Source organism: Cheilinus undulatus, linkage group 1, assembly GCF_018320785.1.
Source record: "Cheilinus undulatus linkage group 1, ASM1832078v1, whole genome shotgun sequence".
Classification (NCBI taxonomy): Eukaryota; Metazoa; Chordata; class Actinopteri; order Labriformes; family Labridae; genus Cheilinus; species Cheilinus undulatus.
Window position 1 is genome coordinate 54,184,567 of NC_054865.1, and position 458,252 is coordinate 54,642,818.

The following is a 458,252-nucleotide window of genomic DNA, read 5'->3' on the forward strand; positions in this document are numbered from 1 at the left end:
CATTAAGAACAGTAGAGTAAGTACTGCAAAACATATGAATGATACTTGACTGTCTTGTGAAGTTTGTATTTTGTGCAGGCCTTAAAACCATATTTTAAATTAACTGAAGTATTGATAGTTCATTATTATAACATTCAAATTATTGCATATTGGCTAATAAATAGTTCAAATGAATAAATATTCTTGCCAAAAGTAAAGACTCAAATGTAAGGAGTTTTATTGGCTTAAACTGAACTAAAATGTTGTGGGTTTTCTTGAACTAAAACTAAGTAACAATTTGAAAGGTTTATGTGACTCAAACTAAAAGCCATTTCAATCTAAAGTCTATAACCAAATTTAAAACAGCAACCAAAATCAACACTTTCTTTGATCTAATGTAATTGTCACTAATGTACATCAAAGAGAATGTATGGCATTCTATAAATGAAAATATACTGTATGTTACTCAACTGATTTTTTTAGTTTTCCACCAAACTCTGGTTGGTTCATAATAATAATGTGATATCTGTTCCTGTAGATCAGTGTTACTCAACCCTGCTCAATCAAAAAGCCAAATTGTTGAAAAATACAAGAGCCACAATCTAAGTGGTGAAAAAAAATTGGTTAAAATTGCATTAAAAATAAATTAAAGCTGGCAAAAAAATGCCAAAAAGGGGCAAAAATGGGTGAAAAGTGGCAAAAATGGTAAGAAAAAGTGGTATTAAATGGGTGAAAATGACAAGAAATGAGTAACAGGTGGCAGAAATGGTAAAAAAATTAGTGAAAAGTGACTAAAATTGGCAAAAAGCAGCAAAAAGGTGGTGCAATGGACAAAAAGCAGTGAAGAGTGGCAAAAATGGAAAAAAAGGGAAAAATGTGGCATTTGATGACAAAAGGCAGCTTCGATCGGCAAAAAATTGCAAGAATTGGCAAAGTGGGAAAAAAATGCAGATTGCCAAAAGCAGGAAAAAAGAGGCAAAAACTGGTGAAAAAGGGCAAAAAACAGGATAAATGTGGCAAACATTGGCAGGAAGTGGAAAAAAGAAGAGGCAAAAATGGGCTAAAAGCAGCACAAATGGATTCAAAGTGGCAAAAAAGGGAAAATAGGGTAAAAAATTGAAATTAAGTTTGACAATTTAAGCCTTCTGTATAAGTGTGGGAAACACACTGATTAATGTGACTTGCCATGGATGATTTCTGATGTGAAGTTTCTCTTTTTGAAGGTTTTTGCAGTGAATAATATTTCAAATTAAGACCTTAAAGAGCCACAAATCGTCACAATAGAGCCACGTGGCTCAAGAGCCATGCGTTGAGTATCACTGCTCTAGATCCTGATATATGAAAAACAAATAAAAAACTAAAAGGCTGACTTCCTAAAATGTTGGAGCCTTTTCTGGAATATGTAAATGTGACTGTGTGTTTTTTTTTTTTTTTTTTTTTTTGAGTGTTTCGTAAGACTGGCCTTATATCTTACAAGATCATAAAATGTGTAACGCAGTAAATGTGCCAGCTTAACAAGCAGTATGAAAACATGCCCAGATTTGTGGTTAGTCTGAGTGGATGTATCTATGAATATTGTTGAAGTGTTTGAATGCTTGCCTCTGAGTTATGCAAGTGTTCTGCCCTGCTGAGGTCTCACAGTCTAATTTGCAAATTATGTTTCATTTGCAAATTTTTTTTTTCTTCTTTTGTTAAGTCTACTGAGGAATGCAAATTTGATTTCTGTGCAAAATAACTTAACTAAGACATGAATTATGAGAGACATTCATTTGAAACTTTCAATTAAAAATTCAAGAAAACTTTGCATTCCAATTAAGAAGCAAATTTAATTTCTAAAAATGAGGCATTTGAGTTTTTAATACCACAATTAACAGACGTACAAATAAGACCACCATTAGAGTTTTTAACACCATAATTAACAGAGATGTACAAATAAGACTACTCTAATAAGAGTCAGCCCAGTGGTTTAAGGCGTGCCCCATGTATGCAGTTGGCCCAGGTTGGAATCTGGCCCGTGGCACTCTCCCACATGTCTCTCCCTAGCTCTCTTATCCCTGTTTCTGTTTCTGTCCACTGTCCTGCCCTATCAATGAAGACATTAAAAGCTCAAAAATAAATGTCACTGTTTCTGTTTTGTATAAAGTAAGTCATATCTGGAGCTCAAGGAACACAAAAAGTGAGTTATTTTCAAATATACCTTTTATTAATTAGTCTTACAGTTTTTATTTCCATTTTTACAATGCCAATTTAGGGTAAGAGTTGAAAAAGGGAAGGAAATTTAGTAGGCATTAACCCATATTTGCAACTATAAAACATTTTAAAAGAGAATAAAAATATGTGGTTGTTACTTGTAGAAGGAAGGCTGACAGAAGATCTCAGCATTTTAACACCTGACCTTGTAAGCCTTGCTGTGAGTTTACACGTGCAGCAGGTCCATCAGTTCTGTAATGTGAACGCCATAGAGGCCTCATGACACTTACAGTAAGCGTACATGCTAAACTTATTTTACCTTTGCAACTTGCTTGAAGATTTCTGTGTTGTCTGAGACACACTATATGGACAAAAGTATTTGGCCTCACCTGTTAATTATTGAATTCAGGTGTTTCAATCAGACCCACAGGTGAATAAAATCATTAACTAGCCATGCAGTCTCCATTTACAAACATTTGTCATCCTTAATGGGTTGTTCTGAAGAGCTCAGTGACTTCATCAGGTACTGTGGTAGGTGCCAACTTTGCAATAAGACAGCTGGGGAAATTTCATTCCTGCTGGATATTCCACAGTCAGCTCTAAGTCATAATATCATGGACTTCATATTAGAATACATATATTTTAATACAATGTAACAGACAGGTGGACAAATACTTTTTTCTATATTGTGTTTGACAGTGTATTAATTTTATTATATCAACATCTGTGAGATAAAAACATTAGCAAAAAAGTCTTTTATCTCCTTATAGTGCTGTGCTTCATCCTGATACATAAGTTATTGAGTTTTTGGATCATCTGTCTGTGGAGCTGTGCAGCACGTGGATTAACAAAACAATTAACTACATTTGTATAAGTGATAAATAGTATAGTTATATTAAGATTTTTTTAATAGAATTTTTTTTTTTATTCAATTAGGGTAAATATGAGTGCACACTTCACAGTCATAGGCGCTTGTTTAATAATCCCTTGTCTGCATCCCTTCCTCTAGCATCTTAACAGAGGCAGTTTAGATGAGCTGCAGTGATTTAAATCATTCATTGTGCTAGTTTAACGATTCTCATAGAGCAGAGGTGTCAAACTCAAGGCCAAATCCGGTCCATGGTACAGTTACACCCAGCCCGCAAGATCATATCCTATTCTTATTATAACTGGCCCTAAAATATAAGGTCTGCAGATTTCCTCCAGTATAGAAATGTAAACTTAGCATTGATGGTATCAAATATCCTTATTTAATCAAAATGTGAAAAAAATAAAGAGTAAAAATAATGAAATAAAAAGAAATGTGTGAAGAGAAATTAATTTGTTTTCATTTCCTATTTTCAATTTTGCATTGCACAATTATGACTTCAATCTATTATTATTATGACCTTTAACATTTATTATTTTGACTTTTTATCTCATTTTTTGAGCTTTCAATTTATTATATTGACTTTTAGTCTCATATTTTGACCTTTTCAATTTATAATTTTGACTATTATCTCATATTTTGACCTTTTAGGTGCACCATTTCAAATTTCAAGTCATATTTTTTCGTTAAAACAAAAATGTGACTTTCTTCTTTATATATTTGCCTTTCAAAAGCATAATTTTAACATCTTATGTTGTGTTTCGAACTTTTAAACTATAACTTTGACATTTTTAATCTCAGATTATGAGCCTTTTAACTAATCATTTTGACTTTTTAAATCTCAAAATCATTTATCATCAGTGCTAGTTTTTCCCCATAATTTATTGCTGGTGAAAATTAGGCTAACAGTTTGGTTAAATGTGGACCCTGTAGGGCCCTCAGGTTAGACATTAATTCAGAATCCAGCCCCTTCTGTGATTGAGTTTCACACCGCTGTTATAGTTATTAGCCATGAAGTGTACTCTCAGTTTTGCATGTTTTATTTATATCAATTGAAAAAAGGACACTGCAGTTATGTGTGTGATTCAACACTAAAATGTCCCAGAGAGACAAATGTAGTGCAACATATTCAGACACATCATGGTCCAGCAGTGTTCAGTGAAGGAAGGCATTTTGAAGAAATATGCTGATTGTTGTTAAAACCACTCCTACTGCCACGGCTGACGTCTGTTCTGGAGCTGCAAGGTAGAATGGGAGATAACAGAGTGGAATGTTTGGTTAAATATATGCATACTTTAAATTTCATAAATATTTCACAGTTTTCATTGAATGAGACTTGTTCAGTACTTAAAAAAATTCACCCCCTTGGATGTTTTACCCTTTTATTGATTTTATAAATCAATTATGCTCAATATAATTTGGCTTTAAAAAATACAAAAAAACTCTTTCATGTCAAGGTAAATACAGATTTATATAAATTAATGTTAATTCAATAAAGATATAGCATAAAAATTCACCCCCTTTAAAGGTGACTGACCTAATTCAACTGGTTCTAGCAGTCTCACAGTTAGTGAAATGAGGATCATCCGAGTGCAGTGAATGTGTCTCAGTGATTGTAGTATAAAGACACCCATGTCTGGAAGGTCCAGGCACTGGATAATCAGTATTCCTTGCTACCATTACACCATGAAGACAAAGAGACACTCCATGCAACTCAGAGAAAGATTACTGAAGAGTACAAGTCAGGGGATGGACTTAAAAAATGTCCAAGGTACTGAACATCCAAGCTTCAGTTTTCTTTTCATTTTTTTAAGAAAGTATTTACCATGTGAGCTGGTGGTGTTCTGGGCAGCAGTTGCAGTCGTAGTTACAGCCTTGGTAGTAGTAGTTGTTTTTGTTAAAGTCGGGGCTGCAGGAGTTTTTACAGTTGTTGGTGCAGGAGTGGTGACCACGAGGCTGACAGGCCCTGAGCGGATGGTGTAGCTGTTGGAATACACGCTGTCGATCAGAGTCTTAGGACTGAAGGATCGGGTGCACAAATCAGGACACTTCTGAGAGGGCTGCGTGGCGATACATAGATTTACAGTGCACTCGACATACATCTGCAAAAACACAAGGTATTGAGAATAAACACATGGAAGATAGCATGAATCTAAAACCAAAATATCAAATTAAAACATACAGAAAACACTATCAAGGCTAATATACTGGTATACTGGCTGCATTTTAAGCACAATTTAAATGAACAAGTGTAGCACTAAATGTTTGATATTTATGCCCTTCAAGTGTTGGCAAGAGACGCTAATTTTTACATCCCTCCCCCTTCCTCCGCTGAATATACACTCTTTACTCTCTACACTCTGTCAGTAATGGTTTCTTTGCTGCTATTGTGCCTCCAAGTCTTTCACAGTTTTTGATGCACAGTTCTTGAAGACACTGTTGCATCATTAGTCATTGTGGTGTTGATCTCGTCACATATTTCTCGTAAGGTCTTTCTTTGATCCTTAAGACTGAGAATTTTGAGATGCTTCACATGTCTGTCAGAAAACTCTCTTTTTTCTAACTCTCCACCTTCGGCTCTGGTGTGAATTGGTAGAATCATGGCGGTGTGTACTTCACAGTGCTTGGACTGAGTCCCAAGTCCTTGGCTAGCATCTAAAAGGGCCTTTATTCCAACCCGTCACTCACTTGTTAGCTCCTTCTTCACCTTAGCCATGTTCAAACAGCAACATGTGCTTTGGGACTATTTCCAGAGGCTCTGAATTTATACCAATTGTTGGTGTGGCCTCAGTGACAAAACCTTGATGTTACCAATCACTAGTCAAGGCCAGCCAGCCACACACTAGACAATTGTCAGATCTTTTTGATAACATGGGTGACCCCAGACATGAGGACAAATTCAAAAGACTTTTCATCTTAAAATCCTCCAACAAATTAGACGACTCAGCCAGATTGCCAGATCACTGGAGACAACACCTGACAGTGATTACACAAGCATGACTGTGTGACATTGACAGTCAATGGACCCAGCTTGTTTTTTTTTTTTTTTTTTTTAAATGACCTTATGATGGCTCTATTCCAGTAGTTTTCAATCACTTTGACGGCAAGCTGATGCACTCTAGGCATGCTATTGGCGAATCATAGTCATGCTGCCATATCCAAAGCCTCTACACTTTGCTACTTCCTCTGCAAGCTGCTTTTTACAACCCTCCTCCACCCCAGCTCCTCCTTTATTCTACCTCTGACTTCATCAGTGTCATTCTGTTGCCATTTATGCCTGTTCTGCTCTGTTTTTTGTTATTGTATAGTTGTAGTTATATGGTTGTACAAATTCCTACAGTACACCAAAACTTGGCTCACTGCTCTATTCTATGGTTTATCATGCATAATGCAGATTTTGCAGATATTTCATTTGTTTTATGGTCATTTTAGTAGGCAGTTCAACAAAAACAACTGCAACCTCTTAAATATGCCATGTATGCTAATAATTTTGGCAACCACTGTATGTCTGGATGTAATTTCAGTGATTATGATGTGTATTCTGAATGTTAGTAAAGGGCCAAGATTGAATGAAAAAGCATCAGAATTGAGTTTTACTGACAGAGAAGACCTCTGGCTCCAACAGCAAGGCCCCAATATATCATCATATCAAGCCAATGAGAGCTAGATAGCTCTTTATAGACATATTTTTAAACTGTTAAGTCTTACTTTTTGGTAAATGGCTTCATATGATGCAAAAAGACACATTTTGAGAATAGATGCTTCAGCATATTTAGTTCTTGTCTGCTTTCTGCAAAACAGGGATGAGCCTCATACTGGTCTTTGCCCTCCAAATCACTGAAACCATCCTACATACATGTCATTTTATTTCATATTTCTATTGATTAATTTGATATAAAAATACTGAAATCACACGATGATAATAGTAATAATCCTGATCAGTACCTGATTTTTATATGTACAGTGCTTAACAAATTTATTAGACCACAACCCAAAGTAAGGTTTATGCCACAGCTGCCCTAAATTAACAGCATTGGTAATTACCAAAATCATTTCTTATGATTCTGCAATGGTTAATACACCAATATGTAGAAGCTCTTTAACCCAAATGATATTTTTAACACTAAAATATAATTATTATTGTTATCCATGAATTTTCAAATTTACTGATTTACAAAAAAACTGAAAAAATAGTAAAGCACATTATTATTTCTTGATTAATATGTCAAATTATAGTTATTTACTTGCATTCCTGAACAGAAAAATGAGTTTAGGTGGTTGAATGTTATGCTTGATTTATTTCTGACTTCTCAGAGAAGCCCAGTGAGCCTGATCAAATTTGGATGAATTCAGTTTGAAATCCCTCATTCCTGTTCAAAATGGTAAAACGTGGAGAGCTGACTGAAAATGAAAGAGTCCGCATTAAAGCACTTCATGATGCTGGATGGTCTCTGAGATAAATAAGACAGGTGGTCTAATAAATTTGTTAAGCACTGTATATGTGAATACTATTTGAAGATATCCACGCAGCGAGTGAATGTCAGCCTCATGGTGGAGCTAGAGGAGAAGTTAGTGGTTCAAATGTTCATCAGGACAAAAAGAAGAGCCAGCTCCAAAAAGCATTTTAACTAGTGAGATTAAAAATCCAAAATGAATAGTAAAACTAAAAACATTTGACCCAGCTCTTTCATTATAAGAGTTAAACTCTACAATATCCTCTTCAGCGCTGTTGCCACAAAAGCTCAGAATATTTACATCATTTTTGGTATAATATCTGACAAAACTTGTCCGAAGGGATTTAACATCATCAGTGAAATGTCTGTGTGATGCATTAAAAGTACATACAGTCATTCCCCTGGCGTTCATGTTGCTTAATTTCAGACGGTAAATCTTTGAGTTGGATTGTGTTGTAATAACCTCAAATGTGCTGTTGGAAGCCGTACACCTGAAAGTAAAAGAGAGGGGGAATGATTTAGAATAGATAAAAATAGATGAACACATGATGAACTAGGACTCTGTCCGCTCTCTCGGACTGTGGTGTTTGATTCACTGATACACAGAGGAACAGAAAACTTCTTGATTTACACAGAGCCAAAAACTGAACTAAAAACTCTCACAATATTTTTGTTTGGTTTGAGCAAGAACAAACAGCAATAAAAAAGGACCATGGTTTATATTTTGAGGTATTTCATGTCACCATTTTTTTTTTAAATAAATCAATCATAGTCAATAATTTTTTTTTTGTCAAAGACATTTTACATAAAAACTCTTCTATATCAAAGTGAAATTTGATTTCTACTAACATCTAGACACTGAAATTTTACTGCATTCTTCTGTTAAGCTGCTCAAGCTCTGTTAGGTTGCACAGGGATCAGGGATCCCAGCCACAAATTCTCCATTGAATTGAGGTCTGGGCTTTGACACCCCCCCCCCCCAGAACATTCACCTTGTTGTCTTTAAACCATTTCTGTGTAGCTTTCTCTGTATGCTTCGACTCATTGTACTTCTGAAAAATAAATCTTCTCCTAAGCTGTCGTTCTCTTGCTGACTCCAGGATTTTCCTATATTTTGCGGTACTCATTCTACCCTCCGCCTTCTGGGTTAGCTGATGAGAAGCATCCCCACAGCATGATGCTGCCAAGACTTCACTTCCCACACACAGTGGGGACAGTGTGTTTGGTGTCCTCCAAACATAGCATCGTGTCTGATGGCTTAAAAGCACCAATTTGGTCTCATCAGACCAAAGAACTTTGTTCCACTTGACCATGGAGTCTCCCACATGCCTTTTGGTGAACTCTAGCCCAGATTGAATCTGAGTTTTCTCCAACAGTGTCTTTCTCTTTGCCACTCTCCCATAAAGCTTTGACTGGTGAAGAACCCAGCCAACAGCTGCTAAAGCTTGGAACTCCTTCAGAGTATTCATCCCCTGACTTATACTTTTCGGTAACCTTTTCTCTGAGTTGCTCAGATTGTCTTTTGTCTTCATGGTGTAATGGTAGCCAGGAATACTGATTTACCAGTGACTGGACCTTCCTGAAATGGGTGTATTTATACTGCAATTAATTGAGACAGAACTGCTGCACTCAGGTGATCTCCATTTCACTAACTGTGAGACTACTAGCACCAGTTGGCTGGACTTCTGTTGAATTAGGTCAGTCACTTTAAAGGTGCTGAATATTTACGCATTCACTTATTTTACAATACACATTTTTAATAAATTGACATTACTTTGTGCAAATCTGTTTTCACTTTGACATTTTTTGTAAAATATTTTAGTTAAAAAAGCCAAATTATATTGACCATGATTGATTTATAAAACCAATAAAAGGGTTAAACATCCATTGGGTTAATACTTTTTGCTGGCAGTGCATAAGATATGCTGTGGCATGCTAAAACAGATTAGAAAATTTAAATGCCCTCTGCTATAATGGTTTAAAATGGCAGCCTCTTAATACTGACCCTTGCTCCAAAATGGGGTAGGATTCTGCGAAGTCCTCGGTTTCAGACTCAAAACAGTTGCTGACAACCATCTCCGCTCGATCAATGCTGCAGTTAGACATCACATGGAGGTCAAGCTTGTCAATCCTGGACCCAATGGCGGGATCGTTGCTGGTGCTGTTTGTAGTGCTGTTAGTGGCGCTGCTAGTTGTGCTGTTGGAGTTGGTAAACAGACTGTTAGGGGAGCTGGTGGAGGCAGTATAATTGGTGGAGCTAGCTGAATCGTCGCTGGAAAGGGCGTTTCTTTCTGAGAGTGGTTCCACATCTCGACGCACTCGTCCTGGAGCCAGGCGGAGGATGCGTAGCTGGGCTTCATGTGTGAATTTTGCCATTGGCCCGTGTCCAGGAAGGTAAAATTCGATCCAATATCTAACAGCACCAAAGGTTTCCTTCTCTGAGGGAATGCTGATCTGGTACTGTGGCCCCTGGGCCTTGACTCCAGGGATGCGGCAGGCCAGAGGGAGGGTGAGTGACGGCCTGCGTCTGATCAGAGTGTAGGGATGCACACTTCGCAAGGTGTTGGTGTAAACCAGCTCTGAACCAGAGTGCTACATGAAAGTAGAGAAAAGTCATGATTTGTATGAGCTGAAGAGAGCTTGCCAAAAGTGTTCATGTAAATAATAAACATCTACTTAAAAGTTTCCAGATTGTTTCACCTTGGATGTAGTCAAAAGTGTGCTGTGTTGCATATTTAACCCCAATAAACTGTATAAAACATGGAGGTAGTCTTAGTGACATCACACTGGTTTATGAAGAGCTAGTACGAAGTCTAACAATGCCAGTTGCCATAACTCCAACTGATTCAGTCAGTCTAGAATTGTGCAAAGAGGAGGAAAAGATGCTTGCCTGTCAGTCTACTCAACAACACCTTATCTTATGCAAATTTATGCAGTACTTTTAGTATTAAAAAATCAAAATAGAGGGATTGTTAAAATGTAATTCCCAGCAGAATTTATGTAAATAAAGGAAAAAAAGTGTTACACTCAAAAAGTTTTTTTTCTAACGATGCTGCAAACATGTAACCTGACTCTCTAGAAATTTTGTGAGTCATCATTTATAGTATTGTTTATTTGTTGTATTGTGTAGAGGAGCACTCTTGTTTTTCTCCTCCCTGTCTGTGCGTCCTGCACTTTACGCTGTACTGTACTGGTGGCCCCTGATTGGACAGGAGCTGAATGCGCGCACCAGCCGCTGACTAGAGGAGTGCTGTGGCGTCATGGCTTGCGATTGGCTGGGAGCTGATGGCCGATCTTTTATAAAGAGGCTGCAGGAGCGGAGACGCCGACCCCCCTATCTTACTCCCAAAGTTCACCACTGAGCAGCTTGCTTATTGAAGATTAAATAATTGTGAATTGTGATTTTTGTAAAACTTTAACTAAAAGTTAAAAAGTAAAAGCAGTCAGGGTAAGTAGGGGAGAATAGCTTGGGTGATAGTTTTCTCCTGTTTTTCGTTTAGGGAGCCAGCTTAGACTTGTATATTTTTCTGTTTAAAGATAGGTAAGTTATTTGATTTATGAGAGTGTTTTGTTTATTATTTTTGCTATATCTGCCTGAGGTATTGTTGCATGTTGATAAAAGAAAGAGAAAAAGAAACAGAAAATAGAAAAAAGAAATAGAAAAAAACTTTCACTGTCTAAAATCTTACAATTTTCACAGATACTTTAGTACAGTTTTTTTGGTTTTCATCCTTTATAAAATACAAAATTTTTCAGATTTACACTGTAGTGTTTTTCTTGAATGGAAATAATAAAAAGAAGAAATTCAAACTTTCTGCAGTGTGAAACATTGTGTTATCATCTGAACGATGGCAAGGTTTATGAGAATATAGGAGAGAGACAGAAAGAGAGGAAAGTATCGAAAAGAAAAGAAAGAATATAGAGAGGTGGAGCATTTTACCACTGTCTTAGTGCCACAGCCATTCAGGGAGATGGTTGCAGTCAGGTGTGTGCTGTTATAGAAGACTGGACAGGTGGCGCTGTTGAGCTGCAGTTCAGCCAGGTTGATGTTCCTCAGGGAGGTGATAGGAAGCACCAGAGTCATCGTTTTCTTCTCACACTTCAGCACTGCAGGACAACAGCACATATTTAGTGAACACAATCTTTGAATCACACATGCAAAACTCTAAAGAAATAAAAATCTAATATTTCTCCACCTGTGCCATCAGGTAATGTCCTCATCTCTCCTGAAAAAGTAAAAAAAAAGGCATATTTTAAAATGCAGTATATTGTGGAAAACACTGCAGTGAGAGATGGGATTTTTACGGAGCAGTGAAGCATAACTGTCATTCTTTTGACATTAGTAATGAGCTGAAAGTCTTACTTTGGTACAGCCACACGCATCGGGGATGTGACTGCAAACTGGAAAGACAAAAAGAGTAAATCAGACCATGTCATGTAAATCAAAACGTGAAGGTGGGAGCTCTTCCTGCTCTCATATGTACCGTGTTTGTGGAGCTGCTTGCAAAGTGACATTAAAATCACAAGAAACCTTTAAAAAAGAAGGAATTTCACATATTTTAAAAGAGAATGCCCTGGAGTTTTCTTGTCATTTTAGTTAACTACATGTAACTAATTTAGAAAACTAACTTTCTTTACATTATAATATTTGAAAGGGAATATGCCATAACATATCTGCACAGTAGTTAAAAGGCTTCAGAAACTGAACACCCAGAAATGAGAGGAAACGGTACATGAAACTAAGGTCCTCGACTGGATTCAAACAAGAGCACGTAGCAGCTATTTTGGTCTGTCCTCACCCACAGGCAAGCCTCAACGCCATAGTTTCATGTTTGACATGTAAATTACTTGTGTTCTTTGGTGTCTGAACATTTTCTTTTATGTGCACAAGAAAAAGAAAAATATAAGCTGAGAAGCAAGCAACTACAGTAACTGTATTCACACATTAATGTTTTTCCCTTGTATTGGTTTTCTAAACTAATCATGGTCAATATAAATTTTCTTTTATTTATAAAAATATATAAAATGTAAAAAGAGTGGTAGTATTAATATTCATCCCCTCCAAGTCAGTATTTAGTAGAGTCACCTTTGGCTGCAATCACAGCTTTGAGTCTGTGTGGATAGGTCTCAATCGGGCTCAAACATCTGAACTCTGAAATTTAACTCAATTTTTCTCTGCTAAACTGCTCACGCTTTGTCAAGGAATCAAGCATGAACAGAACCTTTTCAAGTCCTGCCACAAATTTTCTACTGGACTGAGGTCTGAGCTTTGATTCAGCCACTCCAGAACATTCACCTTTTTGTCTTAAAACCATTTCTGTGTAGCTTTCTCTGTATGCTTCGGCTCATTGTCTTTCTGGAAAATAAATTTTCTCCCAAGCCGTAGTTCTCTTGCAGACTGAATAAGACTGTCCTCCAGGATTTTCCTATATTTTGTCACATCTATTTACCGTCTACCTTTACAAGCCTTCCAGAGCTGGCTGCTGATAAGCATCCCTACAGCATGATGCTGCCACCACTGTGCTTCACAGTGGGGATGGTGTGTTTTTGGTGATGTGCAGAGCAAGGTTATTATAGTTAATTAAAATTATCTAAATAACTGACACTAAAATGTAAAAATAATTTTAGTTAACTGAAACTAAATAAAAAGTAAGCTTTGCATAAAAAGCCAACTAACTGAAACTTAATTCTGTGCTTACAAAACTATCTAAAAGAAAATAAAATCAGGGATAAAATCTCCTTAGTTTTAGTCTTTGACATCAGTAAACTGACTGACATGGACACCCAAGCTTGGAGAGTGTAAAATAACCTGATTTTGATTGGAAATACTTTGTAATTTTGGGTCTTGAGTTTTTTTTTTCTACAACAAAAAAAAAAAAAAAAAAAAAAAAAAATTGAATAAATAAAGATAAAATCGAAGAGCCTTTTTGGGTCTCGCCCTGACAAGTTCCCCATATTGCCAATAAAACTAAAACTAACACTAAAATGAATAAAAACTAAACTAAAACGAAGCATTTTGCAAAACTAAAAACTAGATTACACTAACAAACTAGAAGAAAAAAAATAAAATTACTTGAAATTTAAAATAAAAAGTAATGAAAAATAAAAAACTATTAAAACCTTGGTGCAGAGTTTGGTGTTTTGTCTGATGGCCAAAAGGCGCCAATTTGTTCTCATCAGACCAAAGAACTTTCTTCCTCTTGGCCATGGAGTCTCCCACATGCCAGCTGTCTCAGTGGCCTCCTCACTTGACTCCATCTTACATGCTCACCCATTTATTTATTTCTATTTTTGTAAAAAAAAAAAAAAACAAAAATCAAATTATATTGACTATGACTGATTTATAAAACCAATTAAAGGAACCAAGTACAAACAAAATATTCTTAACCAAAATAAATATATGAATGTTTAGATGTGTTATGCAGGGATCTGTCTATTATTACTGATAACTAGAACTGTGTTGAAGAACTGGAATTTTGTTTTCAGATATTTTCATAGGAGTCCACCCTAGCCCCCCCCCCACACACACACAAAGACTGTGGATCCCATCCAATATCTGCTTGTATTACCGAAAGTCACTTCCATTTAATGTCGTACCTTCTTGTATTCCCAGCAAAGCAGATGGGCAACAGGCGGGGCAGTTTGTTTTCAGAGCGGACCCAGGCCATGGTCATCACTGCCAGGCTGCCGATTGATTTAAAGCTAACCCTGAAGAGTTCAGGTGGACCGACCACTGCAACTTCAAAAATACTGCACATATGGAGAGAGACTTTAGCACTGCATAACAAGGATATGACAGCTTGATTTAAAGACTTTGTACTTCCTAAAGATTTTGAATATATCTTAGTTGAATTGTTTCTATATGAAAAGGTGGAAAATGTGGTATTTAACAGGGCTGTGTAGACTTCTATATCCAGCGTGCATGCATGCATCCTGACACTTAAATAAAGATACGCACCTTTCCTTTTGTGATTCATAGTTAACATCAAATTTCTCCTCCTGGTATGGCAGGACAAACAGCACATTGCCCTCTTTGGGGGTATTCTCTTTCACCAGGGGCTCATCACTGCATTTAGTGGTCGATGCCTCCACTGAAAGGACAATAACCCTTATTCATACTGCAATAGCTTTACCTACATGCCTCTAAAACTCAGTAGACATTTCTTTTCATACATCGAAGACCAAATTCACTTCAGCTTTGCAGATTTAAAACAACAAGAAGTCTGAGATTTCCTTTTTCTTTGAGACTGTTCCTTTTTTGTTGACAAAGACAACATGGATGTTGTTGTATGAGATTATTGGACTCACCAGTGAGAGAGAGATGTACGGGTACAGAGCTTAGGGGTTTGTTGTTAATTATCTGGATCGGTCGGGACATAGGGATCAGGTCCTCTGCCATCAGGTAGATGAAATACTGTCCTGGTTCTGCGTTTCCAGTGAACTGTAACACACATTTCTCCTGGTGAAGGAGTAAAACCAAACAGGGCATTACTTATGTGACAGTTTCACTGAGCAGAAATAACGCAGAACAGAGGCAACAAGGTTCCAAGATTATCCCAAATCACCGGGACATTATTCCTGGACAGTCTGGGGTGTGATCATTTTCTTACTGCACAGCAGAGAGCAGTAAATCCTCCGCGGGAAGTCAGTAAACTTTTAAAGGGGAAGGACTGTGAAAATCAGACATCGTAAGGTAAGAAAACCAAAAGCAGAAGATGTGAGTGAAGATTTTTGTTTTTTTTGGTCTGCATGGTTTATAGAAACTAACAAAGGCTAGTTAGATTTTTTTTAAATTCTGCCACACTGGAAAAGATCCAAAATACTGGAACAGTTTAGGATGCCAATCACTGGCACACTTTTAGGGATGTCTGTCAGAAATATTTGGTCAAAACTCCACAAAATATCAAACTGAATATTTAATATGAAAAAAAAATTAGGTTTTGTACCCTACAAGTGGATTTTCTTACAGGACACTTTAATGTTTATTTGACAGCTTGACATACACACAAATACAACACACAACAGCAGGGGTATACTTTAATGGATTCCAAAAAAGTTTGGACACTGTGTAAAATGTGAATCAACATGAAATTTATTTGAATACAGCACAAAGACAGAATAGAGAGCCAGAGTATACGACAGCTTCCATTGTGGTAACCAGGATCTCTCAACCTCTGATTCAGTGTTATTTCACTCGTGATTTTTCAGTGAGTTTTTTTTTTTTTTTACTTTACTTAAACCTTTTTGTCCTCTTTTTGTCTCTGTCCCCCTGCCACTGCTCCTGCCAATCAGTGTACTCACCTTTGTTTTGCAGTATTTACCCCTATAAAATAAACTCCTTTCATCTACATCCTTGTCTTGGGCTCTGCTCCTGGGTCCTAGGCAGCTAGTCATCACAAACAAATTCCCAAAAAATTGGGACAGGGGCAAGGAAAGACTGGAAAAGTTGTGGAATGCTAAAAAGACAACTGAAACATTCTACATGTATGTAGGTTCTTTGGTAATAGGTGACAGAACTATGTCCGTGTATAAAAGGAGCACTCTTAAAAGACTCAGTAGTGTGCCAGGTGCTCTAGTTTGTGAAAGATTGTGAGGGCAAATAATCCAACAGTTTATCAGATTTCACCATCTATTGGGGCTTGTTAGAAAAATTGATTCGGATCGATTCTCATTTTTTTATTTCCAATAAACCTGAGATTTATCTTTATGTATAGGCCTGCTCAGTTTCCTGATGGCTCCCCATGCAACCAGTCTTGGATTTGCGTTGCTCAAACTTGACCTGCACTCACCTAAAAAACCTTTAGACTCTGACTCACCACTCTTTAACCCCTATTGTCACTGTTTCCATTTTTATTTTTCCCCCACTTGTAGAAGCTTTTAAAAAACTTTTCCCACTCATTGTTGCCCCTTTTCCCCTCTCTTGACCCACTTTTGACTCTTCAACCCTTTTTGCCACTTTTTAACTGCTTTTCACCATTTCCCTCCCATTATAGCCACTTAGTTGCCTTACTTGACCCAGTTTTGCACCTTTAAACCAGCCCTAGCCACTCTATGAACTCTTTCTGCCATTTACCAGCAATTTTGCCCCTTTTTTGCCTTTCTTGGCCCATTTTTTTCCATTTTTAACCAATTTTAGCAATTTTTAAACCAGTTTTCACCATTTTCTCAATGAGTTTTGCCCCTGTTGCATTTCTTCACCCATTTATGCCTCTTTAATCAAATTTCACCACTTTTTTACTACTTTTCACCATTTTCACTTCCATTTTTGTCCCTTTGTTGCCTTACTTAACCAATTTCTAGCTCTTTTATCCTGTTTTAGCCACTTTATAACCACTTTCCATAATTTTTCCATCCATTTTTTACCATTCTTAACCCATTTTTGCCCAGTTTTGCCTTTTTTACCCTCAATTATTTCTCCCTTACAGTTATTTTAGTCCCCTCTACAGTACTCTCTGGCATCCTGACATTTGTGCACATCATGGCTTCCCTATGAAGTCTGACATTACTTTCCAAATATCTTAGTCAATTTGCCCATGCACATTATCAACATTAGCACAAAAGGGAATTTTGTTTTTAGAAAAGGGGTTTACATTTTAATTAAGCTATATTGTACCAAAAAAATCGTGCTTTGTTGATTTGATAAGAGAGATTATCCAGGTTAAAAATGAAATATGGATATCACAGCTTAACTTTACAATGGACCATGATTTTCCTGACCTCTATGGGTCTCCAGTTTGGCCCCAGAAAGCTGTCCCCTTTGTCCCCTAATGAGCCTAACCAGCAAGGCTTTTGTGTTAAAGTATTGAAAAATACATAATTCCTGAGACACTTACATGACTAAAACCATAAAGAATCAAAATCTGGTGAAACTAATGACAACTTTTATCACAACTGAGCTGGTCTTTCTTTGCCAAAATGTGTTTGAAGACATTTAGAGTGCTTAAGTTGTGTTTTTGCGCGTTTACCTTAGAGGGGAAGTCAGACTCACCTCATTCAGCTCTATAAACGAGTGCTGAGGACAGTCGACACATTCTCCCTGGTCTTGACGGGCAAAGCGACACTTCACCTTGTCTCCATCCAGGTCTTTGACCGACAGGTCGAAGTGGTGAGGGCAGTTAACACGAGTCCTGATGTCACCCCACGGCCAGAGGCAGAAACAGAGAGGTAATCAGCACTTCTGGTCACAAATTCCACAAATACCATCATAGTAAACAAAACTGGCTGAGGTCATGAGTGTGTTTTTACTGTAAAAGGATGGATGATGGGGGCTGTTTACTGGTGAGGATCAGCAACTTCCTCGAATAAACCTTAAATCCTATGAAATCAAGTTTATGTATTGACTTAAAAAGACACAGAAAGTGAAAAAAAGACCATAAGAGATCTCAGATTCTATGAAGTAGGGCCAGACTGACTGTTTCAGACAAATCTGAAGCCCATATTTTAGGGTAGTCATCTGCTGCTGTAGTCACAGCCACACAAGAAATCAAAGTGTCAAACCTGCAAGTGTGATCATCACTACGTAAGCCACTTTGCCACTTTGATCCTGCTTTTTGAAATTTTTTTGCACCTTTTTTGCCTTTTTTGCCACTTTTTTTTCCCATTTTAAGCTGCCCTTTAGCAATTAAATGTCACCTAGTTTTGCCACTTTAATCCCATTTCTGCCACCTGTAACTCATTTTCTAAACCACATCTCACCCATTTTTGCCACTTTCTGCCCTTTTTGCCACTTCTTTTTGTCACCTTTCACCAGTTTTTGACACTTTTATCCTGCTTTTTACAAATTTTTGTCCCTTTTTGCCCATTTTTCACCCACCTAAGCTGCCATTTGTTGTTACACTCCACTTAATCCCCATCTTTCCACCTTTTTTCTCATATTTGCCCATTTCAGTCACTTTTCACTCATTTATTGCTATGTTTTTGCAACTTTTGGCCCATTTTTGCCACTTGTCCCTCTGTGTTTGTCCCTTTTTGTCTATTTTGCCACTTCTCACCCATTTAAGCTTCCTTTTGCAATTAAATGCCACTTTTTGCAAATTGTCCCACCTGTTTTTCTGATTTTTTGCCCATTTTTCCCACCTTTTTGCAGATTCTTGCCACTTTTTGAAATTTTTTTTACCACCTTTAACTTATTTTAGTCACTTCCCACTCATTTTTGCCATATTCTGCCCTTTTTCGCCTCTTTTCTCACAGTGTGTCCTGCTTTTTGATCACTTTTGCACCTTTAATTGCCACTTTTCACCACATGTGGCTCTCACAAAAGTATTTTTCAACAATTTGGCTCTTTGGTTGAGCAGACATTATAAATCCCCACAATCATAATTTATATTTGTAAATCAGAACGATCCCTACAAATTGAAATGAATTTAAAACTAAGGACAGGAGAGTGTTTGAATGTTTGAATGTGTACCTGATTGGAGGAAGGAGAGCCACGTAAGGCGGCTGGTTGAGTCTGCCGCTGTTTTCTCGAGTCACTGGTGCAGCTTTTATAGATACATAAATCTCTGTACTGGACCTGCATAATGAAAGGGTAAAATATCCAAGGGGGTGAATACTTTTTATAGGCACTGTATGTAGTCAGTAGTAGTCTTTTACACTCTCCTAATATGACAGGAGAGTGTAAAAGTAGGTCACATACCCTAAACTGATAGTGGATTTAAAGTTACTGGGGACGGTCTTCTGCCACCGACGGACACACCAGCCTGGTGCTGGTCTGGTGCCGCTGAAGGGTAGTGAGGTTTCATGGACCAGGCAGTCCTCACCGGCCGCACAGAGTCCAGCCAAACTAGGACAAGGAGCAGGAGCGATGGCACTGAAGTGTGCACGCACCTACAGGAGGTAAGGAGACAAAAAAACAACATGTCAAATCCCCTTTTGTTAGCAGGGACTGGTTTAATACAGAGCAGAATGAGGCCTCAAGAACCTGTAGGGCAGGTACTGTCTGTCCTCACTCAAATATTTTCAATCATCATTGGTCAGACCAGGAGCTGTTACACTTCCTTTATTTCCATTCAGACAAAGATACAGAGCAAACATGAATGTTTCAAAGCAAAGCTCCTGAGTGTTTTTGGTGTGGTGAAACTAATGGGACAGTAGAAATGGGACAAAGTGAGACAAACACGATGAAGAAAAACACATCCCTCTTTAACTTGTCGGAGGTTTCTGACTACAAATGTGGAGCACTGCTGCAAAAAGATGTTGGCAGTTATTCCTTGAATATATTTCATAACTTAAGTATCATCTGGACCCATTAGTTTCCAAAAAAGAGACATATCTCCAAATAGTCTTGTGTTTACCACCCCTGCATTGTAATAACCCTTTATTTATAGTGTATACAGTGCTGCTTTACCCTTTGAACTGATTTTATAAATTAATAAGGATTAATATAATATGGTTATTTGTAAAAAAAAAAAAAAAAAAAAAAACTCTTTCATGCCAAAGTGAAAACGGATTTCTTCAAAGTAATGCAAATTAAATAGAAATATATAGATAGATAAATAAATAAATAGAAAAATATAATGTAAAGTAAGTGAATGCGTAAATATTCACCCCTTTAAAGTGACTGACCTAATTCAATAGAGGTCCAGCCAACTGGTGCTAGTAACGCACAATTTGTGAAATGAGGATCACCTGAGCACAGTGGATGTGTCTCAGTGATTGTAGTATAAAGACACCTGTGTCTGGAAGGTCCAGTCACTGGTTAATCAATATTCCTGACTACCGTTACACCATGGAGACAAAAGGACACTCCAAGCAACTCAGCAAAAAAGTTATTGAAAAGTATAAGTCAGGGGATGGATACAGAAACATTTCCAAGGCTCTGAACATCCTCCAGAGTTCAGTTAAATCCATCATGAAGAAACTGGAGGAATATGGCACATGTGTAAATCTGCCTAGATCAGACTGTCCTCACAAACTGAGTGAGCGTGCAAGAAGAAGACTTGTGAGAGAGGCCACCAAGACACCTATGACTTCTCTGAAATAGTTCCAAGCCTCAACAGCTGAGATAGGAGAGACTCTGCAGACAACAACTGTTGGCTGGGTTCTTCACTAGTCAAAGCTTTACCGGAGAGTGGATGAGAGTCTATGAGTGTGAGGTTTGGTCTGGGTTCTCAATACAAAAATGTTTGAAGATGAGAGTAAACATTGCTCACCCTTTCTCCTCCATGGTTCTCCAGTGGTTCCACGTGGACTGTCAGCCCCAAAGAGGAGGCATCACAGGCTGCGCCCCACAGAAGCAGAGCCAGGCCCTGTAGCAGGATGCCCAGTTTGAATCTTTGCAGCATCTCAGCTCCTCAGATCCACAACAGGTCTGGACCTTTAGATTAAATCCCATCATTAGCATTAGAGAGATATGAGGTTTAAAAATCAAATATAGCTTGTTAACATGTATGAGTCACTATTTGTCATGTTACTCACTATAGAACCAACATTATCGGAGACATACCCAACATTATGAGTGCTGACACTGAGAAAGAAGGCTGCTGTTTGACGTCTGTCAAAGGGGACTGTGGTGTGACGGGGTAGTTATGGAATCGCTGCTTTATTGTCTCTGAAAAATGTGAACAAGATGATTATAGTGCTGACTGATGAGAAGACTGAAGCAGACCGAAACTGGAATGACTCTTTAGTTCATGATGGGTTAAGTAGAGAATGACGCCTGAAGTACATACTGTTTTTTCTAAAAGGACGAGGTAAAAATAGACACCAACATAAAGATTAGCACGAAAGCATACAGACCCTTACAACGTGACACTGGGAAAGAGTAGCAGATATTAAGACAAAACGATTTACAATAACCATATGAAGGAAAATGTTCTTTATTTACATTTTCAATAATTTCAGAGGATACCACATATTTTAAATATTCATCTGGCAAAGATAAATGTCACATGGGAGACATAAACACACATCTACAAAGGCTGATGTAATGTTACATAATTTTATAAACACATATTCACACCGTATTTATTGAAGTTTCTCATCAAAAACTAAATTTTCCTATTTTTATGTGACATCTGAACACATCATGACATTACTTAGGTTACCTGAATGCATTATAATTTCCGTCTTCATCTCCTAAAGTCCGCTAATTAACTTCAGTTTTGCCAATTCCACTGTGGATATCTACACTGGATTAATATTGTTAACAAACAGGACTTTCTCAAAGTTACTGAGCACATTTCAGCATTTATCCAAGCAGCTGAAGAGGAAAAATGGTCCTGAAGCAGCTGAAGAGAGTGGTATGACCATGGCTTGATCCTGTGTTGTTGTTAGCGTCTTTGCTAACATTAGCAAAGACATGCTTTACCTGAATGTGGAACTTAAGACTCTTCGTGCTTCAGTGTAAAGACAGTTCATCACTGCAGCGTATACCCACAGTTTTGGTTTTATCTTAACTAACATTCACCTGCTTTTTAAAAAGAGCATTGCCATTATGCAGACCTGGGTCTGTTTCCTCGCTCATCACTGCTGGCTGTGTCTGACCCTCTCTCTTCTTCATCCCCAGGCACGTAAACTTCCGCGCTGAAGGACTACGAGAGCAAGTTGTGGTCAAACTTAGTCATATGATTAAATTGTGTTTTTATATTTTTAACGTGCTAAGCTTTAAAGACTAATCTCAAGTGTTAAAGCGACAGTATTAACAGCCCTTGTGTATATATATATATATATATATATATATATATATATATATATATATATAAACTTAGAACAAAAAGTAAGGATATTTGTGTTTGGTACATTATTTCTTTGTTGTAACAATGCTTGTACAATGCCTCTTGGTAATAAATCTTATACCGTTGGAAAGCCTGTTTATTGTCCTTTTAAATGATGCCACATTGGTAAGGAACATGCATTTGTGGGATGACCAGCAGAGCTGAGTATGTGGGTTGCGCCCATGAAAAATGTGCCAAATCTTCTCTGCCAATGCCAAACAGCTTATTTTGCTGTTGCTATTGATATTGACTATTGTTTTGAGCTTCTGGTACCCCCAGGTGCTGCCAATCAGGTGCCTGATTGGCAGTACCGGTGAGCATGGGCCCTGCTACAGTGGTCAGTAGATGTCTGCTCCAAGAATCGGCATGCCACGTTTGACTGATCTGGATAGGGCCCGTAGGTTGGGCAACTCCAAGCTGGTGTTCAGCAAAACCAAGTTGAGGCATTGTTTGGAGTGAACCCTAGTACCATCTCCAAACTGAAGGCCAAGTTCCATATAACTGGGAGTGTCAGAGACAGGCCGTGAAGTGGGTGTCCCAAGAAGACAACACCCCAAGAATACTGTTTTCTTACCCTGTCAGCAAGAACTCTATCCTCCAAGATGACAAAACTCTCCCCCACAGAGCGGGGTTCAGCAGAGACTACCTCCAGAATTTGGGAGTGGAGAGGATGAAATGGCCTGCCAGCAGTCCTGACCTTAACCCCATTGAACACTTGTGGGATCAGCTTGGGTGTGCTGTTCATGCCAGAGTGACTAACACAACCATGTTGGCTGACTTGTGACAAATGCTGGTTGAAGAATGGGATGCCATCCCACAGCAGTGTGTTACCAGGCTGGTGACCAGCATGAGGAGGAGGTGCCAGGCTGTTTTGGTTGTGTATGGTGCTTCCACACACTACTGAGGCTCCTGTTCGGTAAATGAATAAGTTGTTAAATTGTCAATATGTCTTGTTTCTTCAAACTTCAATCATCCAGTCCACCAAACACCAAACAAGAGTCGATGGCAGAATCAGCTGTTTGGCATTAGCAGAGAAGATTTGGTACATTTTTCATGGCCGGAAGCCACATATTCAGCTCTGCTGCTCATCCCACAAACGCATGTTCCTTACAAATGTGGCATCATTATAAAGGGTAATAAACAGGCTTTCCAAGGGTATAAAATATATTGCCAAGAAGCATTGTTACAACAAAGAAATAATGCGCCAAATACAAATTGCCTTACTTTTTGTTTTAAGTTTTTATATATATGTATTTATGTATATATATATATGTATTTATGTATATATATCAGGTAGGGCTGTTGGCTGTCAAGATTAATCCCATTAATCAAGATTACATTACAATGCTTATAAATGTGACCTGAAATCCCAATCTCTTTGTGCAGTCTTTTGTTTGATAAATGGAAGATGTCTGCATCTCAGAAAAAAGTCAATAAAACTGCACATAAGCAGCTGCCTGAAGCTGAACCCTTAGACATTTCTCCTTTTGAAGAAAACCTCAGGGTCTTTTTCTTTCTAAATGTTGATTTGGATCAGCCTTGAGGAGGTAAACCTGTAAAATTTCAATCACTACAAACTCATTTAATCTCTTGGGTCTTGTAAACTCTTGTCATTTATTGCCAAATCTAAAAAAGTATTAAAGTACACATACAAACAAACAAAAGAGGCTAGACACAAACACCTCTAAAGCCTCAGAGCAACGGGAAACAGTTTCAAGTCCAATTGATTCAAAAGTCTTTGACTTTTTGGTAAGATAAAATAATAATTAGACTAAATCTGCAGCCATAACAAGCATTTCTATCCTTCTACCCTCTGTCCAGCTCTAGAAAATAATCCCAGCCAAAGCATTGAGTTAAATTTGGTACATTTCTTCTGTTTACCTTATATAAAACTGATGATGGGGCATCATTGAATACGACCACCTGTAGGTCTTCAGCAGGTTTATTGTTCCCTCTCTTACATAAGATCAGGTTTGGGAAACAGTGCATGAAAAATCCTGTCATCTTCAACTTACAAGTGAATCCAATCAGTTCTGACACATCAGATGAGCTCTTAATGCAAAGAGTGAAAAGTTCCAGTATGTAGAGAGAAACTGGTTTGATTGTTTTTATAACAGAGCAGGGCAGCGCATGTCTTTATCTGCAGTACTCTTAAAAGACAATTTTAGAAAACTAGTTTAGAACTGGAAGAGACACATTTCAGCTGCACGCCTGACTCTGGTATGACGAGCTTTCAACACAGTGTATGAAAAGAGAGATACAGCACACTGATTTAACTCTTTATAGATGTGCAGCAGCCATGCTACATTCAGTTAGAGTTATTTCTGTGTTGTAAATGTAATCTGAGTCACACTGGAGCCACGGTTTTCTCTCTTGAGTTTCTATTTCAGGCAAACAGTGGATTATCTTTTTAATCTTTAAGCTCTATTTTGTTAACTGGCATTATTTCACATTAGCTTTAAAGACTTAAAAACCTTTTCATTATGGATACACAGATTATGAAAATCAGTGCAGACACTGATGTTTGGAATAACATTTAAGATCCAATATAAAGGCTTCTTTCATGACTTCTTTTGGTGTCAGACTCCATAAACGCCAAAATTTTCTCTCTTTTAACCTCAAATATAGATCAGAATTTGGAGACTTCTTCTGCCTTATTACAAACCTCCTTTCTAAATTGGCAGGGAGGTCTACTAGATCAGTATTTCCCAACCATTTTATCCTTGGAGCCCCTTTATATGTACCTAACAAAAGCAGAGCCCCCAAGGACCCAAGAGAGAAGAAAAGGTGACACACTGTCGCCAAAAATTAACATAGATGTTTCACTGATAAAACCCTAAAAGGCCTATGCATGCTTTTCTTAGACCTTTGTATAAACTACTTAATAACTGCTTTATCATGGTTTTAGTCAATATTTGCAATTTTATTTTTGGCAGCCTCAGAGCAGACAAAGACTCACGCCTCCCCATCAGAGCTTAGATGCCCCCCGGGGGGAGTCCCAGATGCTTTAAAATGTTGGCTGCCCCATTATTTGTTATCTGTCAACAGGACCAATATCGATGATACTGATGTTGAACTGATGCACCAGTGCATCCTTCATTTCTATGTTTAAATGCTGTTTGGGTCCAATGACACGTTTACCTGCTGTGTAGCTACAACTCTACTTTGCATTGATCAGGCCTCTATGCTCAACTTATAGCTGGTTCAAAACACTACAGCACGACTCCTTTGCAGAAGCAAAAAAATGGGTCACACTACACCTGTATTTGTGTCTTTACATTAAGTCCATATTCAGTATAGGAGCCCATAGAAAGTACTGCTGCTTGTGTTTAAAGCTCTTCATGCCCCCCCTTCTAGAGAATTCATGTGAGCTGTAATTTGCAGGTACAGCATATTTTCTGTTTTAGATTTTATTTTTAAATTTAGCTTTATTCCAATCAAGTTTGGCATGTACAAACTAAGCAATATAAGACAAATAAAGTAGAAAAGAGGTCTTACCTGGGATAAAATTATGCACAAACCTGTTTTGGAAGTAGTTACTGAAACAGCAGCACGCTTTAGCTTCATTATCTTTAGCTTAAGCTAACATAGCTATGCTGGCAACGTAATTAACATTACTATGTAAGCCAATGTGGCCAGGTTAGCTGTAGCAACATAAGCTTTAGCAAACACATCCAAAGCTAACTTTGCTATGTAGATAATGGAGATGTATAGCTGCTTTGTGTGCTTAGCTGATGGAGATGCATAAGCTACTTTGACTGTTTTTATGGAGGATGGCTTTTTTCCCCGGCGTCAGACTGTTTACTCGGCTTTATTAAAGACTCTGTCTTCAGGTTTTTAACATTTGGTATCCTGTTACCTTAACCCTAACTCTAACTAGAAATGTGATCATACATTATATTTCTGGAGTTTACACATGCACTTTTTGGGGACAGGGCCGTCCCTGTAGCTACTGCAGAACTTTTTGGGGACAGGGCCATCCCTGTAGCTGTTGCAGAACTTTTTGGGGAAAGGGCCATCCCTGTAGCTACTGCAGAACTTTTTGGGGACAGGGCCATCCCTGTAGCTACTGCAGAACTTTTTGGGGACAGGGCCGTCCCTGTAGCTACTGCAGGACTTTTTGGGGAAAAGGCCATCTCTGTAGCTACTGCATAACATTTTGGGGACAGGGCCATCCCTGTAGCTACTGCAGAATTTTTGGGGACAGAGCCATCCCTGTAGCTACTGCAGAACTTTTTGGGGACAGGGCCGTCCCTGTAGGTACTGCAGAATGTTTTGGGGACAGAGCCATCCCTGTAGCTACTGCAGAACTTTTTGGGGACAGGGCCGTCCCTTTAGCTGTTGCAGAATTTTTTGGGGACAGGGCCATCCCTGCTGCTACTGCAGAACTTTTTGGGGACAGGGCCGTCTCTGTAGCTACTGCAGAACATTTTGGAGACACGGCCGTCTCTGTAGCTACTGCAGAGTGTTTTGGAGACAGGGCCGTCTCTGTAGCTATTGCAGAATGTTTTGTTTTTACCTTTATGTCCCTATAAGCCCTGTGCAAATTTGAAAACTGCCCCTTAAATTAAATCATGAAATCCAAGAAAAATCATGTGCTTAGTTTTAGTGCCCTTAGTTTTTGTTCTCCATCCATTCTTTGTTAGAATAAATAAAATTTGTCCATATTTAAAGCTCACTGATCATGGTGCACAAAAATGCAGCTGTACCACTTATCCCTTACTGTTGAAGAGCCTCAACAGGTTGTTAAAATCATGCAACAGCTCAATCTCACCAGCTATGCTCTTTCAAATTTTAGTCAGTTTACATCTCAAAACCCTCCCACCTTTTAGCAAACATACTGTCAGGAATTCAGAAACCTCTGATGAAAATGGAAAATAAATCTCATGTTCCTACCTCCAGCCACACGTCTGTTAAAGTCTTGGCTAATAGTGCTCCTACTCTGCATAAAGCAACTTTGACAATGACTTGGTCCTGATTGTTTCCTCTTTATGTACGTCTGAAGCCGTGAAGGTGGAGTCAAGCCACATTTAGGCAGACAGAATGGAGTAAAACTGGCTCAACAGGAGACCAGAGGCAGGCAAAAGCGCCAAGAGGGAGGTTTTGTCTAACTGAGAATCTGAGAGGGGTTCATTACCAGGTAGATCTATAAATATGATGCACTTCCGTCATAACAGTAAACAAAGTAAAGAGAATATATGGATAATGGTTATTAGTCTGTTCTCAGATTACCTGAACTGATGTGGCTCCTTTTAAAATGCCCTGCCTGCTTTAACTGCAGTCTGACACCTGATGTAACCCACTCATCTGTTAAAATAGAAAACCCATGATTAAAAAAACTCAGAACACAGCTGTAATAAAAGGAGATTTTATTTATTGAAAGGTACTCTGAGGAATGACGCTACAATGGTGTTTATAGCAAAACTGGTCCACTCTTCAAAAAAAGTGCTCACGGTCTTTCAAGTAGTCACAAAATCAATGAAATTCTCACTAATATTTATTCTTCTCTTTATGGTCAAATTTCTTGTAAATATTTGACATGATAACTCCACTCACACTCGTTTTAGCATCATTTATACTTTTGGTCAGAAAACAAAGAGTCAGTCCTGGCCTAAGAGAGGAGAGGAGTCCGTTCAGCAGGATGATCCTGGGAGTTTTGGTCAGATGAGGATAGAGAGAGAAGGCCCTCTGGAGCTGTGGACCTTCTCTCTGGTAGTTTGGGACAAAGAAGGCAGCCTTCTGAATGCTTATACTTCCTGTCAGTGGAGGCAGAGATGCCGCTTCTGTCTGCTACTGGCCGTTTTTCACATTGAGCATTTTCTCCTGAAATTAAGAAGTAGAACAAGAAAAGTTAAGGATAGAAAGGTAAAAAAAACCTCCTTAATGAATCATAAACATCAGTAAATAACTTTTTAATTTCATCATCTAGTTTCAGTGTTATTTACAAATTGAGGGGACTGCACCGCTACAGCACCCTGAGGGACTTGCTTCCTTGTTAAAATACATTTCAGCTAGGGATGTTCCGACATCATTTTCCTTCCTGATACAATTTCCAATACCAAGGTGTTGGGTATCGGCCAAAACCGAGTACTGATCCGATACCAGTGTGAACTTTCTGGACTGACTGTGCAGACTAGAAAATTATTTTAGACCTATACTTGACTCAGAACATGGCTCAACAAATAGAATCATAATGTACAGCATCTCTATGACCCTTAAGTTTTTTCCTGCTAATTATTGAGTTTTACTGCTAAATATTAAAATAACAGTAACACAGTTACACACAGAGCTGCTTGCTTAACCCCCCCCCAAATATCATGCATTAGCAGGCATTTGGCACATAAAAACAAAATAAAAAACTGAACAGAAAAATCATATAAACAAAATCTCTTACTTTGATCATGGTCTCCAGCTTGATGGCGTCAGCAGCAAATTTCCGGATGCCGTCGGAAAGTTTCTCCACAGCCATGCGGTCCTCATTGTGCTCCCAGCGGAAAGTCTTCTCATCCATGTGGACCTTCTTCAGGTCACAGGCCTTAGCTGCATAAAAACAAACAAAAGGTTAAAATGGGTAAAAAAAAATAATGCAAGACTTTAAAGGAATGGGCCTCAATACCACAATTTCAAACTTGGTCTAATACTACTGATAACTGAATTATTTCAATGCTCATTTAGGTATTACAGTGATATAAATAGAAATCCTATGCACACAAAATTGGTGGCATTAAATTCTCTTCTGCACCCTGTCTTAATACAACCAAAACTCTGAAAATTTTTTGGCAAATTCTTTAGGTTAAAATCTGACCGACCACTTCCATTTGTAAATATTTGAACTGTCTACTTCAATCAATTCTAATTTCATCCTTCCTATTAGACTTATTTTACACTGCTTTTAGAGCAATGAAAATGTATCTTGAATTCCCTGTTGGAGCCTACAGGTGGATACTGGGGTGGTGGAGGTGAGGTTGAACACTAGTAGGGCTGAATGATTTGCAAAAATAATATAACTGCTATTTGTTTCCCAAATATTGGGATTGCAATTTTGCGATTATTTTTGGGTTAATCTTATGTATTTTTCGACAAATTTAAGCAATAAATAATTCCATAAATAAGACCATGTGTTGTGAAAACAATGAAATTATTTCTGAAGCAATTAATCCTTAGTAGCATGAATCTGAATAGGGGGGTGCAACAAGCTTTAAGCTAAAAGGGAGGTGGCTGGGGTGGGGGAGGTGAGGCTGGCTACCAGTGGATCGCAGCTGGCGTAAAACATACATAAAACAGATAAAGAAGGATTTTTGTAAACCATTATAAAAAATGGCACTTGAGTGTTTGCATAATGTGCATAAAAACTCTGCTGCTGCAAAAATTTGACTTATTAAACTTGTATTTTGACACATTTCAAGTTGAAGAAATATTGCAACTTCTGTAATTTGAAAATTGCATCAGGCCATATTTCAATTTAATCTAGTTTGCGATTAATCGCCCAGCCCTAAACGCTAGAGCGAAGCACTGATACAAGCAGAGCTGGCAATGGCAGAGCAGGAGAGACTGGAAATCTTGCAGCTTACGTTGACCAACAGTTGTGAAGATTAAAGTCAGGTGATTGAGGATAAATAAGCTCATCAAGTGTTAAATCAGTTCAACCCAAGTTGTCTCACTGAACCAAATTGGAGGCGTGGTTCTACAGTGTAGAAAATTTTGACAGCCTTTGTCAGCTGTGAGGCTGCAAAAGTTAGATTTACACATTTTTACTAAAACCCTGATAAACTCTTATTCAATAGTTTGATAGAGTAGTAATGGTTTATCTGATGTTGATTTTTGAAAGCAATGTATATATTTTCTACAGTATGGGTCTAGAGGGACGTCAGTTTTTATTAGATACAAGTAGGGGGGCTTCAAAAAGCTTGAGAACCACTGGGCTAAATAATCATGAGTGGGTCGCTGATTGGTCTCTGGATTTAATTGTGGCCAAAGATTTGCACAATTTTTGGCCTAAACATGGTCCAAACTCCTGCATACAAGGACGCACTAAGAAAACTACAAACAACAAACTGAACCCGTAAACTTCTGGCAAGTTAAAGGAGTTTTAGTGAAATTTTTATTTTATTCTTTCTTTAAGAACAAAAACATCTAATTATCAGTAAATATATGGCGGACACGGTAGTGTTCAAACAGTTATGTCAATACCAACAGAATACCTTCTTTCCTCTGTATTACAGGTCTGTGTTGTTCTAACGTACAGTCTAAGGTTGACATTTCCATCCGACTACGCTTTACAACCTATTTCCACGTCTGTCTATTCACTCCCAAGAACAACCTCTTCAAAAAAACACTAAATCTCTGGTGACACAGGAGTGAGACGAGACATTTTAATGGCTGGTGTCAGTTAAATATGATTTGCATCAACAAACTCTGTACAGCTGCGAGTTCACTCAGAGTTACACACAGTGTCACAGAGCTTTACCTTTCTCCACGTTGAGCATCTCTGTGACGGCACTGTGATCTTCACTGAGCTCTGCCAGGAGCCCGGGAGAGATGGTGAGCAGATCGCAGCCTGCCAGGGCCTTCACCTGTCCCGTGTTTCTGAACGAGGCGCCCATCACCACCGTGCTGTAGCCAAACTTTTTATAGTAGTTATAAATTCTCGTCACACTCAGCACACCTGAAAAGGAGAGGAAGAATTATTTATTACATAGGTGTTTTTTAATGTATTTATTTGTTATTAAGAGATTATTGTTCAGGTTCTGCTTCTATTCAGAGAGTCCTCCAGAGAGATCACAGCTGAGCCTGGGTGTCTGCTTAGGGTCATCCAGCTCTACAGCCTGGATGTAAACCAGCACAGTAGTGGATTCAAGTATCTCATAAGAGCTGTGCATCTGAAGACATTTTAAGGCATTAAATAGAGATAAATGTGTGCGTTGTATGTATATATAGACTGAAGAAATGTATATCTACATCCAGTACCAACATGTGGTTGATAACCTGAAAAGAGGACTTAGGCCTAGTCCACATGTAGGCAGCGTTTTTTGAAAATGGAGGTTTCCTCCTTTTTTTCATAAATAATCCTGTCCACACATGCCATGTTGTCAAAAACATCACTGTCTACATGAAAACACAAAAACGCACTTTTGCATGTGGTAAGGACCTTGCCTTGTCCGAAAGCAACAACATTCACAGCTGAATTTGTGTCTTGGGAGTGTTGTATGTAGCAGCAGTGATCTCTGTAGTCCATGAATCCTCTGAGCACTTAGCTGTTTTTTAACCATTTTTCCTCACCTGGACTTATTGCCTGAAAGAGTTTGTAAAACATCAACTTCTGTTTTCACAACAACCTGGCCTTTAAGAATATGTGGGCTTCAGTAATGTCACTGGAATTTTAGTTATGGGACTATTAAAAAAAAAGAGAAACTAAATTAAAACTCAAAGATTTTTATATGACACAGATTTTTTTTGCATAAACTTGTTCTCCCATCTTTTGAGGAATGAAAATTGAAAAAAAAAAAAAAAAAAAATTTGTGACAAAAAGACTTCAAAATATTCACATACAATACAATTACAAAAAAGGTCCTTTTGCTTTTTTGGACTGGCTCTATTTGTGCCATTATTCAAAGTTATTCTGTCTGCAGAGGACATGGGAGGCATCCTCCCTACAGGGAGACATCACAGGCTCTCGGTCTCTCCACTTTGAACTCATGTTCGCTATGAGCAGCCCATTTGACAACCACTGTGGGAAAACAATATGGTTGAGAGCATGCTAAGCTAGTGGCAGACACAATCAAAAATGGATCAAAAAAGACATTTAATATCAGAGTTACTGAAGTGTATTTAATCTTTAAAGACCCTGGAAGGTCACCCAGGTTCCAGGTACACTAGAAAAGCCTCCAGAAGGGCTAATAGAGGCGTGGCTAGTGTCATTAGAGGTACTATGGCAGACTACAAGAGGGAAAAAAAATGTCTACGATTTATTGTCCAAAATTTATTAAGTTGTCATATATGTCAATGTCAGTCTCAGAGGGTTAAGGTGTGTCTGTTCATTTACGTTGTAGCAAAGCAACTGTTTGTTCATCTGTTAGCATGTTAAAAGCAGTTGGCAACATTAACACCAGTACAAGTTTAGTGTCCACCATTGACTAGGAAATTAAAGGGATAAAATCACACACCAGTGACAGTAATCAGGAAAGAACTTGGCGCACAGTGGCATTACAAGCCCAAATCTCCTTCTTCGCCTTTTACACATCAACAGTGTCAGCAGAGCTTCTAAAAGTCCTCATACTGGAAGGAATTTTCAAAAAGGAGCATTTACTGACTTGAAATGATGTTTGCAAGTGTCCAGAAGGTCAAAATGCACAGAGAAACCTCCATTGTTAAAAAAAGACTTGCCTACATGTGGACAAGACCTGAAGGTCCTTAGCCAAGGTTTTCTGCTGGAGGAAGAATTTAATGTCAGGAATGAGGGAGGGGTACATAATGTGTCAATTGATGAGGGTGGGGGTCAAAGTTTGGGCCCTTACTTTCAAGGGCTACTTCCTCTTTATAGTTGATGTGTAATTTAACCACAGAGCTAATTAGATGATAATGACAGGTGTAAACAGGGTTAACAATGACTCAGTGTGTAAATCAGAAAAAATCTTAATGAATTCTTGTGTCATACATTTGTAACTCAAAGTTACTTTCTCTCAACAGCTACCACAGTCTTCTGGCTGTAGGCTACAAAGCTATGACAAACAGCCCTTTATAACTAACTGTCACATGAACAAGGTTTAATAAGAAGATGAAAAACTTAAACACCTGGGTCTTCGTGTGGCTCGTAGCTTTTGCGGTCTGTGTTCTCTTTGTACCAGTCAAGGATGCGTCCAACGAAAGGTGAAATAAGGGTCACCTTTGCTTCTGCACAGGCCACAGCCTGAGCAAAGGAGAACAGCAGGGTCATGTTGCAGTGAACGCCGTGCTTCTCCTCCAGCTCCCTAAAAAGAAATCATTAAATCATTAAAAATATTTTTTAATCAGTTTACTGAAAGAGATCATAAACACAAATCTACTTGTCAATGCAACTGTTTTCCACTTTTTCAAAATCTGCTGAATTTCAGAAACAAGTCAGATAATATTAGATTATTAATAATTTCAGCTCTTTGGGGATCCAGTCTTTTTGGTTTCTTTAATCAACTGAAAATGTAGAATCAAATTCAAGTAATCTAATTAATAATGATATGAGTAAATGTTGGAGGATTTTGATCTTAGGACTCTCAGACATGGACACATGTTGAAAGGAAGCAGAGATTTCTGAAGAAATTTAAGCATTTGTGTGTTGCTCCCTCTAGGCGGGGAGGGTGTCTTCGCCCCAAATGAAGGAGTTCAAGTACCTTGAGGTCTTGTTTATAAGTGAGGGAAGAGGGGAATGCGAGATTGACAGACAAATTGGTGCAGCGTCTGCAGTACTGCACACGTTGTACTGTACCGTTGAGGTGAAGAGGGAGCTGAGTCAGAAGGCATAACTCTCAATTTACTAGTCAATCTTTGTCCCAACCCTCACCTATGGTCATGAACTCTGGGTAATGACCAAAAGAACAAAATCGCAAGTTCAAGTGATCAAAAGAGATTCCTAAGGAGAGTGGCTGGGCCCAGCCTTAGAGATGGGGGAGGCGCTCGGACATCCGGAAGGATCTCGAAGTACAGCCGCTGCTCCTTTGTGTCAAAGGGAGCCAGTTTGGGCATCTGATCAGGATACCTCCTGGTCACCTCCCTGTGGAGGTCTTCCGGGCATGAAAGGAGACCCCGGGATAGACCCAGAACTTGCTGTGGGGATTATATCTCCTATCTGTCCTGGGAACACCTTGTAATCCCTCAGGAAAAGGTGGAAATGTTGCTGGACAGAGAGATGTCTGGGTTGACTTGCTTAGCCTGCTGCCACTATGACCCAACCTCAGATAAGCAGAAGAAAATGAATGGATGGATGGAATATAACCCTATAACCCCTGATTCATTACAAATAAATGGATAAATGAAGAAAAAAGAAGCTCATCTATAGCTGAATGTGTCCTGGTACTGAGATCATCAATCATTTGTCACTTATTTGTTAATATCAACCTTTACAAACCATCTGATACTCGTGCCTTCACATGCTGTTCCGGAACACATGCTGCTCACATATAAAAACTTATGGAAGTCATAATTATCTTTCAGCCTGTGACATCATGTCTCGAATATTTACAGTATCATAAAGATGGACACGCTCTTTTTGGACATGCAAATAAACTCTGACTACAGTTACACCAATGACATTCCAGTAAATACTGAACGTCTTACACAGCGGTGCAGAGAAGAGTGAAGTAAAGAGTTATTTCACTACATCCTTGCTGACCTTCCAAAGGTCACAGACCAGATCTTTGGATGCCTGCCCTCAGGGAAAGTTGAACTGGATTCTCCTTGAATTCCTTAGTAGCCAGAAAAGTACCAAATCTTTTGTGTGTGGGTATAAAAGCTGTCTGTGGTCCACTTATGTTGAAACACAGCTAGAAGATGAGGACAGAAGTAGCTCTTGACAAAATGACAAATGTTCCTCAGCAAAGGTTTCTCTTCTCCCTCTTGAGCCAAGTCTAAAACCTTAGACTGTCAGAGAAAACCCTGCTGTGTATTCAAGCATCAAGCTGGATTAAATTTCCAGATTTTTTAGATCTGCACGTGTGAACCATCCAGTCTCTGAGCTCTGCAGAAAATTCCTTTAACCTCATGGCTTGGTTTTTCCTTGATATGTCAGCTGTGAGGCCATCTATAGAGAGGTTTTTGCCTTTCCAAATCATTCCAATCAATTTAATTTACCACAGGTGGACTACAATCAAAGTGCAGAAAAATCTCAGCAAGGGAAATGGGAGGAACCTGAGCTACATTTTAAATGTTTTAGCAAAGGGTCTGAATACTTAATGGGGTATTTTATTTTTCATATATTTGAAAAATAAATTAGGATTCTGTTTCACTTTGCCATGATGGGGTAGTGAGTTTAAATGAGAAATTAAATGAATGAATTTTTCAACAGCAGCATCAGATTAAAACATGACAAAATTCAAAAAAGTGAAGGTCTGAATACTTGAATACTGTAGACGTTAATTTTTTAATTTTCTTTTTATTTAATTTTGCCATCTAGGCAGTGGGGCCCTCCTGTACAAAATAACATCCGTGCATTAAACATCCGTGTCAGTCATGAGATTTCAAATGCTTCAAATATCTTTCAACTTACGAAGGCTTCAAACATGATGGAGAATTTAACACAGTAAAAGCATACACGGAAGGTGAGCACTGCATACGTGTTGCTGACATGACACATGACACGTACTTGCCGGCCTGGATTCCCTCCCATGTCGAAGACAGCTTGATGAGAACGCGATCCTCGCTGATGCCCGCCTCTTTGTAGAGAGCGATGAGCTTCAGGGCCTTAGCAACCATTTCATCTTTATCAAAAGAAAGCCTGTGGGGTGGAGAGACACAAACACAATCATTCAACTTACCTTAGAAAACAAAGGAGAAGTTTTAATTCAAGATTTTCTACTTATTTACTGGGTAGGGATGCACTTTTTCATTCCAGTTAAGGAACATTTTAAATTGGTCAATTCAAACTTTGACTTTTCAGAAATTGGTCTCAGCCGGAGGGTTGAGCGGAGACTGACTAGATTTTCATCAGGTTGAAGAATTGTTGCACATCGACAACCTTTTTGCATCACATGGCGAGGAACGAATGAGATTGAAACAGTCATGTTGGTTTAAGCAATTATCCTCTAAAAGGAGACTGTAACAGTACAAATAAAATAAAATCTTCAAGCAAGGAGCAGCATTCAGAATAAAAAACAGCATTTGTGGCTATGTGACATTTTGCATGGAGATAATGAGGAAATATGCAATCATAATGTGTCTTTATGCAGATGTCTTGATAAAAACCCCCCAGGACACTTTCACATCAAGTTTTCCTACATAGCAGTTATACTTCAGTGATAAGTTATTTCCATTTTACGCAACTTACAAAGCCTTGTAAACATTGTTTCATTTCTAAATTCTCACACAGTTACAATGGAGACAGGGTTATGATAAGAGTTTTAAAACTGCAGCCCACAGACACTTGTATTTAGATCATACAACCCCATTGTGAGGTCAAAATTAGATTTACAAACATTCAAAAAAAGATGATGACACATATGATTGTTGGTGTAGGCCTATTCTGTTTATGTAAGGGTGATGCAACACACTGGTCTTAAGCTATGCTATCGAATAAAAGGCAAAAAGGCCCAAAATAGTCTAAAATAAACAAGTTAATAAAATATATATGTTTATTTTCTCTTTATGAGGCCCAGGGGACTTAGCTTGTCTTAAATACGAGTATCAGGGCAACAAGGGAAATAGTTGGGAACCACTGACTGAAGGGGTGTGCTTACACATGGTTTATTCAGAAAATCTAACACTGAATTTAATACTTAAAACATTTCAAGAGGGTCTTGAAAAAGGTATTAATATCCCATCGCTCCTTCAATTTTGAACCCATTGTAATGGCAACATGTTAGCCTCATAGCATAATTACCGCATATTTTAAGGTTTTCAGAAAAAACACATATTTGGGCAAACATAAATTTAAACTTAAACTTATGCTGTAACAGAAAGTTTTACCAGATGTGTTAAGAAGTTTCTTCAAAAAGAAAAGCCACAACAAGGACTAATTAACAAATAAAAGTGACTTAATAATTAATAGATGACTTAGGCATATAATGACTATGGACTGTAAGAAGCACTCTGATTGGCTGAGGATCTAGGCAATGAGGCAGAATAAATAAGCAGCTTTAGGACAGCAGATTTAGGCAGATATCACAATTTGGCAATAAATGACTCGGAACACACTCACACTAGGCCATCCGTAGCCTGGGTGTGTTTCAGCCTTAAGTCCAGTAGGTTTGACCAGTATAAGTACATTCATTCTGTGCTTGGGCCCTGGCATGGAAGGAAGAGGTGGGCCTAGGCACGGTACAAACGCAAATGAAGGAGTTCTAATGCAGGAATGTGACGTAACGTGAAGTAAAAACACAGCACACACACCAGGCAGCAGCTGCATCCTCAATGCTATGAACCCCTCTCTCTTTCTCCTCACTGGGATCTGTATAGTTAATGTAGCCCACTGACCATCAGGTGAAATAACCCTGATGTCAGAACAGATATCATATAAATCGGTTGCTATTTCACAGCCTACACAAATATAAATTCATGAACAGTGGATGCAATGCAATATGACTTATTGCAGAGAGTCTTTACTGTTGACAGTTTTCACCTTTATAAACGATTTCGGGAGGATTTTAAGCCTTAAAAGAGCGGCAACTGGTCACTAAAGAGCCACATGTGGCTCGAGAGCCGTGGGTTGAGTATCACTGGATTAGACGATTATAAAAACCTTCTATTATAAAGTTGTGTTTTAGAAAAGGAGGCATTTTTGTAGCAGATTTAGTCTGCAAAGCCTGGGAGAAAATGCCAAAGTACCATTTTATACTGAGCTGTAAAAGGAGCATGAAACAGTTACACAGTACATTGGGTTTTTCATGCCAGAAGGATGACAAACTGAATATCTTGGTCTCTGAATTCCAGACTTGTGTTTATGTCACGGGTCTAGCCTTGTGAGTGATCCTGCATGTTATTACATTTTCAACAAGTCTGCGTGTTGTTTTGGGAATTTTCAGAATACGTATCCTGTCATAATGTGTACCTATAGACATGATGTTTGCACCTACCTGGCATCTACCTCAGTAGAGACTCTGCCTGGGACTTTCTTCAGGATCTCGAGACCAAAACTCACAAACAGCTTGTCCATGGTGTTGGCTACCTGTTCCTCCTCTGTCCTGAGAACAGCAGAGGAAAACATGATGAAACCACCTCAGCTTATGCAAATGTTACACAGAAAAATAAATCGTAACGGTTTTTACACCTTTTCCAAGGTTAAATTCAAGTACCTTACATTGCATTTTATAGCCTTTCCACCTACTTACAGCTCTAAACGTATTATTTATAAAGACGCATGTATACTCAAAATATTAATTCACTTCCTTTCATATAAAAACACATTATGCTAGAAACAATCAATCAGTGCTTTCTAATAGTCTACAGATGGATAAGAAAATCAAGTGAACACGTACAAGTCAAAATAAAAAATGTGCCCCTACAAAATTCCTAAATTCCACAGATTATTCTATCCAGTATTCTGTTATGTTATTCTGTGGTGGTTCCGATTTTTTAAAGGGGGACCAGAGAGTGGGCTCCAGTTATCGGTGTATCTTACTGCCCAGTCTTGGCAGGTTGTCAAACCTCACATACAGGACAAACAATGCGGATTCCCTGTTTGTCCTGGGATGGTGGACCAGCTCTTTACCCTTGCAGAGTTTCTTTAGGGTGTTTGCTCATCCAGTCTGCATGTGTTTTGTGGACCTGGAGCAGTGTCAATTTTGGCAGCCCATTTTAGATTTGAAAGATTTTCATAGTTTTAGTCTAGATTTAGTTGACAAAAACTCTATAAACATTTTAGTCCAGTTTTAGTCACCCAAAAGTCCTTACATTTTAGTCACATCATGTTTTCTCTCTTAATAAATTAGCCACATTGGAAAAAACAAACAAACAAAAAAAAAACCTTCATCTTATACAATCAATAGTCCCCACGTAATAATCTGAAATAAACTGATGAAAATACTAACAAACATTGGATAACAGACTTTTTTAATGAGAATCATTGATTTTTATTCAAATTGTTACCCTTATTAATGCACCTTATCAAACTCTTTATTGATATTAGTAATATTGATAGGAATATTGGTGTATTTGGGGTAGAAACATGAGATCATATGATTTTAACTGAACTCATGCTTAATATCTATTTTATATTACAAATTAAACATTTCTCATTTGAAGGGCCATATTTATTCAGCTTTCTCACTAAAAACTAAAATTCCAATTTCTCCATGTGACTCTGAACACATCACAATTAGGGCTGAATGATTTTGGAAAATATTCTAATTGCGATATTTTTCCCCCAATATTGCAATTGCATTTTGATATTTGAATATTTCTTAACTGTTTTTAATTCCTAAATGGCTGAAAAATTCTTTAAAAGTGTCTAATTCTGATGATTTTGACTCGTGTTGCAAATTGAATGTGAATTGTTGCATAAGAAAATAAGTACAAAAATAAAGAAGGCAGGATTTTTTGTTGACAATTGTAAAAAATGGCACCTGAATGATTGCATGATACGTTATGCATAACATGTCTGCTGCTGCAAAAAAAGGTTTTAAACAAATTTCAGGTCAAAGAAATATTTCACCTTTGCAATTGCAATTTGAAAATTGCAGCAGACCATATTGCGATTTAACCTAATTTTCGATTCAACTACCCAGCCCTAATCACAATTTTATCCACCTTGAATTGCCAGAAGTCTGAGCCTTTTCGAACACATCATAATGTAACGTAAGTAGCTTTTATTTCTTTGACTCGGTAATTAGCATTTGTCTCCAATTTCAACTTTGGATTATTATTTTTAGGTAACAGGACCTAGTACAAGCTTTTGGAGTTTTCTATTACTGCTACTCTGATCAAGACTGAGGAGGATTACTGTACAGCAGCATCAGGAGCTAATATTAGGAGGCTATGCTACTAAACAGCTGATGGAGCTGGGTAATGACCAAAAGAATGACATTGTGGGTTCAAGCAGTCAAAATGAGATTATTCAGGAGGGTGTGTGGACTCAGCCGTAGAGATAGGGTGAGGAGCCCCTCTGGCTTATTTTATTTCTCTGATCAGTGAAGTGTTCAGTCAAATAGCCATTTTATCGTAAGAGTTATACAATTACAGTTCCAAGCACTCTATCCAAAGACATTGTTTTAGTTCTAAATCACCAGTTAAAAGCTCAAGTTTCCCACAAACCTGTGGGGTAGAATGTTCAGCTTATACACAGTCAAATCTGTAGCATAAGCAGCACTTATAACACCTATTTTTTGTCTAAGAAGTTGGCTGTTGCTTTTATACTTCAGCATCTTGCATAAAAGTTATGGTGCTGTCACACATGATGTCCTTACCACAGGTGCATTCAGCTGCCTCAGTCTGCACATCTGAAAGTTTACCTCATTTTTTTATTACTACCAGTAGCTGCTTCACTGCTCAGAATGTGCTGGAATACTTAATGACACAGACCAGACGGGCAGGCTTTGCTGCCACTTTTGAACTATTTTTCTCCCTTTGTTAAGTCATAAAGGGGAAGTATACTGTTATGTAACAAAATATAACAACCTAGTGGTGTGCTGGTTTGACTGAAAACACTCCTCTGTGAGGAGAAGTGATAGGAGGAGGGCATACTCACTCACAGACTGAGTCTGTCTGACGGAAAGATAATATTGAAAAGCAACACAGCTGCACAGAAACTGCACACTGTGGACGTTGCTGATTGAAATGAAAATTGTCACGGTAGAGGATGGGTTTAACCATTTTTCCATTGAAGTACTCCAAAAAGCAGACTGGAATACAGGATTTTGGGACAACCTGGAATTTGGTTTGACAGCTTTGGCACCCAACCAGAGGCAAAGGTCTTAAACCCCTTAATTTTTCAAAGTGAGCTTGTGGAGACCATCCTAAAGTTCATCTTTGTAACATTCAACCAACCCATGCCCACAAATTACAGAACAGGGGCCACAGATTTCAGGTTTAAACAAAGTGAAACACTTCTGTGTGAATGAACAGTTCTTTAACTCTAGTGCAAAATCAAAAGTTAACCTCCACTTGTACAACAAGCTGACAAGCTTTGCAGAGAAAGGAAAGTGAAAGAAAAGCAAGGAAATAATCAATCTGACACTCAATATGCCGTGTTATCTATTCGTTTCCTTGTTCTTCACTTAACTCAGTGTGAGAGGGATATAGGAACAGGCCAACAGGGTGAAAATGGCATGCCGCATCACGCCACATTCAGTGCATTTGTAAACAACCAGATCAAGATGATACCTCAGTCTGAAATTCATGCACAGTAAATGGTTTGTGTCAAAAAAGCTGAAGAATCCTCATCAACACTTTACACAGAGAAGTCTTATGTTGAACATAATCCATGACAACACAACATGTTCCCCTGCTTGGGAAAATAGACCGGTATGTTAATAATGTCCACATTAAGGAATGGCCTTTTGGGTTTTTTTTAAGCCCTTAATAATGAGCAACTTCTTACCCTCCTTTGGCAATGCCATATTTGATGGCCTGATCCAACAGGTTCTGGTAGGCAGGCATCTTGGCAGCAGCGAGGATGAGAGATGGGTTTGTGGTGGCATCCTGAGGCTTGTACTCATCAATAGCTAAAGAACAAAAAGACAAAGGAAAGTCAACAAAATTATTGTGGATACACAAAAAAGCTATTTTCTAACATAACTAGGATATAATAAAGTCCGCCCTTGTGGTTTACAACTGATATGAAAATATTTTCTTTCTAGATGTGTTATGATTAAATCACCAGGATTAAACACAGAAACTCCAAAACCTTACGGTCCCCTACACCAGACCTCAACAAAAGCCATCAAAAGAAGTCTACGACTCCAATCAGTACTCAAATCCACACCTCAATCAAGTTTTTGTCATCAACTGCCACATGCAGAACAGGTGAACCATCGTTAACTACAACTCAACAAACCAGTTTTAAACGATGGGATGCCATAAATCACAATTTTCCTTGTTCTCGTTTACTCACATGTAGGTAGAAAAAGTCACACAAAGAAAAAGCATCACATGAAGTACAAACACAATGTTGCTGTAAGGTTACTAAATGGCGCCATCTACTGTATAAAAATGCTGCTACACCATTTACAAAGCTTCTCAGAGTCAGAGGGAGGTGATTGTTATAACCTTTTTGATTCTGACAACAAGAACACAACCAACACCATCTTATAAATGGCTACGACTTTAATAGGCTGACTAAATTATTCATTTGTAGTTTGATCAATACTAAGGGTTGTTTTTATGCTTCTGGAATTTTTGAGCCTCTTGTATCTATAACCACAAAAGAGACAAAGCTGCTGATGCTGCATATTTAGAATTAATGAGTAAAGAAAGTGCTAAATTAATGTTCATTAACTTAAAACTTGCCCTCTTTAGTAAGCGGCTACTAAGCTCCTTCATGCTGAAAATGAAAGTCGTGGTTACCATAAGTTGAATAATCTATGATCTGCAGCAACAACTCACAAGGTCTGTGCTAATGTTTTATTTACTCATAATGTTGTTTATGAAAAACCTCCTGCAGCAGTTCACAGGGCCAATCTGCACGTGTTAATTTGATATGCTCAAGCAGCAGAGCCTTTTCATTCATGATGCATTGTGCTTTTAATGCCATTACTGGAGCAGACCAGTCCAGTCTCTGCTGCCAGCTATTCAGTCCAGGAACAAAGCCTGCCTCTGTTTTCTCCGACCGCTTCCAAAAGGAAGCATCATAGCACAGGTCAGGGGGTTTGGGCTGGTCTTGGTTATCAGTTATCATAGTTAAAGAACACACTCAAATGTTTCCCATTATTGCAGCTTACAAAAGATTTAAATGCCAATCGTCCAGACTTAAATGCTTCTAAATCAGAAGCTGGAGATGCCGTTTTCCTCTATGTAAATTAATCTGTATGTTTAGAAATGGTTAAAACCCTGAAGAAGGCCGTTTGTGCTGCTTCTCTAAGGATGTGGTTAACCGGTGTCTAAACAGGACTTTACTTACACATTATTATGATGAAATGGCCAGATGGAGATTTTTTTAAAATTTTAATCTGGAAGATGTCCTTAGTCTTGTACACTTTAAAAATCACATGACATCATCATGCAGTATTTTTGTCACATGATAGTCTCCATACAAAGCCTCATTCTGCATTGAAATCACTTTGTGGAAATAGTGATGTGTAAACGCTCTATTTTTTGTTTGGCATCAACAGGTCAATAAGAACAGGAAATATGGTCATTGGAACTTGATGTAAAAGTTAATTTTACACATAAGGGACCGTGTTCCAAACAGGATTTGGACTCATTTTACATAATTTTAGCATTTGCTGCCATTTTTAAAAAGAAAAAAAAAAACACTTTATATTTTTACTATATGCTAATCATTTATTTTGTAAAAATACAGGCCATGTAATTCAACTCTCCTTTTGTGTTCAGAAAGTATTATCACTTGAAATCAAAACACCCCCACCTTACCAACTTTTGAATCACAACTTATAACTCTTTTTATTCTTTGGCTTTTCAGCATAAGAGTTCAGTATAACAGTCATGTGATCTCTGTCCTTTTATTTACCTAATCCCTGTGTTTATATGGTTTTTATTTGTTCAATGGTTTTTGTATTTTTATATCATTTTATAGGTTTTTATGGTGTTCCTGTCTGCTCTTATTTCTTTTCTCCTAATGTTTTCATTTCTGTTTTCATTTGTGCTTTATTTCTGTGTTTTTACTGTGCGCCACTTTTGTAATTTTAATGTTTTTTAAATGTGCCATATAAATAAAGAGGATTGGATTTATAATGGGGCAACTAAAAATAAAAAAACCCTGCATATGTATATTGTATTTTATGCATTTGGCTCATTTTTACATCTTTTTATGTTTAATCTGAACTTTTTGAGAATCACTCACAGTCTTGGAATGCAACAGATGCTGTATTGTTTTCTGTAAACTTGTATTAGCACAAAAATTATTTTGAACAGGGGTATTGATTAGTGGACAAAAATGCGTAAAGATACAAATGCATTCTGTGTTTAAAAAAAAAATCATTTTTAGCTTGATACATGAAATTTCACTACGTTTATGTGTAGATTTACAACATTTTCTAAATATCTAACTGTAGATGACAACTTCATATTCATATATATATATATATATATATATATATATATATATATACATATATACACACACACATATATAACTGATGGTACTGTATTAAAAAATAATCAAGTTAATCACATCCTTTTGCTGTGATAAATCATGATTAATCACAGCATTTTTAAAAAAAATATTTTAAGTTTATTTTAATGTTTGTAGATTTTTAAAGGTTGTAATTGTCAAGTGTTTCATTTTTGTTCCTTTAATTCTATACACAGCACACTGAAAGTGCTGATCTGAGTCCTTATCGATACCACCAACAATACTTTCCAAGTTTGATGGAAAGACAAAATACGGGCAAATATTTAAACTACAAGTGTTTTTGGCTGAGTAGTGCTTGAGTTAAAAAGCTATGATTCAGTCTGTCACATCTATTGTATATCCCTCAAATATATAAACAAATGTTCACAACTGTATTTACTGAAGTTGCTCATCAAAAAATATAGTTTCCCAATTTTATGTGACATTTGAACACATCTTAACATATAGAATACAGCTGTCTAATTTACTGAGGTTACCTGAACGCATCATCAGCTTGGAAAGTTGGCTAATTAACTTCAGTTTTTCCAGTTCCACCGGGGATTTCTACACTGGATTAATATTGTTAACAAACAGGACTTGTTCATTGTTCACTTGTTGCATTTATCTGAGCAGCTGAAGAAGAAAACTGTCCTGAAGCAGCTGAACAGAGTGGTATGACCATGGCTTGTTCCCTTGTTGCTGTTGTTAGCATTTTTGCTAACATTAGCAAAGATGTGCTTTGCCTAAAGGTGGAACTTCAGACTCGTTCTGCATGTGAACATCAGAGCAGGAGGACTACGAGAGCAAGTTGTGGTCAAACTTAGTCATATGATTGAACTGATTAAATAATTTTTTTTTAACACATTAAGATTTCAAGATTAATCATGAGCATTATCGCGTTAATGTTAACAGCCCAAGTATATAAACACATCTTCCTTTAATTAACAATTCTAAAAAATCTGTTGATTTTTGTGTTTTTTGGAGGTCCAATGTCTAATACAGTAAGTTTAAGTTGGAAATGTTTTTTTTTTCTTTTTCATCAAGTTTCAGAAATGATGCCAAACATGAGCGTGGTAAACAGTTACTGAGTGGTTTATATTGTCAAAAATACCCTGTAGACATGTAAGGGTTACGTTTAGCATGAATGTGAACAACTTCTGCATTAATATTAAAACAACACTACAGCAAATAAACTACATATGATACATTTGAAGAATGTAACCTTTAATACCTTCAAAATCTGACAATGAAAGAGCTTCTTTTTATACAAATGGATCCGCCTGATTTTCCAGTTAGTCATGCTAACTGTGTACACAGAGAGACAGGTTTATTTTCTCTAAGTTACTGTAAAGTACAAAAAAAATATTTCCCTCTACCTACATTCAGATCACACCAATATCTAACTGTAGTATACATGCATACAATTGTGTCTTGTCCCTACAGCAGATTTAAAATATTCACCATCTCATAAGGAACATTAAACTATCAATAACCATGCGTGTTAATAGGTTACTAAGCAGCCCTGTGCAAAGCTTCAAAAGTGCTCTGTCAGCCACGTCCATTGACTTTTAAGCTATCCCTGCAAACCCTTTTTTCCACCCCAGCTGAGCAAGACAGTGGTGTTGCACCACGTTTGACCGGGCTCTTGCATTAGTTATGTGAAACACTAGTGATTTTAACATGTCTTAACTTGCAGCCTGTGAAACCAGAGAAATCTTTCAACATTCATGAAATACCCAGATTACATAAACCAGAAGAACAGGTGTTTTTAAGGCAAAAGCTTTTAAAAAGGAGAAGTTAATGGCTGTGTAACTCTTAAGAGACCACTCTTCTTATCACTGTCACTCACTTGTGTTTAAATAGCAGTACTATCAGAGATGTCTGTACTGTTTGGGGATGGTCTGGCTGAATATTTGAAGCAGTGCTTTGGAAAAGAAACTGTACAAGTGTAGGATGTTGAGAGGTCAAAAGTTCAACAGTGCTGTCAAGTTGCATTCACTCTGCTAGGTTGTTGTGTTGTACAGGACCAGATTTAACTTCTACAGACCTAATCAGATTAAATTGCAATATGGCAATTTTCAAATTGCAGACAGTGCAATATTACCTTGACCTGAAATGTGTCAAAACACCAGTTTAGCACGTTTTTTCTGCAGCAGAGATTTTATGTTCTACACTTTATGCATAGATTGAAGTGTCTTTTTTAGAATATTTTACAAAAAAATCCTACTTTTCCAGTTCATTAATTTGATTTTCTTAATCCAAACAGGAAGAACATACAAAATATTATCCCTTTTAGTATAGCAATTGATAACACATTTGTTATATGAGCCAAAAAATGCAAATAGATTTTTTTTTTTTCCCCAAATCTTTCATCCTAGTTTAATTTACCTAATATTGTGCTGGTTATAATATAGAATGATGACTGAACTGTGGAAGAACTGCTGAAAATAGCTGAAAAAGCAAAAAGGCTGAAAACAGCATTAAAAAAATCCCTAAAAATAGCATAAAATGGCTACATAGCATAAAAAATAGCATACAAATCTGTAAAAATAGCATAAGATAGCTAAATCTTCATGAAGTTTGATGAGTGATAATTAAAAATCTATAAAAGATATCAAAAATGTGAATCATTTCTAAATAGCTGAAGAGTTTGTCTACGTTTTAAAGGAAAAATGAAGTCTGTACGTGGAAGTGAGCTGAAGTTACAAGTCTTAGAAGTTGAAAGAGTTTTGGAGGATTCGAAGAGCTGACACATCTGAAATAATGTTATTTAGTTTTAGAAAAAGCAAAATAGTTAAAGAAATATAAAAAGTATTAAAAATAACTGAAAAGAGCACAAGAAGCTTAAGAGTATGATAGAAGAATAGTGAAAATAGCCCAAGGAGTGTCAAAGTTATGAGGAGTTGAAGAAAGCAAAGATTGGTGAAATTTTGCCATCTGTTTAACATTGTTAAACAAAGTTAGATATTTAACAAATTAGAAAAGTTATAGCAGTCAAATGACAAAGAAACTGAAGTTTAAATGGTGTTGATATGACTAAGTATAAAGGAGGAGGTAGCTGGCGCAGAAGAAGAAGAAGAATAAACAAATGGCCGACGCAAATGTCAATAGTGTGGATGTTTACTCAGCATCCTCAGTAATAAGATTATTTTCACATATCGTTCAGCTCTGTTGGGATTCAAACCAGGACACTATGAGGAAACAGCGCTAACCCCTGCACCAAAGTGCTGCTGTGCAGTACATTTACCATTAACTGTCAGGTGAAAAAGCAGACAAACAGAAATTTTGAAAAATTAGATGATGCAAACCAGACAATATTGATTGACTTAAGGACTCAGTCTAAAAATTTCAAACTTTACAGACAGTAGATTTTTACTAAGTCGACTAAATGTCATCATTTTCACCAAAACAATGTCTTCAACTTATACTTTCATTTTACTGTTTGCTATTTAACCATTTTTACTTCAGTTTTTCCCCTTTTGCTTGCTGCTTTTAAGGTTTTTTGTATAGCACTTAAATGTTTAAAGAAGTACAACTTGTAACCCATATAATTTGATGTATTAAAACAGACTATGTCAGCAAACATGAGCCCTGCTGTGCAGTAAGTGTAACATTATCAGCTTACACAGTAACGTCTTGCTGAAGGAGTCCCAGACCAGTTCTGTCATGTCATCCTGACTCTGCAAGTCCTGGATGAGGAACTAACTGGTTTTTGCATCACAATACCACAGTATTAAAATCTCACAGTTCCTCATTCTGACCCATTGAGAAACATGACCTTTTCTTCTGTTGCATGAAAGGCGCAAACGAGGAAGGAAAGTCTAATAATACACACTGTAATGCAATTAAATTGTTCCAGCCCATGACTTACTTTAGCACCCTTCAATACATATTCTACCACCATAACATGAGCAGCAACTACAAGTTAAGGTTAACTTTAAGTAATGTTATTTACGCAGCCCCTAACAGCTTTATCATAATACAGGCATCCTCGACACAGAGGCATATACGCCATACTAGTCAGCTAGCATGGTTGCTAATGTGGCTAACGTACAGTAGTGTTACTAAATTGGGCATCGTTAGTAAAGTAATCGGATTAACAGATTGTCAACTTAACAAGAAAACTAAGAGTAGCGCTGAATATTTGGAAAGTTTGTTATCTTGACGGTTATAAAACTTATATTATCCAACATGTCTACATGTACAGATGCTAACGTTTCACGCCCACTAACTGCACGATAGTGGCACGGCGGTCATTCGCATTAAAGCTGGATACTTCCCGGTCAGATAGGTAGCATGCTAACATGCTAACACTAGCATGTGGAGGAGCCGTTACCGTTGAAATCTCCCGTGTCCGCCACCACCACGGTGTGTTTCTTCAGCTGGTTCAGCGCTGACTCCATCTTTCGCCGTTTGTCTGGTGACACTGCGGACATAATGAGCGGAGACTGGAAGCCTTTTATACACAGAAAACACGTGAGAGCAGGCGGACTGTCAGAGAGGCGAGAGCGCGCGGCACAGAGGGAAGGAGGACGCGGGGGCGCGCCAGACAAGGAAGCCTTTTTATTTAGGAAGCGCGTGCAGTAAAAACGTGGTATGGAGGCGATAAAAAACCGAAAGAATGAAATGACTGCTGTCACACTCAGCAAATAAGACACAAATGTAGATGTAATTATTTATTGTTCACGGAAATATTTATGGTTTAATGGCAAAAATATACATTTATTTTTCGTGTAAAAACACAATTAGCCCAAAACGAGCGGAAATGGACAACACCACAAAGTAAAGGCTTGTTTTCAAAACGTTTGACAGCAAAAGTTGTTAGAAATATGGTCAAATTACTCAGTGTAGGTGTCAAAAAAGGGTTAAAATCCTAGGAATTATTCCTGTTGGGATTTCATTGTTTTAATTGAGGTTTTAGGAATAGGCCTATGAATTAATTTACAACAAAAAAACTAGATACACATGAACTAATAACCAGCATCAGCACCCCCCCAATCCGATGTGCATAGGTGATTTTACCATTAGGCCAAGGTAAGTCACCTCTGGGGCCTGTCTGTCCAGTCCTGACTAAGTCAGCCTGGTCTGAAAGCTTTTTTGGAGTCTGAGCGGTGCTGATGTACTGTAATGGAAAGTTCACATAAAATAAATAAGACGAGTTATGGAAAAAGACAGACAAGGCAAGGTGTTGGGAAAGAGGAAATGTTACAACAATCTCAGCAGCAGGAAGTATCTTAACTTTGTCATAGTTACCTTCCTGTTTATCTTGTTTTTATCTGTTGGCACATCTGAAGAGGTGTGACAATGTCAGCTTTGTTAGTCAGCCTGCCCTGAGGCAGTTCAAACTGTGCTTCAAGATGGAAACTCACCTGTGGCAGAGAAATGTCATTCCTTTAGTTACTTAACGTTCCTTTATTCTGATATTCATTTATAAATGATGATTATGTTTACATGCACACCGATAGATACATCGTGATCTGATTTATAAAGTTACCTGATTACTCAAACAGTCATGCAAACAGCTTCATCAACTAGTTTTATCAGATAAAGGCCATTATCGGGTCATGAAAAGTTGGATAAACACATAGTTTAATCTGGTTTCTCTCATTCTATTACATCTGCACATGAGTATGTAAGCAAAAGAAGAAATAGAAAATTATGTGTGTTAGCTCAAGTGGACTGTTTATTACCAGCACCTATAGAGTTACATGTCCTAACTACATTGACGTGATCTTCCTCCAGACTCTGGATTTCCAATTGAAACCAAAATTTAGGAAAAGGAGAGATGTACCGTGTGCTCTTATTGTGTGGTAAACTCCAGGTAAAAGCCAGGTGCTCTTGAAGAGCATAAATTGTCAGAAAAAGGAGAAGCCAACAGGGCTAAAAAAAATCACAATGATTTTAGTGTCTTTTATTAGATATGCCCTGAGATATTAAAGGCTTTTTACTTCATCCTTGACTCAAACAAGTGTGCCTGAAGACAGCCATGTTGGCTCTTACTTATTTTGGAAATCTTAATTTAGTTTAATCTGTAAACAGGACTTTGGACCACTGAGCAATGGTCCAGTTCTTTTTTTCCTTAACCCAGGTGAGACACTGATGATGTCTTTGGTTCAGAAGGGGCTCAACACTAAGAACACCACACTTGTAGTCCACTTCCTAGACCTGCCTATGTGGGGGTTCTTGATCCACTGAACAAACTGATTAATGGGAATAATTTCTGTGGCCAAAGTTTCCCTTTTGTAAGGTTTTCTGCAGGAATGATATTTCAAATTAAGACATAAAAGAGCCACATGTGGCTGAAGAGCCACACGTATCACTGCTTTACTATCAACTAGAGCACTGAGGCACCTGGTCCTGATTTTCTTCCTGAGTACAACCTGATTATGACTCTTATTTGCAGGAACAACTTAAAGTTAGACAAGCATTACACTCAGTATGATTGCCTTGCTGCATGTGTGTTTATATTCAAATTTGGTTCCCTAACCCTCAGGCTCTAACAGCATAATGACTCTGTCACTTACTCCATTATCAGCGCTGTAGGTCTGCTTCACTTACACATTAATATTTAACAATATATTGCACAGTCGGCATTGAGACACATTTATAAATATCAAGCATGTCTCAAAACATTTGTGATAAATAAAATATGAGTTTCAAGATGCGTCACATTCTTCTGTGTATTAAAAAAACGTCATTCAACAAACTATTTCCTCTCCAGAGGCTAAAATAAACAGAAGCCTTCATTAGTGGAGTTAGGACACATTTACTGTACGACTCTTCTCTGTTTGACACAAACGTTTTTGCAGTCTTCGCTTACCTTGCAGGAAAGTCAGGTTTGTTTTGTTTACGTTTATTTTGAGTTTATTCCTGTTGAGTGTTTTACATCAATGACAGCGTTAGCTGCACATAGGAGGGCTTCAGAAATAAAAGCAATGCAGAGGAGATCGAATGTTTACAGATCATGTAAGCTTTCTTTTTCAAGCATATTGCAAACCTCTCAGTAATATTCTTTCCCATGCAAATGTTATGCAAGTACACTTTTGTGCATGCACTCTCAATATATGCACATTGTGACAGCTCCAGGGTCAGAGCAGGCTCCGTGTTTCAGGGTTGCAGGGCGCTGGTTCAGCGGAGCTGGAGGCCATTAGGGAAATGTAGGCAGATAGCCACAGTCTCCAGGTACACAATCTGCGTATCATTACTCATTTTTTTCTCCCTTACTTCACACTTAAAGAAAACACTTCTCTGAAATTTCTCTCCTGAATATTTGACAATCTCTTGAAGTAGACTGTAGTTTCTATAAAAAGCCTCTTTGTCAGTGAACCAGTCCTGGGCTAATGAGTCAGAGCAGGATGCATCCATTTCTGGAAACAGAGCAATTAAACTAATTTAATATCTTTCCAGTATTTATCCCAGCAGTCTTTGCACTTGTACGGTGTGGATCAAAAACCTCACATGACCCGGTCAGTGTAAATTTGTTTTCAGTCTCATGGATATTTAATAAAACATCAGTGTTGTTGGGTTAGGTTGTTGGGTTGTGCTCCATGAGACCATGCAGCCGGGGTTCATGTTTTGCTTCTGGATCTTTCATCCCATGTTATTCCCCACTCTCTCATCCCTGATTCCAGCTATATTCACTGTCCTGTCTCTGCAATAAAAGGTAAAAGCCCCAAAATAATTCTTAAAAATGTCTTATAAACAAACAATAATGCAACAAGTTCATTTTAAAACAAAAACAGAAGGCCTATTACCTAAATCAGAGGCGAGACATCAGACAGTCCAAATCTATCGACACAAGTCAGCAAAATACCTAAGCTCATGTTTCTGTGTTTATTCCGTTTTATTTGTGTTTCCTGTTTTATTTTGTCAGTTACTTCCTCTTGTTGCTGTCTGCCAGGTTCTACTCGTGTTTCCTGCTGTTTTTATCTGCCTCGCCCCCAGTTAACCACATCTGTGTCTCATAATCCCATGACAGCCTGTGGCTGAATTGGCCTACTGCATACTCCCGCCAAACGCAGTATGTATTGCGCACTGTGTACTGCTTTCGGCAGTAGTATGCAGTATGACTGCCAGTCGGACGTTATTGTGTAGTACGCTTGGCCTGGTTTAGCTGGTTTCCGGTATACATAAGTACATCATACCCTGGTTGATTGCAAATGACACTACAGTATTTTCAATTCATTTACGTACACAAAAAATCTGGGAAGTGTTTTTATTTGATTTTTCGGGATTTTTTTATAGCCGTTGTTTTTAGCTTAGCATGTATAGTGAAGTAAAAGGACACACTTGACAGCACCTTTTGGGCCGTTACGAGCCGTAACTGCAAAACAAAATCAACAGTGACCTTATTACAACTTATTTCACTATAGCGCATGTTAAAAAGGTAAGGATAAAAAGTAATGGCACTTCCATTTGTAACCATCAGCCGCTCCGGTGAAAGTTTCGCCGCTCTCCGCCATTAGGAACTCTGACCCGGCACTTTACATTCTGGGTAACAGTAGGCGAAGCAGACTGGTCTGATGAATACTGTGAAATTTTCCTGAATCAGTACGTCATTCAGGTATTTTTGGCATACTGCAACTTTCGTATTTGTTTGCATACTGCATACTACGTTTTGGGCAAATCAGTACGCACTGTATAGTAGGCGAATTCAAAAACGGCCAGTATCTCCTCCCTAAACCCTGAGCCCTTATGGACTTTACTGAGGGCACCTAGGAAGTGAATGCATGAGGCATGAAGGTGCAAGGGCTCAAAGTGGTGTAAATAGGAACGGGACAGCCTTTTGTTTTTGGTTGACAGTCGGCATCTTGCAGACCGCCTATTATATAATATATACTCACAGGAAAGATTATTCTTTTTTGGCATCAATACTGATTGCACCCTTCATGTTTTTGGTTTTGCTTTTTGTTTGCTAGCTGGCATCCCCTGGGAATTCCTGTCATACATCACAATCTTATGAACTATGGGTAATTCCCTCAAGATAAGTCTGTAGATATGGCAAGGGTGCATGAAGGGCTCAAAAATTCTGTGAGAGATCCCTAAGCCCTCACGGACTTGCTTTACAAACAATACTAGAAACTTTTAGTTTTGGGAATGCCTCTTCAAGGTACTAAATGGTTCCTTGATTTTGTAACTGTGGGACAAAGTCCAGGACAAATTTCCCTATGAGTACATTAAAGTCTATCTTATCTTATCTTATCTTATCTTATCTTATCTTTCTGTCAGTGACAGACTAGGATCGGAAAAGGGCTCTGGCATTTGCGACAGACTGGCCCAGTTTTCTCAACTCCAACCAAAGGCCTGCCACACACGATTTTCAAATCTTACATTTTTTTTTTTTAAACATTGAAGACCACAGGCATAAGCATATCTGACGATATCCTCAGCTCCTTGGTCCTCCACAACAGGCTCTTCTGCTGTGCACTACAGTTGCAGCAAAATTCATAAACAAGGAGAAGAATCAGGATGGAATCCTGGCAGGATGAAGGTTTGGGAGCTGGTGACACTCCTCAGTCTGCCTCCATCAGAGGCATTACTACCCAGAATCATAAAAAGCAAACATGTTTGATTTTTCTAATTTGAGGTCAGGGAGGCCATGACACGATTTAGAGCAGTAGAATAATCATGCTGACGCCACATACTTGGGTATTGTTCAGACGCTCAATCGTTTGAGACAAGCCTCTGGCTAAATCTGGCCTATCAAGTAGTAGTGGGAGTCCATCCATCCATCCATTTTCTGTACCGCTTATCCCATTAGGGGTCGTGTAGGGGCTGGAGCCTATCCCAGCTGTCATTGGGCAAGAAGCGGGGAGTGGTGGGAGTATCAATACTAAAGTATCAATATATCTTACATACTTACAAAGTACTCTTTTGGTACTGATTACTGTAACAAAGTATCGATACCAAATGAGTACTTAAATACACGTCTTGCCACTGCTTCTCCCAGAGTGCCTCCCTGTCTATCTCCTCCAGACTGTGTTGCCTTCACTGCTTGCCGGGGTCACATGACTTTGGAGACCAATCAGACATGTCTAACCTACCAGACCATGTGACTTTTGGGACCAATCATACACAGAAGTAACACATCTCAGTAGCTCCACTCGCACACAGGCTGTGTTTCAATCGATCAGGTACATTTTACTTCATTTACAAGTTGTCCTCTCCAAAGTCTAGTTTTCAAACTTGAAACTAGATCTTGATGCAAGATCCCCACATAAAACCTTCCCCCTCAGGATTATTACTATATAAATACCTTTATAAGATAACATCAACATGTCAAAGAGCTGCAGAGTTGCAATCTTGGTTATTGCTGAGGAGCTGCATGTTCGTCCTGTGCATGCGTAGGATCCGTGTTTGTACTCTGGCTTCCTCCTATAGAAAAAAACATGCTTGTTAGGCTAATTAGTGAATCAAACTGCCTGTAGGAGTGTTTGTCTTTATATATGTCTGAGTCCAGACTGTAACCTGTCTCTCACCCAGTGACTGCTAGGATTCGCCCCAGCCCCTAACTGGGATAAGCAGTAAAGACAGTTGGATCAACAAGCCAAATTATGATTACAATTAAAGCGATCCCTTTGGCCTTGGTCTGGGATGTCCTAACTACAGCCTGGTCCATTTTTATTTGGCCCATAAAAAATCTACTGGAGACTGGGGATGTTTTCTGCCAGAGCAACTCCTGACACGGCTCAGTGTATGTGTGAAAATAGTGTGTTGTATTTTATCTCCCCTCTCTTCTCTGTTTACTCCAACATCTTTTATAACAGTGAAGGAATGACTCAATCCACATGGCCCTGGTGGCTCAGACTGATACCACCACTCTGACCCGTTACCACCATGTAGTCAACAACCTTGTCCAGACTTTTAGAGAGGACTATCTTGAGCTGAACATAGCAAAGACCAAGGACTTAAGCTGTGTGGGCAGAGACAAAATCACAAACATTCCTTTTTGAGCCACTCAGCATGCAGGGTCAGCTTGTACAGCAGGATAAATCTACCTGTGAACAGAGTCAGACACCTGCTGCAACTTTCCTCACCATGCTGACTCAAGCTATAGAGAAGCACAACAATGCCTCCACCTGCTGGGGAAATAGTAGGCATTTAATGCCAGTGAAGGCTAGTTTATTGACTAATTTAATCCAGGAACCCTCCCAATCCCCAACCACACCTGCCATCAGGCAGCAGAGGTGGGGAAATCGAGTCACATGACTTGACTCAAGTCAGACTTGAGTCGCAAATTTGAGGACTTGAGACTTGCTTGATGAACACTGATAAAAGATTCGACTTGCTTGTGACTTGGTCTTCATGACTTGAGACTTGACTTAGACTTGAGACAGATGACTCGAAAGGACTTGACTTTTTTAATTTAAATATTTGCATTTTTTAAAGTTAGATTACATTAGAAATTATGTTTTATTTTGAATCATGATTGGTGATTTGACAGTGCAATGCATGCAGCACGCAGCACGCTGCACAGACTAACCGCGGTCCGCAGGTCAACACATGGAGCAACAGTCATGGAGGCAGCTTGACCAAGAATGATTCAATTTGGGTTCAACGATTATGTTGCCGATGACGGTATGGAGAAGAGAACAGCGGTATGCAAGGTCTGCAGCTCAAAAATCAGTGACACGACCACCACAACGTCCAACTTCATCCGTCACTACAAAACCAACAAAGAAAGGTAAGCTACGTGAATGTGTCTTTTAGCTAGCTGTTACGACTGTTAGAAAGCTAAGGTTTGCTAACACTAACATAGCTTAAACACGCTACCTAATGTATATGCCTCTCAGTAGAATGTGCAGTTTAAGTGTCTTTAGCTAACTTCTTGGCTTGTCAAATGGGTCAAACGTTAACTAGAAATGATGTGTTTGCATGTATGTGTGTGTGTGTGTGTGATATGGATGTGTTTGCGTGTGTGTGTGATATAAAGTTTGTGTGGATTAGCTTTTCAAAAGCAGTTTGAATCATATTTGATATTTGTTGTCCAATGTGGACAGATTGACTGGTGCATTTTTTTTTTTTTTTTTACATTGAGGCAGCAGTGTATTACTGATTTAAATGTGGAAACTGGGGTAGATTATCCGATTTTTGTATGACTTGACTTGTGACTTGCTTGACCTGAGCAATGACTTGACTTGTGATTTACTTCACTTATAGCAGGGACTCGACTTGACTTGCTTGATTCTCACCACAGTGACTTGGGACTTGCACATGAGTGACTTACTCTCATCTCTGTCAGGCAGATAAGACCATGTCACTCAAAAATATCCTTCATTTCCTCTGTAACAATCACCCTGAACAACATAAAGCAGACATCATACAACACTTGCATGTATCACCTGTGGCTTTTAACATACCCTCCATTTTCATGTCGGTATTTTGGTGTTAGTAGCCTCACAATAAGTTGTAAGTTGGTTGTATATAAATCAGTATATAACAACGCCTGTCTCTGGAAGGTCCAGTCACTGGTTCATCAGTATCCCTGGCTACCATTACACCAGACAAAAGCACACTCCAAGCAACTCAGAGAAAAGTTCATTGAAAAGTATAAGAAAGGGGATGATACAGAAACATTTCCAAGGCTCTGAACATCCTCCAGAGTTCAGTTAAATCCATCGTGAAGCAATGAAAGGAACATAGCACGTGTAAATCTGCCTAGATCAGGCCGTCCTCACAGACATGTGAGGACGGCCCCTAGTGTGAGCCCTAGTTTATTTTTTGTCTGAGTGTGGAGATGACCTGTCGGTGTCTCCCCTCTCCTGCATGGAGTCATTCTCATACTGACCAGGGGTGGATCCAGTGGTTAAAATCCTTGGTGCTGACTGGCTCATCAGGCATTATTGGAAAGCTGTGATTTGGCTTGTTTTTTCTTTAAGTGTATTATATTACCTAGCATATTTTAACCTAAATGGGGTTGGTTTCACTAACTTTTTTGCCCCAAAGGTGAGGTGTGTCAAAGTAGCACCATCATCCTGATTTTTTTCTGTATGTGACATACTAGCACCTTGCAGGTGTCAAACACAGACTTTACATCAGCATCTCTGGTGCTGTCATTCTCACCATAGGCCTCATTCCTTTGTTGGAAATGAAATAGCATCTCTCTTTGCAGTCAAACATGAAGACCTTTATCACCGTGCCCTCTGATTCAACAAAAGGTATGAAAAAGCAAGAAAAGCAAATATCAGAGGGTACAAATACAAATATATCCTGTTAAAAACACTGACAAATGTCCAGTGAACACTGTTGACTAACTGGTGCCAAGAGAAGATGTCCATGCTCCTGTTTAAACTCAGAGAAATGTTCAAATACATTCATCAAATACCACACTGTGCATGTTTGTGCCCCGACCCTGTGTGTATTTGTTTCTCTGTTGTTGTGTTTGTTTGAGTTTGAGTGTGTTTGTGTAGCCTGTCCTTCTTCATGTCCCCATGTTCAGTGAAGATCTGGATGTACTGGTCCTATGGTCTCTGTTAAGTGAAAGCTATAAATGCTTAATGTTCTCCCACATATATTTATAATTTATTTAAAGTTTGTCATCATGTTTCTTCCTCTTGTAATCTCAGCAGCCAGCATGTGAACACACTGACCCTTCAGGAGGTTCCTTCACTAAAGTCACTCACTCTAAATGACTTCTGTACTTCTAACAATTTTTATTTGGCTTTAAACATTTGTGAAGAGCTTTTATCTGGTTATGAAGCATTCACATTTGTGGTATCTATACTGGACTGCCAGAACACTGGGTCCCCAGAGAGAACACACGTGTGCATAGTGGGAACATACTAGTATAAACAAGACAAGCAAGTCATTCAGGAATCTTCAGCAGTGTTAACCACTGTCCACAGGTCAGGAATGGGAGCATATGCTGCTTCAGCACTGCTGCCTGGCCTCCTGATGGCCAGCATCCAGGCCTACACCCCTCCAGGTACTTCCCAGCTGACCCTCCACAACACACTTAACCACCTGTTCCAACCAGAAATGCTGCAAAGTCGTGACAAAGGAGTCCAGCTGGCGTCCCTGACCATGAGCATCCAGGCCTGACATGAGTATATTAAGACAACAGATGAAAGACCCAGACATTTGTCAGCATGCTCAGCTTCTGTAAGCATCCTGCAAACCCACTGGTCCATGTGCAAGTCCTAGCTTTCCAACAAGTCAACAATCCTGTCTAGCTCTCCAGCTCTGCAGTTCCTTTGACCTCATGGCTTGGTTTTTGCTCTGATATCATTGTCAGCTGTGAGGCCTTCTATAGAGAGATGTGCCTTTCCAAATAATGTCCAATCAGTTTAATTTAGCACATGAAGACTCCAATTAACATCTCAGCAAAGATCCAGAGGAATGGGAGGAACCTAGCCTAAATTTCAAATGTTTTTGCAAAGGGGCTAAATACTTATGTTGATGTGATATTTCAGTTTTTTATTTTTGATCAAGGAGCAGAAATTTATAAAATTATTATTTTGCTATGATGAGGTACGCAGTGTAGATTAATGATAAAAAAAGGTTTTTTTCTACTGCAGATTCGGGCTGCAACATAACAAAACTGAATAAAAGTGAATGTAACATTATAGCTGCTACATACATTTCTAGCCAGTCAGAAAAACCTATGATAAACACTGTTGCTGCTGCCAGGGTGAAAACTACATAATACAAGCTCTGCTGGCAGTCGTTATTGTGGTTCAGTGGGTGAATTTAACTTTTGTGAACGCTGAGTGGGAGAAGAGCAAAAACATCTTTTCCACCAAGTAAAACTTTGACTTTGGTTCTTTTGAAATTGTTGCTAGGCAACCAGAGCAGTTGGAAAGAAAGATGCAAAAAAACTTTATCACTTTTCAAATTTTCTATTTTCACTTAAACTCTGTACTGTAACTTTTACTTTAATATGTGTGTTTTTATCTGTTTTGCTTTTTGCTGTTTTTATCACCTTTTACATTTTTATTTTAAATTGTTTTAAGAGCTTGGAGCTCAGATAAAGACCTGGTATTGGCCAGAAATGTGAAACTGTCGAGGACAGAATCCGGTCTTCAACAAAGGTTGTTTCTGGCATCTGGAATTGGCCAGAAACATGAAACTATCTGGGACAGAATCCAGTCTTCAACTAAGGTTGTTTCTGGCATCCGGGATTGGCCAGAAACGTGAAACTGTCTGGAACAGAATCCGGTCTCCGGACCAAGGTTGTCTCTAGCATCCAGGATAGGTCAGTAATGTGAAACTGTCTGGGACAGAAACCTGTCTACAGACCACTTTTGTTATGACGGTCAGAAACGTAGAACTGTCTGGGACAGAATCCAGTCAACAGACCAAGGTTGTTTCTGACATACAAATTAAGAGAACAAACCAAAAAAAAAGAAACAGAGAGGAACCCAGGTTTTTATCTTTTTTTCGAAGCAGCACGAAACCTCTAGCCAGGTGGGGAGGAGGCAGAAACAACATTGTGCGAGAAGGTGGAAGCAGGGCTGCAAGCTAGGCTAAAGGTCTTTACACACTGGGTCCGTTATTTTTGGATGCGTTTTTTTCGGATCCGTAATCTGAAAAAAATGTCACGCACTCGGACCTTGCACACTGGATCGAATGCATTTTTATTTGCAGCGGGCACTGTTTTGAATCATCACTCACCCATTTAAATGACTTGGACTGATGCGAAATTTCGTATAAAATCGAACCTGTTCCGAATAAAAATATGACGGACGAAAATTTCGACGTCAGTCTGCAAACGTCATTAGAACAACATGAGCTTGATTTTCTTTTTTAACGTGTGAAAAATTCGGACAAAATAATCAGACCTAGTGTGCAAAGGCCTTAAGAGCGGCCCCACAAACGTGCCCTACCGAGCATCTTTCTCCCTTGCCAGCAGGATGGACGACGTGAGGCTGCGGATTTCTAACCACCGCTTGGACAACTGTGTTTGCTGCTACAGTGGAGGCTGCAAAACGTAATTTCATTGTGTTTTTACAATGCAATGACAATAAATGACTATCTATCTATCTATCTATCTATCTATCTATCTATCTAAGGACATCTATTCTTATCTGAATCAAGGATAGAGGCTGTTTCTCTGCTCTGGAAATGGTGAAGGCTTTGCAATAATATTAGCAATTCACAACATTGCATTCTGTACAAATAGAAACTAACATGACTGGACATTATGCAAATGCAACGCCTCGACCAATGTATGCACACGAGTGGATGACTCTGTTAGTCCTAATAAATGAGATTTGTTTATCTCCTGCGTGGACAGCCTCCTTGTCCAGATCCATACATTTACTTAAAGGTAATGTGCAATGGCAGATTTCAAAAGTCTTTATTAAGAAGAGCTGTGAAAACTGAAAATATCACTTTTGGCTACTTAAATGAAAAATAATCTGTAAGTCCAAATGCATTTGTAGATCTTAAAAGTTGACATTTGTATTCAAGAGATGCTTCCTTTAAATGGCCCACTGAATCGGAGCAAATTAGTCCATAAATTACTTCTGCAAATTGAAAGTGAGCCAAGAGCTCCACAATGGATTATAGGGGAGTTTGAGCGCTTTATTTAACTTTTCTCACCACACGATGTCGCCATTTTGCTGCTGGTGGAGGAGCTTTTGATTTCACATGTATGCATGATGCCAGAGAGAGAGAGAGAGAGAGAGAGAGAGAGAGAGAGAGAGAGAGTCTGTGGGAAGGAACAACTTGGGAAGTTTTCCTCAAACACAGAGTAAGAAGAGGAGAGTGCAGAGAGTGTGATTAAAGAGTGGTAAGTCATTTTCACTTTTCTAATTCTGTCAAAAACTTCTCCACTTAAAGGTTTTTATTTGGGACTTCTTCGCTTTACTTTTTCTCTATATATTCCAGCCCCAGCACAGATGTCAGTGACCTTGTTTTAGAGATTTAACTCTGATAAATAGTGCGTTCCTGTGGGCTCAGTTTGTCTAATTAGAAAGGATAAACTGGATCCTGTTCCATTTATCTTGTGTGGATTGGTTAATGAAGGTTGTTGCTCTTAGTTTACTTAAGGAGAGGATTACATTTATCACACTTGAGCTCAGGTTGTTCCCCTTAAGTGTGGTTTTTTTTTTTTTAAATCAAAAAAGCATACTTTTTGTGGGGTTGCTTGTTTTTTTTCTTGTCAGTTGTTTGTACAGTCAGCTGTGTTATCAGATGGTGGAGATGTGATGGTGTGTGAGAATGGAGCTCTCTGATTGGCTGAGGAATGCTCCCCTGGACTACGATGAAAGACAGAAATAAACTCGTGCAGAAGAACAACATTTGAGAATACCAACCATTCCTCAGGCTATTCCCTCCCATCAGTTTTTCATTCCTTTTTTTCTGGAAAGGTTACAGGAACTGGAGGCCTCACTGGCAGAGCAGGGGAATTCACTGCTATACAGTGTGCTCTTATGTTAGCCTGGCAGAGGTCTTAAAGCAGTCCTGCCACATATTATATGTGGCACGTTAAAAATTAATGTCTGCTGAAATGAAAGCTGCTGTGAAGGAAACCCTTCCTAAAACAGAGCACTGGTTTGGCCCTTCTTGACATGTTTGTAGTGTATTTTTCTTATTGTTGCATCAGCTTGGTTTGAATTTTCCCAGCTGTCAAATCATAACTGAATTTGTTTTGATTTTCACTATCTGTCATGGAGAAATACATCGCAGTAGACTGACACATTGCATTTTATGTACACTGACAGAGCCCACAATAGACCAGGATGTAATAGAGCTGCAAGACATTTGAATGAGAACCAGCTTTCCTCAGCTAGAAATCAAAATCTGTTGTGGGAAAAGTTTGGAGCCTTCAACTAACTCTAACTCTAACATAAACCTATGTTTTTAGCTTGCAGAAGTTTACTCCTTTCCTTAGAGAGTTGCCAAGAAAAGCCAGTCCAATTCCAGACCTCACGAATGCTGCTCCTGGTGTTGTAATACTTAAGAACAGTCTTGGTCTTGAGGCTGGTCTCAAGACCACATTTTGAACGTCTTGGTCTTGTCTCAGACCCGAGAGAATTTCTACTTGGTCTTGGACTCAGGATTTTCCTTCAAAACCAGTCAAGACTGATCTGCTATTCCTCGACTTTGTTAATGTGAAAATAAGGAGAAGCACTTGCTAAAACAAATAGTTTCACCTTCAAAAACTCAGACATCAGTCCATCTTATTTCTACTCAGAAATACCTCTGAACACTTACTTTAGGCCTCATTCACCTGACAAATCTAGATAAACATCTCATTTTCAGATATTTAAAATAATTCCGGTCTTGTCAGTGGCTTTTAAGTACACACAAAGATTTTCTTTATACAGGAAGTTAGTTGAACAAATTTGTTAAAAGGGACCCTGCTTGAATTAAAATTCTAGTAAGTTGTATGTCAATGGAGAGAATAACATATATCCTGAAAAAATAAGTTACAGATTTACAAAAGAAATATGGAAACCATTTGAGGAATTTATGAAAAATGGGGACCTAGGAGAGCTTCTACAGGAGGGAGACTGAGAATAAGATATCTAAAGAAATAAAGTGAAATTTCCCAGAGAAGTTGGGGCAGGATTTAAATCTTTAAGTTATGGTTTATACATGGCATATGTGTATGCATGTAAAGGTATTTTTATTCTTTTTCTTGCAAATTAGTATTTGAAAGTGAGTATCTAATGTTATATCTGAAAGAGGGTGGGTGTTGAATGTATTCTTTTGTTATTATGTTTGTTAATGTAAAAGAGGAAAATATCTACAATATACTGTCTGTAAATTTACTGTGGACTAAGCTACAAAATACAATAAAAACACTGTTTTCAAAAAAGGAACCCTGCATGATCAATAGGGATGGGTACTGATTTCAGTACTTTTTTAGGTACTGACCGAATTCTGTCAGCACTCCTGCGTACCGGTTCTCGTAAAATCAAACGGTACCATGTTTCTATACCTAAACGCATCCTTGCGACTGTAAGAGAGTGGAAGAGTAGTGAATTTTCCATGCCGGACCCAAACGCATCATTGCAAGCATGTGAGTAATGGCGTCAGTAGCAGCCAACTGAATCAACAAAACAAGCATGGCTTGATAGGAAGCGGCCAAAGGTCGTCTTTTTTTTATAGTTTATTTTTGGGCCTTTATTAGATAGAAGTGGACAGTGGATAGAAACAGGGAAGAGAGTGAAGAGAGACAGGCCAGATTCGAACTCAGGCTGCCCACGTACATTGTGCGCACCTTAACCACTCAACTACCGGTGCACCTGGAGCAAGCTTTCTGCCACCAGGTATGCAGGCATGCATCCATCCATCCATCCATCCATCCATCCATCCATCCCTACATCAATCCATCCATCCATCCATCCGTCCCTGCATCCATCCATCCATCCATCCATCCATCCATCCATCCGTCCCTGCATCCATCCATCCATCCATCCATCATCCATCCATCCATCCATCCATCCATCTATCATGCATCATCCTCCCATGAATCCCTCCATTCATCGATCCATCCATCCCTCCATTCATCGATCCATCCATCCATCCATCTATCCATTCATCCATCCATTAATGCATCCATCCATCCATTAATGCATCCATCCATCCATCCATCCATCCATCCATTCATCCATCCATCCATGCATCCATTCTTCCATCAATCCATGCATCCATCCATCCACCATCCATCCATCTATCATGCATCATCCTCCCTTGAATCCCTCCATTCATTGATTCATCCATTCATTCATACATCTATCCATCCATCCATCCATTAATGCATCCATCCATCCATTCATTCATCCATCCATCCATCCATCCATCCATTCATCCATTCATCCATCCATCCATGCATCAATGCATCAATCCATGCATCCATCCATCCATTCATGCATCCATCCATCCATGCATCCATCCATCCATCCATCCATCCATTCATCCATTCATCCATCCATCCATGCATCAATGCATCAATCCATGCATCCATCCATCCATTCATGCATCCATCCATCCATGCATCCATCCATCCATTCATGCATCCATCCATCCATGCATCCATCCATCCATCCATCCATCCATGCACCCACCTTTGGATTTTTTTGTTTTCTAGCTTGAGCTCAATATTTACCAAAAGCAGCAAGTCTTTTTCCGGGAGCAGAGCCCTCAGAAACACAACATTTGGAACAAATGGGTTTGGTTATTCAGCGTGTAGCACGACAAGTTCAGGCAACCATGACAGTCACAACAAAGCTGTTTCCTCTTTTACTCTGGAGATCACCGCGTCCTCACTGACACCAAAAAACAATATTGATGTGCTGTTTCAGCCTGGACTGTGATCCTCACCCTAAACTGAACCTCTTGTATGAGTATAATAACACAAACAGAAAACTTTTTTAGTGGTCATGCAGCAAAGTGTTGGATAAGATCAGGGTTTCAATTAGAATTCAGTTTTCTATTATGCAACCTATCAAAAGCCAGTACATTCTGTTTATGTTTAGGTACCAAACACTAACTATATCCATATCTATATCTATATCTATATCAGGTGGCAGAGTCCCTGTATCTGAGCAGATCTATGATACTATATCTTTCTCTATACATAATCATACATTGGCACTGTTCCTGTCAGAAATATTTAGTTTTTAGGGAATCCTGCCCCTACACTGAGTCTGCCACTTTGCACCACTACTACTATTTCCTGTCCTAACATGAATAAACACATCCTCTACTACACTGGTTCTCCACTGGTGGGTTGGTGGGTAGCTGAGCTGCATGCTTTCAGTGGATTGTCAATGTTTCCTTGAAAAAAAATGCATTGAAGGTCACATATTGTGCAAAATACACTTTTTCAGGCATTTCTAGCAAAAGATATGTTCCCCTAGCCTGTCCACAATCCACCCAAGAATCAGAAAAATCAATTCCCTCTCCTCCTCAGTTTCTCCACCTTTCAGAAAATTTGTCCTGAAAAGAGCTTTTTCCCTTCATGATGTCATGAGGGGAGCTAGCCCCGCCCCCCGGTTCGGTTGGCCCTCCCTGCTTGGAAGAAAATTCAGCCCTGCTCTCCTGATCCTCCTCTCAGCTGGATCAGGAGTGCCACATCCATTAAGCCACATCCACTTCCTGAAAGTAACATTTAAAGCTGCAGACACAGAAACAGCTTGTTCTGAGCAGGGCTGAAACAGAGAGTTTTTAGACGTGCAAAAATCCAATACTGGAATGTTTTTTTCAGCAACAAACTTCATGTTTTTGGACCCCTGAGACCAATATAAACTTATCTTAAAAGGGTCAAATATGTGACCTTTAAATAGGTTTTTTGTATGTTTAAGTCACAAAATCCTTATTATATTGACCATGACTGATTTATAAAATCAGTAAAAGGCCATACTACCATGGCCTCAGTGGGAGTATGGCCTGTTAAAATGGTTTTCAGATTCTTTTGCCCAAAGCACTCCTCTAAGATCAAGCCAAAATCTCAAGGCACACTATATTCAAATCCATGCAAAGAAGACATGACTAATAAACCTCTGAACTGTGCTCGAGGTACCACATAGAAACTTTAAGTTACAGCCACAGTTTTCCATCTCATGTTCTATGTATAACCCGATGACTGCTGCTCCTGAAATCTCCCTGACTCTGCGGCTCACAGTGTCAGTCAGAGCGCTCTGACACTTTTCAAGATGAGCACAGAGGCAGACAGGAGAAGGAGGAGGCAGCTTCCTTCTCTCCATGTCCTCCCACATTTCATCAGCTCCAGCCGGGCTGAACTGATGGACTGATGGCTGTGGACAGTTGGCAGCTGCCCACTGTTTACATTCAGCCGGCAAACTCTGGCCGAGACCAAAGCTGCTGTCGACGCACACAGACACAACACAGTTTCCAATCTGCTCGGCTGGCTCTGCTCAGCACACGACGTCTCGCTGTTCTGATGGAAGCAGTGAAAATATGTTTGGGAGAGGAGGTGTCGAGTGTTTTCTTTAATCGTCACAGCTGGTGTTGTTTGTCCCGCTCTGGTGCTCTGACGTGCTCGTGGGCTTCTTGAGGTGTGGTGACTTGCTGGATAATTGCCCTGAACACTGGCTCCACTGAGGGTGGAAGTAACAAGGCTGCATTGTGCTGCCGCCTGCAGGTGTGTGTGTGCATGTGTGGGTATGTGTGCACAAGCCTGCTCTAAATTCATCCAACCTATTTCCCCTCACTTCCATGCTCCTTCACTTCATTTCTGCCCAGATTTCAGCCTGTCCTGTCTCACGTTGTTCCCTCAGTGCATTTTTTTATGCCTGCAGTTTTCAGCCTCATGTTCCTGCAGCCTTCTATACTCCAGATCTGCCTGAAGAGGAGAGCAATCATAAGAGACTGGATGTATGTCAGCTTGAATATAAGTAACCTGCAAGGTTGTTTTCTTTCCTGATATGTGCTGCTTTCTTGGTCGAGGGAATTCTCTGAAAACATACAACTTGTTAAAGAAAATCAGGATTGAGGTAGAATATTGTGATACAGAAGGGATGCACAAATCGATTTAGATCAGCATGGATACACAGTGAGTGGTGGTGCATGAAAATACAATAAGAGAGGAAAAAAGAGTTATCCTGCAGAATAAAAACCCTTGATGTAACTCTGTAAACCATAAGTACATCACACCACATCAGATATGCAACACTGCAAAGTGATTAGGTTTATATCAAATAATAACAGGATCAACAGGCTCAGTGTTAGATAAGATACAGGTATATTAAACGTTTATGTCTCTGCTGGATTACCTGCAGCATGAAACAGTTATAGGGAACAACAGTTATAAGCTAGTTTCATCCAGTTACCATCAGAGCCAATCAGCACAATATTTAAAGACCCTGTAAAGTGAAAATAAATCTGTATTTAGGTTTGTTGTATGATTGGCCACTGTGTTATGAACCCCCAGGTCAAATTTCAGTCAAATAAGACATCGCTAAGTTTATGAAATTAAGCTTCAAAATCATGAAAAATCAGGCAGTAAAATCTGCTCCAGGATGGTCTGTCTGTTCAATGAGATGAAGCCACGCCCACTCAGGAGAAATGTGATCTTCTCAAATTAAAAAAAAAAAAAATAATCTGATTTGAAGAAAGCACTCACGCCATTATCCTTCCTTTTGAGCTTTTGTTGACCTTAGAAGAAGAGACAAAGTCCATTTTCTGGCCCAAATCTCTGCTATGATGCTTTAAATGATCCATAGACCACTGTGGTTGATAGATTTGGGAAATTTACCTCACAATGAACAGAAAAACAGCATTTAACTGACTGTAAACTTTCAATAAAGGCAGTGACATCAGCTAACAACAGACTGTATTGAGATGAACTGCTCTGTGATTTTACATTGTAGTGTTAGAAGGATGGGGTTCTGTGGGCTCATGACATTATGAGCCTACATATTGGCCCCGCCCACATGAAACCAAGCCAGGAGAGAGGAGAAAAACTTTCTAACAGTCCAAATCCAGAATTCAGGCTCATGTGGATCTCAGCGTTTTCACGTTTACAGCAACCATATTCCAACATGTTAAGTGTGTTATGACAAAAACTTTGGATTTCACATTACAGGGTCTTTAAGCTGTGTTTCCTGCAGGTGGTCCGGTTTGATTGAGCACAGTTTGGTTTGGTTTGGTACGCTAAACACCAAAATAACTTGGATACAGACACCCGTACCCTCACTTGGTGGGCGGGCTGTAAAGGAATGCATGCAGCGTGAGTCTGCTGGTCCAGCCTGGGAGTTGTAGAAAAGATGAGTGACATAAATCAGTAAGCCAGTAAAACCTCTGCCACGCCACATAATGGCGTGTAGCTGTGCTTCTTCTGTGTGTCGCTTGTATGTCCAGTGTGGCACAGCAGATCTTTGGTTTGCCAGTTCATTTAGTTGTGTTTTAGGGTAAATAAAGTAGTTCTGCTTTGGATAACAAATACACAAGACATCAAAAATGGGTCTGCTCACCCACGGACAAAAAAATCTGCCTGCAGCAGTTCATAAAAAGTAGCTCAATTCTGCGGGAAAACCACACACCTGGCAACCCTGGCACAGAGGAGAAGCCCCTTGATGCGGTGTGCAATAGGGGGCGGAGCCCAACTGTATCTTATCCTGACCTCAGTGCCAAACGGCTCTGCCCTTCCAATCAAACGTTAATGACCCCCTACGTTTGGATTATGTTTTAATTAATTTTATAATAAAATCAGATTAGCCTGCTAGTAATCCTAAAGTGAATACAATGTATAAAACAAAGGAAATGCATGTTCAGGTGAATACCGTACATTAATCTGATAGCAACCAAAAAACAATAAATATAAGATGTATATCCAAATGTTTTCTTTGAACAAGTAATCCCATCGGAATTCTTTTCTTAGCGTGCAATTTACTTCCTGTGTCTTGAAAGCAGACATGATCTAATGACGTTGGTCAATGGGTAATGATGGCTCAATGATGTAGAGCAAACGTCTGACTGGATGACAATGAGTTGGGCGATGCCCAACGCTCAAAAGTGGGCGGTGCCCAACAAGCATTGGGCACAGCATTCACTTTGCAGTCAGGACTACTAGGCACAAAGTGCGTCTTTCTTCTTCTTTCATGGTGTTTATGGTCGGCATCCGTGAGTTGTTGCATTACTGCCACCTATTGAATATTATTAGTTTCTGCATGTAATCTGGTAAGTGCAATCCCCCCAAGAATCATAAAAATTCATTCCTTCCGGCTACTCTTTACAACCTTTCAGAAAATGTGTGCTGAAACAAGCCGTTCTCAGATTTTCCCCTCATGATGTCATGCGGGGAGTTAGCCCCGCCCTCAGGATCAGTTGGCCCTCCCAGCTTGGAAGAAAGTTCCACCCTAGTCTCCTGATCCACAGCTGAGAGGAGCAACATTGAGCAACATCCATTTCCTGAGAGGGGTGGAGTCAGACATCTCATTAACATTTAAAGCCACAGAAACACTCCAATACTGGAGTGTTTTTTCAGCAACAAACTTAACAGGCATGTTTTGAGGACCTCTAAGATCAATATAAACTTGTTCATTTCCAATTATTTTTAATGCTCTTACATTTCAGGTCCCTAGATCTTTTAAGTAGTTGGATTTCTGTGATGCTTGGATTAGTCTAGGTTATTCTGGGTTTTTATTCTTATTCTTGGTCTTCAATTTTATTCCGGAATTAGGTTTCATGTATTTCAAGCTTGACTTGTTTTCAGGGTCTGTAATGTGTCTACGAGGATGATTATGATGTTGGAGTTACATTGCTGGCTGGATTTTTCATGGCTTCTTCTGTGCTACACTGCTTTGTTTTAATTGCGATTCTGCTTATTGTTCAAACACTTTGCAAACCTCTGTTTTTAAAGGTGCTATACAAATAAAGTTATTATTATTATCATTACTATTAAAGGGATAAAATATGTGACCTTTAACCCTGAGTGATTCCTGTACGAGACTATATAAGCACAATTTGCTGCAGCCCAAGAGTAAACATGAGTTTACCACACCTGGTGTCAATCAGGGCTGATCAGCCACACACACCTGGCACTGCTACAGCACTGACTGATTCACACTCCATGAACACCCTGTGTAATGTTTCTCACGGTATTTGCTGACTTTTAGATGAGCTGGCTAAGCATAATTATATTTAGCATCTAATCAGATGGGAAATTATATGCCTGAAACATCTCTAGTCCTGAGGCCGGACCAGGTGAGAACCACTGCATTTCATAATCTTAAAACATCACTTTTCATGTCGTAATGTCTGCATTTGAAACACTGAATGTTTTAAAATTATAAATATTGACATGATGTAACGCCCTTTCTTATTGGGTGATAAGGGGAGGCAGTTTCTTGTCAGGTTGCCTTCTACGATGAGAGGTTATAAAGGCAGAGTGTGTTTGACATCCATTGTCGCAGTGACGATGATTTGCTCTTAAGTGCACATACTCGATGTCACAGTGTGGTTGTTTTGTCTTCCTGCCTGTCCTGGATGTGAGGCTCCAGCTTGGCCTCTCACAGTCTGAAGGGTCTATTTTGTCCCCTCTGCTCTGTTCCTCCCTGTCGAGAGCTCTGCTGAGACTTTAGAGCCGAGGGAAAACCACAAACCATAACCGCACTCTTTCACTGCTGCTGACTCCCAGTCTCACGCCCAGTTTAACACCGAAAAAACACCAGGCAGGGTTTCTCTCTCTCCTCACTGCACGTCTTGATGTCCCCTCCCGTCTTCACACCCAGTATCTCTCTCGGTCCACCATAATTTACTGCTCCTGGCTGGCATCCCCTGTTATCTATTCCATTTAATCTTTTGTTTAGACTCCTTTGAAGGTAAAAATAGCAGCGAGCACTTAAATTCTTTATGTAGTCTGTAGTTCTCCATGTGGTTCTTTTTAGCCCTCTTGGTGGTGTAACTGCATACTAATCTTTACATAACATATAATTTTGCATTGAATGGGAAATTCTTTAAACATGCAGGCAGCCCGCAGAGTCAGAATATTTCCTGTGCATCTCCTTTTGCATGCTTAAACCACCTGCTTGTCTTTCCCAAGAGCTCTATCTCTCCATGCTCTGCACCTTCATATGATTACACTTCCACAAAGTTATGTCCGAGCAGCCTGCACTGAGTGAAACATCTCAAAGTAAGAGCTCCACTCTCATTTGCATTCATTTCTGGCAGCCAGTTGTGGCCGGTCTTTGCTGATCTTAATGGATTTAGTCTAACTTTATAGAGGCTGGCTCCCTGGGCGCAGATCATGCTATAGCCTCAGAGTGAAAATCAATTTTCATGACTTTAAAATGGAGAGCGTCTGTCTACTACATTTGAAGCACAATGCCTTCAGAAAGTTTCCAAACCTCCCGTCATCCTGAAGTGGGACACGCTTTGAATACAAAGCAAATTGAGATTTGTTGTTGACAGCTGAAGCAGAATACCTTATAATGAAAAATGAAACACAGCTTTCTGCTGTTTCTTCTTTTTTTCCCCACTCGTTTTGTTATGAAACTTTATCCCAGTTAGACAGATGCTGCATTATAGCCTCAGCTCTTCTTAGATGTCTGTTTGTTTGTTCTATCTGCATTTTAGTTTAAGTCTTCATGATTTAAATGAACTCAACGGGGAGTCTGTGAACAGCAATCTCTGAGTCAGTGCAGACACTGAATGGTTTCATTCAGGCCTGTTTTTTTTTTCCATTCTTGGCACCCAAACACTCAGACACCCCAGCACTAAAGCTTCTCTCTTCTGTAGTATAACCGCTTCTTGTGCTCTTTTTTTATATGGAAAGCTCCATTAGACTGCTCTTCGTCTCATTGTAGCCAAGGCCACATAAAAGAATATGAATCTGTGGCCTGTTGCATCAGCTCTATTTCAAGATATAGTTACTATATGTCCAGATTTGACTGGCACTGCCTCGTTTTCAGGGTCTGTGTTCCCCAGCCAGCATGCCCTTGTGGGTTGAACATGGGCTACAGTACACCGCATTCCAAATTATTATGCAATTGATAGTCAGTATAATTTTCAAGTCATCAACTGTTAGAGCATAATTCAAATTTTATTGAACAAACCTCCCAATGATAACTTTTTTTGAAAAATAAAAAACTCAAAATGCACTGCTCTACATTATTATGCACAACAGAGTTTCACAACATTTTATAGGTTGTAAAGACCTGAAAATGGTGATTTGTTGAATTTGCAGCATTAGGAGGTCATATTTACTGAAATCAAAGCTATTTCAATCAAAAACATCTTAACAGGCAAAGTTTCATGTTAACATAGGAGCCCTTCTTTGATACACCTTCACAATTCTTGCATCCATTGAACTTGTGAGTTTTTTGGAGAGTTTCTGTTTGAATTTCTTTGCAGGATGTCAGAATATCCTCCCAGAACTGCTGTTTTGATGGGAACTGCCTCCCACCCCCATAGATCTTTAGCTTGAGGATGCTCCAAAGGTTCTCAGTAGGGTTGAGGTCAGGATGGGAGGATGGGGGCCACACCATGAGTTTCTCTCCTTTTACGCCCATAGCAGCAAGTGACACCAGTGTTAATTTCGATGACAAAAACTAGACTAAAACAAACAAAAATAGGTCTGTGATGACTAAAACTGACAACTAAGTTTAGTTTGTGTCAAAATGACTAAAAGTAGACTACAATGTAATTTAGTTTTTGTTGGACATTCAAAATCCATGATATTACTCCACTGTGGGTAAATCTGTCAAAAACAATGCGGCTGTATCTCTTCTGCCTCTCAGCTGTAGAAAGCAGGGACCCCAGGTTTGGCAGGGCGCAGAGAACACACTACCATGATTTGGTACCAAATTTTGGTTAGAAAATAACTGCTTTGACTAAAAGTAAAGACTAAAATGTGAGGACTTTTTAGGGTCTAAAACTAGACTAAAATGTTTTGAGTTTTCGTTGACTAAAACTAAAAAGGGTAGAAATGACTAAAATGTGACTAAAACTACAATGCATTTTATTTAAAGACTAAAACTAAGACTAAAATTAAAAATAGCTGCCAAAATTAACACTGACTGACTCAGAGGTATTCTTTGCAGCATGAGATGGTGCATTGTCATGCATGAAGATAATTTTGTTACAGAAGGCACGGTTCTTCTTTTTGTACCATGGAAGAAAGTGGTCAGTCAGAAACTCTATATACTTTGCCGAGGTCATTTTCATACTTTCAGAGACCCTAAAGGGTCCTACCAGCTCTCTTCCCATGATTCTGGCCCAAAACATGACTCCGCCTCCTCATTGCTGACGTCACAGTCTTGTTGGGACATGGTGGCCATCCGCCAACCATCCACTACTCCATTCATCTGGACCATCCAGGGTTGCACAGCACTCATCAGTAAACAAGACTGTTTGAAAATGAGTCTTCATGTATTTCTGGGCCCACTGCAACCGTTTCTGCTTGTGAGCATTGGTTAGGGGTGGCTGAATAGTAGGTTTATGCATGACTGCAAGCCTCTGGAGGATCCTACACCTTGAGGTTGGTGGGACTCCTGAGGCACCAGCAGCTTCAAATACCTGTTTGCTGCTTTGTAATGGCATTTTAGCAGCTGAAACCTTCCTCATTATGCCTTTATCTGCACAAACCTGTCTGTGCTCTGAATCAGCCACAAATTTCTTCACAGTACGATGATCATGCTTGAGTTTTCCTAAAATATCTCATGTTTTCATATCTTGTCTAAGGCATTGCACTATTTGAGGCTTTTCAGCAGCAGAGATCTTTTTTCTTTCCCATATTGCTGAAACCTGTGGCCTGCTTAATAATGTGGAATGTCCTTCTTAAGTAATTTTCCTTTAATTGGGCTCACCTGGCAAACTAATGATCACAGGTGTCTGAGATTGATTTCAGTGATCCACAGAACCCTGAGACACAATACGATCCATGAGTTTAATGGAAAAATAAATATTGAATGTTTATGATGCTAAAATCCAATCTGCATAATAATGTGGAACGTGGTGTAGTATTAGTTGTCAGTTGTGAATTACTGAAATAATTGTTGCTTTTGATTTTAATAAAATTTGAGAGCTCTTCCTGGTGTTTTGTGACTTCCTCATGTGCTGTTGCGCTGTCTGCAGCCTGCTGTCATGTAACCCTCCAGCTGCAGCTCCACAGAGACCCAGAAGTAAAATGTTTGCCATCCCTTTGACCAGTTTTTGTACCATCAAAGATGCTCTGTACTTCTGTGTGCGATCTTCCGCCTGACCTTGGTCGGCTCTTTCCAGACACTTTGTAAAACTTTTCACTCAGAGGAATCTGTGTGGTTGTGGTGTTTCTTCTCCCTAATGATGCCACCTGCTGTGCTCTTTTTAACATTTTCTTTCTGAGCTGCGCTTTGGCCTCCCCAGCTGATTTGTGTGATTTTCACTGCTGTGCCCATTGGCTCTGCCCTGCCATGGCGCTTTGGTGTGCTGCTGTCCATTGGAGCATGTAAGTCGTGTTTTATTTTAAGCCATGTCCGGCTATTTGAAGTGAACGCAGGTTGACAAGCGAATCAAGTTGCAGAGAATCTCAAAGTAATTTAAGGCAAAAATGAACACAACCAAACTTAATGTGAAGTTGTGCTGCGAGGCTTTGAATCATTGTTTACTGCTGGAACATTCCAGCTTTACGTTTTTCCTTTCACAACCATTTAAAGAGTGTTTAAAACACATTTAGATGAGTGGTGCAGAGCACACAAAAGCCTGTTTTAAGTTTATCGGATAATGAGGGCTGTCGTATATCTCAGAAAAAGTCACGAAGCATTGTAAGCTGAATCTTCCTCCTCAGATCTACTTTTAGTCTCCATGTTAGTAAAAAACCCTTATTATAAAACCCCTCTGAGAGTTTGATTTTGGCATCTTTTCAGCCTTTTTTTCTGTTATGACAAATGCTTTGTTTCAAAGCTCTTCTCGTCTTCGCAGCTCTCATTAGCACGTTTTCTTGGTTTTGCCAAATCTCCTGTTTTAAATACGTTCCACACTGAGAGTGTTGAACAATGTAATGTCTCATCTTCATGCCGTTTTGAGATGATACATCTAATTATATCCCCAATCAGCTCACAGTGCCTAATGACACACATCATTAGCCCCTGTTAGCCATAATTTCCCAGCACTGTAATCAAGCCTCATGTAGAGGACTGCTGGCGTGATTACTTTGCCCTTTTTGTGCTCCGCTCCACCCCGGCCACCGCCACACACAGTCACGTATACCAGCTTTGTTAATTATTGCACATATATAGATGGATTATAGGCACAGACCTGGGGGCCAAAGTGTTCAGGGGCCCCAGAGCATCTGTTTGGAAAGACTTTTACATGACCAGAGAGAGGCAAAAAAGAGATGCACAAAAACCCCACAGAGACGCAACATGAGTGCAGAAAAATGATCAAGAGAACAAAAGCAGCCATAAAGAGGCAAAAATGACTAAAAATGGCAACAGAATGACATTAAAAGGGTGCAAAATGGCCACAAAAAGAGTGCCAAATGGATGCAAATAAACTGCAAAGTGACAGCAACATAAGAGGGGATAAAGGGAAGAGCTTTCTGGGGTCAGAAAAACCAGGGCCCATGGGGGTCAGCAAAACCATGATCCATAAAGTGAATTGTGATAACCATAATAGCCTTCAAAATGTAAACCCATCTTCTTGAACCAAGATTACCTTTTAATCAGTAATATTAACAATACAGATGGGCACACTGAACTAAACCGTGAGGAAAATAATGTTGGAAAATGATGAAAGTAAAAAATGATGAAAAGCTGCTAAAAAGTAGCAAAAAAAAAAAAGAATAATGAGGCAAAATGCAATAAAGCTGCACACATGGGTTAAGAAAGAAAAAAATATGAGGAAATAAAGATGAAAAGCTGCTAAAAAGTAGCAAAATATGCAGAAATAAAGTGGTGGAAAGTGGTTAAAAGAAGCAAAACAAAAAGGGATGAAGCAGCAAACTTGGCTTGAGAAAGGAAAAAATGGACAAAAACTGGTGGCGAAAATGATAAGTGGTTAAAGAGTGGCAAAAAATAGCTTAATAGGGACAAAATGCAATGAACCTGCACACATGGGTTAAGAAAGAAAAAATAGGAAAGATGATGAAAAGCTGCTAAAAAATGTCAAAAATGGGGTAAGAGTGGCAAAATACAATTTAATGAGGCAAAATGGGATAAAGCTGCACACTGGGCTCAGAAAGGAAAAAAAGGACAAAAAGCTGTTAAAAAATGGCAAAAATATGCAGAAATAAAGAGATGTGAAGTAGTTAAAAGAAGACAAAACAGGATGAAGCAGCAAACTTGGGCTGCAAAAACGAAAAGGGCCAAAAGCTGGTGGTGAAAATGATAAAAGTGGTTACAGAGTGGCAAAAAATAGCTTAATGAGGACAAAATGCAATAAAACTGCACACATGGGTTAAGAAAGAAAAAAATGGAGGAAAAAATGATGTAACGCTGCTAAAAAGAGGCAAAAATACATTAAATTATTACAAAAAAGGGATGAAGTGGAAATTAAGGAAAGGCTAAAGGGGCATAAATTGGCTTAAAAGTGATGAAAAGCAGTTAATAAAGGGCAGAAATGGATGGCTTAGGTAGTGAAAAGTGGTTAAAAAGTAGCAAACATTGGCCAAAAGTGGCAGAAATGGGTTAGATGTGCAAATTAATGTGGCAAAATGGGTGGAAACAGTGATGAAAATGTTTTAAAAAGTGGCACAAATAAATAATTTGAACATGCGATCCCAATGACAGCTGTACACGTGTATTTTGGCTCTAAAATGAGACAACTATTAGCCAGGGCGCTAGCAACAATCATACTGATCCATCACACAATTATTGATCATCAATAAATCCTCACCGAGGATTACCTGCTCTCTGCAGGGGACCAGACTGTTCTGTGGATGTGCCTTGACAGCAAAGACAATAAGGAGGACTACAAGGTAAATTTCACCAACATTTCTGCAGAAACATACAACTAGGTGTGAAAGCATGAAACACGGGACAGGCAAGATGGCAGTTTTAAAAAGAGAACAACCAGAGAAACAGGAAATGACATAAACACTAAAAACACCTTGAAAAATCCTCACATAGAGGTTAAAATAATGAAGTCACATACAGCAATGACAGAGACGCAGAAACAATCAAAAGAAAACAAAGGGATCTAAAAAAAAACATGGAGAAATTAAAAATGTCTACAAAGAGCAACACAATGAGATCAAACGGCTGTTAAATGACCACAAAACAGAGCCAGACGGATGTAAATCTACTGTACTGTGGCAGCAAAGACAAAAAGGATGACGCGGCCAATTTCAGTTTTCATTTCAGCATAAATCCCAGCTAGGTTTTTATTTTAATCAAACCAATATTAAGCACAATGCTAGGTCAAATTTACCATATGAAATATGTATATTTCTGGAAGGCATTTCATGACCCTCTTCTCGGTGTCCTGCGTCCCCAGACGGTCTTGACCTCCACATTGGGAACCAGTGCAAAATATCCCAGCAAAGAGAATACGATAACAACAGAGTTTTACAAAACAACCACACAGACATGCAGAAAAAAATCTAAATGAAAGACAAGACATCCAGAGCCACCATAAACAGATAATAATGTATATAGACAAGCCAAATGGATGAAGATCAACAACAAAGAGACAGCAAAGACAATGAGGAGAACACAGAGGTCAATTTCACCAACATGTTTGCGAAAAAATACAACTGGGCTTAAGGTGTGAAACAAAAGAAGAGCAAAATGAAAGTTTTAAAAGGAGAACAACCACAGGGAAACAGGAAATGGGAGAAAACACCAAAGCAAGGCCAAAACAATTCATAACGTGGACAAAAAAAATCACAGCAAAGAGATTAAAATAATGAAGCCTTACAAATCAGCCACACAGAGATGCACACCAGTTCAGAAAAAATCTACATGAAATCAAAGACATCCAAATTCCACCATAATGAGATAAAAATGTCTATTAAAAGGGAAAAATATAAAATCTATTAAATGGTTAGAAGATAAAGAAGGAAACAAGGAGGTTAATTTCACTAACATTGACATAAAAATGCAGGAAAAATCACTGAGATGTAAAAGAGAAAACAGCAAAATGTCAACATTAAAAGGAACAGCCATAGGAAAGCACAAATATGCAAAAGCAAAACGCCTTCAAGGGTAAAACAATTAATCCTACAGACACAACAACCAGACAGAGATGGAAACATCTAAATGAAACAGAGGTACAAAATCACCATGAAGGGCTTGAAACTGGCTCCAAAGTTTACAGGAATACAAAAACGCCACAAAATTGATCCAAATAGATGCACAACAGCTGCAAATAACAAAGAGGATGAAAAGGAATTTAATTTTAACAATATTTTTGCTAAATGACAAAAAAAATGGTGCCAAAAAACATTGTGGATTTAAGGAGTAAAAGACGGAACGGCAAAGTGACAAAATTAAAAGTACAACAGCCACAGGGAAGCACGAAACAAGAAAAACACAAAAGAAAAACTCCTTCAAGGGTAAAACAATTAATCCTACAGACACAACAATCACCACAGAGATGAAAACCATGAAAATAACTCTGAAGTCACACAAAAGAACCACACAAAGGAGAAAAAGAATAAAACCAAACTTCTTCCTCTTTAAGGACATTTAATAAGAGCCTGATATACGACATGTTTGATTTAGGAGACAAAGAGAAGCTAAAATCTCAACAAAAACACCCTCAGAGCCACGAAAAGTGTCTACTCAGAGCGCTGATACAAGGAAGCAGATAAAAATAGACATATTTTAAACAAACCGATACAAACAATATAAAATAACATCAAAAACAACTGGAAATACAACATTCAAGACACAAGAAAGTACATTAACGTTCAAACACTCATAAAAACATGTATAAAGCTTAGAGAGGGACACAAATGCAACACTAACAGACTCCTAAAGATGAAGAGTCACACAACTAGAATAAAACAAGCAGAGAGAGCGACACAGTAAAACTTAATAAGATCACCGTAAATCTGACTGTTTAAAGGGGCACAGCAAAAACAGCTGCATAGAGAAATTAAAGAACAAACAGAGAGGCTCAATATCGATCAAGAAATAAAGACAAAGACGTTAAAGAGTCTTTAAATGATCAGACAACATACAAAAGACAAATCAGGACTTTAAAAAGGCCCCAAACAAGAATATAGAGGTGACGAAAATCACCAGTGAAACCACCAATAAGTAAGTACGTAAAAGAAAGAAAGTCACAACTGCACCAAAGGTTCAAATTGTTGCAAAGAAATAAAAAAAACCCCTCAAGTCTCAAACAATTTCAAAGTCACTTCCAATCCTGTATAAATCCAGAAATATATTAAATTCTAAGGCTTTGCATTTAGTCTATCACTCACTAATTGTCACCTTTATATCTTATTGAGTGGAACTGTGGGGATCCACCTTTAAAACGACCATAAATGCAAAAGCGAGCCGTACGTATCATCAGTAAGGTTGATTATAACGCTCACACGGTCTCACTTTTTCTCAATTGTCATGTTATGAAATTTTATGATTTTTTTTTTAACTACAAAATAATGCAAATGATGTTCAGAGCAAAATCAAAAATGCTCCCTGACTCAGTACAGAGATTCTTTTCAATCCAGGAACATCTGTATAATCTCAGAGGTATTTGTAAATTTATCATACAAAAAGCTAAAAAAGGTATGAAAAGGAGATGTGTTTCTATTGTTGGAGTTACATTCTGGAATGATGCAAATATACATTTAAAAACATGTTCTTCACTTTTGGTTTTCAAGAAAATGGTTTGTAAAGCTCTTTTTGAAGCTTACAAGTGTGACTGATTATCTGTTGTTGTTTCTTTGCATCTCTAGAAGTTGCTAGTTTCAATAGTTGAAAATGTAGGATTGGCTTTTATAAGCAGTTTACTTCTGCCTATGCCTTTTCAGTCATTACTCAACACATTACTAGTGATTTTGTATGAAATGTCTTTACTGTGTAAAATGTTTGGAGTTGTGTTATGTTATGATTGAATAAACTGAACTAAACTAATACAAAGACGTATAACCACCGCTGAACAACCAGAAAGAGGCAAAAATCTCAGTGAGTACAGTTAATAAGACTAAAATATATATCTATAACTCTACACAACGGAGGACAAATGCTGCAGAGCATAGGGAAATACTTAATGACTCCAAAGAGGCACAAAACAAGGAGAAACGAAACTCTACAACAATAAACTCATAAAAATGACTAGATTAGGCACTAAACACATACAGGAAGTATAAATCAACAACAAAGACACACAAAGATAATATCTAGGAGTAAAGAAAGCTCAAGAAAAACTCAAGAATAACCTCATTATCTTAATTATCTCAGATGTTTCCAGAAACATACAGAGGATTTCAAGTAGGGGTGAAACGATTCCTCGAATCATCCAAGTGATTTGATTCAAAAAACTCCTCGAGGCAGAACATGCATGATTCGAGGAGTGCATACCACGAAGGAAGAGAAGTTGATGCATTGATGTCGACAGGCTCGTGTCCTGCGTTTTTACGCATCCACTGCCAGTGGCTTCATGGCAAATATGGCACCAAACCTGCACCTGTAAACCTACGCGGATCTCCGAGTTTACACGCTGCCTGCATGACTCGCTGGTGTGGGACAGCGCCCAGTTTGTGTCTGCAGACTTCAGGGAATTTCATAAACTTCTCTGATTGGTCGACTGTTTCACAGAAAACTGTCAGGCTTCACGATTAAAGTCCTGCTTAGGTGCTTTCCCTCTCTTACTCTCTCTCTCTCTCTCTCTCTCTTCCGCGTGTGCACGTTATACATTTAATTATAAATTATTTTAATTCAGCACACTGATGTCTTGATTACAGTGTATTTTTCAAAAAGTTTTAGCATCCCAAACAACTTGATGTGTCCCTTTACTTCAATGACAAATTGGAGAATAGAAATAAACTACAATAGAAGAAATAAAGTGTTATTACAAAACATTTCCTGGTAGAGGATCCCTTAAACCCAAATATGGCAAAATCTAATGTCATTATTTAACCTCTTCTCCCTGTAACTTTAAGAAATGTAAATTGCCATCAGAACTTCATTGCACTTGGACAAAAAGCAAACTTTTCAGTAACCTTTTCTCTGAGCTGCTTGGAGTGTTCTTTTGTTTTCATGGTTTAATGGTAGCCAGGGGTTCTGATTAACCAGTGACTGGACCTTCCAGACACAGGTGTCGTTATACAACAATCACTGAGACACACTCACTGCACTCAAGTGATCTCCATATCACTAATTGTGAGACTACTAGCACCAGCTGACTGAACCTCTGTTGACTTTATGCAATATGCATAAATATGCATAAATATGCAAAGACTTTAAACAAAGTCTTTGCATATTTGTATGTGATTAACACTGCTGTCTGGAAATCTGTTTTCACTTTGGCACTGATGATTTTTTTTGGTAATTTCATGTCAGAAAAACATATGTTGACCATGTCTGGTTCATATAATCAATAAAAGGTTAAACATCTAAGGGGGTGAAAACTTTTATAGGTACTGTGGACTGAGACGGACAACAAGTGACAAACAACTTCTATCAAATACATGCAAAGTGTTGCACCATATTTATGAGGAAACTTCTAGACTATGTAAAAGGACACACAACAAGATGCAAACAGCAGCAAAGCAGCTATAGAGAGAAAATTAAAGATTATAAAAAGAGACAAAACAAACACACAGAAACACAAAATGATCCAAAAGACATGAATGATAATTAAGGAATAAAAATAAGGGATGTTTCAATACCATTTTTTCCTTCCTGATATGATTCTGGTACCGAGGTGTTGGGTATCGGCTGATACCGAGTACTGATCTGAGACCAGTGTGAACTTCCTGGACTAACTGTGCAGACTAGCAGATTATTTTAGACCAATATATGACTCAACAAATAAAACCACAATGTACAGCATCTTTGTGACCCTAAAGTTTTTCTCTGTCTCTATTATGATCTATTCTGGCAGCATCGTGTGATTACAGAACAGCCTGCCATTGGCTGACAGACCCTCACAAAGGGTAAACAATATGGCGGTTAGCGTTCAGTTAGCATTCGAGCTAGCGGTGAGCGTAATTCTATTAAAATGAATAAAAAGACGTTCAATATCAGGTTTACTGGTGTGGATTTAATCATTAAAGTCCCCAAAAGTCACACAAGTTCCAGGCTCACTGAAAATGCTGCCGCTAGGGATTCAAAGGCATCAATAATGTCAATGGGAAGGCACAACGGCTAACTTCAAGAGGAAAAACAAGTAAAAGGCAACGATTTATGGTTCAAAAGTTATTTGACATTTGATAAACTGTGTCACTTCTTGTCTAGTATGACAGCGATGGTCTGGAAGGCATTTTAACAATCACATCTGCAGACAAACTTTCACACCATTCTTTGCTGCTGCAGTGGCTCCTTTGGTTCTTCTTCACTGCTCTAAAAATGGTAGCTCATGCATGAAGTGTTTTCTGGCAGAGAAGAACTGATTTCCGGTTATAGCACTACCAGTTAGCATGGCTAAACAAAGCAAAATATAAAGCTAAACCAAACGGTATCAGATTGGTGCATAAACTGGTGTACTCGCTGATATCAATACCTGCATTCTAAGCAGCATCAGACGTATTTCTGATACTGGTATCGGAATCGACACAACCCTAATAGAAATGATCACATCAGACACAAATCAGATCCAAAAACATGCAAGTCAACATCAAGAATACTCAAAATGATCACAAAGACACGCTAGGATAACATCGAGGGAAAAAGGGTTGTACTGAATAAAAAAATGACTCATAAGACACACACAGGCTGCAAAACACCCTTAGACAAAGAGTGACAAGAAAGTCTTATTAAACAAACATAAAGTGAAGCACAATTTTAATACAGAAACAAAAGACCACAAAAAACAAAGTATGACTCCATAAAACAACACACTAAAGATACAAACAGCCACAGAACGGCTCCAGGGAAATGTTTAATGACCCCAGAAGACACTAAACAACCACAATGAGAGGCGAACCCTTCACAAGGACAAACAGAACCACAATAAATGGATAAACAACGACTACTTTACGAAACAGATACAAAGTGATGCAAATCAACAACAGAGTGACTCTAAATGATCACAAAGTATAGAGGGGTCTATTAAGAATAAAATCACCTAAAAAAAACACACAGAAATACTAAAGATGTTTGAGATGTTTCAGAAATGCAATAAAAGACATGCAATTAATACTAAACAACCATGTAAGTAAGCTTGTTAAGACAACGGCACAAAGAGCATTTAAACAACCATAAGGAGACTCTAAGGCCCCGGAGAGGCTATAAAAAAGTAAAACGACCTAAAACATCCATATAGAAATGCACAACTATGACATAAAGAGTTTCAAATGTTTGCAAAGACATGAAATACCCTTTGCAAGATACCAAACAGCCACCCATAGACTCACAAACACTGAGAGACAGTGGCTGCTGATGAACGGCCATGAAGACAGGCACACTTTAAAAAAATAACCTAGCAGAACACTGATGTACAATATGACTCTATAAGGGGAAATACACCTCAAACACGGAGCAACAAAACTACTGAATGAGACTCTTATGACACCAGAGAGGCAAAACAGATTCTTAACGTCAATAAACAGACAAAATACGACCACATTAGACTCAAAAGGAAGTGAAAAACAAAGACAGAGCTACACCGGGCCTCTATCAAACAATGTCAAGGTGAAAACTGTTTCTCAAAGCCACTGAAGGCCCAAACATACGTGGGTGGAGCGTACGCTGAACGGACTCCGTGGAGGTTCGCACTGACTCAAAGCGGATGTCCTTAAGGCCCGTGCGCGCACAGCTCAAATTTTACGACCACACGGACTCCGCTCTGCGTACTGGTGTCACACAAAACACTGCTCCACATGTATTTTTCACATCGACCTGCATTAAATGTGACACCGACATGCATTTCTCAGAATAGCACTGATTTTACAGAATGCTTGATATAGAACTATATTTTTTTTAGACAATCAAGCACCAGGTCTACAACTTTTTAAATACATCAATTGTAAGGTTTTTTTTACATTAAACTAGTGCTGTTACTCGATTAAAACAATTAATCCAGTTAATCAAATCACTTTGCTGTGATAATCATGATTAATTACAGTATTTTTTTAATAGTTTAAGTTTTTATGTTTTTAGATTTTTAAAGGTTGTTATTGTCAAGTGTTTTATTTGTATTCTTTTAATTCTATGTACAGCACATTAAAGTGCTGATCTGAGTCCTTATCAATACCACTATTGATACTTTCTATAGTTTGGTGGAAAGACAAAATAAGGGTTAATATTTAAACTACAAGTGGTCTTAGCAGAGGAAAGCTTGAGTTAAAAAGCTATTATTCAGTTTGTCACATCTATTGTATATCCCTCAAATATAAACACATATTCACACTCTATTTATTGGCATAGGCAAGGAAAAATATGAGATAGAACAATAAAACCATGATTTTTAAAAGTCAAAAACTGAGATAAAATTCAAAATCATGATTTTTAACAGTCAAAATATGAGGTAAATATTGAAATCATGAGTTTCAAATGTCAAAATATAAAATAAAATGAAAAATCATGAGTTTTTAAGGTTAAAAAATGACATAAAAGTGAAAGTTTGAAGTTGAAAAGGTCAAAACTTGAAATAAAGGTCAAAATCATGATTTTTAAAGGTCTAAATAAGATTTAAAATTTAACATTATGAATCCAAATGGTAAAAATATTAGATAAAAAGTAAAAGGTTATGAGATGTAAAGGTTAAAATATGAAATAAAAAGCCAAAACCATAACTTTTGGTCGTAACTGTGCTGTGCAAAATTGAAACTATAGAGAAAACATTTATTTCTTTCCTGCATTCCTGACTTTTTCTCAAATTCTTTTTACTTTTTACTTTTTCAAATTTTTATGACTCAACAAGAATATCATTGTGGTTAAGTTTACATTGTTATACTGGAGTAAACCTGCAGACCTCATACTGGTGGGCCAGTTATAATAAAAACATTATATGATCTGGTGGCCAGATTTGGCCCCCAGGCCTTGAGTTTGACACCCCTGCCTTAATAAATGAAATCATTTAGAAACTGTGTTTTCTATTTACTTGAGTTGTCTTTGGGAGATGTTAAAATTGGTTTGATGATCTGAAACATTTAAGTGTGATAAATATGCAAAAACATCAGGAATCAGAAAGGGGGCAAATACTTTTTCACAGCCCTGTAACAGTATTAACTGTATTTAAAGTCATGCAAATAAACCCCAGAAATGCAAAATGAAAACAAAGACCATCTCAAAGACAAACAGCTGCTATTAAATGAGCATAAAGAGGCCCACAATCTCAATAAGGAAATGTAATAAGAGCACAATATATGTGGCTCCATTAAGGGACACAGCCTTTACAAGGAGCAGCACAACAACTACAGGGAGAGATTCTTAATGACCCCAAAGAGAGACAAAAAGAACTTCAGAGAAATGCAAAGAGATTTTAAAGTGACCACAAAGGGATGCAGGAGACTCGAACATGACTGAGCCCAAGGCCAATTATCCGTCCATGCATACTGTAAGGCTGCGCGCTGTTTTAAGAAAGACGACGTCAGGTGACGAGTGACTGTAAAATTCTCTGACACAAACGCACGCTAAAGCGAATCAGAGCAGGAGGGGAGCGAGAAAGAAGAGAAATGCCCTCATTTGTTGTGCTCTTATCGGGGCCTGTGTGATATCATTAACATTCACAGGCTGCCACTCAACAGTCCACAGCGACTTGTTCTCAATGAGAAGTTCACAAGGTACTTCTTTACCGCCACAGCCCGAGGATTAGTTGCCATGGAAACAAAGCTGTCGGAAGTCAGGAGGAATACGTTACGGGGTACTTGGTGTTTGCTTCCTCGGGTGGAGGATACGTTACAGAAAAGTTTGAAGAGTGTTGTTGACAGAGGCTCGGCTGAGACTCGGAGCTGTCTGACAGAAATGTGTTTCTCCTCTTCCTCTCTGGACTCATCCAAGAAAAATCCCCTCTTATCTTTTAACTCCTAATTCATCGTGGTTCCTTCATTCATCAGCAGCCATGCGTGGAGCTTTAGAGCAAACAGTGGTGTTTAAAACAGAACCTGCATTAATCACCTGATAATTCCCTCATGAATAATTCACTGACACTGTGGCATGTTTGCTTTTTCTGTCCATGCTGTAATATTCACGATTTAACCTTGAGTTGTTTGCACGTTACTCTTATCAGACTGTTATGATTGTGGTTCAGAGATTTATTCATAAGTGCCTCTGAAGGAATGGCTAATCGTGCTGCAAAACATGCCGGATTTTAAAAACAAAAGCCAACACATCATGTTGTGTCAGAGGTGAAAACACAGACTGCATTAATGTCACATTTCTCTTTTCATCTGTTATTGTGTTTTTTTCTCCCATAATAACTTGTTTTGACCTGCGATTACACCTGACATTTTTCAGCCTGTTTATTATGGTAATAGTAAAGGTACTGCAGAGCCAACCAGGCTGCTGTTCTTTTGGCCACTAGAGGCAAAATGAGACATTTAGTGAGTCTACTAAGAGGTAACCTGACACGCCAGATGGATGTGTGAAACATATCCATCTGGTAAACCTTCAATACTATCCCCCAATTTCCATATACAGCGTGTGCACCACGCTGATACGCTGCAGGTCTATTTCAGCGCCGGTCGCTGCCAAACCTCATAAATTCACTTTGTTCAGAAAGCACCAACCATGGAAGTCACAAGCGTAGAACATCCAGTTCTTTCAAAACAAAACACAATGCACGGACTCCCGATCGTAAATCATCACTTTATCAACATTACGTCTCATCCTGCAGCAAGAGCAAAGGGTCACCGAGAGGTCAGTGGGTCACAGAGCTACAATGGTGCCATTGACGTGGAAAAAGTAACTTTTGGGGATATTTAGCCAAAGAATTTTGCATAAAACCACAGATCCTTTAAGCAAACATGAACCTTTTAACTTCCTAATGTTCTCACTCAATGGCGGAAGCAATAATGTCATGCACTTATACTGGAAAGGATGATAAATTAACCCCAAAAGGTAAAATAGTCCGCTGTTGACATGCTATTCCTGTGTGAACTCCCAATTCTCCCGTGATTGCTCCCTGCTGATCAGGGCTTGCGCGCCGAGGCGCAGCACTCTGGACTCACTTCCTGTGGGCTAGGTCGCTTGCCTTTCGGTCGGAGCAAACCCGCGGCGCTTTGCTGCGCAGTGTGCACGCCGTATATGGAAATTCAGGATAAGCGTTTGGGAGAAAGGGCAGAGGCTTTGAAAAAACTCGGCGTGTGATTGGATGAATGTTCTGTCTGTCACATCTTTAAGAGCCAATCAGAGCAACAAAACACATGACGTAGCCATGACCGAGGTGGGCTTGCGCAGCTACCGAGGAATAACACGAACCATGGCGACTGTAGACATGTCAGTACATGACTTTTGTCGTTTTTGATAAGAAAACAACTCAATGCTGGTCTTTTTTCTTCTTTAAACGAAGAAATGTCATCAAATTCTGATAAAGCTGGCACTTTAGCAGCATCCACGCTAAGCTCTTCCTCCATAACTGCACCAGCCTCTTGTTGCAGCTTGTTTAAGTCATGACTCCGCCGCGCCTGAAAGTACTGCCCCTTGTCACTGATTGGTCCTGTCACGCACAAGATGGATTCACTAGTGAGAAACAGGGAAATGGGTGTATCTATCTGCTTTGCAAGATTAAGTAAGAGGACCAGGGTTTCACCAATTACCTAAACCAGGGGGTGGGTGGTTGGGGTGGCATGGCAGTTCAGGGGTGTGCACTTTTGCCTCACAGCAAGAAGGTCCCTGATTCGTTTCCCAGTCATGGTCTTTTTTTTTTTGCATGGACTTTGTCCGATATCACTCCATATTCACTATAAAATACACTCAGTTTTCAATTTAAATGTGCTTTATTGGCATGAACAGATCAGTGACTGCCAAAGCAGTGTAAAAAACAAAAATGCATTAAATATTTACACATAATATAAAGTTGCATATTAAATGATTCCACAAATAATCAATATATAATGAAATAAATCTGATTAATTAGATGGAACAATAAGATAAAAAAAATAAAAGAAAATATTAAAAAAAAAAGAAAAAAAAGAAAAACAAATAAAATCAAGTGTGCACTCATCCTATCCCACAATGCATTGTGAAAAGTAGTGAACAATTGATCTGATTGACTTTAGTCATTTTTAGGCCCTGTCCACACAGAGAGGAAAACGATATATTGCCGTTTCGTTTTGAAAAGTTTTCCGTAAAGACGGAATCCTTTCAGGAAATATCCGTGTAAACACGGGTACCACTGAAACGACTGAAAACGCTGTAGTGCATATGCCAAGCCTGCACATGGCGCTGTAACTCTGCCACAGAAATGCACCAAAGGAGAAGAAGAAGATCACAGAAAACTGACACAAACTTTCTTCTAGTTGCCCTTCAGGTTGTTCTCCGTGTTGGATTTAAGAACATATGGTGTGTGCGTTTCATGGTGGTGGTAAAGGAGCATCAGATTTTGCTGTAAAAACCGTAACAAGCTTATTAGCTTCTGCAGCACGAACACAACCATGTAGTCCGCTATTATTGTTTTGGCCGGCCCCATGCAGGCCCCTTAAGAGAGCCACACTATGTGTGATGTAATCGTTTCACCACCGTCCACAAGGAGATGAAACGGTTGTCTTTTACGGATTTATGCACTCTGGGACCTGTTTTCAAAAAGTATCATTTACAGTCACCCGAAATGCCGTTTCTGTGTGGATGAAACCCCGATATTACAAAAAATTTCTGCATATACACCTGAATTCGTTTCCGTATGGACGGGGCCTAAAAGGAAAAAAATCAAGCTGAAGACTAACAGCGCTGCATGCCGCTCTTTTCACATTCTCTCTCCCCTCTCTTTCCACGATTAATAAACAAATAATAATTCACACTTATCATCTAAAGTAGAGAATTTTCCTGCATATAAGTTAAAGAACAGTCTACTGATGATTGATTCGTGGGTCTCTAGGTAGCAGAAAATGAACACAATCATATTTTTGATTGGGCTGTGGGGACGGCATGCTTTACTAGCACCAATTAAATTAAAGACTGACTCTGTGATGGGTTAAATGTTTCGAACATCTGCAGCATTTTATCTTTTAAAAAGTCTAGGTTTTATTTGTCTGTAAGAAGGGAAAGGGTCAAACTTTTGTTATTAGTAGGTGCAGAAAAAGTTGTAATCCTAGATCTGCCTAGATCAATCTGGTCCTTCCTAATTTAACTCGTCAGTGTGAGAACTCTAGCCGAGCAGGGCTAAAACAGAGAGGGTTTTTAGACATGCAAAAATCCAATACTGGAGTGTTTTTTCAGCAACCAACTTCACAGGCATGTTGTGGGGACCTCTGAGACCAATATAACCTTGTCTTAAAGGGCTAAAATATGTGACTTTAAGTCTGATCCGGCCTCCTCAGACCTCTGGACAGTTTCGGGGAAGTCTATCCAGAACTTTTTTTTTTTTTTTTTTTAATTTGCAGGTGTGCATGAGTGAAAAGGCTTACAGTAAATGAAAATGGATAAATGAGAGTTTGGTTACACACTGTTATTTTAATTTTGTCGTCTTTATTTCTTATTTTAAATAGCTGGATGTTTTTATTCTCTTCAGAAACAAAAGAAAGAACAAAAACCCTCCCATCTTTGTTTGAGCTGGTCAAGTGTTCGACACGCAGCAGGTGAAGAGGATGTGAAGTACACTTCACTTTGTTTCAAAGGTTTCAAAGCCAAAAAGGGTTCAAACAGAAAGTTATGATTAAAGTGGCCTCTGTATTTCATTGGATGTCAATCTATAAATGCTTACCAGACTGACAAAAAACATCAAACTGGAGCTGAAAATAGTTCCTGAGAAACTTGTGACTCAGTCCTTTGAATCACGGCTATACTGCTGTGTTCAGAGCTTTCCTGGAAGTCTTATTGTACCATACACAGAATTAATGTCTGCATTTTGTGAGGCAGATTTTATTTTAAAAGGTGACATATTAATTCTGACACAGTCCCCTGTGGTCTAGAACACCTGTGGTTGTGCTTTGGTTAAATATAATATGGATTAAGCATCAGGGAAGGTGTTTGGCTGACCATTACACACTTCATTTACCCTTTAAATGATTTCATCAATCAATCATGGTCAAGATAATTTGGCTGTTTTAACAACAACAACAAAAAAACCCCACTTTAATGTCAAAGTGAAAATAAAGGTCTACAAAGTAATGTCAGTTGAGTCAAAATCTGTAATGCAAAATAAGTGACTGCATAAATATTCATCCCCTTTAAAGTGACTGACCTATTTCAACAGAGATCCAGCCAGCTGGTGCTAGAAGTCACCACAGACACACCATCCCCACTGTAAAGCACAGTGTTGGCAGCATCATGCTGTGGGGATTATCTCAGCTGCTGGCCTAGGAAGGCTTGTAAAGGTAGAGAGTAAAATGAATGCAGCAAATATAGGAGTATCCTGGAGCAGGGTTTCTCAAACTTTTCAGGGCTAGGGACCCTTTACAGGGCAGAAAAGGACCCCCACCTAACCCTCCCTTTGTTTTAACATATGTTAACTGCCATTTGTACTCATAGATGCTGTATCTCAAACTCTTCAACCTAAATACAATAGATTTACGTGATATCTCACAATCATATCTGAGTTTTTATTGGCCCAAAGCTGAGTTATGTTGGAGTGATTGATTTAGTGTAGTTGTTTTTATGGTGCTGTGGTGGCTTTATGTATTTTTTTTTTATTTCTAATTACATGGCATTACATTTATAATTTATTTTGAATTATTTCGGGGACCCCCAAGCTTTGGCTCGCGAAACTCCAGGGGTCCCCGCACCCCAGTTTGAGAACCACTGCCCCGGAGGACAATCTTATTCTGTCTGCAAGAGAACTATGGCTTGGGAGAGATTTATTTTCTAGCAGGATAATGCCCTGAAGCATACAGAGGAAGCTACGTAGAAATGGTTTAAAGCAGTGCTACTCAACATGTGGCTCTTTTTTGTCTTCATTTGAAACATTATTCCCATTTTTGCCATTTTTTTTCACACTTTTATCCTGCTTTTTTCAATTTTTTGCCCTCTTTTTTGCCTTTTTTGCCACTTTTCACCCATTTAAGCTGCCTGTTGCAGTTAAATGCAGCCTATTTCCCATTTTGCCACCCTTTGATGCGTTGTGTCTATTTTCCCACCTTTTTGCTGTATTTCCCTCATTATTTTGCCACAGTGTTGCAACTTTTAGCCCATTTTTGCCACCTGTAACTCTTTTTTTTTTCTTTTTTTTACCACATCTCCCCCCCTTTTTTTTATTGCCAATTTCTGCCCTTTTTGTGCCACTTTTTTGGTCACTTTTCACCCATTTTTGACACTTCTGTCCTGCTTTTTGCATTTTTTTTACCCCCTTTTTTGTGTATTTCCTGCCACTTCTCACCCATTTAAGCTGCCTTTTGCATTTAAATTACACTTAATTCACATTTTTCCACCTTTTTTTCTGATTTTTGCCCATCTGAGTAACGTTCCACCCATTCTTTGCGACGATTTGGCCACTTTTGGACCATTTTTGCCATCTGTAACTCATTTTTTGCAACTTCTCATCCATTTTTGCCACTTTCTGCTCTTTTTTGCCACCTTTCTCACCATTTTTGCCACTTTTCACTTAGTTTTTTGCCTATTTTTGACACTTCTCAGCCATTCAAGCTGCCTTTTGCAATTAAATGCCACTTATTGCAGATTTTCCCACCTTTTTATTTATTTTGCCCTTTTTTCCTACCTTTTTTGCCACTTCCTCTCACTATTATTGCCACTTTTCTCCCAGTGTTTGCTGCTTTTTTACCACTTTTGCCACCTTTAAATTATTTCGATTGCCGCTTTTCACCACTCAGATTGGTGCTCTTGCAAATGTATTTTTCAACAGTTTGGCTCTTTGGTTGAGCAGGGTTGAGTAACACTGGTTTAAAGACAACAAGGAGAATGTTCTGGAGTGGCCGAGTCAAAGCCCAGACCTCAATCCAATAGAGAATTTATTCTTGGACTTGAAAAGGGCTGTTCACGAATGATCCATGTGCAACCAGACAGAGCAGTTTAAAACTGTAGAGTCCAGATGTTTGAGCCTGATCGAGACCTATCCACACAGACTTAGTGCTGTGATTGCAGCCAAAGGTGACTCAAAGTAATTGACATTACTTTGTAGAAATCTGTTTTCACTTTGACATTAAGGAGGGTTTTTATGGATGTTTTTGAGTCCAAAACGCCAAATTGAAAATCATTTATTCATAAAATGAATTACAGGGTAAAACATCCATGGGGCTGACTAGTCTTAATAGCCACTATGTTTATATGAAATGGAAAACACCGGACATGTGCGTGTAGATGCAGCCAGGCCCACTTATAAATCAATCTCAGATGGTGTTGTCCTTTGGGATGGATATAATCATACAAATAAGGTGCAAAGGGAATTGCTGGCATGTGATGCAGAATGATTAATCAGCATATATGTTTTTGATCATGATTTCCCCCTGAATTAATCTGACTTTGTTACAGCATTGGTTAAATTTGTAGATATGCAATGAAATAAAAAAAATACTGAAGAGCTACAGAAACTCTCTCACACATCAATACTGCAAACTTTTGCTGTAAAAACCCCTGAAATTAATCTATATGTGGTTATGAAAAACTGAAACTAATTCTGAAGTTTCTATATGACCTAAAGACATAAACAAGATCATTAACGACAAACTGATGACAATTAGATAATATTAAATAATGTCTGCTTTAATAATCTGGTACCTCCGCTTTTGTGCTGTTGTCAGACCATATCATTTACAGACATTACAGTTGTTTCAATGTCTAATTAAAGAGCCTGTAAAGTGAAATCCAAATTTTGTGTCTTAACACTCTAGATTTGCTGGTTGCTGTAAACATGTGAAAACACTGAGGTCTACATGAGACTGAATTCTGGATTTAGATTATTAGAAAGTTTTTCACCCCGTTCCTGGCTGGGTTTAATGTGGGCGGGGCCAATATGTGGACAGATGATGCCACGAGCCCACAGTGGGGATGACCCCGCCCTCTCTAACGCTACAATATAAAATCACAGAGCAGTTCATCTCAGTCCAGTCTGTTGTTAGCTGATGTCACTGCCTTTACTGAAAGTTAACAGTCAGTTAAATGCTGTTGTTTTGTTCTTTGTGAGTTAAATTTGTGAAATCTATCAGCCACAGTGATCACAGGATCATATTTCTCCTGAGTGGGCGTGGCTTCAGCTCATTCAACAGACATGCCCACACCATCCTAGAGCTAGCTACTAAATCTATCTAGATCTATTTTCACTTGACAGGGTCAAATCTACAGGTCAAGATCAGCATGGAGGTCAAAGGTAAAAAGAGGGACAGGCTCAGCAGTCATTTTATATGTAATTCATCAGCCTGCATCATCAGGATAAAATAAAATAAGACTGATATGATGGCATATGTCTTATGTGAGACTCTTCAGCAGCTCCCTGTGAACAATAGATGAAGGTTAAACCATCAGTGCTGTCGTAGTGATCACAGAGATTTTTCACATTCAAATATCCATCCATCCATCTTTTTTCTATACCGCTTATCCCACTGGGGGTCGCGGGAAGGCTGAAGCCTATGATATTCAAATATCCCCCCTGTCAATACAAGATGAACTCATTAATATTTAAGGAGTCAGGTTCAGTTCTAACACAATGAACATATGTCTGAGGCTCACTGACGACACCGTGAGGGCTGCTTCAAGGTTATTTTTCTTCTCTATATTATTTTTCATGACATTATGACAATCCCATAACCAAATTTAAAGAAACACTCATCTGTGCATGGACACTTTAACTCAAATTATCATCTGGTGGGACTGGTAATATATTACATATCATCCATCTTAAATCTAAACACAGGTCATCAATAATAGAGTATGCAAAAACAGAATGGATAAGAAAATAAAAACCGTTCATTAGAACTAGGGATGGCATTATTTCAGAGTCTGTATTATAGAGTTGGGTGGGAGTACAGCCTGATTAATGGGGTCAACAAACAATTATAGGTCGTTTCCACCAAGCGGTCCAGCTCAGTTCAGTGCAGAACTGTGTAGAGCAAAAGTAGGAAAGGGTCCCAAAAAACGACCACACCGTCCCACTTTTCAGCACCCTTCCGTGGGGGTACCACGCTGACCTATCTGTACTAAAAAGGTGGAGCTACACACACAACAATAGGGGGTTGCACTGACGTCATGTCAGCGCGCAACACAGCTGCTCGGGTTGCAAAAACATGGAGGTCTGCTCTGTGAGACCTGGAGAGATGGGCCGTGGGGCTGGCATAGGCCTGGATGATAGCCAACAGGTTGATGTGGCCAGGTGCTAAACTGGCATTTGCTCCAATACCTGACCTGAGACAATGCCAGACAATGGCTGTCACCGGGTTCTGCGGTCTTAGAAACGGTGAAGATTGGAGTAAACACAGCTGAGAGGAAGATGTCGATCCAGCCTGGTGAAACCTATGGCTCTAATAAAGATACATACAGCTGGGTGGCACAATAAAACACCATCTAATAAGTTTTTAAAGACTTTTCAGTCTCTCATTCAGCTCTGAAATTTTGAACACCAAAGGATATCCCATTGTTGTCCTCAGTACTATTTCTTTATTTACATCAGTCACACTTTTGTTTGCTGTATTTTAATTCCATTTGAACAAAGCCGCCTACTTTCCTCACAATGAAACTGTCTTCTCACAGAGCCATTTCTCAGCTAACAGTCATGTTAATGATCGGCCACCGAGGCGATGTTTACACATAAAAGACAGCAGAAGAATATCCATTGTGTTTCATGACAGACCAGATAGCAACAGCCGTTATAATACCTCATGATTACTGGCTATCAAAGCAAACAACATGTGGATGTTTAAGAGAAAGCTCTGAAAGCAAGTTTGATGCTCTTTTATTTCTCCATGACAGCATAACCAATAAGGTGCCCGGCACTCGGTAACAAACTCCTTCAGAGAAAATGATTCTGTTCACTGAGACATGTAATTGCATTCGGATAACATTTGCAGGCATGTGATGATCAATCCTTTTTCTCTATTGGAGCAAATTATTTACCACGCAACACTGACCGCTGTGAAACAGCTGACCCGAGTGGATCAGGGCGGATCAGGCGTTCTCCCTACGGCCCAGAGTACCTTTGAGGGCTTTATGCTCAAAGGACAGATTTACTTACAGAGTGTGACCAAGTGTGATGTTTTTAAGGTAGAAATTCATCTAGTAGGACTAAACATTCCCAGAACTACTGTACTGAGCAAGCCAGGAAACAGCACTGCAGCAGAACATATCCACCAATAAAAGATGTGTAAATGCAGATAAAATATTCTATTGAATGATTAGTCTATTGTTCATTCCTGTTTAAAGATGACAAAGGATGTCCGGATGTCACAAAACTTAAACCTCTATACCAAGTTCAGTATCACAATACTTGGTACTGAAACGATACAGGTTCAGTACCTGACACCTAATGGATCAGAAACAGGGCCCCTATATGTGATCAGGCCTGCCACCAGAATTATCTGGACCCCTGACAACCCCAATGAACAGGCCGTCCTCAGTAGATGTATTGAAGATGTCAATGCATGTGTGTTGGATCAGTAGCATTGGTGTTAGCATCCTGGCTAACAGTTACTTCAGCTGAAAACTGTGTCAAGCTATTATTGGGTTCTGATGTTGAACTGATTTATCTCAGTTCTCTTTTTCACCCATTTTTTGCCATATTTTTCCTCTTAAAACCAAATTTTACTTCTCTTAACCAATTCTATGACCTCATCTGACTACATGATGCCAGAATGTCTGCAGGACTGAGTCACTGTAATAGTGACGGCCTCCACTGCAGGTAAACCGGTTAAAGCAGTGGTTCTCAACCTTTTCAGCCCCAGATCCCAAAATAAAGGTGCCAGAGACTGGGGACCCCCCCTCTACCTGAAGGAGTTTGAACACAGCCATGCACAATTTGAAATAGTCATGTGCAGACAAAGCCGTCCATAAGGGGGATAAAGGGGAGAGCTTTCTGGCGTCCAGCCAAACTGGGGACCCAAGGAGGTCAACAAAACCATGGTCCATTGTAAAGTTAAAATGGGATATCCATATTCAACCTGAACAGATGACCACTCTTATCAAAGATAGAAATATCTTTTTAATCATTTATGTAGTAAAAAGCCTTCTTAAAAATGTAAATCCCCTTTGTTAAAAAAAAAAAAATTACATTTGTTTAAAAATTGCTACAATGGGTTAATGGGAAAAAAAGGTGGAAAAGGTGGTGAAATTGGATTTTGAAAGTAGCAGAAATTGGTTAAAAGTGGCAAAAATTAGATAAAAATGGCAAAATAGGCAAAAATAGGCATAAATAGTGGTAAAAAGGAGTTAAAACATGGCTGAGATTGCTTTAAATTTGCAATAAACTAAGAAAGAAAAATAGGCAGTTATTGGCAGAATTGCTTAAACCAGCAAAAATGGGCATATCAGATGTTGAAATTGGGTTAAAATGGTAAAAAAATGGGCATAAAAAGTATTTAAAAGGGGTTAATAGTAGTAATAATGGGTCAACAGAGGCAACATTAAGCTTAAGTGGCAAGAATTGGTTCAAAAGTAGCAAAAACAGGTAGAAAAAAGTGTTGGAAAGTTCAAAACGGACAAAAATAAGTGTTAAATGGTAAAAATGTGTTCAAATTGGTGGGAAAAAATGATGAAAAGGGGTTCAAAAATTGACATTGGTGTAAAGTGGCAACAGTGTAATCTAAAAAATATTCTTAGGTTTTTTTAAGGGCAACTTGAGTCTCCCTCACAGTGTCTTGAGACTCCCAAGGGGACCCTGAGCCCAAAGTTGAGAACAACTGGGTTAAAGTGTGATAAAAACCCCTTTTTTTAGTAAAGTTTTTCCTGTATTTTCTGATAATAATTGCAGCGTAAATGTCCATTTAAAACTGTTAAGGACTAACTTCCTCTGTTCACATTCATTCCTAATGGCTGTCCTTAACCTTTTGACCTCCAATGGATATTTGGGATCATGTGATTGCAAACAACCTATGATGACAAGATGCCACTATAGTGACCTATCAACCATAAATTATCCAATTTCCATTTGTTTACTTTTGACTCCCATAAAGCCAAACTTCAGTCCTCACAGTTGCAAACTGTTACTTCAAGGTGTCTTCTTCTCCCTACTGTGCAGCTCTTCTTCTTGCAAATTGCCCTTGTAAGGGACGGCTATCAATATTGTTGATGGATTACACCTGTGGCTGAACCACAGAGCTAATTAAACTCATCAAGGTGAAAAAAGAAGTATGCACTTGGCTAAGGTCAAATGTGAACATTTAATTCCCCAGATTGAATTTAATTATTAAATTATCAAACAGCAATCGCAGCTGTATCCCAGTGTGCACAAAGCTGCTTTTCTCTTGCTCCCCTCCCATCTCAGTGCATCGAGTCGGCTCACTTTTCATGCACATGCTTTAAAAAAGCTCTAAAAAAGTAGACCTTGAGTTAAAGGTGCTTCATTCAACTTTAGTTTCCAAGGCCAAGAGCGTCTCTGTAGAGCACTGATCATCAACTGGTGGCCCGAGGGCCACATCAGGCACCCCAAAGCTTCCTGTCCGGCCTCCAGAAGATTATTACATTCAGCAAAGAAGGAAAAGAAGATGTTCTGGTTTTAAGAGTATCTTTTGGCTTTAAATGTCTGCAGCTGTTAAATCCACCCCAAAACAATTAATATTGAAATAGTTGTAGAATGACATAACATTTGATCTGTTTTTACAGAAATGCACTTTCCAGCCATGAGTATATTTTTCAAAATGGTTCAGGCTGGCAGAACTGTTGCAAAAAACACCAGATAAAGTAGTGAAAATGGGTGATAAGTGTAGAAGTGGGTTGTGGAGTGGCACAAAGGGACAACAATTGGCAGGAAAAGTGGTGAAAAGAGGTTAAAATGTGGAAAAAAATGTTAAAAGACAAAAAATGGCAATGGTTATCACAGGAATGGTGCAAACAAAAAAAAGTACTGCAAAGGGTTTAAAAATGAGCAAAAATAGATATAAGAGTGGCACAAAGGGATAAAACATGCAGGAAAAATGGTTTAAAAGGGCAAAAAGTAAAAAATTGGGTTAAAGAGGCAAAATGTGGGAGAAATATGGCAAAAATAGCCTGGCAAAGTAGTGAAAAAGGTGTTGAAAGAGTGGCACACAGGGGCAATAATTGGCAGGAAAGATGCAAAAAGGGTTATAGAGTGCAAAAAGTGGTTTTATAGTGGCAAAATGGTCAAAAATGGATTGAGAATGGCAAAAAATGTTGCAGAAATGGCATATTGAAGTACTAAAAAGGGGCTAAAAAGTGTCAAACACAAGTTAATATTGGTGCTAAATGACAATTGGGGAGGGTGGGAATGCATGTCTCCTGGACCAAAACAAAGATCCAGGCATTCGGGGCCACCTTAGGTGCTGCCACTGAATCTGTGCCTGAATGGTGAGAGCGTGGAAGTAGTGGAGCAGTTCACCCTCAATGGCATGTGGACAAAAGTCAGAGTCTTTTGGTATTTGGTCCTCCCGGTCTTTCTCTCCCCCGTGAAGCCTGAATGCTGATAGATAGGCACCGACTGGACTCCTTTTATAATGACGTCTCTTTAGCACATGTTACTCAACCCTGCTCAACCAATGAGCCAAATTGTTGGAAAATACCTTTGCAAGTTACAATTGAAGTGGTGAAAGGTGGCAAAAATGGGTAAAGGTGGCAATAAAAGTAAGTTAAAGGCAGTAAAAATGGTTGAAAAGGGGCAAAATAGACATAACAGTGAAAAAAATGGGTGAGAAGTGAAAAAAAAATGAGATCAAGGTGGCAAAAATTATCGAAAAGCCCCAAAAACATGGCAAAAATGAGTGAAGAGTGACTAAAAGAGGAAAGAAGCAACAAAAAAGGTGGGAAAAATGGGCAAACAGTGGCAAAAATGGGGGGGGGGGGGGGGGGAGTGGCATTTAAAGGCAAAAAGGCAGCTTAAATGAGTTTAAAGGGGAGAAAAAGGCAAGGCAAGTTTATTTGTATAGCACACTTCAGCAACAAGGCAGTCAAAGTGCTTCACACAGGACATCAAAATACACTGACAAACGGAAAAAAGAAACACAATGGAAAAATTTAAAATGAAACATGTAAAAGGTGATTTAAAAACAGCAAATAAGATCCACAAAAGATTAAAAACCTGGGTTCCTCTCAACCTTGGTCCAGACAGTTTCACGTTTCTGGCCAATACCAGATCCTTATCTGAGCTCCAAGCTCTTAACTTAAAACAATTTAAAAGAAAAATATAAAAGGTGATTAAAAACAGCACATAAAACCCAGAAAAGATAAAAACACACATATAAAAGTTACAGTGCAGAGTTGGAGTGAAAATACAAAATTTGAAAAGTGATAACGTTTTTAGTGAAAGGCAGCAGTGAACAGGTGTGTCTTCAACCTTGATTTAAAAGAACTCAAACTCTCAGCAGACCTGATGTTTTCTAGGAGTTTGTTCCAGATATATGGAGCATAGCTGAACACTGATTCTCCATGTTTGGTTCTGACTCTAGGTACACAGAGCAGACCTGCACCGGATGACCTGAGCAGTCTGGATGGATCATACTGGACTAGAAGGTCTCTGATGTATTTTGGGCCTAAACCATTCAGAACTTTATAAGCTAACAGGAGGATCTTAAAGACTATTCTGTGAGAGACAGGGAGCCAGTGTAGAGACCTCAGAACAGGAGTGACATGGTCCACCCTCTTGGTCTTAGTGAGGACTTGAGCAGCAGCGTTCTGGATCAGCTGCGGCTGTCTGGTTGACTTTTTGGGCAGACCAGTAAAGACGCTGTTACAGTAGTCAAAAAAACGCAAAAAAAAAAAAAAAGAAGAAGAAAAAAAACGCAAAAAAGAACAAGAATAGCAAAAAATAGCAAAAAGCAGGATAAAAGAGGCAACAACAAGTGAAAAAGGGTAAAATTGGCATGAAGTGGCAAAAATGGGTGAGAAGTGACAAAAAATGAGATAAAGGGGACAAAAATGATCAAAAAGCAGCAAAAACCAGTGAAAAGTGACTAAAACAGGCAAAAAGCATTGAAATAAGGTGGGAACATGGGAAAAAGTGGCAAAAATGAGTTAATGTTGGTGCTAAATTACAATTGGTAACACATAATTCAAAATTATGTTAATCAGAGCAAAATATTAATTTCATTTTGGTTACTTTGAAAGTCTGGCCCCAGAGTCTCACACAAGACTAAATCTGGCCCTTGTTCAAATACTAGTATACTTGATGACCTCAGCTGTAGAGTTTAGATGGACCACATGATCTCATTCATTTGCACTATTTGCAACCCAGTACACACTTCAGCATCTGTAATTATGAGTCTGTTTGAATTTGAGCGTGCTGTGTTAGGTTTCCAGTTCCCTGACAGCCACATTCACTCATTTTTTTGTTCCATGTGAGGCATCAGCAGACCATGTGTCAGCAAATGCTTGTAATCCATCGATTAACATGCAAACAAACAATTCTCACTTTGTCTCCTCCTATTTGAGAGCACAGATTTATGCTTCTTTTTTCTTGTCTGTTCTTCCTGACAAGGATTAGACATCATTCTTCAGCTGGTTGTGTAACGTCTCCATAGAAACAATCAAATAATTACCAAATTATGAAACAGCCAAAAAAAATCACACATTATTGGCACTTTAGTCACGGCATTAACAGGAGGTTTTAGCTTGATCACAGTTTTTCTACAAACGGAGCATCATTAAATTTTTTGTTTCATCATTTTGCAGCTGTTGTGTTGTAGCTCTCCCTGGTTGTGCTGAATCTATTTCAGCTCTCTCTTGCATAAAAGTAGCGGCATCCTGCACCAAAGACCAAAATGGCTCTACTGCTTTAAGATCTGTTGAATCAAGCGTGTTAATACTGTTCAAACAGAAGCACATGCATGAAACATGCTGTGATTTTAACATTAGCAGACGTTAGCGGCTCCGCAGCTTGCAGCCTGTCAGGTTAAATAAGGCAGCAGATGCTGCCCTTGAGACTTGAACTGCAGCAATTGTAAGAGTGTTTGAAAGTCTATTGACAGGCTCAGGAGAAAATGATGGACCGGGGTCCTTGGGGAAAAAGAGGCCCTGCACACACACACATCTACACACAGACACACTAGCACAATGATACAGTAGTGTATCATCTTATACGGTCTAATCTGTTCTGTTTCATGTCTGCTCCTGGGACGCTATCGCCCGTTATCTCTCTGCTGCTCTGTGTCTTGTGGAGCAGTCAGGTTTGCCTCCACACAGCCACCTGTGTGAACGCTCCTCTGATGAGATTACTCACGCTGGGAGTTCAGCCGTGGTTTTCTCTTTGCATGTGTTTTTGATGTGAAACTCTCTTAATGCTGCGAATGAGGGAGGACAGATGTCTCCATGTGTTTCTGAGTCGATGCGGGTCTGTCTGAATAAATGAAATGGTGGATTTATTTGAAATGCAATGCCTGTTTATAACTATACACTCAGCGAATTCAAGGAAATTACACGACATTGACTGGAGAGACTGCAAATGATTAGATTCGGTGCATTATGCACGCACTCAGATAAATGAATATGTTATAAATTCACACAACTCATTGCATCTCATTATGCTTCTAAACCATTTGTTAAACAGGCCAAACACTCTCAGACACAAAAACCATAATAGCATGTATGCTAATCAAAGATGCCGATATGAGACTTAGTGAATGCGCTATGACTTGACTTTTATGCACATGTAGTTCTTGTACAGGACACATAAATACACAAATGTACTTGTTATGAATCTATTGTGTGTAATGAGCAACAATCACACACATCATAGGTTCTCACATACATTTCATGCTTTTTACACTAGAAACAGAGACAGCACAGAGAAACTGATTTTCTCCTAACAGATTTAACACATTGATTTGATTCTTGCCTCATATTTTAGAGATGTGTGTTTCAGCCTGGCAGCACTAATCAGATTTCTGCCTCTGCATGTATGGAGCTCAAATGGTCTTATTTGCTTTTCCCTCAACCACAGTTATATTCAAAATGTCTAGCATTTGTTTGACTTTATTCCATTTGTTTATTTAACAAGGATGCATGCAATATGTATGAAACGTTGTGAATGCACGTCTCCTTGACTCTACTAAATCTGTGTCTGTGAATGGTGAGAGTGTGGACGAGTAGTTCACCTACCTTGGCAGCATAATCCATCGATCCGCTGTGAGGCTGAGATCAACCACAGACTTGGGCTTGTGCATGGAGCGATGGGTTCCCTAAGCAAGACAGTGTGGTGTTCCCGGTACCTGAGCATGCAGATAAAAGTCAATCTTTCAATCTTTGTTGACTGATGGCCAGAGGTATTGGCTAGAATTCTTTTTATTGACTTCTCTCTGGTGCATCTTTTGGCTAACCTTGCAAAGCAGATGGATATGCCTTGTTTCTCACTGGCGAATCCATCTTGCAAAGCTCCTATCTGAAAAGTTTAGGCCCGGTTAGAAAGTGACAGGACCAATCAGTGATGAGGGGCAGTACTTTTAGGCATGATGGAGGCATGATGTAAACAAGCAGCAACAAGAGGCTGGTGCAATTATGGTGGAAGACATTAGCGTGGGTGCTGCTAAAGCGCCAGTTTTATCAGAACTTGACGACATTTCTTCGTTAGAAGAAGAAAAAGAACAACAGTGAGTTGTTTTCTTTTCAAAAATGACAAAAGTCTTGCACTGACGTGTACAGTTGCCATGGTTCTTGTTATTCCTCAGTAGCACCTCGGTTGCAGCTATGTCATGTGTTTTGCTGCTCTGATTGTCCCATAAAGATGTGACAGACAGAACGTTCATCCAATCACACGCTGAGTTTTTTCAAAGCCTCTGCCATTTCCCTAACACTTAGTATTGAAGGTTTTCCATATGGATGTGTGGAACAAATCCATCTGGTGTGTTAGTTTATCTTTTGGCATCGTTAACAAAACTGTGTGTCTAATGCCAACGTGCTCGGGAGAGTGGGGATGGGAAGGGTCAGCTTACCTGACCTAACCTGCATTTTTACGGGCTCTTGGTGTGCTTGCCTGGGCCTGATCCAGCTCACCACATATTGTGTGTCCAGGTCGTGGTGTGCTGGTCCAGACATGACTGCATGAGTCATGGAGAGGGCGGCTTGGAGGATATGGAAGATGGTCATCAAGCATTGACGCTGCAAAGTGCCAAACCGGCATATGCGTCCATACCTGACCTACCATGCAATGCACATTGCTTCATATGACAGCCCTCAGCAATTGTCAAAGCATTGAGGGTAATTAAAAAGTCTTAAAACCTGTAATTTAGTCTCTGATTCTGATTATCAATCAAGTCATTAACAAGCATAACATACCAAGTACTACCACAGACCTGTGTCTTTTAGTAATACTAAATTTTGTCTGTTGAAACAAAAATGATCATCACTTTTAATGAACACATTCCTTGTTGCAGTGATAAAGATAATACTTTTGAGTTCCATCTGCTTCTTATCTGAAATCTTGGGCATCACTGTGCGTTCATTATTTTCATCATAACATTAATCCCAATCTATTAGCTATGTTTTATTGGTGTCAAAATAAACGTAAGACAACATCTTGTCCCCCAAGTCCAGTGTTAATTTTGGCAGCTGTTTTTTAATTTTAGTCTTAGTTTAAGTCTTTAAATGCAATGCATTTTAGTTTAAGTCATATTTTAGTCATTTCTATTCTTTATAGTTTGAGTCGACAAAAACTCAAAATATTTAAGTCCATAAAAAGTCCTCACATTTTAGTCTTTACTCTTAGTCCAAGCATTTATTTTCTTAGTCTAGTTTTAGTCATCTTAACAAAAACTAAACTTCGTTTTTGTCAGTTTTAGTCATCACAGATCTATTTTTGTTGGTCTTAGTCTAGTTTTTGTCATGGAAAGAAAAGGCTGTTGACAAACATTTTTAGTCGTAGTTTTAGTCGACAAAATTAAAACTGCCACAGTCCAGTAGCAGAAATAGTATCTTTTATTAAATCACCTTTAAATATACGTTATCATGGTTTGCTTTTATCTGTGATCTGATTTTAAAACGGCTGACCGGCACAAGGACGTTCAGTTTATCATACAACCACCGGACTGATGAGCAGGGACAGACAGAGAAAACCAAAAAGTCAATAAAGGCATAAAAAGCCCAAAAATATATCTCTGACAATATTGCATACTTTTTTTTATCCCTCCTTGAATTTTCTGAATTTAATAATCTTCTGAGGGCTGCATGGGAAACTGTGGGGGGCCTGATGTGGCCCCCCAGGCTGATGATCACTGCCCTACACGCTGTGTTTGGTCTGTGTACAGGGAGCGGCAGGCCTGATGTTGATCCACCAGTGGTAGACCAACTCTGTAGAGAAAATTGATGTTAACTCCGCCCACAACCCACTTCAAATCTGGGGGGATATGTGAGCAGCATTTTCCCATCATACCCTTGGGCAGAAGGCTTAGATGAGGATGGTGCCTTTTGTGCAGTATTGCTAGGATTCCTTTTCTTGTGTTTCTACTAGATTGTTGTTGTTGTTTTGATGTTTTAAGGTCAGACATTATGCAAAATAATCTTTTTCAGGCTTTTCTAACAAAATATGTGCCCCTTGCCTGTCCACAATCCCCCTTAGAACCCCTGCCCCCCCAGCTTGCTGCTGAAAGGAGAATCAGATTTTACATACAGACTTTGAAGCTGTCTTCTACCTGTAAGACAGTGAGTTCCATGGTGGCCCCACCTGTGATTAAATCAGCCCCTGTGAGTCCCATATAGGCCCCATCTCTAGTCATCCAGGACAGATCTTTCTTGTAGTAAACATGAGCCTAGATGTTACTCATGGGCTGATCTACACTTCACAGGTAGGGCCACCATGGAACCCATGGACAAACCCACATACTGTAGCCCACATAAAACCCATGTGGGGCCCACATGGACATGCTGGCTGGGTACTTCTCTGCATTCATTCAGTAACTGGTCAAAATGTATTTACATCTTAAATATATACTTTAAATTTTGTTTTGAAATGCAAATTAAGTACATTTAGACATAAAATCAAAACCTTGATTCTTCATATCTAACAATTGTAAATGCATTATTCAGTCACAGTTAAAAATGTAGATATTTTTGACAGCCCTACTAAATATGTAAAATAAAATGACATGCATATGAATTTACAGTCATGGCTTGTTTACATCCCCATCCTTTGCCAAAGAAATGCAGATCCCCCTGAGTTCTCTCCCACTGGTAATTCTTAACTGTATGACTCCAGATAAAAAGATCTGGTCTGGTCTATATTTCTCAGAGAGTCTAATCTAGGTGTGGGAGTTTTGTATCGTATGTATGAATCTGTCAACAGCCGTCTCCATGTTAACATGGTGGGGGTGGCTGCTCATGCATGTATGATATTGTGATTTTTACATGTGTGAGCTGTATGTTAGTCTATAAAATTTACACCAAGCCCACACTGCTTCTTCCATCTCCTCGGGGGGATTTTCCCTCCTCTCCTGTCCATAAATAAACGTCCACACAAAGCTTATTTGTCTGTTCTTGGGCAGTGTTTGACTGGCAAGCAGAGTAATAACCATCCTGCTAGGACGGATTAGCAGCAGAATTCAAATGGCAGATGTGACACGTATGCATACATCATGTTCCCAGAAGCTGAGGTCTTCACGTTGGCTGTTCAGGGGTGTTGAGGTGAGATCAGAATCAGTCATGAGCCTGCTGACACCTCGGTTTGATGCATTGATGGAAATATAGATGGAGATAAGCACTGGGAGATATTTATGGCTGTAAATTAGATTTCCGCAGTGATGTCAGCAGCGGCACAGGCTGATTGATGCTGCATCTGGATGCCATTTCCCTGTCAATTTGTAAATGGTAAGAAATTACAGCGTGATTAAGTCGCGGATAGTGGTTGTTTGCATTTGTTTTGGCAGCAGCGATGGGTAATTATTTCATCTGAGAGAGCCACAACGTTTAAATAATGGAAATCAGTCATCCATAGTTAATATTAATAACTGGCCTGCTAACATCACTTAATGTGCACACACACGTTGGCTAGTGTGTTAACCATTTATCAGTCAGAATCTGTGAAGTGACATGTTACAGTGTTAACTGTAAGTGCGATTCATTTTCTTCCACCGACTAATACCCATGACGGCGGTTTGAGCGTGGAATTGTTCTGGTAAATTCAGAATTGATCACTTCACAGGTTGCTAAGTACGTACAAAGATGTATGTCCCATTCTATGGTTTTATTGACTAGGACAGCTTCAGAGAGAGAGAGAGAGAGAGAGGAAATGACGAGAGAGCAGGAGTCAGTTGGATTCATTCAATTCAAACAACTTTATTAATCCCTCCAGTGCCAATTGGTATGGAGCAGCTTGTCCATAAAAGACATCATTAAAACACAGTGATGCACAGACATAAACCAATCATACTCAGGGGCTGAAAATATAAAACAGGACCAAAGAAGAATGCTGATAAGGGGGAAAGCAAGAAGGAATAAGCATCCAGGGCTTAGCTTTAACCTTACAGGGTCATGAGGATGCACCACTCTAAATTTGAACACTATCAGGCAGTTCTGTACTCCAAATAGGCCAGTTGGAAATACCTGGCACCAAATACCTGGGACATTATGCTCCAAAATGCCGATCAAAATCTTCTCCAATCTGTGCGGAAGCATCCTTCTCTGCTCTTTTTGGGATTTCCCCTTGTTGGACTAATAAAGGAATGCCTTAAATGTAAATAAGATGCCAAGAGTGATGCTTCGGCTTGTTGTCTTACTGGAAAATAAGTCTTCTCCCAAGCTGTAGCTCTCTAATAAGATTGTACTCCAGGATTTGCCTATATTTTGCAACATTCATTTTACCCTCTACCTTTGCAAGCTTTCAAGGCTGGCTGCTGAGAAACATCCCTACAGCATGATGCTGCCACCACTATGCTTCACAACAGGGATGGTGTGTTTGGTGTCTAAAGCTGGGTGTACACTGTGTGATTTTTCTGCGATTCAGTCACGAATTTGGAGTTGTGCGACTCTCAGTCGGATCGGCGACGTTTGTCGTGCTGTGTACAGGGGCATACAACGGCCGACCACAGCCTGTCGTACGATCGCATGACTTGCTCCTGACTGGTCGGGAGGATTTCTGGCATGTTTGATATTTTGGTTGTACAAATCCAGACACTTCACACTGAGAGCAGAAACGCGAGCAGAATAAACAACTTGGGGGGATTTTTTTCCTTTGTAAATGGTCAGACAACATCCTAAATTACCATGACAACGGCTAGATTAACTTACTGATGCACCCCGCTTTGACAAAGGAAATAAACGAGCAGGAAATATTCCTCTCCGTGGACCTGAAGAATGATGTTTGTGTGTGTGGGATAGAGAGAGAGAGAGAGAGAGAGAGAGAGAGAAGGAAAATGAATGGAGACACTTCACCCTGAGTGTGTGAGTCTTTTTAAAAAGGAAACTCCGTGGTTTCTGTCACAGTCCGTTCTGATAGTCTGGTCGTGCGTCGTAAACGATTCAGTCGCACAGTTTGAGATGACATTCTGCCACGACCGTTGTAAGGTCAGCTTGAAATCGCACAGTGTACACCCAGCTTTAAAGCTCAGTTTTGGTCTCATCAGTCCAAAGAACTTTCTTCCACTTGACCTTGGAGTCTCCCACATGGCTTCTGGTGAACTCTAGTCCAGATTGAATCTTAGTTTTCTTCAACAGTGTCTTTCTCTTTCACTCTCCCATAAAGCTCTGACTGGTGAAGAACCCGGCCAACAGTTGTTGTCTGCAGAGTCTCTCCCATCTCAGCTGCTGAAGCTTGGAACTCCTTCAGAGTAGTCATAGGTGTCTTGGTGGCCTCTCTCACTAGTCTCCTTCTTGCACGCTCACTCAGTTTGTGAGGACGGTCTGATCTAGGCAGATTTACACATGTGCCATATTCCTCCCATTTCTTCATGATGAATTTAACTGAACTCTGGGGGTTGTTCAGAGACTTGGAAATGTTACAATGTTACAATGTTACAATGTAATTTAGCAGACGCTTTTCTCCAAAGCGACGTACATTTGAGAGCAAGAACAACACAAGCAATGATCTAGACAAGAAGAAACAACATCAGTAAGTGCCATCAAGTGCTTCAGGTCCAATTGGACGCAAGTGCTGCCGTGTAGAGTTTAAGGCAGAGTACCTAAAATATACGTTGTTTATGTAGTTTTTTTTTTTTTTTTTTTTTTTGTTTTGTTTTGTTTTTGTCTCCATCCCCTGAATTCTACTTTTCACACACATAGTGTTCTCTTGTCTTCATGGTGTAATGGTAGCCAGGACTACTGGTTTACAGTGACTGGACCTTCCAGACATGTGTCTTTATACTACAATCACTTGAGACACATTCCCAGTACTGAAGTGATCCCCATTTCACTAATTGGACCTCTGTTGAATTAGATCAATCACTTTAAAGGGGTTAAAATTTATGCAGTCACCTATTTTACATTGGAGATTTTTATCTAATCAACGTGATCTGTTTTCACTCTGACAGTAAAGAGTTTTTTTTGTAATTTCTTTGGTAAAAAAGCCAATTTATACTGACCTTTTTTGAGAAATAAAATCAATAATATGGTAGAACATCGAAGGAGCTGAACACTTTTTACAGGCTCTGCATGTAGGAGCCAACCTTCCTTTTTCCAGGCTTCATAATCTGCCCACTTTCTGTCTGATATTAAAAGAGGAATTATGAATACTTTGCAAAATTGAATACTTAAATTCAAAGGTTTTTAATAATGAAAAAAGGAAATTATATTTGCACAGAGGAGTAGATACAACGAGGATTTTTATCCACACATTTAAGATAAGTTCTTTCACTCAGCAAGGACACAAAGAGTGCAGTGTAGTGTGCAGGGGCAGAAAAAGAAATTATTACAGGTCTTATTGAAAGAGGCTTTAAAATGTCAGTAATTAAATCCCTGGTGCACTCAAAGCTTCAACACCATATTTTTTTTGTTTTGACGTTTTGAGTTCATCATGTCCTCCTTTGTTGGAGACAAAGTTTCTTCTTTTCTCAATGTAATTCACTTTAAAGTAAATTTGTCACGACTTCTCCTTGACATATTCAGATCCTTCATTTTTCTTTGACTGATGCTGCAGCAGCATGGTCACAGATGATCTGTCCTCCTGGGAGCTCATTAAGCCCATGTGTTAATACCAGATCTCTTTATGGCTCATAAATGCTGCTGATTAGCTTAATTTTGATCTAACTCTTTAGCTTATTTACTAATAGTGATTGATTAACTTCCTCTTTTCAGTCGTTTCCCTGTTAATCACTATTTGCGAGCATCTTGTAGTCTTCTGCCCAGCGCTGCGTGTGACAACTCTGCAAGCTGCAAGTAAAACATCAATAATTTAGTCAGCAGTCTTAGTTCTTAATATTTCACCACAAACATTGTTGGAATCACAGTTTGTAGTGTAATCACAAGCTAACAGGCCTCTTTAAATATACATGAGAATTATCCGTCTATTATTAGGTACCTTATTAAAGCTACATGTTTGCATCACTGCTCGTGTCGTTTCATCTGAGGGCAGAGACACAAACCTGCTGGTGAGAACTTTAAACCTAATTAGTCTTCTGTTTTCTGTAGTGGCAGCTCGAGCCATAAACATTGTATAAATAATTAAAGTTTAATTTTCCCACTTCACCTAACCTGATGGTAGGTAATTTAGCATTAGCTGGGTGATACAGCACCAACACAGACTGCATTAGATGCATCCTGATCGTCTCTTCTCCAGGCCAGCTGGCACCAAACAATCAGAGCCCGGCAGGTTGAGATTACGCTTTGTGTTAAGAAAACCACATCTAACAGGATAAGACTGATGCTGTTTTCTAGTTTCTGTCATTTATTTACTACAAATTACTCCAAACACAAGGCATCAACACAAAAAAGTCTATTCCTCAACACTTTATATTTCTTCTATCTACAGTATTGCATGAACATATCTGCTAGAGTGAATTGTTGAGATTCAGTGTAGCTTTAAGTGTCTGCAGGTGCATCTCCAAAAATTCCGACATCATGGAGGTTTATTTTCCCCTGTGGTTTACCTCAGAATGTTTAACTTCTATATATTAAAGGTTTTAATCTTCATGACTATGGCTTACCGCTCACACAAAAAGAATCCACCATCTAAAATTCTAAGAATATTCTGGAAAAGTCTAACTTCTTTCAGTATTTCTCTAGCTCTGGTTCAGTACACACAACCATAATCATGGGGAAGACTGCTGACTGGACAAATGTCCAGAAGACAGATACTTACACCCTTCACAAAGAGGGTAAGCCACAGATGATGATCCATCAGGTCATGGTGGCAGCAGGTGAAGTAGGTCAACCCAGACGTCCCTCACCCCAGTAAGTTTTCCACTTCCTCCTGAGGGATCCTGGAGCTCCTCCAGGCCAGATGGGATATATAATCCTTCCAGTGAGTTCTGGGTCTTCGCTGGGGTCTCCTCACAAAACACCTACACAGGAGGGCTCCCAGGAGACATCCTGATCAGATGTTTGAACCTGCTTTGAGATCCTTCCAGATATCCTGTTTTCCAATTAAAGTAATTTTTTTTTTTGGAATCTTCTGTGGCTTACCTTGGGTGTTAATGACTTACTTCTGGACAATAGTCAAGTCAGCAGTCTTTCCCATGATTGTGCTGTCTGCTAAACCAAACTATGGTTCTATTATCATGAGCCTGAAATTAGCTTTGGACCTCATAATTTGTGAACTACCTCCTGATGTCAGTGTTTGGTGCAGCGTATTCACACGGAATAATCGAAGTCTATGTTCTCAAATTTACCGACATCTCTGAAAGAAGACATAAAGGTGTTGCATGGCTGCAGTAATGAAAATGCACAGTGAATTTTTATTTCTAAATTCATGAATAAACATGCAGTGTTGTACACATGGCGTTCTGCATGTGACATTCTCTCCATGTGTCCTGTACATACTGGTAACCAGAGTTTCAATAGACAACATGTGCTTCAGTGTTTTCCCCTATTCTCTCTATATATTGTCGATATATATGTATATATAGTACATTTTTTGAGATCTGTAGTTGGGCAATTAATCCCAAATTAGATTAAATAGCAATATGGCCTGCTGCAATTTTCAAATTGCAGAGGGTGCAATATTTGTTTTACCAGAAATTTTTGTCAAAATATCATTTTAAATTGTTTGTTGCTGCAGAGACACTATGCATTACATATCATGCAATAATTCTAGTAGCATATTTTTAGAATAGTGTACAAAAACTCCTATTCTCTTTATTTTGTACGATTTTCTTGTTAAATATGAGAGTTATATAAAATTATCATTCCCTTTAATACAACAATTCATATCCAGTTTGCAAAATAAGTCAAAATCATCAAAATTAGATATTTTTTCAAAATTGTTAAGCCCTCATTTAATCTAATATTGTGTTGGTTATAGTTTAGAATGAATTATTTTATGTTTTTGTTGGAAAATACATGAGATAAGGAACTTAAGAAATAATTGTGTATTAAATCACAATTGCAACATTGGGTAAAAAAATCGCAATTAGATTATTTTCCCACATCGTTCAGCCCTAATCTGTAGAAAGCCGTCCATGACTAATAAACTAGTGAAATATCTCCTTTAACTCTCCCATTACGCATGGAGATCGTGTAAATCACCTGTGTGTATCTGCAGCTGATCAGAAAGTCGAGCATCCCTCCCACTGTCCGCATATGGAAGAGGATTAGGGCCCTTGATTTTTTTTCTAGATGCGTTATTTTTTTCTGATTCTGAGATTAAAGTCAGAATTCTATGAATAAAGTCAGAATTCTGGGGTAAAAGTCTTCTGACTCTAATTTCAGAATTCTGACTTTTTCCCCACAAGTAAAAAAAAAACAAAAAACAAAAAAACAATAATTTGTGTCTCAAAAAGTTTTTTTCCAGTGGCCCTAATCCTCTTCCGTATGCACATTCAGGGAGGTTTAAAGGAGACATATTCTGCAAAAATCACTTTTTCAGGCTTTTCTAACACAAATATGTGCCCCTTGCCTGTCCACAATCCCCTCAAATACCAGAAAAATCCATTCCCTTTCTCCCTGTCCTTCTCCACCTTTAAGAGAATGTGTGCTGAAACAAGCTGTTCTCAGATTTTACACCTTGTGACCTCACCAGGAGCGTAAGCACCCGCCCCCAGGTTTGGTTGGCCCTCCCCTACTTGGAGGAAAGTTCCGCCCTCCTCTACTGATCCTCTTGGCTACCAGCTGAGATGCTGGATAGCTCAGTGGGTTAGCCTGTTGACTTTGGTCTATAAGGTTGATGGTTCAAATCCCTGTCAGGTCCCAAACTGTCTGTAGCACCAGGAGTGCTGCATCCATTTCCTGAGAGGGTTGTGGTCAGGGGCGGAGTCAGACAGCTAATTACCATTTAAAGCCACAGACACAGATATGGCTCGTTCTGAGGAGGGCTGAAACAGAGGGGTCTTTAGACATGCAAAAATCCTATACTGGAATGTTTTTTCAGCAACAAAATTCACAGGCATGTTCTGGGGACCTCTGAGAACAATGTAAACTTGTCTTAAAAGGGTAAAATATGTCTCCTTTAAGAGCATTATTCATCTTGAATCCCATCTAAGTAAATGTAAAACAGCACCATATGGACTGTTGAAATATTTACCTAAGGTTAAGTACCTTGGCACAACAGGGGCATCAGTGCATACCCTCTACGTCCAATAAAAATATTCGTTTACCTGTTATCAGTCTGCTGCAGCACCATAACAGTGTCCCACCTTCACTATGCTTTTATACTTGCACATTTAAGCTGCAAAGGTGTTATATTAATATTCCAGGATATGGCTTTACAGTTTTTACAGTGTACAGAATCACAGATGAACTACAACAGAAGCTTCACAAACACAGATATGCACATGTCATTCTATACTGATACAGCTGCCACTGTTGTGTCTCTGTCACTACTACGCTGGCTCAAGCCTGGAACAACTTCACAGCATGTTACAATGCAGAGGAAACCTAACAATGTCCTCCACTCATCCATCATCCTCTCTTCATCCAAGGTCAGGCTGCACTTTCAGCAGACTAACCAACAAGACTTCCCTCTCCCTAGCCTTCTAGCTCCCTCTGGTAGAATTGGGCATTCCCACACCAGATGGGATGTATTGTAGAATCGGGGTCTATTTCAGGGTCTCCTCCCAGTTGGCCATGCCCAAAAAAACCCAAAGGGGAGGTGCCTAGGAAGCATCCTATGCCTTGAACCACCAGTTGGCTCCTTTAGATGCAGAGGAGCAAGGGCCGGACTCCAAGCTGCCTCCGGGTCTCTTAGCTTCTCACCCTGTCTCTAAGGCTGAGCCCAGTCTCCCTGCAGAGGAAAGTCATTACAGCTGCTTGTATTCTTGATCTCATTCTTTCAGTCACAAAGCTCGGACCATAGGTGAGGGTTGAATGTAGATCGACTGGTGATTTGAAAGCTTTGCCCTCAGGCTCAGCTCCCTCTTCACCACGAGTGTTCAGTCCAGCTCTGCAGAGGCGGAGCAGTGAGATACCATGATAATTGAAGCACATCATCCAGTCCCCTTTTTCAAAGTGGGAACCCCCATCCTAGTCAGCCTTTCCACAGCTGCCAGTGCACGAGAAGCTGATTTATGCAGGAATATTTTAGTAATATAAAGAAAAGCTCCAGCCCTCTGGATACAGCTTTACTTTGAAGCCCTTTGGATACCAGACAAGGTTTTTGTGTGCAGTTAATTTGTAGGTTATTATTATTATTATTTTAGACCTGTAGTGAGTCAATGCAAGCCTTTATAAGTCATTCATTTATTCATTCAACCTTCATTTGTAGTGGAGAGATCATTGAGGGAAAGCCCTTATCTACAATAACATCAAGTCATTACAAAGTCAACAGAGATGCAACCATGCCAAGCAATTTCAACTGTTATTTTATGTTTCCCAATTTAATATAATTGTTTTCTCCTGCCAGTTGTTATTTCTATTTTAACATGATTTAAAAAAGCCAAGTAAAAGACTGAGATGGGCATCAGGCAGCTTAACACATGTTCAATAATATGAGAGCTGGAGCTGTTTATAACCAACCAAAACTTTACTAGATAATGCATTTACAACAACTGAGTGTCCTACAGCTAATCACTGCTCTGGGTCAGTGGACCCTCCTGAAATCATTCCTCTGCCCAGACTCATAAAGCAAACATGTGACACCCATTCTGCATCTTAAATGAGCCGTTCATATTGTTGGCTCGCCCTAATATTATTCTATTAATATTTAATTTGAATGAAAAGTCGGCCCCCCCTCCTCAGCCAATCGGGCTGTAGAGAGGAAGTAGTGCTTTTCGTGATCAGGAGGAATAAAACAGCACTGACCAGGCTGTCACACATGGACCAGGAGGAAAAGAGACAAAAACTGAACTCTTTAGGCGCCAGAGTTTTTTCAAGAAAATGTTCAATTTTGATATCAAGATTTCAAAAGGCTGTAGCTTGAAAGTGGTTAGAGATAAAGGCATACTGTAAACGAGAAAAATCTTCAGTATGACCCAAAGTTTGCGATGGGAGTAAATTCACTCATCTAATTTACATATTCTGGGGGAGCAGGTGGCCTATTGGTTAAAGGCGCTCCCCATGTACGCGGGCAGCCTGGGTTCAAATCCGTCCAAGGCCCTTTACTGCATGTCTCTCCCCCACTCTTGACTCTGTTTCTGACTCTATCCACTGTCCACTTCCTTGTCTCCTCAACCTGGGGTGGATCTTTCAAAACTTTGAATAGAAACACACTCAAAAATGCTGCTGGGATTGAAGTTACTCATGTCCGCTATCTCCTAGTGTAAAGTAGTAACAACACCATATTAGGCACCATATTGCAGCTAGAGCCTTTTTCATTCAGCAATGGTGCTTGTCGCAATTTTGGCGCTTAAAGGATTAAAGGGATGTTTCAGTATTTTTGAAGTTGAGTCATATGAGGTGCATAGCAGTAGCAGTGATTTCAGTGAGCATTGCTCCTTTGAGAAGGACTTGCTGCTTGTACCCGCCAGAAAGCCGGGCTCTACAGTGTAACAGATGGGTACAGTCTCTCCCTGAAATTTATGCAGTTTTTGATAAAACAATGTTCTTAGTGTACACACTATCAAAAACTTTGAGCATTTTATTTTTTACCCAGAAAGCCTTTGTGTTTTTATCCCTGTTTTGCAGTGCAAGAGCATGTAGCTGGTAGCCCAATCCTGCACTGCAAAACAGGAACAAAAACACAGAGGTTTTCTGGGTAAAAAATGAAATGCATCAAAAGTTTTTGATAGTGCATACATTTGAGTGAGCATTGTTTTATGGCCCTTTTTTTATATACCAAAAAAGCACCACATTCCAGGGAAAAACTGTAGAGCCTAGCTTCCTGCTGCAACAACCAGTGAGTCCTCCTTTAAACAGCTTTGCTCACTGAAATCACTGTGGCTAAAGCTGCTCCTGATAGATACTTCATACGACTCAACTTCAAAATACTGAAATATCCCATTAAAGGTCACATATTTTCCCCTACAAGACGAGTTAATATTGGTCTCAGAGGTCCCCAAAACATGCCTGTGAAGTTTGTTGCTGAAAAAAATGCTCCAGTATTGGATTTTGCATGTCTAAAACCCAGTCCGTTTCAGCCCAGCCCAGATTGAGCTGTTTCTGTGTCTGAGGCTTTAAATATAACTAAGCTGACTGACTCCTCCCCTCCCAGGAAATAGATTTGGCTCTCTGATCCTCCTCTCTGCTGGCAGGTGAGAGGAGGATCAGGAGGAGGGTGGAGCTTTCCTCCAGGGTGGACAGGCCAGGGGCACGTTTTAGCTAAAAAAAAGTCTGAATTAGTGTATTTTGCATAATATGTGACCTTAATTTTTTTCTTCTGTTCTGATGTATTTCATTTGATCAGACAATTTGCAAACAGCACTGCAGACTTTCACAGCACAACTGTTTTTTAAAACTCAGGCCCAACAGGATTTCTCTGTACTTTTTAAAATTTTTAAGTTATTTTGGATTTTTTTAAATCTTTACATCAAATGTCTCTTTAGTCACATTTTGAAAATCCACTTTTAAAAACTGTTTGTTTCACATTGGGTACTTGTACTGTTGACACTCGGGTAACTGTTCTGTTTGGATACTGACCTGCTTTTATTTTGAAAGGATGAAAATGATTTTGGGTACATTAAAGATTATGACATTAACATAACCACAGAAAGAGAGCTTGCTATGTATCTAAAAGGAAATAAAGAAAAAGAAAAAGGTAAATGTTTGACAACCCAAGGTCCAGATGACTTTGACTTTGACCAGTGAGCTTTTATATCACTGTGACTGCAGGGAGACACAGACGTGAATTAACCCTAGTGTACTGAAAGAGACAATAAAGCATGCAATCAACTATTTAAAACACAATACCAGAATAACGGACACTTAATGGGTTGCATTATTTTTACACTGTAGATATAAATGCTAATTAAGCCTTTAAGTTTAAGCCATTAAGCCATTAAGTTTCTTAATTCAACAATCAGAGGTTTTCAGCGATTAAATGCCCCATCTTTCTTTATTTCTTTTAACTGTTTAAACAATTCATATCTGACTTTGCAAGTCAACGACTTCACACAACAATCCTTAAGATGACGTACTACAAAATAATTGATTTAACTCTTATGACTTGAGATTTGTTCTTGCCCCTCCTTCTTACTGAATTTCTCTCTCTTTCCTCATGCTGTGATATCACACCCTGGATTTTTTATAGCAAGCTGAAAACAGCTGGAGGTAGTGAGTAAGGCAGCCTTGAAGCTTTATATAACTCTCACAAGGCCCTCATCACACAAGCTGGAAAAGCTTTAATGGACATCACCCATTAGTCTGACGACAGTTGTCAAGCTTTGAGTTTGGCATTTTGCTCATTGGATTCAATGTGGCCAGGGTGACCACGCTGGGACAACAAGAGGTCAATCACTGCCAATCCTGGTCGCCTGTAAATCAGCAGCTATGGCTTCTATTACACACTTCACTGTGGCCAAGTCCTTTGAGTAATGAGAGTGATTTCTATTAGCCTTCATAAGTTAGGGGTCCCTAAGCTGTATGCCAAATTCAAGCTTAATCCGATTTATCCCCTGGGACGAGATCATCCAAGTATGACCCCTAGCTGAAATGTGCTGAAGTCCACATGGATTTCAAGTTCACAAAAGTTCAGAGTTTGAGTAGGGATGAATGATCCGTCAGTGTCGCTGACAAGGCTGAGGTTGTAGTTGCTGGCACATTTATTTGTTGACAATTAATTGGTTTTGTTAACCTTGCAAAGCAGATGGATTTGAATCCATCTTGCAACCGTTTGGGCCGGTTAGAAAGTGACAGGACCAATCAATGCCGAGGGGCAGTACTTTCGGGTGTCGCGGAGTCGTGACGTAAGCAAGCAACAACAAGAGGCCAGTGCAGTTATGGTGGAAGACATTAGGTGACACAACATGGTAACAAACACAAGACTTTAAAACCTCCACAGTGCAAATGAAAGTGTTAAACTTCCTGCAGCACAGGCCTGACTTTAGGCAGAGAACACAGGGGAGTCTAATTTGTCTGCTGCATCGCTGATGTTGTCGCTGCCTTCGAGGCCGACCCCCCATCACTGAAACCATCAACAACAAGCAGACACGAGAGCCCCGCTTAAGCTGGACACACAATAGATGATTTTTAAATCTTTAATGATTTTAAAAAAATGTGGGAGACCACAAACATGAGGACTATTTCAGACATTCTCTCATCTTAAAATCCTCTGAGCACACACCAGAACAGTGGTTCCAAACCTGGGGTCCTGGCACCCTTAGGGGGCACAGGGCCTCGTCTACTCTCTCATATGTATTTATAGGTGCATATATGATTAGAGACATCCTGTACAGCAGTATATAAGGGCCACTCTAAAAGATCATAAAATAGGATGCAGGAGAAAAAAAAATGAGTTAAAAAAAGTCTTAGATCAACAAGAAGAAACTTGAAATGTCCAAGTTAAAAAAGTCATACATTTTAACACTGTAATCAGTCTCCAACACTGTAACTGAAAACATTGGTTTGACAGCCCCCAGTTTACTGAAATGTGTCTTTGTGCCCAGGTGAGCTAACATCATTGATATGCTTGCATTTTCTAAATAATCACTCATTATTCATTGATATTTCCCCAGAAAATGTGATTAAATTCTTTTAGATGATTCTTCTTCTTCCTGTTTTGCTACTCTGAGCTGAACTGTTGGCCGCATTGCTCAATGCTGCCCCCACGGTTTAAAACAAACACAGCAAGCATATGTCAGCACGTGCAGTAATTGTCAGGAAGTGGCAAAAATAGTCAGAAAAGTTGTGAAATAGGGTAACAAGTGACAAAAATGGATTTGAAGTTGCAAAAACAGAAAACGTGGGAAAAAATGGGGTTACAAGTCACAAAAGTGGATTTGAAGTGGCAAAACGGTTATAAAAAGTAAGGGGAAATGGGTTGCTAGTGGAAAAAAATATTTAAAGGTAAAAATGGGCAAAAAAAAGTGGGTTACTAGTGACAAAAACTGATTAAATGTTGCAAAAACAAAAGGGGGTTACAAGTGAAACAAAAATATTAAGCAGCAACACAGACAGAAAAAGTGGGGTTACTAGTGACAAAAATGGATTTGAAGAGGCAAAAAAAAAAAAAAAATGTATAAAAAGTGGGGGAATTAGAGCAAGTGAAAAAATATTGAAAGTGGCAACAACAGCCAGAAAAAGTGGGAAAATGGGGTTAAAAGTGATAAAAATGTAACCTGACATGCCAGATGGATGTTTCACACATTCATCTGGTAAAGCTTCAATAGGAAACGTTTGAGAAAAGGCAGAGGCTTTGAAAAAAACTTGGAGTGTGATTGGATAAATGTTCTGTCTGTCACATCTCTACGGGCCATCTGAGCAAAAAAATCATGTGATGTAGCCGCTATGGAGCTGCACTTGCGCAGCTACGGAGAAAAAAACACAAAACATGGCGACTGTAGACATGTCAGTACACGACTTTTGTCGTTTTTGAAATGAAAACAATCACTGCTGTTCTTTGTTCTTCTTGTAACAAAGAAATGTGGTCAAGTTCTGATAAAACTGGCGCTTTAGCAGCATCCACACTAAGCTCTTCCGTCTTAACTGCACCAGCTCTTGCTGCTGCTTGTTTACGTCACGACTCTGCCGCCCCTGAAAGTACCGCCTCTCATTGCTGATTGGTCCTGTCACTTTCGAACCGGGCCCAAAGGTTCAGATGGGAGCCTTGCTAGATGGATTCGCCAGTGAAAAACAAGGAAATGGGCGTAACCATCTGCTTTGCAAGGTTATCATTTCGAGTGATTGCTGAGTTTAACTGTACCTTTAAAACAAGGCGTGACAGAGGTGTGAATGTGTTTGGGCTCTGTTATGTGCAAAGTAGTGGTGGCCGTATCGATCGTAAAGTATCGATATTTACAAAGTACTCATTTGGTATCGAGTACTTTTTAAAAGTATCAATATTAAATGAGTACTTTAAAAAACGTCTAACCATGCATCCCATCTGTTTGTTTGCAGTCGGCCTCGTCTGTCTGTTGTGCCAGAAGTCCGCTGCTGCACTGTTTTCCGTGTCACCTGACTTTGGCGACCAATCAGATAGAGCAAACGGGCACATAAACACTCAATGCACGCACACACGGTTATTCAGAGGTCTCATGTCTGTATGAAACTGGAGAGAATGGCAGAAATAAACCACTGCAGCTTTGTGAAATAACTTTCCACAAAAATGCAAAGATGAGTCAGCATTTCCAGTATCTAATAAGTTTTTATCTCAAAGTTATAAAATACTGATGCATGAGGAGGATGTTAGAGTCATGTCTAATCTGCACCTCTCACTTTCCGTCGAAAGACATTGATGGTGTTTTTCATTGAGCCAAAGCCACAGCTAGTGCTGTTAGTCATAAAAACCAGGAAAGAAAGAAGTTCTGTAGCTGACTCTGATGCATTTGCAATTCATTTTAATTGACTTTGAGAGTGTACTTCTAAATCTGTTCCTCTTTATTACTGTTTACTAGTTTTTCTCCTATAATTTGACTGCGTTTTCCAAAGTTTAGAACGTTTTTTGCAGCATTTTCTCAAACCACACATTGAATAGTCCACGGATTAATTAACTAATTTAAACAGTCTAACAATTAGGTACAGTGGGAAAACAAAATAAGATAAAATCAAGTCCCATATTACAAAAAATATATAAGTTAAAATCATGCTTTGAAATATGTTTTACCCCAAATACTTAGTTGATAGTTAAAGATAACTGGGAGAAGAATTAGTTTTATTTATTAAGACTGATAAATAAATGATAGATTATGTTTCTTTTAGTTTTTATTGGCCTTATTCATATCAATTTAATAATTATGTATACTGCTGCTTTTATAAGTAAAAAGTATCGTATCGAGTATCAGTATCGATGATACTGGTCCTGTATTTACTTGGTATCGGATCAATATTAAATTTTGCAGTATCGCTCACCACTAGTGCAAAGAATTAGAAGGAAAAAAAAGTCATTTTCATATATTATCATAACCCCACCTGCACCAGCATATTGTCTTGACAGCTCTTCTTTGAATAAAATGATGAAAGTGGCGAAGTTTGGTCAGTGTGAGACTCTGCAAATCGGGTGATTGTTCTCAGCAGGTTTGTCACTAGGAGTTCCCAGATAGTAACATTTTATGCTAAAAGCAGTTTCATAGACTTCCTCTTTGAAGCTTCTTAAAGTTCTGAAAGCAGATCTTGACTTTGGATTGTTTTGTCAGGCTACACTCTTTAAGGTCAAGAATAAATGTCCCAGCTTAGTTTATCAGAAGCCTTAACCTTTAAGCAGTGCATGCGAGTGCATAATGTGTCAGCTGTCAGGTCTGTGGGCGGCCGAATCCACAGAGTTATTAATACTTAAAGCCACAAAACTCAAAAGCCTTAACCTGACCAGAGCAGCAATCAGTAGGTACTTTCAGTGTTTATTTGCCCTGATACAATGCAGCACAAAACAATTGTCTTCATTTCGGTTTGTCTTCTTTGCAAAATGAAAGCAGGTAGGCGTAGAGCCTCTGTTCTCAGCAGCCCACATTCACACACTTTGCATATGCAGAGTCTCTGTTTGGCTCTACATGGGTGTAATTTGATTCTACTGTGACGGGCTGCTCAGCTGCAAACATCAGTGATCATCCACAAACACATGCCAGGTCTTTTCATGCTTGATTAATCGTTCTGTGTCCCCTCATGTCAAAGCCATTCAGTAATTGATATTTTAATTAATCACCCTGTTAGTTAACAGCAGTCATTAATGCTAAGTCATAATGAACAAAGGAATAAAGGGGGCTCATTCAGCCAATACTGACCAAATGTGACTCATTCATTTTTCAATCTCATGCTTTATGGATTCATGTTATTGTTCCATGATTGTTGAATGAGGGAGTTAATGTTTAGTTCATGCTTGATGTCAGAATCATTTAATAAGCATAAGAGCTGAGAGCCCTGCGGTATGGTGCAATCTATTGTAACGCAGTCAGACCCAGTTTGTCCCCAGTTCATTGGTCTAAAGCAAAATATCATGTCACCTGCTGTTGGATTAATTGCCGTGAAATTTGCCATTTATAGTCTGCAGGGGAGGAAAGGTTGTTCAGATTATTTCCTGAAACTCCAACACAAAGTTAAAGTTGTCTCTCAAAATACACTAAAGCTCATGAGTAACAGCCATACCTGATATAGATGTGTAAAGAGACAGCAGTGAAAATTAAGCATTTCAGACGGAGGTTAAAATGGGGTTTTTAGTACGCCAGTGTGAGAAACATGAGGAGTTTTTTGAGCTGTAAACCATGTGAAGCTACTATGTGGGTATCAGAGAGATGGCGTAAAGCCTTGAAAAAAAGGCATAATACCCCCTCTTTAAAGGGGAACTGTTAAACGTGCACTGCTGGCTGTACTGTGATCTGTGACTACATGACTATAAAACTACATTAATTCTTCTTCCTGGTTGTAGATCAATGATAAAACATATGAAGTTTATCAATAACCACACGCACTGCATCCTGCAGCAGCAGCACTGCCAGGGGGTATTATACTTTTTCGGGTTTTTAAAACATAAACATAAAGTCACAATGTTAGGTGTCCATACTCCACGTATGCAAATTTTCAAACTGCACGATAAACGTATGCGGCAGTAATCTTGGAATTAGCGTGTAAACTGATAAAAACGGTTTGTTGAAAATCTCGCTGAGATTCTCCCGAGATGAGATTTCGATGGAGCAAACTGATGAAGTCATCACAATAAGCTCTCCTTACTGGTTCATGGTTCGTCTCGTGCTGCCGGCAAAGCGGAACGGACTGCCCCACAAGGCCTTTTAGCCGTAGTAACACAGTAATTAAACACCAGGACGAGAAGGCCTGGCTCTCAGTCTCTGCTCTGCTAATTCATCCCAAAGGTGTTCTATCGGGTTGAGGTCAGGACTCTGTGCAGACCAGTCAAGTTCATCCACACCAAACTCTCTCATCCATGTCTTTATGGACCTTGCTTTGTGCACTGGTGCACAGTCATGTTGGAACAGGAAGGGGCCATCCCCAAACTGTTCCCACAAAGTTGGGAGCATGGAATTGTCCAAAATCTCTTGGTATGTTGAAGCATTCAGAGTTCCTTTCACTGGAACTAAGGGGCCAAGCCCAGCTTCTGAAAAACAAGCCCACACCATAATCCCCCCTCCACCAAACTTTACACTTGGCACAATGCAGTCAGACAAGTGCCGTTCTCCTGCCAAACCCAGACTCGTCCATCAGATTGCCAGATGGAGAAGCATGATTTGTCACTCCAGAGAACATGTCTCCACTGCTCTAGAGTCCAGTGGTGGCGTGCTTTACACCACTGCATCTGATGCTTTGCATTGCACTTGGTGATGTATGGCTTGGATGCAGCTGCTCGGCCATGGAAACCAATTCCCTGAAGCTCTCTACGCACTGTTCTTGAGCTAATCTGAAGGCCACATGAAGTTTGGAGGTCTGTAGCGATTGACTCTGCAGAAAGTTGGCGACCTCAGCATCCGCTGACTCCACTCCGTCATTTTACGTGGCCAACCACTTCGTAGCTGAATTGCTGTCGTTCCCAATCGCTTCCACTTTGTTATAATACCACTGACAGTTGGCTGTGGAATATTTAGCAGCGAAAAAATTTCATGACTGGACTTGTTCACAGGTGGCATCCTATCACAGTACCACGCTGGAACTCACTGAGCTCCTGAGAGCGACCCATTCTTTCACAAATGTTTGTAGAAACAGTCTGCATGCCTAGGTGCTTGATTTTATACACCTGTGGCCATGGAATGATTGGAACACCTGATTTCAATTATTTGGATGGGTGAGTGAATACTTTTGTCAATAAAGTGTAGGTGAAGCAGTTTGTCTGGCGAGGCAGGTTAGGATTGTTTAGGCCTCTAAGCAGTGATGAGGGCCAACATAAACTTATGAATACTAGTAATGTGTTGAACTACCTGATGCTTCTTACAGTAAATTAAACTTTCACATTCCTAGTAGAAACAAACCTTGGTCCTATTCTTTATCTGACACTGAGGCCGGCTTTGCTCTTAAATCAATCGAGCTTATGAAGGCGTCACCATTAATCCTAAATGAATGCTTTGCTTCTGCAGCCAGTCTAGTGCTAACACCACCTTCTTTTTTCTGGTTTCGAACAAAAGCAGCTATTCAGCTATTCCTGTCTGCTCTGCTGACAGTTGTCAAGTGTGCGAGGGCAGATTTCCCTTCAGGTAGATTTAGACACAGCCAAGGTCAAAACTCTTCACTGCACATTCACTTTCTGCTCCGTTGTCACTGTGTGTTACATCTAAAGCTGCAAATATCTGCGCTTTGTCATGTGTTCATAATTAATAACAAAAACACTGTAACCAGGACTATTGGTTTAATCATCCTACTGATTCTGAAGACACAAAGGAAGACTTGAAAGAGAAAGCGGACTGGTAATTTAAAATATCTTCCATTTTATTATATCCCAGAGTCCATGGATGCTTTTATTTTTATCTGAAACTTTGCTCTTCTATTAACTCTGTAATGTTTATTTCGTCTTTCACCAAACACTTCCTCACATCTCCAAGCATCTGTTTTTGTGTTATTGCCCGTACGTGTCTATTTTGTCGGTGGAGAGAATCTTAAATCCCTCATGAGTCGGCTCAGTTGTGTAAAACATGTTTATTTCCCGTCAGAGCTGCTGTTATTAATCTTCATAGCTCTGATTCCTCGCTGATCCTCGCTGCTGTGCTGTTGTGCTTTCAGGCAGCTCCTCTGCGTCTCACATGGCTGTGTTTTAGGAAAGTGACATCTTAATAGCACCTGAGCCGGCAACTTTTCAGGTTTTGATTCATTAAGAACGGTCCAATATCATAAAACAATCTTGACGTTATTCACAGTCTGAAAAATGACAGGAAATGTTGAAGTAAATCATTCTTTTTAGAGGTTTTAGGAGCTTAAATTTCACATTTTAAGAGTCAGTAAAAGATATAGCCTTCACTTTGCCCGAAAAAGGAGGTTTAATGGGAACGAGAACAAGTCTTGGTGTCAACAACCTGTCAAAAATGAATCCAGAAAGTTCTTGTTATTTGTGCACGGATTAAGAAAGGTGTAGAGGTGACACGTAAAAGATGTTTAGACAGCATTTTAAGTGGCTGCTGACTTCAGAGTAAAGTGCAAAGCAGATGGATCCGCCTGTTTCCGTGTTTCTCACTGGCGAATCCATCTTGCTAAGCTCCCGTCTGAACTGTTTGGGCCTGGTTAGAAAGTGACAGGGACAAATCAGCTTTGAGGGGCAGTACTTTCAGAGGCGGCAGAGTCGTGATGTAAGCAAGCAGCAACAAGAGGCTTGTGCAATTGTGGTGGAAGAAATTAGCATGGATGCTGCTGGCCAGTTTTATCAGGATTTGACAACATTTAAAAGAACAAAGAACAGCAGTGAGTTGTTTTCTTTTCAAAAACACAAGTCGTGTACTGATATGTCTACAGTTGCCATGTTTCGTGTTATGCAGCTCTCTATTTAGGTTCCTGCTCTGTAGCGGCTATGACATCACGTGCTGTTGCTCTGATTGGCCCGTAAAGATGTGACAGACAGAACGTTCATCCAATCACCCTCAGAGTTTTTTTCAAAGGCTCTGCCCTTTCCCAAACGCTGTATATGAGTGGTTTACCAGATGCATGTGTGAAACCATCTGGCGTGTCAGGTTGTTTGGATCCCAAACTGCTCTTCATTGGTAAGAGTTTGTCTTTTTAAATGTGGATTAAATAAAAATGAAGACTGGAAAAAGGGAATTAACATTCAAGTGGGAGCCGGCTACACCAACTATTTGCCTATTTTAACCAATTTTGCCACTTTTGACCACTTTTCACCATTTTCCTGCCCATTTTGTCAGTTTTTGCCTTTACTGACCCATTTGTTCCACCGTTATCTCATTATAGCCACTTTATAACCACTTTTCACCATTTTCCAGCCATTATTTGCCCCCTTTGCATCATTCTTGACCCACTGTTTTCCACTGTTATCTCGTTGTAGCCGATTCTTAACCACTTTTCACTATGTTCCTACCCATTATTTGCCCCCCTGTGTTAATCTTGACCCATTGTTTTCCACTGTTATCTCATTGTAGCCACTTTTTAACCACTTTTCACCATTTTACACCCAGTTTTTGCCCCTCTCTGCCTTTATACTTTGTTAGCTAACTAACTGTAAAGAGCCATTTTGCAGCACAGGCTCATTTGTGATTAGCTCATCATTTCTGTTGTTTACCTCACCAGGTTTATTCAGTTTATAGTATATCGCTCTTTCAATTAAGGCTATTTGTGACAAAATAATTTTTTTTTTTATGTCAAAGGGGATCAGCTAGCCTCTCAGCTCAGCACAGGACTCCTCAAGACTCCTCTAGACAACGCTATGCTAAGAGTTCTGCTGGACTAGGTATTTTTGATATTGATAACCTCCACACCAAGTAAATCAGTTAAAATATGGTGAAAATCACTTTTTGGTAAAGTGTAGGGATTGAATTCAATGCATGTAGAAATTTTCTGATCCATCCAGAGATCCATTTAGAGCAGTAAAGTACTAAAGCCAGGTGTACACTGTGTGATTTTCCTGCAATTCAGCAACAAATTTAGAGTCGCACGACTCACTCGTTTGTCGTGCTGTGTACAGGGGGGTATGATGGCTGACCACAGCCCAACTACGACCTTACGACTTCCTCGCGAGTCGGGAGGATTTCTGGCATGTTTGATATTTTGGTCATACACTTCACAGTGAGAGCAGAAATGCAAGCAGAATAAACAACATTGGGGGATTGTTTTCCTTTGTAAACTGTCAGACAACAACCCAAACTACCACAACATTGGCTAGAATCACTTTCTGACTCACCCCCGTTATAATAAAGGAAATAAACAAGCAGGAAATATTGCTACCCGCGGACCTGCAGCTGAGAGGTGATGCTGTTTGTGTGTGTGGGAGAGAGAGAGAGAGAGAGAGAGAAAGCGGGAGATAGAGGGGGGAGAGAGAGAGAACATGACTGGAAACACTTCACCTTTAGACCCTGAGACTTTTTAAAAAGGAAACTCCACGGGTTTCTGTCACTGTCAGTCCCGACTTCAGTCGCACAGTGTGAGCACTCAGATCATGCAGGACCATCAGATCATACAGTATGAGCAAACAACTCGTGAGCGATGATCGTGCATCGTAAACGATTCAGTCGCACAGTATGAGATGACATTTGTCGTATGGTAGGCTTGAAGTCGCACAGTGTGCACCTGGCTTAACCTTCCTCTGTTCCCATTCATTCCTTATGGCTCTTACCCACTTCGTGATCCCCAATGGACATTTGGAATCATGGGATTGCAAGAAAAACTACATGGCTGCCAGCTCTACCAACAGAGCTAAACCAGTGCCTGGTCTATATTATATTTTGACCAAAGCACAGCAGAGTGATTCATTTAAACCACAGTGGACTGTATTAAAATGTAGAAAAGGTAGCTCTTCAGAACTGCAGTGGGTATTTGGCAATTTATATTCAACTTTTGGTTATGCATGACATTCTCTGGCTCTGTTACCTGAAAATAAATGCTTAAACATAGTTCTCCTCTTGCTATGACTTTAGGCTGATTGGAGAAGAGCCTCTTATTGATGTTCGCCTGGAGCCTCCAAATGACTAAAACTTCCCTTGAGTATGTTCTTATTCAGGTTGTCTGTGATCCATCTTCCCAAGGTTTAGGAGCAGGGTTTAGGTCCTTCCTCTTTCTCCGTTAAACAAACAGGCTGTGGATAAACCCAGCTGGTTCACCGGCTCCTGCATTGCAACTCTGCAGCACACTGGCAGCCCATAGTGGTGAGAGTTTTGTTAAATAAAATTAACACAGAAAACTTTTGGATTAAAGTACGTGCGCCCAGCTCAGTTTTTTTTTGTCTGCTTACTGAAAAACAAATGGCCCTCTCAGAGGGAAAATAAACACAGCATTGAATCCTGATTAGAAGAAAACAGTTTATCTTAACACAACCTGACAATGTCTAAGAACAAAATAAAGTTTATTTGAATATGAAAAACTGCTCCTCTGAAGCACTTTAAATCAAAATCTCATTAAAGAAACTTTGGAGTTTGTTTCTTCATGTGACACATCCTGATGACATCTAAGGAGAAAACAAGTCGAAACGATGGAACATGAATGTGAGGATGTTACTTTCCTAAAATAGCGCCATGTTTGAAGTGGAACTGAAATGATTTTTTGTGGTTGCGTAAGCTAAAATTCCAAACAGCTCTAAATAATTCGCCAGCCTTGTGGAGAGCTCCTCTCATTTCTCATGCTCATATTGCTGCTCTGTGCACGCTGTAGTCATCCATGTTGCCTGTTTTGTCATCTAGTGCAGAAACTCATAAGAGACTCGTATTCCATCTTTAACCAAGAGAGCGCCAGCCAGACGTCTCCCACTTTACGGCCGCAAGGAGACCAGAGAGCCGAGCGCACTTTAATGTGCCTGGCTGAGCGTGTCAGTCATTTTACGCCCTTGTTTCACATCACAGCGACTCATGAAGGCGTTTAGCGTGAGGCCCTATCTTTAAACCTGCCATTTTAACGGAGATTAATTTCATCATGTTGTTTATCATGTCTGCTCCGTGCAGCCAAAACCTTCTTCTGTGTTTGTACGTGCCGAGGACATCAAAGACGCTGACACCCCAGGGTGCCATCGCACACTTACTTTGTGTGTCTAAGAATCTGGGCTACGGCTCTGTGTGAGCCAGCGTGTGTGGTGGATTTGTCGGGTCAGGGGATAACGCTCATGACTAACTGTTAGGTGTTTTGCTTTGTGGCATCATGTATGTTAATGGCCCCCCACTTATAGACTCATAATGAGTTTCCTCCTGCATGATTCATCCCCGTGTGCATTTTTCATGAAAGTGACAGCAGATTGTGCCAATTACTGACATAATTGACACAAGTGGGATGAGCTACTTACTGTATAAATAGGACGCCATACGTGAAGTAGTACTCTCTCGGTTTTCTTTTTAACACCAGCCCCTTACTTTGCTAGATCAGCTGAGAAGAGTGCCTTTTCCTCACTTTGGACATGCGTACATCTGGAAAGCAAGAAAAGTTGCAGCCTTAATAAAAGAAATATGTGACAACAGAGCAATGGAAACAGCAATTCAGAAGTGGATGAATAATAAATGCCACTTAAACGTCCACCATTCAACTGCAGAGAGGAGAAATGGCTGCAGATAAAAACACAGCAGATCTGTGCAGAGCGATGAGGAGACTGTGACCTTCCTCACTGCAGTGAGCCTCAACATGCAAAGAGGGGGCAGGGACCAAAATTGAATTTGAATGAATTTGAATTGTGTGAGGACAATAAAAAGGAGAGAATGTTCTACAGCCCATCTGGATAACCTGAATTACTTTTAAATTGAATAAATCCAGCTTGGCCAGTGATACTCTGGAGTATGGTTGGGGATATAGATGAGGATTCAGGTCACATAAGGCTGTGATAGACTTCGTTTTCATTTATGTATGAAATAATGGCAGAAAAGGAGGGAAAACCCATGCTATAAATGAAAACATCCATATTATCTCCAATCCAGTTCTATTATGCAAATTATAATTGCATTTAAACCATAAGCAGTTTTACTATCACAAAATAGCCCGGGGCTTCGTGCACCAAGAACAATGATGCTTTAATATATGGATCTATAGCCCAGGGCCTCTACCACTGAGTCCTCCATGAGGGCCTCATGCTTGAGAGGTAGTTTATATTGAAAAAATAATGCAACATGTTAATGAACAACATAAACCAATAAAATCATCATATGGTTCTCAACTGCTTGGCAATCAAGACCCACCAACATGGATTTGCCAGTCTGCCATCAGGAAAATCCACCACATATGTGAGGAATCGTTTGCACCAATCAATGTCATTTGAGGGGAACGAGGCAGATGCCACGGGTCAGGTTAACCCTTTCATCCCTAGGCTCTTTTCAATGTTCAAGCTTGAAAATGACATACCCAAATACAACTGAGTATTTCTCTGCAACTACAAAGTCTGCATGAAAAAGCTTGGCATGTAAAAATAACTCTGTACAGATTTCAGCAGACGTGTAAAAATTCCCTGTAGAAGCTACTGGGACTGAGAAAATAAAGATGGAACATTTGATAACTGATTTTTTTCTGCCTTAAAATGTTTACAGTAAATATCTCCTGTGTCGCTGGCATGAAATAGAAAGTATTGCGGGTGCCTTGTTTGCAGTAAAGTACTGTGTTTAGAAGAACTGTAGTGTTTACATCTTTTCATTCTACTGGTTGTGGTCTGAGTTGTGTTTTTGATCTGTGGGCTTCAAACAGTGTGTGACAGGACTGTGTGGAAGGACTTTTAGACTGCCCTATAAAGGTTTTCCTCAGAGGAGGCAGAGCTAGCCCCAGATACGGGGCCTCTAGGGTTAAGTTGTGCTTAAAGGTCATATATTATACCCAGTTAAGAGAAGTTTATATTGGTCTCAGAGATCCCCAAAACAAGCCTTTGAAGTTTGTTGTTGAAAAACACTCCAGTATTGGATTTTTGCATGCCTAAAGACCCCTCTGTTTCAGCCCTGCTCAGAACGAGTTGTTTCTGTGTCTGTGGCTTTAAATGTTCATGAGCTGTCTGACTCCACCCCTGACCACACCCCTCTATGGAAATGGATATAGCTTAATGGGTGTGGCTCTCCTGATCCTTCTCAGGAGTACTTCTTTTTAAGCAGGGGAGGGCCAACTAAGCCCTAACTCCCCACATGACATTATAAGGGGGAAATCTGAGAATGGCTTGTTTCAGCACACATTTTCTGAAAGGTGGGTGGGGGTTTCTGATTCTTTGGGGGATTGTGGATAAGTAAGGGCACATATTTTTGCTAGAAAAACCTGAAAAAGTGTATTTTGCATAATATGTGCCCTTTAAAGCCAATAGCAATGGTTGCCTCAGTGTGGTCACATCTCAGATGTAGCTATAGTTGAGGGGCACGAGTATCAGAGCTGGACCAAGCCTTGCTATAAAATAAAGAGGAAAAACAGTAAAAGCTTTAGATGTTCTTGCTCTTTTCCTGGACTGCTTTATCATGAGTTTATGATAGTTATTAATGATGGCTGTGAAAGTTATTAGCACAAGTGTAGCTGTAGAATAGCAACAGTTTAATCTGAACTGGTGTCTTTATTAACAGAAGCAAAGAACCACATTAAAAGCTTGTTTTGACAGAGAAAATATGTTTGCATGTCTACCAGCTAGCTTCAGTTAAAAATTCTCTTGCTCTTAGTTTCACTGAGAAACTCCATCGTTCATCAATCACAGCAACGGCAGCCTGTAGAGCTCAGGTTTCATCTGCAAACGCAAATGCCTTAATACCTCCTTTCATCTTGCCACTCTGATTAGCCCTTATTACTTATAATATCATCCAACCCCTTTCTGAGAATTTTTAGAAGAGTTCTGTCTTTGCACTTTGTATTTGGGATTTACTAGATGAATGCAAATGTTTTTGCAGCCTTCCCCAGATCTGTGCCCTTCAACAATCCGGTCTCTGAGCTCTGCTGGCAGTTCCTTTCATCTCATGGCTTGGTTTTTGCTCTGATTCACAGCTGTGAGGCTTTTTAAAGAAGAGTTTACCTTTTCAAATCATGTCCAATCAGTTTAATTTAGGACAGGTGGACTCCAACCAAGGCATAGAAACATCTCAGCAAAGCTCCAGTGAAATGGGAGGGACCTGAGCTACATTTACAGTGTTGTTGCAAAGTCTGATCACTTAAGTCAGTGTGATATTTCAGTTCTTTTTTCTTTTGTCTAACACCTCTGCCCCTCTAGACAGCATGACCCTGCAATAACATGCATAAAGATGTATGTTTACTACGTCAGTACTGGATGATGGCAAAAAAAGGGTGAGCTTTATTTGATTTAATAAGTATAACGCAGGAATGTAAAACTCAATCAAAGCTGGGGCCAGATTCTGAACTTGAGTCTAACCTGAGGGCCTACTAGGGTTGATATTTACCAAAAAATGTCAACCTTATTTTTACTACAAATGAACTATTGGGGGTAAAAACCAGTTAAAAACTTAAATCTGAGATAAAAAGTCAAACTTATAAGTTCAAAAGGTAAGAGTAGGACATTTAAAGTCAAAATAATGTTTTATTATTGAAAACAAGAATTTCTTTCCCACGTTCCTGACTTTCTATCCAATTCTTTTTACTGTGTACTTTTTCTAATTTTTATGTCTGAACAAGGATATTTTAAATCATCATGGTTAAGTTTACATTTTTATACTGGAGGAAATCTGCAGACCTCATACTGGTGGGCCAGTTAGAATAAAAATATCATATGATCCAGCGGGCCGGCCTTGAGTTTGACACCCCTGGCATAACGGAATCTATTTGCAGTTGAAACTTAAGGGGGAAAACCTGTGTAGGCAGAAAAGCTGTACGTATGTTCACGAAGTTCCACCAGGTTGTGTAATAATGCCGTGTAAACTTAACCCCCCAGCCTGGTTGATTGCAGTGAGTTTTACTGAACTTTATTCACGCACTGGTTCCCCTGACCCTCATCAAGAGGGACAGAAAACGGTGTGAGAGGTCATTTCCATGCACAGCTCAGCATTCATCAGTGTGGATGTGGGTAAAGGATACGCTCAAATCCCACGCCAGGTCTCCGCTCCAGTATGCATGTTTTTATTTAAATCTGGTGGTGTCAGAGAATGATTAGAGCATGGTGCAGTGCCTGTTCAGGCAGAGAAAGACAGAGGTTACTTAGATTAGATGTGGCATCCAAAACATATTTTACATTTCTCTCCACCTTCAATCCTTGCAGACTATACTGCTTTTTAAATCAGCAGCACAAGCCTCTGCTGGTTTCTTCATTGTGTGTTATATTTGGTGTTTTCTTGACTGCTTTACTTTAATGGTTAGCCAGACTGCTTCTAGTAATTTTGAACACCCCCATGCACATAGTAATGTCACTGCAGAAAATACTGTGGGAGATTTAAGCACGAAAGTAAAAACTGTAGAGGGAGGAAACTCTCCAATGGAAACCAAATTAAACTTTAAGCTCCCAGTGAAGAATTGTTTGGTTGTTCACACCAGTGCTGTTGGCAGCAGCAGTGATTTCCTTCCAGACGTGCTGTTTCTGACTCCCTTTAATTCCACTTTTCAGGCTGCCAACAACACCATTTTGTTTCTGCTAGCTTCTCTTGATTGGGCCTCAATCATAGACTGTAAAAAGAATTGGACAAAGCCTGTGACGTCAGCCGTTTGATTACAATAGGTGGACTCAAACAGCTTTTGAAGCCAATCCGCAGCGGCTTCCATATTGAAATCGCTGTCTCAGCTAAACTTTGGATCAACCTAACAGCCCGCCCACTAACTGGACTTCCATTTAGCTAGCTAGCTAGCATTATGGTTGACAGAAACGTAGCTATCTGTCAATCAAATGAGACACACCAATCAGTGCGCAGTGAGGTTTTCCCTAAATTTAATCGAAACGGTTGTGGTACAAAAAATTCACCCCCCCCACCTACGGTGGGAGGACATGAAGACATTAGCTAATGAGACATGTTTGATTTCTTGAACCAGACTGTAAACCAGTTTAATCCTGGTGTAAAAATTGCTTTTTGACATGTGTTGTGTACATGACTTCCAGTGTTTCTGCAGCCAGCCTCAAGTGGACACTTGCAGTATTGCAGTTTTTTGCATTTCTGCATTGACTTCATTTTTCAGGACCGGAGGTTGCTGCTTGGTCTCAATCTCCACGTCAGAGAAGTTTCTCTTCTTTGCTGTATTTCACCAACCTTGTAAAGCACATAGATTGGACAGGTTCGGCGTCTGTCATCAGGCTGATTCATCTTGCAAAGTGCCCAGCTGAAAAGCTTGTTCCTGGTCAGAAAATGACCGGGCCAATCCCCAGTATCTGAGGAGAAAGCAGCGTTAGATACAGCTGCTATTATTTGTGATGCAAGCCTGTAAAGAGCAAACAACTGCACAGGGCTTTTTTTTCAGGAAAATGTTTTTGCTCTTCTCACTTCCAGCTTTGACAAGAGTTTGATTTAGAAACATTTATTGTCACTGCACATTACAATTTTGCTGTGCAAAACTGGCTCCACTGATAGAGAAGTATCTTTTGACACAACAACAGCTAGCTACCTGTTGAGTTTGCCTGTTTAGTCATTGGTGGCTGTGCATGCCTGCACCATGAGTTTTTCTCCTGTTATGCCCATAGCAGCCAATGACACAGAGGCTTTCTTTGCGGCATGAGATGGTGTATTGTCATGCATGAAGATAATTTTCCTACAGAAGGCACAGTTCTTCTTTTTGTACCATGAAAGAAAGTGGTCAGTCAGAAACTCTATATACTTTGCCGAGGTCATTTTTACAACTTCAGGGACCCTAAAGGGGCCTACCAGCTCTCTCCCCATGATTCCAGCCCAAAACATGACTCCGCCTACTCCTTGCTGACATCGCAGCCTTGTTGAGACATGGTGGCCATCCACCAACCATCCACTACTCCATCCATCTGGACCATGCAGGGTTGCATGGCACTCATCAGTAAACAAGACTGTTAGAGAATGAGTCTTCATGTATTTCTGCTTGTGAGCATTGGTTGGGGGGGCTGAATAGTAGGTTTATGCACAACTGCAAGCCTCTGGAGGATCCTACACCTTGAGGTTGGTGGGACTCCAGAGGCACCAGCAGCTTCAAATACCTGTTTGCTGCTTTGTAATGGCATTTTAGCAGCTGCTCTCTTAATCCCATGAATTTGTCCGGCAGAAACCTTTCTCATTACGCCTTTATCTGCACGAACCTGTCTGTGCTCTGAATCAGACACAGATTTCTTCACAGTACGATGATCACGCTTGAGTTTTTGTGAACTATATAATGTTTTCATACCTTGTCCAAGGCATTGCACTATTAAAAGCTTTTCAGCAGACCGATCCTTTTCCTTTCCCATATTGCTGAAACCTGTGGCCTGCTTAATAACGTGGAACGTCCTTCTTAAGTAGTTTTCCTTCAATTGGGCTCACCTGGCAAACTGATTATCACAGGTGTCTGAGATTGATTTCAGTGATCCAGAGAGCCCTGAGACACAATAACATCCATGAGTTTAACTGAAAAACAAAAAACTGAATGTCTATACACTAAAATCCAATTTGCATAATAATTTGGGATGTGGTGTAATGTATTCATGAGTGTAGAGTTGAGGAGCGCAAACAAAACCAAACTAGCTGGTGGAGGCCTAGCAGAGAGAGATGCTGGAGAGGAAGGCACTTTGGGAGCTTTCATATTAGGGGCCCAGGCCTGGATCTGACTTCACTTGAGCCCCAGAGGTTTGATTCTCTTTGGTCAAGGTGATGCAAACTCAGGCTCAGTATGCAGGAGATATGAGCACCCCCATACGCGACAGAAAGTTGCAGAGGCTTTATCGTAAAACCAAATCTTCTCTCACTGGTTGGCGGTTCGTCCAAACTCTCTCCCCAATGTTTGTGGAAATCGTAAGATGTAGTGGACACATGGTCTGTAATGGCTTACCATGCAGATTACTGTGAGTTCCTATCGGTGAGTAGAGTTGCAATGGCACCTCTAAATTTCTCCTGTCTCCTCAAAAACCTTCGTACCTGTGTAGGCCATTTCATCCTCTGACCTGCTCTTAAGATGTGGAACCATAAAGAGGATTGTGTGTGTCTCAAATATGATTTGAATAACAAACAAACCCAGTCGTGCTAGGGCATGATACCAAACAATTGTGCCTCATGTGAAAGCATCCTTAAATAAACAGGCCTGATTAACTCTGTGACTAATTAATTCATTGATGCCCCTCCTGCATCTGCTGATTGGCTGCTGAACCAGGAAACTAAAACAACTAAACCTTTGCAGGCAGAGAGGGCAGAAGGTCACACCTGTGTGTCAGGTTAGTATTAAATCCCTGCATGCTGTAAACTCTGAGAGCAGATGCCAGCTGAACCATGAATATGAAAGAGTGAGATATCTAAATGACAACTATCTTCAACCATCTCATTTATCAGTACCTGCTCTTTCATGTGCTGTGGATGGTCCGATACGCATGTTTCATGAATCACATGTGAACCCCGTCTTAAGACAGGTTCTGCACCTGAGCGTGGACTGGTTTCTACTCCATGATAAATGATGGCCCCTAACCGGACACGCCAGGTAGACTTTTAATATATTCATGCCGTGGGATGTATCTCACATCCATGTGAGCAACAGCTCATGGAAAGTGTTAAGGAGGGGTAGGGCCTCTGAATAAAATCTCAGGGGGTGGTTGGATCAATGTTCTGTGCGTCTCGTTCGTTACAGGACAATCAAAGTGATGAAGCACATGATGCAGTGGGAGTGAAGCTGCTACTGTTAATTATTACTGGAGCCAGATGGTGAAACAGACTCAGGCCAAAGCCCGTTGGTAAAACAGCAAAACCATCTTCATCACCAAGAAAAGCTCTTCAAAGTGATTCTTTATTAACCTTGCAAAGCAGATGGATTCGCCGTGTTTCTCACCGGCAAATCCATCTTGCAAAGCTCCCGTCTGAACCGTTTGGGCCTGGTTAGAAAGTGACAGGACCAATCAGCGATGAGGGGCAGTACTTTAAGGCATGGCGGGGTCGTGACGTAAGACGTTAGCGTGGATGCTGCTAAAGCGCCACCTTTATTAGAACTTGATGACATTTTTTCATTAAAACAAAAACAAAGAACAGCAGTGAGTCGTTATTTTTTCAAAAATGACAAAAGTCGTGTACTGACATGTCTACAGTCGCCATGGTTCACGTTATTCCTCAGTAGCTGCACACTCACACCTCAGTCATGGCTACATTACGTGTTTTGTTGCTCTGATTGGCAAAGATTTGACAGACAGAGCGTTCATCCAATCACACTCTGAGTTTTTTTCAGAGCCTCTACCCTTTCCCAAACACTTAGTATTGAAGGTTTACCAGATGGATGTGTGAAACACATCTATCTGGCGTGTTAATTCTTTATTGCTCTTCCTTTGATAAACAAATGCTGAGTTTGGATAAAACTGCCACTGTGGCTACAGCTGAGCTAACTTCTCCACTGGCAGCCTTTGTATACTTGCTAGCTGTATGACTAAACTCTGTCTGTAGCTATCACAAATTCACGCTGAAGCAGGGCAAATTCCCCTTCTCTCCTCTTTATCAGTCCACTTCTGATAAAACTTTCAAGATTGACAAAAGCAACCCATGCGGGTACTTTGCCCAAACAAAGCCAGCCCCTTCCCTTTAGGGGGAAAACATTCCTTAAAAATGAGCGGCAGTCAATGGGAAAGACTGGGTCATTAGGGATTTAAAAGCTAAAATTATGAAAACCATACGGTTAAACGGAAGATTCTGCGTTACAGACATGCAATTGTAACCCAGGTCATATTGTGACCAGATTTATTTTAAAAAGGAATTAACAGTTGAAAAAGGTGAAAATGAACAAAATAATTGATAATGTGGTGTTAAGATACTGTACTGTAAATTTTGAGAAAATCTTTTAAAAGGTAATCTGCTGATTGTGACACTTTTTATACCAAATGCCATTATATTCAACAAACATCTCTTAAATCATGTTTTAACCCATTTTAAATCCCGCACGGTGCTACCAGCCAATGGTAGCACACATGCTCTATGCATCTGCAAAGTCATGACTGTCCGCACGTCGAACGCGACGTCAAATATTTAGATATGCCCCAGACGAGGTCTCCCGTAGCATATCATGTCTGTGCCCAGTGATACGTGAATTTGGATCATAAATCGATTCATTAAAATAAATGTAACGTTACCGCTGTGCCTGTTATCCCGGAAACCCTCACATTTTTCATCTACTTGTGTTTCCTTACTTGGCGGACCTGCCTCTATTAATATGGCTGCAACACACTGTCTTGTTTTCAGTGTACATGCTGCCACTTGGTGCTCTCATAAATAAACATGGCTTAAACTTTCATTTTTATGCAGATGACTTCCAGCTCTACCTCCCACTAAAAAGCCAAAGCCCTCAGTCACTACATTTACTTTTCCACTGCCTGCAAGAAATAAAAGACTGGCTGGCTCAAAACTTTCTTCTCCTAAATGAACAAAAAACTGAAATAATCCTATTTTGCCCACCAGACTCCACCAGCACCCTACAGAAAGACCTGCAAAAAATCTTGGTGTGATTTTTGACTCTCCTTTTACGTTTGACAAACAAATTCTGTAGTGAAAGGCTGCTTTTATCAACTGTGTGCCTTAGCAAAAGTTAGACCGTTTTTATCTTTTACAGACACTGAAAAAATGATCCACATTTTTATAACATCACTGCTTGACTACTGTAACTCCCTCTATCTGGGGGTCAGTCAGTCTGCTTTGTCTCGCCTGCAATACGTGCAAAACGCAGCAGCCAGATTTTTAACAGGTACACGCAAACGGGAGCACATCACCCCTGTACTCACCTCCCTTCACTGGCTCCCAGTTGATTTTAGAATTCATTTTAAAATTTTATTGCTAGTTTTTAAATCTCTCCATGGTTTAGCCCCCTCCTATTTATCAGACCTTTTAACCCCATATACCCCACCTCAGTCCCTCAGTTCCTCTGAGCAGTCCTTCCTGGTTGTCCCTAGAGTTAGACGTAAACTCAGAGGTGACCGTGCTTTTTCAGTGGCAGGTCCACATCTGTGGAACAATCTGCCTCCTCAAATTAGAGGTGCTAACACTATTCATTCACTCAAGGCCCAGCTCAAAAGCCACCTGTTTTCCATGGCTTTCAATACTGCTTAGAGACTTCACCAATCAAAGAAACATTCTCCTCTCAATTGAATGTGTACTCTCTGCCATGTTATTGTGTCTTGTCTTGTCTATGATCTCCTGTAATGTTTTGTTGTTTCTTATTATGCTTTTATTGTGAAGTACTTTGGTCAGCTGAAAGCTGTTTTAAACGTGCTATATAAATACAGTTTACTTACTAGAAAAAAAACAAAAAAAATGTTCAGTTCAAGTGACTTCCGGTATTAGAAGACAAGATATTGCGGCGATTCTCTGACTTCCAGTGTGAAGTGTAGGTCCTCCAATGTATCCAGGTACTCTTGGAAAAGTCGGGGATAAAAAAACTTGTCCATTTGCAAATGCAGCTCACCCTGGAGAATTCTGGGATGTTTTAAGGGATGCAGTGGATGTGTGAGGGTTCTCAGGAAACTTTCAATCTCTGCCTCCTTTTTGCACTTTAGGTTAGAAACCTGTCGGATGTAATTTTTATTACAGGACAGAAGCTTTGGCATGAAGCTGGCATAGTAGTAGAAGGCTACATACTGTAAATGCATGCTGTTATCTTTTACTGCTCATACTTGATCATTCCTTTCCCTGTAGATACAGTCCAAAATCTCTCTCTTCACTTTGATTCTGCACCATATCTTAGTGAGGTTTGGCATTAGAAACAGTCTCAGATGCTCTTTACAACACTGTCAGCCTGTCAGTCAGTCACATTCACTCTCCAAGGCCGCTGCCAAACAAACAAAAAAACAACCCCACAAGCTGGAGACCAAACAGAAATCCATTAAATACTTGATGCAGCCACAAACAGAGTCGATACCTTTGCATCTTTGAAATGTCCCTGCGGATTCATAAAGCTGCTGACCCGGATGGCTCACGGCTCGTGTTGAGCGTGTAGTTATTTTGAGTGAATGTCAGCTGCAGTGTTCACTTCACAGCACATACGTGCAGAGACATGCTTTAGGTAAGTTGTCTTTAGTATGGAAATCTTTGCAGAAAGCTGTTACATGGGTAGAGAATGACCTGAGTCGGGGTCCGGTGGGAGACAGGGAACATGACTGAGGCCGAGAGTGCCGAACAACCTCTGCATGTGGAATGAGTTCCAGTCAGGAGGAAGAGAGAGAAGAGGAGGAGGAGGAGGAGGAGGAAGGACTAGCGCGAGTGTAGCAGGCTTTTCAGCACTGGTACGTTAACAGCTCACCAGGTTTTGTGTGCGTCAGTGTGCACAAGTGCATTGTGTTTATGTGGTTATGCATGTGGAAGTGTTATCTGGTAGATGTTAGGACATGATTGGCGTGCGCGCAAGGGAGGATGGGGCTGCCAGACACTGATTGGTTGCTCTCCCTCGTAGGGTGTGGCCAGAATATGAATGACTGCTCCTGGCTTTCGCGCTGCCAGGTTTTGGGGACAGTTAGCAAGGAGGGATGGGGTGTTTGAGATTGTTCGTGTGGAGCTTGTGAGAGAAGAGAGAAAAGAAAAGGGGAGGAGGGAACAGAGAGAGAAAGAGAACGGGAGCTGGTGAAGAGAGAGAGGGAGGGAGCTGGAGGCTGCGAGGCTGGACTACCCGCTCAAACACTGCAGTCTTTCTTTGGCTTCTCTGAGGAAACTGTCTTTCTCTTCTCTCTGCTCGTCTCTGCTTCTTTTTCTCCCGCTTCTTGGCCATGACCCCGCTGGACACCTTACTCTCTTTGCCAACGTAGAGGAGAGAAAAAGGACTACTGTAGCGGAGAGAGGGTAGAAGAGGGGACACCAGCGCGCACTTTGCCTCACTGATGAGAGTCTGGAAATTAATTAACAGCCGCCGGCAGAGAGGGGGGAGCGCACAGAGGGGATCAGAGTGAGGTGCAAGACGACAGCAAGGGGGCGAGTTGATAGGTGTGACAGGAGCAGGCTGAGCAGGGAGGCTGAGACACTTTTTAGACACAAAAAGGACAAGTTAGGGTAAAGACGTGAGGGGGGGATCAAGCCGCTCTGCTCTGCTCTCATGCATCCTTTCCTCTTTCATTCATAACACCATCTTTTTTTTTCCCATCCTTTCTTCTTCTTTTCTTGTTTTCTTTTTCATGCATGTCAGCAGAAGCACATCAACCACATGCTGAACAATCAGCAGCCACTTCCACCACAGTGTAGCAATTCTCATTCTCAGTGGACGCTACTGATTCAAAGAAGTTGATTGGCTGATGCAGGGGTGCTCTTACCTCCTGTCCAAGGGTACCTGCTCAGGAATTTCTCATGAGACCAGGTAGGACGTTTCAGGATCATTTTAGCGACCCAAAGCAGCTGGAGTGGTCGAGTCAGAGCCCTCTGGTGTTTTACCTGATTGAACTGTTGAAGAGATGAAACTGCAGACCAGTTTATCTCTCCCAGCTGTGTTTGAGTGATTACTGGGATGTGCAGGTGTCTGTGTATGTGTTGGGATTATGTCCTAAATACACACTTATACAGGTGTTGCAGCAGGATTATGCAAAGTCTCCTTCTGAATATAGTGGCTCTGCAGGATTACTATGATCAAGTGAATGGCAGCACATGATCTACCACAGATTAACTCAGATTAAGAGTGATCTCCCTTAATTAAATCAGCCTTCCTGGGGAGTTAAAGGGGTTGCAATTATTATGAGCTGAAGTGGAGGTAGGTCAGAATATCTAAAAAAAATCCAACCCTCGATGGAGTAACCTCTGGTCCCTTGTTGTGGACTTTTCTCAAACCAAAAGTGACTATTGGTGACTTTAAAAGACTCGTTCAGCTTTTATAATGAGACGCTCGAGCACAGACGAGACTCCGTATCGGCGTAGTCCATCTCTGGACAGCAAACCAGACACGCCGCCGTTCAGTTCCGGGTTTCACCGCTTCAGCGGGGAGTTTGAGTATAAGCGACCGCCCTTCGCGTTCGGCTTCCACACAACAAAGGGGCCGCAGTCGTCCAAGGGGCGCTACGCACAGGGGAAGAAGTATGTGGTGTTTTACCTGGACCTTTCCTTCATATTCCTCCTAGAACTGCGGCGCTGCAGGATGGCTGAGGGTTGCATGATGGCCCTGCGATACGGAATGGTGTTCTTCAACCTCCTCTTTTGGGTGAGTCCTTCATTTATCCATCTCTGAATTTGTGTTTGTTTTTGTCAGCAGAAAGTGTTGCTGTGCTTCCTTGACTCTTCCTCCCTCTCTTACTCATGTTTCTCTTATCTGGTTTGGAGGACGCTCTGATCTGTGTGTGTGCGTCTGTGCAGTCAGAGTGGTGTGAGAGGAGTGAGGAGGGGGGAGTGTGAGAAAAGACGGATCATGCATTTAGATCGTGTGCACTGTGTGGGTGAGCCAGCTTTTTCTGTTCCCTATACAGTACTCCAAGCGTGGGCGTACTCTGCAATGTTGGCCATGTGAAGCTTTGGGATATTTGGAACTTGTGTGTAAACTCGCTAATCACAGTGTTACCTCTGTGCTGTGACTCTTCACCCAAGGCTGACTGTACACTGGGCAGTGTTGTCCAGGGAGGGGATGTGGCCAAAATCAATGCTTGTTGCAACCAATTATTTGTCCAATAATCCTGTGGTGTCGATTCCAAGATGGTACTCCAGGACTGGATGTGTCCGACCTTTTGGCTTCGTCTCGCTGAAAACACTTAGCAAGAAAATGATAAACTGTAGACGGTGGTCTACACTGTCTCCAGCCATGACTATGGCTTTATTAGCACAGCAAGATGGATTACAGGAAAAACAACTGCTCTACAACAGCTATGGCAACCCTCCAGGGATAGATTATTCAAAAACCAAAAAGTGTTGTTTATAAAGACACCAGAGTGGAGCCAATGATGAACAGGAGATACAGCACTATAAAAAGTATTCTCCTTGGATGTTTAAACCATTTTACTGATTTTATAAATGAGTCATGGTCAAAAGAATTTGTCTTTTTTGATTAAAAAAAATGCATCTTTAATGTCAAAGTGGAAACATTTTTATGAAGTGATGTCAATTGAATAAAAACATGTAATGTAGAATAAGTGACTGCATAAATGCTGCCAATTGGTGCTAGTAGTCTGAAACCTGTGTCTGGAAGGTCTAGACACTGGTTAATCCGTATTCATGGCTACCATTACACCACAAAGAAAAAAGAACACAGAAAACACTGAACATCCCCCAGAGTTCAGTTAAATCCATTATAAGGGAAGGAAAAGAATATGGCACATGTGTAAACCTGCCTAGATCAGACCGTCCTCACAAACTGAGTGAGCGCGCAAGAAGGAGACTAGAGAGAGAGTCCATCAAGACACCTGTGACTACTCTGAAGGAGTTCCAAGCTTCAGCAGCTGAGACAGGAGAGACTCTGCAGACAACAACTGTTGGCCGGGTTCTTCACCAGTCAGAGCTTTATGGGAGAGTGGTTGAAGGAAACTCAGATTAAATCTGGACTAGAGTTAACCAGAAGCCATGTGGGAGACTCCATGGTCAAGTGAAAAAAGCTCTTTGGTCTGATGAGACCAAAATGGAGCTTTTCGGCCATCAGACAAGACAGTATGTTTGGTGGATGCCAAACACTCTACTAGAGACGGACATTATTGTTTGAAAAAGGTAGACAATTTATTAGGCCTGCTGTACACATGACTAACTTAACCTTTTCTCCTTCACCTGCCTGTGCGCTGGTTGTTTAAAAACTAAAGGGTTAATGCACTCATTAAGAGCCTGAAAGGTAAAGTAAATTTGGTCACTGTCGTAGTTCCATTAAAGCTCTGAATAATGAATATTTGTGTAAATGTCAATATTTGTGTGATTTTTTTTCTCCTAATTTTATATTTAAAAAATAAAATAAACAGGCAATTTGATGAAACTATTAATTCACCAAATATTATTCAAGATATATTTTTACATATACATTTACAATGAAAATATAGTCTGCAGATTTTTTTTTTAGATTTTTTTCTTTTTTGGTTGGTAAAGATGACCAAAAAAGATGAAAAAAATGCTTTGAGTAAAATGTAATTTTTCATTGATAGAAACGTGCCAGTTTAGTATTACTTTGCTTTGGTGTAATTTTCTTACAGTCACTGCACATCACCACAAACACCATGCCCACTGTGAAGCATGGTGGTGGCAGCATCATGCTGTGGGGATGCTTCTCAGTAGCTGGACCTGGATGGTTTGTAACAGTGTTATTTTTGGCAACTATTTTTAACTAGTCTTAGTCTTTAGATAAACATCTTTTAGTTTTAGTCATATTTTAGTCATTTCTACCCTTTTTAGTTTTAGTCTTGTTTTAGTCGATGAAAACTCCAAATCATTTTAGTCCATAAAAAGTCCTCAAATTTTAATCTTTTCTTTATTCCTAGCATTTATTTTCTTACCTAAATCAAGTACCAAACCACGGTAATGTGTTCTATGCACTCTGCTAAACCTGGGGTCCCTGCTTTCTACTGCTGGGAGGTAAAAGAGATACAGATGCATTGTTTTTTGACAGATTTACCCACGGTGGAGAATTTTCATGGATTTTGAATGTCTGACAAAAAAAATCTAGATTACATTATAGTCTAGTTTTAGTCATCATCACAAAACTTAACATAGTTTTTGTCAGTCATCTTAGTCATCTTCATTAGTCATCACAGATGTATTTTTGTTAGTCTTAGGCCGGCCACACACTAGACAATTTTTTTTCATCTGGAACGATTTTTAAACCGTGAGAGACCACAGACCTCAGGACAATTTCCAATGATTTTTCATCTTTAATCCTCTGAACGCACACACTAGACGACTCAGCCAGACTGTCAGATCACTGGAGGCCACACACCTGCTGACCTGCCTACGACCTCGCATGATCACGTGACTTCAGAAAAAGAACAAAACACGGATGTCTGTCGATACCGTCTTGTTGTCTCTCCACAACAGGCTGTCCTGGCATGCTTTACAGGTGAAGCAGAAATCATAATACAAGGGAAAGACTCATGTTGTGTTCATGGTTGTGAGTGGTGAAAGTACGTATGATCCGGCTGTGACACTACCCTGCTCGCTCTCATTGGTTGCTGTGGGTACTCCGTCAGCAGCACTACGACCTAGAATCACGTTTCATATTTATGATTCAGGATTTTGGAGGCTACGACGTGATTTGGAGCAGTAAAACAATCATGTTGACACCACACACATGCAGACTACTTAGACAAACAGTCGTTTGCGATGAGGCTCCTCTCGGGATACGCCCCCACGATTGCCAGGGGAGGCCCAAATTGTGCTTAAAATCCTGTAGTGTCTGGCCGACCTCAGTCTAGTTTTTTCATGGAAAAAAAGGCTGTCGACATTTTTAGTCATAGTTTACGTCGATGAAATTAACACTGGAGGTTAAAGTGAGCATGGCAAAAAGTAAGAAATTCCTAGAGGACAAAATATGGTCTAACTGCAGCTTGGAAGAAGGTTTATTTTCCAGCAAGACAATGAGCTGAAGCATAGAGAATTTGTGGCTGGACTTGAAAAGGTCTGTTCATGCCTGATCGCTGTGCAACCTGACAGAGCTTGAGCAGTTTAGTAAAGAGGAATGGAGTAAAATCCAGATGTCCACGATGTTTGTGCCTGATTGAGACCTATCCACACAGACTCAGAGCTGTGATTGCAGCCAGTGGTGACTCTACTAAATACTGACTTGACAGGATTAGTTGTACATTTTTATTTAACTGACATTACTTTGTAGAAATCTGTTTTCACTTTGACATTAAGGCAGGCTTTTTTTGGAAAAAAATAAAGTGAAGGGGATGTGAATATTTTCTGAATGCGCTGTATCTTAGGGTACAAATTGCACCATACCACTGAGTGATGTGCTTTAGGGGGATTTGACCAAGAGACATTGTTGCCTCTGTCCTCTCCTCTACATGTCTGCGACAGACTCCAATGTTATGTGTGCATATTCATGTGATGCTTTTTGAATCCAACAGTTAGCGAGGACAGAAGGCGGATCAAATAGATGCATGCAGCAGGCAGTAAAAGGGAACGCCTTCTGTATCAATCAAACAGGATCCCTTCCTTCACGTCTGTGCAGAGGTGTCTAACCAATCAGGAATATTTTCTCTGTAGCGCCGCTCTGCTTTGACTACCTTGGCTCGCCCACAGCTGCAGGGTATCTGTTTGGGTTGAAAATATGACGGTTTCTTTCTGTATAATGGGTACAGTACCATTGGAAGCATGTGAAATTGAATAAGTCTGGAGAAAGTACAACTTTCCACAACCTTAATGGCAGAGAACATGAGCGCAACCATACTGTCTTCTCAGCTAGAATGTCACCCACAGTATTTTTTTTCATTTCTGCCTTTCAACACAAAACAGAGCACATACCACGACAGGCAGCAAACAACATTGATCATCCTCCAGGTTTTTTTTCCCTCATGTTTCATCTGGAGAGTTTCACATCTGTGGAATCATTGAATCACTACCTGCAGGTGTATGGTGTTGCTCTGGCCGTCTCACCTTTTGGATGCTTTTGGAGGATTATGTTAAAGTGTCCTTATGTATTTTTAAAATTGGTCAAGACTTGAATGCCTTCTGTTGTGTAGCCAGCCCTTACCTCTGCCTCCCCCTCCTCTCCCCCCCTCAGTGCACAACAAACACCCCTCGGCCCATCAAAGCATCCGCTGTCAATCTGCTCTATCTGCCTGATGGTATCTGTGCGCCGTGGGGACGTTTGATTCTCAGCGTCTGTCTGCTTCTGTCAATCCCTCTCTGATAGCTTCCCAACAGATCACTTTTATTTGCAGTGTGAGGCCTGTCATGATCCGCAGCTTGGTGTCACATTAAAAGAGCTTCCTCTCTGCTTCATCAGGGTTTATTTTTTCCTGCAGACTCTTTTTCCTGCAATGCAATGCAACTTTGTCGGAGTTTTGAAGCCATGCCGGCCGCTGCGGTTACCTTTCTGGGATTGCTTTGATTTGTCTTACTAGTGTAACGTAGTGGTAATGGAATAAGATGAGGCCTTGAACTATGAAATGCAATCTAGCTACCGAGATGCAATCTCCCTCTGGGAATGAGTGACCCCTTCACCTCCACATCTTCTGTCAGCAATAAACTGCCGTCAAAGAGGTGTGGTGGTGCTTCTTATTAGGGCGCAGCGTGTGTGTTGCCTCTGGGGGTAAATAATGACCGTATGACCACGGTGAGCTGCCTCCTCCTGAGCATCCAATCCTGTTATGAACCTCCAGGTAAGATCAGAGGAGCTCCTCCAATATCGCGCCTGTCGCTGAGAATGAAAGTTTCAGAAGCAGCTGATTGCCGATGTCAGACCTCAATGTTTCTCTATTTCAAGAGCAATTTACAAGCTGTTTCATGTCGATCCAAACCTACTTTCTGCACATCTCATTCAAAATTTAGACTTCTAAGCGGGTGACTCTGTAGGTGCAGGATGTGACCTCAATATTCTGTCGACAGCAGAGGAGGAGGGCCATCTCCCAGCCCCAGCATTCAACACAGATTACGTGAACAGTGGGCCAATCAAAATATGTTTGATTTGAGCTGTACTTTCACTTTCACAGCGGCACAGCAAATGAGGGTTCACATCCTGCAGGGAGAAACGGGAGCGCAGCAGGGAAGCTCATTAACAACAGCTCCTTCATATATAGATAACTTACATCAGTAAGATTCCCAAGTCCAGAGCTCAATGAGTCCTGACTGAGTTTTCGAGGAGGGTATCTCCTCTGAAATAGCCTTACTTAAATCAGTCAAAAAAAAAAAAAAAAAAAAAAAAAAATGGTAATATCATGTGCATATAGAGGAATCTAAAGCAGCCCCTGCACTCGGCTACAGGATAAAAGGATTCAATTTAAAACTTCTCAAAGTGGAAAAAGTGTCCGGCCAAAATTTAGTGTCTTGTACTTTGACTTTGCAAAACAGATTTTTTTGTGTTTAATATTTTTATATAAAAATACTGAACATAGATAGTGTCAAATTAAAAGTATATTATGTAGAAAATTGGTACAGGAATATCTCAGTTTGAATATGACTACTCCTACGTTACATTTATTTAGATTGTTTATTTCGATTGACAGTGATACCCTTAACGATACCCCTGATCAGAGTCCTTATCATTATGCAGAAAAACCTGCAGCATTGAAATCTCAGTTGTAGACATTCCAGAGCTGATTTTAAGCCCAGTGTCTAATTTTAACTCCATTCTGTGTGAAATAGTCCTCAGAGTTGGAGTTAGCCGACAGCGATAATACATTTAGTGTTAGTCCAACTCTAGAGAGAGCCGACTCATCCAAGCACAGCACACTACCCTTTCAAAGCCAGGGGGCAGAGTTTTCCCATCATGCCTTGTGTGTTAAGACGTCACCTGATCCTTGCTGGCATTCCTTTGCTCGTGTTTCTGGTGGATTGTTGTGGTTTGTCTTCTGCACCATGGGCATGGGGAGGGGGATAGAGGGGACAGCTTTCTGGGGCCAGCCAAATGGAGGGGGGCCCATGGAGGTCAGGAAAATCCTGCTCTGTTACAAGTTATTCTGTGAAAAGCAGATTTCATGTCTAACCTGAATAAAAACCACTCTTATCCGCCTTATTCCTGGGTCCGCTACTGTAAATCTGAATAAGGGCAAAACTTCCAGTGCTAAGGCAGAAGTACATAATTAGATGTAATTTAAAGGGAAACTTCAACATTTTGGCAAATTCGCCCATTGCCATAATCCCTATAGTCTTAGTAACAGGTTCGTTACCTTCAGTTGTCGGTGCAAGCTATTTTTAGATTGCTACTGCCGAGTTCGGACCTGCTGTGCCAACTCAATGTAAGCAGACGGTATTCTGGCTTTCCCTCATCAAATTCATCAAATACACAATCCAACAACTCCAAAACGCTCTTGTGGACAAGTTGTGACCTGTACATTCACCACGCTATGAAATAATCATGGAACATTACGAGACGGAGATGTTTTAAAGGTAAATGCAAAGCCAGAACTACACTCCAGACCCGGCTGTTGCACTGTGTCACTCCGCCCAGTGGTTTACTCAAGAAATAGTTCAGAGTATGTGCTTAATGCGTCGTAATGTTACATAATTACACGTTATTATTTCGTAGCGTGGTGAATGTACAGGTCACAACTTGTCCACGAGAACGTTTTGGAATTGTTGGATCGTGTATTTGATGAGTTTGATGAGGGAAAGCCAGAATACCGTCTGCTTATATTGAGTTCGCACAGCAGGTCCGAACTCGGCAGCGGTGATCTAAAAACAGCTTGCACCGACAACTGAAGGTAATGAACCTGTTACTAAGACTATAGAGATTATGGCAATGGGTGAATTTGCCAAAACATTGAAGTATCCCTTTAATAAAGCAGCTAACGATAGATGCTAACTACGAACAACAGTTGTTCGATAGAAATTCACCACGAATTTGTAAATATTGATATATTTTTGAAATCACATGTTCACATTGTTTGTTTTGTAAGCTGTAAGCAAGTAAATATGGTGATTCCACATTATTCCTGGGGGGTCTACTACTATAAATGTGGTTGGAACTTGTGGCAAAAAGGGGTTCTATGTGGCAAAAATTGGCAAAGACTTGCAACAATGCACAGAGGCAAAATAGCAGTAAAAATGAGCAACTGAAGTAGTGAAAAGGCCTTCAGTAAGAGCAAAAAAGTGTTTTAAGAGAAAAAAAAAGGGCTGAATGTGGTTGAATAAAGCTGAAACAAGTGGTTACAGTGTGGCAAAAATGTGTTCAAAGAAGCAAATGTCTGGTATATGAGGGAAAATGGGTTAAGAAAGGTAAAAGTGGGTGAAAAAGTGGTTAGAAGTGGCAAAAAAGGGGTTAACTATGGCAAAAAGGAGCACCAACTGGCAAAAATGGGTTAAATGTGGCAAAGAGTTGCAACAGTGGGTTACAGAGGCCAAAAGTGGCAAAAATGAGCAGCTAAAGAAGTGAAAAGGGCTTCAATATGAGCCCAAAAAAGTGTTTAAGAGAAAAAAAAGGCTACATTTGGTTAAAGTTGGCAGATAAAAGTAGTTAGTGTGGCAAAAATGTGTTCAAAGAAACAAATGTTGGGTACATGAGGAAAATTTGGTTTCGAAAGGTAGAAATGGACAAAAAATGGAGAAATGCGGTTAAAAAGTGGCAAAAAATGGGTTAAATGTGGCAAATTAGGCAAAGACTTGTAACAATGGGTTACAGAGGCAAAATAGTGGCAAAAATGAGCTACTGATCACAGGACTAAATCTCCCTTTACATGGCTCTCCATCTTAGAACTGGTCTTGAGGTTTAGTTACTCTTTAAATTAAAACAAAAACCTTGATAAATAACTAAAATGTGACATTATTGGGAGGCATTACTGTGCAATAGAGGAGGAACAGAGCTGTTCAAGTCAGTTTTTGTTTCCAAGCTTTCAGGGTATGAAAATAAGACTTCTGAATCCATGAACACAAATGCATACTGCAGTAAGATTTTTTCAATACTGGTCAATATTTTGTGACAAGAACAAAAAGTTCTCTGAGAAGTGACGGTGTCCTTCCTGCAGCAGTAACAGAACAAAAAGGGAATTGAAAACCAGGTAGGTTCATGTGTGCTCAAAGAGCACTGGCTGAAGTAATAGAAAGGGCCAGATAGAAGCTCAGACGGGGAAGTATAAAAATAAATAAAGTACAGCACTCACTTCTGAAAATACAACTGACCTCTGTGAACTGTGGAAAAAATGAAACACGGAGCACTGATTCTATAAAAAAGAAAGCTCAATGTAAGTGAGAAAAACAGATATTACACCAGATTTGCAAAAATCTGTGAAGGAAAACCAAGAGGAGGGCAGCATCAGTGACAGAAATATCACTGCAGCGTCACTCTGTCAAGAGCTCTTAATGCACACAGAGTTGTCTATTGCTGATAAACCCTGACGGCTGCATCAGAAAAAGAAAACTTCTCCATAACAAGATTCATCTGTGAAATTCATGTCAATTCTAGATATTCCACAAAAGTGTCAGGAAGCACTGATTCATTTCCATGGTTCTGCTGTGAAAGTAAAAAAAAAGACCAGCAGAAAAAAGGGACAGACTTCTCATGACCGTCTGCAGATGGACAGCACAAGTCTTTAAAATTTAATGCCTGCAGCCTTGAAAAGAGGATCTGAAAGGTTTGTGTCTTTGCTGAGTGGTCCGCTCAGATTTCACAGCAGTTGAGACAGAAGTGACAACCAATAGTTACGACAAATCAAAGTATTAACTTTCCTAAACTGGCTTAAAAGGTGCTAAGGTCAAAATCACCTCTTAAAGATGAAATTTAAAAGTTTAATGGCTTTCAGTGCATGGTGTGCCGCTGCAGGTTTGGGAACAGAGAACATGATCACAAGCTGTAGGTGAGCAAACAATACTGAGGTAGGTTGGTGATAAGTATTACAGAGTATATTTTTCATATATATATATATATATATATATATATATATATATATATATGGACTTAAGCACGTGTAGCACTTTTTGCTCTTGAGACCGCAGGTCACTCTTACCCATTTACACCACATTCACACACTGATGTACGGTGGCCCAGAAGTCCACTACAAAAGGGCAAAGTCTGAAACAATTGAGCAAAGATAACATGAACAAAAACACTGTTTTTACATTTCATTAAACAAATTAACACAACACTTTAATACAAGACAAAAGAAACTAGAAAAGCACTCGAGAGCGCAGACCTCCGCCGTTAGCCCTAACTCCCAATAGTGAAGAATCTTTTAAAAAATTCCTGGATCCGTCCCCATGTGCCCCCCACCACGGCATTTGCCGATTACCTCCCTGGTGGGGTGGAAACATGGTGAGGCAAAGCATTGGCTTTGCTACGGGTGAACTGTCATGGTGGAAGCATTGTCTGCCGGTGCCAACAGATGCGCTGACAATCTCACCCATGGTCTCACTGGATGACTGAAAGTCTGGCAGAGGGTGAATATTCCTCTATTCCTCCCAGCATTGTGAGTATCCTGGCTACAATTCACTGTCTTTCTCTCTGTTACGCTCCGACTCGTCTTCTCGACTGGGCGTGCGTCTTTCAATCTCTATAGACTCCAAAACTTTGAATAGAAACACACCCAAAAATGCTGCTGGGATTGAAGTTACTCATGTCCGCCACCTCCGGATGTAAAGTGGTAACAGTGCAGACCTCCGCCATTAGCCCTATCTCCCAATAGTAAAAATCCTTTAAAAAATTCCTGGATCCAGATGGTGATCCAGATCAGTCCCAAAATCTAATCAGTTCTGCCTTATGCCATTTATGCCATTTCCTGAAAATGTCATCAAAATCTGTCCACAACTTTTTGAGTTATGTTGCTAACAAACAAACAAACCCACCTGATCACATAACCTCCTTGGCGGAGGTAATAAAACATAAAAAGTCAGATAGAAAATAACAAAGTCTAAAACACTTTAACAAAGCTTGAAACAATTCAACATCAACAAAACAATTTTCACATTTCATTAAACAAATGAACAAAACACTTTTATAAATGATAAAACAAATTAATATTTTCTAAAGAAACTTACAAAAAAATTGTACACAAAATTACAAAGTCTTTAACATTTTAACAAAGCTTGAAACAAATTAACATTAACTGAAACAATTCATAAAACTAATTAACAATATGATTTTATCAATGACATTACAAATTGACAAAAAGTTCAATACTAAATTACAAATGTGAAACACATTTAACAAAATGTTTTAATTTTCTATTAACCAGGTTAAATTCTAAAAATAAAAAAATATAACAGACTAAAAAAAATTCCATTTTGACAAATTAAAAAACACCCCTTATATCAACAAGACCACTATCTACTGAAACTAATTTTGAGCAACAGTGTCTTACTGAAAGGGAATGTACCAAAGTGACCCAAGTGGTTCAACAAAAGTCCAGCCAAACTGTGCTAGTAGACTCACAATTAGTGAAATGGGGATCACCTGAGTGCAGTGAATGTGTCTCATTGTCACTGTATGAGTCATACAAGTATAAAGACACCTGTGCCTGGAAGCTCCCGTTACTGGATACTCAGTATTCTTGGCTACCATTACACCATGAAGACAAAAGAACACTCCAAACAAAAAAGGTATGGAAGAGCAGCCTATAAGTCAGAGGATACAAAAAAAGTGAAAACTGAGGCTATACAAGAAGGAGACTAGTGAGAGAGTCCACCAAGACACCTATGACTACTCTGAAGGAGTTCCAAGCTTCAGCAGCTGAGATGGGAGAGACTCTGCAGACAACAACTGTTGGCCGGGTTCTTCACCTGTCAAAGCTACGTAAATCTGGACTAGAGTTCACCAGAAGGCATGTGGGAGACTCTATGGTCAAGTGGAAGAAAGTTCTTTGGTCTGATGAGACCAAAATGGAGCTTTATGGCCATCAGGTAAGACGTCAAACACCGAAGTCAACTCAAACACACCTTCCCCAATGTGAAGCATGGTGGTGGCAGCATCATGCTGTGGGGATGCTTCTCAGAAGCCGGCCCTGGAAGGCTTGTAAAGGTAGAGGGTAAAATGAATGCAGCAAGATATGAATATTCTGTAGCGAGACAATGACCTGAAGCATACAGAGAAACTATCCACACAGGCTCAGAGCTGCGATTGCAGCCAGTGGTGACTAACTGACATTACTTTGAAGAGATCTGTTTTCACTTTGATATCAAAGAGGACTTTGGGTCATTTTTTAGTTCGTAGAGCCAAATTACATTGACCAGGATTGATTTATAAAATCATTCTGGGGTCACTGATGCCTGCTCTGCTCTGGGGGTTTTGCCGCTTTTTTCCTTGCCTTAGGCTTTCCTGGAAAGAAACGTGCTGTCCCTACTTGATGCTTTCTGTTTAGGCTTGTGGAGGGGCAGGGAGATCCCAGAACACCCCCAAATATTAGTAATGGCATAAGAGTTTAATAAGAAATAAGAAAGAGATTAAATTATTAGCTGCTAATAAACAAAAGTATTCATATATCATGCTTGTCTCTTGACAGTGCGATCCTGACTGAACTATTTTTATAGTTATAAGTTTTGACATCCCTTGGATTTCTGTCATAAAACCTGAAACCTTAACAAACCCCACTGCTTGATAGACTTCTTCTCTGTTTGTGTTCAGATGATCTTTGCACTTTCTGTTTTTACCAAAATTGCTACACTTACAACTTTTAGTCATCCTCAGCCTAGTTATCAATTTTGTTTTACTTTAGTGGCTCACTAGAGCTGTGTATTCTTGATCAAAGCTGTCATTTGGGCTCTTATTATTGTCAATACTCCAAAATTAATGCAATAATTTTCATTAATTGCATCCTATTTTGCCTCTTAATTTGCACTGTAGTTAAGCTATTGCAGCATCTTCCTGCTGTGGAAAAAAGCAGCACCACTGTGCTTTTGAAAGTCTCATTTCACCATAAAAACTCCCAGACAGCTCAGTCAGCAACCAAAATATGCACCTTTTGACATCAGGCATTTCACATTTTCCCCCATTCTCTTTAGCTATTTACATTTCCTGGTAGAAGTGGCTTTTTCCATTCTTAATGTCATACCCTTCGATCTACCTGAGCTCTTTATTTTCTTTCAAAGTTTTCTTTCAAAAATAAAAATAAAAATAAGCTCTTAGCTTCACAGAAAAAGCTTTGACTTATAAAGCCATGGTTTCAGACCACACCTGTGGAGCAGCTCTCATTGAAATCAAAATATTAATGTCAAGAACATGAACCAACATTTCTTTGATTTTATCCACAACAAGAAACTCAGTCAAAAATCCATCACAGCATTAATGTGAATTAAAAAACAGCTTTTTGATGAAAATCAAGGGAATTTACAAACATGTAATTAAAACATTATTACAGAAATAAGAGTTTTGAGTTTAATTTTCTAAATTGAATTGGTTAAAAAAAATCAATACTGTTATATTTACAGTAACCAGTACCTACTAGGGTTGTTCCTCTCCGATACCAGTATCAGAAATACGTCTGATGCTGCTTAAAATGCAGTTATTGGTATCAGCGAGTAAACGAGTTTATACACCGATCTGATACCGTTTGGTTTAGCTTTATATTTTGTTTTGTTTAGCCGCGCTAAATGTTAGCACTATAAACCAGAAATCAATTCTTCTTCGCTGCTGGAAAATCACTGCATGCATGAGCTACCGTTTTTAGAGCAGTGAAGAAGAACCAAAGGAGCCGCTGCAGCAGCAAAGAATTGTCTGTGACAGTTTTTCTCTGCATGTGTTCATTAAAATTAGAGCTCGACTGATTAATCGGGCCGATTATAGTGTATCACAGATTAATCAACATCGGCCAATATGTAGCCGATATATTAACCCTTAGAGCTCACGCGGCATGGATCTGTCGTGCCTTTCTAGTCATGTCTTTCAAGCATTCGTAGCTCTGACAGAACATTTTCTAGTGATGTGTTGTCCTATACAACAATATGTGACACCGTTTATAAAAACGTTGATAACTTTTGAACTGTCATGAAAGTCATAGAAACGTACTCTTTTTATCCTCTGAAAGCTGATAATTTTACCGTTCGTTTGCCACCATCGATGTTTTCGTAGCTCTAAAGGACGCTGTTGTAGCGAGCCAGGAACTATGGTGACTTTTCGGGGTCTTTGGAGATTAAATCCACAACGTTACATCTGATAATAAGCATCTTTTTATCCATTTTTAATCCATTTTCATGTACTTTGGCTTTCTTCAGTGGGCAGCCATATTTGTTTGACATGCAAAGCATTGTGGGAGTTGTAGTCGACCAGTTGCATCTCTACTGCTTAGAGGAGTAGAGACGCAGGAGTGGAGAATAAACAATGATAAATGCAACTGTTAATTCACATGTCCACCATCATCTAATATAAGACTATTATACATACACTACTATATGTCGTCCAAGTTGCTTCTTTGTGAAATAAACAAAGATAATATAAATTTAAGATTTGTGTTCATGTACAGTAAATATCCTGTGTATATCAATGTTCTTTTTTCATATATCGGCCAATATATCGGATATGGGCTTTTTTTAGCCCCCAATATCAGTATTGGCATTGGCCCCAAAAATCCCATATCGGTCAGGCTCTAGTTAAAATGCCTTCCAGACCTGCATTGTTGTACACGACAAGAAGTGACACAGTTAATCAAAAGTTGAAAAACTTTTAAACCATAAATCGCTGCCTTGTATTTGTTTTTCTTTTTGAAGCTAGCCATTGTGCCTTCCCATTGACACTATTGATGACTTTAAATCCCGTGGGCAGCATTTTCAGCAAGCCTGGGACTTGTGTGACTTTTGGGGACATTAATGATTAAATCCACACCAGTAAACCTGATAGTGAATGTCTTTTTAACCATTTTAATCCAATTAAAATCATTTATCACTGCTAGCTTGAATGATAACCACCATATTGTTTTCCCTTTTGTGAGGGTTTGTCAGCCAATGGCAGGCTGTTCCGTAATCTCGTGATGCTGCCTGAAGAGAGCATAATGGAGAGAGAGAGCCTGTGATAAATTTATAATCTTCTAGTCTGCACAGTCTGTCCAAAAAGTTCACACTGGTATCGGATCAGTACTCGATATCAGCCAATACCAAATACCTTGGTATCGGAATCGTATTGGGAAGGAAAAAATGATATCTGAACATCGCCAGTACCAAGAATTACTAAAATCACTTTTTTCCAAGTGACAAACATGGACCCATAAATCCATTTTCTACACCACTTGGGGCTGCCAGAGACTGGAGACAATCCCACCTGTCACCAGCTGACATATACAATAAACAGTGATACAACTGCTCACACCTACGGGCAATTTAGTGTCATCATTAACCTGAAGAGAACGTTGGTGATGTGTGGGAGGAAGCCTCTGTACCTGGAGAGAACCCATGCATGCACATGGAGAACACTCCACACACACACAGAGTGAGACCTAGAACCTTCCTTCTGTGAGGTGACAGTGCCAGCCACTGTACACCTATGCACACCTGTACACCCTGAAGATTCTCCAAATATTCAAAATGACAAAAGATAAGTCAGCAGCTTTTTGAAGGGTTGTGTCTCACAGACCAGTGGTTCTCAACTGGTGGGCTGCAACCCAAAAGTGGGTCACGGGGCTGTTTTTAGTTTCTGTGATGTGCTGAAAGCCAAAGCTAAAAAACATTGAAAAACAAGTAGCAGAAATCAAATCAAACTTTATTTATATAGCACATTTCATACACAGGGCAAAACAATGAGCTTCACAGTCAAAAACAAGTGATCGCAACAATCATTGGACTGCACATTGAGAACATTATATTCAATATTCTGAGCAGAAATAAAAACTCAACATGTATACCAAAATTATACTCAACAAGCACACAAACACATTCACTGAAAGCAGGTAATAAAACCTGATGCAAAAAGTAGTTTTCAACCTGCTTTCAAAAGTATTTAATGTTTGAATGTTGACATGGCTCCAAAGTGGCAAAAATTATATCAAATTGGTAAAAAATAAGCAAAAAAAGGCAAAAAATGGTTTAAGCTGGCAAAAATGGGTTGACTGAGGCAGGAAAATAGACAGTAATTGGCAGAAATGTGTTAAACTGTTAAAAATGGGCAAAACAAATGGTGAAATGTGGTTAAAATGAGCAAAAAAAAATTGTTAACAGAGGCAACAATAGCTGGAAAATGGCTAGAATTGGTTTGGAAGAGGCAAGAACAAGCAGGAAAAAAGTGGTGGAAAGGGTTTAATTGACAAAAATGGATTTTAAGTGGAAAAAATGTGTTAAAATTGACTCAATTGGTGGGAAAAACTGATGAAATGTGGTTAAAATGTGGCAGAGTTGGTGTACGGTGGCAAATATGTAATTGAAAATATTCCTACTTTTTCAAGGCATTTGGAGAACCCCTGTCAGTGTCTTGCGACCCTCAAGGGTGTCCCAGCCCCCACGTTGAGAACCACTGTCCAAGAGGTCTGTGCTCAGGTCAGATGGGACTGGGTGTTCAGGACTGAAGGCACACCTCTTCACTTGTTTTCCTCTCAGCTTGGCATCACACCGCTCCTTCATGGTGGGCAGAAAACTGCCAATCACACATGCTGAGCATCCCTGAGAGCAGCAGGAGGCGGAGGACAACCAAAGACTGCTGGAGGGGGTCAGGAGGTTTTTGTTACTGAGGCTGTTGGAGTAAGTCCAGAAGATGTGACACTCTGGCTCTTCTTTGATGCTTTATGGAGATCTGTGTTTCGTGTTTTGTACAATGGTGCTCAGAGAGGGCTACAAAGATGTTTTTATCTGGCGCCTTTAAGGACAGGCCTCCCATGAGTCAAACACAGATATGAATGAATGTGCCTTATAAACATGGCACTACTCAGTTTCTCTGTGCAAAGAACAGGGTCTGAGTATCATCCATTCATTTAATATTTGATTGATCATTGAATAACAAATAATGAAAAAATGGAAACGTGAACTCCTCAGCGGTGGGCATGTGTTTCTTAGGATGCTTTTCTGAGCACAACACCTGCACCAGCTTACGCAAATCAATATTGCAATCAAATGGACTGCTTACAGCTTTTTTTTCATATTACATTCTTTGATCCCATCATAAATAGCAAAAGTCAAAAGACGCATCATTTCCTGTTTATTTGATTTTGTTTCAGAAATGAAAACTAGAAAATGAACAGTATTTTCATTATTTGATTTGGTTTATGAAACAGAAAAGTGAACAATGAGCCATTTTTCATTTATTTGTTATTCAGTTATCAATCAAATAGTAAATGAACGAATGATACATGGATTGACAAAGTCTGCCACATTCAGATGAACCATCTCCACAACACCTGAGCCCCACCTTAAGTGGAAGACATGCTGGTGTGTACAGGTGCAGAAAAGAAGCACACTCAAACAAAACTCTTCAGGTGTACATCTAGAAAATGAAACAGGAAAAGTCAGAACATGAAATGTCCTATTTCTCGCAGTGTACAGACGCCTTTCAGTGTTGATGAAAATCTTAAACCATCCTCTCTGCCTGACACTATTGCAGCAGACAGCCAATCCTGCATGCTGCGTCAATGCCTCTACTAGCCTTACTATGACATACTGATATAGTGCCTGTACCGTCTGTCGACTGTTTTCAGGGGTTCTTTGCAGCTGACTTCACAGCAGAGAACTCCAGATAGGGAGCAGAAAGTGATTTCTGCATGAAGAAGCTCTATCAAATACCAAAGTTTTGATCTGACTATGGCTGGCGAACCATTCCAACTTGGGGAAAAAACAAGTTTAAAAATCTTCTTGAGAAATGACAGCAGACATTAGTCTCCATCTAAAACCTGGAGGAGCAGAGACGACACTCCTGTGGGGTCCGTTTCCATGATGCTGTCCAGCTCAGTTTGTTACAGTCTGACACAATTGATGTCCATCCAGCCTTGCTCATTGTGATAAGAGGTCCATCTCTTTTGAGAGATTTGGATGATTTGGCTCAACTCAATAATGAGCCAGCTCTTCACATTCCTGTGAACTTTGTTGTTGAAAAAACACCCCTATGTTTCTGCCCTGCTCAGAACGAGCTGTTTCTGTGTCTGTAGCTTTAACTGTTAATGAGCTGTCTGACTCCGCCCCTCTCAGGAAATGGTTGTGGCTTAATGGATGTGGCTCTCCTGCTGAGAGAAGGATCAGGAGATGAGGGCAGAGCTTCCAAGCAGGGAGGGCCATCTGGACCTGGGGGCGGGGCTAACTCCACACATGAGATCATGTGGGGAAAATCTGAGAATGGCTTGTTTCAGCACATCCTCTGAAAGGTAGAGGGGATGGGGGGGTGGGGGATTTTCCTAATTCTTGGGGGGGATTGTGGACAGGCCAGGGGCACATATTTTTTAAAAGCGTGTTTTGTATGTTATGTGACCTTTAAAGTACATAAAATGAATGGAAGAATAAATGGGAGCTTGCTCCTGTGGTGCACTTGAACAAGATATTTCGTGGGAACAGGATCATTTGTGATGTCACATTATTATTTTGCTTCATAAATGTTATCTTTAGAACTATTCACAGGGGACTAGTATTACCTAGTTAATTTATAAATGACCCCCTGATGTCAGTGTTTGGTGCAGTGCATTTGACGGTCTGTAATGTTCTTGATTTAGCTAAAGGAAAACAGAAAGGTTCTGCATGGCTGCAGAGATGCACACTGAATTTTACCTTTAAAGTTCATAAAAACAAATGCAATGTTGTTCTCATTCTGCAGGTTTCCTTCATGTGTCCTATACCACCAGAGTTTTCAAAACACAACATGCCCCTCTTTGAGGGGTGAGTTAAGACTGAGGGTTGAGCTTCAGGGTAAGATTGAGGGTTAAGGGGAGGATTGGGATTCAGCCCAAATCTCAGTCCTCGGTCTTCAGACCAACTAAGGGTCATGGGACGGTCTTTAAGATGGTGGATCAGAAACTACGTCCGGTTCAACAAAAGACCGAGGGCTAATGAATAAGCAACCTGGGATAAGGAACTAGTGACCAGTCCAGGGTCTACCCCAGCTCTTGGCCAATGACAGCCGAGCTCCAGCCCGCACTATGACCCTGAATGGATTATTGAAAATGGATGAATGAATAGACAGCTGTGCTAGTCAAGCACATTTTCCCTCTAAATTATGATGAGCAAATTAACTTCAGGAGGAAGAAGCATCTATTTCTATTTCATTACTTTTACTTTCTGAATTCAGATTAGGTCATCTCTTACTAAAAGCTCTTTTAGAACAGCAGTAACTGAATCCATAATTGAGCCCTGGGGAGGGATTAATAGAGTGAATCTGGTTATGACGCTGTTTTGCATGAAGGTGCAGCCAAAAAAGGCCCAATTATCTCCTACATCCTGAGCACACACACAAACCTGTGAGTATCGGGTAATAAAACTCATGTGTTGAAGAATAAATACAGAAATAATCTGGAAGTAGTCAAAAGATGCTGCTTAAAAAGGATGTTTCAGTTTGCGTCAGACTCCCTAGCTCTGAGTACGCTGAAACAAGGTTATTAGATTTATTTAGTATTGCCAACTATCATCCACCTTTTACTGGCTCCTTATAAAGCATTCACTCTAGTTCAGTTACTCGTTTGCTCACTGTTGCACATAAATAAGCAGATAGACTCATTTTAGACCTCCCTGTTGGTGGGAGTTGGTGCATCACTGCACAGCAAAGTACCAAATATCTAATTTATAAATGCCTGAACTCCAACAGTCAGGCAGCATATTTCTGTGTAGTCACACCGTGGACATCATGTAGAAATTGTGTGAAAATAGTCGTGTTGAAGGAGTTGCAGTCTGCAGACAGGCTCATGTCACAACAGGCAGAAGTGTCAGGACTTTCAGCGTCAAACTGTCTGCTCATGTTGGTGTCAATGACTCATTTTCTCTCAAGGCGACTGGGAGAGGTCAGGGAGTCAAACTGTGACAGGTTTGTGAGATCAGTCGTCATGATTGAGGTCAGAGCTGCTGGTCTGCAGACACAAGACGAGCCGTGGATGACGGGAATGTGAGAAGATGGCAGTTTCTACAGTTGGACTGATGAAAAAGTCCTAAAGCGTGTCACACAGGTTTTTCTGCAGGATGACATCAAGTTAAACTGAATAAACTTGAAGAAACTCCTCAGACCTGCAGATCTTTAACAATGCAATCAAGTTTTCAAAGAGCTAGCGTTAATTGTTCTGATCTGTCAGTTTTGTTGCTCACGGTTACTTTTACAGACAGTATTTAGATACTTTTTAAGTAAGCCACATTGTTCCATTGTTCTTTTGTGTGTATTTTAAGCTGCCTTCATGAATAAAAAGTGTCCTGTTTCAGGAGCTGATTGGTTTAAACTTAGTTTTGTGTCCCCAAGCATCTGAGATACGTCCCCACTGTAGACACTTGTCACCTCTGTTTACATGACAAGAGGTGTTCTCACAGTGTTGACAGCCAACACGATGCTTCTAGTTATAGCCAGAAAGGAGAAAGGGAAAGAAAAAGAAGCACTAATTATGCAGCAGTGTCTCTCAAAGATATTCAAACAAACAAACAAAAAAAAAACAAAACAAAAACAAACACAGGATGGGGACTGCAGTTTGTAAGTGCAGCGAAAAGCCTCTTTGAATGTGATTTTACACTAAAAATTCTTATCAGAATCAGAGCCACAAGGAATTTGACTCTTTGTTAGCTTTGCTCTCAATAAACAGAAATTAAACAAAGAGTGTAAACATAACTAAAACAGCAAAGTTGTACAAGCACAAGCACTTGCAAGTTGTGCAAGTCTTTGTGCATTGATAGTATGGTTGCAAGATGTGCAAAGAGTGCAAGAATGCTGACTAGACATGATCAAAATGTAAAATATGCAATAGTATGGGCAGATTGACATGAATTGGGTAAGATAATTTGAGAATATTTACATTAATTAGTGCAATTATGTATATAAGGTGACGCATGTTACCACACTGAGCTTGCTTTTATAGTATTAGAGCTACAGTAAGGCATAAGAGACAGTGCAGGGTATTTTACATCCATTAGGGCAAAGGTGCTTATTAAGTTAAAAAATGATTTAATGAAAAGTTAAGTTTCTTTTAAATGGAACATGCTTAAGATCCTTGTTTATCTTGATTTTTTAAAGGTCACATATTTGACCCCGTTGGTCTCAGAGGTCCCCAAAACATGCCTGTGAAGTTTGTTTCTGTTAAAACTCTCCAGTATTTGATTTTTGCATGTCTAAAGTCCCCTCTGTTTCAGCCCTGCTCAGAACGAGCTGTTTCTATGTCTGTGGCTTTAAATGTTAATGAGCTGTCTGACTCCGCCCCTGACTACGGCACTCTCAGGAAATAGATGTGGCTCTCCTGATCCTCGTGCTGCAGATCAGGAGAGGAGGGTGGAACTTTCTTCCAAGCGGGGAGGGCCAACTGAACCTGGGGGTGGGGCTAACTCCCCACATGACATCATGAGGGGAAAATCTGAGAACAGCTTGTTTCAGCACACATTTTCTGAAAGGTGAAGAAAGAGATGGGGGGAGGGGTGGATTTTTCTGATTCTTGGGGGGATTGTGGACAGGCCAGGGGCGCATATTTGTTAGAAAAGTGTAATTTGCACATTATGTGACCTTCAACCTGATGCCTGGCATCGCTTTGTGAGGTCTGACTGACAGCGCTGCTTGCTGCTTTTCACATTCTCTCTCCCTCTCTCTCTCTTTCCATGATCAATAAACAAACAATAATTCATGCTTATCATCAGAAACATCTTATTTTTTCAAAAGTCTAGAATTGATCTGCCTATGAGAAGGGAAAGGGTCAAACTTTTGCTATTAGTAGGTGCAGAAAAAGTTGGAATCCTGGATCTGTGCCTGGTCTGTCCTGATTTAACTCGTCAGTGTGAGAACTCCAGCCATGCGAGACCGTAGTATGAGCACATAAATCTGGAGTTTTGGCCTTGTGTCATAAATGTTTAAGTCGTACAGTGAATGCTGACATTAGACCACCACTGTGAGAGTTATAGACAGCTAGAGCAGAAGCAGGGATGAAACATATCTCCCTGTTTCCCCGTGGGTTGAAAATGTTTCAGTAACAGAAGGGTAAATCTGTTTGGCAAATGGCACCCTGCGAATCACTTTGACTTCAGTGTGGCTTGCTTGGAGGCGGGGCTGCTCTAGAGCAGGACCATTTGGGCATGGCTCGGGACAGCTTGACTCAGCCAAACTGGTGATGGATAAGTAAATCAGTAAAGTTTGGTTTGGCGCAGCCAAAGTCGTAGTGGAAAAGCCTCGTAAGTCTTCAATGGCCTTGGCCACTGACCTCCAAGATCTATGAAGTTCATCCTAATGCCAGTCTGTATATTTGTAAGAAGTTTGAAGGAAAGCCCAGCATTGTTCTGCAGGGATTTGTTTACAAGGGGATAAATGTGCAACCAAATGGCTTTAACCTTTGCTCTGCAACTTTCATAAATCTAATCAGTTCATCCCAGCATCATCGATCCCAGCACGGAGGCATGAAAGTAACATGAAATATTTAAAGACAGTGAACATAAAACATGCATGCTCGGTTCAGCTGTGTTTTTGTAGTCATCATTACACATATTTTGTCTGCACCATCAAAACCATGGAACAAAGCCATTATTATTTTTGCTTCAGGTTTCAGGCTTTCACATCATTTAAAGGTGCATCAACTTGCAGATTGTCATGGAAACCAGCCTTTTCCAAGCCCTGCCTGAAAAGGAATCCCAAGGTCCACTTTTGTGTGTGGATGTGTGAGTGCTCAAATACTATACATCACACACTTGAGCTAATAGAGTCAACAGCAGCCAACACATCTCACTCAGGGTGGAATCCAATGACTCTTCACTCAGTCAGGTCTACAGTCGATTACTTTTCAGACCCATTACTGTGAGTGTGTGTGAATAAGCTCAGCTCAGTGACCCTGTTCATTCATGCCTGATCAGCTAGAGTAGCTTGAACAGTTCTGCACTGATCTCATCTGATAACCTGACATGACAGATGGACTGTTGCACATATCCGTTGTATGGGATATGTTCCAAAACTGTCAGGGTAACAACCCAAACAGTGCTTGTGAATGGAAGAATCTTCCAGAAAAATCTACAAGGTGATTGGTGTTGCATTCACTCTGGGCCAATCAGAGCAACAAGACATGTGATGTGGTAGATGTGCACTGCCACCAAAGAGTGAACTATAAAGTAGCACGTTGTTCACTACCAGTGAATTTTAAGTCATGCACATACACTGTAAAAAATGTCCGTAGAAAATACGGCAAAAGACTGTCAAATAGCAACAGTAAAAGACCGTAAAACAAATAAACATATATTACTGTATAAAATACACAGAATTGCTGTAAATCAAGCAACGGTATGAAACATAAATTTTTACAATTAAAGTACGTAATAATTACAAAATTGTACCGTTTTAACGAAAGAAGATTGTGAAAATAAAGGAAAAATACTGTAATCTTCAAGACGGGCAATTACTCTAAAAATTACAGTAGTATTTTGTTAAAATTACAGACTTTTCTCTCATGTACATTTAAATTCACAGTAAAAATCTGTGAAAAAAATTGCAATCACATACCGTAATTTTAGCAGGGACAAGAGGTTAAAAATACTGCATGATCAGGAAAGTTCTGTAGAAAATACAGTAAAAACCTGTCAACCTGCAAAACCTGTGAACAAGCACCAATTTGTTGTTATGTCCACATTTGTTTCTCAGTGCTACACCACATGATGCTGCCTTGTGAAATAAACGGACAGTTACAGTTAATATGAAAACCTTATTGAAACCAAGAATGGTACCAAAAATCATTTTGTTTGTTCTTAATTTGATGGATGAAAGTGGTCAATTATTTTAGTTTAACTGATTTATTGGAAAAGAATGATGTTAATTGCTCTCACAAAGAATGCCATTGCATTTGTAAAGCCATTCCACTTCCTTTAATGCATCTAACACAAAATACATTGATGTACTTTAATGTTTCAGTCAATCTTTCAGAACTGAAATTGGATGACACATATTACCGATAGGAAATATAACAAGGTAATTGGAAAGAACTACTTTATATATACATAAAGAGAGAGAGAGAGATACATACTGTATATATAATATGTATATAATACAGTTGAATATATAGTATATACATTATATAAATACAATAGTTATTTTTACTGGTTAAACAACTTAAACATGAATGCAAATAGAATGACAAGAAACCCTCCATAATCAGTTTTAAAAATGAATGTGAACTGTACATATAGTCTATCAAATTGATTTCTAAGGGAAAAAAAAAATCTCAAAAAAAAAACCAATATGAAACCATGGTTTAGTTTCTGAAATTTTAATTTACTTCTCATACCTTATGTAATTTAATCTAAACTTCTCTTTACCTGTATGTGGGGTTATTTATGTCTAGTAAATACGTTTTGTTTCATGTGCCAATGCTGTATTAACTATTGGAATCTGTTCAATAAAGTTGTATCAATATAAAAAATAAATATATAAAAATAATTTTGAAAAACTGTTTCCCGTCGCCATTCAACCCTGTCTACACAGGAACGATTTCTATTCTGTCTGTACTAGAACAGCGATTTGGGTGTTTAAAAATGGAACAATTTGGAAACGAGCTCCAGAGTGAACAGTTTTCAGTCACCTCCCTCCATGTACACAAACAGTGCTGCTTTCTCGAAATGCGTTTGCGCACTGTGGTTGCAGTCAATTGCCATGCGCGAATACGGTTTCGCGCAGGCGCGGGGAAAGAAGGACCTTATACGCATGCGTGTGTGGTTCGTTGGAAAATCAAACCGCTAACGGCTGCCTGGTAAACTACAGCGTTTTCGTGTCTTCTGTGGTCTCGTGTGCGCGGAAATATTTCATAAAGTTGCTGTCTGCTCGTAGAACGAGCTGCAAACGAAGATGGAATACAAAGCAGGACATTGGCGTGTATTAATTCGACGTCACCCGGAGCATCAGCCTACGAGCTATTGGTAAGGTATGTAGAACTTCTTTTGTCGTAGTGTCAAATATTTCTTGAGTTCTTTTCATTCAGTAACACCACGTGTTTATAGGTAGAAGTTAAATGGGTCAGGAGGCATTTTGTTTCAGTTCTAGACCAGCCAACATTGCTGTTTGATTTGTATTTTTTGCTGTCATTTTAGCGTGGAGAACGTTTAACACTTGCTGTGTCGGGGACCATAAGTGAACCCCAAGCTCAGAGCTAACTCCGCCCACTTCAGACTTTTGAAAAATGCACAAAAAATGGGCGGTTGGATACTGGGAACACTGGGAAGAGGGAAAGAAAAAGGACGGAGTTTTCCAGATGAGGTGGGAGTGACCGTGAGGACCGTGATGTCCCCTAGCCAAAAAGTGAGAGTCCCGCCGCAGCACTGATGCTTCAGAGCGACCTAAGGTGAAGGATTTTTTCCCCTTCAGAGTCACATTCATATCTGTGTTCAGAGTCACATTCATATCTGTGTTCAGAGTCATATTCATATCTGTGTTCAGAGTCACATTCATATCTGTGTTCAGAGTCATATTCATATCTGTGTTCAGAGTCATATTCATATCTGTGTTCAGAGTCACATTCATATCTGTGTTCAGAGTCACATTCATATCTGTGTTCAGAGTCACATTCATATCTGTGTTCAGAGTCATATTCATATCTGTGTTCAGAGTCACATTCATATCTGTGTTCAGAGTCACATTCATATCTGTGTTCAGAGTCACATTCATATCTGTGTTCAGAGTCCCCTGAGGCAGGCTTTCCAGCTTATTCCTACCCCTCCATGAATATGGGCGCAACTTCCGCTCCGTTCTATCTAAATGGGACTTTGCATAGAAACCAGATGCTAAACGTGACTGTTAAAGCAATTTTAATACCAAACTACATAAAGTTAGACTGCTTCACCTCAGACGGGATAATATTATTATTATTTCTCTAGCCTCTACTGGAGAGTTCAAATTGATGACATTACTTTAGATAACCTACACGGGCATATTTAGCTAACTTTAGTAGCTTTATATCGGTATAAAAAGATACATTTCTAGTTTGTGGAGTTGCTGAAATTCTCATTTTACAAACTAATCCCTCTTAAATATGGGAATTATATTTATAAAATTATCCATGACTCAAGTTGCCAGCTCTTCAGTTTGGTAAATGTCAAGTTTTGTATTAAGAATTAATGATAAATTAATACTAAAAGAATCACATCCCCGATGCACTTAGACAGTGGACAGCATGTTGTGAGAGACATATTTAACTTTGTCATAATATTAGTACCATGAACATAGCAGCAGGTACTGAGCATTGCAGAAAATATGATTAAAAAATTTCAGCTCATTGATTTAACAAAAATGAAGCAGTATTTATTACAGCAAATATTTATTTATTTCAGAACAACCACTGTTGACACTAAATCACTTTAGTAAGCCTTTGGAAATATCATGTTTTTGCTATTATTGTTACTGTACTGGAAGTTCCACTTCCATTCATAGCTACAGTAGACCCCCAGGAATAATGTGGTATCCACCTTATTTACTTATCTACAGCTTATAATACAAACAGTGTGAACATGTGATAACAAAAATATAAATATTTACAAATTCCAGAAGAATTCCTATTGAAACAACTGTCGTTCTTTGTTAGCGTCTATAGTTAGCTGCTGTACTAGAATACATGTATTTAATGTAGCCTACTTCCGTTTTGGCACCGGAGGTTTCGCCCATATTCACATTTGCAGTAGCAGCCCCAGGAATAAGGGGGATAGTGTGGTGGTGGACTGTGGTGGTCCTGGGCACTACCTGTTGGCTCCAGCACCTCCTAAATGCACAATGGGGATATGTGCACGTCAGTGTCATGGCACTAAAGATTTAATAGCTCACTTGATTTTTGCAGGATGCCACAAAGCTCAAGATTCAGAGAGGACAGTTGGAGGGCTGCTCAGAGGACATAAAGGGTATGGTGTTTCCCCTTCTCTCCTGTTTCGACAAAAAAGAAGACAACCTCTTTTGCCTTGTTGAAACATTCTTGCCAGATGGGGTACCAGTGGAAAGCCTGCCCCATGTATTGTTTTTTGTAGTAAGTGGATCTCAGAAACACTTTAAAGACTCATTTGGATGGTAATGGATGATTTGCTTGTAATTCTTTTCTACTTTTATCATCCTCCCAGGAGCCTCTTGCTAGGCTTCAAGGCAGCTCATGCTATGCATTGACCAGCATTGGGATCCACTCAGGAGTTCCTACAGAGGTAATAATTTTTCCTCTTTAGAGGTAGTTATATGGTATAGTGTAATGCTGGCAAAATGTTTTATTTCCTTCCAGCCATGTGCATCATGTGATACAATATCAGTTATTTTTATAACCGTGTTATTGTCACCTGTAACAACTGCTATCCTGAGGAAGACGGTTCAGGACAATAAGAGCCAAAACTAACAGACTGAAAAACAGCACATATCCCAGAGCAGTTGCAATAATAAACTAGAAAAGCACTCAGAGCGCAGACCTCTGCCATTAGCCCTATCTCCCAATAGTGAAAAGTCCTTTAAAAATTCCTAGATCCAGACGATGATCTGGATCAGTCCCAAAATCAAATCAGTTCTTCCTTTTGCCATTTCTGACATTCCCTGGAAATTTCATCAGAATCTATCCATAACTTTTTGGGTTATGTTGCCAACAAACAAACTCTGCCGATCACATGACCTCCTTGGCAGAGGTAATAATAATTGCACTGAATGGAACTGTGCAAAATTTCGTTGTACTTGTGTACAATGACAATAAAGATTCTGGTTCAGATTTTTAGGTTTGATAGTATCCAAATTTTCAAATTTAAAAACAAAAAAGAAATAGATGTGCAGCATTTTTTTCTAAACCAAAACTGTTGTGAGCAGAAAAAGCGCAAGGGCAAGCAAGATGACATACAGAGCTGTGGGATCAACACACACTCTAAGTGGAGAGGGTAGCACCAGTCACAGCTTAGTGTTGATTTTAGAAGAACATATAAACACAGCAACACCCGTCTGATAACTGCTTGACAGCTGGATCACTCTACATGTATGTCTGCATTTTGTGTCTGCTGTAGCTTCTGCCACAAAACACAAGGGATGTGACAAGACATTCAGCTCACGGGACAAGAAGAGATTGGGTCCCCTCCTTTTTTGAGTGAATTCAAAAATTGGATAGTACTTTGCAATCAGTGCATACATGAGTGTTCAAAACTTCTAAGTTGACATGATTTGGTGCTTTACCTTGTCTTTCTATTTTTCCTTACTCTTTTTTAAGGTCCTGTTTCTTCTGCTAGTGGTGACTAGGACTCCATTACTTTATACTGTCTCCGGTATTCCACTCTTCTAAAAAGACGCCAGTTATCAAGGATTAATAATGGTAAGCCTTTCACAGCATTTGTACATACCTCAATAAATTCTTTAGATTAATCTTTCTTTAAGCAACATGAAGCCATTTTATGTTTATTTTATGTAGTTTACACCAAGCACTGCATTAATCTGGTCATGTAGAAATACCCAGAATACTGCCATGCCACTGCTTTGTCCAGCTTGTTCTCAGTGTTCTGATGATCCCACCATATGGGGGCCAATACAGTTTTCTGTGTGAGTCATATGTTTTCATTATGATTGATTTAAAATTCAGCGCCCATCATCTTTGTTACAGCAAAATCCTTTTGTACCCCAAAGCATTTAGGGTAAGTGTACCCATTAGGCCCACCAAAATCTAAGTTCACGTATTTTTCATAGATACTAAGATGGTTTATAAACATGATAATTTGTTAGAATGAAGGATTAATCCCTCATTTGAAGGTATATTTATTTACTTATGCATATTTTAGAGAACAAATTAAAGAAATGTTATGAATAAAGTCAAAAGTCTGGCATGGGCTTAATTGGTACCTAAGTACCATTTAAGCCCACGTGTGTTCCAAATAAGCCCACAACCACGTTTATTGACAGAAATTTAAAAAATCATTACATTTTTCAAGTAGTAAACATATATTAATTCAGTAACATGTTATACATGTTAAACACAATGTATTTTTTGAACTTGGCTTTAATGTTTGGCTTGTAACAATGGACCACCACAAACATGACTAAGTAGGCCTAAACCTAATTTTCATTGGCTTCAGTATTTAACATTTCATTGAACATTTTATTTAATATTGACAAAATTTGATTCAATATTGACAAAATAAAGAAAATGTGTTTGTTTTTAAAAGTATTAAATGACATTACAGTGAATCAACAATATCTTATTGAACTTGGATTTAATGTTTGGCTGTAACAATGATGATTTTAGGACAGTTGCTGTAATTCCTCTTTTTTGTTGGCATTTTTCTCACTATAAACAATTTATTATGAAAAATTAACTGACATAACAATTCTTCTGGTCAGTGTGTGATCTGTGATGTACTCATGTTAATGAAGTTAGTATAACAACATCCAACACAGGATTACAGCGAAAAGCTATCAAACCTCAAAATTTCATTTTTTTCTATTGAAACACATCAGATGGGCTTAAATGGAACACACTGGGCTTAAATGGTACTACAGTGACTACCAGGGAAATGAAGATAATATGTTCTCACCAAAATTAAACAAATGTTTAAAGAAATGCCTGTAGGCTAAATATGCTGTAAAACTTGCCATCACAGTTATTTCTCTTCTGCCAAACTTTCTGAATTATCAAGGAATTCTTGTTCAAATTTTTATGTAAGATTTATGTAAAATGAATCAGAAAACACTTAGTTTGTGTACTTATCATTTTTAATCATTAAGCAGTGTATCTGTCAGTAGGGCTACATGTATTGACTAGTGATTAGCTTGCTACGCTAGCTAGCATGACTCATCTTTTCACATAAAACTAAATAGTAAGAAATTACAAAAAACTACCTGTTTATACACAAAAAAAAAACAAATCAATAATCTCTCAAATTACATAATATGAATGTACTTAACAAGTCAGTGGCTGAAAATGGTTGAAAAGAGGTTCTTTCTGAGGGTCCCAAAACACCAAAGTTTTTAGGCGACTTTATCTGAGCCTCCTTGAGACTGCACAAATGTAGGCGGGCCTTTTTCAATAACTACAAATGTGATTGGTGTCAAACAAAAACTGACATATAATTAAGAAATTGTGTGATTGGACAAAATAATGTATAGCATAAGACAGGCCCCTCTTTTTTTTTTTTTTAAATTGACTTCAAAGTCACAAGTGGGCTTAAATGGTGCCTGGGCTTAATGGGTAGGCTTACCCTAATACAATACAATAATAACTTTATTCATCCCCGAAGGGAAATTATATAGAAATTATATATAAAATTATATATTATATTTACATGTAAAAGCAAATTCTATATTTATTTGGGTGGTCTTACAAGTAAATATATAAATAAAGAGCATAGTTTGCAAATATTTATCTTGTGGTTCAACTACCTAAAATCACAATATAACCCTTATGAATGGTTCATACCAAGGTCTTTTGCTAACACTTGTGGTTTGGGCTATTGTGTGTAGCTTTAAACCAGTGTTAATTTCGTCGACTAAAACTATGACTAAAAATGTTCATCGACAGCTTTGTTTTCCATGACAAAAACTAGACGAACAAAAATAGATCTGTGATGACTAAAACTGACAAAAACTAAGTTTAGTTTTTGACTAGAATGTAATGTAGTTTTCGTTGGACATTCAAAATCCATGATATCTCTCCACTGTGGGTAATTCTGTCAAAAAACAATGCAGCTGTAGCTCTTCTGTCTCTCAGCTGTAGAAAGCAGGGACCCCAGGTTTGGCAGGGTGCAGAGAACATCCCACTATGACTTGGTACCAGATTTAAGCAAGACAATAAATGCTTGGACTAAAAGTAAAACCTAAAATGTGAGGACTTTTTATGGACTAAAACTAAATGGACAGAAATGACTAAAATGTGACTGAAACTAAAATTCATTTCACTTAAAGACTAAAACTAAGACTAAAATTAAAAATATCTGCCAAAATTAAAACTTCTTTAAACAATGAAATCAATTCAAATTTATGTTTAGTTTTTACAGCAATAGCTATGTCACTTTTTTTTGTGGTTCCGTATCTTCTTGGATATGTGAAGGAGGGGGGAGCTCAGTGGATACAAGCCTGGGCACCACAGCTCTAAACTATAAAGGAAAAGCAAATTGCAATTAATATGTCATAACTGTCTCATTATAATCAATAACGGAAAAAGTAATTGGCTGTTGTTAGGTGATTGCTGACTTAATAGCTGGCACTTGTGGGTACATTTGCGTTTCTTCACCATATTCTATTATAGAAATGATCTATATGTACTGTACACACTGTTTATTTTATTCTGTTGTGCTGATTGTAAGCATGGCTTATTAGAGCCTAGTTTTCTCAAATTTACATCTGTGTAGGCATTAAACTGAAGCACTGAATCAGTCTAACTTTGTTTTGTATATGTACTTCCTGCAGAGAGGATGGAGCCAGTCCAAAGTAGAACACCTGATGAACTGTGCTCGAGTCTTCAAGAAGATGAAGTTTCTTGGCCATGTGAAGCTTCCCAAGTGGAAGGCCTTCTTCAGTCAAGACTGGACTCATTACTCTTGAATCATTTAGGGGCAAGTGACTTTGTTTCATCTTCATGCATTACACCAAGGACTACCTGTCATACATATGGACACAAGCTTTTTCTTCCAAGATCTAAACTGCTTTGTGAGTATACAGACAAGTTATCAGATGTGTTGAAAGGTTTTTTATTGCAAACATATAACTGCAGAGTTTCTTATTGTTTATCAGAGAGCTTGAATCTTTTGTTAAAAGTAGGAGTATTAGGGCACTACTGCAAAAATCTAGCAAATTAACTGAAATTTCACATGTTTTGTACTGTATTTTTTACAGTAAATTTCTGGCAACCACAGCTGCTGGTAATTTACCGTAAAATTTAAAGTAAGGCAGTATTAAGCTATTACTGTAAAATCTGCAAACATCAGCTGTAATTTCTCATGTTTTGTCCTGTATTTTTTACAGTAAATTTCTGGTAACCACAGCTGCCAGTAATTTACTGTAAAATTTAAAGTTGGGCAGTATTTTGCTACTACCGTAAAATCTGCAAATATCAGCTGTAATTTCTCATGTTTTGTACTGTATTTTTTACGGTAAATTTCTGGTAACCACAGCTGCCAGTAATTTACTGTAAAATTTAAGTAGTTATAATAAAATACCGTTTAACTTTATACGGGTCTACTGTTTTTATTACTGAGATAGATTGTATTTAGGTTTACAGGATTTCTGGTGTTTTTACAGTAATTTACCGTAAACAGGTTTGTTTCATTATCGTTATTTTTACAGCCAATCCCTGTAGAAAATGTTGTAATAGAGCTGTAACTTCTACATCAAATTACAGTAAGTTGTACAGCAAATTACCGTAAATATGGTTACAGTATAACTGTTATTTTTACAGCAAATCCTTGTATAAACGGTTACAATATTGTATTTTTTTAACAGAAATTTACAGTTAAAAAAAAACAGGTTTGAACTGTAATATTTACAGTTGTAGAATGAAAACACCGTTTTTTCTCATACATTCTCACCGTAATTTTTACAGTAAATCTCTGGTAACCACAGCTGCCAGCGTTTTACCGTAAATTTAACGGAATTTTTTTTACAGTGTACTCAAACTGGTCAAGAGAACAGCAAAAACATGTTTTCCACCAAGAAAGCTCTGAGTGTGGTTCTTTGCCTGAACGTTTGTTTGGAAAGTACATCCCGTATGAGGCCATGGTCCTCTGCCAGATTGGTGGATTGCTTCCTCCAGGTGGGGAGTTAGTCTTTGCCCCAGGTGAAGGAGTTTAAGTATCTCAGGATCTTGTTCATGAGTGAAGGTGGAGATTGACAGGTTGATTGGTGCAGTATTGCAGACGTTGCCTTGGACGTTTCTTTTAAAAAGGGAGCTGAGCTAAAAGGCAAAGCTTTCGATTTGCCCCAACCCTCACCTATGGTCTTGATCTCTGGGTAATGACTGAAAGAATGCGATCCCGAGTTCAATCGGTCGAAATGAGATTCCTCAGGAGGGTGTCAAGGCTCAGCCTTAGAGACAGGGAGAGGAGTCTGGAGGGGTCTTGAAGTAAAGCTGCTGCCCCTTCACATCAAAAAGAGCTCCAGGTCGCCTCCCAGTGGAGGTCTTCTGGGTATGTCCGACTGGGAGGAGACCCAGAACTTGCTGGAGGGATTGTGTAGCCCATCATGCCTGGAAGATCCTGGGAATCCTTCAGGAGGAACTGGAAAACATTGCTGGGGAGAGGGACGTCTGGGTTGACGTACCTCATCTGCTGTCTCGGCAGCCCGACCCTGGATTAGTGGAAAAAGATGGATGGGTGGATCTGATAAGTTAAAACATCAGCCTAGTCTTTGAACAAGAATTTCATGGAAATGTTCCTATCCAAATATCCAAAGAAATTCCCTGAGTTTTCAAAGAAATTCCCTAAAATTTCAGTGAAAACTCTTGCACATATTTATGTATAAAAAGTACTACAAAACTTCTTTAAATAGTCCTTAAATCTTTCTGAGAAACTTAATCATAAAGTTTTAACAGCCCCTTAAAGATTTTCCCCCAAAAAATTCCCTGCAATTTTCAGAAAGTTTTCAAGCAAATATTCCAAATATCGGAGCAGATTCCCCTTAGAAATTCATTGCAAAAAAAAAAATAAAAAATAAAAAAGAAAAGAAACACATTTTTGGCCAAATTGTCCAGCCCTATTGCAGATCAGTCACAGAGGTAAACAAAGACAGAGACAAATATTCATTGTCATGTTTGCTTTCAAAGTAAAGTCAATTAAGAGTCATCAATTACCCTAATGAAGCCATGAGACTCGCATGAAGCCCAGCTTTCCTAACATAATAACAATAATATCAAAATCAATAATCATAATAAAGATAAGGCTGCTACACTCCAGGACAAACTGATTCTGCCCTAAAAGAAGCAGCTTTGACTTCACCATGAAATGACACAAGTGAGCAACTTGAGCAAAACATGAGACATGCATAACACTAATCTCAGTCATGGGAACTACCACAGAGCTGTAAAAAGGCGCCCCACAGCTACAGAGTACAGAAATAAGACGTCTCATGTACAGCCACTTTTTAATTAATCTTGTTAACATAGATGTGGCTTTTCCACTCTGCAGGGGTGTAGGCGGGGGACGGTGAAGAGGAGGATAAAAACCGTGAAGAAAGGGAAAGACTAGGACAGAAATAAAGGATGATATGGAAGAGCGTGAGACTGACGAAGACGTGTCCTCTGAAGTTGTGTTTACTTGTCATCATAATGTAGGTCAGAGCCCAGCGGAGGAAACGGAGATTGCTGGAGTTGTGAATGGGTTGCCTCTGCTTTCCGATTTAGCTCGATCAATAGAAATTGTCTTTGTGTTGATCTGAGATCTGTCAGCCCTGCCCAGCACGTCCTCCTGCCGCCACATGGCCCATCGATTCGCAGCGGGACCCGGGGACGTGCGCAGCATGTCGGGCCTGCAGTGTGCTGAGTTTGGCGTGTTTCTGCACAGAGCCACACACAAACACTGTTGTGAGGAAACTTCTGGTAAGGAAAGAAACACTGAGACTTCCCTTTTCCTCCCCATTTATCACTATTATGCTCAGGGATGATGATATATCTTTGAGTCGAAGTTCCAGCAGCTTTATTGTGCATGTAAGTGCAGTAAATAATCTTACTGTATGAATTTAGTGCTGACTAAATTAGAATATCTGCAATTGAATACACATTAAAGTTTATTTCTGTCAGATTTAGCTAAAATATCTCTTAATACAACTCTCTTGGGTTTTTCTTGGCTCAGAAAGAGGCTTAGGTGGAGTCTCAGCGAGGCTGCTCTTCCTTTATCGTCACTGCCAGTTTAATACTCAAACCCTTTTGATTCCCCTCTTCAGCGGTTGCAGACATCAGATTTTGCCATTGCAATAACATCGACCTACTTGAGGCCTTCTTTAGTGATATAAAATCCTATTATCTCCATGTTTCCATGGTTCTGAAAAGCCAAAGCCATGTTAGCATGAAGTCATGACTTCATTTGTTCATTCGGAGATAATTATACTGTAAGTGAGTTGGAAATAGCTCCATTTTTCTATGGGAGATTGAAAAAAAAGCATCTTTGACTTCAGCCTCTCTAGCTCATACAGACACATCGAAACACATTCTTTATCCTCACTACTCCAAAGAATACACAGAAAACACAGGCTTCCTCTACACTGCCCAAAGTTTAACCCAGCAGAATGTCAGATTAACTCACTTTCATTTTCATCTTGAATGCAGCTTTGCTATATCTGCACCAGGTTTACATTCTGTGGTGGAAGTGGTTTAAAATATTCATTAGAGGGTGAACAGCAGCTAAAGTGTGTCAGTTAGTCTCCATGCAGCGAACAAACCCGGTGTAAAGCCGGTCTCTGGTCTGATCTGGAAACAGACACCTCTCAGAGAGCAGAACCACGTTTCAACCTGAATCAATGGTGCTGAAAACATGACTCACTTTTGCCCTTTTTAGGCTGCCAGCATTTCCTTCTTAATTGCCTCTAAAACTATTTCCTTTTATGCACACGTCCTTTGGCAAAGGTTATATAAATGTACTTGTAACTCATCCTGATTAGGTTTTAAAAACACCCATTTTTCAATGTTCACATTGGCAAGAGACTTTTTAAAACAAATTTATAAGTCTTGAATTTCTAGTAGTGCTGTCAAACGATTAAAATTTTTAATCAGATTAATCACAGGGTTGCTGTGGATTAATTTCGACTAATCATGATTAAATATCACTCATTTTTAAACTATATTAATCACGTTTCATCTTGTATAAGCAAACAGACTCAAGAAAGAAGGGAATATATTTGCCAGGGCAATTCAATTACAAATTTAAAAATATTATATAAAATATTAAAATGTTGTGCTTCTTGATGGAGCCTTGTACAATGCGTCTTGAGAGGCAACTTGATATTAATGGGTCTGCAGTTTGTTGCAATCCACTTGGCAACTGTGTCAATCAATTTGTCCGAGGTAGACTTACTGAGACCCCGACGTTCCGTGAGGGTGGTTTGTCGCAAGCTTGGCGATGTGTTAGCCAAAGTGCTAGCAGAATCCCGGACAACCATATGCTTCATGTTAATGTGATGTTTTAAGCTGGAAGTGCTTTGGTGAAAACTCCTTCCTGCAGAATGTGCATAATACTTTGTCAGTCGACTGTTCCGTCTTGTCTTTTTGTTCTCAAATTTCCCATTGAGAGGGCCAACGTGCTGTTTAGCATCTTCCATATTGAGTTGGTTGGTCACTACACGATCAACATCCCATTTGCACATGCGCAAATGGACAAACTGCCCAAAATGCATTGCCAGAGACGTTACAGGGATTTTGAGTCATTCTGCACTGTAGATGGGTTAATTGTGTTCATATTTTTTATCAGATTAATCATGATGATGGATTAATCCGCATTAATGCATCAATTATGGGAGCCCTACTTTCTAGTTTTGGTAAATTTGAAGTTGAGCTTAGAGTACGAGAGTATCAGACTAATAGCACACCTAGCCATTGACTTAGCACAATGTGGACAGGTTAGGGGCACATTTTGTTTTACTAGAAAAGCCTGAACAAGTTGCATAATATGTGACCTTTAAGCTCTGCTTCTTTGCTTATTGCAACATTGACCAAAAGTTATTGTGAGAGTATTGCAATTACAATGTGGTGACCAACATCAGACTCTTTAAATCTTGGTTTCAGAAGCCAGTGGTTGATGTCATTGACGGGGGGGGTTTAGTCATTTGGACTGATGTGAAACATTCCCACATTTAGCTAAAAACAGTTACTGTGGGGGGGGGGGATATTTGTAAGCTCGTTAAGGTAACAAAACTACATGAAATACCGTTACTGAAATATAAAACAGGTCATCAGCTGTAGTTGTGCATCAAAACTTAAAGCGGACATATTGTGCAAAAATCACTTTTTCAGGTTTTTCTAACATAAAATATGTGCCCTGGCCTGTCCACATTCCCCTTAAGTACCAGAAAAACCCATTCCCTTTCCACCCTCTCTTTCTCCACCTTTCAGAAAATGTGTGCTGAAACAAGCCGTTCTCAGATTTTCCCCTCATGATGTCATGTGGGGAGTTAGCCCCGCCCCCAGGTTCAGTTGGCCCTCTCTGCTTGGAAGAAAGTTCTGCCCTTCTCTCCTGACTTGCATCTGAGAGGAGGATCAGGAGAGCCATACCAATTAAGCCACATCCATTTCAAAGGAAGGGTGTGGCCATCGGCGGAGTCACACAGCTCATTACCATTTAAAGCCACAGACACAGAAACAGCTCATTCTGAGCAGGGCTGAAACAGAGGGGTTTTTAGACATGCAAAAATCCTTTACTGGAGTGTTTTTTCTGCAACAAACCTCAGCAGCATGTTTTGGGGACCTCTGAGAACAATATAAACTTGTCCTGAAAAGGCAAAATATGTCCCCTTTAAAGTAACACCATCTCATGTCTCAGCTATCTCTAGGCGAGGATTGTCTGCTCCAAAGCTTACATTTTTATTCATTGCATGCAATTTTCATCCATTACTTTATCATTGCAAATTGCCTTTTAGATCTACTTAAGTATAATTTGCTTTATATTCATACATTTTGGAGCTTCTTGACAGGCGTGGACCTTGCTCTTGCCACTGGGGGTCCTCCCCCAGACTTCTTGGATTCTCAATTTCTATTTTGATGCTATTTTATTCAATCCTGGCGCCTTTATAGTCATTTTACACATATAATCCTATGTAAACCCATAATAACTATATCATGCAGCTCCACGCAATCTTTGCCTAAAGGCAAACCCGCCAATGTTCTCTGAGACTACATCCATGTGTTATCCAGTCTTTTTGCTAAGTTAATGTCACTCCTGGGTGTAGTTTTCTATTTCCCACACAGACATAAAAGCCGCTTCAATCTGACTCTCAACATCAAAGAAAATAATATTCTTCAACCGTCCTCTGAACGCAAACATCCCTACACCTACATTAAGATGATAATGATATGGCCTCCCTCCTCATAATGTACTCCATAAGAGTAAACATGCTTCTATTTATTCAATGAATCACCCATTTAAGAGAGGACTCATTGTCAGCTACACTTTACAGTCAAAGAGGAGCGCTCACTTCACTCTGGCACTTTTGCAGATTAGCCCTGGGACTGAGAGGAAGTACTCAGACAAGGATGCGTTCACTACTTTGTCAGTTTTCTGACAGGGAATTATTCCCCTCACTGCATCAGCGTGGCAAGACTGCAGTGAGCCCGCTCTGTGTACACAGGTGGCCTTGGTCTGCTCATGGCAACAAAGGACTTGTGTTAAACACAAGCAGGCATATAGATGTGAAAAGAACTATCCATATATATACTGCGTTTATTAAGAGAAACCCCAAAGCACTTACCAGTGTGTGAGAACGGCCCAGCTGTACTTCAAAAGGTCTCTGCCAATGTGCTGGAGCTAATAGTATTAAGTAATCACAGCTGACAGATCTGAGTCAGGAAATTTTTGAAATATTCATAAAGGACACTTGAGGGTGGGAAGTGTCAAAGAGACGTGCAGAGCAGAGAAAAAAAACAGCATGTGGAGGCACTGTACTCATGGTTTTATACTGTAGAGGTTGGTCACTTCTCACGTTCAGGTCCCAATGATTGGATTAAGGCGTCGCATGAAAGCTGTGATGTATGAGCATCAGCCCAGGGGAAACTGGAGAATACAGGCGTTCAAATTATCAGCTTTAAAGGGAAAATATAAGAAACGGCCAATATTATCCAAACCAGAGGAGGCGAAACTCTCTTTACTCAAAGAGTACAGCTAGTTCTTTGAAAAGAGGTTAAAGTAGAAGAGAACTTTTAATTTGTGACTGATCTAAAAGAAGAAAGTACAGTCTTGAAGGATCTTTGAAGGATCTTTGAAAGAGCGCTTCAAAGATGCTACCTACAGGCTGTTTGTGAGCAAAGCTAACCTCTAAATATATCTGGGAGCAGGGCCCATTTGTGGATCAAACTTTTAGGGCGGCTCAGCTCCAAAAGATGTGACAGGAGAGTTTACAGCATGTTTCAAGTTCTCCTGATAAACTTTTCCTTTAAGAACAAGAAATATTTTTCTACATGAGATTGTTATCAACAGCAACATGTAGTACACGAGTTTTACACCATGAAATAGATGGAATTAGTCATGGATAATATCAGAGAATTCACACCAGAACCCTCAGACTAATATATCCTCCTGAGTCCTGGCACGCATAGATGACAACAATACAGTTTACCTTTGCAACAACATAGAAACACAGTCAACAAATACAACTTTGGAAATAATTATCTGGGATTTCAATAAAGGTATTTAACTTGGAACATTGGAGGAATCTGCTTTGAAAGTTTTTTTTTTAATGTATTATATTTCTCATTATTATTCTAATAATAATAATAAGATAATAATAATTATTATTTTAATATTATTAATAATTTTTGTATTATTATTATTATCATCATTATTATCATCATTATTATCATCATTATTATCAATGTGATAATAATAATAATTATTATTAATTTTATTAATATCATTAGTATAACTATTATTATTATTATCATTATTATAATGATCATTATTATTAATATTATTTATATCATTATTATTATTAATATTATTTATATCATTATTATTATTATTATTATTATTATTTCCTCCGGATGGGGGTGGGAATTTAGAATACTTTCATTTGAATTTAGGGAATCTATTATCAGAAATTTCCCTCAAATTTATTCCTGAAATTTCATTGAAATTTTTGGGAATTTGTATGGATTGATTTTTTCAGCTCCTTTTATGGGAGTTTGGCAAAATTATAACACTTATTTATATTATATTAAAACAATCAGGGGGAATTTTCTATAAAGTTTTACTGCACTTTTCTGGGATTTGTTTGGATTTTGGGGAATTTTATTGACCTTTTTCAGGAATTTCCAAAAAATGTGGGGGGATTTTTTTTTCCCGTTCAATTTTTAGGCTTTCTCACAAAGTTAACTCAAATGTGAACTAACTCTTTAAAGAAAAGTTTTGTTTTTTAATGGAAGATGTTTGAGATTTTCACAGAATCTTTGGATAATGTCTTGGAAGTTTTTGACAACTTGAGGGGATTTTGTGTTTTGGAAATCTCCAATAATTTTAGGAATTTTTCTAAGACCTCAAGAACATTTTGTGGAAAACATATTCTTTGTCAAAATAACTTTGTCCAAAAGAGAAATATATATATATATACATATATATTTAATTTTGTGTTAGAATTATAGAATAAAAGAATAACATAGCACTGTGTATTATAATGTCAAAGGATGTACATTTTAATCCTGTTTAATTTCACAATTCCTAGAAATAAATGAAATAAATCTCCCTTTTGTCCCATTTTGGTATTCTAATATTTTTTCTTTGAAACTTGAATCGAGAATAATCGACTGCTTTGGCCTGCTTTTGATGAAGTAGATCAAACATTATGGCATTTAACCATGAAAAAATGAACTTGTTATGGATAAATAAGAAAATAAGGTTCAATAAAAAGGTAAATGGTCGATCACACAAGGTTTAGATCATGTTTGACTTTTCCACTGAAACTGTCGGTGAGGTTTTAAAGTAAAAGGAGACAATAAGGAGCAGCGGTGGACTTATTTTACATGACTGGAGCTGCAGGGAGACGCTGGCGTGGTTTCATCAGGGTGCTGAAAGGGATGATAAACCATGTGAATAATAAAAAATCCAGTAATCATGGATCTGGATCACATCATTATTAATGCATCAATACTGACAGACAACAACAATAACAGACCAACACTATACAAGACATCCACCTTTAATGTTCCCCAACTTAACCTAGTATGTAAAGATTATTCAACATTTTAAGGCCCCTGTTTCTGATTTGATTGGGATTAAACTTTTCTTCTGATGTGTGTTATTTGGCCACTCTAGAGTCTGCGAACTCATTTGTATTGGCTTGCAATGATTCTGGGGATATGTGGGGCCAAGCAGGATGCACCAGATGGATCCTTCATTGACAAGAGAAAGAGGGATCTATTTGTAAGTCTTATCAGAAGGAGCCTCCAAATCCACCCTCCAAAGGATGCAGCCAGTTAACTGGGACATAGCCAATGCAATTACAAGACATCTTCTAAGTTTGGCCCTGAAATATCTTTCATCTTTTAGAGCCACTGCCTTTCCTCTTTGTTACCATCTGTGATGATCCTACTGGTTGCTTGTTTGCTGGCTGTCGTGTTTTTTTGGTTCTCAGTGTTCTCATAACTATAAAAACCAGCATCATCAGTGCCTCCGGTTTGGAGCTGGAAAGGAGAGGCTGAAGGACCCTGCTCCTCACTGACCCGCTCCCCACCTTAGTTTTACTTTTGTTAGGTTGCTTTGGCCACCTTTGATTTTCCTTAATTGTCTTCTTTAATTATCTTTGGTAATAAATTTATATTTCGTTCTCAAACTACTTTGTTCCGCCTCCAGTTATCTGTCAGTGGCTCAGAGCCGGCTGTGGCACATCCAAGTGGGTTAAAACTGATACCTGACCAGTCAGTCTGGGCTATTAACTTGCTGAGTGAGGAGGCTGACGCGTTGTAAATGCGTGTCTCCTGGACCAAAACAAAGATCCAGGCATTTGGGGATGCCTTGGATTCTGCCTTCAAATCTGCATCTGTGAATGGTGAGAGCATGGACCCTGGCAGTGTAATCCATTGATCCGCTGTGATCAGCCAGGCCTGGACAATGACTGATGACCAGAGGCACCGGCTGGACTCCTCTGTGAGAACTTCTCTTTGGCACATTTTTGGGTATCGTTGTTAGACCGTGTGTCTAATGCTTGTGTGCTCAGGAGAGCGGGGATGGGAAAGGTCAGCTGAGCACAGGGCTGATCCAACTCACCACATACTGACCGCCCAGGACCTTGTGGGTTGATCCAGATGCCGGGGGCACGGGGCAACTGGGGAGCATACCTGGAGAGATGGGGCGCGGGCCTGTCCCAGGGTAAGGGTCAGGAGGCCAGAGCAGTACAGGACCAAGGTTGATGTGAAAAAGTGCCAAACTGGCACATGCTTCCACACCTGACCTGACCTGATGGAGTCCAGATTTTCAGTTAAAAAGATAAAGAGTATAAGTGAAAAGTAACTACTCAAGTAAAGATAAGTGAAACCTTACTTGAAGCAATGGAGAGAAACTTTGCAGCAGTATTTGTGTCCTCTTATGGCTCATCCCACAAAAGCACTAGCAGGATCCCTAATGAAAAACTTGTCCTTCCTGCCTTAACTGTGAAATGTGTCACTCACTGTGAAACTTTGTGGGTAAAATGTAGATAAAGTCTCTGAGCTCTCTTAAATCTCTCTTAAATCGCTTCATCAGTCCACAACCGAGGTTACAGAGGATACTGATAAAAGCCAGTTGGGATGTTAAAACTGTTTGTAAGATGTGGTGTAAGATCCAGGCTGTGCATATGGAAGGATTTTCTGCATTAGCATATAGCACTGGGCTGTTAACCCACACATGAGCCCTCTGTCGGTCTCTCTCATTACAGATGGAGAGCAGATGGAAGAGGCGAGCTCTAACACCCCACAGACTCTGCTGACGTAGAGAGAAAGAAAACAGCTCGATACACCTGATTGACAGCATGATGTCAGGGTGGGGGCTATGGTTCTCAACATGTGTGGGGATGATTTCAAACAGTATATTTGACTCATTTTTATGAACAAATATCTATAAAATGAATTAAATGAAAAATTTAAACTTTGGCCATTTATGCTGGAATCAAAGTAATGTTTAAAAAATCCATAAAGAGTGAGTCTGCACACACAGTTGGCTAGGCCCCTGAGAAACCTGGAGAATGGGCCGTTCCCAGTTGTGATTTATTGATGGTGTGCGTGTGAGTTGAAGGTGCTAGCGTCCTAGCAGTTCCTTCATTTTGGGGCTGAGAAGTGTGTCAATCTATTATTTGGTTTTAATGTTTAAAGCAGTGGTTTTCAAACTTTTTTCGCCCGAGGAACACCTAAGGTTAAGACAAAATCTCAAGGCACACCATATATCAACACAAAATAGACTTTTTGAATAATACAACAGTCGAGGTAGCCCAGGAGGGGAGTGGCAAAAGTGGGCAAAAGGTGGCAAAAATGGGTAAAAAGTGATGAAAAAACATGGCCAAATTGGGCAAAAAGTGGCAAGACAAAGTCGAAACTGTGTAACAATTGGAATGAGGGACCAAAAATGGGTTAAACGTGGCAAAAACATGCTGAAAGTGTCAAAAAGGGGTCAGAAATGGGTTAAAAGTGGCCAAAAAAACTTAAATGTTGTAGAAAGGTGGTAAAATGGGTTAAAAGTGATAATAGAAAGCAAAATTGGTCAAAAAATGGTGAAACTAAGGCAAAAGTACGTGAAAATTGGCAAAAAGTTTGCAAAAATGGGCTGAAGTGTCAAAAAAGTGGCAAAATAGATTTGAAGTGACAGAACAGTTGCTAGAAAGTGGTGAATAAAAATGATTAAAAAGGGGCAAAAATGGCCAATAATAGCAAAAATGGGTTAAATTTGGCAAAACGTTTCAAAATAGTGGAAAAAATGGGTCTAAAGTAGTAATAAGAAGTGACAAAAATGCTAAAAGGAATTAAAATGGTTTAAGTTGTCAAAGTTTCACTTTGTTCACTGCTTTACCAGGTTACTGGACTTCTGCCGTAGTCTCCCTTTTTACTGGCTCAGTTAGCCCATTGTTGCAAATTTAAACCAAATTTTCCCACTTTTTAACCTAACTTCACCACCCTTTTCCCCCCAAACTGTGCCACGTTTAAGACAATATTGCCATTGTTAACCCATTTTTACTTCTTCTTGCCAGCTTTTCTTCCCTTTGCATATTTTTTTTGAAACTGTTATTTAATTTTTGCAACTTCTCTTCAATTTTATTTGATTTACGCCCAATTTGCCTCTTTTTTTTCGCCCATTTTTGCCATATATTTAACCCATTCTTGTCACATTTTCCCTCAAATTTTTGTCACTGTCAAACCACTTCTTCCACTTTTCATTCCCATTGCTCCCCTTTTTGCCTGTTTCTTTCACTTTTAGGCGATTTTTGTCACTTCTAAACCCTTTCCACCAATTTTCTGCCCCTTTTGGCCACTTCCAAACCAATATACACCACTTTCCACCTATTGCTGCATCTCTTGACCCATTATTGTCTCTATTAACCCATTTTCACTACTATGTACGCTGCTTTTTGCCATACTAACCATATTTCACATATTGTTATGCTCCTTTTTTGCCGGGTTACCAGACTTCTGCCATGTTCTACCTATTTTTCTGGCTCAGTTAACCCAGTATTGCAAGTTCAATCCAAATTTTCTCACATTTTAATCCAACTTCACCGCCCTTTTCCACCACACTGTGCTACTTCTAAGCCAGTAATGTCATTTTAAACCATTTTTGCCACCTTGCATCATTTTTGCCATATTTAACCCATTCTTGTCACTTTTTCCCACAAATTTTTGCCTCCATCAACCCATTTCTTCCACTTTTCATTCCCATTTCTCACCTTTTTGCCTGTCTCTTTCACTTTAAGGCCTTTTTTGTCACTTTAAACCCGTTCCACCAATTTTCCTGCCCCTTTTGCCACTTCAAAACCAAAACTTGTTCTTTGCTTTTAAAGGTACAATGTGTAGAATTTGGCTGCATTTCAATGAAAAGAAACGGTGTACATGGGATAGAATGTTTTTATATCTATGTGAAGTATGTTAAAACAAGTGTATAATCATCCCCTTTAAACTTTCATTTTCTTTTTACAAAATTAGAAAAAAGCTTTTAAAATTTACATTACTGCGGGTTGCCCTCATGGAGGCTGACATAACGAACCGCCATGTTGTCTACGGCAATGTTTTGGGGACAGAAAGAGCGAAACGCGATTTTTAAATACAAACCTGCCCGCTGGTCCTGAAAGCTGCCTGGAAGGCAGGTGGAGAAGAAGACTGACCTATAATCTATAAAAATAATGGTCACAAAAATGAATGAATAAACCCTCACCTCGTCACTGCTGTAAATAATGTCTGCCTCACGATCCTTTTTGGTCCTCACAGGCTCTTGTTGCTTAGTGATGTGACGTTTTGGTAACAGATTGGCTCATTCTAAAATCTGAACGCTAGATGTCGCTAAAATGCCAAATTCTACACATTGTACCTTTAAGAGAAGCACAGCAAATTTCAAAGGTTATTCTATTCTATTCTACTCTACTCTATTCTATTCTACTCTACTCTATTCTATTCTACTCTATTCTATTCTATTCTATGTTACTTTCCGCCTATTGTTGCATCTGTTGAACCATTATTGCCAATGTTTACTCATTTTCACCACTCTATATGCTGCTTTCTGGCCATTCTAACCACACTTCTGCCACTTTCTACCAATTTTTTTGTCTTAGTTAACCCATTATTGCAAATTGCAACCATTTTTCCCTACTTTTAATCCCATTTCACCTCCTTTCCCACCACCTTTAAGACAATATTGCCATTTTTATCCCCTTTTACCATTTTTATGCCCATTTTTGCCACTTTAAAGAAATTCTTGCCACATGTAGAATCCTATTTCAACACCTTTTCTGCCTTTTTTTTTTTTTTTTTGCCATTTTTAACCTATGTGTCTTTAAGTATAGAAATGTACATTTTTAAGATGGCTAAATCAGGAATGAATAAAAAGATAAAATTGCTGCTTTGATAAGAGTGGTTATTATTCAGGTAAAAACAAACAAATTATAGCTATTAATATTATTAGGGATGTTTTCAATCATAAAGGTTTACATTGATCTACTGGAGGAAATCTGCAGACCTCATACTGGTGGGCCAGTTATATTAAAAATATGATAGGATCTGGTGGGCCTGGTATAAATGTGCCACGGTCCTGATTTGGCCCCCAGGCCTTAAGTTTGACACCCCTGTTTTAATGGATCATGATTTTGCTGACTGTTCTTGAATGTCCATTGCTTGTTCAGCCAGCTTCATGTACAGTGGGGGTCTCTGGTCTCTGGTACCTTTATTTTGGAGGTCCTGGGATGGAAAGTTTGAGAACCCCTGGAGTAGGGTGCAGTGCAGCCCCGGGTGAAATGCATAAACAGCAGAGTGACGGTGATCAGAGCTGAGTGGATCCTGCTGTGAGCACAGAGGAGACACTAAAGGGACTGAGCAGGAACAAAACTTGTTGTTCTGTGATGCAATTCAGAAACAAAGTCGGTGTTAATTGTCGATCGCTCTGAGGGCGTGCTGGAAACAGGAAAGGATACCGAGAGAAAGAGGAAATCTTGTTTGATGAGCAATCAAACACTTTGAAGCATTTGTAATTATTTCTAAAGATGCATTTGAGGAAAAATTAAAAAGGCATCAGAAAAGGATGGAGGGGTAGGATAGGAATCTTTGGAATTCATTTATTCCCAAAGAAACGAGTGGTGCGTAAGTGATGTCATTTAAGGATAGAGAGAAGCTATATAGTTGTGATGTTCCCACGCACTCTGTCGTCTCTCTGTCTTCCTGCTAAAAGTGCATTTCTATTGATATTCTCCTTCCTCTCCACCCTGCTCTTACCTCTGCTGAGACGCTGTGCTGAGCCCTCCCTGCTGTCAGGAAATATTTCTGCTTGTAGGGCTTATTCGGTTTAAGATAGGGCAAGGCAAGTCAAACTTTTGTATTTCACATTTCATGCATGAAGGGAACACAATGTGGCTCACATAAAACATTTAAATGCGTACGAATTGGCAGGGATAGGTTTAAGAATACAAAAAGAGAAAAGGTTGGAAAAGAATAAAAGGAGAAAATGATTTTTCTTCCAATGTCCCTGTAGCACTCTAGAAAATCCATACTATTAGACAGTGCCACTTATCCGCCTGATCCAGTGTTTCAGCCTAAAATACAGCAGAGCGCTGAAATTGAATTCCAGGATGACATTTTTTTATTGCATGGTTCAATCAAATAAAAAACCAAATATGTCTTAATTTGCATATTCCTTCAAATGCATCCGGAGTTTGACTTCTTGATATATTGAATTTATCGTCTGGAAGGATGTTTACATTGCAGCGCTGGCATGCACCATTAAAACATGAGCACACAAATGGATAATCCAAGAAACACTCTGTTTGCATGCTTAGTATGTGCAGTGCATTTAGAGCAGGGATGTCAAACTCAAGGCCAGGGGGCCAAATCCCGGCCCGTGGTACGATTACAACCGGCCCGCCAGACCATATCATATTCTTATAATCTAAAATATGACGTCTGCAGATTTCCTTCAGTATAAAAATGTAAACGTAACCTTGATGATATCAAATACCCTTAAGTCATAAAAATGTGACAAAAATAAAGAGAAAAAAAAATCTGGATTAAAAAAAAAAATGGGCAACAGATTCATTTTTCATTTTATATTCTCAGTTTTGAATTTGCACAATTACCACTATTATGACTTCAATCTATTATTTGGACTTTTATTTCATATTTTGATCATTTTCAATGGATTATTTTGACTTTTTGTCTCATATTTTGACCTTTTCAACTTATAATTTTGACTTTATCTCATATTATCACTTTGACAATTTACGATTTTCACTTTTTGTTTCAAAATTTGACATTTTCGATTGATTATGTTCACTTTTAATCTACTATCTTGACCTTTTAATTTATAATTTTGGCTCTATCTCAAATTTTGGCCGATTCGATAGATTATTTTGACTTTTTATGCAATATTTTGACCTTTTCAATTTAATATTTTGACCCTTATCTCATATTTTGATCTTGTAAATGTACCATTTTCAATTTCAGGCCATATTTTTGCCTTAAAAACATGATTTCTTTTTCTTTTTTTTATATTTGCCTTTTATAAGCAGTATTTTAACATCTAATTTCATATTTTGACCATTTTCAATGGATTATTTTGACTTTTTTCTCATATTTTGACCTTTTCAACTTATAATTTTGACTTGATCTTATATTTTGACTTTGACAATTTATGATTTTTACTTTTATTTCAAAATTTGACATTTTCTATTTATTATTTTGACTTTTAATCTAATATCTTGACCTTGTTAAATTGTAATTTTGGCTCTATCTCAAATTTTGACCTTTTCAATTTATTATTTGGACTTTTATGTCATATTTTGACCTTTGAGGTCACCAGTTTAAATTTTAAATAATATTTGTTAAAAACATGATTGTGACTTTCCTTTTTATATGTTTGCCTTTTAAAGCATTATTTTTTTGAAGATTTATTTTTAGGCTTTTTCATGCCTTTATTAGATAGAGGAGGACAGTGGATAGACTTGGAAACAGGGAAGAGAGCAGGGAGAGACATGTGGGAAATGGTGCCACAGGCTGGACTTGAACCCCGGCCGCCTGTGAACATGGTGCGTGCCTTAACCACTCGACTACCAGCACAGCCTTAAAGCATTATTTTAACATCTATTTTCATGTTTTAACCTTTTGAACAAATAAGTTTGACTTTTTATCTCAGATTTTGAGCCTTTTAAATAATCATTTGGACTTTTTAAATCTCAAAATCATTCATCATCATAGCTAATATTTTTCCCCATTATTTATTACTGGCAAAAAACTGAGGCTGACAGTTTGGTTCGGCCCTCAGGTTAGACCTTAATTCAGAATCCGGCCCTTTCTGTGACTGAGTTTGACACCCCTGATTTAGAGTATAGAAATAAATGTGATGGCATGTTTAATCACACAGCACCTTTTACTGTGAGAATAATAAAGCTCAGTGATCAACAAAAATACCGCTGAAACCCCGTCACTGAGAAACAACGGCATTTACTGTGCAACCCCAATTATGCTCTCAGAAATATATAATAGCAGCAGATGTGAGCCATCAACATAAGGAGCAATAAAAGCAACAAAAAAGCATAAAAATGTTGGAGGCTGCTGACAGGAGTGTGCAGTCTTCATGCTCCCTTTGTGTCTCTGGGTTTCCACTGATTAGTCCGTCTTCCTCCTGCAGCCCAAAGACATGCAGGCTAGGTTAATTGGCTACCATAAATTTTCCCTATGTGTAAACGTGAGTGTGAATGATTGTGTGCCAAAGTGTCAGCCCTGTGATTGACTGGCGACCTGTAAAAGGCGCACCCTGTCCATTTGCCCACTGACAGCTGTGATTGGCTCCAACCCTCCACGACCCTGTAATGATTAGCTGTAGAGCTGATGGATGGATCAACATAACTAGGAAATGTTTGATCGGACATAACTGTTAAGTTCTTAATTGTATTTGTAATAAATGTGAACATATTCCCTGAAAAGAGCTGCCTGGTGGAACAAACTGTGTAGTCTGAAGGATACTTTTAAAGGAGACGTATTATGCAAAAATCACTTTTTCAGGATATTCTAACACAAATATGTGACCCTGGCCTCTCCACAGTCCCCTCAAGTACCAGAAAAATCCTCTTCTCCTCTCTCTTTCTCCACCTTTCAGAAAATGAGTGCTGAAAAAATCCATTCTCAGATTTTAACCCTAGTGACCTCACATAGGGAGTAAGCACCCATCCCCGGGTTTGGTTGGCCCTCCCCCACTTGGAGGAAAGTTCCTCCCTCCTCTACTGATCTTCCTCTCAGTTACCAGCTGAGATGCTGGATAGCTCAGTGGGTGACCCTGCTGACCTCTGTCTGGGAGATTGGTGGTTCAAATCCCAGTCAGGTCCTTAATCCTCTATGGTACAGTGTTGCCTGTAGGCAACAAACCAATTTTTGGCCTTGTGCACTCACATAATACATTCCCAAGTATGATCGAATACTTTTAAAAAATGACAGGACCTTAAGTAACCCATTAAAGTGTTCTGACTTGTCATATGACGCTCTGGATGCCATCATGAACACTTTTTGTGCAGACACACAAAACAGCTCGGCCATTGTGCTGCAAAAGAACTGCAAGAAAATAGTTTCGAGATATTTATGAGCCTGGAAAAAAATGTGTACATAATTATTGGTGGGTAAAGTTTCATTTCTAATAGTTAAATGTTGCATTTTTGATGAATGAATAATGGAAAATTGTTGAAATATACATAAAACACCGCACCATTATGGAATACTGCAAACACTGTACTGTTATGGAGTGCGCAATGATACCATTACATTTTGGTATTGTGCATTTTAGTATAAATCTGTGATTACTGGAATAAAAATGAGGACAAGGACAGTGAGATTGATCAGATTCAGATTCAGATGACTTTATTAATCCCCGAAGGGCAATTCAGTTTACAGTTTACCCTGCCTTATTGAAACAATCTAAACAATCATAGAACAAAGACAAACAAATCCAAAACATTCACATGCAAATAAGCAACCACATTCACATGTCAGTGCCAACAGATCCACAGGATCAGCAATAAATACAACAGGTACAAGTAATACAATGTCAAGGATGCATTAAGGAGCAAAACACACCAATCAGATTCTGTTCACCTCTCAGCATTTAGCAGCCTGATAGCTGAAGGGATAAATGAGTTTGAGTATCTGTTGGTTTTCCTTGATCACGATGAGAATGAGGATGAGGAAAGTGAAAAGTGATGTGGATCAGGATGAGGACAGTGAGGGTAAATGTACAGCAACAAATATTACCAGGATACAGTAAGATAGATTTAAAATCATTATTTTCATCATTACAGTTAAAATAACATGAATTGCAACCTGTTGCAGCTACTTTGCAACTTCACTATGCTTTAAAAAACTTTTTGTTCAAATGTTAAATCATGTTTGTTTGTTTTTTTCATTCCATAATGGTGCAGTGTTGCCTTGAGGCAACGCGCCCCAAAAAGTACCCTTCAAATTTTTTTTTATTTTTTATGTTTTTTAAATTTTGTTTATTTAGTCTATTTTTTCCACCTGGCATCATATTGCGCACCATAGAGGGTTAACTTTGGATAGAAGTGTCTGTAACATCAGGAGTGCCACATCCATTTCCTGAGAGGGTGTGGTCAGGGGTGGAGTCAGACAGCTCATTAACATTTAAAGCCACAGAAACAGCTCGTTCTGAGCTGAAATAGAGGGGATTTTAGACATGCAAAAGTCCTATACTGGAGTGGTTTATCTGCAACAAACTTCACAGGCATGTTTTGGGGACCTCTGAGACCAATATAAACTTGTCTTAAAGGGGTAAAATATGTCCCCTTTAAACAGATAACTCAAATCCAATATAGACACATTTGTGTGAAAATGTAGCATAAAAAGAACAACAGGATTCAGAATTTAATCAAGACCCTAAGCAGAAACCAATCTTAAAATATTCCCACCCCTACCTCACACTGTCTCTGAAAGCCACTTAGACAGAGAATTTCTGTCCCATATTTCTGCGCTGGAGGCCCAAAATAACAACCGAAGACACAGCCAGGGATATTTTCTAAGACTTGACAAAACTCCCAGAGCCGCAAACTGTTTCCAGAAGCTGTGATGTACTCCTGGTGTCAGGCAAACGCCACCTAATGTGTTATGCCTCTTTTTAAGCAAACATCGCAGGTGTAGGAAAAATCAATAGGTGTACACAAACCTTTGAATCCAGTCACAGACAACAAACAAATGCTGTTTTAGGACACAAATACTCTGTACAGAGGGAAACAGAGCAAGACAACAAACTGTCACATGCATGCAGAGGTGGTGTGGTTTCAGGTCGTGAGTCATTGCTGTCGGAGTAAACAAACTCCTTCCTCCTGTGGAGCAAGTTTGGCAGTGACCTGTACACGCCCCCACATTTAGCACGACGGTGAATCAAACCTCTCATGATCAAATCAAATATTCTTCACTCTTGCAATAAAAACCTTCCCATCAGTCACTGCATGGTACAAGAACAAGGTTGGAGATCTTTCAGCAGCCAGGTTCACTCTGGTCAAGAGCATGCATCAGTTTAATTTAGATTATGCCAACAGCGCTCACTTTGTAATTAAACTCAGCACCTGCTTGCCACATGTCATGCTCCTTTAAAATCACAGCTAGAGTGCAAAGAAAGGCTAATTCACTTACATTTGCATACTTTTTTTTTCTTTATTTAAAATTGGCTGCACAAAACACCGGCTCTGCTACCTGGCTGATGCTGAATGAAAAGTGTGTGTACTTCTCTGTCCTTCAGGAAAAGTCTCTAAAATGAAGACTTGCAATGGAAGCATCCTGGACCTTGAGGTTATTCACTTAAAGAAGGTCCCTTTACTTGAGAGACGTCTCTCCAATGAGGACGCTGACACACATTTCAATGCCATATTATTCCCTTTGTTTACCAGCATAGTTGCATTTAATGGTTTTACAGCTTTTTCCTCTTTTAATCATAATCTGTATTTCCAGCCTCTTGTCTAAGTCCCTCTGCAGCCCTTTCTCAGAGAAATTACACTTACACTACTAATTTGTAACAGCAAATACGTTCCAGGGGACACATACTCCTTTGAGCTCCATTCTGTTCTGAAATGCTGCGAATTAGCATACCTGGCAAGGAGTAAATATGTGGATCCTGACTGTGTCAAGGTTAGAAAGAGGAGGGAACTGAGCCCAATCACAGATGGTCACATATAGAATAGAGCTGTTTACGGTGCATTTAAAGGCTTACAGTTAAGTAAAGGGACAAATTAAACCAGCAGGACGGCAGGCAGGCGGACAGTTCAGGTGAAATAATCTCTACAGACTGAACAGCAGAGTAACAAGGAGCATGGAAATGAGACAGACCTTACAGGTGAGGTGGCAGTTTTTATGGAGTAAGGCTGATCTGTAAAGTGCTGATAGATGAGAAGGTTGACTGAGAGGTCAGGAAGCTGCAGGCCTTTTTATAAAAGTGACTAGGAGAGGGGGGAACGTCTGAGGGTACCAGTGGAGAACGGCTGAAGGAACAGCAGGAAAATAATTAGCTTGGAAAAGTAACCGGGGTCTGGAGAACGGAACGACAAGCAGACAGTAACAGTATCACTTAAATCTTTAAACTCTGTTTGTTTCTGTCTAAATGGGTTGTCTAGTATTATGACCGCAACAGCATTAATGTGTTTAACACTGAAAGTATCAGCAGTGATCTTATTTATGATTTAACAGACTTTAAGATCTTACCTACCTTAGCTAAAGTCCATCCATCTTCTTCCACTTATCCGAGGTCATGTCGCGGGGGCAGTAGCCTAAGCAGGGAAGCCCAGACTTCCCTCTCTCTGGCCACTTCGTCCAGCTCTTCCCGGGGGATCCCGAGACGTTCCCAGGTCAGCCGAGCGACATAGTCTCTCCAGCATATCCTGGGTCTTCCCCGGGGCCTCCTCCCAGTGGGACCTGCCCGGAACACCTCACCAGGGAGGCGTCCAGGAGGCATCCCTGGTGACCAGATGCCCAAGCCACCTGATCTGGCTCCTCTCAATGTGGAGGAGCAGCGGCTCTACTCCGAGTCTCTCCCCGATGGCCAAGCTTCTCACCCTATCTCTAAGGGAGAGCCCAGCCACCCAGCTGAGGAAACTCATTTCAGCTGCCTGTATCCGTGATCTCGTTCTTTCGGTCACACCCACAGCTCATGACCATGGGTGAGGGTAGGAACGTAGCTGTTTTAGTTTTCTCTCCAGAGGAAAAACAGATCAGAACGAGTAGATAGTTATGATGTTGCAATGTCATTTAGCAGGCACTTTGTCCAAAGCATTGTACATCTGGGCGGTAAAGTACACCCCTGCAGCCCCTGCAGTATGGGGGCTCCCGCAGTCCAAGGGGCCCTGTCCTCATCTGTCATTTTGTTGGCTATATTATGGGATGCATGCACCGCTGGGGCATCCAGAGAACTCTGCATTTGGAGGCAGGGATGTTCTGATATCATTTATTCCTTCCCGATAGAATACCGATACCAAGGTGCTGGGTATCCACCGATACTGAGTACTGATCTGATACCAGAGTGAACTTTCTGGACTGACTGTGAATTAGAGCGGAGACTGAGAGCCAGGTCTTCTCCTCCAACATCAGTGTGTGACCTCACAAATGTGCTTCTGGAAGAATGGTCAAAAATTCCCATAAAAACTCCTAAACCTTGTGGAAAGCCTTCCCAGAAGAGTTGAAGCTGTTATAGTTGCAAAGGGTGGACCGACGTCATATTAAACCCTATGGATTAAGAATGGGATGTCATTTAAGTTCATATGTGAGTCAAGGCAGGTGAGCCAATACTTTTGGAAATATGGTGTAGCCAGGACAGTCTTGTAAACGAGATTCTTAATCTCGATGAGATGAGCCAATTCCTTAAAGAAATGTGCAATAATAATACATCCTTATTTTGGTTTATAATGCTGTGGTTGTAGCAGGAGAGAGCCAGATTTGTATTGTAAAATACTCCGCTTTAATTTAGCAGACTCTTTTGTCTAAACAACAGATATCTGAGAGATAGAACAACACAAGCAAGGATCCAAACAGGAGCAAAGAATCTGAGGGGCTGCCAACAAACTGCTGTCAGTCCTGATTTGATGCTGGTGCCAGCAGGCCGTGCACATTAAAAGAGGAAGAGGAAGGGGAAACACATCATTGGTTGGCATGCTGCACACTCATAGGCTAGGACTATACACCTGCAACAACACAATCCTATGGACATTGTTATCAAGTAGAAAAAGTATTGTTGTTAGTCACAAAAAACCCTTTTCTATTATTTATTCACCTGCAAGCAAACCCAAACACGCCTCTCCAAATTCAAAATAGTGTTTTCTTCTCTTCATGAGAATCTTTGGACACAGAAAGGCAGCAGGAGGTTAAAAAACAGCAGCTCAGTCACAGAAAAAAACACATTTATGAGGAGTCTTGAGGTCTGCTTTTTTTTCGAACTTTTAGGACGTGCAGATGTTGCATCAGACATTTCTGTTTATCTTTTTCCCGTCGACTGTTAACCATTGAAACTCTCGACAGAGATAGTATGAATGACAGATGGCTCACTCCCAAGCATCTTCACTTGAGAAAACAATGTTTTGCAAATGCAAAAACATGCAGAATGAAAAAAAGGTGTGCAGACGCAACAAACAACTCATTGGCAATAAAATTTGTCAGTGCTGGAAGTCATCATCAATCAATGTCCTTATAAATGATGCTAACCATTAGCTGCCATCTTATTTTAGCTATATAATAACTTTCATTGTTATCTTGTTTTCCTCATAAGGATAAAAACAGGCCTTTATACCTGACCCTTGAAAATAAAACATGACATTAAAAGCTGAATAAGAGGTTCTTTTGATGTCAGGGTTATAAGTTCTGATGCTCAAGCTCTCGTCCTCGCTCTGCATGTGAATGAAAGCTTCCAAGGTTTTTCTGTCTGAGCTTTGAGTTATCAATCTGCCAAATACTTAAAAAAGTACTTTATAGGACTCAATATCTTCAATATAACTTGCAGAGAGCATCAGCGCTGACTCCAGCCATGCATGCTCTCTGCTCCTGCCCTTTCAGACCTCTGTCCACTCACAAATATTCACATCTCTCTCATCATTCCTTAGCATAGCATACGCATACACAAACAGTTTTCACACTCTCACACATTAACAGCAGTGAGAGGATGCAAAGATGAGGCCTCGCTCTTTCAGCCGGCTATAAAAATAGAGGCTTTTATTAACACTGATAAAAATTCCATCTCCTTATCGACAAGAGAAAGGGAGAAGGGCGGGAGCGTTTTGCTGCAGCGTTGCTCAGAATACGGATGCTGCCGGGCAGAGGGAGAGCCAGAGACACCAGCAGATACTGAGAGGGAGATGATTTGGGTGAGGAGAGGGGGGAGCATTTGTTTTAAACTACAGCCAAACAGAAGCAAAATGTGTCTGGACAATGAGAGAACCAGATGGTGGTTTTGGGGGAAAGGAGCGGGCAGCGGGAGATGGAGGATGGAGGCAAAAAACGCTAACTACCAGAGATAGTCAGAGAATGAAAGAAAGACAGATGGAGGGAGAGGAGGGAGGCGAAGAGGGGGAGGAGGGTGGGGTGGTCGGTTTGTCTTTACTGCCCTTGCTCGTGTAACTGTGCTTTGGTTGTAGCAGTGTGGAAAAAACGACTGCAGTGTGGTGCAGCAGAGTCCGAACAGCGCGGATGTGCAAACCCGTGCACCTTGGGACCTGTGCTGAATGCAGGTAGAGTGGTGCAGAGCAGGATGGGGGGTGGTGGTGGTGGTGGAGGGGGAGGGGGAGGGGCAGGAGGGACTGAGGAGGGACTGAGGAGAGAGGAGGTGGAGGTTGCAGGAACAGGTGGGGAGACAGCAGGTGGTGACGGGGTAAGGGAAAAAAAAAAAACTGTCCCAGTAGCAGGAAAGGCCGGTTTCATCATAAAGCACCTTGATGAAGCTTTAATGACCAGACTGCTTCTTTATAAAAAAGAGCTAAAAATACACGTCCATCATTTATTGAGTGTGACATTTCAGTTGATCCGCTAATGGCTAATATAATTGGATTCATCTTTCTAGAAAAAACTTGACCATGAGAGGCTGAATGTGATGAGCAGTAGAACTGATTTTTATATTTTCCTCATAAAAAGGCCGGTCCCTTGACTTTCATAACTTATGGGTCCTGTGAGGTGATGCACTGATCCAACTTTTTAAAGACTAACTCAATCCCAGACTTTCAGCTGAGGTGCCTCTGCCCTGGATTTTAAAAACATGCCTTTAAAATGTCATGGAATTTGCTGTGAGTAAAGGTCATTAAAAAAATGTATACATCCTTTTAAAACACCTGACATGCTTCAGTAGGCAACATTTGGGAAAAGGCAGAGGCTTTGAAAAAAACTCAGAGTGTGATTGGATGAACGTTCTGTCACATCTCTACAGGCCAGTCAGAGCAACAAAAGATGTGACATAGCAGCTATCGAGCTGTGCGTGCGCAGCTACCAAGGAATAACGCGAAACATGGAGACTAGAAATGTAAGTACTTGACTTTTGTCGTTTTTGAAAACAAAACAACTCACTGCTGTGCTTTTTTCTTCTTTTAACGAAGAAATGCCATCAAGTTCTTATAAAACTGGCGGGAGCTTTGCAAGATGGATTCGCCAGTGAAAAACAAGGAAACAGGCGTATCCATCTGCTTTACAAGGTTAGAGAGGATTATGGCACTAAAATGAGAAATCCACTACCTGAAAATATTTGAATATTGTGGTAAAGTCCAATTTGCAAATGTTTCCTGAGCCTTCATTCTCACACTCTGGCTCAGTACACACAACCACAATCATGGGGAAGACTTCTGAGTGGACAGATGTTCAGAGGACAATCACTGACACCCTCCATAAGGAGGGTAAGCCACAGAAGATCACTGCTTAAAGGGCAGGCTGCTCCCAGATTCGGTAGCAAAGCAGATTCATGAAAGTTGACTGAAGGGAAAAGTGTGGTACAAAAGGAGCACAAGCAACAGGGATGAGCTCAGCCTTCAGAGGACTGTCAAACTAAGCAGATTCAAGAACAGAGGGGAGCTTCACAAGGGGTGGAGTGAGACTGGAGTCAGAGGATCAAGATCCACAACACAGACAAGTCCAGGAGATGGACTATAAGTGTGGTGTTCTTAGTGCTGAGCCACTGCAGACGTCATTGGAGTCTCACCTGGGCTAAGGAGAAAAAGATCTGGACCATTACTCAGTGGTACAAAGTCCTGTTTTCAGATGAAAATGAATTTTGATTTCATTTGTAAATTAAGGTCCTAGAGTCTGGAGGAAGATCAGAGAGACACAGAATCCAAGGTGCTTGAAGTCCAGTGTCCAGTGGGTGTCATGCCATCTGCTACTGTTGGTCCACTGGATTTTTTTGATCTGTAAGCCGTAATCATCAACATTAAAACAAAAAAGTGTTCAAATATTTCAATTTGCATGAGAGGAATCTAGACTACATGGAAGTGTGACTTCTTCTTTGTGAAATACACCTGTATATAAGAGAGGTGTGACTTTACCCAAACAACCTGGTTGGAAATGTATTTTCCAGTTCTTCTTGTAAATAAGAAAAATCATATTTTACTGCACAGCTCCCCAGTATCTACTCAGTTCTTTAGGTAAATTAGAAATGAAATCCCTGTTACTTATACTTTAGAATGTTTATTGGCGGGTAAATTTACTTCTTCTTAAGCGACTGTAAAGTGAAGATAAATTTAGGTTATGTGTTATGAACCGCCAGGTCAAATTTCAATCAAATAAAACTCCAACTCCAAGCTCCAAGTTTGCAAACTTAGCTTGTGACATCACCAGCCCACATAATGGCCCCACCCACATGAAACCCAGCTAGGAAAGAGGGAAAAACTTTCTAACAGTGTGAATCCAAAATTCAGTCACATGTAGATCTCAGAGTTTTCACATGTTTACAGCAACATCTCCAACATCTCTAGAGTGTTAAGACACAAACTGGGTTTCACTTTACAGGCTCTTTAAGCTGCTGTTCTTTGAGTCGAGTACATTAGTCTTGTACATCCTTCACCTCTGCACAGCTCTAAGAAAAAAAAGGTACTTCTTTATCCACCAGATTCACCACAAATGTTCACAGGAACTTTAAAAAAACAACAACACCCTGAACCAAAAGTGCCCGGAGAGTTGGAGAGTCACTCAGAGGATCTCTGCCAGTTTTTACTCTAAAGTCTGTTTACAGGTCTTGTGCAGTGTGACTTCATACTGTATGTGAGAAAGAGTTGTTCAAAGCATTTCTGTGGCTCCAGAGGGAGCTGAGAGTGAGTCTGTGAAGGCTGATAGACTCTGAAGTTGGTGTCATTTGATTCTGAAGACCAGGAGTCTAAATTGAAAATAATGTGGGGGAGTGGAGTTACAGAGAAGTCAGCTCACCACGTCTCTAAAGCCTGTTTGGTGTCAGTGCTCGAGGCTATAGCCTGGAGGCTTCAGGAGCCGCTACTACTACAGCACATCACAATCTCTGAGAGAAGCTTTAGTGAGGCACAGCGGAAGAGCTGGGTTTGACGAAAGGGGAGAATAATATTAGGGTTAATAAAAGTACTAAAGTGCTGTTCTACTGTGAGCTGACCTGGCTAAGCAGATGGATTGGCCAGATTCCATGTCTGTCATCAGGCAGATCTATCTTGCAAACTCCAATCTGAAATGATATCAGATATGCTGTAATGTCTTGTTCAGACATAAAGATGGAAGAAAGATAATTGCAACCTCCTCAAAGGTTGCAAGAATGCACAGTGGCTGCACTGACCAATCAGCATTACTTAAAAGGAACCTGCATGGTCTGACAACTTCATCTTGTTGGATAGATATTTGTATCTCTCATATGTATATTGAACTAAAAAAACTCACCAGATCAACTCAACTCAACTTTATTTATTTGTATAGCACCTGTCATACATAGACATGTAGCCCAAAGTGCTTTACAGAGGAAGAGACGGACAGCAATGATCAATAAATATCAGCATTTTGAGTAAATTGAGCTTATAAACTCACCAGGAGGCCGCCATGTTTTGGTCTGCACTGGTACTGTGTGACGTCACTTAGACACCGTCCACATGGAAATGAATGCAGGAGCAAACGCTTAAGTTTTTTGTCGTATCGGCGTTTCATCCACATGGAAATGGCGTTTCGGGTGACTGTAAATGATACTTTTTGAATACGGGTCCCAGAGTGCATGAATCCGTGAATGACTACCGTTTCGTCTGCGTGTGGACGGCTATCTGCATCTTTCTTGAAACGATTACGTCACACAGTGAAGCTCTCTTAAGGCACCTCCGTGGGTCCAGCCAAAACAAGAATGGCGGACTACAGGGTTCTGTTCGTGCTGCAGAAGCTACTGAGCTTGTTATGGCTTTTACAGCAAAATCTGATGCTCCTTTACCACCACCGCGAAACACACACACCATATTATCTACAATCCAACGCGGAGAACAACCAGAAGGACAACTAGAAGAAAGTTTGTGTCCGTTTTCTGTGATCTTCTTCTTCTCCTTTGGTGCATTTCCGTGGCAGCGTTACAGCGCTACATACAGGCTTGGCATATGCGCTACAGTGTTTTCAGTCATTTCAGTGGTTCTGTGTTTACACGGATATTTCCTGAAACGGTTCTGTCTTTACGGTAAACTCTTTTAAAACAAAATGGCAATATATATCATTTTCGTCTCCGTGTGGTCGGGGCCTTTGCCCCATGGTTCTCAAACTTGGCATCAGGACACCATGGGGGTCACGAGACACTCAGAGAAGGTCTCCAGTTGCCCTAAATTACACTGTTGCCACATTACACCAACTTTGTCAATTTTTTTTTTTTACCCCTTTTCATTATTTTTCCCAATTCCCAATTTTAACACATTTTACCATTTAACACCTATTTTTTTGTCAATTTTAAACCTTTCCACCACTTTATCTGCCTGTTTTTGCCACTTTTTAATCAATTCTTGCCACTTATGCTTAATGTTGCCTCTGATGATCCATTATTGTTTCCACAACCCATTAAAACAACTTTTTCCACCCAGTTTTTCCCATTTTATCCCCATTTCACTATTTGATATGCCCATTTTTGCCTGTTTAACCAAATTCTGCCAAAATCTGCATATTTTTTTCTTTCTCAGTTAACCCTTTTTTACCAGTTTATATTAAATTTAAATCCTATTTCAAAAAATTCCACCCATTTTTGCCATTTAAAGCCATTTCAGCCAGATTTTAACTCTTCTTTACCACTATTTCTGCCAGTGTTTGCCACTTCTAACCCATTTCTACTACTTTTAAAATCCAGTTTCACCACATTTTCCTCCATTTTTGCTATTATTAACCCATTTAAGCAATTTTTAAACAATTTTAAGCCTTTTTCAACAAAAGGGATTTAAATTTTTGAGAAGCTTTTTTAACTACACAACTGATGAAAAAAGAGATTTGTTTCTTTGAGAAGAGTAGTTTTCAGGTTCAATATGAAATATAGATATCACAGCTTAACTTTACCATGGACTATGGCAGGGGTCATCAAGAACATTCGCCAGATTTAGTCCTGACAGAAACTCTGGGTGAACTTTCAAATACACAAAACTTAAATAAATATTTTGGGTTTGATTGAAATATAATTGTAGTAGTATTTGTATTTTCTTTCAAGATGCAGGACATTTTTAGGAATTTCAATATTAACTGTAGGATTGATTTAAGAGCTGCAGACATTTAAAACCACAACGTCTTCTTTTCCTCCTTTTCTGAATCTAATGATCTTCTGGGGGCCAGACAGGAAGCTTTGGCTGCCAGTTGATGATCAGTGGACTATGGTTTTGTTGACCTCTATGGACCCCCAGTTTGGCTGGGCCCCAGAAAGCTCTCCCCTTTATATCCTTTATGGACGGCCTTGTCTGCACATGACTATTCCTGGATGTGCATGGCTGTGTTAAACCACCTTCAGGAACAGCGGGGACCACGGGCTGAAAAGTTTGGGAACCACTGACTTAGCCAGTGCACTCCTCACTGTTGCTATGCAGTAACCACTGTTTCAGACTGGCAGTATGTTCTGCTGCCATAACACAACAGCACAGAAAGGCCCGGACCGGGAAACAAACCAGGAGCCTTTTTGCTGTGCTGAAGCGCCGCCGTGCAGCCCTACAACAAAACACATGTAAAAATTATACAGAAGACATGGCAGAGCTCTGAAACCCTCTTCTTCCTCTCCTCACCTCCTCTGTTCTGTTTTAAAAAATGTCTAGATGTAAAAGCAGTCAGGGTTGAAGGCATTACTGATGCTACCTATTTGAAAAGCCAGATGCACTCGTAACAGTGATGCAAAAATGGCACATAGATCCACCCAATGAGGTAAGCTTATCTTATTTAAAGATGCATTTTGGGTATTTTATGCCTTTATTCAGATTGGGGAGATGATAGAGCTGCAGAGATAACATACAGGAACAGAGCCACAGGCTGGATTTGAACCCAGACTGCCCGCTTTAAGGACATCAACCTCTGCACACAGGGTGTGCAGAAATAACCAAAAGGCAACCATTGCCCCAAGTAAGACTATCTTTGAGCCAATTTTTAGAAGATTTTTTTTCAGCTTTTATGGATGGCTCTCTAAAACCATATTTTATTGAGTTTTTGAACAGAAAACAAACATACAAGACTGTGAGTAAGATACTGACAACATGGGGTCAGACAAATCTATCAGAACAAAACAAAAATAACCAAGATCTCACAACAGCATAGACTGTGTATGACTTCAAGGCGCATGGGTCTTTCCAGAGCTTTGATAAAACACAAATCAGGGAGGATCAGAGTAGGCAAGGCAAGGTAAGGCAATGCAATAAAAGTGAATAAAATACAAAGAAGGGAACTTTATGGAGTATAAGAGGCATGGAAGGGATGCAAGTCTGCATCAGCACCCCTTAAGCACTAAGTCTGCTGTGCAGTATGGGAGGTAGTTAAGGAAAGGTGCCCGCAGCTTGTCAAAATCTCTCTTATTCCACCTTCAACAATGAGATTAAACTTTCCAATGGCAAAACTTTAACACCACCACATGTATCACTGATTAAAGTCTGCAGGTCTGGGCTTATTCCAACAAATCTTATTGCTCTGAGACTCTGAGAGAAACCCCCTCGGCTGAGAGATTTCACAAAAACAAATCAAAATTTACTGGCATCGTTGCACCATGGGCGCAAAGCCTGATTTAGTCGACGCGATTGCCGTTGCTGACCATTTGAAGTTCTGCGTCAAGGGAATGCATCACTCTGCAATTCAGTGCCATGCCGCTAAGGGGGTGTGGTTTTGTGTGTGTGTGTGTGTGGTTTCAGAGGGATCACATCCGAATCCTTGTTTATCTTCCAGTCATAGCGACCAAGGTGGAGCAAGTGTGTTTGGAGTTGGAGCTCATCGATATCTTTGAACAAATTCTTTTGTTGCAAAAGTTGAAGTGCAGGCGACGGAAGACGTTTGCGGAGGTGGTCTGTACTCAACGAGTCGACTGCCGGCAACTGCTGTAAATGATGTTTTGAGCGGACGAATCACAGCCCTTGTGGTCCGCCACAACGCATAGTTAGGATTACGCGTAGCTACGACGTCAACGGAACGCAGAAGCATAAATCAGGCTTAACACAGGGGGGCAAAGGGCACTGATTCCCAGGGCCCACAGTAGGGAGGGGCCCTTGAGATGCCCATATTATTTGGGTCAAATAAAAAAGAAAAAGATGTGAAGGTACAGCATTTCTTGAAAAAAAATTCTAAGTCATTATTATGAAATAAAAGGTCATAATTATAAGATAATAAAAGTCATGATTATGAGATAGAAAGTCAGAATTATGAGTTAAAAAGTCAGAATTAGAGGGGAAAAAAGTAATAATAATGAGATACAAAGTCAAGATTATGAATTAACAAGTCAAAACTATAACATAAAAAGTTATAATTGACTAAATGACTTTTTATCTCATAATTTTGACTTTGTATCTTTTAATTCTGTTTTTTTATCTCATAATTTTTAATTTCAATCTTATAATTAAGACTTTGGATTTCTTTTTTATTTCCTTCCACATTTTTCTTTTTGGAGTGGCAGAAATGGGCTTCCATATGCCTACAATGAAAAGTAAGTTTTTATTTATTTTTTCTTAATAATTAGTGTCATTATTGTATCAAAAGTGACTAAATGAATCGACTGAAATTTGTAAAATAGAGTAAAATATAATTCTGAGGGGCCTCTCTCTTTAAAATGTGCAAATAGTGTGGTCCAGCACTACAAAATAATGCAAGTGAATTTAATTTAGCCGTAAAAAAATTGATCATAAATTGGGAAACTATGATTAAAAATACATCAAAATGAATATATATTTGTAAAAAATGATGCAACATCTGTTGCTTTGCTAGGCAGCTAAGGGAAGCCCTGTGTAATACTCTTTCTATGGGCCCTAAATCTCTTGCTACGCCCCTGCGTTGCTCTAACAATTAAGTTAATAAACGGCGAGACCTTTTACCAAAATGTAAATGGCAGTGAGCTTCTCCAAGGAGATCCAACTTCTTCCTGCACTTGACACAGACAGGAGAAATCCCAGGATAAAAAGTAATGAGGTTTGCAAGGATTCTGCTCTGACTCTCTGTTAGCCTGTTAAAAAAAAAAAAAAAAAAAAAAAGATCTTCCCTACTGATTCCACAGCATCAGAACCCGTCTGCAGAGGAGGACCCTGGAGAGCGTAAGAAACCATGGGAGAGTAGCTAATGACATGCAGCAAAGGATCAACGTTGAACCCATGCTGTCTGTTTCAAGGACAGTTGCCTCTGCATATGGGCTGCATGACATAACCGCCAGGCTATTTGATGCCCCAGCACTTTTAGTTCAACTTTAGTTTACATTTTGACCATGCACATGCAGAGATAACCTTGCAAAGGAGCAGAATTGACCAGATATAATGTCTATCATCAAGATGTGAGCCATATATCTATGCAATGGATATAGACCATTGTGTGTGGAAGGCTGCAGTGATGGTTGCCCCTCTGGACCTTTGTCCCATCTCCACACAGGATCTCTGGAGCTCAGTCAGGGTTTTTGGTCTCCTCTTTTAATAAAGCCCTTTTCCCCTGCTTGCTCAGTTTGGCTGGATAGCCAGCTCTTAGAAGAGTCCTGGTTGTGCCAAACTTCTTCCATTTGAGAATTATGGAGGTTATTGTGCTCTGTGCAACCCAAATTGTGTGCCAAATGATTGTGTTTGGAAGACGAGACGTCATCCAGGATGTAAGCTATGAACTATACACAGGTGTTTAATCCTGTTTTCACATATGCAAATTTCTGGAATTATAGGAAGACACTGAGTCAGTTATTCACACTTCACACTTCACATGCAGGAGGTCAGAGGAAACAGGGCATGGCACAAAAAGAATCACACTAAAGTGTCAGGCGAAGCGACATCAGCAAAGTGCAGAGGATCATACTGGAGAACCGACATCATCCTGTACGGTCTGTGGTCTTACATTAGTCATATGAAATACATGTCATCTCCCCCTCCCACCCACCAGCAGTGAATTTCCCTGCTGTGTTCTCACATCAGCTTAACCTGGCTACATGGGGAAAACGTACCACAGTGCTGTAAGGAAAAGTCTTCTGGAAATATTCAGGTGTTTGCGTTCATACATGCAGCTCATCCAGGAGATTTCAGGGATGTTTTATGAGTTTTCTGCACATGTGAATGGGGTTTAAGTCAGTGAGTGCTTACAGTGTTGTAGTACTTGGAAATGGTCTTAGGCCTGCCACACACTACAGGATTTTAAGCCTGATTTTAGGCAAGATTTGCCTCCCCCGATGATTGTGGGAATGTATACCGACTGGCTCCTCGTTGCAAATGATTATTTGTCTGAGTAGTCTGCATGTGTGTGGTGTCAACATGATTAATTTACTGCTCCAAATCACATCGTAGCCTCCCAGACCCTGAATCGTAAATATCAAACATGTCTGATATTTACGATTCTAGGTTGTAGTGCAACTGATGGAGTACCCACAACTACCAATGAGAGCGAGCAGACCAGGTAGCGTCACCAGGCAGATCATACATACTTTCACCGCTCACAACTATAAACACAACTGTACCTTAATTCCAGCAAGAGTCTTTCCCTTGTTTTATGAGTTTTGCTGCACCTGTAACTCATGCCAGGACAGCCTGCTGTGGAACAGCAAGACGGTATCAGCAGACATCCGTGTTTTTTTTTTTTTTTCTGAAGTCACGAGATCACGCAAGGTCGTAGGCGGGTGTGTGGTCTATAGTGATCTGACAATCTGTCTCAGTCATCTAGTCTGTGCGTTCAGAGGATTAAAAATGAAAAATCTTTGGAAATTGTCTTGAAGTCTGTGGTCTCCCAAGGTTTTAAAATCGTTTCAGATTAAAAAATCCTGTAGTGTGTGGCTGGCCTTAGTCTTCAGACTGGTCTCAAGACCACATTTTGAATGTCTTGGTCTTGTCTTGGTCTCGGACTGGCTGGACTCTGGATTTTCCATCAAGCCTGGTCGAGACCAGCACTGATCTGCTATCCTTTGACTTCATTAATGTGATAATAAGGAGAAGCACTAAAACAACAAATTGCTTTACCTGCAAAAACTCAGACATCAGTCCATCTTGTCAGAAATACCTCTGAGCACTTACTTTAGACCTCATTCACCTGACAAATCTACATAAACATCTCATTTTCAGATATTTAAAATAATTCCCGACTTGTCAGTGGCTTTTAAATACATACAAGGATTTATTTTTTACAGGAAGTTAGTTGAACAAATGTGTTAAGATTTGAGATTTGTGCATGTTGTGCGTTGAAAGGGTTGCAGAGACCTTGTTTTTATCTGCCAATTTATAAAAAGGAAAAGTAAAATTAAAGAGAGGATGCTTGGTCTTGATTCGGCTTTGATCCTAGAGTCTTAGTCTTGTCTTGGTCTCGGTCCACTCTGGTCTTTTAGTGTGATCTTTAGTTCAGCACTAGCTTACAGTGTATTGATGTGAAAGGCTGCAGAGAGTAGCATCGCTTCAAGAGGTCAAGCACCTTGTCAGCAAATATTACAAAAATCTATTCAATAGTTTCAGACAAAAGCTGTAAATGAAGTCAAACAACTTTGTGCACAAAAAATGTTTGAAGTTGAATGGAGTAGATTTGATGAATCTCAGTTTTTTACGTTTTGGAAGGTCACTCTAATCAAGGCTAAAGTTGAAATAAATTAACTGCACACAGCTTGTTAGCAGATTCAAGCTGTTCACTACAACAAAAGTAGCTGCGCTGCCAGGGTGGCCAGCATCGCTCTTCAAACACCGGCACAGAGGATTTAACAGAGATCATGTGTAAGTATGCTTTGAGTTCAAACTGGGCAAAAAAGAAAGAATAAAGGGACAAAAATCAGGGCTTGGCTTGTACTGTAATGAAGGTCAACTTTGTTTTTTAGACGTGTTAGGCTTTCTCTTCCAATGCAGGGAACAGAAAAGGTGTGCTCTGCTTTAGAGTGACTGCTAATAAGGCCAAGGTTATTCACAACACTCTTTCAAAACAGAGTTTGATCCAAAGTGCTGTGCAGCACGATTTAAGCAGAATGCATCTAGAAACATCAAATTGGATGTGATCAGAGGTTGGGGGTGAAGCTCGGAGTGCGGCCATGGACGGCTTTTAACACAAACGAGATTTTTGTACAGTAGTCTTTACTGAGCTGGGATGGATTCTTCATTGGACTGTATGGATGGTAATATGTGTAATATGATCCCTTTTTTTTAACATCTGAAAAGGAGTCATGCAGCAGCACTTTGAACAATTTCTAAACGGTGTATAGACAAGTGATTAAGACCAGAATAAAGAGCATTAGAACAGTGGAGTCTGCAGGATATAAAGGCATGGATGACTTTAGGGATAAAAAAAGCAGTAAGAGATGACTTGGGAAAACCGTCTAACATTGACTGTCTGCAATTCCCAAAAGTTTATTCATGCATCCATTAATTATAAATGTACTAACTGTCCTGCAAAGGGCTGCAGGGGCCTGAAACTGATCCTGGTTGTCACTGGGCAGGAGGAGGGTACATCCTGGACTGGTTGCCAGCCAATCACAGGTCTGTCATTTAGAGACGAACAACCAGACATGCTCACGCCTGCAGATAATTTAGAGTCACCAGTCAACCTAGCAATCCAGTCTTTGGTCAGTGGGAGGAAGTCGGAGTATCCCAAGAGAGCCCATGCACAGAACCAAACTTCCCACAGAACGTGTCAATCAGCATTTCAGTTTATGACTCTTTATTTATTACTGTCTCTGACGTTTCCTGTTTCCTGTTGCTTGTAAATACATTTTAGTTCTGAGTAGACTACAAACACTGAATTTCCCTTTGGCAGAGATGAAGCCTTCTAAATCTGGTGACCCTGTCTGGCTGCAGAGCTCTATGGTGGGGCATTTTGTACTCATCTCCAATGGGGCAACCTCAACTGTGGGGCAGGAAGTGTTGTACTAACCCTTGTTGGGTTCTTCCTTAGTTTGTAGTGTGTTATGTTTTTTTCTTTACTGGTTCTTTAAAAAACAAAAATGCTGACCTCAGAAATTATCCATTGCAAGTCACATTAATCAGCTTGCTTCCCACACATAAACAGTCAACACTCCCTTTGTCTCAGTCATCAGGTGTAAGGTGGTCATAAGACTCAATTTAAGCCATTTTAAGGCGGTCTTTCTCCAGTCTTGTGGTTAGAATAGTATCAAACCTGTTTGATATTGTAAGTCTTTAGTCGGGTCATATGCACTGTGTTTCTCAGTGATGCGACTGTCGTCCAGTCAGATCTCTGCACCTGCGTGTTTGTCTGTCACTTCATTCCAGGCTGACATGACAGGAACGGTAAACCTTCACTGGGATTTTCAAAGTAAAAGCCAGATCAGTTTGTTTCCACTGTGAGACTAGTTGCGTTTTCATACGATACTTTCATTCTGAAGTGTTTCTGGGATAGTTCCTCAGTTGTTGCAGTACCATGCAAAGTTGCTTTGGTGTTTAACTTTCCTTTCATTTCTACTCGACATAAATGATTAAAAACATTATTAGAGAAATTAACTCAAATGTGATCTCCATTTCCTTCAACATCTTTGCTCAAAAATTGTTGTGAATTTCCACCAGATGCATGACAGGAAATAACCTCAAAAGAAAACGTGTTCTAGTCTTGTAGTTAGTGACCCACAGTCTTTGCAAAATCTTATTCTGAGACTAAAATCTCAGCAGCTTGCTGACAAATTGTCTTTAGATGTGAGAGGGTCTCAGATGTCAGTCTTTCTAGAGTTTTATCAAAGTCTTCTGGTGTAAGGAAAGCATTAATTATCAATCTGCATTTTTGTCTGTATATTTCCATTGACCTTATTTGCAATATTTTGCCACTTTTCTGCCTTGTTCGACCATTTTTGCCACTTTTTTGCCACTTTAACCCAGTGGTCCTCAGCGCGTGGCTCTGAAGCCACATGTGGCTCTCTTGTCATGATTTGTGGCTCTTTTATGTCCTAATTTGAAACATTAATCCCCCAGAAAACCTTTAAAAGGAAAATTTGACATCAGAAATCATCCATTGCAGGTCACATTAATCAGTTTGTTTCCCACCTATACACAGTAGGCTTTAACTGTCAGACTTTATTGTCAACCTCTATTTTTTTGTGTATTTCCATTGCCCTTATTTGCAATTTTTTGCTACTTTAATTCAATATAAAATGCTTTTAGCCCATTTTTGCCACTTCTATCCTGCTTTTTGCAATTTATTGCCCCTTTTACCCCCCTTTTTTTGCCACTTTTTGCCCATTTAAGCTACCTTTGCAATTAAATGCCACTTTTTCCCATTCTGACACTCTTTGATGCTGTTTTTGTCCATTTTTGTTCCTTTTCACTCATTTTTTGCCATGTTTTGGCACTTTGGGACCATTTTTGCCACCTTTAACTCATTTTTGGTCACTCTCCTCCCATTTCGGTCACTTCCCACCTATTTTTGCCACTTTCTGCCAGTGTTTGCCATTTTTAGTCCACTTTTGCCACTTCTTTTTGTCACTTTCCACCTATTTTTGACACTTTATTCCTACTTTTTGCAATTTTTAGTCCCCTTTTGCCTTTTTATTGCCACCTCTTGTTCATTTAAGCTGCCCTTTGCAATTAGATGCCACTTTCTGCCTATTTTTCTCACCTTTTTTTCTGATTTTTGCCCAGTTTGGTCACTTTTCACTAATTTTTTGCCACTTTTTTGTCACTTTGGGACCATTTGGCCCCCTTTAGCTCATTTTTTGGTCACTTCCCATCCATTTTTTTTGCCACTTTTCTCGTGGTGTTTGGTGCTTTTTGATCACTTTTGCTACCTTTAACCTATTTTAATTGCCACTTTTCACCACTTAGATTGTGGCTCTTGCAAATGCATTTTTCAACAGTTTGGCTCTTTGTTTGAGCAGGGTTGAGCAACACCACTTTAACCCATTTTTGCCACTTTTCACCCCTTGGATTTTAGCTCTTTTCTATACATGTCTGGAGCTACACGATGTTGCGAGCATATAACGTACATTCTAAAATCACATTCGTGCTGTGAACGTCTGCGGTGTGTTTTCTCTGTCCTCTGATCAACAGTGATATTTATTGGAGCGGAAGATAAAAGGTTTCTCCCTCCTGTCCTTTACTCCATGAGTAACGCAGCACTTTTATGCACAGCTAGGAGGTAGTGACGTTTAGTTTCACTGTTTCATTCACTGTGCCAGCCAAGTTTGGAAGAGGAGGGACTGACTTTTCATTCATTCTATGACAAATATGATCAATAAGAGTAATAAGGACACAGCTGAGGGTCGTGGTGAGAGGAGTTAACTCCCCTACAGTGCACTGATTGGCTCACCTGTTTGTGTTCCAGACTCATCAGAGGAGTAATTTCAGTGAGCTGGTTGATCCGTAGCATTTATTAGTCGTATGTCTGAGGTCAGAGGAGACTGTGTTGGTAAATATTTCACTGAAATAAAGTCCTGTTAGTTTGGAAACAGCTCCAGCTGTGTGAGTAGCGCATTTGCGCTCATGTGGACATGCCGGGCTGCCTGCTGCCCGTCTCCCTCTCTACCAGGCTAAGTGAGTAAAAACACAAGCACTGACTACAGACAGATATGAGGAGAGGACAAATATCAGGTGGTGAGGAGGACGTTTTTGTTCCTCTGTCTGCCTTGAAAATCGGCGCTACCACCACGTGTGCTCATGGGAGCGAAACTTTGAAAAAAAATCTGCAGCAATGTTGTGCTGTGAAATGACGTTGCTGGTGTGGAAGCTTGCATTGATTCACTACAGGTTCGAAAAGTAAATATTTTGTGTAAATAATTTGCACAAAAAATTTGCGTCTGGAGTGTAAGGACCTTAAGGTTATGAAGTGGAGTTTATATTTTGTAAGTTAATTAAATTTAATGACCCTAAACCCCCCTGAGTCTCCCCCATGGCAGGATGGTTTGACCCACACTGGCACATGCCTGTCAATCACTGTATTCACAACCTCTCCATTCATAAAAAGGTTCATGATTTATTTTTTTGTGAGTAGATGCTGATCTATAACTAAGGTCATGATTTCAGTTTGAGAAGAGATCTTTATTATGATCCCCAAAAGAGGCACTAAGCTGTCTTTTTCATAATGAGTTAAGTTTTAACAGGTTTTTAGTTCTCTCTAGTTCTATGTTTTATTTCCAAATAGTTCCAGAGAGACCGCTGTAGCCGAGCAGCGTTTTGCACACTTCTGGGTTTAAATGGTTTTATGCCTTTCCACTCACTGTTTTCACTACATTCATTTGAATTCCCACATTTAGTGATGAGAAGATGTTCCATGAATTTAGTCATGCATTTTTAACATGTAAAATGTTAAAAAAAAAAATTTGTAATTTAAAATTGTTTATCAGTTGCAAAGTTTGATAAATCAGACGGCTGTCACAGCACTCTTTAATGTCTTTCTTTTTGGCCAAAAAGCTTTGCGCTGTTTAGGGGGTACTTGGCTAAAAAAATGCTTCACAGGGGGTACATGACTGAAAAAAGATTGAGAACCACTGATCTAGGGCATATTAGAGTTACACTTTTGTAATTACAGTGTTCCAGGCTTTCTCAAGGTCCATTTCATTACATTATAACTGCACCCTGCAGTTTGAGAAGCGTAATAATTCAAGGAATCAAATTATAGCTTGAGTAGTCTACAGCTTTGACAACATGTCAGTGTTGTTAACATCATTTCCTCCTCTAAACTTCTTTTTCATCCACAGTGCTGTACACCGCAGGTATCCAGTGTTAATGCTAAGAGTATAAATCATGTCTTTGTTCCAATAAAAGGCCTGATTTACACTGGCTTCTCACCTTTAGCTCTGATTCCTAACTCTGTGCATTGATTTAAGCAGCAGTGGAGCAGATTAGTCGGCCTATTTAACCAGTATCTCAGTCATAAAAAACAATTACACTATGAATCAGGGCCGGTATTATAAAGAGGAACATATTATGGGTTGATAACTGACATATAAGTCATGTTATCTAAGTGAATGTGATGGCCCTAAAAAGTAGCGTGATTTTTGTCCCCTGCACCTTTTCAAATTGATCTCATGAGGCGAGACGAACATAATTCTCCTTGTGCCTACTTTGTTCACCTCCTTCCTCCCTAACAATATTTGTAAAGAGCCCAATAGGTTTGATAATGCCGAAGGATGCTCAGTTGGTGTCACATTTATCACATTTGTGCCATCTGTCTCTGCTCAGCGCGATGGAAACACGCCGAAGGATGGAGCCCGACCCCACTGCACCTGACACGCAGCCATGTTTTAGTATTCAAGAGTCTCCCCGAGGTATCCGAGTTATCTTCAGCCTCATCGTTCCTGCTCTCTCTTGTCTTGTAAGGCAAAAAGGCAGAGTGCCTCAGCTTTAGACACAATAATACGCCCAGCCGAGATAGAGGAATGGCTTCTCTAAGGACTAGACGCTTCCAATCAATCCCGCCACAAAGCAGAGATCTGACTGAATTTTTCCGAGAGGCACCCCTGCCCTGTCCTCCTTTGTAGGCGCCACAGTGAAACCCTCAGAGGACTCTTGTACTGATCAAAGGCCGCTCCCTCTGCCTTTTAAAGAAAAATGAAGGACATCCATTCTTATTAGACACTGTGCTGCCTTTTGTAAAGACATGTCCGAGTCTTGAGGGCAGGCGTGGCGTGGGCACAGTAGGATGTGAAGTGTTACCGCGGGGCGCAGCAGCCTTGAAGACAGCTCTGTTAAGTGTTGACAAGATAAACATTGAGTCCAGACCAAATTGTCCTCATGAAATATGTATCTTTCCAAAGGGATACAGGCCGTGTTTATCTACAATTCTGAGTGCTGTGAGGGCTAAAACACGACAATCCACCAGTGGCCTTATTTTCTCTAATACAACAACACAGGCACTGATGACAAAGCTAATTTTCTTTAACAAGCTGGAAGTGTACTAACTTCATCTGATGCAGCGGATTCCCCCAAGGTGACTCTATGTTTTGGTTCTTTCTGTGCATCTCTAGTAAACACTTTGATGGAACCCACAGCACAGATATGATACAGGAGGGAAAATGATAAAAAGTGTAAACTTATGATGAAATCAGGGCTTCAGCTAATGTTTTCACTCTCACTTTTCAGTCATTTACACTTTCTCTGATTTGATGATTTATTGTGCAGTCTACGAGGTGGATGAGATTCTGAAAAATGCTCTAACAGGTTCCAAAGCCTCAGGTTATGCCTGAAAACATCTTATTTTTGTTGAAGCAACATTCCCAAGCCCAGCGATCTCAATCTCTCCTCCCATCTGTAGAGCTGGAAAGACAGCGGGCCTCTTCATCAACGGCTCTAAAGAAGAAAATTATTCTTAAAACCCTCCTTTGCAATTTTTTAAAAATAATTCTGATACTGTGGGACGCCAAAGACCTAAACAGGGGGCGCGGGACCTTGTCTGTCCTGACGTTGTGGAATCAGATAAACACAATATTTTTAAAGTTTGAGGACCAACCTAAAAGATTTTTAAAAATAAAGAGAATTGTTGATATTTTTGGCAAAAAAACTCAAAATTTTTGGAAAAAAAAAAAATCACGTTTTTTGAGATTATAAAGTTGTTTATTTACAAGAACACGAACTAAAACTTTCAGTTTGAAGATTCGAAAATTTAGGGGAAACAATTTAAAATATGAAAAATTTAAATATTCTTAAAATTTGCCCTAAGAAACACACACAATATTATAATAATAATAATAATAATAATAATAATAATAATAATAATCATAATAATAAAGTAGTGGTTCCCAACCTGGGGTCCAGGCAACCCTCAGGGGGACGCCAAATATCTAAACAGGGGGCAGGGGATCTTGTCTGTCCTAACGTCGTGAAATCAGACAAACACAATATATTTTTTAAGTCATTATAAGAAAATAAAGTTCAAGGACTAGCCTGAAAAGATTTTTTCAAGAATAAAGAGAATCGTTGATATTTTAAGCAAAAAATGTCAAAATTTTTTGAAAAAAAAAAATCCTTTTTTTTTGAGATTATAAAGTTGTATATTTACAAGAAAACAAACTTAAACTTTCAGTTTAAACATTTGAAAATTTAGGGGAACACTTCAAAATTTTTAAATTTAAATAATCCTTAAATTTGCCCCAAGAAACACAAAAATTACAAGTTTTTAATATTGTAAAATTTACAACAGTGTGAAGTCAAAAATTTACAAGAAACCAAACTGAATTTTTTTTTTTTTTTTTTTTCACTCTTCACCCTCATAACCTCAAAAATTCTACATTTTGGTTCATGCACAATTTATGACTATTAAAGTAAAAAAAAAAAAAAAAAAATCATAAATTAACCAATTTCAAACTTGAGCATTCATTTTGATGTCTTTTTTCTTAAAAATTAATGAATCCTCTTAAAATCCTCCTAGCTTTTCTACTATAAGAGTAGGGGGAATAAAGGGGACCACTGCTCCAGAGCTCTCTTCTGAACGTTCGAATGCTAATATGAAAAAATAAAATGTTTATTTTTGCCCTCGTCAGTGTTCAGTGGACTTTGTTATGAATGACACGATGTACTATAAAAATTCTAATTGTATTTTACCAGATTTGTACTGATTTAAGAGAGTTCCTCTAGGTGGGGTGTAAGTCTCTGCCTCAGGTGAAGGAGTTCAAGTATCTTGGGGTCTTTTTCATGAGTGAGGGTCAAAGGGACTGTGAGATTGACAGATGGATAAGTGCAGCATGAGCAGTGTTACAGGCGTAATGCTAGGCTATTCAGGTGAAGAGACGCAGGATCAGTAGCAGGGCCAAGGTGAGCCAGCCCCACCTCCAAATGCGCTGCACTGACATCATTGGTTGCCAGGGAGATTTACCCTTTCTGCTTCTGAAGGGGGGCATTTTATTCCTGCCTCTGCTTGGATCAACTATGACTCTTTAACAGTGGTGGTCTAATGTCAGCATTCGCCGTGCGACTGAAATGATGACGCACGACCAAAACTCCAGATTTATGTGCCTGGGTTCTCACGCTAATGAGGGAAATCAGGTAGTACTACGCACACATCCGGGATTAAAACTTTCTCTATACCTATTAAAGTTTGACCCTTTCCCCTTCTTGTAGACAAATGAATTCTAGACTTTTAGAAATAAAATGCTGGAGATGTCAGTCAGACTCTGTTGGGATCAGACTGTGAATATGATCGATGAAGACTCGAAACGCTGCGTCATCAGCTTTAGATGTGACCCCAGATAGATAGCACAGTTGTGGTGGAAAAGCAAATCCCCTGCTGGGCTGGGCTGCCGTGCTGAGTCAAACCAAGTCAAACTAAGCTGCTCCATGTCATGGCAAAGCCCTTTTTAAGATTGAAACATGCAGTGTTTGGTCTTTGTTGCAAAATGTTAAATTATGAATTCAAATTTGGGATTTGTAGGAGTTTTATTATTCAACACAACACATGCCTATCTTCATATATGGGTACGTGGCATCAGCAGGGAGAAATGTGTTTAAAATGACTGTCCAATTTTACAATAAATAAACAGTTTAATCAAATCATATTTACTATAAAAATGAACAGGTAAAAACCACTAAGTGGCATGGCATTTGTTTCATCATGTTCAGGATATACTGTAGCTTAGCCATAGATTCTTGCATGAAACTTAATTTACACAAATATTAATCTGGTGTCAAACCTAAATAAGCTTCAGAAATAGGACCATTTCACAAATCTTAGCTCTCCATCTGTCTGTTACATGTGTCACTGTTGGAGGCTCGTATTTCAGGAATTAGTCATGTTTAGTCCTTTGGTTTTTATTGATAATCAGCTGACTCTGACATTACTGATAAGAACATGATGCCATAGTAAATGTCATACCTTACTAAGACCTGATCCATTAGACAGGATTCAATATCATGGATTTTTCATGCTGTGAGGCTATTTATGATTTTTTTTTTTACCCCCTGGACTGAACACTTCATGCATCGCTCTCCTGTTAAAATCCCAATTAGGTTCACATGGATTTCTGTTAATGGAGTGAAGAGGTCTAACAGGGTGTTAAACTACTGTGGGGTCTAACTGATGGATGCACATTTGTCACTCTATAGTCCAGGGCTTTTCAATTAGTTTGTTATGGGGGCCACTTCCTGAAAAAAAAAAAAAAAAAAAAATCCTCTTTAAGAAGAGCCAGCACTTTGAAAAGTATTTACCCCTTCCCCTTGCTTTCCTAACCCTAACCCTGACCCTTAAACATTTTTGTTACACTTAAATGTTTCAGGACATCAAACTGATTCTAATATAATAATAATAATAATAATAATAATAACAATGATAGTAATAATAATAATAAAATTAATAACAATAATAATAATGATAATAATAATAATAATAATAACAACAACAATAATAATAATTATAATAATAATAACAACAACAATAATAATGATAATAATGATAAACCTGTTAGAAGCCTAATCCACTGTTTCCTCACAGACCCACTCTGTAAATGGGATTTAATCAAAGTAGCTATGAGCAAGACTCAAATCACTAAACACCTCAAAATGTGCAAAAACAGACCTGCTGTGAGTTTTCTTAATCTGCTGGAAGTTTAATTAACAATTTACACACTTCTTTAGTAAATGTAGGGAAAAAACAACCACACATTCTGGAGTTCTGTATCTACATAAAGCAGGGTAGCTATAAAGAAGGATGCACAGCTGCATTGGTTTAACATCAGGATTGGCCAATATTGGCCCTCTTGACAGCAAGTTGGCCATCTGCAGATCATGTGGTATGGCCTGATGTTAGCAGATGTTCACCTTGAGTCTGGTAGAGTAAATGCAGCCATCTGGCACACATGACTCCTAATTCAGAGAAGAGTTTTTTTTTTTTTTTTTTGAATCAGACAGAGGAGACTTGTGACAGAAAATGCTGCACTTTGGAAGGTTAACCCAGAAACTACACATACTCTGTGTCCACAGCTTTACATGTGCACCAACGGTACACGCCCTTCCCCACTGGCTGCATATCTGAAGAGTAGTGCAGTCGAGCAGCTGCAGACAAGACATCAACTACAAATGCATGCAGGAATTACAAAATCAACAGCACATACAGTAACTTTGTCTTTCTGAAGTTGTTTTTGCTGCTCACCTTCATATCATTCTGTGACTCTTCTGCTTCTGATGTGGGTGATTACATCAGGAGGTTTAAAATATCTCAAAGATATACTTTTCTTCTTTAATGGTGCCAAATTACCTCCACTACCCTCTCACAGGCTGATGCCACAGGCTGGAATATTGATATAGTGATGAAATTTAAATCAGATGTTTGTTTGTATTGTATTGTAAAACTGACCACATGCTTTGTGCATTCTTGGTCCTGTTTGGGTCAGTCTGCTCTAGGTAGGTTTACATGACTTGGCAGCAGTCTCAGCTGAAATAAACTTTGTATCTTGTGCACAAATGAGCATACTGGCACTTCTAGCACAAGACAGATCAGAACTTACTAAAATATATTCAAATGCATGCACTTTGATATGGAGTTGCATGCCCCTTTGGGAGGCTTTCCACAAGATTATGGAGCGTTTCTGTCTGTAGAGCATTTATGAGGTTAGGCACTGATGTTGGACAAGAAGGCCTGGCTTACAGTCTACTTTCTAGTTCATCCCAAAGGTGTTCCATGGGGTTGAGGTCATGGCTCTTCCACACCAAACTCATCAAACCATGTCTTTATAGTTCCTGCTTTGTGCACTGGGGCACTGTCATGTTGAAATAGAAAAGAACCTTTCCCAAATTGTTGCCACAAAGTTTGAAGAATTGTCCAAAATATCTTTGTATGCTGAAACATTAAGATTGGCCTTCACTGGAGATAAGGGGCCTAGCCCAAACCCTGAAAAACAGCCCCATACCATTATCCCTCCTCCACCAAACTTCACTGTTGGAAGAATGGAGTCAGGCAGGTAACGTTCCTCCATCATTCTCCAAACCAGAGCTCACAAACCTGACTGCCAAATGGAGAAGTGTGATTCATTTGTTGGCACATGGTGCGCATTCATGTCTGCAGTTAACTGTGGAATATTCAGCAGGGATGAAATTTCACGAGTTGTCTTATTGCAAAGGTGGCATCCATGACAGTACCCAATGAAATCACTGAGATCTTCAGAATGACCTAGTTAGGATCACAAATGTTTGAGAATGGAGATTGCATGCATATGTGAGGATTTTATACACCTGTGGATCTGATTAAAACACCTGAATTCAATAACAAACAGGTGTGGCCAAACACTTTTGTCCATATAGTGTGCATGGGTTAAATAATGCTAAATAGTGCTTCTTCTTCTTCTTTTTACTGTGCACGCGCCATAAAAAACACTATTTTAGTAAAGATTAGAAGAGTTGGAGGTGGAGACTTTCCAACACCGTCCTTAAAACAGTTGCAGATAGAAATAAAGATCGGTGCAAATGAGTTTTCAGTCAGCCAGTGAATCATTAAATCACTGTTGTTGCAGCTTTTAATTAAATATGCTAGTGCTTTTATTTATTAATGGAGTTTCTCCAGCCTTGACACTGAAGAGGTCTAAAACACAGAGGAAAACCCTTTTTCTACCAAATAGGCAAACCAGTTAACATGCAAGAGGAAAATATTTTTCTCTAGCCATTAAGTTGTCTCAGTGATACATTTAACCAAAGGCCTAAAACAACCAAAAGCATTGCATTAGCTGGTTTACCATCTGTCACACTGATAAGGCTCCCATGTGGTGGACTGATAAATACAAGCAGCCGGTGATCACCAGTTTTAATTATAGATCTATTTTTTTCCCCAGTGCCTGGGAAACTAATTAGGGCGTGTGGTGCACACCCGTCACACTGATGCTCTGATACAAGCTGCCGCAGATTTCTCAGCTATCTCTCACTGCCCAGAAATGATGAGACGCTGATGTTTAACGAGATTTAAGTCAGGACTGTGTCACTGCTAATTGATGTGAGTAAATATATACAGTCAGGATTCAACACGAAGTGGATGTGTGTTTAATTATGGATGCCAGAGATTAATAACAGTTTGTTTACCGTAGGGGAAGAGACGCAGAGAGAAAATGCACCTTCACTTTTATAACCAGATCTAACTCGTAGTTGTAACCTGGAAACTGAACGACTCTTAGCTGACATACTGTCACAGCATTGTACACTCTTCAGCATAATGAATCATCTCAACGCAATGTGATTTATTAAGTACCCTTCATAAAAACATGCAGCGCAGTGCTGCACATGCAGATGAAAAATAATGAAGATGGAAACATAATTTTCAGGGCTTTAAACTGCAGCATAATCGGATGTCCTGTACACGCTCTGCTAGGTAAAAGCATCGGTGCAGAAACAGAAGACAGCACACATGCAGCTTTAAAAACTGCTTAAAATATCACAAGTAGATGATAGATGAATAAGTAACAACTATATATCACCACCTTTTACTTCTAAGAAAGCATTTCAATAAGACAAAGGTAAACGTGTTCATATGCACAGGTGGGACAAAGGAAACCCTTAAGGCAGGGGAGTCAAACTCGAGGCCCAGGGGCCAAACCCCGGCCGTGGTTATACACACAGCCACGTGGTTATACAGTACCTGGCCCGTAAGATCAGATCATATTTTTATTCTAAATGGTATGAGGGCTGCAGATTTCCTATTATTTGAAATATCCACGATAAGTCAAAGAAATCTGATAAAAGAAAAGAGTGAAAATAATGAGATTAAAGGTCAGGAATCTGGGAAAATAAATCAGCTTGTGTTTTCATTTTGTATATTCAATTTTAAATCTCACAATTACAACTTAAACTTCTGATTTTACCTTTTATTTCATATTTTGACAGTTTAGATTCATTATTTTTACTTTTAATCTCTCATTTTGACCTTTAAGACTCACAATTTGTCCTTTTGAGCTCAAGATTTTGAATTTTATCTTTTGTTTTGACATTTTCAACCTTTGATTTTGACTCCATATTTTGACTTTTAAAACCAGTGAATTCAAATTTTAGCTTAAGTTTTGACATTTAAAACCCAGTTTTTCAATTCTGTCTCACATTTTGTCCTTTTTAACTAATTATTTCAAATTTTAGCTAAAGTTTTGACCTTGTAAACTCGTGGTTTTCAATTATGTATCATATTTTGTCCTTTAAACTCATTTTAAATTTTGTCTCGTTTTTTTACCTTTAAAACTCATGATTTTGAATTTGTCTCATATTTTGACCTTAAGTAACAATTTTAACTTTCTTTCTCATATATTTTCCTTTCAAAAAGCCTTATTTTGACTCTTAATAACATGTTTTAACTTTTTGAACTCATAAATTAGCTTTTTATCTGAGCCTGTTGAGCCTTTAAAGTTATCTTTTGACTTTTTAAAAATCTCAAATTATTTTGTCATCGGTGCTGAGCTTTTTTCTTTTTTCTTGTTCCATAGTTCATTACTGATGAAAATGAGGTATTTCTATCCAACATTTTGGCTCCTCAGTTGAGCAGGGTTGAGAATCTCACTACCTGCCTATAAAAGGTGATCAGCTCTGGAAATAGTCCCGTCTTTCCATGCAGACCTGCTCTGGTAATGTGATTTAAACAAAGTGGCTCAGAGCTAGATTCAAATCAAGATTGCAGCCAAAGCAGGTTACGTTCCTGTGCTGGACTCAGACACTGACATCCATCCATCCATCTTTCCGATGGATGGATGGATGGATGGATGGATGGATGGATGGACGGATGGATGGATGGTTGGATGGATGGATGAACAGATAGATGGATGGATGATGGATAAATGCATGGATGGATGGATGGATGGATGGATGCATGCATGGATGGATGGATGGATGGATACATGGATGGATGGATGGATGCATGCATGGATGGATGGATGGATGGATACATGGATGGATGGATGGATGCATGCATGGATGGATGGATGGATGGATGCATGAATGCATGCATGGATGGATGGATGGATGGATGGATGGATGGAAGCGTGAATGAATGGACACTTTGATTAATGGATGGAGGCTCCAGACCTTTGTGACTTCGCATGGGACAAGAAGTAGAGGATGCATGGATGCATGGATGCATGGATGGATGGATACATGCATACAGGCATGGATGGATGAATTTACTAACAGCTCTACTTCAAAGTATCTTCCCTACTGACAAGTTTATTTCATGATTCTGTTGCTTGTGCTCGTTAGCTATGCTACCTCTATTTTCAGTTAAATCAAGCCAAATTATGCACAACACAGACATGGAAGTAAATAAAAATAAAAAGGTGAAAATATTGATTTAATCACTGCATTTTCACATCAGGAAAACAAACACTTCAATTTTTCCAACTGTGAATTTTTAAAAGGATTTGAGGGTAAAACCAAATCCTGTTACCATGCTGATTATGGTGTCAGATCAAAAAGCTTCTTATTAATATGCCTTTCTGAATCACAAACCATGTATTTTGTCATTTCACTTCAGGGGCCTGTTACTGTTGTGCAGACTGACTGCAGTCATATAAAGAAATAGAGAACTTTAGAGTCTTTAATCTTGTTCTCCCATTTATATCTGAGGCAAAGATCTCTGTCAGTAGGGAAGCAGCAGTCTCATCAAGAGTCCACCAGGTGAAAAAATAACGCTTACAACTCCATATTTAGCGGGAGACACAGGAAATTACACTCTTCATAGGGGGTCCAAAATAACAAAAGCTGTGCTGTGAAATGTGAATTGGCTGTGACTAAGTTTGGTGAGTAAATGAGGGAAATATTTCAAACTAAATAGCGAAAGGAAGCTGGGTTTTCCATTTGGTGCAGCTGTTAACCAGCTAAAAATCACTGTTGGCTCCAATCTGACGTTCTCTCATCTTTTCGGAGCTCCTTGGTTTCATCCTCTGACGCCTCTGTTGTCACCGGGCTTTTATCCTACCTGTGGCACCCGTTTCTATCCACTCTCCCCAGTTGATAAAAGTGGAAACACGGGAGGCAGAGAAATGTGGTGTATGAAGCAAGAAAATCTCATTCCTGAGTATTGATCTGCGATTTGCCCCGCTGAGGTATCATGTGTGAAATAAAGCGGTGAATATCTCACTTTGTGCACCCTCATATAACACTGACAAGCGAGTAAGAACCGTCTGGCACAGGAGGATGAATCTTGTGGAGAATTCAGGGTGGTATTAGCAGCTGTTAAAGTCTCTTGAGACTCAAAGAGGTTTCCTAATCTAGATAATTATTACAGTGAGTGAATGGGCAGTCAGGAGGGGGCTCTTTAATTAGCAAACAAGGCCCATCAGTTCTTTTGAGGTTGATTGGCCCCTTGACGTTCACATGTCTGCACTGATGATACCGAGGATAGTTCAGCTAAAGTCTGGGTTTTTAATTAATCACAGCTCAAATTATTATTCTTCTCAGCCATTTCCTCTGTAATCAGCTGTTATTGACTCGAATAATCCGCTTGGTACAGATATTAATCTGAGTTTTTCCCAACAAAACTTCTGCTTCCCAATCAAATGAGGCTCTTTTAATCAAGCTGGACTCGTGAAGCAAGGGCCAATTAAACACAATGTGATGTTTCTAAAAGCAATTTCCAGATGAATGCTCTAAACAAAGATTGTCTGCACTATTGCCTGGACTGCAGGGACAGACTAGCAGGTTTTATAACACAAAGCTGAGTGCCGTGTCAGCGCTCCCTCATGCCTGATCAGGAACTGGGCTGCGTTTGATCACTCCTCTCCTCATTTCCGTGCACCCTGGCGCATTCAGAACTGTTTGATTCTGCAGAGTAACAACACAACCCCCCTTTTCTTTCATTTTTACCCCCATGTTGCAGTTCGCCCCTCTCTATTTGATTCACGAGCCTTTTGAAATATTCAGCGCTAACCCCATCCATCTTATTACCTGCGTATCCAACTGGATATACAGTGACAGAAGGCTCCCTGCTATGCAGCTGAAGTGTGGGTGTGTGTGCCAGCAGAAAAGGCTCCCAAACCGTCTTTTATTTGACTAATCCTCTTCTTAACACTGGGCTCTGTGTGAGCTTTACAGGGCTGTGTTGGGCTGATCAGCCCGCTCCAGTCAGAGACCTTTCACCCTGATGTCTGCCATTTTTGAGGATTTTGGTGGTCACAGTGGGGATTTGAAGAGGAACTAAAACCCCAGACCACTTTTTTCACCTCAAATTTATTAAAGGGGACATGTTATGCAAAATACACTTTTTCAGGCTTTAAAAAAAAAAAAAAAAAAATATGTGCCCCTGGCCTGTCAACAATCCCACCAAGAATCAGAACAATCCCCCTCACCCCCCATTCTCAGATTTTCCCCTCATGATGTCATGTGGGGAGTTAGCCACGCCCCCTGGTTCAGTTGGCCCTCCTTTCCAGATCCTAAGAGAAAGTGTAGGAGAGATCAACCCATGAAGCCACATCCATTTCCTGAGAGGGGCGTGGTCAGGGGCGGAGACAGACAGCTCAGTCACATTTAAACCGACAGCACGTTCTGAGCAGAGCTGGAACAGAGGGGTTTTAAGACATACAAAAATCCAATACTGGAATGTTTTTTCAGCAACAAACTTCAGAGGCATGTTTTGGGGACCTCTGAGACCAGTATAAACTTGTCTTAAAGGGATAAAATATGTCCCCTTTAAAGTCCCTGTCAAGTGAAATCCAAGCTTGGTGTCTTATCACACTAGATTTGTTGGAATACGGTTGCTGTAATCGTGAAAACACTAAGATCTTTGTGTGACTGAATTTTGGATTTTAACACTTAGAAAGTCTTTCCTGACTTGGTTTAACTTGGTTAGCAAATACATGAGCCCATGACATCACCAGCCCCTATGGGGAATGACCCCACCCCCCTAACGATACAATGATAGAAAACGCTACAATGATAGAACATTTTTCTTGATGTTTCTACTTTTTACTTCCTTCCTTCCCGACACATGATACCATTAATGTATTATAATCATGATTTGCTAATTTTCAAATTTCTATATTGTCAAACTGCAGTGGCACATTATTACCAAACCATGCAGCACTAGCCTGTGTGCGGTGCATTTTTATTTGATACTGATCCACTGGCAGAGTAACCTTACAAAGCAGATGGATTCACCCGTTTCCATGTTTCTCACTGGCGCATCCATCTTGCAAAGCTCCCATCTGAACAGTTTGGGCCTGGTTGGAAAGTGACAGGACCAATCAGCTTCGAGGGGCAGTACTTTCGGGTGCGGCGGAGTCGTGACATAAGCGGCATTGGTCTGTTCAGTTCCGCTCACAAAGTCAGTGAGAGAAAGCAGAAAAGTGAGACTCAGTTTTTGCTGTGGACTGTCACAGAACGACTCTGTTGGATTACTCTTTTTTTAATCTGCTGCAGTGAAAGGAAGGGTGGGCAAATTTACTCGACACTGCAGAATAACAACCGCCGGTGGCGGGTGCTAATTTCCGACCCTGATATAAACTACGGTGTTTGTGGACATTTTCAGTGTTTTTTACACAGACACCAACGATTAAAGGGGTGGGGGATTTCCTCCAAGTTGAAATATGAATCCTGCCATCTAGGGGCGTAGCTAGGGATTTTTGACCCCCAGAAAAAATATTACACAGGGCACCCCCTTAACCAGCTAGCCGAGCAACAAATGTTGCGTCGTTTTTAAAAATATCTATGCATTTAAATGTATTTCTGAACAATAATTTCCCAATATAAGAACTATTTTTATTTTTTTTATTTTTTTATTTTTTACTTTGGTTAAATTAAATTTACTTGCATCATTTAGCGTTACTGGACTATACCATTTGGACCATTTCATTTAGATCAGTGTTACTCAACCCTGCTCAACATGAGAACCAAACTGTTGAAAAATGCCTTTGCAAGAGCCACAATGTAAGTGGTGAAAAATGGCAAAAACTGATTAAAGTGGCAATAAAAATAAGTTAAAGGAGTCAAATAATGGTCAAACAGTGGCAAAAAGGAGAGGGACCCAACTGCAGTCAAGATGGCCGGTATGGGTGTTGCTATACATCCAATCATGGCTGGAAGTCCCAAGCGGAAGTTTCTTCTTCATGTTGGACTCAGCTGCCAGTGTTTGTCAGTTTTTTCACGCCTAAGCCTAACCCTTGGTGCTGGATATCAAATATATCACCTTCCCCACTACCCTGAACCTAACCACTCGAGTTTAATGCCTAATCCTAACCTTAGACGTACGGACTTCCGTTTGAGACTTCCGGTATGGATTGGATGAATGTCAGCCATCTTTTCTGCATCAAGGTAATCTTGGCAAAAAGGGGCAAAGTAGGCATAAAATGGCAAGAAGTGGGTGAAAAGTGGCACAATAGGGCAGAAAGTGGCAAAAATTGGTGAGAAGTTATCCCAAAATGAGTTACAGGTGAAAAAAAAAAGGAAATGCAAAAAGCAGGATAAAAGAGGCAAAAACTGGAGGCAAAATTGGAATAGAAGTAGTAAAAATGGGCAAAAAGTGGCAAAAAGAACTAGCAAAAGTGGCTTCAAAGCAGTAAAAATGGATTAAAAGTGGCAAAAAAAATGAAAGAAATTGGTAAAAAAAAAAAAAAATGTAAATAAGGATTCAAACTGATGAATGTGACTTGCAATGGATAATTTCTGAGGTCATAGTTCCCCTTTATAAAGGTTTTCTGGGGGATAATATGTCAAATTAAGTAATGCTGGGCATAGTTTTGTTTTTATTAATCTAGATTAATCTCACTGCAATCCTGTAGTTAATCTAGATTAATCTAGACTTTGACCTATCTATTAAGGAAAATGCATCACAGACTGCTTGAGAACATCTCGCTTGCTCACCACTGCACCCTCACTTTAAACACCAAAGTTTGCTCATTTATCATGTGGATTTCAACCATGGAAATATAACAGATAGATGGGTGAATGATGATTCAGATCAGTGCCTGTTCTCTCTTGCTCGCTCACCACCGCCCGACCCTCCTCTCTTTCCGTCTCTCTCTCTCTCTGAACCTCACTTTAACACTGTAGTGTCCATGATATCAGTCATGGAAATATAACAGATAAAGGCATACGTTTGTAGCCTACTCACAGGTCATAACAGAGACAGAATTAAAAAGTTGTTCTCCATCTCTCCAACTTGTGTTAGCGCTGTGACGAGTGTGTGCTGTATGAAGCTCTGTCAGGATGGATCCAGCAGGATTTTAAAGGAGTGATGGACAACAAAAAGTCCAGTGCAACCTCTGGTTTGTGCTTATGTGCAAACAACATGTAATATCGACTACTGGTTGTTATCACACACCCAAGCATCCACTCTTTCATTAAAAACAGACGTTGTCCAGTTCAGCGGAGAGCAACACAGCCGCTCTGAAACCACACACACAGCCACACTCGTCATGGCGGGGAGTTGCAGAACGACACGCTCCCTCGATGCAGAACTTCGAATGGTCAATCACGGCATCACGTCGACGGCGTACCTATGCCGTGGAAGCAACGCAGAAGTATAAATCAGGCTCAAGCCGGCTCACAGCAGACCCAAACCCTCCCTCACCCTCCTCTCATTGGAAATGACTGGAGGTGTGTTGGTAGCCTACTACATGTGCTCGGCGGTGTGTCTGCGAGACTCTTATCGCGCGATAAGAGTCTTGCGTTTATGTAGCACGTTAATGGCCCAGCAATAAAATTAAGACATAAAAGAGCCACAAATCATTGAATATCACTGATTTAGATGCTTTTGTTTCAATAATGACTCTAATTACAAAGACAAATAAATAAAAACACACTTTAGGGCCCCTCTCTACTGTGGGCCTGGGTGATCAGTACCCTTTTTCCCCCTGTGCTACATCCATGCTGCCATCCTGCAATGCCAACGCACTCAGAAAGAAGGATATCTTGATGATTCAGTGCTGGTATGAATCTATGATGATGGAAGAGTTTGTTTTGGGGCTGACACTGAAATGCACGGTGAAAACACCCCATGGGAGCATACAGTGTTTTATACTTAAATAGGGCGTGGTAAGTCTACTGCGAGTCTTCATGACATTGCAGCACGGACTAGTGGTGATGTATCAAGGCGTCAGTCCAATCCATGCTGATGCACTGATGTTTTAAAGGCATTTTTGAAATTCCAGCGTAGATGCACCTCAGTGGAAACTCTCAGGTTTTGCTGCCCTTTAAAAAAGGTGAGTGTTGGAGGAATCACGGGGGGTGAGAATGAGATGAACGGGGAGGGCAGAAAGATGAAGGGATGACAAGGTATAGCAAAACAGAGAAAACGGAAAAGACAGGTGTGATGGCGAGAGCGGCATGTGCGAGGCAGTGGGAAGAGCTGGAAGCTAATGATGGGAGAAGAAGAGGCTGAGGTGCAACAGAACAAGTAGGGAGGCTTGAGGGAATGAGGTGTTAATGATCGGAGTGGGGGAGGAGAGATAGGGAGGCGAAAGAAGGGAGAGAGAGCAGCACAATTAAGCAACAGGGAATTAAAATGTCAGAGAAGTCGACGGGAGAGAGGCAGAGTGGAGGAGTGTTAGAGGCTGTATGGACGGCTGAATGCACACAAACACAGACACACAATAAAGCAAACATGAGGAGAGGGCTGTTGTAGCCTGAGAGAGCTCTGCTAAATTTATCCATCCCTTATGCAAAATGTTAAGTTTGTTTAAAATTCCCAGCAGAGCTGATGATGTCTAAAAGTCAAGGGCATCAAGTTCAGTCGTGTGAAACAGAAGTTAGGCAGTGAAACTTCATGTTTCACAAACTGGAACGTGTGAACTCTTCATGTTCATGTCTTAAAAAAGTGTTAAATGTGAATTCTGAAGCGTCTTGGGCGCCTACAGATACAGGTGACAAACATAAAATGTGACATTCCTGCTTCATGCATGGTTTAAGGCCTTTGAGCACGTCATTCCCCATTTTGTTCCCTGTCTTCACTTGAGTGTGATCAGCTAAATGGTGCCCTCAACCATGGAAATAAAGGCATTTAAAGTTCCTGAAATGTGGAAACAGCAAAAAAAGAAATGGTACTTCTATAGGTCTGGCCAACAATTCATGCAAAGTCTCTGAAGAATTTCAGAAACACGGCAGCAGGGAATCCAAGTGGTGGTATGTTGCTTTACACAGCACAAATACGCAGAGCTGAAGCATTTGTCAGTTTTTCACTAATAGTTTCACAAGTAGTCCTTATTTTCCCTTTTTGCTAATTTTGTCAAGTCTGGCACTTTAGAGCTGCATGGAGGTGCAGGGCAGTGTTAATTTCGTCGACTAAAACTATGACTAAAACTATTTGTCGACAGCCTAGACTAAGCCTAGGGCTGAATGATTTGCAAAATTAATCTAATTGCAATTTTTTCCCCAATATTGCAATTACAATTTAATATGCAATTATTTTAGGTTCCTTATCTCATCTTACATAAGCAAGAAATCATTCTACAATATAACAAGCACAATAAAAAATGAGTCAAACCTAAGGATAATCTATTAAGAAACAAGATCTAATTGCAGTTTTTCTAATATAGTAAGTTTGATATCAATGGCTATATTGGAGGGGATCATCCTCCCATCCTTTTATATTATTCTCATTTGATTAAAAAAATATACATGACCAAGAAAAGTAGGTTTTCTGTAAAGAAAGAAAAAAAAAAACAGCAAAAGCAAGAAGGCAAGAAAAAAGACACTTGAATGCATAATGTGTAGAGCAAAAAAAAGGAAAAATATTTGATCAAACTTGGTATTTTGACACATTTCAGGTTAATGAAATATTGCATTGTCTGTGATTTTAAAAACTGCGGCATGCCATATTGCGATTTAATCTAATTTACGATTAATTGCCCAGCCCTAACTAAGACTAACAAAAACAGATCTGTGACGACTAAAACTGACAAAAAGTAAGTTTAGTTTTCGTCAAGATGACTAAAACTAGACTAAAATGTGATGTTGGTTTCTTCGGACATTCAAAATTCATGATATTTCTCAACTGGTGGTAAATCTGTCAAAAAACAATGCAACAATATCTCTTCCGCCTCTCAGCTGTAGAAAGCAGGGACCCCAGGTTTGGCAGAGTGCAGAGAACACACTACCATGATTTGGTACCAGATTTAGGCAAGAGAATAAATGCTTGAACTAAAAGTTAAGACTAAAATGTGAGGACTTTCATGTTTTGAGTTTTTGTTGACTAAAACTAGACTAAAACTAAAAAGGATAGAAATGATTAATGATTAATGAATGTGACTAAAACTAAAAGACATGTCATTTAAAGACTAAGACTAAAATTAAAAATAGCTGCCAAAATTAACACTGGTGCGTGGGTTGGTGTTGTGCTTCAAGAATCCAGATCTGGGACTGGGCCTTTCTGTGTGGAGATTGCATGTTCCTCCATTGCATGCATGAGTCCCTTCTGGGTATTTATGTGTGACTGCTTGGTTGTTTCTGTCAGCCCTGTGATTGAACGGCTACCAGTCCAGGGTGTTATCCCGCCTCTTGCCCAGGGACAGCTGAGACAAGTCTGAACCTCTTGCAACCTCGATTGAGATAAGTGGTATTGATAACGGATGGATCTGGCATTTGTGCCTGACTGATGATTCTACCCATAATTTTTGTCCCATTGTTTAAAAGCAATTAAGACAAACTGACTACATCATATGGAGCACTTACCTGGGTAATTATGACCTCTATATTAAGGAGAAATAATGCCCAAATCTAACCTGACATGTAAGGTTGACTGTTCCACAAATCCATGGCATGGGATACTAGCCCAAAGATGTTTTTGGGAGCAGAACAACCTTTCAAAAAAAGTCTTCACATGAATGAGATAAAGCATTAGTCTTCCACCGTTGTTGGACATAATTTCCTTGGAACTTGAATCGAATTAATGGTGCTAAAGACAATCTAGTATATTTATTTTGTTTATTTAAGTTTATTTAGCTAGGGAAGCCTCATTGAGCCTCATTTTTAATAGTGTCCTGCCACTGGCCTGTCCACAATTCCCTCAACTACTCAGAAAAATGTGGCGAGTTAGCCCCGCCCCCAGGTTCGGTTGGCCCTCCCTGCTTGTAAAAAAGTTCTGCCCTCCTCTCCTGATCCTCCTCTTATCTGGCAACTGAGAGGAGGATCAAGACAGCCACATCCATTTCCTGAGAGGGGCGGAGTCAGGGGCTGAAACAGAGGGATTTTTAGACATGCAAACATCCAATACTGGAGTGTTTTATTTTCAGCAACAAACTTCATAGGCATATTTTAGGACCTCTGAGACCAATATAAACTTGTCCTAAAGGGTTAAAATATGTCCCATTTAACAGACGAACCAATCGCAAGTCAGAGCAGCTCTAGAATGACCTACACTCACTCAGACTTTAAAGAATGAAGTTTAATGTGTGTATGCACAACACTAGCTCCCACTGGTTTTGCATATAAACAGACTGAAGACTTAGGACAATATCAAAAACGTTTGATATTGTTGTAATGCCAACATTGAAGAAAGACCCCCTTAAAACTGCTCAAATCGAGTCTCATAACCACCATACACCTAAACAAAGGCGGCTGGTCAATAGGGGGCGCTAGGGCGTCGCCCCCCCATGACTCTCCACAAAGAGAGGACAGATCTTAAGTTCACTGAATAATTTTTTACATTTGCTTTGAATATCAATAAATTCATATGAATATAGATAAACTATCATGCACTGTATAAAGAATTTATTAAGAGATTTAAATGTATAATGTGCAATGAATCAGTAGTTTATGAGTGTTCTAAGTGTTTGCCTTTACTTCCTGTTCACTCATTTCCTCTCTGGGGCGCCGGGCTCCTGCGCCCACAGCCTTCCATAGACCTGCGTTATAAACTGCGCATTCGCTCCTCTTCAATACAAGAGATAGGAACTCTGTAGGCGCAACATGACTGCGCCCCCGAAGGGATTACCACTAACCACTTGCCAGTCGCCAACAGCTGGCAGCAGAGAGATATGCTTCGTAATTTGAGAAACACAGAGGAAGTCATGCATCGTGGCAGTACATCTCTGGTTTTTTGCCAGAAATTGCGCCTGCGTTCATTGTTTAGCTCATCAAGAGAAGGTAAAAAGACAGTTAGCAAAATGCAATAACCAGTCGCCACTGCACCTAACAACAGAAAACGGGAGCGAGCTGCGACTTTACCAAGACTCCCATGATTTTACTCTGACTTTGAAATAGGAGGAACAGCTGATATTTGTAAAGCTGCCTTCAGTCTTGTGACTGAGTCACAGAGTAAAGACTATAGCTTCCAGAACTTTTCACCTGAAGACAATCACACGAGTATGATGGTGGCAGATTTAGCAGAGCCTCATGAATACAGTGACATGAATACAGTTCAGATTTGTGATGAACCTCAGTGTCCTGAGGAAAACAGTGTTTAAAGATTTAAAGCTTTGAGAAGATGCATGAATAAAAGCATAAAAGTGGCAGAAACAAGCTCTTGGATGAAATACTGTATCTCATATCTGACGACAAAGCTTGTTTCTTTTAATAATGTGATAATTTTCTGGAGATTTAGAGACCACAACGACAGACTGGTGAGGTAATGTAATAGGCCTGACCATGGCCCAACATTTCATGTTGTTCCTCACTCTAATGAGGCAAAGTTAGGCCGACCATGCCATGTCATGCTACCATTGCTCACTCTAATTAGGCCAGTTAGGCCTGTGTCAATGTTTGTTTTCTACTCTTGCAACTCTGATGATACAAGATAATTACACAACCAGGAGAGGCTTAATCCGTCCAGGTGTGCATCCACGATCAGCGTTTGGCAGCTTGTGTGAAGTCTTTCCATTGCCCCAAATACTGGGTTTACTGGCTTTTCACTCTCTTCTCTTTTCCTGGATGCACAACCCTTTAGTGGCGGTGACTGCCTCCTCTACACATGGAGGAAGTGAGGCAGTACTGAAGGAGCTGGCTTGCGTTACAAAGAGTCTAAGTTAGGAGGAGGTCTCACTGAATGCTTGAACAGAAACTGTTTTATGAGGGTTGTTGTTGCACAATACTTAGAAACGCAGGATTGGATTGATCTCAGGTATGTGCGTCTTTTGATTTTCTTGACTTTCTGCCATGAAACTGTCATCACGGGTTTAAGCGCATGTGTTGTAGTGCTCACACAAGGCTCAACCCATGCCATCGATAGTTCATATGACCAGTTACTGTGCTGGGTGAATAAAAGTAGAGTATCAGAGTGCTATGTGGTGGACAACAGCTCAGCAAGTTTCCCTCTGAGAGTAGCCAGGTAACAAACCAAATATCACCTGGATTTCTGCTGGCCTGTCTGGGCCTTTAACACAAGCTGTGAGCTCCAATGAACCGACTTGGTTTGTCTTGACCCCAGTGCTGCAGAGATGTGTATAATAATGAGCTAAACAAGTGTTTCAAGATGTGTTTACCTAATGATTAGCTTGTTTGAAGTCCATGATGATTCTAGATTAGGTTGTGGTGTTAAGGTTGGAGAGTCTGAGAATCTTGTGTCTTCATTTGCAGTTGGTTTCACCTGCCATGTCTGTCTCCGAGTTGTGGGATGCCTCTCAGGGGTTTTCAGACAGACAGGCTCTGGCTCTGGTTCCATCCTGGAGTCTCAGAACCTTGGTACTTTCTGGCAAACCAGCCCGCGTTCACACCAGTTTAAGCAGAACCAAACTGGGAGGACATGATGGACGTGTCTCCCAGCTCCCATTCTTTCTTGCTGTTGTGGTATTTCTTCCTCAGTTTCTTGAGTTTATTCATTATTTTGCTATTTCTTCCACAAGTTCGGCATAGAACTTGCCTCTCTGTGTACTCCTCTCCAGCTTCTCCTGAAATTCTGTTGGTGCCCAGATTACAACCAAACATTTGTCTCCCCAGAAGACTGCTTTTTCTCAATTTTCTGCTCTTTTTCGCAACCTAGAATGTGATATGCCCGCTGATGCAGTGTTAATTTTGTTGACTAAACTATGACTACAAATGTTCATTGACAGCCCTTTTTCCATGACAAACACTAGACTAAAACTAACAAAAACAGATCTGTGATGGCTAAAACTGACAAAAACTAAGTTTAGTTTCCATCAAGATGACTAAAACTAGACAAAAACATAATTTAGTTTTTGTCTGACATTAAAAATCCATTACAAAGGCTCTTAAAGTATGTCCCTTGTAATTTTTTTCGTACATAGTTTTTGTACTTGGACTGGTTTTCTCTTTTTATAGAATATCTCAAGCAAAGAGAACAAATGCAGTGATATAAGTTGAAGGCCATATCGCCTCACTCTGGGAAAACTTAATTTTATTAACAGGAAGTGAGCTATCTGACTCACCAATGTACCCAGTGGCAGTACAGCACAACCTGTTTTTCTGAACAGTCTGGGCGCGGTGGAGTCATGACGTATGCAAGCAGCGCAAGAGGCCGGTGCAATTATGGTGGAAGAGATTAGCGTGGATGCTGCCAAAGCGTCAGTTTTATCAGAACTTTATGACATTTCTTCATTAAAAGAAGAACAAAGAACAGCATTGAGTTGTTTTCTTTTCACAAAAGTTGTGTACTGACATGTCTACAGTCGCCATGGTTCATGTTATGCAGTTCTCTATGGAGTTTACTCCTCGGTAGCGGCTACCTCACGTGTTTTGTTGCTCTGATTGGCCTGTAAAGATGTGTCAGACATAATGTTCATCCAGTCATGTTCTGAGTGTTTTTTTCAAAGGCTGTGTCCTTTCCCAAACACTGTCTATGGAAGGTTTTCCAGATGTCAGGTTAACCCTTCTCTGCACTGTGCAGTATCTGATGTCGTTTACATGTCAGTGTCTGAAAGTTAGCTGAGAGTGGATTTGTGTTCTGGTATTCAGGAATGATGCTCAGCATCTGTAACTGTAAGTGAATGTAAACACAGCCTCATGAGGACCCCCTGTCGCCTAACAACCCTCTGAGAGAGCGACGCCACTCGTCTATTTGTCACTCGGTCTCCCCCTTTTCTCCTCGCTTTGTTGAGTCAGTCTGATTATTTTCATCTGGCTGCCTCTCTCTCTTTCTGGCTTACCTCACTAACGCTAAAACTGCTTTTTGTCATGCAGATCCCATGGGACTCTCTGCTCCTCTTTGTACTGATTGCCCCCTCCTCCCTTTCTCCCCCAACTCTATATTTCCATCAATAATTTGTTATGCCACTCTTGCTCTGCGGGCCGGTTCTCATTGGTCTCCATTTCTCTCCTCTCTCCAGCTCTGATTTGTTATGCCCCTTCCATTCCCTCGTACATGTCTCATTGGTCACTGTCCGCTGAGCTTTCTATTACCATGCCTCCCGCCCTCTCTCTTCTCCTTCCCCTTTCCTGTATTGTTTGATCTCATACTTGTGCTGTCAGAGATTTGTTTCTCCCTTCAGCTCGCTGCTGAGGTGGGTTTTTTTTTTATCTGCGACGCCTCTATCAGCAGAGAACACAAAGCGTATGCAGCATCGGGAAGCTACGTGTGAGGCCGGCAGCTTCAGTTTTGTCCATCTTTCTGTTCAGGGAGAATTATTTAGTCACACAGTGTGGGTATTGCCATTTCAATCTGTCATTAGTGCCACCTGAATGCACCAGAAGGCATATTAGAAGGCTCAGTGGGAATATGGAGGCCATTATTGGAAAACAGAGAAGGGATACGCTTTGTGAAATAGTGCACTCCTGTTTCCCGTTAGATGTGATTGGATGTGTGTTTGTGAGGGAGAGCAGAGTGAGAGGACAAATCATGACGGAGGAATTTTAACGTGAAAGTCACCCAGTCAGAGTGACACAGTCTCAGTTTTCTCTGAATGTGCATGAGCAGGAAGAGTAAACCCTTTAATAGTGACTTCATCAGCATTTCTAAAGGGACTAATTAGGTTTAACATGTTGATACGTGTGTGACACGTTTCCACAGATATTTACCAGGATTGATTGTAACCTCTGCTTTATCAGGAAATGACTCTTGTCTCTCTGATACGCTCCAAATGAGAATCTCCTCACCAGAATAAAAATACTGCCAGTTGTTTGTTCAGTCATTTCAGAAGCTCTTCTGTCACACCATATCTTGCAGTCACGAGGGACTTATTTGTCTCCAACAGCAATGACAGGAATAGAACCGCTCTGTTTTATTGTTGGAAACATCTGGTCAGAAGAAAAGTGGCACAGCACAATTTGTTTGTGAAATAGATTGTGATAAAACTGATTGAGTACTGTATTTGAACAACAAATGTTCACTTCTGAATCTGATGGATTGGCTGGATTCCATGTCTGTCATCAGGCACGTCCACCTCACAAGCTTCAATCTGAAATGAGTGTGCCTGGTCTGAGTATGTGGCTACAAGCAGGATGGATGGATGGATGGATGGATGGATGGATGGATAATAAATGGATAGATGGATGGATGGATGGGTGGATGGATTGAAAGATGGATGAATGGATGGATAATAGATGGATAGATGGATGGATGGATGGATGGATGGATGGATGGTTAATAGATGGATGGATGGATAGATGGATGGATGGATGGATGGATGGGTGTATGGATGGATGCATGCATGTACAGACAAGACCAACAGTCAGATGGATGGATATATGGATGCATCGATGGATGGATGCCTGCATACCTTGTGGAAGAAAGTTCAGTCCAGAAAGAAGAATATTTTTGTCCATATAATATTTATATATATATTTCTGGCTGTGTCGTGATTGGCCAAAAACACATGCAGGAAACAGATCTTCTGTGAAGATTCTCAGAGAGGGACAGTGCACTCCCAAAGAGTGTAATGTGGAAAACTGAGGCAAAACAACTACAACTCTAATCAAGATACTATCTTAAAGGGATACTTCAACATTTTGGCAAATTCGTCCATTGCCATAATCTCTATAGTCTTAGTAATAGGTTCATTACCTTCAGTTGTCGGTGCAAGCTATTTTTAGATCGCCGCTGCTGAGTTCAGACCTGCTGTGCCAACTCAATGTAAGGAGACGGTATTCCAGCTTTCCCTCATCAAACTCATCAAACACACAATCCAACAACTCCTAAATGCTCTCGTGGACAAGTTGTGACCTGCACATACACCAGCTATCTAAAAATAGCTTGCACCGACAACTGAAGGTAATGAACCTATTACTAAGACTATAGGAATTATGGCAATGGGCGAATTTGCCAAAATGTTGAAGTATCCCTTTAAGTATAAATTAAGCATAACTACTAGTGTGCTTCTTGTCTGATAAGCTGTTTTATTGAAGGTTTTATCTACACTTCAAGAAAAAAACTGGCACGCTATACTTTTGCCCTCTCAAGTTTTCAGAATTTAATAATCCTCTGGGGGCCGGAATGGAAGCCGTGCAGGGCCTGATGTGGCCCATGGGCCTCCAGTTGATGATCACTGATCTGCAGCGTCAAAGGCAGCTGTAAGATCAAAGAGGACGAGAATCGACTGCCACTGCTGATCCTAAGGTCACTCATCAGAGTTCTGATTTCACAAATTCACATCCCTAAATTCCTGATAGTACCACTATTTATTATGTTTTTTTATATGATGAAAAACTTCATGCTCCAACTTCTTCTGTTGTTTTCTTGGCAGGAGTCAACCAGGGCCTGGTATTATTTGTAGAAAAGTCAATGAGATTGAATTTCCGTCTTGTTTTTTACTTGGTCTTTCTGGTTATATAACTTTTGATGCATTGATCTGACATCCTTGCAGCACACATATTCTAATAGTCCAGGTTGTCCTGAAAAAATCGATGTCTATAACTTGATTGAGCTACAAAGTGTTGAGATTCTGCATGTGTTTTTGTATAAGAACACAGTCAGATCATAAATAGCAAAAACTGGCTTAAGGTTCCAAAAACATTCGAATAAAAAAGTTGAAACATCTCTGCTTAGATTTGAAGCATTCATGAAAATAAGTTGATTTTATTTCAGGATGTTACAGATTAACGTAATGTGTAGTGAGACACGAGGCCACAGGGAGCTGAGGAAGACTCTTAGAGACTCCAGTGAGCCTTTTTGACATCAGACGTTTCTAAAGAAACTCACGTCAACCCTCTCTGTTCTTTAAGTACCACAGTTTGCTCTAAAAGACAACTTTTAGTACACTGTGAGCTCTACAAGCCACGCTGTACCAGAAATCAATATGTTCAAGGCTTCCTGACAAACAGAACTGCAGAGTGGAAACAGTGAACATGTTCAGATGACTTCTTACATCCACTCGGGTTTATGTGAGGTGAAAACGGTCTAAAAGTCTGCCAGTCAACCCCGGCTGCTGCTGTTAAATAAGGGGTGGATCTGTGCTGGTAGCCTCTGTCTCTGAGGAGTCATTAGATCTCATGATTGCTGCGCATGGATGTAGAGAGGCCGAGGTATATGAGGGCATTTTATGGCACCAGGTGCACTTTAAAGTGCAAACACTGCTCCCACCTGATATTTAACAGATCCAGAGGAGACATTAACTCCCACCAATTTATTTGTTTACAGTTAAATACAAGGGCGGCTTCATGGTCTCTGTCATGGCTCACTCAAAGAACGCCTAAGGATCAGTGAATGTTGATTTTTATGTCTTCATTGTTGCTGCAGGGAGTGCTTGTGACCAACATAGTGAAGCATGTAGAAGCAGACAGGATGAGCCCATAGACTGTTTAAGATCAGGGGTGTCAAACTCAAGGCTATAACTGGGCCAAATCTGGCCCGGTTATACTCGGGCCACAATGATCACATCTTACTTTTATTATAACTGGCCCACCAGTATGAGGCCCACAGATTTTCTCCAGTATAAAAATGTGACCTCAAACTTGATGATTTAAAATATCCCGATATTAAATATCTACCTAACAAGAAGAAGTTATCTGATCATGCAGGGTTCCTTTCAGGAATCCAGATTTAGATTTTCTATCTCGTATTACAACTTTTTTGAACTCATGATTATAAATTATATCTCATTACTTGACCTTTAAATTCATGATTTTGAATCTAAATCTCATATTTTGACCTTTTGAACTCATGATTTTGGATTTTATCTCATGTTTTGACTTTTAAACATATGATTTTGACTCACTATCTCATAATTTGACTTTAAAACTCACAATTTTGACTTTTTATCTCATATTTTGACTTTTGAAGCTCATGATTTTGAATTTCATCTCATATTTTGGCCATTTAAAGTCATGATTTACAACTTTCTTATATTATTGCCCTTTTAAACTCATGATTTTGGATTTAATCTCATTATTTGATCTTTTGAAATAAAAAAAAGTCTGACTTTATGTCTCAGTTTTTGAGCCTTGCAAAGTTATCATTCTGACTTTTTTCAATCTCAGTCATTTATCAGTGCTCCATCAGACAAACAGATGAAGACGACACAAATATATCAAGAGGATTTAAAGAGTTTTTTAAACATGTCCAAGGATGTAGCGGTGCAGATCACCCAGGACAGATTTCCAAAGGATGGGGGTGCCACATGGAATTCTCTGCCTGGAAAGCCTGTGGCTTGGTGAGGGGAGAGGAGAGTGGGAGGAGGATTTTGTATTTGATGCAGGATTTGAATGGGTGCTAGTAAATGTGGATAAGGATGGGCTGTCGGGGCTTTTTGTTGGGGAGAACCCTGACAGCTGCTCATACTGGAGCCTTGCTGGTACCCCAGACACGATCAAACATATTTGTAGTTCTAAAGGTGATGTAGGAACTTTAAGGCTTCTATGGATGTTTCTCGGGTTGGCCAGTCTGAACGTCACAGCGTCTCTGGATCAGAGCGATGAAGGAACCAGAAGTTTTAGTTGTGAGTGGAGGGTGGTTTAGTAGGAAATACAATTCATTGCAGTTGGGTAAGGTTTTTTAAAATCATTATGTGAATTAATTTATATTTTTAAAGAGTTAACATACTACTGAATATGAAGTTTAAAGCTGTCTTTGCCTTTCTAATAGTTCTTTATGCCACTGACAGTCCTCTGAAGATTTCTTTATTTTTGCACAGTGGAAGAAAACTGGGGCATCTTGCAAATGGATGTGTACATAAATGATCCTTTCACTAAATACTTTAAGACACATGAAGCTATCTTTTTCATCTATAGACATTTATAAAGCTAGAGAACGTCGCTGCAGCAGGAATCGTCTTAACCTGAAAGCTAAATGTGAACCTTTTCTTCAGCTTTTCCCTACAGCCTCATACAGTAAAATCACATTTTCATTTAGTCTCAGATTGCTCACTGCTTGCTGTAGTGGCACAACGGATTTAGATTGTGCATCTATTTATATGCGACATTCTGCATGACATTTGTGGTACCAGGGGAACTCAATGCAATTTAAGGCCCAGCTCTCTGGGTCCTGGCGATGCATGGATGCGCATTTCTAATGACGGCTCTGCTGAGAGGTTAACCCTGTGGTGTCTAAGGGCCGTTTTCTAATTTAACTTTTCATTAAATATAGCTGTTGTTTATCGTCTGCTGCTGTTTACTGAGCACAGATATGAGGCCCTTTACACCCTCAGGCTTTAAATGTGGATTCTTGGGTATGATGCAATAAGCGGTGGGTATCGATGTGTTTGATTACCTGATTGCTTTGGTATTGATTCATGTGTACATCTTTTGTTATGATGTGAATGTGTTGAAATAGATGCATAACTGTGCCACGGCAGATGTGTCTGGTAAGGGTCATATATGAAAATTCTAACATATATTTATACTAAGGCTGACTCCAAATCATCAATATGCATTGTCTGAAAAAACCTTAACAGTCTCATAGCTGAACACCTGCAAATAAACAAGAATTCTAGTTATAGTATTTGTAGGGGTGCAATGTCTCATTTTACAGATTCGCATGTTTTCTGCAGAAATGTTATGATTTATTGGCTGTCATGGTAAAAACTTAATGGCTGATGTGATTTTAATTATTCTCCTCTTTAACATAAAAGATGAACCACATAGTCAAACAAAACCATTAAACTCAATAAACTCAAACAGGTGCATCTCAATAAATTAGAATATCATCAAAAAGGTGATTTATTTCAGTGATTCAATCCAAAAAGTGAAACTCATATATTATATGGATTCATTACACACAGACTGATATATTTCAAGTGTTAAATTCTTTTAATTTTGATGATTATAGTGAACAGCTAGTGAAAACCCAAAAATCAGTACCTCAGAAATAGAAAATTACTTTTAAGGTCACATATTTTACCCCTTTAATATAAGTTTTTATTTTTATTTTATTTTCCCCTTAGGGAAATTTGTCTGGGGGGCGGGGGCACTGTAGGGAGGGGCCCTTGAGAAGCCTGCAATGGAAAGTGTCTTTTTATTTATTTTTTCTTAGTAACTAGTGTCATTATTGAATCAAAAGCCACTGAATTAATTGGTCCACAGACTGAAATTTGTATCAAATACACCATTAGTTCCCAACCCGGGGTACGGGACCCCCCGGGGGGGCCCCAAAGATCTTAAGCTTTCTCTGCTCTGAGGCTGCAGAAATTAGATTTCCAAATATTGATTAAAACCATGATAAAGCAGTTATTAACTAGTTTATACAAAGGTCTTTTGATAAGAATACCATGCATAGGCCTTTTTTAGGGTTTTATCAGTGAAACAATCCAAATCTATGTTGACTTTTGACAGCAGTATATCAATTTTTCTTCTCTCTTGGGTCCTGGGGGGCTCCGCATTTCTTCGAGGGGCTCCAAGGAAAAATGAATGGGAAACACTGAAATAGACTAAAATAAAATACTCTGCTCCTCCCTTGAAAATGTCCAAATGGTATAGTCCAGCACTGCGAAATAATAGAAGTAAATTCAGTTTACCATAGTAAAAATATTGCTCATAAATGGTGAAATTATGGATAAAAATACATTAAAATGCATAGATATTTGTAAAAATTATGCAACATTTGCTGCCTGCCTAGCCAGTAAGGGGGGCCCTGTTTAATATTCTTTCTGGGGACCCTAAATCCCTAGCTACACCCCTGCTTAGATGTAATTGCATATTTAGCAGTAGTGGATATTAGATATTCACTTCCAACAGATATATCAGCTGTATTCAGTTAGTGTTACATCACAGTTTGATAAGAAAATGATGCATTTAAGGTGAATTAAAAACTAATTCATGCATCTACTAACTCTATGATTGTTCTGGAATGTAAAGATATGAACTTTTCAGCCTATAATCCAGATTAAATGTCCTTCTTTGAGAAAAAATCTACTCAAAATATTTCGTGGTCTTTTATGAGGTTTCTATGCTTCTTACTTTATAGCTCCTACACTAACTCTTACTGTTGCAAGTCTTATAAAGACTTGATAAAAATCCAAAATGTCTCAGTGCTGGTCAAGGCCCTCCTAATTAATACAAAGTCTTTGCAATTGGGGTGACCTAGACCCTTATAAAAAACGTCATTCTGATTGTAATTGAGTCATCAAGGATAACAAACCAGAACCTTCCACAGACCTGTGTCCTTTAGCAAATTTTTATCTGAAAAAAGTCACAAAAAATCTTTTAATGATCACATTCCTTGTTGCAATAATACAGTTAAAGACTTTAATTTCCATCCGTCTTTTTTGAAGGTAGTCACCGTGGGTTAATTATTTTCACCATAACATTAATCCCACTTTATTAGATGACTGCTTTATTGGGGTCTTCTCCTCAAAATGAAACCAGCATAAACCAGCTGATCTTACCCCCTCACACACCCCAGCAGCTCATCTATTTAGCTTCTTTCTCTTCCTCACTGTGTTTCTGCTTCAGTGTTATCATCAGTAGCCTTTTATTTATTAAACCACCTTAAAATATAAATTCTCTTTATTATCCCACAATCTGATTTTAAAATGGCTGATCTGTGCGAGGAAGTTCAATGACATCAGTAAGATTCCTGATTAGAACGAGCATTATTCACAAAATAATAATGGTAGAAGTTGACGTTTGACAGGAGAGACTGGACCAAACCTGCAGCACTTCGATGTGCGGCTCAGTTGGCCTATGTGGAAATTGCAGGTAAGGAAGATACAATTAGAGAACAGCCTTGGGTCAGTTTCACCCACTGGCAGTTCTAGTGTTAAATGATCATGGGTGGCAGCGATCTCCAAAAATAGGTTAGGGTTATTTACTAATGTGTGAGGGCCACTTTACCTGGATCATATTTATTATGCAAACATCAGACTGATGTGCAAAGAGAAGAAAAAAACGCTCAAATGAGGCCACCGTCAGGTGATGAGGCCCTACATGCTCCATCAGGGGTGTCAAACTCAATCACAGAAGGGGCCGGATTCTGGATTAAGGTCTAACCTGAAGGCCTAACAGGGCCCACATTTAACCAAACTGTCAACCTCATTTTTTCCAGAAATAAATTATGGGGCAAAAAAATTAGCACTGATGATAGATGATTTTGAGATTTAAAAAGTCAAAATGATAACTTAAAGGCTCAAAATCTGAGATAAAAAGTCAAACTTATTTGTTCAAAAGGTCAAATGCGAAATTAGATGTTAAAATAATGCTTTTAAATGGCAAATATATAGAGGAAGGTCACAATAATGTTTTTAAGACAAAAATATGACTAAAAATTTAAAACTAGGACTCTAAAAGGTAAAAATATTAGGTAAAATTCCAAATAATAAATTTAAAATGTCAAAATCTGAGATGAAAAGTCAAACTTATTAGTTCAAAAGGTCAACACATGAAATTAGATGTTAAAATAATGCTTTTAAAAGGCCAATATATAAAAAAGAAAGTCACAATCATGATTTAAGGCAAAATATTCAATAAAAAGGGAAAACAATAGTCACAGCAGAGGGTGAATATTCCTCTATTCCTCCCAGCATTGTGAGTATTCTCGCTACAATTTGCTGTCTTTCTCTCTGTTATGCTCCATCTTGTCTCCTCAACTGGGTGTGCGACTTTCAAACTCGATAAACTCCAAAACTTTGGATAGAAACACACCCAAAAATGCTGCTGGGATTGAAGTTACTCATGTCCGCCATCTCCTGGTGTAAAGTGGTAACACCGCAGACCTCCGCCATTAGCCCTATCTCACAATAGTACAGAATCCTTTAAAAAATTCCTCGATCCAGACAGTGATCCAGATCAGTCCCAAAATCTAATCAGTTCTTCCTTATGCCATTTCTGACATTTCCTGAAAATTCCATTAAAATCTGTCCACAACTTTTTGAGTTATGTTGCTAACAAACAAACAAACCCACCCGATCACAAAACCTCATTGGCGAAGGTAACAAAATGATATGATCGTGCGGGCTGTGTGTATCTGTTCCACTGGCCGGATTTGGCCCCCGGGCCTTGAGTTTGACACCCCTGTGCTACGTAGTCTGTGCATAGGCAGGGGCGTGCCTGGTACTGGTGATAACTGCTACATCAGGAGCATAAAGCCCACTCAGTCTTTTCTTCCTCTCATTTCTCTGTGTTTCTATACGAGTACCTTTGTTATCTTTATCCCTTACACCTCTGTCATAAGGGAGTTTTATGTATGTGTGTGCGTACGGCAAAGTGACTGTAGCACACTGAACCTGTTCTCAAATGAGGGCATATTAAGATCAGACAACACTTGAGGGAACCGGGGACTGAGGCTAATTTGTTTCAATCGGATCCCTCCATAATGAATTCAAAAATGGCAGCTCAGAAATTGGAAGAAATGTGCAAACTGAGAGCCTTGATGATTTTCACTGCTCTGAAACCGAGACACAAATTTGGGCAATGAGAAAGCAATCTCTACAGGTCAAATCACACGACATAGCTCTCCTATTCACCCATTTATTTACTTAGGAATAAGCATTCATTATGTGAAATAAGAACAAAGTGTCAAAGCACAGCTGTTCGTTTTATCTGGTGGGAGTCACTTCAGATGTGCATATGTGTGATGCATGATTAATGAGCCAGCTTCAGCGCCTGGCATTAGGGAAATAAGCTGAAGCATATTAGTGTGAGCTGGTCCCTCTGCTCTGACTTTGCCCTGGGACTGGATGAGCGCTGTCACCATGTCTGACAAACCAGGCGCCACTGCAACAAATCAGTCTCCTCCCAATCCCAGTCGATATAATGAGAGCAGACCTGCAGGCAGCTGGAGGAGGCTGTGTGAGCGTGCCAGTGTGAATGTACGTGTGTGTTTTTGGTTGCAGGGAGAGATGGGGGAGGAGAGAATACTCAAGAGATTAGAGATTTATTGATTACCCTTTGCAGTGTCTCCCCCCTCTTCCCCTGGCCCTCAATTCTCTGCCAGTTTATTTATAGCTGGTTTGTGGAGGGCAGTGTTTTTGGCTCTGCAGTGTGTTACAGACTTCTACTGACCCGCCTTCTCTTAAAACATCATTACAGCAGCTTATCGAGTGCACCGACGGCAGCATCAGAGTAATGGAAGGAGAACATGAAGGCAATAAGCTCTTGAATCAAACAAGCCCCCTCCTCTTTAAGTCTTTATGAATGCACCCAATGTCTCCAGCACCTACTCTCAGCTCTTTTTTAAAATGTAAATCAGGGATGTTTCATGTTTTAGCAGCTCTGATGAGCATGAATAAACAGCAGCATGCAGACATGTACATGATTGTGCCTGCGCTGTTTGGAAATGTGTGTTTAGAATATGTATGAATGGGAGTACAGGGGGTGGCAGGGGTGAACAAGAGTGAGGGGGCAGGTATTAGATCAGTCTTGACAGTTTGTGTTTAGATGCACTGGGTGCTGGAGGCTGCTTACATCAGGATGAGTTGGCTCTGGTGGTCTCCTATAGAAACAGACCCTCTGAACCGTATGAGGTCTGGCTTTTAAGTCTTATCTCTGAGACCAGCAAGAAAAGAAAATGCCACAATAGCAGATGCCTGAAAAATGAAATGTTTACATATGAGCTGCAAAGGCTGTCGACAGCTGGAGTATTTATGATCGCTATCTGATTAAAGAAGATGATTTCGCAAATTCTGCAACAAAGGACGGACAAAGACAAGACAGAGGCCTTACTAGTGCTCCACCATATCCTGGAATTTTGGTTCTTTTTTAGCACTTTTTTAATCCAAACTTAAGATTTGTTCAGATAATTTTTCCTGTATATTTGTGGGTCTAATGTAGCTTTGGTGTAACACCAGTTTCACATTGGGTGTGAGTTTAATCTTTGGAGGCCCTTAAGATTTGTAAAGGAATTTCAAGCATATTTTCTTGATATTAAGGGTTTTAACCATGGGGGTGTCATGATGGTGGTTAGGATAGCAAGTCATGAGATGTGAGCAGCTGTATGTTGTAAAAGGTTGTAAAGACCCCCTTGTGAGGAGATGACCACTGCATGTGCGGTTGTAAGAGTAAATAAGTGGCAGAAGACAGATGTAAGCTGGGGGATGACCGTTTGTGGAATGTTGTCCATGGGTATAAAAGTTGGAGTCTTGTGAATGACGACAGAGAACGCTTGGGACCTTCTCTCCATACTGCAGTGTGCAAACAAAGGACGAGACCCTATTAATTTTTTGGAAAACTAATTTGCAATTTTTAAGATTGCTATGACAGATTTTACACCCTTAGGAGCCCTTAAGGACAAAAATGGTTCACTTCATAAATTAGACTGTAAAAGCATAATACATTCATGTTTGAAAATTCTTTTTTGGTTAGTTTTTTAAAGAGGGGGTATTATCATTTTTTGGTTTTTAAAACATAAATATCAAGTCACAATGTTGAGTGTCCATACTTCACGTATGCAAATTTTCAAACCGCAAGATAAACGTATGCGGCAGTAATCTTGGAATTAGCGTGTAAACTGATGAAAATGGTTCATTGAAAATCTCTCTGAGATTCTCCCAAGACGAGATTTCGATGGAGCAAACTGATGAGGTCATCACAATAGGATCTCCTGACTGGTTCGTGGTCTGACCGTGCTGCCGGCAAAGCGGAACAGACCGCCCCCACAAGGCCTTTTAGCATTTAGCAACACAGTAGTTAAATACTTACCAAACAGATACGCCCTGCGCTGCTGCTGGTTTTATTCCCCCTCTCTCTCCAAACTATCAGGGTCAGACTCTGGGTCTAACACATATCCAAATTTGCCATAATTTACTCATTCAGACCAGTTCATTCAAAGTTTACAAGTACTAGCCTAGCAATATAGCCACACTGGAGGGGGCGGACACAAAACATTGAGTCTTGTCGCTGGCCAGCCTCTGGAAAATCGTCCTATTGGAGGAAAGCAAGTCCGTGGAGCGGGGGGAGTTAAAGAGACAGCAGTGAAAATGAAGCGTTTCAGATGGAGGTTAAAATAAGGGTTTTTCAGGACGCCGGTCTAAGAAACACGAGGAGTTTTTGAGCTGTAAACCATGTAATGCTACTATGTGTGTATCAGAGAGATGGTGTAAAGCCTTGAAAAAAGGCATATACCCCCACTTTAAACAAACTCCCCCTCTATTCATAAAAAGTAATGAACCATGACTTTCAAGAAAGTTAACCCTTTAAATGCCAGATTCTGTCACCATGCCCCTGTGTCTTAGATGGGAACAAGTAACACAATGAGTTATTTTAAATATAACACATGCAAAGTAGATTTTTCCTTCCTGGTCATAAGAACCTGATAAATGTCAATAATTTCATCAAGACTAATTTGTGTGTCATTATATTTGGTGCAGAGTCAGGCATAAAATAAATGTGACACAAGCCCGTAAGGACTAAAATGGCTCTTCATACAATAGGCTATAGAATTAACATACATTCATTTTTGAAACTTTTTGGTTAATATTTTAAACACACTCCTCTACTCATAAAAATTAGACAATCAGAACTTTTAAGACATTGTACCCTTTATATGTGGGGGTCTGTCACCATGCCCCATGTGTCTTAAATGGGAAAAAGTGATTCTTAATACTTAATCCATAGGGTTTACTATGACGTCGGCCCACCCTTTGCAGCTATAACAGCTTCAACTCTCCTAAGAAGGCTTTCCACAAGGTCGCTCCAGAGAAGGCGTCTCCACTGCTCTAGAGTCCAGTGGTGGCGTGCTTTACACCACTGCATCCGACGCTTTGCATTGCACTTGGTGATGTATGGCTTGGATGCAGCTGCTCGACCATGGAAACCCATTCCATGAAGCTCTCTATGCACTGTTCTGGAGCTAATCTGAAGGCCACATGAAGTTTGCAGGTCTGTAGTGATCTGCAGAAAGTTGGCCACCTCTGTGCACTATGCACCTCAGCATCTGCTGACTTTTCTCTGTCATTTTGTGTGGCCTACCACTTTGTGGCTGAGTGTCTGTCGTTCCCAATCACTTCCACTTTGTTATAATACCACTGACAGTTGGCTGTGGAATATTTAGGAGCGAGGAAATTTCACCACTGGACTTGTTGCACAGGTGGCATCCTATCACAGTTCCACGCTGGAATTCACTGAGCTCCTGAGAGCGACCCATTCTTTCACAAATGTTTGCAGAAACAGTCTGCATGCCTATGTGCTTGATTTTATATACCTGTGGCCATGGAAGTGATTGGAACACCTGATTTCAATTATTTGGATGGGTGAGTGAATACTTTTGGTATGGTATATTTACCAGACCTGATTATTGATGCAATAATCACTTTCTTCAAAGGCCAATCAACCTAAACATATTTCTGGTTTTGAGGCATTCACTTTTCAAAATCCTGATGCGTCCTGTTGTTTCATTTGAAGAACCTGTTGGAAACTCTTCATTAAGCCATCTTGCACAGAGCCAAGTACAGATATCTACTTCCAGAGAGAGGATGATCCGTCCTTTCTCTGGCTTGTTCCGCTTTTCTTAAACAGTCTTCATCTTACCACAGAGCAGAGAAATATGATGCACAATAGAAATGCAGTATCTGATCCAGGGCCAGTAAAAGAAGATGGTGAGTGTGTCAGGCCTTGTATATGTCGAGGGAGATTCCAATTCTCCATCCAAACACCCTGCGGGTTCAGTGATTGCCTATTCTCCATCTTGGCAACAACTGCCAGATTTACACAATGCCTGAGCCCAAATGAGTATTCTAATGTGTCCCAGACTCACCGAGTGGGAGTGGGAAGATGATGGCAGGAGGCTTTACAACACGGTGGAGGCTGCGCGGCAATATTTCTCGGCTTTCGCCTGTGTGAGAGCTGCAACTGCAGGATTTATCACAGCGCATCAAAACACCTGAGGGGAAGTATATTTCTTTTTGCCCTCCTAATAGATTGGGAGATATTAAGCATAGCAATGTCTTTTTGAAATTCTGAACAGAGCATGCATAGATTATTGAGATGCTTTAAGCCCCAGTGGAGCAGCCAGGGTTAAAAATCTATGGTCCTAATTAAAGTAAAAACACTGAGTGCACAGCACAGTTGGATGCTGATATTTTCTCCTCCATCCATGACAATTTGTTTGTATGGATTTCTGGATGGCCAGTGGACATCTGCAGGGCTGTTTTATTTACCCAGCATCCCTCCTGTGTGTTTTCAGTAATGGTTTCATGATGGAGTTTGGGACTTGAGATTTCATTTGGATGATAAATATTCCTTCAATACATCCAAACACGACATAGACACAGAAAAGAACACGGCTCTAAGGAAAAAAGAAACTTCCAGCAGCAAAGCATGACCTGCTGGGTTAAATACCTTTTTTGATTTACATACTGGGAGGATTTGAAGTGGAACCAGGCCAAGTAATAGCCCTGGCTGTTTGTAAAGTCGGATGTAATTTAAGTTTTTACCTGTCTCCGAGTTTAGATAGAAGATAGCTCTCTAAGTGCCTGAAACGAAAATGAAAAAAGATGCTAAGTGGAAGGAAAGGTGGGAGCAAGCAAGGATTAGAGTGTCTTCAAATCTGATTGCCAAGATTCAAGATCATTCGCTGCTAAAGATAGAAATTCAGCTCACTTTCTTCTCCTCTCATCCAACGTCCGTTCACTTCTTTATTCTGCTGACCAGAGCAGACCACACCAGACTTTTCAGACTGCTTTCTCCTCTGAGAGGAGTACTACTGATTTCCATCCTGAACAGAGCCTGTCAGGCTTTAATGGGGGGAAAAGTAGGTCAGCATGTGAGTGCCCTTTTCTCCAGGTATGGAGTGGCTAATACGAGCAGCGAGTGGTAACACTGCTGACTGTCTGAGAGTTGGCCAAGCTTTTTGAGATGCTCAAGTCTCAGTCAGGGGGATACAAAGATGCCAGAGGCAGCCTACAGCACTGACAAACACTCTTGCACTACACTGGTGGGTGTATATGTTTTATTTATTGTCTATTTTAACAGAAAGGTCCCATTGAGATACAACATCTCCTCTGCCAGCGAGTCCTGGTCAAGATAGGCAGCAAAGAGTAGAATAAAGCAGACGCAAGGCATGCTGGGATCAGAAGCTAAAAAGAAGAATGGGAAATGGTGGCACATGAATTATAATACTGATCAAAAAAGCTGAACTTAGAATGCGTGGGTGTGTTAGTGTGAGTAATAAAAGATTTAATAAAGCTGCAAAACACAGAGTAGCCAGTGGATACCATTGCTCATGTGCTGTACCTTGGAAACTATTAAGAATGATTATTCTATATTGCTTTATATTCCTCCACTGTAGCTTCAGGAATAATATTATGCTTTACTTTTTTCTCCAGTAAGTTTCTCAAACATTTGTTCAAATAAAAAATAACACTCATTGAATTACATTCATGAGTTGCATCACCAGTGAACATTTTATTGCTGTCAATCAATTAGGATAAATGGTGTGATTAACAGATAGGAGGAGACCTGAGAAAACTCTGCAGGGGTCCACAGGCAATAAACGCAAGTGTTACACCCTCTGAAAGTGCTGTAGTATATATGCCAATCCTGTAGGTGGCGCTGTAACGCTGCCACGGAAATGCATCAAGAAGAGAGAAGAAGATTACAGAGCATGCATATAAACCCTAACCTTCCAAAGCAGATGAATTTGCCTGTTTCTGTGTTTCTCACTGGCGAATCCATCTTGCAAAACTGCCACCTGAACAGATTGGGCCTGGTTAGAAGGTGATAGGACCAATCAGCAATGAGGGGCAGTACTTTCGGGCATGGCGGAGTTGTGATGTAAGCAAGCAGTGACAAGAGGCTGGTGTAATTATGACGGAAGAGATTAGTGTGGATGCTGCTGAAGCACCAGTTTTATCAGAACTTGATAGCATTTCTTTGTTAAAAGAAGAATAAAGAACAGCAGTGAGTGCTTTTCTTTTCAAAAACTACAAAAGTGGTGCACTGACATGTCTACAGTCGCCATGGTTCATATTATGCAGCTCTCTATGGCGTTTACTCCTTGGTAGCAGCTACATCATGTGTTTTGTTGCTCTGATTGGCCCGTAAAGATGTGAAAGACTGAACGTTCATCCAGTCACCCTTCAGGTTTTTTTTCAAAGGCTCTGCCCTTTTCCAAACACCAGCTATGGGAAGTTTTCTAGATGGATGTGGCGTGTCAGGTTATCTAAACCCTGTAATCTGCCATTGTTGTTTTGGCTGGACCCACGTATGCAGCATAAGTGGGCTACGCTATGTTTGACGTAATCGTTTCAAGAAAGATGCGGTTGGCTGTCCACACAGAGATGAAACGGTAGGCATAAACAGATTTGTTCACTCTGGGACCTGGTTTCAAAAGATCTCCCAAAACTCTGTTTCTGTGTGGATGAAACGCCAAAAAGGAAAAAGCTTTTGCGTATATTCCTGAATATATGGATGGGGATGGGGACTAAACTTTAGTGCAGTCAGAAATTGGCTGGTCAAGTACAAAGAGTTTTTGTCCCTTCTTCATCGTCATCTAGACAGGAGTGCTGCATAAAGCCCACCAGAATGAAGAAGAACACAACTCCTCGACCGCCTCAGAAAGACGGTAAGAGTGCTGCTGTCATCCTAAAGCTGAATCTTGATGCCACAAGACTTTTCACTTCCTGGAACCGTGGAAGGAATACTAATGAACTGACCTCTGCTCACCTCTTGATCTGATGGACATCAGACTCTTATCACACACTGTGATCATGAGTAAGAGGCTTTAATGTGGACGGAACTAGGATCCTGAGCTAAAAGAAGAAAGGGAAATAGTGGCACATGAATTATCATACTGATCAAAAAAGTTGAACTTAGAATGCGTGGGTGTGTTAGTGTGAGTAATAAAAGATTTAATAAAGCTGCAAAACACTGCATACCATTGCTCATGTGTATTACCTTGGAAACTATTAAGATTGATTATTCTATGTTGCTTTACATTCCTCCTCTGTAGCTTCAGGAATAAAATTATGCATTACTTTTTTTTTTTATCAAGTAAGTTGTTCTAACACTTGCTCAGAAGTTGCATCACCCATATATATTGTAGTGCTTTTGATTGATAAAAATTATTAATCCAATCACTTAATTGTGATTGATCGCAAAAATGCTTTTAATACGTGAAGGATTAAATTAAAGGTGTATTGATAAGGTGTTGTGTTTGGTGTCTTGTCTGATGGCCAAAAAGCTCCATTTTGGTCTCATTAGACCAAAGAATTTTCTTCCACTCAACCATGAAGTCTCCCACATGCTTTTTGGGAACTCTACTAGTAGTTCATCTGAGTTTTCTTCAACAGTGTCTTTCTCTTTGCCACTCTCCCATAAAGCTCTGACTGGTGAAGAACCCGGCCAACAGTTGTTGTCTGCAGAGTCTCTCCCATCTCAGCTATTGAAGCTTGGAACTCCTTCAGAGTAGTCATAGGTGTCCTGGTGTCCTCTCTCACTAGTCTCCTTCTCATCAGTTTGTGAGGACGGTCTGATCTAGGCAGATTTACACATGCCATATGCCTTGCATTTCTTGATGATGAATTTAACAAAACTCTGGGGGGTGTTCAGAGCCTTGGAGATGCTCTTGCATCCATCCCTCATGTATTATTTTCAGTAACCTTTTCTCTGAGTTGCTTGGAGTGTTCTTTTGTCTTCATGGTGTAATGGTTACCAGAAATACTGGTTTACCAGTGACGGGACTTTCCAGACGCAGGTTTCTTTATACTACACTCACTGAGATCAATTCACTGCACTCAGGTGATCCTCATTTCCATGCACCAATTGGCTGAACCGCTGTTGAATTAGGTCAGCCACATTAAAGACGGTGAATATTTATGCAATCAGTTATTCCTACCTTACAAATTTTTGTTTAAGTGACATTACTTTGCAGAAATATTCTTTCAATTTGACATTAAAGAGGTTTTTGTAATTTCTTGTGTCCGAAAAGCCAAATTATATTGACCAGGATTGATATATAAAATCAATTAAAGAGTAAAACATCCCTAAGGGTGAATATTTTTTTGTAGGCTCTACATATGAGATGGCAAAAGTGCCTTAATAACCTAGCAGCATGACCACAGTAGCTATGACACAGCGTGCCGCGTTTTCCTGCACAATTGTGCTGAGGTGTCAACGTTTTTTCTGTTTTTGGCAAAGCTGCTGTGAAACATTCAAAATAACTTTTGTCGGCCTGAGTTTAAACACTGTTTTAAAAAACTTCAGTGGCCATGATTTTTTTTTTTTTTCTTTTTTTAAAGATTTATTTTAGGCTTTTTATGCCTTTATTGACAGATTAGATTTTTAGGTTTAGGACTTGAATATCTCAGGTGAAATGATTGCACTGTGCAGTAAAACAAGAGGCCTAATACCCATGATGCAGAGCTGTTCAAGCTGAATCTATATGTCTGACACTTGGCCTTAGACAAACTGAGTCGGCCCTTTTTCAACCATATTTTAATGCTGAAATCAAGTTTAAAGTTCTCTAGGGTGGAGAAAACAGAAGACACCCCAACAAGGGAACTACAATCGCTGGAAAGCCATGGAATTCTTAAACAGTGGGAGTCGAAGGATTCAGAGTAGTAACAATGCAGTTTGACAGACACCTCCTCGAAGGGATAGTAAAACAAAGCCTTTAATAGTAGTCCAGATCGTGAGTTGAAAGCACACAACTGAGTGACTGAGGCAGACAGAGACTCTGGAGGGGAACGGGGAGCATTTCATTGAGTATTTACAAAATATAACACACATTGACAGATATAACTGTGTCCTTTCACAGCAACACAGTTTGCATGCTGCACACAGAGATCCCTGCACTGAAGAGTTTACATTTACTCTTGCTGAAAGTTAGCTGGAATTGAAAACCTGAACAAACATGAGTCGGTAGAGTGGATAGATGAATTTGTTCCTCTCGACTAAGGGGCAGTCTCCTATTTATATTTTTATCAGATCCTGCATAACCTTATTCGCTCAAACGCATCAAGACTTAAACAGCCGATGGCAGCGGGGCTGAATGTAGAACCTAAAGACAGTCTGGGTGGAATAGTTAACAAGTAAACACAGTATTTCAGTCGATGTTAAACACTATCCTACACAGTTTAAAGCACTTCACAGACCTGACTCCTCAAGGGGAAAGCTGCAGTTTTCTCACTGATGTTTGACCTCTCTAGATTATAGTCTACATTTGGTAATTCAGCACATTTCCTCCAGCCATGAAGTAAATTGTGCATACTGGAAGAGCATCCGTCATTGTTTCTCTGAGGAGAAAATGCTGGAAACAAGATTGACTCGTAGCATTCCTTGGAGTAAACTCCTTTTCCTTTCTGACCAGGATGAAAGAGCTGGTTTGCTTTGGATTGTGAAAAAAACAAAAGTAAAAATGGAAGATGGACTCTTCCCGGTTATGACTTGAGGATGGAAGAAAAGGCTAACACCGTGCACTTGAAGCATAGACTGTAGAAAGAACTGGACAAACCCTGTGTGACGTCAACCGTCTGCTTACATTAGGCGGACTCAAACAGCTCTTGAAGCCAATCAGCGGTGGGCTCGGTATTGAAATCACTGCCTCAACCCAACTTTGGATCAGTGTTGCCAACTTAGCGACTTTCTTGCTATATTTAGCGAGTTTTCAGACCCCTCTAGTGACTCTTTTTCAAAAAAGTTACTGGCGACAAATCTAGCGACTTTTTCTGGTGTTACTGGAGACTTTAGGAGACTCTGGTGTGAAAGCACACATCATTGTTGCTCCTCTCAGTGAGCAGTAGGTGATGCTGTGGGCCCCTCCCCATCCCAAAGCACTCACAGGCAGCCCAGTGGCTCAGTCCCTACGAAGCAGTCCCCCTCAGCTGCAGTCAGAGCTGGAAATGTTTACCCCTCCATGTCCAGACTGCAGATTAATTGCGCTGTGAAGGCGCCTTGACAGTTTTTCTATTATCTCTTTTTGGTCCATTTACTAGTAGATTGTTAATGAAGACTGTATAGAAAAAATAAACAAATAAAAAATATTATAGGCCTAAATATTATGGATAAAAATGTTAATGTTTCACTAGTATTTGTTGGTATTTTTCCTCTCTCCTACAGCGTCCATTACAATTAAATGCATATGGCCAATTATGCGAATAAGGCAAAGATGTCATTTAGCGAGTTCTTGTGACTTTTAGGACAGCAAATGGCTACTTTCCTTACTGAGGTGTTGGCAACACTGCTTTGGATCAACCTGAGCTCGACTTTCTTTCCGCTAGCTAGCTAGCATCCTGGTTAACAGAAATGTAGCTTCTGCTTGTCAAGCTATCTGTCAATCAAATGAGATGCACCAATCAGTGCGCTTAAGTCAAAGTAAAAGCAGTGATTTTAAAAACTACTCAAAAAGTACAAGTACACAAAAAAGCTACTCAATTACAGTAAATTGAGTAAATGTAATTAGTTACTTCCACCCCACTGGTTTTGATTGGCCAGACATGTGCTCGTCAGGAGTGGAACTTCGGAAAATCAACCACGGTTTGATAAAATATCAAACACAATTTCTCAAAAGTGAAATTACTTCACCACTCTGCTCTACTCAACTCAAGATATGTGCAAGATCAAGTCAAAGTCAAGCCTGCTGCCAAGATGCATCAAATCAACATAAAGCAGACCCACACAGATAGGAATGAGAGCAAACAAAGTGTCTAGTTAATTTCAAAAAGCAACACAATGTTGACTCCTGATCAGAAATTTTAGCACTATATCAACATTACAGACCACCAGACATCCTTCCTTGAAAACATCAACCTTTTTATTCTCTTATTGCCTCTGGTAGAAGCAAAGAAAATCAATAATTCCAAAATGAATAGCCAATCGACTTCAGAAAGACAAAGTAATGAGTTGTCATACCGTTCTCTGCTGCTCTAGTTTTCACAAACAAATCCAGTGGGTGTATGGGACGCTGCAAGTAAGCCTTAGCCATTTTATCAAACAGTACCATGCAGGTTTACTGTAAATGTTTTTCTGTTTAGCTGGAGGCTGGTGTGTGAATTAGTGTCTTAAAGCTTGAAAGAACTACAGCTCAGGTTACATTCTGCATGCTGTTACTCCGGTTGCGAGCTATTGTAGTGTAAGATCAACACTGACACTTCTGTTCTAAGGTGGAAAATATTGTTGCTAAAGAACGCAAGAAGTGAAGCAGCACTCAGGCTGGTTACGGGTGCCTTTGCTGCATCTTTCTTGATAAAGGTGTCATGGAACGTTCCAGACCTGTGGAAGGAGATTGTGCCTACTCAACCCAAGAGCAAAAATAGGCTTTCAAGGCAAGGGGACGGCATGACTAGGGATGGGGATCGAAACTGGACCTGGTTCTATGGTTTTGAAATACCCGAAAATCAATAACGTTTTAACTTGCCGATACTGCTACCGAGTCTCACAGGCTTTATGACGTAAGTCATTTTGAGATATAATTGGTGTAAAGAAAACACATCAGTTCTTGCAGGGGAAACATAACAGCATCAATATTGTGCATCACATTAAACAAGAATGAAGTACCTTCAACTGTTGGCTCGAGGAAAAGAGGCTCCGCCTCTTGCAGAATTGCATGCAATCATATCTGCCTGCTCTGGGAGTAACATGCACTCATACCACTCTCTTTAGCTGCTTCAGGACAGTTTTCTTCTTCAGCTGCTCAGATAAATGCTGAAAATGCTTCAGAACTTTGTAGGAAGTCCTGTTTGTTAAAAATATTAATCCAGTGTAGAAACCCATGGTGGAATTGGCAGAATTGAAGTTAATTAGTGAACTTAACGGGCTGAAGATGGAAAATATGATGCGTTCAGGTATCCTCAGTAAATCAGACATCCATATTCTCTATGTTATGATGTGTTTAGATTTATATTTTTACAGCTGGTAGGCCCCTTTAGGGTCCCTGAAGATGTGAGAATGACCTCAGCAAAGTATAAAGAGTTTCTGACTGATTACTTTTTCCATGGTACAAAAAGAAGAACCGTGCTCTCTATAGCAAAAATATCTTCATGCATGACAATGCTCCATCTCATGCTGCAAAGAATTCCTCTGTGTCATTGGCTGCTATGGGCATAAAAGGAGAGAAACTCATGGTGTGGCCCCCATCCTCCCCTGACCTCAACCCTATTTAGGTGTATATTTGAGGAATATAAAATAGATGTGACAGACTGAATCCTAGCTTGTTAACTCAAGCATTACACAGCTAAGACCACTTATAGTTTAAATATTTGCCCTTATTTGGTCTTTCCACCAAACTATAGAAAGTAATGATAGTGGTTTCAATAAGGACTCGAATCAATAAGGGGTATTGATAAGGGTCTTCAATAAAAATGAACAATCCCCAACCCTAGGTATGACAGAGGTTGCAGCACTCTCTGTTTGGAGTCAAAAATCAGTCACTGAAAGGATTTAAAATCAGTTTTTATAGTGTGTAATATTTGCATAATATCTCTCTTAGTGAAGGAACTGGAGACTTCCCCACCGATGGCGAAACTCCCAGATAAGTGCATGTGAAAATTAATTTGCGAGGATATGGTGGCTCCACTTGGCAATGCTACTCCAAAGTGCCCCAGGTGTTTATTAAAGTCAGCGTTTCTGAAAACATTTTACTCACACTCTGTCTCCTACTAACTCAAAACTCAGCTAATGAAACCCCAATTGCACACAGGGAATGCTTTTAAGCCCAAAAAGGTTCCTTCCCTTCAAACAGTCAAATAAAATGACTGAGTTTTCTTTGTGTGCTGTGACTAGCTGCACTGATATCATTCATAATGGTAGGCTGTCACGGTGGCTCTGCGGTTAACCTTGAAGCCTCACAGTAAGAAGGACTTGAGTTTGATTTTTAGAGCTGCAGAGCTTTTAAGTGTGGATATTATTCAGGTGTCAGATGAAGTGGAGCTTTGAGTCGGTTTCATGTGACCAGCCCTCTGATGCCCTCTCACCAGTTGTTGATATGAATATTGTACTTTGTTTGATTTTCACTCAACTCATTATTGCATCAGAGCTTAAATTGGAGAGGTGTCAAGAAAATGGGCAAAATATTTGCTTTACCGCCTGGCACATCTGTTTGTTTCCAGTCCTTTTGTCTGACAACAATGTTGACACTAGGCTTTTATTGCGAAACAAAGCATGTTGATTAAAGGCTAAAATAGCCAATGTTTGGGCCTGGTATCAGTCATCAGTAAGTCTGTAAGCATTAACGTTTGAACAATCAGAACAAAATCATATCCAGACATTCTGAATAAAGAGAAGGGCTTTCTCTGCTATCTATGTTTTTTCAACAATTTGGCTTTTTCTAAATGGATAGATGAGGGATGGATGGATGAGGGGTGCATGGATGGATGGATGGATGGATGGATGGATGGATTGACGGATGGATGGATGGATGGATGGATGGAAGGATGGATGCTAGATAAGAGATGGATAGATGGTTGGGTGGATGAATCCATGGATTGATAGATGGATGGATGGATGGATGGATGGATGCTAGATAAGAGATGGATAGATGGATGGATGGATGCTAGATAAGAGATGGATAGATGGTTGGATGGATGAATCCATGGATTGATAGATGGATGGATGGATGATGGATGGATGAGAGATGGATGAATGATAAATCCATGGAATGATGGATGGATGGGTGGATGGATGGATGAATGAGGGATGGATGGATGGATGACAGATGCATGGATGGATGAATGAGGGATGGATGGATGAGGGATCCATGGATGAATGAATAGATTGATTGATGGATAGATGAGAGATGGATGGATGGATGGATGGATGAATCCATGGATTGATGGATGGATGGATGGACCAATCCATGGATGGATGGATGGATGGATGTAATTCTTCATAGGTCATTAAAACAGAACTTTCAATTCTTTCTTAAAGCTTTAATAAATCCTGGCCCTTCTCGTTTCACTCCTTTAACCCCTTACACCCTTTACTTTCTAATGCCTTTCTAATGCTTTAGAGTGTGTATTCATTATAAAGTGCTACAAAAGAACTGATGGTTCATGATTCAACCGAGGTGGGTTCTGATTGAATTAAATAATTGGCATCCTATTACACTTTACTGAGAACCATCGGGGGAAACAGCAAAAACATACAAAGATAATTTGAGATGAGGTTAACTTCAGCATCGTCAGACTGAATCTAGAGATGCTGTATGAGAAAATGAGCTCTCAAACGCTTCAGTGTTGGAGGTGAGCTTTGTTTACTCAGAAAAAATAAAGACTTCAAAAGGGAAAAAAGCAAAGATCACACAGTTGGTTGTCAGTTTTAAAGAGCTGTGGGCGAATATTCACCCACATCTTTGTTTAATGAATTATTGAAGCTCAGGAAGTTATAAGACGTATTAAAGCTTTGCAGACAAGCACAGGCGTTTGTTCTGACTGTTTGTAGATGTGGCCTTTTGGCACAACCTGCTCCTCTGTTGTCTTTACTGAAACTCAATAACAAACACGATGGGGGACTTCTCTCCGAACGTCATGGACACAGCAGAAACAAGACAACATTTCACTGCGTCTGTCTGAAAAACAAGTCAGCTGATCTTTACAGCATCTCTAAAAGTGATTCAATATTTAATCTGATCATTTTATCCTTCTGATGTTTGTCCTACATACTTTTAATTCTTCATCCTTCCATAATTGATTTGAATAGACTTGAGTGAACTCATCCAGTATTCTTCTGTATCCTGTTACTTTGTACTTCCTGTTCCAGCCTTACTAAACATGGACTTGATTGTATTAGTATGATATTACAGTAGAGACGGTGCGATTGTATAACACTGTAACTCCCTCTCTTTTATTTAATTTGAGCTCCCTGTCTGCGTGCGTCCTGTGCCGAGCCTCTATAAACAATAGGAGAAGAGATTTGTTTGTTGGAGGAGGCAGTCAGGGGCGGAAACGGATTAGTCAAAATTGCACAGAAGAATATTCAGAAAACACCCACATCAGGTAAACCCACAGTGACAGAGCAGCACTTAGGAGTTCTTGCACTGACAGGATGTTTCTTTGGCTCCTGTTTACTGCTCAAAACGAAGGGCGAATTTGGAGGCCTGCTTGTGTATGATGATGGATGCGACTCAGCATGAAACTCCTTCATATGATGCCACTCTTCAGTGTTAACTCTAAATGGGATTAGGACCCAAATGCAGACAAACTAGCAGGGTGGAAATGTTCTGTTCTGATGAAGAGTGACAAGGTGACATTCTGGAATAATAAGGTAAGAACAGGAAGGTAGGATGTCAAGAGTAATACAGAAGAGCAGGCAAACATCACCACCTTGTTTCAGGACAGCTTTGGCGTCATGTAGGTGAAAACAAGCTCTTAAAAATGCTGCTGCTTGATTAGAACATGTAGAAGAAGAACCACAACTGACTGTGCAATGTCAGTTTGTACCTCCAGGGTGTGAAGAATTATTGCATTGAAACCTCAATATTAAATAAACATTTTCATATGTATATCATATTCGAGGTCTGATTCGTCCCTTCAACTGGTGGCCCGAGGACCAAATCAGACCCCTAAAAGCTTCCAATCCGGCCCCCAGATGAGGGGCACAAAGGGAAACAAAAGCAGGAAAATGGGTTAAAAAAGAGGCAAAAATATAGCAAAAATAGCCTTGCAAAGTGGCTTAAGTTAAAGAATGGCAAAAATTAGTTTATATTGGTGCTACATCACAGCTGGGGAGGGCCCATCCTGCAGGTTTTTCAGGGGCACAGCTATTTCTGTGGCCTGTCTCCTTGTGGCCTGCTGAATTATAGATAATAGGGATAGATCTCACTGTTGAATGCCTAAAAATGTTCTGCACTTTGAAAGAAAATACAAATACAATAGTTTATTAATGAGGACAAAATCTTTATTTAATTTTGGTTCAGTTGAAAGTCCAGCCCCCAGAGTCTCTGTCCAGACTGAATCTGGCCCGTGTGCAAATGTACTTGATGACCCCTGCTTTAAACCAAAGTCAGAAAAGGCCTGATTATCTGATGATTGTCCTGCCAGATTTTCCTGTGATGTGATGGGTAAGAGGAGTGATTTCTACCCTGCAGGGGTGCAGATGGCTCAGTAGTTCATAGAGGTGTTCAAAATAATCTTTTCTCCGATGCATCAGGATGCAGATGTGGACGACTCTGCACTGATGCAGAAGCAAAACCTGTCTGAGGCAGACTGACATTGCTTGTAGACTTTCCTCCTGCAGCAGGACCTACTGTAAATAACCAAATACTGATTCTGATGCTTTTCACTTGTCTGTTTTAAAGCAGCACAGCTTTTCTCGTCTTTATGGTGGCACTCATCACATGCGATACTGTTAAGCTAATTACAGATTTGCAAAGACAAGGCTAGGACATGAACACGGAAACACTGTGGAGTCATGTGGCTTATTTTCTTGATCAGCTCTGAGAGAAGGGGGACCAAATGCAGGACAGCAGCAGGACTGAGGAGCTGCAGAGAGAAATCTCCAGCCTAAAGCTCCAGTAATTCATGTCAACTCTGCCCAGAGAGGAGGAGAGTCTGAGAGCTCAGCTCAAGAAGGCCACCAAGAGTCTGCAGGAGGCTCAAGACAATCTTCAGCAGCAGACCTCTAAAAGCAATGCCTTTCAATATGAGTTGGAAAAAAATGCAGGCTGAGAATGAGCCCCTTCAAAATAAGAGCGAGGCGATGAAGACAGAGGTCTTCAGTGGCTAAAAATGACACAGAGAGGACAGCTGAGTCCCTGAAGGCACTGCCCCTGGTTAGAGGAGCAGCAGAGTCTGAGGCTCTCTCAGCAGCTGGAGAGTGATCAACAGAAGGAGAGGGCTCAAACTCAGAAGCCTCAGGAGAAAATGAGCAAGGGGCAAGATTTTTTCAAACAAAAGGAGGAGGCTAAGAAGATCAGAGACAGAGCTCAGCTATCCCATCAAGCTCACATGGAAGAGAACAGAAACCATGAAGCTCAGATCCGTCCTGACAGAGGTAAACAATCTGCTGGAGATCGAGCGGAAAAACTCTACCCAGGAGGAAAAAGAGAATCAGAAGCTCCTGTCTGTCCCAGCTCTGTCAACACAGACCTGAGAGCAATGAGCGCATGGTTTCTCTGAAGAAGGCCGGGCAGCAGCCGCTGGGTCAAAGTTCACGGAGGCAGGAGGGCAAACAAAGCCTCCATCCAGTCACAGGAGGTGCTCAAACCCAGGAGGTGCTCAAACCCAGGAGGTGCTCAGACCCAGGAGGTGCTCAGACCCAGGAGGTTCTCAGACCCAGGAGGTGCTCAGACCCAGGAGGTGCTCAAACCCAGGAGGTGCTCAGACCCAGGAGGTTCTCAGACCCAGGAGGTGCTCAAACCCAGGAGGTTCTCAGACCCAGGAGGTGCTCAGACCCAGGAGGTGCTCAAACCCAGGAGGTTCTCAGACCCAGGAGGTGCTCAAACCCAGGAGGTGCTCAGACCCAGGAGGTGCTCAGACCCAGGAGGTGCTCAGACCCAGGAGGTTCTCAGACCCAGGAGGTGCTCAGACCCAGGAGGTTCTCAGACCCAGGAGGTGCTCAGACCCAGGAGGTGCTCAGACCCAGCCTAGCGGGATGCAGGGGAAGAGATCAGGGAGAAGATGTGGTTAAAAGAGTTCTTCTCATGCATTAATCCTATAAAATTTAAACACCTTTGGTGACTCAAGGAAAAAGAAAATGAACAGAAGGACATGTTTTTTGGTTGTTGTGGCTAAATTTTGCAACTTTCAAACATTTTTGACCCCATTTTCATCAGTTTTTAACCCTTTCACCACTTTTTTACCCTATTCTACCCTATTTCAAACTGTTTTTGCCCCATCTTTTTGTCCCATGTTCTCATGTTTTTCAGCAGTTATAAATGCTTTCACCCCTTTTCCAGTGTTTTCCATCTTTTATTATTTCACAATTTCTGCATATTAACCAGTTTCTGAACCAACTTTTTATTATTTTCACCCATTTTAACCTCTTGAAACTAAATGTTTTGACACTTTTAGTCCCCTTTTCACCGCTTTGAACCCATTTTCACCATTTTCAGCCCTTACCTGTTACTTTTAACCAATTTTTGTTACATTTTAACCCATTTTCACCACTATTTGCTGCCCAGTTTGCCCCTTTTGGCCTTTTGCCCTTTTTTAACCCCTTTATTTTTCGCTTTTTGGCCTTTTTCACTATTTTTTCTGCCTATTTTTTGCTTTTTGCCTCTAATAACCAGAATTTTTGCAACTTTCAAACTCATTTTGACCATGTTTTATCTGTTTCAATCCCTCTCCCCACTTTTTTGCCCTTTTCTGCTACCTTAAACCCATTTTGCTACTTTATCATCCATTTTCACCCCTTTCTGCTGCCCAGTTCTGATGCTTTTTGCCTCTCATAACCAAAATTCTGCCATTTTCACCTCTTTCAACCCATTTCCCCACTTTTTCTGCCCTTATCTGCCACTTTTAACCTATTTTTGTTACTTTTTAACCCACTCTCACCACTATTTGCTGCCCAGTTTGACCCTTTTGGCCATTTTCCCCAAAATGGCCATTAATGGCCATCTGAACCAATTTAACATTTTTTGTGTTTTCTGACTCATTTTAGGCACTCAGTCCTGCCCAGTATAACTCTTTTGTCTCTTGTAACCAACATTTTATTATTTTCACCCATTCTTGCCTCTTTTGAACCAATTTTTTGACACTTTTTAACCCATTTTCACCACTTTTTCAGCCCTTTTTGCCACTTTTTTACCCATTTTCAACACTTTTCTTGAACTTTTTGCCACTTTTTAACCCATTATTGTTACTTTTTAACTCCTTCTCTTCCACTTTTTGCTTCCCAGTTTGACCCTTTTTGCCTTTTCCCCTATTTTTAACCCCTTTATTTTCCACTTTTCAGCCTATTTTCATCACTTTTTCTGCCAATTTTTGCCTCTAATATCCAAAATTCTATGATTTTTAAACCACTTTTTGACCCCTTTTCAACTGTTTTAACCCATTTTCACCACTTTTCGTACTGTTATCTGCCACTTGTAAACCATTTTGCTACTTTCTGACCAATTTTTACCCCTTTTTGCTGCCTGTTTTTGCCATTTTTTGCATTTATTTACTTATCTTACCTTAAAGTTGACTCAGTATTTATTCTGTTAATATGCTAGACTCTTAACTATAGTTTAGTGTTGAAATCTGGCATTATTTTCTGAATGGTTTAGGTGACCGTGCCCATCCACACTGGGGGCAAAGTTCTGGAAATTCTGATTTAATAAATGAGGTTTACATTTTGAAAAAGGTTCTACTGTACTACAGCATTAATAAATAAATAAAAATGTTTGTTGCTATAGAAAAAGGTGGAGTGAGAAGATTTCATACAGAGAAGAAGGATTAAATGTCAAGACAGGGGCGTGAAAGGCCAAGTGGTAAGGTCGTGCCCCGTATACGCAGGCAGCCTGGATTTAAGTCAGGTCTGTGGCTCTTTCCCCAAATGTCATTCTCTCATCCCTGTTTCCGGCTCTATCCACTGTCTTATCTCAAAAAGTCCCAAAACAAATCTTTAGAAAAATGTCAAGGCGATATCAGTAAAATGTGGTGAATAACTTGGCCTGGATGGTAAACAGAAGAGAGAATGTTCTAGAGCAAGTCTGGGGTTAATGTTCTGTGTTGGATCAATCACCCCACCCAGCTCTGATGTTATTCTGTTGTCCTCTTAAACAGTGGGGGAAAGTGAGAAGTCAAACCAAAGCAGATCAGGATGAAGAAGGTATAAATAAAGGTAAATTAAGAAGCTTGAGCATGCCTGCAGTTACCACGGACTGTCAGTATACACGGGGGAAACTGACTGACCACCAGAGAGTAACGCTGACAGAAACTCGAGCTGGCTGTCAGAGCTAACCAGCAAAGAGCAGCTATTGTCACACTCTGTCTGTCCACTGACATTACAGCGAGGACTGGGAGTCCGGTGGATCTTTGACAATCACTAGAATATAATTACAGCTCCTTGAAAGAGCCACTGAGTGGGAGCTGGTGTTAGAGCAGTGATAGCCGCTCCACTCTGAAGGGCTTACTGGTGTACGTATCTCTCATAGAAAGCTGGAGCCGTTTAATGTCCGTGTTTATCTACTCTGAGCATTTTTATCTTTAGCTCTGAACGTACTGGCAGGCGCGTGTGTTTTGTACTCAGAGGATTAAATCTCATTCATGTACAACATCTTCTTTCTGCTATTGCTTCTCAGGCTTGTTAAAACTGCCAGCAGCCACAGTAGCTAAGTGTTAGAGGCACCAACTGGGGCAACTGTAAGCCAGGGAACCACTTTGTGGATTTTCCTCACAGTCACAAAGTAAAATAAAGGACTATTTCCTCCAGTTTTGATGGAAGTAAAGAAGAATGACAACCTATACATCTGCAGATGATTCTATGACATCTAATCTTTGCTGTATCTGAAGAACTATGGATATCACCAAGATATCTGCTGAGAAAATTTTTCTTAGAGGGATTAAGTTACAGCCTTGTGGTTCTCATGGTAAAGCTTGTAATTGTTGTCATCATTTACAAAGTCCCCTTGGAGCTTGGGATTGAACCCCTGGCCTTTTGGTGACAGATTATGCTTACACTAAATTGCCAAAAGTATTCGCTCACCTGCCTTCACTCACATATGAACTTAAGTGATATCCCATTCTTAATCCATAGGGTTTAATATGACGTTGGTCCACCCTTTGCAGCTATAACAGCTTCAATTCTTCTAGGAAGGCTTTCCACAAGGTTTCGGAGTGTGTTTAAGGGAATTTATGACCATTACTACGGAAGAGCATTTGTGAGGTCACACACTGATGTTGGACGAGAAGGCCTGGCTCTCAGTCTCCGCTCTAATTCATCCCAAAGACGTTCTATCAGGTTAAGGTCAGGGCTCTGTGCAGACCAGTCAAGTTCATCCACACCAAACTCTCTCATCCATGTCTTTATGGACCTTGCTTTGTGCACTGGTGCACAGTCATGTTGGAACAGGAAGGGGCCATCCCCAAACTGTTCCCACAAAGTTGGGAGCATGGAATTGTCCAAAATCGCTTGGTATGCTGAAGCATTCAGAGTTCATTTCACTGGAACTAAGGGGCCAAGCCCAGCTCCTGAAAAACAACACCACACCATAATCTCCCCTCCACCAAACTTTACACTTGGCACAATGCAGTCAGACAAGTACCGTTCTCCTGTCAACTGCCAAACCCAGACTTGTCCATCAGATTGCCAGATGAAGAAGCGTGATTCGTCACTCCAGAGAACATGTCTCCACTGCTTGAGAGTCCAGTGGCGGCGTGCTTTACACCACTGCATCCGACGCGTTGCATTGCACTTGGTGATGTATGGCTTGGATGCAGCTGCTCGGCCATGGAAACCCATTCCATGAAGCTCTCTACGCACTGTTCTTGAGCTAATCTGCAGGCCACATGAAGTTTGGAGGTCTGTAGCGATTGACTTTGCAGAAAGTTGGCGACCTCAGCACACTATGCGCCTCAGCATCCACTGACCCCACTCTGTCACTTTACATGGCCTACCACTTGGTGGCTGAGTTGCTGTCGTTCCCAATCGCTTCCACTTTGTTATAATACCATTGACAGCTGATTGACAGCTTGATTTTATACACCTGTGGCCATGGAAGTGATTGGAACACCTGATTTCAATTATTTGGATATGTGAGTGAATACTTTTGACACTATAGTGTATGAGTCAAAGTTGACCATTGGTACTGGTATGATTATATTACAACTAATACATGGGCCATGCCACACAACCTTGATCAGCGGGCAGAGATCATGGGAAACTTGCAAGTTCTCACTGGTAGAGAATGTTAACAGCAGACTATTTTATCTTTGGGGTTAATCTTTCATCCTTTCCGTTATAAGTCCATGATGTTATTGCTTCTGCCATAGGGTGAGTACATTAGGAAGTCAAAAGGTTAATGTTTGCTTAAAGGAGCTGTGGTTTTATGTAAAATTCTCCAAAAGTTAACTTTTCCTCATCAATGGTGCCGTTGTAGCTGTGACCCACTGACCTCTCAGTGACCCTTTGCTCTCAGGATAGAATGTAATGTTGTTATGGGGATGATTTATGATCAGGAGTCTGCTTGTGTTGTATTTTGAAAGAACTGGATATTCTACGCTTGTGACTTCCTGTTTGGAGCTTTCTATTTGACGGGAATCGATGCAGTTTGACAGAGGCCGGCGCAGAAAATAGACCTGCAGCTTATCTTGAATGAAGCTGAGAGGAGTGGTGCTTCAGGGACACTCTGCTGCCAGACTGGAGCGCCGGCTGTGGAACTGCTATGATAGGCTAGAGAGGAAGCGATTTCCTCTGCTGTACGATTCACCGTCACCGTATGTGGAAATTAGAAACCCAGCGGGAACAGGTGGGATAAAGAAAGGAGTCACGCTCAGGGTTCTAGTTTAGGGTAATCATCTCACAGTTCAGAATTCTTGCGTTGCATTTTGCTTACCTGCAGTGCAGGAATAACAACAGTAGCAGAATAATTGTATATTGGTAAAATGTCTGACTGTGCTGAATCTGAGCTGATGAATTTCACCTCACACTCTCACCTCCTCACAAAGCAAAGACTCAGAAGATTTCTCGTGGGTTGAACTTCAAGGCTTTTGCAATGGAAGTGTTTGCAGAGTGACAAGATTAGGGATGAATGGTAACAGGTTTATGTAAATCTGAATAAAGCCTCATAGACTCCAAAGACTCTCTAAATGTAGTATTTAGTTCTAGTGTGGGGTTTACAAAGAGCCTTCAGCCTCTTTGTTCAGGACTGTAAAGTGAGCAGACGAAATATGAGACTGATATTTGCTAAATTTATCTTTTATTCAGTAGGTTTTATTAAACAGCATTTTATGTCTTGACATCAGTGATTGGAGTGTAATTGTGTGCCGCCTGCTGAAATCCAGATCAATGTCACATGAATGCATCTCAGCGCTCTTTTATTCCTTTATTGACTCTTTGATGGAGGGCTCAGTCATGTGAGGCAGGCCTCCCTCGCTCATGACGAACACTGTAGCGCCTATGTTGCAAAAGAGAGGTGTTTCTTTGTCATGCTCTCCTTTCTTACTGTGTAAATACATGTTTTTCAAAGTAAACAGATGTGAGGAACAATGGGGGCGGCAGCTAATTAAACGAAATGAAGAGGAGTTGGAGGTATGCAGTTATGAATTAGATGAAATAAATTAATTGGTCTTGGAAAATGGGCTGCTGGTGTGAAACTTGATAGGTGTTAATTTGTTTTCAGTGATTTAGGAAGCTCGCTCTTTGAGAAACTATGCAAGGAAAAAAAATGTTAATTGAAAAAATTAAGTATTTTATTCTGGTCGCATATGCTGGGCTACATTAGCTTAAAGACGTTAGTTTGTCATAATTTCATTAGCAGGCCTAATTAGCTGCATATTCTGCTGGTGACATACATTCAGCCTGCTCCTAGCATGGGGCTCAGTTTGTTTTTTCTCTCAGCGCAGAGACTTCAATGCAGAGGAGAAGCTGCTGGAGGGAAGTCTGCTGTTTGTGCTCTCCTCAGCGACAAGGGGCACCGTGTTTAGCATCTTTAAATTCCCCATCTAAAGGCAGCAAACAGCCGCAGGTTTCCTATTTACACAATGGCTTTCTTACAAAAACATAATTTAGTGAGGATAGGCCTAATTTGGTGTTACAAGCTTGTTTTTTTTGTTTTTTCTGTTTGGATCAGGAGGGTTGAAGTTTAGAGAACTACCACTGACTACCAACACAGCAGCATAATAGTCCTCTATGGCTTACAAATATCCCCTCCACACACAGTCGAAGGTCCAGAACTTGTTTTTTTTCTGCTAATAGATAAATCTTCCTCCTTTTAAAATACCAATGGCTATTAATTACAACTGATCCAACAAAATAAGGGTGCTTTCACAATAGGGGCCCGGTCCCGGATCCGAGTGCACTTGAGCCCAAAGTCCGGTTCGTTTGGGTAGTGTGAATGTAAACGAACTGCACCAGGGCACCGGACCCGGGCCCACTTGGGAAGGTGGTCTCGGGGGCGATTCAAGTGGACTCTGGTACAGTTCGGATGAGATGTGGATGCAACCACGCTCGGATACAGGACAGAGCATCGTATCAGCTTTATGACGTCATCGTAAAAACTAAACTTCTTTCCACAGCGTGGCAGTTTGTTCACATTTTTCCTCAATAAAAAGCGGAAATCAACAGAATGGAGTCAATAAAAGGTCTGTTTTGACTAACCTTACGGATGAACACAGGTTGGAGTCAGTGAGAGGAGGTGTAAAGGTAATAAGAGTCTCCTGTCACCTCAAAAACCGCTGTATCTGAGCAGCACGAGCCCATTTAATCCTCTGAGCTGATACCAAGAGCAAAGTTGCTTGCATCTTAGGGCGCTTTAACAATAGGCCCAGGTGTTTCGAACCGCGCCATGGCGCAATTCCCCCCCCAGCTTGTTTTCACACTAGCAACATCAAACAGTACCTGGGCGCACTTGCGTATTAACTTGGTCTGAAACAGCAGCTTGTGGTATACACGTAGCTGGTTTACAACCCCACAAAGGAGGAGAAAGAAGAAGAAGCTACCATGGCAACCACTGGGGTCATGAACTGAACAGAGATTATTTTTGTTTTGACCTGGCAAAAAGTCCATCCTGCAGCCTTGGATGATTTGAAATCACTTTTAAAGATGCCAGCAACTTCGCTCTTTGTATCTGCACATCTACTACAGCTCATAGGATTAAATAAGCTTGCACTGCGCAGATGCAGCTGTATTTGAGGTGACAGGAGAATTTTATTGCCTTTGAACCTCCTCTCACTGACTCCAACTTCTGTTCATCTGTAAGGTGAGTCACAACAGACTGTTTATTTGCTGGATTCTGATGATTTCTGCCCTTTATTGAGGAAAAATGTGAACAAACTGCTGCACTGTGGGAAGAAGTTTAGTTTTTACGATGTCACAAAGCTGATACGACGCTCTGTCCCGTATCCGAGCGTGGTTGCATTCACATCTTATCCGAACCGTGCCAGAGTCCACTTGAATCGCGCCCAAGACCACCTCCCCAAGTGGGCCCGGGTCCGGTGCACAGGCGCGTTTCGTTTGCATTCACACTAACCAACTGAACCGGACTTTGGGCTCAAGTGCACTCAGATCTGGGACCAGGCCCCTAGGTTAAAGCCATCTCAAAAAGTGATTTCAAGTCATCCATGGCTGCAGGATGGACTTTTTGCCAGGTCAAAACAAAAACAATCTTCGCTCAGGTCATGACCCCAGTGGTTGCCATGGTAGCTTCTTCTTCTTTCTCCTCCTTTTTGGGGTTGTAAACCATCTACTTGCATACCGCCACCTGCTGTTTCAGACCGAGTAAATACCCAAGTGAGCCCGGGTACAGTTCGATGCTGCTAGTGTGAAAGCAAGCCAGCGGGGCAAGGGGGAGGGCGAGGAATTGCGGCGTGGTGTGGTTTGAAACAACTGGGCCTTAATGTGAAAGCACCCTAAGACATTTCAACCTTCAATTTTGTGGTTCTCCTTCCATTCATGATTGTGTAAAGAATGTGTATTTGACACAACACAGGCAGCTGCTCATCATTTGAGTGGAGGAACTGCACAAAGGCTGGCTATTACACACATCACACCAATTCTGTATTCTCTCCACTGGCTTCCCATACATTTCAGAATGCATTTTAAGATTCTTATGTTTACTTTTAAAGCCCTGCATGGTCAGGCTCCAGCCTACATTACACAGCTCTTAAAACCTTACAATCCCAGCAGGACTCTTCTGTCCTCTGATCAGGGTCTGCTGGTTGTTCCACAGTCCAGACTAAAAACCAAAGCAGACTGTGGGTTTAAGGTCATTGCTCCAACTCTTTGGAACTCTCTTCCATTGGGTTTAAGATCAGTAGACACTGATGATTCCTTTAAAAAGTAACTTAAGACCTACTTGTTTGGTCTGGCCTTTACTTAATCTGTTTTTGAGTACTGTGTATTCTCTTACTGTACCGTTGCATTAATTGCCTGCTTCTTTTATCTCTTTGTAAAGCACTTTGTGACCTTGCTGTTCTTGAAAGGTGCGAAATTAAAAAAACCTATTATTATTATTACTATATGTCGGCTGTAGATCTGATTTGCTTGTAGCTTTGCTGCAAAATGTGCAGATGTTCTCATTTGCACTGCCATAATTTAAAAAAGCAAATCAAAAGCAATTAATCCATGGTGGCAAGAATCTGAATGTGAACCTGGACCTGGCCCGTATCCACCTGGACTGTTTTTTCTTCTCTCCCGTCATTACTCTGGACCACTCATGCATGTATGTGTGAAAACTAACTGTGTTGAAAAGCCCATCCCTAGTAACCAGGTATAATGGGGAGTTTAAGCATGCTGTAGCTGTTTTAAGAGGCTTCATAGCACCTCTACAAAAATTAGCAGGAGAAATAACAGAGACTTTGTAATGAAAAGTTAAAAAACCCTTTTTATTTTCATGTGCAGTGCAGGTATTATCTAACCTGATTATGTTAAAAATTCAGTTCATTCTTCTTTCTGCTGCATATAAGGGCACAGCGATCAAGGATGGCATTTTCCTTGCTGAGCGAATGCCCTTCAAAGGTTTCATCCAGCTGTGCTCAGACTTAGTGATCCTGCAGGGTACCTTGAAAAATCTCTCCTATCTTTCATTGACCAGAATCAGGTTCCAAAATCTGGACAAAAGACTGAAACTTAAAACATGAATAAACACAGACTCACCTCAGAATCAATAATTAAAAAATCCTTGGGTTCAAGACAATCGTTTCAGAGAGAATTTGTCACAGCGGTGAAGAAGTTCATTCAAAGTAAGACTGTATCCTTCCTCTGCCTGCAGGAAATGTTCTAACAAGATTAAATGATCACAAAGTTTAGCGAAAGAGCCGTTTCCTGCTGACGACGACAGGCGTTTGTATTTAAAACATGAAAGGAGAGATTGCTCGGGCCTTGGGGGGGCTGCTGGATGAAAAGATCATCCCCGAGGATGTGAGTTTACTCTCAAACACTGATACCTGAACAAGCTTAAGCAAGAAAATCTGCCATCAGGACAGTTAAGTTCACATTTGGCCTCAGATGTTTTCACTGCTTTACGGCCGGCAGAGAGAGTTGAACAGTGTTTAAGGCTGATAAAAAAATCAATAAGAAGAGCCTTAGAGCGTCCACTTACTGGTGATATTGTCCAGCTCTACCTGCTGTAAAAATACAACAGATTTCTCACCTCTACAGCGCTGTCACAGACACATTTTCATATTATTTTCTCAATCCTGTCATAACTTAACTCCTGTAAGCTCTCCCTGCTCCAGCAGACACATCGTAGAAATGAAAAGCACTCTCTGACATTTTTCTGGGGACTCGGTGGCATCCTGAAGAATTTTACTCCAAAGGTAAATATTGGAAAAAACAACCATCAGCAGAGCTCACAGTGGGACACTGTGTCTATTTTTTATGGTGCGGTTGAGTTTTTTTCAAATGTTCTTTTTCCTCAGCAGTGAGAACCAGAAATGAAATCCCCTCAGCTTCCACTCGGTGTGGCTGGCTGCACAAATCTCACCAGAAAAGTCCCCAAAGTGTTTTCAATTCTGCCTTAAATCTTCACAACGCTTTCAGGAAACTTTAATCTGGTGGGAATGTGCTGCATACTTGATGTTTTGATTGCCTAAAGGTAGTCGAGTTTCAACATGTTAAGGTGAGGAAAATGTTGAATCAGAAAAAGACACGATTGGTGTGATCAATTATTCAGTGTTACTATGGCTATGCTGCAGAAAAATCACAAGTTCACAGCAAAAACACATAAATAGTTTACTCAACTGAGACCTTTGATTTAAGCTTTGTGTTTCTGAGGGGGAATATAACAATAATAAGGATAGAAATGTGTGATGATTTAATGTATCAGTAGTTGGAATTAAACCCAGGAGCAGAGCCGGAGACAGAAGAAGCAGTTTAAAAGTTTTATTAGGGGAAACACGGGAGTCAGGGAGGGGGAATCCAAGGTCCAGGGGGTGCGAGAGGTATCCAGGGAGACGTGAGGGCTGCAGGTGTGAGGGTAGGCAGTGGAGGCTGTGAGAGAGTCCGGTGCAAGAGTGTGGCAGAGGTTGAGCAGAGCACTGATGCCACGTGGAGGCACTGGAAACGGCGAGGAGAGAGCAGGGTTAAGGCCCATTAATACTTCCTTTACGTACGAAAATGTATACATCCTTTTCAAATGATGTTACCGTCACTGCTCACATACTTCCATGCGTCCTTTACGTTGGCATGGATGTTAACCAATACATCCACCAGGGGGGCAGCCCAGATTCACAAGTTTATGACAACAACAAACTCAGAAACAAACATGGCGACTGTGGAGGAGGTATTGATAATGTACCACTTGCATAAAAGATGAAAACGGAGTCAGCGTTTCTAACCAACTCGCACAACTTTTCCTCAAAAAGTTCCGCCATTGTTATTTCTTCTTCGTGTCTCACTAGAGCTACGTATTGGGTAGTGACAGCAACACTGCCCCCACGGTTTCCGGTGGTACTGCTCCATTTGGCCCGTATCCATAAGTTTTATAGAAACGTGCAGAAATACAGACGAAATGAACGCAGAGCATGAACAGAAGGCTCCATCGGTATCCGGATCTGTATGTAATGTTGAGCATAAATGGGCCTTTAGACACAGGTCACAAGAGCACACAGAAATCTTCAAAATTCTTCAAATAAGTGTTGCTAAGTTGCTAGAGAGAGCCAAAATACCACGTCGGAGCGGGAATACTCTGGCGCTGGAGAGAGCTCTGAACAGAGCTTAAGAGTGTGTGGTGATTGCAGTGATTGGGTGCAGGTGAGTAGGTGCCGGGAAGCCAGTGCTGGTGAAACGCCCAACCTGTAAAGAGAAAAAAAACACTACATGCAGGAAGTAGTTCACAGGAAAATGCCAAAATAAAACCAGAAAATTTGCAGTCACCACAGAAATGATTGATAACCCTTCTTAGAGCTTGTTATTTTCATCAGGTCTGGAGGCTGCTAGAAACAAAAAGAGGGGGTCACCAGATGCCTTCCAAAAAACAGAGTATTTTACATGATTTCAATGAATAATTTACCCATTTTTATACAAATATATGCATACAATTAATTGAATCTAAAATAAAAACATGGCCATTTGGCGAGGTTTATGCTGAAATCAAAGAAATGTTTGACAAAACTCCTGAAAATATAAGTCTGCAAATGACTGTTCCTGAATGTGCATGGCTGTATTCAACTATGCCTCAACCATCAGGTACAGTGGGGGTCCCCGGTCTCAGGTACCCTTATTTTAGGGGCTGAAAACTTTGATAAAGACTAATTTACACTACCAGGGGGCTGCAATGAGGAAAACTGTCATGGATTAAACTGACAAGAGCCCTGCGAGGGATGCTCTTCTTTAAAGCGCTCCCGCTGGAATTCTGACCATTACCGCACGCTCCTGCCGCCATGCCATCCGCTCCCACCTGCAGCCACAGCAGGTCCGTACAATCCCACGCTCATCCGCACAGATTCTGACAATCCATTAGAAATATTCAGAAAAACAAACTGTCATAACAGGAATAATAGAAATGTGTTTGCTTGTCAAGTTTCCTCTGTGACTGAGAGAAAACCCTATCATCATCCCAAACATCCTCATCATACATAACCATGCCACATGTGGGTGAAAACCCTGATTTATATACTGGTTATGGCTTAGTAATAGCAATGTCAAAGTACTGACATTATTTACACTTCATTTATTTTAAAGTCACACAGAGGTGAAAGTGTTTCCTGATCTCTGGAAAGTTTGTACGCATAAAAACTGCAGCAAGCTTCCAACAGCTCACCCAGACAGCAGACTAATCTTTACTCTATTTACACAGGGCTTTTACCAACCTCATCATTAGATGTGTAGTGCCATAAGGTCAGTTTGCATGGACAAGGGATTCTTTCACAAATAACTGCAGAATGGCTCAGCATCTCCACGCACCAGTGTGTGTGTGCGGTGATAGGCCTACAGTATGATAAGAGGATAAGGTGCATGTGTCATAGAGAGCTTATTTTCAGGGGATGGAGGTGCAGGTGTATCAACACATCCAGGTGTGCCAGGTGTGTTTCTCTGTGGGCGTGTTTTAACAAAGTCCAGTTTTTTCCCAACTCTGTCAATTTTTCTTTCAGTTATAAAGAAAAAACAATCATGAGCCCAGAGTAGTTTGTCTTTTAGTGTGTGTGTGTTTGAGAGTGAAGGCTGTCTCCTCTTTGGCATTGTGACTGATTGAGCGTGTGTGATATACACAGTGGCACAGCGATGGACGGGAAAGGAAAGGAAGGGGGGTATATAAAGGTTGAATTTTGTTTAATGTCTTTTCCTTTTGTTGCTTACGATAAGACAGTAAAGGAGTGAAAAAGGACAGTCCCATGACTTCAAGTAAACGTAAACTTTTCAAAATAAAAGCCTGAGTAAGAGAAATGTTTCTATCTAGCTAGCTATCTACCTAGCTATCTAGTTATCTATCTGTCTGTCTGTCTGTCTGTCTGTCCATCCGTCCGTCCATCCATCTATCTATAGATCTATATATAGCTATCTAGCCATCTAGCTATCTAGCTAGCTATCCAGGTCATGTGACCGCCCCTTTTCGCTCCTTAACTGTCTAGTTGTATGACAACAAAAGGAAAAGACATAAAACAAAATTCAACCATTTTTTCAGAGTTCATTTCCTTGTTTTACCGTTTTATTAAAAAAAAGGAAAAATTGCAGCCATAATTTCTTCTTTTTTTTTTTTTTTTTGGTTTCTGTCCAGAAACAAAAAAACAAGTGAAGCTGGCTTTTTTCTTAATTTCCATACAGTCAAATGCTCTTTCAAAATAAATTGTACTTTGGTACCTTGATTGAGGAGGCCAACTTAAGTAAAAGATGCAACAACTTGGGATTTTATTCTAGGTCTTCAGAGAGGTATCAAGGGGAAATTTATCAGTGTTGTGTTCAAACCCATAGTGGTACGGTTTTTAGACAAAGGGGAGTTTTACTCTCATTTATTCTGTTACCTGAACAACCCATCATTGGTTGGTGCTTGGGTGTAATTGCTGTCAACCAGGTATTTCTTAAGTTGACTACAGGCCTAGTCTTCAAATAGGAAAGATGATTTACACATCCTCTTCTGTCTATGCGGCTTTACCATCCTGACTCTGTGTGGATGTTTTTACATGTGACTGCAGCGCTAGTGTCTGTCCATTGCCTGGCTCTACCTGTATGGTAATGAGCTTACTGATATAGTTATTGTATCGTGGCTGTTTGCCTGAAGAAATGAGCAGATTCAGGTGAAGCTGCCTGAGTTGATAAGAGTGTGATAGCTTCTAAAAAGTGTGCTAGATTATTCCTGTTATTTTTAGGTAACGCTGCACCTGATTTTGAGCTTGTCAAGCACTGAAGCAGGGATTGTGTGCTTGATTGCGAACATGTAACCTGCTGACAGGGAGAGAAAGAGAGGGAGGGAGTGTCATGTCATTGTCATAAATCTGTTCTTATGTGTGTAAGCTCTACATTTTTATGATCATGTAGACAAAAGATGCTAATAGTATCTGGTTATGTCAGATTCTCTCCTAAAGCAACTCAACCCCACAAAGTGCATGCACATTCAAGGCGTTGTCTCTCACTTCTGCTCTAACTTTCTCTTTTACGCGATGCCCCCGGAACGCCCACATTTTTTTTTTTTTTAGCAACTATCACTTCTTAAGATCCAGGTGTGAAAGCATCTTGAATCCTGCTAAAATGTTTAACAAACCATGAGGAAATCACACAATCGACCTGTTTGGAATGTGTTTTTTTGTGGGAGCTTTTCAGACGTACTGTCTCACTTTTAATGTGCAAACCCGTTTTTAATAGGAGCATACTCAGCTCTGTTTTCACACTGTGATGGTGGAAACAATTATGTACTACAAAAATATCATCAAGCAGCTTCTAACGATCTCAGCCACAGTTTTATGTTGGTAATTTTTCATAAAAGTTTTTCAGTCCTGACAGGAGAGAAAATAGGGGCGCATGTCAGGTGTAAACAGGAAGGAATGAATTCAAAGATTTGATACATGAGTGCCTACAGCCTGCCTATTTTAGAAGGAGTTATCAACTCCAAGTTTTATTAAAATTAAACTTTTGGGCTCGTATGCTTTTTTAAAAATTTAATATACTGAAGTCTAATTTTTTGCCCCATCAGGAAATTCAGTTTAAAATTCCATTAGGTACATGTTTGAAACCTAATCTAGAATTAAGAGTCTATTTGTGTCAAACTGACTGAAAATCCCCTCCCTAGTTCTGCATGGACATTAGAAACTTTAACTTATTTTTTAAGTTCTCAAGTGTGAATTTTGGCCCCTAAGGTTCCCATCAGTCAGCTCCTTTAAAACCTAGGCAGCTTAATTCCTCGAAACCAGAGGAGAGTTCACTTCCTGCAACAAAAGCAGAGTCTTAACCTGAGCAGGTGACGAAGAGAGAATATCAAACACTCATTAAAGAGCCAGATACTTTCCTTCAAAGCTGGTAAGACTAGACCAGAATAACACAGCCCATCTGTTTAACTAAAATGTGATTACATTCAGCTGACAGAGTCATTTACAGCCTACAGTTGTTCCAAAGCTGGCTGTCAGTGAGGCTGTCTGGATCAGCAAAATGCTCTCAGTACTAAGTTTAACATCATTATTGATACTCTCACCTTCTTTACCACAAATAAAATCTCACCTTTTTATATGATTCATATCATTAAAAACTACCAGAGCTGTGAGAAAACTTCAGGTTTTTTTGTCATATATAACCAAAAGCTGCCACAAGCAGGAAAGCAGCCCAGGCTCAATCAATCACAGAGTCCTGAAAATCCTGACATTTTCAGTTAAAGTTGGTTTATGTCTCTTACAATCAGAATAGAGGAGAAAACACTGCCTTTAAATTATTATTGCCAGTGGATCTGGGCAGTTTAGACCAGTGGTTCTTAACTGATCTGGCCTCGGCACCCATTTACATACATTAAGTAAAAACAGATTGTTGTATCAAAGGGGCTCTATGTAAGATTTTTGCTTTAAAACTTTCCACTTTTGAGTATATAATGGTGCGCACTTTATCCCAATGTGAAGAATGAGGCTCTTTATGTCTTCCTTGTTTGCCTGTATAAGCCTGTGGAGTCATTACTCTGTGAAGAATTCGGGCCGAATTTTCCGCGAAATCTCAATGGAAGTAACATTGGGTACTACATAATACGGGCACCCCCCCCCCTTGCTCTGTTTATACCTGACCACGGCGTGTTGAATGGAGAAGACAGAGAGAATGGAGATGGAGATGCTGCGTCTGCAAGTAAACGACTGGCTGGCTCAGCCCAAACACCCACAAAAACTCCTGTCAAGCTAAAATAGAGTGTGACCGACGCAGGGGGAAATCGAGGATAAATATCGGTGGAGCTTTTGAGAAATGGAGGGAGCTTTGCTCAGTGCTCAGGGTAAATACAGATCCAGAGATGGCCGTCTCTCTGTTGAAAAGGTAAGGCATCACTCCGGACCATGAAATACAATGTAGTGTTTTATGTTGTATAAACCATATGCTACATCATGTTAGCTTGCTTATGAAGATGCTATCCAAACAACTAGAATGTCACGCTGCTCACTTCCTGGCACTGGACTCAACTTACTGAGTTTATTTTTTGATACTTAGATTGTAAAATGTCTTTAACACTTAATGTCAGCTATCTGATATCCGCGGTCGAGGCACCATTATCAGAGCGAAGCAATGTTTGCCCTGTTGCTTCTGCTCTAAAACATGTCCCATTCAATACACATTACACATTACACACATAAAAGACAATAAAATTGGTCAATGCTGCACTAAGAAGTGAAGTTGTTCATTCATAGAAATGGTCGTGAAAATATCGTCCTTTTTTAATCGTCTCATATGAACCAATATTTAATTTTGTGCCGTGTCTGCACTAGAGGTTCAACTTTATTCATTTTCATTTTTAGTTTGTGGAACTTTTAAGTGTTACTTCACCTCCTCTGTACACATGATGTGGTAAATCACCTCAGTCTGCGTGTGTATCAGCTGATAAAACAGAGCCTTGTTCATGAGCAAGGAGCACGCCATCATGGACGAGCAACACAATGTTGTTGTAGTTCGCCTAATGACTGGCGATGTCGCTACACTGATATTTTTCTAAATCTGCATGGAGCCCCTTTAAAAATATTGCACCAATTCAGTCAGCCTGTTAATGGTGTTTTCCATTATGTGTTAGCATGAAGCAAACTAAGAGGAAATGGGACCATCTTGGAGAGTCATGCACCATCACCACTGAGCAGTGTTTAAATGAACATTGGCAGATTGTACCGACATTTCCAAGTCCTTTTTGTGTTAAATAATGTTTTTATCTCTTTTGATCTGACAGAGCAGGGAAGGTGACATGACTTAATTCTACACGTACATTAGTGATGTTTTTGTGCCAAATGATAATAATAATAATAATAATAATATCTTGAATTTATATAGCGCCTTTCAAGAAACCCAAGGACGCTTTACAGGAACACATAGACATGGACAAACTATGTGAGGGGTAGGATGAGTGTAAGGGGTGGTTTAATGAAGACTGTAGGCTGTGGTGAGCAGGTGGTGCTTGAGACGTTTTTTGAAAATGTCCAGAGATGGAGCGCTATGAATGTCTGCAGGAAGAGTGTTCCAGAGGGTGGGAGCTGCAGCACTGAAGGCTCTGTCTCCATAGGTTCGGAGTTTGGTTTTGGGCATGGAAAGTAGGCCGGTGTCTGAAGATCGAAGGTTGCGGGATGGTGTGTATGGATGGAGGAGATCAGAAAGGTACTGGGGAGCCAGAGCATGGAGAGATTTGTATGTGAGGAGAAGGACTTTGTAGTTGATACGGGACTTGATAGGGAGCCAGTGGAGGTGGATGAGGGTTGGAGTGATGTGTTGCCAGGGTCTAGTGCGGATGAGAACTCTAGCTGCAGAGTTTTGGACGTACTGAAGCCTGTCCAGGGTTTTGCTGGGAACTCCAGACAGGACTCCATTACAGTAGTCCAGGCGGGAGGTTATGAAAGCATGAATGAGTGTTTCAGCCACAGAATCAGGGAGTGATGGTCGGAGTCTGGAGATGTTCTTGAGATGATAGAAGGCAGATTTGGTGACAGACTTTATGTGGGACTGGAAGGAGAGGGTGGAGTCCAGGATGACGCCCAGGTTTCGGACCTCAGAGGATGGACAGATGGAGGTCCCGTCCACATTGAGCATGAGATCTCCAACCTTCTGCAGCAGCGCTTTGGGGGCCACCACCATGAGCTCTGTTTTATTGCTGTTGGGTTTGAGTTGGTTAGAGGCCATCCAGGCTTTGATGTCGTGGAGGCAGTTTACCAGGGAGTGGGGAGGGAGCTGAGTGGATGGTTTGGTGCTGAGATAGAGTTGGGTGTCATCTGCATAAGAGTGAAAGCTGAGACCGTGTTTGTGAATAATCTGTCCAAGGGGAAGCATGTAGATGGTGAAAAGGAGAGGTCCAAGAACAGAGCCTTGAGGCACGCCCTGGTTAACTGGGGCGGGGGATGAGTGAGAGGTGCCGATGGTAACAAACTGTTTTCTTTGTGAGAGATATGAGTGAAACCAGGAGAGAGCTGTATCAGTGATGCCAAGATGGTGAGACAGGCGGTCAAGGAGGACGGTGTGGGATATTGTGTCGAAGGCAGCGGTTAGGTCAAGGAGAATGAGGAGGCTGATGTGTCCAGAATCTGCAGCTGTGAGGAGGTCATTGGTTATTTTGATAAGGGCGGTCTCAGTGCTGTGGTGAGTGCAAAATCCTGATTGAAGAGGTTCATGGAGCTCATGCTTGGACATGTGTTGCTGGAGTTGGGCAGCGACTGCTTTTTCGAGAATTTTGCTGATGAAGGGAAGGTTGGAGATCGGTCGATAGTTGGAGAGGTCCTCCGGGTCTGACCCAGGCTTCTTGATGATGGGGGTTACTGAGGCAGTTTTGAAGGATGAGGGGACAATTCCAGATGATAATGAGGTATTGATGATGTCTACCATGATGGGGCACAGAACAGACAGAGATGCTTTCACCAGTGGTGTGGGCATGGGGTCGAGGGAGCAGGTGGATGCCTTGGCCTTCTTGACCCATTCAGCCATGATGCCAGTATATTTGCACTGTTCAGCCAGTGTGCAGAATTTTCCTCACATGTTTCTGTTGACTAAAAACAAGAAATTGCCTCATCGGATGCCGAGGATTTTACAAGTTTCAAATGATGTGACAACACCATTCTGCTTTATCAGAATTCTGAAAGGCTTGGCCCAGGATCACGGCCATGAATCATTGATACGTCCATCCCTGATAATAAAACTTTAGGCCAAACAGAGATACCTACGGTACATTTCAACGGAGAAGTTTTCTTCCAAACCCCAAAAGCTGTGCTGAAAAATACCTACCTCCATGTTTTTCTACCTCTTTCATAAATAAAAAGCACTGTGAGGTTAAATCAGATCAAGTATGAAATATATCAAAACCCAGCAACCTTCAGACCTCACCACCAGTCTTCGGGGCAGGTCTACGGAGCAGAACTCCCTCTCCTGGGAAAAACTTTACTCACGATTTGGACGTCAAAGTTTCACAAGAGAAGTCAAACCTACAGCCTGAGATTTCACACCAACATTCTTTACCCATATGTCTTTTCTCTGCTAACATGGACTTCAGGAGATCCACATGTGTCTAAGAATTATGATCTTAATCATTTTCACATTATTGGATCAAAATGTATTCTCAGGGACTCATTGCTGTAAGATCAGAGCTCTGATAGCCCTGCAGTGTGAATGAAGTCATTAAAAAATCAGCCTGTTTTATACACTGTGACCCCAGGAGGCAGATAAACCCAGTACATATGGATATTTAACAGGGGAAATCATTAATAGAAGGTCATTTTTATAACCATACAGTCATTAAAATATCAGTTTAGATCTTTCTGATCCACTTTAATAACTGCAGTGCTTTATCCAATTCAATAAAGAGAGTTTGGCCTAAAGGTGTTCGTTAAAAATATCTGCATAAATGCATTAGACACAACGAGAAATAAAATTAATGCACACACGGTTTTCCTTACGCCAGCATGGAAGGGTAATAGCTGCATGCTACCCTCCATACTCCCTTTCACTCCACTGTTAAAACTCACAGCCCGCTTAGCTATTTAACAACTTAATGCAGCTATTTTAAAGCACCAAGATTTGTAGAGAGATGTTTTTCCATGGTTAAATGTCACATATGCAAAATACACTTATTCAGGCCTTTCTAACAAAAACATGCACCCCTAGCCTGTCCACAATCCCCCCAAGAATCAGAAACATCCACCTCATTCTCCGCCTGTCAGAGAATGTGTGCTGAAACAAGCCGTTCTCACATTCTCTCCTCATGATGTCATGTCGGGAGTAAGCACCGCCCCCAGGTTCAGTTGGACCTCCCCGCTTGGAAGAAAGCTCCACCCTCCTCTCCTGATCTTCCTCTTAGCTGCCAGCTGAGAGGAGAATCAGGAGAGCCACATCCATTAAGCCACATCCATTTCCCTGAGAGGGGTGTGGCCAGGGGCGGACACAACAGTCACAGAAACAGCTCGTTCTGAGCAGGGCTGAAACAGAGGGGTTATTAGACACGCAAAAATCCAACACTGGAGTGTTTTTTCAGCAACAAATGTCACAGGCATGTTTGGGAGACCTCTGAGACCAATATAAACTTGTCTTAAAGGGGTAAAATATGTCCCCTTTAATTAGGCTACTTAGTGGATGTCAGTGAGTCATTTTGTACATGCACTTCTGCAGATTTCTACAGTGTATTTCACACTGGTGAAGTACGCTCACAGCTGTATAGCAGAGCAGCGCTCATTAATATAGTAACTCAAAAAACTCAACATAATACACTTCATCTTCTTGACTTGATCTGATCATCAATCATGACTCTGGCAAGAACTGCTATCTCTCATCAATATGGAGTACAAAAATGTTGTAAAATGTAGAATAAATTTTAAATATATTTAAAATAGCAATAATCACAATAAGCTGATGCAATCCATGAATTAATTTTGATCAAAAGAACCAGTCCTTTGACAGCCCGAGTGTTTACTGAGGAAATCTCAGAGGCTCCACTTACCTGCTGTGAGGGGAGGATGAAGTCCAGATGGCTGAATCAATTTAGACCCTGGAGCTCAGTGTGACTGTAAAGATTTAAGCTGCTGCGACTGGAGTAAAGGGAAAAATTGGAGGACTTTGGTAAAACTTCAAAACTTAGAGAAAAAAAGCCCAACCTTTGTTTGGAACTGTGGTTATATAATTTCAAAAGACGTCAGTCCTTGCCTGTCATCTCTTATGCACAAAGAAAATAAAAACAGTTTAATAAATCATAAAAACAAAGACTCAGAGGCTTCGAGTTGAAGAGGAATTCTTCTCATGTCAGATCAGTTTATTTGGTTCAGGGAAAGAGAGATTAAAAAAAAAAGTCCTGGTACAGCCATTCAACCTGTTCTCATTCCCAGAGCATCAGATACAGAGGCTTTGTTACAGGCCTCGCTGCTTGAAACAGACACACAAGGTTCCCTTCAGCACCAGCATTACACGCAGAGTTTCGACTCAACGATTTTTCCTCAGTGTTTGACGCTCAGAATAACTGTTGTTAGTGACAGAAAAGAAAGACCAAGACTGAGCTGGATATTTTACCAAAACAACACAGAAGGGTGAGGAGACAGAGGTTGGAGCCACTTTTTCCATCGGGGGCCACATACAGAAATATAGAAGTATGGTGGGGCCACTTTCATATACCTCACTATGAGGGTGTTTAAGTTAGTAGAGCCAGTCTAATGTAGGCTAAGATATGCTCAGTGATTTGGTATGCTAAAATGGCTAATTCATGACTGACAAGGGAAATAGCCTATCATTTTAATGATTTTAGGATGGTCAGTCAGATTGCAGAAGGCCCTGGTTGGCCTTGGCAACCACTTGCTCCGCCCCTGCAACATCCCTGGTGCTGCTTTTTGCTGCCTTAATCCATTAGAGCTTTATAAATCAAGATATATTTATTATTTTGGTTGCAACTTTCTTGACCATGTACAGTGTTGTCTCAATTTAGTCACAGAAAACAAAATCAGGAAATTCTTCTCATCAAAATGTTTGTTTACAGCAGGTATACTCTTGAGCTCTCGAGCCACATGTGGCTCTTTAGTGATTATCTGTGGCTCTTTTATGTCTTAATTTGAAATATTATTCCTGCAGAAAACCTTAGAAAAGGGCAACTTTGAACTCACAAATTAATAACATTAATAACACTTGTTTTACCTCTTTTTTGCCCATTTTTGCCTCTTTTCACCATTTTATTCACCACTTTTCACCCATTTAAGCAACCTTTTGCCATTAAACACCACTTCTTTCCTATCACTTTGCCCCATTTTGCCACTCTTGACTGCTTTCTGCCTATTTTTGTCACATTTCTCTCTTTTTTTGGCCACGTTTTTGCCACTTTTTGACCATTTTTGCCACTTTTAACTTATTTTTATTGCTACTTTGAGCCATTTTTGCCACTTTTCACCATCTAGTTTGTGGCTCTTACAAAGGTCTTTTTCAACAATTTGGCTCTTTGGTTGAGCAGGGTTGAACAACACTGGTTTACAGAACCAGAATGGTAGCACCTCCTTGTGCTGAAACTAAGAAACTAAGAAGAATAAGCACACGTTTCATAATTTGAAAGAATTTGTTGCAAGACAATTACATGCCACATTTGGCCTCATAGTTGGGACAGCCCTGGTCTATGTCTTGTTATTTTTGTAAACTTGAAAAGATTCAACCGTTTTTACCCCTGACAGGCACAAACAGATGCAGCCATCTGAATGCGTGCAGATGAGCCACACTGTTTCTACATAGGACATAGCCCTGTTCAGACTGTCTGCTTAAGGCTTCATATTTACACACCTGTGATGTTGTGCCCTTCACAATGAATGTCATAGAGGATTAATGAGGGCTCAGTCAAACCCACCTTTGTACTGCTATCAGTAGAACTAACAGAGGTATTATAGGGGTGAGACGGATCAGAGGAACCGGAGACTCCACAGCATCTGTGCTCCGTGTGTTCGCGCCGTCCTACACTGTGTGCCCTACACCTCTGGATCTGTTTCTGAAAGGCAGCTGGATTTTAAAGATGACACAAAAATAAAGAGAACTAAATGTTCAAAAGCAGGTTTCTTGTTTCTTGGCCTTTGTGAGGCTGATTGATTGGCATAATGCTCCATGCATTCACACGTCTGACTCCCTGTCTGGGCCCTGTCAGTCTCCAGTCGGCTCCATTTGCCTCCACGTGCTGAAAGGTGCACCACTGAAAATAGACTCGACATCAAATTGATTAGAGCACAGTGGCGCTTTCAAGACTTACAGGAGATGGAGCACTCCGCACAGTGGAAACACGTGCAATGACTAGAGAGGATGCAATCAGCTCTGGAGTGTGTAGTGTTGAGGGAACATGATGCACATGGATAACATGGGGATCTAGGATGGGTACCTGGGGAGCTAGTTGAATAGAAAAATGCTGTGTATGTGCATGTCTGATGGGACTATATAAGATCGTCCTCCAGGATTGTCCTATATTTTGACACACTAATTTTACCCTCTACCTATGCAAGCCTTCCAGGCTGAGCTGCCGAGAGGCATCCCAACAGCATGATGATGCCGCCAACATGCTTCACAGTGGGGATGGTGTGTTTGGCGTCTTGTCTGATGGCCAAAAAACTCCATTTTGGTCTCATCAGACTAAAGAACTTTCTTCCACTCAACCATGGAATCTCCTGCATGCCTTTTGCTGAACTTTAGTCCAGATTGGATCAGAGTTTCCTTCAACCACTCTCCCATAAAGCTCTGACTGGTGAAGAACCCGGCCAACAGTTGTTGTCTGCAGAGTCTCTCCCATCTCAGCTGCTGAAGCGTGGAACTCCTTCAGAGTAGTCATAGGTGTCTTTGGTGTCCTCTCTCACTAGTCTCCTTCTGGCACGCTCACTCAGTTTGTGAGGACGGCCTGATCTAGGCAGATTAACACATGTGCCATATTCCTTGCATTTCTTGTTGATGGATTTAACAGAACTCTGGGGGATGTTCAGTACCCTGGAAAAGGGTGATGAAGGTGTAGGTATACGTATTATGGTCATGAACTGTGACTCTATAAACAAAGCTTTTTTTAAACCTGTTAGATCCTATCATATTTTTATTCTAACAGGCCCACTGGTTTGAGGTCTGCAGATTTCCTCCAGTTTAAAAATGTAAACTAAACCATGATGATCTAAAATATCCTTGTTAAGTCATAAAAATTAGAAAACAGTAAAAAGTTTAAATAATCAGATTAAAAAGTCAGCAATGTGGTAAAATATATTTATGTTTTCATTTCATTTTCTTAATTTAGCATCTCAGTTATGCAAAGCTATGGTTTTGACTTTATATTTTATATACCTTTTTAATTTTGACATTTAATTATTATTTTTAAGATCCTCAATTTTGATTTTTTAAGTAAAATTTTGACCTTTAAACTCATGATTATGAATTTTTCTGAAGTTTTGACCTTTTTAGCTCCTTTCTTTGACTTTTATCTCATAATTTGGCATTTTAGATCCTCAATTCTAAATTTTAAGTCATATTTTGACCTTTTAAACTGATGATTTTGAATTTATTTCATATTTTGATTGTTAAGAATCATGGTTTCAACTGTCTATCTCAGATATTTGCCATTTAAAAACATTATTTTGACTTTACATGCCATGTTTTGAACCTTTTGAGCTAATAAGTTTGAATTTTTATCTCAGATTTTGAGCCTTAAACTTATCATTTTGACCTTTTCTAATCTCAAAATCCTTTATCATCAGTGCTAAGCCACTCCTGTTTTAGAGGAACACAAACCTCTTCATCTGTATTCCTGCTCGTCTCGGTGATTTCCCTGCTTCCTCAGCGCACCAGATGCTGAACATATGGCTCTCTTTCATTATTAACATTAAATGAAGGAAGGCAGCAATGAGGGTTCTCTCAGTTAATTACGTTTGTGGAGCGTTGCTTTATTTCTGCCTTTTTCTCCAGCTAAGGCGAAATAAATGTGTCTCTGGTGAATAATTCCTGAAGGAGGATATATATAAATATGACCATGCAATTCAGATTCATGTATGTCAAATGTAAACTTCTTCATGTTTTAATATCTCCCTCTCCAATGAGCCAACTTCAAATGTCAACAACCATCAAATCCCTCGATTCCCTTTTCATCCTTCCCCCTCTTACTGCGGCCAATCTCCATTAGAGAATAAAATACACTCTGGGCCATAATGAGGGTCCTTTGTGAGTGACAGTCACCCAAAGACTCTTAATTTAAGAGCTGCAGAAATCTCCCAGCCAAGCTGGATAGTGAGCAGAAACCTGCCTCAGTGAATGGAGCGCTTTTTTATTCCTGCCTTGGCCTACTTCTGGCTCAAAAGCTCATTAAATAAGATCTTGTGTTGAAGCTGGAAATAGAAAGAAAAGTTGAGGATGAAAACAATAAGCACGTATGAAGCCGTGTAAATCTTTAGCCGCTGGGAGTTCTGGCGAGTCGCTGGTGATGGATATTTGGTTGATAATCTTAAAGTCCTCGCTAATGTGCAGCGTAAATGCGATTCTGTTTTTGTCTCCCACGATCATTCAGCTCCTCTGAAGGCAAACATGGTGGGATTCTTAGAAAATATGGAGAAATTCAGAGCAGAAAAATAAGATTCACACTGGCTATGAGATAAAAATATCCTCCCAGAGTAGCTGAATTCTTCCATTTCATGAGAAATGCAAGCTTTCCTTCTTTGAAATATTTAGAAAATTACTGCTAAATTGGTCCATCTGTAATAGATCTATCGTGCTAATATTACAAACTGCAATTCAAAAAAAGTTGGGACATGAATTAGAACAGCATACAGTGATTTGCAAATCCTTTTCAGCCTATATTTTACTGAAAAAGACAAGCTCAAAAGATGAGATATTCCCCCAGAACATTTTCAATGACGTAGATGCCATTTCCTGTATTCTAGTGCATTTGAACACCATTTTAGCACCAGATAATCCAAACTGGTTCTGTGAGATATAGTTCTGGCTCAATATAGATCAAAAAGGGTCCAACATAAAAGTCATTGCAACAGTAGTGGTTTGCCAGCTGGGAGGGCACTTAGGCACACGTTTTTACCACCCAAGAGGGCAGTTTATCATGTTTTAACTAGCCAAGAAGGCAATTAAGTGTTTTTTTTTCACCCAAGAGGGAAGTTTAGTGTTTTTTGCAAATGAAGGGGACTTAAACATGCCTTTTAGCCACCCAGTTGGGCAGTTTTATCATGTTTTTTCCACCCAAGAAGGCAGTTTAGTGTGTTTTGCCAACCAGGAGGGCACTTTAGCACGCATTTTGCCGCCCAAGAGAGCACCTTATCACACATGTTGCCTACCAAGGGGGCACTTTAGCGTGCATTTTTCAGTAATTGGGCCACGGGGGGGGGGGGGGCAACCCCTGTTGGACCTGTTGGACCTGTTGGACCTGTTGGACTATCAGCCCACATAGTCTTTCACAACCTGTTGTGACCTTGCCTTTTATTCTCAATCTTGGCCCTATCACCTGTAGCAGGTGATAAGATTGTGGGGCCACTTTCATATACCTAACTACGAGGGTATTTAAGTAAGTAACACCAACTAATGTAGGCTGAGATGTGCTCAGTGGTTGGGTATGCTGAAATGCCTAATTCATGACTAACAAGGGAAATAGCCAGTCATTTTAATGATTTTAGGGTGGCCAATCAGACTGGAGGGGGGCCCTGTTGGCCCTGGCTACCACTTGCTCCGCCCCTGAAATGTCAATGATGCTGCCTTTTGCTACATTAATCCGTTAGAGCAGTGGTTCCCATACTTTTTCTGTCGGGCCCCCCTTTGGCAAATGAAAATATTTTCGCCCCCCACCATACGTATGAACATGGAAAAACAAACACACCTTTGCAACTTTTCCACACAAATTCTTTTTTTTAAGAATTTACCACAAAATGTAGCCTATTTTTTGAGTTTTTAAAATCTCTGAAGATGAACAGTTCTCTGAAAGTACAAACTTAACAAACATCTTTGAGATTAGTAAATCTTGCCATGATTTGAGTGACCACTGTGGGCTTTTTTGGTGACAATCTCAGGCTATTTTCAATGTCCAGCTTTGATTTTTTTTTTTTCTTTGTCTTAATTGCAGCAACAGCAGAAAAAAAACTTTCTCACACAGGTAGGATGTTGCAAAAGGAAAGAGGTACTGTTGAATCTGAGGTGACATCAGTGAATTGCTCCTATTCTGGCAAAGTCATCAGCTTGTGTTGCTTAGCCTTGCCTTGTTGCCATGGCCCACTTTGGGAACCGCTTCATTAGAGCATAATATATCAGGCCATTATCATTATTATGGTTGCTAATTTGTGTTGTCTCAATTAAATCACAGAAAACAAAATCAGGAAATTCTTCGCGTCAAAATGTTTGTTTACAGAATCAGAACGGTAGCACCTCCTTGTGCTGAAACTAAGAAGAATAAGCACAAGTTTCATGCTCTTTGAACATGACGCAGGATTAGAGATCAGAATGTACATTATCTTGACTTTATGATGTATTCAGTTGAAAACTGTTAAATATCAATATATTCTGTTTTTATTCCCGCATCACACTGTCTCAACTTTTTTGGAAGTGGGGTTCATAATTTGTGACAGAGTTATTTTTTAAGGAAAATAATGCAGAGTAGATTAACCATGTGCACAAAGAAATATTAACAGTAGTTTTTTATTCTAATTCTGAAACCAAGCGGAAGTTTTTACTAAGAATATTTAAAATGTGACTATGTAGGGATGTCTGTTTGAATTAGAAGCCCTGTCACTGTATTAAAACATTTCCATGGTTATATTCAGGTGCTGTTGGGTCTTGGTTATTGTCAGGGGTAACACTGTCATCTTGGTTTGAGTCAGGAAGCTTCAACTGAGTCCTGAATCACTAAATTAGGTATGATGGAAAAACATGATCCCTGTTTAACCTCTGCCAGAGTGCTTTTGTTGCCTACAGGTTCATACAGATACAGATGGAGCTTTAAATGGAAGTCCTGGTCTCTGGAGTCTAAGGCCTCATGCACTTCATACACAATGATTCCCCCCATTACATACTCTAAGAAATAAAGATCCATGTGCTTCTTATTCAGACATTTCACTGGGAGTTACTGGAGGTAAATATAATGAGGGTGTGTTCAGGTTCACCAGTCTTCTTTTCTGGCGGATGTATTCCTCACCCTGATGTTGGAAAAAATTATTTGTTTTATCCTTAAACGCATGCTTTGTTATCAGATGACCCTTTAGCTTGGCGGGCATCATGGCTTCACATGAAGACACACAACAGACTTTGGTCTTCCGTCGCTGTTCTCAATAAAACCAAACTCAAGATAGCTGTCATCATAGTTTCTCAGTTTAGCTGGTTTGGGCCGAGCATCACTGGATGAAGTGGACGCGCTTAAATATTCATCTATTGTTAGCTGGACCTGCACACCAAACGTGTCCTGAGCAAAGTGACAATGATAATGACAATGTTTATTTCATCGACTAAAACTATGACTAAAAATGTTTATAGACAGCCTTTTTTTCATGACATAAACTAGACTAAGACTAACCAAAAATAGATCTTTTATGACTAAAACTGACAAAAAGTAAGTTTAGTTTTCGTCAAGATGACTAAAACTAGATTAAAATGCAATATAGTACTTGTTGGACATTCAAAACCCATGATATTTCTCCACTGTGGGAAAATCTGTCAAAAACAATGCAGCTGTAGCTATTCTGCAGAGAACACACTATAATGACTTAGTACCAGATTTAGACAAGGAAATAAATGTTTGGACTTAAAGTAAAGACTAAAATGTGAGGACTTTTTATTGACTAAAACTAGACTGTTTTGAGTTTTCGTCAACTAAAACTGAAAGGGATAGAAATGACAAAAAATGTGACTAAAACTGAAAGACATGTAATTTAAAGACTAAAACTAAAACTAAAATTAAAAATAGCTGCCAAAACTAACACTGCTCTGAGCTCGTAAAGAATAGATTTGCAAATATTAAGTCAAATCATGATAAAGCATTTAATAATACGATGTCAAAAATGGGGAAAAAGTGGCATTTAATGGTAAAGGACCGCTTGTATAAGTGAAAAGTGGCAGAAAATGGCAAAAAAAAGGGGGAAAATAATAATTCTTGCAAATAGCAAGACGCAGGACAAAAGTAACAAATAAAGGTAAAAGGTGGAAAAAGAAGTGGCAAAAATGGGCTTAATGCTGCAAAAAGGTTTGAAAAATGGGTAAAAAGGGGCAAAAATGGAGAGGAAAAGTAGAAAAAAACGAGCAGCAACAGGCAAAAATGGGAGAGAACTGACAAGAAATGAATTACAGGGGGCAAATACGGTCAAAAGTGGCAAAAAAATGTAACAAAACGTCAGTGAAAAGTGACTAAAACAGGCAAAAAAGCAACACATAGGTGGAAAAATGGGCAAAAAGCTGTAAAAAGGTGGCAAAATTTGGGAAAAAATGGAATTTAATTGCAAAAGGCAGCTTATATGGTCATAAAGTGACAGAAAGTGGCAAAAAGGGAGAAAAAAATAGCAAAAAGCAGGAAAAAAGGGTAAAAAGAAATGGAAAAAATTGGCTAAAAGCAGCAAAAAATGATTGAAAGTGGCCAATTAAAGCTTACTGTACAAGGGAGTGAAACAAACTGATTAGTGTGACTTGCAATGGATAATTTCCTCGCATTTTGAGGTTTTTATTTAAAAAATAATGGTTATCATTATGAAGTTTGTTCAAAAACATTTGAATTATGCTGTAACGGCTGATGACTTTAAAAATATTCTGACTGTCATTTGCATTAATATTTAGGAAAATAAAAGAATAATTTCATTTGCATAATAATTTGGAACGTGGTGTAAAAGAGCCACAAATCATCACAAAAGAGCCACATGTGGCTTTAGAGCCACACGCTGAGTATCACTGCTCTAGTGTAAGAGTGAACATCAGTGTGAAGTGTGGGACGCTGTTCGATGAATCCTGCTGCACAGCTAGGCCATGTCCACTTCAAAAGAAGCAGCTCAGTTTGCTCCAAACCAAACTCTGATGAGTCTGTGTTTGTTAAATTGAGGCAGACTGACAGTGTGAGACCTGAATATAAACTTCAAATCAAATGTATTATGAATCTAAAACACTAATTGTGTGAAGTCTACAGAAAAAAATGTTCAAAGGGATCTATTTCAGCAACCTACATAATTATGTGAGATCATTTGGTAAACATGCTAACGTGTCAGCACATGGTGCAGAGAATTTCCATGATACATCAGAAAGATAAAAGAGTAGTTCCTCATTAAAAACAAATAATATCGAGGCTACAGAGTCACTGTTCCTCCTATATTATTACCAAATGAGAGCTCCTGTTTTTCTATCCTTCATGGCCACTGGCACTGTTCCAGCCTGCTTTAAATATGCAGTGATGCAACCTCCTTTTAAAAGACCATAAACCGAGTGGGAATGAAAATGTCCTGTCTTTTCAAAAGCACACGAAAGATGATTTTCAGCAGAATGACATCTATCAAAACAACTCTCAGGATACATTTCAGACAGTTTTAAAGGCTGCTAACAATGATAATGATTTCCTGAGCCCTACAAACGTCTTTAATGATTCATTTGATCATGGAGTTGGTGTCAGGATTGATCGGTTCACAAAACTTCCTCAGGCAACTTTTCACCCCTCCACAGTCAACTGATCCTCTGGTGTTCCACAAGGCTCCATCCTAGGCCCATTACATTCTACAATTACAGAACTGGGGGTTACCTGAGTCCAGTGAATGTGTCTCCAGTGATTGTTGTATAAATATACCTGTCTCTGGAGGGTCCAGTCATTGGTTGATTCGTATTGCTGGCTACCATTACACCATGAAGACAAAAGAACACTCCAAGCAACTCAGAGAAAAAGTTAATGAAAATTATAAGTCAGGGGATGGTTATTAAAACATTTCCAAGGCTGTGAACATCCCCGAGAGTTTTGTGAAACCCATCATGACAAAATGGAAGGCACATGTGTAAATCTGCCTAGATCAGGCCTTCCTCACAAACTTAGTGAGCGTGCAAGAAGGAGACTAGAGAGAGAGAGACCACCAAGACACCTATGACTACTCTGAAGGAGTTCCAAGCTTCAGCAGCTGAGATGGGAGAGACTCTGCAGACAACAACTGTTGGCCGGGTTCTTCACCAGTCAAAGCTTTATGTAGAATGGCAAAGAGGAAGACACTGTTGAAGAAAACTAAGATTCAATCTGGACTAGAGTTCACCAAAAGCCACGTGGGAGACTCCATGGTCAAGAGGAAGAAAGTTCTTTGGTCTAATGAGACCAAAATGGAGCTTTTTGACCATCAGACAAGCTATCCCAACAAAACACACCATCCCCAATGTGAAGCACGGTGTTGGCAGCATCACGCTGTGGGGATGCTTCTCAGCTGCCAGCCCTGGAAGGCTTGTAAATGTAGAGGGTGAAATGAATTCAGCAAAATATAGGAAAATTCTGGAGAATAATCTTATTCGGTCTGCAAGAGAGCTAAGGCTTAAGAGAAGATTTATTTTCCAGCAAGACAATGAGCCAAAGCATTCAGAAATGGTTTAAACAAGGCAAATGTTCTACAGTCAAAGCCCAGATATCAAGCTCCAAACTAGCCTGGGGTTTAATTTATGACACTAAAGAATGAATAAGGCAAGGCTGAAGATGTGTTTCTACCTACATTCCCTCTGTGTGATTCAGCTTACACTGAATCCCAATAGCATGCAAAGTAAGTACAAGTCAGCGACAAAATCAGCTTAACTCAGGCGTTTCTTACTGGAAATTCTGCAAAGAGACACTGCACACATGAATCAGCGTAAGGCAGGATGAAGATAGAGTTGCATTTTTGGTACCCATATCCAGTTACCAGTTCTCCAAATACAAAAATGAACGCCCTTTCATTCTAGCCTTATCAACAGTGCTGTTTAAAGCTGTGAAACTTGTCATTGAGGTGTTGTTATAGAAATGCATCATAGAAACCACTTACGTTTAAGGGGAAAACTGAAATTTGCAGGGTGGAGAATTTAACTGATGCAGTGCAGACAGCAAGCGTGGAATGATGTGTGATGCAAAAAGATATCTGACACCCACATGCTGTAAGGCAAGGATGTCAAACTTAATCACAGCAGGGGCCAAATTCTGAATTTTGGTCCATCCAAAGGGCTGAGCAGGGCCCACAATTAACCATACAGTGGCCGTTTCTCAATTCAAAGTTCACAAGTTCGAACTTGCCTTCTCTGGAAGTTTGGACTTGGCAAGTTCGTTCAAGAGTTCGGACTTCAGGGGTACGGGAGCCCGCCGAAAGATCCTACTACTATTGGAACAGCAGCGGACTTGCTAGCGTCCCCTTCTACATACCTACACGTCACATCCGGTTGTCCCGTTGCTAGCGTTTCCAAAAACACCGACATCGTCCATTTAGAATTTATCAAGGATGAATTTTATCCAACTCATCCAGCGTTTCTAGTTTTCAAACACAATTCTATCACAAACAAGCAATTTATTTATATTTTTACGCGGCAGCAACAGTTACTTACAATTGTGTGACTTCTCCTCCGCCATTGTTTGAGTTTCCCGCTGAACGGTGCGAATTGCATTGTGGGATTGTAACTGTGAAAAGTCCGCTCAAGTTACGTCCAGCAGCAGACTCAGTAAAAGGGGCGGGGCAAGTCCACATCCGGGTACTTCGACCGAACTTGTTTCGATGCGGACTTTAATTGGAACAGAACTTTGGCTTTGATTGATAACGTATCACAAGTCCGTAAGTCCAGAAGTACGCTGAAGTATGCATATTGAGAAACAGCTACTGTCAACCTCATTTTCACCAGCAATGAATTATGGGGGAAAAAACTTAGCACTGATGATAAAGGATTTTGAGATTCAAAGGTCAAAATGATATGTTTTAAGGCCCAAAATCTGAGATAATAATGCAAACTTATTTGCTCAGAAGATTCAAAACATGGCATTTAAAGTCAAAATAATGTTTTTAAAAGGCACAGATATGAGATAGAAAGTTGAAATCATGATTCAAAATATGAGATAAATTCAAAATCATCAGGTTAAAACATCAAAGTGTGAGAAAAACATTTAAATTTGGAGTTTTAAAGGTCAAAATATGACTGAAATTTTAAATTGAGGCTCTAAAAGGTCAAAATATTACTTAAAAATTTTAAATTGAGGATCTAAGAGGTCAAAAAGTAAGATAAAAAGTCGAAATTGTGAATTAAAAATGTCAACATATGGAATAGAACATCAAAAACATAACTTTGCATCATAACTGTGAGATGCAAATTTAAGAATATGAAATGAAAACATAAATGCATTTTACCACATTCCTGACTTTTTATCTAATTATTTTAACTTTTTACTTTTTCTAATGGAAATCTGCAGACCTCAAACCAGTGGGCCAGTTAGAATAAAAATACGATAGGATCTGGTGAACCGAATGTAACTGTACCATGGGCCAGATTTGGCCCCCGGGCCTTGAGTTTGACACCCTGCTGTAAGGACAATTATGCAAACTGTGCCAACCTTAATTGTTTGCTATAACTTTAGTTTACTTAGCCTTTACATTTGAAAACCAGCTGCAGTCAAATCTAGTGAGTTTTAACTTTAAGCCTCTTCCAAATTAAATATTTCCTCTGTTTTATTGATTCAAACGAAAGCAGAAACTTAGCAGTGCTTTCATATTCCCCATGCTTCCTTAAATGCTGCAGTAGGCTTTGGGCTGCAGGTAGAGAGAGCTCATCTTTGCTAGTCTTCTTTCATTGGTTTTCCACGCTTCCTTAAATGCTGCAGCAGGCTCTGGGCTGCAGATAGAGAAAGCTCATCTTTGCTAGACTTCTTTCATTCACTTCATGATTGATATCGAGGTTGCACTCTATCTTTTATGCCTGCTCTCGTCTCAGATAGTTTTAGTCTTCTGTTGAATCGTTAAGGTTCTGGCTAACATTACTTTTGTATGTTGATATTTGAAGAACTTGTGTTTGAGTGTTTTTGCTCTTTTCAGATTTAAGTGTTCCATGTGCTCTTACTTTTCCCTCGTACACTAATCTTGTCAGCTATTTTGAATACAGAGAGACTTATTGATAAATCTTCAGTATATCCTGTTGACAGCTGGATAAATAGAGCTTCTTTTGTGTGTGAGCTTTTCATTGATTCACAGAAATCAGATCAACAAATTAGGTGATGTAATATGCTTACGACTTCCTGTGAGTCAGCGGTATGAGCTTTTATGGAAGTTTATGTGATATTGCATCGTGACAGTCAAAAATGCTGTGACAAATGTCCCTCTGTCACTCCAGTATTTTAAATCTAAATACACAAATATAGATAAAGCTGTTCTGTTTTATTTATCGGTATGTAATGCACGTTATGACGTGAATGTGATTGTGGCGGAGAGCTGACAGGTCCGGTAGAGCAGACAGACTAACTTGCTGAGTGAGGAGGGTCAGTGTACTTTCTGGCAGATCCATTTCCATTTCCAGACTAAACTGGCAATTTAATGGATTGTAATTTAATCACCTTTAATTATCTTTTACTCTTAATAGAGGTCCATACATAGCAGGTCCATTTACAGCATGCATTTGCTGATATATACATACATAAAACTATTTTCATACTGCTAAACACAACAGATGGCTCTTAATTTGACATGAAGGCTTTTGTTTTGAAATGCTCCCCTTTCTCAATGGTCACATGACTTCCTTTTCCTCAAGAATTCCATTAAATGAAGAAAACAAAATAATGGAATTGAAAAAAAAAAAGGAAAATTGGACCCTGTTTTTAAAATGTTGTTATTCATTTTTCTGCTTTTGTGACCAAATTGAAAAAACGGAATAATGGCTCGTTTTTTCATTTTCCATTTTTGGTCAAAAACAAAAACGGAATAGCGAGAGTTTCTCCTGCTTTTTCAGTCTGGTTTGAACCAGGAAATGGATCTGCCAGAAAGTACACTGACCGAAGAAGCTGAAGCGTCATGACTCCTGGGTGAAACCAAAGATCCAGGCATTTGGGGATGCCTTGCATGCTGCCATTGAACCTGTGCGGTGCATTAAAGTTGTAGAGCAGATCACCAGTGAATCAGATTCATTGACTGAGGATGAGATGAACCTCAGATTTGGACAGAGTCTTTCAGTCCTTGGTCATGCCAGTATTACTGTTATCTTGTGAGGCCTGGATGTTGACTGAAGGCCAGTGCTGCTGGCTTGACTCCCTAGTGACAGCTTGTAGAAATGCATGTTTGGGTATCGTTGGCAAGACCATGTGACTAATGTAGACATGCCCACTTTCCCCAAGAGTACCTGGATGCAGCCGAAGATCTCCACTTCATACTGGAAGTCAGACGAGTGCCACCATATCTCGTCTTCTCATACCGGAAGTCACTTGAACTGAACGTCGGCTTCGTTGTTTTCTTCATACATTGCCGCCATGTATCCAGGCCCCTTTCACTTTCCCTGTTCTAATCCAGCTCACAACATACTGGGTCCCCAGGACCCAGTGGGCGGGTCCAAGTGCCGGGGGCGACCCTGAGCATCGTGTAGGGGTCAGCTGGGAGGATAGGTGAAGAAATGGCCCATGGGTCTGGCACAACCAGTCAATGCAATTCAATTTGTAAAATTTTGAAGGGATTGAGCAGCAGACCTCTCTCTCTCTCTACCGCCAGTGCTGGCAATGTCAATTGTGTACGGATAAAAAAAGAATGTTTGGCAATTATACTTGAGCAGCTGTAAATATACCAGAACAGCCTGCTGGAGTAGTATCTAGGTGTAGTAAACACTGAGCTCCCTCAGAAACAGTTTTTATCCCATCAGTGGTGAAAACAGAAGAGGCACCATGATGTGTGTATAACCCTGCCTTATTTGTCTCCATCCATCTCTTTCCCATCACAGTAATGAGTCTGGATCTGTCAAAGGGTTTCTGCTAAGTTTTTCGCATTTGCAGTGATCCCAATTATTAAAGCATTCGCTTATGGTGGATTTAGGTTGGCTAGCTTTAAGTAGCATTATATAGTTTGGTTTAAACTTGTTCTTTCATAAAGTGTCCTGAGATAACTTTGGTTGTTCAGCCATAAAGCCTAGAAAGCAGTTTACTCTTGTTTTGTGTGTGCGTGCTAAGATTAGCTAATAGGCCGCCAGCTGCAGTCTTCTATTGCCCTGAAAGCAGTGATAGTAAATATATTTTCTCACTTACTCTCTGCAGAAAAGCAAATAAACATATTTTTTCCTAAACAGAGAATTCTTTCCTTAAACTAGGTTGTTTTTTAAAAGGCTCGTGTTGCTTTGCTCTGCCTCCTCTGTTGATCCTTTATCCCGACTGTTGCGGCTTTTCGAGTTTTTGACAAGAGCCTTTTTTTTTTGTTGTGTGTGTGTGTGTTTTGTTTTGTTTTCCCTCTTCAACCTTGCACAACCTCACTGGCATGCATTTTAGAAAACAAACCAAAAGCCACTCAAAGGCTGCACATATTTTTATGCACCACCACGTTTGACTATGCTGCTGTTTAGGCTGAGTTTGACTTTGTTGTTTGCACGCTGATGGCTTCATGCTCCTCTGTGTTTCTCTTTGCAGCTGGGGGGATGTGGCATACTCGGGGTGGGAGTCTGGCTCTCGGTGACCCAGGGAAACTTTGCCACACTGTCATCATCTCTTCCCTCCCTGTCGGCAGCCAATCTGCTCATCGCGGTGGGGACGATCATCATGGTGATTGGCTGTCTGGGCTGTGTGGGAGCCGTCAAAGAGAGCCGTCCTCTGCTGCTCACGGTAAGAACTCTCACAATGGTCTGCTGCTGATTTTATGCTGATTTGAGGGTTTTGTCCCTGTTGTTGTTGACATAACAAATAAAATCACTGAATTTGCAGCGAAGCAACAACACTCTCATCCAGGAAGATTTCATTCTCCATCTCACTGAAAGCTGAGACACTCTTCTGATTCAACCTGCACCCATTTGTGACAGCTTTTGCATTTTCTTGTCAACAGCTGCTGTTTGGATGAGCTTCACTAGGAAAAATATCTTGTGCAGAACTGGTCTTTCAGTTAACACTTAAGGTTTGTTTGTGATGAGCAGAAGCAGGACTGCACAGTAATTATGAGTTTCCATAATCAATGTGGTTTAAAAAACTAAAGTGGGACAGTGGAGACAATTTTTAAGACACAAATCTAATGAGATGCTTCTTGATTAAACAGAATGTTCCAACAGTAACAAACTGGTCTAGGGGTTTTAAGATGTCGCTGTATTATGTAACACATGTAAACAGAAAAGTTTTCATCTAAATGACAGTCAATGACAAAGCGGAGGACTACTCTGCATTTACAGTGGCTTGCAAAAGTATTCATACCCCTTAAACTTTTCCACATGTCTTCACATTACAACCACAAATGCAAATGCATGAGGAATCTTTGTAACTGAACAACCAGTTTGTATTGGTAGTTATAGTTTTTAGGATTTCAAAGCTAAACCCCTTTCTACTTTCACCACACACTGGATCCAGTTATCTTCTTGCACACAAACATGCACACAGAAAAGAAAAGACAGCCTGCTGAGAGAGAACAGGTGCAGCAACACATTTTTGCATCAACTTTACACGTTAACTTGTGACTTGTGATTACAATGCTTGTGGTCTACGTCATCATCCATTTCCAACAAAGATCAAATCAGCATTTAGTCTGCATGATCAGCTCTGTGATTGTAACTTCTAATTAAACCAAAGTTCACCATGCTGAGCTGTCTGTGATGCTAACAACACTGTACTGTGTGAGACACCTGCTACAAGAAACAATCAGCGGCCCCTCTGCTCTGTGAACAGTCTGAGAATATGGCTGCAGCTCTAACAAGCTCTGAAAGAGATGGTTCTGGTTGCAGGAAAGGAGTGACACCTGCCAGACGGCTCAAACTGTGTTGTGTGTCATCCTCCAATCACCTGACAAACGGCTTACTACCATAATTGGCAGTGTGTCTGTCTGCCTGTGTTGATTTGCATGCCACGCCTTCACTCCAATTGTCCTTGACATCACTCAGAAGAATTCTTGGGTGCACTGGTTCGAAACTAGAGCCATAACAAAATCATTAATATATAGTTTTCCTCCCTCCACATCCCGGTCCCCAATTATTTTACTTCCCCTGTGCAACACAAACGCTCACTCCGCCAAAACAGGAGACAGCCTTCGTTCTCAAACACTGCTCATGAGCCTGGATTTTCTTTATCATTGAGAGAGAAAGTGACAGAGCTAGATAACAACTGAACTTGTTAAAACACGCCCACAAGGAAACGTTTTTGGCAGACCTGGATGTGAAGAAACTCCTGCTCCACGATCTTTGAAGAACTCCTCCATGCTTGTATTAAACATGATGATACAGGAGATGTGTCACACGTTGCTGTAAGAAATCATCTTTATTTGATGTTATTTGTTGATTGTAATGGATGATGCTACATGAACATCTTTGAAAATGTGTCTGTCTCCATGCAGCCCAACACTGCGAAGCTTCTGTAGGGGTCCATGATCATGCCGGCGTGATTTCATCTTCATCTTTTTTTTTCAGTTTTTGTTTGATGTCAATAGGCCAAGTAAAACAGGAAATATGATCATTTTAATTTGATATAAAGACTAATGTTGACTGGCACTGGTATTTTTCATAATTTCAGCATATTGTAATTTATTCTTAAACATGGAAATATATTGTTTAAAATAACAATTGTTAAAAGTCAATTTTTGTGGGGGATTTGTGTTTTTTGGTGGCCCTATATCTAATACAGTAAATTAAACTTAAAAACAACATAGTTTTCATTTTATAAAGTAGAGGTTGTGCCGAGAAAGATTATACCAAATATGAGCATGGTATACATTTTTTGAGTAGTTTATTTTGGCAAAATGGCAAAATAGCAAGTGGACCTCTGAGGATTAAAGCTTCACAATAGTGTGTGTGCACTAAAGCTTTGTAAATCAGTCAAAAGGCACAGCTTTAACGCTCCCCTTATCATGTTGTAGGCCTGGTGTGCAGAAGCTGAGCCATTCTGCAGTTATTGGGGCAAAAACACCATTTTCTATGCAAATCGGCCTTATTGCATGAACCCTTAGAGGTCCACCTGGCTATTTTACCATTTTATTTATACTTGATAAAATAAAATATTTACCAAGCTCATGTTTGCTATCATTTTCTTTTCTTTTCTTTTTTTTTTTTTGCAATACCTCAACTTTATGAAATAAAGTGTTTTTTGTTTGTTTGTTTAACTTGGTGTATTAGATATAAAACCACCAAAAAACACAACCTCAGAAAAAATTGATTTTTAAAAATTGTTATTTCAAGCAATATATTCTCTTTTTATAAGAAATTACAAAATGCCGAAATTATATTTATATATATATATACATATATATATATATATATATATATATATATATATATATATATATATATATATATATATATATTTAGCTTATAGTCCTATAGAGTGTGGTCCGCTGTCTCCTATGTGTAAAGTACATTTTTAAATCAAATTTAAATAATCATATTTCCTGTTTTACTAGACCAATTGACATCAAACAAAAACTGGAAGAAAGCTATTATGTGCCAAACATAGCGGATGTTGAAATCATGCTGGATCCTTAGGGTTAAGCAGAGTTTTTATGATGAACTTTCCAGAGACCAGGAAAGGAATCTACCTCTGTCTGCCTTTTAGTGAAATAGTAAAAAAATGATGTGCAAATAGGGTCAGTAAATTCACATTGCTATTACTAAGCCATAACCAGGAGTTAAATCATTCTGATTCTCCCAGCTGCTCTTTTATCCCTGCATGACTCTGTTACACGTGATGAAGATTTGAGTGTTGAGGTTGTTTACTAGACTTCTCCTTCATCCAGGGAGGAAACTTGCACTGTTATTCTAAAAATAAAACATGGATTATCCAAATCAGTGTGCAATGTAGGCTGGATTGGACAGACCTGTTGCAGGTGCTGGTGAAAAGGGTCAGAAGAGTCCCACTCAGTGTTCTAGTCTTCTCATTTGGCAGTCTATTTAAAGTTCTGGTCTCTCCCTCCACTCGTAGGCTTTGATGAAGGGTCAAGGCAGTATCCAATCACTCCTCAAATTCTGCATCTAAAACACATTTAAGCATACTGATGAGGTCTGAGCCTAGATGATAAACACAAACTGTGCTCCGCTGCAACTTCAACTATTGCAAATGTGAGTTATCTGGGGGGAATTTTCACATTTCAATGCTGTGATTGAGCGTCTGCCTGGAGCATCAAGTCTGGGTATCTGTGACAGCAGCAGTGTTGCCTGTAGCATCTGCGTTTTTATATGCAGGGACACACACACAGGCTCCATACACAAGGGTCAGATCTCTGACTGCTAGACCAAACCCCCTAAGCTCACTAAAAAACACATTTTACATGTATTTCTAAGTTTTAGATGTATAAATGTCAACAAAACTGCGTTAAAACAACAAATTCTACTGCAAACTCATCATGAATTTAGGTCTGACCCGATAGCTGGGTCAAGCTGTCCTCTCTTTCCCCAAATGTGTGTGGGGTGTCGGGGTAAAGATTAACATTAAGGGTAAAGAATTTTGAATTTTGAATACAATTAAAATGATACCTTTAAAGGCTCCGCATATGAGATAAAAAGTCAAATTTCAAGAGGTCAAAATATGACTTAAAAATCTAAGTAATGTTTTTAAAGACAAATAAATGCACTAGAAAGCCAAAATAATGAGTTTTAAAAGTCAAAATATTACATAGAATCAAAAATCTTTAGTCACAATATTAGACAGATTTAAAAGCATACATTTCTATGGTCAAAATAGGAATAACATTTTGAATTTTGGGTCTTAAGGGTGTAATTATGAGAAAAAAGTTGAAATTATGAGAATAAAAGGTCAAAATATGAGATTAAAGTTGAAATAATGAGTGTAAAAGGTCAAAATATGACCTATACTTTGAAATTATGAGTCTTTAAAGTTAAAAAAATATGAGATACAATTTTAAATTCTCAAAGTTCAAAATCTAAGATAAAAGTTGAAATTTTGAGTTTGAAAGGTCAAAATATGAGATAAAATTTGAAATAATGTCTAAGGTCAAAATAGGATCTATAAATCAAAATTATGAATTTTACAAGTCAAAAATCTGAGATAAAATTTTTAATCCTAAGTCTAAAAGTTATAAATATAAGATAAAGTTGAAATCTTGAGTTTGAAAGTTGAAAATATGAGATAAAAGTTGAAATAATGAGTTTAGAAGGACAAATATCATATATAAATTGAAATTATATTTTCAAAGGGTCAAAATATGAGCTATAAATTGAAATTATGCATCTTAAAAGTCAAAATATACGATAAAATCTTAAACTGTAAGTCTAAAAGGTCAAAATTTTAGATTAAAAGTTAGGGTTAGGAGGTACATGAAAATACGAAATGAGAAAACAAACTAATTTCTTTTCCCACATCCCTGGCATTTTATCTAATTATTTTTACTCTTTACTTTGTAAATTGCTATGGCATAAGGACTTTTCAAACCATTAAAGCTAAGTTATTTTTTTATTTTGGAGGAAATCTGAAGACCTCATACCGGTGGGCCCGTTATGGTTAAAAATTACACGATCTTGTGGACCAGGTATAACTGCACCACGGGCCAGATTTGGTCCCTGGGCCATGGGTTTGACACCCCTGTTGTAATGCTTTGGCTGTGGTGGTCCATGAGCCGGATGTCCGAGTGCATTGTAAAGCTGCAGGCAAATGTGATTGGCTCCCTGCATTAGAAGGCGGGGCCTAGATCTAGTGATAGATGAACTGTCAGCATGGTTTGCTTTGTGTTAGGTGACTGGTGTTACTCGTCCTGTGATGATGGTTGACAGCTATGGTGGTAAAATGAATCATTCAGCTCTAAATGTGCATGTGTATACAGCCTGAAATGTTAACAGACAAATGATCTCCGTCTGTTAACATGCTGTGGGGTTGCACGGCGGCTCAGGGGTCAGTGCTGTAACCTCACAGCAGAAAAATTCCTGGTTGAAATTCTAATGGCAACATGTTTCTTGTTCTCTGGGTACTCCGGCTTCCTCCCACACGTGCTTGTCAGGTTCATCAGTGACTCTAGGTTGATCTTAGGTGTCAGTGGGAATGTGCCTGGTTGTTTGTCTCTGCATGTCAGCCCTGTGATTGACTAGTGGCCGGTCCAAGGTGTGCCACGCCTCTCCTCCAATAACAGCTGGGATTGGCTCAGGCTCCCTGCGACCTCAAATGGGATGAGATATGATGCAGATAAAAGATGGATGGATCTAAGCATGTTCTGTACATGTCTTATGTTTAAAGCTCTTCTGGGGAGCAGCACTGAAATATTAAGCTATAAATGCTGCAATGTGGTGCGCTGAGAAATTGTTCAGTTCCCTGTGAGTACTGCACATGTCTCTGCCGAATAAATAAAGAAATGAAATAAAGGGAAACCTTTCAGATCCCTGACTTGGTTGATGCCAAATCATCCTACGTTAACACAGAGGCAGGTTTATAACATCTTCTCTGCTTATGCCACTAAAAAGGCAAAGCTCATGTGTTCTTATAATTTAAATTTAGCTGCCAAATCTGGCTGTATTTATCAGTATAAAACACTACTACATGTTGCAATCCAAGAACATGAGGTTAAAATAATTTGACGAAAATCTGTGAAAGCAGGATGTGGAAAAAAATCAATAAACAGATGATTTATTCTTGCAGATGCATGTATTAATGTGAGCTCTGAATGGAGTACTCCTCAGTAGTGTTTGGGTCATTTTAGGGTCCAGGCTTTTTGTCAGAGGAGCTGACCTCTTTGGAAATGACACAGAACCCCTGCTGACATAGACAGTTATTCAGCCTCATGATTGTTTTTTAGAAGCGGTTAGCCTCGGTGTATCCACCGGTCGACGTTCAGCTGCTGTTATTCATGGTGAAGTGTTGGCAGTGTAGTTACACTTCATGACTATACTTAGATCTAATCTATGGCTTTTCTCTCAGTAGTACAGAGGGCCTTCTATTTGTAAAATACTCCAGAGGGCGGGCATGCTAGCAGAGTTGTCAGGGTCCCTGACACACCCAGAGAATGGGCCCTCCCCAGTTGTGATTTATTAATGATATCAATGCAGTAGCATTGGTGCTGGCATCCTGGCTAACAGTTCCCTTATTTTGGAGCTGAAGAGAGTGTGTTAAGCTATCATTGGTTCTGATGGGGAAATTTTAAACACCTTTTTTGCCCATTTTTTTCCACCTTTATTTGCCACTTTATGCTAAAATTGCCAAATCTCAACCCCATTTCATTGCTTTTATTTGCCCATTTTTGCATCTTGAAACCAATTTTTGCTACTTTGGAATCCCATTCACCCCCTTTTATTCACAGTTTTACCTCTTTTAGCAAATTTTATCCATTTTAAAGCCATTTCACCACATTTTCTTGCCATCTCTGCAACTGTTAACCCATTTTGCCGCTTTTAAACCCTTTCCACCTAACCTGACACGCTAGATGGATTACACACATCCATCTGGAAAATCTCCCATAGACGTCGTTTGGGAAAGGGCAGAGCCTTTGATAAAAAACTCAAAGGGTGATTGGATGAATGTTCTGTCCATCACATCTTTACAGGCCAATCAGAACAATAAAACGCGTGATGTAGCCGCTACCAAGGAGTAGCTCCATAGAAAACTGCATAATGTGAACCATGGCGACTTGTCAGTACGACTTTTGTCGTTTTTGAAAAGAAAACAACTCACTGCTGTTCTCTGTTCTTCTTTGAATGAAGAAATGTCATCAAGTTCTAATAAAACTGATGCTTTAGCAGCATCCATGCTACTCTCCTCCGCCATAATTGCACCAGCCTCTTGTCGCTGCTTGCTTATGTCACGACTCTGCTGGGCCCGAAAGTACCGCCCCTTGACACTGATTGGTCCTTTCACTTTCTAACCGGAAGCTTTGCAAGATGGATTCGCCAGTGAGAAACACGGAAACGGGCAAATTCATCTGCTTTGCAAGGTTACTATCCACCACTTTTTCTGCCTGGTTTTGCCACTTTAAACAATTTTGGCCCTTTTCCACATACTGTTGCTTTTAACCTATTTTTGCCACTATCAACATTTTCACAATTTTTTTACACCCATTTTTTGCACATTTTAACCACATTTTGCCACTTTCTGTCTATTTTTTTCCCTCCATTAACCAATTTTTCCCACTTTAATCTATTTCTGCTACTTTTAGCATCCAATTTCACCACCCTTCCCACCCACTTTTATTACTTATAAATAGATATTATAAATAAATATTCACCCCCTTTCATGTCAGTATGTAGTAGAGTCACCTTTGGCTGCAATCACATCTCTGAGTCTGTGGATAGGTCTCAGTCAGTCTCAAACATCAGGATGCTAAATGTTTACTTCATTCTTCTTTGCTAAACTGCTCAAGCTCTGTCAGATTCTGTGGGGATCAGGCATGAACAGTACTTTTCAACTCCATCCACAAATTCTCTACTGGATTGAGATCTGGGCTTTGACTTGGCTACTCCAGAACATTCTCCTTATTGTCTTTAAAGGTCGGTATTCTTCTCTGTATGCTTTGGCTTGTTGTCATGCTAGAAAATAAATCTTCTCCTAAGCTGTAGTTCTCTTGCAGACTGAATAAGATTGTCCTTGGTTGTCCTATATTTTGCCACATTCATTTACCCCTACCTTTACAAGCCTTCCAGGGCTGGCAGCTGAGAAGCATCCCCACAGCATGATGCTGCCACCACCGTGCTTCACAGTGGGGATGGTGTATTTGTGGTGATTGGATCTGAGTTTTCTTCAACAGTGTCTTCCTCTTTGCCACTCTCCCATAAAGCTCTGACTGGTGAAGAACCCGGCCAACAGTTGTTGTCTGCAGAGTCTCTCCCATCTCAGCTGCTGAAGCTTGGAACTCCTCCATAGTAGTCATAGGTGTCTTGGCCGATTTACAAATGTCCCATATTCCTTTCGTTTCTTCATGATGGATTAAACTGAACTCTGTTTAAAGCCTTGGAAATGTTTTGTATCCATTCCCTGACTTATACTTTTCAATACCTTTTTCTCTGAGTTTCTTGGAGTGTGCTTTGTCTTTATAGTGTAATGGTTGCCAGGAATACTGATTAACCATTGACACAGGTGTCTTTATACTTCAATCACTTGAGACACATTCACTGCACTCAGGTGATCCTCATTTCACTAATTGTGAGACTGCTAGCACCAGTTGGCGGTGTATCTGATCATATTTTCTCCCATTAGTTCTCTGATACAAACACATTTTTCAGCACAACTCTCCACCGTCTGCTTAAATCTGTAATTCAGTTCTCTTTGATGCTCTTCCATGTGAAACAACACTCTAGGTTTCTCAAAAAGCTTTAAATGCAGTTGATGTTTTCAAAGTAGACTGAAAAGTAATATTTGTAATGAAATGTTCAACTCTGCAGCACTGAGATTGGAGCCTCAAATAGTCCTCCTGTAATGAAATGTATTAATTGGACTAATGTGGGCAGGAGATGTGGAGAAAATAAATAACCAGAGTCTCTAAATAAGCAGCCAGCATGATATGAAGATAATTATCATTAAAAGCAATGCCATGTTGAATTTTAATAGGGAATGGTTTCCAGCAGAGGTCTCTGAACCTTGACTAACCTGAGACTGCCACGGGAAAAAGAGATATTTATACTCACTAACATGCAAATCAGGCCACAGGGACTGTTTGACATCAAATATTGAACATTTTCATGCTCTAATTTGAACAAAGTTTGTGCTTAAAGCTTCAGTTTCAAAGCAGGTATCCATGATAAAGTGTAAACTCCAGATCCTGACAGGACTGATGATTAATAGACAAACAAAGGCTGATGTAATCAGACCATGACAGTACCCAACATTTATCACAAAGAATAATTCTGTCAGGGAGAAAAATAGCATTAATCATTAGAAAAATGGCACAGCAGGAGGAAGCAATTATGAGCTCTGTGGGAAAACGTCTCTGTGTCGATCATTAGTATGATCCATGACATTTTCCCCACAGTGACCAGACGAATTCCAGCGCTGAGTCAATATAATGAGACCGGCCAAATTATAAGCCTGCTTTAATGAGTGACAGAGCCAACTGTTCTGCACCGAGATTAGAAAAGAAATCTTTGCCTTCAAGTTTCAGGGCTAATTATCATGTTGATGACTGCTGAGGGACGCTGAGCCTTGAAACATCCCTGTGATATGTGCGAGGAATTACTGCTGTGCTCTGAGGTTTCAAAGTCTTATTGCCTTTTGTGTGCCTTCTAATTTGTAACGACAAACAGCTGAGTTAGTTCTCAAAGTCTGCTTTTGCATTTCTGTGTTCTGAGCTGCTTCAGACATTCTAGCTCTAAAATGAGTTTTTAAGGGTCCTGTTTGGACAATCTAAAGCGCACCTGCTAAAGTGATTTAGGGGAGGCCCACCTGTATTTTGCTGTCTAGACCAGGGGTTTTCAACCTTTTCAGCCCGCGACCCCCAAAATAAAGGTGCCACAGACCGGGGACCCCACTGTACCTGAAGGTGGATCAACACCATGCACTTTCAAGATAGTCATCTGCAGACAAGGTCACCCATAAGGGGGGTAAACAGGAGAGCTTTCTGGTGCCCAGCCAAACTGATAACCATAATTTATATCTAACATCATAAAATAACCACTCTTACCAAAGAAATGTGTATCTTTTTATTATTTGTGCTGTAAGTAGCCTTCTTAAAAAAGTGAATCCCTTTTGTTGAAAAAAATAAAAATAAAAAGAATTAAAATGGGTTAAAAATAGCTACAATGGCTTTAAAACGGCAAAAAAGTGGAAATGAGGTGAAATTGGATTTTAAAAGAAGCAGAAATGGGTTAAAGTGGAAAACATGGGCATAAATAGTGGTAAAAGGGAATTCAAAAGTGGCTGAAATGGCTTTAAATTGGCAAAATGTGTGTAACTTTAGTGAAAAAAATGAATTGAATTGAAAAATGATATAAACTAGAAAAAAGGTGTTGACTAAGAAAGAGAAAATAGGCAGATATTTGCAGAAATTGGTTTAACTAGCAAAAATTGGTAAAAAAGGGGTTAATAGTGGCAATAATGGGTCAACAGAGGCAACATTAATCTTAAGTGGCAAGAATTGGTTTAAAAGTGGCAAAACCAGGCTGAAAAAAGTAGTGGAAAGAGTTTAAAATAGACAAAAATAAGTGTAAAATGTCAAAAGTGGCAACAGTGTAATTAAAAGAATATTCTTCATGTTTTTAGGGAATCTGATGAACCCCAATGGGGTCCCGACCCCAAGGTTGAGAACCACTGGTCTAGACAGTACACAGTCCCAGAGCAAAGCCAGGCACCAAGTGCAAAAAGGATGGATGAATGTTTTGCCTTGACTAACATGGGTGTTTTTAGGCCCTGAAAGCCATCAGAACATCAGCAGCTCTGTCCCTTTAAGAGCAGGGTTTGCCTGCAGGCTGGGGTGTTGGTATTTATGCAGAATGCAACATTAGCTGGGTTTCCGTAACACTTGGAAATGCGCAAAATCTAAATAGTGCAATAAAAAATTGGTAATGGAAACACCTGAATTTCGAAAAAACCCTAAAATATCGCTAAAAAGTTTTTACACTTTCATGAGGAGGTTTTTCAGGCATTTCGATATAGAAATATATCACAAAAGTGTGATGGAAACACTTTTTCCGCATTTACAAGTCACGGGACGTGACCTATGGTGTCACATGACCAGTCACTCCGAGACAACATGGCGCGGTGCGTGTGGGCAGGAGAAGAGACGAGACTTTTCTTAACATTATACTGTACTTATAACCTTATGCATGGCTTTTACCATACATACGGACTCTACCTCTGAACTTTGACCCGTTGCCTTCATCTTTTGTTCAAAATCATCAAGGCAACCACCATAGATGTAACCAAAACCGTACCAACACGGAACAGGTTTTAAGGGTCAAGCTTCCCTGTAGCGGATTCACGCAGGATGAGATTTTACGAGAATTACAAGGCCTATGCCCAAAACTCTCTTCAATGGAAGAAGTCCCCATCTCTGGTCTATGGCAGTCATTTTCTATACTCTTGAGGTTGGAACATGCCAATTATTGGCACAAGTTCATTTGCTATTTAAACAATCAGAGTGCTGTGTATATAAATGACAACTATATCAGGTGGATAAAATGAAAGACGCCTGTGCTTCGCAGCAGGCATACAACAAGTCTGTTCATACTTTATCCACAGTTGGAAACACCCTGCCAGTCTGTGTCTTGTGTTGTTTTAAGAAGAAATATTTCTGCAGCCATCAAACAAGCTATGAGGAAATATGGATGAAATATTTGTTGGTAAATAAATCCTTCACCTCATAAGACCCTGATGAAATTCTCAGTCCCCTGCATGTTGTGAGTGATGAAAACACAATTTTCTGCCAAAGCCAGATCAAAAGAATTTTAAAAAGATGTACGTAGGTATTTCAGGTGTGCATGGTGCTGGAAGAAATCTTCTTCTTTTTCTGCATAGACGATATAGAAGGACTGTTGGAGCTTTTCCAGTGCTGTTTAAAAAAACATCTAGTTCTTCAATCCAAAACAAGTCGAAGCAGAAGTGCAAGTCTTCCAACTTCAGCAGAAAAGTTTAACATGAGTCCTGAGGGGCACTTTGGTCAGAGATCCAATCACTGAGCATAAAATGTGTCGTTTTTGCTGCATTTACGATCGGTACCCTGAGCAAATAAATTTATACAAATGTCTGAATTCAGCTCAGTTTCAGATTTAAAGGTAAACTTTGGACCAACTCTGGAGCTGAGTTGCACCACTTTGCTCCCAATTATAAAAACAAAGTGTGTCTTTTACGTAGCGACTGATTGTCCCTTTCTCCAAAAAAGATCCTAATTAGAGCTCTTAAATTTGAGTGCAGACAACCAGCAACACATCAGAACAGAACTGCAGCAGGTCAGGAGGAAGTCCAACACAGCGGCCCCCTGAAACCACAACCTGTCATTACTGCCAAATGTTTTCAGAAGAAAAAAGCCGAATAAAGAGATAATTAGTGCGTTTTTGATGTGCCTGTGGCCAGCTCTGGTTAGCTCTGGCAGAGGCAGGTTAGTGCTGCCCTGTCTTCTTTTTAAGCACAGATATTCCACCATTTCTCCCTAAACACAAATACACTTCAGTCAGACCACTCTTATTTGTAAGGCTTTGAATGAGGGATGTGTGATTGATCGACCACTTTTCATTATCACCTTGTTGTCATTGACTGTATTTGCATGGACTTGAGTATACTGGTTATGAGTCATATCCCGGTTTTTATCATATTGGGGATACTATGTTTACATGCGCACAGAGAAACCTGGTTATTTATGTTCCTGTATACATGAGAAAAAACAGTATTTCAGTTTCTGATCACGGAATCATATCTGCACAGATAGTTGCAATGTTATTTAACACCAGACGAGGTAAGTTTGAAATTTGAGAATAATTTGATCACTGGTATTTTGGGTTTAACTCAGTTAAATAGCAGCATCATGTTGCAGAAATGGTACCGAGTGCCGTCTTTCCATCTTCAGCTCACAGAGCTCTAATTCCCGATGACTTCGCTCACGTTTTACGCTACATTGCCAAAAGTATTCGCTCACCTGCCTTGACTCGCAAATGAACTTATGTGACATCCCATTCTTAATCCATAGGGTTTAATATAATGTTGGTCCACCCTTTGCAGCTATAACAGCTTCAACTCTTCTGGGAAGGCTTTCCACAAGGTTTAGGAGTGTGTTTATGGGAATTTTTACCATTCTTCCAGGACCACATTTGTGAGATCACACACTGATATTGGACAAGAAGACCTGGTTCTCAGTCTCCGCTCTAATTCATCCCAAAGGTGTTCTGTCGGGTTGAGGTCAGGACTCTGTGCAGGCCAGTCAAGTTCATCCACACCAAACTCTCTCATCCATGTCTTTATGGACCTTGCTTTGTGCACTGGTGCACAGTCATGTTGGAACAGGAAGGGGCCATCCCCAAACTGTTCCCACAAAGTTGGGAGCATGGAATTGTCCAAAATCTCTTGGTATGCTGAGGCATTCAGAGTTCCTTTCACTGGAACTAAGGGGGCCAAGCCCAGCTCCTGAAAAACAAGCCCACACCATAATCCCCCCTCCACCAAACTTTGCACTTGGCACAATGCAGTCAGACAAGCATCGTTCTCCTGGCAACCGCCAAACCCAGACTGGTTCATCAGATTGCCAGATGGAGAAGCTTGATTCGTCACTCCAGAGAACACGTCTCCACTGCTCGAGAGTCTAGTGGCGACGTGCTTTACACCTCTACATCTGACGCTTTGCATTGCACTTGGTGATGTATGGCTTGGATGCAGCTGCTCAACTGTGCGTTTCAGCATCTGCTGACCCCGCTCCATCATTTTACATGGCCTACCACTTCATGGCTGAGTTGCTGTCATTCCCAATCGCTTCCACTTTGTTGTAATACCACTGACAGTTGACTGTGGAATATTAAGGAGCGAAGAAATTTCACCACTGGACTTGTTGCACAGGTGGCATCATATCACAGTACCAAGCTGGAATTCACTGAGCTCCTGAGAGCGACCCATTCTTTCACAAATGTTTGTACAAACAGTCTGCATGCCTATGTGCTTGATTTTATACACCTGAGGCCATGGAAGTGATTGGAACACCTGATTTCAATTATTTGGATGGGTGAGTGAATACTTTTGGCAATATAAAGTATGAGCAGAACTGCCGTAAGTTCACAGACTGATCCGCTGCAGACACAGCCGCTCGGCTGTCACTCTCTCTCAGATGCAGTATTTACAAATATCTGAAGTTAAATCAAAGTCGTGCCTGTGCAGGTAGTCTACTGCAGCCAGAAAACGGGATACTGCGTATACATGACACAATATCCCGTTTTCTTTTGGAGTTTTCTAGGTAGCAAAACTGGGTTTCTTGAAACCAGGATACTGTAATATCCCAGTTTCTGAAGACGTATACATGCACAAAGAGAAACCGTGATTCTCAAGTCCATGTATACGCAGTCAGTGATAATACATGATTGGTGGACTGGATTTAATGTTTCTAGTTAACAAATCACCCTTAATCTCAATGCTCTCCCAGTGTAACCAGCAGTAAAATATGCTCTAGGCCTTACTGATTTAAATGTTTGTGTTTGGCATCTCCTCCTCACAGATGCAGAAGTTTGAAGAGCAATCATAATATCTTAAACTCCCCCATCAGAGCCTGCAGGTGAATGCTGGGGTGGCAGGGCTGCAAGCAAGCGTGGAGTCCTGATGTATGACAGTGACAGAGCAGAGGGAGAGACTGGCAGTACTGTAGCTTTAAACACAGTTTGTAAATTCTGCCGTCAGGAAGCTTTCAATCAAACACCAACGAAATATGACAACTAGAGATGAGCATTACTCACCTCTGTTGTCTGCAGCCTGTGTGAATGGAGGACTGTTCCACTAAGACAATACTCAGAACCGTGTATTTTCCAAACAGTGAACCAATGTTTTTGATTCATGTGTTAGAAGCCGTGTTGATAGTGCCTGTCCAGATGTGTAAGCTGCCCATGCCATAGGCACTAATGCAACCCCATACCATCAGGATAACAAGCTGGATGGTCCCTCTCCCTGTTTAGTCTGCAGGCAGGGCCGTTTCGAGCTTTATGGGGGGCCCTGTGCAAGATGCTGTTTAGGGAGCCCTAGTCTGCCAAACTATGGTGGAGCTTGCTTCAATTTCTTTGCAAGATGTCAGAATATCCTCCCAGAGCTGCTGGTTTGATGTGAGCTGCCTCCCACCCTCATAGATCTTTAGCTTGAGGATGCTCCAAAGGTTCTCAATAGGATTGAGGTCAGGGGAGGATGGGGGCCACACCATGAGTTTCTCTCCTTTTATGCCCATAGCAGCCAATGACACAGAGGTATTCTTTGCAGCATGACATGGTGCATTGTCATGCATGGAGATAATTTTGCTACAGAAGGCACGGTTCTTCTTTTTGTACCATGGAAGAAAGTGGTCAGTCGGAAACTCTATATACTTTGCCGAGGTCATTTTCACATCTTCAGGGACCCTAAGGGGGCCTATCAGCTCTCTCCCCATGGTTCTGGGCCAAAACATGGCTCCGCCCCCTCCTTGCTGATGTCACAGTCTTGTTGGGACATGGTGGCCATCCACCAACCATCCACTCCTCCTCCATCTGGACCATCCAGGGTTGCACAGCACTCATCAGTAAACAAGACTGTTTGAAAACGAGTCTTCATGTATTTCTGGGCCCACTGCAACCGTTTCTGCTTGTGAGCATTGGTTGGAGGGGGGCTGAATAGTAGGTTTATGCACAACTGCAAGCCTCTGGAGGATCCTACACCTTGAGGTTGGTGGGACTCCAGAGGCACCATCAGATTTCAAATACCCGTTTGCTGCTTTGTAATGGCATTTTAGCAGCTGCTCTCTTAATCCCATGAATTTGGCAGAATTCTGGGAGAAACCTTCCTCATTATGCCTTTATTTGCACAAAGCCGTCTGTGCTCTGAATCAGCCACAAATTTCTTCACAGTACGATGATCACGCCTAAGTTTTCGTAAAATAAATCTTGTTTTCATACCTTGGCATTGCACTATTTGAGGCTTTTCAGGAGAGAGATCCTTTTCCTTTCCCATATTGCTGAAACTTGTGGCCTGCTTAATAATGTGGAACATCCTTCTTAAGTAGTCTTCCTTTAATCAGGCTCACCTGGCAAACTAACGATCGCAGGTGTCTGATTGATTTCAGTGATCCACAGAGCCCTGAGACACAATACCACCCATGAGTTTAACTGAAAACCAAAAATTGAATATGTATGACACCAAAATCCAATTTGCATAATAATTTGGAATGCGGTGTATGTGGCCCTCAGTGGAAAAAGTTTGGAAACCCCTGGTCTAAATTCTAAAATGTATGGACATACCGAGCATCAGCTCAGGGCTTCTGTATGTCATCGACTTTAAATCAAAATTGATTTTTTCTTCAGGCAAACCTTCATAACCCGCAGAAAACAGCTCCACCACTGATTTAAATTCCAAACTCACCAGTTTAGAACTGCCTTTTTATTCCATTTCGACCCAGCTGAAAGGATTTTTTTACTTCTCAACTGCAGCTCTTCTCGTCCTCTTTAAGTAAAAAGAAAAATCTTTATAGAGAAACCTGTTTTTAAAATCGTCTTTCAGGTGATTTAAAGAAAACAGCCACATCGATATTGGAGTGTGCTGTAGTGGGTATGGCATTAAAGTAGTTTTGAGAACAAAATCCAATATTGTGTCCTTTTTCAACAGAAAGAGGCTTATGGGGACACCATTTTCATCAGGGTAATGGGTGATTAAAGTCATGTTTTGCACCGGTGAGTGCGCTCGGTCAATACTAATGCAAGTCAGAGGGCAGAGAGGAGGTGTGATTGGTCTGTGACCTGATCCGCCCATGAATTAGTGAGAAAGGTGCAGGCACGGTGGTGTGAATGGAAGCAGATTGTTAACACAGAGCAGGTCTGAGATTTAGAGCCGGTTAATGATCAGACCCACCGCATCAACAGAACAGGTGTATAGCCTCAAAGGCTTCCCTCCATCTCCGCTTCAGGCTGCAGGAATCCAAGAGGTATTGATTCTGGAGGTGCCGCAGGATTGTTCGCCTGACATTGCTGCTTCACCGCTCTTATATTGGACTGTCAACACACACAAAGAGCAGCGGTGGCTTTAACTCTGTGAGGAAATCACAGCATGGATGAACATGGAGGAATCAATCCTTGTGCCAGGACTTTGATTATAACTCTCATCCTGCAGCCCTGCTCAGACACCAGTCTCTGCTAAACAGGAATATCAGCGCTGCTCCCAAACAAGACCTTAGATAAATAACATGAGTGGATGTAAGCGAGGCCAGGGAGTGTGTTATATATATTTTATAATGTGCATTCTACATATAGACCTCAGTGACTAATACAAACATAGTGTGCTTCAAATATGTGAAAGGATAGAGCCAATTTGATATCATAACCCCCTTCAGGGACTAATGTCAAATACTTTCAGTGCTGTGAGGTTCCCCTAAGCTGCAAACATGACAATAGTTCTGTAAGAGATGATAATAATCATAGCACATCTATACCCTGTGGAGCTTTATTCTGGTCGTTTTTGTTCCCCCCCGAAGGTGTTAGACACAAACCAGCTGTGGCTCATTAACTCTCATGGTACAACAATTTTAATAGAACGAAAAACAGCAAGACACCGGCCCACCAGGAATCCAGAACCACTGAGAGGTGTTACTTTTATCTCATTCCTGATGCACTGATGCGATAACACACAAAATAACAAGTGTCCCTACTAAAGGCTGCATAAGTAATGGGCCTAACCACACCGACATCAGCCTTTAGTTTGTCCCATGCCCTTTGAAGCCTGTGGTTCAGCCTTTTATGCAAATATTTGTTTTAATGGAGCCAGAGGTGGGGATATTTGGCTGGGAGGGCTAGGTTTGCAAACACAGAGCTATCAAAGCTAAATAGTGCGGGCTCTTGGATAATTCATTAGCTGGCCAATTAGCCAGTTAACCATTGTATTTCCAACAGAGTGAGGTTCTATTTGTGGTGGCAGCTGACCGTGGTGGTTCATTAATTAAACTCAAGAAGCCAAGAGAGCCTCTAAAAAGGAGCAAAATTGAGGTTAGTGGCTTATATATCAGGTGAGAGAGCAAGGACTGGAGCTGGAGCACAAGGATCTTGGACGGTCTTTGTGTTCAATAAATCCGTTATCTAAAGCAGGGGTGTCAAACTAACCTTGATGATTTATAACATCCTTGCAGAGTTATAAAAATGACCAAAAGTAAACATTAAAACTTATTTGATAAAAAGTCAGGAACGTAGGAGAAATTTGTGTTTCCCTATATTTGCAATTTTGCAGTTATGATTAAATGTTATGGTTTTGACTGTTTATTTCATATGTTAACCTTTACATCTCATAACTTTTACTTTTTATCCCATATTTTTACCTGTTAGATTCATATCTTTAAATTTTAAGCCCTTTTAAAGTCATGATTTTGACTTTTATCTCATGTTTTTGACCTTTTCAACTCCCAATTTTGACTTTTATCCTATTTTTTTACCTTTGAAACTCGTGATTTTTACTCATTATTTCTTATTTTGACTTTTCAAACTCATGAATTTAAAATTGAATGTCATATTTTGACATTTTAAACTGACGATTTGATGTTTGTCACATTTTTGATTGTTAAATATCATGACTTTGAATTTTATCTCAGTTCTGCTGACCATTTCAACTCCTAACTTTGACTTTATCAAATTTTTTACCTTTAAAACTCATGATTTTGAATTTTATTTTATATTTTGATTTTTAAAACTCATAATTTTGACTTTAATATCATTTTTTGACTGTTAAAAATCACGGTTTCAGTGTTCTATCTCATATTTTGCCTTTTAAAAACATTATTTTGACTTTAAATGTCATGTTTTTACCTTTAAAATGTATAAGTTTGACTTTTTATCTCAGGTTTTGAGTTTATAACTTATCATGTTGACCTTTTGCTCTCAAAATCATTTAGGTTGACACTCAATGGTTAAATATTGACCCTGTTAAGCACTCAGGTTAGACCCAAATTCAGAATCCGGCCCCTGCTGTGATTGAGTTTGACACCCCGGATCTAAAGTTTCTTTGCAGAAGACGTCATGTAGAAGCAGAAAACAACCCTTTGGGGGCAGGTAGTGATTTCTGCACAGAGAAAGCCCATGTTTTAAGCTGTTTATGACTATGCCAGGCATTCAAAGTGCTTGTCTGAAAATCTGTCTCTTCGTAGAGATCCAGATCACTTGGCTCAGCTCAGTAGAGCTGGTTGTTTAGCTCCCAAACTTCCCTTTCATTTTAACTGTTTGGCTTTTTAAATTTGGATTAAATACCGACAAAGGATGGAGGTAAGGAAACTGGAACTGGAAACAGGAGATGGATACCATGGCTTTTTTTTTTAGCAAGTGCTTCTCCTATTTATCACATTAAAGACCCTGTAAGTGACAGTGAATCTGTACTTAGGTTTGTTTTATGAGAGGTCACTGTGCTATGAAAAATGAGGCAGTAAAATCTGCTCCAGGATGGTGTGGGTGTGTCTGCTGCATGAGCTGAAGCCACGCCCACTCAAGAGAAATTCTACCCTCTCAGATTTAGAAAATGCTACCATCTGAATGGGGGAAAACACTCACGGTATTAGCCATGTTTTCTGGCTCAAATCTCTGTTATGATGCTTTAAATGATCCATAGACCACTGTGGCTGATAGATTTGGTAAATTTACCTCACAATGAACAGAAAAACAACATTTAACTGACTGTTAACTTTTGATAAAAGCAGTTACATCAACTAACAACAGACTGGACTGAGATGAACTGCTCTGTGATTTTATATTGTAGTTTTAGAGGGGAGGGGGCATTCCCCACATACTTGCCCTGCCCAAATTTAACCCAGCCAGGAAAGAGGTGAAAACTTTCTAATGATTTAAATCCAAAATTCAGTCACATGTAGATCTCACTGTTTTCACACATTTACAGCAACCATATTCCAACATATCTAGTGTGTTTTCACACACTTTAATGAAGTTGAAGGATAGCAGATCAGTGCCGGTCTTGACCAGTCTTGAGTAAAAAGGCTCTCGAGTCCAAGACAAGAGCAAAACATTCAAAATGTGGTCTTGAGATGGTCTAAAGACCATCAGATGAAAGGAGACTCTTGTCTCCTTTCATCTGATGCCAGGAGGTCTGCAGGACTGAGTAATTCTTGACAATCATTGCCTCCACAGCATAAAGTGTGGGTATGGTACTCAACGTTTGTAGAAATTCTCTGATGATAATTGCTGTGCAGAGATCCGTGAAGAACTGTGAAGTTCTAACTGTCCTCTATTCCCATTCATTCCTAATGGCTGTCCCTTACTTCCTGCCCCCGGTGGACATTCTGGATCATGTGATTGCTAACAACCAATAGAAATTTTGAATGTAACATCACACTGTCCAACCTGGTCCCGTCTAACCAGGTCATGTTTGAACTCACTCACAGCTGGTGCAACCTAGAGCAGGTTGCATGCAACAAGTGATGACGGCCGCTGCACTTGCAATGTAATGACGTGTCTGCATTTTATCCTACTGTATTGATTACAACCAAGAATCAGAAGCCATAACTATTCAGATTTAAAGCAAAGGCTTTGTCCTCCAAGCAGACGACCCACTCACTGTCATCACCGTCTCTCTCACTCTCTCCAGTTTCCGCCTCTATCCCCTATCCTCCTCTACAGTAGAGGCATAAAACATCAGAAATACCAAAATTTAAACAAAGAAAATATCATCCTAAACACCAGACACTTTTGAAACATGTCCGAAATAATACAGTCTTCATTATTTTAACTATCGGTTGTGCTAAAAAGTCTAGAAATGTTCGTACCCAAAGCTGCTTTGAGTGAAGGAGAGAGCAGCGGTGGCCCATTATCATTCAGGTCAGTTCAAAAACATTATGACTGATAAGTGAGATGGAACATTTCAAGATATGAGAGCTGAGATGGCCTGTCCCTTTTCTTTTGGGACAGTCTAAGATAGGCCTATTGTTGAAATTGCACATATTTTTCTGTGCCAATTGGACAATGTGAAAGAGTTTGGTGAAACTTTTAATGATTAAAATAAAAGAAATGTGAATTCCTAGGACTTTTAACATTTTCTGTGTTAGAGGCAGGTTCTGTTCTTGTTCAGTCTCACATCAAAGTTCTAAACTCTGCTGTCCTGACAGCCCTAAAAGCGACCAAAATGCTTTCTCTAACCTGACATGCCATATGGAAGGAAAACCTTCTATAGACAGTGTCTGGAAAAGGGCTGAAAAAAAAAACTAGTCCTAACCCTTTACGGGCCAATCAGAGCAGCAAAACACTAACGTGGCCGCTACTCAGGTGTGCCCCTACCGAGGATAAACTCCACAGAGAACTGCATAACGCGAACCATGGTGACTGTAGACTTCTGTCGTTTTTGAAAAGAACTCACTGCTGTTCTTTGTTCTTCTTTAAATGAAGAAATGTCGCCAAGCTTTGATAAAACTGGCGCCATAGCAGCATCCACGCTAATCTCTTCTGCCATAATTGCACCGGCCTCTTGTCGCTGCTTGCTAACGTGCCCCAAAGTACTGCCCCTCGACGCTGATTGGTCCTGTCACTTTCTAACCAGGCCAAACCTGTTCAGATGGGAGCTTTGCAAGATGGATTCGCCAGTGAGAAACAAAGAAACAGCTGCTTTGGAAGGTTAGGGTTTCTCTGTACAGGCTGTAAACATGCTCATGCTGCTGTCGAATTGGACCTTTTGTAAGGAGGATGACTGTTATAGGGCCAGACCCAGACAGCAATTCAAGGAACGTTTGTTTCTTTTGTGTTTGTTTCTCAGGCCTGGAGGTTTCCTCTCACCTTGGTCTCTGCCTTTTCCTTCTTGTAGGCATGCACCAGATAGAAGAGCAGTAAAATACTGTACATCCTCCTTGGTGTTTTCTGGTGATGAGGTATAAGGATAAAAAAACCTTGCCTTGCTTTGCTGTGCCCGCGAGTATGTGATGAGGGGAAGGATGTCAGGGATGAAAGCGGCCTTCCTCCAACACACACTCAGAGGACTGACAAGCGTGATGATTTATATATAGATGCCTTACTATACAGAGAGTGCAGTGGTGGGGAGAAGCTGCACTCCAGCTCTGTGCAGTAGTACGGTCCTGAGGTACTACAGTATACGCTGAGGTCATATGTTAATTTAACACTTTTGGCTTTTGCTCCAGATTCATGCGAGAAGTTTTGTAGTGTTTACTCCAAATCTGGTTTGTCCTTTAAATGTTTAAATTTGATGCCAGAGGGGTGCAACTGTCCAATATTTCACATGTCCAAAAACAGACTCTAAACCTGTGTTTCAGGAGCTGGATGTGTTGTTATTTCTCTCTTATTCATAATCAAATGACCCCCTAGGATTTATTCTGACCCTCTGTAGGGGTCCTGACTCAGACTGGGAACAACTGAACCTTCTGCATACTAAGTGGTGTACACTGGTGTAGAGGCTGTGCACTCTCTGCACTCTCTCTCTCGTTCTGTGTGAAGGACCAGGCTAAACCATCATTGGGCTAGTATAGAGACCAGGATTCTATCTGTTTACAGGGCACTCATTAGTAAACTCCCTCCTTACCAGGCTTCTCTCCTGCCATGTTAGAACCAGATCTCTGAACTGGATTACATTAAAAGCACCAGGGTTAAGACTGGTTAAGACTACCTACACTATATTGCCAAAAGTATTCACTCACCTGCCTTGACTCACATATGAACTTCAGTGACATCCCATTCTTAATCCATAGGGTTTAATATAACGTTGGTCCACCCTTTGCAGCTGTAACAGCTTCAACTCTTCTGGGAAGGCTTTCCACAAGGTTTAGGAGTGTGTTTATGGGAATTTTTACCATTCTTCCAGGACCACATTTGTGAGGTCACACACTGATGTTGGACGAGAAGGCCTGGCTCTCAGTCTCTGCTCTAATTCATCCCAAAGGTGTTCTGTCGGGTTGAGGTCAGGACTCTGTGCAGGCCAGTCAAGTTCATCCACACCAAACTCTCTCATCCATGTCTTTATGGACCTTGCTTTGTGCACTGGTGCACAGTCATGTTGGAACAGGAAGGGGCCATCCCCAAACTGTTCCCACAAAGTTGGGAGCATGGAATTGTCCAAAATCTCTCTGAAGCATTCAGAGATCCTTTCACTGGAACTAAGGGGCCAAGCCCAGCTCCTGAAAAACAAGCCCACACCATAATCTCCCCTCCACCAAACTTTACACTTGGCACAATGCAGTCAGACAAGCATCGTTCTCCTGGCAAACGCCAAACCCAGACTCATCCATCAGATTGCCAGATGGAGAAATGCGGTTCGTCACTCCAGAGAGCGCATCTTGAATGCTCTAGGGTCTAGTGGCGGCGTGCTTTACACCACTGCATCCGACGTTTTGCATTGCACTTGGTGATGTGTGGCTTGGATGCAGCTGCTCGTTCTTGAGCTTATCTAAAGGCCACATGACGTTTGGAGGTCTGTAGCCATTGACTCTGCAGAAAGTTGGCAACCTCTGCGTGCTATACGCCTCAGCATCTGCTGATCCCACTCTGTCATTTTACGTGGCCTACCATTTTGTGGCTGAGTTGCTGTCATTCCCAATCGCTTCCACTTTGTTATAATACCACTGACAGTTGGCTGTGGAATATTTAGGAGCGAGGAAGTTTCACCACTGGACTTGTTGTACAGGTGGCATCCTATCACAGTACCGTACAGTATTCACTGAGCTCCTGAGAGCGACCCATTCTTTCACAAATGTTTGTACAAACAGTCTGCATGCTTAGGTGCTTGATTTTACACACCTGGGACCATGGAAGTGATTGGAACACCTGATTTCAATTATTTGGATGGATGAGTGAATACTTTTGGCAATATAGTGTACAATAAGTATAGGCTAACATTTTAGGATGAATGATCTAGAGCAGTGGTTCCACCATTCATGTGTTTACCATGATTTTAGATGGTTTGAGGTTGTGAAATTTAGGGTCATTCAGAGCAGACAGACCTTGCCCCCCCCAAACTGGTGCCTGACCATGAAGAGCTTTCTAAGAATTTTAAATTCTCTGTTAGATTGTATGGAGCCAGTGCAGAGAAGTGACGACAGGAGGGATATGATCTCTTTTCCTAATAAAGCGAATGAGTCCTCCCCAATAAATTAAAGCTTAAATGAAATAATTTCACATCTGGTAAAACAGGACTACTAACATTGAATTTAAATGAGGGATTTTTACCTGAAATGAAGAATTGTTGTACAGTTTGTACTCCCTCTAAAGTTAAAATATGAGCTCTTCTTCAGAGTCTGGCAGTCAATAGCAGCAAGATTGAGAATCAGGAGAACGTGCTTTGACAACAGTTTAATATCTGCTGAACATTTTCCTCCATAGAAACCTGTTTATAGCCCTTTTTCTTTTCCCTTTTTTTCTGATCTCCTATAAATCTTCCCTGCTGCTGGAGGCCACTGCTGCAAACAGAATAACAGATTCCTGCTTGAATAATGACAATCCAGGAAAAACATATCGAGCTTGTTTTGGTCCTGGTGTAATGGGATCTGAGTCTTTGTTTATAATAATCTATCACAGCGTGACACGGAGTACATTCCAGCATAAAAAAAAACACAACTTCAATTTTACATTCAATACTTCACCCAAATACATTTATTCAAACCATACATTAAATACAAGGCAGCACTATTAAGGCTGCAGAGCAGATGCTAATGTATTTCTACCGCCTGCTGTCACACAAACAAGCGTGCTATTACAGTCTTGTTAGGCGACAGCCTCTCAGCGTCATTTAAAGAATATTATGCTGTTTTTATGTGTCATGTTGCAATTAGACATTTTTTTGTACTCAGAGAGGGGGGACCTGTTTACCACCAGCTGTTTCCATGTTAGCATGACTTAGAAGCTGCATCTGTTCTGTTAAATGAATAGTGTTTCCTCAGAATTATTGCACGGCACTAGATGAGCCCACCCTTATTGCTTTTATCATCATTAGCCTTTCCACAAATGGATTTTCATTATTTACACTTAATCCATGCAACCTCACTTGCTGAAGGTAACCCATTCAGTGCTGCAATTTAACAGTGCTCACGTTAATTCCTTCAAGTTCTTGGAGGATATTACAAATAAAACGCTCACTTCTGCCATTAAATGGAATCATTCAGTCTGGCTGTAGCCTGTGGTCTAAAGGAGAGGAGTTAAATTTCCTATTAAGAGTAAATTAATGGGTGAATACTCAGAGGGCTGCAGGGGACGGGTCTGTTTGTTTTCCCAATGATGGGGAGAATCAGTTCCTCCTTCTTAACAATGTCTCTTTGCTCTTTGTGCTTTCATGGTCTCAGAGAAAAAGCATGACAGCTCTGCAGAGAAAGGATCTGAAGAGAGCAGAGGGAAGGGGGAATGATAAACAGGAGAATAGAATGGGAATGGGCTATAAAAAAAATGGATGCATTAGGAAAACTGCAATACTGATCAGAGTGCTTTTACATTAGGGCTAGGAATCTTCACGTACCTGGACAAAAGCACTTCTCAACACTTGTTAATTATTGAATTCAGGTGTTTCAAAGGATTTTGCTTTCCTCATTTCCAACATAGTGACAATAAACAGTTTTGAGATAACTGTCCAGAATGACCATTGAAGTTTTAAAAATTTGCTTGAATAGTTGGGAGAATTTGTTGTTTGGGTATATTTTGAGGGAATTTGTTGTTTGGATATTTTTGGGGAATTTGCTTGGGCATTCTCAAGTATTTTCTTGGAAATTTGGTGATCTGTTTAATAGGTTTGAGTTTTATTGAGAGTTTTTTTTTTTTTTTTTTTTTTTTTTTTTTTGGGGGTGAGGGTGGGGGGCATTTTTATACAGATTTGGGTGATAATTTTTTTTTTAGGTATTGGAATGGGAATCTGGGGGTCAAGGTTGTCCTTTGAAATGTTCAGGAATTTTCATGAAAATTTCAGAGAATTATTGTAATTTTCATGGAATTTTGGTCTTGTAAAGCTTGTAAATTTGCTAAGAAGTTTTTGTGGAATTTACTTTAATAATTGGGATATTTGTGGGAAAACTTTCTGGAAATTATGTGTCAGGAATACTGATTAACCAGTGACTGGACATTCCTCTGTATTCTGCTGGAAGCCTATTTCCTTTAAATTGGCATCTTTTTTTTTTCTTTCCTGTAACACCCGGAGTACTGGCAATATTCCTACTGACAGTTTTCCCAGACGGATAAACAGCCAGGCTGATCACTGGTTTGTAAGCATGATAAAGAATGGAAACATTGGATTACTGTATAATACAGAAAGAGGAGCACTGAAAGCAAAGCGTGTGTGTTGGCAGACATGTAGCTTAGGTAAAAACAGCAGAATTGGAGTTAATAATGAGCATTTCATTGCTGTCACATTTTTATAAGAATTCAACAAAGTGATGAAATGCCCCGACTGTTAGTCTGTTACATTGATTCTGTCTGCTTTTTCAAACCTCCACTACCTGCTGGTGGCCGAGAATTAATGCAGTAGAGAAACTAGCAGAAACACTTCTCTCACAGGAAGGTTCAAGTGCCTCTGGCAACTTGAACCTCCTCTGGATCTCTTGACCAGACACAGAATCAAAATTCTGCAGTGCAGCTTCACGGCTGACCCTTCAATCTCTGTCAGCAGGAAAAAATCATTCAGATATCCACAGCAGGTCGAGAAGTATCAGAAGAGGACTAAATGTCACAAACTTAAGTTTGACACTTGATATTTTGTACACATATCCCACTTTTCTCTGCCTTTATCATTCAAGAGTGTGGAGACTTGTTTAAGTAGCAGAACTTTTATTCAAGGCTACAAGTCAGATTGTGTTGCGGTCTGGGAGGGACGGTTTTACTGTCCAAATAAACTTGCACACTTGTGCAAAAGTGTTAAATATTCAGAGCTAGGTAAACCAAGTGTATCGTCCCTTTACTGAATTTTATTTCACATCACCAGCATGAAAAGCCTTCAGTTCATCCACACTGGAGGATATTTTCTTCAGTTTAAATAAAAACCAAAAGTCTCCCAAATTGGAGCAACTTTGAAAGTTGGACTCACAACAGAGAGCACAAAGAACAGACAATGAAGCTGAACAGAACAATGGAAATTGATTTCAGACAGTTATTTGAGAGGCTTTTTTTTTCAAAAGTGCATGAGTTACCATGGGCTATATTCTGTTAGCCCGTCTGTATCTCCCCTTACAGTGTCTCCATGCTCAGTGATTCATTCATGCAGGGGCTGCCAGAGAGACCTCAGGGGTGACTGACAGCCCAGCTCCATGCCTGTGCTCAACTAGCAACACTCACATCCACTGTCAAGCATTTCCTGCAATACACAGAGGACATGTAGCCATGATGTCTAAGAAAAACAACTTCAGTCTTTTATAAAAAATCTGTTTGGACCTTTTGAGGTTGTTCCAGGTTGTCTGTGCGTCACTGTTCAAAAAACAGACTATCCCTCCACCTACATGCCAAGGAATCGTGCAGATTACTTCAAAAGCAGCTGCACAGGCAAGACATGGATGGGTGTCCAACTGCAGCGCATTTCTTCTGCTTTTAAGATTTTCATGCAATCACCATCTGTGCATGTGAGAGACATCCTCCAGCGTGCCCTTTCTGTAAATTCATCGATTTAGGTGTGATGCCTCATGCTAAAATTAAAGCTTACTGCTAACTTAATCCTTAACACAAGAATGATGGTTGTGATATGCTGTAAGAGTTAGGTAACCTTACAAAGCAGATGGATTCGCCTGTTTCCGTGTTCCTCACTTGCAAATCCATCTTACAAAGCTCCAGTTTGAACGGTTTGGGCCCGGTTAGAAAGTGACAGGACCAATCAGCGTCGAGGGGCAGGACTTTCGGGCATGTCAGAGTCGTGACATAAGCAAGCCAGTTTTTTTCAGAACTTGATGACATTTCTTCTTTAATAGAAGAACAAAGAACAGCAGTGAGTTGTTTTCTTTTCAAAAAGACAAAAGTCGTGTACTGTCGTCATGGTTTGCATTATGCAGTTCTCTATGGAGTTTACTCTGCGGTTGCGGTGCACCTTGCCAGCAGCTACGACGTCACATGTTTTGTTGCTCTGATTGGCCCATAAAGATGTGACAGACAGAACCTTCATCCAATCACCCTCTGAGTTTTTTTTCACAGACTCTACCCTTTCCCAAACACTATGGAAGGTTTACCAGATGTATGTGTGAAACAAATACACACTAGACAATTTTTAAATCTGAAACAATTTAAGAACTTTATTTAACCAGAAAAAACCTCATCGAGATTAAAAATCTCATTTACAAGAGTGTCCTGGCCTGGACTTAGCGAAAAAAAAGAATCATACCGGCCCAAATGTACGTCGGCCAATGCCCAGCCAGGTTGCCAGTCCAGCTATGGGTGTGGGGAAAAGCAGGATGAAGGAAGAAGGGGATGCAAAAAGAGGGACAATAGAAACAACAAAACAACAAATGGAAGACAAATTTAGGATTCTCATAGCCATGAACTTCTCTCTTGTGTAGCTGGGTAGCATTGTGTGAAATGTGGGATGATCGACATCCTGAGCTGAGTTATAGTTACAGCAAAAATCAAGGAAAACAAAATGTTTGGGCCTAATATCCAGTTGGGGATGCTACCAGGTCTACTTGTCTTATCATGGTCCATCAGAGGTGGACTGAAGCTTGATATTTGAGATTGTGGAGGTTCTGACATGATTGACACCACATGCTTAATAATATTTGGAGAAATAGTTGAGATAAGCCTCTGGGTCACCGCCTCGATCACTCAGGGAGGAAAATCTTTTATAAAATGTGTCTTAAAATCGTGTAGCAGAGTACCAAAGAGGAAGATGTAAAAGATTGAACCACCTTTTACTATTTCTCACCATATGGCAGCCCATTCACAATCTGCTGAGACATTACCTCAGAGTGATGGACTGACCCACAGACATATCTGTTCTACAGCGTAGCTAAAGGCTACTTTACCAGAAAGCAGCACGGCCTTGAGCTGAGCAGATGTATTTGTCAACATTTGATAATCTAGAGTCATTTCATGGAGATCTTTGTGTGACCCTCTCAAACGCTGTCCCATCATGCCTCTCAAAATATGTCCCACTTCCTTGGATCAGACAGTCGCTTCCACGTGTGAGACACAGGAGTCATGATGGATGAGTTCGTAACTGTTTTAAGCGCTCACATGGGCTCACAGGAAGAAGATGTATCACCCATCACGCAGCTCATACCCGGCCGCCTGGAGAGAGGAGGGGGTGGGTGGCGAATGTAGAGGAATAAAATGTGGCTTCTTTTACAAATTCAGAAGTAGATGGAGGAAAAAAAAGCGGTATATCACTCCTGCCGGTGTGTCCTGCCTGGCCGTGATTGTGCCGCCGCCTCCTCTCTCTCTGCTCTCTTGACCTGTCAGTTAGAAATATCGAGGCTGAACGATCTACAGCGCTTCGATCGCCACCACTTCCCCAAATCTTTCTCCTTGACACTTTATGGCATTTTCTTTCTTACTTTTCTTACTTTTTTTTCCTTTCAGCGCCTCACACTCTGTGCTGTCAGCTGACTTTTTCACCTCCTTCAATTTAAGCTTCATTTGCTCCTCACAGACAGATTTTTCCTCCGTGTGGTCTTCCTCCTCTCCTGTGATAAATTCTATGCTAAATAACTCCTCTCTCCTTTGTGTCTCGGCAGTTCTTCATCCTCCTCCTGCTCATCTTCTTCCTGGAGATTCTGTCCATCATGCTTTTCTTCATCTACCAAGACGAGGTAAGACACTCTGATTGCCCTCATCATGATGTATTCTGCGATTCTTCTGCTATGAAAAAGTGCCTCATGCAGATTGCTGATGCTCCAGATAGACGCCTGAAATGATGCCTCTGAGCAGCCAGGTTATTTGACATTCCTACATGCAGTGCTGTTTGTTGACGGTATGGCAGCTGACATTCTTCATGAATATTGGTTTAATGAAACTGATTGTGCTCCGCTTCCTGCACGCACACATCTTTAGGAAAACATCTCAAGGCTGCGACCGGAAAAAATATAATCTGTCCACAATTTCCTCTCCTTGTTAATAAATCTCAATTTATCTCAGCTCATCCATTTTGGATGATTTCCCTCGTAAATAAACAAGTCGAGCAAGAAGGAAGTAGGGGATGAGTAGGCCCTCTCCTAATATGAATATGTAATCCCTTAACATTTCGGCTCAGGTTTTAATAAAGCATGTTAAATTCCATCCAGCTTCATCTTAATGAATGTTTTGAGGGCTGGATTTCCTGTTTGTTTGGGCATCAGAATAATGAATTTTTGGCATTTGTTAAATATCAACCCAATAAGAGGACTGAATGCTTTGACAGTCCTGTTTTTTTCTGTTAAATATAAAAATATATTCATAAAGGGGTATTAGTTGGACTTTGAGAATTAGTGAGATTACTTAAGCACTGCAGGGAATTACATTCTTTAAGTCTGTGTTGATGTTATGAATGACTGAAAAAATGTTAATCACGGTCCAAGTACCTCCTGCGGAAAATGCCTGAAAGCTCTCCAAAATTATGTTCATGTTATCTTTTAATAGAGAGCTACGCCTGCCTCCATTTACATCATGGCTCCTTATACAGTTGAATTATTTCATAAAAAAGAGCCTGAATGCTTTGCAATATTAAATTAAAATTCCATTGCAAGAATTGTGGTATTTTAATCAAGTTATGTTTAATCAGCAGCAGTGAACAACAAGCTGCTTTTGTATTATTTCATGCTTTATCCTTTTTTCAAAGTCTAATTAAATTATAATTTCAAATTTGGTTAAGGGCTGCCACTTAGGATCAAAATTAGTGTGGATTTGGGTGATTATCTGTTGCAGTAACTGATTCATTGTTTAGATAATGAAGTGGAGGAAGAGAAAATGCTGTTTTTGGCTAACCTTGCAAAGCAGATGGATCCGCCCGTTTCCGTGTTTCTCACTGGTGAATCCATTTCGCAGAGCTCACGTTTGAGCAGTTTGGGCCTGGTTAGAAAGTGATAGGACCAATCAGCAACAAGGAGCAGTACTTTCAGGCCCGGCAGAGTCGTGACGTAAGCAAGCAGCGACAAGAGGCCGGTGCAGTTATGGTGGAAGAGATTAGCGTGGATGCTGCTAAAGCACCAGTTTTATCAGAACTTGATGGCATTTCTACGTTGAAAGAATAACAAACTGCTCAAACTGGAGCTTTGCAGAAGGATTCGCCAGTGAGAAACACAGAAATGGGCGGATCCATCTGCTTTGCAAGGTTAGGAAGCACCCAAAAAATAGTCAAAATCAAGCACTGCTGATACAGGATGGATCACAGTGAAGGTAGCAAATAGAATATGGCTAACTTTAGCAACTCTAGAACTGCTAGCAATTGATGCTCCTGTGCTGCATGGTGGCACTCACTGCTTCAGTTATACATCACATTAAGAAAGTATTCAGCCCCTGTCACTTTTCTCATTTCTATCATCTTTCAGCCTTATAATAACCTTGCAAAGCAGATGGATATGCCTGTTTCTGTGTTTCTCACTTTCGAATCCATCTCGTAAAGCTGCCATCTGAACAGATTGGGCCCTGTTAGAAAGTGATAGGTCCAATCAGCGTCGAGGGGCAGTATTTTTGAGAGCAGTGGATGTCACGTCACGTGTTTTGTTGCTCTGGTTGGCCCGTAAAGATGTGACAGACAGAACATTCATCCAATCACCCTCTGAGTTTTTATTTAAAGGCTCTGCCCTTTCCAAACAATGTCTATGAAAGGGTTTCCAGATGGATGTGTGAAACAAATCAGAGCTATTCCTTGCAGCATGAGATGGTGCATTGCCATGCATTGAGATAATTTTGCTACGGAAGGCACGGTTCTTCTTTTTGTACCATGGAAGAAAGTGGTCAGTCAGAAACTCTCTATACTTTGCCAAGGTCATTTTCACACCTTCAGGGACCCTAAAGGGGTCACCCAGTTCTCTCCCCATGATTCTGGACCAAAATATGACTCCACCACATCCTTGCTGACGTCACAGCCTTGTTGGGACATGGTGGCCATCCACCAACCATCCACTACTCCTCCATCTGGACCATCCAGGGTTGCACGGCACTCAACAGTAAACAAGACTGATTGAAAATCTTCATGTATTTCTGGGCCCACTGCAACTGTTTGTGCTTGTAAGCATTGTGGGGGGGGGCTGAATAGTAGGTTTATGCATGACTGCAAGCCTCTTGAGGATCCTACACCTTGAGGTTGGTGGGACTCCAGAGGCACCAGCAGCTTCAAATACCTGTTTGCTGCTTTGGCATTTTAGCAGCTGCTCTCTTAATCCCATGAATTCGTCTGGCAGAAACCTTCCTCATTATGTCTATCTGCACAAACCCATCTGTGCTCTGAATCAGCCACAAATGTCTTCACAGTATGATGATCATGCTTAAGTTTTCCTGAAATATCTGATGTTTTTATACCTTGTCCAAGGCATTACACTATTTGAGGCTTTTCAGCAGCAGAGATCCTTTTTCTTTCCCAATAATGTTGATAATGTGGAACGTCCTTCTTAAGTAGTTTTCCTTTAATTGGGCTCACCTGGCAAACTGATTATCCAGGTGTCTGAGATTAATTTCAGTGATTCACAGAGCCTGAGACACAACACCATCCATGAGTTTCATTTGAAAACAAAAAATTGAATATGACATTAAGATCTAATTTGCACAATAATGTGGAACACAGTGTAAGCTACTGTCCTGGTAGCTTATAAGAGTGCAAACTCCACGTAGAAGCTGTACATTGTGGACTGGAGAGAATGTGATGCATATCATCAAACAGGAAGATAGTTTTTAACCTTTTCACCTCTGGGAGATTGCCAAAAACAGACTGAATCTTACATGCCAGTGCGACTTATATTCCTGCTTTTGTTTTTTAAATAGATACAAAAGCAAACAGCAAATCTTCAGAATCTACAGCCTGGGGATATTTGAGAGCATATGGATGGAGAGCTTATATAACTGGTTGGAAATGAGAGTTTCCTGGACTGAATAAAAAGTGCGTTTGAGGTGCTGTTTGGTATGGGACTCATGTAATAGAATGAACAAGGGAAAAACTCCAAGGCACTCTCTTTAAAACAATTAAAATGCCTTCATTTTCACAGCATGGCTATTTAGACTGTAAAAACAAACTCTGCATCGAGCTCTCATCAGGAAGTCAAAGCCTCCTGTTTCCAAGGATCTGCTTGTCTGGGGTTTTAGAGACAGCCTTGGAGTTTTTTCTCAGTAATTATATAACTGGTTAATTATTGACTAAATGTTGGGGAGTTTTCCATGTTTGAAGAGCTGGATTCCAACAGTGCAGGTATGTGTCTCTGGAAGGAGAACAGGTCTGTTTTATTTTAGATAAGCATCTATCCTACTTTATCTGCCAAGTTATAAAAGAAGGCTGTCAATGACTGAATACAGTCCTTCTGAAGATTTCTGCCCATCATAAACAGGATCAGAAAATACCATTATCTGTATAGTGTCATTCAGGGGTGTGCCGATCCCGATCACATGTATCACATCAGGGCCGATACTTAGCATTTTTAATTAGCAATGATTGGCAATTTGATCTGATCAGCCCAGCAGATCATTTTCGTCAGTTGCAGTAAATGGAGCATAATTTACGACAGGCCGTAAATGCGCCAGTAACAACACAACAGCAGTAGCAACATTAGCTTTCATGTGTTGAAAATATCAGCAGTGTGGAAATACTTCAAACTTAAGAGTGAAAACAGTCCAATGGCCACTTAGAGCATCTGTAACATGACCGTCTCATGAGGTCATAGCAGCAGAGCTTCGATTAACACTACAGATTTGATCCGTCATCTTCGATCAAAACATGCAGCGGAATATGGAGACTTCACTATAGCAACAGGCAGCTTCACTGAAGATACACACTCTGGACTTTAAGAGGAAAGACAAGTACCCTCGAGAGAGCGATAAGGCAAGAAAGATAACAGAAAAGGTGGTCGAGTTCATCGCTTTGGACAACCAGCCCATCTCTGTGGTGAAGAATTTGGACCCACGCTATGCCCCGCCATTACTGACACTGCTTTACCGGAGCTGTACAACAAAATATGTGATAGCATACTAGAGAAAAGCAACTTCACTGCCCCGAGCTTCACTACAGACATTTAGAGCTCAGATGTTTGCCCCATGTCACTGCTGAGTCTCTGAGAAAAAAAGTGAGGGGAGGGGGAGTGATGTAGCAGCTCTAGCTGCACTTTAGAAACTGCACTGAAATTACAAGAGTGCCTTGTATATGGGTTTTATTCCAGTGATAATGTTTTGGTTCATGTCTCAGATTAAGCTGCTACATTTGAATCAGGATTGTTGTTTTGAATCTGTATGATTCATATGTTTTTGGTCCTACTCAAGTTAAACTGTTTACAGCACTTTAACGTGGAGTTTAGATGTTTTTAATTCGTTTTTTGAGTTCAGTTTTTGTTGTGACTAATGGAGTCAAGTTAACTTCTAAGTGAATTATAATATTTAAAATTCATTTATTGAATTCATATGTTATTGTGACTATTGACTCTGCTACACCACCTCTAAGTGAATCTGAGGTTGAGTTCACTTTTTTGACTGCTCAGGTCATTCAGCTGACCACTTTAAGTGGATTTTGATTGATTGAATACTAAACACTGCACTAAGTGAATATGTAAATTTTTTGACAGATAATTAAAGTGAAACAGAGCTATTACACCATTCTGGGCAGAGGTGTGATTTCATGTTTTTTACAACAATATTGGCTGTACTGAGTTAAACGAAATAACTTCGAGATATCTAGTAGTAACAATTACAACTCTAATCTAGGTAATTATAAGTATCGGATCGGGACTTGGTATCGGCAGATATTCTTTATTAAAAAACTGGATCGGGATCGGAGGCTAAAAATGCTGATCTGGACAAACCTAGTGTCATTTATATGTTTAGTCAAAGTATCCAAGCATGGTTGTACCACTTCCCATGGCACACCGAGACTTTCCTCAAGGCTTTCTAGACTTTCCTCCTACTTCATATCTTCATTGACAGAGGAAAGAGGTGGATGGCATCGGAAAAAGGAAGAAAGAGTGGAGAATGTCATGAGGGAAAGGAGCCACTGGCACACAGGGAGCAACCTTACTACTAGCTAATCTGCACCCTTGATTATTTTTATTAATAATTATTTTAAGACATTTTACGGCTTTATTTGAGATGGGACAGTATTTAGAGAGTGGATGGGAAACACCGTGCAGAGAAGAAGCCACAGGTCAGGGTAACCTCCCTGGAGAACAACAGCCTCTACAAACAGGAAGTGACCTAACCACTGGGCCATATGCTAGTGACTTAATTTCCCACAAAGTAGATACATTAAAATCTTCTTAACAAGAAAATTCCCCAGGTTTTCTCAGGATAATGTAATGTGTAGTGTGCGCCCACTAGAGGCCTTTAATGACTACTGCATGCTTGGCAGGACTACAAGCACAGAGCCAGTCATAAATCACTGGTAATTTCAAAACCACTAGTATTCCATTATTCATGTTTTGGGACAGAGAACATTATCCCTGAAGACTTACGCCAAGGCCAACTCTGGCTCTAATGCCTTTGTACATTTCTGTAAATAACTACCTACTCCGATACTTCCCCTCTCTGTGTCTGAATTAGATTCACATCCACAGACCTTGGAGTTGCTTCGACGTTGTGCAGGCTTTAATCTGCAGGTTATTGTTGTTTTTTAGGTGATTGTGTGATAGCCTAATGTGCTCCCTTCAAAGTTTGTCTTTAGTGGAGGAACCCAATGAGAAATCTGGACTGGGCTGTGAGCCAATCAGCTCTCTTCTGTTTGGCTTTTAATGACTGTTTTCCTTTGTCACGCCTCACCTTCCTCTAAAACATGTGTTCCCTAATGTTCAATACACCCCATTATTCAGCCTCTGAATTATTCAGTTTTGTCCACCCAGGAGGTTACTCGGAGTAGAAAGTTAGGGATGGTAGATGATCTGCAGAGTGGGTGCACCAGGGGAGATCTCACAGTAAAGAATAGGTCGCCATTACCAGCACCGCAGCTGATATTTTTTAAACAGCATGGGACTTGTTTACTCTGTAACTGTTTGAGTTTGGTCACTGTTGGAGTGTTGAATAGCTGGAATATCTTACATCACTGACCATTTTAAAGACTTTTCTTAACTTTTTCACAGTAGCTTTCCTTCAACATTCATTATGGCCCAATATCTCCCATATTTAAATGGTATTTTGGGCTGCATGGTGGTGTAGCAAGGTTGCGGCTTTGAATCCCAGTTGAACAAAGCCATTCTCTTTCGGGTTTGCATGTTCTCCCTGTGGATGCATGGGCTTCCTCTGGATACTCTGGCTTCCTACTACAGTGCAAACACATGCCTGTTAAGTTAACTGGTTAATCTAAATTGCCCTTAGATGTGATGTTGAAATTACACATGCAGCGTCACATTTGTTACGACCAATGGCACATGGACTTGCTCTCTGGGTCCATTTCTAAAATGCAGCACAGTGGAGTGCAAGAGATCACAAGATCAAGAGAGAGGTTCATGTGAGAAATGGACACAAAAAACCCCACACAAAAACAGCCATGTACAACAGTGTTGATTTTGTAAAAGTATTCCACAAAACAATTCCACATTTTTACAGACAAGCACAAGTATTTACTTTTGCCTAGTCAAGTATACCAAGCACAAACATGAGTACTTGATAATAACATAACTGTTCTTTAAGTTAAAGGGACTGACTTCCCCTCCATCCATGACTTGTATTGGTCCAGGGTTAAGAAAGAGAGTAACTGTGATGGCCAATCAGCAGTCACAGACTTACTGTGATGACCAATCAACAGTCATGGATTCACTTTGACCAAACAACAGTTACAAATTTACTTTGATGGCAATTTGACAGTCACAGAGTTACTCTGATGACCAATCAACAGTCACGGAGTTACTCTGAACAATCAGCTGTCACAGAGTCACTCTCACAATCAACAGTCACAGAGTTACTCTGATGACCACTCAACAGTCACGGAGTTACTCTGAACAATCAGCTGTCACAGAGTCACTCTGTTGACCACTCAACAGTCACAGAGTTACTATCATGACCACCCAACAGTCATAGAGTCACTCTCACAATCAACAGTCACAGAGTTACTCTGATTACCACTCAACAGTCACAGAGTCACTCTGATGACCAACCAACAGTCACAGAATCACTCCGACCAATCAACAGTCACAGAGTCACTCTGACCAATCAGCTGTCACAGAGTCACTCTGATGACCAACCAACAGTCACAGTATCACTCAAATGACCAATCAACAATCACAGAATCACTCTAATAACAATCAACAGTCACAGAGTCACTCTGATGACCAATTAACAGTCACAGAGTCACTCTGACCAATCAAAAGTCACAGAGTCACTCTGATGACCAGTCAACAGTCACAGAGTTATTCTGATGACCAATCAACAGTCACATTGTCAGAAGAATTACTCTAAAATCAACAGTCACACGTTAGCTCTGCTTAGAGTGTCCTGCACTGTGTCTTACTGCACTTCTGTTTCTCTAAGTCTGTAAGAACCCTCACTGTGGTAAAATGCCTCACTTCAACTGCACATTTCTTTAATCATCTTAGCTTATCCTAGATCATGTCTAGTCAGCATTCTTGCACTTTTTGCATATCTTGCAACCATACAATCATTACACACACTTATACTAGAAAACATACCTACAAGAGCTTGTTCATATTCAGATCTTTATTTTTACTCTATAAAACACTGTTAGGCTTAGCTGTAACTTTTTTGCACATTTTTTTGTTCTTTTACAGGTTAAGACATATTTTTGCCTTTAATTATATATAGGTTTATTTGAGGTGCAACACAATTTACCTATTATTTTAATTAGTGTAGGATTTTACTTCAGTGTAGAAGTTTGTGAATAGTTTGTATATCTACGTATCTGCATCAGGAGAAATAAAGAAATGTCATGTCAGTTCTGTCTTTTCTCTGTTATGGAAATATTTTTAGGAGCTGCTTTAATGTTTTGGAGGAACCGTTTCTGAGCTTAAAGTTCCTCCAGTGTTTGTACTTTGGGTTATTTTAGGGGGAAATTGCCTTAAACAAACTCTAAAACGCCATGCACTTGTTTTTTTCTGGACAAAGATTATGTGCCATCCTTTCTGGTATTGCTCTTTTTACTTGACTTTATTCCACTGTCCCCAGGTTTTTACATGCTCTAGTTTATCTCTGTTTATCAGGGCCTGCTGATTTCCCCTCCTCCGTCACCATGGTTACTTTCTTGAAGCGGTCTAACTGTTTGGAGCATAAAAGCTGCTGCCAATTCTCCAGTTTGCAGAGCCCTGAAGACACCATAACTTAAACAGAGTGCAGCAGTAGGTGCATGTTGATGAACTCTTTCTCGGGCTCCAGGGATGGTCACGCTCAGCGGTCCAGTTTATTACACCTGCTTTAGACCTGATAAAAAGCTCTGTGACGCAGCTGGAAGCAACTTCAAACAGCTCACACATCTTCCATGCGTCTGAAACGGTCACCGTTTGTTTCACTTTGTTAGTTCCTTTGGATGATGAAAAGGTCCTATGGGGTTAACGTCAGGGGAACCACTGAGACCCAAAGTGTCAAAGTGAATAAAAATGAGTCTGACTCAGTGGTGTGATATTGAAAATTGATGCATGGGTGTTTTATGCTATCTCTGTGTGGGTTTACAGCCATGTCTGCTCGGCTTTCTCGTCCCCTCTAGGGAGAATTAGCGCGTCAGACAAACATAAACAGAGAAAAACTGCAGCAGACCACCAGCTATATTGGGTTAAATGTGTAAGAAAAAAAATCAATCTTGTCTTTATATACATTTGTAATGTTTACTTTCTAATGATTATGTCAGAAAGAGTGGTGGTGGAGCAGTGGAAGTTGTCTTAGTGCCTATGAAAGTAATGATCCCCTTGGATGTTTTACCCTTTAATTAATTTTTATAAAACAATCATGATTGATATAATTTGGCTTGAATGCCAAAGTGAAAACAGATTTCTACAAAGAAAAATCAACTAAAAAAAGAAGATGTAATGTAAAATAAGTGTCTGCATAAATATTCACCCCCTTCGAGTCAGTATTAAGTAGAGTCACCTTTGGCTGCAACCGCAGCTCTGAGTCTGTGTGGATAGGTCTCAGTCAGGCTCAAACATCTAAATACTAATCTTAGTCTAGCCACAAGTTTTCTATTGGACTAATGTCTGGGCTTTGACTTGGCCACTTCAGAACATTCACCTTGTTGTCTTTAACACTCAGTCCTTTGTAATTTTAAACATAGCTGAGGCCAGTATGTCCAGAAATTGGACATGCAGATAAGTGTTAATAAAATAATCATTTTTCAACTTTTGTTTTTTTATTTTCACTGCTTCAAATCTCTTCAACAACTTCAACCTGACCACTAAAAAAAAAAAAAAAAAAAAAAAAAAATTAAATTTTACACCCTTTTTATGCCAGTTATTGTATACAATGCCACTGTTATTTTTTATGGTAAAAAATCACAAAACACCATATTTCCCATATAAAATGATCTAGATAAAAAAAAAAAAAATCAATAAATACAGTCTGGGCCATGTCAGTGATCAGAAGTACAATTGATTTTGATGCACTAATTTTTTTTATTTTTTATTTTTTTGTAGTGCCAAATTCCTTTCTTTAGTTCCAGCTCTCCTTGTATGTTCATATTCTGGACATACGGAAAAACTGTTTAACCATTTCTGTGTAGTTTTCTCTGTATGTTTCGGCTCATTGTCTTGTTGGAAAATAAATCTCCTCCAAAGCCATAGTTCTCTTGCAGACTGAATAAGACTGTCCTCCAGGATTTTCCAATATTTTGCACATTCCTTTTCCCCTCTAAGACTGTCCTTCAGGATTTTCCAATATTTTCAAGAGGGTCTGGCTGCAGTCCTTGAAAAAACCTCTATGCTGGGGTGTTCAGCTGGAGACCTCTACGCTGGGGCGTGAAGCTGGTTAGCTGTTGTTAGCATGACTACACCGCTGTGCTTATTAGACCTCAGCATCACCCCAGCGTACAGGTCTACATTGGGGCATGCAACAGCAGACCCCGACCCCTATGCTGGGGCGTAGGGGTAGCCCCAGTGTATGGGTCTACGCTGGGCCGTGCAGTAGCAGACCCCGACCCCTATGCTGGGCCTTGTAGTAGCAGACCCTGACCCCTAGCGTATGGGTCTATGCTATTAAAACCCGAGTTGTTCGGTTTAGGCATTAAAACCCGAGTTGTTCGGTTTAGGCATTAAAACCTGAGTTGTTCGGTTTAGGCATTAAAACCCGAGTTGTTCGGTTTAGGCATTAAAACCTGAGTTGTTCGGTTTAGGCATTAAAACCTGAGTTGTTCGGTTTAGGCATTAAAACCCAAGTGGTTAGATTTAGGGTGAGCCAGTGGGCAAGCAGCCAGTGCAGAAAATTCATCGCGGCAATATACTTCACACCCCAGCGTAGAGGTCCACGGCTCGGGCAATGTACGTCATGCCCCAGCGCAGAGGTCTGCCCCAGCGTGCAGGTCTCCAGCTGAACGCCCCAGTGTAGAGGTTTGCTCAAGGTCTGCAGCCAGATGCCTCTAAATATTTTGCACATTCATTTTTACCTCTACTTTAACAAGCCTTCCAGGGCCGGCTGCTGAGAAGCATCCCAACAGCATGATGCTACCACCACCGTGCTTTACAGTGGTATGGTGTGTTTGTGGTGATGTGCAGTGTTTGGCGTTTTGTCTGATGGCCATAAAGCTCCATTTGGTCTCATCAGATCAAAGAACTTTCTTCCTCTTGGCAATGGAGTCTCCCACATGCTTTTTGGTGAACTCTAGTCCAGATTGAATCTGAATTTCCTTCAACCACTTTCCCATAAAGCTCTGACTGGTGAAGAACCCAGCCAACAGTTGTTGTCTGCAGAGTCTCTCCCATCTCAGCTGCTGAAGCTTGGAACTCCTTCAGAGTAGTCATAGGTGTCTTGGTGGCCTCTCTCACTAGTCTCCTTCTTGCACGCTCACTCAGTTTGTGAGGACGGCCTGATCTAGGCAGATTTACACATGTGACATATTCCTTCTGTTTCTTGATGATGGATTTAACTGAACTCTGGGGGATGTTCAGAGCCTTGGAAATGTTTTGTATCCATCCCTTGACTTACACTTTCCAATAACCTTTTCTCTGAGTTGCTTTGAGTGTTCTTTTGTGTACATGGTGTAATGGTAGCCATGAATACATATGAACCAGTGACTGGACCTCTGTTGAATTTGGTCAGTCTCTTTAAAGGGGTGACTATTTATGCAGTCACTGATTTTACCTTACATATTATCATTTAAATGACTTTACTTTGTAGGAAAGGGTTTTTCTTTTTTGACATTAAAGATTTTTTCTCTTTTTTTCTGTCAAAAAGCCAAGTTATATTGATCATGATTGAAAACATTTAAGGGGTTAAATAAGTTTCATAGGCACTGTATATAAGTAAGGATTTGGATACCCCTCCACTGCTGGCTGCATCATTTGTGATAATAGAAGTTGTCATTCATGGTTATTAATCTACTCGACACGCAGCCTGCAGGGACGTTAGAAAGGTCGCTCAGAAAGCATAAGTAATGGGGTGAACATGGAATGAAACCAACCAATCGAAAATGCTGACACTCAATAGAAAGCAAAGACGAGAGGTAATTGGCTATCCCTGCTCTAAATCCTTGATAGGTTACCCCTGAGGAGCATATAAAGCTGTTGTGTAACTCTATTGATAGGACTGGGACAAAACCAGATCAATAGCTGAGAAGCTGCATGTTTGTGGCACTGATTTAAAAGCCTTATTACATTAGAATCAGTCGTGTTGCTACAAATGTACACACAGTAGCCTTTTTGTACTGTATAATTGCCCTAGTTATACCCATCAACTGCTGAATGAAACAAACTATCAATATTTAATCGCATGACACATGCGCTCCCTCGGTTCACACAATCAATCGAACAAAACTATCTGTGAGCTCTGAGCAGCCTTTGATTCCACATTCAAATCTAATACCTGTTTGACACCTGCTGTGATACGCCACTGACTTCAGTTTTCTCTGACTTCAAACGCTCTTTGCAACAAAGACCCTGAAGGGAACCAGATTTCTTTTTTTGACACTGATGGGTTAAAATTAAAAGTCTGCCCTCAGACGCCGTTAAAATGCTCCGTGTCGTCAGGCTGTGATGTTCACTGCAGTTGTCATTCTTCTGCTTCTTGTTTAGATTTCAGCAGCAGCACTGGGGGTTTAGAATTAAAGGGAGCAATGAGGTTGTTGTAGGTGCCGATTGTTTTCACGCAGTGAGCAATGACAAATTAATGTTACAGAAGATAGAGACTCACTCATCCTCTGTATAGAATTGAAATGAAGCTGAATTACCATTCAATCAGCATGTTTTTCTGAAAGCATAATTAATTTTGTCATAAAGGAACAAAACAAAAGCATAGTTAAGTACTCATGTACAACCAAGAAATAACACAATCCAAACTAGAAAAGCACTCAGAGAGTGCAGACCTCCGCCATTAGCCCTATCTCCCAATACTGAAGAGTCCTTTAAAAAATTCCTGGATCTGTCCCCATGTGCCCCCCACCACGGCCATTCAAATGTTAGTTTGTATGCAGTGATTCTGCTGTTATTTTATGGGCCTCAGTGTTTGTGAAGTGATGTGAAGTCAACTTTGTTATACAATGACTCCAGATATTGAAAATGCACCAAAAATAAAATGCTTTCAAAGAAGTCAGAGTCTGTTCAAGTAGATGTACAGTATGTCTGCTTAGGGCTTCCATACATCAGGCTTTTTGCCACATCTTTCTTTAGGTGCACATTCAAGACCCACTGAAAACCCTCGCTTGTGTCTCAGGGCACCAGTTGAGAGGCACAAGTGTAATGCATGGTACTAAAAAAACTAACAACCCTCGTTCAAAACATGATGCCAGAGGCACACATCACAGACAGAAGTAGCTTAGATTCAGCTCAATATCTTCACATACAGTATTGATGCATCTCCCTCAGACTGTCCTCTTCCTAATCCTCCCCCTCATCGACCTCAGGGCCCTCGATTGACTGCAGAAGTCTCCACCATGTTGGCGTCCTTCATACTGGTGATTGATCACCCTCTGTAGCAGTCACAGCCTCGTGGATCATCTGCCTCCCCAACACCTGTCCATAATAAAAGAAGAATCAGCTGATTCAAATAAAGTAGTTATAAATCTCTGAAATAATTTGACTGTTGAAATAGAAACTGTCTGGTCATACTGACCACCTGAGAGCCAGCTTATATGACAGGCAGCAAAGCCTTTTTACTTATTTCAACAGTATAACTCCGTTTAATTCTTTATACAAATGAAAGCCAGAGGCATGTCTCCAACATTACAGTTATTTATTCTATAAATATTTGCATCATGAATGATGGGGGCTTATAGGGGGCTCTGGCTTTTCTTGGAGGGGCTTAAGACTCAGTGAGCCCCCCATCTTGCTGTGGTTGACAGATCTCACCCCGACTAGCTTTATCTACTCCTGCTAAAGATTTCTAGTCTGTGCATTCAGAGGAACAGCTTTTGACAAACAACGGAGCAGAAGTGTGAAAAGAGGATTTTATATCTAGAGTGAGAAGTGAAGAGGAAATATAATATGAGCGAGAGCTGCGACCTTCACTTAAAGACGACATCTCATAGTTTTTTTCTATTTTTACAAACCAGAGTTCTGACAAATGTGAGCTTTGTATGTCTTTCTCTCTCTCTCTCTCTCTCTCTCTCTCTCTCTCTGCTGTATGTTCCACTTTGTTTGATTTGCATTAATTTACAAAGTTCATGACTAGAAAATGGACTCTGAAAAGAAACCCTTCTCCTGTGATGAGGAGGCACTGAGAGGAAAACTTTTCTAATCATGTGCTCACATGGAAAACTCCATGTGTTGATTAGTAACACCTCTTTCTATAAGGGCTGGCACACGTGGTGGTGAGAATGATGCACTGTTTCACTCGCCATCACAGCTTCCACCATTCTAAGTGTTTTTGCCACCAATCAACTCAACTTTAAAGCACCTTTCATACATAGAAACGTGCAGCCCAGCATGCTCCACAAGCAACTGGCAGACAGCAAACGATAATAAAAGTAGAATTAAAGCAATAAAAGCATTAAAAGTTAAAGAATATAAAAATCAATACAGTAAAAGACATTTCAAAATAAAAATACAGTTTAAAGAACTTTGAAATAAATTCTAAAAGAAACGAGAAGACAGAGGAGTAATGTGTTGATATCTTCTTTTTCTAATCAAGATTCTTGCTGCAGCTTTCTGCATAAGCTGTGATTTTTCATTGACTCTACATAAAGGGGCCTACAATAATCCAAATGGCTGGTATTAAGAGCGTGAGTGAAAACTTTTGCATCTTTCTGTCTTTTTTAACTTTAGCTATGGAACAATGACCTGCTTCTGACTTTATCAAGAAGTTGATTCCAGTTTGAATCTGTCTCTGAAACCAATCCCTAGCTTGTGATACTTCTTTGAATCTAGCTTAAAACCTCCTGTGTTTGTAGTTCTTCCCTCGAGGCTTTGGTTCTGCCAAAAAAAAAAAAATTTAACTTAAAGAGAGGTACTGATGATCCCAGTGATTTCAGATCTATCTGCAAATGTATTTTATGAAGTCCCATTATGATCCCAAGACTAGAAAAGCACTCGGAGAGAGCAGACCTCCGCCATTAGCCCTATCTCCCCATAGTAAATCCTTTAAAAAATTCCTGGATCCAGTCGGTGATCTGGATCACTCCCAAAATCGAATTCACCAATTACTCCCTCCCCGGTGGGGTGGAAACATGGTGAGGCAAAGCATTAGCTTCACTACGTGTGAATTGTCATGGCGGAAGCATTGCCTGCTGGTGCTAACAGATGCACTGACAGTCTCACCCATGGTCTCACTGGACGACTGGGAGTCATGGCAGAGGGTGAATATTCCTCTATTCCTCCCAGCATTGTGAGTATTCTCGCTACAATTTGCTGTCTTTCTCTCTGTTACACTCCAACTCGTCTCCTCGACCAGGCGTGCGTCTTTCAAACTCTCTAAACTCCAAAACTTTGAATAGAAACACACCTAAAAATGCTGCTGGGATTGAAGTTACTCATGTCCGCCATCTCCTGGTGTAAAGTAGTAACAACAGTAGAAAAGCACTCGGAGAGCGCAGACCTCTGCCATTAGTCCTATCTCCCAATAGTACAGAATCTTTAAAAAAATTCCTGGATCCAGGCAGTGATCTTGATCACTCCCAAAATCTAATCAGTTCTTTCTTATGCCATTTCTGACATTTCCTGAAAATTTCGTCAAAATCCGTGTATAACTTTTTGAGTTATGTTGCTAACAAACAAACTAACTAACGAACAAATGAACAAACCCACCCGATCACATAACCTCATGGTGGAGGTAATTATAGTCACTAAAAACAGGATTTGTGTATCATTAGAGCTGTCCAGTGTCACTTCCTGTTCTTCAGAGTACCCACCCTCATTTGAGTAAAAAAAAACATTTGCTCTGAAAATGAATGGTGGTCAATAAGAACGCTTTTTACTGCACCGTGTTCTGTGCTTGAAATAACTTAAACATGACTTACGATATGTTTTTCATGGAGTCAAATGGCAAGAGAGTGCAAAGACGAGCATGGTGGTTAGGGGCTGAAACTACAGAGGGGTAACGGGGTCAAATGTTGGACCAGGGCTGTTTAAGGCCCCGTTTACACGACAACGTTTTGCTTTGTTTTCCGTTTTCATTTCCAAAAAGTTCCATGTTCAAACGGCAACGTTTTCAAACAGATCTCCGTTCACATGAGACTGCTGGAAACACCAAAAACGATGTAGTATACATGCCAGGCCAGTAGATGGCGGTGTGATTTTGCAATAAATCTTCAAGCCAGCCTTCAGGCTGCCCTTTGACGGCATACAGGTCCAGTCAGGCACGAAATATGTCTCCACTGATCCAAGTAATGGTGAAGTAAATCAACACTTTTTTGGAAAAATACAGTTAAATTCAAAAGAGTGAGGGGCACTAATAGTACACTGGTGTCGGCCATCTTTGTTTTGTTTTAGGCTTCCCTTCCATGCATGCGTTATTAGTCTACTCACACATTGATATTTACTGCAGCCGCAGTAACTAACTAACTAACTAAAAAACTAAGTAACTAAGGAAGATACTAAGTAACAAACCTACCCGATCACATAACCTCCTTGGCAGAGGTAAAAATACACAGAGAGAGAGAGAGAGAGAGCGATGTCTCCTTGTCCCTAAAAGTTTTTCTTACATCCCAACCTGCAGACTTATTCTTACTTCACCTTGGTGAATAAATTTGGCATGCTGCTGGGAAAGAATTTATCTTTGGGTGTTAGACCCTGGGGCTGAAACAAGTAGACAAATCTAATTGTTATAAGTATAAGATAAAACAAAAACTGGAGTGATTTGGAAATAAATGATTACTGTGATCAGAAATATACAAATAAAGGAGGGTGCTCACCGGTCAGCTCCAAGTTAGTTGTTATTTTAGTACAATAAAATACAAGCAGAATAATATATTGTGCTGGAAAATGCATTTTTAATGTTTATTTTTAAGTCAAATTGTACTGCAAGCAAATTGCTCCTTCGCTAGTCTCTCAGAGCAGTTCCACTGCCCACACTCCAGTCCTGCAGCGGTGCGTCCCTGGAGCGCCACTTCACTTTGCTTCATTCAAGAATGCTGCAGATTTATTTTCAGCACTGGCCACAGCCAAACCGCATCAATTCCTGGTGACCAGCAAGCTCCAAACAGGAAGTCACAAGCATAGACTACCTGGTTCTTTCAAAATACAACAGAATGCACAGCCTCCTGGTCGCAAATCATCACTATATCAACATTATGTCCCATTCTGCAGCGAGAGTGAAGGGTCTCCGAGAGGTCAGTGGGTCAGAGAGCTACAGCGGTGCCATTGACAAGGAAAAGTTATTTTTTGAGGACATTTAGCCAAAGAATTTCACATAAAACCACAGATCCTTTAGGCAGACATTAACCTTTTAACTTCCTAATGTATGCCACCAATGGCAGAAGCAATAATATCATGGGCTTATACTGGAAAGGATGATAAATTAACCCCAAAAGGTAAAATCGTCCACTGTTGACATACCATTCCTGCGTGAATTTGCAGTTCTCCTGTGATTTCTGCCCTCCAGTCAGGGCTGCGTGCCCTTTCACAGGGCTCTAGACACGCTTCCAGTAGGCAAGGTCCCTCACCCTTGGTCAGAGCAAACCCACGGTGCTTTGGTGCACGGCACAGTTGTCCTAAATGGAATTTACAGGTTTCTGCCTGTACCTTAGAAAATGTATGAAAGCTCACTGTGGTAAAATGCCTCTCTAAATATGCAGTTTTTCACCCATTGCTGTTAATTATCTTTTCTACCTCATGTCAATCTGCCCTTAACTTTGCATATTTTATACTGACTTGTCTAGTCAGCATCCTTGCACCCTTTGCACATCATGCAACCATACTTCCAAGGCACACAGACCTACATGCAAACTTGGCCAATAAAGCTGATTCTGATTCTCCCCTTGATTGGCCGGTGCACGGGTGTACTGTCAGTCAACCACGTCTTTATTAGTTGACTACAGGACTGCACATTATCAAAGCTCCTTTAAAGCTACTGAAGAGAACCTATAAGGTAGATGGTTCTCATACATCATGAACCACTGTAGTCAACAATGAGCAAAAGAAGAGACTGGTTTTACATACTTTGCCATTGTTATCTTTTGTTGGTTTTAGAAAAGAAAATTATCATTTTTAGGTTTTCATGATAAATATAACATTGCATAACATTCAGTACAAACAAATAAAGGGCTCACAAACAGGAGAACAGTGTTCCAGCATCACTTATGATCACTGACATCTCAGCATAATAGAAGTACAAAATTAAGAACAGTAAAACAGCTGTACCAGGTATTAAAATACACCTTAGAGCTTTAGTTATGCTGAATCAGATCCATAAACGTGGCTCTTTTAATCTAAGAAAAGCAGCTTCTGTCTCCTGAAAGTAGCACAAAGGACTCAGAAGAACACAGAAATAGAAAATGTGTGTTATTGGCCTTTGAACTAAAGGGTTGCTTTTTTGTCAGTGTTATAAAAGAACTTTAATGACACCTGACCCAGCCTTAGTTTGCAGGATACGGTCTATACAGTTCTCAGATAGAGAACGTTTTAAAGCAGAGATAATAATAAATCAATCAATACTGAACTCCATGTTCACTGCTGCTGTTGAACCACATAAAATCTCCTACAGCTGCAGTAAATAGAGGACACACTCTAGTAGAGATCCAATCTCTATATATTATCCAACTATATAAAAATCAAACACGTGTCTAAGTGTCTAGACCTCAACGGCTTTAATGTGTTCATTTATCAAATGCTATAAAAACTATGACATAAATAGGCCTGTTAATATAAACGCATTAACACTCGAGATTAATCTGGAAAGCTTAACTATTTAAAAAAAAAATAACGCAATTTAGTCATATGACTACATTTGATCACAACGTCCTCCCGTGTTATTTAGCGGATTTCTTGCACTTTCTTCTAGAAATGTGCATAGTTGTATTAATTATTTCCTGTAATTCCAATACAATAAGAAAGCTCTCTGAGTTTAAATGCCTCTCCTTAAATGCATATTTCCACTGATTAATGTAAATAATCTAAGTTTATCTTATCTAAATCATGTCAATCTGCACATCCTTGCATATTTTTATTCTTCTGGTCATGTCTAGTCAGCATTCTTGCACCCTTTACACATCTTGCAACCATACATTCAATGCACACAGACTGGTATATTATAGAAATCAGTGCTGTAGTTCTTGTGAACAGCTTGGTCTTTAGACCACATTTTGAATGTCTTGGTCTTGTCTTTTTTTCTCGGACTGGCTGGACACGGGATTTTCCATCAAGATCAGTCAAGACCAGCACTGACCTGCTATTCTTCGACTACATTAATGTGATAATAAGGAGAAGCATTTGTTAAAACAACAAATTGCTTCAGTTCATGAAGCAGACATGCCCGCTAACTCATCTGTCATTAAATCTGGCTTCCTCAACTGCAAAGACTTCATATGAAAAAAAAAACATGCAAAGGAAAACACTTGGTAGTGTGCAAATTCTGCAGTGTACAAATCACTGAAAAGGCGGGGACAACGTGGACTGTTCCCGATTCATTAATGTTGTAATTTGACTTAAAACAGCTGCGGTTAGCTCACTGATTGTTTCCTCCTTGGAAATCTTTTTGAGTGCCTTATGTGTGAGACACCTGCAAAAACTCAAACATCAGTCTATCTTATTTTTAAACAGTCTTAAAACGTCTTACACTTGATCTTGAAAAAGAATAGTATCAAAAAGGAGCAACACTTTAAAAAGGCATTGCATAATTCAGGTGAAATAAAGGAATGAATCCATCTTAAATTTGAGGTAAACTTCTACCATCTGTCTCATTTCTATAGACACACTGGATATTTCTTAGCTGCCATTGTATCAAAGCAAGTATCATTCATTTTCTTAATGTGCTAAAATAAAGTTTTAAAAATCTGGTATTGTGACAACCCTGGTCATAATGCAGTGAGTCAAAGCTAACTGATGTACTGAAAAGTAATCCTAAAACGATGCATTATATCTAATTAACTGAATAATATGCAGGAAAAGAGCAAGAGTAATCACTGCAGGTCTGTATCAGTTTCACCTCTTACTGTGCTTTTTTCTTTCACTCTCTTTCACCTCTGTCTGACATCATCTTACTGTCATCTTTCGCTTTGTTCCGGCTGTCAACGTCTTCTTTTGCCAATTAACTTTTCACTTCACTTCACCCTTATTCATGCCTGAGCCACAACATGAGGAGTCATGAAGCAGTGAGTCAAGCCAGCAGGGAGATCTGTGAGGCTGTCTGTACTTACTCGGTAGTTTTTATAATTGAAACATCCATACTTCACACCAGTATTTTGACAACTGTACTACAGATAGGGGTGGGACAGTTATATGTTGTCATTTTTAACCATGGTGTAAAGCTTCTTCTCCGTTGTTTGCTTCTGTTTTTGTGCTGAAGAAACAGATCCAAACATTAGTTTTGATGCAGCCTTTGGTGCATACCATTTTTAATGAAACTTTTTAGTAACAATTATAATGGTAATAACTTTATTTTAGGGCTGTCAGTATTAATGCTTACATTACACTGCATTTAAAGCCCAGGATTAGTGAACAACATCTTTAATGGCATTAATCACATCCTTGTAGACTTTGTCATTGAATACACTCCCTCCTCTTTAACTGTATAAGCCTTCTTCTTGTGATGTTTGCCCATATGGCACTCAACATTTTGGACTCTGTATAGCCATGCAAAGACCTGAATGAAAGTTGGAATGATTGAAAAGGAGAAGAAAAGGGTTTTTGGTCAATCCAAGTTTCTTGTTTTTTTACAGTGCCTATTAAAAGTATTAATTTTACTCTTTTATTACCCACGCCGATGAAATCGGCAGGGGGTTATGTAAAGGGTTCCGTATCGTTTTGTTTCTTTGTTTGTATGTGTACAAGATAACTCGAGAACAGAAAGTCGGAGCTTCACCAAACTTTCAGGGAATATTGGGGTAGTGACAGGGAAGAATTGACTAGATTTTGGTGATGATCCGTGCACATGTTCGGTTTTTCTCGGACTTCGAAATTTTGAACACCATAGTAATCAATGGGAGCGTAAGTTCCTCGGTGGCGCTGCTTAGGTTTGGGTCTGCTGCCTCAGACGGCCATTCTAGTTATTTCATAAATCAATCATGGTCAATATAATTTGGCTTTTTGACAAAAATAAACCCTCTTTAATGTAAAAGCAAGCACAGATTTCTACAAAGTAATATCAGTTACATCTCCTGACTTATACTTCTCAATAACTTTTTTTCTCTGAGTTGCTTGAGGGGTTCCTTTTTTCTTCATGGTGTAATGGTAGCCAGGAATACTGATTTACCAATGACTGGACTTTCCAGAAACAGCTGGCTTTATGCACCGTGGTCCAAATTGTTTAGCAAATGACATTTTCTCTTGTTTTCATCAACCATTAGAGCATAATTCAAATTTTAGTGAACACTTTCTAATGATAACTGTTTTTTCCTAAATTAAAAAATCTCAAAAAGCACTGTTCCAAATTATTATGCACTACAGAGTTTCAGAACATTTTATAGGTTGTAAAGAACTGCAAATGGTCATTTGTTGAATTTGCAGCATTAGGAGGTCATATTTACTGAAATCGAAGCTATTTCAATCAAAAACATCTTAACAGGCCAAGTTCCATGTTAACATAGGAGCCCTTCTTTGATATCACCTTCACTATTCTTGCATCCATTGAACTTGTGAGTTTTTGGAGAGTTTCTGCTTGATTTCTCTGCAGGATGTCAGAATATCCTCCCAGAGCTGCTGTTTTGATGTGAGCTGCCTCCCACCCTCATAGATCTTTAGCTTGAGGATGCTCCAAAGGTTCTCAGTAGGGTTGAGGTCAGGGGAGGATGGGGGCCACACCATGAGTTTCTTTCCTTTTATGCCCATAGCAGCCAATGACTCAGAGGTATTCTTTGCAGCATGAGATGGTGCATTGTCATGCATGAAGATAATTTTGCTGCAGAAGGCACGGTTCTTCTTTTTGCACCATGCAAGAAAGTGGTCAGTCAGAAACTCTATATACCTCGCCGAGGTCATTTTCACACCCTTATCTGCACGAACCCGTCTGTGCTCTGAATCAGGCACAAACTTCTTCACAGTACGATGATCATGCTTAAGTTTTCATCAACTATCTCATGTTTTCATACCTTATTCAAGGAATTGCACTATTTGAGGCTTTTCAGCAAAGAGATCCATTTTCTTTCCCATATTGCTGAAACCTGTGGCCTGCTTAATAATGTGGAACGTCCTTCTTAAGTAGTTTTCCTTTAATTGGGCTGACCTGGCAAACACATTATCACAGGTATCTGAGATTGATTTCAGTGATCCACAGAGCCCTGAGACACAATACTATCCATGAGTTTCATTAGAAAACAAAAAATTGAATGTTTATGACACTAACATCCAACCTGCATAATAATTTGGAAGTGATGTACTTCAATTCTTGAGACACATTCACTGCGCTCAGGTGACCCCATTCCACTAATTGTGAGAGTAATAGCACTAATTGGCTTGACCTCTGTTGCATAAGTCAGTCACTTTAAAGGGGGCAAATATTTATGCACTCATTTTGTATTACATATTTTTTTTATTAAACTGGCATTACTTTGTAGTAGTGTTGTACTCAAGACCACACTATCTGATACCGAGACAAGACCAATACATTCAAACTGTGGTCTTGAGACTCTCAAGACCCAGACCGTTCTAGAGTACTACAACACTAATTTGTAGAAATCTGTTTTCACCTTAACATGAAAGATTTTTAATTAAAGGCCGAATTACTTTGACTGACATTGATTTATAAACTAATAAAAAGGGAACAACTACCACGGGGAGAATACTTTTTATGGGCACTGTAACAGGTCAGTCTTATAAATGTATCCCTGTCTGAATGCTCTTTTAGTGTGCTCATTTCATGCCATTTCCATCCTTCTTTAGTGCTGCATGGTCCCTTTTTCACCCTTTTGTAATCAGAAACAAAATTGCACCCAGAAAAGAAAAAGTTACAACAAAGTGAGTTATTTGGACTCTGACCTGCTGCAGCGTCATTATAACCTGCGCCTCATTTCAGAGCACGTCTCCTCCTGCCAGGATCATTAGTGTTCTCACCTCTACATGATGTTACAGATCAGGTCAGAGCAGCAGGAGGTGTTTCCTCTGCTGCTCAGCGGCCCACGTTTCAACCAGGTAGCTGTCACAGGGCAGCTGTAGAGGTGATTTCCTATCAACTTGTGTGCTCTGAGACGAGTCAAGGTGAGGTAATGCTGCTGTAAAAAGGAAGTCATGAAGAGCTATGGTCAGGTTGGAGCCTTACAAGACCTCATCCACTCACCCAAAGGGCAGGGAAGCTGTAAAAATGAGTCATGGCTGCTGCTACATCTACAACAGCAGATAGAGCAGCAGCCGTGTATTTAGCTCTGATAGTGCCATCTGTAAAACTTTGAAAAGGCCTGCCATACATTATCAGTGACATATTATTTTAGGTTATCTTATCAGCCATTTCCAGTGCTTAATATTTAAAGCTGCTGTTTGCAAGCTTTCAAACTGGCTAGTTGATAAAATGACTGAAAGTAATAATGATATCTCTATGTATGACCTACAAAAGGAAACCAGAACATCAGCAGGAGAGACTGATTGTTTCTACATTGTTATTTTTAAAGCCTGAAACTGCAGCAGAGTTATAGTCCAGATATGGCACACTGCCTGAACAGCATTCATATACATTTACCATGGCAAAGGTCCTCAATGAGTGATGCAGATAACTGTTAACAGAGAGCAACATGAAGGTTTTTAATCCTGATTTACTCATCACTGAAGTAGAGGACAACATCAGTAACTAACAGGCTGCGACTTCTTGCCCATTTAAGTCACTTTTTACTCCTTTTTGTTACATTTCTGCCACTTTTTGACCATATTTGTCATTTTCTACTCATTTTTGCCACTTCTCACCCATTTATTGCCACTTTTTTCCCTTTATGACCATTGACCATATTTTGATTGCCACTTTAACCCATTTTTGCCACTTGTTGCAACCTCTTGCCCATTTTAGTCACTTTTTACTCTTTTTTTGTAACAGTCCTGCTACTATTTGACCATTTTTGTCTCTTTCTACTCATTTTTGCTACATCTCACCCATTTATTGCCACTTTTTTCCCTTTTTGACCATTGACCATATTTTGATTGCCACTTTAACCCATATTTGCCACTTTTTGCAACCTCTTGCCCATTTAAGTCACTTTTTACTCCTTCTTTGTTACATTTCTGACACTTTCTGACCATTTTTGTCGCTTTCTACTTATTTTTGCCACTCCTCACCCATTTTTGCCACTTTTTATCACTCTTTGACCATTGACCATATTTTCATTGCCACCTCAACCCATTTTTTCCACTCGTTGCAACCTCTAGCCCACTTTAGACACTTTTCACTCCATTTTTGTAATCTTTCCCGACACTTTTTGACCATTTTTGTCACTTAAAATAATTTCTGACACTTTCTTGACCAATTTTTCCCACTTATCATCCATTTTTTGCCACTTTTAATCGCTCTATGACCATTGACCCTATTTTCATTGCCACTTTAAGCCATTTTAGTCACTTTTCACCACTTTGTGGTTCTTGAAAAGATATTTTTCAACAGTTTGGCTCTTTGGTAGAGCAGGGTTGAGTAACACTGCTCTAGAGCTTGTTTTAAAACACCCTTTATTATCTGAGTTTCATTTGATGTTATTTTCTGTTTTATTATATGGTTATAATTTATTCATAACTGTTAATGCACCAGTAATGGATCATATAAGATTTAACTGTCTGAAGCTTTCCCAGTGTCCTGAAGTCTGCAGGCACAGAGTTGAGTTTGTTTTGAACTCTTCTTCACTTCTCAGAAAGTGTTTTCTGATGTTTTCATGCTTATCTGAATAAGAACCTGCACTCATAAGAAAAATCTGTTTTCTCTGCTGTGGAAATCACTTTATTTCATCCTGTTAGATGTGTTTGAAATTGAAATGCAGCATTTCCATTGAGGAAATGTCTTCTGGTAAATACTGTTGACATGCATCATTCCTCCTGAGATGGAGGGTCTGTTTCAGCTGTCACTCTCGCTCCCACCTCACTGTATTCTCTTCTTGGCTCTGCCTCACTCTTGTCAGACTAAACAGGGGAAATTGTGGATTAATTTTACAAGGAGAGGGAAACAGGAAGGGTATCCACAACCGTGATCACTCATGTGGTAAAACAAACTACAAGTATCACACGTTTAGAACTGCAGACATACAGCTCACGAGACCCAGAAATCCCATTTAAAGCGTGATAGCGCCGCTTTTTCCACATCATTACCGTTCTAGCATAAGCAGTCAAGACATTTAGGCTTGTCAAGAAATCAAACCGCAGCAGCCCTGTCTGAATACATTTCAAGCCTGAGAAATTTTCATTTCCTTCAGACTGGAGGAATGCAATTAAACAAACACCCCTGGCTAATCACTTAGCTGAACAGCACCCATGTCAGGGCGATGTTAATTTGAGGGACCAATTCAGATCATCGACAAACAGACGAGACATTTGTTTCAGGAATATCTGTGACAAGGGAGTGTGGAGTTTGAGTGCTGCAGATAAGGAGGAGGAACTGCAGAGACAGTAATTATAAATAATTAAAAAATGCAATCTGGCTAATCCTGATATTAAAGAGGACCACAGGAGAGCGAGGCTTTGCAGGAGGAAGTCAAGTTAAGTACATACCCTCTGCAACAATGCATTTAAATAAACAGAATTTATAACATAGGCTACATGCTACAGCAGCTCCATTCTACCAAAAACACAAAATGATTAGTTTGATATTTAGATCCCAACTGATTTCCAAAAACAGATATCATGAGGGTTGATTTACTAACATAACGACCAGGTGAAGTTTTTGTTTGGTCAACATTGTATATGCATTACCTCAATCATAATTATCATACAAACACTGGACTGATGTGCAGAGAGAGAGAGAAGAAAACAGACGCTCAAAGTGAGGCCCCTCACGATGTTGAGGCCCTACGCGCTATGTGTTTGCATCTAAGCAGGGGTGGGCCTGACATCAGATGACTTCTTCTTCTTCTCATGAAATAAGACAGTTTAGACGAGCAAGCTATCTGGGGCCCAGCCAAACTGGGGGCTAGCAAAATCATGGTCCATTGTAAAGTTAAACTGTGGTATATGCTTATCAAAGAAACAAATCTTTTTCATTTGTGTAGTAAGTAATAGTAAAGTAGTAAAAATGTAAGTAATTTTGTTAAAAAACAGAATTAAAAGACGTTAAAAAGATGAGTAAATAATGGCAAAAAATAGTGGAAAAAGTGGTGAAATTGGATTTTAAAAGTAGCAGAAATGGGTTAGAAGTGCCAAAAATTTGATAAAAGTGGCAAAAATAACCCCCAAAAATGAGCAAAAATGGGTTACAGTGGCAAAAACAGGCATATTAAGTTGTAAAAAGGGATAAAAAGTGACTGAAATGGCGTTAAAGTGCCAAAAATAGGTGGAAATTTGGGGAAATGGGCTGAAATATTGATATAAACTGGCAAAAAATGGGTTGGCTGAGACAGAAATTGGAAGAAATGGGTTAAACTGGCAAAAATGGGCATTTCAAGTTGTGAAATATGGCATGAAAAGTGGTAAAGAGGGGTTAATAGTGGCAATAATGGAAGAACAGAGCCAACAATAGGCGGAGAGTGTCAAGGTTTGATTTAGAAGTGGCAAAAACAGGTGGAAAAAAAGTGGTGGAAATGGTTTAAAATTGAGAAAAACTTTGTTTTAAGTGGCAAAAATATGTTGAAGTTGGCAAAGTGGGTGTAAAGTGGCAACAGTGTAATTTTTAAAATATTCTTAGTTTTTTAAGGCATCTGGAGACCCCATCTCAGTGTCTCGCGACCTCCAGTGGGGTCCAGACCCCAACCAGAACCCCTGGTCTAGAATATGTGGAAATGTTGACTTTCTAGAGTAAATCATGAGGAGAAATGAACTTCCAGGACTGAATTAGGTGGTGTGATTTTTGTTGGAATCAATAGCAAACTTCCTGTGAAGCTGACAGACTTCTGCTCAGTCGGAGTTGGACTGCCAGGTGTGTTTTTTCTTTTCTTTGCTCCAGCTTTAAAGTTTTTTTTTCTCTCATCTTCTTCAAGACATCTGTTAGATCTCAACATGTTCCTGGTTTGTTCAATTTCTACACAAGTGTCTTTTGGGGTTACCGATTCAAAAAGATTTGACATGAACATCAAAGTGAGAAACGGTAGCTGAGATGAGTCACCACGCCGACCTTTGTCTTCTCCTTCTGTTTCTGCTGAATGAAATACGACGGCACCAGTCCAGGGATTAAACTTTTATACTTCAGCTCCAAAGAGGGCTTATAGCAGAGGTTAAAACCTTCTCACAGAAATGTCAAACATGGAGAGCCACACGTGAACATGGGATCTTTAAGGTTTGGTTTGTGCTTTAGGACAACAGACAGGAGAGAGCTTTAAAGCCGATAGGCTGGAAAATGGAAGCAGAGTCTGAAAGAGCTGGACTGTTGGATAACACTGCTTTTCTTTTGTGGTTTGAGATGAGAGAAATTATCAGATGGAAATTAGTATTGGCAAGTTTGTGCAGCCTATTTCCTCCAATTTAATTCTTAAAGTAGCCCAAAACAGTTTTCTTTCAAAATGTTTAATTATGCTGGAAAAGGAAATCCATCTCTGTGAATTAGAACATGAACCTGCTGCTAATGAGCCTGAATAATGTGGAGTCTGAAGGGAAAATGTTTGGCAGGTCCATTATCTTCTATCCTCTGTTTTAAAGGACAGAAAGTCATCTCATCATTGTTTTTTTTTTTTCTTTATTGATAAAAAAAGGAATTATTCATGTTTTAAGGTGTTCCAAAAATAGCACTGTTCTGGGATAATAAAGGAGTAAATGGATTTTAAATCTGAGTTAAACACGAGAAATTAATATGGGAAATGTAGAAGAGTTTCTGAAGGAGGAATTTCACTCAGACAAATATGCAGAGAATCTAAAATGTATAGCGATACAGCTCAAATAACAAAACTAAACATTGTGGAACAAGTTTTTTAATCACTGAAAAGGGAAAGTTTCACATATTCTACATTGTTAACACATAAAGGAGGGATGTGATGAAAACCTCAGCTCAAGAGACATGACAGGGGTACAAGGGGGTACCTCAGGGTTCATCATTGGGACCACTCTATTTACTGTTTACAACAATTGCCTTGAAAATGTTCCAAATGCTTATTTTCATTTCTATGCTGATGATACTGTTATTTATCGCTGTGCACCTACGCCTGCACAAGATTTTGCAAATCATCAGCATGCTTTTGATTTAGTCCAAGATCAGCGTAGCCAGCTGCAGCTTGTTCTAAATGTAGATAAAACCAAACTCATGTTGTTTACATCCTCAAAAGGAACACTGTTGGAGAAAATTGTTACGAAAGACGTTCAAGAAACTGAGCTGGTATCTTCATTTAAATATCTAGGGTTTTTACTTGATGAAAACTTGTCTTTTAAGTAGGGATGGGACCGATCCAAACCAATATCGGTATCGGGTCCAATATGGACGTAATTAATAGATCGGATATCTGACTGACGGCGCCGATCCAAGTGACCGATCCAAATCCATCCTACAGTTTGCGGTAGACCATGAACGCACCGCAGTCTAACACGAGACAGTCTGTGTGTAACTTAGCTAGTATTAGTTAGGATGCTCTTAGAGGTATAATTACCTAGTCGACTAAAAGTAAATCTATATTTAGAATAGTCAAAACTAGTCTAAAGATGAGAGAACACAAAGAAGAGTGGGTGTGACGTTAGCCTGTATTACCACTTTATTTCCATTTACTCCTTTGGAAAACTGTTGTACCGTGGTCTTCCTACTATACGTCAACAGCTTAGCCACCGCCGAGTTTCTCATTGTTTACATCCGGAGAGGAAGGCCGCAGCCATTAACTGAAGCTACAGCGGTCTCTAGTGGCGGGAGGTTCATTAAAGAGCATTATAGACAGGGATTTCAAGCCTGTGTTCATAAAAAATGATAGGTAATTAGTTATAAATACTAATAAATAATCTTTATTTTTTAGTAGTAGTTCAAATAAATTTGTTTGGAATACATTTAAATTCAATTCACTTTTGGATTTTTTTTTTTTTTTCGCTTTGTAATTAGATGAGCTGGGTGGTTTACTACAGTGTCATTAAAACCTCACACATTATACCAACAACAATAATGATTGTTTAAAAAAAAAAAAAAATATATATATATATATATATATATATATATATATACAAGTCGTGTTTCTCTTTTATGGTCAAACATAAGGTCGAGTCTACCTTCTTACCTGTTCTAGACTACGGTGATGTTTTGTACATGAATGCTTCTGCTCAGAGTCTGCAGATGTTGGACAGTGTGAATTATGGAGCGCTGATATTTATCAGAAACTATGGATTTCTTACCGATCATTGTTCTTTATACTCTAAAGTGAGCTGGACTTCTTTAAGCACGTGTCGTCTTGGACATTGGTACATGTTCATTTACAAAGCCATTCTGGGCTAAACTCCTGATTAGCTCTCCTCTTTTTTAATCTTGAAAGATGGAGTTCACAACCTGAGATCATTGAACTTTGTGCAGTTTGTTGTTCCCAGAGTCCAAACTGAATTAGGAAAGAAGGCTTTTAGGTTTTCTGCTCCTTTTGTTTGAAATAATCTGCAGACTAAATTTAAAATGCAAAACTTGGTGTCTGAATGTTTTAAATCTGCAGTGAAAACTTTTGAATCCAAACTGTCCGAACGTCGCTGCTTTAACTGATGACTTATAATATCGTTTTCTATAACATCATGTGTATTGTATGAGTCTGAGTGTGTTGTTTGATGAAATTTTGTATTGCTGCCATTCTTGGTTAACCTTGCAAAGCAGATGGATACGCCTGTTTCCATGTTTCTCACCAGCAAATCCATCTTGCAAAGCTCCCGTCTGAACCGTTTGGGCCCGGTTAGAAAGTGACAGGACCAATCAGCGACGAGGGGCAGTACTTTGAGGCGTGGCGGAGTCGTGATGTAAGCAAGCAGTGACAAGAGGCCGGTGCAATTATGGCAGAAGAGATTAGCGTGGATGCTGCTAAAGCGCCAGTTTTATTGGAACTTCACGACATTTCTTCATTTAAAGAAGAACAAAGAACAGCAGTGATGTGTTTTGCCCAAACACTTAGTATTGAAGGTTTTACAGATGGATCAGTGAAACAAATCATCTGGCATGTCAGGTTACTGCTGTCAGTGTGACCTGGTATTAAAAAAAAGAAACAAAACAGTAAATATTTCATTTACTGTGTTTGGATATTTGATTTAATATTAAACTGTCTGAAAGGACCAAGGGCGCTCTTTTTCTCTGTTTGCTTTCCTGTTTTCAAACAGTAATGAGGAAACAGCTTCTTTCTTATTAGAAAAAAATAAAATCTCTACATACTGCCCAGGAGACTGTCGGTTAACACCATCATACCCATTATAAATGCACCTCTTTATCGACGAGTCTGAGTCTAATTATATTTCATAAATACATAATATTATAAATCACTCATTTCAGAACAGCCCACTTCATTCTAACTCCACATTATTACCTGGCTATATTAAATATTGAATTCTGATTTGGCAGAGCACAGCACTGATCTGTTATCCCTGAGTAGCACGCCAACAAACTAGTAAGAAAATCCAAACTTCATTCTACTCACAGACTTTGGAGAGCTTATCAGAAAGGAGGTAATAACTCTGACATGATCAGGTACTGAGCTCCTTCAGATCTGTTCATCATGTCTCATTTCTCCATCAGTGGAAATCTTCAGTGTCATATGATGTTTGAAATGAGCCTACCCATCTCGTATTAGTCATTTTAAATCAGTATATTCATTTCTCCATCATTCTGTTGTTTTACGTGATCTATATTTTCTGATGGCATATCTGTGTAATAAATGTGCTACTGTGTAATGAGAGGGCTGTTTCCACAGTGGAAACCCTTCAGAGTGAGCCCGGCCCCTCAGCTCACCCTAACCTACTTCTATTCAGTGTTAATAACACCATCTAAAGCCGGCATTATCCCTTACATGACTCCGCCCTCAGTCACAGAAGTGTGCCCGGAGGAGTATCATATTTTCAGATTTAAGCTGGCACCAAGATCCGACCACTCTCCGTGCTCCCCTGAGCCTCCATTGATAAAAAATCACATCAGAGATATAGGTCATTTACTCTATTACATAACGCTCTGGCTTCCACTGTAAAGAGTTGGATTTTTCCTCACTGCTGCTAATTTAAACCACTTTTCTTGTCAGGATTAAAATCACTACATTAGTGGATATAAAATAATAAACACAAGCAATGTACTCTTTGTTTTCTGTATATTTGTGTTCAAGTGTGGAGCAGAAAAACCCTGATGAAATGTGCACTGTGTGCAGCATATTTCATGTGATTAATTCAATCATACATGCTCCAGGCTTTACTAGCTCCAACTAAAACCCATGGTAGTAGCTGCCAAGAGCTTCTGGTGGGCTATGTTTGTTATAGTATGAAAACATGTGAACAAGCTGCAACAGCAGTTGTAGGCCAAAGATCTAGAGAGTTTTTCAGTTATGCAGGAGAATTAGGGATGTCATGTTTTTTCTATGCATCCATCCATTCATCCATCCATTCATCTATCCATCCATCCATCCATCCATCCATCCATCCATCCATCCATTCATCCATCCATCCATCCATCCATTCATCCATCCATTCATCCATCCATTCATCTATCCATCCATCCATCCATCCATCCATCCATCCATCCATCCATTCATCCATCCATCCATCCATCCATTCATCCATCCATTCATCCATCCATTCATCTATCCATCCATCCATCCATCCATCCATCCATCCATCCATTCATCCATCCATCCATCCATCCATTCATCCATCCATTCATCCATCCATTCATCTATCCATCCATCCATCCATCCATCCATCCATCCATCCATTCATCCATCCATCCATCCATCCATCCATCCATCCATCCATCCATCCATTCATCCATCCATCCATCCATCCATTCATCCATCCATTCATCCATCCATCCATCCATCCATCCATTTTCTTCTGCTTATCCGGGGTTGGGTCACAGTGGCAGGGGGCAAAGTAAGTCAATCCAGACATCTCCCCTCAGCAAAATCCCGATCAAATGCCCAAACCACCTCAACCACCTTTGAGATCCTTCCAGATGTCCGAGCTCCTCACCCTATCTCTGCTGAGCCCAGCCACCCTCCTGAGGAATCTCATTCCAATCGCTTGTACCCGCCATTTTGTTCTTTCAGTCATTAGCCAGAGTTCATGACCATAGGTGAGGGTTGTCAACCTATAAGTTGAGAGTTTGTCTTCCAGCGCAGCTCCCTCTTCTCCGCTACGGTGCGGTACAACCCAGCCAGCAAGTCCATGTGGACACACCCACACTATCCTAGAGCAAATTTTACTGCCTCATTTTTTCTGGGTTTGAAGCTTAATTTTACAAACTCAGAGACTGAAATTTGGGTTGGTGGTTTATAACACAGTGGTCTGTCATACAACAAACCTACAATATAGATTGTTGATAACTTTACAGCAGGGATGTCAAACTTAATTACAGCAGGGGCCCAATTCTGAATTTGGGCCCAACCTGAGGGCCCAACAGGGTCAACGTTTAACCACAAACTGTCAGCCTCATTTTCACCAGCAATGAATTATGGGGGGAAAACACCTTAGCTCTGATGATAAATGATTTTCAGATTGAAAAAAGTCAAAATGATAGTCTGAGGTAAAAATCCTAACTTATTAGCTCAAAATGTCAAAACATTATTTAAAATAAAACAAATGTTTTTAAAATGCAAATATAGGAGATAAAAATTTGAAATCATGAGTTGTAAAGGTCAAAATATGAGATAAAAGTCAAAATCACTGGTTTAAACTGTCAAAGCGTGAGAAAAAAATAAACTCTGAGCCTTAAAGGTCAAAAAATGTCTTCAAATTTAAAATTGAAGATCTAAAAGCTCAAATTATGAAATAAAAGTCTAATTAGGGAGCTGAAAACGTCAAAACATTTCTTAAAAATTTAGAATTTAGCATCTAGAAGGTATAAAAAACAAGATAAGTCAAAATTGTCAATTGAAAAGGTCAACATATAAAATAAAAAGTAAAAGCCATAACTTTGCATCATAACTGTGAGGTGCAAAATTAAGAAAATGAAATGAAAACAGAAATGAATTTTCCCACATTCCTGACTTTTTCTAATTATGTTTACTTTTTTACTTTTTTAATTTTTTCAACCTAACAAGGATATTTTAAATCACGGGTGTCAAACTCAAGGCCCAGGGCCCAAATCCGGCCCGTGGAACAGTTTAATCCGGCTCTAAAGATGATCTCATATATCTGTTATAACCAGCCCATCAGTCTGAGGTCTGCAGATTTCCTCTAGTACAAAAATGTGAACTTATCCTCGATGATTTCAGACATCTTTGTTAAGTCAGAAAATCTGAAAAAGTAAGGAGTAAAAATATTAAGTTAAGAAGTCAGGGATGCGGGGAAAAAATTTAATTTGTGTTTTAATGTCATATTTTCAATTTAGCATCTCACAAGTCAAAATTAAACTTAGGATTTTGACTTTTTATTTTGTACTTTGAGCATTTCAACTCATAATTTTGACTTCTCATATAATATTCTGAGCTTTCAAAAATCATAATTTTATTTTTCAAGTGATATTTTGACCTTTTTTAACTGATTATTTTGTATTTTATCTCATTTTCAACTCCAAACTTTGACTTCATAATCCCATAGTTTGACCTTTTAGACTCACATTTTAAAATTTTGACTTTTGATTTCATGATTACAAATTTTTATTTCATATTCTGACCTTTTAAACTCCTGATTTTGACATTTTTTTTCTAATATATTTGCCTTTTTAAAATATTATTTTTCAATTTCCTGTTTTGATCTTTTTGGACTTATAATTTCTTTTCTCATGTTGTGAGCCTTTAAACTCATCTTTTTAAATTTTTAAATGTCAAAGTCATTCATCATCCATGCTACTTTTTTTTTTTTTTTTCATAATTTATTTCTGGTGAAATAAGGTTGAGTGTTTCTGGTTATAAAGGTGACCCTGTTCGGCCCTCAGGTTAGACCTGAATCCAGAATCTGGTCCCTGCTGTGATTGAGTTTGACACCCCTGGTTTAAATCCTCAAGGTTAAGTTTACATTTTTTAACTAGAGGAAATCTGTAGACCTCAAACCAGTGAGCCAGATATAATATGGGGGGCCTGGTGTAACTGTACCAGGGGCCGGATTTGGCCCCTGGGCCTTGAGTTTGACACCCCTGCTTTACAGGGACACAAAGTGCTTCTCTCTGCTTCAGACTCTAGAGTTTTAGCTGCACATGATTAGTTTGATGTTGGCGAACTTCAGCATCTATTCTGGTCTACCTATCAGGTATTTTAAATGTAATTAACCATTCATTGCATTGCTAATCAGACTACCTCCATACTTTATATTTTTTTGGTATTACAAGTTATAGAACAGAACATGAAAACACAAATCAAGGAAAGGCAATCTAGGGTGGGCAATCTCATCAGCTGACCTTGGTTTATGGCGTCACATCTCATCTATCCTTCATCTTGCTGCCGCCTTGATTACAGTTGTTCAGGTATCATCGGTTAAAGCCATGATTCTGCTTGTCTCATGCTTTCCCCCTTTAGTGACATTGATTGTCCATTTGCATGGTTTACTAAGTGTTAATCAGGAACTGATTAGAAGCAGAGGATTGAAAATTGTAATTGATTTGCCTGTGCAGGGATTGTAATTGATTATACCAAGCCAAGGAATAAGATTACTCATTTACAGGGGAGTGTCTGAGAACCTAAATTATTTAGTAATGTTGTTGCTGTGCCCTGGGACAGAATTAGAAGTCACAGACAAAGGCATTGAATTTGTGACTGAGGGGCCCATTCATTATCCGAGGAGTGCTGCTGGATTTCACATCCCACTTGACAAATTTAAGGGTTAGCTCTAGAGTGTGGAGCTTTAGGAGAGCTGTCTAGGTTCACGAGTATCGACCGATCCATCCTGAGGCACAGGAATAACATGTGGATTCCTCAGAAGGATGGCATGTCTCTATAACTCCTTTTCAAATAGCTTTGCAGAACTTCTGAGGATTTGGGCCAAGCAGGAGTAAAGGGCAGTCTGCTGGACTGGAGAGTAATGTGCCTGCAGTGTATAAAAAACCCTGAACTTTGGCTGAAATTGAGCTGAAGTCCAGGGAAAGTAATCTGGGTTCCCTCTGCGGAAGAATGACGAAACCAGGCCTTTCCAATAAGCGTGGGCGCCCTGTGATGGATCCAGGTGAGACATTTGAGCTCATTCAGAAAATACAAAAACGCCCGGCTGACTGAATTCCACACATCTGAAGCAACTAAAGCCTGAATCAAACATTTAATACAACTTTGATTGGAGATGTTCACAACAGCTGAGCCTAACAGCGCTGAACTTCAAGGCTGCAATTGAAGCTATGAATCAATAATGTTACACCCTCCTTTTTTAGAAGCTCTAACGTCATCGTAGGGGTTAAAGTGGGGCATGTTCTCTGTAGTTTGCCGTCTTGTGGTGAAATAGTACGTCCAAAAGAAATCATCCCACATTATCACACATCTCTCTGCTTTTTCTGTGAGTCTTTGTTCTTCTCTGTTTCTGCCTTTCTCGTACATTTACAGTACAGGAAATGGACTGCTACTGTTTTGAGGAAGGGGGAAAATTGAGCCATTTTTCCGCTCATTATTTCTCCTCCTCTGGAATCCCTTTCTTGTGCTTCTTTCAAATAAAATGTCCTTTCCTCTGCGCTGTCACAGATCTTTTCTTTGCCTGCTACACCCCGTCAGCGCTATCTAAAGCACACCAGTCGCGTAATATAACCACTTCATCTGCCCCTCAGTGTATTTGCTTTTATATTCTCCCCTTCATCGCCTTATGGCTCATCCTCTCCCTCTATTCCCCTGTTTACATTTTCCCTGCAACCACTCTCTTCCCCACCTTCATCTCTCGTCTCCTTATAAAACCCACATCTCTCTGTCTCGCCTCCCCTCTCTATATACATCTCTTATCCCTCCTTGTATCCCTGCCATATAAATAATTGATGGCCCATCTTGACTCGCCTGGTGTAGTTAAAGGGCGACCAAAGTCCCGAGGACAACATCAATAGTGAGTTAAAAGTACAGCTGAGGCTCATGCACAGTCTGCCTGGCGCACTTTCACAGGAGTCGCTCTTTACTAATGACCTACTTAGATTTTAAATAAAAGTATTCTTTCTCTTTTTATTTGACAACTTCAGGAGACTTAGGGCTTTATGCAGACCACGCAAATGGGACTTAAGGGCTCCCTATGCTGGATTCTTACATCACTGCACGCTGCCACAAGCCAGGATTGAGACGTCATGCAGGATAGTTTCCAGCACGAGCCTGCTCAGAAGGCAGATCAGCACTTCTCTATTGTTGCGATAAATAGCACTCTGTGTCATTCGTCCTGTCATTCACAGTTCTCTTTCATCTCCATCTCGTCGAGGCATCCAAATTATGATGTAATTATGTTTACAGGTCCCAACATTTTGACTGAGCGATGTGATTGGCAGAGAGAGAGAGAGCCCACCTGTGGCATTAATGCAGCGTCTGTGCAGGAAGTGTAATGAGAACTGTGATAAACATGACTTGGCACAGAATGGCTGTGGACGATATAAAAGCTCCACTCATCAATGATAATAATGCAGAAAATTACTTTGTAGAGAATAGTATTACTCTAATCTGAGGACAAAAGGGTAATCTCATTCAGGAGGGCTGTTAAAGCTGTTTTAGCTCATTGTTAGAATAATGCAGCTTGTTCAGTTCATGGTCCAACCTCACAGCTACAGTGACCCAAATATTAACCATTTAGCCATAATAATCCAACTAAATAAAGGCAGAGAAGATGGGATAGTGGAGTCAGGGGCGTAGCACAGGGGGGGAAAGGGCACTGATTACCTGGGCCCACAGTAGGGGGGGCCTTGGGAAGCCTGCAATGAAAATTGTGTTTTGATTTATTTTTTCTTAGTAATTAGTGACATTATTAAATCAAAGTGACTAAAGCAGTGATCCTCAATGCTGTCTTAAGCTGTCTATTGCAATTAAATGCCACCTATTTCCCATTTTCCCAACATTTTTCTGATTTTTGCCCATTTTAGTTGCTTTCACTCATTTATCTCCACGTTTTTGCCACTTCTGGACCATGTTTTCCACCTTCAACTCAGATTTTTGTAACTTCCCACCCATTTTTGCCACTTTCTGCCCTTTTTTGCCATTTTTCTCCCAGTGTTTGCCAATTTTAACCCATTTTTGCCACTTTTTTTTGTCACTTCTCACCCACTTTTGACACTTTCATCTTGCTTTTTACAATTTTTTGCCCCTTTTTTGCCTTTTTTGCCACTTTTCGACTATATAAGCTGCCTTTTGCAATTAAATGCCACTTATTTCCCATTTTTCACAACTTTTTTCTGATTTTTGCCCAGTTTAGTCACTTTTCACTCATTTTTTTCCATGTTTTTTGCCACTTTGGGACTTCTTTTTTCCACCGTTAACTCAGTTTTTGGTCACTTCCCACCCATTTTTGCCACTTTCTGCCCTTTATTGCCATTTTTCACCCAGTGTTTGCCAATTTTAACCCATTTTTGCCAATTCTTTTTGTCACTCCTCGCCCGTTTTTGACACTTTCTGCCCTTTTATGCCACTTTTTCTTCCTGTTTTTGACACTTTTTCTCCCAGTATTTGCCGCTTTTAGCCCATTTTTGCTACCTTTAACCTGTCTTAATTGCCTCTTTCACCACTTAGATTGTAGCTCTTGCAAATGCATTTTTCAACAGTTTGGCTCTTTGGTTTAGCGGGGTTGAGTAACACTGGATTAAATGGTCAACAGGCCGAAATCTGCATAAAATAGATTAAAATACAATACTACTCCTCCCTTAAAAATGTCCAAATGGTATAGTACAGTGCTGCGAAATATTGCAAGTAAATTTAATTTAACCACAGTAAAAATATTGCTCACACATGGGGAAATTATGTTTCAAAATAAATTAAAATGCATAGATATTTATTAAAAAAAATTTAAAAAAAGACTCATTTTTCTGCTTGTCTCACTGGTTAAGGGGGGCCCTGTATAAATTCTTTCTGGGGGCTCAAAATCCCTAGCTACGCCCCTGAGTGGAGTAATCTTTATTATTTGGATTTCTACAAAGTAATGTCAATTAAGTATTCACCCCTTCCAGTCAGTATTTAGTAGAGTCACCTTTGGCTGCAGTCACAGCTCTGAGTCTGTGTGAATAGGTCTCAGTCAGGCTCAAACATCTGGACACTGTGACTTTACTCCATCCTTTGCAAAATTGCACAGGATCTGTCAGTCCTTCTCAAGTCCAGCCACAAATTCTCTATTGGATTGAGGTCTGGGCTTTGACTCGGCCACTCCAGAACATTCTCCTAGTTGTCTTGAAACCTTTTCCTTGTAGCTGGAAAATACATCTTCACCCAAGCAGTAGTTTTCTCGCAGACTGAATAAGATTGTCCCAATTTTCCTATATTTTGATGCATTCATTTCATCGTCAACCTTTACACGCCTTCCAAGACCAGCAGCTGAGAAGCACCCCCATCGCATGATGCTGCCACCACCATGTGTTGTGATGTGCAGTGTCAAAAAGCTCCATTTTGGTCTCATCTTCCACTTGACCATGGAGTCTCCCACATGCCTTCTGGTGAACTCTAGTCCAGATTGAATCTGAGTTTTCTTCAGCAGTGTCTTTCTCTTTGCCACTCTCCCATAAAGCTCTGACTGGTGAAGAACCCGGCCAACAGTTGCTGTCTGCAGAGTCTCTCCCATCTCAGCTGCTGAAGCTTGGAACTCCTTCAGAGTAGTCATAGGTGTCTTGGTGGACTCTCTCACTAGTCTCCTTCTTGCACACTCACTCAGTTTGTGAGGACCGTCTGATCTAGGCAGGTTTACACATGTGCCATATTCCTTCCATTTCTTCATGATGGATTTAACTGAACTCTGAAGGATGTTCTGAGCCTTAAAAATTCTAGTAGTATCCATCTGCTTACTTATACTTTTTAAGAATCTTTTCTCTGAGTTGCTTGGAGTGTTCTTTTGTCTTCATGGTGTAATGGTAACCAGTCACTGGACCTTCCAGACACAGGTGTCTTTATACGACAGTCACTTTAAAGGGGTTGAATATTCATGCAGTTATTTTACTTTACATATTATTATTTGATTGACTCTACTTTGTAGAAATCTTTTTTTCACTTTGATATAAAAGATTAAAAATTTTAAATTGTGAGTCTAAAAGGTCAAACTATAAGATTATGAAGTCAAAGTTTGGAGTTGAAAATATGGCGTAAAGCATAAAATAATTGGTTAAAAAGGTCAAAATGTCACTTTAAAATTAGAATTATGAATCTTAAAGCTCAAAATATTATATGAGAAGTCAAAATTATGAGTTGAAATGCTCAAAGTATGAAATAAATAGTCAAAATCCTAAGTTTGAGTCCTAATTGTAAGATGTAAAATTGAAAATGTGAAATTAAAACACAAATTATTTTATTTTCCCACATTCCTGACTTCTTATCCAAATATATTTTTACTCCTTACTTTTTCAGATTTTGTGACTTAACAAGGATATCTTAAATCATCAAGGATAAGTTCACATTTTTATACTAGAGGAAATCTGCAGACCTCAGACTGATGGGCCAGTTATAACAGAAATATCAGATCATCGTACGGGCCGGATTTAACTGTTCCACGGGCCGGATTTGGCCCCCGGGCCTTGAGTTTGACACCTGTGTAATATACCGTCTGTACAGTCTATCATACTAAGTGATGTTTTAATGATCTAGTTTGGCTTGATTAATGACAATTAATTTAAAATATAATCAAGTTTCACACTAAAAAACAAAGACTTGAACCTCCAAGTTGCTGCACACATCGATGTAATGACTTCAGTCCTTATCAGGGATAAAAACTTGTTTTGTTGATTATTGTTGTTGCTGCAGGTTCAGGCCAAATACTGGGCAGCAGTTCAGAAGTTCATAGCAGTATGTAAGAGTCTTAGAAATGGCGTTAAAGGATTGAAGAGGCTGCTGTAAAGCCAGAAACATTTGTTTGTAAAGTCCATCTCAAGCTGTCATGTCCTTCTGTGCTTTTATGCAAGGAGAAAAATCAAGTCAGGGACACAAGCCTCATGGTGGCATAGAGATTTAATACAAAATCACCACACCCCCATTCAATTGTTCCTGACAGTTTTATTAAGCACATTTTCCCAGTATTGTTGTTTCAATTTGAATTATTAAGCTTGCTTTTTTACATTGGCTGTGTTCTGTTTAATCACATTTAGAAGAGCATAACCTTAACATGGCAGTTTTCTGATATTGCTTTGGAGAGATTACTAAGTCTGTGTTGTTCCAGTTATAAGATGTTCATGTGAAAAATAATTTTCTTTGACAAAAGTTACAATGTCTGCTGTCTCTCTGCTGTCGCTGCATTAAAGGGGTATTTCAGAGTTTTTTAGGTTGAGTTGTATAAGGTATGTAGCAGTAGCGGGGGTTTTAGTGAGCATTACTCCTTTAAGAAGGGCTCGCTGGTTGTACTGGCTAGGAAGGTAGGCTATGCAGTGTAACAGATGGGTACGTTTTTTTCACTGAATTTAGCCACAAAAAAATTTTTTAGATTTTGTTGAAGTATTTTATTTTAATTCCCAGAATGCCTCTGTGATTTTGTCACTATTCTGCAATGCAAGAAGCCAAAGCCTGCATTGCAAAACAGTGACAAAAACACAGAGGCTTTCTGGGTAAAAAATAAAAATGCTTCAAAAATTTTCAATACCGCATACATTTGAGCAAACATTGTTTTGTTTCCCATTTTTATCAAAAACTCTCTAAATTCAGCGGGGGGTGGGGTGGGGGGGGGGGTGGTCCTGATTACCTGGGCCCACAGTAGGGTGGGGCCTTTGAGAAACCTGCAATGAAAAGGGTTTGTTATTCATTAATTAAAGCGGCTAAATGAGTAGCTCAACAGACTGTAATTTGTATTAAATAGAGTCAGATACAACACTGGGGGGGCCCCTGCTGCTCATGATGTCATGTGGGGAGTTAGCCCCACCCCCAGGTTCGGTTGGCCATCCCTGCTTGGAAGAAAGTTCCGCCCTCCTCTCCTGATCCTCCTTTTCTGATGCAGCTGAGAGGAGGATCGGGAGAGCCACATCCATTTCTTGAGAGGGGTGGAGTCAGAGGCGGAGTTATACAGATCGGTAACATTTAAAGCCACAGACACAGAAACAGCTCATTTCTAGCAGGGCTGGGTTTTTCAGACATGCAAAAATACAATTCTGGAGGTTTTTTCAGCAACAAACTTCCCAGTCATGTTTTGGGGACCTCTGAGATCAATTTAAACTTGTCTTAAAGGGGTAAAATATGTGCCCTTTAAAAATGTCCAAATGGTATAATCCGGCACTGCAAGATAATGCAAGTAAATTTGATTTAACAATAGTAAATATTGCTCATAAATTGGGAAATTACTGTTCAAAAATACATTAAAATGTGTAGATATTTTTAAAAATGATGCAACATATGATGCTTGGCTAACTGGTTAAGGGGGGCCCTGTGTAATATTCCTTCTGGGGGCCCAAAATCCTTAGCTACACGCCTGAATGTAACATAGCTGAATTACCCAGATTACATCTGATCACATTGTTTATCTCGCCTCAGGATCACACTCTACCTTCCCCACAAAAGTCACCTTTTTAACAAAGCTGCTCCAGTCTGCTTTGGAAAACTGCAGGCATCAGTGACCTTTTCAAAGTTTTCTAGATTTATTTTGGGCTTTTTGTGCCTTCATTGATAGAAGAGGACAGTGGATAGAGTCAGGAACAGGGGTGAGAGAAATAAGGGACAGGGCCCTAGGCTAGTCTTGAACCCAAGCCACCTGCATACATCAGGTTTAGTACAGCCAGAAGTTTCATACAGCCTCAGATAAATACATCATATTTATTATTTCCTTTTATGATGTGCTCGGTGATGGAAGAACAGACAGAATGAGAAACAATGACATAAATCTTTAATGAGTGATTTTAATTAATGCAACTATCAGCTGGCTAATAGAGGAATGCATGAAGAGCTCTGATCATCTCATTGTAACAGCAGCTTCACTACAGTCTTTGAAAATATTCATTTTGTTAGTGTGACATTTGCTAATGAAGCTTCTCTTTTCAAATGTGCACACACTCTAATGACGTACTCAAATCCATGCACCTTAATGTGGAGTTGCCCCCCTTTCCTGCTATAACTGCCTCCACTCTTCTTGGAAGGCTTTCTTTCCACAAGATTAGGGGAATTAATTACGTTTCACTTTTACTTGAGTAGATTTATAGATCAGGAATGCCGCCTTCTGGGCCAAAACAAAGATCCAGGTATTTGGGGATGCTTGGGATGCCGACATTGAATCTGTCTGTGAATGGAGAGAGCTGGAGAGTTGTAGAGCAGTTCATCCTAAACGGGGACCTGGCATGCTGTCCTAGGCTGGATCTAGCTCGGTCATCCAGGACTGGCAGGCTGGTCTAGACGCCGGGGGGCAACCTTGTGTGACCATAATTGTCTTGGAGGGAGCAGCTGGGAGGAACCTTGGAGAGATGGGGCAGGGCCTGGATCACGCCTGGACGATGGTCATCAGAGGAGAGCAGGACCAAGGTTAAAGCAGCAAAGTGCCAAAGCGGCATATGCTCCCATACCTGACCTGAGCATATTGTTGCACTCTTTCCCCCCCTTGAAGAGAACAAAAACATCTTATCCATCACGAAAAGCTTTCAAAGCAGTTCTTCTTTTCTTTGGGTACTCTAATCTCTTCAGTTGCCATTCTTTACTTGCTTTAAGTATAACTTAACCCTCCTGTAGCTACTGCTGCTTTCTCCTCAGATGTTCAGAGCAGTTTACAAGATGGGTCAATAACAGACAAAGAATCTGGCCAATCCAGCTTCTTTGCAAGATTCTGAAAAGCTTGAGTTTGTCTCAGGAAGAGGGACTTGTTTTAGAAACAATATTTAAGAATAGAGATGACTCAAAAGTGAAAGCCCTTCTTCAGTGCAATGCAAACATTTTTCTAGTTTCCCGCTCTCAGTTGGGGGATACTCCAATTTTGCAAGTTTCAGGGTCATCTGAGAGCGTGCCACAGGACAAACCAGACCATGTTTAACCATTTCATCATCTCCATTTGTACATAATTACATATGACCTTGTAGGCATCTTCTGTGCAATATTACATCTATACATACAATTAAGTGTGCTATCCTTGTGCAATAATGCATGCATAAATACATCTGTATATGCAAATTCGGTGCCATAGGGCAATGTCCAATCATATCTCACTTTAAAGAAACAGGCCAAGGGCAAATGTGCACTTTCTTCAAGTGCATTTATAATCATGTGCAATACATCACCCCTTTACCATCTGCCTTATGCACTTAAACTGCAGTGGCCACTTTATTCCTCGTCTGTCTTTAGCTAAGTCATTTAGTAACATTCTGTATTTTTATATGTGGGTCTTTGTATGCTGATGTACTGCTTATGGCATCTGCTTTTATCTAAACTTAAAAAAAAGTAAAGCAATTTGTGTTTGGTACATTCTTTCTTTGTTGTAACAATGCTTCTTGGTGATAAATCTTATACTGTTAGAAAGCCTGTTTATTACCCTTTTAAATGATGCCATATTTGTAAGGATCATGCATTTGTGGGATGAGCAGCAGAGCTGAGTATGTGGGTTGCGCCCATGAAAAATGTGCCAAATCTTCTCTGCCAATGCCAAACAGCTGATTCTGCCATTTACTCTTGTTGGGTGTTTGGTGGATTGGTTGATTGAAGTTTGAAGAAACAAGACATATTGACAATTTAACAACTATTCATTTAACAACAGGAGCCTCAGCAGCCTGTGGAAGAACCATACACAGCCACAACAGCCTGGCACTTCCTCCTCATGCTGGTCACCAGCCTGGTCACACACTGCTGTGGGATGGCATCCCAGTCTTCAACCAGCATTTGTCATAAGTCAGCCAACATGGTTGTGTTGGTCACTCTGGCACGAACAGCACACCCAAGCAGATCCCACAAGTGTTCAATGGGGTTAAGGTCAGGACTGCTGGCAGGCCATTCCATCCTCTCCACTCCCAAATTCTGGAGGTAGTCTCTGCTAAACCCCGCTCTGTGAGGGCGAGTGTTGTCATCTTGGAGGAGAGAGTTCTTGCTTACAGGGTGAGTTAACAATATTCTTGGGGTGTTGTCTTCTTGGGACGCCCACTTCGCGGCCTGTCTCTGATGTCCCCCGTTATATGGAACTTGGCCTTCAGTTTGGAGATGGTACTAGGGTTCACTCCAAACAATGCTGCAACTTGGTTTTGCTGAATACCAGCTTGAAGTTGCCCTACTGACAGGCCCTATCCAGATCAGTCAAATGTGGCATGCCGATTCTTGGAGCAGACACCTACTGACCACTGTAGCAGGGTCCATGCTCACAGGTGCTGCCAATCAGGCACCTGATTGGCAGCACCTGGGGGTACCAGAAGCTCAAAACAAGAGTCAACAGCAAAATAAGCTGTTTGGCACTGGCAGAGAAGAATTGGCACATTTTTCATGGGCGCAACCCACATACTCAGCTCTGCTGCTCATCCCACAAATGCATGATCCTTACAAATGCTGCACCATTTTAAAGGGAAATAAACAGGCTTTATTGCTAAGAAGCATTGTTACAACAAGGGAATAATCCACCAAATACAAATTTCCTTACTTTTTGTGCTAAGTTTAGGTGTTCCAGTGTCAGCTGCAAAACAAACCTACCTATAGGAACAAATTAAGTAACCCGAACCTGAATAAATTTTAGTAAATAGACCACACCGTAAGGTCTGGTAACTTTGAGGCATAGAGGTAAAAATTAATCAGTTGCCATGAAGTGCTTTGTGGTTATTGTAGCTCCCTGTTCAAAATGTACAATACCTTCCTGATGAATCAGCTGCAAAACAAACCTATAGTACATATAGGTACCAATAAAGTACCCTGAGCCTGAATGAATTCTAGTTATTAGACCCCTACTGTTTCTTGTAAACCGTGAGGTCTGGTCACTTTGAGGCATGGAGGATAAGTAGAAATCAATCAGGAGTGCTTCATAGTTATTATAGCTCCCTGTTCAAAGTGCACAATACCTTCCTGATGAATCACCTGCCAAGCTGACTTTAAAGTATTTTAAATCCTGAATTATTAACACTCCTCTCTGCATGTTAGTCTTTTCCTTTCTTGCCTTAGCATGCGCACAGCTTAAATCTTTCTACGGCCTCTGGCTGTCTCATAATGGAAGAGTGTGAAATCATTGGCAGGAGTGTCTGTTGCATCACCACATCCTTGTGCCTATTCCTCAACATTTCTTCTGAAGTGATTTTTAATTGAAGGGTACGTGTTAGCATCCATTGCTTCACCTTCTTACAGTAAAGTGAATGTCTTATTGAAATGTTTGATTACAAGATGTAGAATGTGTTGAAAGGCTGTGTGTAGTAGTAAGTTAGCACTTTCAGCCCTTTGATATGTTTAGTATATCAAGGGCAGCCATGAAATGTGTGCTGCAACCTGGCTCCAACATTTACATGTTGTTTGGTCAAAGCAGGGCCGTGGCTAAGCTACATGTTTGAAGTTTGAAGAGATTTAACAAGGTGTCGGGTGTGTGCAGCACCTCTCAGACTAAAAGGCTGTGGTGTAGAAGAGAACAAGGTCAGAGGAGATCAATACGATTGATGTCAGATGGAATTGACCACCTCAACGTGTAAACAAGACTGAGCAGCCTCTCTCTCTCTCTCTGTGTATGTTCGAGTCTGTGTTTGTTGTTTGCATTAGCACCCAGACTCTCTGATCGTATTGTTGATTTTAAAAGAATGTATTTTAGCTTCAGTAACAGCAAAGCCTGGTCATGTTTATCTCTGTGGCGGTTTTCACACATCCTGTTTGTTATCTTTGATTTGAAGCTTAGAGGGAAAGCTGATTTTATTAAATGTTTTTATCTTGTTTGTTTAGGCTGAACCACAGCCTCTGAGCTGAACTGACGGGGATCTGCATGCAGCCCGTTTATCCAGAGACGGCTCAGTAACCTGCCGTCTTCAGCCTGATGTTTCTGTCAGAGTGAATCCAATTCTCTCTCTCCAAGTATCGTCAAGTTTCCATCGTTGGCCACACTTTATTAGTCTTAATATCATGAGAGCAAGCTTCAGTGGAGACTGCAGTCTCTCTCAGTCCATTTACTTCTGTAAAGCAGGGGAGTCGTGTATCAACAATCACTTTATTTCACATAAAAAGTTGCCTGTTAGGACTGTGCTTGCGTAGCCCACCATGGCAGCCAGAAAAACGATGCAAACCTTTAGTACCAATTGTTTTGCCCTGAAAGCACCCTGACAAATCGCACAATATTTCCCAATATAAATGTAAATGATGCACTGATTTTGTTGTTTGCACACAAAATATACTTAACCTCTCTGCAGCCTTCTTGATAGCCTTTTAGTGCATCCAGACTGGTAAAAAAGGTCCATAAAAGATCATTTGCTGGCTAGAACTGATATCATAAGAAAATGAACACACGTATTCCATGGCTGAAGAGTTCAATAAGCTGTATTAACTGTGGCATCTTTATTGCCTTATATGCTGTTGATGTGACCTACCATCGGTGGGTTTCTACATCACAAACTTTATATAAAAGGTAGAACGTTACTGCCTCTAACCAACTTTAGCATTCAGAGACCACTCCCACCCTCTACTGCTCTGCCTCGGCTCTGAAAGCTCCGGCTTTAGTAACGCTGGTGCTGTAGCCCAGTGGTTCTCAACCTTGGGGACAGGACCCCCTTGGGGGCTGCAAGACACTAAGAGGGGGACTCCAAATGCCCCAAAAAATAAGAGAATGTTTGAATTACACTGTTGCCACTTTGTACCAATTCTGCCAGATTGTAACCCCTTTCCATCATTTTTTCCAACCAATATGTGTCATTTAACACCTATTTTTGTCCATTTTAAACCCTTTCCACCACTTGCCTGTTTTTGCCACTTCTAAAACAATTCTCGACACTTAAGCCTACTGTTGTCTCTGTTGACCCATTATTGCTACTATTAACCCCTTCATCAACCTTCAGGTAATGTGGGGGTCCCCGGTCTCTGGCACCTTTACTTTGGGGGTCGCAGGCTGAAAAGGCAAACCCTTGCTGTACCCAACAGCCCAAACAGGTAGTGCTCAGGACCATCACGGTCCTACGGCCTGCTTCAGGGGACTCTGGAGGGGAAAATTCCTCCACCTTTAAAGATCGCTCTGAGGCAGCAGAGCTGCAAGACTCTGTTTCACTCTCTGACAATGGGACATCAGACTACAGACAACAAACTACTGCTGACATGGCATGATCTTTACAGCATGTAATACTGGGGATTTGTGTTTTAATGTTGACATGGATGTTTATCTACACCAGCAGGCTGAATACAAACATACTGGATTATTTCGGGTTCCTTCAAACACCAGTCAGTTAAGATTTTGACATGAGACATGCAAGCTGTAAGAAGGTAAAACACTGCAGAAACACCAGTGCTAATCCATACGAGACCAGGCGCATTAGCAGTTAGCAACGACAGCTAGGCTAACGGGGGTAGTCTGTGTCATCAAAACCGGCACTGAATAATGCTGTCAACTCAAAGTTTCCCTCATCTCCTGATCAGGAGTTAAGGAGAGAGACTTTACACTTTATTTGTAAAGACATAAGCTGAAAAGCGGCACTGATAACAGCTTCAGGCAGCTAATTTTTAAAAATATAAGTAGGCTTTTAATCAAGTGAACCCACAAAAGTATATGTTAAATATGAAAAACATGTATGTGGCCCTGTATTTGTATTTATGAATTGCTAAGTGATTCTAAACTGACTATTTTAATGTACAGTGCAGTGAAAAACTATTTGCCTCCTTTCTGATTCCTGATTTTTTTGCATATTTATCAAACATAAAGCTACATCTCTTCTGCTATCCTCTAAATTAATGACAAGTTACTTTAGTGATTTCAGCGTGGGACATGTTTGTTATGTCCTGTTTATTACCCCAAATCAACGTGTATCGCAATATGTTCCATATCATGATGCGTTTGGAAATACCCAGCCCTACTGTGTGTGAACTAGACCTACAACCTTGTGGTTATATGCCTTCTTGAGGTGTAAAACCACTGGCCAATCAAAGTACAGTGGTGGGTCAAGAGGAAGGACTTGTTTGGTTTTGATCTTGTACAAAAATCTCTCAAGGTATTGTCAAGATATCACGTTCACAAGCAAAGGATGAACATGAGGCCCAATAGCCTTGACCTTTGACCTCCAAAACCTAATTAGTTCAATCTTTGAGTCAGAGTGGACTTTTGTGCAAAGTTTGAAGGAAGACCCCCAAAGCCATCTTGAGATTTTGGCACAGACGGATGGACCACAGGATGGCCCAAAAAACTGATGTGTACTTTAAAAAAAGAGGGAAGGCCAAAAAGGAAATTAAAGGGGGGGATATTTCACCCTTTCAAGACAGGTTTATATTGGTCTTAGAGGTCCCCAAAACATGCCTCTGAAATGTGTTGCTGAAAAGACACTCCAGTTTTCCTCCTGATTTTTGTGGTACTTGATGGGATTGTGGACACGCCAGGGGCACATTTTTATTTTTATTTTTTTTATAAAAGGCTAAAAAGTGATTTTTGCATCATATGTCCCCTTCAGTTTATTCTGATAAAATAAACTGAAATGATAAAAAAAAACAACAAATACATAAAAGACAGGCTTAACAAGACTGCTACAAGACAGGATCTTTATTTTGTTCAGTCCAGATGTATCACAGGTTTCTTCAGAAAGACTGAGAATGAAAATATTCAATTGTTGCCACTTGAGTTCAAATTACATTGGTTCTCATCTGATGAAAAAGGGAACAAGCTGGTGGAAATTGGACTTGCTTAATGATCTTGTTTTCTTTTCTGACACAGCCATTCTTCCTGTCTTGTTATCTCAGATTGATGACTACGCACAGAGGGATCTGAAGAAGGGCCTCCAGCTGTTCGGCACGGAGGGCAACGTGGGTTTGACCAACGCCTGGATGATCGTACAAACCGATGTAAGATGTGTAATTGCTGCGGTGGGCAGGAGGTTGTGTTTGGTAACATAAATCACGCACAAAAAAGCCTGTGTCTGTCTAGCTGCAGCGCTCTTAGGTCACTATGCTTTGGAAACACTTAGACATCCAGCTGTGAGCATCACAACCCATTCAATATTCACTTCAGAGCCATTTAGCAAGTCAGCCCTCGCAAAACACCTTGTCACAAGCTGAGCTACATGACGTTTGACTGCATTATTCATCCAGACACTGCTTCGTTTTGCTTCTGGCATGCATCCACTATTTTGTACCACTGTGATCACTTAAAATTAAAGGAGTAGTTGTATTTTTGGAGTGCCATTCGATTTCACATGTCCTCTTTTTGTGTAATATCTGAATAAAACACTGCAATTCTTTTTGAAGTTAATGGGATGTGGACATGAGAAAAATGATGGCAATCTGAAGTGTGGGGAATGTTTCCACAGACAGCAACAAACACCCAGAGCTTTTAAACGCTTTGGTAAAACGCTGTCAGAGAGATTAATGGAAACATCATAGACTCTCTGAGGTAATCTTTGTTTCCAGCTCTCACTTTGATGTGCTTTTTGCTTTGTAATATATTTATATTTTTTAAATTCCACTGTGAAAAAAGCACAATGTGAGAAACCGAGATTTGGAATTAAGGATTGCAGAGGACGGATGCTCCTGCTGGTGAATGCCTTAGAGAGACATCAAATGATAGATTGGAGGCTTCGGGGCTCTCTGGACGTGTTTTTTTCCCTCCATCACAGACACCAGCGTTATGGCTTGTAGTTTTCATCCATTAGCAAATGTGTGGTAAATGCCGAATGCCTCCAGTCTGCGTCTGCATGCATGTGTGTCTAGTAGGCATATTCTCTTCTGCTTTTGTGTGTGCACATGGTGGCTGAAAAAGCATAAATGATGTCAGGGAACTGTATGGGTATGCAAATTATGCATGCAAATGTGTTTGTAAATTTGCATGTGTGGGTGTAAATGTGCAAGGATGTTATTTTTCCAGGAACAAAGTGATTTTATGTGCCCAAATGAGATTGAAAATATAGGTGCATGCATGAATGTGCACCCTTTGTTTTTTTTTTTTTTGGTATTGTTAACTGCCCTGTTTGAGGCCCCATGCAGCCTGGCAGAGAAGAAGAGCTGCTCTTATTCTGTCACTGCTCCCACTCCCCAGCCTCCTTCATACATGCTGAGTCACTGAATCGATAATAAAGCAGATGTCCCAGGAGCAAAGTTCACCCTGAATATTATTAACGATGCTTATGTAATAGAAGACGATCTACATACAAAAGAAGCGGTAGTAAAAACCTCCACAAGGTGCAGAATGCTGCACCAGTAAATCAGAGTCACTCTCACAAGGGTTGTTAACGTTTCAAGGAGATAACTTTTGAATATTCAGACCCTATGCGGGCTTTAGCCTTCTGATTCGTTCTCAGACTTTAAAACCTTGCCTTGAATACGTGCTGGATGTTTAAATCAGAATCATTATAAACTTTTCCCATTGTGTAAGAAGTTGGAGTTTTAAATTATCACACAATCCCTGATTCAGTGCACGGTGTGGCGTCTGGCTGCCTCACGCCTGTGTCGAATTAAAGTCCACTAGATGAACAAAACATCAGGGGGCACTTTATCTTTTCCTGGAGTACACTGATGAATTGAATTGTGGGCAAAGACATGATCCCTTATCAAAAATCTATACCAATCACAAAGGAGGGAAGCTGTGGATAAAAAGAAGCTGCCAAGTTAGAAAATGAATTTCAGGCTTTGAGACAAATGGAACGTGGATTGTACAGAAGTGCTGCAGCTCAATAACCAGAAGATGAAGTGGGTTCTACATTTGGCACATCTCCATTATTTTAGCCTGTAAATTGTACTGCCGCTGGGTTAACAATGAAACTCTGAACTTTGGGGGTTGTTTTGGTGCATTAGCATGTTAGTGTTATGAACTTAAAAGGCCAGGTAGCCTTGACTTTGTTTTTTTTTTTTTTATTTCTGGTGCAGTTTCGATGCTGTGGTGTTACCAACCACACAGACTGGTTTGAAGTGTATAACGCCAGCCGTGTGCCGGACTCCTGCTGCCTGGAGTACAGCGACAACTGTGGTCTGGACAACCCAGGGACATGGTGGACAGCGGTGAGTCGTTGCAATGATAATTAAAGCTGGAGAAATACTTGCTGTTAACTACATGTAAACAGATGAATGATGGCTGTCATGCATCTCAGCGTCAGTTTGACGTGTCGGCTCAGCACATACTTAAAACGTTAAAGATGCAGTACACTCATGAGAGGTAGAGGCAGTGTGAAGGCAGAGGAGACAACAATACCTGAAAGAGTTTTTTTTACTTTTTGACTTTATTTTGATTGGAGGGCCAAGGAGAGACAGGAAACATGGGGTTTGAGAGTGGGGGTAGACATGCACAAAACATGCACAAGACCGAGAATCCATCCTGCGACCATTGAGGACCACAGCCTCGGGGCGCCCACTCTGTTAACTGAGCTAAACTGGCACCCTAATAAACCACATCCACAATTCTCCACATTTGGAATGTGCTTGTGACACCACACAGAGACAAACATGTCTCTCAAGCCAGCTGATGAAGTTTAAACTGTAAAAATAATTAAAATACAGTTAGTGTTCAACTAGTAAACGTGCAAACTTGTGATTTTCAGCCGAGTGCGTGCTTGGCTGGTTGTCTACTTTTGATTCATCATTTTCTTTTTCTCAAGAATATAGTTTGACATACTGATGAAAAACTAAACAAGACATTTTCTAGGACTTCTTCTGTTTTCATCAGCTGTCACATCTATGAACACAGTCAGCTGAAAGTCAACAGCTACCACAGTCACCATGTGTTAACAGCATGCACGTATGCAAAAACAGCACGGCTGTTGCTTTAATGAATGGATGAGTGAGGATTACAGTGTTATTAACACTGCCTGCAGCAGCTGCCTGAAGCCGTTTTCAGGGCTGCTGATCGGCTCATGTCTACAAATCAAGCATTATGTGCTGCTTATAATCTACTAATCAGAAGATGAAGGAAACTTTGAATTTACAGAGTCGTTGAACGCTGGTTGGGATAGCCTGGTGACCATAGCTGTTGTTGCCAACTGTTTCTGCAGTGTTTTACCTTCTTACAGCTTGCATGACTCGTGTCCAACTCTTGACTGTCTGCTGTTTGAAGAAACCTGATATAATCCAGTATGTTTGCTTTTATCCTGCTGGTGTAGAGAAACACTACCCATGTTCCCGATCTGAGTACCAGCTTGCTTTGGAGCTAGGAGAGATACGTGCACTGGTGTTGCATCATCCAGTTCTATGACTGCTGCCATCTGCTGGCATTTTTGTCAGTTGCACCATGGGGGATATGCACTGCCTGTCCAAAAAAGTCACGCACTCTAATATTTCATTGGACCTCGTTTAGGTTTGATCACGGCACACATTCACTGTGTATTTTTACTCCTTACTTTTTCAGATTTTATGTCTTAACAAGGATATCTTAAATCATCAGGATAAGTTCACATTTTTATACTTGAGGAAACCTGCAGACCTCAGACTGATGGGTCAGTTATAACAGAAATATCAGATCATGTTTAGGGCCGGATTTAACTGTTCCACGGGCCGGATTTGGCCCCCGGGCCTTGAGTTTGACACCTGTGGTCTAAAAGCTGTAAATCAGCCATAATTTGTGATGTTTTTTGAGCATTTAGCAAGACGAGAAAGCCTAATGGGCTTAAGATCTGAAGGCACATTTGTAGTTCACATTGTGAGATACTAATTAAATTAAACACATTTATGTGATTATCTGTGTTCATTAAGCTCTATGCAGAGTTGAGGTCCAGTGACATTTGAGGTTAATATTCAGAAATACAAATGCAGGATAGATATTATTATGCTGAGGTTCTGAGCACTGGTTACATCTCATTTAAATGTAAATTTGTATGCAAAAAAAAAGATAAATGCCTACTCATCCAAAATCATCCCAGGACCTTCATTAACATAACCGCTATTTTTTCCTATTTTTTCAACCCAAGTGGCAAACTGGCTCTGTAATGGTCCCATTCAGTAAAGCCAGAATTAAATAAATGCAAAAAAAATAAAAAGATCTAGGCCAGCTGTCTTTATTTGGACTTAAGCTGTGCAGCAAAGAGAGAATTATAATTTTAATTAATGGTACTGTAATCACTTTGGTCCAGGAGGACTGTAGTTCTGCTGCTACAAACGTCTGGCTTGTGTACACTCACACGTCATCTTTTCTTCATTCTGATAGCCGCATCGCACAGAGAGTACAAGCTGCTTCATTGTGGAGGGCTACAAACTTCCCCTGAACTCTCCCCCTACAAGGTTACCACCAATAATTCATGCTCTTTTGCTGCTGCCAAGCAAGACTAAATAAAGTTCATTTTAAAGTCATTAGTGTCATGCAGAGAAAGAGCCCGATTTGCTGAGAGGGGATGCATGTTGCGTGAGTGTAGGCATGAAAACGCTTGACAGGGTGTGCAGAGGATTGCATCAGTATAAAGAGGAAAGCTCAGGCTGTATAATTTTGGCAGGTTTACTTAATGAATATGTAAAAGTTGGTGCTGCTTGAGATTTTGCTGGGACAGCAACATTGAAGTGGTTGTGGGGTGCTAATAGAGTGTGCTGATGAGATAATAAGAAGGGACAGCTTGTATTAATTGCTCATTTGTCTAGAAATAGAATTACTTCACCTAGCTGTAACCTTTCGTCACCCAGGTCTTACACCGCTGAATCTTTTCCGTTCCTGAACCGAGGCAGATTGTGTCCCACACGGCAGCAACTTCCTGCTCTGTCGATACTCTACTTTGTTATCAACACAATTAGTCCCAGCGTCCTCTTAATCATGACGTGAGGCTGGGGCGGGAAAACTTCAATTGGCCATTTTTTCTTTCAAGTCCACCAGTCCAGCCCCTACTTTGAAAATAAAATTTTAAAAAAAAACACAGATTCATCTTCAAAATTCCCTTTATTCACAAAGTCCAAGAGGAAGCAGCGCTATCTCTCCTGCTTCAGAACTCTGTCTTTGAAAACCCCAGTCAGGTTTCAGAGGTCTACCTCCGACGGACAGAATCAGCTCTTTTGCCTAATGATTTCCTCTTGGCAGCTGATGCATCAAATTGTGCCTTCCTATAGCTCTTTGTATTTTCCTTTGAGGCAGGAGACTACATTATTCTTATGCTAAACCAGCCGGGTCGTTGTCTCTGACTCACCCTTTGCCTGGCTTTCATCAGATTTCAACTCAAGGGCTCAGGTTATGTGGGATAGTGATGCTCATCCTAAGTTAACGTTCAGTATGGGATCCCTCAGGGTTCAGTTTTAGGTCCTGTGCATGCCACAGGTCATGAGATATTACTCTGCATTCAAAGATCTTGGTAGGGCAAGTTTTCAGATTATATCTGTGGAAGGCTGGATCAGACTCATGACAGCACCATGTCAGACTGTGCAACGAAAATCTTGCTTGTCTTGGCCAACAGTCTTTCCACTACAAGGGCGACCCTGACCACTCATCGTTTGCTGACGTCACCACTGTATCTGCAACTTGGTGCAAGTTCTCAGATAGTTGGGGACTCAGGTCAAAGAGAGTCAACCATAGCTCCAACAGAAGTGCTCTACAGGTACATCTCAAAAAGTTAGAATATCATGAAAAAGTTCAACATTTTTAGTCATTTCAGAAAGTGAAACCTATCAATTATATAGACTCATTACACATAGAGTGAAATATTTCAAGCCTTTATTTCTTGAAATGTTGATGATTATGGCTTACAGATAATGAAAACCCAAAATTCAGTGTCTCAGAAAATTAGAATATTACATAAGATCAATAAAAAAGGATATTTTAAATAGAAATATCTGGCTTCTGAAAAGTATGTTCATTTCTATGCACTAAATACTTGGTTGGGCCTCCTTTTGCATGAATTACTGCATTACTGCATGTGGCGTGGCATGGAGGTGATCAGCCTCTCAACAATGAGAGCAAGAAATGCCATTTTTCTTTAATAACATTTAAATCCTTAAATGTAATCAGTTCATTAGTGGACACATCCAGCAGAAAACCTGCTCATCAGCTGCTGATTGGCTCTGCCAGCATTAAAAGCTAATTATTACAGTATCATTGGAGGCATCCTCATTACAGATAAACAGTGTCACAGGAAGATGTGATGGCAAGATGATGGAAATGAAAATGAGTTAAGAAGTCAAAACGTTGTCACATTTCAGAAAAAGCATGTCAGGACCACTTAACACATCGCCTGGTGTGATCCAGCGGTGCTAAATATGTCTCTGTTCATTAAAATGAGCCACAATGATGAGCGGTTTCAGTGTTGTTACAGATGTTGTATTCGACACATCGGTGCATGTGCTTCTTCCATTTTAGAATCAAGTGGGCCAGATGTTGACCACAGATACATGATCAGCTTTTAATCTTCTAGATAAATGACACAGAGCAAGTGGTTTTGAATGTGCATAGAAGCTAGAAGGATATGAGTCTGAGTCCTGGTTCTCACATGGCCTCTCAGTGCTTTTGTCTCATGTTTGGTTGTGCTTCATAGAGCTCCAGGTTCCCTGTGCCATCAGAAAGTGTCTGCCTCGTTAATTTGATGGGTTATTCAGAGTGCTGCCTGGTTTACAATATGTGAGCCTGGGACACATTTCAGCCTGCTGTAGTTGTTGGTCAGGGAAGCTCTTGTTTTCATTTAGACAGCCATGTTTACTGGAGAGAGGAACTCAGCCCAAACCCAGACTTGTCCATTAGATTGCCAGATGGAGAAGCGCGATTCATCACTCCAGAGAACACATCTTTACACCACTGTATCCAACGCTTTGCATTCCACTTGGTGATGTATGGCTTGGATGCAGCTGCTCTGGCCATGGAAACCCATTCTATGGAGCTCTCTACCACTGTTCTTGCGCTAATCTGAAAGCCACATGAAGTTTGGAGGTCTGTAGCGATTGACTGCAGAAAGTTGGTGACATCTGCGCACTATGCGCCTCAGCATCCACTGACCCCGCTCCGTCTTTTTACGGGGCCTACCACTTGGTGGCTGAGTTGCTGTCGTTCCTAATTGCTTCCACTTTGTTATAATACCACTGACAGTTGACTGTGGAATATTTAGGAGCAAGGAAATTTCACCACTGGACTTTTTAAACAGGTGGCATCCTATCACAGTAGCACACTGGAATTCACTGAGCTCCTGAGAGTGACCCATTCTTTCATAAATGTTTGTAGAAACCGTCTGCATGCTTAGGTGCTTGATTTTAAACACCTGTGGCCATGGAAGTAATTGGAACACCTGATTTCAATTATTTGGATGGGTGAGTGAATACTTTTGGCAATATAGTGTAGCTTGAAATAATTCACCCGATTTTCTATGGATCAGACATCTGGAAAAGTATGGAGTTTTGTGCACAGGCCTTATCAGAAACATGTTTCTACCCTACTGACCTCACTCCTTCAAACTGTTGTATCTAAAATATTTTATGGTAGCATTTTTGGTTGTTGATTTGTGGAGAGGGGACCAGGCCACCACCCCTAACGGATCACCCTCATAAACACAGTTATCATGTTTTACTCACTGGTCCTATACTTTGTGTTGTTTTATTAGAAATTCAGTTCTGGAATGATTTACTCCTGACCTGTTCTGTCATTTAGGAGTAGGGACATGTTATTTATGTTTCAAACTCGTGGCTGCAGGAGGCAAGAGTTCAGTACGGCTGCAAACTTTTCCTGAATCTTTGTTTTGCACAGAATTAAATGAAATGTTCAGTAGGCTTTGGTTTGTACTTATAAAAGGCAGTTCTAAAATAGGTTTTCATCATCATCACAGCTAGCGACAACATTTAATTTGTCCATTCAGCAGCGGAAAGGTCAAGCTGTGGTCAGTCTGCAGCTGCTTTTAATTCAAGAAATAAAAGCCGTAACCTTTTAAAACTGCTTCCTATCTTTTTCCCAAGAGCCAGGAGTGTGTTTTTTTTTATTTTCAGGATTATGCATGCATACATCCTCCAGGTGACAGCTTGTTTGCCTTCATGTTAATGTGTTAATGCCATCTGCTTTTCTATATGCAAAAACATTTTCATGTAAATTAGCCTGCCTTGTTATGTAATATAAGCATATTCAAACAGTTCATCTAAGACTAGGTTTCTGTGGCACACAGGGAAATGTAAATATTTTTCAACAGTCCTTTCCTTGTTTAAATATGTTTTGCACATTTAAGTAAACCAATATGTTTCATTTTTTTTAGGATATTATTTGGACATTCTTTCGTCCCAAAGATGCAGCTTTTTAAATCCTGATACTGTTTCTCAGAAATTTAGTCATGAATAAAGCTGGAAAAAAGCCAGATCTTAATGTAATTGTTCATAAACTTTTGTCCTGCACCTAAAAGTCTCTTCATGCTTTTACTAAACCTAAGAAACAGGCACTAAAGGACACCCTCAAATACAAGATGTAGGGCTCACACAAACACACGTGTGCATTCAGGAAGAAAGCCAGCTTATATTAGCAGACCATGAACCAGCTGTGGTCAGGACTACCTCAGAACATCTTCTTATAAAGCTGCGGACCTTCTGCAGAAGTATGGAGCCCCTGCAAGAGCAATAAACACCAAGATCAATGGCTCTTGAACTGAATCTATTATCATTCTGATACACTATATTGTCAAAAGTATTTGCTCACCTGCCTTGACTCGCATATGAACTTTAGTGACATCCTATTCTTAATCCATAGGGTTTAATATGACATCGGTCCACCTTTTGCAGCTATAACAGCTTCAACTCTTCTGGGAAGGCTTTCCAGAGAATCTCCACTGCTCTAGCTAGAGTCCAGTGGTGGCGTGCTTTACACCACCGCATCCGATGCTTTGCATTGCATTTGGTGATGTATGGCTTGGATGCAGCTGCTCAGCCATGGAAACCCATTCCATGATCTCTACGTACTGTTCTTGAGCTGATCTGAAGGCCACATGAAGTTTGGAGGTCTGTAGCGATTGACTGCAAAAACTGTCACAACTGGACTTGTTGCACAGGTGGCATCCTATCACAGTAGCACACTGGAATTCACTGAGCTCTTGAGAGTGACCCAACCTTTCAAAAATGTTTGTAGAAACAGTCTGCATGCCTAGGTGCTTGATTTTATACACCAAGGGAGAGATTGGAACACCTGATTTCAATTATTTGGATGGGAGAGTGAATACTTTTGGCAATATAGTGTATGGGCATTCATTCAGCATAGGGGTGCTGGAAATTACAGTCTAAAAGTCACAAGCAATTACGCAAATATAATATGATTCACTGCATTTCAGTTCATTAGCTTGATGCTAACACATAATGAAAACTGCCATTGACTGGCTAACAAATGTAGCATCCCACCGTGGTAATGTAAACTTATTCATTTTACTTGGTAATACAAAGTACAATAGACTTAACTATTGTGGTAAAACAGTACAGTGGCCAAGAGGTCTCCCATGACTGCATATCCAAAAAAGCTTTGCATTAAAAAAAAATGCAAACAGCTGTGAAATCCAAGAAGCTGACAAGACTTGAGTCTCGTCTCTGAAACAAAAAGAAAATCTGTTGTCTCTAAAATCGCTCAAAGAAAACCTTAAAGACTCAAAAACAGGATTTTTCAGACTCCCCAGTGACATTTGACTCTGCCTTGACTTTTCAAACCAGGTATAAGCAGCAGTTTATCTTTCATTTTCAGACATATTCTGCATGAAAATAAAACCGTCCAGTTATTAAAAAGGAAAGCATTAATGCTCTTATGCTTATCATCAGGTGTCCTCCTGCTTAAACCGCACCCATAAGTGATCCCTTTTGAAGGATTGATAAAAACACAGATTGTGATCAAATCCAGTGCCCTCTTTCTGTGCAGTCTTTTGAAACTTTAACTAAAGTTAATGTGAGGCTGAGTTCGAAATCAAGCAGGTGTCTCTCAAAGTTACAGTTATTTTAAGTACAATATTCCCATTTTTGTTCCCTCCAGTGCAGCTCGGCTCAGAAACTCAATCTGGGGGAAACACAAAGAGAGAATTTTTAACCAAAGGGCGCTAACTTTAGAAGATCCCCATTTGATTTTTCTGACTCAGACAGCTGAAGAACTATACAGCCTCAAATGAAACTTTGGAATACATTTTTGCACTCAATGAGGACTTTAAATTTTGTCTCCATTCTTAGTATGTAAGAGAGGGATCTCTTGAAGCCACATTAAAAAACGTAAAAGCTTGTTGGGGCTGGATGTTCCTGCATTTAGACCGTGAATCATGTAATGACCCTCTTATGCCGTGTACGGGGGCTGCCTGTGTTCAAATGATGTGCTATCATCACAGAAACAGTGCCAAAGCAAAGTGCATGTGAAAGAAGGGGGGGGGCTTTTTTTTTTTTTTTTACCTCCTGATTCACTTGGAGAAGTGATCTAAATAAGGTGGGGGTTTTTATCTGAAAACTTCTGGACAAGTTTAAGAAAACTGTTCAATAACAAGAGTCAGTTGTCTGCGTAAAAGTCTAGAGTTCGTGACTGGAGAGAAGCACCCAATCTGACCTTCAGACATGGGATTAAAAAGACCCTTAGTAAATTTAACTCGGTATTGATGCAGAAATGGAGGCATGCATTTCTTATATAAAGCATGCCATCACGATGTAACATACTTTAGTTGTTCATGGTCACCAGTGCTTTTCACTGTCTCGCCAGTGATTCAAAGTGCCAAGAGTCACTCAGTCACCATCTCTTTCTTTTTATAGCTTTCTCTGTCAGTGTCCTCTACTTTCTTTGGCCCTGTCATGCTTTTCATACCAAGAATACTGAGTTTAAAGTGGTAACCTGGCGTCACTTTAGGACATTCGATCAAAAAGCCACAGTGGCGTTGTGTAAGCAGAGTGCAAACGTGGCTATTCAGGGATATGGACGAGGAATGAAAGCATCTGTTCCTCAGTTTTTCTTGACAAGGCCGTATGCTTTTTCAGTGAATGTGCTTGAGTTAGAGCTGCTTGATTATGTCAAAAACCATAATCACAATTGTTTTGATTCCTACTGAGATCACAATCATTAAATACAATTACTAACTGATTTCACATCTGTATCTGTGCGTCTTTAATTATTAGGCCTCAGTTAAATCATTGTGCTGCATTGAGAGGCAGCCACAGCTTTTCTTGGTTTAATGACTTTCATAAGGACCAATTCTATACAAGTTTGAAGAGATGTGTACAGGTCAGGTGTTAGAGCATATGCCACTCCAGCACTTTGCTGCATGGTCCGGTACTGCTCTGGCCTCCTGATGGCCATCATCTAGGCCTGCACCAGGTCCATGCCTTATCTTTCCAGGTAACCCCTGCTTCACGATGTACATAGTTGCTTCTGGGCCAGCTTGGTTCCTGGGTGCCCAGTCTGTAGTGAGCTGGATCACGCCTGGTTCTCCTGAGCATGTCAGCATTAGACACACGGCCTAATAACGATACCCAAAGATGCACCAAAGAGTGTCACAAGTTGACACAAAGGAGTCCAGCTAGCGCCTCTGGCCATCTGCAGCATCCATGACTAACAAGAGTATAGTAAGTCTAGAAGGACCAAGATCCAAAAGACTTCCGCCCACATGCTCAGATATTAGGAACACCAAACTAATCACACTTGATCAGCAAACCAATCACCCCATGTGCAAGTCCAAGTCTGTGGTTGACCTCAGCTGCAGCTCAGCTCAACTAAATAACCATTAATGCATGTAAGTAAAATGTATGACTCACTCTTCATTTTACTGGCTTTTTGTCAAACCTTGCAGCAGTGGTTAAAGTAAGTACAGATCTTTTTAAAATTAAAAAAAGAAGCATACATGTGCAACAAAACACTGCATGCATGAGATCTTAAATGAACAATTGTCAAGCATTGATTTAAATCACTGAAACAGGGTATGCAAACAGTCTTTGTGATTCATGACTGGTTTGTGTGAAGAAAGTTTGATAGAGACATGACAAAAGTCCTCACAACTTTGCAAAGGCATGAAATAACTGCCCTAAAACTCATTCAGATTCAAAGCATGGGTTGAAAACAGAAGTAGTCTTAAAAATAAAGTTGAACGTACCTTACATTCTTACTAGGGACATACTGACAGACCAGATGCATTCAGTGAACCTGCAGTGGCTTCAGATTGAGCTCGCTTATGATGACCCCTCATTTATAAAAAGGAACCAGCACAGATCAGGATGTAGAAATAATCCTACAACAACGTCCTTGTGTGAAATATCTGTTTTTGGGCATTAAAGTGAATCAGAAACACAGCTGTGGTGAACAGCATTACTGGACAACCAAACTCCAGATTATAATATAACCATCATTCTTTGCATTTGGCATGAAAAACACTGTCAGCTTCCAAGATGGGCATTTTAAAATGTTGTTTGGCTCCTAAGAGTAGCAGCACATTAAAGGGATATTTCAGTATTTTTGAAGTTGAGTCGTATGAGGTATCTAACAGTAAAAGTGACATTAGTGTGATAGCTAAGCAAACATAAAACAAAAAAAAGAACCTAAAACCAAAGGCCCAGATGCAAAGAAGTTTGATAAATCAGAGTTTCAAAAGTGAAACAGGTGAGGGAAAATGAGGCACAGGTAAAATAGGTGAGGGCAAACGAGACACAGGTGAAACAGGTGAGGCAAACGAGACAGAGGGGAAACAGGTGAGGCAAATAAGACAGAGGTGAAACAGGTGAGGCAAACGAGACACAGGTGAAACAGGTGAGGCAAACGAGACACAGGTGAAACAGGTGAGGCAAACGAGACAGAGGTGAAACAGGTGAGGCAAACGAGACAGGTGAAACAGGTGAGGCAAACGAGACAGAGGTGAAACAGGTGAGGCAAATAAGACAGAGGGGAAACAGGTGAGGCAAACGAGACAGAGGTGAAACAGGTGAGGCAAACGAGTCAGAGGTGAAACAGGTGAGGCAAACGAGACAGAGGTGAAACAGGTGAGGCAAACGAGTCAGAGGTGAAACAGGTGAGGCAAACGAGACAGAGGTGAAACAGGTGAGGCAAATAAGACAGAGGAGAAACAGGTGAGGCAAACGAGACAGAGGTGAAACAGGTGAGGCAAATGAGACACAGGTGAAACAGGTGAGGCAAACGAGACACAGGTGAAACAGGTGAGGGCAAACAAGAGAGGTGAAAGAGTGAGGTCAACTGAGACACAGTGTTTAGTAGCCTCAGTCTGTTTCTGTTAGTCTATGGCTCCTATATACACTGTAGAGTGTAATGCCAAGGGGCCTAATGTTAACACAGGCACTTCTGCTGTCCATGGTAGTGAGTGATATTATAGTGACATGGTTTCAAAAAAGGTCACAGTCCAGGATGCAGTGGTCTCAGGTTCCTCTCTAATAAAGGTAAAAAAGCCCATGAAGTAATCTTTCATATGTTCTAAATAAGCATGTGCAAGCAGGTAGCACCTGTTGTTGTTTAACCTGATTTAAAATGAGTGAACTTTAAATGTTATGATTTAAATATGACTCTGACTTCTTAAAAAGCATAACTGAGTTTCTAAACTGAAATAAATTAAACCATTAATATGGTGTGTTTTGGATAGGCAATGTCATGTCATCTGCTTTTTTTTTTTTTTTTTCAGAATCATGAAGGTCATTCCGGACCTTGAGTGTCACAAAATGATGGGGGCCCAATTACAGGAATAGAGCCATTAGTTTTCCTGAGCTTTCAACCATGTACATTTCCAGCAAATGGAACAGGCTCAGGTGACAGAAGAGAGACAGAAGTGCAGTGGATACAGGAGAATGTCAAGACCAGGTCACTCTAAATCGGCGGGGGTTACTCAGACCATCCCGGTGAGACTCGGTGGGCATTGTGGGCAGTGAAGTCAGGAGGAGCCAATACTTACCACAAACCATTTGAGCACCTTTAGATTCTAAAAAAGGCAGTGATGCTGGAAAAGAGGCTGAGAGCACCGGAGACAGATAGCATCGTGGTTGTCAGAGCGTCCAGTGGAAAGGGATCAGAGTCATTAAGCAGGAGTCTGGACGCCAGAGCAGAGGCAGACAGTGACTGACAGCAGGAGTTACAGAAATCTAAAACTCATGAGGAACTTCAACGCACTGATGAAGCTGAAAGACGTGATCAGAAGATCGGAAAATCTCATAAATGGATGTTCAAACTCAGATTACTTTCTGATAAAGTTTCTGCCTGTTAACACTAGGCGCATTTATCTATTTTTTTCAGGATTTGCAGGACTCTGCAGCCGATGTCAAATCATAAAAATATGAATTTATATCTTTTCGGATGCAGCCCTGTTCTCAGGGAGGGTTATGGCAGGCAGCACTTTGATAAATAACGCTGAAGTGACTCTAAATTTTGGCCCACCGAATGACTTTCCATATCGATCCTGTGCAGAATTATTTCACCTTCTGCTTAGGAAAATATATATCTGTTTGGTGGTCGATGTTTGAGACAGCAGTGAAATGCAGAGTGTTTCCCTGGCTCTGACTCAGCTTGGTGACGTAAAAAGACTTAAAAAGTAGCACAAATGCAAGTCTGCAGGAATGAAATATTCATTTAGAACAGCAGTTCAGCCCACTATGATAGCACCATTCCTCACTACAGTAAGAGATCAGGACCTCATGTTCGTTTTTCAAATAGGCTGGAATTCCCTGCTGAATGCTTGGTGTATGGGGATTTTAAAAACAATGTTTAATGTGATTTAAAGGCTTAAACATTCTATAAGAAGACCGTAGCTGGTTATAAAACAGACTGAAATTAATGCCAAAGTCTCTTTATGACCTACAAAAGCAAATGAGACCATCAGGAAGAACACTGACTATTTTTGTAGAGTTATTTTAATGCCTGTCACCACTGCAACAAGGTCAGTGTCCCATGAAGGATTCACACAGAGAAGTACCTTTGTGTACAATCTCTACAGCAAAGACTCACAGTAGCGGTTTCCTTTAGGTGCACATTACCCCGTCTAAATCAGGATTATATAAGCCAACTATTAAGTCACATAAATAGATTCTGTACTGTCCACTATATGGACCATTCCACCAACAAGGACTGTAATGGCACTGAACAACAGCCACCACTCTTCTTGGAAGGCTTTCCACAAGATTTTGGAGTGTTTCTTTGTTTCCATTCATCCTGCAGAGCATTGATGAGGTCAGGCACTGATGATGGATGAGAATAACCTGACACGCCAGATGGATTTTTTTCACACATCCATCTGGGAAAGCTTCAGCAGGAATGTTTGAGAAAAGGCAGAGGCTTTGAAAAAACTCAGAGTGTGATTGGATGAACATTCTATCTGTCACATCTCCATGGACCAATCAGAGTAACAAAACACGTGATGTAGCAGCTATCAAGCAGCACGTGCGCAGCTACCGAGGAATAACACGAAACATGGCGACTATAGACATGCAAGTATTCGACTTTTGTCGTTTTTGAAAAGAAAACAACTCACTGCTGTTCTTGGTTCTTCTTTTAATGAAGAATTGTTGTCAAGTTCTGATAAAACTTACGCTTTAGCAGCATTTACGCTAAGCTCCTCTGCCATAATTGCACCAGCCTCCTGCTGCTGCTTGTTTATGTCACGACTCTCCCATGCCTGAAAGTACTGCCCCTCGTCGCTGATTGGTCCTGTCACTTTCTAAACAGGCCCAAATGGTTTAGATGGGAGCTTAACAAGATGGACTCGCCAGTGAAAAACAAGGAAATGGGCGTATCCATCTGCTTTGCGAGGTTAGGATAAGAAGGCCTGGCTCACAATCTCTGTTCCAGTTCATTCTTGAGGTGCTTGATGGGGTTGAGGTCAGTGCTCTCTGCACTGGAGCACAGTCATGCTGGAATATAAAAGGGCCTTCCCCAAACTGTTGCCACCGAGTTGGAAGCATAGCATTGTCCAAAATGTCTTGGTATAAATGACACATTGAGATTGGCCTTCAGTGAAGATAAGCCCAAACCCTGAAAAACAGCCCCATACCATTATCCCTCCTCCACCAAACTTCCCAGTTGGAGAAATGCAGTCCGGCAAGTAACATTCTCCTAGCAGCTGCCAAACCCAGACTCAGACATCTCACTGCTAAAAATCCCATCCATTGTTATACAGTCCAGTGTCGGTGTGCTTAACACCACTCCGTCTGATGCTTGCCACTAGACTTGACAATGTGAGGCTTGCATGCAGCTGCTCAGCCATGAAACCCATTCATGAAGCTCCTGGTGCAGTTTTAGTGTTTACATTAATGCCAGGGGAAGTTCAGAACTTTCAGCTATGGAATCAGTACTCCATCCATCCATTTTCTATACCACTTATCCCATTGGGGGTCATGGAGCCTATCCCAGCTGTCATTTGGCGAGAGGCGGGGTACACCCTGTCAATTGCAGGGCTGACATAGAGATATACAACCAGGCATGCTCACATTCACACCTGCAGTCAATTTAGAGTGACCAATTAACCTAACGAGCATGTCTTTGGTGGTGGGAGGAAGCCGGAGTACCTGGAGAGAACCCACGCATGCACAGGGAGAACATGCAAACTCTGCACATGGTCCTCTGCTTCATGGCTGAGTTGCTGTTGCTCCTAAATGCGTCCACTTTCTGATAATATCACTTAAAGTCGAGTGCTGAATATCCATCAGGGGTAAAATTTCACAAGCTGTCTTATTACAAAGGTGGCATCCATCACAGTACCACACTACCACCAGAGACATACCAGGCACAGTGCCAGTGTTCCAGTATTGGACAGGTCTACATCATTTTGCCTGGGTCTTTTAATATCAAAAGATTGAACTTTTTCCCCTCTTGTGAGCTTTTATGTATCAGAAGAAATACAGGAGATGTGTCTTTGAAACATTAAGTTTGATATACAGTGCATCGCTTTTTGTTTGCATCCTTATTGCTCTGTTCTAGCATGTCGGGCCCAATGAAAAGAAATATGATCTAGTTTATTTCCTGCTTAACCAAAGACTCAAATCAATTGTTGCAGCATTGTTCTTTAAATTCTCTGTAAGAAAATCCTCTGTGATGATAAAGCTGAATCATTATTTGTTGATATTTATAGCAGAAGAGAGTTTATGGGAAATAAAAGTGTTGTTTGTTTGAGTTTCTATCATCAGAAATAGTTTGGCTTTTATGACAATTTAAATTTAACCCCTACATTTACATTTTGTGTTGTGGGATTTTGTCATGTCATTAAGAAACATAAATCCAGCTATGAAAACTGTCTGAGCCCACGCTGTGTCTGTGGGGGACATGGATGATGGTGATTAAACCTTGAGCAGTTGTCAGATTTTTACCTGGTGAGAGCTGAGTCCCTGTCCTTCACATGTGGCTCTCTCTCTCTCTGTCCCTCATGGATCCATCTGCTGCTGAACTTCATGAACCTGCTCGCTCTAGTTTGACTGGCCTGGGCAGTAAAATAGTCTGGTATGGTTATGACTGCACACATGATAGCTGCATGATTGTAATGTTTTAAAGTCTTTTTAAAAAAGATGCTAAATAGCATTCAGATATCAAATAGGACCCAAAGAAGTAAAGGCAAGAAAAGCCTTTAATCTCCATCATTTAGGGTGATCAGCTGAATAAGCAGGTGGGTCCAGGCTCATAAGACCCACCCATAAAGCTGTGTCTATTATAGAGTAATATTAACAGTCATTTAAGTCTTTGCCCCATGCAAAATACACCAAGAATACATCAAGCATCACCTTGTGTAGGATTGTATTTTGATTTTCTTTCACTGCATTAAAAGATGTGTTGCTCCCACTTTTATGCCTCTGATTGATTTCAATGTTTTACAAGTGCATCTAAAAAAATAGAATTTCATGTAAAAGCTGCAGTCAGACCTCTGCACCCGTGTTTTTCTGTGCCTCGTCCGTCAATTCATTTCAAGCTGACATGACAGGTACGGTGAACTGCCACTGGGATTTTCAAAGTAAAAGCCTGATCGGTTTGTGTTTAAGGTGGGATGACTCGTGTTTTCATACAGTGCTTTTATTCTGAAGTATTTCCAGGATAGTTCCTCTGTTGTTGCAGTAACATGAAAAGATGCTTTGGTGTTTAACTTTCCTTCTGTTTCTACTTGATGTGAATGATTTAAAAACATCAGATTATAGAATATATGGAGGTTTCACTTCTTGAATTAAATCACAGGAAAAAAAAACAACAGTTTGATGATATTCTATTTCTAAAGATGCATGCTTCCTTTAAATACCTTAAATCTTTGGTGTATCACTGAGCACTGAGGTTCTTTACCAATCTAGAGACCCTGGCTCAGTGATACTCAACGCATGGCTCTGGGGCCACATGTGGCTCTTTTGTGATTATTTGTGGCTCTTTTATGTCTCAATTTTAAGGATTATCCCCCCAGAAAACCATAAAAAGGGGATTTTTTTTTTCCATTTTTGCCAAATTTGAATGCTTTTTGCCCTTTAAGCTATTTTTACCATTACCCCCACCCCGATTTTTTTCCTATTTTATGCCCATTTTTGCAACTTCTTTTTGACACTTTTTCCCATTTTTGACACTTTTATCCCATTTTTGCCCTTTTGTTAACCATTTTTCCCCATTTTCAACCAAATAAGCTAGCTTTTGCCATTAAATACCACTTGTTGTCTTTTTTCCCAAATTTTTGCCTCTTCTTTTTTACACTTTTTTTCAATTTTTGCCCTTTTTCACAATTTTTTATGCCACTTTTTGCCCATTTAAGTCACCTTTTGACATTAAATACCCTATTTTGCGTATTTTTTTTTTTACCATTTTGGCAACTTCTTTTTGCCACTTTTATCCCATTTTTTTCCATATTTAACCATTTTTTGCCACTTTTTGTTCAAATACCTACCTTTTGCCATTAAATACCACTTTTGCCCATCTTTCCCAAATTTTTGCCCATTCTTTTTGCCACTTTTTTGCCCATTTTTGCCCTTTACAATTTTTTTTGCCACATTTTGCCCATTTAAGCTACTCTTTGTCCTTGCATACCTGTTTCTGCTTTTTGCCCATTTTTTTCAATCTTGTACGCTTTTTGCCCATTTAAGCTATCTTTTCCATTAACACCCCCCTCCCTTTTTTCCCTCATTTTTGCCCATTTTTGCAACCTCTTTTTGACAATTTTTTCCCCATTTTTGCCACTTTTATCCCATTTTTGCCCTTTATTAACCTTTTTTTTTGCCACTTTTCGTCCAAATAAGCTACCTTTTGCCATTAAATACCACTTATTTTCCACCACTTATCACTTTATTTTTTCCCAAATTTTTGCCCATACTTTTTGACACTTTTTTGCCTATTTTGCACTTTTTCACAATTTTTATGCCACTTTTTGCCCATGTAAACTCCTCTTTGTCCTCTCATACCTCTTGCCCCCCCCCCCCCAGCCAATCTTGACTGCTTTTTGCCCATTTTAGTCACTTTTCACTTGTTTCTGACCATTTCTGCCACCTTTGAATTATTTTTATTGCTCCTTTAAGCCGTTTTTGCCACTTTTAACTACTTAGATTGTGGCTCTTGCAAAGGTATTTTTCAACAGTTTGGCTCTTTGGTTGAACAGGGTTGAGTAACACTGCCCTAGCTCATCATTGTGTTCTTTAAAGGCCAATCACAAACTAAATCATTGGAATATGCTTATTTTTAAGGCCAAACTACACAAGCTCCTGTCATACTTGAAAAATTCTCTTCATGCGAAAAGAGCTGGAAGCTACAGTCTTCACTCTGCGACTCAGTCACAACCCTTACTTTTGTTATCTGTCCCCAAAGTGCATGGAAATGTGGAAAAGGAGCTTCAGATCCACTGATCCTGCAGGAGGAATCTGCTGTGGGAGACTCTGTGCCTGGGGGAGCTGGTCTCTGTGAATACTTTGAAGAATGAAGTGAAAGGTGTTAGAGGAAGAGGCTTCAGGTTGTTTGGACTGATGGCTTTCTGCTCTGTGGTCTAGGGTTTGGTTGATTTTTGCTTGCAGTGGTTTTTATTTCTGTCTCAGCTAGGCCAGATTCAGATGAGATTCTTTGTCTCAGTAAGAGATTCCTGGTTAAATAATCGTATGTAATTAAATAAGTGGCTCTCAACTGGTCTAGCCTTGGGCCCTACCACATGTTCCATCTTACAAATATTAGCCCAAATTTCTGATGAATCTGTCAATCATTTGGATTTGTTTGATAAAAAAATGATGCTGTTTGAGCCCTGTATAGAAATGAGACATAAAAATAGAGAATCCTTGAAAGTATAACAGAAGATTCCTAAAAGTTTCTGGGAAAAATCCCACATAAAATCCATTAAACCATACCTGAAAATCCCCTAACCCTTCCTTTGAAAATTTCTGAAATACTACTAGAGACGATTGTTGAAAGTTTCTAGGAAAAGTTGTGAAAGTCTCTTATTCCTTGTGGAATTGTCTTAAAATTTGGAGGAAAAGTCCCAGAGAAGAGCAGCAAAAATTCTGAAAAAATGCCCAACGAAAACTCCCTGAAAAAAATTAGGAAAACTCCGTAACCATTTGGGAGAAATTATCATAAGTTTCCTTAAACATCAAGGAAAAAACTATGAGTCTGGGTAAATTCACTGACTTCTTTACTAATTCAGGTTAAAAATATACAAAACGAAATATATCAATCACTGTCAAAAGCTTTAAAAAAAGAGCAAAAGCACTTAACCAGCTAGCCAAGCAAGAAATGTTGCATCATTTTTACAGATATCTATGCATTTAAATGTATTTCTGAACCATAATTTCCCAATGTATGAGAAACATTTGTAACTCACTGAGTGCCAGCCCTTTTATAAAATGGAAAGTGCCTTGTGCCAGCGTTTTTGGCCATTTTGAGTCATTTTTCAAGACCCACAGAATATTTTGTACTATGATTCTGAAAACACCAAATAGCTCAAATGAAAGAAGAAACTCTCAATTTCATCATGGAAAAAAAAAACGTTAGTTTGTAGCTTGTTCCGTTCTAGATTTATCTTAAGTTGAATAGAGGCTAGTTTCACCAAAAGGAGCACTTTTTTTCTAGAAAGCTGAGAAAAATGCATTTTTGTGAAAGAGTCTGTCAAGCAGAACAGTGATTTGAATGTTATAATTTTACCTTCAATAACATAAAAGACATCTGAAAATTGTATTACAAATATTATTTTATTGTAAAATAAATAACAATGCTTCCAGTCACTGTCATGCCATTCATACTCTGGAACTGGACGGCCTCCACGGGACCCCCTATACGCCCACGTCCTCTCCTGCTTGTCACTGTATGCATCCAGCTGGCGAGAGGCTGCCTCATTTCTCCCACGCACGGGGGAGACCTTGCGGCATTCTTTAGCCTCTTTGCTGGCCGAGGCAGATCAATAAAAGCGCCGATCCCTGGATTCGCTGTCGTTAAGTTCAGTGTCGGTTTCAGTGAGTAAGCGATTCCTCAGGCAAAAGTTTAAAGTTTCTAAGTTAGAAGTGTCTAAGTTAGAAGTTTAAGCTTAGATTACCTCCGTAATGATCACTCTGCTCTTTGACCCCAGGGTCTCCACCTCTGATGTTTGATCTACCGTCACTTCCGGCTGTAGTGTTCTGACTACATATCCCAGAAGCCCCAAAATTACTCACAGGGAGCATGAGAGTGCCCCCTTGTGTCAGCCGCTGAAAAAAAACACTTTGACATATATGTACGTCAGTGGCACTCAATGAGTTAAGTATGGTTAAAGTAGATTTACTTGCATTATTTTGGAGCACTGTACTATACCATTTGGACATTTCTAAGGGAGGAGCAGGGCCCCCCAGTATTTTGTCTAACTCAAATTTCAGTCTGTTGACCAATTCAGGTAGTTGCTTTTGATTCAATAGTGACACTAATTACTGAGAAAAAATAAATAAAAACACACTTTTCATTGCAGGCTTCCCAAGGCCCCTCTCTACTGGGGGCCGGGGTAATCAGTACCCTTTTCCCCCCTGTGCTGCGCCCATGGTTGGGAACCACTGAAGTAAATTATTTTCTTATTCTTGGATTTAAGACAAGACTGTGTTGAGCATGAAGACACTGAAATCCTTGATATGACATTATATTTGCCTTTTGGATGTTTTGACTGTGCCTAATTAAGTGTATTTGTGGAAAAAGGCCTTTAAGGTTGAATGTGAACATCGGGAACAGCTGCCTCTGCTTTCACTACAGAACTTGCCAAATACCCGTGTGTTAAGGAGAGATCAAGGTGCTACGCCGTAGCTATCCAGGCTGGAATCGATCATTTTTGACGTGGCACCTCTGGTAGGCAGGTCAACCTTGCAAACGTTTGCTGTATGACACAGGTGTTGACATTACTGTAAAGATTTCCCCACAGCAGAGGTGGCAGACTTGCAGGAGCTGATTCATTATGACTGTATTTGTAATGCCAGGCCACTATTCAGGAGCTGCAGAAGGTTTTACCTCCGTTACATCTTACATAATTAAACACATTTTGGTGCATTCATCGTTTTTAAATGTCTGAGAGGGTGAAGGTGCCATGTGCATCGTGGCCCTGGGGGGCAGAAAGCACTCCCATCACTTCTAATGCCAGCTCTCACCTGTTCTTAGAAAGTAACTTTCTTTGCTTTCAGGATTCATCTCCTTTTCATTCCTTTCACACATCACTGACCCAGAAGGGCATCGCTCTATTCCCTCTATTAATAGAAATTATCTTTCTTTTCTCTCTGGCGCTACATGGCTCAGGGACATTTAGCAGAGTTTGAGAAGAGATTTTAAAATGTGCTCTCGCTGCTCAGAATGTCTCAGGGACAAAAAAATGGGCAAGCAGTGAGAGGGAGATTGTTTTTTTTTTTTCTTTTTTTTGAGATGCCTCCAGAATGAATCCGAGCAATGTCAACATGAAAAATTCAACCCATTCTCCTGTCTAAATGATACCTGCGGCTTATGTGCTCCTTCCACAGTCGCATTCCTCCTGTTTGTACAGCTGAAGGGAGACAAGGACAGCTGGGACTCACTTGAATTTTGGAAAGTTTCCCCAAAGAATATTAGGTCAGGGGAGGAGGAGGAGTGGGAGATAAGGATGTCGCCCAGGGGACCTTTCAACTGACATTTTCTATCACAGTTCTTTATTACAGCTCAAGTCTTGCTCTAAATGCAACATAATCCATTTTTATGCCATTTCTGTGTTAAAACTTGATTCAGATGGTCTATTTCAGCATTTAAAGTTATCTCTGTTCAGACAAAACTGGGTTTTTAAGCAAATAATTTACAGCAGCATAAAACTTTAAAAGTGCAGATCAGTAAGATCACACAGTAATGATCCAGACAAAATTCTAACTATAAAATCTATTACTGAGAAATATCCATGGTTAGTAATTTCAAATTTAGTTGTAATTGGCCAACTAGTCTAAAGTTAAGAAAACTCACTCAGAACACTTAAATCTAGGCACTAGATACAGTGCCTTAGAGGTTTTACCTTTTTATTGATTTTATAAATCAGTCATGATCAATATAACTTGGCCTTTTCACCAAAGAAGCCCTCTTTGATGTCAAACTGAAAACAGACTTCTACAAAGTAGTCTCAATTAAATGAAAATATGTAATGTCAAATAAGTGACTGCATGAATATTCACCTTTAGCTGCGATCACAGCTCTGAGTCTGTGTGGATAGGTCTCAACCAGGTTGAAACATCTGGACACTGAAGTGGAGTGAAGGTGTGAACAGCTCTTTTCAAGTCCATCCACAAATTCTCTATTGGATTGAGGTCTAGGCTTTGACTCGGCCACTCCAGAACATTCCCGTCATTGTCTTTAAACCATTTCTGTGTAGCTTTCTCTGTATGCTTCTGCTCATTTACGTGGAAAATATGTCTTCTCCCAAGCCGTAGTTCTCTTGCAAATTGAATAAGACTGTCCTCCAGGATTTTCCTACATCTTCCCGCGTTGATTTTCCCCTCTGCTTTTACAAGCCTTCCAGGGCTGGCTGCTGAGAAGCCTCCCCACAGCATGATGCTGCCACCACCATGCTTCACAGCAGGGATGTTGTGTCTTTTGTGATGTGCAGTGTTTGGTAGGGGTGTAAATGTACGTGTATTCCTACCGTACCGATTCGGTACGGTACATAAGTGTACCAAACGGACACATGTTGATCGAAGCTCATACACAGATAGAACACCAGAAAACAACTCACTGTCACACTGTCCTGGCAACCACACAACCACAGCAAACACCAGCAGACCAAGGAAATGTCTTCCACATGGCTTAGCACATTGATTTTCAAACATTTTTGGCCCAAGGCACACCTGAGATCAGGCCAAAACCTCAAGATGCACCATCCCCATATCAATGCAAAATTGCATTGACCAATGCTACACCATTTGGGGACAACTGAATTACACAAAAATGTGCTAAAATGTCGATTTCTGCAGCGTACATTTCAGCCAGCTCATCCTCACTCACAGCTGTTGATTGTGCAATCTGGTGTATCAAATCCAGAATGTTTTGTACCTGTTACTAGTTATTTTTACACCAAATTATCCAAAAACTTGCTAAGAAACAAAGATGCAGCAAGAATTACTACGGAAAATTTTCTTTTTCTTAGAGGCCTTTCTATTTTTTATAGTCATAGCAATCATGCATGGTTCTACAAATTCCCATTGCACACCTAGACTCGACTCAAGGTACACTAGTGTGCCTCGCCACACCGTTTGAGAAACACTGCCTGAGCAAACTCTAGTAGGAAACTAAAATTCACTGCAAATACTCAGCGTTAATCCACAATGAGCAATGTGGATTTCAATGTACCTGATCTGTCCTAACCTGACACCTCCCTCAGACGGTGTTTAGGAAAGGGCAGAGGCTTTAAAAAAAAAAAAAACCTCAGAGGGTGATTGGATTGGCTGTCACATCTTTACGGGCCAAGCAGAGCAACAAAACACGTGACGTCTAGACTCTTGCTGAATCTGGTTGGGAGAAGGGCAAAAATATAGTTTCCGCAAAGAAAAGAACTCAGTGCTGTTCTTTGTTCTTCTTTTAATGAAGAAATGTTGTCAAGTTTTAACAAAAACTGACCCTCTAGCAGCATCCAAGCTAATCTCTTCCACCATAACTGCACCGGCTTCTTGTCGTTGCTTGCTTACGTCACGACTCCGCCGCACCAAAAGTACTGTCCCTCAACACTGATTGGTCCTGTCACTTCCTAACCAGGCCAAAATTGTTCAGACAGGAGCTTTGCAAGATGGATTCGCCAGTGAGAAACACGGAAACAGGCGAATTTGCGAGGTTAAAAATAAGAAAGATCACACCGACATGAGATTAGAAAACATCAACACCGTTGATCATTTTGATAATGATGTGGGGCACCATTACTAAACATGAAAGAATCCATATCAGCTATAGCTTTATTTTTTACTTACCTGCTGTCTTTTTAAACCACTAAAAAGACTCAAATAATAATAATGATGATGAATAATGTGTAGCTCAGGGTGTTAAATTCATATTGAGTCTGGGGCCAGATTTGCTCCGATGAGAAGTCCCGAGGGCAGAACTATTTAGGCCAGGACTGTGAATGTAAATTGTGGATTCTGAATCTAGGCCTGAACCTAAAGCCTAACAAGGTCAACACTTAAACTTAAACTGTCAACCTCATTTTCACCATTGGTAAAATATAATAAAAATATGACAAAATATAAATAACACTGATAATAAATCATTCTGAGATTAAAAAAGTAAAAATGATAAGTTTAAAGGCTCAAAGTCTGAGATAAAAAGTCAAACTTATTAGTTTGAAAGGTTAAAACACAAAATTTAAAGTCAAAACAATGTTTTAAAAGGCAAATACATGAGATAGAAAGTCAAAGTCACAAGTTTAAAAAGTAAAAATATGCATTAGAATTTTGAATTGTGAATCTTGAAGGTCAAAACATGAAAAAAAATCAAAATAATGAGTTTAAGTCAGAATAGTGAGATGCAAAATTGAAAATATGAAATGACATTCATTTCTTTTCTCACCTCCCTGATATTTTATCTAACTACTTCTACTCTTTACTTTTTCAGACTTCTATCATTTATAAATCATCAAGGTCATCACGTTAACTGGATAAAATCTGCAGACCTCATACTGGTGGGCAAGTTATAGGCTAATAGAAAGATCGTATGATCTTGCGGGCCAGATACAACTGTACCATGGGCCGGATTTGGCCCCCGGGCCTTGAGTTTGACACCCATGGTATAGCTAATAGCTGAGCTTTATCAGACTGCATTAAATGGTGTGAAAGTGTGGGTGTTCTCCTCATACTGAGTGAAAAAACGCTGCTTATTTCCACATAATGCTTTTCTTATTTGTTGTGACAAATTCAAACATTTGCATTGGGTTTATTACTGATGTCCATACAGCGATAATGCCTAATTATTATTTATTGTGCATTCTGTCTCTCTCTGTAGGGATTACTTTTCTGCAATAACAACCTGCTGACTGCATATTATTGTTTATATATTTCCTTGGAATACTAATACTGCATTTATTTGTTCTTTCTGTGTTTCTTCTGTGTTTCCACAGCCGTGCTACGAGCGGGTGAAGGACTGGCTTAATGAGAACCTTGTGGCACTTTGGATCTTTGCTCTATGTACAGCACTTACTCAGGTAATTACAGCTTTTAAGTCTAGAGAATTATTTTTTAAGACTGAGTCATTAACTGAGTCCTTGGTATCTGCAGCCTCAGACAGAAGCTCTTACTTTGTGATGAATATACCTAATACTCCCAGTATCCTTTGCATTAAGAGCTGCACGCAGGATTTCTGTGGACAGCACGGGGCCCATATAAGCCTCTCGTGTTACCCCTGAAGACCACATAGGACGGTTTGACTTTCCATAAAATTCTTTTCTCTGCTCTCCAGCCGAGGTAGACGTGATGTGCCTCCACAATCTGAGAGGGGAAATATCACACGAGTGCCCCTGTGACGCTGCAGGCTCATTTTACATTCTTAGTGCCCTTTGCAAAAATCCTACATGCTGCAAAGCGAAAAACCAGAAGGACTTATCTCAAATATCTGTGCTATGTGCCAGCTGACTCACAGTGTTACACAACACAAAGAATAAGAAAATTAGCTGTTGTCCCAGGAAAAAAGGGACAAATTAAGGCATTTTTATGCAAAAGAAGTAATGACACATTCTTCTTTTCAACAGCTGACGGCTTATTCTGTTCCTTATATATTAACAGTGTTTGGTGCTGCAGTCTGATTGGATTATTGTTTTGTCTTTGACTTTCCTTTATGTGCTTAATTTTCATGAAATAACCACTTGTAGCCATTGTTGAACAAAATGAATACAATATTCCAGCATTTACAATGAAAACTATTTAATGTGGTTTTCAATTACAGCTTTAATTTCTCTAAAATGGTCGAGCCAAAAAGCCATTTAAGTGATTAATTTCCCATTTTCCCTCCAAGATTGAGACAAACAGACTCTATACTTCTATACAAAAAATTCTCTGGCATTAAAGTAATAAAGACCGTCTGGGCTTCTCTGTCACACCTTGATCAAGCAAGTGAAGTGTAATAGAGATAACTTTTTACTGTGTAAAAACAGACAAGTGTTCTACTCATTCAAGAGTAAATAGAGTTTACTCTGTTGGTGCTCAAACTTTTCTGCTTGATAATGAGACAGGAAGCTAAAATATTTTTGCACAGCCCATAAGGCAAAAGGCAGCTAAAAAGGGTGAGAATTGGCAAAAAATGGCAAAAAACAGGACAGAGGGGTCACAAAGGAAAGAAAAGTGACAAAAAGAAGAGACAAAAATGGGCTTAAAGCAGCAAGCACAGGGAGAGAAGTGGCTAAATGGGTGAAAAGTGGCTAAAACGTGGAGCAAAATGAGTGAAAAGATACTAAAACAGGCAAAAATCTGAAAAAAAAGTGGGAAAACAGGCCAAAAGGGTCATTTAATTGCAAAAGGCGGCTTAAATGCGTGAGGATTGGCAAAAAAAATGGCAAAAAAACAGGATAAAGGTGTCAAAATAGGGGATAAAGGGCTTAAAGTTGCAAAGACTGGGAGAGAAGTAGGAAAATGGTTGAAAAGTGGCAGAAACATGGAGCAAAATGAGTGAAAAGTGACTAAAATGGGCAAAACATCAGGAAAAAGAGGTGGGAAAATGGGCAAATAGCATTTAAGAGTGGCAAAATGGGAAATTAGTGGTATTTAAATGCAAAAGGTAGCTTAAACAGGCAAAAGTGGCACAAAAGGTGAAAAAAGGGGCAAACACAGGTTAAAGGTGTGAAAAAAGGGCATAAAAATTGACAAAAAGAAGTGGCAAAAATGGGCTTAAGGCAGCAAACACGGGGAGAGAAGTGGCAAAATGGGTGAGAAGTGGCAAAAACGTGGAGAAAAATGAGTGAAAGGTGACTAAAATGGGCAAAAATCAGAAAAAAAGTGGGAAAACAGGCCAAAAGGGGCATTTAATTCCAAAAGGCAGATTAAATGAGCAAAAGTTAAAAGCTAAAAGCAGTAAAAATGGAATGGATTGCAAATAAGGCCAATGGAAATATGCAGACAAAAAATAGAGGTTGACAATTAAGTTTGACAGTTAAAGCCTACTGTGTAAGTGAGTGAAACAAATCAATTATTGTTACTTGCAATGGAGAATTTTTGAGGTAAGATTTTCCTTTTAAAGGTTTTCTGGGGACTAACATTTCAAATTAAGACATAAAAGAGCCACAAACCATCAGAAATGAGCCTCACGTTGCATATCACTGTATTAGATATTTCATGAAAACTTAAGCATGATCATCGTACTGTGAAAAAATTGGTGGCTGATTCAGAGCACAGATGGGTTCGTGCAGATTTTGAAAGGATTTTGAAAGCAGCTGCTAAAATGCCATTACAAAGTTCAATGGATGCAAGAATTGTGAAGGTGATATCAAAGAAGGGCTCCTATGTTAACATGGAACTTGGCCTGTTAAGATGTTTGTGATTGAAATAGCTTTGATTTCAGTAAATATGACCTCCTAATGCTGCAAATTCAACAAATGACCATTTTAAGTTCTTTACAACCTAAAATGGTTCTACCCAGACTGCTCAGATGGGAGCTTTGCCAGATGGATTCACCAGTGAGAAACACAGAAACAGGCGAATCCATCTGCTTTGCGAGGTTAGTAGTTTCTAAACATCAAACTGAAACCACTTCATGTTTACTTGAATGCATTTGTCCCATTCACTTATACTCCTGTTTACTCCATGTTTTAAAATCAGCGTCCTATTCTGGGATTTTGGTCGAAGTACATGTTCAGTCCAGTGATCTTTTTCTTTCAACTGGTTCCAGAGGGGGAGGCAGCTATTTGCCTTCCATTTTATCAGATAAATGAATGAATAAACCCTGGCTCCTGCTCTCAAAGGGCACATCTAACATTTGCCTTCATCTAGTTATAGACTTAGAGAGCACTTCATATTAAATAAAAACTGCTTTCTTCAATTTTTTGAAACAACATTTCATTTGTCCACTCAGCAGTGAAAAGGTCGAGCTGTGGTCAAACCGAAGCAGTTTTCAATTTAGGAAATGAAAGATGTAACCTTTAAAAATCTTTCCATTACTTTTCCTGAAATCAGGCTCTGCACTGAAACAAGAATATTCCTGAGAATTATGCATACATACATCCTTCAGGTGACAGCTTGTTGGCCTCCACGTAGACCTGTGAACTTCTCCTGAGAAACTCGCTCTGACAGCAGATTAATCTTTCTTGTTCTGTATTTTGATTCACGCCAACCCTGCAGATCAAGGATTTGCTTTGTGCCGCTGGTCCTGCTGTCAGATATGAACTGTTTGTATATGATGGCAGGGGGCTGCAGAGAAATAGTGCTTTTATGGGTAATGTTCCTGCAAGGAGTATTAAAAGACAACTATTTAAGGTTGGTATGTTTCATTTCTAGTTGATTATTTCTGCTTCAGGACTGAGGACAACAATTTCTTCTATTCCTGCAGTCCTTATTCTGGTTGTATTCCTTTTTATTAAAGATCACATTTTATGCAAAATGCACTTTTTCAGGCTTCTCTAGCAAAAAATATGTGCTCCTGGACTGTCCAGATCAAAACATCATAAAAACTCTTAAATCCTAATAAATGATGAGCAGTGTGAAATAGAGGCAGACAGGGGTCAGTGATAGAAAACTTCTACAGGAGTTAGAAAGACTTCAGCTGAAGAGAGCAATGCAAAAAATCTCTTTTTTTTATCATCTATCACTCAAGACTGCTAAAACAGCTGTTTAAATCTTTCTCAAATGTGAACTGAAGCAGCACATTCATCTGTTATACGACAAATACATAAATATTTTTATAAATAGTCAGATATTAATGTGATATCCTTTTCCTATTTGATTACAAATATTGTGTTTTAAAGAAAAAACTGGCCAAAAATGATCTGCAGGTCAGACCAGGAAAGAGTGGGGTCTCCAGTAATGGACTGAAAACTGGAACATTTAACCCTGAAGCCTCCAACAGTAAAGTGTGACATGTGTCTGTCATGTGCTGTTAGATTTGTGCAGGTTAAAGTCCTTTAGAAGACCTTACTGTGAGAGCATGAGAACAAATCATTTGTTTTGTGTCATCCCAGTTGTTCTAGATTCCTGGATTTTTTTGTGACACTGCAAAACTGATCAATTTGTGTTTTCTCCTGGTGGATGAGGACAAATGTTGGAAAGTTGGAATTTAAGTTTTCTTGTACATTTCAGAGGACTATAAATCTAGTTTAAGTCAGTTTTAGCACGCTACAGTTATTTTTATTGTATAAAATGTGATTCCTGGTGTCGTTAAAACTGATGCTGGCTTTTTCAAAATCTACAGGCCATTGAGGGAAAAGTGAGTTTGATTTTATGAATTATTCAGTTCTGTTTTTTTCATGGGAGGGGGGCCTCCAAAATGCCCCAAGAGTACCTGGATGCAGACGAGGACTTCAATGACGACTTTCGGTATTAGAGGTTGGATGGAGGTCGGAAAATTGCCGCCATATCTCGTCTTCTAATACCGGAAGTCACTTGAACTGAACGTCTTCTTCGTTGTTTTCTCCGTGTGTCGCCACCATATTAATAGAGGCAGGTCTGTAACAAAAGGAAATACAAGTAGACCAAAAAAAATGAGTTTTCAGACCAACAAGCACAGCGATAACATTACACATCACTGAGCACAGACATAATTTACGACAGGAGATTGGCTGGTTGGCCGCCATGTTGCCAGAGGCAAGTCTGCTATGTCATTCAATACAGTAGAAAAGGATTGTGCACGTTTTTGGAATAAAATGCACAAATTATCAGATAACATGAATTTTAATGAAGCATTTATAATAAATGATCCATATTAAAATAATAATTGGAACATAAAAGCAGAATCAATTTTCTTGTATTTTCTTGGTTAAATGAAAAGAAGCATTCCATGACTTGAAACTAGAAAAGCACTCGGAGAGCGCAGACCCCCACCATTAGCCCTATCTCCCAATAGTTAAGAATACTTGAAAAAATTCCTGGATCCATCCCCATGTGCCCCCCACCACGGCATTCGCCGATTACTCCCTCCCTGGTGGGGTGGAAACACGGTGAGGCAAAGCATTGGCTTCGCTACAGGTGGACTGTCATGGTGGAAGCATTGCCTGCTGGTGCCAACAGATGCACTGACAATCTCACCCATGGTCTCACTGGACAACTGGAAGTCATGGCAGAGGGTGAATATTCCTCTATTCCTCCCAGCATTGTGAGTATTCTCACTATAATTTGCTGTCTTTCTCTCTGTTACGCTCCGACTTGTCTCATTGACTGGGTGTGTCTTTCAAACTCTATAAACTCCAAAAGTTTAAATAGAAACACACCCAAAATGCTGCTGGGATTGAAGTTACTCATGTCCGCCATCTCCTGGTGTAAAGTGGTAACAGCGCTGACCTCTGCCATTAGCCCTATCTCCCAATAGAACAGAATCCTTAAAAAAAATTCCTGGATCCAGACGGTGATCCGGATCACTCCCAAAATCTAATCAGTTCTTCCTTATGCCATTTCTGACATTTCCTGAAAATTTCATCAAAATCTGTCCACAACTTTTTGTTATGTTGCTAACAACAAACGAACAAACCCACCTGATCACATAACCTCCTTGGTGGAGGTAATAAAACAATTTTATTTATAATACAGTTTCATATATGTATAGATTTTTTTAATATATATAAATATATACAGTTGAAACCACAAGTTTACATACACTGTATAAAAAGGCACCGTCTAACATTAAATCAGATTAAACCTTTCCTGATTTTGGTCAATTAGGATTACCAAAATTATTTCTATTTGCTAAATGCCAGAATAATGAGAGAGATCATTTTTAGACAATTTTTTATTATTTTCTTGAGAGTCAGAAGTTTACATACACCAAGATTACTATGCCTTTAAACAATTTGGGAAAGCCCAGATGATGATGTCATGTCTTTGGAAGCCTCTGATAGGTTTATTGACAGCATTTGAGTTAATTAGAGGCACACCTGTGGATGTATTTTAAGGCACACCTGAAACACACTGCTTCTTTGTTTAAAATCATGGGAAAATCAAAACAAATCAGCCAAGATATCAGGAAGAGAACTGTGGACTTGCACAAGTCTGGTTCATCCTTGGGTGCAATTTCCAGATGCCTGAAGGTGCCACGTTCATCTGTTCAAACAATTATACGCAAGTATAAACACCATGGGAATGTCCAGCCATCATACCGCTCAGGAAGGAGACGGGTTCTGTGTCCCAGAGATGAACGTGCTTTGGTCCGAAAAGTGCATCTCAACCCAAGAACAAAAGCAAAAGACCTTGTGAAGATGGTGGCTGAAGCTGGTAAGAGTGTGTCATGATCAACAGTCAAACGAGTCCTGTACCGACATGGGCTGAAAGGCCACTCTCCCAGGAAGAAGCCATTACTCCAAAAGAAACATAAAAAAGCCAGATTACAGTTTGCAAATGCACACAGGGACAAAGACCTTAATTTTTGGAAACATGTTCTGTGGTCTGACGAATCTAAAATCGAACTTTTTGGCCATAATGGCCATCGTTACATTTGAAGAAAAAAGGGGGAAGCTTGCAAGCCTGAGAACACCATCCCAACTGTGAAACATGGGGGTGCCAGCATCATGTTGTGGGGTTGTTTTGCTGCAGGAGGGACTGGTGCACTTCACAAAATAGATGGCATCATGAGGAAAGAACATTATGTGGAAATACTGAAGCAACATCTCAAGACATCAGCCAGGAAGTTAAAGCTTGGATGCAAATGGGTTTTCCAAATGGACAATGACCCTAAGCATACTGCCAAACTGGTTACAAAGTGGCTGAAGGATAACAAAGTCAGTGTTTTGGAGTGGCCATCACAAAGCCCTGATCTCAATCCCATTGAAAATTTATGGGCAGAGCTGAAAAGGCATGTGTGACCAAGGCGGCCTACAAACTTGGCTCAGTTACACCAGTTCTGCCAGGAGGAATGGGCCAAAATTCCTGCAAACTATTGTGAGGAGCTTGTGGAAGCATATCCAAAACGTTTGACCCAAGTCATACAGTTTAAAGGCAATGCTACCAAATACTAATGAAATGTATGTAAACTTCTGACTCTCAAGAAAATAATTAAAAAATGTCTAAAAAATGATCTCTCTCATTATTCTGGCATTTAGCAAATAGAAATAATTTTGGTAATCCTAATTGACCAAAAACAGGAAAAGTTTAATCTGATTTAATGTTAGATGGTGAGAAAAAAAAGTTTATGTGCCTTTGTATATAGTGTATGTAAACTTCTGGTTTCAACTGTATAAACTTAGCACAAAAAGTAAGGAAATTTGTGTTTGGTAGATTATTTCTTTGTTGTAATTATGCTTCTTGGCAGTAAATCTTATACCATTGGAAAGCCTGTTTATTTCCCTTTCAAATGGTACCACATTTGTAAGGAACATGCATTTGTGGGACGAGCAGCAGAGCTGAGTATGTGGTTTGTGCCCATGAAAAATCTGCCAAGTCTTCTATGCCAATGCCAAAAAGCTTATTTTGCTGTTTGCTATTGCATGATATAAGAATCATTGCCAAGAAGCATTGTTACAACAAAGAAATAATCTACCAAACACAAATTTCCTTAATTTTTGTGCTAAGTTTATATATATAAATCTGATTTTTGAGCTTTTTATTTCGAAAACTTGCACAATCCTTGTCTACTGTATTGAATGACGTAGCGGACTTGCCTCCAGAAACATGGTGGCGACATCGCTTTCTGGCCAGCCAGCCAATCTCCCGTCTCATATATATGTCTGTGCTCAGGGATACGTGAATTTGGATCAGAAATTGATTCATTAAAATTAATGTAATGTTATCTCTGTGCTTGTTAATTTTGAAAACACGCACATTTTTAATCTACTAGTATTTCCTTATGTGGCGGACCTGCCTCTATAAATATGGTGGCGACGCAAGAAGACAACAACAAACAAGACGTTCAGTTCAAGTGAATTCCAGTATTAAAAGATGAGATGTGGCAGCACTCACCTGACTTCAGGTGTGAAGTGGAGGTCCTCGGCTGCATCCAGGTCCCTCTAAGCCCCGGGCGTCCCAAGTGACATTAAGTCACCTATGGGAGTGTCAGGTTAAGTTTTTGGTTTTTGTTGGATAACTTTGTTTATGTGTGCAAAGAAAAATAATGTCAGCATCCAAAATAAAACTAGGATGTTTGAGAAAATCCCTTTCTCACATAGAAAATCCTTAAAGGAATTACATTTTTTTCATCCTCATCTATGCATAACACTGAATTTGCTGCCTTTAAACCTTGTATACTAATGTGTTTATTTCATGTCTGTTTCTCCCTTTGTTTATCACAGAAGTGCATTTTACAGTGAAACTTTAGAAGTTGAGCTCACACATGCCAGTCTGCAGTGTTTAATTACTGAGAAGTCCAGATTGGTCTGTGAGGATGCTTATCCCATTGTTATCCAAATAATAAAAGTAATGAGATTTGCATGTAATAGTGAGAAAATTAATCCTTTTGGCATGTCTTGTCAAACAGATGTACATTATTATACAGAGAATGAGCCAAAGAGACAGACTTCTTTGTCTCTCTGCCTTCACACATGAACATCTGAACCCGCTAACGGCTGATCCGTCTCCTGTGTTTTTTGTGCAGATCCTGGGGTTGGTCTTCTCCATGACGATGTTCTGTCAGTCGGTGAAAGTAGAGACCTTTTACGCCTAGCCGTCGCCCTCGCTGCCCTTCAGCACGCTTGGATTGTTTATCATCAAAGAGGGACAGATATAGACCCCCCCCCTCCTCCTCCTTCCCCCCCGCCGAACAGACTCTTCTCTCTGACGCTCGTCCTTTCTGTGACATTCCCTCTCGGGTGACGTCTGTTCACAGTTTTCTGCTAACTATCAACAAGCACAGTGTCAGTGTAATACCTGAGTTGGTTCCTATGGTTTGCTCTGTGTAAAAGCTAATTTCTGTGATACATTTTATGAAGCAGTATTATGAACGTGTATAAAAAGAAAAAGTGTAACCTACCCCTTTTTTAATATGTGTTTTGTTTTAAATTATTTTATGGTTTGTATGTGTTTATGAAAATGCGAGCTACCGTTGGGAAGGTGCACAAAAGAAGTGCTGCAAGTGCATGTCTCCTGCCATGGTGTGTATTAAATGTTTGGCTCGACTTAAAAAAAAAAAAGCATGTCATCTTGTCATTTCTCAACCGGAAACGCTGAAAGGTTTCATGTGTAATCCAGCTTTATTTATTCCTGACACTCAGAATGACAAACAGGAGGGACTGGAGGGGATTTTCAAGGAACCGGCACGTCAGAGTGTGCGAGACGTGTCGGAGTCATTAAAATGTTTTCTGCCATCTGACTAATCGGGCTTTAATGAGATATATCTGATGAAATTAACTGCTTTGGGCTGTCATGCATGTGCAGTTTTCACAACACTGATTTGCATGGCTGATGAGAATTGCACAAACTACAATAAAAAGATCCTGCAAGAAGACACTTCATGAATACGTAGCAGGATCCTCCAGACCTGCCTGGGGCGATTCCCCTGCAGCACCGATCACAGCTCAAATGACAAAGATTCATCTGTAGTCTTTGAAGCTTCCTCTGGCCCTTTTGTGACTCTTTAAATTCTTCCTTTTCTCTTCCACCTTGGGCCGTCAAGAATAATCCGGGCTATAAGTACACCAGAGACACACTTTGATTAAATAGTCCCATAGGAGGAGTGCTTTAAGAGGGTGTTTCGGCAGCATTCAGAGGCTCAAGTCCTGCAGGTGCAGGCACTCGGTATGCATGTGTGAAGCTTTTTTTCTTCCTTTGCTTCTTTTCTTTTCGCCTTTCAACTGTCTGAACCTGCGAGAGCAAAAAGTCCCACCGCAATCAAAACCGGGGGCGTGTTTCAACCCTCCCTGAGGTCAACGACCAAAGAAATTACACAGATCAGTCAAGAGGTGGAGCTACAGCAGGGACCTCTACTTCTTCTCTTCCTGATACAAGTCGTGTTCCTGCCAGTTGGAATGTGCTAGAATAAATCATTTCCTTGTACTGTCCCAATTCCAAAAAAGTTCGGGCACTGTGTAAAATGAAAATAAAAACAGAGTGCAAAGTGTTGCAAACCTCATAAACTTACAGGTACATCTCAAAAAAATTGGAAAGTGAAACCCATATATTATATAGACTCATTACACATAGAGTGAAATATCTCAAGTCTTTATTTCTTGAAATGTTGGTGATTATGGCTTACAGATAATGAAAACCCAAAATTCATTGTCTCAGAAAATTAGAATCGCCAAATACCATCCTCCACTGACAAGTCGTCCAATCACATAACCACATTAAAACTCCACTTTTCAAATGATAAATGAGTCTTACCATCAGTTGTCCAATATTAGTCCTCATGATAATTTCAACTGTAACCTCTGCCAAAGCCGTAAATCCAACTGTTGTGGTTTATTGGGAGTACTCCCAAAAGGACAAAAGCTCCACAGAGGATAGGTCAGTCCAGTCCTCCTCTCACTGATGATTCATCCTACGTTGCTGCTAGTTAGCCAGGACACAAGCATTAACAACCAGCTACGAGAAAAAGAGATGGAGCCCTCCCTATCAGCCCCAAGCAGTCCATGCCATTCTGCACAATGTGATTCTGTGTTAAATACAGTTCCACTTTATCAGAGAGTTGGTCACAGGTAGATTTACCCACTCATCAAAGTCCACGACAACTCTGCTGGGCATAGGCCTTTCTTTTCCGGCTACTGCGTGAGTGTTTAAGATACTCAGCCTCCAACAGTTCCCTTTGTTTTAGCTTCTTTATTACCTACAGCAATGACTAACTCAAGATCCTTCCATACTGCTGATTATATCTACCCTTGTGCCCTCAAATTTACCACCCTCTGGACACCTTCCAGGCAAAAATGTACATGTACAGAAAATTGCCATTAAATCACCATACATCAATATTTTTTTCTACTTTTTTTACCCTCTTGACATCTTCAAGGCAAAAATGCCCCCATTGACTTCCATTAAAACCACGTTTTTTTAATCTCACTGTCATTACAGTATAAAATCATGCATTCTTTAATGTCAGCATTTCAATGTGAAGAAGTCGAGTGAAATTTGGAACTTTTACTGTATTCCACCAGATTCAACCATTTACTCATTATAGGACCATTCACCAAATTCTTGTATTTTTGCCCATTATATTATGGAGAGTTATTATGTAAGTTTAAAAGGGTTACAATTCTGAGAATTATATATTATTTAAATATTACATATATATATATATATATATATATATATATATATTATTTGGTAGTTTTGAGCAAGTCTGAAGTTGTTAAAGAGATTTATGAAAAAAAAAGTAGAGAAAAATATTGATGTATGTTGATTTAATAGCAGTTTTTTGTACGTGTACATTTTTGCCTCGAAGGTCTCCAGGGAGTGCCCTCATGTTAAAGCTGGTACTTCATAAAAAATACAAGTGCAATGAAATCAATTTTGTTGCTAATCTTGGACCCATCCAAGACTCTCATCAGCACTAAAGCCCCTTCTTTCCACTATTAATTTTATGAAAGATAATTCACTTTTTGTGTTTTTTGTAGTAAAAAATTTAATATTTCAAATAATCAAACTGGCATTTAAAGGTTAAGATCTTCAAAATTATTCAGTGTTTGGTAGTTTTGAGCAAGTCTAAAATTGTTTAAGAGATTTATGGGAAAAAAAAGTAGAATAAAATATTGATGTATGGTGATTTAATAGCAGTTTTTTTACATGTACATTTTTGCCTCGAAGGTGTAAAGAGGGTACAAAATTCATTGAGAGAGTATGAATGACATTTAAGAGTAACACATGTTGGATTTCAAAAATTTAACTAGAAAGAAAAATTTGTGTAAAAATTCATGCCACAAGCTGTAAAATTGACAAAATGATCACACATTAAAAAAGAAATAAAAGAGTTAAGAAAAATTGCCAAAATGCCCGAGGAGTGCACAAGCGTTAAGCCTTTAATTAACAAGGAAAACCTCAGTGAGATTTAAATTCTGTTTTTCATGAGTGTTCTGGTAAAGATTTCCCTGCATGGTTTTCAGTAGCTCTGAAATCCCTCAGAGATAGGACTGGTTTGACATCATCCGTGTTATCTTAATTAGCCATATGCTTGCTGCCTGTGTAGATAAAAAAAAAAAAAAAACCCAGGCACAGGGCGCGGGTGGCCTGGTGGTTTAAGGAGCACCCCATGTACATGGATGGCCTGGGTTCAAAACTGACCTAAGGCCCTTTACCGCATGTCTCTCGTCCCTGTTTCCGACTCTATCCACTGTCCTCCACGATCAAATAAAGGCACAAAAATGCCCAAAAATAAATCTTAAAAAACAAACAACAACAACAAAAAAGAAAAATATAGGCACCACATGGAAAGTATGTGTTGTAAGATTACTTTGAGTTGTTATTAAAGGATTCTTGCAACATATCTTCTAAGTAATAAAATATAATGTGTAAGCATTCAGTATTCAACTTCCGCCCTTGAAACTGGCCAGAGACTGGCAAATGCCGGTTAACGGAAACTCAGCTAGAAGGGGGGGTGAGGCAGTCAGCAGGAACAGGACACCCCCCTATGGAGACTAGACACTAGTAGTGGTGGTGCTGATGCTGGACCAGGAACCAGTGAGGTGGCTTGGAGGAGGAGACTGAGGAATGCAGGATGAGATGAGCAGAGGATCTGCTGATATGCTGCTGAACTGAATGGAGGTGGCTGAAATGGAGGAGGGTCACAGCATCCATACTGAAACAACAGGCTGACTGTGAAAGAGAGATCAATTCAGATATGGCAGGTGCATGATGCTTGGTCAAATGAGGAAAGAAAAGAAAATCCAGCAAAGAAGACCCAGCGCAGATAGAATCCTACATTAGACAAGAATGGGACAAAATTCCTCTCCTAAAACTCCATCGACTGGCCTCCTCACATCGCTGACATTTACAGACTGTTGCTAAAGAAGAGGGTTTGCTACACAATGGTAAACACGGCCCTGTCCTTACTTTTTGGAGATGGGATGCTGCCATGAAAAACTGAAAATAAATAAATTGCTTGGTAATTTTTAAGTCATGGGCATGAACTTGTTTTTTCCTCTGAAAGCCCTGGTTTGAGCCTTTCTAAATATGTTCTTCATGCATTCGTGGCTCTTATAGAACATTTTCTAGTGAGCTCAGAACTTGGCTGACTTCCCGGGGTCTCTAAGGACGGCGTTGTCGTATACAACAATAAGTGACACGGTTTAGAAAAATGTTGATAACTTTTGAACCATAAGTCGTAGATGCGCTTTCTGTCTTCTAAAGCTGACCATTTTGCTGTTTGTTTGCCACCCTCGGTGTCTCCGTACGGATGTCTCCGTAGCCGTTCTACCGAGTCTGGAACTTCGGTGACTTTTCAGGGTCTTTAAAGATTAAATCCACGGCATTAGTTTTGATAATAAACATCATTTTGTCCATTTTTAATCCATTTTCAATCATTTGATTTGGCTTTCTTTACATGCAATGCATTGTGGGAGGGGCTGTCCTCTAACAGCAAGATGTTGCATCTATACTGCTTAAAGGGAATGGCCCAAATGAATCTAACTGCAGAAAAGTGCATGGACTTTTTTGTATATATGTAGATATTTTGAAAACTGTTAGCCACAGAATATTTATTTTTTCACTGATTTGTTCCCAAGAGATGGGGGAGCAAGTCTGTGCAAAGAAATGCTCAGTCACATTTGTTTATTTCTTTGTCTTTAGAGTCCTATAACTTACAAAAATGTAGTGACATACTGTAGTGGATATATTCTTAAAGCACAGGTTGTCCTGAAAAAAAAAAAAAAAAAAAAAAGATGTTTAGAGCTTGACTGTGCACCACAGGGTTGATGTTTTACAAGGTTTTTAAGAAATGAAGTCCAGATGAGACATGATGGTGAAAAAAGTAGCTGTGAGCTCTACGGTTAACATCTGATATGTTTTTAATGTTCTATTGTGAATCAAATTTGGGTTTATCAGATTTGACAGTCATTGACTTCTGTTTTTATTTAGATTTTACACAGTGTCCTGACTTTTTTGGAAGTGTGGTTGTAGCTTCCAGTCATAAGCCATTGTTATCACACTCCATCTTTTGTTAAAAAGTGAAGTGCTGTGTGAAGAGAGGAGCACAGCTGTGATAGAAATTCTCCTCTTGTTTTTTGCCGAGCCAATACTCAAATAGGACGCCTAAGAACTGAAGGTACAAACGCACCTCTAGAAGTGACACACTGTGATGCTGCAACAAGACGTGCTCAGAACAGATGCTCACAAAGGCAGAGCAGAATGTCATCCAACTCAACTGACATCATTGAATCATCAGAGGTGCCGAGGCAAATCAGAAGCTTTAACAGGTGACTGAAAACTTCATTGTGATTCATGACAAAAATCAGAAAAGCATGTGTGCTGAGGAGCCCCAGTTTGTGTCTCTGATGTATTGCCTTTATAATCGAGTCACAGAGCTAAGCATCTGTTTCCATGAAAAATAAATACCTGTTTATTTCTGGAGGGGGGAAAAAAAAACCAGAAGGTCGTTTGGCAACACTTACTACTGTCCTCAAGGAATTCTGTGTATCCCAAAATCTCCTCTAACCATCTGGAAAAAAAAAGTAGTTGTTGTTTTTTTGCACATTAAAATGGTCTCCTGAGTTGCACCTCCTTTTCTGAATCACAAATAACTTTCACTTTCAAAGTATGCTGCTTAGGGTGTGCAAAAAAGCAAGAATGAATGCAAATTCTGGCCTACAGGGATAGGAAGGTTAACTTACCAAAAACTGTTACTATCCCATAGGCTGTTTGCAATCAGATGACCCCGAATGTCCACTGGGGTCAGGAAGTGGGACCATTAGGAACTAATGGTAAAGGCCTTTGCACACTGGGTCTGATTATTTCGTCTGAATTTTTCGCATCTTAAAAAATAAAATGGAGCTCATGTTGTTCTACTGATGTTTGCACAAACCCGCCGAAATTTTCATCCGTCATTTTTTTTTTTTCGGAACAGGCTCGATTTTATGCGAATTTAGCATCAGTTCAAGTCATTTAAATGGGTAAGTGATGATTCAAATCAGTGCCCGCTGTGTCCTCCTCGCTTGCTCACACCCGCCGGACCCCTTCTCTCTCTCTCCCTCATGCACTGAAACCTCACTGCAAACACTGTAGGTTGCCCGTGTATTATGTGGATATCAGCCACGGAAAAATGAAAGATAAAGGCACAAGCTGTAACCTACTCACAGGTCATAACAGAGATTGAATTATAAAGTTGCTCTCTCTTTATTTCTCCAACTTGGATCGGCGTGATTACGCAAGAGCGTGTGCTGTATGAAGCTCTCTATCTGGATGGATCCAGCGGGATTTTAAAGGACTGACAGAGCCACAGGCTCACAGTACAAAACAATTTGGCACATTCTACAAATTTTCACAGTGAAGGCAAATAAAAACGCATCGGGCCCAGTGTGCAGTGAAATGGGGATCACCTGAGTGAATATGTCTCAAGTGATATATGACTGTATGTGGAAGGTCAAGTCACTGGTTAATCAGTATTTCCCAGCTACCATTACACCATGAGGACAAAGGAACACTGCAAGTAACTCAGAGAAAAGGTTATTGAAAAGTTTAAGTCATAGGATGGATACAAAGACATTTCTTAAACCCATGAAGAAATGAAGGAATATGGCACATGTGTAAATCTGCCAAGATCAGACAGTCCTCACAAACTGAGTGAGTGTGCCAGAAGGAGACTAGAGAGAGAGACCACCAAGACACCTATGACTACTCTGAAGGAGATCCAAGCTTCAGCAGCTGAGATGGGAGAGACTCTGCAGACAGCAACTGTTGGCCGGGTTCTTCACCAGTCTAAGCTTTATGGGAGAGTGGCAAAGAGAAAGACACTGCTGGAGAAAACTCAGATTCAATCTGGATTAGAGTTCACCAAAAGGCATGTGGGAGACTCCATGGTCAAGAGGAAGAAAGAGCTTTGGTCTGATGGGACCAAAATTGAGCTTTTGACCATCTGACAAGATGCCAAACACTGACATCAACACTGGCTAGACTTGAAAAGAGCTGTTCATGCCTGATCCTCATGTATCCTGACAGAGCTTGAGCAGTTTAGCAAACAAGAATGGAGCAAAATTACAGTGTTCAGTTGTTTGAGCCTGATTGAGGCCTATCCATACAGACTCAGAGCTGTGGTTGCAGCCAAAGGCGACTCTACTAAATACTGACTTGTAGGGAGTGAATATTTATGCAGTCACTTATTTTACATTACATATTTTCATTTAATTGACTGAATGATCTGGATCTCATTAAAAGATGGATTTAGAATACACACATTTTATTTTATTTTTGGCCTTTAATTAATGATAACAATAATCAGGAAGCACAGGGGAGACTTAGGCCAATTTCTATGCTGCAGTACTGAAGTTGTTACTAACTTTGCTTTCTTAATCCATCAGTAGTGAGCAACATACAAAGAGGTGGACTGAGGCTGTGATTCATGGCCAAAGGAGCAGCTGTAAATACAGTAACCTCATATTTATGGCTAACTGAAGCTGTAGTACACATTTTAAGGCAATTTGTCCCATCACTCAGTAAATGACAAACAGTTTGGTAGCTTTTTTGAGTAATGCTTTTCAGTTTGTTTTTCCTGGGAAACAGGAAACTGTCCATGACTCACTCTCCACTACGAGCTTAATTCGCTTCTAGGAAATACTGTCTGACATCTGATGACTCCTCTCCATAGCGCAGTCTGTTTGTGTTTAAAAGTTCCCACATTTAGCACTATGGCTTCTGTTAATGCTTCTGTTAATGCAAGTCATTATGTCCCAGTTTATGGGCTTTATCTTTAGGAGGACACTGATTTTATCAGAGCATCAAAGGATGTCCCATTTCAGATTTCAGCCAACAAAAACGTCTTCCTTATTCATGCTAACAAAGCATTGATCCTGTTCATCATCCATGGCTCATTCATATCTCAAGATTCAGTACAAACCAGTTCAACCAAGCTGGTGGACTCAAACGTGGCAGCGCATCCAATCTTTTCAATGCAAGGTCTTTGCAGGTTATGAAAGCTGGTCCCACTCCTGAAATGAATCCCTCTCAGTTTGGCCTTCAAGATTTATTTCCTTGCAAAAATGACCCTACAAAAGCATGCATGTGAGGAATAAACTGGGGCCTCCTTATAGTCAGCTTGTGAAGTTCTGAACCAGCAGCAGAGTGTGGTATTGAATTGCAGAGTCTTCATCCATACAGAAAGAGAGGAGCCTTATCAACAATCCTTGAACACTGATGAATTAGAATGGATGACATCCTCCTGTAGTGGCGATTACTGCACTCAAGTGTTGTGTGTGAGAGTCTTGGGTGCATCCCAGAGGAACATCACTTTTATTCCAGTTCAGAAATGTTTTCTTGGCTTCCATTTTTTGGAATCAGAAAGCTCCAGCAACACTTGTAGATTAGAGAACAATGTTATTAGACCAAGACTTGGGGCCTTCAGAGTCACTGAGAAACATACTGCAAACATGTTTGTACTTCAAGTAGCATGCATGTATAAATGCATTGAGGTTAATCTGCAGTTTAAAACATTTTTCTATAATGACCAATGTCTGGACCTCTGGACATCACTGCCTCCCTGTAGGACACAAAACAGTTCCAAAGATTGAACGCCGGCTGCAAGGATTACAACAGGACTAGATCTGCTTCTGCTACTAAAATAACTGTTCCTTGCACTCTTGGTGGATCAGAAAAACACAAAGTTCCATAAGGGCCAAGAGATCATTTTCAGGACCACATCTTAAATTTCTGTTTTATTTTCAGCTTTTAATCTCTGCTGAAGCAGAAGGGGAGGGACTGAGTGAAAGCAGATACAGTTCAGTCAGAAAGTATTCAGACTCCATTCACTTTTTTCAGTTTTCTTATGTTTTAGCTGTTATGTTTTTATGAGTTAAAAAGAATCATTTTTACTCTCATTAATCTACACTCAGTCCCCATCATGACATAATGAACACAGAATTTTAGAAATGCTTGCAAATGTGTTAAAATAAAAAACTGAAATATCACATTGACAAGTATTCAGACCCTTTAAAACAGTGTTACAAGAGCCACAGTCTAAGTGGTAAAAGGTGGAAAAATGGGTAAAAGTGACATTAAAAATAAGTTAAAGGTGGCAAAATGGGCAAAGAAGTAATAAAATTGGGTGAAAAGGGGCAAAATGGGCATAAAGTGGCAAAAAAGGGTGAGAAATGACTAAGTACTGTGATAAATGTGGAAAAAATTATCAAAAAGGGGCAAAAACATAGCAAAAAAGAGTGAAAAGTGGCTAAAACAAGAAAAAAGCAGCAAAAAAGATGGGAAATGGGCAAAAGTGGCAAAAAAGTGACAAAAGCAGGTAACAAGGGGCCAAAAAAAGACAAAAATGAATAAAAAATAACCAAAACAGGCAAAAAGCAGCAAAAAAGATGTGAAAAATGGGCAAAAAGTGGCAAAATAGGCAGAAAGTGGCAACAAAGGGTGAGAAGTGGCAAAGAAATTCTCTAAATGTGGCAAAAATGATCAAAAAGAGGCAAACACATAGCAAAAAAAGATGAAAAGTGACAAACAGGAAAAAAGCAGCAAAAAAGATGGGAAAATGTGCAAAAGGTGACAAAAATGGGTAAAAAAGGGCAAAAAGAGACAAAGGTGACAAAAATGATCAAAAAGTAGCAAAAACATGACAAAAATTAATAAAAAAATAACCAAAACAGGCAAAAAGCAGCAAAAAAGATGGCAAAAAGTAGCAAAAGTAGGGGAATAAGTGGCATTTAATGGCAAAATGCTGCCTAAATGAGTGAAAAGTGGGTGAAAAAAGAGCAAACAATTGCAAAAAGTACAATAAAAGAGGCAAAAAGTGATGAAAAATGGCAAAAACAGGATGAGAGTGGCAAGAAAGTGTCCAAAGTCTGCTTAAAGCAGTAAAAGTGGCAAAAAAGGGGAAAAATTGGTTGACAGTTAAAGCCAACTGTATAATTGTGGGAAACAAACAGATTAATGTGACTTGCAATGGATGATTTCTTAAGTCAAAGTTTCTCTTCTTAATGGTTTTCGGGGTGAATAATATTTGAAATTAAGATATAAAAGAGCCACATTCATCACAAAAAAGAGCCACGCATTGACTTTCACTGGTTTATAACACTTTAAATGTAGCTCAGGTTCCTCCCATTTCTCTAGATCTCTGCTCAGATGTTTTTACACCTTAATTTGAGTCCACTTGTGATAAATTAAACTGATTGGACATGATTTAGAAAGGCACACACCTCTCTATAGAAGGCCTCACAGCTGACAATGATATCAGAGTAAAAACCAAGCCATGAGGTCAAAGAAGCTGCCTGCAGAGCTCAGAGACAGGACTGTTGATGGGCACAGATCTGGTGAAGCATACAAATACGTTTCTGCTGCACTGAAGGTTCCCAAAAGGACAGTGGCCTCCAGAATTCTCATATGGAAGAAGTCTGGCACAACCGGGACTTTTCTAAGAGCTGGGGCTCAGTCAGATTGAGTAATCAGGGGAGAAGGGCCTTACTCAGGGAGGCCAGGAACCTGATGACCATCAGGTCTGCCTGAGCTCCAGAAATCCTGAGAGGAGGTGGGACAAAGTTCAAGAAAGAAAACCATCACTGCCATCTTCCACTGTTCTGAGCTTTATGGCAGAGTAGGAGGTACTTTTTTGTCACTGCATATTTCTGCTTGTTTTTCATTTGGGGTATATACCAAACAGGCTTTCATATGTCTAGCGCTGAGAATAGACTTCCCTCAAGCATACGCATCACCAGCTTTGAGGCCTTCTATGGAGAGGTATGTGCCTTTCCAAATCATGTCCAGTCAGTTTAATTTAGCACAGGTGGACTCCAATCAAGGTGTAGAAACATCTCATTCTATTTAGACACATTTGCAAAAATTTGTAAAATTCTGTTTTCACTTTGTCATGATGGGGTACTGAGTGTAGATAATTGAGAAAAAAAATGTTTTTTTTGGCTGAAGCATGAGGCTGCAACATGGCAAAATTGCAAAAAGTGTAGGGGATATACAAGCTGTATACTGTATATACAAGCTGTAGGAGACATCAACACATTCTATCTCTTTGCGATCATCCTATCATGCATCCCTACTTCTGGATCAATTTTTTCTATAAATACTGGCTGATCATGATCAGCTGCTCAGGTTACCCTTATAATACTCTCTCGCACTAGAGAGCAATTCAGATGTCAGAAATGTCCTTTTTTAATGTATAAAAATGTGCTTCATTGAACCCACAAAGGCTCCTAACAGTCACACTTGGTTGTTTTCTGTAATGGGAGGATAAATTCAGAAATTTGGAAATATTTCAGGTGCCAGTTTGGCTGATGAACCCAGACCTCTGGGGTTTCAAAGTAATCCAGGAAGCCTCTAAATACATTTGCTTGTCTACTGCAGAACAGGCTTCCAAAATAAATGTGTCACACTGAGAGGAAGTTTGAAAACGCCAAGACAGATGTCGGCTATTTCCTCCTTAATGCCAGAGCTAAATCAGTCTCACTTCACACTTTGATTTGAGTGTTTGGTCAGTTATAACCTACGGACCTTTACACTTTTGTTTTCATGCAGCTTTCTTATTAAGGTATAAGTCAACTTTATGTGTTCTGCTCTCAAAGCAGTTAGGGCCTCGAATGGCTTCACGGCGCCTGCATTATGAAACAATAAATGAAAACGATAAATGAAAATGACAATCCACAACCCCGGGCTTTCAGCGACAGCAAGGAGAAAAAACTCCCACTAAAACCTCATTACACAAAATGGACCCACAGTTAAGTTTTATCTCTTACTGGAACTTGTAAAATCAGAAAAAACACTTGTTCACAAGCTTTTCCCAGGACAGTTCATTACTGAGAAGTCTGTATAAGAGCCAGCATACATAAGGCCAAAGACTGGGATTCTGGGACAGCAGCTAAAAAAGGGAATAAACTATTCTAGGGACAAAAGGAGACCAAAATATCATCAGCTTTACTGAAAATTACAGAATAGTGTTGGCCTAGAATAAAATAGATATAAGCAGGGCTGGAGTAGGGCTCTTTTTCAGCCCTGGTGTTTCATGGGTCAGACCAGCTCATTTTAGTTCACAACCATCCACTGAAGATTTATAAGTGTGGATTAAGCTTGTTCATTATAATGATGTCTAGGGTTGTCCCGATTGACATTTTTGGCCTCTGATCCCGATCCGATTTTTTAATATTGAATATCTGCCGATACCGAGTCCTGGTCCGATACTCATAATTACCTAGATTAGAGTTTCAATTGTTACTACTAGATATCTCAGACTTATTCCATTTAACTCAATACAGCCAGTATTCCTGTTTAAAACATAAAATTACATTTCTGCTCAGAATCATGTAATAGCTCTGTTTCGCTTTAATTATCTGTCAAAAAATAAATGTACGTATATAATTAGTGCAGTGTTTAGTATTCAATCAGTCAAAATCCACTTAAAGTGGTCAGCTGAATGACCTGAGCGGTCAAAAAAGTGAACTCAAATAACCTCAGTTTCACTTAGAGGTGATGTCACAGAGTCAATAGTCACAATAACATATGAATTCAATAAATTAATTTTAAGTATTATAATTCCACTTAGAAGTTAACTTGACTCTATTAGTCACAACAAATGAAGAATTCAAAACATCCCAGCTCCACTTTAAAGTGGTGTAAACAGGTTAACTTGAATAGGATCAAAAACATATGAATCATACAGATTCAAAACAACTATCTTTTTTAAAACGTAGCAGCTTATTCTGAGACATGAACCAAAACATTTACAGTGTAATAAAACCCAAATATCACATACAAGCACTCTTATTTCAGCAATTTCTAAAGTGCAACTAGAGCTGCTACATCACTTTTCCCCCCTGACTTTAATTTCTTTACCCACTGTTACTTTAAAATGAAGCTGGCGTGCATGTAACACTGCACGCTTTAACTCGAAGGTGAAGGACTCAGTCCAGTGTGCAGTGAGACTCAGCAGTGACATGGGGCAAACATCTGAGCTCCAAATGTCTGCAATGAAGTTTTATAAATTCTCTAGTATGCTGTCACGTACTTTGTTGTACAGCTCCGGTAATGCTGTGTCAGTAATGTATTGTCGAGACGGCAGGGCATAGCGTGGGTCTAAAAGCTCAAGAAGGCAATTAAAACCAAAATTATCCACCACAGAGATAAGCTGGTTGTCCAGCGCGATGAATGTGACCACCTTTTCTGATATCTTTTTGCCTTATCGCTCTCTTGAGGGTATTTGACTTTCCTCTGAAAGTCCAGGGCGTGTTGCTTCGGTGAAGCTGCCTGTTGCTGTAGTGAAGTCCCCGTATCCCGCTGCATGTTTACTCTGAGACGACAGATCACATTATTAGAGTTAAACGCAGCTCTGCTGCTACCACCTCATGAAACAGTTGCGTTACAGATGCTGCAAGTGGCCGTTGGACTGTTTTTGCTCTCACCTTTTAAGTATTTCCAGACAGTTATGACAGTTTCCGCCTATCCACGAGTCACAACACCGCTAAGCGCGGATAGCAGGTAATGGCTAGCAGCCGAGAGGGTATCAATATTGTGTTTTTTTCCTTTATGTGAAAAGTAACAGATTGTGGTAAATGGGTTCACAATATCGTCTGATATCGATCGCAGGACTCTAAATCCAATGGAATGGAAATCGAATCGTGGCAGACTTTGTGATATCAGCAAATATCGAATTGTTGTTCTGAGAATCAATATTGTATCGTATTGTGATGAAACTGGTGATTTACAGCCATAAGAGATACTAGTCCTTGTCTGAAGAAAAATGTGATTTAAAACAGTCTACAGTCAGTCAGACAGCAGCTGGAGAAGCAAGAAAATCACAGAGACTTTCACCAGGAGCAGTAGAGCTTTTAGCAGCGTCTTGGTTAGTTAGCTGATAAAAGCTAGCGTGGCTAGCTATGTTAGCGTTTGCTATTTGCACCACGGGGATTCAGAGGATGCTAGTGTAGTAGGTTGGAAACGCTACATGTTTATTTTTTTTGTATGAAACAGACACCCCCCTATTTTTTTGTTAAATATCTGAATTAATCTAACTCTGTTTTCAGTGTGTTGACGCCAGGTCAACACCCAAACATGACAGTAGATGGCACTGTAGCGCTACTGTGGATACCTTTAGGGAGACTAGTAACCTGCTCTGCTCATGCGCAGCTCAGTAATAAACGAGCACTGGCTGGAGCAAGACGCTAACGTTTGTCCTCTCTCTTATTGATCCACAGAAATAGTTTTCTTGGCTACACAGTGCATCCTCGCCTGTGTATCCTTTGCTATCGGCCCAGATTCCCCTAGGTCTGGCGCCGGTAACAATAGCGTTTTTTTTTTGTGTTTAAAAAAACCTTTAAAGATTTTTTTAATGCAGTATTAAGTGTATAAAAGCCAAAAGCTTAATGCTTTTATTTTTGTCCTGATTTCTTACTGATGAGTGAAAACTATTTGCACAATAGTTGATGATTTAAGGGTAAATTACAATGGAAAAAAATGCACTTTCATCTGAAATATATGATTATGAGATGCAAAATGTTTTCAAAAATAATTATAAAAAAAAAGAAAAAAAAAGACAATGCATAATGCATTACAGTCATGTCCGAGAACTCTGGGAGAATTTCAGCCTCAAAGCTGCTAATTAAAGTGTTGAATTTCCTGCTGCAGAGTCCTGATAACCAGAAAGCACAGGGGAGACTAAGGCCTGTTTTTATGCTGCAGTACTGAAGTTGTTCGGCTTGTTTCAGCCATGCGGCAACCTCCGGTCCTCGAAAATAAAGCCAATGCCAAGTGCAAAAAATTGCAATACCACAAGTGTCCACTTGAGGCTGGCTGCAGTAACACTGGAAGTCTTGTAGACAATGCATGTTGAAAAGCACTTTTTTTTTTTTTTTTTTTAAACAGTCGAAATAAACTGAAATAAACAAACATGTCTCATTATCTTATGTTTCATGTGCTCTCACTGTACTTGGGATGAATTTTTTTGTACCACAATCGTTTCGATTATGTTGAGGAAAAACCTCTGGATTGACAGATAGCTTGGCAGGCAGAAACTTCCTTTCTGTCGACCAGAATGCTAGCAAGCTAGCTAGCTGACAGGAAGTCAAGTTAGTGGGCGGGCCATTAGGTTGAGCCGACACAGATTGGCTTCAAAAGCAGTTTGAGTCCGCCTATTGTAGGCAGACGGCTGACGTCACACAGGATTTGTCCAATTCTTTCTACAGTCTATGGTTTCAGCACACATTTTTTGTAAGGTGGAGAAAGGGTGGGATGGAACTTTTCTGATTCTTGGGGGGTTTGAGAACAGGCCACAGCCACATATTTTTGTTAGAAATGCCTGAAAATATTTTTGCATAATATGTGACCTTTAACACAAGTTGAGCTTGATATTTTTATATGCATTATTTGTAATATTGCTATGTCATAATGTTTTCGTGAGTCGTTTGTTGTGCTTTTATTGTTTATCTGTATTATATCTTTTAACATTTTGTTAAAGCTTTCAAAGCACTTCGGTCAACTAAGGTTGTTTTAAGATGTTCTATATAAATAGCTAGACATTGACTTGACTTGCTGATAAAATCCAAAAAGTTGCCATAAAGAAAAAATTCTAAATGACCACAAGGATGTGCAAAACAATAACAAGAAAACCACAATGGCTGCAAACTCAAACCAACTGCAAAAGGACCTCAAAAAGCACAAAATAAAGCAAAACAACCCAGAGACACCAAACAACCACAAAAGAGCCACCATGACACATGAAAATACCATAATTAGATTCAAATCAACCACATAGAGACAAAAAATGAGGCTAAAAGATCCCACAAGTATTCCTAATGACACCTGTAAGCTTCAAGAAATAAACTCAAAGACTGAAGCAATAAACACAAAGTAGCATTAAACAACCACACAATAACTGCTGAGACAGAATTAAGTCAAAACAGCCCAACACAAACATAATGTGACCTCAAAGAGATGTGAAATAACTGCAAAACCCCAAATCACCACACAGTAAAAAGACCTAGGACTTAAAAAATCAGCAAATACCACACAGCAAAAAGGAAAGAGGATTTAAAATTCAACATGGCAATACAAAGCGAGTGGAAAGAGATGCAGAAACTGCAAAACAAACTAAAAAAGATGCAAATACTGCACAACAACCTAAAATACCCTGCATAGAGAAGCAATGCAAAGACAGATGAAAAGAAGGCAAGAAAAAAACAAAAAAATAAAAAAGGAACACAGAAAATGATAAAAGATGTAAAACAACCCTATAGATCCCTGTACCTCGCGCTCATTTGTCAATTTGTCTTTTTATGCCTTCTGTCTAGGCATCTTGTTCATAGAATTTGTGGGTGGGGGGTCTTTAACAGCCCATGTCAGTGAACATGGGAGCACCTACATTGAAATAAATGAGATATGCCAAGACTCATGTATAATCGGCTTTTCAACATGCAAACAGCTGCAACCCCCTCTGTGAGTGCTCCAGTTCAAACATGAGATTAAGACTCCTCGTTGAATCCATCACTTTAGAAACAGTGTTGATCAAACTCTCTCCAAACCCGGCGTCCCCTCATGTCCCTCTTTTGCTTCGTGAATTCACCTCCCTGTTTCCTTTCCTCCCCGTCTAATGCATAATTCATTCTCATGTTCACGGCTTTCTCCCGCCTTGTGCTTGATCAATAAAACATACCTGTGTGCTCGCTCCCTCACCTCTCCATCCTCTCCTCTTGTTCCTCAAGCCAAAGCGGCGTGATCCCATACTGAGCTGATGAAACAGCATAGATGGATGGCCTTTTCAAACTGGAGGAAAATGACTACATTTCTCCGTGCTGCGTGAGTCGTGTCTCTAATATAGGATGTGAATGTAGTCAGTGTGTTTGTCACCTGCTGGAGATTCCCCTCCTATAGCCAGAAACACTGTCCTCCCAAAGATCATCAGCACTGTGTGTGGAGTGTCCCACTCCAAAGTGTTCAGAATATTTTACCTCTGCTGAATACCATTAAGGGTACCAGGTAGAAAAATGTTCAGCAAATACAGGTGAGCATGTTTCTATGACTGCCAGAAATGTTTATCTACAACAGTGGTGGGCTATGGTGGTCTTTTCTGTGTGGTCATTTATTATTTATAATGGCTGTGCCATTTTACAGTTTGAAACAGACAGGATCTAGGAGTGTGTTCTGTATGCTGCAGCAGCAAAAGGCACAATTAAACATTTAAACTTAACCCCTTATTTATTACACTAACACGTCAGATTAGGAAGGTGTCGACTTTACTGCATAAGCCTCCGCATGTTCAGCTCGTCTCTCTCTCTCTCTCTCTCTCTCTCTCTCTCTCTCTCTATCTCTCTATCTCTCTCTGTCTTTTTTGCATACTGACCACTCGGGTGTGTATTGATTTGACCTCTTGCAGAGAAATAAAAGCTTGTCGGCCGGCAGAAGTCGAATATTTCATTTCTCATCAGCAACAGAAAAATTTCCATAACAAAAGTCAGTCATCCTGACACATACAGACCCATGTGACTTCAGCGGTCAGCCAAAAGTTACTGTCATTCCTAAACAGAAAAGTTCAGGTTTATTTGTTAATTACTGAACTTGATATATTTCTGACTTCTCAGAGAGGCCCAGTATGCCACCTCAAATTTGGGTCTAAAAAGGTGAATTCAGTTTGAAATTCCTCGGGCTCTGAGACAAACAGGGAAGACGTAAAGTGTTCTTGCAGTGAGGTCAAGGATACTTTGGGGTCAGTGCCTAGACTAGTACTTACAAAAGGAACCAATGAAGAGGCAGGGAACGAAAGATATTAGAGACAGAGGGAAGACCACTGCTGATCTTCTGAGAAAGTCTCCAGAGTGGCAATAAGCAGTCAACAGATGGAACAAGGCTTAAAGGGAAGAACAGCTGCTAAGAAGCCATCATTGAGGCCTGCAAACATCCAGAAACTTCTCAGATTTGCCAGGGAGCACAAACACTGGACTGTTGATGACTGGAAGAAGGAATTCTGGACAGACCAGTCAGGGTTTGAATTCTTCAGTCAGCATCGTCGCGTTTATGTCTGCAGAAAAGCTGGAGAACGTTTTGATTTGAGAACGTTGGGGATATAGCTATGACATTTGGGATGATGGCAAGTTTGAGAGTTTGTTAACATCAACACAATCATGCAAGGTTAAATCCCCAGCTCTCCCTATCCTAGTCGTTTGTCTGAGTGATGTAGTATCTGTTTAGTTTGCAGTCTGCCTGGTCAGGTGACCTGCTGCAGCCAGGTTGTCTCACGTGTGCACTGGGGGAGGAGCTAGAAGAGAACAAAGGGAGAGGGTGAAATGTTTGGAGGGGTTTTGCTGGAAGGACTCTGTCTCCTAGAGAAAAGGCAGAAGATTGCTCTCTTGTAATGGTGATGCCTTCCATGCATGAACATCGACACTGGTGAGAAGGAGGGCCGTAAATACTGGAGCTCAAAGCAGAAGAACCTCAAGGGTTGAACCTTCAGGAACGCTCCCAGGGCCGGTGAGTCATCTGCCTTTGGATTATTTTTTCTGTTCTTGTATTTTGCAATATATTGCTTGTGATTTGCTGGTGCTCTTTGAATTTTTATAAGAATTTTTTAGGACATTTGGGAGATTCTTTAGCATGCATCTGAGTTTTCTCTGGTGATTTTCTAGTAATATTCACTGTTTGAGTTTTCAGGGCTTCTTAGACACTCTCTCCTTAAGTAGGTATCTAACAAAAGTTAAATGATAATTTACTGTAGTTTTGAACTCTTGAGTAGAACTAAGTTTAAAAAATTAAGCTGATTGTTAGAAGTAGATTCTGTCTTTACTGGCAAATTCCATCCATGGTTCCACCCACAAAGATCGCAGGCTCCTACACATTGCCATGGATCACAACAAGCAGTGCTGTTTTAGTTTTCTGATGGTCAGTCATCCACTTGAAGAAGCCGTTGTAAAATCCCTCAGATTTTTTGAGTCCAACGTTGTAGCTTGTGTTTAAACCAACAGGATCGAAGCTGCTTAGCTCACTGAATGCAGCAACAGTATTACATTATGATGTGTTCACACTCAGCTTGGTTAAATGACTATTAAATAAAACATCTCGATGATGTAGTCACGTGTAACAGCCTTTTCACATCATGGACAATGAGAATTAAAGACACAAAGTGAATAATTCTAAGGTGAATTTCCTGCACCTTTCTATAGACATCAGTCTTAAAAGCATATAAAACATCAACCCTGTGGTGCACAGTCAAGCTCCATACATCTTTTTTTTTCTGGACAACCTGGGCTTTCAGAATATATCTACTATAGTAATGTCACTTGAATTTTGAAAAGGTTATAGGACTCCAAAGACAAAATAAAAAAAAAAACAAAACAGAATTTAAAACTCAAAGATTTTTATTGATAACACACAGTTAACAACAGTGACAAAGCATTTTCTTTGCACAGACTTGTTCTCCCATCTCTTGGGGACAAAACAGTGAAAAAATAAACATTCTGTGACTAATGGTTTTCAAAATATCTACATATATACAAAGAAATGTCCATGCGATTTTTTTGGAGTAAGATTCATTTGTGCTGTTCCTTTAAGCAGTAGAGAAGCAACTGGTTGACTACAACTCCCACAATGCATTGCATTTAAACATTGGCCTCAACAAATATGGCACTACCCATGGCAGAAAGCCAAAGTAAATGACCGAAAATGGATTAAAAATTGACAAAAATGACACTTAAATAAACGGCAAAATGGTCAGCTTTCAGACGAAAAAAAGAGTGTCTATATGACGTATGGTTCAAAAGTCATCAATGTTTTCATAAACTGTGTCACTTATTGTTGTATACAACAACTCTGTCTTAAGAGACCCCAGGAAGTCAGCCAAGTTCTGGGCTCACTAGAAAATTTTCTGTAAGATTTACAAATGCATGAAGAACATATATAGAAAGGCACAACACATAGCTTTCACAGGAAAAAACAAGTTAGTGTCTATGACTTATGGTTCAAAAGTTACCAAGCAATTAACAAAGGGTTGTGCCTGCGGCACGGATCTGTGCTGCTGGAGCTCTAAGGGTTAATTCACTGAAATGCTCCCTCTTATCAGCCAAGTTGTCTGGGAGGAGGGAGCAGCTTTTCAGTCATTTTTAAAACTAAAGCATGTTAATAATATAATGAAGTGGTGAGAGTATCGATACTAAGTGTTGTTAATCGTAGTTACAGTGTTCATTGTGTCGACTAAAACTATGACTATAAATGTTTTACAGCCTTTTTCCATGAGAAAGACTAGACTAAGACTTACTAAAGAAAGATCTTTGATGACTAAAACTAAAAACATTCCGTTTAGTTTTCATCAAGATGACTAAAACTAGACTAAAATGTAATTTAGTTTTTGTCAGACATTCAAAACCTGTGATATTTCTCCACTGTAGATACATCTGCCTAAGACAGTGCACCTGTAACACTTCTGCCTCTCAGCTGTAGAAAGCAGTGACCCCAGGTTTGTCTGAGCATAGAAAAGAATTGGACAAATCCTGTGTGACGTCAGCAGTTTGGTTACAATAGGCGGACTCAAACAGCTCTTGAAGCCAATCTGCTGCTGCTCCATATTGAAATCTCTAACAGCAGACAAGTGCCCGCCCACTGATCTTGACTTCCTGTCAGCTAAGCTAGCACTAAAGCTAGCCTTCTGGAGGTAGCGTCTGCCTGTCAAGCTATCAGAGGTGTCGAGTAACTAAGTACAAATACTTCATTACCTTACTTAAGTAGAAATTTGAGGTATCTATACTTTACTGGAATAATTATTTTTCAGCTGACTTTTTAATTTCTACTCCTTACATTTTCATGCAATTATCTGTACTTTCTTCTCCTTACATTTTAAAAATAGCCTGGTTACTCCTATTTCATTTCAGCTTGTTTTCATTCCGGCTTGTCATCGTTCAAAAAAACCCAAATAAAAAACCCAAAACCCTATCCAGATAAATCGCGCCATCTAGATAGAATGTGATTGTGGTTGGATGAGTAGTATAAACATAATACCATTCTGACACCCTATTGGTTTGTACGCGATCCATCGCACCTGCACATAAACAAATTACGTCACACTCCAGCAAGGAAATAGCAGACGTATGTAGCCTAGTATGAAGATGTCTGTGGCAGAGACTCAATAGAACTGGAGCGAAATGTCCCAACCAAGCACCAGTGAGGAGGTTGGTAGTACACATATATGGTTCTTGAATGTATTTGCATTGAACTAAAATGTTTTCATTTTCAATGGGCATAAATACGGCTGAAACAGGTGCATCCCAAATTTTTCAACATTAACATTTTAATATAACATTATAGTCATTATGGCCTTTAGAAAAATGTTTTTTTGGGGAGATGGGATAGTGCACTATGGTAGAATGGAATGCAATGGAATGGAATGGTAGAAGAGAATGGAATGGAAAGTATAATGGAATGGTAGAATGGAATGGAATGGTAGAATGGGTTTGGCCCCTGTGGCGTGGCCTAAGCTTTTGTCCTTAATGGAATTTTTTCCCCTTAAATTACTTTTACTTTTATACTTTAAGTAGTTTTGAAACCAGTACTTTTATACTTTTACTTGAGTAAAAAGCTTGAGTTGATACTTCAACTTCTACAGAAGTCTTTTTAAAACCTAGTAACTATACTTCTACCTGAGTAACAAATGTGGATACTTTTGACACCTCTGCAAGCTATCTGTCAATCAAATGAGTCAGTGCACACTGAGGTTTTTCCTAAATATAATAGAAACAGTAGTGGTACCAAAAAATTCACTCTTCCGTACAGTGTGAGGACATGAAGACATTCAATAATAAGACACGTTTGTTTGTTTTTTTGTTTTGTTTTGTTTTTTGTTTTTTTAACCAGACTGTGAACCAGTTTATTTCTTGTGTAAAAACAGCTTTTAAACAGGTGTTATGTACGAGACTTCCGGTGTTCCTGCAGCCAGCCTCAAGTGGACACTCGCGGTATTGCAATTTTTTTTGCACTTCTAAATTGGCTTCATTTTTCAGGACCGGAGGTTGCCACTTGTGTGGTGCGCACCTTAACCGCTAGGCAATCTACATCCCGCCAGGCTTAAGTTTTGATTGGCTAGAACTCATGTGACATCTAGCCAACCAGATTGTTGCTGTATGCTGAATATTTTGTGAGACTGTGGAGAGTGAAAGTAAAGCCGTGAGGAAGGCATACTTTGCAGTGGAGCCAAAGTAGCATGCTTGTTATGGATTAATTTTACAGAATATTGGTAAGATGCTGATACCTATAATTGACCAAATGCCAAACATCTGCACTAATAATAGGCCAGGCCAATAACCAGTCTACTCCTCATACAGTTTGGAGGTGGAATCTTTTTGTCTTTGATGTTAACTAACAGCATCAGTTTTATGATGTGACTTACTGCTTTTTATTCAATAGACAACATGCACTGTTGATTAGGCTTTAAAAAATTACACTCTGTTAAAGATTGTGTGCATTTATTGATAGAAAAACTGCAGTAGAAACATTCAGTTTCAGTTCTCAGTTCATATGGTTTATGAATTTTTTAGTCATGTAAATAGAAAGACTCATGTCCAACAGTCCCTGATTGCTCCTCTCATGTTTGAACTTTCTGATGGCTGAAGTGATGAAAACCTGATGAAGATGGAGCCTGGAATATCAAACAACTCATTACTTTAGTAAAATGAGCTCAAACTAAAAATTGCTAAACACAGAGCTGATTTGATCTGTGATTCCTGGACCCTATTTTGGCACATAACAGAGGTGTTTGACTTTTATCAAGCTAAAGATAAAATATTTCAAGTTGCCTTTTTCTGCACTCATGATGATGATTTGGTTCTCTTACCACCATCACCGCCGTCGTCATCGCCTCGCCACCATGGAGACAACAGTCACATAGCAACACATGCCTTTAGGGGAGTTGTAAATCATAAAATGGCACAAATTAAACTCATGGTTAATTAGCTTTTTTTCTAACACAAAGCTTCGTTTTTCCATTGATTGCATCCCTTTATGCAAAACAGCGATCCAGTAGAGACCTAATTAATTAATCAGATATTTTAATCTACAGTGTTTAATGATTTCAGGAAAAAATGCGGTTGTTCTTCTCCATGGAGCTTTGTCTTTTATTTTTTGATCATCTACTCTCGTTGATGCTACTTCTTTACATTCAGCCCGCATCGAAATCATGAGAGAACAGCCGGGGGAAGAGGTTAGAAGTTAATTTGTCAATTTAGCTGAAGTCTTGAATTAACTATCATATTCAGGACTACACTCAGAGTGTCATGGCTAAAGCCAGCATCCTGTGAAACCTGATGCTCAAGGCTACAAAGTGTAATGCTTTAAGCCTTTAGGCAGCCCCAACCAACCTAAGGCTTTCTATACAAGATCCTGAAGGCTGCAGAGATTTAAGAGGTCTCACACAACTGGACCTGTAAGATATCAGCTCTACTAGAGGGGACGCAAGAAGGGTAAAATCTCACAGAAAGAATGTCATGTGGGAGTTTGTAGTATTCAGTATGATGAAGCGCTTTAAAGGGGACATATTATGTAAAAATCACTTTTTCAGGCTTTTTTTTTTTTTTAGCAAAAATGTGTTCCTGGCCTGTCCACAATCCCCTCAAGTACCAGAAACATCAAATCCCTCCCCCCCCTCTTTCTCCACCTTTCAGAAAATGTGTGCTGAAACAAGCTGTTCTCAGATTTTCCCCTCATGATGTCATGTGGGGAGCTATCCCCGCCCCCCACCCCAGGTTCAGCTGGCACTCCCCGCTTGGAGGAAAGTTCTGCCCTCCTCTCCTGATCCTCCTCTCAGCTGGCATCTGAGGCCCTGTCCACATGGAGATAAAAACGATATATTTCTGTTTCATTTTGAAAACGTTTTCCATAAAGACAGGATCATTTAAGGAAATATCCGCATTGGAAACAACTGAAAACGCTGTAGTGCATATGCCAAGCCTGTACATTGTGCTGTGTTGCTGCCACGGAAATGCACCAAAAACGAAGAAGCAGCTCACAGAAAACTGACACAAACTTTCTACTAGTTGCCCTTCTGGTTGTTCTCCTCATTGGATTTAAGAACATATGGTGTGTGCATTTTGCAGTGGAGCATCAGATCAGCATCAGATTTTTCTGTAAAAGCCTTAACAAGCTTCAGCACAAACAAAACCATGTAGTCCACTATTATTGTTTTGGCCGGACCTGCGCAAGCGCCTTAAGGGAGCTACGCTGTGTGACATAATCGTTTCAGGAAAGATGCAGATAGCCATCCACACGGAGATGAAACGGTAGTCATTTACAGATTTATGCACTCTGGGACCCGTTTCAAAAAGTATCGTTTACAGTCACCCAAAATGCTGTTTCCGTGTGGATGAAATGCCGATACGACAAAAAACTTTTGCGTATACACCCGAATTCGTCTCTGTATGGATGGGGCCTGAGAGGAGGATCAGGAGAGCCACATCCATTTCCTAAGTGGGGCGGAGTCAGACAGCTCAGTAACATTTTAAGCCACAGACACAGAAACAGTTCGTTCTGAGCAGGACTGAAACAGAGGGGGTTTTAGACATGCAAAAATCTAACACTAGGGTGTTTTTTCAGCAACAAACTTCACAGGCATGTCTGGGGACCTCTGAGACCGATATAAACTTGTCTTAAAGGGGCAAAATACACTGCCTGGCCAAAAAAAAGTAGCCACCTGGATTTAACTAAGCAAATAGGTACCAGCCTCCTATTGGATAATTACTGCATGGGCGATTATCTTTCAGCTGGCAACAATTTATTTAACCCCAGCTGATGCAATGAGTAGCTTCTCATTTCTTTAACAACCATGTCGAAAGACACATCCTGTGGTCGTGGAAAAGATGTTAATCTATTTAAGAAGACAAAATCTTGGTGAAAAATTAATGCAACACTGGATGGAAAGAAATCTTGTGACATTGCAGAAGCTTATCGAAACAATGCCACAGCGAATGCGTGTTGTTATCAAAGCTAAAGGCGGTCCAACGAAATATTAGAGTGTGTGACCTTTTTTTGGGTGGAGACTTTTTTTTTTGGCCAGGCAGGGTATGTCCACTTTAAGTAGGGTACACGGGGCATCCAGTTTGACCATTTTTTCTTGCTGAACTACTAAAAATTGCAAGCATGTTATGTACTTAGGAATTTAAAAACCATGTAAAATAAAATGAAATAAAAAAAGATACATTAAAATGAAATTAAAACAGAACAAAAAGATATTAAAATAAGAATAAAAGCAATAAAACAGCTCAATGAAAAATGTATAAAATAAGTCTCTGGGTGACTATATGTAAATAATACACATAAAGAGAACTTGGTAAATTATGATAGGAGGATAAAATACTAAAAGACTATCCTGCCATTAAAATTAGAGAGAAATAAATGCTAAAACACTCAAATAAATTAAGTTTATGATCTAAAAATGTAATGTTGCAATTAAGTTTTCCTGTTGTTGCTATAACTATTGTGGCGTTTGCATTATTGCCTGTTTTTATCCTCTGTATATGGCCTGTGGAAAGCCCCATAAATGCATTACAACTCATGCTCCTATCCTGAGCTGCTAAATATAAAAGTAAGTTAATTAAACAGGCAGTATTCGGTGCTTCAGTGTTGTCTCTTAAATGGATCATTTGTAGTTGAAGGTTTCCATCCTGTCTCTTTCAGCTCTCGCTGACCTCCTGTCATGCAGAGATGAGGTTTACTCACTGCTGAGAGAGATCAGTGTTGTGTTTTTATTTAAAGTGTGGGTTTTAGTTTGTGTTTTGTTTTTCTCTCAGTGCTTCAGCTGTGGGTGGTTGGTTTTCTGGCCGTGCTACTACTGAATGTCCTTTTCTTTTCTTTCAATGTTTTAGTATAAAGCCACACAACCCACACTGACTGCTGTGGCCTCTATATTAAAGCCTCGATTCAACCACTTATCCCAGTCTTTACAGAGAGGAAGTTAACTAATTAACAAAAGTCATCTATCTTTTTTTTTTGGCTCTGCTACTGGTTCAGTAGTAACTTCTCACACTGCTGTTTACTGGAAAGGAAAATATTTATTTCAGCAGTCCTCTTCAGCTCGGAGTGGTCCAGCATCAGAGGCTGGGGAGCTTCTGATGGTCTGACGTTGAGAGTTATGAAGCACTCTGCTTCAAATGTGCGTCAGTGGACCTTCTTCAAAGCAGACACTTTGGCTCGTAGCAAAGATTGACAACATGAAAAGAGTCTGCAGAAATTTTTTTCAGCTGGTTCCAGGGTTCTAACATGCTGCACACTAATGCTGGCAGACTGACTGGCACACTCGAAGAAACCCAGCAATCATAAATGAAATTGGCTTCTTTGAGTCTTTGGTTTTTCTTTACTGCACAGAGCGTCCACAGATCCCAATCTTTATCCCAAACCACTTAACTGACATCAAGGTTAAAGTGACTGTCTATTTGTTAAGGCCTAAAATAGTCTGAGACTCATTGTTTAGAAAATAGCACTGCCATCTTCTTCTCTTATATATTTTTGTTCTTTTTGGCCTTTTATTCAGAGAGGCGGACAGTGGATAGAGTCAGAACAGGGAGGAGAGAGTGGAGGACAGACATGCTGGAAGGTAACCTTACAGAGAAGATGGATTTCTGTCATCAGGCATCCTGAAAAGCTCCAGTTCACAACGTTTGTGCCGTACGGAACACTTTTGGACCAATCAGAGTCGTTTAATGAGAACGAGGCAGCAGTATTAATTTTGAGAGCACTTTTTAATTTAGTTTTATAGTCTTAGTTAGTTTTTTAATTAGTCAACCAAATGAACACTGTGGTACCTAGGGGCAAGCATTAGCTGTTTGCAATGCTACTGCTAGTGTTGTGATGAGCTCAGACTTAGCTTTTCTGCCATCCTGCCTCAGCATAAGTGTGTTATAGTCATGGGGGAAAGGGTTAGTTGTTTTTTGTGGGTATATATGATGGCTTCTAGTGGGGTGAACAGTTCGGACGTAGCCACAGTGACAGTTTTGTCAGGAATGGGCCATTCCTTTTGTAAAACAACAGCAAAGAGCCATGCCTTGTCTTGGCAGAGAAGACGTTTTTGCGCGTCCTCTGACCTGCCTTGGCATGAATCATATTCACCAAGAAGCTCCGCTATCCAAAAATGTGGTAGCCTGTCAGCTCAGGAGAAGTATAGGCGTACAACCTCATTTTGTCTTGTCACTCTGATTGTCCTGTACTGAATGTGACAGAACATTCCTCCAATCACCTTTTGAGAAAGTGTTGAAGTCCTGCTCTTCCCAAACACTTTCTATGGGAGCTTTCTTAAATTGTGAAGTACTCCCATGCAATGGCGATATGAAACAGTCTATCTGGAGTGTCAGGTTACTGGAAAAGAGCCAGACTTGAACGTAGGCCATCAACGTCCATGGGGTGCAACCTAACCACTAGGCCATCTGCCCCTACTACCATCTTAAAGGGGACATATTGTTCAAAAATCACCTTATCAGGTTTTTCTAACAAACATATGTGCCCCTGGCCTGTCCACAATCCCCTCAAGTACCAAAAAAATCCATTCCTCTCTTTTAGCATTTATTCTCTTGCTTAACCACGTGCCCATCTCTGAGGAGCTCACTCTTACTGTAATGATTTACAACGCCGGCACAGAGTTACACTGAGCCTCAGGGGTGGGCATGTGATTCTTGGGATGCTTTTCTGAGCACAACACCTGCACATAGTTACACAAATGAATGAATAATGTGATCAAATTGACTACCTGTTGCTGTTTTTTTTACATTCCATTCTTTGATCCAAATATGAAAATCCAAAATATCAGAAACAAAAAGAGAATAGAACAATTTTTTCATTATTTGATTTGGTTTAAAAACAGAAAAATGAGAAATGAGCCATTTCTGACCTGCTCACAGGCTACTATCCAGTCAGATCACTCAGATCTTCAGGTATGGGCCTCCTCAATGTCCCTAAAGTTGAAGGTAAATCTGGTGAAGGAGCATTAGTTATTATGGTGCTGTCCTGAGAGCTGTAGACACTTTGGGCTTTTGTTTAATTTTTTATTGCTTTTACTGTTTGTTTTTATCTTGTGTGAAGCAGATTGAGTCTACATTTGTTAGAAATGTGCTATATAAATAAAGTTGAATTGAATTGAAAAATGTTTTGATTTATTTTTTATTCATTTATCAATCAAATATTAAATGAATGAATTATACAAAATTTACCATAATGTTTTCTTTATCCATGAACTATAGGTGTTCTGTACCCTGGGAGATTAATCCTAAAACTGAAAAGATGAAAAAAAAAAAAAATCGCATTAATGAGTCATTGCCACTGATAAGCATGACTTTACTGCAACTAAATAAGATAATGACAAACCTCTAATCGTGTTTGTTTCTCAAGGTCCTTGCTAAGGTTCTGTACAGTTCTGGAGGGACAGATTTTTGCCTATTATGTTCTGTATTTCATGAATTTTCTCTTCAGGGATGAATGCAGACGAGCAGACAAGAGGTGATAAAAAGGTGAATAGAGAGCCTTCATGCAGCTGAAAAGTCAACACTCAGATTTAAATCCTTCCCCATTTAGCAGAGACTCAAGGACTCTGAGTCTGAAAGAGTGAGGGTGGAGATGAGGCTAGAGTTGAGTAGATGTTTGCTATGATTTAATGCTCCTGCTGGCAGGGGCGTAGCTAGGGATTTTTGGGCCCCCAGAAAGAATATTACACAGGGCCCCCCTGAACCGGCTAGCCAATCGTCAAACGTTGCGTCATTTCTACAATTTCTTTATATTTCTATTCTATTTTATATTTGTTTTCTTGTCTGTTTGTTTTCTCTGCTGATTTTTTCTTGTATTTTTTCTCTTTCCATTCTCAATTTGTTGTCTCTTTTTTATGTTTATTATATGTAAACATTTTGGAAATCAGCACCACAACTTGCTACTCATTTATCTGTCTGTTAGCAAATATTTCTTTGTATGCACTTAATAGTGAATAATATGTTTTCAATTTATTTAATTTTTTATTTTTTTAATGCAATACATATATATATTTATATATATGTTTTAATATTTATATGAAATTATATATGAATTTAATGTAAAATAAAATTGTAAATAAAATTTAAAATCATATATATAAATATATGTATTAATATGTTTTTTAAAAATGTATATATTAATATTTTTGCATTGCATCAAATTTTGAAATTTTAAATAATAATAAATACATATGTTTTTAATGTATTTAAAATATTATTTTATGCAAGGCAAATATTTATATATATTTCATTATATATGTTTGAATATTTATATTATATTATATATGAATTTAATGTAAAGTAAAATTTTAAATAAATTAAAAATCACACATATATATAAATATATATTAAAATATTTATTTATATTTTTGCATTGCATAAACTTTTGAATAAACTAAAAAACGTGTGTGTGTGTGTGTGTGTATATGTATATATGTGTATATATATGTATATGTATATATATGTGTGTATATATATATGTGTGTGTGTGTGTGTGTGTGTGTGTGTATGTATGCATTTTAGTGTATTTTGAACCAGAATTTCCCCTTTTATAAGCAATGATTTTATTAATAGTAAAATTAAATTTACTTGCATTATTTTGCAGTGCTGGACATTGTTTTTTTTTTTTTTTAAGGGAACAGCAGGGCCCCCTGTATTGTATTTTACTCTATTTAATATAAATTTCAATCTGCTGACTCATTCATTTTGTCACTTTTCAATAATCACACTAATTACTAAAAAAAAATAAAAACACAAATTTCATTGCAGGCTTATCAAGGGCCCCTCCCTGCCGTGGGCCCGGGTAATCAGTACAATTACCCCCCCCCCCCCCGTGCTACGCCCCTGCCTGCTGGAAATGTCAGTGGCAGAGGGCTACAGAAGAGTCTGTTAAGTTTGGTTTTACTGTGACTCAGAATATTAACAGTTTATAATTCTACTCTCTGTTTTAAAATAGCTTGGTATCAAAAGCTACATGAGTAGATTCAATACCTATCCACTGATCATGTTGAGCTTTAAAGCAGCCGTGTAGTGGCTCTGTGAGGACCAACAAAGTTTTACAGTGGACAGAAAAAGTGTAGTCTGACTTTGCAGCGACCGTTTAAAACCGAAAGGTCACACTTGGCTGCCTCTCCTGTGGGTGGTCATCCATCAACCCTTGGCGGGGTCTGTTCAAATCTCCACCAATCAACTGACACAACAAATTACAGTCCAATTTATAAGCAGCAGAAATAACTTCAACCTGAATAAATGTTTACGCTTTCAGGATGAGAGGGAGAAAACAGTAATGACAAACTACTGACCATTTTAATTTCCTCACCTTGAGCCTCAGAGGAACATCGATTTACAATCCAAGCCTATTAATTCTCCTTTAAAGTTGAGCTGTGATTCCAGCATGATTAACATGATCCTCATGGAGAGCTGGGCAGGACTGCAGCCTGGCAGGAAGTGAGCCGACATGGATACTTTAACAAAACATTGACCCGTCTGTGGAGAGACTCCTGATTAGTTTTCCATGAGATCGTCTGACTGCACCACTGTGACAGTAAAAGGAACAGAGATAACGCAGACCGACTGTAAAATTCATCAATGAATTCACTTTTTATCCAGAGATTTGCCCTCTTTGTTCCCAGAATAAAAAACGTTAAGACTGGGGAAAAAGTTCTAGCACAAGTTGTGGCCAAAAAGTCACATATTTTACCCCTGTAAGACAAGTTTATATTGGTCTAAGATACGGGTGTCAAACTCAAGGCCCAGGGGCCACATCTGGCCCGTGGAACCATTATATCCGGCCTGCAAGATCATATCATATTTGTATTATTACTGGCCCGCCAGTATGGGGTTTGCAGATTTCCTCCAGTATAATAATGTAAACTTAACCTTAATTATTTAAATATCCTTGTTAAGCCATAAAAATCTAAAAAAGTAAAGAGTAAGAAAGATTTTATAAATAGTCAAGACTATGGGAAAAGAAATTATTTTGTGTTTTATTTCATATTTTCAATTTTGCATCTCAAAATAACAACTCAAACTTATGGTTTTGACTTTTCATGTCATGCTTTGAGCTTTTCAACTCATAATTTGGACTTTTTGTCACATTTTTATCTTTCAGATTCCCAATTTTAAATTTTAAGTCATATTTTGACCTTTTCAACTCCTTACTTTGGCATTTGAATCCCATATTTTGACCTTTAAAACATGATTTCATTTTTTTCTCATATTTTGACATTTTAAATAACTAATTTTTACTTTTTCTGTCATATTTTGACCTTTTACACTCCCAATTTTTAAATTTAAGTCATACTTTTAACTTTTTAAGTCATCATTTTGAATTTTAGCTCATATTTTGACATTTTCAACTCCTAATTTTTGGCTTTTTAATCCCATATTTTAAACTATGAGAATCACAATTTAAAATTTTAAGATATATTTTGACTTTTAAACTCATGATTTCAATTTTTATCTAATATTTTGACCTTCCAATCTAATGATTTCAACTTTCTCCTTGTATATTTGCTCTTTAAAAACATTTTTTTTTTTCAGTTTTTACTATTGTGTTCTGATCTTTTGAACTAATAAGCTGGAATTTTTATCTCAGATTTGAGCCTTTAAACTCATTGTAACTTTTTGAATTTCCAAATGATTTATCATCAGTGCTGTTTTATTTTTTTTTTTTTTGTCTTTTTTTCATATTTTACTGGTGAAAATGAGGTTGACGGTTGTGGTTAAATGTTGACCCTGTTTGGCCCTCAGGTTAGACCTGAATCCCGAATCCAGACCCTGCTGGGATTGAGTTTGACACCCCTGGTCTCAGAGGTCCCCAAAACATGCCTGTGTTGTTGCTGAAAAAACACTCCAGTATGAGATTTTTGCATGTCTAAAAACCCCTCTGTTTCAGCCCTGCTCAGAACGAGCTGTTTCTGTAGCTTTAAATGTTAATGAGCTTTCTGACTCCGCCCCTCTCAGAAAATGGATGTGGCACTCCTGATCCTCCTCTCAGCTGGCAGAGGAGAATGGAACCTTCTTCCAAGCAGGGATGGCCAAATGAACCTGGGGGTGGGGCTAACCCCACATGACATCATGAGGGGGAAATCTGAGAACAGCCAGGGCACATATTTTTGCTAGAAAAACATGAAAAAGTCTATTTTGCATGATATGTGACCTTTAAAACAATTTCAAAGATCTGTTTATGGCTGCAAAAAAATCATGGCAAATTTAGTCACCAGTTGGTTTAATTGGGCATAAATAAAATACAATACAATACCATAACTTTATTTATCTAAATAGTGGTAAAAGGGAGTTAAAAAGTGGCTGAAATGACTTGAAATTGGCATAAGTGGGTGGAAATTTGGTGAAATGGCATGAAAAAAGAGACAACAGTAGGCTTAAGTGTCAAGAATCGGTTTAGAAATGGCAAAAGCAGGCAGAAAACAAGTGGTGGAAAGGGTTTAAAATGGACAAAAATAGGTGTTAAAAGGCAAAAATAGGTGGGAAAAAATGATGGAAAAGGGGTTACAATCTGGAAGAATTGGTGCGAAGTGGCAACAGTGTAATTCAAACATTCTCTTTTTTTTTTTTTGGGCATTTGGAGACCCCCTCTTAGTGTCTCCCGACCGCCAAGGGGGTCCTGACCCCAAGGTTGAGAACCACTGGCTTATACCCTCAGTATAAGAGCTATTTGGGAAGTGTGCAATACATCATGTGATTAGATGACCATCAAAGTAATCATTAGTGACGTCTATACTACCAAAGACTGAAATGATCAGTTAGCAGCTGCCCCATTGATCTGGAGTTTTCTCTTCTATAAATATATTTAACGCAGCACCAAGCATTGAGAAAACAAAATGACAATCCTTTTAATTCAGCAAAAAGAGTTATCAGCCTTCCTTGAGGCATGAATTCATATACATCCACAGGGAAACCAGACTGAAGCAGAGTTGACGGCTGAGCATCAAGTCTGTTAAGAGGAGTTCTTGGAAGCTCACTGTGTTTTGTTAGAAAAATGAATCCTGCCGTGAGTTCCCACAAAAGAATAAATGTCACAGAGGGCTGGGCTTCAACATCACTACTCTAGGTGATAAATGATTTAAACTAGCTCAGAACAGTCAAAGCGTCACATTCAGCAGCAGGATGGAGAGCTCCCTGCAAGTTCCTGTCAGGTTGAAGGCGAGGACAACCTTCTGTCTGATATTAATGATTCAAAGACATCCGTGAGCTGAGGGCCCGTAGCCATTATGACACATGACAGGACCACATGCACAATTGAAGAGCAGACTTTGAATTTTTCAGCTGTTTAGAGTGTGAGGAGGTCATGGCTTTTGTTGTAAAAACACTATTGTGCTAAAAATACCATTTTCAGTTATTCATGTAAGTATCATGACCTTATAGCCCATGGCAGTGTTCCTCTACCCTGCTCAACCAAAGACAAACTGCTGAAAAATACCTTTGCAAGAACCACAATCTCAGTGGTGAAAAGTGTCAAGAAATGGGTTAAAGTTGCATGAACAAAAAGTTAAAGGTGGCTAAAATGGTCAAAAAGAAGTGGCAAAAGTTGGTGGAAAGGGGAGAAATAGGCTTAAATGGCAAAAACAAGGTGAAATGTGGCAAAAATGGGGAGAAAGAGTGGCAAAAAAGGCAGGGAGTGGCAAAAATGTGTGAGAAGTGACAAAATATAAGGTACAGGTGGCAAAGAGACGGCAAAAAGTTGTGTGAAAAGTGACCAAAATTGGCAAAAATCAGGAAGAAGGTGGGGATAATTGGCAAAAAGCAGCAAAGAGTGGAAAAATGGGGAAAAAAATGCCATGTAATGGCAAATGTTAGCTCAATTAAGCAAAAAGCAAAATAAGTGTCAAAATGGGCAAAAAGAAGTGGCAAAAATGTGCTAAAGATAGCTATAAATGATTGAAAGTGGCAAAAATGGAAACAAGAGTCAAAAAAATTGCAAAAAGGTGGCCAATAGCAGCTTGAATGGGCAAAAAAAGTGGCAAAAACAGGTAAAAAAAAAAAGGGCAAAAATGGGTTATAAGTAGAAAATGTAGGTGAAAAGGGGCAAAAAGAAGTGGAAAAAAATTAGCTAAAAGTAGGTAAAAATAGATTAAAAGTAGCAAAAAAGGAAACAAGCAGCAAAAAATTGCAAAAAGGTGGGGAAAATTGGCAAAAGTGGGGAAAAAAGGTAGCATTTAGTGGCCAAAAGCAACTTGAATGGGCAAAAAAGTTGCAAAAATGGTGGGAGAAATGTAAAAAAAAAAAAGGGGTGGGGGGCATAATAGTGGCAAAAACAGGTGGAAAGTGGCAAAAATGGGCTCAAAGCAGTTAAAAATAGATTAAAGCGGCGCGCCAGTGGTCGAGTGGTTGAGGCGCGTGCCATGTGCGCAGGCGACCCGGGTTTGAGTCCGGCCCCTGGCACTATCTCCTACATGTCTCTCCCCGCTCTCTCCCCTGTTTCCAACTCTGTCCACTGTCCTGTCAAATAAAGGCAAAAAGGCCAAAAATAAATCTTAAAAAAAAAAAAAGAAAAAGATTAAAGCCTGCTTTATCAGTGTGGGAAACAAACTGATTAAGGGGACTTGCAATGCGACATTTCTGAGGTCAACATTTTTCTTCTTTTAGATTTTCTGGGGAAATAATATTTCTAATTAAGACGTAAAAGAGCCACAAATTATCACAAAAGAGAGCCATGCATTGAGGATCACTGGCCTATGGCATTGTGGGTAAACTTCTTGTGGTCAAGACTAAAATACACCTACAACACTTAGATTAGATCATGCATAGATAATTCGGTTCCATCATATTATATCTGATACAGTCTTTTTAATCCTGTGACGTAGTTAAGAGGAACCCTACTGAGACATACTGACCTTATGTCACACATTTTTCCACATTAATTCTGCTGACTCAAACATTTGTGAACTCCTTTGACTGAATGATAACTGTGGTGATTCCTGAACTCTTTAGCTAGTGACATTGTTTTTTCTTTGCTCCAGTTTTTCTATAAAAAATACAATGACATTCCATTACCAAGTTCATTATCTAAAATCATTAAAAACAAGATAATTCGAGGTTAAACAATTACTCCCTCACATGGCCTGCTTTCATCTGTCATGAAGGTTAGGTTAGTTCAAATTCCAAAAATTCAACCAGATTCTGCCCCAACTGCGTCGTCACAGCTCATTGGCAAACTTCCGACCACAGTATATTAGCACCAGGAACAACAGGTGCTCTTGTAGAATGGAATAATGGCGTGTTCAAGATGCTTCATGACCATGATTTGACAAGACGGGCTTGCCAAACATTTTTTGCATTGTCCTCTAGCTTGAAACCCCAACCCGACATCGGTGATGGTATCCTGGCACCCACTAAAAGGAGGGCATTTGTTCCCAACCTTAATTTCCAACCAGTTTCCTCACCCTGTCAGCACTCAGGAACTGAACACTGTCTTCTGCAGATTTGCAGTCCAGGTTAATAGGATAATATGGCTGACGACTCTCTGCCAAACCAGGACAGACTGCACAGAGCCAATCTCCAGTCTCATAAGGCTGCCAGGGGGCTCACCATGACTGACCTTCACATTGCACTGGTCAGCAACACATGTGCTGGAACCTGAATATGGTCGGCGATGAGTCCAGATTCTGCCTACAGCAGATGAGATTCTGTGACCAGTGGCAATCCCATATCTCCACAGTCTGGGACCAAACTCTATCCTCCAAGATGACAATGCTCGCCCCCACAGAGCGGGCTTTATCAGAGACTACCTCCAGAATTTGGGAGTGGAGAGGATGGAATGGCCTGCCAGCAGTCCTGACCTTAACCCCATTGAACACTTGTGGGATCAGCTTAAGTGTGCTGTCCGTGCCAGAGTGACCAACACAACCATGTTGGCTGACTTGCAACAAATGCTGGTTGAAGAATGGGATGCCATCCCACAGCAGTGTGTGACCAGCATGAGGAGGAGGAGCCAGGCTGTTGTGGCTGTGTTTTTCCACACACTACTGAGGCTCCTGTTTGTGAAAGGATGAAATTGTCTGTCTTCTTTCTTCAGACTTCAATCACCCAATCCACTAAACACCAAACTAAATTTTTCATTAGTGCAACCCACATACTTGGCTCTGCTGCTCATCCCACAAATGCATGTTCCTTACAAATGCGGCAACCAAGAAACAATCTAACACAACTTTCCTTCATTTTGTGCTAAGTTTGGTTAAGTCAACTAAACCTGCACATCCCCAGTGCCTGCAGAGCACAGAGCCACCATTATTACTCTAGACTTATGGGGATTCATTTAATCAAACAACACTGATTCAGATGGGAGTTTGACAATTTCACAAAAACACAGCAGCACAATGGCTGCAAATGTCTAGGTTCGAACAATGTCACGCAATTATGTGTTTGGACTTTCAGATAAGCATCTCAGCAAAGCAATCAGAGAAAGGCTGTGTTATCAGACACTTGCCTCCAGTGTGCAAAAATAGAATTAACATTCACAATCTAATGTAGGGCACCTCCATTTGAATATTTCATGCCGTATGCCCGAGTATCAAAACCAATCCCACTGTACGACTGGCTAATGTGATTAGAGATGCTACATTATTAACAGAATTGGTTGGAATTGATTCCAGAGAGTGTGTATTAGTAATATCATCTCATCATTTAGTGATATTTCCTGAAGACAGCGATGTTCTCTAAATTTAAAGATGTATAGATGCTCTTCTCATCACTACGAAGCTTTCGGTTTCTTTTTAAGTCCAACCATCAAGTGTTGCATTTGAGTAAACCCTAAAATCTGCACATCACAGTGACGGCTCTCCAGTCCATATTTATCCTGTGTTATTACTGACAATTGCGGGACTGGTGCGGCAACAGAGACGAGCATTTAGATGAGCAGCACTGCAATCTTCTTGTAATCCAATTCCACAATAGTTCTGCAGGGTGTTATATTCTAAATGCATTTCTGCAGATATTTTCTCATCTGTGAAATGAAAGAATACTTCAATATTTAGGTATCCAAAACCTCCCAAAGTCAGACTGAGAAGTAACCTACATAGGAAGACATAAAATCTTGTAAACAAAGCAGCACCAAACCAAAACCAGAGAGAATGCAAACTCATCCTGTAGAGGCTGGAAAAGACATTAAAGCAGAGACAACAAAGACAAAAACAAACACCAAGAACCAGATTTACCCAGGCTAGATCAGAGAAGGGTACAGCTACCGGGGCAAGACTCCCCCTCAGCTGCTGCAGGACGGGAATGGCACTAACAAATTATGTGCCAGAAAGTGGCGGCCCCCTGCCAGGGCCGAATGCATTAAGCATGCTGTTTAGACTCCATAAAACAGTCCACTTCTGTCCTTGGGGGAAATGTGGAGTTCATGCTGGGACAGTGCTGAGATTCACTAGTTTGAGACCGAAACAAGGAGCTCAGGTTTCAGGAGACAAGACAGGAAGCAGAAAGGAAGTTTAGAAATGGAAATGGAATTTAATTGATCTGAGATCACACTTGTCATTCTTTGTTCTAAGCTGAAGGTGAAGCTGAGAAGATTTTGGATTAACAAAGGCATATATCTGCATATATCAGCTGTAAATATCGGCCATACAAACACATAAGGTAGAGGAGTTTGAGTCTGGAAGATCAGACCTTTATCAGCTGAAGTCTTCTTTATTTATCATCATCCTTACACTTTAGTTTTAAAGACTGAAATCTGCTCATCTGTTCATCCCTGAACCTTAAATTCTGAACAATATTTAAGTATCCGTATTGATATGAAAAATCAATTTAAGATCTGCATTTAAAGGCCAAGTCCAGACCAAAGTTTTGAGACCGTTTCAGAAGGTCCAGTGGAGAGTTGCAGTTGTGTAAGGTGAGCCGTAGCAGTCCAAATCGGGCAGACTGATGGAGGTGAGTTTGTCAAACTGCCAACAGCTGATTTTCAGGACCTTTAAAGCAGATAAATAGAAAACAGGAAATGGAAATCTTGTTTTAAAGGGCTGAAAGAGCTAAAAATATTTGTTCAAAGCACTGTTTTCTTGTATTTTGGATATGCTTATCTAATTTTTTTTAAAAAGTCACATATTTTACCCCTTTAAGACAAGTATATACCGGTCTCAGAAGTCACCAAAACATGCATGTGAAGTTTGTTGCTGAAAAAACGCTCCAGTATTGGATTTTTCTGTTTCAGCCCTGCTCAGAACGAGCTGTTTCTGTGTCTGTGGCTTTAAATGTTACCGAGCAGTCTGAATCCGCCTCTCTTAGGAAATGGATGAGGCTTCACGAAGGTGGCTGTCCTGATCTTCTACTCTGAGCAGGGTTCCTGCAGTTTGCTCTTGTTTTGTGTCTAAATGAGGAGATGCACCGTAATAGTGGCTTCCCTCCCTCACACATGCAGTATTTTCTTAAATGTTCTTGCAAGAAACTTCAAGTGGAATTTACTAGACTCCTCTAACTGCTCCTTCAAGATATAGTATCTAAGTATGTCTCCAAAAAACAATGCTAAAAGTGCTCTAGTGGCGCAATGCAAACATTTAGACTGCTCCAAACTGAAAAGACATTAGACTCCAACTAGAAAGGAGGATATTACAGATCCTAGAATCAGCTGAAACATGTTTTAAAGCTGTTAGGGTCAGCTTCAAATTCCCAATGGGGACACTAGAGCACTTCTTATTTAGATTCTGAGTTAGGGTGTTAACATCAAAGACTCCCATGTTAGTAGATGTAGGGGGTTAAATCTGCGAGGTGGGTCCTCTGGCTTCTGTTAAGATGGGCTTAAAGATGTGAGACGTAGCTGGAATCCTGACCAAGCTGCAGAGCAAAAAGCCCCTCAGTAAAATCAGTCAGTCAGACAAATTGGAGCTAGCATGTCATACCCATATAGACTCAGGAGATAGCCGTACGTCAAACAGTGTGATTATTTGCTTCAGCCTCCCAGCTGCTCCAGTGAAGCAGCTCCGTTTAATCAGTACAACATGGTGGTTGTACTGGACTTTACCCAGAGGTGGTTCTACATGGTCGACCTCGCTTCCCCCCCTTTAAAGTAGAATCCACCCCGAAAGCGAACAACAGAGATATCCCTCATCTGTGATGTCTGGGGCTTTTTCAGGAGTTATTTCAGGAAGTTTCTGAGTCGTTTCATCTTGTATCCAGTTTGAACAAACCCCTCCTCGTTACTATCGACCTCTCTAATGTGTAATGATTCACTGTTTGTCAGGAGAAACCAGAGAAGAGTCCTGATCTTATAATCAACAGTGGGTTTTATCACGGCATGTGTAGGTGGAGAAAACTCAAGCTCCTCGCTTCAGAGGCAAGTTTCTGCTGGCTCGTTTGAATTCTGGAGTACTGTTCATGGTGTATCAGCGGAGTAATTAGAATCAGAGTTCACACGTAGTTCCTATACATAGAAACTTTTTTATATTTGCCCCAGCATCATACAGAAACTGGAAACCCAATACATGCTTTAGCAGGACAAAACCTTTGAAAAAACAGACTTCATCCAAGTTTAAGGGCGCATTCACACCAGAGCAGTGTTAATTTTGGCAGCTATTCTTAATTTTAGCCTCAGTTTTAGTCTTTAAATGAAATGCATTTTAGTTTTACTCACATTTTAGTCATTTCTATCCTTTTTAAGTTTTAGCCTAGTTTTAGTCGACGAAAACTCAAAGCATTTTAGTCTAGTTTTAGTCCATAAAAGTCCTCACATTTTAGTCTTTAATTTTAGTCCATGCATTTATTTTCTTGCCTAAATCTGATACCAAGTTATGGTACTGTGTTCTCTGTACCCTGCCAAACCTGGGGTCCCTGCTTTCTACAGCCGAGAGGCAGGAGAGATACAGCTGCATCTTTTTTTGACAGATTTATCCACAGTAAAGAAGTATCATGGATTTTGAATGTCTGGCAAAAACTACATTACATTTTGGTCTAGTTTTAGTCATCCTGATGAAAACTAAGCTTAGTTTTTATCAGTTTTAGTCATCAAAGATCTATTTTAGTTAGTCTTAGTCTAGTTTTTGTCATAGAAAAAAAGGCTGTGGACGAACATTTTTAGTCATTGTTTTAGGCGACAAAATTAACACTGCGCCAGAGCTGTTTGGTCCGCTTTAAATGAACTTTGGTATTTTTTCCCGGATAGTCTGGTTCGTTTGGAGTGGTGTGAAAGCTCACACAAACTCTGGTACAGATCACCGCTTGAAAACAGGGGGTCCGTTTTACTGTTTACCGTTGTACTGTGGATACGAGAGGATATTTGTATGAACCAGAATACGCTGAAGAACTTAAACAGATGGAGACTCAGCGGGCTGGAAAGTTTTGAGCAGGAAAGATCCCGAGTCACCTGGTGGTGAGTTACTGAGCATGAATTCGCATTTTCTACACCGGCACCAGTCGATCAGAGGAAATGGTGCGAGCAGGCGGAGGGAGACGAAATGCTTTGGTTGGATGTGTTTTGTACTTTTCTGACACAGCGTACAGGCGAGCCAACGTATTTTCTTGGCCCATTTTATGTAAAACTTGTTAAACTACACGGATAAAACGTTCCCATCTATAGTCGTTATGCTGCTGATCTCTCTTTCACAGAAATCACTGGAGGCTAATGCCACTGCTATAGCCAAGCACCTCATACGACCCACCTCAAAAATCCCAAAATATCCCTTTAATTATACATCTTGAAAATATTGCTTTATTACCTTATAGATATACATTTTTATTTGAATTTAGGCTATTACATAAGATATCTTTTCATTTTGTTTATGCTTAAAAAAAACATTTTAGATTATTGTTAATTTTTAATTAATGTCATGATTTTAAACCAGGGGTGTCAAACACAATCACAGCAGGGGCCAGATTCTGAATTGAGGTTGAACCTGAGGGCCTAACAGGATCAACATTTAACCACAATAAATTTCACGGGAAGAAAACTTTGCACTGATGATAAAAGACTGAGATAAAAGAAGAAGTAAAAATGATAAGTTTAAAGGCTCAAAACCTGATAAAAAGTCAAACTTAGTAAAAATGTTTTTAAAAGGCAACTGTATGAAAGAGAAAGTTGAAATCGTGACTTTCAGAGGTCAAAAAATAAGTCAAAATAAAGAGTTTAAAGTCAAAATATGAGTTGAATTTTTCACTTGTGAGTCTAAAAGGGTCAAAATATGGTTTTAAAAGTCAAAGTTAGGAGTTATAAAGGTCAAAACATGACATAAAAATTGAAGTCATATGTTTGAAAAGGTCAAAATATGACCTAAATTTTAAAATTGAGAATCTCAAAGCTCAAAAATTAGATGAAAACTCAAAATCATGAATTGAACGGTCAAAATATTTAATTAAAGTCACAATCATGAGTCATAATTGTGAGATACAAAATTGAAAATATGACATGAAAACACAAACCAGTTTCGTTTGCCACTTTTCTGACTTTTTCTAATTATTTGTGCTCTTTACACTTTAAATTTTTCATAACTTAACAAGGATATTTTGAGTAGAGATGGGCGATACCAATGTTTTTTAATTCGATACGATACCGATACTTTTTGCTGTAATTTTATCGATACTGATACTGATACTTTTGAAGAAAGAATAAAATATTGAGCTTGCAAACTTTCAAAAGTTATACATTTCAGGCAGCTAAAAAGGCGTATGCAGGTCATTCAGAAATTCAGTTGGGGGAAAATTCAATTAAATTACAATGTTTAAGCAGGTAAAAAATAAAATAAACTATAATCATAGCACAGACTTGTATATTGAATTAAAATATCCACAACATAACCAGTTTCTTTTCTTTTTTTTTTAATTCAGATAGAAGGGTTAGCCATCTATACCCACTAATTTTAAACAAAAATGTATAGTATTGGCATGTGGTCTCAGTATTTTTTATGTTTTCTTACAATTTTGAAATTTACTTAGGGACCACATTGATTGAGAAAGACAGCCAGGTTCACATCATAGACTATAAAATGACTTAATATGCGAGCGAGTGGAGTTGCTGAAATCTGTTACTCATTAATGATTGGTCCTCAAAGTCACATGGTACGGCAGGATCAACATGTCCGATTGGTCCGTAAAGCCATGTGACATGGACGAGCAGGTAAGGCATGTTTGATTGGTCTCCAAATTCATGTGACACGGATTGGCAGTAAAGCCAAAACAGTCTGGAAGAGAGAGAGGCAGGGAGGCACTCGGCGGAGAAACGGTGGTGAGACATATTTTATAGTACTCATTTGGTATCGATACTTTGCTTAAGGGATCGATACCAAGAGTACTTTGTAAATACCAATATATCGATACTTTAGTATCGATACTCCCACCACTAATTTTGAGTGATCGGGGTTAAGTTTACATTTTTATACTGGAGGAAATCATGAATGCAGACCTTACACTGCTGAACCAGTTTTAATAAAAATATATGATCTTGTGGGCCAGGTGTAGCTGTACCACGGGCCGGATTTGGCCCCCGGGCCTTGAGTTTGACACCCGTGTTTTAAACTATTCTAATTGAAGAAACAAATGCTAAATTAAAGCCCTTAATAATGTATGCTATAATTTTATTATTTGATTAATTAAAACATTAATTTATCTATTCATTTATTTTTTATTTGAATTAACTTTATGATAAAGAACTGGGAAAAATACATTAAAAATAAATGTAAAGGTTTCTTTAAATGCTAAGGTGAGTTTTAAATTTATCATCATTAAATGCTGATCTTATTTTAAATATGAAATTTTTGCTACGATTTAAAGCCATTCACTTGATTTTAATTCCAGGACCACATTTCGGATAAAAACAGATGCATCTTTAAGAAAAGGCTGTGAAAAATGCAACAACTATTGGGGAAAATAAAGAATTTACGTGATGGGACATGGCACAAACCTTCGTACAGGTAGGTACATTCATTGCTTATTTATTACTCAAAGAAAGCACTTACCTTGAGGCATGAGTTTTATTTTTTCACATTTCTCAGCCCATATAGAATCAGTGCTGCTATAATACATAATATTTGTACGAAAGTGGTAGCACACAGTCTTTTCACTGTGTAGCACTGACTGCTTTGTCCTTGGTAAAGCATAGAAGTGCGTTAGTGCATAAACACGTTGGAGCTACCGCTCTGAAAAATACCTACTACACATCTCTGTATGAGCTTTCATTGAGTTTCAATGATAGAATATTCTCAATAGGGCATTTTAAATCAATAAAAGACAAAGATTTTACAACATTTGAGGACAACAAACCAATTTCATATTCATGTATTCATCAGTCAAATCATATTTATAGGTACAGCCTGTTCCACTCACCTCTCTCAGTATTTATAAGCATGCCATATTTACTGAACAGACATTTTATGTGCATTTTGTGGCTGCTGCGTTTATTCAAATTGAAAGAATACGTGCAAACACCAGGATAGATGAGTGAGTTGGGTGCAGAGACAAACAAAGGCCTGCATGCCTCAGGAGGTGACAGCAGAACAGAAATAACTCAGGAGAACTGGCAGATGACTTCCACTGCCAGTTACTGACCAGTTAGCTTCACACCTACAGCTATTAAAAAAGCAAAAGGCGTGGAGAATTATTGCTGGAACTAGTTTGCTCTGTCACCCAGCCAGTATTTCAGCCTGTGCGACCTTTGATATGTTCCGCTGAAAGAGCCTGCGAGCCTTCAATTTAACATTTTCTGCCAAGAAGAGAGGAAAAAAAAAAAAAACGAATCACAAATTAATGAGCCGACGGAGAGAACAATGCATGCTTACACTCGGTGCTGCAGCAGGTCTGACAGAGAAACAAGACTGGAGAGGCGTGTTTAGTATTTGTACATGCTGATGTGCTACCACAAAGAGACGGAGACCTTGTTTTTTTCCCTTTCAGTTCTTCTTGTTTGGAGGTCTAACATTCATTATGACTGCGTGGGCTACAAACAGTAGGACTGCATTAACTGTAAACCAAAGAGAGGCTGCTTTAATGTGATGAATGATGTTAAAGCCAGGCATCGTGGGAGAAAACACGTGAGTATTAAAAATGGCTTTATATTCAAGCATAATGTGCATTCTTAATACAAACAATTCACCTGCTTTGTTCTCTCTTCTTTAAATGAAAAAAGCCACACCAGCTATGGAAAATAACCATCTTTCAATCCTCTTTATTACCCACATATGATAAGTAATGATATTAAAGTATAAAAAAAATCTGTCCCCTTTTCTTTTTGATTTGTTTTAAAATTAATATTTGTACTTTTTGTGAAAACCCCTCATAACTGATCAGTGTTGACGTAGCGCCAGGTACGTGTGATCACCTGCATGTGTTCACGTGTCTAACCTGCTGGAGTGGGCAAGCCTGGGTGAAAGAGAGAGGAGCTGATAACTTGATAGGTAGTTTAAACCTGTGGCTCTTCTCTTTATTTCCGCTATAATCTTTACAACAAATTAAACTAAAATGCAGCCAACCTGGCACTGAACCGCTGAAAATCTCCATCAGCTGCTGAATAGCTTAGACTCGTCATATTAGCTGCTGTTGATGCTGTACTTTAATCCTCCTCAGTCTTGGACAGAAACTCTTAAACTTTGTAGTGAGTCCCGTTAGTTAAAAATATCAATCCAACGTTGAAATCTGCGTTGACATCGGTGAGATAATGCTGATGAGTGAGCTAAACAAGGTGTCATTTCTTACATTGTTGTCTAGAATCCTAGACGTGAATCCTGACGCCTACCAACAGGAGAGCATTTAGTGCTTATCTTTGCATCATCATTTAAGAATCCCCTTTTATCCCTTCAGAAAACTAATGTGTAAATTTTATTTATGCTATCACATGCATACCTTAAGTTCTGTCTGAAGGAGAGCCAGTCCATATTGTCCTCCTTTTGATACATCCATAACTGTTAGCTATGATCTAATCCATAAATGTTTATTTTCCTTTTTAACAAGCAAAAGACCGCTACATTCATGGAGTACTTCTGTTGTAGAGTGATTTACACTCTTTGACCCGCCCTCATGGCAACCTGATGCACTCAGCCGCAGAGACAATGGTGAAGTCGGCATACGGTGAGTGGTCGAACTCGGACATGGGTAGTTGGGACTCAACTTGGACAGGGATGAATCATAAACACGGTGTATTTCTGCCAAGTCTGTCACAGTAAAAGCCTGCAATGCTAATCATCACTGAAGAGTTTTATTTTGAAAAACAACTTCAGGAAATGGAGTGTTTCCAGCAGCAACTTGTTATCGCAGTCTCATAAACAGGAGAGACTTAACTCAGAATATGAGCTGTAAGGAATACCCGCAGAGTTAGAAACAGGATTAAAAAACAACAAAATGCTAAAGTAAAGGGGTTTGAATACTTTCTGTTTGCTCTGTATAAATACTTCTAATGCACCTTTAGCAGAATACACATGGCAGACAATAATAATGCTGATATTACCTACCCTTCTGCGTGGCTCCTATAACCTCCCAAAACTCAAACAACGGGCAGAAAGCTCGGACATTACTGGGGTTGTCAAGTGGGAACTTTCCTTCACCAGTGTTTCGACTAATTGGTCCCCTGAGGCCACAGAGAAGTCCCCTTTGCATTTTGCTCAGCAAGATGATGGACGAGTACCAGCTCCTCCATTTTTTAATTTTTACTTAATGGTTTAAAGGTGATAAAATGGTTCAAATTAATGGTTGTTGGCCTTACAGTGCACTCAGATACCATTGTTTTAACTCATTTTCTCTCATTAATCTACACTCAGTACCCCATCATGA

At 39.9% G+C, this 458,252-nt stretch overlaps 2 protein-coding genes across 3 annotated transcripts; one reads left to right on the plus strand and one right to left on the minus strand.

Moving 5' to 3' along the window:
* Positions 1 to 27,559: 27,559 nt before the first annotated feature.
* taldo1 (transaldolase 1) lies at positions 27,560 to 48,644 on the minus strand. The gene is made up of 8 exons (XM_041791254.1): positions 48,449 to 48,644; positions 41,422 to 41,545; positions 37,961 to 38,068; positions 35,536 to 35,667; positions 32,997 to 33,172; positions 30,673 to 30,870; positions 28,600 to 28,745; positions 27,560 to 28,028 (listed from the first exon to the last, which is right to left on the minus strand). The coding sequence occupies exons 1-8, from the start codon at positions 48,546 to 48,548 to the stop codon at positions 27,996 to 27,998; spliced, it is 1,017 nt and encodes a 338-aa protein (XP_041647188.1). The 5' UTR covers positions 48,549 to 48,644; the 3' UTR covers positions 27,560 to 27,995.
* A 12,121-nt stretch (positions 48,645 to 60,765) lies between these two features.
* On the plus strand, positions 60,766 to 412,613 carry tspan4a (tetraspanin 4a). Of its 2 annotated transcripts, XM_041789126.1 has the most exons (8): positions 60,766 to 60,844; positions 141,004 to 141,083; positions 298,021 to 298,212; positions 327,746 to 327,820; positions 376,924 to 377,025; positions 379,042 to 379,173; positions 403,512 to 403,595; positions 412,106 to 412,613. In XM_041789126.1, exons 2-8 carry the CDS (start codon positions 141,021 to 141,023, stop codon positions 412,172 to 412,174), a joined length of 717 nt encoding a protein of 238 aa, XP_041645060.1. In that variant the 5' UTR covers positions 60,766 to 60,844; positions 141,004 to 141,020; the 3' UTR covers positions 412,175 to 412,613. The 2 variants fall into 2 exon arrangements, with proteins under 2 accessions (XP_041645060.1, XP_041645050.1); XM_041789116.1 differs by lacking the exon at positions 60,766 to 60,844 and having other exon boundaries at positions 139,612 to 141,083.
* The last annotated feature ends 45,639 nt before the right edge of the window (positions 412,614 to 458,252 follow it).

Excerpts from the sequence above, each read along its gene's own strand:
- tspan4a (XM_041789116.1), top strand. The coding sequence starts at position 140,763 with ATGAGACGCTCGAGCACAGACGAGACTCCGTATCGGCGTAGTCCATCT. Across the intron at positions 141,084-298,020 it reads TCTTCAACCTCCTCTTTTGG|CTGGGGGGATGTGGCATACT; the intron begins GTGAGTCCTTCA and ends TTCTCTTTGCAG. Across the intron at positions 327,821-376,923 it reads TCTTCATCTACCAAGACGAG|ATTGATGACTACGCACAGAG; the intron begins GTAAGACACTCT and ends TTGTTATCTCAG.
- taldo1 (XM_041791254.1), bottom strand. The coding sequence starts at position 48,548 with ATGTCCGCAGTGTCACCAGACAAACGGCGAAAGATGGAGTCAGCGCTG. Across the intron at positions 41,546-48,448 it reads GGACACGGGAGATTTCAACG|CTATTGATGAGTACAAGCCT; the intron begins GTAACGGCTCCT and ends TTTGTTCTTTAG. Across the intron at positions 38,069-41,421 it reads TATGGCATTGCCAAAGGAGG|GACAGAGGAGGAACAGGTAG; the intron begins GTAAGAAGTTGC and ends TGCTGTTCTCAG.